This window comes from Hetaerina americana, unplaced genomic scaffold, assembly GCF_022747635.1.
Source record: "Hetaerina americana unplaced genomic scaffold, ioHetAmer1.1.p SCAF_3, whole genome shotgun sequence".
Classification (NCBI taxonomy): domain Eukaryota; kingdom Metazoa; phylum Arthropoda; class Insecta; order Odonata; family Calopterygidae; genus Hetaerina; species Hetaerina americana.
The window spans coordinates 27,072,928-27,649,643 of record NW_027286874.1 but is presented as its reverse complement, the minus strand read 5'-3'; the positions used below and the strand labels follow the sequence as shown (position 1 = coordinate 27,649,643).

The following is a 576,716-nucleotide window of genomic DNA, read 5'->3' as shown; positions in this document are numbered from 1 at the left end:
CCCGACCCGGTGGGAAACCCGAGAGAACTTCTTGAATAGGAGGACGATGCTCACTGGCGGTAGGCCTTCCTTACATCCATTTTATCTTCATAGCACTCTAATAGCAACTTATAAAGTAGGAAATATATTTCACAGTAAGGACGAGCGATTTTGACTGATACAACGATTTATTTTCAAAAGTGATAAAATAATCTCGTATAATGAGATTGTGTTAACTTTTCGAATTTTCACCGTAAATCAATTAAATGCATTTATTACATAAATTTTACGACTAATATTAATGAGAATTTCTGTCCAAATCCTTCAGAAAACACAGGAAGATAGGGCATCCATCCAGCCACCACAATGAAAGTGTTATTGAGAATTTCTCAAATATAGTTATTATCAATGAAAGAAAAGCTCAAGGCTGAGCAAGACTTGAATGACCTGATTTTAAGACTTCCAGTAATCAACCACCACTAAAAGCTGCACAATAATATACTACTTCTTAGGATGTAAATCAATTAACAAATACACAATTGGATGATTAGACAATTCTGAGTAATTATACGAGAGAATAACCGCTAAAATTATTATAATCAGTCCATCTATTTGTTCGACGTGATATCAAACGATATTTCATTATTATATGTAATCAGAGATTAAACTATTTCTGCAATATAGGGTGCCTATAGAGACAAAAGTCTAATTTTCTAAAACGGGAGGGATTCCTCATTTAAGATTCCCTTCCGCGGAGTCAGTCCTTTTACTTTACACGTTTATCATCTCATTCTTGACGGGCCAAGGCTGACAAACTCAGGCTTAACTCATTCAGCATCATAAATTAACCTTACTTGGCGTTCATAAATTAACGTCCCGATAAAAAAACAGCAGATTACATTCCCTCTCAAGCAAGGGGGGCATAATTTACCCTTTATAAGCATTTATAGCATGACAACCTGAGCTCTTATAACTAAGTTAAAATCTTTGCATAATTGCACGACGAGGATCTTCCAAATTCGCAGCCCAGTTCGTCATGAAATCCCATTCGATAATTTAACGTCGGTCATAATGCAAGCTGAAATTCTCCCACTAAATAACAGTGGTTTATTCATTTATCCTCCAACTCAGCGGATTCATGAACATGAAATTGCCTGATTATAATTCAAAGCGAAAGAACTGTTCACAACACCAATCCCAAAACTGTCATGATATATGTATATAAATATATGTGTATATATATATATATATATAATTATATATATATATACAATATAATTTTTTGAGCAATCCAACACTAAATGATAAATTCTAAAAAACTGGGAGAGATGCCGCAACAGTAACTTTAGCGGAGTGATGCGCCGATGCGCATTGCAATACTACCATTTGAACGTGTACAAATCATTCGTCTTGACCAGAATTCCGAAAAAGGCGAATTATTTTACACTTTGAAATTGTTGCATTAAAACAATAAATGGTATGCGCAAAAAAGCTCAAAAAGAAGAAACCATCTCAATTGGCGTATCTTGCTCAATAATATGTGGTAAATGCACACTCTTAACCGAATGTAAGGTTGTTTTTTGTGTAAATCGCATGATCCAACGACACGCAACATACGAACGTTTACAAGTGTGCACATTTTTAGTCAATAAAATATAACACAACTGAAAGTAAGGTTATTTCATTAAGCGATCCCTTTTATGCAACATGAAGAAAAAGGAACGCCAGGATAACATGAACAAGGAATAAATTAGCTTGCGTGAAAGTGACACCGACGGCGAGTGCAAGATTCGAACGGGGCTAGATTAAACGTAAATATACTGGAGTATTTTTATGCTACGTAAGCATTTGCGTCAAATGCCACCATTTTATCAGATAAAACAAACACAGCAATGAAAATAGCCAAATTTCTTTCCGCGAAACCTTAACTGAATATTTCAACAGCTGCATTGTCAAGGAAATTAAAATTAATGACAAAATTCCATCATAAAGGGATACTGCGTACAGCCCACGCTCCCAAGGGATTATCGGCACGAAAACGGATTTTACGTTAATTTGCCAATAACAACGCGGGAATTTCGTCCACAATTATCCATCTCCGCTACGACTCAGGGATCGACTTCCTTTTATCCATGCTGAAGGAGTGACATCTCGGCATATCCAACCAAGAACGACCCAGGGGAGTTCTCTCTCTCTCTCTGAAGCACTAGTGAGGCCAGTGTGGAGCAAGGATAATCTCCGAGAGCGACTTGAATGCGAACCAAGTGGAGTACCTTGACGGCGATACGAGAAAAGGCCAAGACCTGCGAGACGGGGGTTGGGAATAGGTAGGCATAGGGGGATGAATGCGGAGATATACGCTTCTCATGGCACACAAAAAACTGCCCATTTCTTATGAAAGAGGCCGTGTGAGGAGTAGATGAAGGGGGGCGGAAGAGATTGCAAGGCGCATATGGTAGCTAGAGATGAATGAGGATCTGAGGGAATGAATAAAAGCGTAAGTGGAAGGTGAGAAGAATAAGTGGTCAGGGTCAGCCGGGAGGGACAAGAAAGACTCGCCGTCCGTGAAAGAGGAAGATCATTTGTGCTTAGAAACTAACCTGGGAAGGTACGCGCCAGTCATTCAGAATCCATAATGATTACGAGGTGTTTTGAGCCCTGCGATAGCTGCTTGCTACCTACATCGATATGGGAGCCAGCCACGATCAGAGCACTTTCCTTCCACAGAATGCATTTTCATGTCAGCCGCTGAGAAATTTGTACTACGCAGTACCATGACGTTAAAATTTGTGAAAACGGGTACTGCTAATCTGTACCGAGGAGCTCAAGTAGGAAGCTAGCCATAGATGTGTAAAGAAGCCATCTGGAGGATACTTCATGATAAATGAAATAAGAAATTCGCATCGAGTCAATTAATGCAATTATTCATAATTACAGCTGACGATACGTTTGGAAGAGCAGAAAGAGGATTCGGCTTCTGCCCTCGCCCTTGGTCTTTCCAAGACAGCTATTGCATTATTTTTTTTATAATATTCACCATGATTACTTATAGGCGTTAAAATTCTTTGATAAAATACAAACACAATTCTCTTGATTAAGCAATTGAAAACAGTCATTTTTCGATTCTGATTCCGGTACAACCACAATTCCAACTCATTTATTAATACTTGAATCAGAACTAATCACATTTAACTGCATTGACATCGATTTATGTGCACACTAAAAAATATATCAACCATATTTTAACGCCATTTTCATTTTATGTCTATTGATATCAAACAAAAAATATTTATTTTTTTTTCATTAAGTTGACAGCAAGCTACAAGTCATTTAAAATTTCCGTTACGTAAAATGGATATTAGTGGGTTATAACTTAATTCCCAGCGACGCATTGGCACAGACAACATGGTGAGCTCTAAATGTATACATTTGTTTAATGAAAATAACGTACAAAGTACTACTTGTGTAAAGAAGCATTTTGGAAGAATACGTGTTATTGTGAATGCTATTAAGATCGTAAAACAAGTTACTAAAATATAAAGTTTAAAATTGAAAGAACAAGTCGATTCGGTGAAATAAGCTTAAAAGTTAGGCAAATCATGATAACGCAGCAAATATAAAGGGTGAAAAACCGCAACGCCTAAATTCTGTCTTGCAAGGCAAATTCTTTCGTCCGAGGCGAATTAAATATGCTCCGGTGGCACTGGCCTGAGTTAGTAAGCCTTCGAAATTTAAGGACGCCATAAACTGCATGCTATAGCCTCAGCCTAAAAGCGTGAAATCAGGTACTATTCGCAGTAGGAGAGGGATCAAACCGGCAACCTTTGGGATAGTCGATAAGCGTATCGGCCATCAGGATTCCCCGCCCGCCATTATTAAATATTAAGCAGGGTAATTACCTCCTTTTCCCTCCTTGAATCCCTATTAACCCTGAACCTCGAAGTTCAAGAGCCCATTCCGGAAGTCAGAGTGGGCAGTGCGAAGACATAGATTTATGTCCTAGAGAATTAAGTGCCCTTTCTCAAATTCCACCGCTGAATTGGGATTCCAGTCTTGAACACTGACGGCTCCAATTCCCAAAATGAAAATTCCGACTTTCAAGTGGAGCCCACAGTTAATTTTTCAGAAGACGTATTCAATGGGCAAATAATTTTTCGCCACATGGAAGTTGCAAAACTGAATATAATCTCTCAGAACACTAAAAATAAATAAACGAGATAAATTCATTACACGATGTGAGTAAAGTTTTAATATTCTTAATAGGTCGGAAGGCGAACTTAAACATTCGAGAATGATGGAACTGGTGGAACCAGATATTTACATATTTTGACATTTTCTTAGCAAAAAAATGGGAAAGGGAAGCGAGGATATGAATATTATGAGTCAATGCATTATAATGAAGTGTGGCTCTCAAAAAGACAGTTGATGAAAGGCGGATGAACGCAAAGAGAAAGCTTCTTTTATTTGAATTAGGCGAATAATGAAAAAAAGCGAGTAGGATAAAGTGGAAGAAAAATTAAGAATTGTTAGATGGAATGGGAGAAGAGAAGAAGTTGGCAGACGGATGTTAAAGATGTTGATTGAGGATATACACGAGAGACAGTGGGATAGTGAAATTTGTGAGAGGGGGGAAGATATTAGTGAAGGAATGTAATAGGCAATTCGGAAGACGTTAAGGGTAAGCAACATTACCGTGAGCTGCAGGATTCAGTGGAATCAGGTAAGAAGTTCGTGTTTTTAGCAGAGCTTTGGGCTGTGCGCCCCAAGCCTAACGCTACGCGATGGATTACAGTATTTATAATAATATGTACAGGTAAACCTCGCTAAACAACCTTCGGGGATTTCTACTTTGCGCAAATGACTACACCGTCGTTAATATTCCGCCGTTAAGGATAAGAATAAATTCTGAATGGAATGACTCAATACGCGCTTGTTGTGAAGCATACGGAATCGGAAGGTAACCATTCATTGTACGCAAGGAGAGCATTTGATGGTCATTTTTTCTAGAGACATGTATGTTAGCGGGGATAAGGTTAATACGGTGGCTATAGAACTGGCTTCCAACCCTTGGGGTCCCGGTTTGAATACGATTGGTGTGGAATTTTTCAGAGGCATCCTGATCCCTACTTAGGTTCCATGTGGAGGGCACTCATGCTGGAGTTAAATGGATAGGACATTTAACTGTTAACTCCTTGCCTCGTTTCGTTAAAAGCACACTAATGCCTACGCCGGGTTTCTCTTCACCCCTCTTCTATTTCCTGAGAATCCTACCTACAGGTATACCACATTATACCCACCAATCCCTAATGGCATAAATGGCCTTTGCTACCGGGCGCCTCCACCTAATAACTACTACTCAAATATGTATTTAGGCGGTATGATTCACTTTTCCTCATAAAGGCTAAATAAAAAAGGCAAAAGAGATTAGTCTTAAACGAAGCGAAGGCTCACTCCCACCAACGAAGTCACTGGAGCTTCTCGTGGCCTTGAGAAAAAAAAACCTAGCTTCTCAGAACCAAGCGCCACTTCAAACATTCCCTATTAGGCTTTTTAATAAAGCCAGTAACTTCAGTGAATCACGACGTAGATAACGTCGCCGGAGGACGTAAGCCGGTCGAGGGATACAAATGAGGAGCAATATTAACGGCTAATTGGCGTGGGCACGTTGCAGAGCATCAGTTAAGCCGGTGTAATGCCAACTCGAAAGGGGTTCCACCGCGTGATGAGATGGGAACCGAGAGATGCTGCGAATGGTAGGGGAGCGGAGGGCGGCAGATGGCGCATTCACTGTGGCCAATGACGAGGACAGTTGCAAATTGGGTGAGAAAGAGGCAAGGAGAGGATCCGCGAGTGAGGATATGGAGGGACGAGGGACGGGATGACGCGGTCACGGCATCTGTTTTCCCCTTACTCCCCGTCGCAAGTCCAATAATGCAGCCAATGGACGCAATTTTCGAGTGACTCTCGCCTCCGCTGACACCATTTTGACATTCGAAATGGAAGGATGAAGAGGTTCCGAGGGGACAGTCAAAATCAAGCGAGATCTCTTATTTCCCGGTGCGGCATGTAGTTTGAGGGCGAGATAATAAACCATACACTTACATTAACGTGTTCTGCATAAAACCATTACGGACGCTATGCTGTGGTACGATAACTCAATAATATCAGCGATGAAGATTATAAAACATCGGAAGGATAACATGTGATGAATTAATTCACAGAACGAGGCAGAGATTCATATACATTTTCAAATAAAACTATTCGGTTTCGATTCAAACACTCTCTCCCGTAACCTTCTCAAAAAAATTGGAACTAAAGATTAAGTTTTCCTTTTTCAAAGAAACTGAGGGAGATGCCGCGACGGTAACTGTTGAGGATGTGATCCGTGAATGCGCATTAAAACACAACAATGTTAGCGTAAAAATCATTCGCCTTGACTGGGGTTTGAACCCGGATCCCTCCAAGTCCCCAGTTACGCTACCGAGGCATCCTTTAATACTCCAGAACATCGAGGGATCCACGTTCGAACCCCGGTCAAGGCGGATGATTGTTACACTTTGAAATTGTTGCATTGCAAGTTTTCCATGTCATCCTTGAGTTTAAATCTTCGATTTAGCTGCATTTCGTGTTAACTGAAACTTCTTTTTCCACATACTTATAAACTACGTACATCATCTTCCCCTACAATCTCTCCCTCAATAAAGTGTGTTGAGGGAGGAGTTGGATATTTAAAGTTCAAAATTCATAGTGCTTTAGAAATATTCTTCCGGGTTGGAATGATTCCGGATTTTTTGATGGACCATGCATTTACCACGCTACTGTATTAGTGTCTTAAATAACATGACACCAAACATCCTTAAGCCCTAAAAGTATCCAAACCTTTGCTCCACGTACTTTCTAATATGCCCCTTAATTTCATCCAAAAGGCATATTCTTTCCCTCATTCTTCACGGCTTTACCAGCATTCTCCCGTCAATTAGCATCGTCAACATCCCATTGCGCTTCAGCATCCATTTGCCCTGCTTCCGAATTCATATGTATGAATGTGAATTTATATATGCATTCGTTTTTATTACCCTACCATCCCTAGGACTTCATCATTTGATTTTTGTCGCCTATTTTGTTTCTTCTAACTTATCCTTTTGCCTCAACAGCCTAGTTTCTGACCCATACAAAACAACGCTGCAAATGACCATTTTCAATAGTCCTTTCCTTACATTTTTACGTACTTAAGGTGCCTGTCATCAACTCCCACCTATTTTAAAACGCTTCTTCGTACAATTCTTCTAATTTTCCAACTAGGTCTACCCTTCTGTATTACACTCCTTAAATAGGCTAACTGCTCTGTCTTACATGTATGTCCCCCAACTTTAAGGTTCAATTTAGTCTTCCTATTTCTTCAGAATTTTACTACCTTTGTTTTCTTAGGATGAATTCTCACCGTTAGAAATGCTAGCTAGCCTGAACAAAAACGTTCAGAAATATTATCAATCTGCAAGAACATTTTCAGGCACTTCTAGCACTTCGAATGATCACAACTGGTTTATTATTCGTCGCATATTCCAGAAAATCCCATTGAAACCTACGAAAAAAAACCTGAGGTTAACCAGTCAGAACGAATTTTACGTGGCAGTAATGCTAGTGGCAAAAAACCCCATCGAATTAAAATTACACAAATGTGAGAAGTAATTGTAGGTGCCCAATGAATTTGGTTGAAAAAATGCCCAAGCTCGAAGTCCAAAACTTTCCATTTCAACGGACGCAATCGACCTCGGCAACCCCCTCACGCAGTAATCAGGAACAGACATCTACAAATGCGTCCCCGGAGAGAACAAATGGCGCGACGCAATGCATTACACCTTTGCCCTCTCACTCCTACCACCATGCCAACCATACTCCCTACTTCCTATTAAACCCATTGCCCGTGCTCTGCTGAAAATAATGACAAAAATGGGAGGAATAAACGCGTGGGATGGTGAGGGACATGAGGGAGGGATGGGGAGGCAGTGAATTTGCATTCGGCCGGCGTCCGGTGCTACGGGAGGACGTGGAAGTGAGGAGATGGATGTTTTAAAGGGGACACCCGTGGACAGAGACGTCCGGATGGGTGTTGGGAAAAGAAAAAAAGAGTGACAAGGGTGAAGACTCTGCGACGTTTTTGGATTGAGAGAGTTGGAGACGAAATGTTTGCAGAGACTATCAACCAGTTTTAGTTTTATATCCAACTTATGCAACTAATCAAAGTGAAATAAAACGAACAAGAGCCGTAGGAGTTCACCCAGGGGTATGTTCGGGCAGATGAACGTGAAAATGGGAAGATAAACGAGGATAAAAGCAGACTACATCAAAGAGCACCAAGGGATAGAGAAATACATTTACACAATACCCCGAAAGCCGCAGGTGTTGCGGGGGTGTTAAGACACCAGCTACACATGTAGAAATATATATTTCACACGTGTGTTTCAATATATATTACCAAAGATACAAAGCCACGTATGCAAATACGCTAGTCTCATGCAATAATTGGTGCGTTTGATTTAATTCTTACATTTTAGTCTTTACGCTGGCGCTGGGTTTCGATTTTTTTATGATTTCCTATTGCGAAAATTACAAGCTAATAAATTAAAATTGTGTAATAGAGGAAACAGAAGCGGTTGGAAAAGTTTTCCTGGAGGAAATACAATGCAGACCGCAAGTAATAAACGGGCCAGAGGTTATTACGAGGATGTAACTTCAACCCGTGCGGATCACCAGTTGATTTCCTCGAAAATGAGAATTTCATCGTTCATTCATCTCTTCAATGACTTCTGACTTTGTGGACATAAAAGCTTCCCGCTGGAACACTGGCAATTCCACGGTTTTCCATCGATGCATACTAGGATAACAGTGTCCGATTTCCAAACGCGAGTTTTCTGCCAAGCGAGACGTTTGGCATAAAACTATCCCAGTTATGAATAGACGGCATTAACTCAATTTCCCTAGTTTTGAGTGAAAAAGAATGGCCATCTAGAAACACTCGAGTTTTTCACAGCTTTATGCAAAGAAAAATGATGTAGAACCACCGCCATCTGTCACTGAATCCGGCGTGCAGGAACGGTGTCGGAGTTCAAGAGAGTTTCAATGCGCAAATTCCCAGCATCTCCAATTACACCCAAAATTTCTGTCTAGAAATATTTTCGGACTGGGGTTGAAAGATTTATGCACGTGTGATTCATTTTTACGCCTCATATTAACACTTGATTTTCACCCTTCCTCAGCCGCCAGATGTTGCATTGGCTGCAAGCAATAAATCTAGCCCTATTTGAAAAACATCTCTGGAAACAAGCGAATGTCGATTAGTTGCAGAGCCGTTAGGTGTAGTAACACGAAGCAACGTGCCTTCATGTATTTATTTTAGGACGAGGCTCATTTAGAAAAAAAAGGATACCGTGGAATTATTTTTCAAATTTACTCCTCGGTTGCTGGGAAGAAATACTTCAGTTTCAACAAACGCAAAAGGTGAGTGTTGCGGGCGGTTTCCAACAAATTTTATCATTGCAATTCTCGCTCCAGGGGATATTGTGGAGCTGCTTAACTACTCCTGTTATTCGTGTCAACAAAAAGTCGATGCCTTTTTTAAATCTTTAGCTCAATTTTTTACCAACATTATAGTGATAAGAACAATGTTTAAGTACCTATATTTTTGCAAATACATTCAATTCATATTATGTTTCTCAGGGCGACCAAAATGGAAAATTCAGGCCTAAGACTACGGTCAAAGATTTTAGAACGGGAAAATAATTACAGACAGAAATAAGCAATAGGCGAAATTGTGTTCAACAGGGACTAGACATTAACTGATACAAGGCATTCACAAATGTAAATACACAAAAATGCGTGGATGTGAATTTAAAAAAATTTGTAGTTGAAATCAAAGGTGTTAAAAAACAGAGATCAAACAATGCATCGAGAATCGCACTAGTGTTAACATTACGGTATTTCCTGCAATAGCTGTGACAAAGACAATATTTAATACTTCTGTAAAATATATAAGCCTTATACCCTAAAGTCTCACCAAAAGCACCAATTCTTACCACACCAAAGGACAGAGTATCGGATTCAAGGAGGAAGACTATCGAGGTTAAATGATGTTACGCCTGAGGCCCCTCAATTAGAGAAAGGTAGTAGCAATTGGAAAATCAGGAAATATTACGAGGGAAGGCGTCTGATAAAGGAAAGCGAAGGGAAAGCTGATGGAGACGGAGGGTACGCGAGGAGTAGCATAAGGAAGTGAGGTATGTGGGGGAGGGTGGCGAGGGGAGACGGAGCTGCTCCGAGAAGGGGTTGCTTAATGCCAAGGCGAGTGAAGAAGGGCACAAGGGTCGAGCGGGAGAGGGCTCACGGAAATGGCTTTGATGAGGGCGGCGGGAGGAGGAGGAGGAGATGGGGAAACGGAGAGTAGGGAGCGATTCTCGTCCGAAGGGCGGATGGCGGGAAATTGCGAGGAAGGAGAAGCATGAGGGAAGAGGAAGACGTAGTAGGGGTCAAAAGGTGGTTGGAGGAAATGACGATGATGAAAGAGGGACAGAGAGAGAGGAGGAGGAGGAGATGAGAAGAGAGGGCGAGAGATGCGAGAAGAACGTCACTTTTGGTTCAACTATGTGAAGACATCGATTTTCGAGCCAGAAAACGCTCCGGCTAGAGTGACGTTTTGGATAAGAAGCGAGGAAATGAGGAGGGTGAGGGAAAAGGCTTGGCAGGGCCTGAATGAAAAGATTATTCCGCCGGTGAGGCTAACTAAAGGAGGGGGAGGCCGGAGCGTGCATAAGGGGCTGCAACGGAGTTGGATGTGACTGCCCCGGTAAGGGGGGTGGGTGAGGATGGTGAGGTCGATGGAATCGGGGAAAATGAAAAATGGGTGGAAATACCTCGGTGTCCACAACGGGAGACAAATCTACGACCGCTCGCAGCCGTGGGCTTTTCAACTGGTTTCGCGAGACGCAATTACTTGTAGGCAGAGAAAACGGTGTTCCTTTGTTAAACCATTCTCTACGACGTGCGACGCGACGTGTAGGGAGGAATGAAACATACACAGTACCTACCACGACATGCGAAGGAAATAGGTGAACGATTTCCAAGCATTCACTACGACTTCAACTCTTTCCCTAAACCTATCGAATCAGGAATGAATAAAAAGCAGAGGAGCATTGTATGAAGAATGGCCATTTTTTTATTCTTTAATTTGTCAGAGTTTTCAGTGAATTCTTGAAAGGGTTTCGAAATCAACAGACTTCTGGGCTGAGAGAAAAAGCGTGGAAGAGACGAGTTTTAAAAGGACGCCAAGGGCCAAATTGTTTTATTTCATTTTCTGAGTTTCTAAAGCCACATAGCGCCGCATTCACAGGTCAGCGACTGCACACATTGCTCCGAGGCAAAAGATTACTCGAGAAAACTTCAGTTGCTGGAGGGAAAAAGTAAAATAAGCTCGCAATGCAAGTCGACGATCAATACCTTTCCCGGAAGTAGACGGAATGAAAGTGGGAAGACAGAACAAACAAGACTAATTCAAGCATGTATTCATTATCAAATGGCCATGCATTAGAAAGACCATGTATTAGGCCACAGGTTACAGTAATAATATCCCAGATAATATTTGACGGAATAAGTTTCATTTTTTGCATGTTCAGCTTCACTTAAGTTAATGGAATTTACTGGAGACGATTACGCCGAGAGTAAAGTGTTTTACGTACATGGAAGAGGTAGAGCATATCAAACGCATTACTATACATTTATGAATGGATAATTTGACCACTGTGACATGCCAAATATTTCGACCGTGGCTTATTGCAATGCTTCAATTAATATAAAAATATCCCAACAATTATGGTTTCTGATAAATAGAATATTTGAAATGAGGATAAAGAAGGCAAGAGAGATGAAATGGTAAAATATCTTCTTCGTGGCTTTTTGACGCTGCTTACGTTTCTATGTATGCATGCAAGGAAGTTACGTTTAGCTCTTACAAAACAAATTGAAATGCATGTGATATTTTGACTTCATTTGCTAAAATCGTATTCAATGCAGAGATACATCGACAAAAAATAAAAAAACGAAAAATGGTGACAAATCTAGCACTGCTCTATTTGTCATCAACTTATGAATGATGATTTTCATGAAAGTCTTATACAAATTGAAACTTTCGTCTTCCATCGTCTAATCAACCTGTCCACCTGATAGATTCCTTATAAACTTAAATGGGGCCTGTGTACGTGTTTTTACTTCTCTACTCAATACTAAAACGAGAAATAGACAAAAAATATTGAGAAAAAATTCGAAAGTCCGACTTTGCACTAGAACAGCTGCTTGAAAAATAATGTACATGTATATTAAATTCAAAGATCTTGCTGCCATATCTCGGTAAAAACAGATGTGGCGACAGTGATTGTATCGCTGATATGTACATGGCTTAAAAAAACAGATTTTCGGTTTGTTGATTAAGAGATTTTTCTTTGAAGAGAATGCAAAAATCAATGCAAATATGACGAAACAAGAGTCGGACGGATTTTTGGGGAAAAACACGAACACAGGAATAAACAGAATCAGGAATTTTTTTTTTCATCTTCCAAAAATTCTGTGGTCAGGAGTTATTGACAAAAGAGTACTTTCGCGAAGTCACCTTTGGTTTAGAAGATCAATTTAAGTTTATTATCTTTTGCTATTAAAACGGTTCTCGGATTCAGCGGGACTTAAGTGAAATTAAGCAAATCATAACACTAACGATGGTATAACCACGACACGCAAACTAAGCCTAGGGGCTTCATTTGTGTGCCATGGTAAATTGATTCATTTCGCTCTCTGTGGGCAAATATGTATAAAGTATTAACATTTAATTTACGTAGGAAATTCAATGAATTTAAAAAGTAAATTTCCTTCACTCTCTCCATTTTTTACAATAACTTTAACCACGATTCCCCATCATTAACTAATTTAGCAAGACATGAAATTTGACGGAAGATTTATTATGTAAATATAAGTTATTCGATCATTTTCAAGATTTTGTAACAAAGACCATATTGTGCACCAATAGCAAAATGCACCTATATTTTGAAGCCATACTAAAACAACTTATGTGCATTCAGCGAATTGTTTGCGGGCATTCACGATAAAAAAGCTTGACCTCATGATATTTTTCACTTTACTTTACTACAGAAAAGAGAAATCCAAGAAAGAAGGGATATGGACCCTAAACACAATACGGAGTAAATAGGTATCTACCTTTATTTGACGATTCCGAATATTATTTGATACACGTTGTTCAAATGAAATATGAAAGTTCGTGAGTCTTCATCAACGATATATGTTTATGATCACTCAAGCAAACATAATATTATCATAAAACTATTTGTACACTATGCGATAAAATTATATCCTATTTTGAAAAATGCAACGTCAAACTGCAAGGGAGAAATATTCGTGCATGTATCATTGATAACCCCTCGGAGCTAATCTCGGCGGATGAAATAGTCACACGAGAATCGCTCGCTCACCTCTGGGAATATTTCTCAGCGGATATCTGCCGGTAAATAAATAAAATTCGACACGCACGTGGGGAGATGGGGGAAATGGAAGGGCCTGATGCACATTCGCAGGGAGAGGGGACCATCGGAGCATTTTTGGTGGGAAAATGGATTGGAGGGTCTGAGGCACAAAGAGGGAGGGGGAGGGAGAGAGGGAGCCCCGTCAGCTGAGGGCTTTGTTGGCAAGGGGGTGAACCCGGGGAAGTGGGGCCGCGGAGAAAGAGGGGGCTGGAGGAGAGAAAGATTTGTGGTCTTTGGGGCGGATGGCAAAGGAGTATTGAGAGCGGGGGCAGAGGTGGGATTTAAGTAGACTAACGAAGAGAGGACTCTTTGGAGGGGGGGGGGCGGGAGGGAGCTAGCGGCGATCGGAGGGGTCACGGAAAATAGAAGGGATGCCCTTCGTGGCCAATCGAAGATCGAACGCCTCTGCCTGCCTGGCGATAATGGGATGTGTGCAGAGGGCGGGAGGGGAGGGAGGAGTCGGGGGAGAGCGGCTTTCGAACCCAAAATGGCAACTGTCATGGCATGGCCCTCTCACATCCCTCCACCCCACCCAGTATCACCCCCCCTTTTTCCCTGCCACTGTAGCACGCCAGCCCTCAAAGGGACCCGCCCTCCGTCTCTCCCGTTGAATCGCTGACGCTTGCTAGCTCTGATACTACCCTCCAGCCGCCGTCCATGGGGCAAATGGACACGTGCACGTTTTCGAGGTGGCGAAGGTCGGCATGAGATCCGAGATGGTTTCATTGAAATACGGTAACACTGGCGAGCAGGTTAATAAATTAGCTGCCGATTGATTCCGCCGCTGAATTCTTGCCGCCTTTACCATTTCTCTTGAATAAAAAAATATTGGGGAATCGCACGAGGCGAGGGCAAAGCGCTCTCTTCGATATTTCTCCCACACCGATATATTCGAATTCGTGGTATTACAGAATCCTCTAATTTGAAATTATACCTGTATTTATTTTAAGCATGTAGATATTATAAGTTTTAGAAATACTATCATTTTTTATTTGTTCGTGAAAATCAATTCAAAATCGCTGAAAGATATAGGTTTTGACTGACTCGGTTTTGCTGAAACTAATTCTTCAGGCCAAAAATGTATATAAAATATAAGATAAAGTAACGCATTCTTAAGGAACCTTTCAAATAAACATTTAGTAAGTACGCAAGTGAGAAAACAGATTAGGAGATATAAATTACAGCTCATATCAAGAAAATATGGTTTGTACATACTATCAATATGTAAACATTAGTTACATCTTATTCCATGGTCGCGCAACGAATCATCGAACTCATGCCTTGCACAACAGATGGAAAAACACTTTGATATGCTTTCCGCACCTTAAAACAAAACCAATTATATCAGCAATGACATCAAACCATTCATCCCAGAAGGTATTCCTGCATTGAAAGCCCACGCCCACAACCTCAACAGCAACAGGCAAAGACTCTCTGACGTTTTAACAACGCCGAGAATTCCACGACGCACTGTTCTCTTCCCTTGCGCGAGCCTCCCGTCGACCCATTACGTAGGCACCCATGTTTTCCTCTCCCACTGATCTTCTAAACTCAATTGCGACAGATGCGACGGCTGCCATGCAACACTTCGCAAGCGGGGCAACAATGCGGGAGGCGATCTTAAAAGAACATTAAACGCCGGGCATCTCTCTTCCCAATCTCATTTCTATCGGCTCAATCCAATATCCGCACAACAATGGAACAATTGAACAAGGCCATAGCGAATGGGCGGCGGCGGCGGGTGGAGGGTGTGCAGTAGAGGAGGACGTGGATCACCATTTCGAATGGAGGAAGGAGAACAACGGCACGTAGAGGACAGAAGAAGAAGAGGAAGAAGAGAGTTGTTTGCCAAGGGCACCGACGAAATCATTCCACGCGGACTCCTCAGCCCGTTTCTACAACAGAATCATATTGATGGCAATCTGACGGCCGAAAACGGAGGGAGGGTGACGTGGTGATTTATCAGCGGGGGGTTCGCGGGAGGGGTCGGGACCCTCAAAGGAGGGGTGGCGGAGGAGACGAGAGAGGAACAACAACCGCTCCCTTTCGGCGCAGGGACACCGAAACGTGACTCACGGCAGGAATATGGAAAGCAGGGAGGTGAACGATTTAATACATTCGCCTGGAAAAATAATCTCTCGCGGTTATTCCATGCCAGTGTCCTGGCAGAGATATCTCATGCTCCCACCACGGAAGTAAGCAAGCTTCATCGCATCGACCCAGAAAGCTTAGTTCTTCTCCGTCGGATTATATCCAAAGTATGGTCCAAATATGAAAGCGAAGTACAATGAAAATATTTTCTAGTCCTCATACTGAACCATTCACTAATTCTTAGGGAGAAACGCACGCTATGAAAGATAACTGATAACTCTATGATGATATTTAACTATGCACGCTATTTCATACGATGGCGTCAAAACGAATTTAATTGAAATAAATCATAACCGTGTGTACAAAGTGAACCCTAAAATCTTGTGTCACATTCATTTGCCCAATCTGTGGAAACTAGGTGTCACTTCGTCATGGAACAATGGCTTTCATTTTAGTTTAAGTGAATTTTAAGTAGCAATGATAAATAACAACTGTAGTCCAAGTTATTTACTTAACTTTCACTGTAATGATGAGGTAGACAAATTCCTGGGAAACATGCTTCGTACTTGTATGGATGATATTTGTTCCCTACTATATTATCATGGCCATTAATCAAACACATATCTTTAATTGGTCTCAACACTAATGGGAAGAGGAACTGTGACTTAACGTACACCCGTATTTAAATGCACCTGTACTCAGTGGCAAATTGAATTTTCTCTTCATTAAAAAATTAATATTTACACAGTCACCAAGTCTCCGAGGGATGGCTTCATCGAGTTTTGAAAATAATCGTAAAATTTACACCACGATTTGTTTATTCATAGGATATAATTGGTAAATTATGTAAAAAATGTATTATATTGTCTAATGACTTTCGCACATTGAATTACTTTTGAGTATTATCACACGGGAATAATTTTTATAAATAAATGATTGGCGAAATAATAAATTCCCATCATAAAAGCACTGTGGTCCGCGAGGAAAACACGGCAACATAAAGCATAAATACGTGTATCTTCTTTAGTTAAAAGGTAGCTTCTTTCAAACTTCACATCTTCGGATGGAGGAGATTATGTACTACACTATAAGTGCAAAATTGGTTAGCTAGTCGAGGATTACTGAAATAGCGGAATCCCTTAACATTAATGCAATTTTAGTCCCTGAAATTATCGCTGCCACACAACCGATGCCGAAGCATTTTCCGTCAGTCCTTATAAAGCGAAATATGACCCTACTTATTAAACTCAGTTTCGATTTGATGACTTCACTGTGGCGTCATCGGTGGGCTGTAAATCATTATCATAGAGAATTGTTGAGCACCAAAACGAATCACGTCATGAAATCTCGGATTATAAACCTTTTCTTCGTTCTTTTATGAATAAGTCACGCTCAGAGATGAACATGCTACCATCGTTATTTTGAATGAATTTTCTTCAATAATCAGGCGAATGCGCACAAATTGCTCCAGTCACCATTTAATCGTCATTTTTTTCATTCTCTCCACCTCACAACGGAACTGAAATTTTAGCACACGCACTCAACATCTTTTAAAAATTATTGGCTCGTAAAAAAATCATTTAGCTCGTACCTCCAATGGGAGAGAATTTTCCCCCGGATTACTCTCCAACCGTCCCACCAGCATTTTAACTTCCCTCTCTCCCACACACATGTCAAAAACCTTCAGCTCGTCGGCTGTTAATCGTGTGCTTACGTAAAAGGATGGCTCTTATGTTGCCACATCCTTTATTGCCCTACCTCCTTTCTTTCTTCATCCATTTCCTCCCCACTTCTGTGTACGCCCCCGCGGACCCCTCACATCGTTTGCAGAGGGGGAGAGGAAAACTGGCAGAGCGGTTCCTTTGAAAAATAGTGTCTGCCTCGCCCTTCTGGGTGTTTTATGCCCTCCTTCCCTCGCTTTCCTCAACCCTCCCATTAGTCCCTCTCCTTACCGAGAGACCCTTCCTTATTTCTTCCAAATTTCAGCGTGCCTTCTATCTTATCCCCGTTCTCGAGAAAAGTCTCAGAAACGCAGCGAGCCCAAATGGGCTCGTGCCTCTTCGTGGTGCGTGAGGGCAAAGGATTAAAAAAATGCGAGAGCGGGGGGATAAAGCGTAGTGGGGGGATGAAGCGAAAAGAGGGGAGAAGGAAGGGTATTGATATACACACGACGTGGCAGTCCTTTGAAAAAACCAACCACGCCCAAAACCCACCCCGGGGTCCAACAGAAAAAATCCACCCCTTCTTGCTTTCCCGCGTCACAAAGCCAACCCGCCACCGAGGTCGACCCCATAAAAAACTCTACATCACCCCCGATGCTCACCAGGGGCAAGCCGATTTGACAACGTAAGCCAACTAACATAGAGAACACGGAGGGAATGAGGGACGCTAGAAAATTTCAGTAATTGTCTAGTTGATTGACATCGATGCCGAACTCTCTCGCGGTCTTTGGTCATTCAATGGTAAAAGGTTAACTCGGAGGGAACTCAAATTTCATGAACCTAATAAATAAGAAGATTCATTTTTAACATTCAAAGAAGTGTGACAAATAACTTAAGTTCTGATTTAATCAAATTAAACACTTCTAAGAGTCAAGCTTGATTTGTGAAATAATAAAATAATCCTGTAACCATTGCGATTCTGCTTGAGTGACGGTCGAAAAAAATCGAAGCTTTTTGTGAAATTTAGTCGTTTTTTTTTGACGCCTTCAAGTTGCAGTTTTATCGCAAGAATTTTTATTTTTTGCCTCACCGGCACCACCTCCGATCGCGTGCCGCACGTCTGTTAACCCCTGGGCTATGTTATGACCTTCCCCATATTTCCTCCTCGTTCCCAACTTCTTCCCCCTCCCCCTCCGAAACAGAAAGGACAAAAACGCTGAAGAGAACCACTTCGGGAGACCACCTGGTTATCGGACGGCCGTACGGGAAGGGTTGGGGAGGCTTAGGGGACGGGAAGCGCGTAGGGTGGCGCTCGAGTGCGGCATGGCTCGGGGAACATTTTTAGACGCCCTTAAACGCACCAATTGGCCCACTTATTACATCTCTCCCCCTCCCCTCTTGCCCTCTCACTCCATCCACCCTTTGCACCCTTCCTTTCTTCAGCCCCTAAATATAGTTACACCCGCACAAATACATCCCTCACCCAAACTTCCTGTGCCTCCCCCCACGACTTCTCTTTCAGTCCTTTTTCACGTGCCGACGGGCCCAATTAGAGAGTTTATGGAAGGTCCACATGCAAAGGAGCGACTTGGATGGGTTAATACGGCCCATATGCGACAAGTCACGGGTGACACCTCGAGGAAGAGGAGACGTTTTCTGCTGTCGTGGAGCATCAGAATGAACGTGACTGCATACAAATTAGATGTGCCAGTAATGGCCCGAATAATTAGTATTAGCCTCTGTTTCAAGGACATCCAACGAGAAAGGAAGATTAATGAACGGCAAATTACAAACGGAAATTTTACATTGAAAACAATGAAGGAAAGTACACATATACACACACGCACACCATCATCATACTATCGCACCCAACCAGAAGGCTGATTTGATACCTGTAGGTCAGGATAGAGCTCACCTATTACAAAACCCAACCCGGTGTGAAATTAGCACATCAGAGAAGGATCAGATTCTTTCCCTGTGCCGCCAATGGTTTCCCAGGTTCCCGCATTTCACAGCTTGAGCGAAGCTGAGGATTCCAAGAGGATTCCACCGGCAATCGAATTCCAGTCAGTAGCCCAGCGTGCCACCCCGTGGACTACCACTCCCCTATATATTTACATGTATTTTTATTTTCAATTTTATATATATATATATACTACCTTGATCAAAAATTTCCCGGAATTTATTCAGAAAATTAAAAATACAAGTTTATTCATCTATAAATCTATATTGTCCCCTTCAAAGTAATCCCCATCGACTGCAACACACTTATGCCAGCGCTTGATCCAATCCTCGAAACATTTTTTATATTCGGTTTTCGGTATGTCCATCAGTGCTTCCTGCGATTTTTCCATTACTTCCTCTCGGCTGCTAAAACGCGTTCCCCGTAATGGTTTTTTAACTCGATTGAACAGAAAGAAGTCACAGGGAGCCAAATCAGGTGAATTCGGTGGCTGTTGGATGGTATTTGTTGCATTTTTCGTCAAAAAATTACGAATAATGATAGCACTGTGCGACGGTGCGTTATCATGGTGCAAAATCCACGAGTTTTCTGCCCACATTTCTGGTCTCTTTCGGCGAATTGCTTCACGCCAACGTCTCATAACGCCCAAATAATACTCTTTGTTTACTGTCTGGCCTTCTGGCAAAAATTCATGATGCACTACACCGTTGTAATCCATGAAAACCGTCAGCATTGCCTTCTTTTTTGACTGAAAACGACGTGGTTTTTTTGGTCTCGGCTCATTTGGTGAACGCCATTCACTTGCCTGATGTCTGGATTGCGTGTCGTACTCATAAACCCACGTCTCGTCTCCAGTAATGATCCTTTTGATGAATGTGGGATCGGATTCAGCCTCGCAAATCATGTCTTTTGCGACGTCAACACGGTCTCTTTTTTGCATGAAATTGAGGTCTTTTGGCACCAACTTTGCTGCTACACGACGGAAACCCAAATCATTAACCACAATGTCTTGGGCGGATCCATAGGCAATGTTCAAGTCCTCCGCTATTTCTCTGATGGTTAATTTGCGGTTATTGGCCAACATTTCTTTTACTTTATCAATTTTTTCACCGACTTTCGATGTCGATGGTCTGCCACTGCGTTCATCATCTTCGATTGACTCACGACCACTTCTGAACCGCTCGTGCCACTGGTAAACGACCGTTTTTTTTAGAGAATCGTTGCCGAAACACTTTTCCAACATTTCCAACGTCCGTGCGCCACTAAATCCGTTTTTTACGCAAAATTTAATACAAGTTCGTTGTTGCAAATTTAAATCCATTTCTGCAATTGTAAAATCGCCAACACACACAGAGATAGATGTACTCTTGGCTACGTAACTTTTGCAAATGTCAAGTTATGACACTAAGATTTAAAGGGAATATCAACAACAGATGTACCAATTTAACAAAAAAAACAGAACTCAAATCGGAACGATGGGAGCGCCACACGGTGGTTATTCCGGGAACTTTTTGATCAAGGTAGTCTATATATATATATAAACACACACACGTGTATATAATTATTTACAAGGTTGGATGTTCGACAGATTATCATAGCTACTACTCGTTAATAATTAGTTAATGACTTATAAAAGCCTCCAGGATTAGTTCCAACACTGGTCCGTCAGAATAAAGCGAACGAGGTGGGGAGAAAGGGGAGTTGGAGAGCAGAAAATCATTGCAGGAAACAGAGTGAAAGAGGAAGGGACCGAGTAATCGGGAGGAGGGAACGTACAAGCAAATAAAAGTAAACAGCACAGTCGGGTTATTTCAACCGACTTTGTTCTCCAAAAACAAGTCATCTATGGATAAGAACGATGGGTAAGACAAGAGAGAAGGAAGAACGAATATGAGAGTAAAAAGGAAACGAAAGAGTGAAGGGAGTAATGCAATTGATGAAAAAGAAGGGCGTTCAAAAAGGACAGAAGAAAATGGGTGAAAGGAGTAAGGGAAAGAGAATGAAGTAAAGGAAAGGAGAGACTCCGCTGCCTTTTGTTGGCCCGGAGGCCGGGAATGGCTCTCAGTGGTCACGTGTTTTTTCGAACGAGATGGGGGAATTAGTACGGGGGGAGGAGGAGGAAAGTGTCGGGATGTCGACCATGGAATGGAGGGGGTTGGAAGAACGAGGGGCACTATGCATCAGCACGTGCACTCATGTCTCTTCATTGGGGACGTGTGAGGATTTGGATCCTTAAGGGGACACTAGCAGACGACAGCAAGGCACTCACACGAACGACAATGATTCACTAAGCGCACTCGTTTCCCTCGAGGAAATCATATTTGGGAATTTCTTCGGATTTCGCAACGTGAAAATTACCCGCAAAAATCTGATTTCTTTAGCACATTACATCCCCCATATCTGTAGTATTTCTCATATTTTTAAAATATCTCCATATAGCTCCTACCATTAACTGATAATAATTAACAAATTTTCAACAGTAATGAGTATAGTATTCCTATCACATTATTGAATAAAAAAGGAAGGAAAACACATGGCTGCTTTGTAATTCTTCGTGCATAACAATGCCATTACACATTATACGAACAATCCTAAAAATTATGAACATAATCTTTTCCCACCAACTACCAATCCCCTCCGCAACGCTTACCTCTTTTCCTAATGACCTCAGTGCACCTAAAGGTATGTTCGTCATATCCCACTTGTTTTAAGTGAACCACTTCCTTTGAAAAAAGAATAAGTCTTGGACGAGCTATTCCAACCTTTTCAATCCAACGATCATTTTCCCTCAAGGTATACTAACTGTAGTTATTTTATTAACCTACACATAATGAGTTAAATTTGCACTAAATTAAACGGTAAATAAAAAAGTCACTAGTAAAAATTTCACTTTAACTGTCGCATATGGATTAAATTGCTAATTTAATTAATTAGTTTATTTTCTTTGATAAATTAAGCATAATACAGCATTAAGAATATTTCACGACCAGCAAAATATCTCATTCTGAGGCCATATACAATCCATTTCGGTTAATTTAATTAGTTTTGCAGTGGCCTATGTGTAAACATGTGGTTCACCACTATGCTTTACATAAAATTGAAAAAAATCCTCATTGCTGTAAATCAACCCGATTGGCTCCCGAATGTCAATGTAGAGATGGAGACGGACTCATGCGTGTGAAATTCACACATCGAGGATGTAGGGTGGCCGGTTCTCCTCCCGGCATTCCCTATGCCTTCCCACAAGTTCTGTGATAATCATTTTTGCAGGTTGGCCGGGAATATGCAGAGAGCCATGACCCGGAGTTGCACCCGGAATCTTCCACTAAGTAGCAATTGCTCTGTCAACTAAGCTACCACGCCAATACTATAGGCTCGATAAAAGTGTTCGAGGTTATTCTACGGAAGTGCTGTCTAACAATTGTTTAATTTGGGGATCAAAGTTTATTATTATAATTTCATAAAAATCCGCATGGATTAGAACATTTTCTGCGGAAATGTGACGTAAAAAGTATCTAATGTTGAATCATGATGCTCAATTTAATTGGATTGAATTTGGCAATAATTTTATTTAAGCCTCTTTTTTAATAAACAAAATATTAAGTATTAATTTTCGCCAAGATTATATCAATAATTATAGACATGCCTACCCGCAAAATACCAATTGTATACACACGTTTAGTACGAACAAATGCTACCAGGAATGCAAGTCCCAAGGACTACTATAAGTGTATTTAGTTGAAATTCTGAAAAAGATTTTTCAATTAATAAAACGGCATACAAAACTATGAAACCAGAAAGTGAAAAAAGAGTACTTGGCCTCACTCAGAGTTCAAACACGTGCAGGTAACACACACATTTGTTTTATTTCCGCCTCCCTTCACTTTAATTTCCCCAAACCGCCTACGCGCCTCGGCGATACAGCAAGCACAGAATCTTTTAAAAAATAAAATAACGAGAGAAAAAAAATTCCAGGGTGGGAAGGAAGGTTCTCCCATGGCGACAGCGAGCTCGAGAGCCTCTCATGTTTTTTTTACTATCACTTCACTCGATCGAGGGGGGCTGGGAGGCGCGTGGAGAATGGAGGAAGGATGCGCTTCGAGCTCGTAGGAAGTTTAGGAAGTCGTGAGGGAGGCCAGGGCAGGAGGGCCTGTTTTAAACGCCTTTCACAGAATTTGATGCCCCTCATTTGTGCCCTCCTGCATGACCTTCTTTCAATTTACCAGAAGCTGTCCATTCAAGTATTCCGTAAGAGCGAATATACTTTTACGGGCCCCATAATAGTTCTTGGAGATATCTCGCTTTACGTAATTACCATGCTATCGATATGCAGGAAAAATGATTTCAAAATGTTTTTACCTAGAAACATATTCACAAAGGGAAAATCCATTTCGTAACGACAAATATTTTCGTAGAACAAAAGTTAAAACTATACATTTTTTACACTAGACTATACAAAGCGAAAAGTCATCAAATTTAGAACAAAGCAGACTGACTTTTCCTGTAGAATATTACTCAACCTACAGTGAATATTATATTCGAGAATTATATTGGCACTTGATGAATAGCACAAGAAAAACTGGAATACAGCTGCTGCTTCTCGAACAGCATCCTCCTTAAATCATGAGCTTGGTTCTGGCAATCCTCCCCACGCACATTAAAATCTTCAAATTTCAATGGAGATCATTGCACGAGATACTATGCAACATTAAATGTACTATCGGCTGCACAAGAAGTATCCAGATATTCGATGCCGTTTGATCACATTCGAAACAGTAACATTTTCCCGTAACCTGAAGGAGACATGTTTTGAATGAGCAGCTCTAGTTTGTCAATGTCTTCCATTAATTTCGTCCACGTGATATTCTTATACTCTCGCGTGATTTTTTCAGTCTCTATTGAATTTTCGACACCGATAAAAGTTATTTCTTCAATGTAAGAACAATTTTCGTTTTCGTTTGCTTTGAACGCAGGAAGGTAAAATCATTCAACTCAAATAGGTTTTGGGCATTATCCAAAAAAGTTCAGTTCCCCGAGTACTGATACAGCGAAGAGTGAGGCCGGTAATCACATTAAAAGTATAACCAGACTTCCAACAATTGGGAGGTTGGAATAGGTTACATGACCTTGAAAGGGATCTTGCTTCCCCGGGCGTATACGACCATCGCCCCATAACCCTGTTAACTAAACCAGATTACGTTCCACGGTATTTTAAGAGGAAAATCCTTCTTTTACTTCCGAAGGAAAAATATGTACCTTAATAACATAACGGAAGGGAGTTTCAGACTTCTTGGCCTTGTCGCATTCCGGCATTCCGTCTACTTAAAAAGAGTTTAAAAAAAACGAAATAATAATCATACGTCGATCCTAAAAGAAACGCGAAAGAAAATTCAGCAAGTGTGGTAACAGTAGTCAGCAAAACAATTTCGACAAAATTATTACTTCAATTGTTAGGCACTATTGAGCAGTTACTGAGGGATTTTTTAGGGCCACCAAATTCCAATCACATATACACATGAACATAAGCACGCAAAAAAACACACAGGAATAATAAAAAAATAGACCAAATGCTCAGGCGTCTCAAAATCAGTGTAATTTCGTTGAAATCCTGCGGTTATTTGCTTTGTAAATATTTGGAGGTATCAAAGGCATAGACACATTTTAGAACAATGCTGATTATATGATATACAAACCATTCACAAGATAACAGACAAGTCGTTATTAATATAATCGCTTTAATGTCTTTGGAAAAACTACTAACACAAAGGGATAACCTTAGGGCAATTTGTTATAGTTTCTAATCTAATCGTGCGACTTAAAGTTTAACATACCCTGAAGATATTAACTATTGCTGAATTATGAAGCGATTTATTAATAAAATCGCTCCCTCTTTAATAGAAAGTTAACAAAGAAACGACGCAAAAAATATCAAATTTACGAATCAATTAAAATTTAATTACCATCTGAAATTAATATTAATACTTATCAAGCTTATTCAGTGATACACAGCGAGGCTGACAATTACCAATGGCTAGGCATAGAAAAATATTTCGAAAACTAACACTAAATTTTAATATTTCGGAAATGGTAATAACTTCTAACTGATATTATGTCTTTCTTTCTACATAAAACAAACATATTTTACGTAAACTACTTTTAAAAACTTATAAATCATTCATTGTCACTCAGTACAATTAATTAGATCGTTTCTCCGAAGCATTCATCAACATTCACTTCCTAAAGCCACAGGAGGCATGATATAAATCCTTTATAAGGAATTTCAATTAAAGAAATCAATTAAATATTTGATCAAGCTATGACGACGGTATACACCAGCCTGGATATTTGAATAGCGCGGTATCAACAAGCAATTAAGAATATTAAAAGTCAACACATCATTCCTGGTTAATTAAAAACTAAATTGGATTAAAGTTTTAGTAGTAATTCGTATTTCGATCGCCATAGCGATGAAGGGTCGCAATAATTCTTAATCAAATATTGAATCATTTGCCATCAAAAACTACATCAGAATGATAACATTTAAAATAGCTGAAATCCCTTCGTTAACTTTTAGCAATTTCATTTTAGCATTTGCATCCAATCCAACGTACTTCACAAATGTAGTTAGTTCAAGTTGTTCCACTACTTATTACAAACGATTAACATTCTCCGCCAAGATACACAATTCTGTAGCGAAACAAAATTGATAAAACTTCCGATCTCTTTTCAGTTTATTTTCATCAATGCTATCAAGAACTTATATCTAATTAGAAGACAGCCCGAATTATTCTTCAACACTGTTTTTTTTACAACGATAGATATGATAATGATTCAAGCATTCGACAAGATTTTAAATAGCTGGCTACAAGCTTTCAGCATAATAGAAGCAGTTGAATATATAATAGGGTATCAAAAGTACGATGTGTATTAAAAAAATAACGGGAATTTTGTCATTTAGCATAGTGCATAGAGCAACATAAGTTCATGCCACAAGGTCAAACTTTGGGCCAAAAACAGCATTGTAATGACGTCTCAGCCTCTCTATTCGCTAGGCATTGCCCCTTGTGACTTTTTTATTTTCCCAAAAATAAAGACAACCTTGTGGGCCGTCATTTTGCAAGTATGAATGAGATTAAAAAGAGAGATCGCTGATAGAGCTTCAATCTATAACAGAGATCGAGTTCCATAAGTGCTTCAAGGATTGGAAAAAGCACTGGGATAAGTGAATAATATCTAATGGGGACTACTTCGAAGGGGGTACCAGTGATAAAGACAGATAAATAAAATTCTTTCCAAAAAACTCAAATTCCCGTTCTTTACTGAGCAAACCTCGTATGAAGATACATACCTCCGCGGAGCTATTATTTTCTAGATGTGAGATGAGGTATATCCCAAGTTATAAACGAAGGTGCATGCTTACCAAGACATTTCACCGCAACGAAAACTGAATTTCATCCCGGTAAAGAAATCATTTCGGGGTGTGCATCACAAAATTTCCTCTATAAAGATAACCAAAACAAAACTTATATAACGGATGGAAAATTTTTTATGAACTTAGGAAGCCTAAGTAGTTGGAAGAGGAAGCATATATAGAAACAATCGTGGAGTGGAAACAAACTGCGAGTCCGCGTATTCCAAGACATTAAAGATAAGGAAAAAATATGAATGCAGATAGACTGAGAAGAGAAACAAAGGTGGTGATAAAGAAGACAAATATGGAGTATGGGATGGGATTCCCATAAGGGTATGAAGCCCATGACGGCAAAGGAGAAGTTGGTGACATGCGCATTTTGTCATCTCGACAAAGCCCATCAGGGACCGAATAATCTTTATGATGACGTTAAGTATTATTTCCAGATAAAAAACTTGTTTATGAAAACAATGGGACTTTTGTCTCCCCTTTTTATTTTCAGAAACTCGCTCACGGAAACTATTTGTGGTAAGGATTTTCGTAAGCTTACAAACAACCAACCACTGGTGCCAGAGTCACAGAAAATATAAGAACATTTTTGTTAATGTTTCGGATATTATGTCATGAATTATTATTACAAGAATATATAGATATGAGCGAGGTATTCGAGTGGGTAGAGAGCTTTCTACCGGCTACTGACTAGAGGGCAAGGGCTTTAATTTCGGGTGACACTTCGGAGCACCCTCAGTTTCAACAACGCTTGGTGCTTTTTTTGGCGCCAAATGATTACGGGAAACGACAGGAGGCACAGGGAAAGGAATTGGCTCACTACCCTGATGCGTGAATATCATATACCGTTAGGCTTAGTACTAGGTGAACTCTACCCTCGCATATCAAACAAACCTTCAGGTTGATTACAGTGGTTTCTTTCCTCATGTACATGCCAAATTTGATCTAACTTCGGGAGACGCTAACCCTTGAAGATATGCAGCTAAGACATTCAACCCCACTTCTCTAGCCGGACGTGAATCGTCCTGAGTAATCGACGGGATATTGTGCCCATCGTCAGGTTTTCACTAGTGAAACTTAAACAATAGTTTATCAAGCATTGACGACGGTAGGCAGGACGATACTCAAACCCGCGACCACTGACTTAGCATATGGGCATAGCATGCATTAGCAAGACAACCCGGCCGGGTAAGAACAAAACACCCAAAAAACAGTATCACCCACAGCTAAATATCTTTGAAACAGCACCTTAACAGATGCATTGAATGTGATGCACGGTTATATCGCACACAAAAGATATTTCGGAGAGAGCTACAAAAGTAAAGTAGAAGGCACTGAAAAATAAAGATGCCAAATGAAAACGAACAGAAACATGTAATTAAGAAACGACCCAAAGAAAGAACATGAGAGGGGACACGGGTAGGAAATGAAATACCCGACAGAGACGCACGAATGCATGCACAAAAAACCCCACAAATCAAGTTATGAAATTGGAGTCTGCAGAAATGAAAAAAAGTGTGTGATCCAATAAGACCGAAAATAAAAGGAAGCGGAGAGACCATCAGCAGGGAAGGCTAGCTTCTGAGAAACAGGAAGGGACAATAAAAAAAGAGAGATGTCAAGAACATCTACGGCCTCGAATTTATCGGCTATTACTCCCTTTGCCACAAAGCCGTCTCCGACGAAAGGCCATTAAAAATGTAAGCAACGGTCACAGACGAAGGAATTCCTGCACATTATTTTTGTCACACGCTCACAATAACCTAAATAAATAGGAACTAAAAAACTCAAAAAACACGGGAAAAATGCAATGCATACAATCAGAACAAGGATGATGTTCGCTCCGCACGATTTCCCAGCGCTACCCTTCCAGAGACGAACAAATTCGCACAATCTCCATGACGAAGCCTCAGCCAGGTACATTCAACGCCATCGGTCACCTGACCAGAGGAAATCCCTCCCAGGTAGAAGGAACATGGTAACGCCGGCAATGAAGAGCTGCATTAGGTATTTTCCTGAAAAATTATTTTGTCATATCCAGGCAGTTTCGCTATGTGTTATCATCTATTCCATACAGTTATCACCGATTAATAAACCTTAGGTTGTTTAAATTATCGAATTTTGGCTTTCCCAAACATTAAGATCACAACTTTACCATTCCATCTGCAAGAAGAGTACTTTCAAACAATCAAATGACGACATAGATGGAGGCTACGACAATACCGATAAACTAGTGTTTAAAAAAACGCAATGGTTACCAGGACTTACTAAGTTACTTACTTAGGACTAGATGTTTACATTTAAGAATAGCTGTGGGGAGAGTGGGGTAGAATATATATGCAAAGAAGAGAGTTAGGGGACTGACTATCTATCCCTAAGGAGTAAAACGGAGGCGAAAGGGGGAACTGGTAAAAAATAACGGGGAAAAAATTTACGATGAGGACATCGCCCCAAAAAAAAGAAGAAATAGTAGCTGTCGTATTCATATCTCACTTCCTATCTCTCCACCTCGTAGTCTTCCCTTCCGAATCCCTCTGCTCTCTTTCTCCTTCGCATCTTCTTCGAATCCACTGTCCATCAACCTCGCTTTCAGAGGCTCATAAAAGACGCCCCGCAGGGAAGTAGTGGGGGGGGAAGTGCAGGGGGCCGGTCCCAAAGATGAGGCGAAGAGAGCAAAGCTGATGAAGGAGAAGCGGGAGGGAGGGCAAGTTTGAGCAGTTGGAGGGCTCTCCAGAAGACCTCGGTCGGATCCCTCCCCCTTGTAGCCCTTGATGCCATGGGAAAGAAGAGGGAAGGACGCGGCAGAGACGATTATCCTGCTCTCTTCCCCAACCCGACCTCCCCTTTCCACACGTACACAAAACGCAACACACACGCCTGCAAGGCATCGTTTTAAAAGTTCAGAGATTGCGCGTGTGCCCTCGTTGTGGGTTCACTCAAGTTGAGACGCAATAATAAGAGTCGTCCCAGTATCCCTTCAATTGAATTTACTGTTTTGTTTACTCAAATGGGCCGACCGGTGTTGGGGGAAGGGAATATGGCGGGTGAAATTCGCGTTTTACCTTGTGCCGCACTGGAAAAACTTTAAGGTTTTCAGCAAAGGAAACATACCTGGCCAATATATCATTCTGTGAGCAGAGGAGAAAAGGAACCATCGAACATCGAATGCGAGCCATTTACCACCCATGATTGCGATTCACACGAGAATTCCCTTCCACAAAAAAAATGGCCCAGAGTAAAAATTCAATACTTTACAGCAGAGTTCACCTTTTAGAAATGGGGCAAAAGTCCATGTAGCAAATGGGTCAGCAATGAATGCTGCAAAAGTATAGCAATTATAATGTTTCAATCTTTATAGGGGATATAGTATTCCAGTAGACAGAGGGTTAGACTACTGACCACAGAGCCCGAGTTTGAGTCCCGGGGACGCCTCTGGGTACCCTCAGCTTCAGCGAGCTATGTTTCTGGAAAGCCATAGGCGGTTCACGGAAGGGAACGAACCCCTACCCTGATGCGTGAACTTCACGGACCGTTGGGCTTAGTACCAGGTGAGCTCAACCCACCAGCCAAAACCGACCTTCCTATTGATTACTGTGGTTGGCCATAGTCGTTGTACGAGAAGAAATCAACAATAGATTTATTTTTAATTCTCCTAGGAAATTAAAAAGAATTTTAGCCCGGTTTTCATTTTTCATAATGGTTACCTGAATTGCACTTCCGTGTCCAAATTAAGAACACAACGCAACACACGCGACGCATTTCGGTGGAAATTGTTGGAGAATTCCATTTCATCAACATATAAGCAACACTGATTTCAGAATGGTTTTATTAAGTGCAAATTAAGGATTACACCGAGAGTGGAATCATATTGAATTTGGATTTGAATTTTTCTCATTATACGCTTTAGAGTAGTAACAGCTCTAGTCATTCTATTGGTTAAGAGGTAGGTTTCCGATGAACCCAAAACACTAAAACATGGTGTCATGGTCCATTAGAGACTTAGGATAGTTACATTTCTAAGCCCTGCTCAACATTAAAACAATATTGAAATAAAACTTTTCCAAGTAATTAAAATAACGAATATCTAGTCTAAATAAATGGCACTACATTACTAAAGCGCCCATGAAAATTACGAATCTTATCACCACCAATCGTTTCTTTACTCTGCAACTATGGAACTACAGTCGTGTTCAAAATTATAAACCCTTGAACTTCGGAGTCGTATTTTTCCAATATCAATTTTAGAGCGACAAAAATTGAAATTGATACTACAGGAATCATAAGTACATTACACTTTGTCCAGAGGTTGTTTACTCACGCTTAGTTTCTTAGCTGAAATTAAATTTATCAGTTCACGGTAAAAATTTCAAGAACGTCAATGTTTGTTTTTATGTCATCCGCAACGGAATGTGAAATTCACACAGCCAGGAAGACGAATCAGTACATTTCACTGTTCTACTGATGGTTACTTATATCTGGTACCCGAAAAATCACACAGCTTGGAAGACGCTGAGGGTCCCCAGAGACCTTCCTTAAAATCAATTTGGGTCCTCCGGTCAAGAGTCCAATGCTCTACCCATTGGACGGCTACGTAATGGGTGAGCTCTATCCTCACCTATCAAGCCAACCTTCGGGTTGATAACTGGTTGGTTATACCATCCCCTCCACCTAGTAATATTGATTAAGGTTTGAGAATATGCAAGGTTGGTATGAAAAGTATCGGTAACAATTTTTTTCCTTAAAGCGCATGAAGTGCTGAATTCAGACCGTCGGTTAAGAGTGCGCATGATCGCAGATCGTATTGGCATTGATAAGATGACAGTGCACCAATTATATCACTGAAAATTTGGCGATGCGAAAGATCTGCGCTAAATTCCTCCCGAAGATCTTGATGGACGTCCAAGAGCAGAGGCGAGTGTCTGCTTGCGAAGATCTTCTGCAACGTCATCTCTACGATTCCCCAACCTCCTCACAGTCCCGACTTGGCACCAGCAGACTATTACCTATTCCCAAAAGTGAAATATTCCCTCAAAGGACACCACCATGGGACCCCTAAGTGCCGTCAAAGAAGCTTGCAAGCGTTACATTTAAGACCTTACGGAATCCGCCTACCAGGGAGGAGCCTTCGAGTCATGGAAAAGCCACTGGAAAAATTGTGTCGACGCTCAAGGGATTTTCTTTGAAACATTTTGAGGCATTGCAGCAATAGCGAAACTTTTCCCGATACTTTTTGTACAAACCATGTAGTTTGTTTTTCTTATCACACGCACCTTGCATTTAAAGAGTCACTACAAATTAGCTCGTTTATCATGGTGATTTATTTAAGATATACAGAGAACATCAAGTGTGTGGCAATGGTTCCAAGGAACTCCACTTTTCAGTTTCCTCCGTTCCACCAATAAAATTCCTCATTCTACCATTTGAAACCAATATATTGTGGCAAGATTCATTGAATGTTTTTTTACGAGTAGTGTTAAATCATATGCATAAAGTAGGATGTCTTTATAGTTGGCCAAAGGGAGCCTTGTGGTGACCAACTTTAGTAGACAATGATTTAGGCTTGAGAAATAATCACTCTTCTTCCCCATCTTATGTAACCATTTATAATACTATAACACTGAACGACACTCTGATCCACCAAAACCGATTGCAACACCTTATTAAAGCAACTCTTGAACAGTTCCTGATCGTTTGATTAAGGTTGTCAAGACTCTATGACATCACAGTAATAGAGTGGCAATCAGATTATATTGGATGAGTGTTGCAACATGAGTCAGGCAGCGCGAAAAGAATTTCTAAGATGAGATTATACACAAGGGATGAAGAAATTATACGTACACTTCAAAAAAGTGTGAAGTTAAAACGCAATCTATACCAAAGTATAGCAGAGATAGGTTAAGTCGAATGATCGTTATTGAGGAAATATGAATGTATATACCCACAAGGAAATTGTAGAAAAATGGCGATCAGGTAAGATAACTGAGAAAAATTGAGAATCGCAGTATTTTAAATCACACCGACAGGACATTTGATAAAATTAAACTGTTCTTACTTCGAATTAAACAAGAATTACACATTCTAAATAGACCGAACGACATGAGTCTATACAAGTCTCGTACGTTGACATGAATTCACTTCCGAAATGCTCCTATTCTTCGTAAACTTTTGTTTCCGTTACCATCGCTCACCTAAATTTCAGTAAGACTCCAATTAGAATATTCAAAATCATCGTTGTAAACAGCATCAACGATCACGCCCAGGAAGAATCGCTGAGGAAAAGAAAATACGTACATAAAACTTTCCTGCACATTTCGCCTCGAAGAATTCCCTAAGTTTCATCTCAGCCAGTTGTTTCTACAGCCTCGAGTCATAATCCGGGGAAAGAGAAAATCGATCACCACCAAATGAAGCCAGTTCATGACCAACACTGATGGGATGAGTGAGAGGAACTTTGCTGGCGAAGACCGCCGCATTGTGGTTGTTTGAAGAGGAAAGAAAGTTAGGGGAAGAGCAAAGACGTGGACGTAATACGATGGACGAATACGTGGAAGGAGTGAAAGGAGTTCATAGACCCACATCGAACGGGTGTGGAATCCGCTCTGCGGCGAAGCACAGTGAACTTGGATCCACTTATCGACGCCAGAAGGGGGTGGGGGAGGAACATCCCCACAACCTCATTTCACACGGTGTGACACGTGGAGCCAACATCATTCTTCCAGCGCCACTGTTGTCCCTTCCATAGGGGCATATCGTATTTTCCATTTCTTTCCACTCTCTTCGAAACTCTGGCTACCTTGGCATTATCTGTTAATGCCCTCTCTCTCCCTCTTCCCCTCCTCTTTATCCTGGTGGCACGTATATGCTCAGAAATATGAATCATCTTTAAATTCCAGTCTCTTTAAGTTCCTCATAAACCTACAGAGTAACTTCTCCTCCCTCATACCCACGTAACACGACTGCTGCTCGTTCGAACTGCCCACTATTTACCCCAAATAGTATCATTCCTGGGCTCTAATCATAAGGGTAGATTCATAAATGGGAGGGTTCTTGGGGGAATAAGCGAAGATCTGGTGCTAATTTGATTTTAATTACATTTTCAGAAAAAGCCATGAAACCCGTGCCTGCAACAACTCTCGCAAAAAAATATCATGGCGATAATATTGGAAAGGAAAAGAAAAAATGCATGGGAACTCTTAAATATATCTCACAAATTTTATTTCAAAGTTACATTAAGGAAGATGGCTTCTATCTCACTCATACGTAATCAATTAAGCTCATCTTTAAGATGGTTCTTAATGACCCATTCATAGATATTTTAAGGGCCTCCGAGTACTACTCATAAAATTCACCTCAGACGAAAGAAATGAGAAACAGAACACTGGAATGCGATGAAATTTCATTAGGCCCCATCCCATAAAGATTCCCCAATTCCCAGCACCATTACGGCATCTATTACAGAAAATGTGTGGCGAGTACCCGTCCAGCATATAACACTTATTTTCAATGATTGCTAACTCACCAGTTACTATGCAAGGACAGCAAACGTGCATGCTATTTGCATGACAGCAATGTCTAAAATTTAAACTAAAAAGTATCAATCCAAATATTAAGGATTAACTAATTAAAATGCATTATGACGACATAATAGCTTAATGGGATGGTTTTACTATTATGAACTGCTTCGTTGGTAAAAGATACGGTGAAAGCGTATCATCCCATAATCCTTCGCATTGCAATACCGACCTATCAATTACAAACGCATTGAATACCTGTTCCTTCCAGCATTTGCAAACACATTTATTTGTTTTAGCACAATGTAATTACGGTTAATACACGGTCGCAACACAGAGTTTAAAAAAACAGTATTTAGCAGGATATTTTCCACTTACAAGGAGGACTTTGAACCTCAAACCGCCGAGAACGCATCTGCGGCCAATTTGCCAATTGGAAAAACCGGCTGGTCCATGGCTTCTGGGGTTAGTTGGTACACAGCGTTCGGCCTTCTTTGAACTGTCGCACCCAAGAAAGCACATTTTTCACATCTTAAATTAACTTTTAACATTAATTTAATTTAAAGTTTACATTTAGTTACTAAGGTCTATTCAGTGCCGACTTCCAAGAATCTTAAGGTCGCGTACCCTTTTGGTCAGCGGTCTAACACTACGGTAATCCAAAGGCACATATTTTTTTAAAAATTAAATAAAAATTATGAAGATAGATAAATAAACGTCTTTATTTGGGCGAAATTGAGACCATAAGGTCCTTCCTCCCATTTAAGCCCAAGGAGAATAAGGACCTTTGGTAAAACTGACCAGGAATGATTCAAATAGATCCTAATTTAATAAATATGTAGATCTGAGTATAGTATTTCTCACATAGTTAAACGCCTTTTGAGAACTGCCTATGAGAGAACTTATATCGTGAGGGTGATTACGAACAATATGAAATTATTGCAAAACCCAGGCATTTCAGTTGAACTTCAGAGATTTAGTTACTGAAAATCAACACTTCCACGGAAACCGTGCACAGCACAGTTTTCATCCGAACCTACTCATATAAAAATATTTTAAATAGACGAAACAAACAACTTCGACTATTCATTTCATTCGGCGAGAGTGACCTGTTCATCTTATTCTCAAATCACTTTCCTTTCCTTCGATTCATATCCACCTCTCTCGTCTTTTATCCTCTTTAAGGCCGCAACAAATCCCTTACACCGTTCCGAACCATCACCTCAGCCGACGCACCAGCGCCAGCGCTTGCGATCACGGCTTGACTCCGCGAGGACAATGCATCCACAATGGACTCGCCGTGCAGAGATTGTCTCTGATTGACCCCTCAATCACATCCATTTGGAGAGGTAACAGTCGGGCAAAGAAATTGGCAGGCCGGAGGAATGGGAAGAGAGTTATGGAGGGGACGGGAGAGATGATCTGAAGTAAGAAGACTGTGCGATCGAAAAATATTAGATCAGAACGATGGGCTTGAAATGCTTTTTATTGATTCGTAAAGACAGCGTATTAATGGCTCTCGATGCATGATTTTCTTAAAGGGGAAAATAAAAGCAAGAAGCACTTCAAATTCTAATAATTTTACACTCTATATTGTACAACATTCTTATCGTGATTTGAACTGTTGGTACTTGAAATAAGAGTACATTAAACTAGAAAATTTAGATATTTTGGTACCCTGCAAGCCACCGCTAGGGTGTGTGGCAGAGGGTGAATACACGGCAAACTATTTTTCACCCGAACATGATACCACCGCGGACAGACAAATGTTTTTCTGATCCCTTATCGTTCGTGGAACGATAAGGGATCAGAAAAACTGTAGAACGATGAGGGTAATAATACATTTACAACATCATTGCTAAAGAGACATCCTTTCGATCTACGCGAGAGATTTAATCTTTAATTCAACCTTCGGTACCCGATTCCCAGCCTAGTCCGTCTAATATTTTGAACACTCTACTCAGTTTATCATAAAATAGCTTTACAAATCTAGCTACTCTACACTGCACGCGATCCAATTCGGCAATCAAACTAAAAGCACCCTATGTTTCAATAGATTAACAATGCAGATTAGGTGTGAATAAAATTCACTTTCTAAATCGATGGACCAATTAAGACTCTGGTAGGTTCTTTGCAGAGAGTAACGTCTTTCATAGTTATTTTGAACTCAACACGACCACTAGGAATAAATGCAACACAGTGATTTACAGAGAAATAAGTACACCCACAGAAAGCGTGCTACTCTCTAACAGTTTAGACCTGATATAAGAGTAGTGTAAAAAATGGAAGTTAACATTCAATTTCAGAAAATGCATAGCACTTATCTTTTTACACTGAAGAAAAGATGAACAAGATATTATTAATAAACTGCGGCAGTCAGCGTTGTATTGTGTAATGTAATAGTACAAGGAAGATTCTCAGAAGAATAGCTACAATTTCAAATGAAGAACTTCTCTCTTCTCTTCAATTGAAGAATCTTCTAAGTTAGGCTGCTAGCCTTATTTGTAAGGAATAAATTGTCTTTTCATAGTTATTTTCAAATATGAACGACCACCGGGAATAATAACCTGGCCCATGTATGAGCCCATAATAAAGGAACTAAGCCAACCATTTTCTCCTTCTGAGTCTTACTTTCTTGTCCTTGTAAACATTTATAATCCCGAATAGTTAAAGGATGAACTTGAAATTTAAAACAATTAACTTTTTATTGCGCCTTGTACAAGATTAAATTAAAGATTACATTCACAAGCTGAGCAACGCATCGTCAAAAAATCACTCCTGCACGCTAGGAAAGTTTTCTCACCCCTGAGATACCCACGCACGTTTTAATTTCTTCCGAGAGCGCCATAAGCGGATGCACGAACCCTCTTAACCTCTACACCTGCGATAATGCCTCCCACGTAGCAATAAAAGCAGCAGGCACCAAAGTTCAACTACCTCTCCGCTTCATTCAATTTTCCTCACGATCCCTTGTGCAGGTCCTCATCCTCGAATAACGAACTTCGAGGCTACTGAGAAACTATTCATTTTAACCATTCCATTATAATTCCTTCATAATGGGGATAAATGAGGCCTTTGTTACGCAAAATTCTGGAACATGACATGTTTAAAAAATAGTATTCAGGAAGTTGAGAAGAAAAACGCTCAGAAAAGCAGAGGTCGTCTGGGGGGACGAGATCGGAGAAATGAAAAGAAAGTTATATAAATGGGCGTAAGAGGAAAGAATAAAATACAACTTTCCCCCCAACCGTATATTAAAACTTCGTCGTTCCATTTTTTCCACACGCTCATATTAAGGGCATTTCGAAGACTAAGTGTTTAATATTACATTTTCCATCATAAAAAATGTTAATGTATTTTAGCTTTTAGAACGAATAGAAATAAGGAATTTGAGGGGATCTATTCATTTCAGTAAAAACGTTCGCTTCATCCTCATTCCATAAATTATTGCGAAAATAACTTGACAAAATTCGCAAACTGAAATTTTATTTCCTGCCGACAAATGATGATTTCCAATAGATGTCTCGTCATTTTTAGTTTTGCAAAATGGCTGGACGACAATCTCAGATAAGAGAAATAGTTTTGTTTCGGTTCAGATAACGAGAGACTTAAAAACTGAAATCAAAACACTAACTTACACAGCTAGAGAAACACCAAGGCACCGTAATTGCCCAAGTGGAAACCACAGGCTATTAGCTACTAATATACCAGGTTCTTTGACTGCTGCAAATGTATTAGTAGAGCATTACATTTTTGGTACGCCCCTTCTCTTTGAAGGCAATTTCACAATAAGAATATATCACGGAATAAACTAGGCCCATTTGAAATCGACTCAATCATACCTATAAATCAGTAAACTTCGCTGAATCTTCAACGCAAAGCCAGACATCGTGCCTTCAAGGATAACCTGGAAGAATTATTTACATAAGGGCGGTTCACCAGAAAAAAGGCAAAAAGAAGTACAAAAAAGAGAAATAGGTTTTCAACAGTGGCTGGAACAAAGGAAAACATTCGCAGAGAATGAATAACAAGGACGACGAGCGGAAGTAAGCTGAGAAAGCGAATTATGGGCGGGGTAAGAGAAACAGCAAGATAAACGAGGGTTGCGGTGTTCTAAAGAAGACGTTTCGCAAGTCACGACGACTCGGATAATGAGACGACGAGGGAGGGATGAGAATGAAAGTAAAAAAAGACAGGCGGGTAAACAAAGGATAGTTAGGCGTTTACACGTGAGGCGGAGTGGGAGAGCGAAGAGGAGTAAGCGAAGCGGGGCCAGAGGAGAGAGGACCCCGAGATTACGGCCAGTGCCCTTGCAACTTGCCCGGGGACATCTGTCACCTTCATCCCTTTTTCACTCACCAAAGGGGTCGCAGACACAACAGAATAGGGAGATGTACGTAGCTGCATATTCAAGAATCGACATTATGGCTTCAGCAATAAGTGGCACCGTCGAAGGTTATAAAGGGATAAGCATGGGGGAAGAAGGAACCGAGGCGACAATGACTGGGAATTTCAGGGGCGGAAAAGGATTAGGACTGATGAATGGTCTGACAGGACGAAGAGAGGGTTGAGGGAGTCCCGGCGTATATATTGTGGGAGGGAAGCCATTTGTGAAGAAGGTACGAGAGATTGGGGGTGGGGGGAAGGGGTTATCACTAAAAGGAAGATGAGTGGGGAGTTGGAGGTGGTGTGGGCGGCGAATGTTCCTTCCCCGGTTCCCAGGTCGGAAACAGTCCTTATAAGAGTACGAGAAAGCTGACTGAATGATGGTGGGAATTGAGAATAAGCGATGAAGACAAATTAATGTTCAATTCATATTTTCCGACGCAGCAACAATTGGTCGATTCGGCCCGTTATTGACAGGATGCTTAGGGAAGAATGTATTTTTGACCTTGATGGCGGCGGCAGTCCTTCAGATAATTCGATCATTCTGGCTCAACTTTGCTGCTGACTTGGATTCGTATCGCATGATGAGAGCGGGTTCGATTTATTATTTTGATAAGATTATACTCCTGCATAAGAGACCACAGCGTATGGAATTCACCGCGTAAGGAAAGAAATAAAGAGCGAAATATTTCAAATGAAAAAATCTTTTCATTCAACACGATAGGAAACACGGTTCGTGAAATGAATGGTGCTATGAATTGAATTTTTTTCTTTGGGTGTTTCATTGTGCAAGGTTTTGTTCGGAAGTATTTAACCGCTGGTTAATCTTGAACCGTCATAAAAAAATGTACAATAGTAGTTACTGTTTCCAAAAAAGGAAACGCGAAAGTAAATGACCCTAATTATGTCATTATAAAGACCGACAAATGATAAATTGAATCAAACATATCTCACGATTATTACATCCACCCATGGATTAATTATTCGAAAGTAACGTTATTAATATTTCCATAACTATAATTTAGATAAACATGATCATTTATAAATGCAAGCAGAAGCTTTCAAAGCGGTGGGCGTGTCAAGATATTCATCATGCCACCAATCCTTAAACTGCAAACGGATGAGCATAAAAATAATACGTGCAACAGTAAAGGTGAGAGGCGAGACTCGCACTCAAAAGACCAACATAGAAACTTGGAATATTAACAGCAGTTCCAACACTCTCGAGAGTGGCAGGTCTACGAGGCCACAGGGTCTATAACGGGAGAGAGGGGAGAGACGTGAGGGTTGGATAGAGGAAGCAATAAAAGAATATAGGAAAGATGAAGGATTGAAGGAGTGCGAGTGCCCATCTTGAGGGAGGGAGAAGCTCTTCCAAACCTCCATAGAAAGTAGGGAATGGTACGTAACGGATGAGGAAGCAGCTGCGAGCTGAATAAGGAAAGAGCCGAGACACTATGTGTGAATAAACAGCACGGCGGCGGGTATTCTGCTGAAAAAACTAAGGCATCAGGTGCGCTTGTAGGTGTGTGTGCACCTAAGTGCCAGATTTTATGTGCATACTTTTGGAAAAATTAAGCACAAAAACCTAAGGGCCTTATTCACATTGCAAATGAACCTAAAACAATAGATTGGCTCAAGAGCAGGACCAAGAGCTTCATTTAGAAACATGTCACTCGTGTTCTCCCTTCATTTACGCCCCCATAGGTGCGCTCTGCTTCTGTAAATAAGATTCGATTTTATCTCTGGTTCGCACCATTTACATGGGGAAGGGAATCGACGTGAGTGAACCGCTATCAATATAAGTTCAAACTTTTCATCAGGGTAAAATAATTCAATCATATTTCCAACACGGAAACTGATGTTCTCGAAAAGTAATGTATCATTTAAACAACTTCTAAGCCAATTATTGTTTCAACGATGGTAAAAAGGACTACTATTCAAAATTATTTAAAAATCATTGCCTGCCTGAATTAATATCTCCATGACTCTTAAAATCACTTCTGTTTGAGTATTACCGAAATGTCTCGCGAATCAAAGGAATGAGATAAATGTAACGTTGGCACACATTGAACAACAACACTTCTTCTTGGCGATCTTCCTGAGCCAATAAACTGACAAGAGAAAAATAACCCCCATGACGGTATGTCGGTTCTCCTCCACAGTGATGGTCTCCACCTTAATTTAAATACTGGTGTCGAAGTCATTATTCTTTAACGTAATATTGATTCAGGACATTATTTCAATCAACGATGAAAGGTAATAACATTTTTGGAGTAACCCACCCACCCATCTATTTTGTAACTGTGCAGAACAATGCACAAAAATATGAACTATATTCTTCGCTATAAAATATTACCAACATTTTAAACGAGTATCTAAGTTACGAGCGACTAGGTTAGCATCGTGTTGTAAAATACTGTTTTCCTTTCTATTTCGAATAGTAAAAAAAATGTTCCTGATACACCCCAAAAAGAACTTTTACGAGTGCCAACACAAGAAAGCACTAAAAAACCTAATATATCAACATAAAGTTGACTGCAGGAGCACTGAAAGGCTGAATTTGCATATTAAATTTGTTGTGAGTTAATGCTAAACAAAATGAGATATTATTGCTTTACTGGAGTTGAAGTTATTTTTAAACTTTGAAACTTGTGCCGCCAAATAAAATACCGTGAAATTGTACTAATTAATTAAAATATTTCCACAGTTAATATACCAACAGTTTATGAAAATGTCTTAGCAATAGTTCAGACAATACCGGTCGAACAATCTAGCTAAATAAATATAACCTACTTTATTGCGAGAACAGGTAAATCTGGAAATGCAATTTATTTTGCAATTCACGTTATACTAAAGAATTTCTCGCACCTGTCAGAACACTTTGGAAACAATGGCGGCTTATTTCAAGAAATCCCTGAAGGGTAATTTTTATGGATATCTGCTTCATAGCATGCAAGTGCAATGAGCTCCTCTTACAGATATTGTTGTCTTTCTAACTAAAAAATCCTTTTAGGTAAGAAGGGACAGGGTTAAAGGATTTTTCTGTTGTATTCGAATTGCGCAGTGTGCTTTCTTTCCTCCCTTTTCTCATGACGTTCGGCGGATTTTGGATATATTTCATACGCCTCCGCCAGTTCCGAAGATATCCGATCTCCGACCGAGGAGACCCACACTACGCTACAAATGGTCAACTCCGGGGGAATCGATTTGCAATAAAGATGATACTCACGGAAGGGGACGATATACTTCATCTGTTGGGACGGAATGCCGGCTCATTTCCCTTGATATACTACCAACGGAAAACTCGAGTTTGGAAATTGACCTCGAGCTAAGAACATCGTTTTAACATAAAATATATCGACCCCGATGAACGATCCTTTGAACACTTTTTTCTCCGACGACACAGGATGATTCATGAAGATAGTAACGTAACTTCAGGGTAACGCAACTTCGCAGTAACCAAACATCAGAGTGTGGTATGGCACAGGGGTTTCCTCATCAAAGAAATTCGAGTGGACAAGATATTATTCTAGGTTTTCAAGCGCCAGATGACACAGAAAGATTTCAATGTTCCCTCGGCAAGACCTGACTGAGCAAGGGAACATTGTTGTGGTGGTCCAGCATCCTCGTCAAAGTACGCCAAGGTTATCCACGCGTCTAAATATATACCATGTGAAAGCATGGAAAACCTTACATAAATAAGGCTTAGTGTGCATTCGATAGACAGCGAGCGAGCGAAATTTCTTTCACCAGATGGTCCTCTTCACAGGATGTAATTTGGTGAATGGCTGAGTAGGAATCATCATTTGTATCGCTGCAATTCTTTTAAAGAATGTTTAAGCGAGGGTTTAACTGTATCATTACTTTTGCAATAAGAATGTTTAATTATAGTGGAAGATTATTGAACAATTATTCTCTGCATGAATCAAAAACAATCGAGCCACCCACAAGCATCGCATTCGAGCCGCGCTCAAAACTTTTATTTGGTTGTTATCTACTTATTTTTACGCTAATTACAGCATCCATTCCTTTTATCACGCATGCTAATTCATAATGAATATATTTAAAGAGCCCAGTGCAATGACACGGGTGAGATAGGAAGCAAGATCGGAACGGGAAGAAGATTCAAATGCACCGCCGTCGATCTGAGTCTTTGGAAGGGCAATCTGTTATCCTGGGAATATAATTGTGCCATCAAAATGATATGCAATATTCTAATCCATAGAAACTCCATTGTATCTCTAATTTTGGAACACTAGTCCCTCATTACTGAATAAATATCTCAATTATTGACATTCAATTATGAAGTTGAGTTTTCAGACTATTTCAAAATGGATTATATCTTTGGAAAAAAGATGATAGAGAATTAATGTTCCCAGTCTTGGAAAGGAAATAAAATTTTCTGATGACATTTAATGTAGTAATGTTTCGTATCTCTTGAATTAAAAAAGGTTATGGTAAAAAAAAAAACTTTTCACAAAAATATTTTTTAGACAATCATCAAATGTGATCGCGTCACACAAAATGCGAGGCATTCATTAAGATAACACTTTTGTTAATTTCTGAAATCAGGCCAGCTCAATCCTAAGAATTTGTCTCACTGCAATTAAATGTTTTCATAGTAACTGCAGGATTGGTTTGATGGAATGGATGCGTTGCGATAGTTCTGTATCTAAGGAGTTAACTAGGAACTAGTAACTAAGGACAATAACATGTTAACAGAAAAAAAATGAAATCATCCGTCCTACCACAACCGTAAGTCACGCACTCTTCGCGTATCACCGTGTTTCTTACACTAGGTGGGTAAGAAAAATGCTCATATAATTTTCCTGAACTTTGGATAATAAATAGCTTAGACCACGAGTCTACGATATTGGAACGAATGAACAATACGTGAAGGATCACTGAACCATCTACAGAAATCAACGCGAATTTAATCCCCTCAACTCCACTAATCCAGCGTGGCACGAAGAAATCAATTACATAAAAAGCCATACAAGCAACAGCAATTCCTCTAGAATACTATATCTTTTCACTTTCGGAATCGTCACTCACTGATTGGAAGTAATAGCCGTGAAACTTTTTGAAATAAACAGGTTTTTTATACCCTAAATGAATTGATATCGTAAATCATTAACCGGAATACTCTGGTAAAATAACAATGAAAGTTTTTCATTATTCTATTTAACTTTACACACGCCTTCAAATTTTTCATTATTTTCCAAATTGCTAATGTAGTCTTGGACCAGGATCATTTCCTTGGCATCCTAAAAAAAATTGTAAGATTGTATTGATTTTAATGTAATTTGAATTCCAGGTTATACAATAATTGACCGAGGATTTGTTTCCTTTCTTGGTAATTTTTTTCACACCGAGCAACTGATTTCTGTTTAAATTATCGCTAGTGGCTACACATTAAAAATATTAACATTTGTTGGCGTTGGTTCATAGACATAATATGATTTCACGCACAATGCGGTAAATCATTAGAGGAGAAATCAAGAAGCAAAACGAGATTTTGGATTTTTTTACATCCAACAAAATAACTATATTTTACTTTGATTATAACCGTCATAATATGGTTTTCACATTCAGGGGATTTCATATAATTACTGTTGTAATCATATTGGCAAGGCTCCGTAATTAAGTCTATATTAATATTTTTCCTGTAGATAAGTGTCAAAGCCCCACGAAATGGGGAATTTGCCGACCAGATCAGAAAATGCTTTATTCTGCTACCACTTATCTTCTCCCAACGTCCCTACTACGATTTAACTTGTATAATTGTTGCATTTTTTCGCAGTTGAACCCTCGCATTTTAATTTCTAGCCAAACAGTACTACTTTTTTGACGTTATGATCTAATTCCTTCCTTCTTTCCTCATTTAATACATGGCACTTAGAATGTGAAAATTTTAAGCGAACGTTTTCACAATTATTTTTACTAATCAGTCACGACTGTTGATTATCTTACGAATGGCATTTCAGTCAAATCTATGATTAATAATCAAATCAAACAGAATATTAACCATTTTTTATAATTGCATAATTTAAGGCAGCTTGCAGTGCAGTGGGCTCTCTGGGTTACTGACCGGAGGGTCCGGGTTCGTTTCTCAGGGACACCTCTGGGCACCCTCAGCTTCATCCTACATTTTCGTAGTTGTGTGATTTTTAGGGTTCCAGATCTTTCTTGGAAATCATAGGAGGCGACACGGGGAAAGCAACTGGCCCGCTACAATGATGAGTAAATTTCACACGTCATTGGACTTGGTATTGGGTGAGCTGTACCCTCACTTTTTGTAGCTGGTTGATAGCTGGGGTATAATATTAGACCTAAGGACCAGGTTCAACTTTACAGATAAGAATAATTTTGACTGATTTACACACGATTGATTGTCGTGTCTCATGTAAATTTACCGTCTTGAAATAAAAAATTGCTACGTAACACAGCTTTGAGCAGGTAAAATTGACGGATTGTATACATGATAATTTAAACCTATTTTGACCTCTAAACGCGTGCACGTGATTCACCTTGGCGCGACCCTTAGAATCAAAGAATAGGCACGGTGAAAATGAGGAAATAAAATATTCCTCTAAGCGTGGCTGCAACGCGTTTCTCGAGCACCGTGGATCGTTGTGTATTTACACAGAAACTATCGCGAGACGCGGGTTTCGCGTTTCCCATTCGCGACGTTCGCGTACATACGTGACGACCGCGAAAGAACCCACGCATGCACGAGGGATTAGGAGAGGAAAATTGACCGCGACAGCGCGGCGACGACCCATTAAATGAAACTCGAGAGATTGGGTGAGAGAGAGACATAGATACATGAACGTATGTATATATAAATGTGCGACCGAAAGCATAAGGGAAATGCCCCCCACCCCCAACTCGCCTACTCGACTCGCTGTAATGCAAAGGAATGTAACAGGCGAGGGGCAGATGAGGCTGGTGCTGAGGGAAAGATGCCTCTGATGAGATGGAGATGCAGGACGAAGGGAGGGGGATATGGGAGAGAACGAGAATAGCAGGGACGCTGACGCCTCTTCCCTCCACAGCGGGATTCCTCCAACCAAATTCTTGGGAAATGGTCTAAAGGACCAGGCACAAATTTCTCAGGGCCGAATCACGATGCGAATCCCAGATTTCTGGTGCACCCCACAGAAAAAATAGAATGTTCCTTTTAATCACATATTTTTTGTATTAATTCGGGATACATAAGAATCCACACGATCTCTCAAGTTTCCATTTAAAAAGAACATCGTAATGTGTTCACAGAGTAAAGGTTAATGTGCACAGAAGACATTTGTAAGTTTGGGTTTTGTCTGCCTATAGTAATAATGTTGTGATGGTAATAATGTTGTGATATGTTAAACAGGAAGTTGGGCGTCAGGAATATGTTCAAAGGGGCAAAAATACAACAAAAATCCTTTCTAACGTATTATTGTAGTCCATGTTATGATTATTTTATTATTAGACAAATTTATTGAAATAACCAACAACTAAAATTAGTTTTCTACCTTTCCAGCGAAGATCCACCGTAATTAAAAATAGACCTCTATCGCTCTTTTATATCAAAATTGGAGTTCTTCCTCTTCTAGCCAACGCATTTTTTTACTCGTAATTAATAAAAGTCACTCAGAAATTTCTATCACTGTCCTACGGTCATAATAGAAAAAAATGTTGGCTAAAATGAGAAGGAAAATTTTGTTGAAGTTGGAAAAAGATAAATTCGTATCCTATGCAAAAAATAGAAAATACTTAGATTGCGCCAGAATCAAAACAACCGAACTTAAGCATCATCGCCGAAACGGATGATGAGTTAAGCCAAGTCAGTGCTGAGAGTTCGACTTTAAAGATATCCTCAAGAACACATAATAAGAAAAGAGCTGATTCAGGGAGGGTATTTTGAAAAACTAGTAATATATTAACATTCAGAACAAATTTCTCTTTGATATAAAAATGAGTAATTGTAAACCTGGAAAGGAAATATTTGCTTCTAGTCTACGAATGCAATGCATTAATTTCGCTACGGCATGCAAACTTTTGTCGATGAGAGAATATTTGTTCAAGTATGATCTCCTGAAAATGCATGATTCCAAAGAATTATTCAAATGAAAACGAGATGCTAAGTGCAACACACTCAATCGAAACTTACGAGGATGAAACTAATAGTATGAAAACGTTCGTGAGAAACCATCTCTTTAAACACCGTTGAAGACTTGAGAAACTTCGTCCCTAAGCCTCTTACGACAGGCATTTCAGCGAAAATTCCTCGACAGTGGAAAAAATCGTAAACGCAAGACTCAAGGAAAATAATGAATTCTCTCATGAGCATTCAATCAATATCATGATTCATCGTTATGAAGTTAGCAAGTTAAAAGAGTACGGAAAGAGGATATTTGGAAAATCATTGCTATACTTATTCATATATACATACATATTCATCTGGAGTTCATACGTAAGTTTACGAGAAAATATCACGTTAAAAAACGGACTTGTTTAATGCCTCAATCGGGCAGCATGGAGTAAAATTTCCTTACTTAATGGGAGTAAAATATCCTGAACTGTAAAATTTGCTCTACATCGGAAATATCCAGCTACCGTATCCGCTCACCATTATTTTACTATCATCTCTCCGACCTCCCAAAACACCTAATTGTAAACCATCTCTTTAAACACTACCCCAAAATACCACTTTTACATCAAAGCTTGCCGGAGGCTTTTGAAAAAAACAGTCTAATTCCATGAATAGGAGAAAATATTGGGTGAAAAAATTTTCCAGTCCACTCTTATTTCTTTTATTTTTAAGTGCTTTCGTCCGGGCCAGATGGAAACGAGTGCACGGTGAAATATCCGAGATGGAAGAAATCGAGAGTTGAAGAAAAGTAAGCTCTGGGACAGAGTAGGGCGATGTCGCACCCGGCGGCGGTGAAGTCCTCTTCCCTTCCTCTCCTCCACCAACCACCTCCACGCCAAATGCACCCCTCCAACCCTCCTCCTCCCACGCCCGCTTTCCCCTCACCCACTGGGCAAGCCAACCCCTTGCTCTCCACACCACCTCGGTATCGCAAAAGGGCTTCGTGTGCCCCTGAGTGGGGAAGAGGTGGCACGGGAGGAGGGGAGGGGACGAGGAAGAGGGAGAGCGAGTGGAGAGGCCTCCTCCCTCGGAGGGAGGGATCGATACAAGCGGTTCTCTGCCCGGCCTCCTCACTCCATTCAGCGCAACCTCTCCTCTCCACAATCCTCTCTCTCTTCACGCTCCTCTCCACAAACCCACCCACACACACCACTCCCCCAAAAGCCCTCATCCCCCTCCCTCAACGCGCACTCTCGCTCTCCCATCCCACACCGAAGTTTCTACTATTGTGCCTACTACTCTCTATTCCATCTCCCCTATCCCTCTTTCTGCCCCGCTCGCCGGCTCTTCTTCGGCCCCACTCCCTTACGCGCTTCCCGTTTTCCAAAATGTCCTCCGCTCACTATCGTAGAAATCCTGTTGTCAATTTAAAAAGTAACGGTTTGGATTGTGCAGATTCCGGAAAAAATTTCTCGACCGTTTCTCCGAATAGTAAGCAATTCTTACTTCTCGGCTTCTTCTAAAATAAAGACTGCTCTTTTGAAATGATAGCATGAGAGCTGGGCATTATATCTTATCTCCACAGCGAAGGCAATGATAAAAACAGGCTGAATAATACTGTTAGTAACAGAAATCTTTCAAGGGATATAAATAAAATTTCAAAGTCCGAATGAATGATGAGTAAATCAATATTTCGATTTAACTGCTCTGTTTAAGCCAAGGCATGAATGCTTCTTTAATCTCCGCTATTGATGCCTTGTCTTGCAATGAATATTTTCTGTGTTTTCTTCCAACTATCAATTACAGGTTTAACTCTGTGGATCTGCAGAAAGCCACACAATCAGATGACACTGAAATCACTACAAACATAGTAATGACAAGGCGTGGGATCTTGATCTTTATAGATTAAGTTAATATTGACGGAAAGCTATGAAGCACGAGTGGTAATGAAGAGAGACACCAAAAAATCGTGAAAGCATTTAAAATCATTTACCTCAGGGACTTTTACGAAATAGTAATTTTTCTTCTACAAATATTCCCCTTTCAAATCATAGTTAAATACGAAAACTAAATTTGAAATATGAATTGATGACAAATACATATGTTGCCCAACCTTCTGTAAGAGTTTCCCGCATCTAACCAGTAGCGGAGTAACTTTTTTTTATGACCTACCCTCTGCACAGGTCTTATAGGGCGTAGTAGGCACGATCCATCTCACGGAATCTGTTCTGTTCACTGTAATCAACCCTCAAACCTCATTTTTTTTACATAACACCTCTCTTTTGCGTTCTTTTTTCCTCTCTTTGATAACATCTTTATGGACCATTGCTCTCTTCTCTTTTTCCTCATACACTTGCTCCTTTCTTTATTCTATATATGTACCACTGTCAAAAGTTTCTAATCGCATTAAACGTCAACCAAATTTATCTTCCCACGCACTAGCCCCCCTAAGCCAAACCATCTTGAATATTTCTTCCCTTCTTCACAGTTCAAAGACTGATTTTTGCGTGTTTTACGTGTTTTTTTATTTCTCACTAGCTTAAAAATACCTTCTCCTCCACCTTCTCTTTAGTGTTAATGATTCCCGTCTCCTACTCTCCATTGAGCCAGCACGTTCGCCAAATCCTCCTTCGCCTCCCTTTCACCTTCAACGTAGTTTCTCGCTCCAGAGAAATATATACAGTTCGCCGAGTCCTCATGTTCGTGCGCTCCCACGATTTAAATCTCCCCCAGGATTCCCCTCGATCGGGCTGCCATCATTTATTCACCGTATCCCTCCCGAAATATAAATTCACCTACCAGATAGGCTGTTTGCACGACTCCGCAATGATCCAACCATTGTGCATACAAAGACGATACTCTAGCGAGAACCAAGCGTAAACACTTCAGATAATTATCTTAATCCGCGATATGAACTTCGGAGACGTGGTCAAGCATTCAATCGCTGGAGAAGTTTCCAATATTTCGTCAACATTCGAGCTTTAATCCGTCCACCCAGTTACAAACCTCGTTTCATCACGTTTCATCCAAGCAATTAGTGGCTTCAATCCACGGACAAGAGTAATGTCCAGTGGCGGTAAAAAGTGGCTTACACTGATTCGTTTCCAAATTTTTCTGCCGTGCCCACAATTCAAAATGCTTCCTCGTGTCTACAATTTGCCTAAACATTTTGGGGCCGCTAACATCATTACACGGTTATGAAGCATGGTCTGTATTGATCATGAATCGCTGAGAAAAGTATAATTGAGTGCCGGCGAAACAGATCATAATCGAAAAACATATATAAACGAACACGGAAAATTAGAAGGAACAAAATAAAACATATGGCAGTAACTGGAACGAGGAGTATGTCTCTAAACGAATGAAGATCCAGTGACCAAAGGCGTTAGAATTCAAGGGAAGTACTTAGTCCGGGAAAGAAGCAAATGCTTAGCTGAATAATATTTGCCTTTCGACGAGGATTCACTTCCCTATATTCCCAATAGTCTCATGCACGAACGTACGGCAAAATCTAGGAAATTTTTACATATAGCCACATGAATTAAAGCTATGGATGAAAATTTAAATTATTAATGCAAGAGGTTCTCATTAAATTCATATTTATTACAGGACCAGGAAGTAACAAATAAAACATTCATAAGAATGCCTTAAAGCAATAAAGTTTTTATCAGGGAGAAGTCGACGCACGGTTTTGACGTTTGAGGGGTTGGTTGGAATAAGGGTTCATCTAGTCCCAATAAAGACGTTTCATTATTATTATTATTATTAAGCAATTCCTGCTGCAAGCGACTGCTAAGTTAACGTTATGTAGATGAAAAGGAGAAAATGATGGAGTAACTACTTATGTCAGTGCGGTTGGGCACCATTTAAACTTCAGTATTCAGCCTGAAGATTTAAGTTGATGCTTAGGAAAAGATAAGTTTTGCAAAATAATATGAACGAAATCCCGTAATAAATTCGCTGAAGGACAACACAATGGAAGTTAAAGAATGCCAGCAAAAACCGCTGAGATACAGCTAAGATGCATCTCTTTGGAATAAAATAATGCTGCAGAATTGTACAATAGTAACACAACAACTACCTAGGCTTCTGCAGTTTACCTCAGAGGATTTTCCGTTTTATCCTCCTGACAAACGCCTTTCGTCTTTCTTGAATGAAGCTTCACTGATATTTTAGGTAGCGTCCTCGAGACAGGTGTAGGCAAGCGCATGGTCCTCATTTTTCATGGTAATAAACTGCAAGGTTAGGTAAAGTACATGTTTTACGAACTAAACAATTAATTATTATTACCGAAAATTAATTACCATTTTTCAAAAAGCATTCAGCCTGATACCTAATTACTAATCGCATTATGAATCTTCATTAATAATCATCGTACGAGCTCTTGACCAAGTTTACAGTATTTCATGATTATTTTGGTCGTATATACTATTCCTTGATTAGATTTAATGCTTTGGGGGTATTTTCTATGATTATGAATCAGATTTAGAATTGATGCTTAATGCTGTGAAATTTTGAAAATGTTGACTAGTTTTATGCATTCATTTTTCACACGAGCCTCTTTAAATATTTATCTTTTAACAAAAAATGCATCGTCCATGGTCCTTTGTTTTTATCTCTTTTCTTTCTTGTTGGTAGAGTTTAATGCTTACTTCTGCGTACTTCATAAACGCCTTGCATACGGCACTGGAATACACAAAACGTTCACTGAATCTCAGATCTAGATGGCATACATTTACCTCCAACGGAAAATATTCACTTTGTTTTTTATAATGATCCTTTCCAACAAAACATTTCGAAATTGAGAAATTGTGAAATCGAATGTGGAAATATAAGGATCAAGACATGGACAAATTGTTAATTGAATTAGAAATGAGTGGAAGCTTTAGATCCGCGGTGCTGCTAAGAATTGACGAAAATTAAATGAACTAAAAATATGAGAAATAAGGACTTACGCAGATAAGTAAAAAAGAATGCGTGAAATAATGTACACTATAAAAGAAGAAAAAAATGCATTGACAAAATATGAGAAACAGTGAAACGTTCAAAAAAACAAAAAACATCATGACGACAGTCATAAAATTCGTCAATGGAGTAAGATTTAAAAAAACGAATATTTTCAATCCTAGTGCAACCATAGGAAGAAACAATTTAAATTAATCAAAATTCACCCAACTTGCCTATTATAACGTTAACAGATGATGCAGGCGTAATTAATATTATCAAACACATTTACACAAGGACGAAGCAAGCAATCATTTGGAGCTTCAATGAACAATCACAGTGTTTGGGTTTGGCTTCCTGATGAATGAAAACGTACATGATGCGAATACAAAATGATATTCTCTTTTCCGTTTTCGGATTACTTCCAATACGATGGGAACTTCCAAAGGGAAGCCATCAAATTAGAAAACGAGCGAAGCCATTTCCTCTGACGACGGAATTCGAATAAATAATACGAAACAGGTGCAGATGAAGTCTAGAATGGCTCCTGGCGGAAATGGTGGGATAGGAAAGAAAGATGAAAACGTTTGTGGAAATATTATAACAATTCAACAGTTTTGAAATCACCGAGAGAGAGAGAGTAGAGTAAAGGCGTGTACTGAAGAAAAATTGCCTCTGTCCTTTCTCAGAAATGGTGTGACGTACTTAAATGGATTCCAAATCAACCGAGAGGATTTGCTGAACCACTGGGGATTCAACAAAAAAACACCCAATAATCATACATCCAAGAGCATTTTTGTGGCGTTGGAAACATCGGCAGCCGGGAATACCGCGCGAAAGTAAATAAGTGAAATCGATATGAATAAATCGACTCTTAATCTCTTTCAAAATAAACTCCGAGGTCCATCGCATACTTTAATACTCATTGAAAATCGTGAGATGATAAATGTTATTTCATAATAATACTTGGCGATCATACGGTAAAGGGTGATGTAAATAACACAAAATCGTTTCCCAGTCCAGGAAACATTTACCGATTGTCATTCGTATCCTCTCACGTTCTATTGTGTAGGTCTCTTTTGTGAGTTTTCCACCCCTTCTCCTAATACCTATAATCTTGCGAACATTCTTTCGCCGTTTGCCGGTTTTTTGTTCGAATAGTTATTTGCATAGCGTGAGTAAATATATTATGTACACGTACAAACGATTAATGATAAAACAACTGACGAACGTGAATATATTAGCTTATAAATATTCCCTTTACACATTGACACCAAAATCAAACGAAACACAGAAGTTTTTTTTTAATATTCCGCGTTATCACAAACACCATCTTCATACGCGTACTAATTCTTATTATTCCTCCTTAAGATCGTCATTGTGCATTCTCCGAAAATTTACAGAGCTTCTGTGAATGTAGCGTTTGTTTTTTGTGCCTAGGTTAAAAGTGGGTACCAATTAATTCAATTCAAAGTGCGTACGCACGCGTACGCACGCACGCACACACGCGTATATGCCACAAACATATATACCGCCATTCATTTTTGTGTCAAGATGGAAAACAGGCCGTGCGTAAACGAAATCTTCCCCGAGAATTAGGGGGTAACGGGCGGAATAACGCACATAACTTACGTCAAAGACTTCGAAAAGGAAAACCCTTCCAACGGACCGGTTAACTTCTCGCAGCAGAGAGCAGCTGCATGTCGCGTGGGAGGAAGAGCCAAAAAATCATTCGCCTCAAAGCAACCGAGCCGTGCGGCGGTCGAGGCGCGCGCACGCATTCATGTCGTGAAAATGGTGACGGGAGGGTGACGGGGTCAAAAGAGAGGGCACTGGCGGGAGAGGGGACGACGTGTACCTACTTACGCTACGTACGAAGGTAGGTAACGTGCTTTGCGCGCATGCGTCCGCGGTCCCTTCTCAATACGGGACTACGAATTCTTTCTCAACTTCCGAATGTTTTCCCCCAACACATGCACGACCTAAAACACACGCCGCCACCCACACTTACCCCACCTTCGCCCCTCTCTCTCTCCTCCTCGCGTGCTGTCGGCGGCGAAAGAGGAAGGAAAGGATACCGAACGACTACGGAATTGAGGGAGGGAGGGAAGGAAACGCCGCAGTTGGTGGCACGCGCAACGGACACCATCCCTTCCCCCCACGCAAAGAGCAGTGAAAGCGAGAGTGAAATTTCGAGGGACGACTGGAAAAAATAAAAGACATTGAAATGGCATTTACCTACACAAAATAATTTCGCAGCCGTGCCCCCGTGACCACTTCGAAAGAGAATTCCGGGAATTGTTTCGCCATTGTCGTGGTGACAGTATTCAATTTTGAGGTATGCTACTCCCGGAATGAATGGAGATTGCGACTCGGATCTAGATGGCTATAAAAAAATAAACAGACGAACCGGAACTAATTGAAACGCCATCTGCCGCGGTATTCCTGCTATACCATTCAGTAGAGTATTCAAAAACACACCGTTTTGAATTTACACGCCAGCTAAGAAGGCCGTTCCTATTTCCATTTTATTAATTATCTCACATGTTTCGTAGTCTCTTAATCGTCTCTTTCGCTAAAATCTTTTCGCAAATTTTGACGTAGGAGACTCATAAGAGACCCACAGACGACAGACTAATGTGAGATGACTATAGGTAAGAAAATTAGATTCCGCCTCTATGTTGGCATCAAAATTCTAAACCGCGTCTTCGGATATGGTGTCAATCTTATTATAAACAGTTATAGAATCCCACGCCATGGGTGTAACTCATTTTTATTTTTGCGAGAAAAATTACCAACGAAATCCAGAAGTGGATATCAGAGATTAAATACTAGGAAATTTAACGTTCCGACAAACTAATAGGATAGGACCAACACTTAAACAAAACAGCCCTAATACTCAAACACCTGACATAATTACTCCCGCCCTATAACTTTCACAGTGTTGTAGTTCACTTTTAAACATATAATATCGCCTTATCACATCAATGTCTAGACAATTCTAGAATTTCCTCTACAAGATCAATTAAAAATCCTCCATATTGCAATTCCTGTCATTGCCCAAATTGTAATTGACTCCTTCATCCCCCTAGATGGTTAATTAGACTGAATAAAAAGAAGGAATAATCACTTTTTCACTAACAATAAATTAGGGCTTTATGGAGATTAAAAATAAAATGAACATATGAGAAATCGCATAAAAATTAATAGTACAATCATAAAAATAATTGAATTAAATGTAATCCTATACATTGATGATGATTATGTTGCAAAATAATTTATAACAACCCTTAATTCAACAGTAAAACTCTCGTTGATATCAGTTATTCATTATGTTCGACTTCCACCATATCACGCCTGAAGCTACTCAATCTGTCATGTTAGATTTTATAGTATGGGGGATTTCCTATATAATACCAAAATCATGAGATAGTATTATCCTCTTAATAATAAAGTAAATATCATCTCATTAAGCTGCATGTAGGCACTGAAATTGAACTGAATTCGTATTTTTTTATCTTCAACAAATAATTCCCAAGGGAAAACATAACAATAACTATTAAAAGAACAACTAACAAAAAAATAAAATCATAATTCCCGAGTTTATACGCGTAAATACACCGTAAATTCACATTCATTCGATTCGTTCCGATATATATTTAATCAGGAAGGAGATGAAGAAAACAGTATTTTAGAGACTAAACGACCAATCCTGATGCTACATGCAGAAGGTATTTCATTAAACCAACCACAAAAAAGGTTAATATCTGTCACATACTCGGATTCAAAAGTATATCCATAATTTGTAACGTAACAGTCCATTCATTTCATAAAGGCGAAATTCTCAGCATTTTAGTATAAAATGACTAAATTAAAGAGATACGTGTAGAAATCTATGGAAATGGGTGACACTACATTTAGAGCTTTCGATTGCTATGGTCATTAAATATAATTATAGATCATGTGATGACTGTAAGAAATTAGGACGGATGACTTCCACTTAAAGAGTTAATTTGTAAATCATTTTCTGACATCCTGTGTTCATCGAGAACGTGAGTAAACAAAGCCATCTGGGTGCACAATGCAATGCAGGTAACACCTCGCGACCCTCGGATTCAAGGACACGCTCTGCGCATCTCAATCATAGCATCGCAAACTGCTAAGCGAGGAAGCAGAGCATGTCCTTCTGCGTTTTCCCGTTCGACGCACGCGACTACGCCCTAATAATTGAAGGGCGCAACACCGGAAGGAACGGTGGCATTAAACCCATGAAAGACATTACTAAGAAGGAGGGTTTTTTTCTGCCGATGTATTGAGATTCCAGGAAGACAGTGTATGGAGAGTGGCTTTTTTTCAAGATATATTCATCAACGACCAATAACTGCTGAAAATGCGAACGGATTGCTTACATTTCCACCCCGTTTGTAAAATTGCCATCTCCAAAAATCATGTACAAACAATGTTGATCGACTTCGAATTGCCAAATAACTTTTTACCAAATACCTACACCAAAACTGTGCATTAGGGAAGTACAATAAAATAACTCATCTGAAGAATTTAATCAAGTTCTATTGACAAATATTTCATTTTATCACGAGGAATTTTATTTGAATTTCTCACACTGGTATCAAACGGTCAGCATTTATCATCTACTATGAATATTAATTCATTTTCCAAATGATGTCCTTCTGCTTATTTTAAGTAATTACGTAAAGAAATTGTCATTCAACATTCAAGCACGGTATGGAATTCTAACTAATAAACTTTCATCAGATCAAAAATTAAACCAACTCATGAGATCAACTTGATAGGAAAATCGCGAAATCCATTTGGGTCATTCAAAATCGAATGTAAATTAATGGACAATACTAGATTGTGAATCAACTATGCAACGCTCTAATCCAATCGTATGATCGATGCAGAAAAATCCATTAAAATTTTTTTAAATGCTCTTGTTTTTTTGTTTTTTTTCCTGGGGATACTGAAAGCTACAGGTCAAACGATTTCACGTCTAATTACTTACATTGAAATAATTTACGGATATCTTATGGAACCAATTTTTGTCATATCCCTACTATTCTTGAAATAGCTTCCACATTCAATTGCATAAATCATTGGGCGTCCAAGATTCAAACACATTATCCATAATTCCCACCTATTATTTAAAATTTAAAGTATGTCTCCGACATGCTTGTAACTTAGTTTAGCATTATTTATACGACTTAAATCAGAGTAAAGTCTTAAGGCCATTAACTGAATCACGATTATGCACACAGATAAGTACGAGATAGCAATATGAGTGGGCTACAGGAGTGGCAGTGTCACTTTATCCTCTCTTCCCTTCCGAATAGATGGTTGTATCGATCCCGGGGTACAAGCCATCAAAAGCTCATTTCCGTCCTTAAAGGGATTAACACCCGTTTGGCCCCTCGAAATCGACAGCGTGAACATCGGAAAAAACGAAGACGGTGATGAGGTTTTTATTTATCAATGTTGGAAGAAATCATGGGAAATAAGTCGCGGATTCAATTCGACGAAGTGAGGAGATGAAGGTCTAAAAATTAAAAGTTTCGCACGTCGATACATGAAGATTGGTGTAATGGTCTGAATAGCAGATAAACATGGCGCAAATAACGTCAGCTGTCGGTCGCCTCCACTAAATCTACAACTACCAGCAGAGAAGCATCCTTCAACCAAAATCCTGGAACAAACGATATTAATCTGGGCAATAGAGAATTCCAGAGAAATCTGTGACAAACAAAACACGAGCAATTAATTCACTGACTGCCGTCAAGAGGGAACAGCGAAGATACCCCGATTACACAGCAGCAGGATAATAGCACAAACGATCCGAGGTATCGTGTCTATTTATAATATGTGGAAATACAAGATTTCCTTCATCTGAATAATAGTCCTTAACAAATTGCTACTGCGATTTTGACTCCACTGATTTATTTAAAATACACCATTTCTTTATGAAAATCGTGTTTTTTCCAAAGTGGCAACTTTTGGAATCCTTTCGAGAGGAATACTTCCCTACGAGTAAATACGGGTCACGCAACTACAGGTCAAAAGAATATGGACCATTCACCTCACGCAACCTTAAAAACAGCTATGCACATTTATTTTCATCTGTTATGCAGAAAACGAAAGCTTTCGAAGCATATTATTCCACGGATCATGATTGGATGTCTATATAATCTAGGATTTTACAGTTTCCACCAAGTACAGCGATTTTCGTGTGATTAGCTCCTCTCCCTCCAATCATGATTCAAAGTAGCGTGCTAATGAACGAATACACTGGCCTGGTCCGCTTGCATTAGTATACTAGCTCGCGGAAAAATTCTCCACCTCAAAGCCGGATAAAAGCCTCTGAACGACACTAAACAAGCATAGTTTGTGCTTGAAATTTTCAATGATCAGAATCAGATCTTTCCGAATAGAACAAAGCGAGGAACGTGTAAGAGAATGTATATTAGCGTATATACAGGTGTGTATATGTGTGTGTTTATGTCATTAGTGTGTGCTTCTTGGTATTTTTGTTGGCTAGCGATAGCTCACACCTTAGCTTAAATGATATATACATATAGATATTATATATATGTACACATATATACACACACACAAACATAAGTACCTATTATACATTTATTTATTTAGGATACATTGCTGTAAGGCGATAAACCGGGTGGCAATGACATGATATAACAAGAGCTATAAACTATGCAGTAGTCAGTCTTAATACATATCATAGTGTCATTTAGTCATATAGTAGACTTACAAAATAAAAAAATAAGAACAAACAATATATTGTGATACAGCCATACACCTTCTGCCGTATTGCATTGAACAATCCCATTATGTATACCTTTTACATTCACGCCTAAATGATTTAATGCTTTTGGGTAAGGGCTTAAAGAGTTCATCAGGCAGCTGGTTCCACTCTTTGATTCCCATATTTAGGAACGAAAACTTGGCGGTGTTTGTCTTTTGGGGCATGTATTTGATTTTAAGTGGGTTTCTGCCGAGATAACATGGCTTATTTACACTCTCGTTCAGTTATTTCCAGCCTCCGTCAGCTTTCAATATTTTTAAAATGGCACACAGTCTATTCAGCTTCCGTCTGTTCTTTAGTGACCCCCATCCTAGTGAACCTAGCATGTCGCTTACACTGTCAGTCTGCCTATGTCGCCCTAAAACGTACCTGGCAGCCTTCCTTTGCACTGCTTCTAATTTCTTCACATGCCCTATTTCAAAGGATCCCATACTGTGGTCGCATATTCGACAATAGGCCTTAGAATTGTTTTGTAGGCCAATTCTTTAGTTGATTTAGTGCTTCCTTTGAGGCTCCGCATGACCCAGTGAAGCGATTTAAAGGCCTTGCCTACCACATAATCTGTGTGAAGTCCCCACCCATACATACATATATATATATATATATATATATATATATATATATATATATATATATATATATATATATATACACACACACACACACACACACAGATATATAAATGTGTGTTTGTGTGTGTGTGTGTATATATATATATATATTTATTTATTTATAACCATAAACACAGTAATCAACCCGAAGTTCGGTTTGGTAGGTGATGGCAGGGTTCACCCAGTACTAAGCCCGACGGCGTGTGAAATTCACACATCAGGGTAGGGAGGCCAGTTCCTTTCCCTGTGCCGGTTATGGTTTCCCAGGAAGATCTGGTACCCGTAAAATCACATAGCTTGGGTGAAGCTACAGGTGCCCAGAGTGCCTTGCCCGGGAATTGAACCCGGGACCCTCCGGTCAGCAGTCCAACACTCTACCCCCTGGACTACCGCGAACGACATATATATATATATACATACATACGAGGGTCATCCGGAAAGTAGTACCCGTTCGTGCCGCATGAAGTGCTGACGACGCGAGTAGCCGCTGGACGAGGTCAGATAGCTTCAGTGGCTTGTCTGCCTTCTCTGAGCCAAGTTGCCTGTGTTGTTTCTGTGATTGTTTACAATGTTTAAAAAAATTGAGAACGCCGCCAGTTGTGAAGTGAGGGCAGTGATTAAATTCCTCAATGCAAGAAACGTTCGCCCATGTGATATTCATCGCCAATTAAAGGAGGTGTATGGAGACAATGTAATGGACGAGTCGTCTGTTCGGCGGTGGTGTCGCAACTTCAACATGGGGAGGGGGAACACACACGACGATGAGCGTTCGGGGAGACCGTCTGTCATTACAGACCAACTGGTGAGCTCAGTTGACGAATTCGTGAGGAACGATCGGCGCGTCACAATTGATGACATCTGTGAGCATTTTCCCAATGTTTCTCGAACAATTGTTCATGAAATTGTTAAACACCATCTGCATTATGCAAAAATTTGTGCAAGATGGGTCCCTCGCGTATCTCAATGAGCTGGCGGCGAAGGACTATGCAGCAGGAATACAGAAACTTGTCACACGTTATGACAAATGCCTTAATTTGCTTGGAGATTATGTTGAGAAGTAGTTTAAAGTATCCTCTTTCAAATAAAATTTTTTATGTTTGTTAATATTTACTTTTGCCTTTTTATTTCACGAACGGGTACTACTTTCCGGATGACCCTCGTGTGTGTGTGTGTGTGTATATATATATATATATATATATATATATATATATATATATATATATATATATATATATATATATATATATATATATATATATATATATATATATATATATATATATATATATATATATATATATATATATATATATATATATATATATATATATATATATATATATATATTTTTTTTTTAAGTAATCTACCGGTTAAGGTAGGTTTTTGGACTGACACAACAACCAAACAAATATTTTATTACTCCTAACAAAACACAAAATCAATCATCCTACTCTATATCAGGTCCCTCTTCATCTCTGAGTACTTCCTTCCTCCCTTCATCCCGTCCAACAACCCTATCCTGTTCCTTCCCTTTCCTCTTTTGCCCAACATTCTACCCTCTATCACAGTCTTCAACATCCCACTGCCGGTCAACACCCCCTTCATCCACTTTTCCTGCCTCCATAGGATTGCTCCCAACAAACCCCTCTCTTCGCCCACCATACCAAGTACTTCCTCATTTGTTTTCTTCTCTGTCCATTTCACCTTCTCCATTCTTCTCCACACCCACATTTCAAAAGCCTCCAATCTACGTCTATCCTCCTGCTTCAATGACCACGTTTCCGCTCCGTACATAGCTACGCTCCATATCAAAGTTTTTACGAGTCTTTTCTTAACATCCTTACTCAAAGTCCCTGTCATCAACTCCCTCCTCCTTGTGAAAGCCTCTTTGCCTAGCGCAATTCTTCTCCTTACGTCCCTACTACTTTGACCGTGTTGGTCCAAAACACTACCGAGATACGTAAACTGTTCTACCTGCTCTAGCTTTTGCCCTCCTATTTTAATGTTAAGCTTGGCCTTTTTCTTTCTAGAAAATCGCATAACCTTTGTTTTATTAATATTGATTCTCATCCCATACCTGTCGCACTGAATTTCCAATTCACTAAGCAATGCTTGCAGCCCCTTGGCTGACTGACAAACTAAAGCTTGGTCATCAGCAAACCTAACTGATTTTACGAATTCCCCGCCCACTTTCATTCCTACCTCGAGTTCTTCCCATGCCTCTTTGATCATTTCTTCTGCGTACAGGTTGAACAGCAACGGTGATAATGGGCAACCCTGCCTTACACCCCTTCCTAACACTGCCCATCCTGACTCCCCGTTTCCCACCCGCACCTGAGCAGTCTGAGACATGTACAGGTTGCGGACTAGCCTCCTTTCCCTCCAATCTATTCCTATTTTCTGCAATATACTCATTAGTTTTTCCCAATTTACTCTATCAAACGCTTTTTCGAAATCTACGAAACAGGCAAATACCTCCTGGTTGTGTTCTATATTCCTCTCGATTAATAATCTCATTACTGCAATGGCATCACGCGTACCTCTCCCCTTCCTAAACCCAAACTGATCATCCCCTAAGTAATCATTTGCCCTACTCTCTATCCTTTTGTTTATGATCCTGAGAACAACCTTAGCTGCGTGGGATATCAAACTAATTGTCCTATAGTCCTCACATGACGTGGCCTTTACCTTTTTCGGAATAGGAACTAAAACTGATCTCACAAAGTCTTCCGGCCAGATTCCCTCCTCATAAATACTACGGATCAGCCCATATAGCCTCTTCCTCCCACATTTTCCCAAGCATTTCAAAAGTTCCACGGGAATGTTATCTACCCCCACGGCCTTATTTAGTTTCATCTCCCTTAATGCCCTTTCTATCTCATTGTCTAGTATGCCTGGACCTAAGCTATCTTCCTCTACGTCATGTTCCTTTTCAATGTCTAACTTTGTTGGTCTAAGCTCTTTACTATACAGTTCTTCTACATATTCCTTCCATCTCTCTTGGATCTTTCCTGCGTCAACTATTACCTTACCGGCCTTATCTCTAACTGCTATCGTTGATCTCCCTTTCTTACTTCCCGATAAAGATTTAACTATGCTGTAAAGCGCACCGATTTCCCCCTTCCTCTGCAGACTTTCCATATTCTCGCACTGTGAATGCTCTCTTAGCCTGAGTTATTCTTTGCTCGATGTCTGTAGTACTTCTTCCGTCCCATGTGATGGTACTTCCGCGATGGGTGAAGGAATTCGCTAGCTCTAATTTTTGACCTTGCAGTGTGACAACTGTACTCCACTTCTATCTTCCACATACTAGGATTTTAGTCTTCGTCTTGTTTATGTTCATATTTTATCTTTGTAGAACTTGATCCGATACGTTTAGTGACCTTTGAAGATCCTCCTGGTTTTCTGCCATCATTGAAATATCGTCGGCGAAGCGTAGCATGTTTATCTCTTCTCCATTGATCCTAATTCCGATTAATCTGATGCCTTTTGATTCTCTAATTGCCTCCTGCAGTTACATGTTGAACAATGCCGGTGAGAGGTTACATCCTTTGTTAATATTAGCCCCTATATGGCTTCCATCGCTCATTCGCATTGTGGCCCCTTTCTTCTTGTATAGCTGATAGATTATTCTTCTGCAGTTATAATCTATTCCGAGTTTTTCCAGCAGCCCAAATATCTTCTTCCATTCCACATCGTCGAAGGCTTTCTCTAAGTCCACGAATGCGACATACAGTTGCTTGTTCAGGTGTATTGTTTTCTCTATCATGATTCTCAGACAGATATGACTTCCCTATTTCCTCTGTTCTTCCTAAAGCCCAATTGGTTTGCCGATAGGCTATCTTCAATTTTCCTTCCCATCCTTCGACACACAAGACTCAAGGTTCGGTGCTCCTCGGTGAATAAAGATATAATTATATACATATGTATATACATAGACATATATACACTTATATACATACACACACACATATATACATGTATGTATATATATATATATATATATATATATATACACTATACACACACACACATATATACGTATATATTTATACACATAATATATACATGTGTATATATACTATAATAATTCATACATATACATAGATTTAATTCTATATTCACAGATTTGGTTGGCAGTAGCGTTCCACAAAATAAAAGAGTTGGTGTACTAGGGGTATGAGGTAAGTCCAATAAATCCACTTTTATTTATATAAATAATATATATAATCAAATAATATAAATAATAATAACAAATAATAATAATAAATAATAATAACAAATAATAATAATAAATAATAATAAATAATATATAATAATAATATATAATAAATAATAATGTAAATATTATATATACAAATTTATGTGTTAAATATTCATTCAAGGACGTAAATTTTACGTGCTCTTTAGGAAAGCTCACGAGGTCCCAGTCACTACGGCATGAAGCAATACTTCAGTGTTTAGAAAATGTGCAACAATCCATTTCAAGTCAGACCAGAATGAAAATCATTAATTTGAAGGTTTTCACCATTTCTCAAAAGAGAAATCAAATGCGATTTAAATTAACTAGGAAGAAAACCAAAACACAGCTAACTTTAACGATACCTATTCTCCCCGCAGTTCCACAATCATAACAAAAACTATGTATCCTGCAGTCCTGAGCAAGTAATAGAAAATGACGAAGTGAACATAAGGCGCGTCATCGATTCATTCAGTCAAGAAGGCTTTAAAAAAATCTGCCACAAAAATAAAAACTTTAACTCCATGTCTAAACACTCGGCTTTATGGCCCATGCAATACTGGCCGCTCCTTAGAGTATTTTGCAGATGCATTAATATTTGTATTTCTAATCTCTGTTCAACTCTTATGTGTAAAGTGATCCATTATTAAATATAATGAATTGCATCCACCCCGACACTATTTATTATTCATAAACCTCTAGTAATGAGAGCAAATTTTTTTAAGCCGTAGCCATCCGATACCATTTCTGAAAGCGTACATAATTTATTAAACACAATACGTAAACCAAATCCTTAAACCATATCAGTCACTTTAGATACAAATTAAGTGAAAAATTTTGTACAGTAATATCTGCAAATAAATGTGTCTCCTGATTAGTGAACATCGTAACTATAATCCGCCGACTTCTGTTTACCCAGCAGAAAAATACTGTAAATTCATACGAGAATATCACCACCATTATTGCGCCGAATATAACTTAAACACCCAATCAATGCCCGCAATGGCATCCACACACCTGTCCACCACTCTAATAATCAGAGTAAAATAACTTCATATCTGAAATAATATCAGTAATAAAGATTGTGATAAACGGGAAATAAATAAACGAGAATATATGTCAGATAGTTGCTTGCAATTGAGACACAGAAAACTAATTCATGGAGTGGCTGAACGGAGAAAATGTATGATAAACGAAACATTGGGTCAAGAAAACTAGAACAACCTCAAATCACGATGTCTGTAGTAGAGATAAATATTGTTCCGCTAACAAATCAAGATTATGTCCACAGACGATTTATTTCACGACGAGCACTTGTGTAAACAGTGCAATAAGTGCATTATATTTTTTTCACCTCGATTTCGGCCCACATAAAGATTTAAATTTTAAACAACACGTTTTTAAACTACTTGTATGTTTGGGCTAAGTATAACCACGAACGCATTTAATTATTATTTCCGTTGAATTTACACTAGTTGTTCGGCTGTTAAATTTTCGGAAGGCTATGGCCGAAAAATTCATTTCTGGAAAAAGAGTTTAGTCAAAGAGCAAATTCAAGGAGCCACCAACTTAGATGTCATTATGCAAATAATTTGTAGGTAATCTAGTAATTGATTGTGAGAACGACTTCAGTGGTGTATTTGCCATTCTCTAAGGATGGCCTTGGTACTGCTCAAAGTACAATCAAAAGTTTAATGCCCATGTGCTTAAGTCTTGCTAAGAATATTTGCATAATGTGATTCAAGCCTCTTCGCTAGCAATGGCAGGCCCGTCGAATGATGGCGATAGGTTATGGCGCAGTATAGGAATTAACGCGGAAGCCCTTTTACTGAGCAGCTTATGCTCGAAATGGTCTCATCCCCGATGTAGGGTGAACCTTACCGAATTTTACCGGTCTACATTATAGGCCTAAACAAGCCGACAAGTTCTCTAGTGGTTTTAATATCTCATGATATTTGGCGGCTTTAGTGTCCCATGGTATATTAGAAGCAAGTATATACACACTGAATAATTTTATCTAGCCAAAACTCCAAGCGGGGAATATCTTATTGCACATATACCTGAACTAATTGGCTTCATAACACTTTAACAACGTAGGTTCTTGTACTATCCGTAAGAAAGAGGCCGTAGGTAAAGTAAGAAGTAGCCAGTTAAAACTAAAACTGAAAAAAATTAAATAAAAATAATTACGAAACACAACGATGCCCTTCCACGCAAATATTTTGATTAATATATGAGAGTGGCATCAGAGCACTACAATTCTAAAATGATTCCATTTATCCAAATTACTTTATTCCATTTATTCAAAGTACTTTGAAATGGGAAACTTTTAGTCCTATTGACATCCTCCACGATTATTTAATTAATTTTTAACAAATAAACAAGAAACTAAGATTTAAGTCTGTAGATGTTTCAGCACATCGTCCATTCAAGACAAGAGGTTCAGGCAATTCGCCATAAGACTTCTAACGATTCATGGCTGTTTTATGAGTGACCAACTCAATTAAAAGTTCACAAATTTCTCTAAGGCCTACAAACACGATTGTAAACACACGGAATTAGAAAATTAGTGCATTCTAACTATTATTTACGGTAGTCTGATGTTTAATGTAGATTTTGGAAGGACACAGATCAACGGCCACTACATTTCTACACCCGGCCTGACACGAGACAATGCAACATCCACACTATAATAAACCTTTCGATTCGGCATACTTTCTGCCTCCATTAATTCCATCCAACCTGAATAACCTTTTCCTCTCCCGCCTTGCTTGCCTTACGTCTTCCTCTTTATCAGTCTTCAATATTCTATCGGCATTGAAAATATTCGACATCCACCTTTGCACCTTCTTTTTAATTTCCATCCTTTTGTATATCTTTGACTCATTTTTATGCATGAATGGTGCTAAAAACAGTTTTAAAGCCAACGAGAGAACGAACTTATCAAACACACCCTTAACCTCGTTCCGTTTCGGGGTAGGCAAAGCCAAACAACCTCATTAAAAACCACATCAAAAAACTTCCTGTGGTCTATTTAGTACTGTGATGCCTTTGCAATAATGTCTAATGCAAATTTATTTTGCATATGCCACACCCATTTATTATTCACGCATGGGCTTCTCAACAAAATAAAACCTTTAAATAAAAAAACCGCTACACCAGGATTAACAGCGACTATTATTTTCATCCAAAATAGTTGACTATTTAGCTTTTGATGCGTTTTGGGATAATTTCGGGACCCATATAATCTCAATATGTGACCACAAGTTCAATAATGTCATGTATAATCCATTATGGCTGATCAACAAACAAATGAGTTGTCAAACTGCTCTAACTTATGTGATAATTATTATAGCGGCTAGAGGGTTCATTTATGAACTATCGAAAATAATCTTTATCAGTTAATTCCCGCAAACACCTATATGCGGGCCATTTTGATTTTTATAATTGTTGCAAAATGGAATTTCTGCAACAAAATTAAGTATATTATAGGATTATGAAAATTTTCTTGCCAAGTTCATCGCAAAATTCATTCTTAATCCCCGTGTTTTGATCATTAAATGAATGAGATAAAAACCGATTAACCATTTATTACCTTCACTTATTAATACGCCTTATTAGTAAAAGATTTTCGCATTAATTATCATAACAATGGCACACTTTTGAAAAACAATCCAAAACACAAATCTTAATCGTAACAAATTATTGGTCGGTGCTATTTTAGGAAAATTTAAGTGGCATGCATGGTAGTGATTAATTACTCTTGGGCCAGAGATAACTAGTGTACACTTAAATTTGACATTTCTTCATGACTAATCCTCCAGTTCCTTAGACTATTAATATATTCATTCATATTCAACCTGAAACCGTCGTCGATTTTTTCTGTGAACTAAGAAGCTAAAAATATCACATCAGTACTTCACATTAAACATCACAAATGAAATTAACAATGTCTCGAAAGCTATGGCAGCCCTATTCACATAAAATGAGTAGTGAAAAGGAACTTTTAATTAATCCTCGTGTTCGCCAGGAATCGAATCATCTATAACGATGCAATCCATCACTCAGCTAAAAAAATAACATACTCACGGAAACCAAACAAACGTGAACGCCCATGACGTCAGACACTGCGCACGAGACTTTTCCAAAAAAGCATAAAACAAATTTTGACGCGATTCGACTAAAAGACATTTGAATTGAAGCATATCCTTAATTTACTGAGGGGTACTCAAATCTACTGAATATTATCACCATATATAATTGAAAAAAATTATGGTGATGAGTTAAGTCAACTGCGCAAAACGTTGCCAAAATTGCTTCCATCATCCAAATCTATGGCACTTCAAAGGATTGTCAGCACATAAGAGAGATGGCCTCGGATGCAAAACATATGAATTCTTCAAGTAAAACGATCATCAAGCTGGCAGTTGAGTTAAAAATCAGAAATGTATAACCCTTGGAGAAATACTTAACAATGATAAATTTTCGTTTTCCTCGTAGTTATGGCATAATTACTAGAACAAATACTCAAACGGGTAATTATTCATTACATAAAAATGGGGAAACCTTCGCGCTACTACACTACTGTACTACAGATTAGTTGTAAAATAAAAAATGTTGGTAACCACGGTATCATGGCTTTTTCCAAGCCATTATGTTTATCTTCATTCTCACTTGGAGCAAGCAAACAACATCCTTGATTAGCTTACAAATGATTAATCCAGCATATGAAGTAATGTATCACAATAAAAGAAAGCGACTGACCTTGAAATCGGCGACAACCAGATAACGGGATGCTGCTGCCACAACAGAGGAGTCGCTCACCGAGAATTGACAGGGCGGATTCCTTGAAAATATCGCAACAAGATCACACCTTAGGTCACCCTCCCTCAAGATTCCTTCAACCCAGGAACCAAGTCGGAGGAAATGACGACTTTAAGGTGAATGAAGTAAAAAACAAAACACTTCACTAGATCTGGAACGCGTAGATCTCTTTGAGTGTATACACCGATTTCCCCTTCTCTCTCTCTCTCCCCCTCCTTCCCCCACACTATCGCCTTCCTCAAGTGGGGTTTTATCACACGCTTTTACAATTTCTTCATGGGCTGGCTTCTCTTCTATCTGCCGGACAGAGGGCCGACGGTCTCGCACCTTCGCACGTCACACGACGGGTGGGAAGTGCGAGGAAACACAGCACACGCTCCGAGCCGCCCTTACCCCTCTCCGAAATCTCCCTCCCTCCCCTCCGCTCCCTTGCCTCGTCGCCCCAGAGATCCCCCTCCTAGCCCGCCCCCTGCCCCTGCTCTGCTCCCTTCAGTCCCCCCCCACTCCAAAAAACCTCTCCCGCTCCGCTATCGCTCGGGTGCTGTCATGCTGCCGCTGGCGGCGCCACAGGGCCGGCATTCGCGCGCAATAGCACTGGGTTCGTTCGGGGAGGCAAACGGGGGTCGAATGGGAAAAGGGGAATCATGAGGGCTATTGAAAGGCGCAGAAGAGATACGAGAGTTTCTAGGGTACGGTTCAATTGGGGGTCGATAGGGAAGACTTCCCCCTGGATCAGTGGTGTGCTGTCGGTGTGATTCCTGCTTAATCGGGGATTTCGTTCCTCTCTCCCCCTCGCCCCGGAGTCCCAGGTCGTGGAGATGATGACGATTTTTATTTTATTTTTTCATTCCCCTTTCGAAGGAATACCGAGCGATACAGGGAGTCTGCGTCGTGACGTCGCGGGAAGGGCCAAGGGATGAGTCGCATCGGTTATGCTGGTTATTTAGAACGAGTTCGGTAGTACGCAAGAAAGGGGGCGTGGAAGGAAAGAGGTGGCGCGGCGATCCCTGGAATAAGAGGCCGGAGAAGGAGAGCGAGGGGAGGCATAACGTAAACAAACCCGAGAGGTAAAGTGTGTACCGGCTCGGTGGTGTTGATTCCGAGGAGAAACAAATGAAGCGCGGTTACGCAGCGTGAGAGACAAGGTCGTAAGAAGCAAAGAGTGGAGATTATATTTCGACCAAGTGGCTTTCCTGGAGCGTCTTGATAGACTAATGTAAAAAGAGGGGATGATCCAGACGCCGAGTGGCTGCGATGGACGGCTAATGGGGCTACAGAAAAGAAGTAAATATACACCAATGCATCCACCCTCTTGTTAAACAGAGGGAAGAAGCCTGTCTCCTCATCTTTAAACGAATTTTTACATCATGTTCTTGATGAAAGCAAGACGTTAGAACAGTGGTATGGCATAAAAGGAGGTCATTTTAATGGTGAAACCCATTCAATTATATCCTCTGCAGATCCGCGATCCTAGGAGTAGAACCCTAAGGAACGAGAGAGTGTGAGGACACTGTACAATGAGCGAGCAATAGGCTCGAGGGAAAGGGTGAGAGGTTTTAACTATCGGACGGGATAAAGAAGGTTGAAAGGGAATCCGGAAAGGGAGTGAGGAGACGAGCAAGGGCAAGAGGACGAAGGGATAAATGCTTATGGGACCGCTTTAATGTGGTGTGTGAGTGAGAGAGTGAGGGTTCGCTCGGAGATTTGGAAGATGTGGCAGCTGCAGACAAGGGACAGGGGAGATAGAGGCTGGGAGGACTAAGCCCATGCTACCAGAGGACGGGAGGGGTGAACCGCGAGGGCATTCTGTCATGGGGAGTGCCCGCTGGCTGGGAAAACGACGGTGCGGTATAAAATTGAAGCGGCGATGCATCAGATGATGGATTCGACTGCGCACGCTTACGTCGGGTTCTGCAACCTCATGACACCAGGCATTCTGGAGGTGGCAAAGGAATTGGAAGGACGCATGCGATATCGGTCATGTCTCCGCGACGAGGCTGTGAGGTCGCCCCGGAGCATGTGATATGAGGCTCGAGGGAAAAGGGACTTTGAGTGGAGGCATTTCCATGAAGAAGTCCCCCGTAAACTGCGGCCTCGTCTGTGGCACTACTACGCCTTCGGTAGACAAATGCCCCCCCCCCTTCCCGTTTCCCCCCCAACCTCACTCCAACCAATCTCTTGTTCCCCCTCCTCCTCCCATTTCTGATCTCCTACCATTTTATTTTGCTCGTCCTCGGCGCCCCCTTCTCCGATCGCTCCCCCCTTCCCTGGAAGGAACTAGGGCCCCATTCCCCCGTTTTCCACGCACTCCCCCCTCCTCCTCCTTCCTTACCCATCCTTCTCCACCCTCTCTTTCAGCTACCTCTCCTCCCCCGCACCCTTTCAGCCGGGCCCTCCCCTCCACCAGCCACCCAGCATGCCGCACTCTCTGCTCCTGCTGCCTCCACGCGCAGCCCACGTATTGATGGCCAAGCTTGCCAACACTACGGAAACAAATCAGCTGGGTCGAAGCGTATTCCTCGCCATATAAGCCCTCGCTCTTCGACTCCGTCACTCACCTGTATTGTTTGTTTTCTCCCCACTTTATCCTTTTCCGTATCATTTTGTTTTCTTTCCCTCACCTCCGCATTTCTGCGCCTTAACCGCTCTTGGTTTCGGCCATTCAGCATCATTTTACTCACTCGACTTCCGCCTTGTTTCGGTTTTCGAACCTTCGTCCCTATGCCCTGCATCGTGTCACTTCCTCTCTCATACGTACTTTCCATCTCTTAAGAGAAAAAATCAGGCATCTCGTCCACGCTGACCTAGGAATAAATACGTCTTTAACCTCCATCACTCACCCACTCAACTAGTGCCATAAAAATCAGCCGTCCCCTCCCCCATTCCTATTGAAAACATTCTAAGTTTCCACCCAAGCTAAATGGTCACAAATCTACACCTATAGGCACCGAGATTAAGAGATGGATGGTATGGTGTTTTTTCGGCTCTATCTTTATTTAGGGGCTGTACAATATTTGTCCACGCGTCAGCGGGATGGTATTCTTCCAGGCGAGAAGAAAGAAGACTTGTGCAATTATGCTCTCTGTAGCTCAGTTCTATCGCTAACTACTGCGTTTCAAACCACTCAATCTCATTCTAGTCCATTTTTTTCTTCCTTCTGACCGATTTGAATCGCTTGTATTCCCTTTGACCTCCTTGGACTGGCCATCTCTATGTACGCACGGGCCCTCATCATTCCAATTAAGACGCTAAAATTTGGCAAAAAGGTTTTTTGGCCGCCTCATGACAATGCATATTGAATCATTTTTTTAACACGGAAAGGAGGAAGTGATGCGGAGAGACTAATTACCCAACGAAACAGTCCTCTCCCATCGATGCATCCATTTTCCCCAGTGAAATCACTGATACGACCTCCCTCAGGACGAATTGCCCACTTGCACACTCGCCCCTTTCTCCTGTCCGATTTCAGCGCGCACTAAAGTCATTTCGTAATCGACATTCATTCTGTTAATATCGATCTCGTGCGCGTGCGAATGTAAACTAAGGTAGGTATATAAAAAAACGGCAGTGCCAAGGGTGAAACGGAACTTCCGGGAAGGGACTGACAACAAAAAGGCCTGGATCGATCAAGGGTTTCCAGAGGATGAAAGAATTAGGGAGGGCGAGAGAGAAGGGGGAGACAAGGTGGGTAATAATGAGGAAGCGAGGGAGAGACTGCGAAAGAAAATGGAGTGAGAGGGGTGGACGTACTACTGCGTACGCGTGTGGCGTGAGATGAAGGGTGGGGGAGGAGGGGTGGCAATGAGCTCGATCGGAGGGAAGGGTGTGGGGAAAAGTGAATGAAAATGAAGGCGCGGTGGTGATGCGAAGCATTAAGCGGGAAGCTGGTGGATAAATTGGGGACCCAAAACAAGGGACTTGCGCCGCGTTGATGAAGACGATCGAGTTTTATTCACGCCGATACATGAAATCGTGCAGAAAAATCACTGGTCGTGAGTGAAGACGAGACACCATCCAATATCCCAAGTGGGATTCGAGCCCACGGGTCACGAATTCACCCAGGGCATTGTACCCATGGGGACTAACCTGTCCCCTATGCCGATACTGGTTAGTTAGTAACACGTAAAGCGTGATGATCATGGACCGCGACCAATCCTTCCCGTGCTGAGGACAATTAATAAATATGAATGACGCAACTGAGACAATTCTATCTTTCGCATAGAAATGGTACCATAGAGCGAGAAGAGAATTTTTTAATTCAATGTAAGATTTGTAGCAGTAGCAGTATGGTCACCTAATAAGTCTTATGATTGGGAATTAATTTTTCACTCGGCTTATGAATTTCCGGGAATTTTAGCTAGAACGATTTAGACTCGCCTATTCTCCCAGCAATACGGACGCGTAGCCATTATAGGAGTAACAAAGTCTAAAAACGTCTATTATCAATAAGTTATTTTCATTCGATCTGAATCTTGTTCTCCGCTAAAAGATTTTTTCTCTTGGAAAGCAGTAATTTATTATAACAAAGCAATTTCTGGGATTATTAGCCTATAAGTCACAACCTGGCAACTGAAGCTGCATGCATTAGCACTTCAAGAACAAGGGTACTCTGCAGAGTGCTCCACAACTGTGGTAGAAAGTTATGGTTAGTAAGCAATCTGGAAATAAAATCAGGAATCATATTCATCTTTTTGTAAGTGTCGTAGAGTTATATACCATGTTCAGCTAGTCAATCTAAAGTTTTTCAAACTCTTACAACCGTCCGAAAATAAAAAGGAAATATGCCCTCTAGTCATCTGCTCACAGTACAGAATCTCACTGCTCAATATTACAGAACCAACAATTTCACTGCCTGTGTACATGGTTGAAAGATTCGAGAACGTTAAAATACGAGTATTATATGAAAATATACGATAGTGGCTAAATAACTCAAATGGATGACTCCTTGGCTACTGCGATAACGTGAAGAATGGTATTTGAGACGCAAGTGATGCAAAGAGCTTAAACAGTGGCCGTTCCACGTAATTTGATAGAGGATGGTCACATGGGACTTTTTTCTATCCGCCACTGAAGAATAAATAAGCATAAGACAAATAAAAGAAAGATTTTCACATTATTGTTCATAAACTTCCTTTAAATTCATATCAATTACATTTATCGTAATATTTACTGGAATATAGTTGAATATTCGTCTACGTTTCCCTTACTTATGAGATAAAATTATTTGCACGGCTATTTAGCGAGTTGAGTTCAGTGGGTGTATTATAGAATCTCCATTTATCAGGAAAATTATACAAGCAATAGCCTAATCGAAGTTCTAAACATTCGACGAAAACGAATTCGCACAGGGCATGTCAATTTTCACCCGAATTCGCGATCAGAGCAAAGCATTTTCACGGGATAATACTGACAGGATGACGAGCAGAAATGTTTGCAATGTACATTCTTTCCCGTCACTTCATTACCTACGATCTTAAATGGTTTTGTTGTCCTATCCCAGATCAGAAAATAATTAAACACTACTTTTTCAATGTTAGTCTAAAAAATATGGATAGGCATGGAATGTTAGAATTGTTTTACATATATTTTCAAACAATCCAAAAAATAAATTGAAATTATTTTATTCGGGTACGCCCAAATTTTCTACCGAAAGTGAATTTTCAAAACTCATTTTAAAAAAGATAACTTTTACATGACCAGCAGGTGTAAATCTGTGTAATGGCTTCAGGCAATCTCTTCTCAGCTAACTTCATCAGGTATTCGGTAATATTTTCCTATATGCCTTTTTATCAGCTGAATTCCATCGAACTTTCCCTTTATTTTCTCGTCAACCATTGAGCAATTCTAACACCATTTAAAAATGCCATTATCTCTCATTTCATCTCGAACTTTTTGAATAGTGCCAGTTTGCCACCATTAGAAATAACCACAGTTTTCAACCCGAAGGTCAGTTCCGCCGAGATACTAAGGTAATAACAATTATCTTAGCATTCTTAGCCTACGCAATTCTTGTGCCAAAGGTGCAAAAGAAATTTCTAACAATGCATAAAAGATAATTGTCATTGCAGGGTAAAATAATATGAGAAAGAGAATGGCAATATTACGAGTAAAGAATAGAGGCGGAAATACGAGACATTTTAAGGGCGTGAAGAAAGGAATTCGTGAGGAGGAAAGTGGACTGAGTTGAGTCGGATGCAGGCTTTTATTGTCCCTGGAAAAAACGAGGGGCAGGAGGGCGATATAGTGCGGGTGTGGATGTAAGTGGGGGTAGAGATTGAACTACGAGGCGAGGTGGGGTGAAGGCAAAGAAGAGTGGCGCCGGGAGATAACTCCTGCGGAATACCATCGTTGTTTCGCCCGGTTAAACAAAAGGAAGACCCAACGCACTTCGCCCTCCCTTGATTTCATCCCCCATTGCGGTAACTGCCAGGGAGGGTAAAGGGGGCTGGCTGAATCAAAGATTTTTTTCATCGGGGATGGGGACGAAGGTGGACGACAAAAATGAATGCGTACATGAGTATGCATAAAGGATGTGCGAGGGTGACAAAGAAATTTGGCTGACGAAGAGGGAAAGAGGTCTGTGTTTTTAGATTAGGCGGAAGCGTGCTTCTCTCTCTCACACACACACACAAACACACACTCTGTACAGACTTACACCGTTTAAAAATTGGTTTACTTCCTGTTTTCCCACCCCCTCACACATTTCACACGTTGATTCTTTTTTTCCATCCCACCTTAAAGGGAAAATGAGAGTGTGCGGGGCTGATGGGGGCCAAGGGCGTGTGGGGAGAGTGTCTAATAGCCCTCGTCGCAAAAATCAATCGGCCCGCGTGGCGAGGGGTTCTGGGAAGTGAAGCCCTGCCCCTTCGACAATCCCCGACTCCCGCCGCCTCCCAGGCGGCCCCGTCTCTTCAAAACTATCCTCACCATCCGCTAAGCACGCCTCATCCCTCCGTTACTCCCTTTCCTTTCGTGGGGCTGAATCCTTGGGGGGCTTCATTCTATTCCGTATTCTTCCGTGAGGTGATTCCATACCTCCTCGTCTCCTGGTGTATCCTTGGCGACATTACGGCGCAGGACAGAATAAATCACTGCTGGACACACCTTCTCTTCTTTGTTTTTGACAATTTTTTACCTCCTTTCCTACTTCATCATTTGACTTAATTAGATCAGATGTTAGTACATCGCTTAAGGTTGGTTGAGGATGGACACGGACTACTAGTTACCGCTATATTTCTTAGCCTAATCGAACAGGACTCAACTTGGCGCACTTAAGTACAATAAACCTTTATTCAACTCCACATACTTCTTCCATCCATTCCCCTATGTATGCCTAATATCTTCTTCCCGTTTCCCTGACGTTCTCCTTTCTAACGAGGAATCAATTATCCATTACCAATTAAAACGCTGTGTATCCAACTTTCCTGCTTTCGAATTTCTCCCAACAATCTCTCTCCTCCCTTTTCATGCTTAGTACTTGTTCATTTGTTTTCCTTTCCGTCCGTTTAATTTTTTCCATCCCTCACCATGCTCACATCTCAAAAGAATCTAGCTTCATGGCGTAAATATAGAAAAAGTCTGCATTTCTTTGTTTCCTTTTCACAATAGTTGGAGGATAACTATCCACTCTAGAGTTTCTCGAGTGAATTAATAGTCACCATTACCCATCAAAGCCCAAAATTATGATGAAGAGTCAAACATTTTCATTCATTAGAGATAACCACGATGGGAATTTAAACGACCAAATTTGGATTAGGAAGTCTGAGACCGAGTTCTTACGTGCACTCAACGCAATGAGCTCATTATGTTCACCATTTCGCCACAGATAAACATGACACATTTCGATCTGCAACTTAAACGCGCGTGGACCGCACTTTGGTGAACCTTAACCCAATCATTGTCTGTGCCTTAGTAAATCTACCCCGTTATGAAAAATTGTTATTGTAATGTGAAATATGGACGGTTTTCATGTCTTATTGTTTGTATACTTGTTAATTCAGAAATAAGCAAGATACCACGGTTAAGCGGAGAGAACTACGGGAACTCAAAACCGAAACTTGAAAAAATGGTTTGATTGAAAACTTAAATGTTGTTTATTTTACATTTTTTAGCAGCACTGGAAATTTCAACGTTCGTTACTAAATACAAAGAGCAAGAACCTAACCGGTCACTGCTTTCATGTGACTGTCAAAGGAAAAAGGAGCAAAATAATTTGAGTACAGCTTGAATCATTTATAATCCCCAATCCTGATCACATCCAATCGGATGGACTCCGTCCGTAATCCATTCCACTTGTCTATCTGCCCTCTACGCTTAAATAAAAGGATGCTTTAGGGTCTCCTTGCTCCGTAATAACAGCTCTTGATAATGACACGAAAACGTCTGAAAGAGTCGAGGTTGCATGAAAATCCGAAGGAATTTCTAACTTCTTCATTTTTTAAGTGAAAATTAACTCCAGAACATCGAAAAGCAAAATTTTGCAATGAAAACCCTTTCAAATCAGCCTCTTCATTATGTTTATTTGACCGTATCGTCCATTCGTCGCGTGAATAAGGCACGGAATATGAAGAAAATGTTACTGTTGGATACGAAACAATTCTCAATTCTCGCCATTGAAGAGTCATAGTTTCAGTTATAGTGTTAGTGACGATATTTGAGGAAAAAAGTTAAAAAGTGTTAGTTAAAAATGTGAAATAATATGTTTATAATAAAAAATGGATCTTGTTCCAACGAAGATAGTGTGCAAAAGATAGGGATACATGTTTAGACACACCGGAAATTCCACAGGCGATATTTACCTCGTGAAATTACTAAAAATGTTTACTTATTTCTTAAACCTAAGAATAAACAGGAAGGCAACTAATAACAAGAACAAGACGGGAGGACAAATAACGATGAGAGATTCGGAAGACAAACCAAACAAAATTCTTTCTCGATTCAAATAAAATTAGCATTAACGCGTTAGTGTATCACTGCAATAGCAAATTATACGCACATTGCGTTCCAATCACGTCAATGAAAATTTAAATAAAGAATTAGAAACAAGTGATCTGAAACTACATCATTTTTGTTATAAAAAGTTACTTGCGATGAAAATTAGTACATAACTTATATTTAACTGTTCGCATATTTAGTACATGCATGTACCTACCTAACTTCTTATACCCTACTTAGTAAAAACTATTCATCTTTTTATCCCTATCCGTTTCACCCTACTTCTACAATGTTTTAATTCCATTTCCTCACCATTCGCCCTTCATCATTCTGGTCGCCTAAATCCTTGAAGAGCTTTGCTTTACCCTGAGAAACTGAGATAGCTGAGAATGGAGCGACAGAAAAAAATTTGGAAGAGCAGAGGGGAAGCCGAAGGAAAAAAGGAAGGGTTTGACATTGAAGCGAAAGCTTAGGGGACAAGGAGGAATGCGAAACGAAACTGAAGACGGGCAAGCCTATTGAAGCAATTCGGAAAAAAAAGTAGTGAGTCGTAAAACGAAAAAAAACACAGAACGAAACAGAACGAGGTTTTTAGATAGATGACGAATGGAATGGAATGGAAAATATTTTCTCGCTTTCTTCCGGCTACTCCTTTTCTCTCGACTTGGGCTAATGGCGTGAGGGCGTGAAATGTCAGCACAGAAAAAGGGCGATTAAATGAGAGAGGCAGAAAGGCGTGATATAATGCGAGGACCCTAGGCTCTGAACTTTTTAAGTTCTCAACAGAAATACTTATGTTATAGCATTTAAGTGAGTTGGCCAATGGAAATCATTTACGAGGCATCTAAGGCTAGTCATTATGAATGGTGAATGCTGCAAATGAAAAAGTACGAACGAGTAAAATATTGTAATATTCTTCATCAAATATTCTTAGTGCTCGAAATTTTTAGTCCATTTACCGTATGGGTGACACGCATGCACATCCAGCTTTTAATTATTTTACGGAATTTAAAAAACGTAAACATTTACTAACGAAGTTTTCTTTAAATTATGATGTATCCAAGTTTTAAAAAAACGCTTCGACCATGCTAGTTTTATATGAAAAGGAAAGATTAACTTAAACCAAACTAAATATTTATAATAAACTAAACTTATGCGTCAATGTATCATTTCTCGAAGTAAGTGTCCACACCAGTCCAAAGTTTCATTTGGAGTCCCACACTTTTGAGTCCTTTCGGTTTTCAGTCATGTAAAAGTTTTAGCATACACGTGTCTTACATCCTCTTGAGATGATATTCGAAGCTGCCCTTGTATCTATTGAATTTATTTCTCGCAGTTCCACAGTTAGTACATTCCGAAAGGTTTCAATTGTTAACGTCTCTTATGCAGCCTGTAACTTTTCTGAGAAATTTCGTTTCTGCTGTGGTTCAGTTTTTCTAATCTGTCTTTGTGATGTTCCACGTTTCAATTCAATATAGTACCACTGGGAGAGTTAATAAAATGTTTTTCATATGCAAAGCGTGTTTGTGTCTCTAATCTGCGTTTATTTTCGCATTTTTTTGCGATTAACCCGCACGGGGTTTGGGATCTGTTTATTTTTCTGGGATAATCCCTGTCGTTTTTTTTTTCTTTCGAACCAATACAATTAAAGTGCAAGACTTGCAACGGGGATTTGCTTCAAAGCGTCTTTTTGTTCTAATTTATTCTTGGCTCCAATGAGCCATAACTTTTTATTTTCTCTGCTACTGACTTACTTTGTTACTATCCGACAATTTGTTATTAATTTACTTCATCATATTCAAATATCATACTTTTTTTATATCTATTCACAATGTCAAAGTTCGATGTCGATGAAGTCCGGTTGGGTTTGTAAATTATACATATTCACTTCTTTATTCTATAATCTTTTGGAAAGAAAAAAATTAACGCATGCTTAGAATGAACTCAAACAAATAATTGTTGTGAGATTGAGTAAATATAGAGTTAATTTTGCAAAATCTCAATGATGATATTTATCAAAGCGAATAATTGAAAGACTTATGCATTTAAAAAGTAAAAATTCATCGATTGGCGAACGCAAAACCATAAAAACATTAATGTCTATTTCGATAAACACCTAATTTATGTTATTTGTTCATTTCACCTGAGTTTAGGACATTCATGGCACTGGTCTATGGTGCTCATGGTTTTGAAACCTAATCCCATACCGTGAACTTTCAATAATCTAGGATGCGCATTTACATACATGCAAAGAATATTCAAATGGATTATAATACTATTTGCGATGAAAAATAATAGCAGAGTAAAATACATAATAATCACCAACATAATTAACGATCTGCAGTTGTAATTATCTAGGCTGTAATTATTCAAAGTCACCTGGAATATAACAACTTGAGAATGGTGTTACTTTAGAGGAACTAAATTAAAGAAATCTTACTTCAGCATGTTTTTAACTTCTTTCCTTTAAAAAAGGTTAGTCGTGAATTTCACTTCTCCTGAGAGTTTACTTCCGGACAAAACCTGCCATTATCTTAGAAATCGATGCCTGAAATCCAAACGCGTACTCAATTAAATCTCGGCTATGATATCAGATATGAAGTTTGTCTTTAGTGATTATTCGTGGAAAAAAAAGAGGTTTTCAAACACCTATCTGTGCATGAATGAATTCGAATTTAATCTCAGAGGTTCATTCCAAAAGAGCAAATTTGTCCGAAAAGATTAAAGTAAACAACGACGAATGACCACCAGCGCTATGGACACGCATTAATTTTTGTAAAGGAAGCTCTGTAGAAAAATTAAAGAAAAGGAGTAATTTGACTGCAATGTGGTACTGTTTAAATTATAATTCATTTTGTTCTGAACTGATGCGCCATTAAAACTTGTTGCTATCATAGCCATTGACATGGAAGCCATTGGCGTTCTGCTAGGAATTTAAAGAAAAGCTATCAGAATAAAAAAGCCTTTAATGGAAAGTATGAAAACGTGTGAATGTTAGTTACCATTAGTGGGGAACTATTCAAAAGTCGGTTGATATATAGTGGGGACAAAAACCTGGTATTCAGGAGAAAGCGTTCGAGTTTAGAAATAGTAATTTGCTTAAATTGACTCCATCAGTCTGTATAGTTTTAATTTGTAAGGGAAACAGCACATTTCCACTAAATAATTTGGGCCACTTCAGCGATTCTGAGAACCTTCAAGGTAAAGCAGATTACGAACGGCACATTGAGTCCCACATTCAAGGTTATGGCCGCATTGCGTGTCAAAAAATCGCTTTTCCTCACAGCAGAATTATCTCCGTAATACTAGAAGCACGACTGTGCTTTAGGCCAAGGCGTTCAATGTGGAGTAAGGAGCGCATTTTATTTTTATTTGCAACTTTTTTTGTAATCATCACACATATTTACTAGTACTTCACTGCTGTGAACGTTTAAGGCAAGTTCAGGTTTCATTTAATATAGTTAATATAAAATAATATGGAAAAGAGTGTAAATAAACTTGTTACCATTTGCCTTAAACATGCTTCATTCCTTTCTTAAACAAAAATAGTAGCAAGTCGATCATTTACAAGGGGGAAATGTATATGAATGACCTGAGTAAAAAGTATCCACATGTAGTAATGAAAAAAGTTGATTAATAGGAGATTTCATATTATGTTTTAGCATATACTTTTTACTCCAAGACTATGGCTCAGCAGTTTGCGTAAGAGAGACATTTTAAAGTTGCTTCCAAAAATAATTGCACACTCGGTGGCTTATGGGGAATTACATCGTTTTAGCTAAAAAAATGTGGCTTGAGTTATGGTTGAAATTTGTGCGTAATTGATTTTAACGCTAAATATCAACGTCTTCTGGTGGTATAACTCCATTGGTGGTAAAAAATGAATTTCAGAACTAAAAAACCTTGTTCAAAAGCAGCGCACAGTGTATTTTCTGTTTTGGTTAATGTTTGCCTTTAAAAACATTTCCCAACCACCCATCGTGTTCGAAATCTTAGTTGTACATAATATACCCTGCCCAGATTCCGGGCCCCATAGTCGGCAGACTAACGCTCAATCCGCTAGGATGCCACGCCCCCCATTGTAACCAATATATTGAAATTAGGAGTCAACTTTTCAAATAAATATTATATGGGCACCCAATAACTAGCCAGATCAAATATTTTTCTTAAAAAACAAGTAAAGAGTGGGATAATACATTTTTATATTAGCAAAATATCCAATAATGATGGCAGCTCAAGGCTATAGTACCCATATGGTAAATATTCACATAGAATTATTTGCCAAAAAGTTTGTCGCACCATCAAATCCTAGAAATTACTCGATTACCACAAATTTCAATAAGACATGTTTTAATTAGCCCTATAGGTTCTCCGAAGTACCTACCTCTGGCTGAAATTTTGGAAGCTAATTTCTAGGAATTTTATCCTCATTTGGACAAAATTGTTTCCGAATCGTCCAAAATATCACTTTCCCGATGGAGAATAACGTGAAAGTATTACAGTTAGAGCAAAACGGATAACTGTGAAGAAGGAGCTACCGCTGCTAGTCAAATGAAAACACGCTAGACCAGACAAGAATGCATATGGGATCGAAATTTTGAACATTCCAAGAATAAACTCCATAAACACACGCAGTGCAACTTTGAAAAAGGCTAATGAATGAGAAGCGAAGGATGGGTGAATAAATCATATTACAATATGCACAGATAGCTAGAGAGCGCGCTAATAAGTGCATGGATAATGCCACGGAATTCCTAAATAAACCCAACTACAGTCATCTAAGGGAGTAATGAAAGATTCCATCCTATAACGCGATGGCCAATGTGAGAGCGCATGTGCAGTGTATTGATCCGAAAGACTACCAGCGCCTAAGTCTCCCGCCAAATTCCAGGGAACCGAAGGAGGGAATGTGGTGTCGGAAGATGAAACTAGCGAAACACGACGCGTGGGAACAGACGCGAATAATGTCAGCAATCGAATAGCTATGAAAGCCTCAATAGAAAAATCAGTCGTAAAAAAATGTTGCAGAAGATTGAAAATTCGATTGGGAAAATTTAAAGAGTGCGACAGAGACATCTTATACTGAGCATTATTATTTTGAAGATATGAACTGGAGCGCAATTTTCATAGGATTTAACAAACTAGGATGCATTGCACGAGAACTAGAACGCATCAAATTTGGGTGCATCTCGGTGAGGCAATGATGGAAGCAATGGAGCCGCACATATACAAAGGGTAGGCACTCATGAGATGGAGCAATCCGTAGCAGGTGTTTTTCTCATCAGCCCAAAGGTCGGCATCCACAAAAAACTTCCCTGACTCCAACTTACAGTTTATTTATTCTGATAGAAATGAGGAGTTCTCACAGTTTTGAATGGCAGGTCGACCGCCAGTTCTGAGTTTTTGGATCTCTTTTTTCTCTTCCTCAAGAGCTGTTTCCAGAATTTGCTTAATGTTTTTCTCATTCCCGTTTTTTTAAGGATCGCTGGCCATACTGAACCTAAAACAGAATGTCAGGAGTTGAGCATAAGTCCATAAGTGCGAGTTCCCTTCCTCCCTGAAAGTCACCTTGTGTTATCACTTATAGGAATAATATCAAGAGTTGCTGGTATTCTGACGTGTGGCATTTTACTTAAATTAGCACAATACCCTTATGTTTACCATCTACGTCCATTACATTCTTAATTCGTTGAAATGAAGTAGTTACAACGCTCGATCTCGTGTTTTATGATCGCGTCATCCGTCAAATACTCTCGATATGATAACTGGATTATTAGAAAATTCAGTATTAATACCCGCGCTGATGCCGTTACCTTCTTTTGAAGTAGTAGAGGTGTCACCGAAGGCGGGTTATAATTATTCACTTAATTTACTTCATTTAATTTTGTGATTTATTCGACACAACTTCAACATTCACCATTTCATTCGTATCTAACGCTTTCATTTACTATGGAAATTTTTGATATATTATATTCTTAGCCAAAAATTGTTTCCAAATTCGGCGTCAAACCCTTGGATTCGATATGAAAGCAGAAACATAAAACGTAGAAATGGAAAAAGAAACCTTTGAAAAATTTAAAACTAAATTTAAAAGTTTATCTGGAACTAAAGTGGAGCCGGAGATAATAAATTACTACAACTGGGAATTAGAGCGGGTAAAAACTTGAACGGAATCTTGGCTCGGAAATTTTGATTCCGCACATGAGCTACTAATCTGAGATTCCTCAATTTTTATTCATAGGTTGACTCAGAAAACGAAAAACATTTTTTTATAAAAATATTTTGAAAATTATTCAACTTGCCATTTATTCCTCTCGGGTCTCCTCCCGGGTTACACTCTCCTCTCCGCCGACGTTTCGATGATCGACTCGCTCATCATCTTCAGGGTTTCTGAGTGCTTTCCTCCCTCTGGGATTTGGTGTGACACTCAGAAGCCCTGAAGAAGACTAGCAAGTCGGCCATCGAAATGTCCGCGAAATTGGAAAATTTTACTCGCTGAAAGACCTGAGAGGATTTATTCAGTAAGTACGAAAAAAACAGACCGTATTCTACTGATATCGACTATCCTCGGAGAAAACGAATTAATGCTCTCATATATGTTTACGTTATTAAGCATAACTCACTGAAAATCATCACTTCACTTTAAAATCCTTTCCATAAATAAACCTTAACATTAATCCCATCAATGATGCTTCCTGAATTACTCGTATGTAGCTTCAGAAAGACACCACTAATTTCGGATGTAGTTAGACCCAACAGAAAGGTAGACCAGATGTCAAAAAACATTAATCAGAGGCAATAACGTCGTAATTCATACTTCAACGTACAAAGAACTCGTACTATTCCATCAATTAAAATGTAAACTTCAAGTTAACATTCCTGTAATACTTATTATGCTACTAGCAATACAAACATTAATAAGAAAGGAAATATCTCTTAAAGAAATGTTTTTGCATATTTTCGTATCGTATCAACTTACAGAATAATATTTATAGTATCTACTCGAATTCTAAGGAATATCTGAATGAGTGTGTATATACGCTTTAAATACGAATCAACCTTTTATCAATATTTTTAATGCTATGGCCATGAACCAAATTCAAATGCAAAATTAATGCTCCGCTTCGAGAATTCACCGTTGAGCAAAAACTCTTATTGGTTTGACACAATACAATACTGTTGAATTTGGGATTTTTTCTGGAATTAATATTTCACTATAGTAGAAGTTGGTGTAGAAATCTTGGTTGACCCGTGGTAATTTCTCCATACAGTATTTAGTGTTGCATACTTTCACGGCGGATTACAAATTACCAATTCCTTTCCCACGAAAACCAATTTTCCATTCTGATAAATGCAGGCTATGCATCCTTTTAAGTTGCTAACTATTTTATAGTTAGCGTAATGCAGAATGTAACGTTCAACTATGCAGATGAGTTTTGCTGCTGTACTATGATTTCATTTCCCAATTTAGTAGAGTTCCTATATTCTCCGAGAGTACTTATTACTCAATCCCCTTATCCTTTCATATTAAAGGTGAAAATTTGCTCAAATGTGTCAAATAATGAAAAATGCTTGGAATTATAAAATTTGGATTCCCTAGGATTCAGAGAAGAAGAATAAGAGAGAGTATTTATCAGAATTTCACATGAGTAAAATTGAAAGAGAGGGAAAATTTCAATGAAAGAGGTGTCTTCACGCATTTACATCTCATTCAACCAAAGAAATAATCATTCATTCATCAATGAGCTAACATAACATTTAGGATGATCTCTGACTGCATTTCACTTACCATTCCTAATAAAACTCTTATGTTTGCTGGCGAACCGAGAGAACGAGGTTACGAGTGATTTCCTAATGACAAACAATTGAAAATCCAAAACTTTCTCTTATAAGAATTCCACAAGGATCATCAACGTCTCTGAATATTTTGTTTCGCAAATTGGTACTTGTGCTACTTTTGATTCCTTGGGTGCATGAGGTATTGCATTTACTAAAATTGGTTACAAGCAGGCTCCTTCCTATCCACTGTCAATTCAACCGTACGTTACCATTTTCCCAAAAAAGTGCATTGTGTCAGGCACAAAAAAATAAAAGGGAATTCGTAAAAAAATTGCATGTGGCATACATTTGTGACAGCAAAATTTGTGGGAGTCAAAAACATGGAAGGCATTTAAACATTGCCCTAAGTACATGAACGACAACAATTGTGAAAGTTTGTATGTATTCTTTTAAGTTTACCTTATTCAATGCATTTCCTTTCAAATAACTTTCCATGGATATAATTATGCATTATATAATAGTTTACAGATGACAGTATAGCCACAGAGTAGCAGCCGGAAGGAAAATAAAACGAATTAAGAGCTATTTCAATCCTTCGTCCCTCATCTTCCATACCTTCCATAGGTCGTCCTTGTTTCACTCACTCATCCACTCATTGAACAGCGGGGAGCAAACGAAGGCGATGGCGTTCCTTGACTTCACAATCATAGACCCGTTGCGGGGGTTCCTCAAATGTGCTCCTCCGCCCCACCATCCGTTCAGGGCGCCACAAACGGGGCATTTCCTCATCAACTTCAACGCATCACTAGGCAAATCGGTGAGAGCAAGTAAACATAGTGAACGCATATTCTTTAAGCATTATATATCAATGAACATAATGACTTTCCTGTTGTTTATAACATACTTTCGAGTGAATAAAGTCTAGGAATCCTGTATTTTACCGGCTGTGATGATCTATTGGCGAGTAAAATTTACTATCATTACATTGATAATTAGAGTAGAAGAGGTTCTGAAATCAAAACATGTATGAAGTTTATAATTAGGGATACGCAATCACACAAGTTAGGCCTCGTAAATATTTATATCATTCTTATATACATGTTTATTATTAATTAGACTACAACAACATATACCACATTAAAATTTAATTAATGGTGCATATAGATTTGTTGAGATATGAATTTTCGAAAAGTACAATATATACGTAGGTCTAAGAAGCGACATTTCCCTTTTGATCAATGCGTTTCCTCACCTCAATCCAAAAAAACGATTGAAAACTGAAAGTAGTGCCACTACTGCACGGGTGGAACGATTATTCGTTCCCAGTACCTTAACCAAATAATATATTTCAAAGATTGAATAAACCAACTGCATCAAAAGAGTTGCAAAGCATCATTTGGATCTACTCAATTCTTTCGGCCTTAGCCTAGTAATAGTACAGCCTTTGGGTTATTAGGTATTATATGTACATATACTAATGACGCGGAGATTATTTCAAAAGTATAAGCATTTAAATTCAGCTCAATATAGTTTAGAAAATTATTTCAATAAGATAAATAAATAGGTCCAAGTCAATAATCTAAGTATCGATGTAAATAAAACGAAGGAATGTTTATGAAACTAGTTTTTAGTTAGTTAGGTTAGTAGTGTCATTGACGTTAAGTAAAAACTTTATTTACATAATTGTTAACATCACCCATCACCAAGCTAATTGCCCTGTTATTGATGAAGAAAATCATTATATATATATATATATATATATATATACAGGTATATACTGTATATATATATTAGGTTATTGTTTTGAATCAAAATTCAAATTTGGAAAAACATATCATAAATAAATCATGTGCTAACAATTTTTGGTGAAACGAACAGCTAAAAGTGGCGAAACTAACTACGAATTATTTGAGGAAAACATTATGATTTAAATGCGAATCACTGTTGGAGAGTATCCTCAGATATGGTGTCATTGGAGCTCAACGAGTTATATATGAAGTGATATATTAAAAAAAGTTGGCTTTAACCTCGTGGACAGTGGCGCCTCGCGCACGACTACGAATACATGTGACATTGTATGTACGGTATTTCGTCATAACATCTAGTTCCTTTAAAAGCCCCAAAATTTCAGAGTTTAAGAGGACGCCTCGGTAGCTTAAGTGGCTAAAGCACTCGACCGGATATTGAGGGATCTGGGTTCGAGTCCCAGTCAAGGCGAATGATTTTTACGCTCTGAAATTGTTGCATCATAACAGTTAAAATTTACGATTTTCCCAAATCCTAATTTATCATTTTCCAAGTAATGTAAAAGGTAAATTGAAATTAAGAGACAGTGATAGTATGTTCAGAGAGGCTTTGGAGGGACACCGATAGATTTCTTACCCTTTCCTAACATAACACAAATTGACACCGACAAAATTATACACCCTTATTCAATTCCGCGTACACCGTACATCTCTTCATTCCGTCCAATTCCTCCCCCTACTTCGCTTGCCTAATGTTTCCCCCTCCATCAAGGTCAACACCCCATTGCCAAACAAATAACTCTATGTTCATCTTTCGTGTCTGCTTTGGATCTCTGCCAACAATCTTATCTGCTCCCCAACCATGCCCACCAGTACTTCGTGTTTTCCCTACTGTCCATTTCATATTTTCTATCTTCCTCCACACCCAATTCGCAAGAACCTTCAATCTATGCCTATCGTCTTGCTTCAACGATCATGTTTCCACGCCGTACAAAACCACTGTTCATATCAAAGTCACAACGAGCCTTTCCTTAACATCTTCGCTCAACGTTCCTGTCATCCATTCCGTCCTCATCGTAAAAGCTTCTTTACTGATACAATTTTTTTTTCTAAAACTACTTCAACCATTTTGGTGTAAAACTTATCATAAATAGGTAAACTGTTCCACCCGCTCTAGTTTTTTTGTTTTTAAGGCAGTCTACCCGTTAAGGTAGGTTTTTGGATGGACACAACTACCAAACAAGCATTTTATTATTCCTAACAAAACAAAAAAAATCCATCATCCTACTCTACATCAGGTCCCTCTTCATCTCTGAGTACTTTCTTCCTCCCTTCATCCCGTCCAACATCCCTATCCTGTTCCTTCCCTTTCCTCTTTTGCTCAGCATTCTACCCTCTATCACCGTCTTCAACATCCCACTGCCGGTCAAAACCCCCTTCATCCACTTTTCCTGCCTCCATAGGATTGCTCCCAACAAACCCCTGTCCTCTCCCACCATTTCAAGTACTTCCTCATTTGTTTTCTTCTCTGTCCATTTCACCTTCTCCATTCTTCTCCACACCCACATTTCAAAAGCCTCCAATTTACGTCTATCCTCCTGTTTCAGTGACTATGTTTCCGCGCCGTACATAGCTACGCTCCATATCAAAGTTTTTACGAGTCTTTTCTTAACATCCTTACTCAATGTCCCTGTCATCAACTCCCTCCTTGTGAAAGCCTCTTTGCCTAGCGCAATTCTTCTCCTTACGTCCCTACTACTTTGACCGTGTTGGTCGAAAACACTACCGAGATAAATAAACTGTTCTACCTGCTCTAGTTTTTGCCCTCCTATTTTAATGTTAAGCTTGGCCTTTTTCTTTCTAGAAAATCGCATAACCTTTGTTTTACTAATGTTGATTCTCATCCCATACCTGTCGCACTGAATTTCCAATTCACTCAGCAATGCTTGCAGCCCCTTGGCTGACTGACAAACTAAAGCATGGTCATCAGCAAATCTAACTGATTTTACGAATTTCCCGCCCACTTTCATTCCTACCTCCAGTTCTTCCCATGCCTCTTTGATCATCTCCTCTGCATACAGGTTGAATAGCAACGGTGATAATGGGCAACCCTGCCTTACACCCCGTCCTAACACTGCCCATTCTGACTCCCCGTTTCCCACCCGCACCTGAGCAGTCTGAGACATGTACAGGTTGCGGATTAGCCTCCTTTCCCTCCAGTCTATACCTATTTTCTGCAATATACTCATTAGTTTTTCCCAATTCACTCTATCAAACGCTTTTTCGAAATCTACGAAACAGGCAAATACCTCCTGGTTGTGTTCTATATTCCTCTCGATTAATAATCTCATTACTGCAATGGCATCACGCGTCCCTCTCCCCTTCCTAAACCCAAACTGATCATCCCCTAAGTAATCTTTTGCCCTACTCTCTATCCTTTTGTTTATGATCCTGAGAATAACTTTAGCTGCGTGGGATATCAAACTAATTGTCCTGTAGTCCTCACATGACGTGGCCTTAACCTTTTTCGGAATAGGAACTAAAACTGATCTCACAAAGTCTTCCGGCCAGATTCCCTCCTCATAAATACTACGGATCAGCCCATATAGCCTCTTCCTCCCACATTTTCCTAAGCATTTTAAAAGTTCCACGGGAATGTTATCTACCCCCACGGCCTTATTTAGTTTCATATCCCTTAATGCCCTTTCTATCTCATTGTCTAGTATGCCTGGACCTAAGCTGTCTTCCTCTACGTCATTTTCTTTTTCAATGTCTAACTTTATTGGTCTAAGCTCCTTACTATACAGTTCTTCTATATACTCCTTCCATCTCTCTTGGATCTTTCCTGCGTCAACTATTACCTTACCCGCCTTATCTCTAACTGTTAGCATAGCTCTTCCTTTCTTACTTCCCGATAACGATTTAACTTTGCTGTACAGCGCACCGATTTCACCCTTCCTCTGGAGACTCTCCATATCCTCGCACTGCGTCTTCCACCAGGCTTCTTTTGCTTTATTTGTTGCCCGCCTCAATTTATTGTTTAATTCTTTGTACTTCATTTTGCCTAACTCTGTATTTACATTCTTCCATTTTCGTCGCTCATCCATCTTTGTAATCATCTCATCCGTGATCCATGGTTTCCTAGTCCTTTTAGCGTTAACGGTTCCAATAGTGTCTTTTGCGGCTTTAGACAACCCTTTCTTGAAACTTTCCCATTTTTCTTCGATAGTACTTAGCTCTTTACCATCCTCCATGATTTTCTCTACCGCCTGTTTGTATTCCTTCCTTTTCAACCCATTTAATGCTTCTACATTCCATTTTCTAACTCGCCGCCCCTGCCTTATCTTTTTGAAACGTACGCTACATTTCATAACAACTAAATTGTGGTCTGAGTCCGCATCCGCTCCCGGGAAGCTGTGGGAATTTATCACACTGTTCCTAAACCTGTGTCTAACCAGGATATAATCTAGCTGATATCTTCCTGAGTCACCTGGCATTTTCCATGTATACCTGCGTCTTTTGTGGTGTCTAAACCAAGTGTTGGTGATGACTAACCCCTGTCTCCTGCAGAACTCAACTGCTTTCTCCCCGCGGTCATTCCTCGCGCCTAAACCGTAGTCCCCCACCTCATCACCATCTCTTCCTTCGCCCACCGTCGCATTCCAATCCCCCATCACTATCAAATGTTTCCCTGCAGGAACACACGCGATCATGTCAACTGATCGTATATCCTATCGACCTCTTCTTCCTTATGGTTGCTCGGTGGCATGTATACCTGAATAATAACTAAGTTCGTCGGTTCTGCTTTTATCTCCACTAGTAGTATTCTATCCGTTACCTGCTCTATGTCGACTACGCTTCTCCCTACCTCTTCATTTAGTACAATGGCAACCCCTCGTTGGCTCTCGTCCCCACCGCTGTATATTATTCTATACTTATCACTCCAGTAATCCCCGCTGTCTTTCCATCTCACCTCGCATAGACCTAAAATATCTATATTTCCCCTTTCCATCTCTCGCTTAACATTCTCCAATTTCCCTGTCCTCATCATTGTCCTGACAATCCACGTCCTATTCTAACTAAACTTCTCCTGCGTCTTCTGTCCTGCTGCTGCTGGTTTTCCCTTGCAAGGGTTTCGTGGGATGACGACCGCGGAAGCCTTGCCTCTCCCGCTGCCGGGCACGGTACACGGCTGATTGGGCCGAGCCCCGTAGTTGCCAGGACTCAAAATCTCTGTATTGTCCATCATATTTTTCTTGGGAATGATAATTGAGGTTGTTTCCCGTTGCCTTCCTCAATAGTGTTTTTAACGTGACACCATCACTTACTGGCCGCCCCACTGGGGTCAGACGCCATTGCAGCCGCCTCACTGAGGAACAGACGCTGCGTGGACTACCTTTCGTCTGGATCCTAACCTTCGACCTATCTGGCATGGGTGACCCTACCAGGAGCAACTTTTATTACTCCCGCCAGCACAGCTCTAGGTGTCATCGGAACGCACAAGCCCTTCCACCACGTCAAGGTTGTAGTCCGGGGAGGGCGCTCTAGTTTATAATCTCTTATTTTGATATGCATCTTATGTCTCCTATTTCTCGAAAACCTAATAGCCTTCGTTTTTTTTTAATATTTTTTGTCTCATCCCACACATATCGCATTGATTTTCTAATGCGCTGAACAATGATTGTCGCCTCTTAGCTGATTAGCTAACTAAAGCTTGGTCATCTACAAACACAACGTATATATAATTTTCCTCATCGATTTTCATTCCTATCTTAAGTTCATCCCATTCCTCTATTGCCATTTCCTTCACACATACGTTGAAAGGCGCGGGTTATAATCATACCCCTGCGTTCGCCCTCTTCCCAACACTTCCCATTCGGTCGCTCCATCCGCCATTCGCAACCGAGCAATCCACAGGTTGCGGATAAGTCAGTCTCCTATCCCTTGCGTCTACTCCTACTTCCTGTAACACATTCATCAATTCTTAAAAGATGTTGAAATGAAGGGCACGAGATATTATTCGTAGAAATATGATGAGAACTTAGCATAAGTATTTGAGTTAGCTGTAATGAGTATTTTTTATTGTGATTGTTACGTTTCGCATACTTATATACCTATAGCATTCAGAAATTCATTGTTACATTTCTATTTCAATAGAGCAAAATATATTAAAAACCAGTGTAAAGCACAATTCTTTCCCACTTTTTTGAGGCCGAACACATTAATGGGGCCCCGGATCCAGGAAGCCGGGTACCAAAAATTAGCTTCCTACAAAGCCTTTTAATTATTATAACCAACAAAATTTAAGCACATCATTTTATTTCTTAATTTGAGCACATAATTTACTAGTTTGCAAAATCTCGTGTAATTCGAGCGTAAATGTATTGAACTGGGTTAAAATATTTACCATGTATATTAAAATAGCATAGCCATGTTTCATTCGCGTTGAACTCGTCACTTAAGGTAACTTTTAAAATGTTTTCAAAACTTACTGAAATGTAAATTTAACTGTAATTAATTACTTTTAAAATGTAATTGATACTTGACATAATCATCATGGATTATCAACCCAAGGACTAGTTTGTAGTAGCTCTCCAAACAATCCTGTCCTATGCCGATGTCTCCATTGCCTCAAAGCTCCACCGAAATTTTCCATTATCTGTTTCTTGTGATTCATCACCTTCACCTTCCTCTGTAATTATTTCTTCCGCTTCCTGCTTCCTTCACTTACTTGTGTAACCTTTCTTCCCCTACTTGTGCTTAGTGAGTTATCGTGCCTCAGAATATGCCATTTCTATGCCTCTTCTTCTCGTGTCATCCGTAGGATTCTCTCCACTCACTCTTCGAAGCACTTTTTCAATTTTTTACTCTCTTCATCGATTTTATTTTCATCGTTCTTCTATAGCGCCACATTTCAATCGCCTCAAATTTTATTTTCTCCGCTTCTCCTGTCATTCAAGTCTCAAAAGTAGACTCCATACATATATGTAACTATTAATAAATCGCTTTCTTTTGCCTATGCTGGTACTATTTGCCGTTTATGGTTTTTATCCTCTAATAGAAAGCCTTCTTCGCCATTCCTATTCAGTTTACTATCTCCCTCTTGCTTCCTCCATCCCTGGTGATCCTGCTGACTAAATAGCAAAACTCTTACACTCATTCCAGGGTGACTGTGAATGGCGGTAATGAGCAGCCCTGCTATACTCCTTTCTTTGATTTAGCATCTTCCCTGCTTTCACCGCATCCAATCACTGCTGCTTGCTCTCCGAATAGAACGTGTAACAAACTGCTGTCGTTGTGGTTCATTCCAACTTCCTCTAAGATACCGGCACCGTATTCCAGCCTACGTTGTCTAAGGCTTTCTCCAGATGAAGGAATGCGATAAAGTGAGTTGATTTTTCTGTATTCTCTTCCCTGCCATGTCCTAGACTGCGACAATGCTTCGCTTGTTCCTCCACCTTTTCTTAATCGAATTCGGTCCTCATTCAATTACTCTTCCACTTTCTTCTTCATTATTCGGTATATCATTCTTACCGCAATTTTCGATGCATGGGATGTCAGACAGATTGTTATAAATCTTTCACCTTTTTCTGCCTCTTCTTTTTTTGTTTACAAATGATTGAAATCTTCTTAGAGTCCATCTTTATCTCCCTTCTTATATACGAGGGTCATCCGGAAAGTAGTACCCGTTCGTGCCGCATGAAGTGCTGACGACGCGAGTAGCCGCTGGACGAGGTCAGATAGCTTCAGTGGCTTGTCTGCCTTCTCTGAGCCAAGTTGCGTGACGCTAGCATTGCCTGTGTTGTTTCTGTGATTGTTTACAATGTTTAAAAAAATTGAGAACGCCGCCAGTTGTGAAGTGAGGGCAGTGATTAAATTCCTCAATGCAAGAAACGTTCGCCCATGTGATATTCATCGCCAATTAAAGGAGGTGTATGGAGACAATGTAATGGACGAGTCGTCTGTTCGGCGGTGGTGTCGCAACTTCAACATGGGGAGGGGGAACACACACGACGATGAGCGTTCGGGGAGACCGTCTGTCATTACAGACCAACTGGTGAGCTCAGTTGACGAATTCGTGAGGAACGATCGGCCATCCACCGTATAGCCCGGACTTGGCCCCTTCAGATTTTCATCTCTTTACAAAGCTTAAAGACTTTTTGGCAGGAAAAAGATTTGACAGCGATGAAGAACTTAAAGAAGGAGTGACCCTGTATCTCAATGAGCTGGCGGCGAAGGACTATGCAGCAGGAATACAGAAACTTGTCACACGTTATGACAAATGCCTTAATTTGCTTGGAGATTATGTTGAGAAGTAGTTTAAAGTATCCTCTTTCAAATAAAATTTTTTATGTTTGTTAATATTTACTTTTGTGTCTTTATTTCACGAACGGGTACTACTTTCCGGATGACCCTCGTACAAATCACATATTAGAATTTCTGGTTGAGTCAGCATCTTCTTTCCTGATTTCTTTGTTCGTTCCGAGGGGAAAATCCTGTCGATCCCTAGTTTCTCGTTTGCTCTAATGCCTATCACTGCAGTACCAAATTTAGACCACAGGATATAATCATCTTTCTCATTTTCGTCGTCAGTTTCCTCTTCGTCCGGTATTCTTACATGCATTTATTTTGCGTCACATAGATAGCGATGACTGTAGCCCAATTCCAAGTAATTCGCCGCAGATACTAGCCAACATAGCACCTTTGTAGACTTTCGTAGAACCAAGACGTTCCATAGATTTTTGTCTTCTACTACCTCCGAGTACCGTCGCTAATTGTCCACGACTGCTTATTTGTCGAGTGAACTCGCTCATTTCACAGCTAACCTCTTCATATATTTGGCGATTGACCCACCATCCGCAACCCAGTGGAAGGATTCGGTGTCCTAAAGTTCAGCCACGACCTTAATACTTGTTACTGATCACAAATTTATATGAGTAACTTGCAAGTGAACCAATTACTCTTTTCAACGCTCTTCCTATCTCTCGAAATAACATCCACTGAACACGCCAAACCAGATAATTTCTAATCAGAAATTATCTTTGTGGAAAATGGAGGAAGAAGACAGGGCATTTTATAACAGATGAAGATTTTACAAGAAACATGTATCATATAAGATTGCAGTGAATTGATTTAATTGAATAGTTTTCCGTTTGAGAGATATTTCTACCTCCTAACTATCCGATTCTCAACTGGACATCAACTACCCTGAATGAACCAATCTCTACCCCTTACCCATTGCTTACCACACTTCACAGCTCTAACCCTCCCCACCACAACAGCTTTGCTGGCATGAGTAATCCCCTGCCGCTTCCAAGCCATACTACTTTATGCTCCCACTCCAACGTTAAACCGATCCTACCCCTCAATTAGTTTCTCAATTTGTCCCCACCCAAAGAATCCTACTTTATGGAATGTTGAGAAGATGTATGCTCCTACAGTTATATCCAAGCGATGAAACGCGTCAATCAATTACTTTTAAATGAATATTTACTCATGTTTTTTGATACTAATGTCAGTACTCTAATGATGAATGGCATTAAATATCCCACTGTTTTCTGTTGCGTCTATTTTGAATCCCTACTCTTTTTACTGAGCGCAAAACTTCAATAATACAAGCACACTTATGTAACGGTAAGGAGTTACCTCATTCAATGGAAATATGACACAAGGTCGTGTTGCAGAGCGTGTTGGGACATCAATAATATAAAAAGAAAGAGAAGAACGTAACAGAAAAATAGTTTTAAATGAAGCTATGCTCACTTTAATGAAGTGATTTAATTGAACTCTTCTTACGATCGAGAATTGTACGGTAGAATCTTCTATTATCAGGTCTTGATATTGCTAAATGTCGTATAATTCATAACCTTGAGTGTAACCCATGCACCATAATTAATGTCAACTTTGCTCAGCATGTATGTATGTATATGAATAAAAGTAAGTATATGGCTAAAAGTTATTTTTTTCATGCTCCAAAATAAGCCGTCGTTCTGATATTTACAAAGAATGAAGAAATGCCCATTTCGTTGGGCTGAAAACTAACATATTGCATGCAAAAAACCCTTGTTGCAGTGAAAGGCATTGGTGGTCCAGAATTTCCCAATGAATTGGCTCTGTTGTTCACAGAATGTAAATACTGAAACTGGCTAAATTGGACGCGGATCCGATTCGACCGACCTCGCCCGTCATGAGGGTGGGTGGCCACAATGGACCCGACCCGATTGATCCGACCAAATGATGCGATACAAATAGATGCGTAACTTTCGCCTTTTAATATATTATTGAGTAAATAATCCAAAGATCAATCACGCAAAATTCAAATAGCTTATAATTCTGTATTTTTATGAAAAACTATAGTGATAAAAATGATATGTCAGCGGCAACACTTGGCGTATTTTGATTAGAAATACTTACGCCATAAAATATACCTTTTAACCAGACAATGATTATTTTACATGTATTTACACTCCGATCCCGGATGTCCAATGATGCTACCACCAATGAATATTAATTCTTTCATATTTTTGCGAGTTCGCCAAAAATGAAAGGAATGGAGCAGGGCGACCAATGAGGCAAATGAAATTCAAATTTTACGATAGTCTTTTGTTATAATTTGGTACGCGTGATGCCATTGCAGTAGTGAGATTAATAATCTAGGGAATATAGAACACAACCAGGAGGAATTTGCCTGTTTCGTAGATTTCGAAAAAGCGTTTGATAGAGTGAATTGGGAAAAACTAATGAGTATATTGAAGACAATAGGAATAGATTGGAGGGAAAGGAGGCTAATCCGCAACCTGTACATGTCTCAGACTGCTCAGGTGCGGGTGGGATACGGGGAGTCCGGATGGGCAGTGTTAGGAAGAAGTGTAAGGCAGGGTTGCCCATTATCACCGTTGCTATTCAACCTGTATGCAGAGGAGATGATCAAAGAGGCATGGGAAGAACTGGAGGTAGGAATGAAAGTGGGCGGGGATTTCGTAAAATCACTTAGGTTTGCTGATGACCAAGCTTTAGTTTTTCAGTCAGCCAAGGGGTTGCAAGCAATGATGAGTGAATTGGAAATTCAGTGCGACAGGTATGGGATGAAATTCAATATTAATAAAACAAAGGTTATGCGATTTTCTAGAAAGAAAAAGGCTAAGCTAAACATTAAAATAGAAGGGCATAAAATAGAGCAGGTAGAACAGTTTATTTATCTCGGAAGGGTTTTGGACCAACATGGTCAAAGTAGAAGGGACGTAAGGAGAAGAATTGCGCTAGGCAAAGAGGCTTTCACAAGGAGGAGGGAGTTGATGACGGGGACGCTGAGTAAGGATGTTAATAAAGGCTCGTAAAAACATTGATATGGAGCGTAGCTATGTACGGCGTGGAAACGTGGTCATTGAAGCAGGAGGATAGACGTAGACTGGAGGCTTTTGAAATGTGGGTATGGAGAAGGTGAAATGGACAGAGAAGAAAACAAATGAGGAAGTACTTGGTATGGTGGGCGGAGAGAGGGGTTTGTTGGGAGAAATCCTATGGAGGCAGGAAAAGTAGATGAAGGGTGTACTGACCGGCAGTGGGATGTTGAAGACTGTAATTGAGGGGAGAATGTTAGGCAAACGAGGAAAGGGAAGGAGCAGGATAGGGATGTTGGACGGGATGAAGGGAGGAAGAAAGTTCTCAGAGCTGAGTGGGGACCTGATGTAGAATAGGATGTTGTGTTTGGCTAGGGGTCACAAATTATTTAATTAGTAAATATGTCCATCCAAAAACCTACCTTAACCGGTAGATTACCTAATAATATATATATATATATATATATATATATATATATATATATATATATATATATATATAAACATATAGATGATTCCGTCGAATATATATATATATAAATAAATAAATACAGATGTAGATTTTTAGAATATAGAGACACAAAGAAAGGACACTCACAATTTGTTATTTGACGTTTCGACAGCTCGGTTCCATTTCGAAGATATTTTTAAATAAATAAATAAATGTATATATATATATATATATATATATGTATGTATGTATGTATATATATATATATATATATATATATATATATATATATATATATATATATATAGATGAATTCGTCGAATATATATACATACATACATACACACACATATATCAATGTATGTGTGTGTGTGTGCGCGCGCGCGAATGAGAGTATACCATTGCATAAATCTCAGCCAGTTGATTTATCTCGAATTAGGCGATACTTCGGATTGAATCAAATAATGAGGATTTGAATTAAACATCAACAAACGCATGGCAATGAAAAAAAAAGAAGTTTTAACACTAATCTACTTGTCAAGTAGAACGACCAAATTGAGTAATTTCGCTGTCACTCACAGCTCCAACATGTAATACACACGTTAGAAATGCGTGTCATGGAGTGTGATAATTCAGTTAAAATTACGAAAAGAGAGTATGCGTGACGGGATTACATGAAAAACAAGCTGGGGGTCGATCCAAACACGAAAGAAACAAGCAATACTAAAACTTTCAAATGGTTAATTTCTTTACCCTTTTTCGCAAAATTCGTGAAATCATTGGGGCACAGAAGTTTCTCAAAAAATTAATTTCAACTTGAAATGCCACTTACGAACACATGATATAGAACCGATTTTTTTTTAAAATGATGTAGTCCTCACACCTCCTGCCATAGGATTTGGGCGGTTCTCCATGAGAACTTCCTAGTGACCAATAAAGATGATACCGTGGACAATTCAAAGAACACTCGTTTGACGGAATGTAATACTTCTGTCCATAGCTACAATAAATAGACAAGAAGATTTCAGGGTCGCGGCTTCAGAACTGCAGACAAAGCTATACATATACGAGTGTATCACTGCAACTCAGAGATTAAGGAGAAATTAGATACGAAAAGAAGTAATCTGATTACAAGATCGGAAAAAAATCCCAATCATTTGCAGATAACCTTTAACATCCAGTGTTCAGACGAAGGAAACCGAATACATAGCCACATGGTGATTCGAAGAATGAATTCAGCCCGTCACGAGTTTAACCATTGGAGTACCCTGGGTGCGTCGAACATTTCCTGTTCCCACGATACCTTCTATCACAGAAGTAGGAATAACAAGAATCAATATAGTGAAGAACGCAATCCTCCACTCCCTGTTAGAAAACAGTAAGAGAGATTGCTAATCTTAGAATTATATTATAAAAGATAGAGAATATTCTGCTTAAATGGGACTGTCGGAAAAACGTAATTTACTTGCTTCGGTCATTAAGTTATCACGCTAGTATTTAGAAACTTATTAAGCAACTAAAATTTACTGAAGTGTCGCAGAATGGTCGCAGATGTGATTTTTAGACTAAGTTTCAAAGTTTAGTAACGATTGACTTACATGCAACGACATCACGGACACAAAACGATAGTTGGGACGCGAGTGTGGGGTCATTGAGAGATTCCTGCGCTCGGAAATGTTGTGTTTCAGTGGAAATATTCCGCCGGAATAAGCTGAGCTACTTTTTAAAAAATACTACATTATGACAAAATTGACAATGTTATGAAATAGTAAATAATTTCTTTTGAGCAACAGATATTTGAGATAGGGGCGTCGAAGTTCTGAGTTATTGACGCGGCACGTAACAGAAAATTGAATTTACATAACAAATGAGGAACTTGAGACCCAAATCGAATGGCACAAAACTACTGAAAAGGCGAGTCCCTAATATGTCTTTCCGGCCGATAATACCTATAGACCACTGCTACACTTTCCAACATCAACTAACACGACAACGACAAGGTAACACCCAATTTTTAAAACCGCAAGCGAATCGCCTCTTCACTGTTTCATCGTGGCCTCGCTGCTTAATCAGCATCCGTTCAGCTTCGAAAGATTCAGAATGTCACTATCACGTTCATCAACTGGTTTACCCAAAGCAAAATCGCTATCGCCACCCACCACGGCACAAGCTGTCATATGTTCATAGGGAAATTTAGGGTATTCAACTGTTCAGAAGATTTATGAAGTTATGTTAAAAGTTAAAGCCATTTGATCCAATACTTAGTAACAAAAAAATATTATTCCGTGTCCAAAAAGGTGCATCATAATGTACTGGCCATAAGTGGTACTATGATATCGTCCTTTGTCACTCATATCATGCAACCTCGCGCACGGACCACCAATGGCTAAAAAATCAATTTTCAATCCGAAGGTTGGTTTTGATATGCGAGTGCAGGTCTCGGCCTGGAACTAAGCACCATGACTCGTGAAATATCACGTGTAGGGAAGAGGGCTAGTTCCTTGCCCTTGACTGCCTGTGCTTCCCTTCAAGTCTTAATATCCAGGAAAACGTACCCCTTGAAGTTAAAACGGAATTTAGTCCGAAGGCACAACTGGACCTTAGCGCAGTAATAGAATACTCTCAGTAACGCGCATGATAGAATATAACTAAAAATACGCGCAGTAATAGAATAAACCGTTTCCATTAGTATGCCCTAACACATTAAAATCCTAATTTCGCCCGGGATACATACGTTGACGATTGTTATCCTTCCAAACCCAATTACGGCGCTGGCGAATCCAATGAAAAACACTGAGGGTCCACTTTCCGGACATTAAGAGTAAAGGGATACATCCAAGGTTGCTCAAAAGTGAAAGGCAAAAGGTCTTCCAATGCCTTTCATGTTTATCAAAACCCCCTTCGCAGCTTGTCCAAATACCATGACAAGAACGGAGGCCCACCTGCAAAGCCTATCAGGACAATAATGCTTTCCAATCGTGATAGTAAAAAACGTGGGAAAGATGAATTTTAAAATACTTTCCACGCACTTTTTCGGAGAAGCCCACCAGATGCTTTTCCAAAATATGTATTTACGTGTTAAATGGAAACATTCATAGTGGCATCTTGCTATACATACTCGCAACCGCTGTGGCTAGAGCATGTAAAATTGCGTGATAGATGGAAATATGTATGTCTAGATACATCACATGCTATACTAAAGGATCCTCTATAGCACAATGGAAAATGTTTACTTACAATTAGTTGACCCGATTACACGCTCAGGATCTTCTCGGCACAATGCATTAATATCTACTATTAAGACACTATGACGGCCTTCGCTTTGTTTAATATTCAAAAGAGCATCGATTTTACGCAAGTGAATCATTAGCCGATGTTCGTTAATTCGACTTTAAAAAATAGATTTTTCACTACAGCATGCTTCTGAGTTATGTCGCATTATTACATCTAATTTAGCAAAGCATGACAAATATTCTATTCTTATCCGTTAATATCGTAAATGACGGTTAAAATTTGCCTTTTCCTACCAATGGACTCTGTTAGTATCACTTGAATCTGAGGGATGAATCAGAACTAAATACATATATCCAATACATGGTCTTCCTTAGGACTTGTATGCAGTTTATCTTAAAAGAGTTGATGACAAACAGTTCATATCATGAAAGTTAATATTAAAAACCAACTGATTTCTCTCTTATCCGCAATTCCTGATGCATGTACTGGAAAGTAGCAGAAAATAGACAGGTTAGACAATAGACAACAATCATCCCACTTCTTTTGATTTGATCACAGTTATAGCTCTTCCGGAGAAAATTATATCAATAGTCTTCTTCCTTGGTTGGGTTTTATTTCCATCATTACTATTCCGGATGAACACCAGGGAGATTTGAAACAGACAAAACAGATAATTGATGATTTCAGTATTGAGCTCAGAATACCTTCAACAAACACTGCAGGAATAACCATAGGGCAAATCTTAATTAATCAGAATTTTTCTGGTACATGCTAAATGTGTTAACATATCAATGACAGCAGTAGTATTTTTTATCATTTCCCATGGCAGTATAAGAAACATGAAAAATGCAAATAAGTAGCTGCCTTCCAATTGCATATTTTCTTAGTTGTTAATTATCAAATTTAAAGGAAATAGAGTTAAATAAAATTTCAGCAAAAAGATAAATTAGAATTTCATCATACAAATGAGAATTTTTTTGATGTGGACAGGTATTTTTTTATAAATCCACCTATTATAATAGTGATTGTAATAAGATAAACTTGCATGCTACAATGATGGCAGCATGAACTCTTTCGGATTACAAATAAATTGTACCAACATACTTAGCAACAGTGCTGTATGGCACCAACCAGACTAAGCAAGATATAAAGTTACTGAAGTGATACATAAAATGCAATGAGATATGTACCATGAATAGACAAGTGGTGAGCTCAAGAGCAAATAACAAGTTCCAGCTTGCCATACATTTTTGGCACTGGTTTATGGTCTTCATGATCATCCCTGTGACTTCTATGAATGAAATTGAAACATTATAAATTTAATATTAAATATTTCCAAAACCAAGGCACCTCATATAGAAAACCTGAACTACTTCCTTCACATATTTCTGTTATCTTTCCTCTTCCTTGTCTCTCTCCTTCCATCTCCATAATTATTAACTTTATCCTCAACTGACATATATTTGTTGTCTCAGGCGTAACTTTGTGGAATTTGCATAACATATTGAAATGTAATGAAATAATTGACTTTGTAATTCCACACACTTTATTTAAAAACACACGACCCAGGTTTCGACGTTGAACGTCATCATCAGGTGGTCCTCATAGAAGCACGCTGGCTATATATACCTCCTGATCATAGGAGGGGGGGGTTGGTCAGAGAGGGAGGTCGGAGGGGTAAAAAGGTTACAATGTAGCTGGGAAGAAAAGAGAATTACATTTTTGATTTAGAAGAGTGGTAGGTCTAGGAGTGGGGAGTGGGAGGGATACAAAATTTCGTTGGCAAGATCATCTTTCCAACGGACACATTTCAAAATTTCTAACTGCTCCAAAGCATCGAGCCTTTGACCTTTTTCTTCAAAATGAATAATTTTTGTCACAAAGTCACTTTTGTGATCACTTTCGATGAGGTGTTTTGCAAAGAGGGATGTTATGTTCTTATTTTTTACACATGTTTGGTGTTCTTTAATCCTTTCTTTAAATTTCCGTCCTGTTTGTCCAATATACTTTGTGCTACAATCCGAGTCTATGAGGACCACCTGATGATGACGTTCAACGTCGAAACCTGGGTCGTGTGTTTTTAAATAAAGTGTGTGGAATTACAAAGTCAATTATTTCATTACATTTCAATATGACATATATTTCTTCGATTACATCATGGATCTTCAAATAACTCATTCAAGAATTTAATTGAGGCAAATATGGGACTGTGGATTTGTTTGCCAATTGTTTTCAAATCAACACTTGAAGGGACATTATGATGATATATCTATAACCATATGGCGGGATGTTATAACTTCAGTTTCCAAGAGCCAACAAGGGAATAATTAGGGTAATTCCTGCAAACAACCCTGTGATCATGGAGATCTATGTTAATGGCTAAGATAAGCACACACCACGAGAAGAATGGCAACTATGGGTTCAACCACCCTATCGTACAGCACTGGCCTGGTTACCTTAGGCAACTTCATACAGGCCATCTAGTTACTTCTCTGTCAAATTTTGATGAAATACTGCAAGTACATAATGTATTAATAACATTTCCTACCACCATTTGCAACTAAAATGGTGTACACATAGCAATCCTGTGTTTGAGCTGTCACTCTCAGCAGAAGAGCCACCATTATAACAGAGCAGTTCAATCCTAGCAGGGGAGCCACCCAATCGGTTCTCTGTACATACAAAGCGCCAGTACCAAAAACATATGGACACTATAATAATCTCTCCAGAATACTTAAGTGGCAAGTCTTCACCACCAGTGGTAGCATTGCTTGCTTGGCTGTAGAGTGCTATTATCACACTGCTAAGTGTGTAACAATGCACACTAATGGCCGTAGAGAAGGAAATGGGTGTGGGAAATGAGGAACATTTACTGTATGGAAGGTCTTAAGTAAGGAAATTCTATTCTTAGTACCTACCAAAGACCTGTTATTTCCATTTGTCCAAAGTAAATTACTATACCCTTAACTTTGACTCATATTAAATACTTACAATACAAATAAACAGTCAAATGAAAGATTCGGGAATTATCCTCCCACGACTTCATCCCTGGTTACTCATTCTAGTTAACCTATCATCAGTCAGTTAATTTTTTGAAGAATGTGACTCCAAACATCAAAAACTGATTATGAAGCAAAAAAACTAAAATAATTCCAACAGCACACATCATACCTAACGTGCTTCTTCATGATGACCCCAGTTAAAAATAAAAGATAATTAAATAAATAGATGCCCTTTACCTGAATAAACATTCGTAAGCTAAAAATTAATCTGAAGTCCACTGGCATTGATTACGCTGGATATTTTTTGGATTTTAGGTTCAACTCGAGAGATATTTAAGACTGAAGGGTTGTAAAATATTTGCGACACTTGGTCACCTCAGCTTTTGTGATAATATATTTCTAAGAACTAGATTCTTCTAAGAGCAGCTATAGAGTGGTAAATTGTTTAAAAATCTACCATCAGATAATTTTACTTTTAATATAAAAATGTCAAAATTTGAATTCAAAATTTCTTAAATATCTGCAAATATCAATCTCTATTTTTGAAACAACTAACAAATGTGATAAAACATTAATTCTATGGTCTCGGGCTCAACTTTGTGGAGGTTCATGTTCGATTAAATGAATATACTTTGTAACTTCCACACAATTTTTATTCGTACTACCGGTTTCAACGCAACGGCATCACGGCGTCATCATCAGGTACCTGATGATGACGCCGTTGCGTTGAAACCGGTAGTACGAATAAAAATTGTGTGGAAGTTACAAAGTATATTCATTTAATCGTGATAAAACATACTTTCTAAATCAGTATCCAAACTGAAATATATTTCTCCTACATTTAACACTGAGTTTTTGCAGGTCATCCTCTATTGCCATTGTTCACCACCCCTTACTTATAAATGCATAACCAGGCAATACTGCTTCTGGAATTTCCATCTAACGTAAATCAGCAAAGACCATTAGGAGCAATGCAAATTTAGCACAATACTGCTGGGGGTGAAGAAGGTGCAACTGTTACTCATTTCAAATTGGTTTTGTTTCATTAACAAACTTCTTTAACACTCGTATATATAGTATTCCGGTAATGAGTTGACAATGAAAACAATTCTCAAATACTGACATTTTTACCCCTTAAAGAGTTTTGAGCAAATACGCTATTCATTAACATAATACACCCATAGTATCAGATTTCAACAGGACTTAAGACATTATCTTGCCTTATGAGAACATATGAATCGTTAAAAGGATTGAGTAATACACAATAAATGTGTGATTAAAATAATTAAAAATTTCATATTTATATAATAAGCAAAAAAATAAAGCAAACATGCCCTTTGTACCTCCCCACTGACAGCAAACTTTGATATACCATACTAAATTCATGCCAAAGCGTGATATAATAGACAATATTCTACATTTCAAATCTGATCAAAATACTAATGACAAAGCATCTAGCAAAGTACAGGTTAGCATCTAAAATTTCCATGTTTCAGAAGAAATGCATTAAAAATTGCATCCATTTGAGTGTTGTGACCTTAAAGCCTCTTCTTTGTTGTTGACAAACATCCCAATATGTATAATTTTACTGAAAATATAGCAATTTCCAGAAGATTGATAACATGCAAAAATAAATGTTACTTTCAAGAAGAAAATTAAATTTTACTCTCAAGTAGTGCTAAATTCATGAAATAGGTAATATGTTCAGTGGGCCTCATAACATGATTAATTTTAATACCAATATACGAGTATTTACTTCCTCACCAAGTCGAGAAGGGAATCAAGTTTAGCAACTATGTATGCCATGAAGTCAGTTTTATAAAAACATTTTCCAAACCAGGATCATAAAAATTTTCAAAGAATTTTAACTAAGGCTCCAAAGGCTCTCAAAAAATAATTAGTCTAAAATCTCCATACGTCAGGTAATTATTATGCATTTCTGTAATCACAAGTCTCATTATTACAGACAATTTGTTTAGTGAAAAATCTAATTTTTAGCATGAAATGTGCAAAAGTCAACTGTCAGTTGCCTCCTATAATAACTACTACTATTTTAAGTGAAAAATGGAATGACTATCACAGCAGTGGCGATGAAAGACGGTACTAGAAAAAAATTATGTATCACTCCAAGCTAATGCTGGATTAAATGTTAGTTCCACAAAATGCCATTAGTGCATGTGATACTTTCTACGAAATACTACTTTCAATTGAGTACCATCTATTACTACAATCATTATTGTATTTATTGGGAAAACATGTATTCACTATGAACTTTGATTAAATATTCACTATTCAAAATATTTTACAGAACTGCCCCATTGTTATTTAACCATGGCAAATGACTCAAGAAGTCAATCAAGGAAATTTAAAGCAAACTAAACTTAAAACAAAATCACATTGAAAGCTAAGCCATTAAATAAAGATCCATAAATAGTAATTTATTGCACAATAAACAATATTATTACAGTGAAAATTAATGTTTGATTATAAATCTGATAAAATGCATGCACTACACTAGGATGCAGAAGCAGATCTTTAAATAAAATAAAAATTTAACATTTTAGTGACACCTTGTAATGACTTAGGCACTGATACTATGCATGTTACATGACGTTTAAAATAAGTCTAATCAGATTCAAAAATTCTCAAAGTCATGTATTTTTTGGTAAACATTTACAGTATATCAAAAATGATCAACAGCATTTTCATTCCTAGACAAATATATAATACAGAAATGTTTCAACATTTTCTACCAATTTGATGGGAGATCTTGTCAGAGACACAATGGAACAAATTGCTGGGCTATTAAAGACTTCACTGGAATGCTTATCATAAAAAATCCAAAATAAGCTTTGGCAAGATGTACATTAGTTAAATTTTCAAATAAAAATTAACATCCTTAACTTGTATAATTCATTAGATAAGTACATTAAAAAGATGATACCAAAGACAGTTGATTAAGAATTCCTGGGGGACATTTGATATTTAAAATACTTTAACAATCAGGAATATATCACAGTCATCACTGTTCATCCTTCTCCTTGGCTCCATGCTTCAAAATGCGGGTGAACTCAATGTAGTCAAACATTCCACTTTTGATTGGTGCCTCTCTATACATTTCATCAACCTGTTTTAAAAATACAAATAAGTTGGTAAAGAAATTAGAGCAATCACAAATTTGTATGCTAAAACTCAATAATCTAGGGTATCATACCGTAATACATAGGTTGTTGTCATATGTTTGAGTTACCATTAAGTTTATGCTAAATTGCATTTACCTATGCACTATACTTTTTTCACTTCACACAAGTCTACATACATAATACTCAGCATCAGAATCTGATATATATAAACCATAAACACAGTAACCAAACCGCAGTGAACACAATAATTCATGTTTTCTATCAAACATCTTAATTTCACAGACATTACTGTGTGAATGAAGGCACTCACTATCACTAGATAACATAACGTCATATCTTTGATGACATTACACCCCAGCTACACACTTGCCAATAGAATGCCATACTAGCATTCCCCAGCCCAAGTCACTCAGGTATGACACCTTCATCCTAAATGCAAGAATTTATGCAGCTCTTCCTGAAATTTGGTTCCCTCTGGTTCCCATGTGACTCTCACTCTCCTGTACCCAATTCCCATTCCCCAGCATTATACTTAGTGCAGGTGAGTACAATTAAGTTCTGGGATGCCTATCATAGCATAAAAATGTGTTTAAGGTATTTAGAATGGAATATTCAGAATACAACAGGTCATGTAAATGTTGCATGATACAATCAGAAGTTAAGTATTTTCTCCGACTCATGGGAACAACAAACATCACTCTTTCAAAGCAGTGAAAATGTAAGTTTGAATGATTTCTTGACTTCCTCCTCATCGTACCTATTACCTGATCCTTAGTTAAAACTTATACATTCTATAATAATCACAGTAGTAATTAAATACATTTATAGGTAACAATAAAAAATGCAATTGAAACTTACTATATCAGCAAAAACCGAAAGCTTCTTTCACTGATCTTTTGATGTTAGGAAATATTGAAAATACAAAAGTAAAGCGACAAAAAAGAAGGATATCATACTAATTCTATTTGTTAACCTAGAAAGGCAATAAAAAATAACTGAATATCTTAGTTATAAATTCATTTCCATTCAAATCTAGAACTACTTATTAGTTAAGAAATTGGGATCACAACATAATTTAATTAATTTGTTCAGAATTACCAAAAGATTTTAAATAAAATATATGAATTTATAATAAATGTTTGCTTCAATTTAGAGATGATCAAGTGTTGTCATGTTCAGTTACTTCATATGTAACAATGAATAACAATCATTGGGATCCCCAAAATAAGATTTCTAGCATACTGAATGATGTACTAAACAGCTATGTACTCTTGATCCCATGACAAAAACATGATAAGCAACTTTCCTTCATAGAACTATGGGGTTGATCCTTAAGCAAAAAGGATAATTTTTTCCATCAATCATCAGCGCATCCCAAAAGAATATCAGTCATAATTTACTTAATATAAAGCAAAATCGGCATCATATTGGCTCTCTACAGCTTAAAGTGAAGAGTTAATTTGCAAAACTACCCTTCTTAAGATAAACATTGATATATAGTAAACCCCCACAAATTTGGATTTACATCGACCAAGGATTTGAGACAAGTAACTCCATAGAGTATATTTCACCACTATTATTGTGCAAGCTTAATCACTAATGACTTTATATGGTAAACAAAAAGCATCATGTGCAAAAACATCTTTGGCAAAGTGGTCAAAATCCTATTTGAATAAAATACATCACAGAATGTCATCAGAAATTACAGGGTGTGGCAGTATAAGTTTCTTATTTGAATTGGGTACCAGGAAGCAAAGTTTGGCCCTTGAAGATGTGGATGGTTTCATTCAATTGGGTGAATCAGGATGTTTCTCTCTCTTTGAATTCAGTACCGAGAATGCATGGGTTGCAGGAAGAGTGCACAGTTGCCATGGCTTACTTTTCTAAGAGTCACCTGATCATCACCATGCAGCGAGCATACTATGGTAACTTCAATAATGACACCTGAGCTGGTGTACCTGGTTGGCAATAGATCGTTTTGTGGGTAAATACATTCAAGGAAAATGAAAAAGCAAAACATGCACTACTGGAGCGATGACAATTCCAGATCACTTCATGAGGCCTCTTCACTGTGAACATTCAACTGTTTGGTGTACAATGTCAAGTGTATGGATCATTGGTTCCTTTGTTTTTTTTAGAGAATGCGGCTGCAGTTACAAAGAATTACAAATTGCTTTGTGAACATGATTGATAATTTTTTTCCCAAATCTTGACAAATTAGATGCTGGAAATATGTAGTTTCAGCCCGATGGAGCCACGGTACTCATGGTGCAAACTGCAATGAGGGTTTTGAAGGAGCACTTCCCCAGACAAATGATCTCTTTGAGGAGCTATCTTCAGTGTTTGGGGTGCATTCACCTGCTTTAACCCCTTGCGACTTTTTTATGGGGGGACCGCAAATTCATTACATACAACAATCATTCAAGGACACTTGCTCAACTAAACGACAATATTCACCAAGCAAAAGCCAGCATACCCATTGCTGGGCTGGAAAGAATCAACAACTTCAGAATGTGGGTAAATCAGTGTATCACCAGTGGGGAGCTCCACTTGCCAGATAAAATTTTTAAAAAGTGTACTGAAATTTCTAATGCTTTAGGATAATGAACAAATAAATAAAATGATTACCATTATACATGAATCTTGTTTTATTGACTCTACAAATCAGCAAGCTACCCTGCTGCACCCGCTCAGTTATTCTTAAGTAACTTCAATTAAGAGTGATGTGTTGAACACCTACATTAAAACAGACATTATCCCATTTGATTGATTCAGTGAAGTGATCAGGTTCTTATTTAAAAAATGCAAGTTTAACTTTATAAAATTGCGCTAGTTTTCTTTTGCAAATCCTAGTCATGTTGATGCAATTCTAGGATCACTTTGTCCTTGGGCATGCTTAAATTATTCCATCCACAGAAGAAACATACTTTCATGCAAAACTTACTAATCCTGTCCAAATATTTTAGGATATTACAGCTGATGGTTTACTTCATGACAGCATGATATTGTTAATAGCAATTGAACATCAAAGATAGGTACTGATGTCACTAAAGTAAATGGAAACCATATTGTGTTAAAAATTACAAAGACAAATTAGATAACATGAAATGAATAAATAATTAATGCAAAGGAATATTAACAACCACTTTAGAAAAAATTCATTAATTTGAAATTACGCTTGGAAAAGATTTAATTATTGTAATATATATTTATACATATGGCTTTTATACATTCCATCATTGTTATATAGTGTACTAGGTTGTGGGGATGTATTAGAAGAAAGGGAAATGTTTTACAAAAGATACTTATTTGACTTTGTTTGCTGTGTGTACCAGTGAAGGATTGCTTCTTCCAGCTCATCTTCTGGTAGCCTTAGGGTTTTCTGAGGCTTGCAGTCGCTATTCTACTATGGGCGCTAACATCAAACATGAGAGCTAATGCCTTCATTTTAACCTTCTTCTTTTTCAGATCACATAGTCTATTTAGCTATACTGAAATCAAGAACCAAACTAGCAATAGGATCCACAGTTTCCTACTCCTTAAGAAGCTACGTCTTGCCGAAAATATTCAAAGTTTTCTTTTAGAACCATACTGTTTTGTTACCATTGTTGTTGCACCATGTTATTACCAGAAGAACTTAAAATAAATGGGCATGTGCTTCGAAAGTTACAAAAGCAAATCGAAAGAACTAGTCAACTATAGTAAATACTGTGTTGTGGCTATGCACTGTGTGGCATTTTGTTGAATAAGTGTAATGTTACAATTAAAGTTATTAAAGGACACTAACAATGACAGTACTGTTTCCTATGTGAGCATGTTGATCAATATGATTGAATAGAAAGCAGTACCAGCTTCAGTATTTTCCACTAAGGTGTCATTATGACAAATTCTATCACGTTGAAAGTTACTGGTAGCTATCTTGAAAATGCTTCAATTGCCATTATCTTACCTCTTCATCTGTAAATCTATCTCCCATTGAAGTAAGTAGCTCCCGAAGTCTCTCTTCATTTATGTGTCCATTATTGTCTTCATCAAAACACCCGAATGCATTCTTTATAACATCTTCTGGATCTGTACCTTGCAGACGCTCCCCAAATAGAGTAAGAAACATGGTGAAATTAAGTGGACCAGGAGCCTCATTCATCATACCTTCCAAATACTCATCAGTAGGATTTTTACCTGCAAAGATAATCAAAGGAGTACTATATAAAAACTAAACAAAAGTGAGATGTAATTCAATATATGTGAAAATTACAGAGAGAATATGATGATGATTAAAAGTAAACATAAGGAAAAAAGGGCAAACAAAAAATAATCCTGATACCACAATTGCCATCTTTGGTCAATACATTAATAAGTTATAAATGTTAAATATAATGGTACATACTACTATTTGAAATGAAATTACCCTGGTTATTCAGAAAAGGTGTCTGTTGAATACGATAAAAACATGGCATGAATTTTGGATCAAAGTATGAATATATTTTTCTCTTTTATGATAGTTTTTATGTCATCTGCTATTAAATTTCAGCACAAAGTTAATAGAAATGCCAAACTTAATGTTACAGAATTTCATAGAAGTAGCTACAACTTCAATAAAAGTAGAATTCTTGGAAACTGAGAAATTTCAAAATTTATTGCCAAAATTACCATTTTACGAGAGAAAACATAATAAATATAAATATTTTTTTCATAATATTTGACTCTCTACATGTACTATTCCAAAAACTCTGATGCTATAGTATCAGAAGATCAGGATTACACAGGATAAAAAGTTTTACAACAGGGATACAACAACAACCGGAGGGATTCCATTCAATCAGTTCCTCTCAATTTATCAGGGTACTACCTAGAGAACAGCCCTTAACCCATTCATATTCCTAAGATATATCAATGACATACACAGTTCAGACGATAGTAAAACAATGTTTCTGAAACCCCCTTTTCTGATATTTCTCAAATGATCATCTCCCCTAACAGACAACCAAGATCTGATTTAACACATGCAAAAAATAAAATAAATAGTCCAAATCTAATCTCTCTTCTTTTTTTTAACCTTGTAAAAACAATATTTCTCCACTTACACCCACATCAGGCCACACAGCTAAAATCTACTAAACATATTAATGATTTTCTAGTACCCCAATCATCATATTAACTCTTTGGTTTGGTTGTGAGATTCTCAGTTGGAGTAACCAAATCTCTTCAACTCTTATATAAAATAAAAGTAAACAGTTCAATCTTCATACTACAGCCTCACTATGATGGATGCAGAATCACTGCCTAGTAAATTATGGTAAAAATAATGACCAAGGAAACTAAGTAGATTTCCAATCTGAAGCAGTTCATAAATATGGACAAGAACATTTCCGTGGAAAAATCAAATGTAAAATACATGAAACTTCATTGAAATCGAATAATTTTCCCATGAAAATTTAATGGTCCATAAAAAGGAGAAAGTAACCTCATTGAGAAGTTTTTTTACCACTGACAGTTTTAACATCAGTAAAAACAATTCCAATCCAGAACCAGAATACCAGAAGTTTTAATCTCAAATATCCTTTCTGACTTATGCACATCCTAATGCAAATCATTGCCATACAAGAAGAAACAGAATGATTTGGCCATATCTCACAGGTTCTTAATTACAGATGGGGATACTGGTGAAAAAGGCAACCATTAAACATTAAATTTATATATTTCCAGCTTCAACAGGTTTCCCCTAATAGAGAATCAACTTTTTTAGGGTTGCAATGTGAATGTAGATGGGAGAGGGTTAGGAATTTGTTTTAAGTGTACTAATCTTACTCTATATGATCAGCTGCAAGTAAATAAGAGTTTAAACAACAGGGATTCATGTAAATATGTTAAAGGCCAGTTTCATGTGAAAGTATCAGAATGATTTAAGATGAGAATTTACGCTTTTATGTACATTTTTTTCGCTCTGAGGATGAACACCTTGGAAGTTGTACAAGAGCCTATGAAATATGATACCTTCTCACACAACCAATTTCGTGTGTTAAACATAAGCGATAAGCCAATTTTATGAAAACCTTAATCCTATGAAATTTTCACATGATATACGAGGGGTGCAGTAACTGAACTAGAAATTAATTTGATTGAAATTAATTGATATTAATTCATGACAGATGTTAACCTTGCATCAATATACACCTAAGTCCATTTCTGGAAACAGAGAGATCCAGATTAACAATAATACACGAGTTAATTCAAGGCTGTTCGAACGTGATTAAAGAAGGAACAAAGTATTATAAGATTATTTAGTAACATTAAAAAAAATCCCCTTACTAATATTTCAAGAGCTGACGTTATGTCATATATCTTACCCAAAGATGCAAGCATATCGTGAAGGTCGTCTTTTTCAATAAATCCATCATGATTCTGATCAATCATGTTAAAAGCCTCTTTGAACTCTTGGATTTGGGCTTGATCAAACATAGCGAAGACATTGGATGTAGCTCTTTGTGCTCGTTTCTTGGTGGTGGCACGACGACCCACTGCCTTACGGGAAGACATCTTCGTATCTACTCGTTGAAATGGAATAAAAGAAATTTCTTAATTATCATGTCGGTAATCACACTTAGAAATCCAATATTTTTGTATCAGTTACCTACAAAAATGTGTTTTTTTTGTAATTTGGTAACTAGTGACCCAAAACCGTGTCTTCGTGAGAAGAATACAAAAATTTAAATAAAAAAACAATATAATTACTTCAAACTTGCCTCAGAAAATTATTGCCCTATTTATCATTCGATTAAAACCCGAAACGGTTACGCTAGCCATACCATGACTCATGACAACACAAATGAAACCACACCCTTCAGTTTAAACGAAGTTAACTGTCTCTTCACAAAATATTCAGCCACACCTTCACAGGTGCGTTAAAATTGAATAGAAACATATTTCTTTCGACAAAAAGCCTTGAGCAATCGCGGTAAAAACTTCATATTAAGAGCAACAAGCTGCATATCTAAAAAAAACTGAATAGTTAGGGCCTATTACGAATTATTTTCCTTTTTAACTATTTTTCAATCTTATTTAAAACTAAATAAATGCAGTTTACAACAACACCAACCTTATTCTCTCAGAACTAACTTCACAAGACTGAAAAACACTTCCACCACACGGACTGCTGAATGACGTTATGATAGCTGCACCGTTTGGCTCCCATAAAGGAAGTTAGAAAGCTGTTGACGAAAAGAGAACATGACCATATATGGATGTTGCAAGTTGCTCAAGAACCTCAAGAACTCCTCGAATAAGAGAAAAATTTTTTGCCCATGTTATTCCTTAAAAAATATGGAATAATTCGCTCAAAGTTATAAACTTGACTAATATCGTAACCCACGTCCACAAGAGTTTGATGAGTAAGCATTAGGTTAATAAATGGTATGGAAACTATGACGGATATGTATTTGTACGCCATATTTTTGCGTTGAAATTCTAAAATAGAACGATTCACATTGTGTAATATTGACAGTTTGTGCCGTCTGGTAGGATAACTGGAATGTGTAATTGAAAAGGCAAAAATAGATTTCTGGCTCTATAGTCAATCACTTGAGAAACTCAGTTTAAATAATTTGGTCAGTAAGAAAACAAGTACCTTCCCTTGAGTATATAGCATGCTTAGACTTGTTACACTTGTGAGTAATACCTTTTGTTTCACACCTATGCCCTCCACCCGATGAAGTTTTTTTTATATATTCTCGAATACACGCATGGATAGGTTGGAATGAATAGTAAAGAATTACTTCATGCTCAATAGCCTAGATTGAGCTTCGAGGATTTTTTCCGGGAACCTAGATTTAAAATTGTACGGTATTATCTACCGAGTTGGTAATTGAACGGTGACCTAATGTTAATTTTAAATGGTACTTCTATAACATATAGAAACAATTTAAATTGAAAATTAACAAATACCCAATGATTTTCCCGCAACTATGAGCAAGGACTGGAGGATTCGCTGTGACAGTTAAACGCTTGAATCTTCAGTTTCACTTTAATTATATATAAATCCGAAGATAATCATGGCATAGAATTTAAAAATTCGTGGATTCCACGCACACCATTTTCTCAGCAATTTGTATTAATTATAGCAGTTCTCGGTGCCAAATATATGAAGGGCCAAACGAAGTGATATGATGTTTTTAAGGGCCCCTAGATATCTGTACCCAGCTACCACAACTCTCGTGCAGATGTGAGCACGCACTGAAAGCCAGTAATGAGTTAGGTTTTGAAATTCATAATGAAATGTATTAAAGAAATGTGTGAAGATAAAATTGAGAGGTGCGTGGATACTTAGCGATTTGCACCATGCACATTCTAGCAATTAATAGTTGGTTGATGTTACAGTGGGAATTAACCAAGGGAGCAGGGGTGGATATAAACTCAAAGTGGGTATTAACCAATGCTCAAAAGATTTATGGATTTATCTATTGATCATGCAGCTTGCAGTCTTGTCAAGTTGAAAAATCAGAATTCTCCTAAATTGTCATTATTAAATAAAGAACTGCTGTTCAAAATTTAGCCCTGAATCTGTCGATTTTTCTAATCTTCTTGACATCTCGTAAACACATTTTTATTTGCTGAAATAGCCATCTTCCAGAATCCATCTCTAATTTTCAGCAAGGGAAACCAGTAAATTAGATACTGTAGCAGTCATGTCTCTACATTGATCCTAAATACAAGTTACCATTCCCTGCTCCACTCCTAATGCGCCTTTACTTTTGTTAAAATTAGGATGATCTATCATTGATTATAATTATAGTACCTTTTGAAATAAGTTTCCCACATACCTTGTTTCATATTGTTGGTATTTATCAACTTCAAAGTATTAGGCCCTCTGTGAAATATATGTGAGGATGGTTTGCTCAATTAATTGTGGTCCAGTCTTATCTATGAGTTTATTTCTTTGCAACTAGGACAGCAGTGTTAAAATATGCTAAATCTGCACTGGTGAAAGACACCCACATAAAAGCCAAGGATGAAACTGATTTCACATTCTTCATCAAATATGAGTGAGGCAACTAAAAAATATGATATAACTCAAAACTGGATGTTTTTAAATCTGACAAAAATTGCACAGTGCAATTGTATACGCATGGAAATGGTAGGATTTCCAAACATTTAAATATTGGTAAACTATGTTAAATATTACCTCGACAGCCCTCTTTTGAATGAAAAAACCTTTTAAGTTTGGTGAATGGGCTAAAAAAATGCTATGCACAAATATGGCATGAAACAAACTGGCTCTGGACTAAGCAAAATATATCACTTTTAACACATCTTGACAGAATGTCTTGAAGATGATGTAGCATGAGAATACCAGTTGGCTTTTTTGTGATGTCTCTATGTGGTTTTTCCAACTCAGATCCTCACTTAGTCATAGAGTAATGAACTCAGTAGTCTGTATACTTTCAATCTATGATTCCTCTTGTTTTATTAGGGGAATATGCAATGGTGGGCATTTCTTTCTGTAAAATTGAAGGCATGATATCTTCTTTTTATTTAACGATAAATTACTAGAAGAAAAACCCCTGGCCATATCTTCAACCGAGGTTCTGATATTATAGTTAAATTGATTCTCAGGTTGGGAATGTAGTGGACATGACGTATCATCTGCATATAGTATAGTCTTACTCCTTGATAAACAATATGGTAGATCATTTAAAAAAATATATGAACAGCATGGATCCCAGATTTGAATTCGGGGGAATGCCTACTGTTACTGGCTTAGACTGCTGAGTATAATTATGTTGACCCGAGGGAGCATTTTGCAAGAATCTTATAACTTGCTGTTGGTCTACAAGGAAGGATTTCACCCAATCTAAAGGTTTCCTTAGGATTCTAACTGCTTTTAGTGTACCAATGAGTATTGTAAATTTATGTTCTGAAAACCCTTGGTCAAGTCATAAAATATCCCATTGGTGAGGACCTTTATAGCACTGTGTAAATATTGTTCAATGGCTGAAACCATACGGAAATGTGCATTCATGTCAGATAATGGACATGTAATGATGTGAACAATTGCTTCTACCACTGGCAAGGGGGCATCACCTAAACCACATGGACTTTTGCTACTGAGGTCCATAACTATTTTAACTATTTCATTGGGGTCTGTTGGCTGAAGAAATAATGGGTTTGGACCCACCACGCAGGGATGAAATTCCCACCAGGGATACAGGTATATAAAATAAAAGTGCTAGTCCTCAATGGTGAGTGAAATGTGTGCTGGAGTAACAAATGGACAGTACTGCAAATTTTGAACTGCTGTAAGATATTCTGCAACAAGGATTCACAGGGAAGTGAGTACTGAATATTCCTGCAATTTTTTGGGGGTCCTACACTATCTCATCAACAAAGAGGACAATCAGAGCCAGATTTAATACCAAGGGAGTTTGTATATAAAAACGATTAGCGTCAATAGTTGGTGTTAAAGCCTTTTAGTTTGTGGAAATGATGCATAATTGATAACAGCGAAACTTAGTATTTCCGCAGAAACTATTTGTTTTGCAATTGACACAAATTTCCTATTATTTACAATGAGCATCAAGTTAGGTTCAGAAAAAATAGCTTTGTGATTGGATAGTCATCAAATATAAGTAGTCAAATTGAAAGAGGTTTCACTTTATTTGGAAATTGAGTACATATCACTTCCGGTGTTATTTAGCAACAGGGTGCTTCTTATCATTGGCCCAATTTATACCATACATCACTGTCACTCTTGTATTTTTATCCATTCATATTTCTATTTCTTCATATTGTATTCCCAAAAAGGGGTAAATATAATCAAGGTTTTAGTATAGGGTTATTCCTCTGTGTTGAAGTGATAGAATTTCTTTAGAACCGCAGTTGATTCATTTTTGACCCTTAGACTATTTAATCTAATGAGCAAATTGTATATCGATTGAGGTACTATCGTATTATGGCATCTCTGGGCTAAAAATATCTACTGCCATTGAATTACAACTAAGCTAAAACTGTATTAAGCACACTATTTATCCCAGTTGTAGCACAGTTTACTACTGTACTTTACTGCTGGTAGAATTCACAAAAATTATTTACAATGGAACTTCTGTGGTGAGGAATGGCCTTTGGCAGTGCTGTTAACTGTTGGAAGTGTACTGCAATACAAACTTTACTATTATGCAATTAGGAAATAGTAAATATGCATAAATTCAAGTATTGCACTAGACTGTATCAGTGCAGCTGAGCCGTGGCTTTATTGCTGGACTGTACAGTGGTGTTTCAAATGCAGTGCAGTTCTCAGTTCAGTGCATTTCCAGTACATATTTTTAACCCTTTGATTCCAATACAAGGAATATTATCGATTACTTCAAGACTTCTGCCCACTAATTATATTTTTACTATGTTCATGCATACTTTCATATATATGAATAGGCAATATGCCTAACCATTATCTAGTTTATGAATGAACTGTGAACAGCAACCTGAGAGTTTTTTAAGGGTTCTCTTTCCTGATTTATTTGAAATCCTTCACTTTGAATAGTAATTCACATATCCACTCAACTAGCAACTGGTCCAATATCAATCTTGACCATAGCAATGGACAGGTGGCACATGTAATTGAGACTATGGATGCAAGGTATTCAATAAGCTGTCATTTTCATCCAAATAAATGGAATCTATTATAAAATTAAAGAGAGAAATTCATAAAATGAGGTAGGACCATAAAATATATGTATTCGATGAATGAGTTACTACTAGACAGTTATATTTCAATATCATTCTGTCTGGATTACTACTTTCTAAAACTATTACATTGCTTGAGAATTATATTTTATAGAAATTATTTTATTAGAGATAGACCTGTAATTGCATTTGTGTTCAGCAGATGAATGAAAAAATTAGAAGACTATATTGCTTCATACAAATGATTATTAGAAAGGTATCTTTAGATTATCTTCTTAAGATTTATAGACGCACAATAAAAAATGAGAAATTCCAAAAAAATTTTAATCTCCTAATTCAGTATATTTAACCACTGAAAACAAACATACAAAACAAAACAAATACAACAAAATACTTCACACAGGCTGTTTTAATCAAAATATGTTATCCCTAATGAAATTATATATGAATGAAAAACTTTCATTTGCTGTTGCGGTTCATTTTTGACCTATTCCATCATTCTATAAATATGTATATCTGTTTTTCTAGTGTTAAGGCAGTAATTTAGCATCCTTTTTATATGGGTAATATATATAGGTATATATAGGTAATATAGAGGTAAAGGAAAACTCTGGATAGGATTAATTTTCAAAACAGTCTATAAAGATATGCAATAAAAATACAGATTGCGGCAAATTTTTTATGAAAAAGCACTTAATAATGAAAATATATCAAACAGAAGTGTTGAACAGATTGTTTATCAGAAATGCTATGCATGTAAACTTGTGTCGTCCGGCTGAACAAATTTTTAAGGGATATTCAATATTAATTCAGGGAAGAAAAGATTAGGTTCCAGAGTTAATTACAGAAAACACATAGATACCCACACAACTCTTTGTTATTCTGTTAGCAGTCCACATCTTATTCCCTGTAATTAAATCAATTTTTTAGAGTGAATTGTACCCATTATTGTGAAGTGTATATGGACTACATAAATCATTATGAATTCATCGCAATGACAGAGGAACAAAGTATATAATAAATAAAACAATTGTGCAACTGAACTGTGAAGTATATCATCACAACAGTCTTACTTCTTAAAATCCTTATTTGACCTACCTACATCAGCTTTAAAGTACTGATTTATGCTATAATAACGTACTATAAAACCAAAATAAAGGAGTAAGTCACATGTAAGTAAACCATTTATGTCTTTCTGTATACAACTAATGTATAGAAGTTTTCTCTTTACAAAATTCTACATATTTACATACACAGACATTCCAACTTTCACACATTCCTCTCAAACAAGGATCAACTGAAAAGTCACCTAATTAAAACAACAAAGAAAATTAGAACAAATTTCCTTGTTGAAAAATGTGACTCAACTATGTATCACAAATATAATGGATCTCACATTTTTCAAATGCAGTGTCCACGAAACCAGTGTAGGCATCCTTAACAAATACCTACTGTAGCATACTCTTGTTTTAGCACAATAAATACCCACCAGTTTAATTTCCTGAAGTAATATACCTCACCTGACTAAGTGAGAAACCATTTTGGCATTTGTAATGCTGTCTCTAGCATTGTTTTTATCAGTCACTGAATTCACTAAGTTTAAGTTTGTGAGCTTCCAGATTCAACGCACTGCAACTCCATTTATTGTTACGGTGGCAGCTCCATTGGCCTTTGGAACTGTTTCATAATGGCCATTTATACTTCCATTGGTTTGATTTGGCTTATTGCCTTCACCATAAGGGGAGTCATATGCCCTTTCATATGTCATGTCATATGTTCTGGATGAATCATCGTTCTCATGTATGTTTTCATAAATATTTGTTCCATTGTACCCATCAGAAAGGGTTGCATATGACATAACTGCAGCATTGCGATCCTCTTTTCTCTCTGCACCCTCGACGTTTTCAGTGTTCCTGACTGGTGTTGCTTTGCGTCTGATGAAAGAAAGGTTTGTATAAATAAGCACATATCCACAATTCAATAATTGTTCTTTCATAACTACTTCCTATGCCTATATTATATTTATTTTTTGGAAATATTCAGAAAATATATCCTTCATCATATACAAAAATAATATGATTAATTTTAAAATAAAAAATTTTAATACAAAAATCACAGGGTTAGAACCTATTATAAATTGGCCATCGTTCATTATAGCATTATGAAAACATTTTCCTAATTCATAAAACCAAATATAATTAGAAAATAAATATGTATGTGTAAAGGATATACTGCAACACATTTATTATAATTTCACATTATAAAAAATTGAACTAACAGTCACTTCTCTATGCATAACTTATATAGTATAAGTGTATTTAAAATATGATTTTTAAATGATTTCTCAAATGGAATTATACATTTTCATTACCCAGTTAAATGTGGTTTAAAGTGAAATCTTTTAAAAATGGGATTACCTTTTGCACAACTTTGGTTTTTGTTCTTGATTTGTTTAGCATACTCAATACATTTTAATATTCAATATGCACGCAAGTTCTCATCATAAGATTGTGGTTGGCTCTTTAAGTCAGATGGTAGGAGCAGTTACCTAAAAAATCATAGGCTTCTAGTTTTGGTTCCCCAGGGAAACCACTTTTTCTGAACGATAGGCTGGTATTCATCATCAATTTATTTGTCTTCAACGACCTGAACCCACCTGCTATGCTAAAACCCAAGACCTCTTTATTTATATTGTGTTTTTTATATTCATAATGCACTTTCTATTTATATATACATATATCTTTTACTTCCTTATAACCATTGCATTCTTTCGTTTAAATGAATATATAGTACTTTGTAACTTCCACACAATTTTTTATTTGTACTACCGGTTTCAACGCAACGGCGTCATCATCAGGTGACGGATAGGTCACCTGATGATGACGCCGTTGCTTTGAAACCGGTAGTACGAATAAAAAATTGTGTGGAAGTTACAAAGTATATTAATTTAAACGAACATGAACCTCCACAAAGTTGAGCCCGAGACCATAGAATTCATTGCATTCTTTCCTATATGTTTTATCAACACTTCCTAAATTTATGATACAATTTTCCACCATTCATCGTCATAAGTTTTTTTGATATTCCATGAATGTTTTTATGCATTGGCATACATTGGTTTTACTGCAATGCATGAAATTTGTTAGAATATAATCACTTGCAATGGCATAGAACTATGCTTACCAGGGTGGGTGTTATTCAGCAAGGGAGGCGATGCCTCTGAGCTCACAGTAATGGAAAACAAGTGGATTAATAAGAGGACCCATATGGTTTGGATTCGGACAGAGAATGTCAGGAAGATGACGATGACAGGGAAATTAGGTAATATTGTGAAAGATATTGGGATATAGTATAGATACACAAAGTTTTTGGGAAGTTAGATGGAAAGATGACAGCAAGGATTACGGCAGCAATATTTACAAAGTAATTCACAGTGGGAGAAGGTAATGCGGATTGGCTGTAGTGAAGCCAGATGATAATCCGAGAAGGTAGGAAGAATATTACATAGAAGAATAGAAGTAACCAAGCTTTATGGTAAAGATATTAGACAGCTAGCTTAGAAATATAAAGGAATGTAATTAAATGATGTGGATATACTAGGTTCAGGAATACTAGATAGCAAGATAGATAAACTGCTAACAGAGACGGAGCTGAAAAAGGCAGTTGAAATAGATATTACCTCTATAAAATGTACAAAGAGTTTATAGAAACATGGAGAGGAGAGATTTGTACTGTGGGTATGCACATAAATGTACACAAATGTATGCAATGTGTAAGCTTCCAGAGCTATGATGTATAATTTCGATATATGGATAATACAATTAAATGGCATCCACTAGATAAACATATACTTCTGTAAAGTTTATTTTTCACTGAATAGCCTTTTAGAGGCTATATTATTATTATTATTATTATCAGGTAATCTACCGGTTATGATAGATTTTTAGATGGACACAGCCCCTAAATAAATATTTTGTGATTCCTAACAAGATACAAAATCCAGCATCCTACTCTACATCAGGTCCCTCTTCATCTCTGAGTACTTCCTTCCTCCCTTCATCCCATCCAACATCCCCATCCTGCTCCTTCCCTTTCCTCGTTTGCCTAACATTTTCCCCTCTATTATAGTCTTCAACATCCCACTGCTGGTCAACACTCCCTTCGTCCACTTTTCCTGCCTCCATAGGATTTCTCCCAACAAACCCCTCTCTTTGCCCACCATTCCAAGTACTTCCTCATTTGTTTTCTTCTCTGTCCATTTCACCTTCTCCATTCTTCTCCACACCCACATTTCAAAAGCCTCCAGTCTACGTCTATCCTCCTGCTTCAATGACCACGTTTCCACGCCGTACATAGCTACGCTCCATATCAATTTTTTACGAGCCTTTATTAACATCCTTACTCAGCGTCCCCGTCATCAACTCCCTCCTCCTTGTGAAAGCCTCTTTGCCTAGTGCAATTCTTCTCCTTACGTCCCTTCTACTTTGACCATGTTGGTCCAAAACACTACCGAGATACGTAAACTGTTCTACTTGCTCTAGTTTTTGCCCTCCTATTTTAATGTTTAGCTTAGCCTTTTTCTTTCTAGAAAATCGCATAACCTTTGTTTCATTAATATTGATTCTTATCCCATACCTGTTGCACTGAATTTCCAATTCACTCAGCAATGCTTGCAACCCCTTGGCTGACTGACAAACTAAAGCTTGGTCCTTAGCAAACCTAACTGATTTTACGAATTCCCCACCCACTTTCATTCCTACCTCCAGTTCTTCCCATGTCTCCTTAATCATTTCCTCTACATACAGGTTGAACAGCAACGGTGATAATGTTCAACCGTGCCTTACACCTCTTCCTAACATTGCCCATCCAGACTCCCCGTTCCCCACTCGCACCTGAGCAGTCTGAGACATGTAAAGGTTGCGGATTAGCCTCCTGTACCTCCAATCTATTCCTATTTTCTTCAATATACTCATTAGTTTTTCCCAATCCACTCTATCAAACGCTTTTTCAAAATCTACGAAACAGGCAAATACCTCCTGGTTATATTCTATATTCCTCTCGATTAATAATCTCATTAATCTCATCACTGCAAATGTCAAGAGGCTGTATAGTAATGAAAAATTCATTCAGTTACATAGTTTATCCAGATCCCACATTTGAAATTTCATCATTTGATAGCAGTGCTAAATTCTCATTTGCAGCAAAAGTGGTACTCACATGCGAATGTAGATTAATCCAAGGATAATGATGAGTAAGAACACAACAGCGGCACATATTCCAATGGTCATGGCTAAGCCTTGTGATTCTGCATCTCCTGCGATGCTCACTAAGTGTTGAAGATAAGAGAAAATATTTCATTAAATGAGTCAATCACTAAAATTAATTAACCTGTGTATTCTTTTAATTTTGTCACATTAATTAAATCAAATTAGAAATTTTTACCAAAGTTATCATTACCTGATTAAAATAGTGCTATACTGATAAATAGTTTTATATATTTTCATGATGTTAAGAAGCTTCCAGAGGGAAACTCCTTTGTATTTATATAAGGAACAAATTTTCAATAAATATAAATATTAATGCATACAATATCATATCCAACATATGATTCAAAGTCAGAATCTTAAGTCAAGGGTAGCATGAAAGTCCTTACGAGATAACTACACTAGAAAACATTTCATCCTTGAATCACCATAGAGGTGCCACTTACTTGCACAGGTTGGTTCAGCATCAGACCACTGTCCATTTTCCATGCAGCGTCGGAGGTAAGTACCCATAATTTCAAATTTAGGTACACAATGGTATTCCACCATGCTTCCATAAGTTGAAGTACTGTTAAGCAAGATGACTCTGCCATTTTCAATCAAACCAGGGTGTTGACAGTCAACCACTGTAGATGTCAACAGAGAAATTATGAACGGCTAATTTTTTATCCATTTAGTAAATACATTAATTTACATCATAAAAGGGATTGCCATACTTGATGTGTACAGTTTACTAAAGATTTTAAGGTAATATTAACCTAACTTCAATAAAACCAAGAGAAAAAAATCATTTTTAGAGTTCAAGTTTTTTTATAAACTCTTGCTTAAGGTGTCAAAATAGACATGTGCATACAACAAGACATAGGGCTTTATTTTAAAAGTTTACTTCTATAGGTTAAAATGCAAGAAGTTTTCTAAGTGAAAACATTATTTTCCTAGAATGGGATTCGAATCTGGATGCCTTGATTTCTGGCTGAGTGCTTACGTCAGTTTAACTACTGAGGCATCCTATTAAAATGCAAATTTCTGTGGAGAAAGATGTTCTAACGAATTGAATTACCATGCATAAAATGTCACAAAGTAATTGTAGTCAAGTGTACAGCACCACAGTTCATGAGGCTAAAGCTAACATTAAACATTTCAATACATTGCTGTAATCCCTTAACAAGTTCTAAGAAGGATATTCCATCACAGCAACTTAGCAGAGTTGCCTGTAGATTCTCATATGAACACATCAGATTTTTTAGTGGAATAATTATGAAAATTTCTCACATTTGGATGCATGTGAGTCAGTGACTATGCTAAAGTCAATCATTGCTGTAGCATTCTCCATCAACCCATTGTATTCATCCATACAGAGTTTTTTCACTTCCCCTTTCTAAAATGGAATTTCACTCTTTCCCCCTTGTAAGGCCAACAAAACAAGGTAGAAAATGCACCTATCTTCTGTGTTCATAGTTAAGTTTTCCATTACGTTTAATAATTATTTTAAAACAATCTTTGGAAAGAACCTTGCAAAAAATGATGCTTACATGTGCATGTTGGTTTTTTTCCGCTCCAAACTCCTTTTTTTAAACACATTCTTGTGGAATTTCCTTCAAGTGTTCCTCCCAAGTTGCATGTATAGATGCCAGTACCACCAATACTGTATGACATAACTTTTACACTCATTGTACTATCTGCATCTGGCTCAGCACAGGTTATTTCTGAAAGTAAGTCAAGCGATGTTACTCTGAATACAACATTAAAAAAATAAGTTAGCCAATTCTTTAAATTCTGGCATTGTTTTTTAAGTGTTAGGTTAGCCTAAAAATCTATTGATAATTAAGGTCTTGAATACTTTCATGCTAATACTCAATGTATATAATGAGATGGCAGTATTCTTTTATTATTTTTCTGCAAATGTATACATTAATATAGGATTCTACATATAGAAAACATTCTCTCTATGTTTAAGACATTAGCTAGAGGAGTTTATAAGACTGGATTTGCCTGTATAGTGGGCCAGAGTACTAACGTGTTAGAGGTTCTTCTAAATTCACCTTATAATGGCAAATATTAAAACTGCTCTTGCCCAACATCTCCTCAAGATCATAAGATATTTTCATTTAAATATCATGGAAACATCAATTATATAAATGCAACAATTTCAGAGTGTAAAAATCATTCGCCTTGACTGGGATTCGAACCCAGATCCCTCAATATCCGGTCGAGTGCTTTAGCCAAATTTCAGAGTTTAAGAGGATGCCTCGGTAGCTTAAGTGGCTAAAGCACTCGACTGGATATTGAGGGATCTGGGTTCGAATCCCAGTCAAGGCGAATGATTTTTACACTCTGAAATTGTTGCATTGAAATGCACAATAGCGGATGACTCCGTTAAAAGTTATTGTTGCGGCATCTCCCGCAGTTTCTCTGTAATTTATCAATTATATAATTGGTAAAACACATTTCATAATAAATATGTGATAAAAATTATTACAATATTTACAACAGAAGATAATTGATTTGATTATGAATTAATTATTTTGAAACAATACCCCTTGTGAGTCTATGAATGGATAGTTAGTTAGTCATGAGGACAGAAGGAAAGACGATAAAAAGACATTTTCTTCCTGAGCATGTACCTAGTTATAGGAACCAATGGACAGTGATGGTGACACCTTAGGAGGTAATGGAAATTCTAATGAAAATTCAACAATGACAAGGAGTAAGTTGAGAGTTGGGTTAAAGAAGTAGAACCAGACAATACCATTATCAGCAAGCCATCAGATAGGGCATTTCATCATGATCTGTGATTATTGTTACCTCTACACTTAAAACATTCTTTTACGGTATTCAAATTAATAGGGTTTTCACTAAAGAGAAGAAGAAAATTGTGCTGAAAATTCAACCATTACTAGAAATAATGTAAAAAGTAAATGGAGGCATTCAAAAATTCTAATCTGTTTATATTTTGTAAGAAGATTGTCTGGGAAATGTAAAAACAGAATAAAAAGCTATTTCAGTTTATGCCATATTCAGAATTCAGCTCAGGTATTAGAAAAGAAATAAAATAGGGAGATGTCTCAAATGAAGAATTAAATGAGGCATTTCACTAGTAACTCCAATTAAGGCACAAGCAATGCTTATTGTTTACCCCATAATCACTAGTTCATCTAAGTTGTATTTAGACTTCAAGCTTGAAGGAAAATTCAATACATTTCCTCGCTGTCTGCATTAATCCAAAAAAAGGTATATATGAGAGACTGAACTTATATTTCAATTTTCTAGATTATTATATACTTTCGCTGAAGGATCAGAAGCTAAATATTTGGTAACATTTTATCAATTATATCTGAGTTTTAGAATACATTTTTTTACCTTTCATAATTCCTTCATTTTACTAACTATTCCTGTAAATATGCTTATTGAGCCATTCTTCACTGTGGATAAGCACTATACATATAAAGAAGTGAAATGATATAAACTAACACATATCGTTAAAAGATAAAAATGAGTCATAGGTGACAAGTTATATGAGGAGAGATAAAAGAGCTAACTCAACTGACAAAGGTTGTTTCATTTCATGCCATAATATAGTTAATGCATTACTAACCTTTACAAGTTGGGGTATCAGAACTCCAAGTCCCATTTTCCAGACAAAGCCTCCGAGCATGCCCATCAACTTTAAAGTTATCCAAACATTCATAGAGGGCTACAGCACCATAATATGTGGCATTTGATGCAAGAGTAAAATTTCCATTTGCAATTGGTTCTGGAGGGCCACAGTTTACATCTGTAAAATATATCATTATAATTTGTAGCCTACTGGTTAAGGTAGGTTTTGGATGGACACATCCAATACAACAGTATAGTGAAACGTTTCCTTCCCTCTCCAACAAAATACAACATGACACCTGCCACTATGATACACCCTTAATCAATTCCATACACTTCTTTCCTCCCTTCATTCTGTCCTATATGCCTATCCTACTAATTCCCCCTCCTGGCCAAAATAACATTCTCCTGTCTATGACAGGTTGCAACATCCCATTTATAATCAAAACACTCTGTATTCATGTTTCCTGCCTCCTTTGGATTTATCCCAAAAGTCACATCTCCTCCCACACCATGCCTAGCACTTCCTCATTTGTTTTCGTTTCTGTTCACTTCACCTTTTCCATCCTTCTCCACACCCACATTTCAAAAGCCTCCAATCTATGTCTATCGTTCTTCTTCAATGGCCTTGTTTCCATGCCATACCAAACCAAGCTCCATATCAAAGCTTTGATGAGCCTTTTCTTAACAACCTCACTCAATGTTGTTGTCATCCATTACCTCATCCTTGTGAAAGCTTCTTTGCCTAACATGATTCTTCTTCTTACCTACTACCTTGACCATTTTGGTCCAAAACAATTGCAAAATCAGTAAATATTTACTCCTGCTTTAATTTATGTAATTCTATTTTAAATATTTAACTTAGAGTTCCTCTTTCTCAAAAAATGCATAACTTCTTTTGCTTACATTAATTCTCATCCCATGCCTATTGCACTGGCTTTCACGTGCGCTCAGCAGTACTTGCACCCCTTAGCTTACTGACTAAATAAAGCTGACCGTTCACAAATATAACTGAGTTTAGGAATTGTCCATTGACTTTAATTCCTATCTCGAGTTCTTTCTAAGCCTCTTTTACAATTCCCTCCACATATACATTGAAAAGCACAGGTGATAATGGACACCCCTGTGTTATCCCTCTTCCTAACACTCCCCATCCTGATTCTCCATCCACCACTCACACATGAGCAGTCTGAAACATGCACAGGCTATGGATAAGTCTCTTATCCCTCCAAGACATTCATTAATTCTACTCAAGTCACTCTTTCAAATACCTTCTCGAATACTAAAGAACAGACAAATACATCCTGATTGTCTTCTATGCTCCTCTCTATTAGTGACCTCATTACTACGATGGTATCATGTGTGCATCTCCCCTTTCTGAACCCAAACTGATCATCCCCTAGGTAATCATTTTTCTTGCTTTCCATTCTCTTATTGTTGATTCTAAGAACTACTTCAGCTGTTTGTGAAGTCCAACATAATGTTCTGTAGTCTTTATACATGGCTGCCTTTCCCTTTATTGGAATAGGAACTAACACTGATGTGACAAAGTCTTCCTTTCAAATTCCTCCCTCATGAATGAGTCTATAAAAGTCTTCCTTCCACATTTTCCTAAAGCTTTAAGAAGTACTGTGGGCATGTTTCCCAACCCCACAGCGTTATTTGATTTCAATTCCCTTAATGCCGATTCTATTTCACCATCAAGTATGCCCGGACCTAAGTTATCCTCATCTACATTATATTTTATTTCTATTTTTAACCTTACTGGTCTTTGCCATTTGTTCCTCTATATATTCCTTCCATCTATCTTGTATCGTTCCTGGATCATTTCATAATTTTCCTAACTTTTATTTGATTGCTTGCATTGACTTTTCCTCCTAACAGTGCTTTCACCTTCCTGTACATTTAACTCATTTCACTATTGCTTAGTAAACATTCCACATCCTCACAATAAGTCTTTCACTATGCTTCTTTCACTCTATTAGTTTCCTGCCTCAGTTTATTTCTCAAATCTTAGTACTTTCTTCCACCCAAGTCAATTTTTACCTTTTTCCATTCCCTTCTCTCATCTGTCTTCCTAATCATTTGACTGTATCATGGTTTCTTGTCCTTTTACTATAGTTTTATTGGTGAATTTTGATATTCTCATTTTGATATGCTCCTATTTTTCTTCTATTGTTATTTTATTTTCCCTTATCTCACGCATGATTTTCTCTATAGCCTGCTGATTTTCCTTTCCTATCATTCCACTTCATGCTACTACCTTCCATTTCTCCATGTAAAATATAGTGCATCAACAAAATTTGTATTGAATGTGTTACTCTTTCATGACTTATGGCATAACAGCACCATCTGCATAATCAATTTCTCATGAATTAGATGCACATTTATTTTGGAGTTTGATTACCTTACATTGATTGAATCATGAAAACTTTGAAGAAACTTACAGACACACTGAGGAGTTTCCACACTCCATCTTCCTGAATCTTCACAGGTTCCAAGGGCATCTCCTACAATTTTATAGCCCCTCTCACAGCGGAACTTTACAATTGACCCAATACGATATGTTTGAATAGATGCAGAATTGGCAGTTTCAGCTGTTCTAATGAGGGTACGTGCATATGTTCTATCATTGCTGGTAACAGAGAAAAAGGCATGCTTGGGTAGTGCTGGCTCAGAACATCGAACCTCTGTAAAAATTCAGATGAAAATATTTCATAAATTATTTTTTTATTTGTACATAAAATGTTACCTTCTAAATCTAAGAATTACTATCTCCTATACATATTTAAAATTTATCAGTAAGACAAAGGGGAAAGTGTAATAATAATGAAACGAGTCAAATATCATTGCATAATTTGTAAATTAATTTTATCATATAAAAATATTTTCCAGCATAATATAATGTTAAATGTGGAAGGATTAGGAAAATTATTCACTATCTGTAAAAGCTGAGAGTAAAATTCAGCTAAATAATATTTTTCAAATTTCCAGTTCCTTCAAAGGACAAGGTTAGTTCTAAACTAAATTTTCAAGATTTATTTCAGATATTTCATTCTTAACCCATGCCTAATGATCTTTTTATCTTGAAATATTTGTTTAATTGCAAGTTGTGAGTCATACCCCATAATTTCTCTTTTAGATAACTATGTAATGTTAATACCTTCACATTTTGGAGAGACACCACTCCATTGGTGATTAGCCTGGCATGTCCTAATACGTTCAATTTGATCTCCACGAATTCCCCCCGCTGAAAGTGCAGCTAGGCGATAATTTCTCGAGCATGAATAAGATATTTGGCTTCCAAGATGAGTTGTATCATTAAGGTATGTTACCGTTCCATATAGTATGGGTGGCACTTTTCCACAGTCCACATCTAGATTTTTACAAATATAATAAAAATTATGATTATTTCACTCAAGAGGAAGATTTTAAGAGCTCATTTCTCATACAATATATAAAATAAAATCCTTACAATAAGTTGAAATACATTGGTGTTAAAAGCAGATTTACTTTCGTTCATTTGATGACAAATACTCACATTCACAATCTGGGGTTTCTCCAGACCATTCACCTTCCCTAGTACACACGCGAAGAGCATTTCCTCGTAAAATGTGGCCAGGTTCACAACGATATTCTATAGTTGAATGGACATTCAAGTCATATCCAACAACAATCCCTCCACTTCGGACCTCGGGCTCATCACAAACTATCACTGAAAACAGGACATATAGCACAATAGGTCATTAAAGTGATGAAAAATTTATAGCCATTCGAATACTTAGAGAATATGATTTAAGCAATTCCTTGTAATGAATTTTATAATCATGTTTATAATTTTATTGTGTTCATAAACGTTCAAATAATTGAAGATTTAATAATACTTTTAAAACTGATATTTTAAATAACTTTAAAAAATTCAGAGAAAATATAAATGAGTAATTACTTCACCAGATACTTATTTATGTGCAACTAAGTGAAATTATTCCTTAAAGTGTAAATTGAACCAACATTACAGCATAATGTGAACATATTTAGAATGTTTATTGCATTCCTTTCAGTGAATTTTCACTTGAAATTTTTTTAAGTAGACCAAAAGTATTCACTGAGGATAAGACTTCAATACAAACAAGCAACATTTTCCCCTGAATTTATTAAGATGGAGTAGTGAGAAAGTAAGACTGGCAGTATATCCAGATCTGCCATACAAATGTTGGTATTATATCCACAGAGCAGTGTTATTGTCATGTGCAAGATGAAACTTTTATGTCAGAGTAGTATATTAGATTGAATAAAACATCTAAATCACTACAATAGTCTCATTATTTAGAAATCACAAATTACAATTTGACTTACATTCACAAGATGGTGTTCTGCCGGACCATTTCCCATCACGAGTGCACATTTGAATTCTATCTCCTTCACTAAGCCAGTAGTCTTCATCGCAGCTGTACTCAACCATTGAGCCAGCAGTAGTTGTTCCTGGAGCCGTACCATTTAGAAGTTTGTGGTGGCCATTTGATATTAGCGGAGGAGACCCACAATCCACGAATTTGCAAGAAGGAATTTTCCCTGTCCATTCCCCTCCAAGATCACATGACAATACCTAGAATATGCAAGCAAATATTGATTGAAAGCTTGTTACAGCATGTATATACTTTAAAATTTCAACCTCGCTATCTTCATCTTGATAGCCTTAGAAAGTAGATAAATATCTAGTATGTATCAATAAATAAATATGCATAGTCCAGTAGGATTTTGGGGTTCATTTTATGATCTTAATTCATCATGTAGCCATTCAGTTGCATTGAATGTTGAAAAAGATTCATGAGAATAATTTTTAATTTTAAGTTATATAATTATTTTTCACCAAAAAATTGGCTTTTAACTTTTCAGCAAAGCTATTACAGTCCCAAGAAAATATTTTTTACTAAGAAACATGTAGGTGTTTAGAATTCCATTATGACTATTGATAAGCATCACTACCAAATATTATTAATGATAGACATAAATAAAAAGTATCCCATTTAAACTTAACAGGAAGAGGATGAAAAATATTTAGGTGGGTAAGATGACACTTTTGGGAATTACTAATGAATGAATAAAAATAATGTTTATTTCGCACTGCTATCACAGAAAAAGATAAATCCAGATAGTTCAGATAACTAAATGAAGAAAAATAACCTTTTTGTTCAAAGAGTGATTAAAGTTTAGCAAAAAAGAGTGATGAAATTTGAGGGAAGAATTTCACTCCTTGAAACTAACAATTCTGGTCTTTATGCATAATTTTGGTTATATGCTGCCGTGACATTAATGAACCTTGAATTTTGTATGAAAATGAGTATTCTATAGACATTGGAATCTGATTATCACCAGAATTGGGAGATGAAATCAGGGAAGAGGCTATGTAATTGAGCAATAAACAGTGAATATTTGAACTTACTAATGAAAACAGCACAGAATATACCAGTTCAAGATTATATGGAAACAAACTGAAGTAAATTCATATACATTCAGACCTTGGGAGCTAAGGGGGTTAAAATACACAATACAGTAATATAAAAGTATTTATATGAGTGTAAATATATAGGAACTAGGAAATGGCTTACAGAATGCCCTGTAAGAATGAATCCTGGCATACAAGAATAAGTTGCAATGGAGCCTGCTCTTTTTCCATTTGTTTCCACTTTGGCCCCAGAAACTTGAGGTGGTGGAGGACACCAGTCAACTGTAGTTGAGAGAATAAAGACATCTTGAGTATGAAATAATTATTTAAAAGTTTGCAAATACGAATAGACTAGAGCATAATATGTAGTCATTTAACCATTTTCATTACAAATAGAAAGTAAATTTTATGCACCATCAAAAAAAACAGCGGAAATTACAGAGAAGTCATCAAAATCCAAAGAGAGTTTATCTTACAAGCTACATTAATTCACTCGGACCACGTAGCTTGTCATTAAATGCTGTATGTATATGTATAATTTGACATTGGCCATGCATGATCTTAGAGATTTAAAAAAAAGCATGTCCTCCAAAATTTGAGCTCATTTTGATCAACGCTCTAAGATTAACTCATAAGGAATGGGAGACCCTATGGTGTTAGAATATTTCTCTTTCTATTAGTACTCACCATTGATAATATGGAAACATTTTCTAAAGATACCATGTTCTGGTGTAACCTGAGGGCATGTGCTTTGACAAAACAATTCTTTAAAATATAAAACTATCAAAATCAATACATTGGTTGTTTATTTGTCAACATGCACACTTTTAGCATTCCACACAAAAAACCTGTGATACTGATGGTCATTAAAAGAGGATGAAGTATGGAAAAAATAACAGCAATGGCTATAACCTATATTCCATATTAAAAATATATTTGCATTCACTGTCACACTGGTCTGTTGGATTTTTATCATTATCTCTACCAAGGAATATTTGACTCAGATTTTAGCATTATGACTTGGGCAATTTAATGCAAATAATACAGCCAATGTCACAGGGGAGAAAGTTCTCTCAGAGGCTTCATTGGAAGCTAAATCAGGAAATTTGGAATTAGGAGAATTTTTCATCTTGATGAATTATTCTCAACAAGATAAGAAACGTTTTGGAGACTTCTAAAGCAAAATATTTACAAATGTATAATTTGGAAAGCAATGACCTCCTCCCTCTTCTAGGAGGAGGTTGGCGGAACCTCCTGGAGAATTGTGCCCACTCCACCTTCGACCCTACTCAAAAACAGCTTGTACATTCTGTAATTTCCTATTTTTGGTAAGAAAAAATGGGAAACACTTACAGAGGCACTGAGGCTGTTCTCCACTCCAATTTCCATCATCTCCACAAGTGCGATTCTCCTGGCCGATCAGGGTGTAGTTCTCATTGCAGGTGAAGGTTGCAACTGCACCATGTGAAGTTCGGGCATCAATTAAATTCATGTACCCATTATCGAGAGCGTTTAGTGCACCACAGTCAACAACTGGAAATACAGAAATGCAAAATTAGGAGGTCACTTAGCACTGCCGTATCTTTCAATCATGCAAACCCAGTATAAATGAGCAAGTTCAACATTCCTACTTTCCTGACGTATACAATTACAATTAGCATATTGACATTGGATTTTGCCTGGAACAAAGCAGATCACACATGATATCAGGTTTGAATAAATTTTTGTACAATTTTTAAACTTTTGAATTCACAATCGCTAATAATGGAGTTTCAGTTGAAATAATCCATTAATTCTAATTGGCATTAACACAGGAGTTCCATGAGAGAGAGCAGTAATGGTATATTCATCTATGAATAACTGGGTCTCTGTGAATAAATAGGAAAATCCAATGTCCTTCTGAATTTGAATTACTTAATACTTACTTAAGCTATATTCAGATTTTTTGTCATCAACAACATTTTGTCATCAAAAGTTTTCGAACAAAAAATAATCCGAGGGGGCTATTACTTATTATTCACTATTGACAGCTGCCAAACAAATACTGAACAATGTGGCATCTTCAAGCTTGAAACATATGCTTTATAGATTGCATACTTTCTAATACAGTGATATTTTTCAAACAACTACCGCCATCTCTAGGTCAGGCTGGGTATTTCTGGAACCACCATCGTAAAAAGGGTCATCAGTTACATGAATGGATCCCAGTTGTCAGTAGGGAATTAGCTGAGCGTAGTTCTAGAACTTGACTATTGAATTCACATGTTTCGTCTGTTTCATATCCGAAGTTGGGTATCTAGAGCCAAATTTCAAAGAAAAAACAATGACACAATCTCAACCTCATATTTTCCTATGCTCTAAACTTGAGGGAAGCATCATCATATGTTTATCTTAAGCCAGTGTGCTACGGTTTCTTCAACTCTGCCCTAGAATGCAAGAGAAAATTAACAACTTGACCAGTCAATGCCATAATGATATTGCCTCAAACATCATTGCAGCAAAGAGGGCTATGATAATACTAGTTTCTCCTTTTGGTATGATGTTGTCGAATAATTCGCTTAAATCGTTTTGCTATTGACGCATAACATGTCAAATCAGCATATATTTCCTTCAACATAGCAGTTTTAGGTTTAACTTTGTGGAATTCCTTCATGATGAGGGTAGAAAAAGAAACTTTGCACTTCCACATAAAGTTTAAATACTTCACACGACCATGGTTTTGATGCTGGGCATCATCATCAGGTGACATGCATGAAAAATTTTCCAACTTATGATATATAGCATGGCTCCAAGAGGGGAGGAAGGTAGGGTGAGTGAGTGAGAGGGGGTAAGTTGAGTATAGTAGGAGTAGTTCTTTAGATGTGTGTGTACCATTCACAAGTGAGTTGGAATCAGACGGTGCCTTGAGTTTGCTGGATTTGAATGTGGAAATAATTAATCTAAGGTTCGACCTTTCCATATACAGAAAAAATTGTTACTCCAACCAAATTATCCACTTTATATCTAAGCATCACTATTCACAAAAACGTGAAGCCTTTCATTCCATGTTACACAGGGTATGCAATATCTCAATGTCACCACATGACAAACGAGGAGAACTCTGTATTATAAAACAAATTGCAGTCAGCAATGGATACAGGAAAATAATGACTGACAACATGTAAAGCAGAAAACAAACACAGGTAGCCCAGAAAGCTATATACCACACATCTAAGCTTAATGAGCACCGATGGCAAAGAATTCTATTTCTTGGCCATATATCACTCAGGATACAACAAATCATCTCTATGAACAAAATCAAGACAGCGTTTTACAACACACACAGTTTAAAAAACAAAATGGGTTCACCCAAAGACAAAATTGACATAATGCAAACAAAGCGGGGTATATAAACTCAATTGCACAGACTGCAATGCCATCTACATTGGACAGACAGGGAGGACTTTTGATATTAGAGTTAAAGAACACCACTCATGCTTCACAAAGAAAGATAACAGATCCCAATCCGCCAAACACCTCTTGGCAAAGATGCATACCAGTAACTTCATAGTGGACATTCTTCATACAGAAAAGAAAGGACGCAGGTGGAATGTTTTGGAGGAGTTTGAAATTTGGCAATCCCTTCAGTCAGACAGATTTGAGGTAGTTAATGAAACAATATACCTCTCCTGTCCCCCCCTCCTAACATTCCTAAAAGGTTCCAATATCTTTCCGCACCAACCGCACCCCCACCAAGACAGTGATGACTTTTGACCATCCCTTAATGAAGGTCAAACCTTTGCAGACAAACACCCCCCTCATTACTTGAAGAATGCATTGTTTTTTTCCTGTTCTTTCTAAGAACGGTAGATAAATACATTGTGTTCTTCATTTAATAAACATAAACTTCCAAAAATTCGAGCCAGAAATCATCAAATACATACCCTCCCTCTACCCACTAATAAGTTGCAGCACCAATACTCAACTTACCCCCTCTCCCTCACTCCCCCTACCATCCTCCCCTCTTCGTGCCAGGCTATATAATTTGGAAAATTTTTCATGCATGTCACCTGACGATGATGCGCAGCATCCAAATCATGCTCACGAGAATTATTAAATCTTTACGTGGAAGTGCAAATTTTCTTTTTCTACCCTCATCATACATTTCTTTCTTGTTATTATCATCTTTTCAATCTGTTCTGTACTATAATCACATTCGTCCCAAATAGAGACTCAGAAAAATCGTTATTTTTTCATTTGACTAACTCCAGCAATCAAAATTACTTTTTCGCTAAATATAAATTTCCGCTAATATGGCTTTGAGCTCAAAAAATATGCATAAAAATATCCTTAATTTTAATAAATACTTTCACATACATTTTTTGAAATTTTTTAAAATTAATTTCTGCGCACGCAGTTAAACATTATTATTGCACATTACTGGAATGATGAGGGATAATGCACCGCTAATTACTTATGTCATTGAAGGCGTCAGCCATGTTGGCAACCTTGGATCCCTCGCTAAGGTATAATACAGCAGCAATCATGTATTCTAATTCAATCATTCCCTACTGCCTGTCCTATTGTTACAACATGTTTTGGGACTTTCAGACAGTCGTCAGCGAGCTGCGGAACCAGGCTGAATTCAAGTTTTAAGGTTAAACCACTCCGCCTATTCAAAGGGCTTCCCGTGAGATTAGAGATGTAAAATCGGGAATTTTCATTGATGCCGAAATTTCGGAATCGAATTTCAAAAATGAATCGACTTCGCGTGTAGGGTGGACACCCTAGATTTTCATCTCTATAATCTCAGCAACTATTCGTCCAATCCGCGCAGATATAGCCATGCATAATTCTATGCTTATGGTGAATGAATAAATTGAATTGAATTGAATTGATTCGCAAGTTGGCACCATCGCCTACTTGGTGAAACACCCGCCAATTCTTTGAACGGGTTAAATATTGACTCATAGTTTCCACTCATAGTGTACAGTATTACATGTTACATTTTAAGAAATACCCATCAAAACTAATATTTGGTGTTTCATGGTACATTCATTAAGTTCGCAGTTTTAACCTACGGCGATATAATCTCCAAGCTAACTCGGCCCGTTTCTGAAAATTCTCTCAGAATAAAATTTTGAAAATAATATTCATATAAATGCTAGTCATTAAGTAGTACTGGAACAATACTGCTGTTAGAAGGCTCAGTATGAGCATACTAAAAGGCCTTTTAAATTGACATTAGCTTTGAGAGGCGAAACCCTGGTTTACTACCCTCAAGCACACTTCCATGACATCGCATTAACTTACCCTGACTATAATTATCATCATTTACACCAAGCACTTCTTTATTATGTTACTGGTAGCAAGATAGCAAATACTGTAGATAATCTAGGAGATGAGGACTGAATCAAAAAACGTCAATCTTAAAAGCTTAAATGTAAATGTCATACAATAAAAAGACTTCGTGAATTTTAAAAACATTTGATGCTGACCAGCTGCGTAGTAAATGACTAAGAAGCAAACCACATTCGGGAGAAATGTCTAATGGCAGACGGGCATATAAAATATACCAATAATTAATACTCTGAATTAAAATAAATTTTGGTGGTTTTATTATGAAATTGTTCTTGCCACGATGATTGAGGATTTGAATTAATGCGCATTTTTTACATCTATAAAGGAATTTTTATTTTACCATAAATTTAAGTATCAACAATAATTAATTTATTGCTCATAATTCTTTCCTGGTCACGCCTCTCTGCGCACCCTCAGCTTCACTCGAGCTGTGCGATTCTTCGGTTACCAGAACTTCCTGGAAACCAAAGGCGGCACAGGGAAAGGATCTGATCCCCCTTCCCTGCTGTGTAAATTTCACACGCAGTAAGGCTTAGTAATGGGTGAACTCTACCGTCACCTACACTGCCGACCTTCGGTTTGACTCCAGTTTTTTTTTAAGTTCTAAATTCGCAAATTCATAGCCATTTACTCAGAATTTTCGATAATATCGTCATAATGCAGCAGACGTTTATCTGAGGAAAAAATACAAGTTAGAAAATTTTATAGTCATACCTTAAATTATAACATTCATCCAAATTTAATTAAATTATATTTCTATTAAATTTCACTGGATGACTCATCACAGTATATCCCAAAACTCTGGACACAAGCAAATTTAAACTTTCGAAGAAAGGTACAGTTAGGCCTAGACACGCACTTAGAAATATTTATGAAAAATTTCACCCCGAAAGGAAGAAAATAAGGGTAGAATTATTTATTATGATGACGGGAAATGGCTTATTCCACACACGAAAAATTAATTATTATAATTCTGTGAACAGTTTGTACAGCACATATATTTATCGAGCATGTTGCTTCCAGTGGAAAATAGCTTGATTCTTCTTGCATTCGTCATTCTACACTTCTTAATTGTTATAATCTTCCTAGTGAATGCAATGAAATCTCATACCGCGAGAGAAAGAATTGACAATATGAGATGATGCCGAGGGGATGAATGTAAGCCTTTAAATGCACGTACTATTAACTATGACATATCATGGCCATATTAAAGATAATGTTTTAAATTTTTTCTCTATACTTCCCACAAAATCGTGTACACGAGTATTTAGCTTAAGCTTATACAAAGTGCCACTTCCGCATTTCCCAAGAGGATATTGCCTCTGTTACATTAGTAAACGATGTCTGACTGATGTACGGTAGTTGTCCCACAGTTTAAGTAATTGCAACCACAGCAAAGTACACAGGTTGGTAAATCGCATTCAAAAGTAGGTCAAACGCATGGTGAAGCACAGTGGCAATGACTTTAAAGTCAAAAATTCAAAAGTTTAAAAATTCAATGAATTTTCAAAACCTTCATTGATTAATTTCACAGAATGGGACGAATTATCCGCAAACGAGAGTATTACATTTATTCAATTGAATAAGTTAGAAACAAATCAATAAAAATGAGAGTATAACTGGAACAGGAGAGCAATATCTTTTCCTAGGCTGTATCATAAAGCGAATTTAGAACAGCAAAATGTGACGACTCGATGAAGATCGTATACGCCAGAGCGTGAAGGCTACCAGGCGGAGATTGCCCTCTTTTAATGCTCCATCAAAAAACGAATACTCCGTTATTCTCATAACATCCTCACTGAACTGGAAAGCATCGAGTGATGACCATGAGACCCACATATTGAGGAAACTCATCTCATCACCGCTCTGAACAAGCTTGCAGATAATGGATATTTTACTCCAGTTCTTTCGTGCACATTCGTGAAAATTGAGCGAAAATAAGCGTTTACACACACCTAATAGCATTTGGTTTAAAAGGCCGAACACAAAGAAAATTTAATTTTCAACACATAAATTCCGTTCACAGCGTCCATGCTCTAACTAAAAATGACTAGGATCAATTACTCGGCACTATCTACCAGGTTAATTAGATAAATTATTTCTCGACCATCTCAGATTTTTTCATCAGGAAACGTTTTGAATTCGTAAAAATAATTTGAAAAAAAGACAATAAAATAACTGTTCCCCCTGATTTTCTTGGCAAACGCCCTTGTGGTTAATTGTTGTTATCCCAGTAATTGTCTCACTCTTCTCCTAACAGTGTTTATCGGATTGCTTTTCCCTTACTGCATGAAAACCAAATACGATATTTCTAGATATTATTTCAGAATTAATATAGATACGCTTATTGAATGTAAATAGTTCGTGCAATTTCCGAATGGCCTTTTGGAGCGTGATGAAGGTAGTCTTGGAATGACTTGGAATTACAAGGCCGGCCCGGCTAGTCCGGTGAGTATTGCCAGTCGACCCGAAGGTCACGATAATGCATCGGTGTCACTTAACGATTCTTCTTGACTAACCTTCATGGGTCAAATAGAAATATGTTGACTGAACTTTATTTCTGATGCCTAATTTGAAGACAAAATATGGAAGCTGAATCATTACTCAAACTTAATTGAATGACCACAATTGCCAGTTTTTCAAACCAAAATCCGCATTCTCTTGATAATAACTATCTACTTCTACGTGATACAGATCACTCTCGAAGAATAGCCAGCTTAACTGGGAGGAAAATCTAGACATCCATTATACCGTTTATATGCCCTTCGTTTACTAGAGCCCACTGGAATACGTAGAATATGCTTCACTCAAGAGCAAATATGTATCGTAACAAAACAACTCAAAATGAAATGATGTTGCAACTTAATTGCTAAAATTGCTGTTAATTGCTGGAAGAATTATTGTCTTAATCTAGTGATGCCTATTAAGATGTAAAACTTGATATTATTTACTCTCAGAACGTATTCCATACTAATGGAGTTAATAGCTCATTTAGCACAGAATTCTTAGAAACGATGTGCAAATGCGCTCTCATAATATATAACAGCACTTCCAATTTTTCCTTCACAATTGAACGTTACATGAATAGAAAGGTGAAGAGTAAAATACCAAAATAACTTAGATATATTTGGAAAAAATATACATTATTTTAATTGTTTTACCACTACCCAAATGGTTGCAGAAGCATTTAGGAATGTACTGATACCATTGGTAAGATCACGCTGATAGTTATTTTATTGAGAAAATTGTAGTCGATGATTCTCCAATTGAAACAATGCGTGAATTTGAGCCAAATTTATGAATAGGAGTCCCATTGGCGGTTCAAATGTTTTCTTACTCTTGGCCACTTTTTCTCCACCACAAATTATAAAAACAAAATTTATGACGCATGGAAGTAAATTTTTTATGAAATTCGTCAAACAAACTTGATTGCATCGTTTCACGACACCACTTCGTGAATTACACAAAAGATATCACGATGATAAATTTTAGCTGTTATTACAACACTTATATTTAAAAATAATTTTTGCTCAAGTGATGATTATTGCCGGAAATAATTGATAACAGAACTCACATTTGCAGGAGGGGGCTGCGCCGGACCAAAATCCTGTTGGACCGCATTTCCGGACGCTTCCTCCGACGAGCATATAGCCCGTGGGACACTTGTAGGTGATGTCCGATCCGACGTTGAAGTTTTTTCCAGAAATAGTTGTATTCTCAAGCTTATCTGGTCTTCCGCAAGATGGAGGCGCTGAAAATTAAAGATGTTGACCGAGTGATTCGTATGATTCAAAATAATAAAGACAACGTTGCTTTACAGCACATTAACAATATAATCAGGAATAATACATGAAAAACGCAAGGGAAGAAAATAATCGCCTGAGGAAATGATACAGTTAATGAATTTCTTCTCACACAGCCGATTGATAGAGGCTAAATACAAATCTGTTTATTATCTACAGCCAAATCAGGTTTTTTATAAATAATAATCATTTGGGTAGCACATTGGTATGTACCCTCATCGAAAAAAAATGTCAACTGAATATGTCATCAACATGTTAATCAAAACAATTTTTTTCATGATCACTTTTTTAATTTCATAATATTCCACGACGATTACATAAAAGTAGAGGTAATGTCGTTCAATTTCATTAAGCTATGAAACAGAAAGAGGCAGTGGGAAGCACTCGCTAGCTCACCCAGCTTACCGTGATTTCCCATCCCACACATCCAGCACCGAGTAGAGATTCAAATTCCATAAATTTTCCATCTCGGATAACCCAACGCATGCCTAACAACGGTAGCGCTAGGCAATAAGAAACACCTTAGGACGGTGCCGAGTTTTTGTGCTAATAATTATAAAAGTCAATGATATTGGATTAGAATTACGCAAAAATTAAAATTAGTCACACATTTTTCCTTACATTTATATAATCCAATTTAAAAAAATGAATCGCTATGAGTGCCTGCAGGGTATATACACTCGATAGAAAACATTTTTTGTTTTTAAAATCCCAAATGCAACATCACGTAATTTTCACTCATTTTTTTAGTGATTCCTGAATATATATTGAGAAATATGTAGAAACTAATAGATATCTACTGTATCTTGCCAAATTAGACGATGAAAAAAGTTTCTGTTTATGAATTAGGTTCTAAAACATAATAAAAGATTGGAAATTAGCCACCAGTGATGCGCTTTCAGTGCAGTTTAAATCTTTCATAAGGATGGTTCACCATGTCGAATTTTTAAAAATCTAAGGTGATTTACTTCTTTCGTAAAAGAAAACGCATATCGAATTTTAATGAATTGACATATTTAAAAATAAACTTTTCATCATTTGGCTTTATTAAGTTAGCGATACTCCTGCTGGCAAATTGTATACAAATATTTAAATTTGACCCCCGGCATTTGCGTTCTTTAATGATTTGAAGCGAATTTCAGAACTTATTTGAAAATTCAATAGTCGCTGATATTCCAGGAAAAATAATTTCGAATATCAAATAGTCGCCGACAAAAGGGAAACAATGAATGCGGGACGATTTCTCCGATTGTGAACTGAGACGTCTAAGACCTAATCAGATCTAGTACCTATCAAATACCGTTCCGTGACTCTATTGGGAAAGGACGTGATGGATCCGAAAGTTTTAATTTCCCAAATCCGCTTTCGAAACCAACGGCGTCTGATAGAATGCCGCCATCGCGATGACGTTTAATTCAGCGAGTGCACTATGAGCAGCGTTTAGGGTAGTTCGTCATAGCATCCACCTGCCGGGAGCTGCTCCCCGCATGGGCGCAATCCCAGAGTATTGCATAAAGACGAGTGAAGTCTTATATGACATGGTGAGAGGGCGGACTCGATTCGTGTCCCGAGGAAATCAAAACGCGGAACGATTAGAGAGCTAGCTGCTCTACGGTGGCGCAGTCACGAACGGTGTGGCGCGGCTTGGAAACTTCGCGGCGCCTTTCTCTTGGGAGCCGCCCTAACGTCCGCTGCATTCGTGGCAAGTCGAAGGGCTTATAAAAAGGAGAAAACGATATATTTTTTCTTACGCAGACGTGACTGAAAGTTTAGGCGTTCTTTTCCCGCATTATCATGTGCTCGTTATTTTAGCAACCGCCCAACCTCCGTTATGTGCCATCTTTGAAACTGCGGCATTGTTGAAGATATAGAACAGGAACGTATTTGCGCGGAAGTAGGGGATTCAATGTATAAGATAAGTGGGCCACTGTGCTCCAAAGCCCGATTTTTGATTCATCTTTCCGGCATCCGTGCGCCTTAACCCCCAAGCGTTAAATCAAGAGATCCCCAAGATCGTTGGCAGAAGGTATCTGGATCATGAAAAAATTTGCATGTTCCGCCTCAAAGTATCGTTCCAGGAAAACAAGTTGCAAATTATAGAACCAGGAATAATTAAAAATGAACAATAATTTCAAAATTAAATTTTTGAGAGCAACAAAAGTTAATGTATGAAATGATATAAGTATAATTGAGACTTAATAACATGTACTAATAACAAATAATTGCAAAACTCAATCTTACAAACTAGCCTTATTGATATTTCACAATAAAAAACTTCAAATGTCTAGATTGTCACTTTATTACATTTTCTTCTCTATCCCTTGCTTATGACATATCTGCAGTTTGGGAACGTCTGATGCGATTGCTTAAGTAGTAATACCTCAGCTTCGGAAAACGACCTGATTCACATAATCATAGACACCTCTTGGACAGTCTTTGGAAACGTCTCAGAAGAGCGAAGTCACGGTGATGACTGTCAAGTGGATAGCGATCTGATATATGGCAGCGAGGCTCCACCACTCGTTACCTTCAGCTTTTTTCAATTGGGATTAAAAGATGCTCGCGAGATGACATATTCCACCTTTACTTATTTTGCATTAGTCCGAAAACAGCACTTCGACCTTTATATCGGACTTTGAATATTGATATAACAAGTTGACAATTACATACACCCAAGCCCTAGGTGAAGGAAAAACCACTTATGCGGAAATCGAACCTGCGACCTCTGGGTTGGTAGACGAGGATGCTACCCCACCGCCACTGGGGCCGGCAATTAAAAAAATAAGAAATGTTACAAAAATCGGTTTTTGTTGTTCCGTTTTTAAGAAAGCATTTAATTTAATTGTTAAACATTTTATCAAGATTAAAACTACAGCCATAATAACTGCGGCTAAGCAAGGTACGACTTTTGCGTTTTGGAGTAAAGGCACAGTTTTCTTCTCAGAAAATTTCAGATACTCCAATCACTGTTGATTTAATCACTGCGAATACAGTACAGTGGGTACAGTCGATCGGCACCTAAAGATCATAGTGAAGCGTTCAAATGATAGCATTTGTAAGGGCATTTTCGAAGCAGTGACCAAATGCAAATAGACAAAGTTTAAATGCCAAAATATCTGCCATCATCTTGCGAGTCTTATATGGATAAGTTTAACTGCAAAATGGGTGTGTTGGTGAAGACAAGTGCATCCAGAATCTTATCGAATCTTAATTTATGTAAAGGCCTCGAAAGAGATACTGAAAGCGTTAGAATGTTCTTTATTATTGTACACTATTGTAAAAATGTGGTAACAAGCAAAGGATGAAAGAGGTTAATAGAAAAAGAACAAATCATACAATGAAAACGGAGGTTCAATCAGCATTCCCCTCTTCATTCAATGATTTATTCCGGCGCAAGTGAAATCTTCATCGATTTCACACACCACCTAAAACAAATCGCAGTTTTGAACTCAACTTCCGTAATAGATATTACTATTACAGCATAATGGTTTCAATTTTCAATGTGTATTAGCTTTCCGAAATGATATTATCCGTCGAAGAAATTTCAAATCTACTAATGGCACTTCTATGCATCAAACCACTCCGTCGTTGCTATGAAATGAGTGCGAAAAATTAATTTCCGTAATCTCAATTCTAAAATGACAGAAATTCCATGGGATTTACGAAAGGAAAAAGGAAATCTGAAAATGTATGGAAACTAATGTAAACTTTTGGAATAGCTAATATGGGCATGAAGAGTCCTCAAAATTTTTACATTTTACTTGCTCAGTACAGAGCATCAATACCGGATGAATCGTCATTGGCGGTGGTAAAAATGGAAGTTCAGTCAGATGCTTATCATCCCTCATGTAACTTCACGATGAAATTCCTCAACTTCATTTTAGAATACAGAAGTCAGTTTATATAATTATATAATCGTGAGAAAGCGGTGTTTCGAATTAATAAACTGCAAAGCCATACCCATTTAATTTATTCATATCACGTCTTCCAAAATATTTTTGACTAGAATATCATTTGAGCATAACCTGAAAATATACGAAGAAAAAACGGGATGATGAGAGGAATACAATTGCCAAACGTTTTAAACTATGCATACTAATTTAAATATAGGCTAAAAGTAGATTGATTCATTCTACAGTCCCTATATTGTGTTTCCTTGGAAAATATATTTGTTGAATACAAAAAGTTTTTTATGCCTTCAGACTTCAGAAGGCATTTCGAATCTGTGATTTAAAGACTTTGCTTCGAGGCCACTAATAATTTCAAATGTTTATTGCATAGATTTTGTTTATCTACGTTTTATGGATTTTTTATTCAAAGAGTGGCATTATGGTTTACGGAATAGAATACATGATCCTGGATTTAAATCTGGGTAAATCCATAGGAAACCAGGAGCTGAACCGATTGTCGATTTATTTGGTACACGATAGAGAGCATGGAGATAGGCAGTCCTATCGTGAACGCTTACAATGCGCATATCTATGCCAATTGAAATTCTTAGTGGGCAGGCATTGGAACCTCACTTATTAATCCAACCTTCGGGTTGATGGCAATGGTTTCTCCATTTCTTGCCATTTGAAATCCAATCCAATGCAAAGAAGTTTCCCTCCCAGATAGTGAAACGGATTTTTCAACTTCATTACCGTTCTTTATTATGGGCGCAACCATTCCTTAGTTAAGTCAAGGTTCTGAGTGACTGAAAATTGAAGGAAGATCAGCTTAAATATCACCATATACATTTGCAAACCTCGAATATCTATGCATGAGGCAAAGTGACGCAACAGACTCCACCCAATCGCTTCTTAAAGTTGGCTAATGCACCACCTCAAAGTGTGCTCCATTTAACTTTTACTCCGCGCCTACTCGTTTCCTATTTGCGTGCGGCAGAAATACGAGCGTACGCTGATTAGCAGTGAAACCTTAACTCATACCCAGATCTACTTGAATGCTCCAATATTTTTCTTTGGTGGGAAGCACGCACCCAAACCGCAGACTTGGCGGAGAATGGGGAAGAGAATTCCGAAGGCGTTCTCCTTCGACACGAGCTCTGCTTGCGCTCACGACGGAGAGGCGCGGTGATAAGCCCTGAAGCGATTTCGCGGGGGCGGAAGTGCGGGGCGCGTAAGGGATTTCGAGGTAGAGAAGGAAGGGGGGGGGGAGGCTTTTGAAGAAGGAGGTGTGGTTCGACAGTAAGATGGCGGGGAGAGGGACGGAGTAGGCATGCGTTGAAATTCCCGAAAGAGTGGGCGCGAATCGTGGGTGTTGAACCACGAGGAAACGAGTTTCCTTGGGCAGCAAGGAGGAACGGCTAAGTCTGTTGGACCAAGCGGAGCAGAGTGGGGAAGGGATCAAGGATAAAAGGGGAGGGAAAAGGCGGGAGAGCGGGAAAGAGGTGAGAGGGGCGGGGACGGGTGGTGGTGTGAGCTGAACCTTCGAAGGATCATAGAGATATTTTTTTGCAGAGTGGGCGCGGTCAGAGAAAGGAAAGGTCATCGGGAGAACGAAAGGGAGAGATGGATGGAAAATTTGCGGACTTGATTGGAGGCAAATGGAAAAAAGGAGGGAAAAGGTGGAGAAGAAAATGAGGACTAGATAGAAGAAAGAAATAAAAATAGAAGACATAAGAATAAAGCAAAATGTGAGGTTAAGAGGGGCGGACCCGTAGGTTTAGAAGTGATAAAAAAATAAAAAAGAGGCAAAGCAGGAAAAGACGGTTATAGGTGGAGGGAGGGGACCGATTTGGAAGGAGTCGGTGAAGGGAAGGATTGAGTGTGGGCCGAAAGAGGAAGACGAAGTCAATGTTTAGTTGTAGGCGTAAGGCACTCGGCCCTTGTCCAACTACATTTACGCATGTGGGGAGAGAGAGAGGTCATTAAACCCAGCCGAAAGAGTAAGACGGAGAAATATACATGTATGAGCCATTCTGCAGTGCGACCAGAGGCATATGTCGAAATAAATATATATACTGATACTAAATAGCTTTAAAGTAGAGAGGAAACATTGTAACCGATGAAAATTGATTATTTTTAAAAACTGTTGAAGCTGTGTGCGAAAACTATTGTCAGAGGTAAATTGCTTCTAATGTATATTTATAATATATGTATTAGCCTCTTTTTCAGTCAGCTCACAGAAATCGAATAATCGTGTAAAAAACTTATTCTTGATCAAATAGTCTGATGTTGGAAATATATTCGATTCCCTTTCTCAATTTTATATTGATGATATTTCTTTATCAAAAAAACCATAAATACAGTAATCAACCCGAAGGTCGGTTTGGTAGGTGATGGTAGAGTTCACCCAGCGCTAAGCCCAACGGCGTGTGAAATTCACACATCAGGGTAGGGGGGGCCAGTTCCTTTCCCTGTGCCGGTTATGGTTTCCCAGGAAGATCTGGTACCCGAAAAATCACATAGCTTGGGTGGAGCTGCAGGTGCCAAGAGTGCCTTGCCCGGGACTCAAACCCGGGGCCCTCTGGTCAGTAGTCCAACGCTCTACCCCCTGGACTACCGCGACCCACATGTCTTTATTAAAAGAGCCTAAACCTGGACCTGGTGGCGGGGGGATAACGTCCTCGCCTGTTAACCCAGAGGTCGCGGGTTCGATTCCCGCCTGGGTGGATTATCCTCCAGTTAGAACTTGGGTGTTTGTGATTGCCTTCAATGTACTGTACAGGGATTAGGTGGAAGAAGGGACTATCAAGTCTTAATCTGTTCAAATAAAGTCGTTAAATAAATAAATAAACAAGTATATGATTTCAGGACGTACTAATATGCTGCACGCTGAAACACTTGATACTAATTACGAGCACCCAATGTATGAACCACTTGGATAAATCTTCAAAAGTAGGCGTCCGTAATACTTCAAAAAAATAGTGAAAGCCAAAAATACCCTGTTATGCTGGTACCATAAACTAGCTCTAATGAGTGAAATATCGATTTTCAAACGGTCATGCTCGTCATGCTGCATTTTGGTTAAATTGAAACATTCCAAAAATGCTATGAACTACTAATGAAATTGACTCATAATGGAATTTGAGGGTCTTTTTCTGTAGGTTGAAGTAGTACACATAAATATTAATAATTATTACAACTGTGTGACATACAATAAATTGACATGCGGTGATAAGATATGTAAAATAAATATGCAATCTTAGACTAAGCCAGGAAGGAGACCCCTTACTATCGTATAGCCAGATTCAACGAACCTATTACTGCAGGTACATACATGATATTTTTAACATCATATTCTTCTTCTTATTTTTGAAATTAACTACACTTACTCCCACTGCAAACAACATGTATAAAAACATTTTTTTTGCAAATGTTTGCTACCAAAACAACAAAATTATGCTCCCCATAGACACGGAACACTTCAAAATGAAATAATAAAATGCATGGGAAAAATCTTGTCACAAAACGCATATGCAATTACCATCAGTGTTAATGCATGTTTAAATAAAAGTTCTACCGGATGCGTTTCCGTAATCTCTAAGAAAATTAAAGAGATTAGGAGAAGATTAAGAGCGGATGTTCCCATTCCAAATTGGCTCGGGAAAATCTCATGCATTTTTCAAGGTGAGACAGAGGTGAACTCACAGTACTGGCAAATCCAGTGTAGGTAATTCAAATTGCAGCCCACGTCATTCCACTGCCATCCCCGTCCACCATCCAACACCACACAGTTCTGTTCTCCGTTGTAATTGTTTGGTTGATCCTTACCCCAATTGGGTCTGTCCACTTCCTCCCCTGCAAAACAGAATTTCAGCATCACCCTTCAATTGAACACAATCGAATTTTTAATCCTATAAAACGGAATACAGATAAAGCCTGATTTAACATAAACGTATAAAAACAATTTCATGTCACCTAGTAATGCCACGGATTTGAGAATGCAGTTTAACGAGAATTTGGAGGCATAATAAGTTAAATGGTATTGATATTTGACGGATTTTGGTTTTTTTTACTCTTTTCCCTATATTCTAGGAAGTCCTAAAAGTTAACTGAATGAAAACTGAAACATTAAACTGAAAAGGAAGGAGTGAGTAGCGCCCCTCATTGAATTTTAAAACAAATATAAAAGGGATAGCGACATATTCCATCAAGACTTTTGTCCTTCTTCGATTCCTCTATAAATTGCCTTCCATATGAGTCAATGGTAAAACAGAAGTAAGAGGAAATGAATCAAGAAACTACTCTATTCAAGTGCCATATGAATGAACACTTATCAGCATGTTACCCATTTGCAATGCGAGAAACATATAATTTGAGGGCCACATAAATTAATGTTCTCTAGGGAAACTATTTAGCACCAATCGTGGGCTAAAATAAAGTACTCGGTTGGGCAGTTTTCCTTCCTCTTACTTACCAAATTGCGCGATAACCGTCGAATTCATTAGTACGACAACATGCGAAAATTTCAATCTTAATTCCGTTCATTTGGCATACGCAGGTAATATTGAAACTCCCCAGAAATAAATACATTTCTCTAACTCTGATATCTCTGTGGTAAATGCACCCTCGATCAAATAATCCGACGGTGTGTAAAGGAAAAGCACATAACAGCGGGATTCAAATCGTTGGAAAGTTGAAAATTACGTGCCTTTTAATCCTAAGTCCTGTTAAGTTGCTAGCATTTTCACCAAATCATCATCTAAGCAATTATGTTATACTTCTCGACCTAGACTTTCACCGTATACCTATTCTCGTGATATATTTTTAGGTTTGTATCATCTCTCTAGGGAAAGCTGAGGCGTGATAATGCCTATGTTAAAAGATTCCTTTTGCACTCACCATCGACCCATTTCCAACTGCGGGCAATCAAGCCAGGCTCCTTCTGCGCACCGATCCACACCAGTTGAGTCTTGAGGTTCGGCTTCAGGCGGTCAAGCTCCGCCAGAAGGAACGACGATGTAGGGCCCTTGAAACCATGGACCAGATCTCCCTTGGCGCCGAAACCGCCGACGCCATGTTGCCGACAGTACGACCTCGCAGTGTCGAACGAATCACCGCGTCCGACGATGAACTCGTAGCAAGTGCGGTCAAATACAACTATCTGCGAGCCGCTGTCTTCTTTCTGGCCGGAGGCTAGACAGCGATCATTTGAAAATTCTGGAAATAAATATTCCATGAGCTCAATTCCTTTCGTGTATTTCAACCAAAATGAAGCTTTCTTCATGTAACACCCAGCGAAGTGTGCGCCACGCAAAAGTTTGGGGAAAAAATAAAGCATGATTGAAAATTGAATATAATTACTAAATATTTTCTCTGGTGAGCTGTTAACTATTATTGAGTAATTCAATAACTAATCCAAATGGTAATTCGTTTCATTTCTTCTGAAGTTATTTTTTTATGTGAAATCACAAATGAACTCAAATCGGTGCCTCATCATTCACCAAAACACGTTTTTAGGTACTAAAAGTTTCCAGCGGGTAACTACTATAGAACAATTACTATGATAATTGTCGAAAAAGTCAAAACTTCTTGTACATTCTTTTTTGCATCTCAGCAAATAAGGAGTTGGAAAGATGAAAGAGTAGAATTATAAAACTAGGAATAAAATTAGCTCATTTCCATAAGGATAAATAAAAATTCAATTGAGTTAAAAGTGCAAAGGAAAATGAAAATGAGTATTTGGATAGTATATTTGCCAACATATATGGCAATGAATAAGCAATGATGAGAATTATTTAGTTTTGCACTAACCTCAATGAATTGTTGTATTTAGTTTTTTTGAATTGTATCAAATTCATGTATTAAGTATATACTTGAAGATAATTCTCATTATTAAAATACTTGGTTTATTTTTATATAGTTAGACGGGTTAATACAGATAGGGTGAAATATTCCGCTACTTAAATGACGTACAGAACTAACACGACACATTATGAATATGGATATTCCCACCGATTTTTGCATAAGTGATTTCTTTGGTCGTCTTTTCCATAAAAATATGGAAAAATATGCTGAGAGTCATTTACATAGTGTTAAAGACTTCGTTTATAGCTGTTGTAAATTAGATATTTTAAGAATATAAAACCGTCTTGAGTATTTACGTTAAATTCATAGCTAAGTTTTCCATTATTTTTGAGATATCTGAATTCTCTCGTGAATTCACGTCCATTTTTAGAAGTAATAACCAGGAAATCCGTGATTCACGGTGTTGGCCGCGAAGACCAAATGAAAGCATTTCGACATCTCCTTAAACGGACTGTTACCACAGGCACTCGAGCGTGGAGACAACCAAGACGGCGGCGGCGGGAGTACGCGGCGAACAGAAAAGAAAAAATAAAACTCACCTTCCGATGTGAAGACTTCGATCTCACAAAGTGACAGCGATCCTTCCACACCGACCATTTGGATGAAAACATATTGGCCAACGAGGGTACGGGCGCATGTGAAACTTTTGGTTACACCTTCCTCTGAAAATCAAAATAGTTCATGTAGTCAAATATATGATACAAGAAAAGTTTATCAAAAATAACTCTTAATTCGAGATCGCTTCATACATTCTTGGAAACGTTAAGTGTCGGGCTTTGGATTTGGTTATCGATTGATCTAATTTGATTGAATAACTGACTTCAAATATTTAGTATCTAACTACTTATTACTGCGACCGGCTAAATATCCATTAAAATCTTCCTTCTTTATGGTAACAAACAGATTACGGATATCTTCTTATTTGAAGTTAATATCTCACGAACACACCAATTCGCCTGATACCGCTAGTTTCTCATTTTGATTTATTTGCCTTTTCATAGAAAGCTCATTCTCTTACGGTTACTCACCTACGCGGTCGTTAAAATCACTGATGCGCAATGAAGCGTTATTTTCTTCGAAACTCAATATGATGGAAATCTGATAAAACCACAATATTAGAACCAAAAATGATGTATATGTATACTGGAATGTATATTGAGGGGTGGTTTCCCAATTTCGGACATCCTAAAGCCACTTTAGGAGAAATGAAACCATGAAAATTCATCATAATATTTCAAAATATTATTGATGACGCAATGGAATATAGCCAGTTGTATGACAAGAAAATACAATGAGTAAATGATATAATGCTCTTAAAAAAATAAGTGGATAAGTACTGCGATGGACTACGCGGAAACAACGTTCTATTTTAATGAAAGTAAAAGCCATTTTAAATTTTTACTTAACCTATGCCTTTACATAGGCACACTTATGATAAGAAACGATATGAAAGTGGGTGGTCAGGACAAGGAATGTTATATTAATAGATTATTTTGCTGTGTTAATCTGAGGTACGCATACAGTTGCTACCCATAATGTCTCATGTCCTACCAAAGGCTTGTAGTATATCGCGCAAACTGGTGGTTCGTCTCCTGAGGAACTTAAAGGCAATCTAAGGTTTACATGGGAACCCAAGGGCACACGGACCACGAAGAAGCATCCAAAAGCAAGAGGCAACATAGATTCAACACAATAATGAACAAATTACAACACTTTTCCACTAAATATTGATTTATTACATGTTTGGTTTCAATGTCACCATCTTCAGGCGATCTTACTGAAACTACGCAATTTGAAAATTTAACATATTATTCTTCTTTTTGCAGCCTAAATGTTTTAGCATTGAAGGATACAACGACTTTATAAAATTTGTTTTTCTAAAAGCTCTCCCCATGGAATACAACCTTGACGTAGTGAAAGGGCTTTTGCATTCTGATAATCCCTAGAGCAATGCTGGCGGGAGCAATGATACAATGTATTTGATCAAGGTACGGTCACCTATGCTAAATAGGTGGAAGGGTAGGAGCCAGACGAAAGGAAGTCCATCTTGCGTCTATTCCTCAGTGAAGCTGATAAAAAGGCGTCTACCCCAGTGGGATGGCCATTAAAGTGATATTTTTACGTGAAAAACAATATTAAGGAAGGCAATAAAACCACCTCAATTACTTATCCCAAGAATAGTGTATGATGGGCAGTTTAGGGACAATGAATTCTAGCAACTACGGGACATGGCCCAATCGGTCGTGTGTTGTGCCCGGCTGCGGTTCAGGCAAGCCTTTCGCCGTCGTCATCTCACGGAATCCATGCAAAGGGAAAGAGAGAGCAGAAGCGCAGAATAGGGCCGAACTAGTTAGAATGATACTTGCAATGTTAGGGCGATGTTGAGGGCAGGAAAATTAGAAAATATAAAGGGACAGACTGAAAGAGGAAACTTAGATGTTTTAGGGCTGTGCGAGGTGAGATGGAAGAAAAGTGTGAGGTTCAGTGCTAGTAATAGTTCATTCAACACCCATCAGATAGCATCGAATAGAAAATTATAAGAGGGAATCAATATCAATAAGAAGACGATCCTCGTTAGTAATTTAAAAACCGTAATGTCAAGGGAACATTATCTATATCGATAGTAAATTGCCGAAGTTTAAAAAGCAAAATCGCAGAATATCATCACCTTATTCAAAGCACTGGCGCAGATATAATTATTGGGACAGAAATCTGGTTATCCACTGATATTGTCGACGGTGAAATTTTCCCAAAATCATTTTCCATTTACAGAAATGACAGAGCACATATAATCAGAGGGAGTGTCTAAATTGCAGTTAAAAATTCTTTCGTCAGCAGGACAGGTAATTCCCGGTAATGGTTCGGAAAGCGTTTGGTGCTCAATTAAAAGTCCTCAATCCGAAAGAATTTATGTGTGCGCATTTTACAGACCGCCAGTTGGTAGAGATAATTCAATACTAGAATTAGATCAGCAAATAAAAGGTTTTTTATCTCAAAACAATGATCGCGACGTTATAATCGGTGGAGATTTCAATGTCCCATTTATTGACTAGAGCACATATAGTTTTGAAACGGGCGGTAAAGACAAAGATATCTGCGAATCGCCATTGAATTCTCTTACGTTCTCTTACGTCAAATTGTCACTTCACCAACCAGGGGCGATACTATTCTTCATTTGTTAGCAACGAATATTCCCGAAAAAGTCTTAACTATAGAAACCATAAAAGGAATTAGTGACCACAGGGCAGTAAATGCTAAGTTTTCGCTACATGGGGTCCGAAATATGAAGCCAAGAAGGAAAATTTACTTGTTTAAAGAAGGGGCTGCAATGACCTAAAGAGCATGCTACAGAGTTAATTTGCAAGTTTAAAAAAATATAGATATCAGCGAAATACTGAGGATATGTGGAATCACTTCCTTGAGATCACGCGCTCAGCAGTCAACAAGTTCATTCCCAGTAAATTTATAAAAGATAGCAAAGAACCTAGATGCTATAATGCGGATGTTAGATAGTCATTACGACGGCAAAGACTATGTCGTGCCAAGATGAAAAATATTAGGGATGAAATCTCTAGCGACAAAAAGAATGAGATCGCTTATGATTATAAGATATCTAGGGCGAATGCCCAGAATGAATTTCGGAAAGCGTCAAGGGAATTCAAAAGGAAAAGGCTAGCGGAAAATTTGAAAGAGAATCCAAAAGATTTGTCCATATGTCAGAGAAGTTTAGGGAAATAAGTCAAGTGACAATTCACTCAAAAATTTAAACGCGGAAGAGTAACCAGCAGTTTGGAAAAGGCTAACTTATTAAATTCCTTCTTTCAAAGCGTCTTCTCTAATAACTCACAGAATATCCCCGATAGCTTACCACATCGTGCCGGTCAACCGAAGCCCAAAATTGAAATCTAATATAATGGAATAGAACGTTTGCTGAAAAATATTAAGCTTCCTCATTATTTAATTAATATTAAATCTTCCAGGCCTGATGGATACTAAAGGATCTAGCTTCGGAAATTGCGCTTTATCAAGAAATAATATTTAAGAAATCGCTTGTAGACCACAAGGTTCCCAGAGATTGGAAAACGGCTAACATAACGCCAATATTTAAAAACAGAGACAAGGAGGAACCGAGTAGTTACATACCTACATTATATCCCTCACATCCATTTCGTGCAAGGTTATGGAACATATACTCGTAGCCGCTAGTTCGATCGTGAGACACCTCGATAATCTGGAGTTGTTGATGAAAAATCAGCACGGTTTCCGTAAAAGTAGATCCTGCGAGAGACAACTTGCCCATTTTGTTCGTGATATTCTTATTTTGGGAGAGAGCAATGTTCAAGGGGACGCGGTTTTTCTTGATTTTAAGAAAGCCTTCGAAAAAGTACCTCGTAGTAAATTTTTCGCAAAGCTAGAAGTAATATGGCATAGATAAAAATATCCGGGGTTGGATTAAAGACTTTTTGAATGGTCGGGTTCAAAGAGTAGTCATAGAACTGAAATGCAGTAGAAGTTACTCCAGGTGTTCCCCAGGGAAGTGCCATCGGACCTCTTTTATTCCTACTTTACGTTTACGACTTTGGCTCCGGGGTCACTAGTTAGATACGTTTATTTACCGACGATGCAGAGGTTAACCGTGATATCAGTGATCCTGAGGACAGAGTAGCTTTTTCAGATGACCTTAATGCTATACAACGCTGGTGCGATACTTGTTAATTAGAATTAAACTTAAAAAAAGTGCATAGTCATACATTTTTGGAAAAAGAGCAATTCCCACCCGAACGCCTACTGCATTAGGAACATCGAAATGGAATGTGTAGACTCAATTAAATACCTGGTGTTGCCCTCACTCACGATATCTCTTGAGGGAAACACATACGGGGAATATGTGAGCAAGCTAACAAAATAGTAACATTTATTAGAAGAGTACGTGGTCAATGTGATGGAAAGGTCAAAGAGGATTGTCATCTGTCGCTGGTTAAGCCTCATTTAGAATATGCTTCTAGTTTATGGGATCCTCACGAAGTTGGATTAGTTGCCGATTTGGACCGCGGGCAGCGTAGAGGAGCTAGAGTTGAAAAACGTTGTAAACTTAGAAGCGCAACGAAAATGTTAGAGCAGCTAGGCTGGGAATCACCCACGGAGGGATGGTTAAATTACAGATTTGAAGCTCTTGCATAAATTGGAAGGAGGTCTCTTTAGCAGTGATGTTGAAAATGTATTGTTACCCCAGCGATACGACGGTAGGAGAGATCATGCAAATAAAATTAGAGAGATTAAGTGTAGAACAGATAAATTTAAGGTGTCATTTTTTCCACGAACGATACGGGATCATAATAACATTGTTCGAACGCGGTAGGGCCATATTCGGGTAAAATTATTCTGGTGTGTACTCACCCCTTGCCACACACCCTAGTGGTGGCTTACAGGGTATATATATATATATATATATATATATATATATATATAAAATAAGATCGGCGTTGTCAACTGGTTTAATTCTCAGGAGGTGAACTCCTACCCTGAGGAATTAAAGAAGCTGACAAAGTGTTACAAAAAGGGTTTAGAAATGAACAGCGATTATTTTTAAAAGTTAAATAGGTTTGCAGGATACTAAAACCGTCAATCAAATCTTTTTCTAAGCAATATATTTCTTTATGACCAAACGACCATTCCTCTCCGAATATGCCTCGTAAATTACATCGATGTACGTGACTCGAATCTAGGCGAAGTCTATTTATTTCTCCCTCAGTTTTTTGCCAATCATTTCTTTACTCTTGGTACATTGGTTTGTAATTTAGTTTTTTTAGTGTTACGTGCGGAAAGAAACCCATGGAGAATGCTAATGAGGAGTAGGGTTTAAACGATTGTATGTTTGCAGGGAAATTGGTTGAAGATAATACGGAAAGTGGGATGGGAAGAGATAAAGCAGTACACAGCCAAGGAAATTGAAAGATATGCAACGGAATATGTGAAAAGGAGGAAGTTCGCATAAGTAAAGAGTAATTTCCTCCTTCCATGGCTCGAACAGAAGTCGGGAGTAACCAAATGTACAGTCGCACCAAACCAGTTGGTAGATTGTTCACTAATGATTGCTTTTTATTTAGAATGTTTTATACCATAAATACTCATTGCCCTTCGACTGGTTTTTGTACAATTCACCTATCTTCGGAAAGCTTATTACTAAGTTTAGAAGGAAATCAGTGATCAAGTTTGAACCGGACCAACAAAACTAGTATGATCAAAAGTGCACAGGTACACACACGTACTAGTGGACCTTTGAAATTAATGCAATCGCCATACCTTGCGTTATAATATGATAAATCATGATCCAAATGTCCTAATTGGATTTCTATTAAGTTATCTCTGAATTTTAATTATTATTACTGCTATTTAAGATTTTTCTGCAGAAATTTCTTTGGTGGAAGAAGAATGGGCATGCTGGATGGAATGAAGGGAAGAATAAGTCCTAATTCAGGTTGCCGTTTGTCAGGAGAGACATGGGAATGTATCATTGTATCGTAGTATAGCCTGTGTACGTCCAAAACCTACCTTAATCGGTAGAATGCCCAGTAATAACAATGATTTCTTAAAGTCGAGATATTTTTGGATATACTACCTTGATCAAAAATTTCCCGGAATTTATTCAGAAAATTAAAAATACAAGTTTATTCATCTAAATCTATATTGTCCCCTTCAAAGTAATCCCCATCGACTGCAACACACTTATGCCAGCGCTTGATCCAATCCTCGAAACATTTTTTATATTCGGTTTTCGGTATGTCCATCAGTGCTTCCTGCGATTTTTCCATTACTTCCTCTCGGCTGCTAAAACGCGTTCCCCGTAATGGTTTTTTAACTCGATTGAACAGAAAGAAGTCACAGGGAGCCAAATCAGGTGAATTCGGTGGCTGTTGGATGGTATTTGTTGCATTTTTCGTCAAAAAATTACGAATAATGATAGCACTGTGCGACGGTGCGTTATCATGGTGCAAAATCCACGAGTTTTCTGCCCACATTTCTGGTCTCTTTCGGCGAATTGCTTCACGCAAACGTCTCATAACGCCCAAATAATACTCTTTGTTTACTGTCTGGCCTTCTGGCAAAAATTCATGATGCACTACACCGTTGTAATCCATGAAAACCGTCAGCATTGCCTTCTTTTTTGACTGAAAACGACGTGGTTTTTTTGGTCTCGGCTCATTTGGTGAACGCCATTCACTTGCCTGATGTCTGGATTGCGTGTCGTACTCATAAACCCACGTCTCGTCTCCAGTAATGATCCTTTTGATGAATGTGGGATCGGATTCAGCCTCGCAAATCATGTCTTTTGCGACGTCAACACGGTCTCTTTTTTGCATGAAATTGAGGTCTTTCGGCACCAACTTTGCTGCTACACGACGGAAACCCAAATCATTAACCACAATGTCTTGGGCGGATCCATAGGCAATGTTCAAGTCCTCCGCTATTTCTCTGATGGTTAATTTGCGGTTATTGACCAACATTTCTTTTACTTTATCAATTTTTTCACCGACTTTCGATGTCGATGGTCTGCCACTGCGTTCATCATCTTCGATTGACTCACGACCACTTCTGAACCGCTCGTGCCACTGGTAAACGACCGTTTTTTTTAGAGAATCGTTGCCGAAACACTTTTCCAACATTTCCAACGTCCGTGCGCCACTAAATCCGTTTTTTACGCAAAATTTAATACAAGTTCGTTGTTGAAAATTTAAATCCATTTCTGCAATTGTAAAAAATCGCCAACACACACAGAGATAGATGTACTCTTGGCTACGTAACTTTTGCAAATGTCAAGTTATGACACTAAGATTTAAAGGGAATATCAACAACAGATGTACCAATTTAACAAAAAAAACAGAACTCAAATCGGAACGATGGGAGCGCCACACGGTGGTTATTCCGGGAACTTTTTGATCAAGGTAGTAAGTTTCAGGTTTGCTGAATTATCTGTGAGTCATTTTGCTGCGTGATATGTAAGCTACAAATATTTATGGACTCGTTTTTTATTTAATTGGACTATAAATATCAAAGTTTATAGCGTAATAAGGTCTGAGCAACAATCCCTTCTAAACTCAAAGTTACGGAAATTTTAAACCACGAAGTAACACTACAAAGTAATGCTGCTTCGTGCCTTTTTAAGCGAATTTATTACGAAACTTGCGAGCGCATTTTTTATTATACGGCGGGAAGCATAAAATTAAATGCTTGTATCTTGCTGACGGAAGTTCAAAATGTTTATTTTTGGATGTGTGAGGTTTTTCTAGATAGGGCTATTTTTTAGCATGATAAGATGATTACTGAACTTTTTACAGCAGTACTATCAAAATGATAATGGTATCGCTAAACATTTCTCGTCTGGAGAGCATGATTCGTGACTCGAAAATGGAAGAATTTACCTAAATTATGTTACAACTCATCCAACATATTTGCAAGGTTTCTGTCGTTTCTATGGCACCATGAATAGAAACGTGATGAATAAATCAAACTGAAAATGGAGAAAGTACGCGGATTGGAAGGTAATAAGATGTTGAATATTCCTGAAAAAATACGACATTAATAAACTAAATTTCGACAGCAAAATATTTGTTATCGAGAAGAATGAGAATATTATTGAGAAAAGGCATACATTCTTTGAAATATACTTGTACTCTCCAAAACTTTATTTTGATTGATATTCTTTGGAAGGTCAGATAACAAAATTAAGTTCGTATAAATTATACAGTGCCCACGATGGTCATTTATAAATTAAATAGTGAAGGAAAAGTAGACTTAAAAATTAAAAAATTAAAATAATCCATATATACTAACTGATCATTTCCAGATCCTGAAAATAGAAAGTGCAGTGCAGACACTTGAATAATGACTAATGAACCAAACAAAGATGATTTCACCATGCATGGCTAGGAGAGTAGAGTTAGTATTCACGGAGCAACGTAAATTCAGTAAGGCTGTAAAGGAACAGCTTGGAAAGATACCGCAAATTGGAAGAAACTCATTCAGGTGAAATTGTTTCGGATTTAAAAAAATGAAGGCTAAAAGAGGCCCAATGACTTCCCTCAAAACGAGAAAGATCATTATTAAAGCTCACAAAAAATATATCTTCTCAAAATGTTAACCTCAATTAGTTGAGGTAGGAGTGAGTTTCAGCAATAAAATCCTTATAAAGATTAGAACGTCATCAGTACTTTGATATCGTTAATCCAAAAACAGTTTCCGGCTATTGAGTTAAAGAAACAAGATGAGAAGACATTCGGTTTAAAAGAGTTCTGCCATATAATTTATAAGAATAACTATCCTTAGTGAAACTAATCCGCCATATTAATGCCAGAATCAGAAGAAAGTTATAAAAAAGCTAGTTGTTTCAAAGGATGCCTTCCATAAATTTCTCAGCAAATCTTAAAGTGAGACCTCTCCTCACAAAAGTCTCGACGACATTCGTAATATGACGATCAAATGCGCTTGTCTCGATTACTAGTTAGTGTCAAATTATGCACAATTTTCATGACTTTAGGATAGATTCTTCACAGCCTAATCAGTAAAATCACGTAAAATAGCACTGCACTTACCTATGGTACCCGGAAACCAGGCACAGAGAGGATTCCTCTGAAGTTCCGAGTTATTCCCGACCCTGATCTCGATATCCTGCAAAGGCTGGTGACCTGGATGTAAAAAGAGGGTAACGAAGTTTGAATAATGAAAAGAAAAGGCATTATAGCACATTAGCCATCAATTTCATATTTTGAAATATGCATTTGAGGCTCCCAAGAAAGTCTTAAGAATTAGGTAAGTACAAAGAAATCCACTTGATATGTCAAAACATTTTACGAGAAGAAAGTACATATGTAACGCAGGGCTATTCGAAAAACTACGATTGGAATTTCCTCCTGCACGCAAAGAGCAAGCCAAATGAAGACTTAAAGAAATTCCATTGGGAAATATACATACATATGTCTTAAATATGTATATGATACCTTTGACCATTTATACGTGGGGGTATCGTTCTTAAGTAATTATTACTATGAAATAACCAATACCTTTGGATAAAATTCACTCTGCATAGTAATTGATCCTTTTGTACATACGAGAACAATGTTCTCGTAATGTTTCATGAAACTAAAAATTCAATCATGAAGCTAGAATATGTCAAAAAAGGTGCTATAAAGCGTAGGGATAGATTAGAAGCTATATTCCATGGTTGTTGAAAAAAGTTTCATACAAGAAGAAGCTGACCTTGCTGACTGACATTAGTGGTGAAGAAAGTTTTTGGAAAAAGCGATTTGCAGAGCTTAGCGGTTTCTATTTCCGCATATCATCTTTGGTTTATACTAGTATGCCCATGGGTATTTTGATCCCGAGAAAAGTATCTATACCCAAATGCATCAGTAGATTAAATAAGACTAAAACGAATAAAATAGGGCAAATAGCCTTCCGCAGTAATACAATTCTACACTCGTTTTAACTATTTAAGCTTTCAGCTCAAAATAGATATCGTGGTCCTCAAGAAACTCTTTGCGACCTCCTTGAAATTCCATAGATAAGGAAGCTGGGATGCAGATGAAAGATTGGAGAGCTAAACGAAGAAAATGAACATGAATGACGAGAGAAAGGTAGCATGTTTACACGAAGAATGAAGTAATTCCTCTCAATCAAATGTTTTCATCACGTGGACATCGGGGACTTGAAAAATAGAATGGAATGTCCATAAAAGAAATAGTCGGGGTAGTGGATCGGTATGAAACATTATTATCACATCTTAATTAGAGAGGATAGTTAAAAGAAAATGGGGAGAAAGAACACACAGGGAAACCTTGAGTCGGTATTGGGCAACTATTGCAGATTGCATGGCTCAAACTCCATCGGACCGACAAAGATCTCTACGTACATGATAGAGAAAGAATTATATTTTCACTTACGTTAAATGAGAGTTTTAACAACTACTCATAAGTCCTCCTACTAAAATACTCAACCAGTCATTAAGTTAAAAGAGGGAGTTTAAAAATAAATAATGACTCTAGTATCATTCATGTTCAAGTTCGTTTCCCAAACGATTCTAAGAGACAGTGGGTGAGAGTAACTACGTAATAATTTTGTACATTGGGTAAAAATACTTGAGCGACGTTTAAATCCTGAGGCTGAACAATGATAGACCCCGTAAACTTTGCTTTAGAATGATCTTCGCTCATGCTTACACAGGGGCCTACCGAAGACTCTTGACTTTAAGTGTGGAAAGATTAAAAAAAAGAACAATTCCACCATTTATGTATGAGCAGGACATGCTTTTCGAAGTTCAAAGTCATCATAAAGTGTACTATTTTTTCAAAACAAAAAAACTTATATACACGTACATATACAAAAATAATACGGGGAGGATAGGTAGAGGAGGATGAAGCGGCATAGCCAGAGTGGCTTATGTGCCGTATCTTTCCACAAAGTTAAGGCTTCTACAATCTAGGAAACTTGAGCTCTCTAAGTCCTCGTAAAATAACAAATAATAGGAATACTCCTATAGTCATAACAATCATTACGGCTAAATGAGTTTTCCTTTATTTTGTTAAGGGTTTTACAGTCGCGTTTATTTTATCCACTTATTGTCTGTGTTAAAAAATAACCTATTTTGGAGCGAGTGAAATGGAAATAAAAGAGGCAATCGTTGAATGTATCAATCAAAATTTAGGGCATTTAAATTGAGTAATTCTGTCGTGTAAATTTTACATCACGGAATGGCAACGGAAGTGGAATGGAGTGGCTATGAACGATAGTACTCCCTAGTTATGGGATGAAATCGTAAATACTGCAATCAATTTCCTCACCGCAGCATCCCCTTGTTGTGATTCGCACCATGCGCGCAGGATAAGGCCTCAGAAGATCCACCATCCACCACGGATTGTGCTCCATGCTCGTCTCGGTGCACCTCTTCCCATCATGAACCGTTGTCTTCTCACCGTCATTTCCGTTACCAGCACCTCCGCCGCGGACAGTTGACGACTGGTTAGCTGGTTTCCGATACGCCACGTTAGTACCTGATTGACAGAAATGTTACGCAGCATTAGGAGAGACACAATGGATTAAAGAAGAGCCTGTTGTGTCCGGGTGGAAACCTCATTCGCACATCAATGTCACCATTCAACAGCTTTTTCCGGAGGAGCGAAAGCAGTACGACTTATTACTTTGTGCTTATGGACATCTAGGTTAATTGCAATCTCACGATAATTTTTTTTGGTACGCTCCATCGGATTACTGACGGAAAAATGCCGGTTTTCTTAGCAGGAGATGAAAATGGAAGGTTTCGTTTATTTCCATCAAGGAGAGATTCGCCGAAATTTCAGGCAATTTTCACCTCTTATGTCGACTGACATTTCTTCAATCCAAGCAATGGGAAGCGAAAGAAGGTCGCTTGTTTTATTTGATTAATGTGAAAAACCTGACCTAAAAAGAATTGTAAAAGATAAACCAGCGTTAACGAGACTGAATTTAAAATTGAGAATAATTTTACACAAAACCATCTAGTCATATAAAGATGATCACGGTTTTCCCGGCTCCTTCAGTCTATGATAATTGCCAACACCCAGAAATAAATTAAGATCAACTCACGTAGTTACGATAGCTCGTAGAAAATATTACGTAAAAACACAGTTAAGGTCCTATAATGACCTTTTATGTGATTCAACGTCAACAAAAATCTGGCAAATGGATTCCTACTTTATGTAAACTAATTGAGAGCAATCGCGATTAGCCCTCAACCTAAAAGCGAGAATGCTACCGGGGCGTTATTCAGTTACATACCAAGATAGGCTCGAGGATATGATGCGTACGAGGGTAGGCTGAAAACCAATGCACACATGCTTGTAGACCCCAAAAAAATGACCTTCAGAAGCACTCCTGGTGGCATGTGGAAGTAACGTACCCCCTCAACATGCATGCCCAGGTTTGAGGGCATTTCATTCATACAGTGTATTTCGAGACGTGGAAGTATGGAGACGTGTTCTAGTGCTATGTCAACGCGAGTTAAACAGCGTGCTGTTATCGAATTCTTAACTGCTGAAAAAGTGACTCTTACCGTAATTCATCGTCGTTTAAAGGCTGTTTATGGTGACGATGCTGTTGATAGGTCTACTGTATTAGGCGAACGGTAACTATGGCCGTATGAATATTATGGGAAGAGTCAACCCCAGCCGTACTCTAATAAATGGGCAAAGGATGGGTGAGGGAAATTAGAGGGGATATATGCAGTAAATAAATAAATGTTTTGGCTGAGCTTTACTAGATAGCATTGACCCTCGCCCTTGCCAAACACTCAGCAGTCAGGGGTTCACGAGAGAGTCTCTCGCAAGCCCTTATAGAGTGTGAGTGCTTGAGACTAGCAAGGATCAATGCTGTATAGAGTATATCCAAGCTAGAGAGTACGTGATTAATTTGCATTTATTTCACTTCATTATGTGTGACCGGCGGGCAGCGGGCGCAGAGATAATTCTCTCGTGAGCCCCTGACTGCTGAGTGTTTGACAAGAGCGAGGGTCAATGCTATCTAGTAAACCTCAGCCAGAACATATTTTGGTTCTAACCGTTTGCGTTATTTATTTATTTTTATTATTTTTTTAATTATTTTATTTTTAATATCAGTTATTTATTCGTTGATTTACTACAAATATCCTCTCTAATTTCCCTCGTCCATCCTTTGCCCATTTATTAGAGTACGGCTGGGGTTGACTCTTCCCATAATAGGTCTACTGTTAATCTACGGGTGATAAAATTTCGTGGTTGCGAGCCTGGAGAATCCATAATTGCTGATGAACCATGCAGAGGACGTCTGATTACTGCCACAGACGATAAACATCACAAGCTCGTCGAAGATTTCATTCAAATGGCCAGCAAATCACTCAAAAGCGTGTCGCAAACCTTATTGGAATAACCAAGGAAGATGTTTGGCGTGTTAAAGGCAGCCTGGCGCCAATAATCTTGCAACATGACTACGCTCGTCCACATACCTTGCGCGCAACTGGAGAGGCTCTGCGAAACCTGAAATTTGAACCGATTCCACACTCTCCTTACTCCCTGATCTTGCGCATTGTGAGTTTTATTTTTTCCTCAACTCAAGAGACACCTCGAGGGCAATCATTACACCTCCAACGATGAGGTGAAAGCAGCTGTGGAGTCCTGAATTCGAGAAAAGTCGGAAGAGTTTTTCAGTGACGGAATGAAAAAACTTGTAACACGTTGGGAGATATGTGTTAGCCTTAACGGTGACTATGTTGAAAAATAAATACATATATAATTTTGAAACTTAAGAATTGTACGTTAATATACTTTTTGCCAAATCTTGCTATTTGTTTTGGTTCCCGCTCTACAAGTACGTGTACATTACTTTTCAGCCTACCCTCGTATGATACCATCTAAAATGCAAATACTGAGAATGAACATGTTTCGGTGGACATTGATGGAAATGATATTGAAATCACATTATTTAGCAACTGTATTGAATCGAAAATTCAAAAACTGTCATACCGCTCGTTAAAAAAAGATATAAATGAAACGCTAGGGAAACCTGAAAATTGTCGTTTACCTACAAAAACTCTGTTTTATTATTTTGGTATATATTTGCTTGCGAGGCAAGATTCACAATACTTTTCAAAAATAATCTATGGAAACTTAAATTAGTTGGTTCTATTTATTCATATAACTATTAGATCTTTTGAAACCCGGGTGTTCGGGTTTTATTACGGTTAAATTATCACGGTTCCCGGGCATTTAGAAACGTGTGTCTCCTGTCCATTTCTTCACCTGGCTTTTCAATCAGACAACCAGAAATTCTCACCTACACCTTGCAGAAAGTAATTATCCAAGCCCAATATATTGAGATGTTTTAATAGCACCAATATATAATAAAAAAAGTTGTATTTCCCGGAAACGGCGCACTTTCCAAAAAGTTTGAACTTAAAAATAAAAGAGAGTAGTAAGTAGTTTGGCGATATTATCGCCATTCCAACCTTGCGCCCCCCCATCTGCCTCGAACGCTTTCCGTAAGTGGTCATTGACGCGAAAACAAATTTCTGGAAATTCGTGGAAATTAGCTTTGAGGCTAATGGGAGAGTAATTCCGAATGACGGATACGGCCTTCGTTTTCTCCACAATGGGACTGTGCAAACAGGAATTGAAGAGCGATTCCTAACGCAGTGGATCTATTACAGCTTTCCCACATGCACTCGATGCAGCAGCAGCCAATAGGGATTCCGAAAGGGCAACCCGGGAGAAATTGGGTCATCGGCCCATCCAAGGGAAACTATTCTCACGCACCAAGCCCTCCTCCCACACTGCTGCCACCGCCGCTCCTCACCCAGCTCACTTGGTCCCCTCCAGCCTGGCGTTCACTGGCTCGCCCGCGCTCATTGAAATTCATACCCAAGCGCTTTTTTTATGGACGTTTCACATCATTCACCCTGTATTAGGGAATGGAAAACTTGAAGGGAGAAAAGGAGAGCGAGAGAAAATGTCTTCGAATAATCCTAAGATCTTTAAAATACGTTTTTGTTTCATATCCTGATACAGAGTTGAAAAGAAGCCGCTTTTCATTTGAGAACTCACGGTTAATTCCTACATTTAAACAGACACGCCAGAAGGAAATAAACAATCTTCAGCTCCTCTCTGACGAAAATTTCGGGGACCACAATGTTCTAGAAATTACCGAAGAAAATTTTAATGCAAGAGATATTTAAAGTTACTTCCATATAGTACTTCCAATACTTAACTCCGAAGTTCTTCCTGCCGTTGACGTGACTCTCGAAGCTGACTTATATCCGTTGGCTCGGCACAAAATCCCATTTAATTATTCCGGCATTGGGAAAAAAACAATCATTCACGAATTATACATCTACAGGACTTTCAGGAATGAGCCCTCGTCACACTTGAGATGTTTTGATCAGTCATAAATAAAAAAAAAATGAATCAGTCGTTATTCATTCTGCCAAAATAAGCGCACTACGGAAATGTCTTAGTCTTCTTCCACCAGCAGGTAAAAAATTGAAATATTAAAAAAAAACAGGTTGGTAATTTCCCTGTTGCTCCACATCCACCATGGAATGCCACAAACATGTAAGACGAGAAGAACCGGTTTTTCACCAATTTTTCCGCCAATTTTAGATTTTTTTACTGGTGCCCCCAAAAATACTTTACAGTTTTCATGTCCATCTCATTCTTACGCTTCTATTCGTCCCGAATCCCAGAGCGAATCTTCCACCTTTTCCTTATCAAGAATCTCAGAACCGAGATTCAATCAGTTTGGCATCGTTTACGGAATTTTAAAACCTTGGTCTGAATACGGAAGTTAAAAAGAATCACTTGCGAAATTCAAAGCAACATTTTCATAATCTAAGAAATGAAATAAACCTTAAAGAACAATGTGAATGGGAAATGAAAATCAAATGTGTCCCGAAATTATTCCCGTCAGGTTCGCGTCTCGCTCATATTACGTCGTGGATCCCAAGCTTAAAACTTGGTGGAACCCGAATGTTTTTTTCATAGATCTTCTTTTCTTTTTTTAATAAAGTAGGGAGACGTAAAATCCACAGCCAGCATTTGGTGAAATGGGCTGGGACAAGGGAGTAAAAGTTCGCGTGTCGCCTGCGCGGGAGGGACGACGACGACACGGAGGAGTGAGGCCGGTGAGACCGGTCGTCGAGGTTGGCTGTGGACGCGTATAAAACGCAGTGCTAACCGGATTCACAGGCGAAGACCTTCACATCCGGGGCAGGTGCTTCCAATTTTACCGCCACTCCGTCAGTCTGCTCCTCCCGTTCTTCTTTATCTTGCCCCAAGACTTGCTCTTTCGTCGCCATGCATGCATGACACGAAGTGGCTCCGTTGCGCCGCTCAGCTCTTTTTTTTTACTTTTCACTCGGGAGAGAATGATCACCATTCCATTCTCTGCTTCGCCCCAACAGAAGTCACCTCCCTCCCTCCCTCCCTTCTATCATTTGCCTGGGCACACTCAACCCCATGAAAGTTGAGAGGAACCTAAACACTAGAGGGTATTCCCCCCCGTCCCGTAGTTATCCGCCAAAACGTTTCCCTCGAGAAAAAGATTGGAGAAAGCGCACCGTTAAAAAAAACTACAGCTCTCTCAAATTGTCGATCTTGGCGCAAAAAAAGTGCTGTAAAAAAGTGCTCAAACCTTGAGGCTTGCAGAAGCTGCATTTACATGGCTTTACTTGCGTCGAAAAATATTTTAAGTACGTGCCGCGAACATTTTTTTCAAGTCCTCTTTCATTGCGTGGACACTGGAGACAGGTAAAGGAATGCCCATGTCGTCCAGAGCTTTCTGCAGTACTTGGATCTTAGGTGAATAAAAAGAAGGAGTCATGGAAACTTACCGCAAAATGGTTGATCTCCTTGCCATTTTCCGTTGGCGGAGCACGTTATGGTTGGATTCCTTCTCGGATAAGACGAGGTGGCCACATGGAAATACAAATAATAAGAAATTCGATGTTAGATGTAACCATAGTTGGATAGACGTTTTTGTAGACAATTGAATCAAAACTACCGATTAAACAAATTATAAGGGTTCGGGGAAAATAATAAAAGCAAAATTTTTTTTCGGCTACCCTATATTGCCAATTATGACATTTTATTCCAAAAAAAATCACTAGTGGATTTCTAGTAAGAAAATATCTTCCCAGAGGATCCTTTATAAAAATATGTACTACAAATTTATCGAATACACTGGGAGAATTTTTTGCATTTGATATGTACTTCAAATAAGCCTGTGTACTAGTTAAATATGACAAGTGAAGGGGAAATTTTAAAATAAAAAAATGATTATTATGAAATACATATTTATGTTAGTTTTAAATTATTGTGACATTAAGCTGACCTTGGAGAGAATCGGAGAGAACTTTCTTATCCCTTCGATGCTCTCATAGCTTAGCTCAAAAAGAAGCAATGCAATAGTAAATAAAATAATCATAGATAAAATGACACGACCTAGGTAGCGACCCAAAAGTGAAACAGTACTCCGCACCACGGTTCAAATTTACTTTAAGGGCATCGTGACATTAATAGGAGGCAGATAGTCCGAAGCCTAGGGGAAAGAGCCTGCTTCCCAAAAATAAATTATTTCATAGAAGTTTAATCCCACCTCTGTAAAATTATTACGGTTTGCCATACTCACCCAAATAACACGTATCCGTCGTCACAGGCATACGTAGCTGTCGTTGTTGGTTTGAGAGAGCCACCGTCGCTAAGAGTGACTTCAGCATTCAAGGGGACAGCCGGGTGACCACACTTAGCCTCTGAAAAACAAAACAAATAATCAAATCATTAGTGATTAGCTAGGTAAAAAAAACACGTTCCCCTATTTCACTGAGCCTTTGGAACGAATTTACCAAAAATAATAATTCTGAAAATGTAGCCTTTTAATTCTGATTTCGAAATCGATCGGCTAAAATCTACATTTGAATTCAATTGATACGTTGAAAGACGTTCTAACAGGAATTATAACTCACAAAAGTTGAAGTACACTTTCAATTTCACCAGATAAACTTCCCAAAATTAAATTAAAATAATGATATAAAAACATTGACATATCTAAAATGTAAACCTCAAGCTGATTCTTGAAATTTCGCTTCATATGACATTTAAACCACACTCATAAGGAGAAAGAGAATATCACCTTTTGATGAGAAAGTGTTTCAAGGAGATTTGAGCGTGCAACATATCACAGCGTAATAATTATTTAATTTTTGCTCCATACAAAGAATACGATGTGATGCGGCCGGGAGTGATGTTTTATAACGACGGGGAAGGAGACTTCCAGAAAGAGAAAATCAAGGGTGGGTGGTGGAATGCTAAAAAATGGCTGCACGTTAAAAGGCCAAAAATGGGAAAGCGAATTGAATAAAATACAATGCGACTAACTTCTGACGGCCTTCAGTGCAATTCTTTTCTGGAACCCTTCTCCGATCGGTTATAGACGCTTACATAACATGTTTTCATGCTAATGTGCTTCCAGCATAAGGTATTTGCTCCCATTATATCGAAACGATGTAAAATATATTTTCCAATTGGGCGAGATAAAACATTACCTCACATTAACTTTCTATCTATTTCGCAAGTTATTTTTTAAATCCATCACTGACAATATTTCCCGTGAATATTATTCCTGTACAAGGTTGACGGTGGTCGTGACTCAGGAGCCCTTGTTCTTTGTTCACGTGTTCTCTAGGATACGCACGACGATCTACTGCTGATACCTTCTCTTGCGAAAATTAATTTATGCACAATTTGAGAAATCATACTTGCTCCCATGTTTCGCATCGATCGAGAATTTACTGGCGCGCGTACATGGATTTGGAATTTCTTCATTTCTGAAAAATGGCGAAATATTGAAGCAGCTGCAGCTCATATGCATGTTCATTAATGTAGCGGAAAGATATTTGATTTCAAAATCCGAAATCCCCATTATTTCAGAGTCAAGTCTTATTATAGACGATTACTCTATGGTTTTATCCAAGATATAAGTGTTTAATCCAAAAATTGATTTTATAACTTTAAAAATCGGCAAATTACTGTGGCCTGGAATAATCCGCAACATAATTAAGGATAGTACATGATAAATAAGGTAGAGGACCGCTGGTAGTGTCTTCTTTCGACTTCCAGACTTTCTTCCACATTATATTCATGATTGGAAATGAACTAATTTATACTCATAAACCGATACTTGAACTTCTAGTATGACCAAAAATAATTTCTGAAATATCAAAGGGCATGCTGACATTTGAAGGGAACTAGTACCACTGCGACTTGAATTAATTTATATCCTAAGTCAAAGAGATCAACGCCTCCGCAGTTTATGTTTAAAACGACTGAAAATTAAACACAATTCAGCCCAAGGGTAACGGTGGCTCCAGAGTAACGACTTGCCGATTAAGTTACGATAGTGATACTGTAGATCTATTTTTGAGCTCAAACCGCGTGACATGAAAGAATCTTTCCCATTACAGACGGAGACTTCCATTCTGGGACAACACTAACTTCAAATGCACTTCCGGCCTAGCAAGCGGAAACTAACGTTGGTTCTCCCTTTTCAGGTAAATATAATAATAATTAAAGTTGAAAAGGTATAAATTAAGTAATGTGTCAGGCAGCGGGAAACCACTACAATATCACGAGGAGTAGAAGCTCACCAACCTTTTTTACTTATTTTATTGAGCTGAAGGAATGAAAAGATTGGCGGGATAGATTGAAGAGCTGCCACAAACCCTCGGATGAGAAACCAAAAGATGAAATGAAAGCATTCATTCCTCAGGAGTTAAGATATTATTTCTCTCTAACATCAAATTGTCCACCGAATGAAACACCAACTCGACGGTCTGTCATTCTAAAGGCCAAGGGGATGGGTACCCTCCTTGGGCATGAGTGCAGTGGGTGCGTCCTTGATTCGGTTCTCGGAGAATCCCGAATACACTGTAGACATGGCTTACTGGAAACCCATGGCTACACGTACCACCATAAACGTCACGAAGGTCAAAGAAAAATAATAATTATTGCTACATACATTGAAAAGTTAAATAAAAGTACCATAGTTTCCTACTCCTTCACACTTGCTGTGAGGAGATGATATCTCGTTTTTCCAAGGGTAGACCTCCGCTCTGCTCCATATTGAATACGGCGACGCCTACAACTAGTTAACCGTTAAAAAGCTCGGCGGCTGAATGAGTCATATCGATGTGACCAATGGGCCCAAAATATATCCGCGTCAGTCCATTTTCGGGTGGGACGCGAAGGCTCATTTTATATGCTTTGTCGTAATTAGAAGACACACCCACACAATTGTAATGCAAATCAATATTCTGCCTCCACATAATACTATTGTCAATGAGGAAAGTAGTTAGCCATATTCAAGAGTTGAGGTGACGCCTGGCATCGAACGAGAAGAAAAACTGTCCGAAAATACAAATATTCCACGCTAGGATCAAAGAAATATTTTTCCTTCCTGAACATCCTCATTGAGTGTAGCTTTATTCTCAAAAGCCGTCCACTATGTGAATTTGTAGAAATATCGGTGAGTTTGCCTTAAAGTACTTGGGCTAATATAATAGTCGGTAGTCAGAATAATGGAAAAATGAAGGCCAAAGTATGCAAAAGTAAAACGAAAAATACAGTTAGAATGACAATTTATACCGACGGACCAGAGGATTAAAACTTTATGTTTTTGCATCTTTGGATAAATATGATATTCCTGTTATTTTCTATGCAACAGCAAGGTTTTAATATGCCGCGTTCGTATACATACATCATAAACTAGTAGCTTTTAGTTAATAAAAGTTAAAAGTAAATGTTAATGAACAATAATCAAAATTTTTTGGAAATAATTTTTTTTTATTTCCTACCGTATACCCACGCTCAACTCAGAAGTCATCGTCTTCTACCTTGTCTTCTGGATTGATTTAGTGCGTGCAATTCGCTTCTCCAGGCTCAGTATGGTTAGTGCTTATCCAGTTCAAATTTATATGCGACCCTGTTCGTGCCTCACTTAATCACCTGTTTATGTGCATAAGTGAAGCACAATCAACTATCACAATGCAAATTTTTACGATGATATTATAGGGCTCATGGAAAATAAATTTTCAAAGATGACGCACCAAAAAGCGTAGGAATAGATTAGAAGCTTAATTCCGTGGTAGTTGAAAGAAAAGGTTTCATCCATGAGGAAGCTGACCTTGCCGCTCTTTAGTGGTCAAGCAAGATTTTGGAAAAAGCGATTCACAGAGCTTAGCCGTTCCTTTTTCTGTCTTCGGCTCATAAATATCATATCCATGGAATACCATTCGGCGTTATAGGAGCAATGATTTTTAGAAACTGCGAGAAAGGAGCTGGCGGTTATAGGTTGAAATTGGTCTGGAAAAAAATCCATCTGAGCCTCTGTAATCAAAGCCAAAGGTCTTAACCAGGGAAGTGGCGAGAAAAAATATATTTTCCACCCAAACGTTCGGGCCTCCCTGAACTTTTTAAATAACGGGCGTTAATTGCAAAACCTCGGTGATTATAGGAATGATAGTTCAATCTTAATAATGACCCACGCAAGTTATGCATCATTGGGCTAAGGCGTACGTAGTAGAAGGTCAAAATGATGCGTTTAATTTATGGAACTCTAACGATTCTCTTAAGCATTCATTCCGAGGCCACCCGAATTGTGGTGGGGAAGGTTGCTTGTCTCTTGAGTGTCGCGGGAGGTTGTGCCAACGCCCATGGCGGGTTCAAGGCCGTTAAGACCCGAAGAGCCTGCTAAAAGATGAAGGCGAGATAAACCACTGTTGTCATGACGATAGCAAATCGTGATACACTCGTGGAAACCCATTGCATTGATGCCAAAATCGACGTTCGATTGAACCGAAAAACTGAAAATAATTTTCAATATCTGGTGTTTAATGGAGGAGAAGAAGAAATTGAGTCTTACGGATATCATAGTGATAATATTTTTCATTTTCGGAAGTGGAAAGACTGTTATGATTCCGAAAGAGAACACTTCTCATTATAAATATAGCGTGAAGGACATTTGACCAGAACTTCATGTAATGCGCAGACCAAGGAATCGAAGTGTAGTCACCGAAGTTTGTTCGAATCATTCAAGTCATCGCGTATCAAATTTCGATGAGAGTTTCGTGCCTCACAAATGCAAAAACACATTATTTGTTCGCTCCTCGTAAGCTATTAATAGTGAGCGAAGAATTACTTTCCATAATGTAAATTTATAATCATTTAGAATGATTTCACCTAAATTAGGCTAAGTCGTTAAGCTCTCGTTCATGTTTCTGTCTGCTTAGGAACCAGCAATAAAGTAACCATGAAAGCATTCACGTGGCCATCACGTTTTTCAGATACTTATCTATTGATACTAGCTACATATTGGCAATAGAAAAAAATCCAATTTCTCGTCATATATTCGGTGTCAAGAAAAAAAAGCCACTCTGAATACAATTTCATTGGCTGAGGACATGCTTCTGAATGCCACTTACGCAAAACTAAGACCCACAAAAACTCAAAAGGGATGCGCGTTTTCTTGTGCTGTCATACAATGGCACTGAGGAATCACTAATGACCCCATTTACCACGCTATAATGATGTTCTCAGGTACGAAATGGGCATTTCATTAGCTTTGAGAATTGCGGATGATGCTGATCTCATCATTTTTTATGGTGAACAATGGATACCAGAGCGTGTTCAAGAAATACATCCAATGATTTGGGAAAAATAGCTCTCAATTCCACGGTTTTTGAAAATAAAAAAAATAAATGTATCTTGCTTCAGCTGCATCTTTAGTTTTGAATAATGAATTTTCTATTCATTATTTTCCTTACATTACTTGTTAATATTTTATTTTCGCAGCCGTTAAGTTTCTTCAATCTTACACTTGTGTACTGGACAAAATGGAAGTTTAAATGTATACCTACCTACACGTTGAATAAAAGTCTACTAGCTTGCGGCAAAAAATATTTATAATTTTGACTATTCTAAGTTAACTCAAATACAATTTTTTCACTGAAAATTTTATTTATACCTTATATGTAACCTTTATGGCATACACGTACCCTTCTCGTGTTCATCATTTCTTGGGCTACATCATACGGGTGGTTTCCTGTTCCTTCCTTCAATAGTGTAGCAAAAATAGAATAAAATGGATTGGCATGTTGGACGGAATGAATATAGGAAAACGTAAATGGAATTGAAGAACATTTTAATGTAGTTTGGGGAATCAGGTTGTTTCTTGCAGGACGGAGCTAAGAAATGTAGCGATGTTACGTCGGCGTCCATCCAAAACCTACGTTAATCGATAAACTACCAAATCATGACATAAGTTTCACTTTATTACCACGCAGAGCAGGCGTTATAAAAAAATCATGACTGTGTTATGAAAGGAATCTTACTTTCTTACCGGTTTCTACCCTATTGGCCTATCCCTAATTTCCTCTTTCTTCCCCGCAAAATTCTTATATCGTCAAGCACTTCGACCACATAATATATGGTCCGTACAATAAGTATCGTGACTGGTTTGCTGTAGCCTCAACGGAGAGGTGGATGGGGGTCCGACCGGTCGGCTCGGTAGAGGGGTCCCCCACCACTCAGGCGCACTTAAGTTCAGTCGCCTCCGGGCATGCGTTAAGACAGGAGTTGGATTTTTGTGACGTGTGGTTTATGTGGTGTCGTCGCGCCAGCATGGAGCGCACCGTCGAGCAATGCTACGCTGTGAAGTTTTGCGTTAAACTCGAGAAATCCGCGTCGGAGACCCTTCCACTCATTAAAAACGTTTATGGGGACGATGCCTTAAGCCACACAAGAGTTTTTGAGTAGCACAAAATGTTTAAGGAAGGCCGGGAGCTCGTCGAAAACGAGCACCGCGTCGGACGCCCGACGACCGCTCGAACCGATGCTCAGGTGGCCAAAGTGAAAAACGTTTTGGACTCTGACAGGCGTTTAACCATCGCCCTCATCAGTGAGGAGACATGCCTTTCAGTCGGAACCGTCCACACCATTTTAACAGAGGATCTTGCGATGAGGAAAGTGTGCGCGAAGCTGGTGCCGAAAGTCTTGAGCGAGGAACAAAAACTGTCGCGGGTGGAAATTTCGCAAGAAATTTTGGACGACGTCCAGGAAGATGAAGGTTTTCTCAACAGCATTATTACCTCAAAGATTAGCTCAAAAGGAGCTCAAAGGATATCGGTTCAAGTCCATCGAGGCGGTTCAAGCGGCGACGACAAAGGCTCTCAACAGTATTCTGGAAACCGACTTCCAACGGGATTTTGACGAGTGGCAGACGCGCCGAACAAGTGTATCGATGCAGGAGGAATGTATTTTGAAGTTTATTAAGTAATTGTAATGATTAATGCAATGAATTTTGATTTTTGGAACCAGTCTCGGTACTTATTGTACGAACCCTGTATGTGGTCGAAGTGCTTGGTGGCGGAGTGTGTGTGGTACCTGTAATTTACGTCCACTGCTTCCTCTATAACCATGTTCTCCTCTTCTATGTACCTGTAGGGTGATTAAATTCTCATTCATTCTCCTGACATTATGGAACCAGCTTTCACATTTATTTCCATACTCGTCATTTACAGCGGCATCCAATCCGCACTCTTTCGTAACCTTTTTATTCCCCACACTAAATCTATTTTCAAAACGAACACTCAGGTACCCCGATAGCACAATTATCAAGTATTTATCCACGTTATCCTGATATACACAAATTTGACAACCATATTCGCAATAATGTGGGGAGGAGTACACTTTTATAAACCGCGACATTTGCTGCCTTGGGCAAACATTTTTTTTCATATACTCCACATCTGGCAAAAAGTAACCACTAAAACAATTTCCTTGGCACTTTTGTAAAAAGTCCTCCACAGTAGAAATATAGAGAGTTTGAACGGGAACAATACCTACTAATCGTATGCGCAACTTCTCATTGAGGCATTATAATTTAGTGCATAAGTCACCTAATTTAAGGAATTGCTTGATGCCTCTAACGTTTTTTACCTAATGGTGTTACTTGGCCCTAGATGTGTATCCAATACAATGCGTCATTCTCCCAAGAATGGATAAGATACATGCATTAACCCATTGTGATCATATTAATTCACAGCCTAATCTGCTCAAGACTGAGATATACCGTTTTCGGGAGACTCTTGGCCCTGTCAAAGAATTATTTGAAAAAAATGTGACAATCGCTAAGTGTGTGGGGTTACGGTCTGATAATACGTAAAAACTTCTAAATTCCTTTTAAGCCCATACAATTGCGTTTGGGATAACTTAAAAAAACATTCTATAGAACAAAGTACCCCATACCTACCACTAAAAAGTATGTCGTTGAAACTAGCAGGACGCTGAACTAAAGGATTGAACAGGTAACAGTTTGGGTTTTTCGCATTTTCTCCTCTTTTTGAATTCAAACTTTGGAGAGAACATATTTCATGGATTTGAAAATATAAATATATTGCTTCAGTAGAATCGGTAGCCAAAACGACTAGAAAAAATGAAAATATATTTAAAAAATGTATTAAAATTTTACATTATACTATACTTTTCCTAATGCTCTGTTATTCGTCCGTAATTAAATTGGGCGAATAGATACTCGATCTGTACTGGCAATATACAAATTGAACTAGAATAGACACAAGGAAGCGATTCATTGAAACATAGATGGATTTTAATTTTCTATGGATGTGAGAAGTGAGCGATAGGGGTGGTCAAAAGGTTTAGGCACGGTAGTTCACTGGAGACCATCATTGAAAGAAACATGGCGGAGAAGAATAACAGGCCAAGGATGAACTACGAGAAGATGTTAGAAAATGTCGGTGCCAGGAGCTATGACAGAATGAAGAGATTGGCAGAAAACATGATGATTTGGAGAGCTGCCACAAGCCAATCCTTGGATTGATAACCCGTGATGACGGTATCGACTTGAAACTGGTCAGACAGGACGAAATTCAGCAAACGGACAAAAAACCGCTAGCGGTGTTACACAAGAAACCAATCGGAATACTTCCAACTTGGAAATCATTCTTAAATCAAATACCAATTAGAAATGGTCATAATACCTTTCCTCAAAGGGAAAAAAGGACTAAATATGACAGCATCTATAACAAATCGTAATAGCACAATGCGACAACATAAGTTGCCCATTTGGTTTTAGTGTGCCATGCCCAAGAATGAAGACGTTTTCGTGATGAAAACTCAATGGTATTTGATATGCCAATGTTATCACCACAATTTCCAGCAATATACTTAGAAAGTAAAAGAGAATATTAACCGGCAGGCAACTATATATATCTTATGGCCCATTTCACTACCAATAAATATTTCAAAAACACGTGGGCGCAGAGATATAAGGTAATGCAGGTACTCCCTATTATCAGGCGTGAAATGCTGGTAAGGCAAAAAATTGGAAAGTTATTTGCGTCTGAAAGTGAAACGCTAGCCTTACTTATCGATCGAGTGTACGGGTAGGGAGCATATGCTCGGGCAGAGAAGGGGTAGAAAACTGAAGTCTCACCGAAAACGCTCTGCGGTTGTTGCACGCCGGTCAACAGCCAGCGAGGAGGATGGCGGTAATGCGTGGGAGATGGTTGCGATGGTTGCGCCATTGCCATCGGGCCCGGATTGTGGGTGAGAGTTTAAGAGGAGGCTCGCGTTGAGAAGAAAGGCGAGATATAATAACTTCCGCTGCCATAATTGTGATAGGGGTGGATGGCGATGACGCAAAATCTCCCGAATCCCATGGAGTTCGCTTTCGATTATTCCGAACTTCGTCGGCCGGATCGCGTGGGAGTCGTTAGGATTGGCTGGAAATTATCTCAATTTTTCTCATTGAGAGCCAACGAGCACCTTTCCACAAATATGGTCATAGAAATTATTCTTGTTGCTACCTGCTTCGTTCGAAAAGAAAGGTGAAAATGGTTTATAAAACGCTGCCCTGCTCATTAATTTATATACGAGCATATATATATTATTATTAGGTAATCTACCGGTTAGGGTAAGTTTTTGGTTTACATGTGTACATATAAATCAAAATATATACATATATATATACATATATATATATATATATATATATATATATATATATATATATATATATATATATATATATATATATATATACACACATACATATATACTCGTATAATATTCTGATCATTCACCTACAATGAAAGAAAATATTTCACTCTTTCACTAGCAATGAATTGAATCTCAAGCTGTGCCACGAGTTCCGAAGTCTTTCATTTTTAGATGCAAACCGGATATTTCTAATTCTCTGTAGAGAATTAAGTTTTCTGGGGGCAAATTTAATTGGTCCCGCATCAGCAGCCATGTGAGAAAGTTTCGCGGCCACTGATAATCAGGAATAACAACCAACAGCAGAGAGTCCTCTCGAGGAAGCGCTCCTTCGCCGAGTTCATTAACTCTCGCTCAACTCTGAAAATGTTTGCCGCAAATCTAGATTTTTCTCTAAGAATTATTTCTATGCGTACAAGCCCTCCGTGAAAAATCGCATTCCATGACATTACCCCAATGGACCGAAAAACTCCACTCTGCTATTGACTTACTCAATTATCAATCAAATAAATAATTAAAAATGCAATTATTCCGTCAGTTTAACTGAAAGAGAATATTGCCATTCAAACAATATCATATACTATCCTGTAAAAACCAATATAACCGAGCAATAAGATATTTATTTCAAACTACTTCTCTGTTCATAAGTTAAAAAAAGGTACGAGGCATTAGTTACATTTTTTTTTTTTTTTTTTTAAGTAATCTACCGGTTAAGGTAGGTTTTTGGACTGACACAACCACCAAACAAATATTTTATTACTCCTAACAAAACACAAAATCCATCATCCTACTCTATATCAGGTCCCTCTTCATCTCTGAGTACTTTCTTCCTCCCTTCATCCCGTCCAACATCCCTATCCTGTTCCTTCCCTTTCCTCTTTTGCCCAACATTCTACCCTCTATCACAGTCTTCAACATCCCACTGCCGGTCAACACCCCCTTCATCCACTTTTCCTGCCTCCATAGGATTGCTCCCAACAAACCCCTCTCTTCGCCCACCATACCAAGTACTTCCTCATTTGTTTTCTTCTCTGTCCATTTCACCTTCTCCATTCTTCTCCACACCCACATTTCAAAAGCCTCCAGTCTACGTCTATCCTCCTGCTTCAATGACCACGTTTCCGCGCCGTACATAGCTACGCTCCATATCAAAGTTTTTACGAGTCTTTTCTTAACATCCTTACTCAAAGTCCCCGTCATCAACTCCCTCCTCCTTGTGAAAGCCTCTTTGCCTAGCGCAATTCTTCTCCTTACGTCCCTACTACTTTGACCGTGTTGGTCCAAAACACTACCGAGATACGTAAACTGGTCTACCTGCTCTAGCTTTTGCCCTCCTATTTTAATGTTAAGCTTGGCCTTTTTCTTTCTAGAAAATCGCATAACCTTTGTTTTATTAATATTGATTCTCATCCCATACCTGTCGCACTGAATTTCCAATTCACTAAGCAATGCTTGCAGCCCCTTGGCTGACTGACAAACTAAAGCTTGGTCATCAGCAAACCTAACTGATTTTACGAATTCCCCGCCCACTTTCATTCCTACCTCGAGTTCTTCCCATGCCTCTTTGATCATTTCTTCTGCGTACAGGTTGAACAGCAACGGTGATAATGGGCAACCCTGCCTTACACCCCTTCCTAACACTGCCCATCCTGACTCCCCGTTTCCCACCCGCACCTGAGCAGTCTGAGACATGTACAGGTTGCGGATTAGCCTCCTTTCCCTCCAATCTATTCCTATTTTCTGCAATATACTCATTAGTTTTTCCCAATTCACTCTATCAAACGCTTTTTCGAAATCTACGAAACAGGCAAATACCTCCTGGTTGTGTTCTATATTCCTCTCGATTAATAACCTCATTACTGCAATGGCATCACGCGTACCTCTCCCCTTCCTAAACCCAAACTGATCATCCCCTAAGTAATCATTTGCCCTACTCTCTATCCTTTTGTTTATGATCCTGAGAACAACCTTAGCTGCGTGGGATATCAAACTAATTGTCCTATAGTCCTCACATGACGTGGCCTTTACCTTTTTCGGAATAGGAACTAAAACTGATCTCACAAAGTCGTCCGGCCAGATTCCCTCCTCATAAATACTACGGATCAGCCCATATAGCCTCTTCCTCCCACATTTTCCCAAGCATTTCAAAAGTTCCACGGGAATGTTATCTACCCCCACGGCCTTATTTAGTTTCATCTCCCTTAATGCCCTTTCTATCTCATTGTCTAGTATGCCTGGACCTAAGCTATCTTCCTCTACGTCATGTTCCTTTTCAATATATAACTTTGTTGGTCTAAGCTCTTTACTATACAGGTCTTCTACATATTCCTTCCATCTCTCTTGGATCTTTCCTACGTCAACTATTACCTTACCGGCCTTATCTCTAACTGCTATCGTTGATCTCCCTTTCTTACTTCCCGATAAAGATTTAACTATGCTGTAAAGCGCACCGATTTCCCCCTTCCTCTGCAGACTTTCCATATTCTCGCACTGCGTCTTCCACCATGCTTCCTTTGCTTTATTTGTTGCCCGCCTCAATTTATTGTTCAATTCTTTGTACTTCATTTTGCCTAATTCTGTATTTATATTCTTCCATTTTCGCCGCTCATCCATTTTTGTAATCATCTCATCCGTGATCCATGGTTTACGAGTCCTTTTAGCGTTAACGGTTCCAATAGTGTCTTTTGCCGCTTTAGACAACCCTTTCTTGATACATTCCCATTTTTCTTCAATAGTACTTAGCTCTTTACCGTCCTCCATGATTTTCTCTACCGCCTGTTTGTATTCCTTTCTTTTCAACCCATTTAATGCTTCTACATTCCATTTTCTAACTCGCCGCCCCTGCCTTATCTTTTTAAAACGTACGCTACATTTCATAACAACTAAATTGTGGTCTGAGTCCGCATCCGCTCCCGGGAAGCTGTGGGAATTTATCACACTGTTCCTAAACCTGTGTCTAACCAGGATATAATCTAGCTGATATCTTCCCGAGTCACCTGGCATTTTCCATGTATACCTGCGTCTTTTGTGGTGTCTGAACCAAGTGTTGGTGATAACTAACCCCTGTCTCCTGCAGAACTCAACTGCTTTCTCCCCGCGGTCATTCCTCGTGCCTAAACCGTAGTCCCCCACCTCATCACCATCTCTTCCTTCGCCTACTGTCGCATTCCAATCCCCCATCACTATCAAATGTTTCCCTGCAGGAACACATGCAATCATGTCCTCTAACTGATCGTATATCCTATCGACCTCTTCTTCCTTATGGTTGCTCGGTGGCATGTATACCTGGATAATAACTAAGTTCGTCGGTTCTGCTTTTATCTCCACTAGTAGTATTCTATCCGTTACCTGCTCTATGTTGACTACGCTTCTTCCTACCTCTTCATTTAATACTATGGCGACCCCTCGTTGGCTCTCGTCCCCACCGCTGTATATTATTCTATACTTATCACTCCAGTAATCCCCGCTATCTTTCCATCTCACCTCGCATAGACCTAAAATATCTATATTTCCCCTTTCCATCTCTCGCTTAACATTCTCCAATTTCCCCGTCCTCATCATTGTCCTAACATTCCACGTTCCTATTCTAACTAATTTGGTCTTCTTCTCCTGCGTCTTCTGTCCTGCTGCTGCTGGTTTTCCCTTGCAAGGGTTTCGTGGGATGACGACCGCGGAAGCCTTGCCTCCCCCGCTGCCGGGCACGACACACGGCCGATTGGGCCGAGCCCCGTGGTTGCCAGGACTCAAAATATCTCTATTGTCCATCACATTGTTCTTGGGAATGATAATTGAGGTGGTTTCCCGTTGCCTTCCTCAATAGTGTTTTTAACGTGACACCATCACTTACTGGCCGCCCCACTGGGGTCAGACGCCATTGCAGCCGCCTCACTGAGGAACAGACGCTGCGTGGACTACCTTTCGTCTGGCTCCTAACCTTCGACCTATCTGGCATGGGTGACCCTACCAGGAGCAATTTTTATTACTCCCGCCAGTACAGCTCTAGGGGTCATCGGAACGCACAAGCCCTTCCACCACGTCAAGGTTGTAGTCCGGGGAGGGTAGTTACATTTAGGTTGGACGTTTTTGCGCTTCAATTAATGCCGATACCCTATGAGCACTTGTGCTCATAGGGTATCGGCATTATGTTTGGAGGTAAAAATTAGTAACCAATAGATAATATGGTAATATGAAGGGGATAAATAGGGAGAGGTAGAAGCAAAATTCCAACGAAAAATATAGTATATTATTCTCATCTTTCGTTGAATTTGTACGCAGTATTTGCATATCATAATATTACACAACGTGCCTTTCTTTCTCTAAATACCGAACGGCCTAATGAAATGAAACGTAAATGTTTCTTTTGCTGTCAAACACGTAATATGAACGGTATGGCATACAAAAAATGTCCAAAATCAGGAAAATTCAAAAATATCATAAAATACTGGAATATACTTAAGCACAGCTAGCACTATAAATACTAATATTATAACTTATCTTGTTTAAATATTCGAAGTTCTCTGAATAAAAAAAAATAACAGCCCTATAATGGGGACACTGCTCCAAAAAACGTTCGTTAACACTAACAGTTCTGACAAATAAGTATGCTTCATCGCACATTCTAGGAGTGTAAAAAACAACGCGCATGTAATAGGGACACTGTTCCACCGAAATTTTGATTAAACTAATACAGTTTGACACGCAAATAATTCGACGAACATTACAGGAGTGAAAAAAACCTGTGTAGTATTTTGCACTAGAAATATGCAGATGAAAACAAAGCTAAAAGCCATGAAAAGGCATAGAAATATTTCTGAAAAAACTTCAAGCAAAAGAAAAAATAGCGATAATTCAGATAAATTTAGGTACACAACATAGCAATTAGAATTTGTACGGATTCAACAGTTTTTCTCATTTTTTCGAGGCATCATCTTCCCTGACAATATGATCACGTACGTTACCTGACTATTCTAACTAGTACAAACAAGTTGCATTTTCAGTCATAACTTAAATTTAGATAGGACTACTACGTGTAATTGGAACTAGAGAAAATAGAAAATAGCTGAAAGTAAAGGAGAATCAATTTAAAAAATATAATAAACAAAACTACACCACAAATCTGCACCTATTTTTCTACTGGTCAACCATTCATATAGTGTATTCGTAAAATACAGTACTTTATAGCAACCATATATACAACTATGCAAATTCAACACTAATGGTTAATGGCTGAAGATATTCCGTGGTTATAAAAGTATAACTGACGAAGAAGCAAAAAGGAAGATAAAGAGTAATGACAAAAAATTAAGAGTTCGCATTACGCGCTTTACTACCAACATATCCTCTGAAATAATGGTATAAATTATTACCATTTCTTCGGACGCCAAGAAAAAACAGCATTTTTCAGCCAAATGAACTGAATAGCGAATTCAGTCCATCGAATCTCGTATTCGGGGTTCATGGAATTTCCCTTTCCAGTGCCGCCATTGGTTAATCAGGAAGTTTTGTTGTCCAGAAAATCACTGAGTTTGGGCTCATCCGAATTCATGATAACATGGTGAATTATACAAAAAAGCATGCAACTCACGTTCAATCAGCATTTGGATAAATTATTTGAAAAATAAAAATTGCAGAAACGAAAATAAAGAAATGAAAATTGCATAAACGTCAGGTATGGTCGAGGATCAGTGGCAATGAAGGAGTGCATACGAACTTACGCTGCGTTCGCTCTTAGAATTGGCACAGAGAAACAAGCTTTAGTTTAGGTTAAGGTTTATCCTAAAATTTATTGTTTCTGTCTGTTAACTGCATCCCTAATTCTATCCACGTCTTCCTGTAGGTTGTAAGACTCTTGAGACAAGAGCACTGCAACATTGGTAGAGAAGGATTACATCCAAACCATGCATCTTTCTCTCACAGTTTTATCCATAAAAAAATTGAGCAGTCATGGTTATATTACGCAAACCTATTTCAAGCCACGCTTAACTTCAAACCGGTCACTCAAGGACCCATCCACCGTACGTTTCTCATGTATCGCTTTTGTAACATGCAATAGCTTTACTTCATATTCCCTCCAAATCTTCCACAACTCTTCCCTATTCAACCAGTCGCACGCCTCCTCCAAATGACAAATGCATAGCGAACACTACATATCATGGACTTTTTGGGCATTAGTTGAAGTGAAAATATCTTATCCGTACACTCCTTACCTTTTTATCTGTACATTTAGGCAAAGAGACTTCCCCAGATTTTGTCCATGGTCACCCTCTTCCAATCAACACTTAAGGGAATGTAGGGGGGGTTGTAATTGCACACCCCTGATTTATAGAATAAGTGGAAATTTTAAAAAATTTGAAATAATTACGTAGGAATTTTCAATATTGAATAAATCATTAGAATTTAAGGATTGGCGAAGTCAATGTTAATCAAAATATGATTGTGGATGAGAAAAAATCTTGTTTTCAAAGTATTTAAAGTTTTCTTCTCAATCCACGACCCCTGGCGAGGAACCTAAAAATGTTACTCCAAAGTTTTACATTTACCAAAAACGGAGTCACAGTGAAAGATATTGGAAGGAGAATATGATGGAAACAAAGGCTGCGGTGACGGAATCCTGAGTCACGTGACAAGTCTCTTCGGCCGGCGCTGAAGCTGATCGCAGAATGACTGGAGAGTACGCCCCCCAGCAGACTCGTTATGATCGCTCAACCATACGAGGTAGGAATTGCGATGAGTGGTGGAGAGAAAATCTCTGACGGTAAAAGCCAACTCTTGAAAGTCGCGACTTCTTCGGTTTAAGGTCCAACTCGAAGAGTTTATAGCACTCTGAAGTGTTTTTTGCATTGAACCCAATTAAGGACTGCTCCGTCCCTGAAACATCATGACGGCCGTGAAAGTCGAATACTAGAGCTCTTGAAGAGAATGGTAAATACCCAAACCATAGAATCATTTAAATTTTCCGTTGATTTTATTCACGAATTTCGGTCGACCCCTTCAAATTCCGTGTTGATGAAATAAAATAAAGTTTTTAACTAGATGCTTCAATGGAATCGCAAATCTTTGCTTCCTACCTTGTGATACTAGCATTGCTGCAGCAGGGGTCATGAAGGGCCTATATTCATACCAAATTAAACACCATTGATCTCAAGCTGTACTTAATAAATTTTCTCATAAACGTCTCTAATTATTGCAATGGGAATATAGTTTCCAATGCCGCATAAAGAATTTAAGTACAAACGGAATCTTTTTCAAAACTTCAATTTAATACTACCAAATATTGGTCAGTTTAATGTCGTATATTAAGTTATTATGTATAAATTACAGCAAAAGTTATTCCCTCTTAATTAAAGCGTTAAGTGATATTTACAAGCTAGAAATTCACATTGTAGTGCAGATGATAATGAAATGACCGGAATCAGATAAGTACAAATATTTTCAGTGTATATAAACGTATAAACAGGATAATGAAATAAATTTAGGCATTTCCAGCTCAAAATTTACTGTGAACCCATTTTCGCGGTCTCGGCTTTACACCATATTAGAAGCAGTAAATCAAATAAAAAAAAACTTTTTTGCCGGTAATAATCTATCCGACCATTTGAAAGAAAAAGAATTCCAAACTCATGTTGCAACATCATATTGCTACTTGATATGTTAGCAAGTGCACGCGTGCACAATGCATAGTTCCAACGACGAAAATTACGCAATTATGCAAGTTAGAATAAATTCAACATTCACAGTATTCACCAGATTTTGCCTCCAGAGACTCTTTTCATTTTCAAACGTGAGAAATTGGCTCGGCGATTCACAATTCACGTCGAATGAGGAGGCTATCGTCCACAGATTGAGGACCTTCCGAAATCCTACTCTATGAACGGCTTGAAAAAGCAGAAGAAACGCTGGGAAAGGTGTACTGAGCTAAAAATTAATCATGTAGAAACATAAAAAAACAACCCAAAATAATTTGTTTTTCTATTTTTTCCTGAGAACTTAATGAATGACCCACGTTTATTAGTTCAGTGCCAATAGAGGTTTTAAAACCCGTATCTATATAATAATAAGACTAAGGGAAAACTGAAGGATCACATCAATAACATTTTAAACGATCTTCAGTCGTTTAAACCGAGGAATTATAATGTTTAACCCATAAACTGAAAATGTAACTTATGAGTTAGTCATAATCACATAAAACAATTATTCCATAATTATAATGATGTTTATGTAGGGATCAGACGCCACCAATTAAAAAATCTAATAATATAATCTAAAGAATTTTTGGGAAAAATCTTAAAAATCTTTTATAGGGAAATCCATCTAAACCAAATTTTTCAACTGGTTTGGAGTCCTACCTTGACACCTCGTTTCAAACATTTTAAAACTAAAATGGAAGCCAGAAAATCTGCAATAATTTTAAAAAAATTTCTAAAACACAGTACTCCTGATTAATTACAAGTGTATTTCTTTATCGAAGGATTTGATATGTGACCATTTACCTGTTTACAAATTACGTCACAGCACATTGCAAAGAAACGAATCTAATAGAAAGCTGTAATGGAAAGCCATAGTTGTAGATTACTTAAATTGAAAAGCATGGAATGCAACATACAAATGTCCGTTAGTTACCTATCTCGTATTCCCAAAAAAAAAGAATGACCGATTTTCCAATAAAAGGTTAAATTTTTTACTGTTCGCATTAAATTTTCACCTCATTTATTGGGAAGCATTTGGATGTAAATCTCTCAGAAAAAACTCCCCTATCATTTAATCCGCCTTTAAAAGTCACATTCATTAATCTTCCTCCATTGAGGCCAATTATTACATGGTACGACTCATCGTTAACATGAAATTGGAAGTACTGTGCAGAGTCTAATGATATATTTATTCAAAATAGTTTTTATTTTTAGGGAAGAACGATTCTCAAAATTTTGGACCTCCTTAAATCCCAAGAAACAGTGAAGAGAGAGCAAGGTACGATTTCTAAAAGTGCAGCCAAGAAGAACGGTTACAATGGAAGCATTCAAGAATCCCACTGTCCCTCAAAGGAAGAAGACAAGCGGGGAGGTGTTGTCTTAAGAAGTTCACGACACGTAGCTTGACTTCTTTTTTACTATTCCCATTTGGAAGCTCAATAAATTTAACGGCATCCCGGAGCGTATCGGCTTGAAGTTGGCGTGAATGACCGGATGGGAAAAGAGGAATTCCATGGGGAAGGGTGGGAACTTGCAAAGCTTTTTCTCAAAGTAATTGGCCATCGAGACATTCATACTACCATAGAATGAGCATCAATTGATAATAATAAAGATGTATTTCCTTGCGGATGACGGAAATAATTATTTATCTACTTAAAACTTAGTGACTGCTTAAATTGCTTACTCCTTCAAAATTCCTACGTATCATCTGAAATCATTGAAAGGCAATTAAAAAGAAAATAAAACTGAAATATATATATTTTCAACTATTATGCAGTGAAAAATTCACCGGGAAGATATTTTCAATCTAATACTAGATATAATATTTCATGCCTCTCATTTATGTAGAAATTCTCAGCCACAATGGTAACATTGAGAAGGTAATCGCTCGTAGACACAATGCTATATTATTTTATTATTAACGGAAATAGTTGGTTTAATTTATAATAATGAATTTCCTCATTTCATCACAACTGGACGATGACGAGGAATTGTGTTTTTTCTCTCCAGTGTGACAATACATGCATCTACTGCAATATACATATGATTTCATATCCTACAGATGTGAGTTTTCAATTGTTCCCCGGACATCCCTTGTTTTCTCAGGGAATGATGGCATTGCTATGTGGGCTATGATTTCACACGGGTAGCAAGTCCGGGTTTCGGCATGGCTTTAAGTAAGTGAAAATCTAAATTAAGTCACGGCCCGCTGGCAAGCAACGGTCTGGAGAAATTACATAACATACATTGACTATGTCCAAGTGTTATCCGAAAAACGTAAGACCTGACGTAACACATTCTGCGTCCTTAGAGAGAAAGAGTTTAGGGAAAACCTCGGGCCATACGCTTACGTCCTGGAATAGACTCAAATCATTCTGGAAGTTTAAATTCAGATAACTTGAATAATAAACAGTGATTGATGATTCGGTGCATCGTAAATTATAATTAATAAGCTTAGACTAAAAAGCTATACTTAAAATGAAGGGGATACTTTTCTCCGAGCATTCTTCAAATATATAATCTCTCCTAGGCTGTAAATGATATAATTTGAATTAAAATGTACATTATGTTCAATCATTACCATCAGCCATTACTGGCCTTCGTATTTGGTTTGCCCTCTGACTTTGCTAGCGACTAATTTCTTTGTTTCCGTCTGTTCAACACATGCCATATTTTCTCTATGTCTCAACTACCATCCCTCTTCTCTGCAATCCTTTCACTTTTCTTGCAAAAGACATAACTACATCATGTCATTTCGCAAAATGTGACCTTACTCATTCCAGATCATTATAATCATTTCTTTTCCCATTCTTCGTTAAAATTTCTCGCTGGTTACTCGAGCCGTTCTTTGATATTCTTCAGTCTCCCGTAGTCCCCATTGTTTTCAAGCTCTTACGCTGTCGCTACGGCCCACGCCTCACAGCCTATGCTAAAGTATGCTCAAAATGTGTTTTGATGAAGTGCTTCCGTTAGACCAAAGTTGTGCTGCTGGATTTTAGTAGATATTTCTTCTTATAGAATGTCTCCAACGTGTGGCTATTCTTTATAAGTAATTATTACTAAGAAATAAACGAGGTATCTGGAAAAAGATATATCTATTCTGCATATTAATTTACCTTTATTTACCTAATGCTGTAAATTACAGGTAATAATTTTGATTCGTTTTGTTATAGGAAACCGCAGACTGGAGTATGGAGAGGGTAGAGGCTCGTGGTGTGATTAAGTTCCTTCATTTGAAAGGTACCAGTGTTCGTAAAATCCACGATGAAATGATGGCTTTTTATGAAAATGATGGCATATGTCGTGAAATGGAAAAAGAATTTTCAAACTGGCTACATGTCCCTCACAGACGATCCAAGAAGTGGAAGACCATCACTAACAGATGATGCTATCAGTGAAGACAGTGGAGGACTTGATCCTATTAGACCGAAGAGCAACCATCCAAATGATCATGAATGAGACTGATCTGAGATACGGTAATGTTTGGTAAATTATTCTCAAAGAAGTGCACATGTCAAAGTTGTCAGCAGGCAATTTGTCGCTGGGTTCCACGATTACAGACTCCTTTAAGAAGCAAATACGGCGCGACCTGTCAAGAGAAATGTTGAATCTTCTGAAGCAAGACGAAGAGGATTTTTTGGTCGCCTGGTAAAAATGGATGGATCTTAGATTAATTGATATGATCCGGAGACCAAAGAAATGAGTAAGGAGTGGGAGCACAGAGGCTCACCTCCTCTCAAGAAGGCTAAGGTTCATAGGTCGGCAAGGAAGGTCATACTGTGTGTTTTTTGGACTATCGTGGAATCATCTTAACAGACTACCTGGGGAAGGGTTAGAACATCACTGACGCCGATGACTGCACACTGCTGAACAAATTGCGTGATGCTCTGTAAAAGAAACTGGGGAGTATACCAGTAATCACCAAAGGCATCCGTCTTCTTACCGACAATGCACCTGCCCTCTCATCTCGAGGCGTAGTTGAGGAATGAAAGCGATGTGGCTTTGAAATTTTTCCACATCCCCCTATTCTCACGATATCATCCCAAACGACTATTTATTTTTCCCAGAACTCCAAAAATCATTGCGGGGTCGGAGATTTGAAGACATAAATTACGTCATTCAAGGGGTAGAACAATGGTTTTCGGCGAATGATTACCTGAGTTCTCCGATCTCCAGTTCTTAGGCCTTCGAAAGGTCAAGAAACGATGGGAAAAGTGTATAATTCTGGATGGTGATCATGTAGAGAAGTTCTATGGATACCATATAAAAACTAAGTTTCTATCTCGATTATTTTTTAGCAATAATTAAAAGTTTATGATACCCCTTCGTATACCTCAGCAATTCTGGCTTCTTCCTTGCTTATCCATCGCCCCATTTTTCCTTCCCCCGTGAGCATTCTTCTTGGTATTGACGCCCCTATTTTTGGGTTTTCTTCTTATCCCCTGCGGCAGATCATAATCCTGGTTATGATGTTGCCCCTCTTCAAGATCGACTTTTTCATCATCTTCCCCAAGTAAAAAAGTGTCCTTTCCAGATCCCATACTCTCTACCAGTGTAATTATTCCGTCATAAAAATGTAGGATAATTTCCCCCCGTGAATTTAAACTCATGCAGTAGCATTTTACTTTAACAACGTTAAATTTGAATAAAAAATAATTATTTTTTGTCTCAACTTCACTCAGTTAAATGCATCACATTTGTAGTATCTACCCAAGTCGGCGATCTGGGGGTCAGATAGAGCACGATTAGGCTCCTTTGTGCCTTGAGCTGCTTTCCCATTGCCACATCGTAGTGGTGGCACTGCAGCCACGAATATTTGATAAACAAACGGTAAAAGTAGGAAATTCCCTTCAGATAAAAATACCACCGGAAGAAAATAAACTGATTTTAATCAATATAGGGATAGCCACCAGAGTAGGTTTCGATACCACTTCCAACCCCCTTCGTTTTCACGTTTCAAATACTTTCTGATGAGGAATCTGTTAACCAATTCTCAGAAAATGTCTTGAATCATTGCATCTTTCATTACAAATTCGGCGACCATGGTGACGATCTTCAGAATTATGATTTTGTAACTTATGAGTTCCAAAGTAAATCACGTTTTTACCAATATTGTAACGCAGCGACGTTGCATACGCTGGTGTACAAGTTGCGTATGGATGTGTCTGATATGTCACATCCCTTCGATTTTTTAATTCCTCTATCTCCATTAATCATAAATATAAATTCATGAATAATAAGTCCGTTATGATAATGCATTATCTCTGAACAAGAGTCTTTATTTTTTGCCGTGCCTATTGTCGACGCGTTGCTATCAACCTCGGCTTCTAAAACTGACGCAGGAAGGTAAGGTGAAGTGGACTTTCTGCCTGTCTCGCCAGTTGCTTTGAAATAGCGTGAGATCAGTGAACTCCGTATGTTCCCGCGCGCAATATCAGCAAGTTCGTTGATTGCCTCAAATTCTAGCTTAGATATCATTTGTGTGCATGAATGTCAAGCATTATACTCCGTTGATTACTTTTTATGGAATTATTTGGAACAATTCTAACATGGGTTCTAATATGAAGGCAACGGAGAATTTTCGTTTCCGAAAATAGGTGTGAATGTGTTTTCGAACAAAAATCGACGTGGCTGAGACGGTTGGAGACCTTACGGGGCTTAAAGCCGCAGAAACTTCAAGTAGAGACATTTGATGCGAGACTAACTGGACGAAAGTCGGATTTTCAGTGACCGTGTAAACCAGAGTGGTACCTGAATTTGGGGTCGTTCAAAAATTTAATAGGTTATTTTGCTGGCCGTACCTTCCCTTTCTAAATAAAAAAACATGTTGGAATGTAAGTGGGTCTGATGATTTGAATAACGTTTTAGGGCTGGAAAAAGTCTGTAGTCGTATACTCTTTGCGAAAAACATTGCACTTTATTTGAGAATCACCAGAGAATTGTATTCTCCCTGAGTAGTAGTAAATATAGAATTTCAACTGAAACCGTGAGCAAAAATGGAAATAATTACTTCGCTAGATCTACTTTCCATCTAGGAACACAAGGTCTGTCTTTTATAGGGCACGACGAAAATGTCCTATTCAAATTGAGGAAATTTTATTGAGTACTCAAATGAAGTAGCCAGGACTGATATTTCATTAAAATATCAACTATTGACCTACGTATATAACGTAGTATTTCGTGTCCTCAATTATGATACGCCGAATGACTTCCTGTCTTCCACAAGGAAATTTACGACGGTTGAAATTAAAATGAAAACTACAAATCTAATTTTGTGGTGATTATAATTGATTTCCATCCCTTGCTCTAACACGATGGAAATTTAATAGCCGGTTATTGAAGGTAAGGAGTAAACAAAAAAAGTCGTAAAAAGTGATCAAAAAGCAGTGACTTGCTGGAAAATTTTGAGCGTTTTTCTTCTGGCCGTCAATATTTATCATTTTCCACATTTTACAGCAGTAAAATGCGATATGATCGCTCCTCTTTTTGTTACATAATCTTATCAATTGGAAACACTACTAGTAAAATACGGTCAAATACAATTTAAATTCCTTTCAACATAATTCTAAATACTACAGCTCATAATAGTAAAAATATTATACATTTAACAGAGAACATATGATTTTTTGAGGTGGCTGGGTGGTGGATGGATTAGTTTGATGGGGTGGATGGGTTAGTCATTGAATTTGGGATACCCTGGCTAACCGGCCACGAGTTCGTATTCCTCTTAGGGCATAGTTATTAAATGATCACGTGTGAGACTACTAATGTATGAGTTGACGATACGAAATGTCCTTGACCATTGCAGCATCGTAAAAACCTATTTAATAGTATCATAACGTCTGTTGCATATTCACAATCTTCCAATTAATTTTAAAAACAAACACTTTTCTCCCATTAATTGTTATGCAATTCAGTACAAAGGTAATTTCAACCTGCATCAAACGAGATGTAAACCTGGCTATAGAGTATGTACATAGTTGAAGGAGACTACATCTTCTAATGGCCAAGAGAATCCATACCGGCCGTAATGTTTCCCCGTTTTGTGAAATAGTTTACCGAGATTTTGCATAAACGTCAAACAAAAAAAACATTTTAGAGAAAGCAGATGGAAAATTACATGCATGCCAACATTTCGATGATAAATATGCATCGTCAGAGACAATCCAAATTCAAAACAAAAGTTCCTCAAGCGAGGAAGAAAACAGGAAAGAGCAAGACTGTGACTAGGAATTATCTGAAGTTAAAAATAACAGCACCAGAAAATACATATCTTATGGCTATTTAATGGTGTTTACAATAAGAAACGAACCAGGGAAAGTTCAAGATCTGCCATGAAGTGGGATGATAATAAATTAAGTAAATAAGGGTACTTAAATAAAGGCAATTCAGAAGCCGCACGTCACAGAATTGTAGGTATTCCACACTTTTTTAAATGAACAATATACTTATACATGAGGATAAAATTCATGATCTCATTATGAGAAACATTTATATTTCCCTAGGAAAAATATATTTCTAACGGAAATCAATCTACCCATCCCAAAACGAACAATATTCATGCCTAATATAAAATTCATAAATCGCTTTTCTCGTTCCAGGTTCCGTAAAATTTCATGAAATTGGTCGTCATTGATTTTTTTTCCAGTTATCTTTATCTGACTAGAAATTAAAAAGGTTATGGATATAAATGTACTTTCTTCCGTGCATGGAAGGTTAACTGAGCTTGAATACACAGCTCTCGGCTTATGTCCTTGAGGTTTTGCATGTGTATTGAGCGAGTGACCTATTTCTGTAATGAAGCAAATTTGAATGCATGGAAATCTGTCAGGTTGAGGGCCGAAATCTTAAGAGTAGTGGTTTCATCACACATAGAAAGATTAATTTGAAGCCCCAAGAAAAGAAAATTTGTTTGAATGAACAACGACTGAATAACATGGCTCGTAGAGGAATGGTTTTCCCGATTCCATAATATGCAGCATTCTTGCTCTTGGAGATTGCAAACCTATAGTAACACCATACCGATTACCCATTCAGAACTGACCACTAAAAGCCTTGCGATACATAAATTGTCTGACTTTGATTCTCTGATTCCAAAAACATTTCTTATGGTATTTCTTGAAATTTGACTATTTAATCATTGTGAATATAAGTACAGTTACATTATATGAACAAATGATTATATAAAAAATCATTATCAGATAAGAAGATTGTTGAAACATAAAACGATTCAATTTACGGGCTTTGTATTTATCAATCTGACCAGACTCTGAACCATAATTTTTCATGTTATTTACAAAGATGTCACCGATTAAAAAACTATGCATGTCTATCATATAAGAGCATTCACACAGTAAGGGTGAATTGTTTTGATCGTTTTTTTGTTAAATGTAGTCCATTTTGTTGCCAAATATGTGCATAAATGAGCTTTCTGTCCGGAACTGAGAAACCGCTGAAATAATTGGCCATTATCTCGTAGTCAAGTACGAAACTTCATCATTAGAGAGCTATAGCTCTCTACTGATCAACACTTCACACAATTTATAAAAAATCAATACTCTTTTCGATGTATTCTTAGAGTGTTTAGTGTAATTTCTAGACAAAAGTACAGAGAATGCATCATAAGTTTTCTGAGCCATGGAATTAGTCACAAAAATCAACTAAGCGTTAGGTGAAACTCGAAGTGTAATGACTAGTCATAAAAACGAATAACTAAATACAGTCAGAAGAAAAGGAAATTGAAGGTCACTAGAGTGGAAATGGCAAAAACTGTAAGCAAACTATTAGAAATTCTACTGCGACTACATAGCCGCAGAATGCTCTTTTACTTTATCATCGAATGTGCTAAGTGTTTTTTCCATTCTCGAGGAATAATTTTCTGTCGAACATTAGTTCATAATTCTGAAGGAACGATTATGAGTAGATACTCACTACATATTCATATCTATATATCATCGAGAGAAAATGCATTCCATTTCAATCTAATCTGCAAGGAGGGATATCTCCTATTAATAGACTACATTGGGCGAAGCAAACGAAGTATCCTTAACTGAGTATCAATACCAGCGGTACAGCTAGTCTTGAGAGGAATTATCTTTTGAAATACACAGGTGCTTCGAAAGTAAGCTATTTCCACGAGAGAGACCACACCCGCACCCCAAGGCCGATGAGAAAGGTAACTCGAGGACGACGGAGCCCTCGAGGCAGCCTGATTTGACTCCCCCCGTCCTCTCTCTCCCTCTACGTCTCTTTTCCTCCACACTTGGCAAGAAGCGAAAAGCGAGTTGGCTCAATAACTGGTCCAGTGAGCAACACATCTCTCACAACATATCGGCAACCAAACATGGGATGCGATCTCTCTAGCGTCCAACAGCGAAATAACAGACCTCGGAAAAATAGACGTTTGCTTCCTATCAACGGATCGTGCAGGATTGACATATATGGAATAAACTGAAGGAAACAAGCCGAGATCACCTCTGCCACACTCCCACACATATAACAAATTTATACTCATTTGATTACCAATGGCCAAATTAAAACCAGTGGACCTATTGCATTAAATTAGGGCGTCGACAGTGATACCAACATTTCGGTTAAATTATCACCGCAAAACTGTATAGACTATTATAAATTTAACAAATACATGTTTTTTACTTCCAAACTTGCTGTTCTGCTAAAAATCGGTCGATTGTTTGTTTTACATTGCCCTCGTCAAATGACGTGGAGTCCTTGATAAGGGTGATGACAGACACTTCAAATAAAGAAGAAAATCGCCTCATACTTACACTGAGTGAACCAGTAATGATAGATTTGAGCAATATTTTCATTGTAAAAACGACTTTTGGGGCCAATTATATGCAGACACTAATTAAATTTATTCATGTTCCGACTATTCGCATTTTTGCCTAATTTAGAAAAATATTTTGAATATTACGAAGGGAAAAAATCTTTGAATAGCCCTAATAAAACGTTCTGTTTTAAGTGATGCCTCTAAATGGTTCACAGTGAATGTTTCCTTGTAGATGGCATAATTTTGCGCAACAATTTTACAGAAAGAGAAAGACAAATATTGATATGATATCTTAAAACAGAAAACACCATCAAAGTTTAAATTATAAAAATACAAAAAGAATTATAACTGAGAGAAAAACACCAAGCTAAGATGACCATGAACAACAACCAGAATACTTATCACCCACATTAACAAAGCACAAGTTTTGTTGGTATGAGGGAATCATATGATGAAAAATTGTCGATTAGCAAATGAATAAGGCCGTATATTTTGGATTTGATGACTCATTTATTTAGCAGTAACTATGAACTAGCAATAATGACCATTAATATGCAAGAAAGAAGGGTATTAATGTTTAGAAATGAAAAAGAATGGCCGTTTCAACAGTTCTCAACAGTCAACTAGAAGCATCCTAACTTTCATCGGCCAATACACATGACTTATTTTTCAAAAATTCATCCTCAGTTTATTGTGATGCATGTTTACCTATATAAACAATTCCCAATCGTATAATGTACCTTCTATGCATAGAGTTACCAGAAGTAATTATATCGCTGTCGGTAGACAGAGAATTTTGGCCATGGGAAGCCCTGATTACTTAGCGTATACATTACGTGAAATGGGAGTTCGGTGACAACATACGCATCATTATCTTGTGAGAAAGTGAAGAGTGTCATACGAAAACAAGGGTAGTTTCATTGAAGATCTCGGAGCTCAAAAAAAACAATAGATCAGCATGTCGCATAGTTTGTGGATATTTCAGGACAAGAATATCTTATATTTGATGGAAAGAGGAGAAAGGAACCGTGCGAGGAAATTCAGCACAGTTCACATATTAACGTGAATGTCAGTCTGCTCGCCGCGTTTTCGCTTTCCACGGTCAACCCTGAAGAGGAATAATGAGAGACTAGAAATTGAAAAGGCAAGAGATAACCGTGCGATTTTTCCCACAGATTCGCAAACATAAAGGAAATGAATTTCGGATGCGTCCAGTACTTTTCCCTACGGCGATGGTTAACCTTCGTAGTTCCGCGGGGGAAAGTCGTTAAGGATGGTGAGGGTCACGGATGGTGCTGGACGAGCTAACTGGTCTTTTCCAATACGTGCCACATCAATGGTCAGATCCATGCGTCTGGCCAAGGGGGAAATGGAATCAGATTGTGAAAGTCGCTATGGAGGTTCACTCAGAGAAAAAAAGTTGGCGGGCAAACGGCTATATAACGGACGCTCATAGGAATCACTCGTTGGAGATTTCAACGGCCAACCGAATTAAAGCGATAGAAGTCATGGGAGGATAGGGCTACTGAAGCAAACGGTTTGTATCCATATTCAGACAAGTTATACCATGGTTCGAGTGCAAATAATTAGGTAAAAAATGAACTGAGGTAGGTACCAAAACAATATTTTTTGAATCTGCAAATTCGTTGAGAAAGATATGTCCGGAAAGAAATTCATTTTAGAAAATCATAGGAGAAAAATATGAATTTAGTTTAATCGAGCCAATAGGTGATTAAGAATTTTTTTTATCATGTACAAATCTGGTCAACTCTGGCCAACTGAACAACAAGGAACCGAACCTAGGATTTCATTGGACTTCCTTAGAACAATATTATATTATCTTGATGAAGTAACAACATTTTCACAGAAGGCTTATTACTATACACAGATAATATTACAGAATTGCCATCCGTTTTTAAGGGAGTGAGGTTAATTAAAAGTTATTTTGCAACTGTTGTCCTCCTATAGTCATAGAGATGCATAAACTATATTAAATGGTGACCTAAAAATGAAGCACCCATTCTATAAAGGCTATGACACTAAAATTCGGGGCTTGTGCTACCACAATGTGAATGAGGACAGGCAGTGAGTGAAATATTAATGCATTAATACCATTTAACTAACGATTCAATTATTCATTCAGGGCACAAACCAAGTATGACATCTTAAAAACACGACCATCAATACCATAAAAAACGCGGTAACAGTCGAGGAAATACAGCCACAAGGTGTCGCGTAGAATTTAAATTGCGACGCCTTAAAATAAAAGAGGACGCCGAGGTAACTGAGGACAAAGGAAATTCCAGACGCGCGGGCTGCTACCTCAGCAATTGTTAATGCCAAGGTCAGTTTCATTTATGGGTGCTCTTTAATAATTTGAACCCTATAGAGATGAATGAGGATACATTGGGAAGAAGGAGGTAAACCATGGGTATGCTCTCAAAATAATTTTGTAACTCCCTTAGTGTGCAAGTTGACACAGTGAATGTGAACGCCTTGCAGCCAACGCCGAAGGTTGTCTTTGGGATATTCCGTGAGTTGCGTCACACTTGTTTGTAGGCTCGCTGCCTCACTTCTTGGGTCTGATACACCGTTATTGAGGGAGGCGGGGAGAGCGAGTAAGGGAGCGAGGAGGAGGAAAGACTAAGTGAAGGGGAGGGAGCTAGAAAGGTGAGGAGGGATGCAAGGCGCTGGGGGAGGTGTTGGGTGGGAGAGGAAGTTTTGGGTTGTCGGGCAGAAGTGTCAGAGATCATCATAAGAAGAGGTAGGAAAAGCGACAACAAAAGAATAAGACGCAAGATAGCAATTGTAGGAAAGAAACGTCTTTGTCTTCTTTGAATTTCGAATTTGATTAATAGATGATCTCCTGGCGAATGGCCTATCGGAGAGGTTTAGAAGGGGCGATTGACTTGTTCCTTTTTACATCACAGTCCTAGAAGCGACATTTATTTCTTTCGAACGGTGCTGTAAGATTTGTACACGAAAGAGAGGTCAAGAAGCCGGTATAGTTCCTATTTACTTGGAAAAAAATTTCACAAAAGGAGAAACCGTTACCAGACATTCGAAGAGAACGGTTCGGAAAGCAAAAGGAATCCGTGGTGGCGTTAGGTGGTTTTACCAACGATCTCAATGGAATCTGGGGAACGGTCACTGACACTTATCGGTATTGTGGTTTAAAAATGGCTGTGAAAATTACAATATGTTACGGAATAAAAGAATTTCTTACTCTGCAATATAATGGAAACAATGGTAATGTAAAGTAAAAATTGAAATTTTAAAAATTTCGCTGTTTTTTTTACTTCTGTCGACAAAAAGATGGAATTTCATAGAGTTAAGGTTTCAACAGTTAACTTTATTAAATTGAAAATTCGTTAAAGACTTCACTTCACGGAGCACCCCATTTCAAAATAAAATTTTTACTTCTACTGAGGTCTGCAATTACACTGAAAAGAAGTGGTCTGAAGAATTCTGGTCAGGCGTTCTATTAAAGATACTAAAAGAGTTAAAGGACGACGACGAAAATTTAATATGGGAATATCTAAATATTTTTTTTGAAATAACATCGATTCAAGAGGCATACATGTACATTACAACATGGCAACTACTTATGGACGTAAAATCTTAAAGAAACACGGATATAAAAATAATCGAAAAAAAGAGGCTCAAGGCTAGATACCTTAGTGAAATGCAAAGTGAGAGAATTATAAAGACATCATTTAAAGGTCTTTCGGCTAAAAACACTATGAGCAAACGCATCAGCTAAGAAGTATAACATGGTTAAAGTAAAAGTTATTCAACACTATGAAATCACTAAAAACATTTCGTGCACAATAGACTGAAATTGTACAAAAGATGAAATACGATATGGATTATAACTACAATGATAATTAATTTACCAGCAAAAATAATTTTAATCTAAGAATTTTCATCAAATTCAATTTACTAATGCGATTATTACCTATTTGAGACTGTTCATTCACTGTGGGAAAGAGTAAAATATTAATTTATTATAGAAAACTAAAAACATGGGTGAACACATTATACATTAATGTCAAGAAATTGTTTCTCCGAAGGTGCATTACGGTACTCAGAAAGAACCGAATCTCCAAAATAGCTTACTGCATGAAAGTTACAAGTGAACCGTGGCCTTTTCGAAAGAAACAAGATTGACATTTCAGTTTTCGTGTCACCAGCGGATTCTACCGAAAGAGCATAACTGTTCATCCACCGGTCGATCAGTTTTACCGGTACAACAGCTCTGCTCTGCTAACCAAACATGCACGCTACTAAGAGGTTCAAACAAGCTCGTATTGGGAAAACAGGTTAGACTTTCAAGAATAATGTAAACTTTGTTAGCGTGGCGAAACTTTTTTACACTAGTTTGACGGAAAAATTTGGTCTTTGCCATAAATTATCATCAATATGTTAAATAAATGAATTATTTGAAAGTTATTGGCAAACGTGAATGCCAAATTATTATTTACAACTCTTTTCCACAAGGATACGATTAAGGTCGTAGTGTAGTACACAGTGATATTTAGATTTCAGTTCCAATATGCTTTTACGCCTACAGGAGAATCCTGCGCTCCAAGTAGGCGCATAGCGGTTAGTAGCCGTATCTTCTACCGGTTTTTCGATCAGTCCTCTTAGCATACATATCTCCATCTCGAAAGTAGAATTCATCCAATGCGACCCACCTGTGGCTTCACGATTAACTGGAATTCCTAACTCGGGGTATTTGCATATAACGGTTAATATAGACAAACTTCAAAAGTAACCGAATACTTTAAAGCAAAAACAGAATAAGTATATGCATCGGATAATAATTACCTCGCATTTTACTTAATATAACTGATTCATAACCTTTAAAAAGGTGGTTTAATTGCCATCAATTACTTTTCTCAATTTAATTATTTAAAAAAAGAACTACTCAAACCCTTACTTTCTTAAAGAAATGCTTACTCCAGTGCAAAGTAAATGCCTAGTTCGCTGAAGTGGTCGTTACGTTTTTCGTTCTACAAAGGCCGAGGTTACTTTAATCCACTATTAATTTATCAAGAAAGACAGGTATCTAATCCAATCCAGATATATATTTCCATTAACTCATCATGAAGGAATGAACGGCAGGACAATCCCAAAATTAGCAATCAGCCAAGAGATAGAACAGCACGATAGCACAACCAAGAAAGCGATTCATGTCGGAACAGGCAACGTTGCCTAATCCGTGATATTAAGTTCATGATGACGATATCTATCTCTGAAAAAAGATTCGAACTCAGAGCCTTTAGTTATTCAAAAACTTGCATCTGATCAGTTTTCATCTCTTCGCCCGTATTTCCCCATTAACGGAATAGCAAGAAAGCGAAAAATGAAGGTCCACCCCAAAATAGAATTGATTAACTATACTATAAATATAGAAAAGAAAAAAGTACTTTTGCTTACAGAGTAAGACGAAAGAACTTGAAGGAAATCGGTGGAACCTATTCCGGAAAATTTAAAAATGCTTCCCATTAAAAAATGACGTATTTGTCTATCATGTAGCACTAAATATATTAACTTTTGTCTAGTTCAACAATGCGCTAAATGTAGTAAATGGAGATTTAAAGTAACGGACTATGAGAATGTTATGCATTCAAATTTCAATTTAGCCACGACAATAAATAAGCAGGACCATTTTAATATATTGCTTAACAGCTGAGCTTAGGTATAATTTTCATTATCATGGATATCAAATATTTATTCAATGCACTTTGTGAATGCTCCAATGTAATTTGGACGACGTAGCCGTATTAGGATACCCTTACAAGTAAAATTTAAAAGCGTGGGATGGAAAGCTACTTCACTTCCTTTGAATTTTTGTCGTGGCTCTACAGCTAGCACCTATGCTCCTGATTGTAGAATAACGGTTCATCTCATAACATTGACTATTCAATCAGTTAAAATTGGAATTACGGCGTTTTATCAACAGCATTCTTAAAAGACTCGAAGCAGGCGTAAATAATATAGCAGCTCATAATGTTGGCATATTAAAGAGAAAACTAGACGGAGAACCTCAAATTTTGATTGATTGTCACTGCTAGTGATCGGACGTTAAAATAGAACAATAGCCTTAGTCGAAAAATGGTGCTTAGCCCAAACTGCACCTTCATTCTACGTGATTGGTGTCTGAAGAGAAAAGACAAAAGGGGAAATGAAGTTAGGACTGTTCGCTTCACAATTTATGGCAAAAAATACACCTTTAGTTCTCAAAAAAATGAGCCAAAAAACCAGTTTAAATCACTGAAAATATTTATCTATTTCAAAATTAAAACAATGAAATCTTGGTAGAACATTTCAAGAATCATATCGGGGTAAATCATATCAAGGTAACTCTTTTTAGGAATCTTCTATTTCTTTCTTCACCTATGAAGTTTTTTTCGATCATTTCTTTGCTCTGGCTACATTACTTTGTATTTTAGTTTTTTTTGTGTGTTTTGAGTATAGAAAGTAACCCATGAAGAATACTGAAGATGAGGAGGGTTTAAAACATATGTGCCTTTTGAGGAAGGGCAGTTGGTTGAAGTTAATGAGGAAAGTTGGTCGGGAAAAGCTTAAGTGGTACACAGCGAAGGAAATTGAAAAACATGCAACGGAATATGTGAAAAGGAAGAAGTTCGCACATGGAAGGAGTAGTTTCCTCCTTCCATGGCTCGAACACTTGAACAGAAGCCAGGAGCAACGAAATGTAAAATCGCACCAAACCAGTTCGAATACTGTTCACTGATGATGAGATGGGATGTATTTAGGGTGTTTTATGCTATAAATACTCATTGCCCGACGTCTGGTTTTTGCATAATTCACCTTCCTTTGTAAAGCTAATTAAAACTTTTACGAGGGAATACATGTAAGTCAAGGTTTGATCTGAACCAGCAACACTCGAGTGATCAAAAGTGTATATCCTTATATGCCTTTACAATCACTAAAATTGTAATTCCTCACTTCAGATTATGCTAAATCATAATCCAAGTGTCATCGGATTCCCATTATAGCTCTAATTATTAATAGCCATTGCAGCGATTTCACATTTTTAATAGAAATCTATTTTAGTTAAAACAAGGGCAAAGTAATGGCCTGCAGAAATGAGATATGAACGAATTGTAGCCTAAGTGATACTGTGCATACTTTCGCCGTCAGTAAGTTACATAAGTTAGTAATAAAATACTTGGACAATTTTACTTCCGACAGTGAACACGAAATGTCAGTTGCGAAGAAAATAAATAAGATTTTCAAAATTAAACGTCCTCTTTTTTCCTTCGAAAGTAAAGAAAGGTGTCAATAAGGTTAATCTAAACTTTCTTCTAACACAGCCGACTTGCCCCCGTTGGACCATGAAACATGTCCGATATCTCTGAACCGGAAAGGAAGTTTCAGGAAGGCCACGATAAACTGGATTGATATTCACGCTCAGGGTTGTAAAGCAGAACTTGCTTTCAAGGTCCATTTGATTTCAAAATTACGTATAATGTTCAACCAATATTCATCAATATAATACAACTCTTGAATGGACTTAATAATAAAATTACATGTGAAAGATCCACTTAGTTTTGGAAATGCTTCAGTATTTAATTAATATCATTGCAACTTTTGTACAGGGTCACAAATCAGCAAATCTGAGGCAACTTATCATTTTTTAAATTGACTGATTTTTTTCTAAAACCCTTGAGAGTACTATTGGTTACGTAAACAAGATAAAACTCCAGTTTTCCTGAAAACAAATGCCCACAGTCCCAATAAAAGCAACTTCAAAATTCAAAAACAAATTTGTCGTAATTAAAAAAAAAATGTTCCATAATGCTCAATGAACAACTGAGCGAAAAACCATTACACCATAGTGATTTACGATCCATGAGTCGGAAAGCATTTTAGCACGCATACAGACGAAATGGAATTGATCGAAAAGAATAATTTAAATTATTTGGCAGAATTCAAGTCCCGAATCTAAAATTAGGGCTACGGAAAGGGCGCAAGCTTTCGGTTTCTCTGAAGAAGCGCAACGCGTGAACGTGAATTCCTGCGTTTGAGTCCTTAGCAACCAAAGATCATAATACCTACGGTTAGCAATCGGTTGAAATGGTTACGATGGCTATTAAAGCGTGCCACTCTCGTCAAAACCTGATTCTTACCAGTATTCTCGAAACAAAAAAAACCAAACGGAAATAGGGAAAAAACTATTTTTAGATACATTTTCGTCCAAGGCACGCAGAAGTAATTACGCTTGAATAAATTCATTTTTTTCATGAACTACTAATGTTCTAACTCACTCATACTGCCATCATGCGAACACCGTTTACAAACAACATTCTGTTACCATCCCTTTCGTCGCTTCTTTCTGATCTTAGTTTACACATGGCCTTTTCAGCTCTGATGAAACCTCTGCACTATTGGTCAACCATGGTGATGCTAATCATAAAATTGTGAGGAATTCCAAGGTGTACTTCAATATATTGAAATGGAATTTCAAAAGATTGATACTGAAGCGATAGAATACAAACCTACGCATCTTCTTCTCAGGAAAACACCCATAAAAATATAACATGAAATGTACTATTTTCACTTGATCCAAGGAGCCTTAGCTTTTCCGTCTATCAATATTAAGAACACGCTAAAGCAGCACTTTGTTGCAATGGAAAAAGTGAAGTAAAATTAAGTAAGCAAGCCCGTGATCCTGATTAAAGAATAATATCATGGTATCTTACACAACTAAAATTGATGTCGTTGGATTTTTTAAGGGACGACTTACGGCTGAACCTCTAGGAAAATTATTCTAATCCTAGGGAACTAAAATTACAGTTATAATACTTTTATTCCGGGAGTGACAAATTGTCACCATTAATTATCTCTGAAATCTTCCTTAACGAAGAATGCTCTTACTGCACCGACCGGCCGTACACTCCTTCCACGTGAAATAAATTTCCTAATTCCTAGTGCACTTAATTCACTAATCCATCAGCATCACAAATGGAGTTACCAATGGTGTCGCTGGGCAAGTCTTGTTTCTAAATGACTACGTTCGTATGTATCAGAACCTTTCAATCAAATGTGATGATTTAGGAAATAAAAAAATATATTGGATGCAAGTTACGCCCACGATAATCAAAAATCCTTCAGTATTCTGGAAATTGGTCACTGTATATGATTTAAAAAATATAACTCCATTTAAATGAACATACAGTTTCAGGTTTAACTTCGTGGAATTCCTTCATTATGAGGGCAAAAAGAAACTTAACATTTCCACCATAAAGATTTAATATTTCACGACCATGGTTTCGAAATCATGATCGTGAAATATTATGTTTACGGTGGAAATGTTAAGTTTCTTGTTACCTTCCCTTTCAATGACCTATTTTTAAGTTCCTATCCTGATAACAGCATAATTTAAATTATCTAATTATTTCAGCAGAGAAAAAGGCTATATAGAATAAGGGAAAGATATTATCCCTTTCAAAATTTCAGGTTATAAGATATTAACACAGAAAAAACAGCAAGAATACGAACGTAAAACAGGCATGAGCAAGGACGAAACTTAAATGCTTCGTTCCTTGAGGGACGTACTTTTTGCGGCGGGATTTGCGAAAGAGGACGCCGAAACAAAATTATTCCCTAATGCTAGTCACGACAACGAAAGTTTCCGTGAGTCGCCCTTAGGGCCTTCTAACGTACCGTGCCATCAACCAACCAGATATCCCACCCTCACCCCATTCCTAACCTCCCGCTTGGCCACCCGCTCTTCGCTTCCGCCATCATTACAACGTGGATGAAATCGCCCTTCTGGCTGACTGACCTCCTTACACATCCCACCACCCGTCGCAACAAAATGAATGCATGAGCGTCCCCACGTTACGTCCCATCGGGAGGTAACCAGAAGTCGACGACACACAGCTGATGGTTACATGTGGGTATCTTGGGTCGTTGTGGGGCAACCAAAAATACACGCGAGATAATGGTAATCACGTAAATTCGCAAAATGCAAGATATTGAGATATTCACTTATCAGTATTAATCCTGAGCGACAACTTTTACAGGAGGCGCATCTCAAAGAAAGGCAATACCATAAAAGTACTCACGGGACAGAGGCCCGTTACAGTGTACCATTTAAGGATCTTCGAACTTTTACAGTTTCTATAGATATTCGCTTACGACTTGCAGTTCAGAAGTTACCTGTGTAACCTGTGCTGCGGGTCCCTGGGCAACAATTGTAGCTGGTTTGAACGGCCAATATTTCATTTATGAATATTCGTAATTCTTCTATTGTCAGCATATATGAATAGGAGTATGAAGTTTTTAATTTTAGAAAGTTCTTAAATTATTGAAAACCTAGCAATGTTTTTCAATCTACTGACGATAATTTAAATACTAACGACAAGCTTTTGGAGGGCAGATCGTTGGGCGGAATGGGAAGGGATAGAATTGGCATGTTGGATGGAATGATGGGAGAAAAGAAAAATGTGGAATTGAAGAGGGACTTACTATAGTCTGATTTCAGGTTGTGATTTGGTTAGGAGAGACAAGTAAATTGCTGAACAATTGTACAGGTTGAGTCCATCCAAAACCTTCCGTTACCGGTAGAAGACCAAAAAAACTTCGAAGTTACAAGATAACATTCAGAATCTACAAAATAAAGATTAATACTTAGTGAACTTTTTGTTTTAATGATTTTCTACGTCGTATTGCAGAAGTAATAATTTATTATGAATATTTTTTTCAAAAATATTAAAGGATTTAGTTTTATAATAATAAATTACGACGAAGTACAGAACGGTGGATTTAGAAACAGTCAGAGATCAAAAGGTTATGTGCTGAGGCTATTTTTTTTAAAGATTTATATTTCTCATGTTAAGAGTTCATATTAGGTATTACCCGGAAAGCCAACATCTTTCAAGTTTAATGAAACCATTACCGAATATTATCTACAAGTGATTGATTCTGATACCTGAAATGAATCTGAGGATAAAGATAGGCATAAATATGCGCTGAGAATATTTTCCTGGGCCAACCGTGAGCGGTTCACTTTTCACATTTGGATACACCCGCGCAAAAATTTCACTTTTGGGCCTTGAACTGGTCCAGAAATAAAATGAAAGGTTTTCTTATTTGACAAGTAGTAATTAGAATTAGGACGTTTTCCTAAAGAAATGGATTAAATTCGGCCTTAGAACTTGAAATATGCTGAAAAAAAATAATACCTTATATTTTATTTTAATATTCGCCAACTTTCGGCTAAATTTGAAAGAAATCCACTAGAAGAAACCTTAAATTAAAAAAACCTTGATCCTTGACAATTCCAACAGTCAATATATTTTCAGTAAAAATTAAACTTAAAAATTAATTAATGTAAAACAGCAAGCGAAGCTCCATTATAACCAAAAATACCGCGCGGAAGTTTAACAATAATATTTTATTTCGCTCACATTCAACTGCGAGTAAACTGTAAAAAATTCAGTGTAACTAATTGGCTAATACCAGCATTGCATTCGCACTTTCTATAAATTCTTGAAAATATATCTTCCCGAAACTTTAAAGAGAATTTACAAGTAGTATGGACTCCACGAAATTTAAGACAAGTAAAATAGAGTAAGCAGTACAACAACAAGCACAACTGAGAAAAAAGGGACCACAATCTCACCTCCATGGCTCTAGTAATGCCTTCCCCTTTCGAAAATGTATGCTTTCAGGTTAATCTTTCTGAAGTGAAGAAGATTTGAATCGCAACAATTATATATTAGCCATGACATGATATTAAACCCAAAACATTTGATTTCCTGAATCGTTAAATCTTGATACGCGTAAAATGGAAAAAGCTTTCATGCATTTCATTTCATAGTATAAATATGAGCTGAACAACAACCATATGAAAGGCCAGAATTTCTGGTGATTGACATACAGTATATGATTTTCAAGTGTAATATAGGCTTATGAGTCATACCCGTGAGTGCTATTATAACGAAAACAGAGATTGCCCTCTAGCATAGAAGAAAATATTGTTTCGTAAACGTCATTCATTTACCTTGTGCATTCGTTGCTCCTTGAAAAACAATGACGTATATGAGAACATGAAATGTTAACTTTGCGTTGGACTGCCAGATGTTAAGCCTTTCATGATATCCTAAAACTTTTCTTCTTTGCAGAGCCATGTGAAACGATTTGGAAACAACCGTTTCTTCTCATTCGATCACAACAAATGGACATTAATCCATCTCACGAAACCACCTAAAACAACAGTTTTAGGCACAAAACTACGAAAAGTGTCCTTGAGGATCAACAATATTTAACTGCTAACAAACGGTGAACACACACACGGCACTATCTTGCTTTTATAGAAACGTGAGAAAATACTTGAATTTTTTCTTTGGCGCCGACTAATTGGGATGAGAAAATCGCCTATGACTGGGCGTTCAATTCCGGTTCACTCCGAACACGAACACTTTCAGCACTGGCAACTCAACACGATACAAGCCTTCGCGTTAAGTCCGGCTGCGTCTTCCTCTCGACTGAAGGCCCAACTGCCGCTGGCTCACAGGTGGTGAGGTAGCGTGGGGGGATAAGGGGGAAATGACAGTGACGTGGGGGAGGGACGAAATAGGAAAGGGGAAACGCCGACAACGATGCGAGACGGGTCGGGTGAAGGGATGCTCGGTTGCCCAGCGTTTTCGAAGACTACATAGGAGAAAAATGTATGTATTTAACAGAGTTAAATGAATTATGATGGCAGCCAACGCTCCACCAGTGACCACTGAAACTGCTCCGTTCGGAATTGCAAAATGGAGCTGTTTAAGAGCCGTCACAGACCCTTTATCTGTACGGGTTGAACATTAAAAGATATTTTTAGTATTTTTTTCCGTTGCCAGCAGTGATTTTTGTGGAACCGTTCTGTGCTTGATTGCATATCAAGTCTACTCTGGTATATAATTGCTTATACGTACATACTTAGTATTACTTCTGCGGCGGAATCACAAAACGGCTGGGGAGGAAAATCGCACACTTTACGTGGGATGTTCTAAAAAGTTCTACGATCGATAGTTATAAAAAAATCGGAAATGTAATTTTGTTTCGTGAAACCAGTATTATTATAGATATGAAAATAAATCTTCTGAGAAACTACATTTTGTATTCTTTTCTCAAGTTTTTCCCAATATGCTCTCAGGCATGAAGTGAATAAACGATTTTTGTAAATAATTTTCCCCTTCGTTGTTCTTGAATTACATGTTGTGAATGCCAGTGATTTCAAAAGATTGATATTCAGTATCCTCGGGTTATTACTACCCTGGCGGAGCTGATGCAGGAGTGATACGAGTCGAGGGGATCGTTCGCTCCGGGCGGCAATTTTGCTATACTGCTGTGGTCGGGGGAACGGGGGAAAATGCTTCAAATCAAAATGTGAAAATCTCGGGCGTAGTGAAGGCTCAATAAACATGCAAATAAAATTTGATATTTGTACAGGTTCAATACAGGCCAAATTCCGTTCACAATTTTATTCTCCCGTCTTAATTTTGTGCTTTGTGACGTGCCAATCAAGTCTTTCACAATTTATTCTCCTCGAATTTATCTCAGTTGTTGAAAACGTTGATACAACTGACTGTCTAGAGAGCGCCCTATCTATCTTTTTCTCACGCATTTTCACTACTGAATTTTATTATCTCACTCAGCGGCATGTTTATCCATTTCCGCTCCTAAGGGATGATTTCATGTGAATTCAGAGGGGAGGCAACTCATGGCCCGCACAAACTCAAGCTTTACTACTGTATTATTATGACATTTTGGAACTCTTCGCAGCGTTTGCTTTTATAAATTACATTTTAATAACCTGGCGACTGGTGCGTGACGATGACATTCTTGTTCAAATAGGATTTGAAGAAGTTTGGCTGGAAACTTAAAACCTAGTTTCCATGAAGTGCCAAATGCATGTCCCTTCAAGCGTCATCTGTGAATTTCACGCACCAGGGTCAGTCAATGTTTTCCCTTTTGATAACATGGTTTCCTGGTAAGGTGTGGTGCATGAAACCTAAAACAACTTATTCAAAGTTGAGATTATACGGTCCATAAACTAGGCATAACTCCCGATGAATTTCAGCAGCCGACAATCCTTTTGCATAGAAGAATCGTACGACAAAACGCACTTCACAGCTGGCGGGATGGACGATTGTCGCGGACAGAGTTGTTTGCATGCACGAACAAGCAAACGACTTCTGAAACAAAACGAATGCTGCTCTAGCTTCTGAATCAGCAGATGCCGCTGCAGGAGTAAAACTGCGTTCTGAAGCGCCAATATTTAAATATGAGCAAACGGCCCTTACTTTTTGAATATGCCTCGTAGCTTGTGGGATAAAATGACAAAATTATCATTTTATGCCACAAGCTACAATCTCAGCAGTATATTACGGATGCATCCAATGCAACACGTGTGTTTCTTGATTCGTAGATTATCTACAAAAAAAAACATATCGTCGGATAGTTTGTGCAGCCACGAAACCTATGATAGTCTATGATTAATTTGCTAGTGTTCCTTACCTACGGTAACACGATATCCAGATAACGCGACACCTAGAGGAAAAATTAAGGAATGGAAATGTGTACTCGAGTTCTAATTATCACCAATCCTCATTCAAAGATTATTTTTTGCCGTGGTCCGCACACCTCCGTATTAAATATTCGTATAAGCATAAATACATATAATATTACCAATTCAATTCAATTCAATTTATTTCTTCACCATAAGCATAGAATTATGCATGGCTTTGTCAATACATGTTTTACACTTCATATCAATAAAAGACGTTATGCAAAATATCAAAACAATATGAAAAATACAAATACATACAATTTACAATTTTCTTGGGATTAACACATTCCAATTATACATTTAAAATGGTATGCATTAGAAAATCATCTACACTATAGAATAATTTACATGAAAGTAGTTTTTTCACGGCACACTTGAATTTAAAGGAACTTTTGATATTTTTAATATAAGCAGGCAATTTATTGTACATAAGTATTCCCTGATGATCCATCCCTTTAATCGTTTTATTTACTCTGTGCTGACTTACATGGAATGCATTTTGGCTTCTCGTATTATGACTATGAAGGTCACAATTTTTAATAAACATGTCTTGATTTTTGTTAATAAGAGACACTGTTTCAAGAATGTACATACAAGGAAGAGGTAAGATTTCTAGTTTTTCAAAAATAGGTTTACTGGGAGCTCTATTATTAGAATTAGTTATTATGCGAATAATCTTTTTTTGCATTTTAAATAATTTTGGAAGGAAGATAGAGGAGCCCCAAAAGGGAATACCATAATTGAGAAGTGACTGCACATAGCCAAAATATATAGTTCTCAATGCCTTAATGCAAATGATTTCCTTGAGTACACGGAATGCATAACAGATTTGTGCCAGTTTTTGAGTTAATTTATTAATATGTTCCTCCCATGAAAGATTAGAGTCAATCCAAATACCTAAAAACTTTGTTACCTTTAGTTCTTTTATGGGGCAACCGTTAATTATTGGATTATAATTTATTAACTTCTTCTTGAGGTTGAAATTTAAATAATGTGTTTTACTAACATTTAAAGATAGCTTATTGTCAGTGAGCTAGTTCATCAAATTGTGTGTAGTTTCTGTTACCTCGTTCATTAACTGAATGGGATTATGGTTATTAAAAATTAAGTTAGTATCATCAGCAAATAGTATTGTATTGGAGAGTGGTAAATTTGCAGGTAAATCATTTATGAAGACTAAAAATAGTAGTGGTCCAAGAATTGAGCCCTGTGGAACTCCACAAATAACAGAAGTTGTACTTGATACAGATGAATTCATTTCAATATATTGTGACCTATCAGTTAAATATGATTTAAACCAGTCCTTCGCATTGCCTCTTATACCATATGTTTCTAATTTTTTCAAAAGAATTCCATGGTTAACTGTATCAAAAGCTTTTTTTAAATCAATAAAAAGCCCTGCAACATGACTATTACTATCTAAGGCATTCCATATATTCCTTGTAAATGAGAAAAGGGCATCATTAATGGACTTATTCCTTCTGAAGCCAAATTGATGATTGTCAATGACAGAGGATTTATCGAAAAAGGAAATCAATCTCAGATACATGACCTTCTCCAAAATTTTGGAGAAACCTGAAAGTAAGGAAATTGGTCTATAATTCTCAATGTTTTCCTTCTCTCCTTTTTTAAACAGAGCTTTAATTTTTGTAACTTTAAATTTGGAGGGGAATTGGCCAGCACTTAGGGAAAGATTACAAATTTCAGTCAGTGGTTCAGCAATAAAGGTGGCACAACTTTTTATAACAGCATCAGGTATACCATCAGGGCCACATGAATATTTATTATTTAACTGATTGATTATCCTCAATATTTCATTTTTAGTAACAGGTTCTAGATATATAGAGGAGGAGTTGATGACCATTTTAGAAGTACCTGCGTTAGTGGGTGACTGTTCGGGAGTTTGATCGACACCTACTTGGGCAAAGTAATCATTGAAAATATCTAAAATTTTTTGGACACTTGTTATTGTTGTGCCATTATAACATATTTTAGATATTGTATTGCTATTAATTTTATTTTTCCCTGTTTCCTGTTTCACTACTTTCCAGATAGTCTTAGATTTATTAGATGATGTTGTTATCAATGAGCTGGTATACAGCTTTTTTGCTAGAGTAATGGTAGTTCTCAAAATTTTACAATAACTTTTGTAGTATTTTATTAACTCTGGATCATTAGAATCAATACATTGCTTATACAATGCTATTTTTCTATTACAAGAAATAATTATTCCTCTTGTTAACCAAGGACTATTTTCAGGTTTACTTTTATTATGCTTGACAATTTTTTTAAGGGGAAATGCTAAATCATGGTAATAAGTAATGATATTGATAAAGCTGTCAACTTTAGTATCAAGATCAGTAGGGTAATTAATATCCTCCCATGTTTCTTTTGACAATAATGTATTAAAATATTGAAAACTATAAGGATCATATGTTCTTTTATAGACAATTTCTGCATTTAACTTTAAAAGTGAAAGGTTACATCTTCAAGGCCGCTTGGAGATCTATAGAAACAAACTATAAAAATACTACCATTGGGAAGATAGATTTCAACGACAGAATGCTCAAAGTTTTTTTCCTCATTTAGAAATGAAGTAAAGGATTGTGTTTTGGCTTTAATATTATTTCTGACAAGAATAGCTGTACCTCCATTTTTGCAATGTGTTCTGCAATAAAGACTAACTAGATTGTAATTGGCTAGACAAAAATGCTCACTTTCTGTCTTAGATAACCAGTGTTCAGATAAGCATAGCACATCAATATTGGTTTCTAATGTGGATAAGATTGCTTCCAATTCAAATACCTTATTTCTAACACATTGAATATTTTGATGGAGTACATTGAGCTTCTTGTTTAGTCAAATAGACGCAGAGTTTGATTCAGGTCTAGCGCCAACACATGCAGAGTAGGAGCTTGCAATAGGTATTACTTCTGTCAAAACCTTAATTATTTCATTGGAAACAAAACGTTTTCCCTGCTTGTTTAAGTGTAAACCATGAGTTGTATGGAACCTGCGATCAAGTTTACCAATGTTAAGGATCCATACATTTTTAAAACTTTGGCAAATTTTAGAGATCAGTGCATTTACCTTTTCTATTTCTATATTTACACAAGAAGTTGTCGGTAAGTCGTACCGATATGGTAAATGGCAGACAATTACATTCGTGTGTGACAACTTTGGAAGCAATTGCTTCAAGGTTTCAATTACACAGTTGGATTTGTTATGATAGATATAAATTGTTCCCCTAGTAAAACTATGAAATCACTTCCAGTAAATTTTTCACCAATATTCTTACACCCATTAACCACATCTTTAAATTCAGCTCCTGGTTTCACCGAACCATCAAAACACAAATTTTGGTCTCCATTAATGTCATTTAGCATACCCGCCATACCTCGACCATGACTGTCGGAGTAAATAGATACCTTCCTTTTTGTCTCGGGCCTCTTCCTTGTCCCAGAAGCTCTCGGTTTGAGTTTCACATGATGTGCAGTCGGAAGAAGAAATCCCTCTTCGGAGTGATCAGCAGTACTTTGAAAATCAGTTCCAAATTCGTCACTGAGAGGCTGGAATTTATTTTGAAGAGAAATACTGTTCTCATCTGACGACTGTTTGGAATTATTTTTCTTCGCCGCTTTAGTTTTCACGGTAGTCCATGCAGGCTTTGTATATTTCCAGATTAGTAATTCCGTATGCCAGCATGCTTCAATGCACACCCACGCTAGCTCATTTTATTTAATTTGCTTCGCAACTGATGGCAAGAATGTAAAAGAAAATACCGATCCACTGTCAGAATGCATTGTTACCGAGACGTAACGCACATGCAAATCCACTCAATCGGGATTAGAGGATTTCGAGAAAAACATTCGACCGAATCCTCCGAAAAGTGTTGAAAATACTGTCGTTTTATTAATGGGATAGATACGTTTAAGATGCACATAACTATTCGCAATTTCAAGTAGCTCGTCGGACTTCGCGAATGATCTTCCATCAGCAGAGAAAAGCGTGATTTTCATTGATGTGATTTAGTTCTCTGATTGAATAGATAAAGTATCATCGCACACACATTATTGTGAAAAATCTCGATTGTAGAATAATTACGGGTAGAGGTTTACAACCTTCCACAAAAACAATGTGCAGGGGAATGGCACACGATATTTTCCGTGAAAAAAATAGGAGCGAAAAACGAAAAGTATGACATATTCCAGTTAATATAATCAAAATGAATACTAAATGTTGGCCGGAGTGATCTAATAATTAGAAAAGCTTCATTTTAAGATACAAATTAACAAACAATAACGTAGTGATTATGTCCGGCATTTGGCAACATTTTGGTTCATTTGTACGGCAAGGGAGACTGGCTAGTTTCAAAGTTATTTGAAAAAATTAACTTTCGTCAGGAAGATATGGTTTACTTGTGCTTATTTAAAATTAATCCTGCCAAGTGCTGCACAATTATAACGTTCCTCAAGGCTCAATTTCCGATTTGCAGTTAAATTTGTGTACGTGAATGCCAGACTGGAGTTAGTTGAGGTTCTGTTTAGTCCTCCAGCAATAACATGATTTCAGTCTTTCCTGAAGATTTTTTTCTTATTTGTCGAAGAGAAGAGTTCCAATACCTTTGCCATTCCATATAGTGGAATGAGACAAACACACCTCCCGCAACTGTCAGTGGTGCAAGACAAATTTCTTCTGTTTTTATTCAGCATCTTTGCATAAACAGAACAGGTAACATACAGATACATCTATCTGTATCCCTCATATTTTAATGATAACAGATGCATAAACCATAGTATTTACTCTATCAAATGCTTGTTAGGATAGTCATTGATCAAGGGAGTGTTGGCAGAGGATGTCAGTGTTTCTTATATTAACCATTAATTTGTCAAGGGGTTACAGCTTAATAGGTACGAATGAATTAATTCTGCAAGAGGATGTGGAGGCCCTCTTGTAGAGCCTTATGTCCTACCATAAATGTACCAAAACAGATTTTTGCCCGAACTTTTTCAAGGCACAAAGGTTAATGCCCCATTGTATACCTAATTTCTTTTATTTTTAAATGTTTTCCTTACAGTTACAGGAAGTTATATCTGAGGTAAGGATAGTTCTTTTTTCTTTAATATAAAATGTACACATAGTGACAAGCTTCATGTTTCCTACTGAATTAAAGCACATAAATACAAATAAATTAAATCCTTTTTCAAAAAATTGATAATTATTACAGGTATTCTACCAGTTAGGGTAGGTTTTGGATTGACACAGAATATACAGCTGTACAGCAATACAGATACTTGCCCTTCCCAACAGAACACAACCTGACATTCCATGCTACAGTATATCAGTCCTTTCCTGCATACTTCCATCTAACCTGCCTATCCTATTCCTACCCCTTCCTCATATTCTACCCTCTATCACAACCTTCATCCCACTTCCAATCAGGATGCTTGGCACTAATTTCTCCAAACAATTCCCTCTTCTCCCCCACCAAGCCTAGCACTTCATTTGTTTTACTTTCTGTACATTTCACCTTCTACATACCCACATTTCCAAAGCCTCCGATCTAGTCCTGTCATCTGGTCTAAATGGCGATGTTTCCGCAGGATAAAAAACCATACCCCATACCAAAGCTTTGACAAGCTGTTTCTAATATCCTTACTCAACCTTCCTGTTCTCAGCCCCCTCCTCCATGTGAAAGATTCTCTGCCTAATGCAATCCTCCTCATCTTCCAACTAGTTGAACCATTTTGGTTCAGAAGATTTCCGAGATAAGTCAACTGTTCCACTTCCTTGTTTATGAACTCCCATTTTAATATTTAACTTAGCTTTGCTCTTTCTCAAAAACTTAATAACCTTTGTTTTATTCTCATCCCATACTTTTTGCACTGACTTTCCAATGAGATCAGCAATGTTTGCAATGCCTTGACAGACTGGAATACTGAGGCTTAATCGTCTGCAAAACTGATTCCATGAACTCCCCATAGACTTTCAGTCCCTATCTCAAGTTCTTTCCATGCCTCTTTAACCATTTCTCCACATATACATAGAGAAGCACAGGTGATAATGGACATCCATCTTACCCTTCTGCCTATTACTGTCCAATCTCAAACTCCATCCAACACTCGCACCTGGGCAGTCTGAGACACGTACTGGTTGAAAATAAGTCTCCCATCTCTCCAATTCATTCCTATTATTTGTATTGACTATCTAATTCATTCTATCAAACGCTTCCAAGACTACACAAAACAGACAAATACATCCTGAAGGCAATCTATATTCCTCTCCATTATTAACCTAATTACTGCTATGGTATCAGGTGTGTATCTCCCCTCTCCGAGCCCAAGCTGAACATCATATAAGTAATTATTTGCCCTGCTCCATATCCTCTTACTGATGATCCTAAGTACCACTTTATCTGCAAGTGAAATCTAACTTACTATATTGTTCTCTAGTCCTCATACATGGCTACCTTTCTCTTTTTTTGGAATAGGAACTACACTGATCTGATGAAATCTTTCGGCCAAATTTCTTCCTCATAAATAGTATGAATTAGTAAATTAAAAACCCTCCGTCACATTCTCTGAAACCTGAGGGAATGTTGTCTAACCCCATGATCTCATTTCAATTCCCTTAACACACTCCATATCTTACCGTCCAGTAGTATATCTGGACCTAAGTATTCCTTATCCATATTATATTTTATGACTATTTTGAAGTTTACTGGCCTTGAGTCTTTACCATATAGTTCCTCTACATATTCCTTCCATTTCTCTTGAAACTTCCCCTGCTCAATTAATAATTTTCATGACTTATCTTTGATTGTTTGAACTGATTTTCAATTTTTACATCTAGACAGGGCTTTCGACTTCCTGCATAGTGTTACCCTCCCTATGTAAAAATTCAATATCCTCAAACTGCAACTTCCTTTACGACTCTTTCGCTATAGTTGTTTCCTGCCACAGTTTTTACCTTTTATTTAACTCTAATTTATAGTCTTCTATTTCCTCCTGGGCCATATCTTTCTAATCAACTCCACCGTAATTCCCTGGTCATTTTCCAAGCATTTCATCAGCAGCTTTCGATACTATGTTTCCATTTTTCTTCCATAATACCCAGCTTTGTGACCTCGTCCATAATTTTCTCTACAGCCCGCTGATACTCCTTGTCTATGCTGCTACATTTCATTTCCTAAACCATCTTCCATTTTATCTTCAAATTGCCTCCACTCCCGGGAAACAGCAAATTGATCACACTCTTTCTAAATCTGCGCCTAACCACACTAGTCTAACTGAATCTTTCGGCATTCCCATGTATACCGATCCCAGCTGCAGTGTTGAAATGAAGGGTTCTTTATGATTAACCCATCTTCTGCATTACTCTTTCAGATTTGCTTACTACCCACAGTCTCTAATTTGTCCATTGATTCAGTTTTTACTTCTAACAATAATATTCTACCAGTAGCTCTATATTTACTATGCTCCTCCCACTTTTTTGTTCTGTTATATTATAGCCAGCCCTTGCTGGCTCTATTCCCCTCTGCTGTGCACTACTCTTCACTCTAATCACTACAATAGTCCCCCCTACCTTCTATACCACCTCATAAGCCCTAAAACACCTATTTCCTCTCTTCTTCCCTTGCTTTATATTTTTTTCCTGTCCTCAACATCATCCTAACATTCCAAGTCCCTATTTAAACTAGTTGAGTCCTCTTTATGAGCTCCCTTCCAAAAAGCATTCCCGATAAGATTTTCATGAAACAACAGTATGAGGGTGGACCCAAAAATAACAGGAATGTTGTTATAGATATTTTAGTTCTCAATATATTTCCATTTAATTTTTTTTACCATGAAAGTATTCCCCATTGACCACAATGCACTTCTCCAAACGATGCTTCCATTGTTCGAAATATTTCTAAAATTCACTTATCAGGATGTTCTTTAGGCCTTCTAGCAATTTTTGTTTTACCTCCTCCACAGTGTCAAAACGCTTTCCTTTCATGTGCCTTTTGAGTCTAGGGAACAAAAAGAAGTCACAGGGAGCTAAATCTGGTGAGTACGGAGGGTGGACAAACGATGTCATGCCGTTTTTTGTCAAAAACTGCATCACGGAGAGGGCGGTATGAGCCGGCACATAGTCATGATGGAAGAACCAGTCGCCTGTGTGCCAAAGATCTGCTCTTTTGAACTCCATGACACTCCAGATATTTCACAGAGCTGATCAATGGTTCTGCGACGGTCTTCATGAATGAGGGCATTGATTTTGTCGACATTTTCATCAGTTCTTGATGTTGAAGGGGCGGCCTGAACGGGGTTGGTCTTCAATTGACATTTCACCATTTTTAAAAAGTGTAAACCACTCTTAGACTCTGGTTTTGCTAAGGGCAGCTTCCCCATAAGCAGTCTTAAGCATTACAATAGTTTCCGCAGCCGATTTCCCCAACAGGAAACAAAATTTCACTGCAGCACGTTGCTCTTGATAATCCGCCATCATGTTTTTTGCCGAAATGAAAAAAGTTGTTCCACTGAAACAGCTCTCATGGACGGACCAATCCAGTCACAGCAACGGCGCTGTGAATACTGACGCAGGTGGCGTGAGCCTGACGTACGACTGGCCAAACAAAGGCTTTCCCCACTCTCGCTACCCACCGCAGCCCAATTCCAGTTACCTCTGGGTCCCCCCTCATATTATCTTTATTTGGGAAGAAATAATACTTTCAAAACAACCAAAATTTAATCTAGTATGATGAATATAAAATCCAAAGCAATACAATCCAAAGAAGCCATTAGGTACTAACGGTCACATATTTATCACAATATTTTTAGGAGTCATAAGACCTCTGCTTGGGACTATATTAAATATTGAGATAGCATAGCAGACACATAACTGAGCCAAGACTGAATTAATCCGTTCAGATGGCTTCTGTTTATATCCAGGTTCAGTCCTGAAAATGTGATTGGCAAGATAGTACTGACCTCCAAATGATTGTATTCCACTTACCTTTTACCACCCAAAATTTAATGAAATTAAAAACGACATTAAACGTATGCAAAATAATTTGTGTTGACTACAGCAGATGCTTAAGATTTCCACTCAAGCATTGGATCTAATATTTTACAAAATTCTATTTATAATATGACTTTTAGCAGTCGCTTTTTTACGGTAAAGTTTTATCAGGCTAACTATGAGGGCATATGAAAAAGGTAAGTCCAAAATAATTAGGTAGATTTGCATTTATTAATTTACCTCCAATTTAATTGAAGTACAAATGTAAACAAGAGATGCACTTAGAAAAAACACTTTCATAAGTATCAGGTAAAATTCATATTTTCTATCGAGTCTTGTTTTTTATGCAATAATCTTTATCTTCTTAATACCTACAAGAAAAAAGAAATTAGTTAGCAATGAGCTTGAAACTAACAAAGACATTGGAAGCAATAAATACTTACTTATATCCAATTCATTGCATTTCATTCATGCACCAAGTCAATGTCAAACAAAAAAAATGGTGAAAGATTTAAAAAAATACCTTTGCTTTACCCTAAATCACAAACTTGCTGATTATTTGTGAAGGAACTTACAGAAACTCCATGAAATCCAACATGAGAGGATAATTTGTGAATGATGAGCCTGTGAAAGGGAACAGATCTTTAGTGATCAATGAAAAAGTTAATGAAAACAAATAGGGCATTAAAGGAATTAAAGGGCAAGGTTTTAAAGTGGTGGGAAATTAAGTCAAATCTAAATCAGAGATATAAAAGGCATTGTATTTCCACAAACAAATGCTTGTAACATATTTTTATTGCTCTGATTCAAGAAAGTTCTGGTTGTAATGCTAACCACTTAAACCCTGATTGTCATGTGAGACTAAATTGGCAGAAACGAACAAGGCTGAGAATTATTAGGTATCAATAGTGACAGCAATGTAACCTGCTACGCAATAATACGTCACACCAATATTAAACATAAAGTTCAGCTAAGTTTAATCCCTAGAAATAATGCAATAGGATTAATAGTGCACGGAATGCGTTGGTAATAATGTTACACCAATTTTCAGATCTATTCCTTCCCGCCAGTTGCACAAATACCTTTGAACATCTAGTTACTGAAATCTCTGTAGTGCTGAAATCAGCCCAACAGCATCTCAACCTTGGAGATTTAGAATATGGCAACAATTTTCTCTGATGGTTGTAAAGATTCCTGTAAGGAGAATGACACCATGAGAATGAGAAATAATGCTGGTACCCTTACAATACCTCATAAGGAAACAATTGTCTCCTAAACAAGTGCTTATCGTTGGCTATAGTGCATGAATTTAAGCATGAAAAATTAGTCTGACTTGCTGATTGAGTTGACATTTCAAACAAGTTTCTAGCACAGAACCTATTATTAAAATTTGAAAGAATGATAGAAGGCAAGAAAAACAAACAGAGCAAGAAGAAAGAAACTAATTTAATAAGGAATTGAAAAACATTGACACACTGATAAGTTGATATTTTATTACTCTTGTGAATTGACACTAACAAAAAAACTCCAACAGCCTTAATCTTTGGCCACATTTTTTACATACATTTAAACATTTTTTATGATACATAGAAACAATATTTTGTACGATAAAAATGTTCACTAATGGGTCTAAACTTATAAAAAGATGATAGTTTTACTGCATACAAATCATCAGTCCATATGAAAATTTCACTGACAAGGAAATATTTAACCCCAAGATTTGACTTCAATTCATAATAAGTCAATTATTAGCATACATTTGATCCTTCATGACATATTTCCTTGTCATGCTTGACAGTTTCTGAGGTTTTCATTTATAATATCTGATGGCCAAAAAAGCCTCATGCTAATTTTTCTACAAAAAATAGTTTAAATTCCTTGTGAGATGCACTAACTAGAAGTTAAATTATTATCATATATAATTATAATTATTATTATTTATATCCACAAATATGGAGCATCATCACTCTCCGTCACAACCTGCTGTGTTCTTCATGTGGAGGCAGTAGTTACCTCTCTCTCCCACTCTGCCTGATAACCACCACAACTTGTTCCTCCCATCCACATTAGTGTAGCAGAGTAAAAATAATGGCTAACAGCATCAACTTCCAAATTCTCATCCAGAGAATATGTGGGCTTTAATTCAGAATCCTTAGAAGAGATCTAGGCCATAGCTGTGGATGGAACATGTTTACACAAATTATATCTTCTCCTGAATGAAAGGATGAGTGAGGGCATGGTTGATAGAAGCACGTTTAGATGAATCCAACATCAGGATGCGTTCCAGCAAATCCTTAAGTTGGCTCACTTTACGAAGCTGCTCTTCAGGGAGCAAGCTCTGATGGCCAACTAGCTCTGCTTGCAAATCTCTGGATGGGTTGATAGCTGACATCACTACAATTTTTTCCTAAAAATAAATGCAGTTAATAAGAATGAAGGAAAAAATTAAAGATACACAATAGTTTTTAAATTTGTACCACTATAGGTAATTCAAAAAAGTAATAAATAGATTATCACATACTATCTGAATTAAGATCACTACTGTTACAATACAAAATAGCATCCCTGGAGGCTGTAGACAGAATTATGTTTATTGAAATTGGCATTCACATATACAAAGATTACCAACTGTTTAACAGTTACCCCATTAAGAAAGCTTTTACAAGAATCAATAGCAGATAACTATTTTAATGTGAATTTTGATGATATCTTTCTTTACCTTTAATGAATTGAACCTTAAGTTTTAAAGAATGCTTTGGTTGCTGATGACAGATTATAATGGTTTTGTTTTTAAACTACAATATTTTAGATGGTACACATGAGAGAATTCTGTTAAACAGGATATACTACTCATATTTTGTTACTTAAATGTTGGTATCATGTGTGAAAATAATGGCTTATTTAAATTTCAAATTCCGTGCACTAATTTGGGTTGACTCAAATTCAACTTGAGTAATTAAGGTTGCACACTGGATGAATGGGACACCTTTTTAATTAAAAGATATGAGTATCTATATTTTACTTATTTTTAACCATTGGTAAAAGGATGAGGAAGGTGTGATTGTGACTTATAGGCTGCCTAAATGCAACTAGTTTTTGTCACATATAGATGGAAAATAAGCTGATTTTAATGCCTTTCCAAATATGTTAATTGACAGTTTGTGGGTTTTCCATCCATGTATAAAATTAGGTATTTAATCAATATATATCAGCAGAGAATTTGACACTCTGCTTACCTTGAAAAACCTAAATATGATATGACACTCTTCTTAATAATTTCGATGATTTTACCATAAGAGCAATCTAAATCTGTATACTTTTCCAATAATTTCAATTGGAAGACTGTTAGAAGGCTGGAAAAAATGAAGATTGAGAAAATATACAGGGTGCGGCAACATAACGTCCCTTTTTAAAAGCGTTTTGCATTTGAAAAAGGAAGATATGTTGCCGCACCCTGTATATTTTCCCAATCTTTATTTTTTCCAGCCTTTTAAAGAGTAAAGATACTTTAGACTCATCACAATACCTGATGAAGGTTATCACAGTGTATACGTATAGCTGAAACATAAAAAAAAAAGATTTTAAGCACTTTTCCACAAAATAATTTTTTTTCAAATTATGAAATTAAAATATTCAAAAAACTTAAAGAGTCATCTTTAAATACAAGATCTGAAGATGACCCTGTGAGTTGAAATACATACCATTTATTTTAACTTTTGCTTTTATGGAGAAGTGCTAAAATCTTTTTAAATATCAACTGTTCTACCACATCAAGCTAGAAGCTGTGAATCTTTTCTGGCTGCCTCTGTGTCTAAGTGCATCAACTCTCGCCTTTCTCAAGATAAATTTTCAAGTAAACTCAAGACACTTTAAACTATTCTGGGTCTAAAAATCTGTTCTAGGAATAGTATCAAGAACTAAATCCCCAAGCAGTCCTTGAATTGCCCTATTCCCTGGCCACACGCCCTTGCAGGGATTTTTGTAGATGAATGCAAAATTTCCCAATTTTTTTCAAAAATAACACAAGCAATAATTAGGAATCAAATTTAAATTCTACTAATATTTTGGCACATTTGACAGGGAGAAGACACAGAATATTTTACCTGAGGAAGGCATTTCCTTGTAATATAAAAAGGATTATAAATTTAAAATGTAACTTTAACTAATGATCATTGGGAGAGCTTATAGGAGTCTTGTTATTCAAATGGTATCCCTCTCAGGGATCAATCCTGGATCTACAACTCTTTAACCATGATGAATAATTTTGATATAAAGCTAAATGGACTTCTCTAGAAAATGCTGATGATTCTATATTGTTTGATATGAGCAAGGATGTTGATGTTCTGAAATCGCATTCCTTAACAGTATACAAGGCCAAATCAACTTAGTTCTAAGCAAATACTTTTATAATGAATAAAAGTAAAGCCCAATCAACACTAATCAGCTTTTAGGATACATGCAGATATTAGTGTCCATGTACTGTTCGGTTTCATACTGATTCCAAAGAGATATGGTCTGGTTCAGGCATACATACAGTGAAATCCTGATTTAATATCCTCCCAATTAAAGTCATCTTTTTTTGCGAACAAAACAAAATTCCATGTAATTATTACTAGGCACTATATTAAGCTATAGAGTGATTCTTGATTTTGTGAATTATCTGCACTCAATGCACAAAATACTGGTCCCTAAATAGACAATTTCTTAATAAGATAAATATTATGTAGAACACATCGACACTATGCCCCAACATCGAACAAGAAAAGCAATCATAAAGTTCAAATAAAATCAGCAAAATGAAACACACATTAACTAATTTCAAATAAAATGTAAAACATGGCATCTGGCAAAATACAAGACAATAACAAATAATACTTCATATCAATCATTAGCATAATCTAAATCCCCAATACTTAACAGGTGGCAAGGCATCTCTAAATGGTATCATAACAAAATCAAAGTTCAGTCTACTTTAGTCTCAAATACTCATCCTAAAATTAATTTCGATAAATAATAACGCTAGAATGCTCCACTTGGTGGTGACTATATTTTGCTACTATTGATTGCTAAATTTGTCATGTAATAAGAGCAGTACTATGTATGGATACATTCAAATCGATTATTTGACACAATCATAGGGCCCCCCTGTTGAGATGCAACATGTGGTGTGATTTCTTTGTCGGATCAATCAAAAAATTAACCACTACAAATACTTAAAACTGCTTATATCATGTTATTTCATTTTTGCTTTGTGAGGGACATTTACTTTGTTTTTAAATTTTGTTTAGTGCAAGTTCATTTTATTCAATGGCATCCCATAGTTATGGGTACCAAAAGGAATAAGCTCATTTTAAATTAAAAGGTTAGCATTATTCATGAAGTAGAGTCTCATACAAATATGACAAGTGTAGAGATGGCAAACCAGCTTAGTTAAGATCTTTCAACCATGAGCAACTAGCCACTGTATTTGCTGCAGAGGTTTCAAAATATGTACTCTGCAATTATACCTCTAAAAGGATCAATCTGGAGGGAAAAAGCCTTTTTAAAAAATTGAAAAAGAAACATTTTTTATTCTGGCTATATCTGTACATTAATTCAAACCCTGGCAAGATTACTCCTCAAATTATAATTACATGTATATAAAGTATTCATATAGCAAAAATGATTTCATAATAATCAATTGCCATCAGGTATTTAAATTTTAGAATGTTACCATTTTAAAACTTGGTCCCCAGGCATATATTCAACAAACAGGTTTCATTGCATGTAATTAAATACATTTTTCGTAAGTTCTTTCAAAGTTATTTGCAAATCATTCTATAAACTCTTTAAAAGCGGGATAACTATATGTATCATTAAATATAAAATTATAAATAATTATGGTTTCTTACCCTTTCAGTGACTTTGTCAACTTCATGATATAAGAAATTGCAATTAGTGTCAAAATGCTGATCCTTAAAAGCTCCTTTTCTAATAATTTTATTGGGCATTTTCCCCTTCAAATCCATAAAGAATTTCAACATCTATAAAAGTAAAAGTTGGCATGAGTAAAATAGAATATACATGAAAAATTACAGATTTTTAACTTTTGTGATAGTTACCTGGTTATTAGTTTTGCCAGCAAACATAATTTTTCCTGTATATAGTTCATATATAGTACATCCTGCAGACCACATATCTATTCCAAAATCATATGGAATTCCTAAAACTGTAATCAATGCATTATTTAACAATAAACCACATCAGACTTCTTCGTCATTACTTCAACCATATCCATTTGTACAAACTTACTTATTTCAGGTGCCCGGTAGAATCTACTAACCAAATAAGGTGTAATTTCATTTTCAGCAACATGAGAAGCAGAACCAAAGTCACATAGCTTTAGGACCAACTTGCTTTCATTGACCTGGAATAATGCATAAACAAAACTTTTAGTTTTCAGACAAATACAAGCACTGATAGTATATTAGCATGATAAAAATAATCTCAACATGTAATACATAAAAATCCCAACATCATATACCAAGTTTTATTTTAACAAGGCCGCCCAAGTTATCTAAAATATTCTGTCCAGTTTTGATGTCAATGACAAGTTTTATTTAAGAAATCCAGGTTAATTATATTTTCTGGGATTTTTACAATTCCTCCCTTGGACAAATTCCAAAGAAACTGCGGGAGTTGCCGCAACAGTAACTTTAAACGGATTCATCCACCAAAGTGCATTTCAATGCAACAATTTCAGAGTGTAAAAGTCATTCGCCTTGACCGGATATCTCAGTCAAGGTGAATGACTTTTAAACTCTGAAATTGTTGCATTGAAGTCCTCCCTTGGATTCTTCCGGCAGAAGTATATGTATTTTGTTATTTATTGAAAAGACAAGAGAAGGGGAGGCAGCAAGATTTGGAAAAAATACAACAATTGCAGTGCTTCTCTTCCCCTCCACTCAATCATGAGAGGACAAAATGGGAATCATAATAAAATAACAACTGCCATTCACTATCTATGAATAAATTTGGATGCATTTTGGCTTTGATCTTAAGAGGGCTTAAGAGAGTTTGCAAGTCCTCTCTGCCTTTGGTTGGAGACTTTTAGCTTTAAATTGCTCATCGTTTCAAACTAAGCAGAATCAAAATAATATTATTCGTAAGGATTAGATTTCATTATAACAACTTTTTTCTTTAATACTTTACACCCATTTCAACACTTGAGCATCACTGTCAGAATGTATGTGCCTGATGATGACACCCTAATTTTAAAACATGTACTAAAGAAATAAGATGAATCAGAGAAACTAAATTTCCTTGTTTCATCATAATGATGCTGTTCTACGATATAATGCTCAACAATATTTGTTTGAAAATTATCATAAAAATATTAACTCACCAAAATATTATCAGGCTTAATATCTGCATGCAAAATGTTAGCTTTCTTAAGAAGTTTCAATGCCAAAAATAGTTGTTGACTATATGACCTCACTGCTTTCACATGTAAACCAACATCTTTGCCATATTTTTTTAAAACCTATAAGAAAGATTTCTCATTAACATTAATTAACTTGAAATGAAACTGCAATTAAATATACTAAAAGAAGAAGCTTATATTGCACTTAAACATTTTTCTTCCTGTACAGCCACTCAAAAATATTTATGGATTAAAGGTACAAAAGGCAACTGTAGCTACAGTACACAGCATTTGCTTCAGCAATTAACCTATTTTTTGTTAAGACTTAGCATTAAAATGACGACTTTATTCAAATGAAATGAAGCTAATCTCAAACTTAATAAGTACCACTTAAAATGAAGTTCATAATATGCTCACAGTAGGAAGAATACTAGGTACATTTCTGACATTTATGCATTACACTTGTTGTAATATATTTTTTCAAGAGATTACAATTTATGCCATTGCAGGACATATAAATTGCCTATTTCTCCTACTTTGGGAAATGGCATTTGAGAACAATTTCAAATTTAAAAGTGTTGAAAAAAACTTACCTCTCGAAGATTCATACTTAGTGGTTCAAAAACAAGGCACAAATGTTGTTTATGAAAAAAATGACGAAAAAGCCTTAGGCAATGAAACCTATCATCTGGATCAGCATCATTTAGGCGCTTCAGTATTTCAAGCTCCTTCAACCCAGTTTTATGCCTGAAATGATGCATGCACATTTAAAATTTAAATTCAGGAAAATGAACAATAATTAATATGACAAATTTTGATATCAGGCATACCAAATAATTTGGTAAATCCCTGTGGTAATTAACTTGAAGTAACTACAAACATCAATTTATCTCACCAGTGGTGTGTTTTGCATTATGGTCCCAAGCAAGCAAATTCTTTCTCTATCAATGTAGCAATGGGACAAAAATATCAATAATGACAGTTAAACAGGAAAGTTAGATACCTTCCAATGCTCTGGGAGAATTATAGATTGTGAAGTCAATGCATAAATCAGCTTTTAAATTTTCAAATCCCAAAATCCCCCTTCCCATTAAAATAACTTCAGTTGTAGGTACATACACCTACAATACCATGCAGTGGGGCGAGTTCGAACATATTTTGATACACTATCATTTGTCATCATGTCTTTGCTGGTACTCATGAGCAGCGGCCTATTTAGTTTTGGAATTGAGGTGGTCAGGTAGAAGAACCTACACAAGGGTCAGCTGATTGACTTAACTCAGTTATGCACAACAAAATAGTCAACCTAGGGAACTCGGAGGAACCTAAAGCTTTTTGTACTTTTCTCTCAAGCATCTCTCATTGGTTCATTTGTATAAACATTTCTGCTCAGCCAACTAGATCTGATCGAAAATTACACTCACTGTCAAATTATTTTAAAATTCTTATCACTAATGTGCATCTTATTGATAGCCTGCAGAGAGAGAGAGAGAGACAATGGTCACTGCACATCTCTTTTGGTGTACAAATAGTTGGAGTTAACTCATGATTTAAAATGAGGACTCAAGAATGTTTCCCAAAAACAAGACTACACAGTAAATTAGCTGGCAAAAATGATTAACATGAATTCTACAGAAAAATAAAGAAGAGAAGATAATTTGAATACCTGCAGGTGTGACTGTCTATAATTACTCCACATATTATCATTATTAAAATTTACATGTGCAGATAGACAGTGTCAGGACATGTATGAACTCACCCTACATTATGGTAACAGTACATAAAAAATTTTGCAAGTTGAAACTAAATGCAATTAGTTACCACTAAATCCTGGATAATTTCCATTTCCATTTTTCTCAATAAAATTCAATAATTACATAACTTGATATCCATAAAATTACAACACTTCTTTAAAAGCTTATAAATTACACAGTCACAAATAAATTATCACTGGCTTGAGATAGTTCCACCAAGCAAATTCATCCATATAATGTTAGACACATCGGCGTGATGGACGATATTAAAATATTTATGATGCACAAAGTGCACATAAATTAAAGATGAAAGAAATATGTGCTTAAACACACAAATCTACTCTCAAGTGAACCTTTTCAGTGAAACCTATACATAAACAATAAGTCACTAGCCACATGCAATAAAATTAAAACATGAATATTATAATGTTTTATTCAAATTATTTATAAAAGGGAACACTAGTAAGCTAGTGAAGTGCTTCACTAGTAAACTAGTGAAGTAATCAACATAAAACTTTTTCGAGCTTTGAAGAAACATTCCTGTTGTATTAGAATAAAAAATTAGGCCTTCTCCAAAACTTGAAATGAATTGAAACTGATTTTACTAAGATGTGATTTACTGTTTTATAGTGCAAAATAATGAAACCACTCCAAGCAATTAGGATTTGAAAAAGTACCCCTTTTACAAATTAGCAATGGAGTATACACCAATATACTCCTTATCTTAAAGGACACTTATAATCAACATTTTCGACCTATTGAAGGGACACCTTCAGATTTTAAAAATGTTTTTGATAAATACGATTTTTATGTATCTTAAATACTAATTATGGCCTTAGTTATCATTGAAGCAGATAAAGATATTAACTTAGAGAAATACAAATTTAAGGAAAACAACAATAGATTCAAATATATATATGTACATATATGTATATATATGTACATATATGTATATAGATATCAATGAAACAATATTTGAAACTGAGGGATGACCCTAAATAATGGCAGCGCTATTAATAAAGTAACCTTTAGATTAGTACCTAAACAAAATTGAGGTTATTTTTTCCCATTCATAGCTAATGGCCAGTGTCATATGAGTTTCCTTTCACTTACAAGACATAACAATTTTTAAGAGGACAGTGTAAATAATATATGATTAAATTGTTGTATAGTTTTTTTCACTGTGAGAAGTAGAAAAATTATATTGTATATTAGGATGAGACAGAGAGGGAAAACAGAGAAATATGCAGACATTTTACACATTGAAAATATGGTCAAGGTTAATTTTATCTGCCTCCCAAAAAATGAAAATACAATTTTGTTAAGGTACATTTGAATTATTGCCCAACATTCTACATATGCAATTGCACATTACATTGCAGCAACTGATTTCATGGAAGAATAAAGGCCATGAATCTAACTCATATGGGTGACTAAGCCAAGGCATACTTTCCAAGATTCAACATCACAGTCACTAATGTATTTTGGAGATATGGGATCATTAGAATTCACCCGCTTTGTATGAAAATAATGGCTAGCAATATATAAATATACATGTACAAACGGGGAGATCATAAACTTAAGGACACCATGAGTAATTGAAGAGAAAATGGAAATTTTAGATTAAGAAAATTATCTTGTAAGACATGAAGACTGACCAGACCTTTTAACACTAGTAGACAATTTCCTATACCCAAAATTGATTATTTTCCATTTGTGCCTAAAGAGTACACAAATTTCAAGGGAATAATATTATTACAAAAATCAATAACATTTTTTACATGTCCACACTATTACTACAAGTTGCAACTTTGCTTTAACTCCTTCAATGTTCACGCAAGTAATGGGATTATCAAATAAGCCTATTCGTTGAAATACTTCATTTTGTTATTTTTCCCTAATGTAAATTTTAAATGAGACACCTGCTGAATAAACACATGAAATAATCAACAGCATGATTTGAATGAATAATTTCCTTTCCAGAACTTTAAAACCCAAGAATATTAAAAATGAAGCAAATCTAATATAAATCAAATTAATGCTTTTCATTACGATTTAATTTTAAATCCTACAATTTTTCCCGAGCTGCCCACAAACATACACTGTTAATGAAAAAGTATTAAGTAATATTCTACAATTTAAAGGAAATACTTCAGTGTCAAAAACAATGTCAATATAATCAAATGCTGTGATTATCAACCTTTAAAACAAATTATTGAATTAGCTTTAATTCTTACATTAATTCAGAGTAATCTTAGCACAATAATAATGGTGAAGTATACCATCTAATTCCAAAAAACTTATAACTATATTTGACCTTAATTATGGGCTGTATATACCTGCATTGGCCTGCACATAAATATAAGAAAAAAACTGATACATCAAATATCCTGGAACACTTGATATTCCCTACTCAAAAATTTGTACACTACACAAATTAAAATGGAGAGGCAGATGAAACTAATGCTAACAACTCAATACAAGTGAGCTCTACTTATGAACATCATGCAATCTTGAAAACTGTTGGTAAGCATGTGATTATTAAGCTGAAAATGCTTACGTACTTTTCTAATTAAAATAACTCCAATTTTCTTTTTTATTTGTCTATTATGAAGATGTGTCAAATGAATAAATAATATATTGATATATTCTACTTCAAATGTCAAACCCCCACCGAATTAAATCATATTTTGTTAATGTGAATGTCTAGTATTTTCATGAATTTTTACACATATAAAAGTTTTGAAACTCCGAAGGTCATCTCAGTGCCCTAGTTTAGTATTAAGCCCCTGTTTTCCCAATTACTTTTACCATGTCTATTTTTCATTGTGTTTCTTTTGACTTTTCCACATTCAGTACTTTTTGCTGCCAAATGAATATGTAATTCCATTCATACTACAGAGGCCTCGCATAAGCTGACTCCAGACGAATATATTCCAATCGGTTGAGTGTAGCCTTTTTGTTGTTGTTGTGATGGCAAAACTGAGGATAACAGATTTTGGAATTTATAAACTAAAAGATAAGTAGGAAACTAAATATTTTTATAGATACTATTGGTAAACTGTCAAAATTCATATAAAAAGCTTTACTCTGTCAAATTTGTTATCTGGGCTTTTCTTTGGTTTGAAGAAATGTTACCAAGCCTAAAAAGTAAAAAAATATCCATTCTTTTAACCACTCTGGAGTTCTGTAGTATTTTAATTCGCAAGAAAAAGAAACAGCGGGTTCCTGATTTTACAGTCATCTACTTTATGTTTATCTGATTTTAAGGCAGTTTTTGTGGACTTAAACAAAAGACCTTACACCATATACTAAGCACACATTTTGTTCCAGATTTTACTGCTATTACTGAGGTTTTAATCATACATGAGTTTAATACTTTCACTTATCTCCCTGGACTTCTTGTAAGCCCCTGGTGATTATTAGTCTATCCCTCCTATGTCTCCTGGGTTCTTCCGCAAAGCAACAGATTGGAGGGAGGAGTGTATCGTCTACTTTCTTGGCTTTTAAGAACATAAGGTACTAGCACACACTGATACACAGTTACCGATATACCACATTTATTCATGCAGTCACATTGTTTAGAGGATATATCGACAGATTTCAAGATCACTATGTAATCATTTGTGCATAGTTCAATATTGTTCCTAGCATTAATATGTGCAAAAGTAAATTTCCATGAAAAGTGAAGACTAAACTTGATGAAAGAGTGACAAAAAGAAAAGCACTACACAGGATGAAGGTATGTAGTGCCATGATGCAGCATAGGGAATTGGTGTAAGAGAATTGTTACTTTTGAGCACCACAGTCTTAGGTGACAATATTCAGGCATAGATAAAAAATATTTGTTTGTGGCATTGTGGTGTTGCAGGTAAGTTTTGCATTCAAAATAAAAGCATTATTGAAACTCATCCTACTATATGCACCACAAATGATAGTGGATCATGGGATATGGCAAATTGTGTAACAATCGTTAACTGCTTCAATATGTAAGGATTCATATTAGACTGTGGTCCAAACGAGGAGGAAGAAAATGGAAGGAAAGTGCTGATAAGAAGTTCAGACATAGTTCAGTGAATATGTGAACTATGATATGAATGTTGTGACTTCTGAACTGCTTTCCATCCAAAAGTGGCTGAGAAGGATGAGTGTGAAGATGAAGGATGCCAAGGAAAAGATGAGCCAATATATCCGATCTGGCCAAAAAATCAATGAGTTGGGTACACTAGAGGAAGTTTACTGTTCAACAAACAGTATCTGTAAGCTGACACTTGACTTTCTAAAGGATACCTTAGGAAAACACCCAAGAATAATATTGCCACATCAAATCTAAATTGAATGCTGAATTTTAAAAGGTCATTTGTGAGAAAAAGGGTTAGCTTGAAATAGAATTAAGGACTATGAATAAATATATCAAACTCAGGGGAAATGAGATGCAGGCTCTACTTATGAGATATTGTTAAATGCTTAATAATATAATAATAGTGAAAAAACACTGCCGTTTAAAATACATACTTAATCACTTCAATGACGGTATAAAGGTATATAGATTATAACCAATCACATATGAACTCATACTGCCCACCCACAAAGGCCTAGTTCACCTTTAATTTCTTATTCATAGTTAACACAATTTGCCCATAGCTAACAGGCTGGCCTTTTGTAGTAGCCCACGTTACCTCCATCAACTATTATCATCTTCGACTTAGGTCAGTATTGTTCTTGAAATGCACGCGAATGAAATCTCAGACGTCAAAACAATGAAAACCTTGAACGTTTAAACAATTTCTAACTTAGAACTCTTATTACTCATTCAATGTCATGTGAAATGGACTTAACATAAATAATTATTTACTTTAATAAGTGAGCTAATTACCTTGAAGATAATCTGTCACTTCATCAATGCTTAAAGAATAGTTACTTGATGCGAAAAGCATGCATTTATGAAATAAGGCAGTTTAAAATTGACTAAGAGAGTAGGAAGTAGCGAAGAGTAAGGAGGGGTGGGAGGAATTGAGAAGGAAGCGTTTTCATTCTGATTCAATATGCATGTGTGGTGCCATTCTTTAATTTTCAAGAGCCTTTTATTTACCAGCAGTCAGTATTAATAGTATATCTTATGAGTTAAGTTTGAGACTTTCTGTCAAGTACAAAATTGTATGCTCTGCTGATAACAAATATACATTCAGCTCTGAGTAACATTAGTGCCTCTTGTCAACTAGGAAATGTTCAATGTACAAAATAACAATTCTATGTGTAGTTCATCAATCATGTAAGGGTAGAAAATTAGACATTAAAACACGCATATAAGTATTTATCAGAATGAAATTTGTTAAAAAGTGACAAGGAGAGCACATCAAGTACCCAACCACGAGCCTTCAATCATTATATAAACCATCTGCTTCTTAGGAGCATACTTTATTGTAAAGCACATTTATTATGAACTGAATCACAATAAGAATGTAAAAGATATTGAGCCAGGTTATGAGCCATCAAAGTTTTAGGTCTGTTTACATATCTAATGGTAATTCATAAAAATATATCATCAAAAACATGATGTACACATTACTTGGCCATGGATTTAACACTCATTAGCTTTAAAAATTAATGAATTGTCAAATTTGCACTGAATCAGCGTTGAAATAATTGGGATCAATCTCGAATTGTAGAAATTTAAACTGTTTAGTGATTGTACCTTTTTTACTCCAGAAATTATCTTCCCAAAATTATTTAAATTTCTCTTTCAAGAGCAGTCACTTGTGATAACGCTTTCCATGGATGCTTCACTAAAAATATTGTTTTCATGAGCAGGAATGCATGTTATATCTATTAAAACTGGTTCAGAAACATAATAAATTAATGTTTGTTAATTCATGACATGAATGTTTAGAATGAAAGCAAAGTGTATCAAAAGAGATAACTGCTGTGTGCCTTATAGTATTTAACCATTTGTAAATCATACGAAATATTGCCATGAACACCATCAATTACTTTTTTCTAATCTTTCCCTTATGAAGGTGTACATTATGAGACCTATATTACTTAAGTTTATTACTAAGTATTATAAGTCTCATCTACTGATTCAATATTAACAACATTATTAAGGGTGGCGGCTAGGTTAGAGATAAATTTATCAATAGATAATGGATTAGGCAGTTCATCAATGTTTCCCAAGGAGAATTCACAGTTAATTCTTTCAGACATGAGCACCAACAATACAACCTTTTGATTTGGGTGGTGTTTAAGTATAAGTTTAAGAAGAGAAGATAATGTTTCACTTCAGCTAAAATTATATAGCAGTTAAATAATTGTTTGGCCACAATAAAGGCTCATGTTGTCCACTTATAAGATATTTATCAGGCTAGTTATTGAATTATAGACCAGTCCAACTACATCAACTAGTCAAGTTCATAAGCAGTTGCTCAATTGTATTCTCTAAACACAAGTTAACCTTATTCATGCTATGATAAAATAATCATTCGCCTCAATGAGATGAGCTCAAATTAAATTTAACCCTGCAAACAAACAAAAGTGCAAACCAGGGAGTTCAAACTCACGCATTTGGTCGCTTGGCAGGAGAGGAGTGCTCTCCAGCAGAGGATTAATGGGGACAGTTTCAAAGCTGAAACACAGAAAGAGGTGACAGTATCAATTTCAACAGCAAAAAATTATTATAAAGTAAGCTTAACAGGTAACATTAATACACAACTGGAAGTCTCTACTTATGCATTCAATTTTAGGCCTATACTTTTGTTACTGTGTACTCTATTTTATGATTCAAGTTTACAGAGACAAATTATATGCATACTAGAAAAATGCCTTAAACACAAAGTGCATTCAATAAAAATTTATGTTCCATTCTCTAGCCATCAAATAAAGTAATTGTTATGTATATAATAATGCAGGCCAATGCAGGACTCACCCATTTCACAGTTTAGTCCTCTTGGTAGGTAGCTGAGTACTTTAAGCAGATTTAACTCCAAAGAAGGAAATTCACTAATTGCGAAAACATGAAAAGGCAGTTACTGGCTAGTAAAATAAAATTTCCAATAAAAATAGAATGATTAGAATGATGCCAAGACATCAAGAATAAATCTTTAGGGTATCCTAAAAGATCAACAAAATTTTGGGAGGAAAATTCTAGAATAGCTTGAAAAACAACTAAAAGAAGAAATTTCATCTACACAAAAATGTTCCCTTCGCAAAATATTCTGACTGATAATTTAATTATTGTCTATTAGTTTGAACAGGCAAATTTTACTGGATGATTGACTATTGACAATTCTTAGAAATTAGTATACAATCTTTTTTCAAAGCAGCTGCCAAGGATTTCTACCATTAATATATAACCAAGACTCAAGTGTAGCCACAAATGTAAACCTAGATTTGAAATGATTACTTCTCATTAATTAGCACTTATCAATGCAGAAGGATTTTTCTTTTTAATTTCCACAAAAATATTATCATTCTAAAATAGATGATTTTCTTATGACGTAAATATGGAAAAAATTATTTCTTAAAAATGAATATTAACAATGGCTGTCAGAATGAGGCTTACTTAGAATATCCTTGTTTCAACTTCTTTGAAAGAAAAAAATTGGAAAATTATGGGCATCAGCAGGCATCTAAATCAAAATTTTTTACCTGTAAGATTTTCATAGGAGTAATTCATTCTAGCTAAGAAATGTCTCCAGCTTCTATCATGGAAGGTTTTTGAACATTTGGATTTTTTGTTTCCTCTGCCTTGACTGTTATTGGTGATATTCTCAGTAGAGGATGCAAAATATTGAAATATTTTAACAAACCTTATAAAAATCCAAAAACAAGTAACATCTAAATATCATCTCTGCATCAGATAGCGTCAAAATAATTTCATAATATAAAAAATTGAGTATGGGATTACTGACCACTTAAGTTGGATTAAAGAAACGAAAATTTGTAAAACAAACTTCTTAAATGTAACTGTAAAAGTCAGATAAGAGTCAAAGTTACAATAAATATTTAAAATGATTGAAGCTTTACATTTAAATACATAGGTAGGTAAAAATATTTTGTAAAACATTCAGGCAATGGTAGTAAAGTATTGATTCAAAAGCACCTATGAGCACTAATTGTCACTGGCTATACCTTCTCCAAGTAGTAGATACCACATTTGGAGGAAAACATACAAAATGCTAAAAAATGAACCTTGTTGTGAAATGAATATTCTAACCAATTAAAGTTTACAATAACAGTAGGTTACAATTCAATTTTAAAAATAATTTATACTACTGTGGCTAGTGATTAATACACCAGAAGCACAAAAACTCAAAATTCACCTTAAGATCATCAAAAGGCAAAACAATACAATCTAAGATGATAAATTATTTTAGTGTGTAGCCAATTTGTTTTACCATGATCATTGGATTACTATGCTCCTCTTCTACCAATGCATTTTTTTCAATTATACTACTTCATTTTATTACAAATTTGCAAAAAAATTTGAAATGATTATCCTTTCAAAAATATTGTTTAGAAAACTTATCACAATTTATACAGACCAAGGAAGGTAGAAACATGATTCAACAAAACTAAACAACATAGTATTTTGTACTTGTTACAATGGTGTATTATGCCAATGGCTAAAAAGTTTGAATTGCACTTATATAAATAATGGGAGGATATGTCAGAATGGATAGGAAGCAAGTATAGTTTTTTAAGAGCAGGAGATGAAACAACTCTACGTAAAGCACCATGAAGAAAGTAAATAAAAGACTAGACAGCAACAAGTAGGAAAAATGCCAGCCTGATTAAGATTAATTACTATTATTGTAAGAGCTTAGCAAGGCAACGGCAAAGGAAGACCAAGAAGAATACTATAAAATAGATACTGTGAGTCAAAAAAGTGCACATATAATAAAGAGGATCGGTAATAACCATATCTTCAGATTGCCACCACTGCTGTCACTAATGATGCTCCTCACGACACAGGCTCATAAAATTAAAACCATCAACACTTTTTAAAGATCCTCCTAGATAGGAACTGGCTGCAAGAAACTATTTCATATGCTAGCTTTTTACTTTTTTTACATGCCCATTCAGCATCTTCAAATCACAAGAATATGAATACAAAAATAACTTTACTACATGGGAAGGCCCTGAAGTACCTGGCCTGACCTAGAGATGGCTGCAGTTGTCTGTAAAATATCACTTACGCAATCTATAAAGCATGTTTCAAGTTTGAAGACAATACGTTGTTTACTATTTGTTTTCAGCCATCAAAAGTGAAAGTTTTCAGTGAATTTGTGAAAATAGAGAAATTTGGTCATTGTTATGTGATACAATACTTTTATTTGAAAGGCCTCAGCCCAACCAATATAAAAGCTGAACTGGATTCTACTCTGGGTTGGTCCGCTCCTTCTTTTACAAAAGTAAAATATTGGGTAGCAGAGTTTAAACGAGGCCGTACGAGCTGTCAAGACGAGCATTGCAATGGTTGACCAAATGAAGTGAAGACTCCAGAAATGGTGAAGAACATCCATAGAGTGATACTGGATGATCGTCAACGGAAAGTCTGCGAGCTAGCAGACAGTAGGCATTTCAAAAAGTGCGGTACATCGCATGTTAACTGAAAATTTGGACATGAGAAAACTGTGTGCAAGATGGCTACTGCGTTTGCTCTCACTTGAGCTATACCAGTATCATGAAGATGTTTCAATTGAGTGTTTAGCAAAGTTTCACAGTAGGAAAGCAGAATTTTTGTGCAGTTTCATAATCATGGATGAAACATGGGTCCATTACTTCACACCCGAGACAAAAGAACAATCAAAACAATGGATTCAAAAGGAGGAACCGGCTCCAAAAAAGGCAAACACAGTTTCATCTTGCAGGCGAAGTCATGTCGTCGGTTTATTGGGATGCCCCTGGCATAATTGTCATTGAGTATCTTAAAAAAGGAAAAACTATCAATGGCGAGTATTAGGCGAACTTATTGCAATGTTTGACCAAAGAATTCAAGCAAAGGCAGCCACATTTGGCTAAGAAGAAAGTGTTGTTTCATCAAGACAATTCACCAGCTCACAAATTCATTATTGCAATGGCCAAAATTCATGAATTAAATTTCAAATTGCAACCTCATGCCCCCTATTCACCAGTTTTAGCCCCCTTGGATTATTTTCTGTTCGCAGACTTGAAAATATGACTCAGTGGTCAAAGATTTTCCAACCGTAAAGAAGTGATGTTAGCAGTTAATGGCTATTTTGAGGAGCAAGACAGTTCCTATTATAAAAGGTATATCAAACTTATTGACCATCGCTGGGAAAAGTGTATGGAGCTGAAAGGAGATAATGTTGAAAAATGAATAATTTTTTCCCTAAATTTTTGTGTTTTTTTGTTGGGTCAAGTACTTCTGGGTTTGCCATCGTATAAAGAACCAATATGTTAGGTACAATATGTATATGTTAGGTACATTATGGCTTTAGAAATATATTTGAGTAAGATTTTATGCTGTAAAAATGCCATGATACTACAAATGGAATTAAGTAGACCTATTAAAACGACTTTAAGAATGAATTTATCTGACAACCAATAAACCAGTTCGCTGACAAATTGACATTAATACCCTTGTAAGTAAGGGAGCAAGATACAGCAGGGTTAGTGAAGAAATAAAATGATTAAGTTATCTCCTGCAACCCTTCTGAAAATTACTAATTCTACTTCATTCTTTCATTCTGTAGTCAGCTCTCTCCCTAAGATTAACTTGCCAACCTTCAAACTCCTCTTCCCTTTTTATCCAGATACCCACTGCAATTTACTTCTCAGAGTCAACCTGATAAGCACATTATCTCTTATAACCAATTCGTTTCTTTACACACAATGACCTAAAAACCCTCCTACCCATACTTTCTTTGAGCTCTCATTAATGAATTAATCTTACCCACCAATGCACATATTCCGAGATCTCTAGTAAAGAGACAACTTCTTTTGCGATTTCACAGCAATACCTTCAACACCAATAAGTTTCTTTTCTATATTTTTCATGTTTAAATTTCAAAACATAAAACTTTTACTTTTCACATAGCATGTATCTTAAATTGGAACTGCACGAACTAATTACATTTCATTGCCATATAAGTGGATGAAAATAAGTTCGTCTAACTGGATTGAGGTCTCTTCGCTTCCCTTTCCACTCTTTCCCTTCTGGATTTGTCTTTCCTCTCCCCTCCCATAAAGTATTTCCTCCTGTTATCTGAATTGGACTAGATTCAGTCATACAGTGAATACTACTACTACAATACTACTAAAACAGACTACTAAGTTTCGGTCAGCTTACCACAAATGGACAGCATACGACTCTTAAAAACTGATGACAGGTGATGCACATGAATATCACACTTATTTGCTAATTTATTCACCATAAAATAAAGCCACAATATCCTACATGGCTTTATTATTCTTCACCTTGTTGGTCTTGTCTAAATCTGTGTGTTATGTGACTATCTCTTTCAATAGCTTAACCCTTGGCTAAATTCACATTGAAAAGTACTGCCATTTTAAACAGCAAATCTAAATGACTAACACTGATCAACAAGCACATTGTATGGCAAAGAAAATAATATTGACTACTATAAACAGCAGTAAAATTATGTTTATGGCCTTACGTGAGTGCCTCTGCTTTCCAGTTTCATATGGTCAGTTAATCACCAGTAGTCATTATAATGGAAAGATTCAAATACCAGAAATCTTTGAAAAGGGGGTATTTAGGAATAATGATGGGTTTACTGTGGATCCTGATGCCCTCCATAGACAACAACATCAGACTATTTTAAAAATGGAAGATCAAACCATTTGTTTACAGATATGTCAAAAGCACCAAAAACTTTGCAACAAGCTCAGTAATAAAAAGATAAGATTCTGTTTCTATTTTATCACCACAGATATTTCACAATGACTATTAAAAAATTAAGCAGCAGTGACCATGTTACAGAGCAATAGTTTTCTTCTGTACAAAATGGAGATCAAAGATTCAGTGCGTTCACTGAGAAAACACCAACATTTTCCAAAGGGCATAACGGGGTGTCAAGCGAAACTCAAGATGAAAATTCTGGTTCATCCCAGATTTTTTAAAAGAATTCTCTGATGAACGCCAGAGTGCGTTGTCTTGTTTCCACACCATTCGAGGGAGACCCCTGCCTTACCCTGCATCTGTCTTTCTGACAGCATGATTACCTAATATGTTAGTGATTTACTTAGATGTTTACAATTTATGTAGCAGGTGAAGCTGTCATACCCAGGTGTGCAATATATACAATCTTACAAGAATTAGCCCAAAATTTCAGCAAGCATCAGGAATTCCTACATTAAATGACTCTTTAATTAGTAAAGGCAAACTGAAGCCGACTTTTAATAAACTATTAACTCTCAAAATTGTGCATGACACAATGGGTAATGCTAGGAATCACTTGTTTAAGTAAAGATATCTATAGACAACATCACAGACACGCAAATTAAGTGGATGCTCAATGTGAAAATCCCATCGAATTGCACCATAGCAGTGTATATCCTAACTTCATTGGGAGCAGTGGGAAAACTTATCTTGAAGTCCTTAATATAGTGCAATGGTTACTCGTGGCCATCAGAAACCATCTTTAACCAGGAACCTATGTTTAATAACAGTTTGAACCCACTTATGATAGCAAAACTATTTCAGAGACATTATCTCACTTTTTCTGCAATGGAAGATTATACACAGACTCAAAATTATGCTAAAATGAAGTCAATTAGATCTCCATCAAATAACAACTAGATCCATTCCATGGGATCATGGAATGACATGACAATGATATTTTTTGTTTCTCAACTAAGTAAAAAAAGTTTAAGCACTGTGAACACCTTCCCAAATTTTTGATCACTGACTAGCCTTAACGAATTCTCCAAATTCTTAAGATTCTACATCATTATCACACCCACCATTATACTCCTTTAATGCCTGAGACATTATTTAACTACTGTCATTGCTTTTATAGAAATATCATATACACTGCTAAACACAAATGCATATAAAGCAAGAAGTCATAGATCAGGATACAGTTACAGAACATACAAAGCAAAAAAAAAATGAATGGGCAAGCTGTAAGTTAGCATGAAATGAATAAGCATGTTAAACCTCAGGATATAACCAAAACTAAAACAAGTCAAAGTCCTGTGATGCAAACGCAGGGCATAGGAAATCTCAAGCCTCAACTTGAAAATTCATAATTACATACTCATGAGATTAGACCTCAGACTGAAATTGTTGAAAATATGGAAAAATCTTAAGTGACAGAAGTTTCTGCTAAGACTGGACTCATGAACCAATACAAAAAAAATTAAAGCACTAAAAATGTTCAGGCAACGATCCACATAATAATAAGCAGAATGAATTAGCTCATTAACAGGCCTCAAGAGGTATGTAGAAAATTGTGGACACAAGATATACATCACACATCTATATAAAGTAAAATGCCTTAAACAGAAAGCACATTTGAAAGGTAAAAAGAAATTCAATTTCACTTTAACGTTGATACCTCATTCTGTAGAGGCACTGTTTGCAAAATAAAATGAGCTTTGCATTATAGAATGAGTACATAAGACATGTTTCAGAAAAATAATAAGATAGAGCATAAAGGTCTTGTAAAAATGTGAAAGATATTACATTATTTAAACAATAATGTGGAAATGTGTCATAAAAGTGTTGAAAGATTGGGAGTGGGTGTCTGTATAGCTAAGAAGGAAGCAATTGATAAAAAACCATATCAGCTGCATGATTGCAACTAATTCTAAAACACTATACAAGAAAAGTTGTACTGTTTATGATAAAATCATGAGTCAACAGCAGCTCATACTGAAATAAACTGGAGATTTTCACGCAAAGTGATCAATAAATGGAAAGGATTGTATAAAAATTCTGAAACATACTTTTCATGTATCATAATTACATGAAAATATTTTTCAATGGAACAAAGGTACAGAGGGGTGGCAGTGAATGAAGCTATGATTTTTAAATGCCAGTATGAGCTATATCCCAACTTTGCTGCACACATTGCAAGACTGACATTTTAAACTAGAAAAAATGCAGACAGGCTCTGCTTGATTGTACCACAGGAGGGTTTTAAATTTAACAAAGAAGAGCTAATAAGCTTGGCTCTTATTTAATGACAGATAAAAATTATTTTATAAGAAAATAATCTCCTGAAAAAACTTCAGCTCTCAATTTACAGTAGACTCTGCTTCCCTAATCCAAAATAAGCGATAAATAAACAGCAGTAAACCCTTAGTAGCAGGAACTCAACCAATGCAATCACTATTTTATAGCACAGAAATACTAGATCTTAGCTGCAATGCATTGTGAAGCCCACCAAACCATAATAATCAACCCAAAGGTTGGTTTTATAGATGAAGGTACAGCTCACATAATACCCAGCCCAATGTTGGGGAACTCATACATCTGGGATGGAGGACAAATTCTTTCCCGGTGCCATTAGTAATTTCCCAGGAAGACTCAGTAGACATTTTTAGTACCCTAGGAATTTCACAACTTGGGTGAAGCTGAGCATGGTCAGCTTCAGTAGCAATCCAGTAGCCCAGAAATCTAGCCACAGGGCTACAACACCCCTATCATTAAACACTCATGGAAAATTTATTTTATCAAGTTTACCAGTAGCAGAATCAATTTAATGTGCCTAATCAGCCAGGGTCATGTTGCACCCCCCAAATGTAATTATCACAAACATGATAAATCATAATCCCTTAGTGTCCATACTAATGAGGGTTTAAAGCATGATTATAAGTAAAAATAAAAGATAACCTTCAACATTAAATTAATTGAGTGCAAACTAATAAATTACTACAATAAACAAAAATGTCAAGTTATCCATTAAAAATAAACAAATAATAGTTGAAATTCACTTCAAAGTTATATAGGAATAAACGGACAACAATTATTTTGACTCACATACCTGTTGTTTCAACTGGTTACCTGCAATTTAAAGCAGTAGAAATACAACCATGACTCTACCCAGTTGAAGAATTTACTCCAACATATTACTCTAACACATGGATTTTGCTTATTTTAAAAGATCAGGGGTTAAATAATTGCCTTTGGAAATCCCACTGTTTAATATGCTGATTGAATAATCTTAAATTATTAACAAATGAATTTCAATGAAACCATAATGCAATGTGACCAACAGCAGCATTGATCCGTGAGAATCAAATACTGTAAAATTACTGCAAGAAGAGTTAGGAAGAAAAATACTCTCCCAGGTAAAATAATTATGCAATAAATTAATGAGCAATAACTTACATAACTTCATTATTCCGTATGATTTTTACAGCCACATCTTGGTTGCCACGAGCATTGTCTCGTGCACGTATCACATTTGAAAAGACTCCCTGCCCAGTGTAGCCATAAACAGCATAGCGGCCATCCAAAACCTCACTGATCCTTACTCTATAATAGCCTTCAGCATCATCCCAGTTGTCAGTCAAATTTGGATTTTCTTGAGTACCACCTTGCAATTTCTCCATTGCACTAGGACTCTGGAAAATATATTCTTATTTTAAAACACCTTTTTCATAATCCTTTTTAAAGAGTTACATTTTTCAACTTTTTGTTATGAAAACACCAATTTCATGACCATGGTCCTGTTTTCAATAGCATTAATTTTAAAAGTATTTCAGGCTACAAAATAAGTCTTTTTATCACCAAATCCATTCCTATGAAGACAACATTTCAGAATATGTAGATGATAACAAAGACAACCTTGCACTAGGCAAGCCTTATTTTGAATTCAATGTACGCAAATGGTTTCTGGTACATGAAAAAATTCATTAAAAACTCTAAACCTTTTTAAGTACAGGTTTCCCTTGTAAACCACAGTTTTTTCAACTATGTCCCTTGGTTATGGGTAGTGGAGGCTTTCAGTAAATGCAAAACAAAGCGAAATACACTGTAGATTTCCTCAAACCCCATATGCATACATTTTTATGACTAAGAAAATGTCAAGAAAAATTTTTAACCTAGCAAACTGTATGACAACTGGGATTCTATTTCACTAAATTAAGTAGGTCTTATTGATTTTTTGTAAATCCGCAGCTCTGTTAAATATCAATACACCACAGTTTCAGCAAATGAATTGTAAATAGAACAAAATATAATGGAAGAATCTTTTGTTATACCTATATTTCCCTCCTAAGAGGTAAATGAATAAAATGCACCTTTGGCTGAATAAGGACACCAGCAAAGAGCAATTTTCAATATGTTTCTAAATGGAGAACAATTGGTTTCAGACTAAGAGGCAGCCGAATTTAAAAACAGCTTAAGGTCCGGAGGTTGAGAGCACCCCTTAGCTAAAAAGTAGCATGAAAGTAGTGTTAGCTGAAGGCTTCATTGTTTTACTGCTTGAAAATTACACTATAAGGACTATAGAAAATTGTGAGACATTGATCGGACCAACTAATGAAAATAAGAACATTTAAAGTATCATATACTTCAAAATTAAAAAAAAAAACAATATTTTAAAACAAAATAGAGAGATCTGGCAGTTCAAGAAAAAGTTATATGTTTACACAAACATCATGTCAATCGAACACAGCACAGAGAATTCAATGCAAGGAAGTGTTACTCATAAATTTGACAGGGGATACCCACAAATTTTCTCATAAATTTGACAGGGGATATCTTCAAAACAGACCAACAGTCCCACTGCAGAGAGACTATTGGATAGGGATACTAACACATATTATTCTAAGCCTGAGAAAGAGAGCAAGATCACCAGAGATGACGACCAAAATTTTATTCAATTATCTAAAAAATATTTGAACTTTTTGAATTTTACAATTGTCAAGAAAATAATAAAACACCATTACCATAAATTAACCATTAACTGTCCTTTACCAATCATGTAATCTGAAGTTTCCAAACCATTCATTACCTCAAGGAGACATGAAAGACTTTTACTTTTTCAATGTCCTCATCACTTTCATGGGCCAGGATTAATACTGAATAATTTCTTATCAAAACTTATGTTATTTAGTTAATATAATTCAAATCACTATTAAAATGAAATAATTGATTGGTAACATTAATTTTAATGAAGCAGCATAGTTAACATAAAAATTAAAAATTGCCATTACACATTAAATCATGGGAAACATAATGAAAATTACTAGTTATCTCAATGGCATAGTGAGATTCTGTATACATTGTGTGCTGATAAACGTCAATTTTAGATTTCTGCATTGAATTATATGGAGGACAGTCCAAAAAAACATGTAAAATTGCAGATTATTACAATTTGGGGCATGCAGATTTGAGGCTTCACAGTACGTATATTTAAGTCATATGTTTCCTGAGTAAATAGATTTACTTTATTTTATTGAATTATTGCCTTAGGACTAGTTAGTGCAATCTAGAAAAAAAGTACTATGTATTCGGCAAATTCATATTTGTCCCCCAAAAAATTATTTTTTTATCTTTCAAAAATATGTACTTTACGAAAACGTTAATTTTAGCACATTAAAATTTAGATCATTTACTTTCATTTACCACAAAAAACAATCTTCGTGAACCATTTTTCTGATCCAAACCATTTTTTAAAATTGAAAATCTTATGTAAAATGGACAATCTACACAGGACATTTAAGGTCAATGTTAACTTTTCATCACACAAAATAATTAAATTTATCACAATAGCTGAGGGAAGAAATGTATATACATATATTTATTTAAGGTTTGATTTGAAATAAAGAAAGGATTTTATGTAAATTGTAAATTTATAAAATTGTGGATTCTGTGGTCAATTAATATTTAAAAATGAAAGCTTTGGCTAGATAGTCAAAAACTTACATTAAAATCCCCTCCAAAGGTATCAGCCTCAGCAAACATATCCCATTCATTCTTTTTGGCTTGATGTGGTGCCTCTTTCTTATCTAATTTATCCTGCCTGCTGGCCTTATCTTCAGGAGGATTGCTTGTGCATTCATCATCTTGAGCAGTTTTTGTATCTCTTACTTCACTTTCCTCTGATTTACTTTCAAAGGGAATTGTATCTTCTAGCTTTACATCTTGAGAGGTCGTTGAGTTGTTGTGATGACTATTCTCTTCCGATGGTATTTCCATTGGCGTATTTGGCCCAGAAGGACTGCTAGGGCCTGAAGGTCCAATGATGGACATATTTGAATCTTCACTAACTGCTCCTAGCCTCTGAAATAAATTATAACAAATCCTATTCTTATAATAATTCACCTTAGTTACATTAGACTAGTATGGGATATACCTTTTTTTGCTCGAATGAAAGCAAATGTTTTTCACCACCGTTCAATATGATTAAATTACTATCAGCTTAATTTCAGGCCTAAGAAAATATTCTTTCAATTTTGTATAGCCATGACTTGTACCATAAAGTTTCACTACATTTATAGAAATTTCTATTAAGTTTGTTTTGACAACTATTGTTTATATTTTTCCTATTCAATTTTCAAGTTCTATTAAAATTTGGCCATCGTTTAAAAACATCCTAGTGAAGTATTCATGGATTTTCCGCCAGGCAGCTAAATCCCAGACCTGGTAGAAAATCTACGAAGATTTCACTTGAGTCTTGCACCAAGGACAGCACCTCATCTTTTATATTTAAACACATGCTTACTAATAATTCAATGAATATTTCAATGCTTCACTGTTTGAATTCCAATGTTGTAAATATAGACTCGTTCTTCAATGATTGGACCAACATCACAAACTGTTACTCATCTGAAAATGGAACAGAAAGGCACAACAAGCAGGATTGTTGATTAAAAATATTTTTTTAAACTTCTTATAGAATGAACTAAATATCCAAAATGCAATTATTTGTGAAACATGTGTCTAGCATAGAAAATGCAACTGTAGAAGTTCTACAGTAAGAGAGGATGACCAAAGCAATGATATTCATTATTTTACTCTTGCAACTGTCTTAGGACATGGTTTTGAAGGAATGAAATTAAAATCAAGGAGACAATGCGGAACCTCAGAGCATATGCTGTACTCTTTAGATAGGAGCTCTTCTGCTTTTGATTTCCTACCTAAAAAATAAATCTCTCATAAGAAAGAAGCCTCAGAGAGTGACTGTAATGCTATACACTATAGGTGGTTCTCATTTTAAGTGAACTGAATTAGCAGATGTAATTTACTGACTTGCACAGGTTTGGGCAATTAAAATGAGAGCATAAAAATTTAAATTTGTTTTAAAAACCTACCTGAATGCTAATAATTACCACTATTTCTCATGTTATCTTTTTAAAAATTCAATGAATAAAATATGCAAGGTAGCCCATAGATGCCCAGAAAGCTTGAGCACAAAATTCTCAAAAATTACTTTTTTCCAAAATATGAAAGAAATATATAAGGAGGCCTGCCTAAATCTGGGGTCGGTTTATATTCAGGCATACAAGGTACTTGGTTTAAATAAGGTACATTTCTTGAGTAAAATAATGTAACAATGTCCCGGTATTACCATTGAACAACTAAAGACAAATCTAGACTGCTAATACAATAAGCAGTAAAATATAAAGCGAATATTCCCTGTTTATGACAAAATATGAAATTAATGTGGTTATAACATAGAAACTAAAGCCCAGGCTTCACAGTGGAAGGGGACACCTTCCCCACAACCCCAATGTCACGATCAATGTTGATCATTTTTTTTGATTGGGAAGGGATTATTCATTATGAACATGTCCCCAAAGGAAAAACAGTGAATGAGTAACTGTATATAGAGGTTATGAGAAGGTTAAGGCATGCCATGTTACGGAAGAGACCACAAATGTAGAAAAACAAGTCTTGGTGCTTTCATCACGACAACACACCGGCACACACTTCATTGATAGTTCATTCTTGCTCTAGCAGACTTTTACCTATCTCCTAAATTAAATTCCACCCAGAAAGGACCCCGATTTGAAATTAATGAAAACATCCAACAAAATGGTATCGCAGAGCTATCCTGAAAGAAGCATTCCAGGTGGCATTCAAAAGCTGAAAAAAACCTTGGGAGCATGGTATTAACAGCCAAGGGCTGTGTTTTGAAGGCAATACGCATGATAAAACGGTAACTAACAAAATCAAGTAATAATAACAGACCTTGTAAATAATGTGATGATTGAACTAAAGGAACGAAATCAGGAACTGAGATAACTGGTGGTGAGTATGTGCTACTTAGATTTAATTTTTGCATTTCAACAACAACAACTTTTTGACTGTGGAAATAATGGGAAGATACAACCCATATACAGCCATATATCATGTCACAATCAGACATTTATGGTAACGATGAATGCATGAAGTTTGAAGAGAGATTTGCCTTTTTGCCTTACGCGGGCAGTGAGTAGCATCATGATAGTCAGGTGATACAAGATCAAACATGATCACTGTCAGTCCAGATGTGTTCAGGTATTAGTTGAGCAGGATATTAGTAATGCATTAAACAATAGTTTATTTGTCACCTTGGTTTCTGCAGTTTGTAACCGAAGTGCACATGGCATTCAGCATATGTATGCATGAATTGATAGATTATTAAGATTGGATTATCATAAATAAATTGAGTGGCTCTGTAGAACAGGGATGCTCTGCACTGATTCATTTGCACAACACAGAATTTATTACATCACTATTGACTCAAAGGAGTCTCATGACTTAAAATTTGATGAATTAGTACCTTTAGTAATTCTTCTCTTTGTTTTCTTCTTTTTTGAATTATTGCTTCAACATCCTCTTCTTCCTCATCAATGTTAATATCAGCAATACTGAAACACCAAAACAAATAGGCACAGAGTTACAAATTATACATTAAATTACAATAGTCGGAGAATAAATTTCCCCAGAACAGTTTCTTTCATAATATAATAATAGGAAAAAACAACACCGTATTTTGATTGTATACATTGGGAATCCGTTAAAGCTATCAGACGAACTAATTGTAAATATTTATGAAAGATCCAGGATGAAAAATGAAAGTTTGACACTAATGAAATTTAAATAAAATATAATAAGTTTGTCAAGAATATAAATCCAAAAAAATTAAGAAAATCAATTACACATTAAGCACACTGCAACAATTAACTAATTATTATTTTTCCTTTGAGGTTTAAAGAGCACTAATGGCAGAATTCTCCATGAGTAAGTTATGTATTGGAACCTTAATTTTCAGTATGGATTATGAAAGACTATCACATATCCACTTATCTATAATGCTGCAACCCTAACAAGAAGTCATTTATAATGAATACGAAATGAATTGACTGCAACTTCTTCAAGTTTAATTATAGATTTTTGGGGGCTACAGTTATCATGCCACAATTCTCTGAACTCATAGCCATGCAAAGAGAGAATAATAAAGGACACAAATTATAACCAGCTTTTTATCAAACAGTGAATCCATGCTAATCGAGACTCCCAAATAATGCTGAGTCTGGTCATATACTGCAGGTAGGTTATTAAGCGGTTAGAAGAGGTAGCACTGTAATATGCCACCAATAAATTTGAAATTATGAATGAACTATTATTATATGAAACATAAACCATCAACTTACCTAAATGCCCCACATTTCGCAAGGGCAACAAATATATTTAATATGTATGTTTAATTCTTTTCATGCAATTTTGTGACTCTAGATATACTTAGGCACCAAATGATTATGATATCTTCTGGCAAATAAACTGAAGTAACTTTCGACAATGGCAACAAAGAAGGTTAGCAGTAAAAGAAAAGGTAACTTTGAGAATTAAACAAGGTGAATTTTCTGGAGAAAATTGGATACAGAAGTTTCTGTTGGGTGTTCGGCATTTCTTCACACATTATTCAGTCTGATAAAAAAAGACAAGATCTATTTATTCACTATTTGGCTTGAATTAAATTACCACCTAAGGGAAAGGCAAAATTGGAAAATTATGATTCAGGAAGATGAAGTCTACTAGTAGTATTGTGCATTAAGATTCACATGTAGTAGAACTGCATTTCATGGGCAATTTCCTTGCATTAGGTTTCTATCCACTCTTCCTTGACCTTTTTGCATGCTTGTATGACTTTATTTCACAAATTTTTATAAAGGGTTTCCTCAGTTTTATTCTGTTGGTTTTTACTGTGAGACAGGAAAACAAACACCTATAAATTGCAATCAACCCCACATTTTGACCAGTGTATTTACAGACTCAACTTATTTATACTCATTACTCCGATGTTAAGTATTACAATCCACATTTCCAATGATTTGCACAAAGAGACATGCATCAAACATCATAGTGACTAACAGCAGTTTTCAAATTATTTATTGCACACAGCACAATAAGCGAAAGTAAAAAAGCATAAGCTACCACATTTACTTGATGGAAATTTCAATGCAAATAATGTTTAAAAAAATTCATATCACCAGCCTAAAAAGTATAGTATTGTGACAAAGCTTTAAGAATGAGTTGGTCAGTCAATACAAGCAAGTGAGAAATATAATATATGAAAAAATTGCTTCAGAAAATAAAAAAAACATCAATATCATAAACATAAATAGCTGAAAAGGTTCTTACTCCTCCTCCGAAGACGATTTTTCTGCTTTAAGTCCCTCAGAAAGGCTATCCTTGAATTTATCACTCCTTTCGCCTCCTCTGCCACGTTGATACCTGAATAAATAAATATGAAAATTCTTGATGCATCATCCAGAGAATGCAGTAAAAATATCTCCAAGTGAGAAAAGAGATGCATTTACTACAGTCTTTATAACACTAAGTTTGCCATGGTTAGCACTACAATAAATACACGGTGTAATTATCTTCTGACCTCTAGCTTATGTGATGCAAAATATATCTTATTCTGATATTTAATAGGTGAGAAACTGCTCAATTCATATCCAAATGAAATACTGTATGTGAAAGATTTCAAGTCAACTGAGCATTACTGGAAGACCACTAATGTCTCTCAAAGTTACCAATTGCAGGAGTTTTAAGTATGAATAGGCCTAAGCCACACTGCAAACTCCACTTGAATACTCATTTATAAAAATCACACCAAGAAATAAAAGTGTAAAATACTGATTGCAACCAATGGACCTACCTAAGTATCTGTTCACAATTAGTAAATATTGAGACTGTCATTTTCACACATTCCTTAACCTCAAAATCAGCAAAAGTTTAGCAAATTCAAAGAACTACAGAAGATGCCGCGACAGCAACTTTTATCAGTCTTCCGCTAATATGCATTAAAAAGCAAAATTTTCTAACTGTAAAATCATTTTCCTTGACCAGGATTCTAATCCAGATCCTTTGATGTCTGGCTGAGTGCTTCAGCCAGTTAAGCATTGATATGCCCTCTTACACTTCAAAATTTGGGGGCTTTAAAGGAACAAGGTGTTAAGACGAAATACCATACAAACAGATTTATATTCTACCATTTACAACTTATGATAACAATTGCAATGAATGCTTCAATTTTTGTAAATTTTTATTGGTTAAGTGAGAATGGTAAGAAAAAATCTGGAAAAAGATGGAATTTTTGTCAGAAAATAGAGAAAAAAGACAGTACACTCGAACAGGCATTTTAAGGTATCCATTAACTTGAGGACTCCCAGGAATATATGCAAGGGTATATGCTCCTGTACCACATCACCATAAAGTAGAAAGGCACTGATGGGAGCACACCATATCGGATCACATCCGTGTCTCTTAAATTATTCACAAATTTAGATAAGACAGTGGTGTGAATGTATACAAAACTTTTATAAACTCAATTTCACACAATTCATTGTAAAAACAATTGACTTAACCCATTGAGAAATCAAGTCATGGGACATCCTGTGATTTTTCTAATGACTCCCAAAATCAGAGATTTTCCAGGGCTTCAAATATGGTAAATTGCTTAAATTATGCAAATGGAATTAAGTTGAAATATTAAGTCAACTTCATCTAATACACAACCAATGCATCAACAATTATGACATTATGGTAACTCAGATCCTAAGTTATAGATAACCTTTCTGACATTTAGTAAAAAGTTATGTGAGTTATTGCAATAGTTGTGTAGAACTAGAAATCTAACCTCATTTTCACATATACTTAACGGTTACCCAAATGTATGCCATACATAGGTTAAACAAGGTTTTTAAGGACTTACCTATAGAGGTTGATGAAGATACCAGTGCATCATTACCTATAGTTGAAGGTCTCGACTTGAATAAGAGATATTGCATTGCATTGGTGGTGCATTAAAACATTTCAATAGTGTAATTAATATAAATATCTAACATCAGATTGAAGCTGGATATGTCTTCAGCGGCCATAGCCTAAAGTGTCAAAATATTTTTGAACGCAGGGGACAAAATTCATACACTGTTTTTCCTTTTTGTCAAATGCTCTACATTTCCCTTGAGAACATAATTCATCCCCAGTCAAATACCTTGAGGGTAATCATAATAATAACAAATATTTTTTCAACCCTGCCTTGGCTATTGCCACTGTGGTGAAAAAAAGAGACCCAGCTTAACTTCCACCCTGAAATGACTAAACCTCAATGAAGCCCTCATTCACTTAAATGGCCCCAGTGAACCCATACGGGTAAAAACAATGAACAAGATGTCTTACGGTTCAATTAAAAATGGAAGAGTGAGCTAGAGAGCTGCACAGATACACTATACAGTTGTCACTGCATACGCAGAATTTAGATGCAAATGCAGATAAATGAACCCAGTGCCCATAGCTAATCAATATAGTGTTACTGCCAATCTTCTGTAAGAATAATACATAATTACCCCGCATATTGGAGCAGCACTTAAAAATTAGAGATAAATGTACAAACCGACTGGAATGATGTCGTCGATCTCTGCCTCTCGGAGTTATGGACCTTGACCTCCGATGTCTTTTGTCTCGATCTCTGTCCCTTTGGTCCCTATCTCGATCATTACCCCGATCTCTGCCTCTACTGTAAGATCTTCTGGGACTGATTCCACGACGAGGACTCATTCTTCGAGGACTGCTTCTTCGAGGGCTCATCTTTCTTGGACTAGCTCTCCGTGGGCTGACTCTTCTTGGGCTAGCCCGTTGACTGTGATTAACTTTTCGTGGGCTTCCATCACGCCTAGCTAATGATTCACTCCTACGAGCACTTCTACTACGACTTCTTCCTCGAGGGCTGTAACTGCTTCTCCTCTTATTAGAGGATTGGTCCGCCGATCTCTGATTTTCACCTTTTCTTGACATTTCCATTCTACTTTTTTCAGTCTTCCTCTCCTCATTCCTTTTGTCTTCACGAGATCTCTCAAACATCCTATTCCTATCATCACTTTTCCTTTTATCATCAATTTTTCTCTCATCAGGTTTACCCCTGTCATCTGTCTTTTTCCTATTATAGCTGTCATGATCTCTAGATCTTTTAATATCTCTCTGACCCTCTGATACATATCTACTTCTTTTATCTTTGTCAGTATAATCTTCTTTACTTTTATATCTCTCTTCCACACGGGATATCCTTGAATTTTCATCCTTGGATGCCACCCTTAATTTCTTGTCCTTACTCCTGCTCCTTAAAAGAGAACAGAAAGTTAAATTAACAGTGTTTATAATGCCCAGTTTTTAAAAAACGACCACCACTTTCTTTCTACAAATAACCATATACAGTGGAACCTTGTTATACAAGTGTGATCCATTCCCCAACCTTTCTCATTAAAAGAAACACTCATTTAGAGAGTCATTTTTTCTATAAAGTTAATTTAAAATACGCCAATGCATTCCATGCCAAAAAAATAAATTGTGGAAGGTTTATTCGACATTATATTCATATATAAATTATACAGACATTATTTAAGATAGTGGTACATGTTCATCTTTTCTTCTATCGCAGAATGAAGCCACTTTGCATGCGAATTTGATCCATAGAAAACATAAGGAATCGAAATAATTATTATTTATGATACATTCATTATTCATTTAAAAAGAAACCTGACGAGAGACATTTGTTTTTACCGACTCTTCAATTTTTTCCAAATATGACATAGTATTATCATTACATAAATATTTTGCGTGCATAGCCAGTGTCATTAAGGTGATGCTTCTCAATATATGATGCAACAGAATTATAATCTTCATCTCTTCCTCTACCGTAGAATGAACCTACCTAGGATACACAATAGATTTGTATGAAAAACAAATTAAAATAATTAGTTTTTTATTTATAATACACCTAATTATTTTTAGAAGAGAACTGTTGAGAAACATGTATTTTTGCCGAATCTTCAAAATGTTGAGAAAATGTGACACACCAATATCATCACATATATTCGTAACAATTACCATATTAGGGTGATGCTTCTAAATATATGATGCAACAGTTTCAAATGCTTTCAGCATTTCTCTTATAGCGCTAAATGATTGCTTTGCTGTTACCCCCTCTTCCTTAGACAACTCTCCACCACAACTTTTTTCTGTGAAACACAATGCAACTCCATAAGCTCTTCAAGACTCAGCTATTCCTTGTTCTTGAGGATAATACAAATTGATGATCTCGACCGATTGTATGTATGTGATAGATAGGCTATGCTGACACCTCGTTCTTGCATTTAAGTGATTTTAGTTTTTATTTCTACAGTTATTTTAATTATCCTTTGACCATCTTCTTGCGGCTTTAACTTTGGGGAAAACTTAACTATTCATAAAATATTATTTAACTGTGCATGAAAAGTAACAAATAACATGCCTGAACAAGTTTGGACGAATGTTCGATCAGTAGCTAGATTCTTGTAGAACTTGCGCTGAACACAAACATAAAACACCCAGCGCAATCACTCCAGGCATACCACTCTCCTCGTCACTTGTTATGCAAAATATCGCTTGCTATGTGAGCGATTCTTGAGCACAATATTTTGATCATTGTGCGAATTACTTGCTACCCGAGGTGATAATTAAGGGAGGTTCTGCTGTAACATTTATCTCCATCCGTAAGATGCAATGTTAGTTTTTTCCAATGATAATTGACAAAAAATACTTCGATCAGACAGAAAAATATCAAAATATTTTTATGTTAACATGTAATACAAAGAAAATTGAATTGCTCCATTAAAAAATTAACAGCTACATATATAAAAACGTTTATTCATAGTAGAACCCCAGAAATTCTCTGTCGTTGATACTAAATCATTTTCGAAGTTATTTTCAATGAAGTTGTCACTTGTCCTCTTCACTTCCAAGTAGCAAATTGCTAATTTCACAATCATAGAAATACATTAAAAGATAGTCTCATTTTTAACTATCTGCCAGGACTTTTTCAATCACAAACACTTCAAAATGTCTCTCATGCAGTCTAACCTGAGAACCACCTCTGAATCTCTCAACAGCTGCGAAAGCCTCCGATCTACGAACACTTCAAATTGACAGAAGTTTCATTCTTTCAGTCAGTGTGATGTCATGAATTAGTACCTTACACCCTTTCTTTCATATCAAGCTGCCGTTTTTGTGTTATTGGGGCCGATTTTGTGTTATTACACATCTGGTATGTAGGCACAGAGCATTTCTCTTCATTTCTCACAGAGCATTTCTCTTCATTTCTCACAGAGCAATTCTCTTGCATCATGATGTCCGCAAGATATCAGCAATAGACATACCTATCACTTATTTTCTTGCAATTAAAATCAGTTTCGTTGAAATAGTAATCCTGTACTTCCTGTGATTTATTATCCAGTTCTTAACATGCTCCTTAAGCTTTGGCCACTCAAACAGCACATGAACATGATTTTTTTTACACATATCTGGTGCATTTACTATATCCACCTTCTGCTCCCTCTATTCTCCCATCGTATTCTAAATTGGAGGTGGGTGAATATGCCTTTCAGTTGCCTTGTTTCCATTTTCTGAAACGTAATTCATAACTTCAAGTTTAAATACATTACTGTGAGACAATATTCTCAGTTACGATTCCATGAGAATCTTATCATTTTAACTTTTTATAAGATGCTTAGTTTGTTATTATTTTGATATCATCTAAATTTGTGTTAAAAGCAACCATTTTCTATACCTTTATGACACTTTCATACTACTTATGGTTGAATGCCTATAGACTCCAGGTTTATCAGGAGAGATACTATGCATGTATCTATTATCAAAGAGGTGACAACCCTTTTAGGCCAAACCATTTCAGTTTCACAGCAGCATCATATGTGAGATGTAACTAAATGAGCTACAGTGTATACTTACAATTTATTTGAGTTTTTTAAGAAGAACTTGCAACAAATTCCAAAGAAACTGCGGGAGATGCCGCAACAGTAACTTTTAACGGAGTCATCCGCTAATGTGCATTTCAATGCAACAATTTCAATTAAAACTCTGATGCTTACTACTGACTCATAACAGTAATGCTATTAATATTTGTAACAATGGTGACCACTTCCTATGCCTAATGATGTAAAAAATACTTAATAGTAAGTATTATACCGGCAAATCAGCTTGTGCTTAAAGGTCAAAGTTATTACAGTATACTCCCAGCCCATGAGATGCAAGCTGACTTTAGACCACATTTTGAAGTAAAAAAAGTACATCTTATGGGCTGGGAGGTATGATACATTAAATTTAACAATGAAATATTTTTTTTTAATCTGTGGACATACAAGATAGCTAATTTTAATCTAGTTGCTTAAACACACACATGGACTAACCTGCTGTATTTTCTCTTTCTTTTTTCAGGTCTTCTATCTGCTGGCCTATGGACTGGATCTGAGTCATCATCATGAATACTGATAACTTCTGGATCAGGTTTACTACTCTTACAGGTTGACTTTCCATCGTCGTCTTCTTCTGACATGTAAGCACCAAGCCTTGCTTGAAGTAGAGCCTTGAATAAAATTATAACATTGTTGAAGAATCTCTAATTGACGAATACAACATTCCACCACCATACTTAAAAAAATGATTCACGAAAACTCCAGCACTTTAAGAGCAATAGGGGGGCATGTGAGTAATCATATAAATTGGAACAACTTAATTACATTACGTTACTGGAAAAACAAGGAAGGGTGTTGGCATTTCCCTTATTACCTAATTAAGTTGATTTGGACATTTTTAATTGAGTGAAAAACAGTACAAATTAAATGTTACCTAGAATAACAAAACCTTTAAAATATTAGGAACTAGCTCGTTCAAAGTTAGCAAGCTATATCAGGTTCATAAAATATAATTTTAGCATGCTATGGTACAGGCTTAAGGGATTCTTTTGTTCTAGATCTATTTTTCAGAATTGATGGTTTCTGGCGTAACTTAATGGAATCGATTCATATAGGAAATGAAAAAATAGTACCTTTGTTACTATTTTACCAACCTTCTCATCTCCCCGCCCATACCTAAGTGTAGAATATATAGATGGATATCTGTAAGAGTCGTTACCTGAAGATGACATTGAATGTTGAAACCCAGGTCATATCGTAAGAAATTTTCAGTGGAACCACAAAGTTACTATTTTTTCATTTCAATTTGTCGGTGGACTGGTTTACTGGTTGTAAGATGTGTTCATAAAGTCATTTTAATAGGTTCTACTTAATTCTATTTGTAGCATCATGCCATTTTTATAGAATAAAATCTTACACAAATATATTTCTATAGCCATAATGGGGAAGTAACATACATATTGGTTCTCTATATCACCTCTGAAGCTCAATTAATGCTACCTAAAGGGAAAGGTGTAATTCTGTCGGCAAACATAGAAAATGTAACAAAATGATTATATAATAATGACTCTTCATTCTTTTGCAACACACAAACAAGCAGTCTTAAGTCAAATTTAAAGCTAAACTACATAAAAACAATGATTTAAAAATGAGAGTTCAAGACTCATCATCTTCCTATTTTAGTGGACTCATAGGTGAGATTTAAACCATGAAATGCATACACTGTTGATGGCGTTTAACTCTAAATAGAGAGGTTTGCAGCACAGAAAGAGAGTACACCCAATAAATGAAGGGCCATCAAATACCTATATTTAAGTAGAAACAGGGAAGAAAGGAGTTGTTTTTATATCATACTTCAGTTGGCTCTTGTGATCTTTGGAGGTAATTTTCCCCCTTAAAGTTAGTTTAAATCCACTCTTTTTAAATGTGTACTTTGTGCAATTAATAAAACAAAGGTTATGCAATTTTCTAGAAAGAAAAAGGCTAAGATAAACATTAAAATAGGAGGGCAAAAACTGGAGCAGGTAGAACAGTATACGTATCTCGGAAGTGTTTTGGACCAACACGGTCAAAGTAGTAGGGACGTAAGGACAAGAATTGTGCTAGGCAAAGAGGCCTTCACAAGGATGAGTTAGTTGATGACAGGGACATTGAGTAAGGATATTAAGAAAAGACTCGTGAAAACTGTGATATGGAGCGTAGCTATGTACGGCATGAAAACGTGATCATTGAAGCAGGAGGATAGACATAGATTGGAGGCTTTTGAAATGTGGGTGTGGAGAAGAATGGAGAAGGTGAAATGGACAGAGAAGAAAACAAATGAGGAAGTACTTGGTATGGTGGGCGAAGAGAGGGGTTTGTTGGGAAAAATCCTATGGAGGCAGGAAAAGTGGATGAAGGGGGTATTGACTGGCAGTGGGATGTTGAAGACTGTGATAGAGGGGAGAATGTTAGGCAAACGAGGAATGGGAAGGAACAGGATAGGGATGTTGGACGGGATGAAGGGAGGAAGAAAGTACTCAGAGATGAAGAGGGGTCTGAGGTAGAGTAGTATACTGGATTTTGTATTTTGTTAGGAATCACAAAATATTTATTTAGTAGCTGTGTCCATCTAAAAACCTACCTTGACTGGTAAATTACCTAATAATAACTATTATTATAGTGGGTGCTTACTACTGAACTTATGCTTGAACACTTTAATTCAACGAAGTGATTCGAAGAATGTACTAGTTGTCTCTGCATGAAGAAAAATTGAGTAAAATCTAGTTAATTACAGAGCACTTTATATGTTTACATATTTTTAATTATGCTCTGCATATTACGTTGGAAAAAATTTTAATGAACAACACATGAATACATTGAAACCATTTTGAACCTCATATTTACCACAGTGTTACTTTGATATCAACTCGAATTAAATAGTTCTAGATAGCCAACTAAATTATTATTTGACATTTTGCTTACAAATGAATCATACTCCTATATGCACTTACATTTTGCATCAATTGCAATGAGTAACGAGTATAAAATGTGGTATGTTGTAGAAGAAGTACTCCATTGCTAATTATAAAGAACTTCAATTTTCTAAGCATACCCAAAATTAAAAAGAATTAATTTTCTTCATGTAATTATCAAAATGACAGGGCCAATTTCTGAAATTTAAATATTGGCAGGCCCAAAACGTTTTCTGTTTTGATTTAATAGTCATTTGCCTGTTAGTGAATGCAGATAACAATGCCTACAAAAATTGTTGCTCAAAATGATTGCTGATTAGATTTTTGGGTGCAAAAGGATCATCAGCGGCCCAAATTAATCAGGAGTTGTGCTTAGTTTACGGACATAGAGATGAGAAAAGGAAAGTTTAAACAGTGGTGCCAAGACTTCAAAATGGCCACATAATGTTCATGATAACAAGCAGGTCAAGTATTCACACCAGTGACATTGTTCAACAAATGAACTAAGCCCTGATATCTTATTGACGATTGACAATTAGTGTTTTGGCTGATAAATTCCCTCTTGTTGGCTGCATCACTATTTACATGATCGTTATGGAAATATTTTTTACATCTTTCAGGAACAAGCTACGACATAGCTAGTGCCAACTAGTTCAAAATCATGGGTATATGTAAATGAAAATGGCCTAGTTCTTTTGCAGCAATGAATCATCTACCTGATCCACTCATTCCATAGACCACTCCTTAAGTTGGTAATTTATTTTTGACCTTTCACCAAACTGGACAATTTGTATTACCCCTTATCTATTGTCTAGGTTACAAAACACTGGAAAACTTCTTTCAAAAAGCAATTCCTTCAGATAATATATCCAAGTGAATTCTATCCAAATGCTTCTTTAATCATTAATATCCTAATCATTTATAATCAAAAAGAATTTAAATGTGTGCATATGTAGCCACACAAAACCTTTTTCCTCTTTCAGTTAGGAAAAAATTCATTTGACTTCTTATAGATGAGACCTTTAATATTTTATAACTAGTATAATGTTGTTCCTAAATCTAAGGACCTGTAAGCTAAGTAAAGATTACTTAGCTCTTTTCAATATTCTAGTGAGTTGATATCTCACCCTCTTTCTGTTATAACTCTAATAAATATACCACTTTTATATAGCCTACAGGTAGGCCATTCAGAAAACAAACAACAATTAGCTGAATGGTACACCCTCTATAACCATATCTTTATATAATGACTGATTAAGAGTAAGTAACTATAGTTTTAACATTCATCAGAATTAAATAATATAGCATGCTCTTTTCTGATAGATTGAAGTCAACTTGTTTTACTATATATGTATTCTTCAAATGTGGGGTGTACCTGAAACTCTCTTCTGGCATATTTCTTCATAGTTAAAACCTGTGGAAATGGTACTTTAAGAAGGATACAAACATGAATTTGTAGATAATTGCAGACCAAACTCATTCTTATGTTTTTGTAAATTCTAAAATTCTTTGATGTCATACATGGGAAGCCCTAGACGTACCCGGCCTGACCTAGAGATGGCGATAATTGTCTGAAAAATATCACTTACGCAATCTATAAAGCATGTTTCAAGTTTGAAGATGGTACGTTGTTTACTATTTGTTTTCAGCCATCAATAGTGAAAGTTTTCAGTGAATTTGTGAAAATAAAGAAATTTGGTCATTGTTATGTGATACAATACTTTTATTTGAAAGGCCTCAGCCCAACCAATATAAAAGCTGAACTGGATTCTACTCTGGGTTGGTCCGCTCCTTCTTTTACAAAAGTAAAATATTGGGTAGCAGAGTTTAAACGAGGCCGTACGAGCTGTCAAGACGAGCATTGCAATGGTTGACCAAATGAAGTGAAGACTCCAGAAATGGTGAAGAACATCCATAGAGTGATACTGGATGATCGTCAACGGAAAGTCTGCGAGCTAGCAGACAGTAGGCATTTCAAAAAGTGCGGTACATCGCATGTTAACTGAAAATTTGGACATGAGAAAACTGTGTGCAAGATGGCTACTGCGTTTGCTCTCACTTGAGCTATACCAGTATCATGAAGATGTTTCAATTGAGTGTTTAGCAAAGTTTCACAGTAGGAAAGCAGAATTTTTGTGCAGTTTCATAATCATGGATGAAACATGGGTCCATTACTTCACACCCGAGACAAAAGAACAATCAAAACAATGGATTCAAAAGGGAGAACCAGCTTCAAAGAAGAAGAAGACTGTTTCATCTGCAGGCAAGGTCATGGTGTCAGTTTTTTGGATGCGCGTGGGATAACATCCATTGAGTATCTTGATAACGGACAAATTATCAACAGCAAGTATTAGACGAACTTATTGCAACATTGGAGTGAAGAATTCAAGCAAAAGCAGCCACATTTGGCTAAGAAGAAAGTGTTGCTTCATCAAGAAAATTCACCAGCTCACAAATCTGTAATTGCAATGGCCAAAATTCATGAATTAAAGTTTCAATTGCTACTTCATGCACCCTATTTGCAAGATATAGCCCCTTGGATTATTTTCTGTTTGCAAACTTGAAAAAATGGGTCGGTGGTCAAAGATTCTCCAACCATGAAGAAGTGATGTCAACAGTTAATGGTTATTTTGAGGAGTAAGATAAGTTATTGTTATAAAAAGGGTATCAGACACATTGAACATCGCTGGGAAGTGTATAGAGCTGAAAGGAGATTATTTTGAAAAATGAATTCCTTCTTTTTTCCAAAATTTTTGTGTTTTCTTTGCTGGGTCGGGTACTTATGGGATTACATCTTTATCTTCAAATATACAGACTACAAAAGTTGGCTTTGCACTATCAGTATTGTTACCTACAACCTATGGTATTAAATAAAATGCCATCGGTTTTGTGGGCTGTGGGATTCTGTCAACATAAAATTTTACCTTTAGGATAGGTATTCTAATTTAAAGAAAAGAAATTTGCCTTGTAAACTGTATGCAAATTAATTACCTTCATTACCAATTTATGTCAGTGATAACTAATTTAGGAAAATAACTACCTTTACACAGTAAGCTCACTCAAAAGTTTCAACAATGAGAAGTGCGGTAAAACAATGTCAGATATCTAGTCCAACTGAAACAACAACCTTAATTCAACATTGCTTGCATTTATAAGACCACAATCTTATTCTTGAAAAATCTAAAAATGGCAGATTTCTGAAGGGTACTACATATTTTGAAAAAAAAAAAAATGGAAACTTCTTCGTTGTAATAACTGAAAAGTAACAGGAAAATGTGTCTGAAGGAAAATAACTCATGTAATACAGGACAAAAAAAATATAGCCTTAGTCTGGAATACATTTTTTGGACATGAAGAAAACAAAACAGGAAAATTTTGACTGCTTCGTACATAAATGTTAATGAAGAGCAATTACTGAACTTTTGCTCCAAATACGAGCATAGTCTTTTAGTTAAAAAAATACAGGCTGTCTTAAGCTCATCATCATTGTCCTTATTGCCAACACATTCACATATTGGGTGAAATGCAAAACACTAATTTATCATTTTCATCCACTCAGTTAATGCACTGTTGCTTTTCACTTTTCTCCTTGATATTTTTGACAAACAAAGCTGATGACATTTAGGCATACTTTTAATTTTTCCATTGCATACTCTGATTTGGTCACTAAACATGCACAAAATACTTATCATGGCCAACTAAAGGACTTCCTGTACTTTGTTTGAACTATCACAGGCAAATGAGTGAATGAACACAGACATATAATACATTTAATGAAAAAAACTTGTTTCTCATTATTATCACATATCCATAAGTCAATTTCATGATTCAATTAAAACATTTACCAAACGGATGGCAACCTAACATCTACCATATGCACCTGTTCTGACTTAAATGATAATGAAAAAGCTTCCAAATAATTGATATTTACCGTTAAAAGGAAAGAGATGTAAATCAAGTAAAGACTGCAATTTAGCTATTTACATCATTGAAGTCAATTACAAACACCCATGCCCACCAAGGTGGGAGGTAAACCCACCTAGGTGGGAATTGAACCCATGCCATCTGGATATTAGTAGAGAAGAAAGAAATCTCTTGGTAATGTTTTCCCCATTGAAAAGATGGTTGTACCGCATGAACGCACATTTTAATAAAACTTAATCAAAGTGGAGTACAAGGAAAACAAAACGTCAACAATGTGACCGACCTTGCATAACCTTAAATTAAGAGGACAAGAGGAATTTCGAATAAAAAAAGAATGATGTAATTTAAACATATGGAGGCAGGAATATTGATTCCAAAATAAATTTCTACTTGTATCTCCACAATTGGTAACAAGTCGAAGTAACGAAAGGGTTCAATAAAGCAAATATGTAAATGCAGATGTTTTCAAAGGGTTAAAACAAAATTCTTCACCATAGAGCAGGGGTAATATAGCTGGGAATGCACAAATGCATTGCGCGAAGTTCATGACAAATAATGGAGGCGGTCAATGGCAATGGGTTCGCAATAAATGAATAGCATGTAGGGAGAAGTCATAAGGAGAGACAAAAAATTAGGTCAAATGAAGTCTGGGAGAGAGGTTCACCTTGCCGCTCTTAAACTGATAAAAACAAGGCGTTGGACACGATAGCTTCTTGTTTACATGTATCAAAGTACCACTAAATGGCCGAAAAATTTAATTGAACAGGAATAATATAACGCAGACGATAACATCCGTAAAGATATAACATAGCAATCAAAATTATTTCAATATTCATGCAGCCATTAAAACATAAAATACCTTACCTTCTGCCTCATCAAATCCTCCAGATTCATGTCATCTTCAATCACTGAAACATCGATGTCTTCTGAGTCTAAATCCTTTTCGTTCTTGATTGAACTATCATCGCTATCCGAGTCTACCTCCACCAACTTCGGTTGTACCACGGGCTCGTTCGCCTTTTCTATGGTTTTATTTACAGTAGAATTCGGCATGCGGCTAGCAGAAAATTCTTTAGCGGAGGAATTACTATTTGACACTTTTTCAACTACTGGTGCATCAGACCTAACTTGATTATCATCTCTTAAAACTTTCCTCTGCACGTCCTCTAACTTTTCTACCACTGTACAACTTTCTTCCTCAACAATTTTCACTTCATTATTAAAAACGTTTTTATTTTCACTCGTCCTTTCATCTTCTTTTGGAGTTGTCTTACAGCTACTATCATTTTCTTTCTTCGATTTCTGCTTTTTGTGATGTTTCCTAGGCAAAAAGTTAATTACCATTAGAATTATTATAAGGTTAGAGTTAAGTACTTAAATAAGTGACATATGCTGGCATTTATTTTACAACTGCTAGCGTACTTACTTTTCCTTGCTATTTGAACTATGCTTTTTATGTTTATGATGATGCTTGTGCTTCTTCTTTTTCTTTTTCATGGTACTCTGGGACTCTTTGTCATTGTTTTCCTTCTGGCTGATCGGGCCTTTTTCAATTTCCACAAAATTTGGTGATCCTGACTCGGATGACCTTAAATTAAGAAAATGATCTCTAAGAAACACCGGAGGTGATATATGATTAAACATTCAAAAAGCGCCCACATTTAAGGGCAGAGGAAATTCACTACGTTATTGGAAGTTTAACAGGATGATTATTCTACTTACCCCATCACAGCTCAACGATGAATATGCTACTGGTGGCCACACACAACACAAAGATTTCTGATGACTAACTCAGGAAGGTTTCACATGAACAGAAGTCGTAGCCAATTCAGTGACTAATATGTATCTCCCATAACAGCAACATCACTATTCAATACTGACAAACTAAAATTTACTAGCAGAGCTGACTCCTTGGAATGTACAAGACTTCCAGCACGTCAAACAAGATGGCCGATCCAATCGAATTTGATTCGACAAGCGCAAAACAGTTGGGCTGACGCGTGACGATAAGAAATTTCAACAAAACTGTACTTATTTTGTGCAAAATATGCCCAGATCTTTAATTTTATCATGTTAATTTTTTAGATATTCTTATATTATTTAACTCCGTGGGAGAGATGTTGGAGCACCCAACCCACAGCGTTTGTGTCGTTGAACCAATCGTTCACAGTTTCTTAAACGCCGGCATTTATTCAAATAAGCTTGTAAAGATCTCATTATTTTAATTACGATGCCGTATTTTTTCGTGAGTTTCTGTAAGCAGTTGTAGCAAATATATCCTAAATATTTGTGCCGTACCATTTTGGGGTAAAATTAGCATAACGACTATGTGATTTAACACCGATTAATATTTTGCAATAATTCAAGAAAAAGTATTAATATACTTTTACACTATATTATTTCACTATTATTTACTAAATATTACACTATCTTATATTTTATACTATAAATTTTAGGTAGATTTTGGATGGGCACATACATTACACTACTACATTTATATGCTTAGTATAATCATTCACCCTAAATTACAAAAAACTGATCTTCAATTCCGGATGCATTCTATCTCCCATCATTCCGTCTTGCACCACTATTCTTTTCCTGCCTACTTTACTACTTTTCTACCTACTTACTACTTCCTTGCTTCTAATGTCCGCCCATCTACCAGTCTTCAACATTCCATCGCCAGTCCAATGCTCTGCATGTATCATTCCTGCCATCTCTGGATTTCTCCTTACAACATCCTATGATTAGCTAGGACAACAGATAGAAAGGGTATTACGGGAATTGAAATCTAATAAGACTGTGGGGATAAACAACAATCCCGCATAACTACTTAAAGGTTTAGATTAAGGTCAGAGGAAGTGTTTTTATGGACTGATTCATGGCATTTATGAGGGAGGAATTTGGTATGAAGCTTTCGTCAGATCAGTGTTTGTCCCTATACTAAAAAGTGAATCACAGCCATATGCAAAGACTAGAGAATAATAAGTTTGATTTTGCATGCAGCCAAAGTGGTTCACTCAGGATCATCAATAAGAGGATAGAGAGCAGGGCAAATAACTACTTAGGAGATGATAAATTTGGGTTTAGGAAGGGGAGAGGCCCCTGTGATACCATAGCAGTAATGAAGTCACCAATAGAGAGGAACATAGAATACTATCAGGACATATTTGTTTGTTTCGTAAATTTTGTTTGTATTATAATAATTATCAATCCTTCAATTCATGCGGTTCTTCCATCTCACCTTGAAGAGCCATGAAATATTTGGTTTTCTCTCTCCATCTCGTGCTTTATATTTCTTATTTCAAAGTTCTCAACATCATTCTAACATTCCAAGTCCCTATTCCAACTGGTTCAATCCCTGCCTGTGTCTTCTTTGCTGCTGCAGTAGGTTCCCCTTTGTAAGGATTTCACGTGATGATGACTGTGGAGGCCTTGCATATTCCACTGCTGGGCATGATGCATGACTTACCTGGCTATGTTGTTCCATAGTTGCTAGGACTCATTTACACTAGTGCCCATCATAAAGTCATGGAGTAAATAATTGAGGTGGTTTCCAGTCCCCTTCCACAGAAGTGTTTTTATCATGACACCACTAGCCTTAAAGGCTGATTTGATAGGTGAGGATAGACCTCATCTCTTACTTACGCAAGTGGCATTTTAAATTTACACATCAGGGATCAGTTGGAGGGCCTTCCTACCCCACCCACTCTATGCTGTCAGTGGTTTCCAAGGAATAATTGGTACTCAAAAAAATCACATAGCTTTAAAAAGAATTGTTGCTGGGATTTCAGCTATATTTATCATCAGGATTAGATAATGATCACAAATGTTGTGAATGAGTCATCGCCAAGGGTGGTCCTAGTGAATTCCCCACCTCACTCATGACACACTCACCCTAGCCTTATTTTTTGAACACTAAAAAAAAAAAGCAATGAAAAGTTGCATATAGTTAAGGGGCATCCCGATTGAACATTTACCATCAGAAATAATCATTTCAAAATATTTGTTTCTCTATATTAGCACCGTATTTTCCCATTGATAACGCACGCGTTATCTACACAAAAATGTTCAAATGATCAAAAAAATGACGATGCGTGTTATGCATCTCAATGTGCCGATGACATCAAAAACAGAATACGAACCCCAACGTATTACGGGCGGAGGGATCACGAATATAAGATTAGAGAGATAGACTGCAAGACTGACAGGTCTAAATGGTCATTTTTTACAAGAATAATAAGAGACCAGAATGCTTGTAATCGAAATCCCCCACTAGTCGGTTTGACATAATAAGTATTAACCTACAAGGTAGCGACTGCGCATGGTTATACTAGTATATTTATATATATTTTTGCAGATTCCTCCCACCTTTCCCCATCCATTTGAAAAACCCTAACCCCCTCATCCCTTACCCTTTCCTCCTGGTGCTGCACCCCCTGCCACACACATTTTCGGTGGCTCGCAGGGTATTGATGTAGATATAGATGCAATGAAAATTGAAAAAATCGTATTTTTACACACACCATATATAATTTTTACGTGCATATTTTTTTTGCAAATACAGATGCACGGCATCAATACATGTTCAAAATAACTATGAAGCCCTGGGCACGCAGTATCTATACAAATTCATGATAACTATGAAGTTCTGGGTGTGTGTTATATGTTAGGTGCGCATTATCGATGGGAAAACACAGTATTAATATTATCAATGGTAGTCTTCTGGTCAAGGTACATGGGTGCATAAGTGTTGGATGATCCCAAACCATCACAACACTTCTAAGCCTCATCTAACATGAACCTGAACTACCATAAACTTGTTCAATTTAGCATACTTACAACTTCCCATGATTTCATCCAAAATGCTTATAATTTTCCTCTTCCTATCTCATCTGCCTAAAGTTATCTCTTAAATCATACTCTTTAACTTGAATTCATTGACTATCTTGAAAAAGGAAAAACTATCAATGGCAAGTATTAGGCGAACTTATTGCAATGTTTGAGCAAAGAAATCAAGCAAAAGCAGCCACATTTGGCCAAGAAGAAAGTGTTGTTTCATCAAGACAATGCACCAGCTCACAAATCCGCTATTGCAATGGCCAAAATTCATGAATTTAAGTTTCAATTGAGGCCTTATGCACCCTGTTTGCCAGATTTAGCCCCCTCAGATTATTTTCTGTTCACAAACTTGAAAAAATGGCTCGGTGATTGAAGATTTTCCAACCATGAAGAAGTGACGTGGACAGTTAATGGTTATTTTAAGGAGCAAGACAGTTCTTATTATAAAAAGGGTATCGAACTCATTGAACATCGCTGGGAAAAGTGTATAGAGCTGAAAGAAGATTACGTTGAAAAATTAATTCCTTTTTTTTCAAAATTTTTGTATTTTCTTTGTTGGGTGGGGTACTTCTGGGATTATCCTCGCACTACTAACCCTTGCTGCATGACCAACCCTCTACTGTGAATTTTTAACTATTGCTCCGACAATCCCCACTCTCTCTCTATTTCACTTAGCACTCCCTACATATCCTCTGTGCATCTTATGCTTGATGCAGAACTTCCATGCCCTCAGTATTATCCAGATTGTATAGGAAGCCCTACTTCCACCACTTCTAATCATGACACCACTGTGGGCCGTGAAATATTTTCCAGAACTCATTATAAAATTTGTATCAATAATTTCATGGTGTAATTAAGGAAGTTTCCTCTTGTCTACCTATTTTTAACGTAACATGATCACTGTAATAGCTGCCCTACTGAGGTCAGATGTCTTTGCAACTACCTCACTAAGGAAGAGATGCTGCTTATTTATGTCCGGCTCCTGCCAATCAACCCATAGTTGACCCTACCAGGAACAATATCATTGCTCCTGCCATCACACCACTAGGCTTCATCAGAACATGCAAGCCATGTCAAGATTTTAGCGGGAGGGGGTTTCTCTGTAGCTTTATCAAAGATTGATTGATAAGCATGATGCATAATGAGATCAGTGAGATGCTAACCCACAGAGGATTGCCTTTCAGGAATTGCTAGCATACTCTGATGCTGAGAAATTATATCCTTCAAATTTTTATTAGAAAGAGAACTCCTCAGATTTGATAATATGACCGATAAGCAATGCTAAACCTCAAATGTCACTATTTTTATTAAAATTATCCCTGTTACTAGGTACTTTTTCTTCAGATCCCTACCCTTTTGGAAGCAAGTTAGAAGAAGAAGCTAAGAAGCTAACTAGAGGCCAATATTCCATTTGTACTCTAAAAAGAATCTTATTGAAATTTTAGTTAATAGATATTTAAGATCTATACAATTTTCCAAATAAATTTAATCTCTCGTTGATATAATTCTTTCGTGAATGTGAACTAAAGGTCTCTATTAGACATGATTTTAAGGAATTACATAGTAATAAAATATTAAACTCAAGCTTTCTAAAAAGTGATGGAGACATTGAGATTCCTACTACTGGGAATACAACTGAACACTGGAAGCAACTTGACTAAAAGAAGACTAATACATTTCCTGGATAAAAGAATTTTAACCAAACACCCAAAGGGAATCATTTTTTTAAGGTAATCTACCGGTTAAGGTAGGTTTTTGGATGGACACAACTACCAAACAAACATTTTATTACTCCTAACAAGACACAAAATCCATCATTCTACTCTATATCAGGTCCCTCTTCATCTCTGAGTACTTTCTTCCTCCCTTCATCCCGTCCAACATCCCTATCCTGTTCCTTCCCTTTCCTCTTTTGCCCAACATTCTCCCCTCTATTAAAGTCTTCAACATCCCACTGCCGGTCAATACCCCCTTCATCCACTTTTCCTGCCTCCATAGGATTGCTCCCAACAAACCCCTCTCTTCGCCCACCATACCAAGTACTTCCTCGTTTGTTTTCTTCTCTGTCCATTTCACCTTCTCCTTCTTCTCCACACCCACATTTCAAAAGCCTCCAATCTACGTCTATCCTCCTGCTTCAATGACCACGTTTCCGCACCGTAAATAGCTACGCTCCATGTCAAAGTTTTTACGAGTCTTTTCTTAACATCCTTACTCAACGTCCCTGTCATCAACTCCCTCCTCCTTGTGAAAGCCTCTTTGCCTAGCGCAATTCTTCTCCTTACGTCCCTACTACTTTGACCGTGTTGGTCCAAAACACTACCGAGATACGTAAACTTTTCTACCTGCTCTAGTTTTTGCCCTCCTATTTTAATGTTAAGCTTAGCCTTTTTCTTTCTAGAAAATCGCATAACCTTTGTTTTATTAATATTGATTCTCATCCCATACCTGTCTCACTGAATTTTCAATTCACTCAGCAATGCTTGCAAGCCCTTGGCTGACTGACAAACTAAAGCTTGGTCATCAGCAAACCTAACTGATTTTACGAATTCCCCGACCACTTTCATTCCTTACTCCAGTTCTTCCCATGCCTCTTTGATCATTTCCTCTGCATACAGGTGGAACAGCAACGGTGATAATGGGACACCCTGCCTTACACCTCTTCCTGACACTGCCCATCCGGACTCCCCGTTTCCCACCCACACCTGAGCAGTCTGAGACATGCACAGGTTTCGGATTAGCCTCCTTTCCCTCCAATCTATTCCTATTTTCTGCAATATACTCATTAGTTTTTCCCAGTTCACTCTATCAAAAGCTTTTTCGAAATCTACGAAACAGGCAAATACCTCCTGGTTGTGTTCTATATTCCTCTCGATTAATAATCTCATTACTGCAATGGCATCACGCGTACCTCTACCCTTCCTAAACCCAAACTGATCATCCCCTAAGTAATCATTTGCCCTACTCTCTATCCTTTTGTTTATGATCCTGAGAACAACTTTAGCTGCGTGGGATATCAAACTAATTGTCCTATAGTCCTCACATGACGTGGCCTTTACCTTTTTCGGAATAGGAACTAAAACTGATCTCACAAAGTCTTCCGGCCAGATTCCCTCCTCATAAATACTACGGATCAGCCCATATAGCCTCTTCTTCCCACATTTTCCTAAGCATTTTAAAAGTTCCACGGGAATGTTATCTACCCCCACGGCCTTATTTAGTTTCATCTCCCTTAATGCCCTTTCTATCTCATCGTCTAGTATGCCTGGACCTAAGCTGTCCTCTACGTCATTTTCTTTTTCAATGTCTAACTTTGTTGGTCTGAGTTCTTTACTATACAGTTCTTCTATATACTCCTTCCATCTCTCTTGGATCTTTCCTGCGTCAACTATTACCTTACCCGCCTTATCTCTCTCTAACTGTTGGCATAGATCTCCCTTTCTTACTTCCCGATAACGATTTAACTTTGCTCTACAGCGCACCAATTTCACCCGTCCTCTGCAGACTTTCCATATCCCCCCACTGCATCTTCCACCATGCTTCTTTTGCTTTATTTGTTGCCTGCCTCAATTTATTGTTCAATTCTTTGTACTTAATTTTACCTAATTCTGTATTTACATTCTTAAGGAATCATTAACTTAGGTAAATTGTATTTAAATTTCATATCTTGAAATTGTTTTTAGATGCCTTAGGCATTGCGAATTGAGTTTCGTATTTTTTGGATGGCATTGAATAATTTTAATTCCATTAGGATGTTTAACACCTACATTACTTACTTGATGAAATCTGTTCATTCCAATTCATTCTGTAAACATTATTTGGCCCCCAAAATGACCACGCTCCATTGGTGTGTTTGAAACTTCTTTAACAAATGAGTTGCTCATGTCTTTGCCATGTCCCTGTCATCACTTGACCAGAAATGTGACAAATGTTAGAGATTTCATTATGAGTTAACTGAAATTAAAGAATTATACTATATTCCTTGTGAAATGTACTCTATTCACTGGAATCTTGGGTAGTGAGAATGACCTATGAATGAACATCATGATAGTAAATGTTTTGGAATTAGCCTACTTTGAAACAAACTAAAGTCAAGGACTGTATTCACAATGAACAAAATAGTCTCAAGTTTTCCTAATAATTGAAATTCATGCCTAATTACCAATTTCCCTGGTAGGTGCACATACTGCTGGTGGCATATATTTGATTGAAGTACATTTAAGACGGCCATGGCTATGCCAGTATTATAAGAGCCCAAGCCAGATTGTGAAGCAGATAAGTGACAAACTATTGCCATAGTTTACCAAGAGTTTATGGCGTAGCTTGGGCTAATGAGGATTGCACTAAAATGTTTACAGGGCAGCAGAGCAAGAGGAAAACTAAAAGGAAAAACAGCACATTTGAAACAAGCACCAATGAAAAGAAGTTTTAAAAGCCCGAAGATTATTATTTCTAAGACCAGAATGGAAATCCTTAAAAAAAGAAACACAATTGAGATAAATCCAGCCAAATATTGAACTTTTATGCTGCATAAAGATTTATGATCTTTAAAATCTCTTTTTATTAATAATTATTATTAATTTATGATCTTTGATGATTTATGATATTTAAGATCTTAGGAAAGAGGCGGGGAACCCAAATTTTATAGGCAGAAATGATCACAAATTTAAGATAAAATGCCAGGCACAGAGGACAAATAAAAAAAAATTTTCATTTCTAAATAGAACAATTGTTGAGTGGAACACCTTACCTGCAAAAATATTCGAGCCCTTTCCTAACAGAGTGTATACTTTTAAGAATAGATGTAAGGTATATATGTAAAAATTTGATTTATGTGTGGTGTATGGTATTATATGTTATAGCTTAATTTTTTTTTATGTATCTTTTTTTTTCTTGCTGGTTAATGGTTGTAAATGGGATGGGGATTCACTTGTTTTGTTAAAGAGATCTGTGTTTGTCTGGTTTTATGTATTATATTTTGCAATTGTTTGGGACTTGTGTGCCACCTGACAGTGTCTATTAGCACATGTGTATTTATAATAATAATAATAATGATGAGAGAACCAAAATGCCATTCTAGGTTTCAATCACGAAATTTTTTTTAACAGTAAGAAGCAGTGGTAACTAAATGTTGATTTGCTCTAGTTGTTTTATACTCCTCTTTATGAAAATTTGCTGTGACTAAGTACTCTTAATCAGAATAAAAACCTGACTACTTCCAAAATTGGATAATGAAATTGTCTTTTGCTATAAAAGTGTGAACTTTCCACAAAAATCTTCGGAGTTACTTATTTTTTTATGTACACCCACATCAGAGTATTTTGGATGCATCTTTGAGTTCACTCATTTTACCAGCACCCATGCTAAATCCTCTGACAAAGTCATTCTTTCCTCGTAATTTTAGCCCAGTTCCATGGACTTTTTTTTAACTTGAGTTAATGAACAAATTACTAACTGGGCCTAATTACTTTAAGCCAAAAATGTCCAGACTCAATAAAAGAAGTAAAAAAATATAAATGAAGAAATAATGAAAATAAACCAGGAATTATATGTTACTCATCTTTATTAACATATCTTCAGCATAATTAAAAATAATTTTCACAATGTATCAGCCCACAAATCTCAAATTATAAATTTCCACTTCAACAGGTAGCCAAGCTTTTGAAAAATTACTGTTCACAACCCATTCAAATAAAGATTATGATTTATTAAAGTATCTTCCCAATGTGGACAAAATAAAATTGTGAAAATTATGAATTTAGCTTTATGTACAAGCAATACTTTCTTAAGAGTGATTAATCTACAAATATATGTCTCACTTTTGATATTTTCATCTGTACATTAGCACTGGATTCAATACCACAAAATCAGCACCACATTTTCATACAATATACCAATGCATTAAAAATTACAAAAAGATTTTTACGTGATTGGCATCAATTTTGCTCCCAAAATGGTATGAAATATGGACTGAAAATAAATAGTTTCATTTCAGTGCTACCACACCATAGAAGAATAAGAGTAGTAATAAAACCACTCCTTTTATGATAAAATGCATCATAAAAAAGTAACATTTAATGGAAGGCCATATCAGTATCAATTTATGGGATAATAATACTATCGTTAATCTGTACAGTATGACAATTTTCATTCAAAATATTTTCTATTCTACATTATTAGTGTAGGCAATACAGCTTTTTATTTACAGAAAATTTTATGTAATTATGATTTTACTTGAGCATTGAGGATAGTTAAACTCTTATACAACATACTGGCACAGTTATGACAAAATAACTAACAAATCCTCACAAACTGATTTAATGCCAGACAAAATGAACACAAATTAGCTACCCGATATTTATATTTTCTAATTCCAATTTAAAGATAAAGAGAAAACCATATTCAATATTAATATCTGTTCACAATAAACACTACGCAAACAAGGTAAAAAAAATATTTTTGACATAAATATGTACTAGTTAAAGTTTGAAAGACTTGTAACAAATGGTACCAATGTGAGAGCATGTTAAATAACTTTTATAAGCTGGACAGTAACCAATATCATAATGGACTATCATTTTCTAAATTCAGTACACTCAAAACATAAACATAAAAAAATCAGCATAGAAAAAGATATCCACTGATGAGAAATAGTTAAGCTACACGAGCAAAGAAATTGATTAATATGGATTGAAATTTCCCCACCACTTTTAATGTCACTCATAATTTTACGTATGCAAAAGCAAATTCACTAAAATTTGAAAAAATAAACAACAATATCAATAACAAGATAAATTCACATAAAAGAAACATTAGTTTGCATTTGGAAAACTTTTTAGAGGAGTAAACTTTTGAAATACTCAATTTCTTGTTTTCACTGCTGAAAACTCTGACTTGTAATAAACCTTCTCGGTGTGTAGGAACAACTTTAACGTCAGGAGTCTTATTATATGTGTGTGTATATACATGTATGTATGTATGTATGTATATTATATATATGTATATATGTATATATATATATGTATATATGTATATATGTATATATATATATGTATATATATATATATATATATATATATATATATATATATATATATATATATATGTATATATATGTGTGTATATATATATATGTATATATATGTGTGTATATATATATATATGTGTATATATATATATATATATATATATATATATATATATATATATATATATATATATATATATGTATATATATATATATATATATATAAATAAAATATATATATATATTCATTTGCACACACACACAAACACATGTATACATATGTATGTATAAGCACATATACAATGTACTTCTTAACTATAGGCCTTTAACTTCATGAGGTATGAATAAAATGTCACCAAATAATTTAAATTTCAGATAGAAAGATGCAGTAAGCCCTTTGATAATTCACGTTCACTTTTTGATGAAAAAGCCAATCAAGAATGAATTTGTATTTTATTCCCTTTGATTATGCATTATTAAAAATGTTACCACAAGTTAATTTCAAATAAATGAGTTGTAAAATAATCTCCCAGTGTTGGTCATAGATACAAATTCCAAAAGCAAATATGCTTTGGTAGATACACAAGCATGCAATGAATTAACTCACACATTCTGTGTATGCCATAGAAATGGTATTCCACAAATATTATAGGTATATAATACCCATTTTCTCAAATGCCATTAAAAACAAAGACATTTCAAAGGTGCAACTATGCATATTTCAAGCTCAGCAGCTTTAGAACTACATTCTTTTCACACAGGACATACTTGTAATTTTCTTTATCCAACTTTCCAAACAATGAGAAAACTGCAAATACCATTAATCAACAATTGGGGAACCGCACACGATTCAAATCTCTTAAGTCAGTGGGACAATATAACCAGCCAGGCATCTGCTCTCCAAATTTCTAACGAGTTTTTCACCATATAATGGCACAAGTTAACAACCCAAGGTCAGCACCAATCAGCCATATACTGAAAATCTCGGAAGAGTGACTGCTCTGCATCTGAGAGGGGCCGTGGATCTTTAGGTGGAGTTAGATGAGGTTTTTCCGATGTAAATTCTTCATCAAAATTACTGACATCCTCCAAGGAATGCTGTAAAAATATCCAAACCATTGTAAACCATATAATATATGGAATTAAATTAAAACAAAAAAAAAATTGTACATATGCACAGCATACCATCTTCATTTCAGCACAGGAAAAATGAGTAAAAGTTATAAAAATAATGTTCAATTTTGTCTAATTATTTACATATACAATTATAGGAAACACACAGCAGTGAGAAAATGTAAAACTTATACCCTTTCATTGACTTCCTTACAAATTTCATTTACACAAATAAGCTGGCACTACAGGAGTCTAACTGTCAGCCTGACGGATGTGATGCATTCTATCAAAACTTACATCAGTACACATTAAAATTATTTTTATTAATATTAAAGAAAGCATGAAAGACTACAAAATGAATGAAAATAGCATTCGCTTTTGTTACCAGACACCTAACATTCAATGAGAACACATTATGATGTGGGAGAATACTGTTATGATTATTACATAATGCAATTATACTCTGTATTCAAAATTTATTTTTCTATTTTTTTATAATTATTCCAAAAATTGAGTGTCTGAAAACTATTCCTTTGAAATACATTTGTTTCATCGCAAAAATTGAAAATCTTACCAATGAAATTATTGTAATAATATTATTATGTGAAGGTGGAACAATTTTTTGGCATTTTTAACTTCTATTTGTCATAAAAAATCCACGAATAATTAATAATGGCAAAATGAAAAGTCAACGAGAATAAACAAAATACCAAATTATGACAAGAAATATGCTGTAAAACCTTGAATCAATGTAAGCAAATTTCATCAAACAAAAGCACTTATATAGGGCAAACACGAGAATACGGATATTCAAGTTGGCAGACTAGATGTCTATTCTATTTAGTCTTGTCCATTCAAACTAGATGCTTATCTCACCTTTTGAAGATGAACATCTAGTTTGAATAGATAAGAGTTCACAAGGCTTGACTTCAGAACCCAAGTCATTGGCAAGGAAAATCGTTCTTTTTCTTACTCCACTGACCAGGCTCTCTGTCATGTACTTAACCAACAGAACAAGAAAGTTATTATTATTACTATTTTGCTTTAGAGAAGGAAATTGATTCGAAGTCCATCAATAAAATGGTCAGGGCAGAAGTAATTGAAAAACTTTAATTACACCAAATTAAAATTAAGTTAAGAGTTACAGTTAAAATCCTGAAAATGAGTTATTTGAAAGAATATTTTAAATTAGAAAATATTCATTAAAGAAAACAGAAAACCACATAAGGCTTCATTTCCAGATATATGAAGTGAAAGCAATAAAAAAATAATGAAAATTATAAAAATTACTACTCTCAAAAATACTTACAATAGTGGGAACAAAAGGAGGCTTTACACGCCGCAATAGGAGATCATCCCACGATATATTTCTGAAAAAAGCCTGTTTCTTGACATCTTCTGCATCCCGTTCACTTGAACCAAGTCGCCTCTCGGGATTCTTACGAAGCAACTGCAATTTTTTAATAGCATTAGGTCTCTCCATTTTATCTCTAATAAACACCATTCATTAATTTCTCGATTTCAACTTACCCTACGCATTATTGCTATAGCCTCGAGAGATAAAAACCGAGGGTATCTCACTTCATCATTTACAATACTGTCAAAAACCTCCTCCTCATCATCACCCGGAAATGGACTCTGAAAAATATTTTATATTTGATGAGAAATAAAAAAACATGCATTTAGAGTAAAGAGTTTCTTGCCTTTCAGATATTATTGACTCATTTTCAACTTAAATCCTATATTTAAAATAATATAACACTAACATTAGCAGAATTCTATCAACAAAGATTTTAGCCCTTTTCGACTATCTGATGATTTAGTGTCTTCTTTTTCCTTGATTGTTTCCCTACTTTATATTGAAATGGTTCCAGTGGATTAGTCTCTTTTTCAGTTGATGTTTTCACTTTCATATCTACTAACTTTCAAGGCAACTCTGTCAAACCAGCAAATTGTTAGCGCATACATCTCTTCTTAAATATTATAATTTTAGCTTTTACCTCAATAGCATCCCCTTTTTCCCCAGGAAACAAATATGATTCTTCTTGTGAGTCTCTTCGGCTTTCTGACTCATTTTGACTGATCTATGACTTTCTTGGTTTAATTTACTCTCAAAACTACAGAGTCTGTACAATAAGTATTGTGACTGATTCGCTGTAGCTTCAACGGAGAGGTGGATGGGGGTCCGACCGGTCGGCTAGGTAGATCCCTCACAATCAGGCGGACTTCAGTTCAGTCGCCTCCCGGCATGCGTTGATAGAGGAGGTGGATTTTTGTGACGTTTGATTGTTTGTGGTGTCGTCGCACCAGCATGGAGTGCACTGTCAAGCAATGCTACGCTGTGAAGTTTGCTTTCAACTCAAAATCCGCATCGGAGACCCTCGAACTCATTAACCAGGCCTATGGGGATGATGCCTAAAGCAGCACAAGAGTTTTTCAGTGGCACAAAATGTTAAAGGAAGGCTGGGAGCTCGTCGAAGACGAGCACCCTGTCGGATGCCCAACGACTGCTCGAACCCATGCTCATGTGGCCAAAGTGAAAAAAGTTTTGGACTCTGACAGGCGTTTAACCATCGCCCCTATCAGTGAGGAGATCGGTCTTTCAGTCGGAAACGTCCACACCATTGTAACAGAGGATCTTGTGATGAGGAAAGTGTGCGTGAAGCTGGTGCCGAAAGTTTTGAGAGAGGAACAAAAACTGTCGCGGGTGGAAATTTTGCAAGAAATTTAGGACTGTGTCCAGGAAGATGAAGATGTTCTCGACAACGTTATTACCTCAAAGGATGGCTCAAAAGGAGCTCAAAGGATATCAGTTCGACTCCATTAAGGCAGTTCAAGCAGCAATGACAAAGGCTCTCAACAGTATTCCAGAAACCTACTTCCAGAGTGCTTTTGACGAGTGGCAGATGCGCTGAACTAAGTGTATCAATACAGGAGGAATGAACTTTGAAGATTTAATGTGATTTTGAGTAATTGTAATGATAACTGCAATAAATTTTGAGTTTTGGAACTAGTTCCGATATTTTTTGTATGGACCCTGTATTACTCCCTGACCTGAATGGAAATTTAACTTATCCACAGTCTAAACATTACCAAACCAATGAAGCACCTTTATTCCATAGTTATCCATTACTGGAGCATTCAATTCAAATTTTTTTCATGACCTACTGATTATCCAATCTTTTTTATTTCTAGATCAAATACCTTTCAAGGATACCAACAACAGCTATTAAATAGTATCAAATAAAATAACTTTTCCACATACCAAATATACATGCAGATACAAGGTCAATGACCCTTATAGAAAATTAAATCCTATTATTGGTAGCAGGTATTGAAGCAATTGAAGGAAACCTCACTATATGCTCCATGAATTATGTCAGTGTTTCCTATAATGCCATTTCAAATATTCTATGCTAGATTTTACAGGTTATTCGTACCAATGTATCATATGTTTCTTGTGGCAAAAATAAAAAAGGAGTGGAACCTCATATTAAGAGCACAATCCATTCCACAATCTTCATCGTATAGTTAAACACTTATTTGGTGAAACAACTTTTTGCAAATAAATTTATGCATTTTATCCAAAAAATATTATGTACAAGGTTTATTCAAAGAAAATTATGCATACATTGTTTAGGATTGTGGATCACGTTCACCTTTTCTTCAATTGCTGAATGAAAAAAACTGAGAATGAGAACTCAACATGGAAAAGCAAAAAGGGATCAAAATAAGTTGTTAATATTTATGATACACACCTAATTCCATTTTGTTAAAAATGCTGTCTAGAGATATTTTTTTTGTGTTGAAACTTCAAAGGTTGGTTATATGTGACTCAGAATGATGATTAAATAAATTTGTGGTGTTTATCGCCACTACCTTATTAGGGCAATGCCTGATGCCCATGGTACGATGCAAAAGTTTCCCATGACCTCCATATCTCATTTAGCCTGCTGTTTTGGACTTGAAGGCTCGTGGAGTTTCTGATTGTTAAACAAGCATGGGCTTGTTATTCAAATTGTCACTGGGATTTGTATAAAATAGCAGGGTGAGATGGCCGTTCATTCCCTTGTGGTCGGGCAATGCACTGTTATGTACACAAATATAGGTCTGCCTCGGCTTCTTCTTCCTGAAGAGAACCATTACGTCACGATTTGAAACATGTTGTGGCCGGTAACCATCAGAATTTTTGAGCTGCTTGAAGTCACTGATGAAGTTCTGGGCTACCTTTCACTCAGAGCTTGCTACTTCACCATGCCTCACAACGCCGTGGATGATGGTTCTTCTTGTTAACTTCTAAAACCACGCCAGCTCACATTAAATACTTGTTCTGCTGTTGATGAACATGAAATCTTATTAATGAGGTCAGCAAAAATCACATCCCTTGTCACATATTATATTCTCCTTAATGATGTGGTATTGCGATTGCTTTTCGTTTATGCATATGAGAAGCAACCTTTCAACATGGTTGAGAGTACGTAACCCTGGCGTAGAGATACTCTTGCCACTCTAATTGAAGCATTTATCTTCTTAGTTTTGTCCGTATTCTTGAAGAAAAGGCCAATCGTTGAAGTCAATCGATTGTTGATGTGCGTGCTAGATCAGCCACGAACACCTTGTTCCCAATTTTCAGTGATTTTACTTTTCATTTCTATGGTTATATTTTAGTTTTATCCTCTTATGGCTTTATTCTCACAGAATCTTCTTCAGTGTCAATTTTAAAACTATGCACAAAATATTATTAAACTTTGCACAAAAAAATCATTACTAATATGTTTGAGCACAAGTTTGGAAAAAAGTGTGATGACTAGCAATGCTAAGATGCCAGCAGAACAAGTGCTAGACACAAACTGCAGTAGCACCCACGCAATGAATCCAGGAATTCCCCTCTGCTCGTCATTCATTATGCAAACAGTTGCTCATTAAACGAGTACTTTTCGGGAACAATATTTTTGCATGTTATTTATTTAGCTTTAGCCCCAAAACAGCACTTTTTGGCCTTCACATTGGACTATTAACAATGATTACAATTACAAATACCCAAGCCCTAGGTAAGAAGAACCCAGCCAGGCCAGAATCGAACCTATGATCCTTGGGTGGGCAGACGAGGTCGTCACCCTGCCGCCACTGGGGCCGGCAAAAGAGATGTGAATTATTCACTCTGCGAAGTGCTTGTTAAGCAAAAGTTCCACTGTAGCTGAGCATTTAGAATGAAGCATTTCACATCATAATCAAAGGAGGATCTACTGTGTCATATTACTCATTCGGATGACAAAAAAATGAACATTCAATAGCAGCAAAACATATTCACCACAAAATAGAAAATTCTAGCCTAATTATTACTCAAATTAATTTTAGGTCAAAATTAATGACAAATGTCCTTAGATTTAATTATAATGCCGATGAGAGATGTGCGAGTGTCACCTGTACATGATAGAGGATAAGTTCATGCCGATAGGTGGGTAAACAATTTTTTTTAAGGTAATCTACCGGTTAAGGTAGGTTTTTGGATGGACACAACTACCAAACAAATATTTTACTACTCCTACAAAACACAAAATCCATCATCCTACTCTATATCAGGTCCCTCTTCATCTCTGAGTACTTTCTTCCTCCCTTCATCCCGTCCAACATCCCTATCCTGTTCCTTCCCTTTCCTCTTTTGCCCAACATTCTCCCCTCTATTAAAGTCTTCAACATCCCACTGCCGGTCAATACCCCCTTCATCCACTTTTCCTGCCTCCATAGGATTGCTCCCAACAAACCCCTCTCTTCGCCCACCATACCAAGTACTTCCTCGTTTGTTTTCTTCTCTGTCCATTTCACCTTCTCCTTCTTCTCCACACCCACATTTCAAAAGCCTCCAATCTACGTCTATCCTCCTGCTTCAATGACCACGTTTCCGCACCGTAAATAGCTACGCTCCATGTCAAAGTTTTTACGAGTCTTTTCTTAACATCCTTACTCAACGTCCCTGTCATCAACTCCCTCCTCCTTGTGAAAGCCTCTTTGCCTAGCGCAATTCTTCTCCTTACGTCCCTACTACTTTGACCGTGTTGGTCCAAAACACTACCGAGATACGTAAACTTTTCTACCTGCTCTAGTTTTTGCCCTCCTATTTTAATGTTAAGCTTAGCCTTTTTCTTTCTAGAAAATCGCATAACCTTTGTTTTATTAATATTGATTCTCATCCCATACCTGTCTCACTGAATTTTCAATTCACTCAGCAATGCTTGCAAGCCCTTGGCTGACTGACAAACTAAAGCTTGGTCATCAGCAAACCTAACTGATTTTACGAATTCCCCGACCACTTTCATTCCTTACTCTAGTTCTTCCCATGCCTCTTTGATCATTTCCTCTGCATACAGGTGGAACAGCAACGGTGATAATGGGACACCCTGCCTTACACCTCTTCCTGACACTGCCCATCCGGACTCCCCGTTTCCCACCCACACCTGAGCAGTCTGAGACATGCACAGGTTTCGGATTAGCCTCCTTTCCCTCCAATCTATTCCTATTTTCTGCAATATACTCATTAGTTTTTCCCAGTTCACTCTATCAAAAGCTTTTTCGAAATCTACGAAACAGGCAAATACCTCCTGGTTGTGTTCTATATTCCTCTCGATTAATAATCTCATTACTGCAATGGCATCACGCGTACCTCTACCCTTCCTAAACCCAAACTGATCATCCCCTAAGTAATCATTTGCCCTACTCTCTATCCTTTTGTTTATGATCCTGAGAACAACTTTAGCTGCGTGGGATATCAAACTAATTGTCCTATAGTCCTCACATGACGTGGCCTTTACCTTTTTCGGAATAGGAACTAAAACTGATCTCACAAAGTCTTCCGGCCAGATTCCCTCCTCATAAATACTACGGATCAGCCCATATAGCCTCTTCTTCCCACATTTTCCTAAGCATTTTAAAAGTTCCACGGGAATGTTATCTACCCCCACGGCCTTATTTAGTTTCATCTCCCTTAATGCCCTTTCTATCTCATCGTCTAGTATGCCTGGACCTAAGCTGTCCTCTACGTCATTTTCTTTTTCAATGTCTAACTTTGTTGGTCTGAGTTCTTTACTATACAGTTCTTCTATATACTCCTTCCATCTCTCTTGGATCTTTCCTGCGTCAACTATTACCTTACCCGCCTTATCTCTAACTGTTGGCATAGATCTCCCTTTCTTACTTCCCGATAACGATTTAACTTTGCTCTACAGCGCACCAATTTCACCCGTCCTCTGCAGACTTTCCATATCCCCCCACTGCATCTTCCACCATGCTTCTTTTGCTTTATTTGTTGCCCGCCTCAGGTGGGTAATATTATGACAAAAATTAATTATGTTTTGGCAGATAAAGTATTTTTGTTTTTCATCTATCAGTTTATTTACTAGAACATTAAGTGGTATACTTGTTAGATTTCAGAGATTGAAATGAAATTCTTGATTATTTGTCCATGTATGCCAGGGAGTACAAATACATACAGTAAACTCTCGATTATCCAAACTAATGGATGCATGAGGAAGTATGGATGATCGAAAAACACAGACATCCAAAATAAGTGGAATACAGCTGTGATATAAACGAATTCAATTTGTATTAATCAAATAAATTTTAAAAAGGGTGAGTGCAATTATGAAACAAAAAACTTGTTTCCTTTCATTCCTTTAGATTAATTCGGGTATTTTAGCATTGGAAAGTACATTTTTTTCTATTTTTCAACCATTTTCATAAGGGTGGAATTATAGTTTTACAAGAATATGGAAATATCATCAAGTGAATAGTAGAATGTCCTGTCAGAAAGTTAACCCAATCACGTAGTTACGAAAACAATGATTGGTATAGGATGAATATTGACAAAGAATTGCTAATATAGATCCATAATCATATGATACCAATTAAAACTATGCAGCATAGATAATTTATGATTTATTTGCCACAGAGTCAAACTATATATTTGCTCACCTCAAAGGAGAATATGGCATTCTCAGGACTAATGAATGAGAGGGAAACAATAATTGGATAATATAAAAATGTCTAAATTAAAACATTCAATATTACACAGAACTTTTGATTTTGGCATCAAAATTGAAAACTTTTAACAAAGTAAGGTATTTAAAAAAGTATATCAAAGTTTCAAAGCATTTAATTATATTTAAATTTGTATTTTTATTAAAATTTTGAGGTAATTGGAAGAGAGAATAGCTGGATAATCCCCAAAATAGATAACCAAGAATTTACTGCTATGTTTCATTTTGAAGCAATGGCCATTTGGGGATCAAAATTCTGTTCCTTAAATACAGGTAATTTTCAGTATCAAGAAACACTGATAAGGTGTTAAAATGCATTACATGCATGGGGGTTTGTTTAGACCTACAAAAAACCCTTATGGAACTTGGGCAAACATTAATTAAATGGAGGAACATAAATTTAGGATTTAACTGCAATTTGAAGCACAAATACAGGAAGTGCACAGGTCTATGGCAATTCATGCATGCATAGGACATGTTGGTGGGGAATGTTGTGTTAAGTATGCCATTAACTTTGCAATACACAAATGCTTAATGGTGTGAAATATCCTTGGGAAACTGAAGAAAGGATATTTTTTTCAGCCACAGTACAAGATCAAAGCTTTGAATTTCTCTGGAGATGTATTTTTATTTAACCATACTTATAAAAAAGCAATGTTTAAAGCCTTTGATCAAGAACTGCTGCTAGCTTTGATTTACGCATTATTTTCGATTCAGTGGCACCAAAATAATGAAGTTATACTGCAGCTATTAAATTCAGAACTATAACTGAGAACTGGATAGAGAGCTACAGCTAAAAACTGAACCAGCACTGGTACACCCTATCACTGCAAAACAAATTCAAAATAAGATTTATACAATTTTATTGATTGCGATGTCAACACTGAAGAGTTGTGCTGTGTCTGTTACTAACAAATCAATCTCCTCCTACTTACATTATCAATTTAAAAAGCCACATCTCCCCATTATAATCAACTGGGTAAAATTTTAAATCTTGGATTGTCCTAAGTTTAAAGGCCAGATTTTGTAAAAACTGAGATTATTCTAGAGGTTTAATTGAGATTTTTTCTCATTCCTGAATCAAAGTTGACCACTCACTTTTATATCCTTATAAATAGATATTCTTCTTAACCTTACAAACCAACACATGATCACCTATTTATTTAAATTATTCATTTATATACACAATCACTAAAAATTTTAATTTCTGAAATTATTTTAAACCACTTAGTTATGCCATGACTTTCATAAAGATAATCCTGACACAAATTGCCGAAGGAACCACTAAGCATGCTCACTGCAATATTTTATATTAATAACTTTATAGTTCATCTACCTTATCTCCATAGATCACTGGAATTTTTAAAACATGAAATAATCCCCCAACAAGAGAGTATTAATTAAAAAAATCAAAACTTTACCTCTCCCACCAGCATTTCAAAAACGAGAACTCCAAGGCCCCACCAATCAACAGCACGGGTGTAAGATGTTTCTGTCAGTACCTCAGGAGCAAGGAATTCAGGTGTGCCACAGAATGTTCCAGTTCTGTCACCAAATCCCATTCCTTCCTTACACAATCCAAAGTCTGCTATTTTCACATAGCCTTCAGTATCCAGGAGCAAATTATCCAGCTTCAAGTCCCTGCCAATTGAAAAATGTATAACTTTCATTTTTAATAGGTATTTTCAACATTACACTCATTTAGATATTGCTACTGCATCCAGGGACTCAATATTCCCAACTTAAACACAGATAAAGAAAGGAAAATTCCTCATGTTGAACCTGGGATCCTTATTTGAAATACAGAAATGATTACTTAATGCTCCCAAAATATATTTGAAAATAATGGGGATTATTATTTCTATTCTAATTTTACCACAAGTGGTTTTCAATGGACAGACATGGTGATCATCACTGAATCATAAATCTGTGATTTTGGCAAAAAAATGTAAAATGTTAAGGCATTTCTTATTCTGGAGCGAGTATTTGAAACATTACACCCTATGAATGCATTTATGAAGAACTTTATACCTTGCCAAAATCCATTTTAAATTTATTACATTACATTCAGCAAAAAGGAAGAGTGATACAGAAATTCCTCAACTTCAACTATACTTAATCCTTATTACTAACTGCAGTCAAAGGCTACCATACCCTCAGTATTAAAAATGATGTCAAACCTTATTACTAACTGCAGTCAAAGGCTACCATACCCTCAGTATTAAAAATGATGTCAAACATCCTGAGAACAAGATACATAATCAACTGATCAATTTTATCTCTTTCTTTACTTTAACTGCCAACTGTTTAACTGAGTTTACCATGACACCCCAGGTCTCAGTCCGGCAGGGAATGAGATATTATGTTTAGGGAAACCAACCACTAGTGAGGTCTGAAAAATATATAGCATAAGATATTTAGTTTAGTCTCTCACCTGTATATTATTTTGCTCTCATGAAGATACTGTAGTCCTAAGACTACACAAGCTGCATAAAACACAGCTCTTGGCTCTGAAAACACATCAGCATGTATATGCATCATTAAATCACCACCAGCTGCATACTCCATGACAAAGCAGACATGGCACTAAAAATGAAATTTGATTTTTGTTTTATGATACATTTGAAAAGTACAATATATGCAATCAGAAAGAATTATTCTCAATAACTTTTGAATCATCAAACACCCACCTCAGTTTGAAAACAAGCAAAGAGGTTCACTAAGAAAGGATGACGCATATTGTTAGCCACTTCAAATATTCTTTTCTCGGCAAGAAGAGATTCAACCTCATCTCTGGCAATAATATCTCCCTTCTTGAGAGCTTTGATAGCAAAATACTCTCCAGTATTACGATATTGGGAAAGGATAACCTGAAGGAACAAAAAAAAATAAAAAATAGACATTTGGATTTTTAAAAATGTTTACCGCCTTAAAGAGAAGTTCATTACCTTTCCAAAATGGCCCCTCCCTAGAACACTTATCAGTCTAAAATTTTCCATAGACATTCCTGAATACTGTGAATGCCTTCTAGACTCATATGCACTGTCCCGATAATCCAGGCTTCTACCTCCTCCCCCAACAGCAGCTGCAATCACACCAATGCCACCAGCATTTGAAGAATTATTTCCAAGGATTATATCTGGTTGATCATATGATCCCTGTAAAGATTGTAAAGTTAGCTTTCATGTAATCGTTCACATCCACGGGTAACAAACAATTACAACAGCAAGTATGAGTGGCATAATGTGACATTCAAGCCACCAAAATTATAGAAATAATGGTTAGGTCAACTAAAAATGTTGATCCCATTTGCATAATTCTTTAGCATTCAGTTTTCCTGAAACAAATATGCACAGACACATTGCGCATTGCACTTGATGATGCACCAGTAAGAGATACACATATAAAAAAATGATGATAAAGAAAAGTTCATGCTATTTAAAATATAAAATTAAAAATAAACTTCCCAATGCTGTTGCAGTAAACAACCAATAAAACATGGAATAATAGCAAACACAAAATAATTTGGAATACAGTCATCGGTGCTATTCAATGACACGGTATCTGCTCACCTTAAGGTAAAAACAGACAATATTTACAGTTTCCCATATGATTTATATGAACAAAAGCAGATACAAAAACACAAATTAAATTTTTCCATTTGAAAATAGCACTAAACCATGTCAGAAAGATGACATTCTCTTATTAAGGACAGAAATTAAACATTTATCCTCAAACTCGAAAATCTAAAACTGACTGATATAATTTAAATTTGTGCAATTAATTATGAAGATATGCTTCCTTTTAAATTTATTAAATGATGAAATCATTTCCTCCCTATAGCTTAAAATATAAGGTTAACATTTTCATTATTAAAAGATTGGTACAAAACTATAATAAAATCTTCATTCTAAAATACATAAAGATAATTAAAATTTGCTATTTAAATTATTAAAGTGAATTGATATTACTAAAATATTAAAATAAATAAAAATAATTAAAATTTGCTATTTAAATTATTAGGGTGAATTGCTATTGCTAATATGTGTTGCTATCAAATTGTCATAGGGTGAATAACAACTAAAGTCATGACAATACATGTAGAAAAGGAAAACCAAGACATTGCACCATCACCAAAAAAAGGTATCTTCAAACTCAAGGAAGAAACTTGAAATGTGGGGTAGGGAAGTTGAACAACAAAGCAAAACAAAAAATACTATTTTAGTGAACAAAACAAAATGACCCAGTTGCATAATTCCCGGGCAAAACACTAAAACAAAATCGTTAAACCTTAGCCATATCACAGGGTCAACCACAACATTATTTCAAGAGTAACAGATTTTGGTACATACTTATACATGCAATGATGAAACATTACTTCCTTTTAAACAAATTTTTTCTCAAATTCTACATGCCATCTTCAACATTTATTGCAGTTGAAGAGCCCTTGCATTTATGGTATCAACAAGTCCAAATTAAAAAGAAAAACTTTCGTCTCATCTTCCCTGGTATTTGTGCAACTGGAACATACACATATAGATTCAATAACTTTTCAGCCAAAGTACCTCATCATCAGGGAACTCTATCACAGGTTCTGGAGTAGGAGGCTGGACTATCTGAGAAAGTGCTTGTTGTGGTGGCTGATTAGGTGCATATTGGTGTAGCTGGAGAGAGGGGTGTGATTGTTGTTGATGGTGCTGAAGGAATTGGTGTGGACGATGATATTGGTGCGATGGTATTGATGGCTCTGGACGTGCCCTCGGCTGATGAGCATTTCCCTGAGACTGAAGAATCTGCTCTGTTGGAGAGGCTCTTTCCTCTTGCAGGAAGTCAAACTCTCTGAGAGCACTCTACAGGGTGGTTCAAAGTGAAGGAAGCAATGGAAGTAGAAAGAAAGAGTGAAGTCCTTCATACTACACAGCCCAGAAGTATATGCTACACTATTTATGGATCATAAATACTATTGTGAAAAAAAAAAGGATTTCCAGGTGATGGGAAATGAGAAAACTATCAAGCCATTCAATAAGCACATCTACTGAAAAAAATCTCCAGAAGAGGGTCACTCCCACCTGCCCTCAACTCATGCAGAGGCTTATGAAAACAATATTTATTTCTAAATATCACAGCACTTCATCACAACAAAAATTGCATTGACAAAAAGCAATACTACAGCAGCTACGTGACACAATATCAGCAATATAGCAATTATTTACATAGAAACAGAGAGGCATGTCTCTATATCACATTTAATAATATTAAGTCTTGAGAGGGGGTTAACTCTAGCACCAACCTTTGTGTTGTAAAACTAAACTACATGCAAAATATCCTACATTCTAATTAGCTACAAAGTGAAAAAGGTGGTTCAAGACAGCAAAGTAAGAAATTACAGTAGAAAGATAATGAAGTCATTCATAATACACAAAATATTAAGTAGCTTATTCTGATAACTCATATCATTGTGCACATACACTATGATAACTCACTACATAGCAAATAAGGAAAACTAAATTTTACAACTGCAAAAACCACACTATCAAAAATTGATTTTTCATTACGTACGTGATGTATTTAAAAAAAGGTTTATACAGTACAATTAGAGCAAAAGGTATTTGAAAGAATATCTTATAAATTAACAAAAATCATATGTTCAATAGATGACAACAACTTTATGAAAATAAACTGAATTGAAGTAGACTTTGGGCAGAATTGCAGCTTGATCATTACTAAGCCTGATAGCTGAAAAACTTCCATTCAATAATTTAATGCAATAACTTGCAATGTAAATAATATTGTAAAAAGATGTTGGTATCTCTTTAGTTATTTCTACTAAATTATAATGTATATATTACAATAAGCAATAAAATTTAATATGCCCTTACCCCTTTGTTTTCCAACTTGGTGGAAACAGTATTCTTGATGGAAGAATGGAAATAAGATTATCCACAATGTATGAAAAGGAGAAGAAAAATATGCAACAGTGAATGTACCAATTTCTGTTAACAGAAAAAATAGGCAGACTTTTAATTGCTTTAAGGAATATGAGGATTAATTAACCCACTTTCAAGAAAATACGAATTACACTACTGGCAACATGTGTAGGTTGATACTAAGAATACGTGAAGCTTCTTTATCTTTTTGAAGATCAGTGAGAGTTTCAGTGAAATGAATCACACAAAAAATAACAACTAGATGAAATTACATAAATGATTGCATAGAACTATATTATCTTGAATATAGAATTCCTAAGCCAGAAAAATTAGTCATTTTGTTAGTGCTTGTAAGTAATTTCAAACATGTAAGCATGTAATACATAATTTTCAATTCTCACAATATGAATATTGATTAAATTACTTATAAGATATTAGTTTTAAAGGTCACATATCTATTGATAGCAATAACTCTGTTTGTGATTGACAGAACAAATTGCATAGATACTTCAAAACACACACATAATGGTAATGGTTTGCTGATTAGCTCGAAAAAAAACACACAATTATATTACATACAACCTTCTACTCTAAGATGAGATAAGTTAAGTTTATATCCCTTATGCAGTAGGGAATATGGGCATAAGGAATATTAAGGGGATATAAAGGCAATATCACACTTCATTCATCCGTCTCACAACACACAAATGATTACAGCAATTTTATAATGAATTCAGTAACCTTCCAGTTGCTTTCTGTAAATTAATAACATTTATTGACGTTTATATATATGCATTTTAAACAATTGCTAATGTTTATTGAAGTGAAGAGACTGGAGGCCATGAGTAATCTTATATTTACAAAGAATTTTAGAAAAGTAGCAGGTTTTTTCATGAAGACCTTCACTTAAAATTTTGAATGACAGATACAAGAAATCTTAACTTTTTTCTAGGCATATCACCATGTGATATCAGAAAGGTAGAAAGAGTTTTTTTTGAAAGATTCACTGTCGTGTAACCTGAAGACGAAATGTCATGCTAACATAACGGACTTTTATGCCAGCTAAGTTTAAAAAGTTCTGATAAACCATGAAAATATATTATAAATGTAGGAATTATAACTGTATTTATTAGAAAATACCTTACTCTGCACACAAACTTATAGATAACTACATACTTAAAAATTAATTAGAAAGGAATAGAAAGTTTCTACCTATGGTAGCATCATCTCCACTGCTCCAAGTACAACAATAAGTAAGGTGCAAGGCAATAATTTCAAGCCATACCAATTACATATCTTCACAAGCCATACTGATAACATGAATTTGAGAAATATATTTTTATGCATTAATATAAATCTTAAAAAGCTTTTTACTTTAGAAAACTGCCAGACATCACAGCGGCTTCTACAATGATGCAAAGCAATGGGTTTTCAATTGTTAAAAATGATAATAAAAATGATTAAAACTTTCTAATTGAAATTGCATGATAAATATTATACATTGGTTATCTCACTGTTTTCTGGACATTAAAATGCTAGGCCAGTAATTATATCTTAAAAGCATACAACCAATATGCCAAAAACTCTTATTATGAATTCAGAGAGGTTTCACATTTTAAGTTTGATTTGAATAAATTTATTGTGGGGTATGCCGTTTGCATTTAAAAAAATTAGACAATCCGATCTATATTGAAATTCAAATGACTGCATTAGCAAAAGGGATGTAACCGGCAGTCTCAGCAGTACTAACATATCAAACAAATAATTTAACATTCAAAATTTGGTGTAGTTACCAAAGCAACTATTTATTTTATAATTGTTGGAAGGAACTCATGGAAATTTATGGTTCATCAACGTAGAAATAATTGTCAAAAATGAGTAATCAGTATCTATATTCTAAAAAATTATTCCTGAATATTTTCATACAAAAAGAGAGAATAAGATAAAACAAGAAAACTTTTGGTTTTCAATATTCTGGTCCAATAAAGTACTTAATTCTTGAATTGCAACCTGGTAAAACAGGCTACACCCAAAGATATTGTTTTGACAGACTTCACCCCGTAGTCAATAAAGAACTTACATCATTAAAATATTTTCATAATTATAAAAGACAATTCAGCAACACTGCATATTAAAAATATGAATATTTATAAAAAAATATGTCCAATATGATAGTGCAGAATTATAAGACACTGCTGTGACAAAATCATAGCTATATAATTTTTTAAAAACTTCATGCACAGGAATAAATAAAAAAAACTTATCAAAAAACTAATAATTTTCAAATAAAATATCTACTCACGAAGGATATGCTTTGAGTTTCTCACTCATGAAATTAATTCATTGATACTCACCAAAAAACATTACTTTTTGTGCTATAAACACACTTAAAAATTGAATCTAGGCATAAAAAAAAATTTTTTTTTAAAGAGTGATTGTTCTGAATAATATTTTATGCATGGCATATATTAAATGTTAGTATATTAAAGCCCGATATTTTTTCAAAATAATTTATATTTCCTGAACTCTTTCATGTAAAAATATGAGTTGTCTGTTTGAGAACATTTTCATACAGTTCCGTAGAGCAGAAAATTTTCACACTTCATGGTGACATAATATATCTAAGTCAAAAGTGAGTACATTTAAAAACATTATGACTAGTTTATGATTTAAACAAGACATTATCAATTAATTGACTGAAAAAGCCACAGCTTATCTATATGGACAAGGTATCTTTTATGTGCCGAGCAAAAAAAATATTCGTGGCTCAACAAATATACTTTCACGGCACTTATTCAGCTAAAATAGGGTTCAGAATTAAAAAGTAATAGTTTGCATGTTTGTGCTTATATTTTATATATATATATATATATATATATATATATATATATATATATATATATATATATATAAAAACAATATAAAGTGTGTGTATGTATATATATACACACACACACAGATAATGTGTGTGTGTGTATGTATGTGTGTGAGACACACACACACACATACGTGGGACGTAGTAGGGCTTGAGTCCTGGGCAAGCCTATCTGGACACTCTCAGCTCCACCCAAGCTGGGTGATTTTTTGGGTACCAGATCATCCTGGATAACCATAGCCAGCACAAGGAAAGGAACATCCCGCCCCCACCCTGATCCCGGCCCCCACTCGTCGTTGTGCTGAGCACTGGGTGAACTCTAATATCACCTATAAACAAACCTTTGGATTGATTACTGTGTTTATGGTTTATACATACAAACATGTATCGATACATGCAATGTACAAAGTGTTTTCAAAAAAAGACCGGACTGATTTTATTCTGCGCAAACCGTTCAACGGATCGAAGAGAGAGACAGTGTGCCATCTAGCGACACATATGATGACTAAAACGAGATGTATTGCGTTTGTTTACGTCGAGTCGTTACGCGGCAGCAGCGGTACGTCAAATTACGAACGATAAATTTTGTTTCAAACTTGGCAAAAGTGCTACGGAGACACTTGGAATGATTCAGCAAGCCTTTGTTAATGAAGCTATCAGTCGAAGCCAGTGTTTTGAGTGGTACAGTCGTTTTAAATCGGGTAGAACCTGGACAGATGAAGATTCGCGAACGCAAATTGCCGTTTAACTGCTAGGGAGATAGCTGAAGAAGTAAACATTGGTTTTGGATCCTGTTTGACGCCGCGTGCAACGGCAGCAATGAAGGAGCTTGAGGAACGAGGGAGGAGCGAGAGGACTGTCATTCTTATCAGGATATACCAGACTGTGGACAGAGAAATTATGTGATCCGGTGTTTGACATATCATCTATATAATGCAATAGCGACATTTAGCTAGTTTCAATCAGAGCTAAATTGTCCCAAGAATATATTTTTGTTGACAAATTAATTTAATATTTTTTGAGATACTAGCGACATCGGAGCACTGGTCTCACGACGAAGGCAATGATATCGCGAGCATGTTTCTGCCTTTTTTTCGGATATTAAGTTGTTCCATGAATATAATAATACCTTCATAACAAATACAAAAAAGATTTTTGATAGCACTTAATGGGGTAACTTCGTCTTAAATTTTGACAGCAACATTAATACTAAAATGCTCCAAAATTTGGAATTGTTTGTTGGGGCACACAAAGACGGCTAATAATACCATTTTGATTGCATTTAAAAAAATCATACTCTTTACCATTCAAATCAAATTGATTTTCGCTAAATGCCGAGGTCTGTTTAATTGAAAGAGGCCCAGGCATTTCCTTGCTTATCAGCGTCAAACTCAGGGTCGCATTTTCTGCGCCCACGGTGAGAAGAATAACAACATGGCGAAGGTGTGTGTATCCGAACACCGCGACGCTCAAGGTCGATGACTGACGTCAGTCCTAGTTCTCAAAGTCTCTAAAGAAGAGCCCTTCCTCCTTCAGGCTTGTAAAAAGGCATACTTGGAATAAATCTGGGTCAGCTAATGGATATTTCACTCGAGGAAAAATAACTGAAATGTAAATAAATTCCTCTCAATTTAAGTTTCATATTCACAAAAAGTACATTATCAATAGCTCTAACCGGGTCGGAGTTCGTCGTAACCGCAAACAGGATGTGACTTTGAGTGCCTGTTTATATCCATATTTCCTAAATATGATTATCTTCCAAGTGTGGTTAAGTTTTTCAATGTCTGACAAGGCAAGTTTATGCTTTCTACCTTCAACGTTGCTGCAATATCGAGTTCCGAATTTCTCCAATTAATTGTTTATATATCGTACAGAAAATTCTTAAGTATTATTTTCAAAACTTATTTTGGGTAATGTGTCAACTAACGTGCTAGTAACTTCCGTCAGTAATACGAAAAATGGCCATACTGAACCATTCATTGATTCGAAGTCACAATATACAGTTTAACAAAAAGATTTTCGCCTCCTTCCCACGTGAACGGTAAGGTAAACGTATATAGACATGAAATATACATAGACACTCGTATAATATGTTTACACAAGTAAACATTACATGACATAACCTATTTTAGTTCACAAAATTCGTAACGCTTTACCCGAAATGCAAGGCAAATGTTAGCCTGATGGATACAGGTTTAAATTTTGCGATTAGCGATGACTCTCTGATCGGTCCCCTCGAAACACACTGAACGAGAGAATGTCCTTTTCACAAGAAATTTTCGCGGAATTACTTTAAAACTATAATATTGGAGTATTAGAATAATTTTAGTTGCCATCACGGATAAGAAAACACCTTTCGTAAATTTTCCGATGAAATCTTTTTTTGCAATTGATACATTTTTTTAAAACTGCAGGATACATATCGGAGGGGTTACCAATCGGAATACATTTTGGGCCTCCGTCAAATTAGTACCACTTAGCGGAGTATTTATTTATGTAAACTTAATGGCATCAAAAATTCGTTAAACTTAACATTTTTAATTTGGAGACGTTTTAACAATTTCCTTGACATGAGGTTCCCTCAGAATTATAACACCAAACTTAATTTTAACTTCTATATATCACCATGCAATACGTTCTACAGTACTTTCGTTGCAACCTTCCCTAATTCGAACGGGCTTCAGTTATTCCCGCTAGTTATCTGAACCCCTGAAAGGAGAATCTTCGACCAGTATCGCCTTCTGCGTGAATACTACGCCGCAAATGTCTAATTTTAGTTCAGAGTCTGGCAAAACTCACTGGTGAAATTCTCAGATTTTTTTCTGAATTCCCATACTTTAACATGCCCTGCTATGCATCTGGCAGATACAGAATTGCCTCTTAAATATTTTTCCGGTCGCACGGAAATTGACTAAGATGGGTTGATTGACAAACGAAATTAACAGTGTATTTAAATTAGGGAAACGATCTCAAAAATGCAATTTCTCTTTTTGTTTAATATTTCATTCGAGATTTTAAAACGACTTTAATCTCCGTATAACAATAATATCGCAATGAAATCGTATATTTGTATTTCTTAGCGCTGTCACGGTTATGATGGCTATCGCTCTGCTAACTGAAGGATCTTTTATCAAGCATCCTGATTTAAAATACAGGGTTATGAGACATTTTAAATGGTGAATTTAACCTTCATACCCATGTATGCTGGGAACACAATCCAACAGAGCAGATATTCCCAAAGAACTTTCCCAATTGAATATGACTAAAAGAGGCGAATAAATTGGAACGACGTTTACAAGACGAGAGAGTTTCTCAATATTATCTATACTATAAGGCAACCAACTAACATGCATACACAACGATGAAAAATAATTCCTGCCGAGTTTAACCTTTCGTATGACGAACATTCTCATCATAACACCGCCGAACACACGACAAAACGATGTCTGAAGTATTGAAGGCAATGTCGATAACATCCGCAATCCCATTCCCAAGCTCTCTCAGCGACAATATTATGGCAGTATTCAAAGCATTCGTGATTTCTCGCAATTTTTCTACGTCCCGTGAAAACTTGTTAGAAAGTAGGTACGGAGTTTTAGAATTACAACACGTCGAACGAATCAAGTTATAATATAAAAATAACAGGTCATACCATCAATAGATAAGTAGGGGATGAATCGCAATGATTAAGTTCCGAGAGTAACATTCCCATAAGTGTTTCAACACAGCATTTTCAAGGAAAAACAGAGCGACACGTGCCGCAAGGAAGTGGTAGAAACACGATGGAACGCTTCATTCATAATAAATACAATGGAGTGGTGGGTGACATCACGAAGGCAATACTCTCATAGCAATCGGCTTAGCCTTCACCTCTAATCGCGCAATACTCAAAGAGGAAACTGCGTATCACATTCCAAGTGGCATGCCATCATGAACGTGAGTTCTCCATTATATTCCTTCATCCGGCCGTGCGATATTGACAGTAATTATTAAAAATTACGTAAACAGTGACAGCAAGATATAATTACGCAAAACAGGAGAGACCACGCATACTTTATCCCCACAAAAAAGTAACAATACCTTATTAGGTAATTTCTAAAAAAAATTAGGAAATAATTGAATATTGAGTATTAAATTATTTGATAATAAAATATCAATAAAAAGTAATTATTAATAATCCGATCCCACCATCTGTGGAATTTGGCAAGAGAAAGAAAAAAATACGTAAATACTTGTTTTGTTTAAACGGCCTTTACATAACTGCCCCAAAGCACACTTCCTGACCAGGTGTCAGCATTACAATCAAATTCGTCGAAGTCTTGATAAAATCGGTACAAGTAGGTGGAGACATTATTAAAAGGACTATTTATGGGTAAGGAAATTCAAAATATTTCAAATAATAATCCCACGACAAAAAATTTTTCAAGGAAGGGATATCCTAAAATGTCCAAGTTTATCGCCACTCATCGACAGTATAAGTAAGATTTATTTTAAAACTGTGATTCCACACAAAATTGATTTAACGACAGAACCTAAAATGATTTGAGAATTTGTTGAAAACGACTCAACCGGGAGTCCATTGACACTTTTAAAAACTCACCAAGCATGCAACACTTATTGCATTAAAATACTTAATAAAATTACGACGGCACAAAATTTACAGAGTTAAATGACGCATTTTCTTTTAACATCACAATACTTACGTAACGAAAGAACAGTTAAATATAAAAAAAGCTTTAAATATTATTAATTCATAATTAATTGCGTCTCGCCAATGAGCAATCTATTTCCGGAATCCTTTGAATTATGAAAACTTCAACGAAAAATACTAAGGCAGCTATGTGAGATTGTTAGAAGTTATTGAACCTTTGGGTGAGATATTTTATCCTTGGGTACTATTGAGATTTTCTAACTCGCTGAATTCAGGGCAACAGAAATGGGCAATGACCAGAAAATCACGTAAGAACATTTGGCCATAATCAGCCTCGTATGCCTAAAAGGGCAAGTCTTTGCTCTCGTTTTCACCCCTCTCCTCGCGATGAAAGTAACCACGTTCCACAAGTAGTGGGAGCGAGTGCTACTGCGAGTGGAATGCTCACCGGACCTTAAAAAAAAACGCCCTAACAAATTTGATCAAAACCAACCCACTCGATAAGACTGGCTCTTTACTAATGGTAAAAAAATGATCTCTGAATCCAAAACTTCTTACCCTGTCCACGTTCACACTAACGAGAGTCACATGCTTCCATCGCGACAGTCGACAGTTTTGAGGCTCCACTTTTCCCTTGCAGTCAGCGTGAGGAGGCAATTCAGAGCCATCACCCCCAAACAGGCAGAGGGTTGCATTGGAAACACAGGTCAAAGGAGTTGTATCGATCTCACAGGCGCGTCTCTTAACGCGAGAAGCACGGGACACGCGGCGCCGCCGTCGGAACGTCAATCTCCTCATTAGGACGGCAAGGCGAGCGGATGGACCCACCTCGCCGTCCCGCCTACCGCCATCCAGATGCATGACGGAGGATGGAACGGTGGGCGAGGGACAAGGCAGCACGACACACCCCCACGGAAGAACGGGCGCGTGAAAAGCAAACGGAAACAATCGGCCGCCCACGGGGCCCAGCTCCGGCCTCCTCACGGTCTCGCGTTTAAAAAACTTTCTCTCGAGTGCGGCGCGACTTGACGCAGGCGTTATCACGTGACTTCCTCCCCCTCTGCGTAAAGAGGGTGGGTGATTTCCGATACTCAGCCAATGCAATAATACCGACGTCAAGGAGAAATGTGACTCCCGACTTGCCAACAGCGTACAGCCGACAAATCGTTGCATTAATTTCCAAAAAATTATCTGCGCACAGCTAAAATTTCACCGGCTACAAAAAGAAACAAATTGTAACTGGAAATAAACAATGTGGAATGGGATGGAATGGGTTTTACCAAGACGTTGTTTCTATGATTCTCCAGTTTCTTTCATTTCACAGGGAAAGTGAGGGAAACGGACACCAAAAAACGCAAATTTACTATTAACATATATAATCAGTGAAAATATGCCTACTTATATTATCAAACGAAGAGGTGAAATGGTGTTTGCTAGCTAAAACATTAATTTAAACTTGAGCTTAACTGGAATAATATGTGCAAATGGATAAATACAAACTTGCCAAAATATTTGTCCATTTATTAAAGAATAGATGATATTGATAGAAACATTTTATGTAAAAATCAATACAAGTAACTTTACTTTGAAGAAGGTAGGAGTTGACTTGTTGGTTCCAAGTTACATATTTTGCCATAACCATAAACACAATAATCAACCCGAAGGTTGGTTTGGTAGATGATGGTCAAGTTCACCCAATGGCATATGAAAATCAGACATCAGGGTAAGGGGGCCAGATCCCTTCCCTGTGATTCCTGGCTATGGTTTCACAGGAAGATCTAGTACCTGAAAAATCACACAGCTTGGGCGGAGCTGAGTGTGCCCTCCAGTCAGTAGTCCAACACTCTACCCCTTGACTATTAAGTCCCCAATTAAGGATATAAATAATAAAATACATGGTGAATTCCTTTATAAAAAATAATGGTAATCATTGAGCTTAATAGCAGTGATGAATCTACTAGAATTGTTTCAAAACATTATAATAAGTATTTAAAAAAATAAGCATTATAAAGGGAAACTATTAAAAAGAACTTTTTCAATTGCAATAAAAAAACTTAATTCCAACCAGTACTTCAACTCAGGGCTTTGGCAGATACATTATTAGGTATAAGTATCTATTTCCTTTTTTTCTGTTATATGTTGACTTTTACCTGTGAGCAATAGGTAGGTAAGCACCCATATCCTGATTACATATACAACAACAAAATTGAAAGTTTTCCATTGTACCTAATGACAGTGGGGAAAAATGCCTGCTGCAATAATTTTTTATGTATAAATTATGAGGGTTCAATTTGGTTTATTTCCACTAATACGCTTAGGAAACAATGTTTACAGCATTTTTATTACAAGCATGCCAGTTAAAATGCAATTTTCAAAACCCATAACGACACCAAAATCAATGATTCATTTATAATAAAAATGATATTCGGATATAAAGTCACTTCAATGGCCTTTATTTCTATAGCAGCATTTGATTTTATTATGCAACACAAAAGCAATAGATGTGGGGTTAACATTAAAATATTCAAGGTAACACAAGCTACAATATACACATGAAAAAGCATGCAAAAATATTTTTGAAATAAATTGAAAAAAGAATAAAAACTTTTAAAATTGCATCAAAGATGTAAAAAGAAAATAAAACAAAGATTACTACCATAGTTAACCAACAAAAATTAATAGAATTACCTAGGTAGAGGAAGGGCAAGACAAAATTATTTGTAGCAAGTTCTACTGAGGAAAATATACTTGCCTAAAACAACAACATAGGGCATATATTCATCTATATAAACTCCTTGATATTCAACAATTTTACAAATAAATAACTAATGAAAATTATGTAAAACCAGTCATCACATGAAGTAAAAGTGCTTCACATGCTTGCATTAGGCTTGGTTGAGATACTGATTGCTTATTTTGCAGTTGTAGAGGGGGCATTTGGCAGATAAATGGCCACTGGGAAGTGAGATAAAGAGGACAAGCACCAAACATTATGTGAACTATTATGCTCTGCCTGAGTTTTAGTCATTCCATGGCTGCTGACAGGAGACATTAAGATTCATAAGTAAATCTAGTGCTAAGACACAGAGGTGAGGTATTTACTTGATGAGAAGAATGGATGGTGGGGATGGGGTTAAATAGAATGACAGAGAACCAGATGACTGTCACTCAACCTGGCATTTTACAAAATTTTCAATCCTCCAATCAAATACACACATCAACTAAACATTGAAAATAACTGCCATTTTTACTTTTTAACTATTGACTGTATGCAGCTCTTGGACCTGAGTGCCAAGCAAATATTCATAAGTTAAAATGTCACTATGCTATACCACAGATGATGAAACCTACAATTCCTGTACATCAAGAGAACCTTAAGATAAAAATATATGTCACAACACTGCAACAGTAAAATCTAATTGATGAAAAGCTTCCAAAGAAACTGCGGGAGATGCTGCAACAGTAAATTTTAACGGAGTCAATTGAAATGCACATTAGCGGATGACTCCGTTAAAAGTTACTGTTGCGGCATCTCCCGCAGTTTCTTTGGAATTTGTCAAGGTATAAGCACCATAAGTGTTTAAAAGTTGGCTTTAACCTCGTGGACTGTGGCGCGTCGCGCACGAATACGAATGCCTGTGACATTGTATGTACGGCATTTCGTCACAACATCTAGTTCCTTTAAAAGCCCCAAAATTTCAGAGTTTAAGAGGACGCCTTGGATTGGGGTCTTTTCATGATATAAGCAGTGCAGAAAGCAGTAAGGATACTGAAAATTATGGTACTTCATTGACATCTGGAGGAAGGGGACACTCAAACTTACTCTTCCAAAGTGAATGACAATTCGTGAACCATGTGATGTTTAGCAAAAGTAAAATATTCCATTTCATATCTTCAAAATGCAACAATTATTATTTTACAACAGTGATATCAACAGGCAGATGGACATGATTAATACATGCTTTGACCCACAATCATTTATTTACCTAAGTATTTCAATCAATCGTTTGTTACCTAATTTTTGTAGGACAAGGAATTTTATAAATGTGAAGCAGGTGATCAATGACATGTTAAAAAGCAAATGTAGCTGTGGGAAGCTATGTTTTGCAAATAACTCCAATTAAAAAAATTAGTGAGTTTGCTGTTATTATGGGTTGCATCTTCCATGAAAATGACAAAATGTAGTGATTTATAGGGACACTATGCATCAAATAAAAAATCCAACAACATAATAAAAATAACTATCCGAAACCAAAATTTATCATAAAACAGATAGAAAAACTGAAAGACTATTAAAGCTATTAAATTATTAAGTGTCATAATTAAATTAGCAAAAATCAAAATCTAAAAAAAAAAAAAAATTCATGGTTTGGGATTGAGCTTATGACCTCAGGGCCAATATCTAAGAACATTACCATGGTGGCAAAGGATACCCACTTTTTGCAATATTTGTATGTATTTATCACCGAAACTGTTGGCCATTATGCTCAAAAGAGGGTATTTTTTGCATTCAAAGAATTAAGGAGGATCAAACTATAACATTTCAGCGAAATAAATCATCCATCGACCTGCATTGCATTACAAAATTGTGGTTTCAAACTTTGATTTTCAAATGTTTTTCCAAATTAGTCATGCATTGTAAAAATTGTTACCATGGGAAACCCGGCTTAAGAAATATTTATTTTTCTTATAAACACACGGAAGAGAGAGAAAGAAAATATACTTCCAAGAAATGAAGTGGTACCTTCAAAAACTATTAAACACATATTTAATCACACTTAATGAACATATGGATTTCGATTTCAAACATTATAACTCTTTGAGTATCCATTTCTTTCATACAATGCTAAATTAAGTTAATCAGTAATATAAATATAAGTTATTAACATGAACAGGAAAGCTTACCTCTACATCCAGCCGTGGAGAAACAGCACTTGGAGGTGGAGGGACCCTCTTTTTACTTGATGCAGAAGTGGTTGCTGGGGGTAGGGTGTCAGGAAGTGGTGGTGGTAATGATGACGGAGTAGCAGCTGTTGAAGATGATGAAGAAATTGATGAGGTTGAAGATGATGTTGTAACTCCTAGGCCAAGAGGACGTGCCCCTGACAGTCCAGCTGCTAGGGGATCAGGAAGCTCACCAGGAGCTTCCGTTTTCTCTTCAACTGTTGCAGGATCATATACAAGTTGCAATGGCTGAGGGTCTAATGAATTTGAGAAGGTAGTGAACATAAGAAACAGTGAAACATGAAAGGTTACTATTTCATTGCAATAAGCTATATTAATCTCAAAAAGCAGAGAGTTGGTCATAACTGAATAGATATTCACATGGCAGTGGTAAAAAATAAGACATTTGGTAGGTCAGACACCCAACCATCATTTAAGGAACCATATATTTACATATATACGAGTGCATTTTTGGTGAAAATAAAGATGTAGGCTATCAAAAACCTAGTGGTACAAGAAAAAACATGGGTGAATTTAATCCAATATTCTTGATATGATAAATTACCAGAGGAGAATCCACAAACCCAAAATGAAAAATAATCTTAACCTCAATCAAAATATAATTTGAAACTTAAATCTATTATGAAAACATACTGAAATGTGTAAACATACATGTATTTCAACAAAAATGGAAAAGATACAAAATATGAAGAAGGGAAAGGTTATATAATTAAGTTAATTGAAACTATTATTAGTTTTCAATTCAAAAGATGGTAATTGCAGCTCTAATTGCATAACACTTAAATCGTTTAATTCCTAATGATTTAATCATTCCATCAAAAATTTCAGTTTATGGCATTAATTACAACATGTAATTTTGAGCGGAATATAAACACTAATTGCCCAAATGAAACATTATTTAATGCAAAACCAAAAAAATTATGCAAATTTCCACAAAATCTGGCTCCAATAACAAGTAATTGAAGTTACTGCATTTTGTCAATGGGACATTAACATCTGATAATATTGAGAGATCCTAAAAGAATGGCTTTCAATCATATTATATTTTTTCATGGTTCCTTGAGTTATGTTTCCATCAGTCTGTATGCAATGCACAAATGTGGTATGTTTAAGTTTGAAATGGCTTATCGCATTGTAATTAGAATGTTTATGAATGCTGTATAAAATTAAAAACAAATGAGTTAAATAATGATTATTTTTTTTGCAATGATAACTATGAATAAAGCTTAGTGGATTACTTAATTTATTTATAACATCAACAGCTACGTACTATTAACAACTGTTTTAATTTGTATTGGATTCACTGGGTATTACAAACAAAGAGGATATAAAATCCTTTGCCTCCACGGTTAAAGCATCTAAATATAAATTTCACATTTCCCTTCCTTTCATCATAACATATTTTCATACCACTTTCCTTATATTCGCTCCCAAGATCCCACCTACTACCACCACTGCTAGGAGTGAGCTGTTCCAAAGGAGAGGTGAAATATACATGACTCTTTAGGTCTTTAGCCATTGTACAGATTCCTTTTAGTGCCTGGTTTTAATTTGTACTCCAAATGATGATGCTTTCTAGTGTTTCCACTTGGGGGATTCATTATAATGAGGTCCATGGGAAATACAAAACATTTTGATAGCATTTTAAAGAGATTAATGATGTTAACCCTTTTGCTATGGTAGGATTCACTGGGAAATATTTCCAGTGAATACCATGAGAGACTCTCTACACCTCTCTCCTAAACACCCATCTCAAACCCCTCTCTCAGAAACTGGGCAGAGGTAACCATGACTTTCCATTGCATTGTTAACCCCTTTCACAGAATTAGGTTGAAGTCACATATTAGTTTATGTAGTGGCTTTCTAAAGTAACATTTGTTGCATACAACAAAACGATAAACTTGGAAAGGATTCCTTGGGCTTGCTGTGTGTTTATAATTTTTATATAACGTTTATCATTAATGTGAAAATTTATTGTATAGAATGCTTAGACCATACCCATAACTAATGATGAGTACTCAAAAAATTTTATCACACATCTTACCTATATACTGGTAGAAGCATATATTTATTTATTTATATATCACATAACTATTACCTAGATGCCATGTATTTTTAACAAATAATTGAGATAAACTGAGAAATAATGACATGCTTTGATTAAGAATATAACTGGGCACTCATCCAGGCTAGAGTATTAACTAATGAAAATAACAAAGCATAAAACTGAAAGAATTTTATAAAATCCACCACTCCTGCACTCATTGGATTAAGAATAGAAAATAAAGATATTTTACCAATTATTTAAAACACTTATGCATAACCGTTTCAGTTGAGGAGGTATAACAAAAATTGAATGGTGGTACTAACATTGCTGTGACCACAATACCCTGTTCCAGTGACATTCAAAAGAGTCGTATCCATTAAGACTGACTCTAAGAGAATAACATTTCTTGGTATGGTGGTTGAGTATCTGCCAATAATTAGGATTACCCATATTCCTGTTATATTGTTGAGTATACAAGTGTATATCTTGTATCTATGATATTATATTATCTTCCGGTACAATATACATTCAAAATATAATGTCATTCTGAAAGCCATTTAACTCTCCAAGATAAGAGCGAAACATTAGCATTAGTGTCACTTCAATAAATAATTTCATTATTAGTGAAGCATAGCATTATTAATTGTTAATCCACAATGTAAACTACCTAAGTAAAAAAAGTTTAATTATCATAACTGTGAGTACAGTATACTGAATACTACAGAACTGTAGCATTCAGTGAGGAAGATTTGACGTGGCAGGTGCAATTTAACACTGCTTATATGAGGAATGTTCATTAAAATTGAATAAGAGGGCTCGATGACAGCTTCAATGACGTGGGCAATGAACTAATGATCCAAAAATGCTCCCCTGTTAACTATTTGTCACGGCAAGAAAACTAAAAAACTCTACTCAGCCATTTATACTAAATATATGCTCTTCAGAATTGTACATATACATATATTTTTGCAACAAGTGAGAGGGAGGAAATTTAAAGAAAAAAATTGTGTAACCTCAATGTATAGATGCAGTAAATAATTCTGAATAAGATTAATACTAAGAAAGAATCTTTTGCACCTGACTTTTTATGTGATGGCTCTTTATTCTTCAGAAGGCTTGATTGCTGATAAGAGATGATAAAATATGACATGGCTAATGCAACACTGACTGTGTACAATCTTAAAGCAAAGCATAATATTTGCAACTTAGGAACTTCATTCTCGGAATAATGGTTAGATCAATACTGCTTTACGAGTTAAATTCTTCTGAAAAAAGCTTGCTCCATACAACATTAATAACACAAAGCATTTACCATTTATGTTTGAGGTTTGAGCATAAGATGAGACATCTTAGATTTTCAAGTTAATTAAAACCTAAGTTATTGATGGATTAAAAAATATCGTAGCTTTCAAGCAATTCTCAACACAGCAAGAGGAAAAGTTTAAATGGTTCCATTTTGGAAATAGGTGACCGAGGACACTTGCTGTTCAGTTGAAGTATACTTTAATTGAAAACATTAATCCTTAGGAGAAAAAAACACAATTTTATCTTTGCTTTTCTACAGAATAGACTTTACTCGTCGACTAGTTTCGTTTACACAATAAACATCATCAGGACTAGTCATCACTAGTCCTGATGATGTTTATTGTGTAAACGAAACTAGTCGACGAGTAAAGTCTATTCTGTAGAAAAGCAAAGATAAAATTGTGTTTTTTTCTCCTAAGTTAATAATGGAATTCTACAAAGTTAAGGCCTCAACCATTCAGTGCATTAATCCTTAGTTTAGCCCACCAATGTAAATAGTTTTTTCCGGAATCTACTGAGCTTATTTACTGAAAAAATAGTAAATAATTATTCCTATTTCATCATTACCCTGTTGAATTTTTAAACAGGGTAGAACCTCATTATTTCAAAATTCAAGGGGTCGACAAAACTGGACTATGAAATTAACAAACAAAAAAAAAAGGTTTTCTAATTTTGAAATTGGTCAATAAAAGCTTGATGTATTTTATCTGTCCATTGTGATAGTAATTTCATTGGCCTCGCAAATAGGTGGTTCACCTTTGTTTATTAAGGAAGCACTTGCTGATACATACACAGATAATAAACATGAAAAGAATGCCAATATGCAGGTATGAAATCAGCAAACTGAACTCCTGTCTACTGGTCATAGCCCACAAAATCATTGCAACTACTATTTTTGGGGCAGATATCGAAACAAAATTTTTTCTATTGTTTTTTCATCAGCTAATCTTGCTTCTATTGGAGCGAGACAAGTGTATCATTTTAACTTGTAGCGGTGGTGGAATTCTTTTTCATTATCACTCTAAGGAAACCACCATTGAATCAGCATCACAATGGTGGTTTCATATTTCCTTTAGCATTCCCCAAGATTGTACCTATGAGCAACTTAGTAACATTATTGCTTTTTCTGAATTAATTTCCCTCTTTCCATAAATTTTTATGAACTATTGCAGTAATAACTGCATCATAATTGTAATGAATTTTTAAAAGAACAATTTCGCATGAAATAAACATGCAACTTATATATAATCACCAATAAAAGCAAACAAAACATTGATTGACATTACAATTTAAATGAATAATAAGTTTATAAAAAGCTAACTCATTTTTCACTGCCATATTAAACTAGCCTGTTATATTCTTTAGTCACGACTTTGATGTTTGCAAGATTACACTGCAAATCATTAAGCAGCTAGGATTCTACCAAGGATAAAAAAGATTCACAGAAGTATCGTGAATTTTTGTGGAGAGAATGAATACTGTGAAACAATCATAACTTTTGGCGTAACCTAAAAACCGAAACATGACAGAGGAGTATAGTGTTCATATTGTACTAGGAGTGTTTAATTCCATTATAGATTTTGCACAACAAATTCCCCCTCCAGGCGAGGGGACATCAATTTTGCAATTAATGTCAGACATGAGTAAATTGTAGGTGTCCAGCTTTGAACAAATGCCATTGTAGTTTCCCGCTTCCCTCTCACTCGGGTATGCTCCAGGAGTGAGCATATGAAAAACCCTCATTAAAATATGCATTGTTGACTCTTTCAGTGTCTGAATACACTTGGGGTTATTACAAACTGCTCACCACTAACAGAGAGATTCAGCAGATGGGAGTTATTATGCCCAAAACCAATCTCATTATCTGAAGTGATTGCAAGTAAGTTTTAAGCAAGGTAACAACATGATATGGGATAGGAGTTTCACCATGGAAAGCTAACCTGCCTTCAAAACTTAACCTGACTATATTTTCTATACATCAGCAGCTTGTTTATATCAATGGCCATTATCTTGCTTGAAAGTTATTTCACTGAAAGGAGTTCAACACTATTATTTTGCATAATATATAATCATAAATACTGACTATATAAGTAGATGAAGTAAAAGTGATAATATTGGTTCTCCAAAATAACCTTATCATTTCTACACAGGGTTACTCTATTCTATCTAGGGGATTTTTTTCTTTCACGATAAGTTCCCATTACTTTATGCAGCATATGTTCACTTAATCTCAATACTGAGAATTATGTACCGTCAAATCCTTAATAAAACTTGCAATCACATTCTACAGATGAGCACAGTCAGCAGACTGGTTCATGAAGTAAGATTTTTATGTTTAGAGGTCACAGAAGAAATCCACAAAAGACTAATGGTTATTAAAGACAGCAGATGTATGCATAATTAAAACAATCATTGAAAGTAAAAGTTAATAAAAGTTTTTTATGTGGAAAGGTGAAGCATTTTAAATTTAATTTAAATTGAAATATTCATTTAAGAATTTTAAAAATACTCGTGTTACAATCTGTGTCATTTTGTTTGGTATTTTTTCTTCGCCACACCATCCAGTTCCATCCAGTCCATGAGTCAGTGTGGTTCAGGATGACATGGTTTCAGCAAAAATTGAAGCTAAGTTAAAATTAAGCTAAGTACACAACTTCACCCATGAGAGATAGAACCATATAAAAAACTATGTAAAACTAGATTATAAAATTAAAAATAGCTTTATAGGCTTCAAATTAACGTAAAAATTTTAAAACTCTAAATGGTTCAAGCTCATTACATTTCAGTTTCCTAATTTTATTCATTGAATTTTCTATTTATTATTGTATGTACCTTCATTGATTTATTTCATATTCCATCACAAAATTGTTCCCAACTAATTTTGTCACCTTTAAGTAAAACTCAAACCGAATAATTGTCTTGATCTGAAGAGTAAAATTTGATTTATACTCAAATTGTCGCTCAAACATAAATAGCAATTTTGTATACGTGGGTGGATAAAAATGGGTAAGATCAGTTTGTGAATATAAATTTTCATTTTCAATCAAGACTGACAAGTGCATGAAAATCAGTATTACAGAAAGCATTCCTCTAACTAAATGCACATAACAACTATTAAAGAATTCATTTAATTTTTTAGAAGCTGATAACCAAGTGCACATTGCATGCCATGACAATCTTACTCTCTTCAACTTCAAAAAGTCAAACACATTTTTTGGTGGTGTACTCACTTTTAAACAACCTAAATAACTTGCCAGGCACTATAAGGTATTATGAAAAAGAAAAAGAACTTCTGTATCCACTTTTAACCAAAAACTGATTGGATTGAAATAATGTTGTACTGAAGGCTATTCTAAAACATACGCATATCGTACCTTTTTCACATATTTTCACTTGAAAGTAATGCTTTAAGGCGTTGTAAATGCCTAAACACAAAACTGCTGGAAGGTGACCACGATAAGGCCTACTTTCACAGATAGCATCTTGCTTACTACTAATAAATACTGTATCAGGTGTATATTTTTCTGGAATATTAATAAATATTATTTTTACATCTAAAAAATAAACTAGAGAACAGTGTCCAAGTCCATATATGTCTTTAATTTGTCACATCTGGTATTAGCTTAAAGCACAAATGTTTACTAATTCAAAACACTTTCCCTTGATGATATATTGGTACATAAAATAAAATGAATAGTACGACTTGGTGAGTGGAAGAGAAATAAGATCATAAAAAAGCATTATTTTGGAGTTACATACATATTCAAGCTCTACTTTTTAATAAAATAGAGAAAAAGAAGACATTATGAACACAGTGCAAGAAAATAAAAATTTTCAATTAGGGCTTAAAATATCATATTTAGAGGTTTCCAGAAATGCACTCTTATTCTTAAGTATGATCAATCCCCATGTTACACCATATGTATTTAAAATAAAACTAAGTGATCAGATCTAAAAAAAGCTACAGATAACAGCAACATACATACCAGGTGTATTAGGTTCATTGGCACAGTTCTCCTGATTATTTTGCATGGATGGATTAGATCTCTTGAGTAATCGACCCCATGTAGCAACATTTATGTTCATTTGATTAGGTCTAGGGAAGTTTTTACCCTGCTGCTTAAAAATTTTCTTTTGTCGTTGAAGTTTAGGTTTTCTTGAAATCATGGGGTTCAAAAATTTGATCTAAAAATATAAATATTTAAATTAAACCAGAGTGAGATTGAAATATAGGTAAAGGATTTTCAAAATCATAATTTCAGCTACTTACCTCAGCAAATAAAAGTCCCTGAGGTTCCAATTGTAATGCCATTCCATGACGTACATCATCAATAAACTCTTCCAGACGTAGAAATTTGATGGCGCAAAGAGACCGCCAGTCTCTCCAAAATATACCGATTTCAAGTTCTCTTGACTTGTCAAGATCTATACTGAACCTAAAGAGAATTCAAAAGAACAATTACTATACACACAAATTCATTCAATTGGCTACTGAATAGATATTTTTAGCAACTTAAAACTGAAATTTACACACAACCCAAAGTAATAACCATATTAAAGGGTACTGAATTGTAGAAAAATTTTATGTTAATAAGTCTCACGAGCCCTAGTGCTATTAAGATGTCACAAAAAACAAGGTATTATATTGGAGAACAGATAGATTAAAGACGTCATTTTTTCCACAAACAATAATGGATCAGAATTACATTGTCTGACCTCTGTAGGGTCACATTTGGGTCAAAATTAGTGTGATGTGTAATAATAATAATAATATACTTTATTCATCTTATAATCATATTCACATATGGTAGATGTCGTCATTTAGGAACATACAGTTGTTCCTGGATAATATAGTATACAGCACAATATACAATCACATAAAATACTTATTTGAAAATATTTGCATACATACACCAAGTATTCTACTCACGCTAGACCTTATAATTTTAGGCTAGTAAAGTCGAGCTCATAATACTCCTCTATTGAGTATAAAGGATTGGAGGTAAGCCAATCACGCAGCACCCTGCGGAACACTACATTGCGGGCTGACTTTACAGATTTTGGAAGCATATTAAACAATTTGATAGGTAGACCTTCAACTTAGTAAGTCCTATCTAGCCTACAGTATGGAAAATCCATATTAGACTTTGCTCTGGTGTTATGGCTGTGAACGTCAGCCCTAGTGGAGTACATACTCGTATTTTCTTTTACATGAACTAATGAATAGAATATATATAAATTGTAGATAGTCATAATTTTTAAATTTAAAAAGAGAGGTCTACAGTGTTCAAGTGGACATGAATTAGATAAGGTACGGACTGCCTTTTTCTGCATCACAAAGATTAGCTTAATATCAGATGCATGCCCCCAAAGTCTAATGCCATAAGTAATATTTGAGTGAAAGAATGCATAGTAGGCATTAATTAAGTAGTCCTTACTAACATATAATTTCAATTTCCTGAGCAGAAATAAGGCTCGGGCAAGTTTCTTCCTAATGTATAGAATATGAGTACTCCATGTTAACTTGGAGTCTATATAAAATCCCAGCAGTTTCACAGGGACAGTGTCTTGTGTAGCATATTTTAGAGTACATATAAGATGCTGAGTTTTATTGGGATTCATATGGAGATTGTTGGCAGCAAACCAGTCCACTGCCTTTTTAAGTATAGTAGGAACTCTATTCATCGCATCAGAATGATGGGGGGAACTATGTAGGAAAGTAGTATCATCCGCATAGAGGACACAGTCAGTAATCATATTGGGGCACAAGTCATTGATCATGACCAGAAATAAAAGAGGTCCAAGCACAGAGCCCTGAGGCACACCATATTTAATATTTAATGGTTTTGACTGTTTACCATTTACATAAACTGACTGCTTACGATCAGATAAGTAGGAAGAAATAAATTTTAGTTCAGTATCCTTAAAACCATAATATTTCAACTTATTTATGAGAATTGTGTGATTAACACAGTCAAAAGCCGAAGAGAGATCACATAATGAGAGAGCCAAACATTGATTACCTTCAAAAGCCTTAATGATTTGCTTTATAACATATTCAACAGCTTGGGTTGTACATTTGTTGGGTCTGAAACCAAACTGAGTCGGTGTAAATAGGTTTAAAGATTCAAAATAGTCCAGGATTTGGGTAAATACAACTGATTCAATGATTTTTGCAAGTGGAGAGATAATTGTAATGGGACGATAATTGTTTGGAGAACTGATATCACCACGTTTGTGAATAGGAATGACCTTGGAAAACTTCAACTGATCAGGAAAATAACCAGACTGGAGACAAGAGTAGTAGTAGTTTTTAGGGGAGGCGACCGACAGCTAAGGTCATTTGCGCCATAGGGGATGGACAGGAAAGGATGAAAGGTGGAGAGAAACCCGGCGTCGGCATTAGCCTGCTCTTTACGAAAGGCGCCAAGGGGTCCGCAGTCCCATCCGACGGACGCCGTACTCACTCAAAGTGCCCTCCACAAAGCACCTCAAGTAGGGATCGAGATACCTCTGAAAAATATTCAACACCGCCGGGATTTGAACCCGCGCCCTCAGGGTGGGAAGCCAGTACGTTAGCCCCCGCACCATCTCGATCCCCCCTGGAGACAAGAGTTAATGACAATAGCAAGAGGGTATGCTAACCAGTCAATTACAGATTTGATTGAATTATTTGAAAGCCCAAACATATCTTTACAATTAGAATTCTTGAACTTTTTCACTACTTTAATTATGTCTATCTGAGAAACTTCTTTCCATCTAAATATAGAATTGGTGGTGGGAGTATTGCATAATTGGTTATTAGCAGTGTCAGCTGAGGTTTGATTAATATTATTTATATCAGCTATAATATTGTCAACCGAACTAATAAAGTAGTTATTAAAAGATTCAGAGTCTATCGGAACATCATCAGAGTTTTTACTGAATCCTGTTTCTTTTTTAATGATAGTCCAGGCTGCTCTGCATTTGTTGGATGCACTATTAATGTAGCTAACATTGGCTTGACATTTAGCCAATCTTAACTCATTATAGTAGTCCTTCTTTTGGTTATTGTAGGCTTTTTTAAGATCATCACTACCACATAGCTTATACTGTTTATATAAGTTGAGTAAATTCCTTCTCTTATTCTCAAGGTCAATATTAAACCAATTTGCCTGTAGATTGGGCTTCTGTTTCAGCTGAATTAATTTCTTTGGGAATGCACATTCAAACAATAACAGGAAATGACAAAAAAAGTTGCCAACTTTCTTTCACAATCAGTATAGGTCAGCAGGGCATCCCAGTCAGTATTATTAAGCAAAATTATGAAGTCATAGACATGGTGTACAGTCATCTGTCTAAAATACACAGTTTTGGAAGTTTTGTTATAGCTATTTACACACAGCTTAGGGTGCCATGAAAAGGAGATTGCAAAATGATCAGAGAGCATGGGGTCAAAGACTTTGAGAATACAGTCGGATTTATCAGTATTAGTTATTACATTGTCAAGACAGGCATTCAACCTAGTCGGTTCCGAATTAGCACAATATAAATCAAAGCCCCTGAGAAGAATGTCTAGCTGAGTATGACTCCTTGAAAGGCAACCCATGTCAACATTTAAATCGGTTCCTATAACGATAGTTGCGTGAAAGTTTTGAAGATAAGTTGAAACCTTCTCAAGCTGTTCACAGAACACATCAAAGTCTCCATTAGGAGAACGATAAATAGATACCACAATTAATCTCAGTCTTTTAAGGTACACGGCAACAATTTCAAAATGTAGATCCATACAAAAACGATGTAAATCCAACCGTTTACACGTGAGATAGTTTTTTAAATAGATGCATACACCACCATTTTTGAAGGATTTTCTACAGTAGATTGAGCCAAGAGTATATCCCGTTATTTGGTATAGATCACTTTCTTGTTCATGTAACCAGTGTTCAGAAAGGCACAGAATATCATAATTTGCCGAGTTCAAGTAAATTTCCAGGTCACAAATCTTGTTTCTTAGGCACTGAACATTTAACACGAGGAAGTTGACAGAAAAAGAAGTAGAACTACCTGAGGTTTTGGGAGTTTTCAATTGATGCACTAATCTTCTGGAGAATTCCGGCGGGATCTCGGAAAAAAATAATTAACGAGGAAAATATTTTTTGGCCAAAACTCTGGGGACAGGAGCTTTTCACGGAGATCTTCGTCAATCGAGATATGAAAAGAGGCATAATTACCTCTGGATACCTTAAGCTGCTCGATATCTACTGATGTATCGGGGAGCTCGGGCAGGTGGTCCTTCAGATAGGACATAATTGCTTCTGTAGTGGTGTCAGGATGAAAATTCCAAACATGCACGTGAGAACGGCGATTAATGCCAGAGATAGAGCACTTTTTATCAGAGGAACCCATGATGGGTGTACGGCCTCGCCGCTTATGTTGTATAACTTTAAAGCCGTCACTAGAAAGGTAAGAAGATTGGCTAACAGAAGAATTTTCACCAGTGTATTCATTCAGTTGAGTGACGAGGATTTCATTGGTAGATGCAGAAGATACAGAGGTAGATTGGGGTTGAACAGGGGACACAACAGGCACTGTAGATGCATTCCGTTTGCAGGCACGAGTTTGCGGACGTTCCGGAGCACCAACGGTAGGCTTTTTCTCTTTAAGCAATGGCTGAACTTGAGCATTAGCAGACTTTAAACAGTCTGCAAAAGTAGCCGCACTTTTAGGCTCTTCAGTAGTACGTTTGCATTCAGATTTTAACTTAGTCAATTCTTCCTTTAAAAATTCAATGTCCGACGCCATTTTGGAGATTTTATGGACAGACGCTCGGCAGTAGGAACACTTCCAGTATAAGTCACGGCATTCTAATAATGCTTTTTGAGGAAGATCCTTGAGTCCCGTACATTTAATGTGAAAAAATCGCGGACAACAGTCACAACAGATAAATTTATTGGTATAATCGATAGGATTTTTACAGGAGTCACACAACAGATCAACAGCAACAGACGCCATCTTGAAAAAATATGTATTCACCCCCTGCCACACACCCTAGCGGTGGCTCGCAGGGTACTAAAATATCAAAATGTAATCACTTGAGATGAACTACTATTTTCACATTGTGAACAATTTTCATGTATATATAGTATGTATAATGTATAGAGAAGCATTATGCTATCACATGCCATGGATACAAATTGGGTGATTTCTTCACTTTTCATAATTTCCCAAACAAAATCATATTTGTTTACGAAGTTGTTTATGATTGCTAGCTAATAGAAAATATAATGAAATCTTAGAGGAGTGCGATAACTTCAAGATATTCAATATGAGAAATAAAAAACACTTATGCATAGATATCACATAATAAAACATGACATGAAATGCAGATCATATAAATTCTAAGATAAAATGTGTGAATCCAAATGCACTGCAAAAAGATTAAACTTATCAGAAAAAAATTCAGCAGTCAGCAAATATATATTGATTTTAATTCTATGATTATTAGTTTACCTTTGATCCCATGCCTGTTGAGAACAAGGCCGCCAGTTAGTCTGGCCAACAGTTTGATTGTCCAACTTCAAAACAGCCATTATTTCATCTGCATAAATAAAACAGAAAATGTCATGAGTCTATTAATATTGATGATACAGTCATAATAATAATCAACTACAGAAAATATTTGATCTTGAATTAATCATGAAATAGATTGTTTAACTCATCAATATAAATCAAGCATTGAGTCCAATGCAGGGAACCTCAAGAAAACTTAGTAATTTTTTCTTTGGTCTAACATTTTAAGGTTACTGTATTACCTTTGAAATTCAAAAATGTAATTAACACTATCAGTCAGCAGCCCATTATTTAAAAAGTTGTCATTGACCACAAAATACTGCTAATATACCTTTCTTCAGTCAACATCTACATCTACATAATACCCCGCAAGCCGCCGCAAGGGCGTTGCAGGTAGCAGGAATTTGCCCCCGCGGAGAGGGACGAGGGATTGAAAGGGAAACTTAAAAACAGATGAACAGAACATGAATGAGGTCATTCGGAAAGAATGGGTTATTATAGCAAAACACATAAGGTTAGTGGAAGAGCATGCATTTAAATACAACTAATTATTTTTTAGACGCTGAGGGTGGCAAGTGGAATTTTTGCTATCTATAACCCTGCAGTTGCTATCCCGTATTGTCCGTGGGAAGGAGGAGTCCTTGAGTCGGCTAGTTCTGGCATCTATTTCCCGAATTTTATATGCATGATCCAAGCGACCAATGTATGTAGGAGTACGAATAATTTGCGAGACCTCGGTGCTGAAACATGCGGATCTAAATTTATTTAATAATTTCAATCTTGCATGGAATTGTCTCTCTGCCAATGATTCCCACCCCAAATCCATGAGCATTTCGGTGACGCTTTGCGTTTTATCGTAGGAATTTTTTACAAAACGGGCTGCCCGGCGTTGAACCTTCTATATTTCCCGAATGAGACCTTTTTCACTCGGATCCCACATGCTGCATGCGTATTCTAAATGAGGCCTTACAAGAGCGTGGTAACAACGTTCCTTGACCTTTGAGTCACTTTTGCCGACAATGCGTCTAATGAATCCCAATTTTTTATATGCTTGACCGCAGACTTTACGTATGTGAGTCCCCCAAGTTAAGTCTTTTGTGAATGTGACACCTAGGTATTTTACCGTATCAACTACTGCTAGGTCACCTCCAGCTAATTTGTAAGCAAATCCCGTTGATCTTTTAAAGAAATTAACCACTGAACATTTATTATAATTTAGAGTCAATCCCCAGTTAGAACACCATTTAGTAATGCAATCTAAATCCTGCTCTAGAATAAAATGATCCTCATCCCCAGATATCTCCCGATAGATCACCTTGTCATCCGCGAACATCCTAATTTTACTTTTCACTTCGCGGTTCAAATCGTTAACAAAAATCAAGAAAAGCAACGGCCCGATCACACTTCCCTGAGGGACCCCCGACGTGACTCGAACGCTGTCGGAACTAGCGCCATCAAGGACTACCCTCTGTTCCCGCTCTGAAAGAAAATCTTTAACCCAACTTATGGCGCCCTTGTTTATACCCGCGACCTTTAATTTATGAATGAGTTTACCATGTGGGACCTTATCAAATGCCTTTTGAAAATCTAAGAAGATGGCATCCACTTGCCTACCTCTCTCACCCGATAAAAGTAAATCATGTGTAAATAATCCTAATTGGGTCTCGCAGGAGTGGGTTTTCCTGAATCCGTGTTGATTGTCACTTAAAAAGTTAATATTGTCAAGGTGTCTCATTATTGAACTGACAATTATGTGCTCTAAGATTTTGCAACAGATAGAAGTGAGATATAGTCAAGTTGCATTTGATTTATTGTTTCTAAGCTATTAAGTGATCACCTTTTTGTTTTTATAACACATACTCAATTATACAAAAATGTTCTGCATATACTCAAAACCATGATTAATGGTCAGATTTAAAAAAAGAAATAACTTTGAAACTGTGTTACTCTGTTCACCTTTGTCACAAAGCAAAGCATTTCACATATGCTGAAAGCTCCTGATAAGAACTAAATAAATTGCAAAAAATTATTAGCATGGTAAAATTCTACTTCAATGATTTTAACAAGAGAAGAACAAGCAAAGGTGTAATGTGTCTACGGTCCACTTTTGATAGCTATAATGAAAAACTGTTGCATTTAGACTTGTTGAAAACATTTCAGTAGGAACAAAGGAAGATATGAACTGTTAGAGCTGTATTGATGAATAAATACATATTAACTGATGAGATACCACTGCATTTGCAAAATAAATCAAATACTCAAGTAAAATAATTAAAAAATAATAATGAGAATGAAAATTACATTTAGTGTTCACATTTCATTATTTGGGAAGTTTTTTTAACCTTTTACATTACTCCAAAAACAGTATCCTTCCAATGAGGCTATGAAAGTGTTCTGAGTTCATGACATAGCCTAGTGCATTAACAGGTTCCCAACCTTTCACCATAAAGATACAGTAATTAGGCATGCTGATAAGTATATCAGTGAAGGGAAGGTATCAGCAAATATTTGAAAATGACAGGTGGAGGTCCGAAATATCATGGCCAGCAGTATATTTATATAAAAATTATGTCATACAACCCTAATTGACTTATTTACTTGGTTTTTCCTTTCACTCTTTTGTTTATTCCTTAATTCCTTAACCCACTCAACATCTTCAACAAAGTTAAAACTACTGCCAGTTGATTGCATATTGTCAGGTCCCATGCCCCATATGCACGCAGAAAAACCAAAGGTGGATAGTTTTCGCAGAGGCAATATCGTAAGTCACAAAATACATGAAATTTATGGCGGTACTTGTTTTTAATTATTTATTTTTCACACTCAGTGAAATTATTTATTTTGAATTCATGAACCAATATTACTGATATTTCACCAGTATCGACTTCCTACCTCTCAATAGAACATAATCAGTGGATAATACATCAGGCAATCAGCATTACAACTTTGATGAACAATTTTTCATCTCCCATAGAGCAAAAGAATCTCTTTGATCCAGTTTCAAACATTTGCTGCAGATAACATAATCTATATCTGCACACATTACACAGTGCATGTGGCATGAACATTAAATTAATGTTTTCTAATTAACTTTTACTTGTGCTAATGCACAAATACACTGATTTTCTATTTAAAAAATTATTCTCAAGGAAACATAAGAAAGTTTAATTAAATGTTGTTGCAAGGAGCATATGTAGTCTTTTGCTTGGGTCAGATTGACAGACCATAATTTAAATCACTAACCATTGTGTACTTTCGTACATGTAGCTAGTTAGTGAATTAGTTTATCATAATTTAAACTTTCATTCATGTAATAATTTAATAAAGTACTTACTGCTTGTTTCATCTTTCACACTGTAAGACTTGCTAGAACTTCGGCTAGTAACTCCTTTGACAAAGGAACGGAGATCTCCTGGGCTTCCTGTAATTTCTTTATCCCTTCTTGAACGTCCTGGTACCTCTTCCAATAAATCTTGGCAGCCCATTAACCTACACAAAGTACATCAATCAATGTATTACACCCAGCGTTAAAACTCTAAAATTTAAAATATTAAAAATTCACACAAAATACTATGCACTATGCTCCTCTTAAGATCATCATGAACACCTTTCAATTTTAGGAGTTTTTTTAATTCGTTGCAGTATCAGCAGGTACTTCCCCGAATGAGTAATATGAAAAATATGGTAAATATATGTGTGTTTAAAAAATATAATTTGCTTTCAGTTAAATAGTTTGCAGGGTTAATCAAGGACAGGAAAATGTAGCCTCAAAGTTAGGATATTCACATTGGGAAGCATTTCCTTAGAACTTTCAATTTGAGGATCAAAAGGTGAGATTCAGGCAGACAGAGAGAGAGAGAGCGCAATAGGGACTGTAAACAATCCTCTGAGAAATGGATATCCTGGGCAAGCGCCTCCAAAGAATTGTGTGAACATAGATCATGTCTTGTAACATCTACGCAAGGAATGTTGTTTCTTACGACTATCATAATTGGCAAATTTCAATTCCAATAAGTCTATTTGCAATATTAAAAGGAAAAATAAAAGCCATCAATTTTGAATTCATCAAGATAAATTGCTGAAATATTATTACAAACGAATTCAGGATATGAAATAATCGTAAACCAACAGAAAAATCTGAATAAACCACTTGTTCTAGGAAATGATATCAATAGCATAGGGTTATACTGATTAAAAAAAAAATGCAAATTATTTCCACTAGCTAGGTTATTTCTGGCAAGGAAAAGCACTTACAGCTGCAGATAAATTTAGGATGGATGATATTAAGGTTTCAAATGGATGGTGGGGAAGTTAAAAATTTTCACTTTAGTGTGCCTTAGGCTGTACATGGATACTGAAAATATGTGCATTAAAAATTTTGTTGAGTGGACAGAAGGTTTTCTGGATTACTACTAAATGTTGAGACTGCATGAATATAAATGAAATGGGATTATGTCAACCAATTAATTAGGCACTAATATTAGTGCTTCTCAGAATGGAACACCTTCAAGGAAAGCTAAAGGTCTATGAATACTTAGACTTAGTATCGCTGGTGATTATTAAAAAGCACTAACAAGGTATTAGAAAATTCAGTATTTATTCGAATTCATTTACTCCTTGAAGGAAGAAATTAAGAAAAATTAGCTTTCCCTGTGCATGGCATTAGTGATATCTTCTCAGGTTTTCCTTCAGGCTTGGTCCTTTTTCTCCTTGTTTTGATGAATGTATTGTACGTCGAAACAGGTGGAGATGGAGGACCTAACCTCGGAAGACCTGAGAAAATTTCAATAAAAATTGGCAGCCACATGGCGGCCTATGGGAGCTTAGATGACTAATATTATGTTCAGTGCTTACTAACTCTATGGGAAAAAGAAGTAAATGAAAACATAAAATGCTTCATAGCATGCTGTTTCAATCCACATGAAATTACAGAATACTGAATGGAATTTTTCCTAAAGATAACAGTATTTAGCAACATATGGAGAAGGGCATAATTACAAATTAAAATTAGTACAATTTTTTAAAAGAGCATATTACTGGTTCTAGCTCATATCTTAGAATCACTTCTCACTTATTCATATTTTCCTATGAACCATTAATGGCCGTCTAGAGATTACACTGTAATGTAGCATACAAATTAACATTAGTGTAAGTCCATAGTTTATACAAAAAGGAAGCATTACTTGTGGCAATGAAGAGTTTTGCATTTGTTGAAATAAGAGCACTAATGAATGATGTCATTCTATAATGAAGCTGGGTACCTATGCATTGCATCTCTAATGAATATTTTGAATAGATGATTAAAAACAGCAGTAGCAAATTTGTTATTATAATTACAGTTCCAGGTAAATTAATTCAAATATTTAAGCTATTTATTTATTAAGGTTGATTCACCAATTGATATTTTTAAAAAAATCCAAAAACATGCAAAAAAAGTCAATGGTTCATTATTCTTACCAACTCAAAATACTGATCTACAAAATGAAAATTAAAATAAACATATGTCGGTAGCAAATAAAGAGGTTATCTTTTTGAAAAGCATCTTCGCAGAATGCCTAAATCATATTAAATATACAAATGGAAAAATTAAACATAACATACCGTACTTCCAATTTCCCAGTAACGGCAGCTGTACGCCCCAATGGAGACACTGGAGGCACTTTTCCAACCCCGGGGAAGCTGAAACTACCACTCCCTCTTGTAACTTCACCAGATCCTCCAGTTCCCACAATACCTGACGAGTTCCGGAATGGCTGTAAACTTGTATATGTGACAGGTACAGGACTTGCAGCTTGGACATTTTGAAGTTCACATTTGAGTTGGGCTGCTGCAGGAGAATCGGGAGGAAGTTCTTGACGTCGCAGCTCTAATGATTTTCTCAGTAGATCAAGCTTTCTGCTAGACTCTGCGAGACTTACTTGTGCCTGTAAGAATTCACCCCCATATTCATTGCCAACCAGGGGGAATGTTCTACTGAAGGGTTCTTCTAAAAATTTCTTGTCACAAAGTATTGGGCATAATACAAATATACATTTATTTATATAGCACCCTATTTCTTACAGGCTAAACTAATGTTTGAAGTAAATAATTTCCAGGATTACAAAGGCTCCCTAGCAGGGCAGCAATGCAACCAAATCATGAAAATTCAAATTAATCTTTATATAACATCTGATAGTACAGAGAAGCTTCTGGTTAATAAAAGCTGCTAAGTCATGATATTGCATCACACATTTATTCACTTAAAAGAATACACAGATTTAAATATTTACGGCTAATATCTTTCATTACTATTTTAAAACAATGCTTCAAAGAAAAATAAAATTACGAGTCCTTTAACTGCCACCATTCCCATAAATTTCACAATTTAAATGCACAGGAAGGTACACTAAACCTCTCCAACAAGCTTACCTACATGACTACCGTTAGATGTGTTGGAATTCCTTGCCTTTTCATTCTGTGACAGTGGTCTACTGCCATTAGAGACCATGTTCCTTTCCACTTCACTATCAGATAAACTGGGCACTTCTAAGCTGGAATTATGGCTTCTCAAATTCATTTGGGATTCTACTTCAGCAGGAAGAGAGGTTTGCATAGAAGATAATGAAGACCATGGATCTGTTTTATCCCTCCCTATAGGCATGTCTCCAACTGACTTCGTTCGCTCTCGGTATCGCTCATCTACAGAATGGGAATATTTATCGAAATACTGGCGACAGTGCTCGCAGCCACACTCCGCATTTTTGGATGGGCCAACATGATGGCCTGGCTTTCGAAATCGCCCAATTATTGTACCAAATCGCTCAGCTTTTGACATTGGATCTGTTCTAGCACCTTGAAGACTAGTGAATGGAGATACAATGCTTGACTTTGATGGAATAATAAGGGGGGATGAACCTGAACCGGGTGACTTGATGCCATCAGCATGAGGTACAAATGGACCTCCAGGAGGAGCAACCCATCGTGGAGACAGAGCTCGTCTAAGTTGTGCAGGAGGGGAGACTGCCCCCCTCACTGGAGAAAAGGATGAGGCATTAAAGGGAGATAATTTACTTCTGTCATTACCTTTATGAATGGCAAGTGACTCTGCTAATTTAGGCTCAGGAATGGCTAATTTATCTTTTATGCCATTATTTATATTTTCAATCACTTCACTTTCCTCACTTACATCAGAAGAATCTAATGAGTCTTCACTGCACTTTTCAGACATTGGACCTGGCGTTGGTTTTCTCATATGTTTAGCAATTAGGTGCTTAAATCTAAGCTGCTGTAGGTACTGCAGCCTCTCAACCTGTGGCGAGCGCCATGTCCTTGGTCCGATTCCCCTCCCCCCCGAAGAAGGATTTTGCCCTGACCATTCAACTTCCTTCTCTTGAATGCGACGCAGATCTTCATCATCCGCATATTCAAAACTATCACTCTGAACTAAACTGGAAAAGCTCCTCTCAATATCATTTTCCCCCATATCTGTAGTCGTATCTTTCCATGATGTTGCAGTTGAGTCAGAATCATCATCTTCATTGAATGGAAGTCCACTAGAAGCTGACAGGGTTGACCATGATGGATCACGGGTGGGACCTCCACAACCACAAGCACCGATTCCACTGCTCTTTGATGTACCAGGTTGTAGGTTCTTGGGAATTTTTTGCTCTAAACTAGCACTGGAACAAGAAGAACTGCCATAATTTGAAGTTTCTACTCTTTCAGAATTATCTGGTTCACTCTTACTCATTTCTTCATAGGCTTTGGAAGAAACACTTTCTTTAGACACCTCTTTTTTATTATTTTTCTCTTTAGAAAGTAAAAATGAGGCAGGAAGCTGGTTCTTTTTAGCTTTACTATGGACAACACGGAATTCCTCAGATTCATACACAGTTTGAGGGGAAGAAGTAGAATCATCCTCACTAGAATGTTTTCTATCATCCTGTGATGATGTAGACTGACTACCATCTGCATCATCCTCTGATGCAGTGCAATACACATCAATGTGAACCGTTCTTGGCTTCTGCCTTTTTTTTCCATTGGACTTCAAAGAAAAGCTCGTTGAAGCTTTAGGTTTCATTCCTTGGAATGGAGATGTTCCTCTTAAACGTGCAGGTGAACGCCTTAACTTATTCTTCTGAAATTATTGAAAAGCTGAGTTAATGCATAGAGTGAAAATAAGAATTTTTGCTTCAGACAAACTTTGATCATCAGTCAAATTCCATTACTAAATTATTGTCACAAACACATCATTTAAAGATGTTAAGTAACGTGAAACCTATTATTTCTAATAAAAGTGTTATTATTAAAAATTACTTGTCATTTTAACAGCCAAATTTTTGCAATTAAAAATAAATCACAGAATGCTCACCTTCACTTCTTCACCTATTCCATAGTGAGGATCTGATGGTGGATGCAAATGGAAACTGGATGATGAACTCATTAAATCTGAGTCAGTCTTTCTACGAGTATCATAGCTTTTGAATACTGGTTTTGATGATGACTGCTTCTTGACTGTACTTCGAGGTGTTTGACAGGAGGCATCACGATTGGTAACCATGCCTTGAGTACTCTGGTCTTGAACCTTAATGACTGGTACTTCTTGGAAAGTATGGGGAGAAGGGACAGTATTTACCACACTGGTACTTCCATGAGCTAATACTTTTACTCTTCCTTGACTAGGACTTAAAGGTGAACTACATACATTGAGCGTGGTTGGACGTGTTGGCCTAGATTCCTCTGGAAATAAAGTTGGACCTGAACAACAGTTTACTGCAAATGGAGATACTGAAGGGTTCTTCAAACTGTGACTCCTGGGTAGATCAACTCTTAATGTTTGTCCAGGATATAACAGAAGCTGCCCTTGTACAGGAAAACTGGATGGACTGATTACTTTGGTGGAGGGACTGCTCGTCACTGCACTCATAGAACGACGTGGCACATTTGATGACAACATAAGGGTACAAGAATGAGCTGCATTTGGGTCATTGGAAGTAGCACATCGTGGCAAGGTAGCATAGGTGGGTGGGGAATAATATCCAGAATCTTGATGATGAGGCCTTGTTCCTGTTTGCCTCATATTACTTGATGGTCCAATGTGAACACTAGTTGGATTTCTGGAAGGATTACCATCACTCCCTTCTTGACAAGAATGCGAGACAGCACTTGACATGGGCACAAAGTGAAAAGAATGGCTGCGTGGTTCATGCTGGTGTCGCTTGAGAGAAACCAACACACTTCCTGATTGATGCTGTTCTGGCTTAACCGACAAGTTTTGCATGGGAGATGGTTTGCTTCCATTTTTCCATGAATATTCCATGTGCACACCACCACCAGGTAGGTTCGATACTACCGCAGATGGACGAAAGGTCTCCGGCGCACCACCAACTGCTGCCAGCTGAGGCTTTGTAGCGGCTCCGGCGGAAGATCCGGCGCCGTGAGAGATGGTCAACTGAGCGTGCAGTGACCACTCCCTCTCCATTGGAGACTGGCCGAACATCCTGACGCGCGGGCAACCCACTTCGCATCACGACACGACCCAATCGCGTGGTGCGAGCTTTACGCATTCCACCGCGAAACGGCCTGAAAGACGTTGTTTGCCTTTGATTTGTCAAAAATCGATTCCTAAAGTTACCCTAGCACTATGGATTACGCCCAATTCGTTGATATTTTTCAAAACAAGTGTAAACACTCACTTGCACAAGCCATCATTTATAAAAAAAATTTGAATATAGTACTATTGCCATTCATAATTGACGCACATATTTTAACACAAAACTTCTTACTCATAATAAAATAAACCGGGGAGTTTTTCTGGGAATACCTCAGAAGAGAGTCAATAGGTGCTGAAGTCGTAACTGTATTTTCACGGGTGGATATTCAAAGGAAACATAAGCTTGCTGATCGCAACACAAAATGCTAACTCGGGTCGTGCATATGTGGAGAGAGTAAGTACAGATACAATGTGGCATACTATGTATATTGCGACAGTATGACAATTTTTCCTTGCCACAAAATTACGCAACACCATTAAAAATACTTTGCTTGCTTTTATAAACCCGTTACGATGACAAGTTCCACATGATTGGTCAGACAAAATGCAATATGCAACAAGCGTGATACATTCGAAAGGAAGCAATTCACCATCTGCTCCTCTTCTTCAATTGATGGGGAGTCACTAGTTAATTTTCTCTTCCACCTGAGACAACCTATTAGCTCAATGACCTCACGTTCTCTCACGGGTGAATGGACGTCGATAATTCCCCCACTCCCGCAATTTTTTACCACCCGAAAATATACACTCAATCTCTTCAACCAGAATAGCTCAAGACAAGAAGATCGCTAAGGCACACACTTGATAATCACATACTATTTCAACAGTCCCTCCCCTCACTTGATGCCAAAAGCTGCGCGTCACGAGAGAGGCTCACTCATTTTAGTTTGCCTATGCGTGATGACGAGCTAAGGTGAGTGACGCATTAATCAAAACAATTCTCCAGAACACCAGCAACACTTATCCCAAATGCTTTCCTCCGGGTGGATTGGCTGTTAAGTGGTGTGCTCACGCGCACCCTATTCTACACCGGGCGAGATACTGAAACCCCAAAAGGTAGGGAACGAAGGAACGCTTTCGATCAGCAAAGCAGGCTCAGCGCCAGATGCGTGGAGCAGTTCTATTTCGGGGTCCACGGGAGGTGGTACATCCCCCTTTCGATGTGCTGCCTTCCCTAAAGCCTACCGCTACCTCCTTCCCCACTTTCGTATTCACTATTTCCCCGTTTTTATTTCTTAACCGAGTACTCATTTTTAGTTAACGATGCACAGACGTCACCCTAAGTTCCGTTATAGAGCTACAAAACTTCCGAGGGTCGAAAAAATTGAAGAAAATGCACCACAACGCTCGTGCCTGAGTATGCGAATAAGATAGCACATGTTTAGTCGCAAGCGGCGAGTGGTTAAAATTTGAAAGAGAATCAAATGTACCGATAATTTCAAAGTATTAATATAATTTAATCAACTTTTAGACATCAAGTCATTGCTTTTTTATAAAAGTGAATCAACATGAACGTGTTCTTCGGCTGCAGCAATTATAAGTGAATAGATTGAGATAATTCGCGATTTTAGTTTTGAGAATGAAAAGTTTTTGCCTCATCAACGAAAACTATTATTTTTATTTTGATTCAATTAGTCTTTTTCGACCTTTCAATTTTTTTAAACGATTGGTCAATATTTACCAATTACCCAAAATGTGTTTGAATTCGAAATAAGATTTTGGTTGCTATGCACAATATGTTTCTTCGAGGGTCATTCGTTCATTAGCAGTTATTCGCCTGAGATTACTCGTATGCCACAAGCTATTGGTTTCGACATGGTATGGCTGCGTATTGGACAAGTGCAGTTAAGGCTTCGGTCCGTTCAATGACTAACCAGTTTCGTGAACTACTTTTGTCTGACAAAAACTGCCGAAAGAGCTTCTTTTAACTACGTATCCGGTTTTCTTTTTCAATTTTTTTGACACCCTCATATTTCTATTTCAATAACTTTCAGCATCCCATATTATGAAAAACCTCCCTCTTGACAAACTATAATTAACCTCCACGTTTTATAATGCCTGCCAAATAATCGAGATATATAATTATATAATTCCACACACGAGAGAAGGGAAAATCTTATTAATTATGCAAAAGTAGTGCTTTCATCATGTCACAGTATGTCTTCCACAGAATTTCGTGGAAAAGTTCATTGCTCCATATGTTATCTTGAATCTACTCTTGCTAGCTGCCATTACCATTTAAGTGTATCGTTGGTGAGAATAAACAAAAGATAAGCATGATTTACCACCTTAATAATTAAATGACTCCGAGTACTTCGTGTTTAACCAAAACTCGTTAAAAATGATTTAAGTAGGTATCAATGCGAAGCATAACATTTTTTAATTTAACTTTAACTGGTATAATTAATATCAAAGTACAGTAGAAATACCTCTCTCACAATAAACACAATTTTCTTGCCCTCTTCACAGAACTACGGCCTTCTCTACAATGGTATTGCGGGAAAACAACAACTGTAGGTACATACTCAGTAAACAAAAGAAATAAACTGGGAAAATCTTAAAAATGTAATAATTATTGAATTTTTACTCAGTGAAAAATTAATACTACACACACGAGTAAAACGCCGTCATATCACATGACGAATGGCAGCGTTGAAGGTAGGCTTTTGTAAATGTTCGTTTGCTCAGCTGGGGTAAAAAGAATGTTTTTACGAACACCGAAAGAAGTAATTCCTTACATTCATTGTAATATCACATGTTTCGGATGAAAAAAAGCCATCCAGATATACATCGCATTTTGATGAATTAGAGTTGGTTTGTTACATGTGTTTTTTTAATCTAAGAGTATTTTTTAACGGCAAATGTTCCGCTTCTTCACACTGAAATACTATTCAGAAAGGTTCTAATGGAATGTTATAAATAATTATATAATGCACTTTTTCGCATCATTATTTGATATTTCCACTGGAAGGAAAATTCCCACAATAGTGTGACTCAAAGAATCTGATCCACCAAAAGTCACTTGCAATTAATATTTTTCACATAGACCATCTAAACATTGGATTTTTGAGCTGGCCATTTAAAATGGGAAGGACAATTTTTAAGGGGCCATTAACGTGGCAAGGAATTCAACGTGTCACAGATTACAAGATTAGCTAGACAGCAAGCAATATGACTAATGACATCAGTACAGAGAAAATACACTTCCTTGGATCAGTTACGCTTGGAATGTGGAAACGTATCCTAACAAGAAACTTATGTCCATCCGTAAATACCACAACACATGTATTTGGAGAACGTTTTCCGAGGTTTGCAGGCATTAGTGAGATGCCACCATAAACACGATCGCTTTGCTCCTCGTATTATTGCGTAACAAAATGATAAACGTATATTTGAACAGGGAAATTAAGCCATAAAAAGAGAAAGAATGCGTTAGGAATTTCTTATCCATGGAATTGAAATAAAAATAACTAAAAGGGTTTTCAATACGGCGACTTGCTCGACAACGTGCTAACAATGGATTTGTAACGGCGAACTTCTCCAATTAAATCATGATTTCCTTAGGTTGTACACCTACCAACCACATTTTTACCTGGGCAAAGGAAATGCTGGATAATAGGCCACTAACTCCTTTAGATACCATTTCTATGTTGGATATTGCATGGTGCATTGGCTAAAATATAACATATTCTTGGGCCCGTCTTCGCACATTAATTAATAGCTCAAGGCGAGTAGTGATACAACCACTTCACCATAAGTTGTAATAAAGAACCATAAACACAGTAATCATCCCGAAGGTCGGTTTGGTAGGTGATGGTTAAGTTCACCCAGTACTAAACCCGACGGCGTGTGAAATTCACTCATTAGGGTAGGGGGGCCAGTTCCTGTGCCGGATATAGTTTCCCAGGAAGATCTGGTACCCGAAAAATCACATAACTTGGGTGGTCCTGCAGATGCCCAGAACGGCTTGCCCGGGCCCTCTGGTCAGTAGTCCAACGCTCTACCCCTGGTCTAACGCGACCCGCTAAAGTTGTAATATACATAGAATAATCACGAGTCGGTTTCAAGAATGAACAGCTACCGCATAAAATGCATTTGCATTATACAAATACCATAAATTAATTAAGTATTTAACATTACGCTTCCTAAATTCAGCCGTTATTCCTTCAGCAACGTTGCAATTTGTTGACTATAACAAAAATTATGTTTATTTTCACACCCAAGAAATAAAACAATCACAAATTTGGCCTTCTGGTTTGGCTAGACGTATTGTTAACTCCAACTAATCGTTCAAGAATATTTGTTGGATGGTGTTGGAAAAACCAATTTTTACTTGGGTTTTGAATAATGATCTATTTACATCAGTACCATCTTCTATTATCGTCAATTATTATACTACCGGAATATACTTACAATCCCTGCAGGCTTGCAAACAATCCGTTTCAACGCTAAAAAAAAGCAAAAATACGCCCGACACTAGTTTACTCCTACTGTGTTCACTTGGGCCTACTTTGATGGTTTTCTGCATTCCATATTACTTTGGTAAACTAGAGGCATCATTCCACCAGGAAGTAGTCTCCCCAAGCCTAAATGCGCGACTTTCTATCTGTGGATCTAATACAAAATTACAACTTCCCATCTATTATACTAACCTTCCATTTGACGAATATGCGCAACGTTTTAGCAGGCTTTCAGGAAATGCATAAAAAAATATCATTTAAGACTACTGGAATTAGGCATTGAAAAATAATAGCCAAACATTAAAGTAACAGAACTTTTGTCAATGTTACTAGAAATTTTTATCTGCCTAGTCGCATGTGGTGATCATCACAAGCAGCCGCTTGCTCTAATTAACTATATGCATATTGGACCCATAAGCTGAAAACTGGAACGTGCGACGTTATTAGAAACTCTTGGCTGCGATTTCAAACGAACACAAAGCAGACTCACATGGGAGGTCACTGACACGAGCAAGGTCGATATCGTCTAATGGCTCATGTATAGCAATTTCCTCTTTGCCGAGGGCCATGATTCGGAAGACCATTGGTGACGATTTTCGTGGCAACCCTATCCCAACTTGGGCACAGAATGGAAAGTACTAAAAGTGCAGTACTCCAGGAGTACTGCACCCCACTACATCTAAGGTCACCATAGCGCTGTTTATTCCATACATCAGATGAAACATTCATCAGCTGATGATTTTCATAGAAAGCTAAATTAGGCCATAATTACCACTGAACTCGTCGCCTCCGCTCGCTAAAATCAGACCTAATTCCCAATTACCCGCCTACCCCACTGGAGCAAATGACTTATTACAGTTACCTTTCCCAATTACTGCTTCAACGAACAAGCCTGTTTGTCGCGCGACTGCTTAAAAAGGTTGCATGGCGCAATGTGCTATTCCTGGATTTTTCCAATTTCTTGGGAATTTTAGCTTTTGGAATAACGTCGAGTCTTTCCCCAGAAGCTAATTTATACTATGTGATGTATTCAATGATCCAATTCACTAGTTTTGCCCTGTATTTTCCTCTCAATCAATGCCTTGGTAACAAGAGCATTACAGATTTTGAATTTTGTTTTTCTATGATAGCTTGGCCCTCCATTCTAGTCGACGAGATGCTGGGGGTACTAAAACTATTTTACGCTAAAATCCTTACGATAAATATAATGTCACAATATTTGCAAATAGTAAATAAGTTCAAACTTCGCTACATTTAATATTTTCAACGCAATTACAAGTATAAAACTGTAATTTAACTTTCTTTTACATTTATAAAGTTTACGTACTATTAGATATTAATGAGTACCTTTTTACTCGAGCCGTCTAACTGACCAGTAAATAGTATGACTGCGGGTATTACGAATAAAATAGAAATTAAAGACACGACGAATTAAATGGTTAGAAAAGGGCGTCAGCACCCATAATCAGTGACTGAACAGGTATATTTAACACTAGTCATGCGTGTTATCATATTAAAAATATTTCGTTAAAAATACCTACAATAAGATATGAATCTTAAATGCAGTTGAACCCGCAGAGACAATGGCCAAGGTTGTAGATGTTACCGTTCCCTCGTCTGTCACCGTTAGTCGCCTATCATTCAATAACTCTAATATTAAATCTTGTATCAAGGTCAACCCACTTTCGACAGTAAATTTCATGCCCCCTTTCTCTCTCTCAATTTAATTCGCCGACTTTTGGTAATTATGCATAACATTCCAGCAGTGCGTTCCACATACGAATATTCAAGATTAATTTGCATGCAGGGTTGGATTTAAAGTTTACGGAAGTAAATCGCTGTAAATGCAACTTTTTGAATTAGTATCAACGGAAAATTTACAATACTACAGATGAAAGCTTTTGAAGACTCTGCTAAAACAGCAACTGCAAGACTGCAACATTTCGCTTGCTGAACGAAAATAGTTCAAATTTTTGGTGAAGAAACTTATGTTAAAGAAAGTACTCTACCGTTTCAAGATTTTAATTTTTTAGCACAATTAGGGATTCCATTATTGTGTAATAACTGTTTCAAATCCATAACTACCACTTTTTTAAATAGAATTAAAGATAAATTCAGGACATTTAAACAAAACCTAGGAGTAGGATATCAAGAACCCACCCGAAACACGCGAGTGCTGTGATAATTCAACTACACTCTACACCCTACATGTGCCGTAAGTTTTTCCAGAAGATTTAAAATATTCTAATCTAGTAATGAAAAAACAGGAGTTCTATTGTCGAACGCTGGAGATTTAAGAGTTGTTTCTACCCCTATACAGGCACGCTTTACGTCGTGCTAACAATTATTGCTAGCGCTTGCTTGGTGGCTTGCTTTGAATGTATAAACAAGAAATGAGGGTATGATAGTAATTTCAATTTGCTGGCATGCAATAAATTTGCATAGTTTAAGCGATGAAAATATCAGATTTAAAAAAAAATCGCAGTTAGCTAGAAAATCCGTTATTCCGGATAGAAAATGCCCATTTGAATTTGCGGTACACAGTTGTCCCGGTTTCCTGGTATACACCTGGTGTCGCGCAGAAAAAACACAGAAAACAATTACTGTAAATAAATAATTTTTATTTTCTCTCCAGTCTAAACAATTTTAAAATCGAATAACACTCGATCGATTGTTGGCTCCGACTAAAGCTTCTAAATCCAACGCGAACGAGTTCAAAATGAACGCACACACTAACAATGGAATATTATAACTGGATCACACCTCTGCAATTCCAAAGCGATAGAGAGAACTAGCGCAGTAAAGTTCACAAGATTTCGCCTGCGCTGAACCTTTCATTGAATCAATGCCTGCGGCGCACTTACAAAGAAGCCGCACACTGGCTGCAGAGAGCTTTTGCCAGGGCATCCCTCAGGGATTACGTAAAGGGAAGCCGCCATGTCTAGGCCAGATATACCATAGCTTTGAAATAGTCATGAATCTGTCGACAAACGCATAACAGTTATTTACTTCTCCAACAGTTATTTACTTCTCCATGGGTTCTCCCTTAGTCGTCATAGAACAGTTCAAATTTTAGCGAGTTTTTTCTACCATTAAGGGGGATTAAGTTTTTTAAGTATCTTCAGTATTTACTAGACCTACCGGGGGGGAAAAACGGTATTCGCGCTTAAAATGGGAATCACTCTTGAAAATCATGGAAATATAATAAAGATATTATGCAGGCATTACGCTTTGGCATATAAAATAGGAAATCCAACCTAATATAATTTATATCGTTTGTTTTAATCCGAACTCGAGGTTTAACTTTTAACAATAGGCTTAGGCATCATGCATTATTAGGTACACTTTCAGTAAGTTAAACAAATTAATGCTGAGTACTCAACGGTTAAGATAAAACAAAAATAGCTTAAAATTATCCTCGTGAAGGTATTCGATTTTAATTAAATTCACTTCTTAAATTATTTCAAAAGAACACAAACCTCTTGAAGGGCCTTCTTGTCCGCCACCTTGGAGCTTTGGAGAAGTCGAATGACATTTTTGGCTCCATCTACTACGGCTGCTTCAATTCGAAGACGATGCCGCAGTTCTTCCACACGTTCCTCGAGAGGAAGTTCCAGATTTGGCTCGTACTTATCTGCAAAGATTTGGAGCATGAATATTCTCAAATCAAACACAACGCAATTTCCTGTAACAGTCGAGCCAGACGAGCATGTCTTACCTTACAAGCCCGAGCAACCGCATTCAGTGGGCCGTTACACCCTGATATTAGCAGAGTATTTACCATGAATCATAACAGGTAAACAATAGAAATAACTTAAATCAGGAGCCAGATGAGGATGATTTCTATTAGTTGTGGCATTAACTGTTAAGGGAGCAATTTGGGATGTCGTACAATTTCAACAGTAAAAAAACAATAATAATAATATACGTACAAGCTAATGCCACATGACATATTTGAATTAATTTCAATTAAAATTAGTTAATTTAATAAAAATACGAGATTATCTCATTTGATACCCCAACAAAGATCAATTGAATCCCAAGTGGACCGAATTACAAAACCTCCAAAAAATTGCTTTTCATCTCATTGTATTGAAAGCCCTGCGGTACAAGTGTCTTACTTCTAAAGAAATTTACATTCCAAAATAATTAACATCAAAACAGCTTATAGCGGTGGTAGTGGTGAACAAGATCCGACCCGAACATACACTGCATTTTACACCCGATTTGTCCTTCGTAAGAGTTTTAATTTCCCTATTTATTACGTAAATTCTATTTCCCTATGGTGTACTAGGAAAAAATAACTTCGACGGCCGTAACACTAATATCCTTGGTCAAAAAGATTGAGATTTACCCAAGGGATTAACTAATAAAATTACGAAAGCTACCCGTCAGTTCATTTCGCGTTATTTTGTCGTATCAGTCGCGTCGGGTTCTATGTAGTCACCCTCACCTGGGCCAAGTCTTTACTGCCGGTCTCATTGGGTCAGATCTGCAATGAAAGTGGCTACGTCCTAAATAACTAGGTATGAGGGAACACTCATATAGTTGTATTCCCTCACTTATTTAGACAAAAAGAGTATCTTTGATTAGCGTAAATGTATAGCCACTACCCCCGTCATCTGTGCGCCCATGTGGACAACGCTATTCATCACATAAAATGCTCACCTTCTGTATCTAAAGAAGTGATGAGCCTCAAACGCAAATGGCGGCGGAATTCGGTCTGACAACGCCCGCAGTCATCGGACACGATCCTAGACTTGTATAAGGAATAGCGGCTTCTTCGCTAATTCGAAATTCAACTTAGTTTTGCTCATTAAAGGCTCCCTACTTAGAATTGGGAAGCAAAAAATTACCTTCGCGATAAAAGAAAAAGCTGGGATTCGGGCAGGACAGCGGCGAATATCTCTCACTGACAACGCTGTCATATGGCAACTCAAAAAAGGAAGCGCTTGGCATACCAATTACAATTTTAACTCGAATACTCTTCACACTAGGACGAAGGTCCAAGAGAATCAAAATGGTCAAATTGCCAAAAGCATGCAATTAAGAGACGCAGCACGTGGTGTACAACGAAAGCGGAAAATGGCAAGTTTCCAAAGAGAGCTGCATGAAACTTGGGCAGTGTTTTGTAAGCTAAATTTGGCAAGCGTACAATAAAGGTATACTATAAATTGTAAAATACATGTTTCATTAAAAAGTAAAAATTACAGGTATAACGCGTTGGTATTCTAAGAAAAATTACGGTAAAGCGACAGACATATTGAACATAAAAAGCACGTCGAATACACTCAACTGAGAGATGCAACTTAAAAAAATCATTGAACAGAATGGGCCAAACAACCTGAACCTAATAAATAAGCGACCCACATTTTTAAGCTTTACAGAATCATGTCCGATGAAAGAAGACGCGAAGTAAGCATATAAAATTCGGAGAGATTTACTTCAACTCTAAGAGCATTGGAACCTGACCATATTACTTTGTTCCCAGAAAAATCACCAATTTTGCAACCACAGTGACGGCATTTGAGGGCTGAAAATTTCGTCGAATAACCTTTCGATTCTACGTAATTCCATGAGACATCAAGAAACGGCCGAAGGAGTATCTTTTTTTTCTCGTGACGCAGTTGGTGCACACCATATTTAAACAAATATAATCCGAAAGGAATTTTTATTGCCAGACACCGTAATTACTTAAGCGCCATTTTCAGTAGTCTTTCTTAGACCACGGCACGTAACTCTTGGCAATTTCGACTTTTGCAGGTCTCCACGAAATTTTCTTTAGAGAAAGGCCCATTAAGAATAAAATATAATTATATCACTAGAAAAATAACTGAGGTTTCTTAAAGAATGAAAAAATGATTCAGACTTATTTTAAAATAGCGGCTGCCAGAACCATGCAAAACATAATGTGCTAATGACGAAATTTCCACTTTTTTATAAGGGTAAATTTTATTATTTAAATCATCATTTACCAAAGGTTGTATGCGTCCATGATATGAGGGAAAACTGCCATTTTTCATGGAATGATATTAACCCTCTTACCCCACCCACACGACTTATCCCCCACCGCTTCCCCAAGCTACATTGTCACACTACCTCCCCTCCTCTACGCGGTCCCCCAGCTGTCTACCTATTGGTTACACTGACGCCAAATGGCCGAATATTGAAATCAACTATTATTAAGGACATCAAAATAACGTAGGGAAACCACTGAATATGTTATACGAGGGTCATCCGGAAAGTAGTACCCGTTCGTGAATTAAAGACACAAAAGTAAATATTAACAAACATAAAAAATTTTATTTGAAAGAGGATACTTTAAACTACTTCTCAACATAATCTCCAAGCAAATTAAGGCATTTGTCATAACGTGTGACAAGTTTCTGTATTCCTGCTGCATAGTCCTTCGCCGCCAGCTCATTGAGATACGCGAGGGACCCATCTTGCACAAATTTTTGCATAATGCAGATGGTGTTTAACAATTTCATGAACAATTGTTCGAGAAACATTGGGAAAATGCTCACAGATGTCATCAATTGTGACGCGCCGATCGTTCCTCACGAATTCGTCAACTGAGCTCACCAGTTGGTCTGTAATGACAGACGGTCTCTCCGAACGCTCATCGTCGTGTGTGTTCCCCCTCCCCATGTTGAAGTTGCGACACCACCGCCGAACAGACGACTCGTCCATTACATTGTCTCCATACACCTCCTTTAATTGGCGATGAATATCACATGGGCGAACGTTTCTTGCATTGAGGAATTTAATCACTGCCCTCACTTCACAACTGGCGGCGTTCTCAATTTTTTTAAACATTGTAAACAATCACAGAAACAACACAGGCAATGCTAGCGTCACGCAACTTGGCTCAGAGAAGGCAGACAAGCCACTGAAGCTATCTGACCTCGTCCAGCGGCTACTCGCGTCGTCAGCACTTCATGCGGCACGAACGGGTACTACTTTCCGGATGACCCTCGTATTTTCATAGTGTGTATAGTAATCAACCCGAAGGTCGGTTTAGTAGGTGATGGTAGAGATCACCCAGTACTAAGCCCTATACGGCGTGTGAAAATTCACACATCAGGGTAGGGGGGGCCAGTTCCTTTCCCTGAGACGGTTATGGTTTACCAGGAAGACCTGTTACCCGAAAAATCACTTTAGCTTGGGTGGAGCTGCAGGTGCCCGGAGTGCCTTGCCCGGGAATCGAACCCGGGACCCTCTGACCAGCAGTCCAACGTTCTACCCACTGGACTACCGCGACCCGCATATATATATATATATATATATATATATATATATATATATATATATATATATATATACATATATACATATATACACACACACTACATATTGTTATCTTAAGGTCCTCGATCAATTACTTCATTCGCGAAAAGAATCATCCTAGGTGAGCGCATAATTTTTATACTCACACAGATCGATGAAAATTATAATTCCATCGTATCTGCTAAAAACGCTCATAATAGTCAGTAAATAAAGAGTATAAGGTTTATATAATAAAGCCAAAACGCCAAGAACAACAAGTTAAACTTGAAAAGAAACACTAGCGGTAAAAATATCGTCTAATATATCCCGATCCATTTATTGATTGAGTTGATTAGCTAGCACAGCACACCTTCTGTTGGTTTGACGTGGCGAACTGGCACTTTTTTCCGGTAGATGCCAGACACTGGTGTAGTGACTTAGCGGTCTTAAAAACTGAAAGCGAAACGCTAAATCTATAGCCCCCTGCGTACTGGTATTTAATGGCTCAATTTTTTTTTGCATCATCCGGCCTGCCGACCACAACTTGGAGCAACACCGCAGAGGTCTTTGTAAAAAGGTTTTATGATTAAAGAAAACAGCAGGAGTCATATATTTCTATTTTACTTCCTCTTATGAATCCTAAATATTACAATAGCATTCCAAAAATGTAAACCAGACACCAATACCTCCTTTAACGGCCATGAGGTGGACTGGGAGCCATGATGGTCCACAAGAATTTCTTTGTGAAACAATCGATTTACTAAATTTGGTGATCGTTCAAGTAAAGCTTGCAAAAAATTGAAGTTAACACTGGATTATAAATGTTTTAATTTCCACATAATTGACCAGACGTGGGAACGTTCATAGGCACGCGCAGCACGCAAGGTATTATTCAATTTAATTACTTTAAAAAAATTACACTTCTTACAAGCTATAAAACTGATTTTTATTATAAATTTAAAACATCCACCCTTCATCAAATCACAGCGTACTAACAGATAAACGTTTGATGATGGATTTGAACCCAGTAATTAATTATATTTAATTCTCAGATCATTCGGTTACCGGTATCCCTCGAATTCCGTTTGTATGATTGCAGTCGTTGCTACGTGGATGATTGTGCTTCTAACGCTGCAGTGAAAATTCGGTAATGACGATCAAATATTACCACAAGCGGGTCGATTGACCTTCGTTAAGGACTGCGAACTCCCTTTACGCCCACCATGCATTCCGGCGGCACTATCGAGCCCGAAGGTCGCATGTCGTGAGAAGGGAATCCGTCACGCCTTTGAGGTAGAGGACTGAAGGTCAACATACGAGAGATCTTCCAATTACCCGAAAAGGCAACGTTTTCGTCCAATAATAAGCCCTAATCGACTATAATTTCCAAAGGACAGCACACTCGCAGTGAAAGCTTCCACGATACGGCAGGAGATCGAATCGCGATTTCGAAAGACAAATACTACCAAGATTTCGGCAGCAGTGGCGTGAAATTCTTACAGAACGCGGAAAACAAAGGAGAAACGCGAAATTCAAATTCACATGTTTCGAGTTAGCATTCCAAAAGCCTGATCCTGGATAACAAAGCGGAGTATTTAGGTACAAGCGCTATTTTGACATAACAATGACGAGTTATTTTCGTGCCAAGTCGCTGATTATATCGCCTCTTGTCAATAGCATGAATATATATGAATTCATTGGCCATTGAATATCTCAAAGGTTCGAAGAAAATACATTAGCTACCTGGTGTTATAATGACCAAGTTAGTTAAATTTTAACAAAAATTAAATACTCATAAGAGCATTACAGGGTGTCTCGAGAAATGGCATTTCCTTATCTTAATTGGTCATTCAATTGCGAGTTGGATTAGCGACTCATTTTTGCTAATATATTTGAGTAAAAATTCCACCTTTGACACTCAATACCTCTCCCTACAAAGGCATGAAATCTTCTCAAGCTAAGACGGTTCGTACAAATAAATATTCTACACACATATAACGGATGCAAAATTCACAAATATGACTTACCAAGCGCGATCTACTCACGGAACTGTTCGGAGGAAATCAAGTTCTATGACCACCACCGCTAACTCACTTGGAATAAAGATGGCTGGGTAACTGGCTACTGGGATATTCGACGTTACATTGCGGTCAAGACAAATGATTTTTCCACAGCGAACTTTCTTCACATCGAGTGTTTTTAACTAACACGACAACTCTATGTTTGGGTACAATACACTATGAGGCATGTCTTTTGAAATTACTGCAAATTCCAAATGTTGCCACAAGACGTGCATTCGAAATTATATTGTAAGACGATGACTGAGACAGAATATTCATACAAGAAGCAAAGAGAAACTTTTATTCTATCATTAAAATGAATTAGAAGAAAGGCCTGCCTGGGAAGATAGGACATTAGTTGCGATCAGGAATCCTTTTATAAAGTTATCGCTCTTGTTACATATAACACGATTTTGCTCAGTAGCAAATCTAGTGACTCATAAATCGTAATGGCATCAGTAATCTCCCTATCTTTGTTTTTGTAAAATTGAAGATCATTATCGAAACGTTATGGCTATCCATTACATTATAAAAGATGATGATGGCGCTCCTGGAGAGAGCAGCACACTTTCATAGTATTGATGTACTAATATCCTAAATTCGTTCGCCAAATTTTCAACGCTTACTATATTCTTTCTTCAAGATAAATAATAATACATACATTTTGCCTTGTTTTCGTTAGAAAATGTAGGTAAAACTGATGATTAGGGGGCATATTTGTCAACAATGGTGTACAAAAGTAAAACTCATAGTCAATTTATGACAATTTGGGTCACAAACTAAACAGATACCATCGAGTGAAACCATGCATATTTGCAGTTGTAATTATCCTGTTGGGGAATTATTTAATCTTTATTGGAGGTTAGGCAAACAAATTACATCGCGAGGGTTCCAACTTACCAAGTTAGGGTATTAAATCCCATTTTTCCGAGACGGGCATTTACCAACATACATTCAAAGTTGAGCGGGGAAGGAAAAGAGGACAAATGTTTAGTGATTATTTCAAGCAGCAACGCGACCTTCGGAGATTCACCTTTCAAGATCGGCCGATTGAGCCCGACTGATATCACAAACTCCCCTGAGTTATAACATCTGGCAATGAGGAATCTGAAGAGCTTAACCAAAACCAAGGATTAGGTAAAGTAAATTGACAGGTTCAATTTACTTTACCTAATAGGATCAAGAGAATGCTATTATTTTTAGGATGTTGGAAAAGTAGCGCTAGCTGGAAGTACGCATGGCGCAGTCTTTGGAGAAAAGTAAGCATAACGGTTACAATTTTTAACGCGAAATTTGAAAGTGGAACGATGTATCCATTAAAGATTCATTTGAAGCTCATGGCAAGGTTCATTTAAATTTTCAGGGTTCTCGGTCAGATGAAAAAGATACCCTCATTACCTGAAAGCAGTCACTATACAGTAGGAAATAAGTACTGACGAAAGTAAGATGATGATGATAATAGTTTAAGAGACATTAATGCACATCACCTAATTTACAATTATTTCGATGTAGTTCTTAACATTAATTACACCATCTCACTTGGTGCCTTAGGATAGTTTTTCTTATTTTTTTATTTAGTTCTTTGGCTCCCCAAAGTAACAGTTACAGAATGGGGCGGGAAAAAACTTAGGGAGTTCTAATCTTACTTAACTGTAAGTAATGTTTAAGTAAATTGCTTCGTGAACGTACAACACATATCAAAACCTTTTTTCATTAATGATAAGTGCCTTCACATTTTTTCAGGCAAATGGCAAATGATTGAACAATATTTTTTTAAAACTTAAACATTACGGAATAAACGATGAAATTTCCACTTTTAAGTGGAAAAACATAGTAAAACCGCCAACTTTGTGATGAATTTAAAACTCCGCATAAAACATTTGAAAAAGCGGAAAAATACTTGAAAAAATTATAATTAATATATTAAGGCAACAGAAATTAATCAAATGGAGAGTAGGGCTGATTAAGTCAATATGTTAGACGCGACGCGGATGAGACATTACCAGCACAACAGTTGGCCAAAGCAAAACATTTTCAAGGCTATTAATACCCTGACTTGTTAAGGCACAACACCATAGGCCAAGAAAGGTCGCGCATCTGTCGCTCGAATGCAAGTTACTACAGTGCGGAGAAAGCTTTACGAAGAGTTCAGACCATTAAATGAAGTGATGAGATCATCGACCCTACACCACTTTGCAGCAAGATGACCGCACGGATGTTATACGGCGGGCTATGCCCGAGGACTCGGTGAAAGTGGGGAAGAAAGCGATGCAGTGAAAAGAGTGGATGGAATTTAATCCGTAGATTTAAAAAATATTTTTCGAAAACAATTTAAATGGAGTCCACCCTAACCATCTTAGCTATCACATATATTCTGTGCAAACCTATTCGATAGGCTCAAACGCATCAAATAAAAAGGAGTAAACAACGTTATAAAAGCCGTCTTACACGGGCCAAGTTATCGAACAACTCACATCAAGGAATGGATCGCACCTTGAACTCGTAAAGATACGGTATAAAACTCTTCAGAAATTGGAGTTTTAGACAGACGCTATTTTAAACACGGCCAAGGTTATACGGCCCTATTTATCAGTATTGACCATGGCGTATTGGTCATGACTGTTAGTGAAAAACGAGTGCTGAAGCGCGAACTGTAAACAAGGTGACACTGGTTGACCAATCCAAACAATACGGTAGAATAAAGACGGCAAGGAAATCTCCGAGGGGGAATGTCCTTCATGCCTTTACAATTGGCAATGACTTGGCAATATAACGATAAGCCCTTGCAAGTCGGCGTACACGAATTTCTCGAAACTGTATCGTGAGAAGGACTCGTGATAGTTCGGGCTAGATCCCCCTTCCGAAACAATTCATCAAATGTGAATTATTATTTTCTCAAATCTCATTTTACTACATCGCAATTATCGATTTTGAAATAGGAAAACTATTAATGTCTTGTCAAATACTTTGCCATAATCTCCAGTTACGGGATGATCAGTTTCGGTTTAGGAAGGGGAGAGGCACGCGTGATGCCATTGCAGTAATGAGATTATTAATCGAGAGGAATATGGAATACAACCAGGAGGTATTTGCCTGTTTCGTAGATTTCGAAAAAGCGTTTCATAGAGTGAATTGGGAAAAACTAATGAGTATATTGCAGAAAATAGGAATAGATTGGAGGGAAAGGAGGCTAATCCGCACCCTGTACATGTCTCAGACTGCTCATCTGCGAGTGGGGAACGTATAGTCCGGATGGGCAGTGTTATGAAGAGGTGTAAGGCAGGGTTGTCGGGCGCTGTTCAACGTATATATGGAGGAAATGATTGAAGAGACATGGGAAGAACTCAATGTAGGAATGAAAGTAGGCGGGGAATTCGTAAAATCAGTTAGGTTTGCTGTTAACCAAGCTTTAGTTTGTCAGTAGGCCAAGAGGTTGCAAGCATTGCTGAGTGAATTGGAAATTCAGTGCGACAGGTATGGGATGAGAATCAATATTAATACAACAAAATTATGCCATTTTCCAGAAAGAAAAAGCTAAGCTAAACATTAAAAAAGGAGTTCAAAAACGAGAACAGGTGGAACAGTTTACGAATCTCGGACGTGTTTTGGACCAACAAGGTGAAAGTAGTAGATGCGTAAGGAGAACAATTGCACTTGGGAAAGAGGCTTTCACAAGGAGGAGGGAGTTGATGACAGGGACGTTGAGTAAGGATGTTCAGAAGAAACTTTGATATTGAGCGTAGTTATGTACGGCGCGGAAACGTGGTCACTGAATCAGGATGATAGAAGTAGATTGGAGGCTTTTGAAATGTGGGTGTGGAGAAGGATGGAGAAGGTGAAATGGACCGAAAGGAAAACAAATGAGGAAGCACTAGGTATGGTGGACGAGGAGAAGGGTTTATCGGGAGAAATCCTAAGGAGGCAGGAAAAATGGATGAAGAGCGCATTGATCGGCAGTGGAATGTTGAAGACTGTAATAGAGGGGAGTATGATAGGCAAACGAGGAGAGGGCAGGAATATGATAGGGATGTTGGACGGGATGAAGGGAGGAGGGAAGTACACAGAGATGAAAAAGGATTTGATATAGATTAGGTTGCTGGATTGTGTTTTGTTAGGAGTCACAAGGTATTTATTTGATAGTTGTGCCCATGCAAAAACTACCTTAACCGGTAGATTACTTAAAAATATAATTCCACTAGAAAATAATACATGAGACTGGGTTGGTTCGGTGGCGGTGGTCAAATTTTTCAGAGGAATCCCGAACCCTAGTTGACAGGACCACTTCAAGGGGAGTACGCTGTCCGGATGGGAAGTTGAATTCTGGACCCCTTGGCGTCTTTATTAATGAGTAGGCCCGCCATTCCCTAAAAAATACTACCTATACCAAATTACTTCCATCTATCCTCCGCGGCCTTCGATCACGTATTGCCCACTGCTAGGACACAATCAACTCCTGGAAAAAATGATACCCTTCTTATGGCTAAGAAATAATTTCAGAAAGCAAGCGACAAACCTTTCTGCGCCATTTCTCCATTTTTATTAGGCCTTTCTTTTTTGCTTTGCTTCACTTTCATGATTCTCATCTTGAGATACTCAATCTTGGCTCTTGAATCTCCCAACATCTGTTGTGCCTCGGCCAGGAGTTTTTTATCACGAGAATGACCACCACTGCTGTAACTCTGGATCATATTTTCAGCTCCTTGTTTGACCTTGAAAAAAAATTATATGTTATTTGTCTCCTGAATTGAGTCATGAGAGCGAAATTCACGACGAGCACTTACTTTTAGTTCGATATTTAGCTGCTTCTCCAGGGAAAGTAATCTTTGGTCCTGAGTGGTCATCACGCTCCCTTCATTGGGACCAAGCTCGGTTATAACCACCCCACTGAACGGTGAGAGCAGTCCATCTGTAAGGAAGAAGATAAGATTTATTTTCACTGAAGTTGTATCAGCATGACATTTTGCAAAAACGTCGACACTACATAATTCCAAAATTGGATAAAACGAACGATCAAGAGCATAGACGATGAAAAACTGATTGGCAAACTTACACCGAACTATATTGGAATTATTTAAGTAAGAAGAAAACCTATACAGCGTTTTTAAAAAATAGAATAATAGAGGAAAATACCCAGAATTAACAAAAAGCAGGTTAGGTGAGATAACAAAACACAACAAATGGGGTCAATTGTCACATAATTGCGGATAATGGTGAATACAAATGATAGTATTTGCTATCATAAATAAGCAGTACCGTGGTTTAGCAGCATAATTCCGACACTACCATTTTAATTATTATGAAGGCTTGTAAACACAAATGAAGTGACGCTCTGCGAAGGGTCCAACACACTTCTCGGGCTTTTGGAAAAGTCCTGAAAAAATGCCGTGTGAAAACAAGGACTTGCCAGTTTAACTTGCTTGAACAATGCACGATTTCGAAGAAATGTTTTTAGTTACTATGAGAAAATTCTTCCCTCAATATTGACAGAAAATTAATATTTTTTAATGATACTCTTTTTTGATGATGCAATATCAAAGAGTGCAAGCGGAAAAAAAGTTTCTAAGGTAATTTTTACTTCACCGCACTGGTTCTAATAAGATTCAACCCTTTACTTGAAATGTTTTAAGAAACAATGAGGTGTCTCCGTGGTTACTAAAAATTACGATCCCTTCAGTTTTTGTTTCTCCATACGTTCATACCTAAGGACATTAGGACATACTACATTGAGAGAAAGATGTTTAAAATCGCAAAATCAACCACTCCTCAAAATACTTAGCACCAAGCTTCTAACTGCCCTTAAAATTTACTAATGAATGAAGTGCCTACTTAATAGAAATCAGTTTAGCTTTTTTTACTGCAAAAGTAGCTGTGTGGTCTGGTTGCGAATTATGACACGCGCGCCCGGCCTAAGCTCTGGCTGACGGCGATAATAAACAACTCCTCAGCAAGGGCGCTCGGCATGGAAGTGCTGCGTCTAAAAATTATCCAGAAGTATTTTGTTTCAATACTGGATCTTTGCAAAAATATTAAAATTGACCATACCGTACATTCGCAGGCTTTCCGCAGTTCTGGCATCTCAGATTATCTTCCCTAACATTTACCGATGCGGACGTATTGAAAGCTTAGGATATTTGTTTAAACTATAGATAAAATGCGATTGGTCTCAAATATACATTGATTTCCTAGGTAGATGTAATATAATAAAGCTTCAATGCATAATGCTGAATTCATCATTTGATGTTATCGAGCAAATTAGTTGAGCCATTCTCACGCTGCGTGTGGCCCTACCGAACGGACCGGATTTCATTCGTTTGGCGCGACAATGGGGAGGGTGAAGAGGAATAAGATAGCAACTAGAAGAAAGTCTTTCCCTACACACCTCAAAACGGGACTGAATTAAATATGTTGTTTTGTAAGGTATTTTCGTCGGAAAGGGAATTCATTCAGTTTTATCTCGTATAGGGGTTATACGGATTGAAGGTGGCCAGCTAATAGGAATGAATGTGAGAACATCTTTGTGACGTTTTGAACCAAACTAATTACTAACAATAGGAGTTGAATCAGACCGCAGTCTATTATTAAGAATTTCCGTATATTGATGGTATGAGATTTGGCGGATCCCGTCGAGGGTTTTTCGGGAGGTTTGTGCACAATGCTACGTGACTTCGAGGCTCACAAACTACGTCCGCGATTTTCTGTCAAGAGATACTCTACTCCTTTCTTATTTCACTTGCCAGACTTCCCAACCCCATAAAAAACAAGTTCTAAGTTGCGGAAAGCACTTCCCCAAAATAAGGATAAAATCTGGTAAAGGACTATTTTCAGATGAAAAATTATTCTTTCTATTTCAATTTCAGCCCTGGGTGTCACGGGTTGTAATTTAATGATATGGTAGATTCAGCGAGAAAACAGTGCCAGCTATCTAGAAGCTTAACCCTTAATTGGGCGCGTGGGTTATTTTTAGATTCCAAGAGTTTGTAAAACGCTGTGTCATGTGCACTAGCCTTAAGGAGCCTAATTTTTAAACACCAATTCACATAATATTTTATTTAGGCGAAACATGACAACATTTTTACTTTCTTGGTGATACCCATATTCATAAGTTGGGTCTAGGGTGACTCCACGTACAGGTACATTACCTTATCAGACATTATTTTCATTAATTTAATTCGAATTTTAATTAAGTCGGGGAATTCGCACAAGGTTGACATTAAAACATAACGCAATCTCACTTAATCCGGTAAGATGAAATAGGCATGCATATTTTACAATAGACAGGTGAAGACGTCATTTTAGTAATATTCTAGAGAATAATGGGAACTGGAGGCATAAATGCGTACCACATCCATCAAAATAACAATAAATTAATCATAATTGATAAGAAAATTGTTTAATAGGATACTTGGACGACTATGACACAGAAAACATCGCAATGTCCAGCGTATCGGAAGGAAACGCAAACATTAACAATTGCAATTGCTACAACCACCATTGACATGGGAATCAACAGGATGGCCCTTAATTTTCTAGATTTCCGTTCCCGACTTTTTCCTAATTTTCCCGACGCAGATAGATACCTTCTTTGTTCAGAGATGCTGCAAATTGTTTAGCTATTTTTTTCATTATTAGCCAACCCCGGTGGCGGCGGGGTAACGTCCTCGTCTGCCATTCCAAGGGTCGCGGGTTCGATTCCCGCCGGGGTGAGTTTTCCTCCGCCTAGGGCTTGGGTGTTTGTGAATGTGACCATTGTTATCGTTGTTAATAGTTCGATGTAAAGGCCAAAATGTGCTGTTTTCGGACTAATACTGAATAAATAAATAAAATAAATTATCCCTTATCGATGAGCGTGCCACTGGATCATCGAAGTCTATCCCACTTATAACTTGACTTTTTCTTACGGTTTGCGCACGCAACCGTCTACGCCAAACATGCCATGGTTGGACATCTAAAAGGAATATCATTGTCATTGGGCGTTCCTGATTCGTATACCACATTCTCGAGCTTTTCAAAATAATTGGGCTCCTCCTAAATTTTGAAAGAAATACGCAATTTCCGAACGAGTGGCCACTCTGAGATTAGTTCCAAACCGAAAGCTAGACAACTTGGTAGAGTTGGTATAATCGACCATTGGAACTATCGGTACGTGATAAATAATATAAACAACTGATTACATTTGCTTCCACAATCTATCAGATTGAGGGGGGGACGGAATGGCAAAATTGAGGCACATAAGGCCTCGCTTATTTCTTCACGGCATGAGAAACAAAAACCATATCCTATCAAGGCTAGCAACGTTTTGAGTGCAAAATGCATGAAGAAAAGGCTATCACTAAAACGTCAAATACTTTGTCAGTAATAAATATTAATTTAAAAATAATAACTTACTCGTTATCAAGATAAACCGACTCCAAGATTCCCAGTTTACTTAATGAAACCCGATAAAATCATTAAAAGGGGGAACCATTGTAATTGTATGGAAATAAATAATGATAAGCCAATGTTCTAGTAATTGTATGGAAATAAATAATGATAAGCCAATGTTCTTGTAATTGTATGGAAATAAATAATGATAAGCCAATGTTCTTATGTATTCTCTAGGGGAATAAAAATTTGAAACAAATTAAATTGAAGTTAGACAATCATTAGAGAACAATCATATTTTCACGATACACACAAGAATGCTAGGGCTGTAAACAGGCATACTTGGCATACGGTTATTGAAAAAATTAAGTGCTCATTGAATTATCTTTTGATACTTGAGTATCAATTATTGACATTTTCTTACAATTAGAAATAACTCCGGAACTTGCTTAGTATTTCATCACTATTGAGCGCATTCTTTTCGATCTCAGAGAAACTGTGGCACCATCGTAAAATATTAATATATAGAAACTTAATCACTGTGATCATGTCTTCACATTAAGTGAATTGAAAATGAAATTGGCCACATTTTAACTAAGTTTGCTTTTATACTAATGTCGAAGCGACAAGAGAGTTGTTAATTTTGTGGCCTAAACAGAACTCAGGCAGCTGAATATGTTATTAACTGGAATGAGGCTATTTAAATATTAACAGTATAGCCACGGAAAAATACAGCAACTAGAGAGCATTCAGTGAAAAGCATCTTTATTCCTTGTGTGAACGCGCAAGAAGTATTGACAAGTTTCTCCTTGCTTTGGAACAAATAATCCAACCGAACAAAAATTTAGTGCGACGCAACATTCACAGCTGCTTTTATAACCTTCTTGTTGGGGTCAGCGCGTGTCCTTGTTATGCCCTTTGTTTTCGACATTTTTTACACTAATTGTAATTCCATACATTTTTACGTTACACGAGGAGATTTTTCCTAACCAGTATAATTCCTTAATATCTATATTACTAGGATGGTTATCACCCTTGTCTACATAATGAATTTCTTTGGAAAAGGGAGTCCGAAGAGTAACTTTCCTTCGAGCACAGGGGGGAGGAAGATTACTCTCAAAAAGTGACAGCAGATGACAAGGGCGATAGTGAGTTGAAAGGACGTAACAACTAAAGATGGCGTCACTTATGCACATGCTCTTAAAAGAAACTGTGGAGCTCATCAAGCATATTGGGTAGGAGTTCACTTAAAAATAACTCGAATCATTTTAACTTCGGTGGCTAACAGTAAATGAATTCACAGGGTTTTGTGAAATACGTTATAAAAAGGGGATGCAGGAATAATAGCTTAATACTTAACAGAAAAATAATGAAATTATTAGCGCACATTAATCTATTCTATAAAAGAAAAGAAAATAATGCGGATGTGTACATAATGTAAATCAATGAATGTTTTAACCCTAAACGGCTTAAGGAAATATGATGTAAAATAGTCAGTCTAAAAAGAGGCCCAAACAATCTCAATTTGAGCTGTTTTAAAGTAATTAAGACCACTAGTGCTCCACATTCCGCCAATCAACACAAGGAGCTCCCCAACCTAAATAGTACACTCCAGGAAATCCCAAGCGCCACAAAATAAAAAGGTGAAACAAATTCATTATCTATCCACCATTCTAATACAAAACTATACAACTTTTACAAGTTCGACAGGTTGATTAATGTAACACTAACAGAGTAAGTCCCACATTAAATTAGAAAAACAAAAGCTTAAACCATGACGACCAATAGTAAGCTTTTACCTTATTTACAATAAACACAACTTTTTCTAATGGTTTTCAACAGCAAAATTAGGGTCTCGTCGAGATAAAAACACTGTCGAATTTTTTACCCCTGAATCTCATAGGAAACCTAAATGCAAAGATTGTAATATTGAATACATATCTTGTTCAATAATTAGCACACAAGATTATTGTCATTTTATGGACACACATAAAGGGATAACAAACAAAACTGGTTGATTTATGACGTCAACTCACTCGTTATTCATTTTTTTATAATATTCATTCATCAACACACATATCCTCGAATGATTCCAAAAAAGGAAAGTACTGGGCCAGTACATTTCATTGAAACGAAAAACTGTTATTCATGCCAATAATTTTATCACAAGCACCATCCCGACTGTAGAAACTGGCGTTTTTTCCTCATTTAGTTCCCTACAATGAACCTATTAGGCATCAGAAATTCTCGGCCATACGCTTTAGTTATAGCATCCGGCTAATTTAACTTGGATCTGAAAAGAACAAAATAGTGAAGTTCTCTCGCCTTGAAAATAGTTTTCTCAAGCACACGTTTAACAAGATTACTTAGGCCATTAATGCCATGAACATTTAAGTTTAACTCTATCTAAACTTAGTAGATCTACTTCTAACGCGCACTCATCATATTATTTCATATCAACCATGAAGATTTTCACCAAATCTTGCCAAGGTAAGATATGATCCTCGTCAGCTTTTTCTATACCAATCACGATATCATCTGTAAATACAGGTATATTATCTTTACTCGTATTCGCCTAGTGACTCATCTCGTCTCAACATATCATACACAGAGAGATAAGAGCCTCCGACTTCCCAGCTGTTCCTGTGGGCATACGTGGGTATAGCATATGATTTTCGAAAAAGCAAAAAATCCCTCCTACGTTGGGTATCACTTTTGTTTCCACTTAATCCTAACTGCCAACATTTACTAACAGTCAAAAATGAATCCGGCATCCGCGGGATTTTCACAATTCCAGGCTTGAGAGAAAATACCCACGCTATTTGAAAGCGATCGTCAAATTGAACATACATCCGATTTTATTCATCGGAGTTTGTTCACATTTGATATCAAAGTTTACACATGCGCGATCAATTGACATCCACTCGCCTATTAGAAAAACGTCATAGTGATTAAGGGACGCTTTTTAAAAAATGTTTTAGACCCGGGTCCTTAAACTCTTAATTTTTTTCAGATACTAAAGCAAAGCATCTGTGAATTACCCTAAATACTATAGAATTTTGATGAAAAGCATGAGTGTTAAAAACCGCTAACATTTTTAGTTACATTATTTCCCAAAAACATGATCGAAAAATGAATTCCCTCTACTGTGGGATTGACTTTCTTTACTGCCAAGTTTATCTACTTTCTTGGTTTCATTGAATGTTTCCATCTTCTTTGAGATTAACAATAATGACTTATAGAAATTGAAAACAAGAGAAAAAAATCGAAACCAACCGTCAAACGTCCCGATCAATCGGGGATCAGACCCTCGACCACATGAACTTCAACTCGGCAATCTCGTACCACCAAAACGCAGTGCAGCTGAGGGATACTAATGCAGCCAAAACATCGAAGCGCACCGATACCATGTCCTCATCATAGGTAGGTTACCGCGTGGAGCAGTGGCGCGCACGCTCAGAGCATCAAGGCGTGGTCCCCCCACCCCACCACGTCTTTCTCAGCCACACAGGACGCATTGCTGCCTCTTTCCCTTACTCCTTCATTCTCACGATTCTCATCGTCCGTCGAAATTCTACTCCCTACCATTTATTTTCTTATTCCCTTCCCTTATTCCCCAAAACAGATCGCCCCCTCGCCCCCCATAGGGGATCGTACGTCTGCGTGTGGAGATAGGCGCCACTGATTTGGAAAAAATGCTCTAGGCGGTCCCTAAAACCTCATGCAAAGCAAACGGATATATGCAACTACTCGAATACCATTTCTGTTATACTACCACCTTTGAAAATCATTAGAGGTGAGACTATTGATTTTAATTAAGATTAAGCTTAAAATATTTACCAAGTCTCAATTAATCAGTGCATGTACGTTTAATTTACGTGTACACTGTATAAAGATATGGTACGGTGCGGGGAGGATGAGCGCAGATTAAGAAGATTTTTAGAAGTGGGCGTGGAAGAGAATGGATGATTGAAGTGGCTTTTAAAGAGGGACGGCAAAGAGTTGATAGGTAGCTACTGGGAGAAATCCTAAAACGTTGGTAGAGGAAGTGGATGGAGGAAATATTGAAAGATGGTGGTATTCCGAAGGCCACACGATAGAGGGGAGAACGTTGAGTAAGCGGGGTGCAGGATGGAACACCAAGGCTTTTTATACAACATGAAGACAGGCAGATGATACGGAGAATTGACGAAAGAAGAAGTATCGCAATACTTAGAAGTAACTAGTCGTTAGGAACCACCCGAAACCTACTTTTGAACAGGCATAAAGCCTTGAATGAACTCGTAATAACGCTTCGTCGGAAAGTACTAGCATAATAAAGCACAATGATATATCATGGCGTGAAGCAACAACAAAAAAAACGAACAATGAGATCCCTCGCCACGATTTTTTTTTATTTCTGGTTTTGAGTCAGCATTTTTCACCGATGAAGTATATTCTTCCATGGATCACAAATTCGGTACTCGTTCAGAGTTGACTATTTAAAAGTTAATTCCGTAATATCTGGAGTCGAGATTAACAATTATCCAATCCAATCCATTAGGAAATGACTGACAGAAACATCAATAATGAGACAGCGTTCGAAAATCTACAAAAAACGCAAAATTCAGATAAATGAGATCAAATGTAACGCGCTAAGGTGACATGCCGCTTTTTCGGAAATATTTTCATTCCTCGTGCAAACCGCAATTACATGGCTTCAATTTCTTTACCCAAGATATTTATGATGAAAGAAGAGAGCAAAAAAATCTTTAGATTGGCAGACATTTACGATTTTCTCAAAGTCAGATTATGAGCGAGAATTTTCTACGAAAATGTCAAGTAAGTTCAGATACCTGTTCTTTTTATCATTATAAATTTTCAATGTCAAGTTCTATAAATGTGCACATGGCAGTATGTGATTCCTCTAAGTCCTGCTGGTTGTTAGACACTAATAATATCGGCGTTAGTGTTTCTAAATTGCGATCTGTGAGGATGGGAACGAGGAATATCATAAATCGTCGAGTCTAATACGCGCACACTCAAGTGCTTCACGGACCAGTTGGCAGTTTGTTGAGGCTTTCCCGAGGTTATTACATTTTTCTTACGCTTGACTCAGGGATGGAAAGATGGCATCAGTCAAAAGATATTGAGATACCCCATGTGAAAACATGCAGATGTCTACACTTCCTGGATGCATTGTTTCAGACCCTTCCCACAGTACCCACGGGAGGTTCCGGCATCCCTCTTTCTCTACCCTACGACAATACCCTCCCGAGGCTCTATGAGAAGGTTAAGATTTGTAGTTCATTTCAGAATATTTTCCACCCTCTTCCTTTTTCACAAGGGGAATTCACCCCTCTTTTCTACGCATCCATTAATACAAATAATAACTTCCGGATCACAACCTGGATTCTGGAAAAAACGGCCCTAAGAAAGTGCAATGCTATAAAAATCATTACGAATAAGATACCGAGTGCCCAAATTCGACACCTGACACTTCAAGGGCTTGTTTCTATTTCCTGTGGACAATCCTGACATACTGCAGTTCTAGATTTCGAAACACCTAGGTTCCCAGGATTAAATTTCAGTGACAATATTTTAAGAGCTGATGTTGTAAATCCAACCTCTAATTAAACAACTACCGGCCGGAGTACCGTAATATTGTATAAGTTACAAAATGTCAAACTGTAAAACGAATCAGCATTTGGGTGCTATCCAACCAAAGACGACATTATTTGATGATTTTAAGCCCCAAATCTACATGTTTCGAGCTAGTAAAAGTTTATTTCTTTGACAATCTAGGTTTTCCAAAACAATGTTAATTTCCGTTTTACAGAATTTGTGTATTTTCCAAACAAAGTAAAGGGCAGCCATGATTATCCCACATATTGTAAATTGGAAAAAAGTTTAAAGGATGGCGGAATTTTATGAGGTGCCAATTTGACCGAGCTAATTATACCTTCGTTTGAAGAGGTTTATAGAGTTATCATAATCCAAGATTTTTCACTCTAATTACTCCATATCGACCAAAGAAACAAATACTTCATCATAGATATATCATTACGTACAGCCATAGGCAATGCAGAGGATTTAAAAGGGCCTAAATTACTTGAAAGGGACAAACAAACATGATGTCTAGTAGAACTTTCACGATGTCAACAATGCTGCTTTCCGGTTACATCCGTGTTGTTTAATTTTGGATGACCTTCCCGTTTCTGATCACAATGACAAAGTCAGTACACTTATTTTCCAGACGAACCCTGTATGTTGCGTCGCATGAGATGTTCTCCGTCGCAGCTGCAGTTGTAACGGAAATTCACGTAAGAGAATACTGGACCAGATCTACATATATACTTCGTTTTCGATTTCGTTCCGCAAGAAGTTTGAATACTGCAGATACATTCAATAAGATTAAAAAAATTATACCGATATGCTTGAATTACCAACAAGATCCAACATTTAAAAATTCCATCAACTTTCGGTGAAAGTTACTCGACGTTGGAAGACCATGTTGGGAAATTCCAAAACTACTCGTGTTTTTTCATGTACCTGACTTCTCTGAATAGAAGCAAAAATGGTTTGGATTTTTTGTGAACAGGCAATGGAGGGGTGGGGACAACTATTTGAAAATTACAAAGCGACGAGTACCATATAGCACGGATGTCTAAAATTGTGTTTATTACTTTTCATGTTTGCTAATAAAGTGGCATTTCAAAAATAAACATTTTAATATTTATTTTTGATTAATTTAATTTACTAATAATCAAGGAAACTCTACAGATGGTCTTAAGGAGTATCCACCGAATGCCTCACGAAGTCTTTTTTACGGAAAACCTCCGGCAGCCTCTTAAAGATTCCTTAAGGAATCTTCACTGTACGCCTTCAGGAATCTCGACAATCCTAGGAAATAGTGTTGAAATTTCTTTAAAAACTGCTCTAATTTTCTCTCTTCAGAAGTCTGAAATCTCTTCAGAATTACCAAGGGAATTCTGTACACACATTTTTAAAAGAATTTCTCCAGAACGTTTATCGATATTTCTATGTTAATATTATACTATTGAACCACTACCGAGCTCTTTCCCAAGTTAACCGAAAATTATACCTCTGTTACCAGTTTAAAAAACATTACCAAGCGCTTCGTAGATATTTTTTTGTAATTCTGAGCATAAACCACCCACTTTCCAGTTCATATTATATTTTGAACATGCTGGACGAGAAAAACTGATAATTAACATTCAACACTCAAAATACCAATAGTTTGAGGTAAAAGAAATATAGGCGGATGAGAGATTATTTTAATTTTAGGCATAAATTATTTGGAAAACAACCTAGAAAGGATATAAATAGTAATCCGAGATGAGCAAGAACTTGTGGGTTAAAGATTGTTCATGCCCACTATGTTTTATTGGCACATGTAATCGCCGATTGGCGAAATAAGATGAGAATCCGAAATAAATAAATATATATGTATACATATATATTCATTGAATAATTTTAAAATATATGCCCTCAAGGATGTAAACGGTAAATGAAACTGAGTCCCTGGGTTCCGTCGTGTACTTCGGCGTATCGGGCAACGGGAATTTTCTCATGTTGGCAGTAATATAAAACGAAGATTTACACAACAGAAAAGAATTAAGTGAAATAGTATAAAGTATTTAAGTATATTACAGTGTTTTCATTACTGAGACCTGAAAAGTATTATCATATTCATTTAGGAACCATTGGAAAACGGCAACACCATATCACAAGAAGGGCTCATAGATGTAGATCTGTCCGCGAAAATACGCATCAGAATGAACAGGGGCAATATACATAGATCTACGTATTTGATAACAAACGGTACACTGAAGTCTAAAAATCGTGGAATACTTAATATCGTGTCGTAAGACAGGTGTCGCGAGTTTGATGCAGCTGTTTAATATATTGCTTGAATCTTATTACGCGGGGGCTATAATGGCGTCAAACCTATAGGGTAATTTTTAACACCAACAGTCCGAATCACATTAAGTGATTACATTTAAACAGCAAAATATGATGTTATCCCTTAGAGACATTTAATGGCATTTATAACGTTGTTCCCCGCGCAAAAATCATGAAAGAAGCATTCCAGAAAAGTCTCTCATTCTTCAGTTTCGAGAAGGTTCATTAGTGACGTAGCATGGTCATTTTCGGCGCACAAGCTACTTTGGGAGACGCATCTATTTTCGGGTATGCTCAAAAAATGTGTAATAGCCACTAGTCTCCGAATTTTGTGGTTAAGATAGATTTGTAAGAAAACATGCGCGCGTTTTTCTTCCTCAAAGAAAATCGTTCAAATTATTTACGCACACAATCAGAAATTTCCTAAGACAACAGCATAGGTGGATATGGCCAGAGTATTTAAGAGTATTTCCTAGTCCATTATAATATTACTGAGTTTAATTAGTAACCTAAACGCGAAATTCTCCACATTAACATATTTAAAAAATACTACTGGCAAAGTATAAAACTGTTAAATACGGCATTCAATCAACACATGGAAAAACAGATTAAGTGTCCAATACTCATGGGCCAGATTTTACATTCACGGGAAAAGTAATGATGAGGTAAATACAGCCGCAGTCATGGCTCGGATATCCCTGCCATTATGAAGTTTTTGAGGTCAGCAGAACAACTGGTTCAACAAAAGCCCCGGGAAACAGACGACTGAATTGTATGCGAAAATAATAAATGAAATGAGAATCCACCTTTCCTATTTAGAACACTTAATTAACATGACCTACAAACAAATCTCATCTCAATGGATTTGCATGATTCGTCAATTGGGTCTACAGGCCCATACAAAATAAAAATGAAATGAACATTCCAATTAGTATACTACCTGAAGTACTGAAAACCTAAATACGAGCCCATGGAATGGTTAAATTGTCTTTAATACAGCACAATTTACTCCGATGCTAACTTCTAAATATTATCATTAATGACCGTTCACAATCTTTGAGGCTCGAGTTAATCGAGATTTTCTTTCGAGGTAGAAATTTTAAAACTACAAGAGCATAAAAAATAAAAGCGAGATAGAATATTGGAGTTATTGTTCACATTTTGGGCAAACTGTAAGCAGTTTTGCAATCTGTGATCAACGCTCAGGTATTACAATCATGAATTAATCAGGTAATTAATCATGAATTACGATTCAATCGCCAACGCCGAGACACAAGAATAAAATACTGCCGGCACTAGACCAAACTGTAAATCCAATGGTATCAGGAAATGAAATTATCACGGCCTTTTCGTTGTCTATTCTCACTTCCTCCCGTAACACTACGACTCCCGCGTCATCCTCCGGTGTTGCTGCCTCATGCCACTTCCTGTTCCCCAGACCCATTGTCTGATGGTTCAAATCTCTCTCGATCCCACACTCCTCCTTCACAGATCCCCTCCCCCCAAGCTAAACCCCATTGAAGATTTCCCATGCGTAGATGGATGGTGGGGTGGGGGAAAATTTCCCCGTACTTCCGATGGCACCTATCCTACTCCCCCCAAAACGACACGACGCATGCCTAAACACCCGTTCCGCTGGCCAGCATTGAATGAAACGGTTGGAATTAGAGAAAGAAACCCATGTGTTAAACAGTGCTAACCATAACGTTCACTTTGAAATTCTTATTACGCCGCGAAACGTATACCATCTTTTTACGGCAGCTAATAATATAATCTCGAGCTGGATGACCCAGAAAGCAAATGAAGACAAAGGTACTCGATGAGGATATTTATGGAGAATTACGATAGTATTAAAATATAAACACTGCCATAGATTACAATTCTTTCCTATTTCGAAAGCCAATCTAATTCTCTACTATATGTTTGGCATATATATATGACGTATCTGGGATTGCATGTACACATTTATAATGGAAAGCCGTATAAAACTCCGACGGGGATCAAAATAAATAATTTGTAAGCATAATTTACTGCTTCAGATGATTAGAAAACAATAAAAACTCCTAATTAAACTAGATAGAGCTTAGAATAATTTTTCCTTTACTTATATCCCATAACTTTACGTGGAACTAAACTGAATGCGTGCATACGTAAATGCACGTACACTCTACGATACGTCTAACTCTAACTGGCTTGCTTTTTTCACACCTGTTTTGCAGGCTACTAGATGCGAAAGCATTACATACGACGACGAAGAAATTGGAAAGGGTTTTTGAGGAAACATAGACGTAGTGCGGCTGGCTGAAAATATTCATTCAAATCTTCAAACTAAAATTAAAGATGATAAAAATTGAGCAGTGAAAAAAATAATTTAAGTGTTAGTACCCATATAAAAATACTATGGAGGAATACAAAGCTTAAGCTTTTTATTTACTTTTTCCATGCAAAATTAATGCTGATAACACACACAACATCGAGATCCGAGCGGGTGAAACAAGGTATTTAACCTTAACAGCCTTAAAAGCATTGCATAGCACGAGAAGGGGAAAAGACTGTTTGAATATGCATAAAATGTCAAACCGATATACAGGGCCGGTTGCTAAAAAACCAGAGGAATTAAAAACATCTGGAAATCGCTTCATCTCGGGATATTGGATGAAAATAAATGACAGGGAATCGGAGCCCACAGATCCTCATAAAAGGAGCAATATTTGGGTATAAAACGGGCATAGGGATAGCACGACAGGAAAAAAAACGTTTGCCAAAGTAGCGATAATAGAGGGGACTGATGAAGGGCTTTAGAAGGAAGAAGCTAATGTAACACAAAAAGATATTATTTTCTGACTGGAAGACCATAATATGTAGTTGCGTCGTGTGGCTAAACGAGAGCCTTTGAGGAAACAAGTTGGGCGAAGATTTGTGGCTTTTAAGATGCGGATAAGGATAAGATCGGAAAAATGAGCTGGATGGTACGTAAGGGAAATAGAGGAGGAAGGAGATACTGAGACGTGGCCGGATGGATACCGAAGGCTGTAATAGAACAAAAACATGATTAGGCGGGGGAACCGAGGCACAAGGATATTCCCATCAGTGAAAAAGGGACTATGGGAAATACGTGCATAAGCTAACGAAAGCAATAGTGTTAGAGCATAAAATATACCGTATATATTTCTCAGACGCGTTCCAGCAGCCCGTAAGGGCATAAATACTAGCCAAAACCTGTCATTACATGGTGGGCTAGCAGTAATAATATAACAACCACTTACGAAGATACTCCATCTTCTCAGAACACTCATTCAACAAATTCATCGGTCACCAGCACACAGGCTCTTATGATTAAATTTAACAAAATTAGCAATTATTAAGTCTTACGTTAAAAAACGATATCTCCTTATGGCACACCTGAACTAAAACAGGTGTCCCGAGAACAAAACCTAAACAGCTTTACATGACACCCATCTCTTGAACTCGGTTAACAGACAGACTATACGCTACCATAAAAACCTGGCCAACGAGTTAACTAGCGCTAGCAAAAATAAATAAAGAACCTATTTAACTATCTCCAAGGGAATGGTGGGTAAGGGGGAAGAGGAAAACCTTGATACTCGATCGATCACACCTTATAAGAGTAGATCTGAAACGGAAGAACAGGAGTTGCTTATAGCCAATAGAGCTCGAGGGGAAACGGGAAAGTTGACTTTGCCCAGTCATATCTTCCCCCAAGATCCCACAGATAAAGGTCTCGAAGATCTACTCTCCACAAATGAACACTACTAATAAACAGTGAGGCTGAGGTGAAGCGGCCCGGAAACTTTCTCGAAGTAAAAATAAAGCGACCTTGCTTTGCGTAGGGAATCACCGAGCAACGGAAGAAGAGTTATACCAGCTGACGCACCTTCAGACGAAATTAACAGTTTACACGGATATTAAGCGGCAGAGGAAAACTAGTTATGGAGACGCCACTGAAGGATCAAACAACACCCAGCACGCCGAAATAAGAACGCTTCCTGCTGGACTGCGACAGGGCGGTATCACGATGAGCCCCCAGAAGAGAGACAATCGGCGGCGGGAGTCGAGGGACGAAGTGAACCTGAGAAAATGAGGGAGAAGTTTGGAGACACGCACATACCATGCACTATCATTTCCATAAGTCTGCGGACAGTCAATGCGCGCCGAGAATAAGGGAAATGTGAAAATGTTCGCCCGGAAGGAATTCTATGTATGACAAGCAATCTGACACCTCAGAGCGTCGTATAACGAACGAAGCCCAGTTTCTGCCAGGCATAAATTATGTTAAGATTTCTTTGAACAGTGCCATTCTAAACGGAGATATCTGAAACGGATTTCAGAGCACCCATTTAAGGTCAACAAGCGTCACATTAGAACTATTTCCATGGGTATTAGCAGTACTCATTTACATGCTCCAGACGCCATTAGATTATGCGTGCGCCAACCGAATTTGAATGCTTACACCAATATTACATTGAAAAGTTTGAAGGAAGAAGAAAGAGATCAGGTGGCAATACCAGGAGAAACTTGACCACCTCGTTAAGTCCACTGAGCCTGTTCTCTGGCATACACACTCCGTCCTGCTGTGGTGCTATTTTAATCACCCAAAAAGACATCACTTCCTTGTCATGTCCATCTTAAAAGACCACTAAAATATAGGAATTGAGGACACATTCAACTGCCACATTTAACAATTACTGATTTCGAATGAAAAAAAACCTCGCAACAGTGAAGATGTGGCACGAAGTAAAAAAGAATGCTACCATAAAAAATGAAACGGGAGGTAATTTCTGCCCCACCGCTATTCAAGCAAATGGTAAATTCAAGCAAACTGGGAATACATTTTCTACCGAAATTCCTTTTTAGAAGTACCTCATGAAGTTTTTTTTATTATTAGGTAGTTCATAGATGCCGCTAGAAGACATCATCAAAACCCTGGAGATTGATATTACCAGCAATTCAATCAAGTTATTTTTCCTATCTTATTTTATTTATTTTATACTTATATTATTTATCTCGAGATAGTCATTATATTTCATCGTGAATTAATCGTTTGCTACGCTGTGGGCTTTGTGAAATATTCCATGAATAATTTTAGGCCGTGTTTATGGATTTACCGAAATGAAGATAAATGTTAGTGTTTATGAGTTTAAAGAAATTTTCCTTCCCTTATACTGTTTTACGAGCTTCTCCTTTGTTCGGAAATGACTTGGCGTAATTTGGGACTTTGTAAAGATTTAAAGTGATATGTGAATATCCAAAAAACTTCAGGTTTATCATGCATGGCAAAGAAGTTGTAAAAACGATAACAGTCGTGACGTACTTCGCCGGTAACTACAACAGTACTCATTCATCGGAAACTTACGAAATATGCGTCCTATATTGGTACCGGAAAGGTACGCAGGAAAAATAGACATGCTAAAGACATTACACAAGTACAAAGATACAAGTAAGTCAAAGTGTTTCACTTCTCCCACGTAATTTTAGTAAGTGCGACGATTACATTTCGCCGATACGACAACACGATCACATCCTACTATTCATTAAGATGCATACCTAATGGCTAAGGGGCGCTGTAGCCTTAAGGTTAGAGCGTTCAGATAGTGACTGGAGAGACGGTGTTTAGATTCGGAATTGATCTGGATATCCTCAGCTTAACCAAGATCAGATCTTCCTGGGAAACCGCAGGCAAACAGGGAAAGCAAACACCCCTATACCCCGATGTTAAAATTTCACACACCGTGAGGCTTCATGCCCCACGTAGCTTAGAACGAGGTGAACCTCCTATGCTCCCTCACCAATCGAACTAGCTCTTCGGTTGATCACTGTGGTGGTGATATACTAGCCATACTAACTGAATTAAGCTATATCACAAGCGGTGGCATGAGCAAAGCTGGACTCAAAAATAAATATCATGAAATGCAACACCCATTTAAAGAAAATGCTTTCATATTGAAATCCTAGCAAAACCGTAAATTTTGTCCCTCGGGTAACCGGAATGACTCTGAACTTGTAACAGACAACATTTCCTTTCGTTAAGGTACGCTATACTAGCATCTAATGTGAAATCTTGAGACACATTCAAACCTTTTGCGACTAATTTTATTTGAAATTGTTTAACTTCTTTACATATCCGTGTGCGCAAATTATTATGAAGATGTCAACGTCACATTTTGAAATCAATAAAAACGGATACAAACCACCATGAAAATGTTTACAAGGCATTTACCAGAGGCCAAAATTCTCATTCACCGCAAAATATTATCAAATCAATAGCATTTTCCCCTAAAGCCATATAGGAAACTGTATTTCATAGCATACGACTTTTATTGTGATAACATCAAAATAATTCAAATTTAATGTAAATATTGTAGACGGTTTCAAAAGTGCAATATTACATGCTGAAAGTCGCTTGCTTTTTGATCCGCCGTAACTCCAAATATATTGGAGAGTCACAGGGAGATCATAAAGACATATCTTCTAATTAAATAAAACATACAAAACTTCACTAGACAAAATATAAACCAGCCATTTTATTGCGATCTGCCACTTTACGGCGTTCACAAAAAGACATTCATGCGGACGAAATAAGCGAATAATATCAATGAATATTGGAATTTCGAAGGCCAAGGATTGAGAATTCCGTTACCGTGGATGATTGAAAATAATTTTGTGGGATTGCATATACATGTACACACTATCGTGGAAATTTTTTCTATTCGCAAGAAGTACTGATGCCATTACGGTCATATTGCTGAGGTATCATCCAAGCCACTCCCATTATTTTTAACTTTTTCACAGAACTTGAATTCGTGATAACCTGCGGCAAGGACCAATTACTATCATGAAGATAAAATTGTGATAAAATCCTTTCATGATTCCCGAATCATTAAATTCACTTTCGTATTTTTATTATTGACCTATTCTCGATTTCTCCGAGTCATTAAAAAATGATTTATTTATCAAATTTAATCCAAAAACAGCACATGGCCAATTACAATGGGCGTAATACAAAAAGAAAAAAATACCATGTATATGGACTTAAAAATACAGTGAGAATCTAAGCAAAGAGGAGAAGGCAGCGGAAACGAAAGGTGGAAATGGAGAAGTATTAGGAGTTCGATACAACACTTATTCAGGATTTTTTGGCTACATAGCCACCCTACGGTGCTCACAGAAATTCGATTTTCAAATTCCCTGATCTCAATTTTTCTGCATTTTATAACAATAGGCAACGATTACTAAATAGATTTTCTTATTGTACTATGCGGTTCCAGGTACAGAGGCGCAGATGTTTTCATTCATATACTGAAAGAAAGTTTCCATGATTTTGATTAACATGATTAATAACAGTGCAGAGCAGGTTACAGCGTATTACCACTAAAATAACATTAGAAGACCTGAATGCTACGGAGAAAATACAAGTTTCTTCAAGATACCAAGCTACAATACAAGATAACCAGCTAAGCTTAAGTTAACAAACTTGACTAGCCTTTCTAGAAGTTTCACCGGACATATTCATCATAAAAAGAGCCATGGGAATGCCACATTAAAAAAATAAAATTAAGAAAAAAATCATGCATAGGATTGGGCTGTTTTAGATTCATTTCGCATTTTTTCCCATTTTAAAGCCCGGTTTTTAAGTCTTGTTTAATCGCGAATGCGAACATTGTAACTGTTGTAACAACGCCTCTGAGTTACTGAGCTGTGTAAACGTCAGTTTTAAACATATCTAGCGATCATAAAACAGGGTTTTGGTCGTACAAAGAATAAATTTAACCTTCAGTTTAACGAGATATTATAAATCCTGGTCTAAAAGTTCGAAACTGTGAAATATATTATGTATCACTCTCCATAAAACCATCATGTCCCCGTTTGATTATCTTCCTAGTTTAAGACGTAATCAACGAGTTGAGCAACCTTCACCCAGCGACGATAATCATATACAAACGGCACCGGAGACAAATACGCCCAATTTTCGACGAAAATACCGCCAACGAGATTAAGGAGCACGATTTGGCCTGGGCCTATGATGGGTTACACTTGGCTTAATAGTGGTTAAACCACAGTCAGCGGGTTTCCGAGTTATCAAGTTATCATCATTCATTCGAGTGATTAAAAATAATAGTACTTTCTCAATGATCAATCAGATCAATCATGAATTGAAAAAAATGGGTTAAATCTTAAATACCCGGAGAAAATCGCCGGCCCCGGTGGCGGCGGGGTAACGTCCTCGTCTGCCATTCCAAGGGTCGCGGGTTCGATTCCCGCCTGGGTGAGCTTCCCTCCATCTAGGGCTTGGGTGTTTGTAAATGTGACATTGTTATCGTTGTTAAAAGTTCGATGTAAAGGCCAAAATGTGCTGTTTTCGGACTTATACTGAATAAATAAATAAATAAAATAAATAAATAAAACATTTGAATAGGAGGTGCAGTACCGTAATTTGGGCAACTCGTTACGCAATAAAAGTTAAAGTACTTAGGACACTGCATTTCTACGAATTGAGAAATATACATAAAAAAGGCAATGACTTGGACTGAATAAAGTAAAATAACGAATAATACATGGATGACGGTCCCCACTTTCCGGTAGTTAACATACTCTCTTGAGTTTTGCAGGTTTTCCATTCGAGTTCATTGTTTTCCCGGCTACGCTCATTGATACGCCAGAACAAAGCCCAAAGTGGTGATGAAAGCTCTTCTGGAGTTGCATTAAGAATCAATTTTCATTTATAACCAACAGGTAGACTAAAAAACATAAGGACAAGAAAATCAAATGTTGACAACTTCGGGGCGGAGGTGCAAAACTATATTTAAAAAACAATAAACAGAGTAATCATCCAGAATGTCGGTTTAGTAGGTGACGGTAGAAGTCACACAGTACTAATCTCGACAGCGTGTGAAATCCACATATCAGGGTTGGGGCCAGATCCTTCGCATGTGCCGCCTATGGTTTACCAGGAAATTCAGGTACACAGCTGGGGTGAAGCTGAGTGTGGCCTGAGGCGTGCCCGGGTATCGAATCCGGTCAATAGTCCAACGCTCTACACCTACACTTACCCCCAAACTACGTACTTTCTCTGAACCGTTTATCAAACCAATTATCGGTAATCAAAAATAAAAGGAATTTAAGTAAAAATAAATTGCAAGGACATTATTTGGTAGTCTCTATGACATTTCTTCTTTCTACTCCTAGAGTTTTTTTTACTTAGACGCTTTAAATAGATAGATTGATTGATTGATAGTTAGTCTTTATTTGGGCGGTTTTTAAATGACAGGCAGGGAGCATTCTGTCCTCCATTTTTTTCCAGATAATGTGCTAATTCCATAAGATTGAAATTCTCCTGGTTTTTAAAGCGATCGCTCTGACTTTAACAGAAAGAAATTTGGCAAAGAAAAAGGCAGTATTACTTCTTTTAGCGAAGAATGGGATGATATTAAGAAAAACAAATTGGAAACAGCAACACACGGTGCCGGGGGGGGGGGGGGGGGTATCAAGTAAATAATGGAGAACATGCATTTAGGATCATACGTCGAAGGGCATGACAATTGAAAATTGGACGCTACAGTCATAACGTACATCGGACGGGTATATGACGCCAGGGCACTTTAAAATTACATTTAACCGGTAAATGTGCTTTGGCAGTCAATACGATGACTTCTCATCTCATTCTTCGGCCGAGTGTTTCATACAAATTCAAGAACTACTTGCACAACTTACTTTTACGGAAATGTTGTTCGCCAATTATTAATTATGAATGTTTATCTCATATTTATAACACCTTTCTTCAAACACGACAACACAAACATTTTCTTCCGAGTTAGCAAAAGCTACTTCTATGGAAATTAGCCCATTTTTATTTTACCAATCTCACATCGCTAACTAGTGACCATGATTAATCAAGGATATGAAATTGGCATATTTTAATTGACATGCAAACCGGAATCATATCATACCCTCCCCTAACTATATGGTGCAGGGATTAGAATATTTAAACACGTATTAGTTTGACCAAATTAATATATTTTGAATAATTAAGGTGCAACAAGCGTCCATCTAACGCGATTCCGATGTGACATTGGTGAACGTCAATTATTTGGCAATGCTCAATATAATCAAATTTTTTTAACAAAAATTGATCTTACGCCCAAATGCTAACTAAAATTATAATCATTCCAAATTTTTTACAAGATATCTACGGTTGAAGCTTCGGTCACAGCAGATACACGTAAGATTTGATAAAAATTGATTCTATATTGAAAGTGAATTTAAAAAAATAACGTAAGATGTACCAATAGAATTGGGGCTCGTCAATGCCCTTGCACGTGGGAGTATGGCAAACATTTAACGACCTACATTATCTGTATTAAAGAGCAATGTCATTGTCACCGTTTTTCAAGTTCTAATTAGGAATATATGCATTATAAATTAAATTTCGGAAGGAAGAGGGCAATTCCCTCTTATATCTGGTGAGGAGCACAATTTGTCAAACCGTTGAGTAAGATATTAGGAGAAAATACACAAGGGAATTCTCACCATGGCCGTTGTTAATGACTCCACCATGCTGCCCCTGAGTGAGTATGATTTGCGAATCCAATTCTTGAAGTTCTGCATGCAGTTCAGCCAACTTGGAGTTGGCTTTTTTCACAATGGTCGCCACATCCGAAAGGGAGCGCCGGTCAGTAGCGACTTCACGAAGTTTTTCGGCTCCCTCTTTTATTTTCAGTTCTTTTCTTATCTCTCTCCGAATCACTTCTTTTAGTTCTTCTAACCTACAATAAGGCCACGACGACGGAGGAGTGGTCGGGGTGCTGCCTGAAGATCCTGAGGTGTAATTGGGAGGGTTACTCTGAGGAGATATGTCGGATCCTTCCGTTGCAAGGCCATATTTGTGGCTCAACTCGTAGATGACAGGGTGACGGATGTACTCTCCCTTGAAAGAAAAACACATTTTGTTACCAAATGCCAACTGGAAAGGCATCAATATAATTTTAAGGGTAAAAACATTAAGTCCCAACATAAAATTAATGGACTCAATAATGAGTTCCCTTTCTCAGCACATTATGGCATTTATCAATACCAATGGGGATGGAAACAAAACTAAACTAAAAAGAAAGGCCGGCGATGCAACTGTCTCAAAATGGGAGATAACACGAAATGAATATGGGTGGATTTTCGTTCAAAATACTATGATAAATCCAACCTGTTGGTCTCGATTGACTTATCAAACTTACCTTCTTCTGGGACGAGACGCACATAGAGAAACTATTACGAATCATCGTGAGACAAAATATGGTGTCATTGCTGCTATTTCATTGATGACTAACGTAAGTAAGAAGATCTGCTATTCAACTTTATTCCAGCACTACACCACAAAAAAATTATCTCTTATTATCAAGATTTTACCTGCGCAAGATATCGCGAATCTAGCAGCGCAGGCGTCAACGCAAACGTAAATGGCGGGCAAATGACTCAAGAGGGGGAATTTTTTAACGCTGAGTCAACCAACGCTTCCTAGGCACAAGTCGCTTGATACCTTTCGATATTTGATACCACCAGCTGGGCGAAATGGAATCAGCAGCTACTACAGCTTAATCTCGGATGCCATAGAAAAGCACTGCCTGAGGTGAGTCAATAAAATATTCATCAATAAAACGGAATCAAAAAGTATGCTAAACTGTCGCTCGCATTATGGTCTGCTGCCACCTATGCGCTCGTTCCTAACCACAGGTAGGTTTCGAAGTTGGCGCTACCTGATATAATAATCATTGACGCCATAATTGAAAATTGTAACTCCACTTACCTATTTAAGCCCGATTTGGGATACTAGAATTTATATAACTAGCGTGTGTTCGAAAGATTGTTTTAAATACCACGTCGACTCATTTTTGTATCCTCCTTACTTCTGAATGGTGAAGTTGACCAGAGCTCCTTTCTCTTCCCATTCTTTCGTCATTTCTCCACTTGTTTTTGTTTGGGTGGTGCCGGACTCGTCGCATTAACACGCGACACACAAGACTAAATGATGCTGGGCCGGCAACACTCCAGCAGGACGCATCTACCGGCCGACAATTCCGCAAATCGGCACGAACGGCATTTTCCGAGGCCGATTCATCTGGTTCAAACATTCGTTAGTCATATTACGCAAAATACGCTCTAAAATCATGTCTACCTGTGGATGTGAGTATTTCTGTTCGGTCAATAACTAGCGAACCGTTTTACGCTCTTTCATTGGACATCCAATGACGACGCACGCGACCAGATAATGGTACAAAATGGGCCTGTCGTAACAGGACGGGGAATATTCTCCAGTGAATTTGTCTGGCGATGACAAGTATCACTCTAGCTCCATTTAAATTATTCAGACCACTAAGTGAACCAATTACCGTTTCACGCGAAAGAGATACCTGACGGATGCATTCTGGAAGTCCTCGATTCATATCGGGGATGCGTATCGTTCTGCCCCCTTTAATTAGCGCTCTATCCGGTTCTGCAGCTCTGAGAAAAAAGTTAAATTCCGACATGCCGGCGAGACTATTTTCTTTTTACTCATATTAGTTACAACCGATATACCTTGGATATATGTACATACAACAACTTCTTGTCACATTTATGTCTACAGCATTGCGTGCAATGCATTATATGATTAAAAGCTTCATTTGCCATCTAGATCTGATAAAATGTAAAAAATGCACAAATAGATACGAAATAGACCACAACAATGAAAGCCCAATAACAACAATTAAACTATTTTCAATGATAATTTTTAGAATACATATACTAAGATTGTTAATTCAAGAAAAATCAGCTAGCATAATGGAACAAATACGAGTTGTTCGTTTTTGAAAGAAACTGAAAAGCCTACTTGGGGTTCCAATTTTTTAACTGTCGCTCGGAGTTTCACATATAAGATTGAGAGGAGCAGAATAAGCCTTGCGTTAATGAGCTCGCGGAATACTTGAAAAAGAAATCCTGACTTTTTAACAGTACTGCCGTTTTCTTCATTTTCCATGGTTGTTGGCCGTTCAGATAATGGAGTATGATTATTTTCACCACAACATGGTTGCATTTAGAAAAGGAGGATCAAGATCTGTCAAAGATCGAATAGGAAAGAGACGCTAACAACTATTAAGGAGCAAATTAATATTCATCTTGTGTTGTATTAAACCGAGAGCGCATTCGTCTCATTTTTTATATCCAACGAATAAAAACTCGAATGATAGAAAAAATAAGAATTTACAAAAACACACAGAAGATACAATAGAAGATGCAGTGGCTAAATAGTGCAGCAGAGCTTCCACCAGAGAGTTCATCGTGAATTTGTTGAAAGCAGTCATCTCGAGCGCATTCCTACGTTTTTCTGATTGCAGTAAGGGTCGATGCGCGAATGAAAGGATTGCATGCAGAGAAAAGGGGTTATAAAGACGTAAGAATCTGCTTATAAACATCCAGGATCCCGATTCTCAACTAAACAATTCAAGAATATCCCCTAAAATAGTTCCAAACACAAATATAACATACATTAAATTTAATCAGTAAAATGTGCATGTTGCACGCATGGTAATGCATGTGCTGGCATTACAAGACTACATATTAGCAAACTACAAATACTAACAAATTTACTTTTAGATACATAGAGACTGGCGAGAAAGAAGGTGGTCAACTACTTCGCATATACACATGTAAGATTTCATTAAAAAAATGCGGTGACAAATGGACGAAAATTAGTGTCACGAAGAAAGGGATTTACAAACCATGTAGGCACAACACTAAAGGTCATTGCCATAAAGAGAAGAAAAATAGTAAGGATATCTCTGGGGAATTCAGTACAAAAAATTGATGACATTATATCTAGTTACACCTCAAGGTATGAGTAATTGAAGTCACAGAAACGAAAGCGGAATGTTCATCTAGACCGGCACCACCCATAACAAAACATGACACTTCATTCTTCTTAATTTAGCTTTCAACCGGTAGAGTACTTCAACTGGCAGTGTGGTGTGCATTCCCAAAATAGCACTACTTAACTCTCATTAGCCGAAAAAAACTCAACGGGAAACAACATATATGAGAAAACTACTCAACTTCATATGTGTAAAGACTTTCGAAGGATTATTGGACACGAAAAAAATCCTAAAACTACATTCATCTTCCTCGCATGAAATTGAAATGACATAAAAAAGAAATTCCGCAAAAATAAAATCTACATCAACACATAATCAATGCACATCATACTACCTTGATCAAAAAGTTCCCGGAATAACCACCGTGTGGCGCTCCCATCGTTCCGATTTGAGTTCTGTTTTTTTTGTTAAATTGGTACATCTGTTGTTGATATTCCCTTTAAATCTTAGTGTCATAACTTGACATTTGCAAAAGTTACGTAGCCAAGAGTACATCTATCTCTGTGTGTGTTGGCGATTTTTTACAATTGCAGAAATGGATTTAAATTTGCAACAACGAACTTGTATTAAATTTTGCGTAAAAAACGGATTTAGTGGCGCACGGACGTTGGAAATGTTGGAAAAGTGTTTCGGCAACGATTCTCTAAAAAAACGGTCGTTTACCAGTGGCACGAGCGGTTCAGAAGTGGTCGTGAGTCAATCGAAGATGATGAACGCAGTGGCAGACCATCGACATCGAAAGTCAGTGAAAAAATTGATAAAGTAAAAGAAATGTTGGTCAATAACCGCAAATTAACCATCAGAGAAATAGCGGAGGACTTGAACATTGCCTATGGATCCGCCCAAGACATTGTGGTTAATGATTTGGGTTTCCGTCGTGTAGCAGCAAAGTTGGTGCCGAAAGACCTCAATTTCATGCAAAAAAGAGACCGTGTTGACGTCGCAAAAGACATGATTTGCGAGGCTGAATCCGATCCCACATTCATCAAAAGGATCATTACTGGAGACGAGACGTGGGTTTATGAGTACGACACGCAATCCAGACATCAGGCAAGTGAATGGCGTTCACCAAATGAGCCGAGACCAAAAAAACCACGTCGTTTTCAGTCAAAAAAGAAGGCAATGCTGACGGTTTTCATGGATTACAACGGTGTGGTGCATCATGAATTTTTGCCAGAAGGCCAGACAGTAAACAAAGAGTATTATTTGGGCGTTATGAGACGTTTGCGTGAAGCAATTCGCCGAAAGAGACCAGAAATGTGGGCAGAAAACTCGTGGATTTTGCACCATGATAACGCACCGTCGCACAGTGCTATCATTATTCGTAATTTTTTGACGAAAAATGCAACAAATACCATCCAACAGCCACCGAATTCACCTGATTTGGCTCCCTGTGACTTCTTTCTGTTCAATCGAGTTAAAAAACCATTACGGGGAACGCGTTTTAGCAGCCGAGAGGAAGTAATGGAAAAATCGCAGGAAGCACTGATGGACATACCGAAAACCGAATATAAAAAATGTTTCGAGGATTGGATCAAGCGCTGGCATAAGTGTGTTGCAGTCGATGGGGATTACTTTGAAGGGGACAATATAGATTTAGATGAATAAACTTGTATTTTTAATTTTCTGAATAAATTCCGGGAAATTTTTGATCAAGGTAGTATTCGCAACGGTAGTGTGTAAAGCAAGATTGATCCAATGTCCTCGCAGGATCCACGTTATTTTTTGGCTGATACTGACGAATGACATAATTCTATCACAAATTAAAAATAAATAACTATCTATGTTGCCTTAAAGTAGTCTTCAGCATAAAAACTTACCATTAATTAACAGGTAAAAAAATACGCGGGTATAATTCAAAAAAATATCTCTAGAAAAATAGTATTTTCATACCTAAACGTTTGTTCTACTCCCAACATTTTACAATCTTCAGCAGCTACTACAAAAGATGACGTCCAACGGAAAATCTCGCTTGACCTTAAAACTAAGCATCCATAAATAATGAAATGAAATAATTGATAACTGAGGCCAAACAAAATTATTCAGTTAACCATGGCGTTTCTGGTTGGCATTTACGTACTCCGAAAGTGTAGTACACAGTTTTAGAACAAAAAATGTAACTTGTATGAACTGAAATAACTTCCAATAATTCCCAAATTCATTATAACATCGATTTGATAGAGACAATCCGCAGACATGATCCTGAATGCCGGATAACACTTATGGATAAGATATATTTTAAAGACTTTTGAACGAGATTTTTCACCAAAAGTTTTCATGAAACCAAAACATAAACAAAACAAATTATTGCTATGAATACGGACATAAAATACACTCGCAGAAAATCGGTTTTACACGTATATGAAGCTCTGAAACTCTCCGGGAAAACGATCTCTTCCGATGACCGAGAGACTCTCCGGGAAAACGATCTCTTCCGATGACCGAGAGCGCGAGCAGCATTTTATCGTGTTAACGGTCGAGGTCACATAAACAAAATCATGTCTTGATGCATGCGAATTTTTTTACCGCAGATAACAGCGGAAAATAAGATTATTAAAAGAAAATTGCAACTGCTTCGTAAAACACTACCAATAAAAGTTCCATCCTTCGTTAACAGTGTTGAAAATAAAAAACATCAGGTGACGGGGAAGGCTTCCACCGAACATGGAATGACCAGAGGGAAAGAGAGAGTGATTCACCGCTTCTAGCTTCGGTCATTTTTATCGATTGAGAAGCTTTTCCCAGGTTTTCCGATCGTAGTAACGACCTTTTCTTCGGAAGAACGAAGCAAAAGCAGTCTCGGGGTAAATGTCTCGACAAAAGTTAGTTTAAATCACATAGATTATCACATGCCAAACCAGCGCGTATTCCACAATACATAGGTGTATCATTTCAGCTGCTCATCTGGATTGGAAATCTCTACCGAGATTAGAATAACATTAAATAATTAAAAAAAATAATTGTAAAAAAGAATGCAGTGATCCTAAAGTGTCCCTAAATACAAAAGCCATATCTAAATCCAAATAATGGATAATTTTAAACTGGAATTTCTTAGTCGAGTGAAGAATACTTCAATTGCAGCGCATGGACTTTTTTTAGGGAACAAGTTTCCTTTTAGAGAGAAAATTCGCCATCCTTTTGTGAGAACTGCAATACGAATGAGGAGTCCGAGAGAATTTGTCAAAGGTGTATTGAATAAGAAAATAATCAAGTGCTGACGAAATCGAATAAAAACATCAATTACAAAACAATAGTTATTATTAGTTTGCAAGTGACTAGCAAGTACTACTCTGATAGCAAACTAGAATGAATTAAGAAATTCGCCATTTTCAAGCAAACAATATCATGGCTAATTAAAATGCGAAAGATCACCTGAAAATGGAAATGTACATAAAAATCAAGGATCAGGGTGGCAAAAATCTTATAGCCCAGTTCCAAAGAGTTTAAAATCGTCTTATACTATCTTGGCGGGCTAATCCTAATTAACCTATTTCGGGAGGCAAATGATTAACGATCACAAGATCTAGAGACACACTCAATTGTATTCACAACTTACATCATGGTCATTTCAGTCAATACATTTGCAATAATCTTTAAAATTAGGTCAGTATTACGATTTAAGTTCTCTCCATACTCACAAGAGACCATGTGACCTAAGCAACCTACAAGGATTCAATTCCCATTTTACACCAGTCTACATTGACAGTCATATTATCAATAAATAGCATAGCGATTACCTGGAATGTATACAAAACAGATACTCCTCTGATTTAATCCATAAATATACTAATTTCACTATTTAGTTGTAAGTTACACTTCTATTGTAGACAGAGAATTAAACAGATATCGCGAAAAGAAACAACTCCTCATTTGAGGACAGATAAAATCATAATTATGGAAATTTAAATCCTAGATAAGAGTTGTACATTAGAGCTTATTAATTTCATACTTGAAAGTCCTGAATAATAAAAGGCATGCACGTTTGTGATTTGATTACAAAAGAGGTATAAAACAGGATCATAAGAAAGCATGACCACCTACTCCCGACCATTCTTGGTCCGCGAAAGCCGTCATGCTACTTATCGTACCATAAGGAAACAAATTTCCACCACCGCACTTAGACTGATCCTAACTGAAAATATTTCTATAAATATACTTTTAACCAAAGCCCTTAAAAAGAAGGTAACACTAGTTCAATAGGCGCATTTATTTTGACGCAAATCTACCGCCAGCTAGAATTCCCTAATTGACATCCGAAAAGCAAATACATTTAGTTTTCATCTTATAGTTAAAAACGATACCTCTGAACAGTCTTAATCATCTGTGCAGATTTCATTTTGACAGTGAACGCTCAATTCAGTCGGAAACACAAATAATTGTTGAAGCATTCACTACTACAGCTTGCATCTGGCCATTAAATTAATATATCCTTATCCATACTATAGGCGATTCTTTATAAACTACTATTTCAATAGCCCAATTTTCACCTCTCCATGTGCACAAATAATTTTTTAACCTATTTATCTAATTCTAAATGTATAGTGTTTTCTGGAATCTGGCTGCAGGCAATTTCTAGGGGGAAACGACGTTCCAGAATAATAAACGACAGCCTGAATGGCTTGCTCTGGAAGAATATTCTTATTTTTTTTAATTATCTGGTCCACTTGAAATTAAAATAAACAAATATTTATGATATCACAGGGAAAGGAACTAGCCCCCCTACCCTGATATGTGAATTTCACTCTCCGTTGGGCTTAGTATTGGGTGAACTGCACACAATTACCTATCAAACCGAACTTCGGGTTGATAATTGCGTTTATGGTTTTTATTAATGACATCCTGCGCAAGAAAAGATGGGTGTTGGAACTGACGTACAACAGATAGAAAACTTCCAAATCTGAAACAATATCAACAACCCATACAGGTGATTCACTATTACAAAAGAACGAAATTTTAAGTAAACGTTTACGCAAATTTTCTTAGATAAAAAATTGACACCGTAGGAAGCAATATCCTGCCAACAGACTACACGAGATTTTATGCTATAATCCATTACCCATACCTAATAACTAATTTTATACGTGAGGGTGTAAAAAATACCTAATTCCAATGAAGTGATTATTCTAAGATTTTACTTAAAAATAGGTGATGTTATGCACTGTGCAGTTGTGTACGCATGGGTCAATCTCTATGGCCTCGATATCGCCGGTGGAAGGACGGTGTTTATTAGATAAGTGGGTTGTGGCGTTTTCCGGTACGAAGAAACAGGTATATTTTTCGAACGCAGTCGTTCCCCTGCAGTGCGCACGATGCTTCCAAGACTTTTTTTAGGTGACGGCTGGATTAAAGTTTATTTCAAAAACGGAAGGGAATAAAATTTTTCACGACCACCAAAAATGGGCACGTGACAGTCAAATCAGTAAGGACTACCCCCGTAAAAGATATAAGCAGTAGTGTGCAAAAAGGCAAACCGGAAAGAGCTAACGAGTTCACGGAATACCTCTTTGAACACTAACTAGAACCTTGAACAAAAATAATCAATTCAAGTCTTTGGATATGAATAGACACTGTTAACGCGATAAAATAAAATACATACAAGTTTTAAATGAATTTTAAGAGTACCACCAAAAAAGACAAAAAATCAGTCCTTTAATAATTCAAGTGCAGAATTTTTGAATGACTGCACGTCGAGAGTTCATCTGGCTGGCAGACATCGGGTGCTTGACCTACCGTTAACGACTACCATTGCTATACTACACCATTGGCTTACTACGCTATATAGCGCGGAGGATGTCTAAAATATATTCTGCTCTTAATAAATGCGGTCATGACAATCAATTTTTGGCTCCAAACTTAAGGCTTCTATAATAGGGTTTAATCCATAATTACCGAATTTCACAGAGGTTGTTAACAGTAATTCTTGAAAAATAAAAATGCGCGAAAATAACATCATAATAGAATACTTAAGGTGGGACCGGTCTAAATACAGGATTTCAATAGCATATATTTAAAAAAATCACTGATGTTTTGACATAAGCGCCTCTTCAAAAAGAACAATAAAGAAAACATCTAATACAGCGCAGTAAATAAATGTTGAGGGGATTTCAAGAGATGCTGTGCGTAAGAGTATGGATTCGTACTGCCCTCTATCTATTTTCTTGTGTTTAGAGTGGGATTTTCTATTGCCACATTGCAGGATGCAATTTTACAGTTAATACTCTTAAGCAGTTTACACAAAATCGCCTGCCTTCCATTACCAGAGGACGCATTCCATTGAAAGAGCTTTAAGTGGCAGGGAGAACAGGAAAGCTTCTGAGGAACTCATATCAGATTGTCCGCTTCAAACATAACAGACAATACCCTAAATCTTCTGATGATTTTTAAGTCTCAAAGTGAATAAAGTAGCGCAGGAACATTTACACTGTTGGAATTAACATGCATTATAAGGCACTGTTGGATGATGACATTTTGCGTTCAAGGCGTGCATGAAAGAAGTATCTAGTTCTATTGATATTATTTATTGTAGGCTCTGAACGCGACATAACTTTGCAATCATTTTCTATTTTTCATAACATATTAATACTTTCGCCTTCCTGAATAGTTCGAGGGGCTACTGCACGTAGTATAGTAGTATACCACCCACTCCTATTCATTAAATATCATATGTTCTCTTTATGTATTCAGTAGACATAAAATTATTACGGACAACAGTTTGGAGCAAATAAATGCCTTAGGCATGGGGAACACAAGCACACTAACAAAAATATACTCCGTAATGGCTTCTCAAAATATTAAATTTGCTAACGACCGTGGTTTACTACAATGACTTTTACTTACACTGGATAAGTATTAATAATTACATATCGTAGCACCAATTGTTTAACAAATTTTAAACGTTTACCATATGAACCACGTAAGGCCAATAAAATTTGATCAATAACAAGACGTTACGTACGGTCCCAACAACCTCGTCAATACATCCACAAAATTATACATACCACTAAATGCAGAGACTTCAATTTCAAGGGTTTTTCTTTGTTGAACACCATGCTGAATTTCATGGGGAACTAACACCCGCGCAAGCACTGAAGCACTTATACAGTCCACTTTACAAAAACCACAAATCATATCACGACTATCCTACTCGTCCGTCGGCTTTAGAACACTTCGTTTCCCTGCTCGTTCCCAACCTCGCTCAATCGGCTACCGTCGCCCCCACCCCCGAACGAGTAACATCGTCCCACTTGTGAGGAATCCTCACGAGTTACATCGGAAACTTCTGCCGATAATTAAGCACCATAATGCTACAAAACATCCGCTCTTATGGCGACGCAAACCACTGAAAAGTTCCTACTAAGAAAAGCTGAGATTTGTTTTCAATTTTGGATTCGTAACTGAATTATAGATTAAGACGATAGAAATTTGGGGTACAAAATAATCAGGACAAAAACGTTTATGATTACATAAATTAAAAAGCGAACGATGTGCTAAATTAATGATAACAACAAACAAAATTTCAAATCACTTATCTCTCTACAATTAAATTTAAAATGTTTAATATAACTTTATCCCTATATATTATCTTGGTAGAGTACGAATGAAAGCTATGTTCAAACTATATGATACCTTAATTGTATGTGTTGACATTTGAAGCATTACAGCAAATACACACAACAGCTCATTGCTACATAAATTTATTTACATTTGAAAATAATTTTAGCTTAAAAACACAAACCTTTTCCAACATGATTCACCAAGTCGCAGTATAAACGTTTTATTGACATTGTGCAATAAAATTTGCTGCCACGAGAATGAGTGTTATGAAGTCATTCACATTGCGAAATCAATAATCATTGTTACATTATTAGCTTATTTCACAAAAAAAATAGTACCGCCATTGTCCCTGTTACTAACAAGCTGCGTTACAGAGAACGCAAGTAATATAGCTGCCAAACTCACCTGATAGTATCCAGAGTCCGCCATGTTGAACGTATAAAGTTTCCACTGGCAATCTCGACGACAGAAACATTAAACCCTTGCCACTACTGGATATTTCTCGTTTGCACCGAAAATCATGTCAGTGAAAAAACTCTTAGTAAATAATTCACGGCCACTTATTTCACATAAAGGTGTTGGGCTATGATTAAGCCGACTATTTTAGCTAATCTACCTTCCCATCAAACCATTTGGACGGAACTGAATCTGGGACCAATCCATGTAGAGGATACAAAGCGGCGCCGCCAAACGTTGTTTAACCTGTTGCACGATTGGCTTTGTATCAGTGAAGTTTGGCGGCATACCAGTGTTAAAAATAAAAGATGTGCCACTGAATAGAATTAATAATAATTACTTCTACTACATTCCAGATCATTGACGATATCTTTGCTGAGTTACTAGTGTTGACCATGAATGGATGGCAAAATGCGAAAAGGTATCTGCGGATATTATGATGACCGCCGTCCTAGTGATACAGTAGGTATATTGTGACCTTGCATTTGGCAATTAGCCTGGGTTGCAATTGATTAGTTCATTGACCCGTTGTCGATGTCAAAGAATTCAGTTTTGCTCGAAATTTCTTATTCACTTGCCGTACTTCAAAGATGGAAAATAAACGCACGGTCCAAATTAATAAGTACCTCTAATAGTCTATTTCTGGTGATTCAATCAGTTCATGGTCATTGTTTACCATGTTCACCCCAGTTTAACCTGTGGCCAATTTTTAATATGGTCAAGATGACTTGTTAGGAGCTAAGACTTTGAGTGTGCTTAAGAACGAAACAAAAAAAATGAATTACCTCGATTAATAAATGCAAATTTTTTCATAAGTCAGATAAGTTTTAGATGTCATTTAAGTTATGTACTTATTTTCTTAAATGGTTGTCATGCCTCATTTTTGAAGTGCTCTAGCCATATCCCTTAGCACATTCTAATGAATTTTCAGGCCGTTAGAACACGATTTAACCTTAAACACGTCTTTCCCGTGGATTTGCTCGGGAATAATCCTTTACCCATGACCAAAAATGGAGATTGAGGTGTTGTTCATAACCGGATTGGTTTGGATTATAAGCAATCATAAATTAGCTAATTTTTTAAATTAAAAAACTCATGCTAAACAACTGGAAATTTAAATGTGCTACGACATTTTAACCAAATATGTGACGCTTACTCCAGTAGCAAGCAAGAGCAGCCACACAGCATTAGTGGTAGTTAGGGGGTATTGCAACCATTTTAAATAATAGTGTAGGCACTGTACACTGGTACTCGTGGTTAGTCCCATGATTCATGGAGTCAGATATAAAACAGCTGTGTTGTATGTGCGGCAAATGTTTGCATTGCCACGAATAAAATCAATAGCTTATTACTTTCCCTTACAATGATATCAACTTTTTTCATGTAATGTATCATTGCTCTCTATCTTGAAAACGTTTTCAATGTGTATCCAGTTTCATATTTTAACTATTTCTGCTAAGATTAAAAAATTATCACGGAAGAATGGATTTTAAATAACATTTTTATTGAGCAAGAATCCATTGAAATTACTACATGAGCAATTCCGCTACTTGTTCTGGAGTTCTGGGCATCAAAGTTGTTGGATTCTGGTACTGATTCACTGGATTGTGGACAGATTTGTATAACTGCCTATAAATAGCAACAATAACCTCATGTGATCTATGTTGTACAATGTGACGATGATTACTGCTGAGCAGAAGGCGAATTTGGTGCATTGACAGCATATCTGGCACAGCTAAGAAACTATCCAGCTTTGTCTGAAAGAAATTTAAGATATGCTTACAGCAGGAGAAACAAGGTTTACAGAAGTTCTCAAAGGAATATGATATTAAGAGCAAAAGACATACCAAAAATGAGTTCAAACAAGCAGGCTCCATCCCAGGAACTGAAGATAAAGGTCCAACATCTTGTTCTTGGAGAATGGTATAAATTGGGCCGAGATTAAGGTTAGCTACTAGGGAACTTGCTTGTTCTGAAGTTAAAGTATCCAACTGTGCATCACTCTGTGCCTAGTTTCATAATACAATTGGGTTAATTCAATTAAAATTGTCACATTTGATGACGATTTTATGTTATAAACCAAATTTATCAATTAAAGTATAAGAGTGGACATCTTTTAAGTTCATATTTGATTATAGTTGTTACTATACAGCATTTGATTTGATTTTTTTACTAGCCATTACTAGTTTAAAAAAATGCAAAGGAGGATCATACAAGTGTAAAATTGGTTTGGATAATATGCTCCAGGTATTCAAAGAAAAAGCACACATTCGTACCTATGCATGGATTCATTTAACTTATAAGAAAAAGTAAATGCTCTAAGAAGCAGAATGTAACTTTATTATTCATAATTTGTGAGATGGCATCCCGAAATTCCACAACAACACCTTATTAATGCAAAACTTAGCAAGAGAGTTTTTGTTCCCTTAGCATCTACAATTTTGAAATTAAAAAAAACTTATATAGTTCATTTATTCTTTAACAAAATCACCCACAAGGTTCTTTTAACTAATTTTCATATTGCAGAAGAAATCTTAAATTGAAACTATCCTATTATTCTTTTTGATGGTTTAAAAATGGATTATCCATATGCCCTAGTTCTTCTCAGGATGTTAAAGGAAACAATTGCTTCACTTTTGTTAGACAAAAAGGTGAGGAGGGAGAGTGAAAAAATATGATCCTAAAGTCAACAGACTTAATGAATGCAATCTCCAGGGTTTTTATTTGGACATACATCTCAGAATGCATCATTTTTCATGAAGGCGTAAATGTTAATGTGGCTCAAAATAAAGACAATTTTACAGAAGGCCCCAAAGCACAATACACAGAGATGTGGAGAAGAAATTAAAATCTCATCCATTTTAAGTAATTCAAAATAAAGCAAATTTTCACCCCCATAAAATATCCTCCTAACCAAATTAAATTAACCGAGATCAATTTTATGCCATGGTTGTGGTCCTAATGATGAAAGCTGGAGAGTAATTAAGGTTGGACATTAAAAAATACAAAGCAGTGTAGCGTAAAAAAATGAAAAATCATGCTTGGAGCTAAAGAGCCTTCATTTGTTCCATCAAGTTTATAATAACAAAAAAATTAATGTAGACTGGCAATTGTTTAAATGGAAAAAGCACACCCTCTATTGATGAGGGCCTGCACATGAAGACAAAACCCAGCCCTAGGGCTAAGCTGAAAAGATAGGATCAAGATAATTCATGTAATCTCAATTTTAATGCTCGTTATGTATATCCAACCTTATTTACAATTTGCTCATTGACATGCCTTGTGGCAAGTAATATATTGTAACCAGCCACACGAAGTAATCATCTCAAAGGCAGGTTTGATAGATAATGGTAGAGTTCACTACTGAGCATTGATCTGGTACGAACAAAACCACACAGATCGGCAGAAACTAGTATCATCTAGGCTTGAACTTAGAGCTCATCATTATTAACTAAATGGACTACTGTGTCACCTGATCTGAGGTAGTTGGGCAAAAAATCAAGTAAAACTACAGAAATACTTACTTGCAGCCTCTCTAATCTTTCATCCATGAATTCATAGAGAGAAAGTGTGGACTGTATATGATAAATACAGTTTAGAAGATAAACAGCCATATCAGTAGTTGGCAATCTTGAAGCACTCAGGTTAATTGCTTGCAGTAAAGGATCTGTAACCAGTGCAACAATCTGAAAAATAACATTTCCCTAATTGAAGTCAGCAGTAATTAATCACAGTAATACCATAATTGGGTTTATGATAAACCACTGAGTTCAGGATTGAGTATGATGCACTAACATTAAGGCTTGGGATGGCTGTAAGTCACTGGGAGATATTAAACCAGGATGAGCATTTAAAGTTTCCATCTTCTAGAATTGACTGGCCTAAAATCTTCTGGCACTCTGAGTTGAACAGTTTCCCACCCTACACTCATTGGTGGAGAAAGAATTTCCATTCTATTGACAACCATCCACTTACTATTATAGGCAGTTAAACATATTTGCCTGAATACATGCTGACAATGGAAAATTTTGCGGCACTTGCACTAAGATGAGTTTCATCTGTAAATGAGATTCCTTGCTGTAAGAAACTAGCAAAACCTCCTAATGGCACATCTTCATTCAAAACTGGAGACATTCAAAACCAATCTGTCTCTGACTGCAACTCTTCTTCTCTCTGACTGGACTTCATAAAAATGTCAAAGGCTAATTCAGGAAAAAGACTAATCAGCTTGTAGAGGGACTTATCTTGCCAATGGATCCAGGAGGAAAGCACTGTGATTCCATTTAAAAACTATGTCCACTGATGATCCTAAGTAGGTTTTGGGCATATGAGTAAATTTTCATAAGTGGTGAGTTGTGTCATGCAACTGGAAACTAGGAAGCAGTTTTACACTACATTTTAAAATATTCATTCAAAATTGGTGAATGGCAGACGGTTTTTCTTTCACTGCATCCACAGTAAAGATTAGTAAACCAAAGAAAACACTGTATGGCCACCCATATTTCTCTTTACATAATTATCCCACATTTTCTCCAGTATTTTATACTTAGAATGGATTATATTCTATTATAATGGAATGGAAAATCCATAGTAGGTACATGTTTCAGTTTATTTGTGTTCCCTTTTATGTCCAGATATCACAGTTAAAATTAATTTTACTACCTAACTAAGCAGTCAAATTTTAACATATGATTTTAATAATAATCATTCAAATAAGTAAAAGATGCAGTAATAGAAAAAGGAAAGAAATACTGATCTTCCATTAAAGAAACTGATTGGTTTTGATCACTATAAAGAATGTTGTGGGCACACTGAAACCAGTTGCGTTTCTCAATTGAATGGTAAGGCACATTAAAGAGAGCTTTTCATTTCCTAAGATATAAAATTCCAAAAATTTAGCATTCCTGCAACCAAATTTATTTGGAACACCTGATGGATGAAAATACCTACCCAATATACACAGATTTCACTGTACCAACTTTGGGGTGACTTTATTCAGTAACAAAGGAGATACAATGCCTCATATATAGCTGTCATAATTGTGAAGTAATCATTAATGGTTGAGTTGAAACAGTTGATTTGAACTATGAAATCATTACTTATTATGAGAAAGCAAAAAAGCCTATTTTTTAATGTGAATTCTTTTTGGATAGTGTATTATCATTTATTGCATATAGCCTATTAAGCATTCATAATTTGCCTAACAGAGTAGAGCCTTATTATTTTGATCTAGCTTGATTAGATGTATTGAATAAAAAGAGGCCAAGAGCAGTTCTTGATGAAAAGTATTGTACTTAAATGCTTTTGGGTCCACAGGATAAAATGTCCACAGTGAAACCATAAGCCATTACCTGGTCCTGTGACACTCTACCGTATAGTTTATTAGGATATTTTCCCCAAGATTGTGAAGTGTTCACTTAGTGCAAAGTTACAGAATCATTATGAAGACATCTTATTTCTGCTCTTGATTTTTTTACACAAAAACTCCATCCCAGAAAACATAATTTCTTTTTGCTAGATCAATGGTCTACATGAAATCATAGGAGAAAGTAAAAATGGATGTAGCATCCATGTTAATCTTGAATTATGAACTGTTACACATTTTTTTGACACTTTTGCAGACCAATATTGTTGGCCGACCAACTTAATGCAGGGCTTTTTCCTAAAGCATATTAAGAAGGAAGCTTACTTACCCTAACCATATCATTTACTATTCCGTTGTTAGATTTTGAAAACAACCTTAATGTCCATTATGCTAACCACTATAAATGAGGTACACAAATGAGAAGTCAAGGCCGTATAAATTGGTAAATTTTGAGTTGGGGAGGCAGGCAGTGGAGGCTGACCTAGAGAAGAGGAGTAAAACAATGAAAACTGTGTACATTTTCAAGTGCCTACTCTCCTCTTTAAAGACCATTTTACGCACCAAGTGAAATACTTAAAATTGTATTCAGGGGCTATAACTGCCATTGTATTTTTAACTGAGTTTTCCAAGTGCTCTCTCGAAGTTACAGAGTGGGTGGAGGGTGGCGCAATAAAATAATTTTCGTCAGAAGCTTGACTCCGGAAGTACATGTTTTATATCCTTTGAACTACAGAAATGATTCTCAACCGATAGTTTATTTTAATTACCTTTAAAAGATCATTTTTGCGATCTTCTCCAACACTAGTAACCGACAGGACATCTTTCAACATTGCTAATGCATGCCCAAGTCCAGGGGGTGGGGAAAGATCTGGTGGTGGTGGTTCAATTTTATCACATAATTGGTTCACTGCTCCTTTAAGAGAGGTTAAGAAGGTCTGCATTCCTAACTGATGAAGATCATTCAAAGTAATTTCGAGAAGACTTCCAGGAATGACCTGAAAAAATTTATCAAATAATATTTATTGATTGACAATAATTTGTAATAAAATAATGATTGATGTTAATGAAATTAGAAATAGTAAATGAGATGACAATATCAAGATCCAACAAGTATACTTTCATCTAGCTAAATAAATGCTCAATAACATTATTTCACAAGTAATAGATGACGAACAAGCCATCCCTGATCTAAACAAAACATTCTTAAAACATAAATGCAAACAATCAGGTCTCTTTTAATACATAACATATTCAATTAAAAATATTAAAATATTTGTCTAATTTTCTAATGTGAGTGACCAATAACTGAACCAACTAACATGAAACACATATTTAAGATTTTTGGTGTGTACTGACCAGGAATCAAAACAGTTTAAATGTCCAAAAATTGACATATCCAGGAAAAAATTACTAACTTGTGATATAGCTTGAAAAGTGCCTAATATCTGTAGTCAAGCAAGAGAAGGATATGACTAATATGGATATTACCGTTCAATTAAGATACAATGCAACAGAGATTATATAACTCTGTGAGAATATTAATAATAGAGTTCTGCAAAATACCTCCCAGATTCAAGCAAAAATAAATCAAACCCAAATCAGTGAGTCGACCAAATGTGCCGACCAACCAAAAGAATTGTAATACATGTTGAACATTACAGGCAGCCACTGATCACGTAAAAAATTACTCATCAAGGGGGAATGGTATCTTAGTGATGAGTTTGCCATCAAACAGCTTCATGCCTATCATTTTGGCTGACAGTACTTCCTATGCTATTGATAACAAGATACCTATTCTCACTCCAAAAATTTGTAAACATTTTTGCCAATGAATTCATAAGAATCTATTTCATAATTAGAAACATCAATATAATCAATGATTATCCATGAATTACAGATTAATATCAGCTTTTTCAATCATTTTTTGGCTCAGTGTGTCCACAATAAATTTTGAAAGTAGGTTAATTTATAGTATAGACTTAAAACCATTCACAAGGAAAATGAATTAGTTGAAAATACTGAAAAGTACTGTTAAAAACTAATGAATATACAGCACATGAATTAATGCTAATGCCATTGTTAAAAAACACTATGATTTGGGGTATTATTTCTTACTAATATATTACACATTTATTTTTAAATTTTTCATACCAAATAATTTATATTGTGATTTTATTATTAAATGTAACAAATACATATACCTATCAAACAAAAAAGAATATATTATATAAAGATGACTTTTACTCTCATTTGAAGTGAAATGCCATCCTGAAATGATGACATTGCACTTCAAACATTCCAAAATGTAAATGAAACTCTTTTTCATCCTGAACATAGATAAATCTCTTCATATTGAATTTGAAAAATTTACTTTGAAAAAGAGAATTAAAGATTTATTGAATCCCTAGCATTAATCCCTAGTTCTCATCTTTGATGTGCTCAAGCTTATCACTTCACACTATTATTAGATTACAACCCATAAATTACAGATGAGAGGATTTGAAAGACAAGAAATGGAAATGAAAGTATATACACAGAGAATTGGGAAGAAGAATGCATGAAGAGTTAAAAAATAAACAGAGGTGGGAAAAATATAAGGCAAAACCAGCATGGAGGAAGCTGCAGTTAAAAATAGAACACAAATAAAATACTAACATTTAAAAGGACACTCACACGGTGAATTGTTTTAGCTTTCGGCCTTCTTCGAGGCCTTCTTCAAGTAAGACTAACTTGAAGTCAGACAGTCTTAATTGAGGCAGGCTGAAAGCTAAAAAAATTTACCGTATGAGTGTCCTTTCAAATGTTACTATTTTATTTGTGTTCTATTGTGCCGTCCCAATATTATATAAATATAAATAATGCACACACACACACCAATGCACTAGTATATTTACGTATTAATTAGTTAAGCCGGAATTGATATGTCGCTACAATTCCAGGAATTCATTTACAGAATAGAACATATTATTTTTAAATAGGTTGAACAGCTTTTTCTTGAAAAAAGGTACTTTTGTTTCATATTTGATTTCATGGGGAAGTTTATTGAATAATCTTAAGCCCATTGCTTTGGGTCCATGAGCAGTATTGTGTGTTCTGACAAGTGGCTGGCGCAGGTGATTGCAGGTTCTTGTTTTGTGACTATGGTAATCGTGGTTGGACTTGTACTGAGAAAAATCACCCTTTGCATGCAAGATGACATTAAATATATATATATGCAAAATACTGGTAATAAACAAAGTCTTTTGAAGAGAGGTTTACATGGTGCATTGCAAGGAGCATTGCTCATAATACGTATAATCCTCTTTTGGATTTTGAAGATTATGCCCACATGGGGAGAGGAACCCCAGAAGAGGATACTAATAGTAACACGAGAATAAAAATTTAAGTATTTAAGGGCTGTAGTCCAAGAAGTTTAAGAGAAGGACGAGCATTCACAGCATTGTGAGACAAGGGGAAGCAGCAAACTCTGACTTAAAGGCAGCAGAGAACTTCATACGTAACTTCTAGAAACTCATAGATTCTTCAGGTTAACTGCCGCAGCTGGAACTTAATTGTGAGGAGATGGGTCTCTTCTAGGAAATGCCCAAGCAAACCTCTATTTGTAACCGTAAGAGTAGAGGAGAATGCTTTGGCCAGCCACAAGCTAATGAAAGGCTGTCTCATGTTACTATTTTGTGCCAATGTAAGAGGCAATTTCAAAATGAAATCCCAGTTTGTTTATCATTCAGAAAGTCCACCAGCCTTCAAGTCCCAAACAGCAGGCTGAATTAGATGTGGAGTTCATGGGAAATTGTTGCATTTTACTAGGTGTATGAAGCATCGCCCTAATAAGGCAGTGGGTATCCATGCCAGAAATTTTGAAATGATAATGCTGAGTATCAATTTTACAAATTTTGCAGCATTGCAAAAAAATGAATCTAGACAGCTTTCTAATAATAAGGACTTAGGCATGTATCATTAAAAATTGAAATTTTATTTTGATTCTTTAAAAATCGAGTTCGCACTGTTGGTTGCTTCATTCCATGATAAAAGAAAAGATGAACATGATCCTTAACTATGTATATATAAATGAAACAGTTTCTGGCGTCACTTGGTGGAAATTCTTCATATTGAAATTAAATTTAAAATACTTCGCCATTCCACATAAACCACTTTTATTACTACCTAGGTTTCGTTATGGTATAACATCATCAGGTCATGACCTGATGATGTTATACCATAACGAAACCTAGGTCATGGTCAGGTCATGACCTGATGATGTTATACCATAACGAAACCTAGGTAGTAATAAAAGTGGTTTATGTGGAAAGGCGAAGTATTTTAAATTTAATTTCAATATGTATATATAATTTGCTTTGAATAAACCTTGCACACAATTATTTTTTCCAGCATGGAATGCATGATCTTATTTCCTATTTATTTATACATGAAAAATTGTTTCACTAAACGAATGCTTTGCTTTCAGAGATAGATTGCGGCACGAATTATACTCATTGTATGAGATTTTACTGTTTGCAGAATTAAAGAATGGTTTACCATTGCTTTGGATGCAACGTTGTATTATAATAATAATAATAATACTTTATTCATTTTAAAAATGGTAAAACCATATTAAATGTCGTCAATATAAGTATTATTTAACATATAAACATACTTTCTTAAATGTGATGAAAATTGTCACAAAAGAATTCATCCAATGAGTATAGTGGGTGAGCAAGTAACCAGGTATATACCCTATTCTGGAAACTCTGGATACCATCTGATACTCAACTGAGTAGGCAGATAGTTATACAGTCGTATGTTCATATTGTGAAATGTGTTGTAAGTTGATGACAATCTACAATAAGTAGTATTTAGATTCGATTTACCTCTTGTGGAATAGTTATGGAGGTTGGATCTTAATTGGTAAGTTTCTAGATTAACTTTCACATGAATCAGAGCCTTAAAGATATACAAACAAAATGCAGTCATGATTCTATACCTAATAAAAAAAGGTTTGCAGGAATCACGTGGTGGTATATTAGCAAGAGAGCGAATAGCTCTCTTTTGCAGTAGCAAAATTTGTTTAACATGAGGGGAATGACCAACTCAACACCATAATTCAAATGACATTGAAAGAAGGCATGGTAAAGTGTTAAACGATACTCATTTGAAATGATAAAGTTGAGATTTCTTAACATATAAACAGCTTTACTAAGTTTATTACAGGCCTGACTGATGTGAGTCTCCCAATTAAGTTTTGTATCAATATAAATTCCTAGTATTTTAGCAGTTTCAATATCAGTTATTTTTGATTTAAGACTGCTCACAATATGCTGAGTTTTGTTAGTATTTAATTGTAAATGATTAACATCAAACCATTCCTTAGCCTGTTTTTGGGTAGCGCTAGATCGTAACTTTGCATCTTCTAGATGTTGACACTTTTGCACAAAAGTAGTGTCATCAGCATATAAAACAGATCTAGGTTTCATATTACAGGGCAAATCATTAATTATGATAATGAAAAGTACTGGGCCAAGCACAGAGCCCTGTGGTACACCACATTTTACTTTAAGAGCTGCAGACCGACAGCCATCAAGTTCAACCAATTGGTGGCGATCATCCAAATATGACTTCATTTGTTTCAGTGCAACTCCCTTAATACCATAATATTCTAGCTTTGTTAGTAATATTGAATGATTAACACAGTTGAAGGCCTTACTAAGATCACATAGTGTCACTGAGACTGATTCCTTTTCTTCAAATGCATTAATGACATAATTAACTATGGACTCTACTGCCAAAATTGTAGATTTCCCAGATCGAAAGCCATACTGGGATTTGGAAAAGAGATTATTTAACTCAAAAAAATTACATATTTGATCTTTCATAATAGCTTCAAAAATTTTACCAAAAACGGGGACTATGGAAATGGGGCGGTAGTTAGCTAAATCATCTTTATCACCTTTCTTATAGACAGGTACTGTTTTGGAATATTTTAGAGCTGTTGGAAAATCTCCTGTCTCAAAACATAAATTGACTAACATTGCTAATGGTTCCGCAATGAGCACAATAATGTCCTTTATTAGGGAGTTAGAAAGACCATAAATATCCTTACTGTTGGATTTTTTAAATTTTTTAACTTAAATAATTTTTAAATTCTTAAATTTTTTAACTTAAATAATTTTTTAATTTAAATAATTTTGTTAGGGGAGACAATTACATGTATAAATGGACAATTGTAATGGATGTATCCATCCAAAACCTAGCTTAACTGGTAGAATACCCATAATAACAATAATAATCCCCTAAAAAACTAGAACAAAAATTTTTCTACAGGTGATATGCAAAAAAAATGGCAATGAATGGTAAGACTTATATATAAAAATATAATGCTTTGCTTCAAGAGTGAGGCAAAGCATTATATTTGTTTATCAATTGAGTAAATAAATTAGTTTTAAGCACAATTTTAATGGGTGGTAAGAGTGACAGCATGCACTCATTGTGCATGTTCAGTTGAACACGAAATACACGTGTTATATTCACAATTAATTTATTTTCTGATATTTCAAGGATTAGCTTCAAGTAAAAGAAGATTTTGAACCAAAATCTACTTAATGCAAAGGCAAATCAATTTATTCAAATTATTCACCATTCAAAATTAAATCTGGCATTCTATCACTTAAGATTTCCTTACTAATTATGGTGGTAATAAGTGTTTGTGCATAATTTTATCCAGCCCTTGTTTCTAAAAATAATTCCAATGTGAATAAACTTGCGGTGAAGTTTACAATCTTTTCATTATCCATGTGAAAATTTTCTGGTTCCTTCAAATTCATGACAGTCATTACATAAACTTAAATAAAGTTAGAGAACACTGAATATCATGGAATAATGAAATGATATAATTGGGAGTAAAACCTTCATTACAAAAGATCTCATGTCAATAATGAATAGCCTTAAAAACTAACCTGCTTTAGCACATCCAAGTAATAGCGAAGTAAACTTGCCACAGCAAAAAGAACCACTGGTCCAGCTGCTGCAGCCATTATATGTTCTACACGAACTTTCAGTGGATGACATACTCCTTCAGTGATATTTGAAAGAGCACTGGAAATGTGTTCTGGCTTTTCTATGAAAAAATAAATACAACATTTTTAAATAATAAACATTATCATTATTTTAATCTGAATATTAATTGCCAGCAACTCCATACTATTTCCTTTCTTATGCAAACTCCATTCCTCCCTGATAGTTCTTCTGTCTAGCATCCCTCTTTAATTGTTCCCTTGTATTTGTCTCTTTGTAATCCTTGGAAGAAGATGCAACCCCCCTTCTATTATATTCTTAACAAATTCACTTCATGTTGTCTCCAATCCATCTGATTCTTCTTTCCTTATCCTGCTCCATATTGTTTCCCTCCATTATCCTTCCATATACTTTTTCATTTCTTAGTACATCTTTCCTATTAATCCTCAGCCTCCACCTTCAGCACAAGGTTTTTAAGCCTCATATTTCTTCTTGGTCTTCCATTTCAATGCCACATGCCCCTGATTCATAACAACCTACTCCATATGAATACTTCCACCCAATATTCCTTGTTAGTTAATCATCTTTGAGCATACTAGTCTTCGTGACTTTCTTTACTTTGCCACAGTGAGACCTTCTCAGCCAGAGCTGACTTAACCCATCAGCGCTGTTCTCAGTACATAATACATTGCAGCCGGCAGGCCTTATCTATGGATCAACAAATCGATAAGTGAGTTCTTTGCATTTACGCTTTGTCCTCAGGTTCTGTTCGTCTTTATTGCTTGACATGATCTCCCTATCTAATTTCTCTGGAACCATTCGTGTATCATTCTTTCTTTTTGTTTCATCATAACAGTTGCGAGGGCAAAAGGCATCACCACCATCTATAGTCTCAATTGTTAGATTTATTTCTTGAGAAAGAGAAGTAAAAAAGCCTTGTGTATAAATGGATTCCAAGAGGGATAAGCTTTTTTGGAGTGAAGATAATATAGAGAATTTTGTTAAACACCTGGACAGATAAGGAGAAGTGAGTATTGGATGTGATCTGACGGGGAAGAAGTCCAGGCCTCAAAGAAGATGTCAGGTGTGCTCTGCACAAGGTAAAAGGAGGGATACAGAGTACTGGTCCCCCGACTGCAATGCAGGCCTATATTTAGAGGATTGTTTCAAATTATATCACACAAAACTGAACTTTTAGAACAGAGGTTCTAAACTTAAAGGTAAATAAAGAAGTGAAAATATAAAATATAATGCAAGTTAAATTTTTACTAAATAGAATAAGCAATTTAACAAAAGGAAATTTTTTTAACAATATTCACAAAGATATTAATTATTTTCAACAAAGCTGCAACAGGGAGAGATTTTAGAAAAATTAAATACTGCGAATGGGGCCCAAGCATTAAAATATCTATACCGGCTTGAGGGGTTAAAGCAAAGCCATTGAGCTTCTTCCATTCCATTAGAAACAACTTTCAAGATACATGAAATTACCACTAGCAGTGATTTCACTCGTCTTGATCCAGCATCTTTGCTCTGCTATTGTTGAATATGCAAAAAGGAAAAAGCATTACCGTCAGAAGCTACGGTCAGCTAAACGTTGTTATAATGACCATAGGATCATTAACTCTGATAATAAATCTAGAGAAATCTGGAAAATTATTAATACCTCCTGAAACAAACCCAGGAAGTAGTCTCAAATTCAGATTAATGATTCATCAGGCATTATTATATCAGACTTTTCCAAACTTGCCCATAACTTTGCTGATCACTTTCAACCTTCTTCTATTGCTAAGCAGAGCAACTCTCCTAATGTAGAAGCCATTGCTGCTACCCACTCAAAGATCCTATTTCTCTATCCCCTCACAAACCTGAACTGAAAAATATACTAAAGAATCTAGGTACAAAATGAAGCTCTGGTTTTGAGGAATTCCCAGTTACATTATTAAGCAATCTATCGACTTCATTATGCAGCCTCTTCATTTTCTCTTGAACGAATTTTTCCGATTAGGAGTGTTTCCTTCTCATCTGAAGGTATCAAAAGTGATTCCACTTTATAAAAACAAGGGCGATAGACATGACAATAACTCCTACCGTCCAATTTCTCTGCTGAAGCAATTCAGCAAAATATTTGAGAAGGTATTCTATGTTAGGTTAATTTCTTACCTAGAGGTTTCCAATCTCCTTAATTAATTAAGGCCCATAAAAATGTGGCTGCATTTAAATTAAATCTACTTAGGTTCTTAAAATTAAAAATGTTTTATTCAATTGCTAAATTTCTTGATTATGCCTGATATGTGTCTTGTATCCACGAATGTATTTTGTCACTTTCCCATGACGTCCCCTGTCTCTCAGAGATGACAAGGTGATTTTTATTATATTGTTTCTTTCTTTTTGATTATTTCTTTCTCAGCTGTTAGTTTATATATTTAACACATACATATTACTTCATTAAAACTAATTTTTGCTAATTGAATGTCAAGGCACTCATTCTTTATATTTCATATTTCTATAAATGAAGTTGCCAGAGGTGTCTAATGAGAAGTAAAAACTGCAAGACAACTGGAAAGTTTTATGGAAAATGCTTAATTTCCATTAACTATTTAATGGTGTATACCCATATCAGAGGTGTAAAATAATACTACTTAAAACATTGTGGTTATTGAGTGTGAGTGAGTCGATCCAGCATATTATCTGACAAGGGTTATAAGGGAAGTAATGAAGATAAAGGAAAAATATAAGAATGAAATAATGTCTGATAAAGAATGTTAAAAAGGAAAAGGCTTAGGTATTGGTGAACCCAAAAAAGAAGCAACCAATATGAAATATTTAATATTACAGAAATGATAATTGTACGCAGTGCTGGTGGTGGCATTAGGCACAATAAATATTCTATCTGAATATGTACAATGGCCAATTATTTCAATTTTTAACTAAAGTATTTAACCCCAAGTTTGGTTTGATAAGTGAGGGTAAATTTCACCAATTACTTAGCACAATGGCAAGTAAAATTCGCACATCAGGATAGGAGACCCAGTTCCTTCCTCTGTGCTGCCTGTGATTTCCCAGGACTTGGTATCTGAAAAATTACACAGCCTGGGTAAAGAAGAGGGTGACCAGAGACATCACCTGTAATCAAACCTAGGACTTCCAGTAAATACCCACCAGACTTCCACCCCCCAAAATTATGTCTATATGAATATAAATACTAAGTATGTGAATCCCAAGACTTTATGAAATCATTTAGTCTAATATTTATTGTTTAGAAGTACCATTTTCCATCTGTATGTTTTACACTTTCATGTATATAGGCAAATATTTTTGCCATTAAGGAGGAATTAAACAACATTTTAAATTTTTCATGAATATTAGGGAAGGAATATACATATGATCATGAAACTCTGCTAATAAATTATCATTTGACATTTATGGTGTCATCATTGCCATCAATTATCATAAAACAGTCAAAATGAAATCTCTACAATTCTGTGTTATTTTACAAACTTACCATCTTCCTTGCAACTTTTCATGAGCATTTGAAGATTTTCTTCTTCAATAGGAATGCTTTGATGAAGCCAGGCCAACATATCTCCAACATATCGCTTTGGATCATCTGCATGCATTTCTATTGGTCCTGGTGTGCCTGTTGGGCTTCCCTTTGTCAAAGCATCTATAAATAACTTGACCATAATTGAACGCCTTGCTGTGGCATATTCATCCAGCACATACCTGAATTAAATTAGCATGTAGTTGTAAAAAACAACAATGACCAGCCAAAGGCTAAGCTTAAAATATTTACCCAGTAGAAACTGGTTTACCCCTCCTTTTATACACATGAGGAAAGCAATCCGTTACTTGGTCTGATTAACTTTTAATTTGACTATTTCAAGAGAAATCAGAAAACACTCCCCAAGCCATCAATAATCGCACCCATTGTATCTTGAGGGATATAATGGGGAGGTTTTTTGAAGAACTTATTTCTGTGCAAGGATCAACTCAATGCAAATCACTCCTCACAACAAGCACACACTCAAGTAAACTATAAACACTCAAATGTACAGCGGTTTTTCGTGGAATAAGTGATTTCATGTCTGGGACAACCACAAGATACAATCCCTCTACCTACTAGCACTTCTGCAGAGAGGGGTTTCAACTGCCCTTTAAAAGAGCATCATCATAAGGTCACACTTAAGGTGGTGATTAAAGGGAAATTAATTTCCTGCCATGGACCAACTTACCACAATCACACTGAATCGAACACAGGGTTCATCAAAGTGGTCCTGAGGATATTATCCCGCCAGGTGCCAGGGACTAGTTTTAGAAACAGAGCACTCATACAAGAAATTCACACACGCAAGCACACTGCCACTGCTCAATTCATGGTGTCAACCCAATAATAAGGGAGCTGTCTGGATGTTTTTCCCTATTTCTCTTCATTCAGACAAGCCATAAGGTCTCATATTTTGGTATTTGGATATTAATTATTATCCAAATTACCAATTTTATTGATAACTCATTAGTCACAACACTCACTGCATAAAGCTTACTAATACAGGCCTAGTATATAGAAATTAGCAAAATATCAACAAAAACCACTTTGCAAAGAGACCTTTAGACTCTTCACTGATTAAAAAACTTAATGTAAAATAAGAGTCCATTTAAATATTTAAGTTTTAGCTTATTTGAAAATTAAATGGACTATTATGGTCTGACTTTCACTATGCATGTCATTTTCACATCAATCATTAATATTCAATGACTAGTAAGACCTAGTAGTCTTCCTAAAGCCTCTTCATACACAATTTATTTACAGTCATGGAAGAGAGGATATTATGTCAAATGCTTAGCTTCTGTTCTGAAGTACCAATACTATCACAATAAATTAAGGTTAATTCAAAGAACTACAGGAGATTATGGTATTAATGGTATATATATGGTATGACTGCAATGCTAACTTTTAATGGAGTCATCCACTAATATGCATTCAAATGCAGACATTTCAAAGCATAAAAATCATTCACTTTGACCGGGAATCGGACCCGAATCCCTTAATGTCCATGCGAGTGCTTTAGCCAGTTAAGCTACAGAGGATGCCTTTGATGGAGTTCAAATCCCAGTCAAGGTGAATGATTTTTACACTTTGAAATTCCTGCATTTTAATGTAAAATAGGGTATTTGCACAGGTTTGCTGTGCAGGGATGAGAGATGAAAGACTCCTGTCTGCTAATACATATCAATAGTCTCTATCTCACTGAGATCAATACGCATGGAGAATAGCCATTTCCTTCACCGAAAACCTTTGGTTTTGCTGATCATAATGAATCTACACATGGTAGTAGATGAAGTACCCTGACATCTTATTTTTTTTCCTGACCCAGCACCACATCTTCAGGTAAAAGTCTCCAAAGAGTTCAATTACAAATATCAAATTGCTTCTTCCTTTACACAGTCTACCCCATACAACAAGGCTGTACATGGATGCACCTATAAGTACATTACTACATTCTGGATGAAACATGAAACCTAAAAATAAATACAAAGAGCCCCTTGAACTGAGTTTAGTAGACAACATCTTGAATTAACTTTACCCTTTGGTCATATCTTGATATCTACGGACCTTCAACATAGTCAATTCTAACCTGGGGAACACCAATGGTTGAACCATCATTACTTCACCTCTTTATTGGGACCATTGGACAGAATTTGGGAATCTTACACTTTCGGAGTAACCCATAATTGTGAAGCGATCCTCATAATTCTGATTTAATCCTTACTGGTGATCACTAAACCTCCATATGTATTCAGTGGGGCATTATTTTAACACCACCACTAATATCACAGCACTCCTAATTCTGTTGTCTCGTTGTGTTTGGTGGCTGAAAAACTAAGTCCACATTAGACAGTGTGATGTCACAATGGCATCTTCTACATGGTGATTGCTTCTCGCAAATGCCCTCTGTAGGCTTTTCACCAACTATTCAAATGAATACTTTCTTTGTTACTCGGGGATCGAGATGGTGCGGGGGCTAGCGTACTGGCTTCCCACCCAGAGGGCCCGGGTTCAAATCCCGGCGGTGTTGAATATTTTTCAGAGGTATCTCGATCCCTGCTTGAGGTACTTTGTGGAGGGCACTTTGAGTGAGTACGCCGTCCGTCGGATGGGACGTTAAGCCGCGGACCCCTTGGCGCCTTTCGTAAAGAGTAGGCTAATGCCGACGCCGGGTTTCTCTCCACCCTTCATCCTTTCCTATCCATCCCCTATGGCGCAAATGACCTCAGCTGTCGGTCGCCTCCCCTCAAAACTACTACTACTACTTTGTTACTCTCTTTTGTAGCACCTCATTTCTGTTGCCTCCGATCATATTTTTTCTGCTGCTCCTATTACCCATGTCTCACATCTGTTAGAAATAAGACTCCATATATCTCTTAACAAATTACTTATTTATGTCTATGCTTTTACTGTTGTGCTGCTGAACCATCATGGAGTACATGCACCATTTTTATTAGGAATTCTATGAGGACCTGGACTCTAAAGCTGAATCCCTGCACAAGTGTGATTGGAGTCAGCCAAACTCTCTCAATATCTATCTCCTGGTACTATATTCCCTTGCCATCCCCTCAAGCCATTTCAAGCAAAGAGTGAGAGGAGACAAATGTAGGGAGGAAAGTTTCAAATTGCCCCACCCTTTTATGAATACCTGCTCTTCAATTGCCTAAAAACTACTGTCATGTCAGATTCAGCCTGATACCCTTCCACAGTTTTCTTAGATTCACACTCTTAGATCCAATGCGTTGAGAATAGGCAACACATTAATTGGAGCTTTAAAGGTCTGTCTGTTAGTATTGGAGAAGAAATATTACGGCTGATAACATCTTGGAATCCAGTACAGAAGGGATGATCACAAAGTGCTTTTAGAAAAGTGGAGAGATCAAGTGGATGGAGGATGACATATTCCATGCATCTCAAGTTGCAGAAGATGAAATTTAATCATCCCATGTTCGTGATACTACAATAAATATGGAGGAGGAGTTAGAGAACAAATGCTTAAATGACCTCAGTGGTGATTGGGAAAAAAAACTACAGACGGCTAAGAAGGTAAGCGCTTTAAATTTTTTATATAACATCCAAGTGCATACATGCAATACAAGTATTTGATTGACATTACCAAGAATTTATAGGCTAGTGATTAATAAAGCAACATATTTTAATAAATCATGAAAGCTAAAAAGGAATTCATGGATTTACTAACGTCATTAAACATCAATGCTACCAACAGTGAACCAACTAGATTGAGTGCTAGTTCTCAAACAGTTTTAGATAATGTATCAACTAATATCGGCCTTGAACTAGTGCAAACAAATACCATTAATGCCCACCTATCAGATCACTACCCACTTCTTTCTACAATTGCTGTGTCTAAATCCAAAGATAGTAAAAAATACTACAAAAGGTATTTCTCTGATCAGAATATGATCGCCTTTTGTGCCTTATTAAATTCTCACGATTTGTTTTCCTTGAAGTCCTTTGACCGAAGTTTTGAATATTTCTATTCCACCTATCTACATAACTTTGAAATTTGCTTTCCCGGTGTCCTGAAGCATACAAAAAACTAAAGTGCCTCTGATGAAATTCGTTGGCTTTCGAAGAAAATGAAAGATGCCCTCTGAATAACAAGAGTAAATCAAATCCAGCTGACCACCAGGAATATTCCGTACTCAAGAAAAGTTATCACCAAACCTTACAGTGTGCTAAAAAATCTTCCAACAACCATAGATTTACCAATACAGACAATAAATCTAGAGAGATTTGGAAAATTATTAACGAATCCAAGGGTCCACATAATTTACAACAAGATCTTCAACTGCAGGACTCAGCTGGTAATGCTATACCAGATTACTCTAAAATGGCCTCCATTATGAATTACTGCTACCTATCCCATCAAAATCCCACAGTTTCAGTCAATTCAGCTAATTATTCTCATATTCCTAACTCATGTAATTCATTATATCCCATGTTCAGCCATGGAACTGACCAACATAATCAATAAATTCCCAAACAAATTAGGTCCTGGATTAGATGACATCCCAGGGATAGTCATAAAAAGGTCGTTTAATGCTATTAAGGATCAGCTGCTGTTCTTAATTAATGAATCCCTAAAAACTGGAATTTTCCCGAGCCCTCTTAAATCAGCAAAAATTGTGCCAATATACTAAGGGAATGGTTGCAAAATGGCAATGAATTCTTATAGACCAATATCCCTGTTGAACCAGCTGGGGAAAATATTTTAAATAGTTTTTATCAACGTCTTGTATCATATCTTGAGACATATAAGCTATTATCCACATCTCTACATGGATTTAGGAAAACAAGGTCCACTACAACAGCCACATATCACATGGTGAATCAAATACTTTCAGGATTGGATAATAGAACTGAAACTTTAGGATTATTTTTCAATTTCAGTAAAGCTTTTGACTTCGTCAATCATCAGTTACTCCTATATAAACTGAAATGCTATGGTATAAGAGGCACGCCCTACAAATGGATTGAATCTTATCTAAGTGAACGGCATCAGTATGTTGAGCTCTCAAGAAATGGCTCCAAATTTGTTTCCCCTGGTAGAGAAGTAACACTGGGTGTTCCCCAGGGTTCTGTACTTGGTCCTATTTTATTTTTAATCTATATCAATGATCTCCCAGACAATCTTAAGTTCGTTAAGGGGATAGACCCAATACTGTATGCTGATGATACAAATATCATTGTATCAGCCTCCTCAGTAGACAGCTTGACAGAAAGAGCAGCCGAAGTAGCTCAGATTTTCAATGAATGGTGTCTTCATAACTTTCTAAAACCCAATATAAATAAGTCCAGCCTGATTTATTTTACACCATGAATTTTAATGACAAATCACTAGATTTGTCATTAATATTAAATGTGAACTATGAAAGTACTTAAGCAATTTTTCCTCCAATTACCCACTATCTATTTTCAGGATAAATAACATTAACTCAATATAATTAATGGTTTCTGGCGTAACATTATGGAACCGATTCATTATAAATAAATGAAAGGACAAACTTTGTAGTTCCACACGAAAACGATTTATTCACACGACCCAGGTTTTGAAGTAAAATTATCTCCACCCCACCCCCGCCCTGGCTGTATATATAAGAAGGGCTGCAAATGTAGAGAGCTCACCTGATGATGAAGTTTTACTTCGAAACCCGGGTCGTGTGAATAAATCGTTTTTGTGTGGAACTACAAAGTTAGTCCTTTCATTTATTTATAACATTAACTCTTTAAAGTTCCTCATCCTATTGCTTAATTCCAGATAATTTCAAATATATGTCCATTCATGGGTTTCAAAGAGACAGCGATAGCTGGCTATCCAGGGTTATGGATCTGGCAAGGTGTATGGATACCCACTACGTAATTTTTAATTAGCCTCATATTGGAGAATTTCATTTAATATTACTATTTTGCTGTTAACTTTTATTTCAGGTGAGTTCCTGAATATCAAAATATCACTAAAAACATTAAAAGTTTTATTTTGCCAACTCTCAATGTTCCTAACTTTCTTTTGCTATATTTGGTACCTATTTCAGGGAATGAATTAAGAAGGTTTTGAGGATCTGGAGAAGATCCAAATTAGCACTAAATTTCTGTGAATGCTGTGGTGGATTCCACAGTCAAAAGGGTTTAAGTTTTCTATTAATTTTCTACCACCATAAGGAAACCAACCCCCAAGTGCTAAATGATTGGCAGGCAATTATTTCATCAATGTATTAATTGATCACTAATATTATTTAAGAGGAGCACAATACGATCATCTTAGAGCACAGTTACCCCTTTCAATTTCACTTTGGCCTGCCAATGTAATTTTTCTCATCCCTTATAGATTTAAATGACATATTTGGAATTAAAATGCCATAAGAGCCATCAACTTGTAGGCTATAGTTTGATGGATGACCTAAAATAGTCTACCACACACTAATAAAAGCTTACCGATAGGTGAAAACTGCATTTATAGGTTATGGTAGGCAGTTGCTTCTGCTGTGCCACCTGCTTTTATAATGAAACTACCCAGAACATGGTATATTTTGGATTTTGATGAGTGTATCCAAAATGTTTTTCATAAACTAATTACACCCAAATGCAAGTATTATCTACTATTTCTTCAAATTATAATACAATGGCAATCGAACTACATTCTCTCTAACCACAGTTTACAAAATAATATTAAAATTATAGATTCTTCATTAGTTCATGTTTCAATGTTAACATACTCTAATATTGAATATCACCGTAAATATGTCAACGAGTGAATTACAACTTACTTGAGTAAAATTGGTCTTTCCTGAATGTATGACATGGCTTGAGGAAGTAATGACATATTTTCAGCAGAATCTATGTTCCGACAGTGAGTTTGTGTCCATCGGTACAGCCTTTCCAGAGCAGATTCCTAAGTTTGAAATGGGCAGGTCATTAAATAGAGGCTCATAATGCTTCACATAATGAACACCTTTATTATGCAGAGGCAGTTAGAAATGCGTGAATATTATTCAAATAAACCTGATAATGTGTCATTTGCTCCATGATTTCTAACGCAGCAGTTTGATGTCCTGACTGCATCAGTGTGTTACACTCCCGGTGAATTTTCTTTACTTTTTCCAATATCGTAAAGAACTCAAATGATAATGGTGCATCTCTTCCTCCTTTAAGGATGGCCTGTTCATATGACGATAACTGAAAATTCTGCAAAAACCTTTCTGCCAGATCTTGCTCCATTGATATTTTTCGGCTGTCGAATGTGAGGATATGGAATCAAAACATTGACAAAGAATACTAATAAATAATAATAATAGTAATGTATAAAATTATTGCAGCAAATACATATATTTGGTGTGAAAAATATGGCGGTACCTTTCCGCTTGAAGTTTTGTCGTCTGATTTATTAAGGAAGAAGTCTGGGCCTTGGTGGTTTGTAGTCGCGAATTCATATCTGTGAGCATCATATTCATTGATTGCACATCAACATAAATGCTGTCAAGTGCCTCTTTCACATCACGGAATGCAGACAAGAACTCCTGGAATAAAATATTAACTGGCAATCTCATATGCTACTCCCGTAATAATTTAAGTAATGTATAATTAATATATTCCGAATTTAGACATAAAAATTCACACGGCACAGGGTACGAAGATAGACCATATGAACGACTGCGTTTATAACAGTTTATGTCCCACTTTAAGCTAAATGTTATCCTTTAACCCTCATATGTCAAGTAAACCTGGCATATGTCATGTCAACAAACATAAATGGGCCATCCCGGCTGTGCAAATTTCTGCTACTTAGCAGACAACAGAAATAAAAACTATAACTATATATGGCCACGGTGACCTATACTCAATGTACCAATTTATATACCAACGTTGCATGAAAGTATTTACCTCGTTAATTGAAAGACTGCGCTTCTCAATCTTGCTACGCAAATTTCTTCTGGCTTGAAAGGTATTCTCTGTGAAAAACGTTGACAGCTCTTTGAGCGCCTCGAGGGTATCCTGAAAGAAATGGGATGACAAAAGTTAATAGATATTAGATTATTAAAAGGTCTCAATATTTTATGTATTACCTTATCATTTTCAATCCGAGTTTCTAGAATTTTATTAAGCTTCTTTGAAACTTGTGATGTCGCATCTGATTCCAGTGGAACTTCATCTTTTGGATTCGTTTCCATTTCACGAGAAACGGAATAATCAACACTGAGGAAGGCTATTCAAACTGAGAGCACAATTTCTTCATTCCTCCGAAAATATTAAAATAACAAGTATGTCTCGTCCAGCCACTGACGTTTCAGCTTACCGGGTTTAATGTGATCAAGTTGTCACCAATAATTCCTTTCGCTTATTCCGCCTTCAGGAGCCACGTTAGTCATATTCCCGCGCCAATTACAAATTCTTTTAATGGGAGACTCATCGGTATGTTGTGAAGAGTGAATTATAAATTATAGTTTAAAATTTAATTTACATTTATCTAAACATTATTTCTACCGCCATTTGTTTTCTATAAAAATGTGGTTGAACAGAATAAGAATATTAGGCAATTATTCTATTTTTTCGTTTTACTACCGGCAGGTGAACATTTTTCACGTCATAACTACAGGTCCTGAGCATAAGTAACATCACAGACACTAAAATATCCCAAGAGTTTAAATGGAATGCATAATAGTTTCAGGAAGGTTTTGGTTGATTGATCAAAATGAAAAACATTCCATAAATCTCTTTCTTAAAGATTGAATTCGATATCATAAATAATTTTTAAATGAACAAAATGATACAACTCAGTCATCCACTGAGGGAGGGAAATCACATACCTAAGTGGGCAGGACAAAATGGGCCCCAAGATGATGCGGAACAGCCCGTATCACAATACAGTCTAATTTGGATGAAGGATGCACTCATCATTGCTTAGTGCAGTGTCACAAGATACAGAGCTCAGCATGGTCTGTGCCTCAATCTAAACATCACCGTTTCTTTTTCTGTCTAATGAAATTTTAGTTCAAAGAGTTACCCTTGCAGTCCCAGATGTTATAGACGACTGCAATGATGCAGGTATATTTGCCCCGATATTCCAAAAATCATTGATGATTGCCATAAAAAAGGGCAGCTCTAAAAACCAAAACTGTCCAAAATGCAGGATTAAAGAAAAACCCAGGGTTGGCCACAAGGCCATTATGTTAAAAAAACGTGAATGCTGGCTACGAAAATGACTGCTTCTTAAAGTCGAGTACACCTGCCAATAAATCAGGGTTGGATAAACGTTCCATAAAAACATGAATAACTGTTGAAAAATAGACGATCTCCAACATGCAGAGCTGGGTGCCCAAAAAATAATATATCGCTACACATGGACAGGAGTCAAATATAAGGCCAACCATCAAAATGAGAGGACAGCTTTAGAAGCCAAAGATCAGTGCCAGCTATTAACTTCCATAACTGAGTTATTACTCAAAGATTTATGTACAACTATATAGAATTCTCAGATTCGTAAGTGCCAAAATCAAGTAGGATATTCTGTATAATCATATTACCGAGTGCACATGGTGTGGCACAAGTAACCTAATAAGAGGGGGCTCTGAAGCAGTAATGGTGCAGAATTCATTCCTTGGAAGAAATATTTGTGTGGAACCCTCTTTCCACTGTTGAAAACTTGCAGCTCATAGCTTGTAAATAACAGCATGGGTTGCAGTGCAGGTGGTCAAAAGAGAAGTCCACAGAAATATTTTTTCTAGGCATTGGATTCCTCCTTTCTTCAATCCCACAGCCATTCACCACTAGTGGGGTGTGCTAGGATTAATAGGAAGGAAAAATGACAGGGTGGTAAAATAGGAAATCTTTTTCCACTCATTTAATAGACATTAGGAATTATTTGCTTCTCTAAATATTGATGGACTTCTGGTAAATAAGTTAAGAAAACTCCAGTAGGCAACAGTAAAATGACTTGATCAAATCAAATCTGGAGTTGCTTTCTCCCATGAAAACCACACTTCCAAAAGCTGATAGCTCAGATTAAACCACTAGGATGAACGAATGATATTCATAGGCAAATTGATGACTATATACCCATTTATAAAAGTTCTTTATTCATATAGTAGTCCATGAAGTTGTTAATTGAGTAAAGTCTACTCCATTACATTCCCTGAAATGTGTCAATTTAGCTTCATTTTGATGAGCAACAACAGGATGGGCTATATTTAACTTGTAAACTCATACCTTTCATAGCCATGATACCTGCAAGAAATCAACTTAAACTTCAGGGTACTTTGAAGAAAACCATAAAATTAAGATTTAGCAAATGCAACATGTTAACAATTCAACTATCAATCTTAATTTCACTCCACGAGATGAATATAATTCAAAACCCTGCATTTTTGCATGAAATTGTGTACACAGGAAAAAATCTACGGTTAGTATAGATTACTAACATTGTTATAAAAACTTGACTGGAAAATGTTGGTTTTACAACGCTACAAGAAGAGGGTAATATCTTTCTTTCATATACCTTAAACTCTTCAGTCAACATGATCCAGAAGAAGCCATGTGAATATAATATGATACAATTTGGAATTTATACTGCTCAACAAATTTCAGCTAGTTTTGGTTGCATCAAATATATCGAGTGAACACACCATGTCAATTGAAAACTTTTCTCCACCACAGTATTTCTATCTGCCTCTGCTGGTACTTTTCAGTCCATTGCTAAAAAATATGGGCCATTCATACTTTATGACATGGAAACATCGATGAATACCATTAGTATATCCTCCTGCACCCTTAAACAGATATAAGCTAGGATTAGGAAAAAACAACAAACTAATTTCAATTCATCAGAACATTAAAAAATCAGTATGAATAAAACTAATAATAAATAAAACCTATTGAGGTGCTGGCTTTACCATGATCACAGAAAAAGAATCTTGAGTAGTTTAACTCAAGAGAGAGGAGTCAATGATAGAGATGTCTTTACATTTACCCACCAGAATCAAGCACAAACTCTTCTAGCATTAGTCATGTTGGTAATCCAGTCCCATGGGGAATGGCCTTAGCTCTCTTAAAGTTTACGCAAGCAACAGCGTGACATCACAGTTACACCATATCTAAAACAAGTGGGATGGATAGCTAATGAAACATGCCGAGCTACTGATTTCTTCTTTGGTCATTACATTGAAAAATGACTATAAAATATAACCAAGTTCTTCTCCATTCAATCAGGAACCTCAATTTTGAGGAAAGTGGGATGCCTCATTCAGCCACATTTTGGGGATGAGTAAGGAGCGCAGTTGAGTCACCCTCACCAGTAAGGGCTGTTTATTTCACTCTTTTATGCTTCTCTAAACCATTCTTCCACAAACCATACACTTTGAACTCCCTAAACCAAAAATTACACCTGCTACTTAAAACCCCTACGAACACTCAAATATACATCAATAAGTTCTGGGGTAAATTGGACTTACGGTTTATGCTGTGGATTAGGAAAATTATAACACTTGGAGTTAACCATGTTTTCATACACAGTGACTGATGAATGAGATTTATCATTCAGATTTGATCACAAGACTTTCCAGTGATGTGGTACTATAATGGTACCTTCATTTCGTGAAGACACAAGTTAAACCCAGTTTAAACTCTTTTTAATTATCTTTCATGAGAATAGTACTTTCCATAAGATTATCCTCATTGATATACATATTTAATGTTAGATGTGGCTGAAGTGTACATAATGACAGCAATATTTAGACCTTAACATCCACTGGCAGTTATAGCATTAAAATGTCATTTTAGATGCTCTTTAATGCTGAAGTCATTTTGCATTGAAAACAACAAAAACCAAAGGATTACATCCATGCGAGAAGTGAGAAGCAATCTTACTAACTTCAGGTATCTGTTAAGCTCATAGGTCAATGGGCAAATAAAAGCTTCATCCCCTTTGATCTGTTCATGATTTCTCAAGATGAGTACACCTAATTAACATTCTTTCTATACAAAGCTGAAATATGTTCATCAATCAAACTATCAACCACTGGACCACTTGCGTTCACACACTATACCATTTCACTCATAAATGGTAGCGTTAGATCAAAGCAATATTAATTTTGAGCAAACTTGAGATGCACACACATTAAAAATGCAATAGCTAAAAATTGCAGAAGATTATTCACTTTGTTTCTATGTACTCGTTTTTTTAAAACATTTTCCTCTTACCTTCACTAACCAAATGAAAACACACCACATTAAAGAGATATAAAACAGACATTAGTTATCAGAGAAATTCAAAGTATATTCCAAAAAAGTAAACATTTATACAGTTAAAACTCCGAAAGATACATTTCATTGTTAACAGTCCTTCACTGAGCTTTGACTTTCTTCTTGGTTTCTTTTTCTATAACTTTTTCTTTTGCTTTCTCATATAATGGTAGCAGTTTACCTTCCTTCGCTAAAATTTTTAGAATTTCCACTATTAGTGGAAGATAATTATGTTTTCTCCTGATATTTTCTATACGATACAATTTCATCTTTGCCTCTTCCTCATCAATTAACATCCGCAATCTAGACAACTCAGTTTGCTGAGCATCCGTTTCCATTCCTCCATCCTAAAAATGAGAATTAAAAACAAAGATAAAAAATTAGGGCAAGATAACAGATTTAAAGAACAGAGATTAAAAAGAAAGAAGGGTAACTGTTCAAACCATTCCTGGTTATTTCATGATGTATCAAAATGCATAGTTAGCCACAACACATGTGACTTTAGTAATCAGACTTTACAAGCAATTAATTAAAATGGACATGAAATTTCATAATTGCTTACTTCAAAGCCTGTTTTATAATGTATTATAATTTTAACTTCAACAGTGCTCCAAAATTTTGAAGAATATTTAACATTACATATTTTGGAGGCTCAGGGAAAGGAACTGGCCCCCCTACCCTGGTGTGTGAATTTCACATGCCATTGGGCTAAGTACTGGGTGAACTCTACCATCACCTAACAAACAGACCTTTGGGTTGATTACTGTGTTTAAGTTTATTTTGGAGGCTGCCTTCCACAAACAAGACCTTAATTTAACCCCTAACCATTAGTAGGCTTGAACTTAAAATAGATATACAGAAAAATAAACAGGCAAAAATTAAATGTGAGGAAGCCATGCACATGAGAAATTATGAAAGAAACTAATTTGTATTTATAGGGCCAAGATTGTCATGAATGAATCAATCTGAAATCAAGGACTCAACTGTTAGAAGAGAGGGCACCTAATGATCACAGTTTAAAGTAAAAGGAATCCTTAAGTCATTGGTCAGACTAAATTTGGGTGGATCTTCCGATATCCTTTGTCGGTGATAATTGAAAGAATATTGCCTACCTCACTTGTAAGAAACTTTGAGGCGTGGCGACAAATAATGACAGAATTATAAAATGAAATTCAAACGTGATTAATAGGTCACTGGCATTCAAAGACTAAGAACCCATTATCAAATTATTACTCTTATGACCTTCACTTTTTGGACCAAATTGTCAAAAAAGTTCGGGATAAGTGCAAAAAGAATGGGCTAATAATATGAATTATAACATCATTATCCTTAAAGGAAACTCCTCCAGCAAGCGTTCGATATTTGATTCCAAGACAGAGGTACTTATGATGAGAACTTCCTTCATGAATCCACAGAAAAAATCCAACAAGCAGTAGGCACAAGCACTTGCAACACCAACTCCCATATTATTGGCTTAGTTGAAGACCGACTTAGTGAAAATCATTTGCTATACAGCATGCTTCTCTTATTCACACCCAAGACGGTGCAATGGCATGGTTAATGCACTTAATTTGAAAGCTGTCTTGGCTTGCTGCTTTCCCTAATGGGTTAAGGAAGGAGTCTGCAGGAAAGAATTCAATACATATCAATTTATATTTACCTCCATTTGCTTTTGTATGGTTTGAATCCTTTTTTCATAGTTTAGTTTTCTGTCAGATACAATCGCCATCAAATTGAAATGTATTTCTCCTTCACTGTACCTAGAACAACGAAATATTACTAATTAATAGGCATCGTGGCAAACGACTACCTTTCTAGCACAAGATTATCATACTTCTTAATACGCTTCTCAATAATCGGCCTCACGACATCCAGCCAATCTGAGTCTTGAGATATGGCGCCTAAATCTATTGGCCCATCTTTCAATCCATCCAATTCATACAACCTGCCATCGATTGGAATATATCCCACAAAATGATATACTTCTTCACCTTTTGAAGCCATTTTTGATTCTATTTCAAATAATGTTTGCCTGCAAAGAGAAAATGCCATTGAAAAAAATGTGATTAAAGAGTGTGCTTATGGTAAAATATCTTAAAGAAAGTTTAATTACCGCGCGAACGAATTGTGGACCGAGCGGATGACTTGCGAATTACTCAATGTGAGACCTTTCATGTTTGCATCGAAAGTCTGGCAAAATTCCTTAAACTCAGTTAAGGTAGATCCAAGTTGTATATCTGGATGTTTTGCATTCAAAAGTATACTAAGGATAGCCTGGGTGGCGCAGGCATTATTGATGACCTTTGAAAAGAAAAAATAAATAGAAATATACCAAACAAGAATTCCGAAAGATAAAGAGTGGTACTTACTTGTTTGGCGAAGAAAATTTTTTCCAACCGATTATCTTGAACGATAGACCCTGAAATCTCGTCATCTTGCACCCATTTAAAAAGGAATATTAATCCATGGATTGGTCTAAAAGTGAAGGGAGAAGTTGCAATAGTGAAGATGGATACTGTAGCTAATACATTTTACTGAGAAAATTAATGAACAAATTATTCGCTTACTTCAAGTTTGCAAATTGTTCAGCGTCCAAGCTCCATATTTCTTCTACTTGGACACCTTTTACACCTATGTTAACCACAAAACACCGGCAAGTTAAACTAATAATTGTGTGACAGATGTAGGGAAAGCTAAACTAAATTAAAAACAATTAGAAATTGAACGGTTGGTTAATGCAAATAGACTCACCAAATTCCTTTATTAATTCTGTGAAAACTCCAGGGTCACTCTCGATGAGACACCAATTTCCAGCGGTATCCGCCATCTTTCTTGTCAACGAAAACCGATCAACAAAACGAAGCGCACTCTAGGAAAGCTGGGAAATGCGTAATTCATTATATGACTGCGGATTTCCGTAATGTCTCTAACGCCAATGTTGAGTATGAAGTAAATAATCGGATTTTCCGTGAAATGTTGGTTAAGTAAGAAATAATTACATTTATTCTCTTTCATTATAATGGATATTTGATTTTGAAGCGTGTATTCGAGATAATAATGAATTCGATGTGGAATTGAATTGAAATTTGTGGCAATGTTGTAATTTATTTTCCAATTCATGAAGAGAATATCTCTAAATGTTGTATGGTGATGATTAATGTATTCTTATTAGGGTACGCATTCATATCTTATGGGTGTTGTGATGATGGGAGAAGAATTTAAAGTATGATTGATAACAATAATTTCAATGTATTTCGATATTCTTTATTTTCCAAATGGCAAGTAGGGAATTGGGCAGTTGAAGTTCGTAGACCTTTCGGTGGATTTTTGACCAGCCAAAAAATGTCTGAACCTATACCATCTGCCACTCTGCCTTCGGGATGGGAGTGCAAATTCGACCAGAGATCAGGACGATAGTAAGTTTGAATGCACAATAGCTAGTTCATAAATTATACTAAATTATTAGGTTAATTAAATGTGCCAAAATGATTCTTTTTAGCTACTTCATCAATCATTTTACTCAAACTACGACCTGGGAAGATCCAAGGCTTAGATACCGGTCATATATTCAGACAACTCCGCAGATGATTCAAACTACTCCGCAGCACACAGCTCTTCCTTACGATGCAATTCCACTTCAGGTGTGTTTTTGAATGGCCATTTTTGAGAGGCTAACAATTTTATATATTTGTTGCCTAATTCTTTCCTTAGCCATATTTTATGCCACAATAGTCAACAAGATAATTTGTTGTCTTATTTCAGGATCTTACCAACATGCGACCTAGCCCGATCCCAAGTAGAGCATACGTTCCTCTTCATCCTATGCCTAGTTATGGACCACCACCATTATCGTATCACACTGAAACTACCCTTAGTCATGATACGGAGCAGTCTGTGGCAAAAATAAGTGCCATGTTTCCGACTGTTGGCGAGACTCACATCCGAGCACTCTTAAAGAAGTAAGTTACTTCAGCGTGACCTAAAACTTATTGTGGAGACGTGATAGATTATAGCTCCGACTTGTCATTCAACTTTTTAATATTTCACTAAGTTAATTATTAACCACACTATAATTTGAAATTTTTACCTATTAAGAGAAATGCAATCACACGAGAATAGGATTAGATTAAATCTTTTAATGATTTAGTAAAAAGTAATTTCATATGTGTATAGTTCAATAATGAAGTATAAGTGTGTATTTAATGTTTTGAGTTTGCCATGGAACAACCATTCTGATGAGTTTTAATAATTTAAACGAGAAATGTAAAATGTATGCACCGCCTGAAAAGTGTGAATAAATTCCAGCCTGCATTACTCCCAGACTAAGTGAATAATGCAGTTGACTGTGATTCTTTTACTAATTTCCTATGTATTGAACAGGAATATCAGTGAATGTACTAGAAGTATAATCACAATATTCCATGCATGCTTGTGTAGGTTGTAATGTATGTACTCGCATTATTATAATGAATACTTTTCCAGAGAAATAAAAATGAATGTTGCATCATGTTTCATCCGAAAATGAAGCCTGAATTAGTTTCCAATTTCATTTATTTAATTTTGAAAGGTAATGATTGGAATTGAGCCTTTCTTTCAGTTCTTCCGAAATTGATTCATACTGATTAACCCTATTTAATGCTGTTGATCATTTTCACCAGGCACCTACCTTCACGGGCTTACATTGCTTTAAAGTTTGATGCTGTCATACAATATTTTTGCCTCCAATTTCTTGCATTAATGGTTCTCTCTCTTTTAATTTGATCCAACTTTTTAAAGTGAACTCATATTCACATGCCTTGATGAAATGCCATGCTCAAATATTGCACAGTCATGCTAATACATATATAGATGTTCTTTCCCCCATTCTTAGTCTGACCTTCAGATCAAAATATTAAACATACAGGGTGTGTCCCAAAAATAAGTAGAATAAATCCAGGGAAAAATTTATTCCAGATCAAAGTGTAAATTAATATCACCATCATCATTATTTCAATCCTGAGATTGGTTTACTGCAGCCCTCCATTCTTCCCTATTTAGTGTTAATTCCCTCACCCTCTGATAGGTTCCCTGTTTTATGTTCTACTTAAATTGCCCTATGTACTTGTCTCTTGGCCTTCCTTGTAGAATCTTTCCTTCAATTTTTTCTTCTATTATGCTTCCAACTAATCCATTGTGCCTCAAGGTATGTCCAATTCAGCTAGTTCTTCTTTGCCGTAGAGCAGCTCTCCATTTGGTCCTTTCCTCTTCTATATACTTCATCGTTCCTCACTTTGTCCATTTAATCTTAATTCTTCAAAATAGCACCCTTGTGTGTTGACTCACTGATGTCAGTACCTCGTCCTATTTTGGTATGCTTCCTGGAAGGCATCGACGGGAACATGTCATGGCCTTTTTGACTTTATCCATTGCTCCAAAATGGTTGTCTTTTAAGTTCCTTTTTATTTTTGGGAACAATAAGTGCGGAGTAGCTACATCAGGGCTGTAGGACAGCTGGGGCAGCATTGCCACCTTATTCTTGGTCTGGTACTCAATCACAAGGAAAGCCATTTGGGATAGTGCACTGTCATGGTTGAGTCCCCAGTTGGCAAAAATCTTGACCTTCCTGATGTGTTTCACTCTTTTCTGCAGCCTTTTGATGAATTCCACGTAAAAGTTACGGTTCACTGTCTGTCCCTCTGAGGCACAAACTCTTAGTGGATAATACCTTTTGAGTTGAAAAGACATTGGAAAACACTGCTTTTTGTTTGGACAGACCCAGTGTATACCTCTTTATGTATATAAATTTTGTTTCCTTTTGACAATGATGAGGAATTATGGAGATAAATAAGTACAAGATCTTATTTTAAACTAGTTTTAACTCGAAACAGAAGTGTGGTAGCATAGTGTGTAGAGTGGCTACAGATTGATGCATTCCTAGTTGAAATCCTGAGTAATGCTGTTGAAATCTTTCTGGGAAACACTAAGCAGTACGATTCTTTAGATGACTTGGGAACTGCAGAAGGTATGGGAAAGTATTTGAGTGTTTTTTAAATAAGTCTTGGTGCCTAATCACAGATATTCAGAGTATTGAGTTTTGGTCTTTAATACACATTGTGGTAAAGTATCTTGAAGGCTGAGCTTCACATGGTAAAGAGGGGTTGAATTTATTGACAGAATGAGAAATAAATTAGGAGTCAACATTGAAATAGATGTGATAGTTTGGTTTCAATTTTTTAGCATTAGAGTATGAAGCATTGAAACAAAATTTATTGTTTTTGTTCATAAATACAAAAGAATTATAGTACATATGAACAACTCTAATATATCATGACCGTGATGGTGTACTTCCTTGGTTTCTTTTCTGTAACTTTTTAGCTCTGGCATTAAAGATATCAATGTAGCAAGAGTAACTGCCACTACTTTCTTTTTAGTAAACTTCCATAGCTGTCAAATTCCAGTCAACTTGATGTTCAATAAATCTTTCCATGCAACATTATTAGAATAATGTGAATTCTCTTCTGGTAGCTGGAGTTTCAACCTGGTTCACCAATGAGTTGGTTTGGTCTTGGTGTATGGTCCTAGCAAAAACTTGTTATTCAGGGAACTAATATCATTGCATTGAAAATAAAAGTTGACTTTTGCTTGAGTTGATAGTGATTCATGGAATATATACTAGTTCTCCAGAATAGTGGTATATCCAACTCAATCGAACTCATTGGGAAGCTGACAATGGTAGTGGTGAAAGATATCTTCTGCCTTTTAAATTAAGTGATGGTTTTCTCATTCTAGTATCATCTTTCAGTCTCATCAGACTTAAACTTTTAATATTTATCTCTTTTCTCCCATGTCTATCATTTGATATTTGGCTTGGTTGATATTCTTGAATTGGTATTGTTCAGGTAGATGAATTTCCAAACTTTGGATGATATGTAGATCGTAGGCTTTCGCAGCTGTTGAGAGATGCAGAGGTAGTTCTCGGGCTGGACTGCGTGAGAGACATTTTTGACTCAACGTTTCTCTCCTGTTGCAGGGAGCGTCTTCAGGAGCGAAGTAATTTTATGCTAGCTGATCCGCCGGTATTTATACCCGGTTCTCGGTCCTTTCACTTTTTGACCGTTAACGGGCGTTGATGTTTATGTGTTGGGGAGGGGGGGTATGGGTGGGGGTGGTAGGTTGCCTTTCTCTTTTTGACCGTTGGTGACTTTCCCCCCCACTCAAAAAGTGTTTCCAGGTATCTGGCAGGTGGAAGCCGTCGTCTCGGTTGAAATTCCGTGGCCGTTTCGCTATTTCAATAGACTCACGAATTAGCCTAGGGAAGTAGAGATGTTGTTTCTTCGCTAGGACTTTCGTGTTGTCGAAGTCTATTTTATGTCCTGGCTCCGACATGATGTGCTCCGCAATGGCTGATGTTTTCCATTGTTTGTTTTTTACTGATGTTCGGTGTTCTTTTATACGTGTTTCTATAGCACGTCCAGTCATAGAATCTATTATTATGCATAGAATACTATTGCATATTTTTACACTCTGTGTTATGCTCATGTTTGGTGTCTATTGAATCTAGCTTATTGGAAGTGTGTTTCTTCCTTGGTTTCTCCTATGGCTCCCTTACCTTAACTCCTTATTTATTCTCCTTCATAAACAGACTGTGACATTATTCAGTGTCAGCAATTATTGTTTGTGGTGCCTCTATGCCCTAACCCCATCCATATGGTTTTTCCCAAGAGCTGTATGCCTGTGTTGGCGGGTCACCAGCTAACTGTTTCGACTGTGTTTATCAGTGTGCTTGATTTGGTGTTGAGCAAAGATATCTAGTAAAATTAATTTGTTTTAATATTTATCTTATTGTATGTATGTGCTTAAGAAATCATCAAAGACAACCAGACTGTGATTTTGTGTATATAACCTTTTGCTGTTTATATGATGCTTATCAGCAGAATGCAATGTGAATCTTTTTCCATTTCTACTTTTTAACACAAAATCTGCCAGTTGACAAGACTTTTCCTAAGGCCTGGTTGCAGCAGCTATGATTAAATGTTAGAGGTTTAAGTCTCATTCATAAAAATCTTTAGTTAACCCAAAAATAATGTTTTCTCTTAGGATGGGATATGTTGGTAACCTTTGGGAAAGTATAGTTCAACTCCACATTGAAGATGCATATTGGGTAAAAATCATCATTAGTTAATAATAATAATGGACAGAGCTGAAATGTTAAATATTCATAATAGGGTAAGTCATTACCCAAAATTGAAGCAGAAAACAGGAAAAGGGAGGAGCCAGGTAAAATAAAATCTACAATATCTCCTAAATATTTTCATGAATAAGTATAACTAGGAATTGAGTTTCCTTTGAAAGTTTGCTAGATACGGCTACATTTGCCCATTAATCACTCTAATTTGCTTTTCCTTGTGTTAACAATTAGTTTAAGTTTTGCTCTAATGTTCCTTTGCAAGTCCCACACTTGAGGAGTGTGGCAAGAATCAATCACAATTCAATTCACTTAAGTTTGTAACCTTACTTTTAGTAATGTGTTACACATTTATAACAGTTAAGATTGATATTTACCAATTAATGTGATATCATAGAAGTGCAAAAATGTTTGTGAAACCATTTTACACTGAATTAGGTTAACATCTTGGCTGTCATTTGTTGAATAGTATAAGTTTTGGGTAAAATTAATTTTTTGTCTACCTCCACCATTTCAAGATACCTAACAATATTATCTCATGGTATAGCAGTAATTTTGCATGTGGTATACTTCATTGGAGGAAGCAAATTCCATTTACATGCATTAGTATATGGCATCAAAATATAATCTCTAATTCACTAACATTTCTTTAGGGAAAGTGTGTTTGTATGCATTAACAAAAAGAAATAAAATGTAGTATTTTAAATTCTTGAGTTTTAGGAGATGCTGTATTTTAATTCATAATAAACTCTTCAAAAAATGTGAATTTTAATTAATATTAGGGCTTGTAAAATCTGAAATATTAATTACCTTTTGACCTTTAAACCCTCATTTTAAGGGTCACAGATTTACTCCAGAGTGGTGATATTTTCCAGAATGAGCTGCTTCATAAGACCTCTATGCATGCAGTGCTTTCAAGTTCATATTCTTCATCCACCCTCTCTGACAGGTATCATAACCGGGAAACAGTTGTGATGAGTGCTCTTCAAGTGGAAAAGCATCCTATCAGCACTCCTGGTCCTTTTGCCACCCCTCCTCTTGGTGGTATAAGGTCTTACCAACCTGGTGTAGGGGTTATATCAGCATATGGATTGGCGACCCCTCCCCCTTCTGCAATAGCGGGTGGTGCTGTCCGTGCTCCCATCTCAGCAGGGGGCAGTCCAGTTATTCGACCTTTTGCTGGGCCCCCTGGGGCCATTATCATCTCCCAGAGAGTTGGTGATGCATTCAGAAACTCACCTCGTCCTCATTCATCCCCCAAGATGAAGCTGAGGTTTATAAGATTCCAGAAAATTATCCTGATAATTTCATCACATTTCAAGTTGGAAAAACTATCACCTTGTTTGTTTTTAAAAACTTAGATGAAACATATTTTAGTTTTAATTCTTGGCATTTGTTTTTTTAGCTAGTTTTATCTTATTTTTGAGTTAATTTTCCTTAATTACCAATATAATTTTATCAGCCTTTTGCATTCTAAATTTTCTATCACTTTATTTGGAAAAATTTTGGGAAGATTAATTTTTCATTGATGATGAGTCGGCAACATCTGAAATCATTTTACTAATACCATTTTATCTGTACATTTATTTTTTTAGTAGTAATTGTGTGCCAAATATTTCTCATGGCACACTAAATATAAAAGTCATTATGTATAAGCAAGTGCAAAGTACACTTCAATTCAATTTTTATGGTAATTTGGCATTACAATATCTTTTCACTGATCTAATCTTAATCTTTGTTGAATTTAATTATCTCTGTAGTATTTTCCCTCACCTTAGTTTTCTATCCCCTTAAGGCTTTGATTACCATTAACAACCAACTTGGTGAATAGAATAATGTAGGAAAATGATAAGGTTTATTCAACATGAAAAACTCTAGTAGCCGTAAACAGTTTACCTTTCAAAACAAAATACAAATGAGATTATTTGGCTAACACCCCAAGTCCAAGGGTAAATGGTAAATAAGGAAGGGGATAAGAAAGATGAATACATTGTGAATCCTCTTACTCCTTATTTACCATTTACCCTTTGACTTGTGGTGTTAGCCAAATAATCTCATTTGTGTTTTGTTTTTAAAGGTAAACTGTTTATGGCTATTGGAATTTTTCATTTATTCATTACTACTAGCCATTAGAGCTCAATTCTATCAATAAAATGATAAGGTATATTAAAATTTCAGTGTAGTGATTTAAATATAAATATTATTTATATTATTTTTAAATATTATTTTTTATGAAGCAATAATGCTTTTAATGCATGTTATGGCTTGCTAGAAATATTATTATATCCATATTCACATTGAAGAGTAAGTTTGTTGCCTATGTTATCTCCATTTTATAAGTAACTATTACATGACTGAAGTTTTCTCACATCTTCCACCGGGTCAGGGGTTCCATGTTGGCTGATGTTTTGAAGCTCCACTCAAGCATCGTCCTCAAGGCAAATGAGTGCCAGCTCTGCATTATGACTTGTATATATACGGCTATGGATCAGGTGACTTGTGATTGGTCCGTGGTGAAGGGAAAGATGTTGGAGCCTCCTGATTGGTTGCCATGGCACTGTGGTATTTTCCTTCCTTCTTCAACATTCAGCAGCACTGGTTTCCACCACGCATTGCTGAGGAAATAGCCGCAATCTCTAATGTAATTCCAACTCTGCCCGTATTTCAATAGCTTCTTCACAAGATAAGGATGGAGAATCAGAATTTCAATGGAGATTCTAAGAATTGGAAGGCTCTAAGATCTTTCCCTCCACCGTGAACCAATCATGAGTCACCTGACCCTTGGCCATATATATGTAAGATGGCCAAAATGCAGTGCTGGGAATGCACTCATCTGCCCTGAGGACAAAGCTTAAATGGAGCTTCAAAACATTGGCCAACATGGAAACCCTTACCTGGTGGAAGACCTAAAAAAACTTCATGAAGCTGACATATGGGGAAAACACCAGAGCATACTACGTACATGTGCCTCATTTTTTCTAGAGGTTACAAATGCAGCAAAGCACAGATTACCTGGTAATTTTTTCCATATTTTTCTAATATAATATTCTTTATGTTGTTTAGATTGGGTTGTTTCCTTTGCAAATGATGAATATTTTTCTCATGTGTGAGAAATGAGGGGTCATGGTATAGAGCAGTCCTGGGATAGAGCATTGGAATATTGCCAAGAGGGGTTCAATTCCTGGCCACCCTCAGCTTGACCCAAGCTGTGTGATTTTTAAGGTGCCAGAATTTCGTGGAATATCATGGGTGGCACAGGGATAGGAACTGGTCTCCATACCCTAATGCGTGAATTTCACATTCCATTGGGATTATTATTGGATGAGCTCTACACTTGCCCATCAAACTGACCTTCGAGTTAATTGCTATGGTTATGGTTATGGACTGTTATCAATTTTGGAAACTATTTTTGAAAATTCTAGCTTTACTATCTCCCTCAATTACTACTCACTAAAGGGTGAAACTAGAGTGAGATTTATTGGAAGGAGATGGTAAAAGTTCATGAAAAGCAATCACGTTGCTAAGATTGGAATATGATATTTCTATTTAAAAATTCATAATGATAAATTATTTGGTATTTTGAAAGAAATTTTTATTTTATTTGACCTGAGTTTCTTTGTGGTGCAACATTTTCTGATACAATATGAGTATAGTTGTAGCCTTATGTTGTGTTTGGGAGGAGCGGGATGGTTGCAAGACTGTGAGGAAAGGGAGGTGAGAATAGGAGGAAGGGTGACTGATGGATAATGGGAGTGATGGACCTATGAATTCTGTTGTTTGCAAGTGATTTGACGTTCAAAGAGGTGGGAAGAGAAAGGAGTATCACTTAGGTTGAGGTATGATGATCTGAACTGAAGAGAAAGGAGTGGAAGTGGTACACACTTGACAACCAGAGTGTTATCTGTAACATTTCTAATGAATTCCTCCTGATAAAATGAGTCTAGCTTAAGATTCCATTCTTGATAGTTGAGTGGTATGGAATGGATGTAAGAGCTTATTTTTGACTCCTCAAGAGATGCTTGGAAAAAATTGATGCAGTATTCTCAGGGAATAAACTTCATGTTCCTAAATCCACTCTAGAAAATTTTCTCCCTGTTCACCGAGCCAGAGGCACTGCTCAGTTATTTTACTTTAATTTATGTACAATGCTCTTATGTAGTTTATTTACTTTCTGTGACTAAAAAAGCTTTACAAGTTTTTGTAATGAGCCATCCTGTACTACAGTATATATATCTCCAATGTTACAGAAATATTTCTGAGAAAAGTAATTTTATGCCACTAAAAATCATCCTTTTATATGGTGACATATTGATCTAGCAGCTAATTTTGAAACACTATTCCCATGTAATTAATCAGTAAAATTATCAGGGTGTCCATTACTTTATGCAGTCCATTGGGTCATGTCTAACTCCTTTTCATCATTCTTATTTTGGCAATGGAATATTTGAGATTAATGATTGAAAGCCTGCTAATTTTTTGTGTGAGGAAGTATGAATAGTTTTATCTATTTCTCTTTTTATCTTTCCTAGAAATACTGAACACCAATTTTTCGTTCACATGTGTATTTTTTTGATTATATAAGTGATCTATTACATATAATTTAGTGCCCTATCTCTTTGATGAATTCAATAGCCTTGCAAATATTTATAATGTTTTCTAAATGCATGCCAATTGTCTTACCACCCCATTCCATGTACATAATTAGTCATTCTACATCAAATAAACTAAGTTAACAACTTAATATTGACCAATGTTAACTGAACTCAGAATTCTGATAATCTATCCAGGGAAGTTTGTTCACATTTTATCGTGGATTAGTTTTGTGCTTCAGTTGTCAAATTGTCCAGAAATCAAATGCAAAATAACTTTTAATTGATTTTAATTTGGACCCTTGTGAAGTTAGTGAGCTTGTGGAGATAGAGATATCTGGAAATTGACTTCAATACGATAATCAACATGATAGGATTACATGCCATTAATTTTCAAGGTCATTTGAAAACTTAATAATATCATAACTAAATTTTTTAATTTAATAAATGTAGTTTATTTTAATGACATTTTTCATCAAATTCTTCAAGTTTCCAAATCAAATCTCAATGGAATTTCATAAAAACCCATTTTAAAATACTTTTTCAGTTCACATTACAGTACATTAGCCCCGTACCTCTATTATTTATTTCATGACTTAATTGTGGCAGGAATGAGAGGTCATAGTCCCTTCTTCCACCTAACCCGATTTAGTGCTCGTGTAAAGATGAAAAGCAAACAACAACTTACAAGAATGCCATTCAAACAAAAATAGGTGAGAATCTACCTTAAGCATTCTCCTTTGGTGGCTGCTCAAAATGTGAGAATATATATTTTGATGGATAGGATAAAATATCGATATCAAGTAAATTGTTTGAGAATTAAAAATCCAAACAGCAGGTTATAACTTATTCGAATACCAGATTGGAGATCATGGCTAAACTCAGAGCAAAATTTATGTGAAATATTTTTGAATCTCTTCAGAAACTTCTTCGGCATTCTTTTATTTTGGTAAGAAGTGGTTGTCATTTCTTAAGACTGAAGGAGAAACTGAAAGAGGATGAGGTACTTGAAGTAATCTTTGATTTTGCTGACTTCCTGTATACCTGTTATTTAATGTTAAAATAGTGAGGCTTTTGATGTATGATATCACTACAAGATGCTGAAAATACCATATGTGGCGTGGATAGAATCACAAAGGGAAAGGCACTATTGAGGAAGGCCATGTCTGTTCAGAATGTTAAGGAGAGAAGAAACACATGAATTCGTCTTATACTCAGGCAAAAAGAATGTATTAGATCCTTATTGAAGGGTGTGATTGAAAGGAAGAACTGTAGGGGCAAGCTTAAACTGAACTACATGAGACTGTTGGAAAGGGAACCAAGATGTAAATTGCACCAAGAAGTGAAGAGACTGGGCAGGTGTGCACAATATGGCAGACTCAGGAAAACCAGTTGTAGGACCATGATTGAAGGAGAAGGCTCCTTCATCTCACAAGATACTGCTCATGAGTCTTATTGGAATAATCCCAAAGTAATAATTCATCCACTCTTCCATCTTCTCTAAGAGTGAAATCAATGGAAAGGTACAGCATACCAGTTTTGCAGTAATTTCTGATGGTCTTACCAATGGGCTTAAGCCATTGTCAGCTCTAAAATCAATGCTGTAGTTGCTTTGTATACATCCAACACCACAAAGATGAAGGAATGGATCTTGGAAGGACTGGAACTAATCTGCCAAGATGATAAGCCTAAAAAATGCATTTCTTCATCCCTGTTTGAAAGAGTAAATTTCTCACCTGACCATGTCATTCTCAGCATTTTCAGGGTTGAATTGGTGTCTTATGGCAGCTGATGTATATTCTCCATTTACTTGCAAATGAGTGGGAAATGAGGGAAATGAAGGTGATTTGGCTTCATTCCCATAGTTCACATACCTTACCGCACCTGTCAATCTTTGATTGCACTGGAGTGATATTTTCACTAGAGTGGGGTGATGTATACCCTGTGAAGGAGTGTGCTTGTTGACAAAGGCAGAGACGTAAAATTGAACCAGAAGATGCTTGGAAGTGAAATAGCTGTGAAGTTTTGAACATTGTTCTGTTAGTGCTTTAAGGTATTTTTAAATAAGCCCCTATTACTATATTTCTTTTGCATAGGAAAGAATCAGTGCAGTAGTTTTTCGTGCCCATTTCCTTTTTTATCCCCTGTCCCTCTTACTATGATTGTTATAAAATTTTTGCTCTTTATTCTTCATTAATGCTCTTTATGCTATCTCTGGCTATTATTATCACTAAATGCGAAGGAAATTCAATCCATCGATTACGATTGGCATGTGTAAGAGTTCTAGCTGTCTTAAAGTTGCAGTGAATATGGTTTTTGATAATTGGTTTGGTAAGCCATATAGTAAAGCTAAAATCTAGAGGGTCTTAAAACTCTTACATATGCCCTTGGTAATTGGTAGTTAGAATTTATTTTGCATGCAGTGAGGAGAATTTTCAATACCCCATGAAGCTCCATTTGGTTGGGTAGCCACATTCAGCATAGTTGCAACACAAAGTTCTTTTCTTGCAAATGGACATTACAGTGTGCTTTCGAATGCCATGAAAGTGCTCTGCATTTTATAAATACTTTATTTTAAAATTGAGTTGTTATATGAACCCATTTTGAAATTTTCAGAATTTGTTGGAAATAATAAAGCAAATACAATAAATTAAATAGATAAAAAACTACTTTTTTTGGCAGTTTTCAGAAATACTATTTTTTAAGATTATGTACATTTAATGAAATATAATCTTATCATGTCAAAGGTCAATTTCAACAGCTTTAAAATGAAAAATGACCTGAACGTAATGCTGATCCACCTTAAAAGTGATAAAAATGCATATCACTCATTTTTTAAATAGTTTTTGACATTATGCTAGATAGATAAAAAATGATTCATGGAAAAGAGGTGAAAAATAATAGCAGGGAATAATTTCCACTGCATGTACTGTCAGAATTCGGAGCTTAGTGTTGGTTAGTAATAGTGAATTTGAAACTTTTTTTTGGTTGATTTCATGAGGAATCTCAGAGGAGGTAAGAAGAGGAAATGTGTGATAACAATTAAAGATAAGCCAGGAAAAAACTTAGTTGAACCAGATAAGATTCTTGAGAGATGGAAGAATTATATAGAACACTATGGTAAAGACATTAGGTCAAGAAGGCTAGACTAGGCAGAGAATATGACATAGATGAGAATAGATTAGGTCCAGGCTTACTCGACAGTGAGGTAGAAAGGGCATTTAGGGAATTGTATATCTAATATAGCCATGTGGGTAGGTAACATTCCTGCAGAACTACTTCCAAGTATAGGAAAAGTGTGAAGGGAGAGTTTTTATGGGCTAAATCGTAGCATTTATGAAAGAGAAATTGGTCAAATCAGTGTTAGTAATTTTTTCACGAAAGGGAAATGCAGCAAAATTGTGAGAACTACAGAAGAAAAATTTTGATTTTGCTCAGAGCTAAAGTGGGTCTCTGTATCATCAATAAGGGGATGAAGAGCAATGCAAATAATTACTTGGGCGATGCTCAGTTTGGGTTTAGGAAGTGAAGAGGCATGCGTGATGTCATTGCAGTAACGAGTTCACTAATGGAGAGGAGTGTAGAATATCAGAATATATTTAACTGTTTCGTAGATTTGGAGAAAGCATTTGATAGAGTGAATGCATTGGAACTAATAAATGTATTGAAAAAAAAGAGGAGTATATTGGAGGAATACATGACTTATGTACATGTATGCTTCCCAGACTGATCAGGCACGAGTGGCAAATGGAAAGTTAAGCCGGGTAGTATTAGGAAGAGGGTAAGACATGGGTGTCCATGATCAACTGTGCTTTTCAACACATGTGGAGGAAATGGAAAAAGAGGCGTGGGAAGAACTGGAGATAGTAGTGAAAATAGATGGGGGAATACATGAATTCAGTTAGGTTTGCAGATGATCAAGCTTAAGTTTTCCAGTCAGCCAAGGGGTTGCAAGCACTGCTGAGTGTATTGGAAAGTTATTGTGATAGTTATATGATAAGAATCAATGTCAACAAAACAAAGGTTATGCGGTTTTAGAGAAAGAGGAAAGAAAAGTAAAATATTAAAATAGGAGTTCATAAACTGGAGTAGGTGGAACAGTTTACCTATCTCGGAAGTCCTCTTAAACTCCAAGGTGAATGAATTTATCTCGGAAGTGTTTTAGAGAGAATAAAAGGAGTAACAATATATGTGGCATTGAAGAAGGGTTAATTGTGGTATCAGGTGTGGAAAGTTCCTAAAATCAGGTTTGCCCATGATAAAACTTAAGTTTGTCAGTAAACCAAGAGGTAAGCCAGTGCAATAGGCATAGAGTGAGATGTAATATAAACAAAACAGAGGTTATGTATTTTTTGATAAAGAGAAAAGCTAAGTTAAATATAAAAATAGGGGTTCATAAATTTGAGAGCAGGTGGAACAGTTAACATATCTTATAGTGTTTTGGACCAAGATGGTCAAATTAGTAGGGACATAAGGAGAAGAGCATTTATGACTGGGACATTGAGTAAGGATGTTAAGAAAAGACTCATCAAAACTTTGATATGGAGCGTGGTTGTATATGGCATAGAAACATGGTCATTGAAGCAGGATCATGGGCATATATTAGAGGCTTTTTAAATGTGGGTTGTGGAGAAGGTGAAGTGGACAGAAAGGAAAACAAGTGAGGAAGTGCTAGACATGGTGGGGGAGGAGAGGGGATTGTTGGGAGAAACCCAAAGGAGATAGAAAAATAGATGAATAGCATTTTGATTGGTAAGATTTTGATAGAGGGGACAACATTAGGCAAACAAGGAAGGGGTTGGAATAGGATAGGCATGTTAGACGGAATGAAGGGAGGAAGGAAGTATGCATAATTTAAGAGAAGCTTAATTTAGTGTTGGAGGTCAGGTTGGGTTTTCTGGGAGAGGCTTTGTCGCTCTACCATTTGGTAGATTGTATCCATCTAAAACCTTTCTTGACTGGTAGATTTGCAGTGATAATAATAATAATTCATTTGGAATGACTCAAACATCATTTGGTATGGTATCTTTACAAAGTTGTCCATGAAAAATTCTACTAAGATTGGCGGTAAGGGATTGCCCATGTCTAGCCACTCATATTGTTTGTTAATTTGCTGTCCAACATAATTCTATGGCACACATACATGTACAGGAGAGCACATGACTCAAGATTACAATAGCCTTACTTCCACGGAGTGAATTTGGTGGTAGCATAGCTTTTTTGCGTGGCATACTTAATAAACTATCATGTTGCTCTACAGTGAAACCTAGGTTGTATGTAATGCATATTTTTTGTAGAATAAAAAGTTACCATTATAATTACTACTGAGTAATGCCCGACAGTTAGATTTATCAAATTCACCAATAATGCAAAGAACCTCAAAATTCTGAGCTTTAATGATGATGATGGCCAAATTTAGGGCATTATAATGTTGAGTTATCCTTTCTAGGTAGAATGAAATGGCATTTTACGTTATTAAACACAATTTTAACCTATTTTAACCCAAGATGCAGTGTACATCTGACAGTATGTAGTTTCATATCTTTCAGTGAATTAATGTACTTATTTTAATAGGGTTAATTTATATTAAAATTTTATGCTTTTTTATGGCATGATTGTGGTAGTGGGAAGAAGAAGCCTTCATCTATTTTCAAAAAGTTATTTTGGAATTCCCGAAGGCTGAACAGTATTTAGCTGAGAATACGTGAACGTTTTCTTTTATTTAATAGTTATGATACCTTGATGGTCTGCTTTTATGTAAACTTACAAAATAACTACAAACATAACTGGTGGGTCATTAACATTATAATCAAAGAAACCAAGGTAGATGCTCTGACAGTAGCTCTTATTGGAGTCATATGCTTAATGTGCATAAAAATGCAAGGATTTCTAAGTGTAAAAATCATAGGGAATTTAACTGGAATCCCAGTCAAGGCAGATGATTTTTACACTTTGACATTGTTGCATTATCATCATTAGGTCTCGCATTAATTAATATAAATTTGAAGGCACTATGTGGTGAAACTGTGAGCACAATGGCTAATACCAAGAGAGAGCCAGTATTCTTGAGTGGTACATAAATTTAACAACTATAGGCATCTAAGATTTAAGTAATGCTGTCCTTAAACATGTATGAGGTCTGCTCAAAAGGTATCGTGAATTTTGCATTTCCACGGGTTACGTATTTTTGATTTTTTTGTGGCCTCATATTGGTACTTATGTCTCTCACTTATGCTGAAAATTTCGGCCATTTTGAATGCTCAGTTAATTGTTGACAGCTGTTTTACTTGGACATGTTTTGGCTTGTCTTCGATTTTTGCCTGTTCCAAAAAATGGAATGGATCAAAGAATCTTTATCAAAATTTTATGTGAAAAATGGAATTATGTGCGCGGACGAATTCCGAATGATGACTGTGGTATATGGAGAAGCTACCTTGGACCGAGGCAACGTTTATCGGTGGCACAAATTGTTCTCAGAGGGCGAAAAGATGTGAATGACGAAGAGCGTGCCAGATGCCGTAGCACTTCAACATCAGACGAAAACATTGATGAAGTGAAGAAAATGGTATTGGCCAATTGTTGATTCACCATTAGAGAAGTTGCTTAGGACCTAAACGTATTTCGTGATTGGCTCGTGCCATTTGATTTTTACCAATGATTTGGGCATGTCACAGGTCGCCTTGAAATTCATACCAAAATTGCTCAATTTTGACCAAAAACAGCACCGCATTAACATTGCTAATGAGGTGATGGACTCTGTCCGCAACAACCCAAATTTGTCCCAGAGGGTCATAACTGGTGACGAATCATGGGTTTATTGTTATGACGTGGAAACTAATGCTTAATCATCCCAATGGAAGCTGCAGCACGAACCAAGACTGAAAAAAGTGCACCATGTTCGGTCGAATGTGAAAGTTTTGTTTGCAGTTTTCTTCGATTGCAGGGGCGTGGTGCATCATGAGTTCTTGCCATGGGATAGAATGGTAAATAAGGAATTTTACCTGCAAGTTTGCACGAAGCAATCTGCCAGAAACGCCCAAATTTGTAGAAGAACAAAAATTGGCTTTTGTACCATGATGATGCTCCAGCCATTTTACTCCCCAGATCTGGCTCCCAGTGACTTTTTCTTGTTCCCGAAACTGAAGAGGCCCATGAAAGGATGACGCTATGCTATGACAGATGAGATAAAAACTGCATCGAAGGTGGAGCTGAACAAGATCACAAAAAATGATTTTTTGAAGTGCTGCGAGGGTTGGAAAAAATGTTGTCTCAAGTATATAATATCTAATAGGGAGTACTTTGAAGGATACAAAATAGATATTCATGAATAAATAAATAAAATTTGCAAAAACTCACGATACTTTTTAGGCACGAGTTACCCGAAAGTCTCAATACTTTTTGGACAGACCTCGTATGTATTATAAATCTGAGTTTATCAAGACTTCATATATGGTGGAATATACAGCATCGCAGAGTTATTCATGCTTAGTACAATAGTTTTTATAAAGTTTTGAATCTTTTTTAAGCAGTTATTAAATATTTAAGGTGCTATAAAATGGGAATTTAAATAATCAAAAACATATCTCACACGAGTGCTGTTTAAGGTGCTAGAGAAAGTTTCCAGGCTTAAGAAAAACTATAAAAAAATTGTTTCTTGTCTTGAAGAATTTTTCATTACGAAAGTGAATTCTGGAATTTGAAAATTTTATGACATTCTGGGGTTGTGGGTCAATGCCCTATGCTAACACCAGCTAGAGAGCGTATATTTTTTGTGCACTCCATTATTTTAATCAGAATTTCTTCAAAATTGAACTATTAATTTCTTTGAAATATGGCCATTAGAAAAGGATTAATTCAAATTTCATATTGCAGTCAATGGAACCCACTCCAAATACTTTTATATGCCCATGTATGCAGTCAAATTAACTAGAGTAAATTCTGTTGGTAGTGTGATGAATTTTGATGGACTTGGCTATTAGCATATGTACTTTACTGGTACATTACAGCATTTTACCCATTTTACTAGTTTATTTAAAGACTCCATTTTTATTGGATTATTCCTTTTTATGCTAATTTTACATTAAAATTGTATTCTTACTAATATTCTGAAGATGCATGTCTTTAATTAAGTTTAATATTCTAGCCACATATATTTTCTTAAAAATTTGTTTGTGAGCATTCACTATTTTCTAATTTTGTATCGTTAGATCGACAATAATGTATAATATCCATTTCATTCTTTTGCTACCATTTAAGGAGCCATTATAAACCATCAGTGAAGGATAACCATTCTTTTACACTGCTTGCTGCAATTCAAATATGCTTAACAATTATCATTGTAATAATGTCTCAATTCACTACCAGCTCGTAATGAAGAAAAATCCAAAATTATTTTTCAAAAATCAATATAAGCATGTGATACAATATTACACCTCCACTGTTTCCGATTTATGTTTGTCATAGATGTTATGCTTTGAAAAAAAACAGAGCTAAAACTGTGTTACACCTGGCTTAAGGTATGCTACTTCATACACCCTGCCGGGTTAACCCTTGGTTAATTGTACCAATGATTACATGTGAATGAATGAACATGTAAATTTAAATCCATAAAGCCTACATGAAGTATATAGATGATATGAGTAATGATAAATTTAGTCAGTAACATATTACTGAGGTATTTGAAACCATAAATCATGCAGGGAAAACTCATTGGAATTGGCAAAAAGTTAAACTAATTATGAGAAAATGTACCAAAATAATTATCACAAGGTCTGTTTAATTACATTCAGTTTTCATTATTGGTGTTTATAGTGTTTAAGACCTTGGTGAACATGAATTTCTGTTATTACTTTTGATGCTTGATCTAGTTGTATGGCATACGGTTATCAAATTTCACACCAGAGATGCATACTTATTCATAAAAAAAGGAAGTCAGAAAATTGTAAAATGGGCTTAAATTTCATAATAAGAAATATTTTTGTGAGAAGCTAATTCATAAAAAAATGAAAATGACAGGTAAGAGGGAGCATTTAATCCATGTCATTACTTCGTATCAAGGCAAGTGCATTGTATCCACTTAAGTTGTTACTATTGTTGACCAAATTGATATTGATTGATATTTTAGCCTTTTTAACTATTAAATAATTAATTTTGCTATACTCACTCAGAACTGAAGTTTATATTAGGCTGATACCTTAAAGATTTTCATTATTGAAATAGAAAGAAAGACTCGTACTTTTCCACAGATTTTATTATACGGCACGACGCGTTTCACCGACTTGCGGCATCATCAGGTACAAATTTGCAAAACAGACAGAGCAAGCATATATACCCTCAGGACAGAGTGGGGGCGGGGAGGGTTGGAAGGATTTGAGGGGGGTGGGGGCTCGCAGGTGCGTTGATGGATTGTTTTGACCATTTCCAGGCTAATTTCTCGGAGAGGAGTGGGGAGGGGTATGGGAATAATTGCTCATTACAAAGTGTCGTGTTGGGGTTCACCAAGTGCCTTCTAATCTCTAATTGCTCGAGAGCGTCCATTTTTAATCCTTTTGGGAGTGTGTGTAATATCTCTGGGACAAAGTCACTGCTGTGGTTGAATTCTAGTAAATGCTTGGCGAAGAGAGAGTTGTTATTCTGATTTTTGTGACACCTAGCGTGTTCCTTGACTCGTAACTTGATATTCCTGCCGGTCTGACTGACATAAACGCTGTTGCAATCCTCGCATTTCAGTTTATAAATGCCTGATTTGAGAAGGCTATCCTGGGTGTCTTTTCCATTGGCTAGAAGTTTGGAGAGGGTTATGGGTGGGTAGAAGGCTGCTTTGAGTGAGGTGGGTAGGCAGTTGGAAATCCTATATGAAAGATCTCCCAGAAACGGGATCGAGCACCACTTAAAATCTTTAGATACTGCGGGCTGAGATACGAAAATGCTTTTTATGGCCATTGCTTTTTGTTTTTTCCGTAGTAATGTGTCAACTAGTTTGGGGTTGAAACCATTGTTGGTAGCTATATTAGTGATATTCACGAGTTCAATTTTGAAGTTTTTGGGGGAAAGGGGGATGTGTAGGAGGCGGTGGATCATGGAGTGGAGGGCTGCGTGTTTGTGAGAAAAGTGGTGTGCGGAATCATTAGAAATTATATGGTCTGTATATGTGGGTTTCCTATAAATTGCAAATTCGTGTCTATTATCCCTAATTGTGATTGTCAAGTCGAGGAAGTTGATGGTGCCGTTGACGTCTTTTTCCATGGAGAAGGAGATATTCCGATGAAGAGTGTTTAGGAAATTAAGGAAGGAGTCTAACTGTCGGTTGGTTCCGGTCCATAGGCATAGTATATCGTCCACGTAACGAAACCAATAGCCCACGTTTTTGTTATGCTGATTGTCAGCATTAAAAAGATGTTCTTCTACAGAATTGAGGAAGACTTCGGCTAGGAAGGGGGACAGTGGGGAACCCATATGGGTTCACTAATATAGCTACCAACAATGGTTTCAACCCCAAACTAGTTGACACATTACTACGGAAAAAACAAAAAGCAATGGCCATAAAAAGCATTTTCGTATCTCAGCCCGCAGTATCTAAAGATTTTAAGTGGTGCTCGATCCCGTTTCTGGGAGATCTTTCATATAGGATTTCCAACTGCCTACCCACCTCACTCAAAGCAGCCTTCTACCCACCCATAACCCTCTCCAAACTTCTAGCCAATGGAAAAGACACCCAGGATAGCCTTCTCAAATCAGGCATTTATAAACTGAAATGCGAGGATTGCAACAGCGTTTATGTCAGTCAGACCGGCAGGAATATCAAGTTACGAGTCAAGGAACACGCTAGGTGTCACAAAAATCAGAATAACAACTCTCTCTTCGCCAAGCATTTACTAGAATTCAACCACAGCAGTGACTTTGTCCCAGAGATATTACACACACTCCCAAAAGGATTAAAAATGGACGCTCTCGAGCAATTAGAGATTAGAAGGCACTTGGTGAACCCCAACACGACACTTTGTAATGAGCAATTATTCCCATACCCCTCCCCACTCCTCTCCGAGAAATTAGCCTGGAAATGGTCAAAACAATCCATCAACGCACCTGCGAGCCCCCACCCCCCTCAAATCCTTCCAACCCTCCCCGCCCCCACTCTGTCCTGAGGGTATATATGCTTGCTCTGTCTGTTTTGCAAATTTGTACCTGATGATGCCGCAAGTCGGTGAAACGCGTCGTGCCGTATAATAAAATCTGTGGAAAAGTACGAGTCTTTCTTTCTATTTCAATAATGGATATCAATTACTTCCACGAAGTGAAGCCTGAAACAATAGAATTATTCACTTAAAGATTTTGTTTTATAATTTGTTTTTATATATTGTTATAAAATTTTTTTAAACAGTGTGTAATGTTAAGTTTTGTATATTTTATGTGACAAGGTGCAAATATATTGACCATATTTGTGTACACTATCAAGTTTTTAATGCATTCAGATGGTGGTATTTTCTCCAACTTTTGATTAGACTAGTATTGCTATTTCGGATAATTAAAACATCAGTATTTTTGCATGAGCTCTTTTACCTTATTGCAAGAATTTGTAGTCCGATTGTTGTTTTTATTATATGTATGTTGTTAAAAATAATTTTTCTTGAATGATTTTTTTATTTCTTTTTAGTAAGATTTATTTTCTTTCATACAGGAAAATGTGATGCTGTGCTATTTGCTGTAGTTGCTGTTTGTATGGAAACCAGTATCCTCTCCTATTCATTAGTTTAAAAGTATTACCTCATTGTGGAATCTACTCTTTGTGTAGGTGATATAATACACATTTATTTGATAGCAGCATGTGCATGATTTTTTCTTAAGATACTGGTGAAATTCAAATTATGAGTTAGGCATCATTTATGTACATTTTGATTGATGTTTTTTGTTTTGTATTGCTATAAATTAGGTTGTACGAATTCAAAGCAGTTGTCTTGCTAGAGTGCATACTTAATACTGAAGTTAGTTTGCTTTGACTCTTCAAGTGTCATCTGTGACTGAGTGTACCTAGTGACATTATTTTCTTGGTGTGAGTATTTTATTATATCATTTGTATTTTTTTGTTGAGTTCCATTTTAGTTTACATTGTAAAAACATATAATCAATGAAATGTTTACGCTTGTTCAGTTTATTACAAACTTGGAGTTTATTTTAAAGTTTTGCTCCTTTTAAACGTACTATTTTATATTTACATCTTGCATTGGTAGTGTTGTTGTCAGCATGTTAATTTTTCTCTTCACTACCTGTGGATATGAATGCACGTATAATTTTGCTTTCAGATACTTGAAGAGTGTTTTTCCTACAGTCGAGGAGACTTTTCTGTTAGATATTCTATGTAATGCTGATAACAATGTTCAAAAGGCAACTGAAAAACTCCTTGTTATGGGATTTGAGAAAAGGGACACTCCACCTCCCAGACTGACCATTCGAAAGAAGGAGGAAGAGCCGAAACCTAAAACTGTCATCCCCACACCACCTCCAAGAATGAAAAGTCAAGAGGAAAAGCAGAAAAGTGAGTTTATTTTCATTAAATGGTATTCCTTATACGAACATTATTATGACTCAATGAGTCCTTGCAGAAATATTTTAGTTTTGAGTTTTTCAATGAGTTTTTCTACAATATTAACTTTTTAGGGAATGCATTTCCCCATTAATTTATGTAGAATGATCAAAAACCACTGTAGCCTCAACCACCACATTTTTGTCTATGCCATTTTGTTGAACAGAGAGGTTAAAGGATCAAGAGAAGGGGTGGTAATTGGTTCAATTGTTTAGCAAATGAAATGTGCATGGCGTCAAGATTAAATTAGGGTAAAAAGGGGGGCGGGGTAGAAATGGCATGGGCATATGGATTTTTTATTACCTTTGGCTGGCATACAATTTAAGTAGGCAAGGTGTCAGTAAGCATCCAGAGATAAAAGGGGGAAGCAAAGAAGTTTGGGAAGCTTAGAAGGGGCCTCTGAATTACAAACGAGAGCTTGATAGTTAATATTTTCAATGATAATAATGATAGTTTAACCTGAACTGCAAAAAAATGAGGCAAAGGATGGATGTGGTGGAAGGAGGAAAATATGATTGTGTCATTAATTGCCGCCTCAAACTTTTGTCTGTTAAAGAGCATCCATTTGGTTGACTTACAAGACTGTTGACATGGCTCTCTTTTGATGGTATTTATATCTGACATATGCCAAAATGTGATTTTTGGATCTTTTTTTGGAATGATTTTCATAAGTAGCAATGATGTTCAAGACTAATGATGGAACTATTTAATAATTAACTAAACGTAGTCAAAATTCGATCTGCTTTCAAAATAATATTTTAATTGTAGACAGCTGAAAAATGTGTAGTATTAGGAACTTAACTTCTTTATTTCTACAACTTCTAAACTCTGTTCTCACAAATTCCAAAATCACAATCTTCCCAAGAACTTAATGGCTGTGAATTTTGAGGATCAAGGGTTCAAAGCCCACCTCAAGTATGAGTGTTGGGTTGTCATGTAGTTTTTACTATTTCTGGCAATGTGACTTGTTCTCAGTCATTTTAAAACACCCAATCCTTGGGAAACATGAAAAGTTCAAATGTTGAGTGAAACGTGTCAGTTGAAGGAACTATTTAGATGAATAAAGTTATGACATCTTGTTCCAGAGCCTAATTTTTTCCACTACCATAAAATTGGTTGCATTGATTATAATAATACTTTATTCACTATATGCAGGCTCGGCATGGTTTTGTCATAAAACAAAAATTGTGCAACAACTATAAAAATTCATGTATATTCATCAGTATAGTACATGGAAAATAATGTTATTAACTTTTATAGGGATATTTAACAAAATAACATTTTACAATCAATTTAAAAGGCATTACAATGATTCAATGTGAGGTGTAGACTTTTCTTTATGTGGTGCATTAAATTCATTCACTCAGTATAAGGGTGTAATAAGTAGGTATGCTTTAAGATTATGCTGAATACATTTGAAGATAATGCTTGCAAGCCAGGAGGAAGCAGATAAAAAAATTATATAAACCCAAACTGAATTTCATAGTAAAAGTATGATGCCCTAGCCTAAGAAAAACAACTTGGTGTTTACATATTGGAAGGCCTACAAAAATGTTAATTTTCAGTTCTTATGGTAAAACCTCATGAAAACACCTTATCTGGTAGAGAAAGGCACAGAAAACATGAATTCTTACCCTTTATCAAGTTGTTGCAACTGTGGGTATTTTAAAAATTGCACAGGGATTTGTGGTACTATTTGCTATGTATGCTTTTTATTAAATTGAGTAGCTTCAGGCGTGATGTAGTGGAAGTCGAACATAATGAATAACTGATCGTAGCGCTTTTCCTCATGAGAACATTTTTATTTTACGACCAGGTTTTGATGTATTACATCATCTTCAGGTAAGGTCCTCAGGTAAGGACCTGATAATGATGTAAAACATCAAAACTCGGTCGTAAAATAAAAATTTTATCAAGTGGAAAAGTGCTACGATCAGTTATTCATAATGCTTTTTATGTTTAGGCATACATACCACATTGTTTAACTTATTGCAGGCTGTAATCCACAGTTATGAGTGCAATAACATGCTAAATCAAGAAAAATTAAATTTTACAGAAATTTGAATATTTTGAGAATAGGAATACCAATATTAAATATGTTTTCATATAAATATGTTTTCAAGGAAGATTAAGAGTGTTTGCTGACCTTGATATGTATACTGCCAAACAAAGATAAACCGTACTGTGACACATATCTTATTCACAAAAATCCTCTCTTTTAGTGAAAAATCGGTTGCAGGAGAAGTACAAAGACATACCAGAAAGGGTTGTAACAATAGCTCTGGATAGTGTTGATTATGATGAAGAGAGGGCGGGGCATATTTTGAACATGATGGTACAAGAAGAAAGTAAAGCCAAAAGTACAGAACTGAAATCAACTGAAAAGGATCGGTGAGTTGATGCTATGATATAGTTCTCTGTTAAGTAAATGGAATATTGACTCCTTTTTGACTGTTAAATTAGTGCATGTTAAAATTTTATGAAGGCATCTAAAATGGAATCAGATTTCCTGATTATAATTCTTAATTAATGGGTCACCTTGGAACTTTTTTCACTACCTTTGGTTTGATAAGTGTGATTTTGAAATCAAAATATTAGCCGATTTCATTTTAATTTTTGCTAGCCCAAAATTAGCTAGAGAAAATTTGGATATAATTACCAGAAGAATGAACTTTATCCAACATTGTTTCTGCTGGTTAGGAAGGAATATCAGAGGTGTGCGTAGTTGTGAATTTGTTTTGTCTGTTAGATTTTTGGATATTTGATTCATATGCTTGAATGTAATGTTTTCTTGATTTAATATGTAATTCTAACATTTCCAAACTTTGTTGACTAGTTTTTATCAATAATGAAAAACTATGTGAAAAAATTTGTGACTATATATGAGGTGTGGCTATAAAATAATGATACTAATGCTACGACAGAAGAACTGCGCTTGCACCCAAGGGATATGACCAAGAGCTGTCTTGCGTGAAGCCTTCTCTTTCGATTGGTGCCCCTCCTGTGCCTGTGGACATACATGTATTAGTCTGGCCGTGGCCTTTGTTTGTATAAGATCTGTTTTATTTGTTTTGCCAAAAATATGATGTGTTTTAATTGAGAAACCAATTGTCGTGAAATTTCGTATGAAACCTGGAAAAATTACCATTAAAGCATCTTCTATTAAAAGAAGTGTATGGCAATGAATGTTTATCATGTGCATAGGTTTTTGAGTAGTTTGTTTCCAAGATGGATGAGAAAACGTTTAAGATGATGAATGCTCAGGTCACCCTTCCAATTGAAAAATTGATAAAAATATTGAAAAAATCAGTATTTTGATTCTATCTTACCTTAACTAGGCTCCAGAAGGTGAAACCATTAATCAGCATTGCTATCTCTAGGTTCTTGCTCAACTCTGTGAAAAAATAAGAACAAAAAATTAACTGTGGAAGAAAAAGTTATGGGTTCTTCATGAGGACATTGCTCTGGCTCACACTGAATTGTCTGTCAAGATGTTTCTAGCCAAGTATGGCACCTCAGTGTTGGACCATCCACCTTATTTGCCAGACATGGCACCATGCTACTTTTATATGTTCCCTTATGTCAAATCTGCATTAAAAGGAGAAAAATATCAGGACATTGAATCTGTGGAAGAAAAAGTGGCTTGCATCATGAAATAGTTCCCAGGAGACGACTTTGAGTAGTTTTGAACAATGGAAAATTCACATGCAGCTGGGTGGGCTTGGGGAGAAGTGTATATTGAATTTGATAATAATTAAATATGTATAAATTTAAAATAAAAGTTTTACAGCCTCAGTCTCAATATTTTATATTACACATCATAGTGACTGTTAATTTTTCAAATTGAGAGCTAGAACTCAGTTTGTAATCATATGGACCTTGAAATATTTTATCTAATTTAACAATAGTTTATTCATAATTTAATCATACCTAAGTATTTAGGAAGCTATAAAGTTGGTCAATGAGCACTTTCTAATGCTTGTTTTATATAATTTTGTAATTCAAATTGAATAAAAATACTCTCGTTATTATGGTCTGTGCATCAAGACATTGGTGCACAGACCTTAATAAATTAAGATGAAACATTGGAAAGATTGCAAAAGACTATAATGCATTTGAATCAAGTGAGGGCATTAATTATTACCTTTACTTACTGCTGGGGTAAATATTTTTGATTGATTATTTTTTGAGTGTGAATATAGTACTTGCCAAGTAAATTTCAGTTTGGGAAAGAGAGAAAAATCTGATGAAGCTGGGCCCTGGTGGGTACACTGACTGAATAAGCATAGTCATACTGGTTTTGGCCAAAATATCACAAAAAATTTGATATTGACAGTCATCCAGGGTGTAAATTATTATTTTTTCATTGCTAAACATCGTTAAATCACTTAGACCATTCTAACAACTTGTGCAACTCTGCATTAATCACCATAAACTTTGTATTATTTTCAGGGATCATGATGAATGTTATACTTAGTAAAAAGGAAAATTTAATATTTATTTCATTCATTAACATGAGCCATCTCAAATATCTCAAAACATTACAAGGGCTGTTTGAAAAGTCTATGCATAGTCCAAGAGATAGCTCCGCTGGTGTATATTGAAATTAGTAGCATATCTGAATACACACCATGTTTCAGCGAGATCAGTGTATTACTTTGTTTTTATCGTTTGTTTGTATTCTGTAAGTTGAGTGATTTCCAAAAAAATGGATGAAAGAGAATTTTGTTTGTTGGTCAAACATTATTGAATGAAAAAGCATCACAGGAGGGTAATGAGAAACTTAATGAACATTATGATGAATCTGCACCTTGGTTAGTTTCATTTTATTCATTGACAGATTTTTACTCTTCTAACATAAATTTTATATAAAGAAAGGATGGTGATATGTAGGATTTGTTAGTACATAAAATTATCATGTTAAAAATGAATTTGAAAAAATTGAGTGGAAACGGTGCATAGCTTCAACGAAAGTTTCACATTTGGCTGAAGAACCGTATAATAGGCGTGTATTATTATTTGAAAATTACAGTGCGCACATTCATTTTTCAACCTTTTCTATTATTTCAGAAAATAAACAATCATTTGGTTAAAAATTAAGAAAGTCTGACCTTTTTGAGAAACTTGATAACTGCATAGTGCCCAAATCTTTGGATGAGGCAACAAATACATAGATGCAATGAAATTCTATTAGTTATTATATATTATTTCACTTAGGGAAGACACATATTATTATTGTTATAAAAGATTGAGATTACAAGTTGGTGGCCATTGACATTGTTCCCTAGATTTTGATTTGTTAAGTCATGAACTCTTGGATTCCTTTATGCATTAAAATTATGTTAATTTAATTGCAAAATTACTTTTTTAAATTCTTGAGTGTTTAATTTTTTTAGGCCAATGCCAGAAAATGAATCTTCTGCCCCTACCCAGACATCTGGACCAGTTCCATTGGGTGCCTCTCCAACTCACAAATCAGTAATGATTCGTAAACCTGTCAGTGATAAAACTGACAAGGGGCAACACAGAAGACCTAAAGGAAAAAAAGATGTGCCCAAGTAAGTTGTTGCAAAGAGTGAATGCTATATTATTTCTTTAAATCGCTAGTACTAATCCTTCGCTATGGTTTAGGGTGTCTCGGGGCACTAGCACTACTGAGGACAAAGAGCATAAGTCACCTTATCTGTCAAAAGTGACTGGACCAAACCCTGACCTACATAAAGGTCCTAATGATGAACTCTTGCTGTAAGTATATACATACACTTTATCAAGAGCCTAAGGCATATATGTTAAGGTTAACTGAAGTAAATATGACGATTCCCTTAAATTTGAAGTTTGGTTCCTGTAAGAATAAAATCAATTAGACTAATTGTTTGTTGTCTCAGGCGTAACTTTATGGAATTTGCATAACATATTGAAATGAAATGAAATAATTGTGTGTGTGGAATAATAAAAGTGTGTGGAATTACAAAGTCAATTATTTCATTTCATTTCAATAGAATAATTGTGGTTAAACTTGTAGGGTAGCCACTCAAATTGGGACAGAAAATTTCATAATTTATTCATTCATAAAATCTGGAAGAGGTACCAAATTCTCTACAAAGTTGGGGGCATTATATGCCATTTAGGAATTTCTGATCAGAGTGGCACTCCAGCTCTTAGACCAGTTCATGTTAAAATAGGTCACTGTCATACTTGCAAGTGCTGGACAACACACAAATTATTCTAGGACCTACTTCAGTGATACCTTGTAAAAAGAGATTATTCACGCTAACATCCTTAAATAGATACTAAACACTTTTTAACCCAGGGACCTAAATTTATTGCAATTGGAATGAAAGGGAATTATTTGTGATTTGTAAAAGTGTAAAATAGAGCAGTATATGAGAGAGTACCCAAAAATAACCAGAATTATTTTTTTAAAGTTACGTATTTAATTTTTTACTAGACAACATTATCACCATCCAAGTACTCTCCATCACACTGAATACATTTTTCCAATCTGTGATTCAATCCCTGGAAACATTTTTCAAAATTATCTATTTTTACCACCGACAGCTCCTGCCTCGTTTTTTTCTTTATCGCTTCCACTTCATCAAAATGTTGTCCTCATTTCCTTCTTCATTTGAGGAAACATGAGTAAATTGCAAGAAGTGAGATCGGGTGAGTAAGGGATGTGGGCCGAAGGAGTCATGTTGTTTTTGGCTAAAAACTGGCGCACTGATATGGCTGCATGAGGCGGTGCATTTTCATGGTGGAAAAACAAGTCCTTTGTTTCACAAATTGGGCCTTTTTTGTCAAACACTGTTATCCAATCTTTTTAAAACTTCCAAATAGAAAACATGATTAACAGTCTGATGTGTTAGGATGAATTCAGAATGAACTATCGCTGTCACATCGGGAAAACAAATGTGCATCATCCTGAGGTTTGATTTTACTTTACGAGCTTTTTTGGGCAAGGTGACAATGAAGGTTTTCACTGGCTTGACTGTTTTTGGTTTCGTGGTCTAAACCATAGCACCATTACTTGGCACCAGTTGCAATAAAAAATCTGGATTGGTTGAGAGATGGTCTTCCAATGTATGGCAAGTTTCAATTCGATTCTCTTTTTGCTGTTCAGTTAGGACCTGAGGCGCGAATGTTGCAGTAACCCTTCTCATCTTCCAATCTTTTGCTGAAGAAAAATTTTCCAAAAATTTGCTGAAGCTCCATGCTATTCCAGATAGTTTACTAATCTCTTCAATAGTCTGTCGTCGGTCTTCAAGCATGATTGCACAAACTTTTTCACACTTCTGTCGATTCTAGAAGTTGATGGACATCCTTGATGAAGTTTTTCATCAAGTGATTTTTCACCTTCTTCAAAACAAGAAAGCCATTGTTATACACTTTTCATGGCACTATTTTACACTTTTTCCCTTAGCACATTCTTTGTAAGCTGTTTTTAAGTAAGTTTCTGTTGCATTTTTCCCAAGCAGGAAGCAAAATTTCACAGTGACATGCTGATCACTTAGATCTGCCATGACAAAAAACGAGGAGCTAGCGAAAATGCTTTTACAAAATGAATTTTTGTGACTGAACACAATCTTCCTATATAACAACAATGCCTGCACAGAACTTGGAACGATTTGCGCTATGCTCACGCCGCGTAAGCTCTGCCAACCGCAGCATTATTCTGGTTATTTTTGAGTACCGTCTTGTTTTAGTATTTAAAAAATTTTTTTTAAAGAGGAAAGGTGAGTGTAGAGCATTTTGATTGGTGATGGGATGTCGAACTCAGTGATGGGGAGACTGTTAGACAAATGAGGAAGGGTGAGATAAGGACATTGGATAAAATGAAGAGAGGAAGGAAGCGGGTGGAATTGAAGAAGGGTTTGTTGTGGTTTTGGATGTCAGGTTGTTAGGAGGGATAGAGAAATGTGTCAGTGTTCAATGTGTGTTCCAAGAAAAACTGCCTTAAATGCTAGAATTATAATATTACTTGTTAAATGTACAGAAGTTAGGTATAATATTGAAAACCTGCAAGAATGTTGCTCTGTACATCATTTGGCATAGCTTAATTCATGAAAAATCATATAAAGATGTTAGCTGTACTCAAATAAAATAAAGTGAGTACATGTTTTGCTTAAGAAATTGAAATTTACTTTGAGATAATTTTGAAGTGAGCAATAATGCATGCTTTGTTATTAGGAAATAATTAATTGCCACAATGATCCGATTGTAAGAAACTATTTTCGCTGTTACTTGATGGCAATTTCTGTTGCATGGCTAGAATGAAACGACGATTCCTTGGTTTAGGATAAGTATTAATTGTGAAATTGCTGTGTTTCATTTAATTTCTACAATGGTTTAATCAAATTTCTGGCCTCGGATATAGTTTCAATCTCTATGGTATATCATACCATGTGCTCCACCCAAGCTTTGTGATTTTTCGGGTACCAGATCTTCCTGGGAAACCATAACTGACCCTGGGAAAGGAACTGGCCCCCCTACCCTGATGTGTGAATTTCACATGCCATTGGACTTAGTACTGGGTGAACTCTACCATCACCTACCAAACCGATCTTCGGGTTGATTACTGTGTTTATGATTTTTTTATGGCATATTGTACTACCTGAAAAAATTAAAAACCATCCTAAAATGTTTTCATGGGATAAAAATTGATTGTGTACATGGTAATGATGTAAATAATGGAATATGTACATCTCAGAGAAAATAGCTCAAAATATGTCTTTCACTCAAGGTAGGGGTGAAACAGAGTTTCGCAGCTATTATCCAATACTCCATCTCTGGATTTACATCAGCCATTGACTCGGTTTGGCAGCTCTAACATTACAAATTTGGCCTTTAGTACCATAGTTTTCCATAGAACTTGATTTTTCTCAATCTCCAGTGATAAAATTTACGCATCTCATTTCAAAGTCTAAGAGAATATTTTTCAAAACAATGCAGCGCATCAGAAACAAAATGCATGATGATGGTGATAGATTTCAGGATTCAAGCTTATGATTACCCTTATGGGGCAGAATTTTTGGTGGGAAAAATATGGAGATTGGAATCTAGAAAATGAGTGGTAACCCTGAACTCTTGTTAGCTACTTATATCCTATGTATGAAAATGCTTCTCTTGTATCCCTTTGAGAATTCGGTTGCTCCTTACTGTTTCAACTCCCTCTAGATACACAAATACAGCCATATAGCCTTAATTTAGGGAGTTCATTGCAATGAAGTGGTGCTATGAATGGGAGTAAGTTGAAAGAATGCATATTAGTGTTCACTAGACTATACGTTCAATGTGCACTATTTGTTTGGAAGTTACATAGTAGGGGGCTAAGGAAGTGTTACTTAAGCTCAAAACTTTGATTGGTTATTTATGTTGTGCTTTTTGAGTGCATATGTCCATTTTTTACTGCATGTAGAGGAAGGAATCCATCTTATAGGCTTGATGTACTTTACTTTGTGTATTACTAGCATTAATATCTCTAATGCAAGTTTCTTTTAATTTTTAGAGTGGATTATGTTACTTGGAATGGTCCTAATTCAAATTACTGCACTAGTAAAGCTGGTAAGATGTCTAAAGGAGTGAACTTCAACTTGCGTCAAGGCTCTTCCAATTTGGCAAAAGGTCCTAACCAGGATATGTTTAAAGGCCCCGTGAAAAACTTGGCTAAGGGCAGTATTTATTGCAAGACTGCTGCTTAAATTTCTTTCTCTTTTAGGAAATCTGATGACTTGCAGTGCAAAAATTTATATTATTTTAGTTTTAACTAAGCACCAAAATTGGTAATTCATATTTCATTTTAATTGGTATCATGTGAAATTTATAATTTGCTGCAGTAATAAATGAAGGGCAAAGGGGTATTCATAGCATTGGAGGAGATAAATTCTTTAATTTTTATAAGCATTGGAAGCAATTTGTCAGAAGTGACAGTGTCAAAATAAATGCATATTTTTGTATTCACGTTATAAAATTGAATTTGCCTTTCATGTTATATTTGAGGAAAAGTGTATGGTGACAGCTGTGTGTGTGAAGCATTAGTGTGCCACTGATGGATGTGATTTGTCAGTGAGTATTGAAATAACCTTATATCATGCTTAACTACCTAATTTGTTTTAATTATTTCATAAGGATAATTATATTTTGTAGACATTTTATATTTTTGCCAAATCTGAATTAAAATGACCCGATGACAGGCACTTGTCTCCATATGTTTGCCATACTTTCTACCATGGTGTACAGTAGAGGGCTAACCCAAAATGGGTTTAAGTCATTCCTTTTTTATATTTTCTCATTTGACAGTTCTCAATTTGAAAGTTCCTACTTCTCGGGTATGCTTGCTCCTCAGAAGCTTCACATGAAGCTGCCTTTCCTTGGCACTATGCCAGTCAATTGTGATGCTATGCAATAGCTTCCTCCTTGAAGGATTAGTTGGGGTTGTTGTTGTTTTCATGGCACTGGCTTTATTTCTACTTTCATGTGTACCGGAGCAATCTTTAGTTGGTAGACATATTTCCACTCCTTGAAGCCATGTGTATTAGTGGTAATGGGGAAATTGTATCTTTGAAACAATTAAAATGTGGTATTCACTAAATATAGAATGTGATATCATTTGTAAGCTCTCTCTCTAATATTTTAATTTGTTTTTACTCGTTTATCAGCTTTATGCATTAAATGAGCTTATTCAAACAAAGCAATATATTTACAGTATACAATGGGTACACCATGCCTTCAGTACTGACCAAATGCATGATATGCATCATTGAAGAAACTATACATATTTCCCCAAAAGTCAGACTAGATTGATAAAATATACTTATCATCATTTACTTGAAATATATTTTGGTGGATCATTACTTATCATTATATCTATAATGCCAACCAACAATCTCTAACAGCTGATTACTAATATTTTTTCATGAATCAAACTGTAATGTGAATGCACATATTAGACATTTGTTTCTCCAAAGAGATAATCCTAAATGCCCAAAAATGATTTTTATGTATCACCAGAATTTCTTAGTAATTTTCCATAATATAGGTATATTTTCAGTGCAGAATCATTGCCAAGAAATTTTCCCACGTAGGACCTATTTTCTCAGAACATTAGCCATAACAGATATTTTTAATGTGTAATATCTGCATGCATGGGTTTGCTGATATTTCTCTCCTCTCAATCTCAAACATCTACACAATCCTATTGAAAGATTTGGTTTCTCAACTCGTTGCATAGTGCTTCTGCCAACATCGAGGCAGATGTCAGATAGTGGTATCTCTGCTGGATTACTCAGGTGAAGACTTAAGAAGTGATAGTAGTAATGACTGTATACTGTCTTTGGATAATCTTTGCAGTGGTAGTAGGTGAAAGGCATATTTTAACATTTGCCAATAAGTATGGGAATGGGCTTGATGATAGAATTTCGTCATTTGGTTAATTACTTGGAATGTATGAAATAGTACAGTAGATGAAGTACCAGGGTTTCAAATTATTATAAAAATCTATAATAACATTTTAAACACTGCTAAGGAACGTGGATAGTGCTTCTTTGTCAGCTACGTGTATTGTTGTATTAATGCTAGTAGCAACAGAGCTGCTTGTTTACTAACCTTTGACTGTGGTCCATTATTTTTTTATGCATTCTTATTCATGAATCATCGATGTTACTTTTTGATGATGGCCACTGAAAAGATCCTGTGAGTGAGAATTTGAATCTATTCAAGTAAAATAGTTAGACTGATGAATTAATCTGGATGAATGAATTTGTTTTACCTCCTGCAAAATGTTAGGATATTGCTCATTTTGATCTTGAGTGTCTCGTGGATCTACTGAGTCCTGATGGTTTAAATTACATTGTTAGTTTTGAAGTTCACTGAGATAGTATATTAGGGGAGTAGTTCACTTTTTCATCCCTCTTTTATTGCCTTAGCATCTGATATACACGCTGTAAGTCCCTTAATTCATAAGTTCATTTGAATCAGCAGGTGTATTTTTTGGTATCAGAAGGGCAGAAGATGATATTCATTTCAGCCTTGCTACTTGGGATATGATGACCCTATTAACTCCTGGCCACGATGATGCAATCTCTAATGTATGCTTCACTTTTTAGTATGTGGTTAGCCCTCTCTGTAGATACCTCTTTAATATAGTAAGCATTGGAGAATTTCAGTGACAGTTAAGTATTTTGCATAATGCTGACTTCATAGATGTGCATTTTATATTTATTGCTTTAAGCTGTTGTTACGTGATGTGATTGTGAAATCATGTATAATGATTTGCCATTGTAGTGTGCCTGTATAAGACATAAGAATGTGTACTGTATTTTATCATTCATTGTCATCTTATTTAAAGTGAACTGCCTGAAAATAGTGTGACTCATTTCATTGAAAAAGATTGTTATCCATGCAATCATGATTTACATATATATTGATTATAATTGCTTGTAATTTCTAATATTGTAACAAATGCCACAACCTTCTTAACTGGATGTATCTGCCATTTCAATGTTCTGTCAAATTGAAATTTAGCCCCAGGGCACTTAATAATTGATGTCTCTCACGGTGCAAGGGTGAATGGTGCCCTAGGTAAGCCAGTAGCCATTTGGCTCAGTTATATGCATGGAAGTTGGGTGTCGGTGATGTGGTGTTGGGATCAAAATTTTTGAAGCCTGTAGGTATACAAGAGAGTAAATGTTTTCAATTAAAAGTCTCTTCTCTCAAAATATTGCTTGCATTGATACTCGAAACATTGCTTAATAAAGGTTGATTGTTTTTCCACCCAGTGGTGGACTTAAGCATAAGTTAAAAATCTGAATGTAACTTCCATGTATAAGAAATCAAGTATGAAAGAAATCAGTTGGAGGGAAAAAACTGAGAGATATAAAAGTTCCTCTGGGCCTTATAATATCTGCCCCTGTAATTTGTATTGTCAGGTGTAGGCATCACCCTGTTACCCTTGTGCCTTGCAGATATTTTGTTTCAACTACTTGTCAGTACTGACCAATAAATGTAAAAAGCTGGTGATAGCTTAAATAATGCCACTACTATGATTTTCATCTAGTCATAGTGAAAAAAACTTTCATTCATTAGAATTGAGTTCAACCATTAATTTAAAAAATAAAAAAAATATTTGTTGAAATGCCACTTGCGGGATTTTCATATGAAAAAGCTATGTGATATTGAAAGAAATGTTTCCAATGTGAAGTTATGGATTCCAATGGTAACAGTTGAAATCACAGTACATGCACCTAATCTTTCCTGTAACATTTAAAAAAATTCTGAATAATTTCATTGAAAATAAAGGAAATTCTGTAGATGAGAACTCCGCACACATTTGCACATGTGAACGTTGTTTGGCTATTAATTTTAAATAATTCATGTTAAAATGCATCTTAAATAAGCAAAAGCCTGTTGGCCATGCATTTATATTGATGATAAATTTTAAGATGATTGTGGCATTTGAGAATATAATACTGCTGATCTCATTCAATGGATAATTTTCAAAATAATTATATTATTAACAATAATACTTGAACAATTGTCATCTGCTTGCTTTAATTTTTTATGAAATTTGAATTGCTATCATTTTTGGCAATTTGTTGTAAATTTGATTTATTGAAATGTGTGAAGTCTGATATCAACGGGGATTTATAGGGTTAGGACCATCCCCAGTTCAACCGTCCCTAGTAATGAGAAAAACTACCAGTTGATATTAATTTACGAGGGTGAATTTTGGAAAAGGATCTTGAATGATAAGTGGGTTGTAATTCTGCATTTGCTGTTAATCTTTTATTATAAGATGAATAATTTTGCAATGATATATGATATTCTTATGTAGGATCAGAAGCTGAAGTTTTTCTCAAGAATCTCCATCCCTTGTACTGGTCTGAAGTGTACCAATAATTGCTTTGTGATTGCCTGTAGATGATAGGTTTTGTCTTTGTCATGATTTGTGTATATTTTGACTGGACTCACAGTCTTGTAAAATGCCAAAATGGGCGATTAGCTTTGCTCGGTTGTTTTTTAATTCTAGGAGTTTCCATGTTTAAATTGTCATAATACATAATGTAAAATGTAGCTAATAGGCTGCCACTGTACTGACTATATTATATTCCTCTACATAATGTGGAGGTATCCCCTGAATAGATTAGTAGTGGATATCACTGATGACCTGATACAGAAGAGGATTACATGCCATTCGTAGAAGTATTTTACTCTGATTCCTATTTATTCATCAAGACTTATCATGAACAATTGGCATTTTGTCACGTCTTGTTTAATTGTTAAGACTCAATCTTAGTACTTTTGCGAGATATTTTTAAATAATCTAGTCCTTATCCATGTTTGGCTTATTAACTAGTGCTTTTTCTACTAACATTTATTTGAAATTTTATCCAAATGATTTAGTCTTCCAGTGTTGACCATTTTGATAAGGAACCTTGCAATGCTTTCACTTTAATAATTTTGTAAATGCTTCAATTAGTCAAAGAGATTTAGGTTGTATGACTGGAATAAGGTCTTAGGTGTTATGATTTCACTTTGGTCTATGAACATTATACTGAAAATCAAAATTCAGTATTAAAGATTCGAACAAATTTCTTATTAATTACTAATAAAATTGCTCATTACAAAAATTAAAGTAGTCCAAAACTGAATAATTATGAGTATTGAGGGCACCAAATGCTACATACAGGATTTATAAAATTTTGTCTTATGGTTGTAATTAAACTGAAATTATACTCATATACACCAACTTAAAACTCATATGATTAAAAGAAACATTCTTGTTGCTTTAGATGTTCAACTTTGCTCACATATTTTTAAAGGACATAATCAATTATTCATAAATTATCATTAGAAGTATCCTCTGAGGAAGGTCGATTTGGATAACCTTGATTCATTGGGACCTTCTGCCATGTCCTATGTTAGACTCTAGCATCTTATTCTAGAAGACTTCAAAAAAGATTCAACTTTAAGCCTATTATGGCGATCTTAGACTATTCTACCTGAGTGGACTATTTTGGTAAAATGATTTTACCATATGGCAGGCATCAGAAGTAAGAGCTGGGTAGGTAATTTTCATCTTACCACTTTGGGGAACCTTTTTTGATTCTTTCAGTCCAGAAACAGGTTTTGATTCTAATAGAATACAAATCTCTGATGTGATGAAAGTTTGAATTTGTGTGTATGGTACTTAATATTACCCGACAAATGTTTCAGGATTTCTTTTAGACTCATTCTAGATTCCTTTTGTTGATTCTTAATGAGGTGAGCAAAAACCACAGTCTCCAGGATTTATTCTTCCAGGGCAAGTGCAGGCAGGCCAGGTGAAAGTAGTCATTAATTTGGTTTAGGGTAACTGCACACACGACCTTCCAAGGAAAACCCTTATTGGGGTGGGATATAGTTTAGGAATGAGAATGTTATGAATGTTTATTTTTTCTTGATGGTTTGAAAATGGCATGTTATCATGAGATCTGTTAATAAGTGCCCTCTACCCATGTATAAGAAATGAACTGGTGCATGATGAATTACATTGTGGAGTGTGCTCTCCACAGTCTTGGTCATAGACGTATATTATATTTTCCTAAATGCTTGAAGTAGTCTTGAAAATTTTCAAACAAGGTAAAATGATTCTTCAAATAAGAAGTTATTAGTGAATTCTATGAATTTAAATGTTGGTACTTTTATTAACCAGGCATACCACTAGTTATTGTGTACAGTCAGTTTGTAACATTTGGTACATCAATTATGTGACAAAGACGAAAACTTAAATTGACAGGCATTCAAGGTGATATTTAATCTAGTTCAAATGTCAGAGAATTAACATTTAATGAAAAGTAAGTTTCTAGTCTTGTATTTTTGTGATTGTGAACATAAATTGACTTTATTTATTACTTCCTGTAATTATTTTACTCATATGTAGTGAGCAGACGTATTTATTTAATAAATAAATCAAGTCATAAAATATATTTTAATTTATTATTTTCTCCTCTCCCATTCATACATTCTCTAATATAGACAAAAATGAAAGAGATGAGGAAAACAACAAATCTTTAGAAAAAGGATAAAAATACGATTTGGTACAAATAATAGTAAATTCAATTATAAAAAAAACACACTGAACAATAATATGAATCCAATTTAAACTTCATCCTCATTCAGCAACATATTTGGAATTCCATCACTTATTGGAAATTTTCGTCCAGATTCTGGGCATACCAATTCTCCATTAATAACTTCTACCTGAAAAAGACAAAATATAGCATTAGATTTTGTTAATTAATCACAAAGCCTGCAAAAATGTCTGATATACTTGCCTCCATCAAGACATGATGTGCCTTTTTCAGGAAATCCTGATTATTTTCATAATCTGAAATAATAGTTTTTGGTAACTCTGCACTGTGTCCAATCTGAAATGTAGATAATTTTCTTAAGGCTTGTTTAGTTACCATGATTAAATCAAATGAAATGTAAAATGAACTTGAGATGCTCTTTAGGAAACCTATTGATGCAGACAATGAGAGTACAATAGTGTTTTAGACAAATGACCTTTTAGTTCAATAGTTTCAGCCTCAACTTTGTGGAAGTTCATTTTAATAAATGAAAAAGAAACACTTTGTTCCAATCCACCACTTTATTACAGGTACTAATAAAGTACCTGTAATCAAGTGGTGGATTGGAACAAAGTGTTTCTTTTTCATTTATTAATATGACCTTTTCTTAAAAGTGAAAAATGCTAAAATATTGGCTGTTTCCATGAATTTTAATGCATTGCCCTATTAAACTAAAGGATATATTTGATTGATGTGTAGACTTTTCCTAACAGTAACTCAAAATAAAAATTACTTAACTTTTTTTAACCTAAGAACAGTTACTATAAGGAAACTTTCAGCTTTTCCGGAAACATTATTTGAGAAATGGTTTTTTAAATAAATAAGGCACCCACATTTACAAATCTTGAATACTTTTTATATACCTCCAAAAGACTTAAAAGATAGACAAAAAAATGAAGGTGTTTGGTAGTTAACTGTATGGCATCCAAAGGGCATAAACAGAGAAAGGGAAAAGGACAAAATTGGAGATCATTATATCATAGGTAATCTACTAATTAAGGTAGGTTTTGGATGAACACAAATGAGCGAATAAATATTTTTTTTGTTACTCCTAACAAGAAACAAACCAACACCCCACTCTACAACAAGCCACTCTTCACCTCCGTACCTTACCTTCCTCCATTCATTCCATACAGCATTGCTATCCTATTTCTTCCCCTTCCTCGTTTGCCTACGATTCTCCCCTCTATCATACAGGGTGTGCTCCGAAAGTAATGCAGTTATATTTTAAGTAATTTATCGAACAGATTTGCACAAACACTTAAAATTCTTTGAAGTACTGTTCTTGGGCCTCTAAAAATATTTTTCAGCGACTCGGCCATGACCGTTGCATGCCCTGGAAGGTGTCTCCAAGGACTTCTCGCAAGGTCTTTGTCATGGCTGATTGGATATCTTCTATGGATGAAAAACGGGTTTCTTTCAGGACTTCCTTAATCAGAGGGAACAAAAAGAAGTCTGCAGGGGCAATTTCAGGACTTAAGGAGGGGTGGGGCAGCGTTGGCACCTGGTGTTTGGCCAGGAACTCGCGGACTCAGAGCGCGTTGTCGTGATGGAGTTGCCAGGTAGCGGAGATGTCTTTTCTCGTTCTGATGACCCTTTTTCAGTCTTATCAGGACATCCACATATTAGGCAGCATTAACTGTCTATCCTTAAGGAACAAAATCCTTATGGACCAATCCTTAACTGTCGAAAAAGATAATGAGCATTGATTTCACTTTACATTTTCTCATTCTTGCCTTTTTGGGCTTGGGGGTCTGTGTACCGTCGGAGCTTTGGCATTTTGTTCCTGGGCCAAATTCAAAAACCCAGGTTTCATCACCAGTGATGATGTTGTCCAAATAATCAGCATGATTTTCAATACATTGCAAAATTTTACTGGGAATTTCTGCTCGGTCTTTCGTGAAATGGTCAGCTCGAAGAGGTTTACAGTAATTAATGTCCTGCCCTTCCACAGCTTGGAAAACACTAAGACTGGTTTCGTGGCAAAGCTTAGCATCCCTTCCACCTACTCCAAGTAGTTCAATCCCACTCCAACTAATAAGGGCGGCATGGGAAATTGAATTGCATTACTTTTGGAATGTACCCTGTAGCCTTCAACATTCCACTACCAATCTTTGCATTCATTTTTCCTGTCTCCTTATTATTTATTCAATAATCCCCTCTCCTCTACCACTATACCTAGCACTTCCTCATTTATTTTCCTTTCTTTCCACTTTACCTTCTCTGCACCCACATTTCAAAGGCCTCCAATCTACGTCCATCCTCCTGCTTCAATGACCAGGTTTCCATACCGTACATAACTATGCTCCAAGTAAAGTTTTAATAAGCCTTTTCTTAACATCTTTACTCAATCTCCCTGCCATCAATTCTCTCCTCCTTGTGAGAGCTTTTTTGCATAATACAATTCTTATCCTTATGCCCCTACTACTTGACCATTTTGGTCCAAAACACTTCCGAGGTACGTAAACAGTTCCACCTGCTATAGTTTTTACCCCCTATTTCAACGTTTAACTTAGCCTTTCATTTTTTGGAAAATCGCATAAACTTTGTTTCATTTAAAATTATTCTCATCCCATACCTATTGCACTGAATTCCCAATGCACTAAGCGATGCTTGCAACCCCTTGGCTGACTGACAAAATAAAGCTTGGGGTCATCAGTAAACCCAACTGATTTTAAGAATTCCATGCTGATTTTCATTCCTATCTCCAGTTTTTCTCATGCCCCTTCAATCATTTCCTAAATATACTACCTTGATCAAAAAGTTCCCGGAATAACCACCGTGTGGCGCTCCCATCGTTCCGATTTGAGTTCTGTTTTTTTTTGTTAAATTGGTACATCTGTTGTTGATATTCCCTTTAAATCTTAGTGTCATACCTTGACATTTGCAAAAGTTACGGTCGGTTTTCGGTATGTCCATCAGTGCTTCCTGCGATTTTTCCATTACTTCCTCTCGGCTGCTAAAACGCGTTCCCCGTAATGGTTTTTTAACTCGATAGAACAGAAAGAAGTCACAGGGAGCCAAATCAGGTGAATTCGGTGGCTGTTGGATGGTATTTGTTGCATTTTTCGTCAAAAAATTACGAATAATGATAGCACTGTGCGACGGTGCGTTATCATGGTGCAAAATCCACGAGTTTTCTGCCCACATTTCTGGTCTCTTTCGGCGAATTGCTTCACGCAAACGTCTCATAACGCCCAAATAATACTCTTTGTTTACTGTCTGGCCTTCTGGCAAAAATTCATGATGCACTACACCGTTGTAATCCATGAAAACCGTCAGCATTGCCTTCTTTTTTGACTGAAAACGACGTGGTTTTTTTGGTCTCGGCTCATTTGGTGAACGCCATTCACTTGCCTGATGTCTGGATTGCGTGTCGTACTCATAAACCCACGTCTCGTCTCCAGTAATGATCCTTTTGATGAATGTGGGATCGGATTCAGCCTCGCAAATCATGTCTTTTGCGACGTCAACACGGTCTCTTTTTTGCATGAAATTGAGGTCTTTTGGCACCAACTTTGCTGCTACACGACGGAAACCCAAATCATTAACCACAATGTCTTGGGCGGATCCATAGGCAATGTTCAAGTCCTCCGCTATTTCTCTGATGGTTAATTTGCGGTTATTGACCAACATTTCTTTTACTTTATCAATTTTTTCACCGACTTTCGATGTCGATGGTCTGCCACTGCGTTCATCATCTTCGATTGACTCACGACCACTTCTGAACCGCTCGTGCCACTGGTAAACGACCGTTTTTTTAGAGAATCGTTGCCGAAACACTTTTCCAACATTTCCAACGTCCGTGCGCCACTGAATCCGTTTTTTACGCAAAATTTAATACAAGTTCGTTGTTGCAAATTTAAATCCCTTTCTGAAATTGTAAAAAATCGCCAACACACACAGAGATAGATGTACTCTTGGCTACGTAACTTTTGCAAATGTCAAGTTATGACACTAAGATTTAAAGGGAATATCAACAACAGATGTACCAATTTAACAAAAAAAACAACTCAAATCGTAACGATGGGAGCGCCACACGGTGGTTATTCCGGGAACTTTTTGATCAAGGTAGTATACGTTGAACAGCACAAGTGATAATGGACAACCCTGCTTTCTGCCCCTCACTAGCACCGGAGTAGTCTGATATATGTACAGTTGGCAGATTAGTCTTCCATCCCTCCAATCTATTCCTCTTTTCCGCAATATATTCATTAGTTTTTCTAATTCACTCTACCAATTGCCTCAGCAAAATCTACAAAACAGTCTGATTATATACCATGCTTTTATCTGTTAGTGACCTCATTACTGCATCATGTGTGCCTCTCCCTTCCTGAAACCAAACTGATAATCTCCCTATGAAATCATTAACTCTGCTCTCCATCCTCCTGTTGATGATCCTTAGTTCCACTATCGCTGCATGTAAAATAAAACTTGTTCTGTAGTCCTCACATCATGTAGCCTTTACTTTTTTTTGAATAGGTATTAAACTGATCTGACACAGTCATCTGGCCAAATTTCTCTCTCATAAATGCTATGAATTAGCCAATAAAGACTCCCACAATTTCCTAAATTTTTCAGTAGTTCCACAGGAATGTTGTCTACCCCCATGACCTTATTTGATTTCATCTCCCTTAATGCCCAATCTATCTCACTGTAGAGCGAGCCACCTCATCACCATCTCTGCCTGCTGTTGCATTCCAATCCCCCATTACTATCAAATGTTTCCCTGCAGGAACATTTGTGATTACGTCCTCTAACTGATTGTATACCCTATTGAATTCTTTCTCACTATTATTTCTTGGTGGCATGTATACCTGAACAATGACCACGTTCATCGATTCTGCTTTTACTCCTACTAGTAATATAGCAATCTGTTGCTTGCTCTATACTAACTAACCTTCTTCCTACCTTTTCATTCAATATTACTGCACCTCCTGGCTAGTTCTCGCCACTTCCGGTATATATTAATCTAGAACTATCATTCCAGTAATAAAAAAATAATCCTTAAATTTTAAACAATGTGCTTTTTGATGAAATTATAAACGATTGTATCCATTTTAATGGGAGTCTGAAAAGAATTTTAAGCTGGTGAAAATTTAAAACAAATTTACTATCTTACTATTATTATTACCAATACAATTAATTAATTCTAAACATTATATTTCAAGACACCGTTTCTTCTTGTTCAAATATTGTTAGATATCTCCCTCGATTCAGGCGTTTTCTTAACATATGACCAGAGGGTTGAACATGTTATGAATAGATGCGCGGTAGTTCTTAATTTTGTATGCCAAAATTTCAGGGCAAAAAATACTTACGTAAAACTCATTTGTATACAATCATACACAAACAATACTGAAATAGTTGTAAGAGTCACATGCCTCTTTTGAATTTAGGACTGAAAAAGATTTTAACACCTAAGGTAAATAATGAGAGATTTTATTCTCACTTTACCGTTTATGTAATTTGCCCAATTTTGCATTCATAATTCGGCCATGCAATCAACATTCAGAATACTCCTTAGAAAGCTTAATTTTTCATGCGCCCATATTTTATACTAATACTATTAATTTGTTTCATGTTCAACGCGATTACAAAATGTATTCACAATTCCTGCGAAACAGCAGACGTCTTTCTTTGCAGAACACATTTGATATCAAGTAATTTTTTAGGGCGACTTCATGCAATGTTCTTTTCATAACTCGGTCGCCTTATTGATAAATTGTTTTAAATATTTTAATAATCCTCTGATATTAAACTGTAGTATGCGACTATTATTCCAATCAGTTTCTGGGCAACATTGCAAGGTAACCGGTGTGTAACAACGTTATGATAGGGTTCAGACTTTTGTTTTGAAATTATGTAGTCGATTTTCGTCCACGAGGAGTAGCGGTGTGTTACATATGTAAAAGTCTGGGTTTTCATTCCCCTAGATTATAACTTATACTAATCACACATTTACAATGCCGTACAATTAAATGCTTACACTATCAGCGGCATTCCATAAGGCGTTCCAATCCAGTTTTGGAATGATTCGAGATACAAAGTCTGGGTTAAAATCTACTTCCGAAACTTTTACATCCTTGGCCTGAAAATAAAATAGACTTCAGAGAACGTTTGTCACATATGCGCATACAACACTTAAGCGTTAATAGGACTATCCAAAGTCTTAAACCGGCAAAATAACTATTTTTACCAATATTCCTAGGGGATATCCAACACTAACACCCTTGAGGCATTTAGAAGTAAGCATATTATGGGTTAACAGTTTCATTTTGGCGAGTACACTTATAAAATTGAAGGCCTATAACTAACTCAACAAATTCTATGGTACAACACGTGAAAAGCTGTCGCTTAAGCGGCGAACGTCTCGAATATCGATCGTAATTTGTTTACTTTGTTTTCTTTCTGCTGCTGTTTGTTTCTAGTTGTTTTCTTGCATTGTGGAACCCTCTTCCTATTTCATGAAGCGTCCCAATTTTCTTAGTGATTTGGATGTATAGACCTTTGTGTTCGGTGTTCACTATTACGAAAAGAAGATAGAAATATGGATTAGCCCATGGTTATTAGTGTTGTTACCTGAAGTTGTTTGAACTACAGCGTTTGCTCATATTGATCTATTAGATATATGACCGTATTCCGCCGTCAGGCCTTGTGTATCATCATCGTTCAACTATAATTTATTAATGCCCCCTCAACCGTAATCGGAAATTGTCCAATCAAATGGGTTCTATCAAGACAATCACTGTTTGGCCATTTGACATTGTTATTCTCTGAAAAGCATTCCAATGAGTTCTGAGCAACATAAACCTGATAAAGGAATAGCGCATAAATTATTGACTGATGCCACAATTTCTGAGCATACAGGTGTAACCGCCGCAACTACCACTAATTCTGCAGGCGTTGTTTCGCTGAGTCTTTCTTCATCTTCCTCATCAAGTACAAGCTCTTCCTTTTACAGAGGTGTCAATGGAAGTCAGCAGGCCATCTTTAGCCCTATTATAGCACCTCAAAACCAAAATTATTATAATGGAATGTACTGCTCCCAGCAAGGATATTCAAGTTCTTCCTCAGTGTCCTCACCAAATTTTAATGGCTATGGCTATGACTCCTCCTGGACTCACGAGGGTCATTTTTCCATGCACTCAAGCCCTATCTCAACGGAAAATGTTAGAAATTTGGCTGCCCCCCTTTCGGAGAAAAGTGTTTTAAGCTTCTCTAATTCATCTCATAGTTGTTGCATCAATAAAATAGGGTCTAATGATGGAGTTGTGTTAAGTTCATCTTTAACGTCTAGTGTATATAAATCATCAGTCAAAGAGATGGAGCATCATGCCAAAAGTGCTCTCAACGCGGATTCTCAAGTATGCGTAATGAATCTAACACAGAACCCAAATCCACCTGTTTCAATGTATAAATGTACGGAACAAGTTCCTTCATCTTCATATGCACAGATGAACATATATTCTGTTGATTCGTGTGATTACAAATACTCTTCAGAGCTTCCTTCAATAAGTAATAATTCTAGTGACGATACTCCCAAAGGTAATCGATCGCAATCGAATATTGGAAAGCAGACCTCCACCAAATTTTGTCATATGCCCAAACCATCGAATGGTGACAATCAACCCTATGATTTGCTGGCACAACAGGATTTAAAACAGCAAGACCCATTTGTATATGGAAGTCAAGCGGCATCTTACAACTCGGAGCATTTGGAAACTTATTATCTTCAAGGACCTTTCACCTTTAATGTTGAAAACAGCCAGCCTCATTATTCGACTCAAAGGCATTCAGGATCGCATGATGATAGCGTTTATTTAACAAATAAAACCTTTCCTTCGCCATCTTTAGACTCTCAGGTTGGAATTAGTACGAGATCAATTTGCCATTCTGACCGTCCAAGGTCCATTTTAGATACCAGTATCTCCTCTGATTTGATGCGGCTAGATGGTTACTTGCACATTGATCCAAAGCTCATGACTAGTTCCTACACTCAGGAAAATTATTACAGTGGGAAACAGGCTCACCATTCAATTAGTGGTTGTGAGCATGAGCTTCAGCAACAGTACCCAATAAATTCAAGCCATCATATGCTAGCTTCTCAGTTTTCTCAGCAATTAAGTTGTGCACATAGCTGTACTAAAACTAATACAACTTCTGTGAATGAAGTGAGAGGAGACTGTGATATATTAGACTCTGTCAATGGAAAAGATATTGATGTGTTGGAAAGTGAGGATGGCAGCAGTCAGGAATCACTCAGTATTGCTGAAGATGATGATATTGTGGTAGAAGAAGAAATTGAAGAGGACAAAGATAAATATTCAAATTTGGATGAATGTCATGAAAAGGTATGGCAGTATAAACTCATGTTGATATTTCTGAAAATAATTTATTTTGAGTCAAGATTGTGCATTAATTTAATTTTTAATTGTTACTGTACTACCACCCAGAAGCCACCGTAGTTCCTTCCCCAACTAATCGGTATTTCAGGGTAACTTGGTTTATGGGATACTCTCTAAAGGATTCCTCAGTAAAAATCAATTTATGAGAGTTAACTTAAGTATTATTGTCCAATAAGCAGGCATGGCGATTTTTTAAATGTTTTAAAATTGCGTAATTAAAGGATTTGGACAAACATTTAAAAGCTTCCCTTAATGTAATGTTTGAAAATTTTTATTTTTCAGGTTCTACTTTTTTCATAAGTTGTACATTTTATACAGATTCTTATAGATTCTTTATAGATTCTTTTTAAAATATTAGGTTGTTCTAGAGGATTAAGCTCTTAGCAACGTTTTAAAAAATACACTGTCTTCATTCTTCACTGATGAAATCCTAGAAACTGTTAAAGATGCCACGACAGTAACTATTTATGCAGTCATCCACTGATGTACATTACAATGCAAAGATTTCAAAGTGTAAAAATCATTCTCCTTGACCTGGATTCAAACCTGAATCCTTGGATGTCTGGCCAAGTGCTTTGGCAAGTTAAAATACTGAGCCTAATTTAAATTTAGGAGTATAAGAGGATGCCTTAGTAGCTTAACTGGCTAAAGCCCTTGGTTGAGCATCAGGGCATCTAGGTTTGAATCTCGGTCAATGCAAATGATTGTTATACTTTGAAATTGTTGCATTGTTTCACTGAGGAAATATTTTTTTACTCTATGACATGTAATCCAGATCATGCCTTTCTCCAAATCTCAACCCATTGTTTTCATTGTTGTACATAAATGAGATGTTAATTATATACCACACCTGATGATCATGCAAAACCATGGAGACTAGGGTCAGATTAACTTTCAAAATGTAGTAGGTAATCACTGGAAGGAGTAGATACAGAAAAAACTTATTATTTGTCTTCATGTTGGGCCTGCTTTATCAGGGGTGAATGGTTTATTTGTATTATACATTTATAAAAGTTAAATGGGAAGGCTGCTAATGCATGATACTTTTTCCCACTTTTTAATGACATTAACACCGAGGTTATAGTTCTAATTTTCAATGACTGGAGTGTGCACTTGATCGGAGTGAACATCCAACAGTTTGACACAAAAAGTAAAAAAAACTAAAAAATCAAAACCTATTTTCGTAATCCTAAAATACATATTAAATTTGTAAACCTAAAATAAATATTTGTTAAATGATGCCCATTTCATTTTTTTAATTTGTCTCACAAATGAATCTTGAATGAGTTGTATTTCCAAGCCAAAAATCTCATAAGGATATATTATTATTATTAAACCTACCGGTATTCTAACATTTAAGGTAGTTTTGGGATGGCTACATACTATACAATGGTACAGCAATTCATTTCTTTGCCTCTTCTAACCATACACAACCTGACATATGACATCACAATTAACCCTTCTTCAATTCCACATATATCCTTACTCTATTTATTCCCTCCAAAACAAATCTGAGACAGGTAAACTGTTCCACCTCTTCCAGTTTATGAACTCCTATTTTAATATTTTACTTTTCTTTCCTCTTTCTCTAAAACCACATAACCTTTGTTTTTTTACATTGATTCTTATCATATAACTATCACAATAACTTTCCAATGTGCTCAGCAGTGCTTGCAACCCCTTGGCTGACTGGAAAACTTAAGCTTGATCATCTGCAAACCTAACTGAATTCATGCATTCCTCCATCTATTTTCACTACTATCTCCAGTTCTTCCCATGCCTCTTGTTCCATTTCCTCCACATATGTGTTGAAAAGCACAGTTGATCATGGACACCCATGTCTTACCCTCTTCCTAATACTACCCGGCTCAACTTTCCATTTGCCACTTGTGCCTGATCAGTCTAGGAAGCATACAGGTACACAAGTCATGTATTCCTCCAATCTAACCCTATTTTCTGCAATAAATTCATTTAATCCATTCCACTCAGTCTATCAAATGCCTTCTTGAAATCTTGGGAACAAGCAGATGCATGATTTTATTCTGTGTTCCTCTCTATTACATCACTATTACCTTTCCCCTTTCTGGATGAAAACTTATACCCTGATTAATCATTTGCCCTATTCTCCACCCTCTTATTTATGATTCTTAGATCTCTTTATCTGTGTGCAAAATCAAATGTTTTATAGTCCTCGTATATGGCTGCCTTTCCCTTTTTGGGATAGGTAATATTGGTTTGATGGAATTTACATTCCTTGTTCCTAAACAATTGTATCTTACCTCACTACCATCTTCTTTACCAACCTTTGTATTTCAGTCCCCCATCTTTATCAATTGTTTCCTACCAGGAACACCCACCATTATTTCCCATAATTGATTGTATACCCTGTCAACTTCTTCCTCCCTGTGATTGCTTGGTGGTATGTAGACCTGAACAATGGCAAAGCTCATTGTTTCAGCTGGTCCTTCTAGTAATAATATTCTATCACTCCTTTTCTCAAATAGTATATATCTGTAAATACTTTTATCTGATAGGTGGCATTTTTCTGTGACTCTTAATGATAAATGTAAATTAAAATGCAAGGATACCAGCTCTTACAGAACATAATATATATAAATAGCATTGACTGCTAAAGGTTAGGGTTCTCTAGATATCAATTTTGACTTACTTTCACTGGAATGTTGCAAGCAAAACCTGAGCTAAGTCATCATACCCATGGCCTACTTTCATAATTCTCAATAAGAATATCCAATGAAAGATTTATCCTAATAGCCTGAATAAGGTTGCCAGTGGTTCATAACTAAAAAAGGTACATGCAATGTAATGAAACAAAATGGGCTAATGGTTGAAGTATATAGAACAATAGAGCATGTATGCACGTGACCTAGGCAAAACTTGCACATGTGCAAGGGCAGGGAAATATGAAATGAGGTGTTGAAAGAGGCCATGTTTGCTAAAGTATGATATGAAATTAAACTTTTTGACCATTCTTGTTCTAAGACAAACATGGTTAGTTACTCTATATTTGTGAATGAAATATTATTATTTATTTACAATTAATTATATCTTATATTTATACTATTGAAGTAAATTAACAATAATATTATATTTATGGCATTTGTTTTTTTAGGTATTTTGAAATTAACTTCCACTTTGTTGAACATTGGATTTATTTACATCCTTTCTTTTTTACAGGTCATAGAGCCAGAGTTAAGAGATGTCACTAGAAACATGAGATGTTTGGTTTGCAACACATTTCAAGGACATTCCTTGCAGTCTTTCATTTTAGTTCCGATTAAAACTGATTCTCCAGTCACTCCTGTATCCTGCCTTCCTATCATTACCAAACTAAATCACATTCTATTGAGAAAAAATAAAAATGTTACTTGCTTGGAGGATGATGCTGATAATTCCTGTAAAAACTTCAATGGAAAATATTTATGTAGACACTGTTTATCTTTAGTTGAGAGAGCAGATGATTTGGAAGTAAAACTAGGCATGATATATCAAGATCTACAGTGCCTCTACAAAAAGACTAATTCTGTTAGGAAGCTTAACCATGATATTTCATTTGAAAGTGGTGACTGTGGAAAAAAAGATAACTCCATGTGTGATACTTTGAGTACTGATGTGACTGGAAGAGAAGAGGCATGCATGACAAAGAATGATAACATTTCTAACATATTGGGAGATGAAGGTACAAAATTAGCAACTAATGACTCTGATTGTGGCAAATCTTCAATAGAGCATATTGATGATCATGGCGTCGATTTAATTGTTGGCAGCAAAGACTTCAAAATTTCTGATGTGAGTAAAGGCTGGTGATACTCTTTTGTGTCTGAGTATAATATTTTAAGAGGTGTATTTTACTGCATTTTTGTTGAAATGTGTGCTAAATTTTACATGATTTTACCTTGCTCCTCATAAATCTTTTTTAGTTGGAGTTTGAAAAGTCAGAAGCTAATAGTACTGAAGAAGATGCAAAGCAAATTAAAACTAATGAATATCAGGGAGTCAATGAAAAAATTCTTAGTGATCAGTTGGAAAAGGAAGACAAAATGTTAAATTCAGAATTTTTAGGTTGCCATGGTAGGAGTTTCATATGTGACTTATGTGATATGAAGTTTTCTAGGAAAGAATCTTTGGTTAAACATATGCAGATACACACAGGAAATTTCTCTTATCGATGTGAGCATTGTCAGAAAGGGTTTTCTCGACATGGGTCACTGTTACGCCATCTAGTGAGCAAGCATAGCAAAGGTGGTGATCGTCATCTTTTTCAATGTGAGCAGTGTGGGAAGCGATACACTCAAGAGCATCATTTACAGGTAAAATTATTTTAAATATTACTATTTTAGGTATTAATATTTTTATACATTAATAAAATTATTGTTTTGTTTGGAAGGAGGATTAAGTTAGAAATACATAGTTTCAGGATCCATTTGTACCATGTAATTTCCCCATTTAGCTTTAAAATTTATAACTGAATGTCTACATTCTTATTAATATCTAGAAATTGGTTATTTAGCATGTAAGCATACATTCATCGATGAATGTTTATTGCTTTTGAAGCAAAAGGCTGAATTGTATATTGGGTTGCAACTTCTGATGTACTTCCAAATCAACTATAAATATGGAAAAGATTATGCTTAACGACCAGAAAAACTAAACCATACAGACATTATACACTGGAGAGTTTTTAACTAGCCTTTTACCTCAGTAAGTAACCTAGTGGCATAAAATTAAAAGTATTTTGTGCCGCAATAAGACAGGTGTGGTACATAGAAATCAAATGGATTGAAGAATTTTATGGAATGCTTCATTACACCCTGGATTTTTGGAAATTCTGTGTTTATCCCTAAATGCATTTGACATTTCAATGTTTTTAGGGCTTTAATGATGACTAATTTGTGGCATAAAGTAAATGCAAATGTGGATGAGACAAACTACATGGATGTCTGGAAACTTAATTGGAGGTTAAAAAAGAAGATTTCAGAACCCCACAGTTTATTGCTGTATTTATTTGATCCGAAGGGTACTTAATAGAAGGTGCTACTAGTTTCAAAGGCTTAAGGGTTTCATTTCTTTTTTTTAAAGGTGCACTTGCGGTCACACAGAGGGGAATTGCAGCATAAGTGCATGCAGTGCGGGAAGGCTTTTGCTAGTAGGAATTCTCTCACTATTCACCTGCGCACTCACACAGGTGAGCGGCCTTATCCGTGTGAGGCATGTGGAAGGGCCTTCTCTACACAGTCCAATTTGAAGGCTCACATGCTGGTTTGTCCCAAAAGTGATTCATCCAGGGAGGCCAAGCCACCTAAGCCACCCAAGCATATTTGTAGCTTTTGCCAAAAAGGTTTTGTCAAGCCCTCAGATCTGAGGGTCCATTTGAGGTCCCACACAGGAGAAAAACCATTTGTATGTGAGCGATGTGGCAAACGTTTCTGTAATTCTGGTAACTATAACCAGCATGCTCGTTCCCATTGCAAAACCACTCCCAGTTCAGAGAACTTGGGACTTTCAGTTGGGGCCGAGGGGCTCTCCAATGGTAGTGGTGGCAGTGAAGTGACAGGAAATTTGAGAGAGAAGGTGTTAAGTGCTGTTCATCCCAAAGTTCTTCCCATTGTGAGAGTGCCTTATAAATGTAAAGTGTGTGGTAAGGAGTTTTCACGGAAAGGAGCATTGGCTGGCCATAAAAATCGCCATGATGGCCTCAAGCCGCATGCCTGTGAGGTGTGTGGGAAGGCGTTTCCTGATCGCAGTAATCTGCTAAAACATAAAATGCTTCACTCAGAAGTTAAACCTCACAAGTGTGATGTGTGTGGAAAGTCATTTCGTTCAAGTTTGAAGGTTCACATGAGGGTACATACGGGTGAAAAACCATTCAGCTGCTCAATTTGCAGTCAAAGATTTACTGTGAAGAGTTCCCTCATAGCTCATATAAAAAAGCACCAAAAAGTTAGTAATGCACCTTCGTTAGTTTGATCATAGGTGCAGGTACTGCTCAATTTTCATGTGTTGTGTTCTTGGGGAAAATTATCTGAATTGTCACATGTGGAATCGTCATTTATGTACCTTATTATTATATAATATTAGAAATAGTACAAGGTTTTATTGTGAATTGGTGCCATAAGAATTGATATTAATTGAAGGTAACCTGCACTAGTGTGAAAAGAATTTTTAATGTTCATCAAGATGACCTGGGACATGTCACTTTGGATCCAGGTAGACCTATTACCTCTTAGATTTTTCTAAAATTGAGTTGACATATTGATCTCGTCAAAAAGGAAAGCCAAGGTCCTAGGCTTGTCGTGTGTATATCAGAAGAGCAACTGAATTATGACTATTTATAGAAATAGCTTTTTTTTTGTTTAAGCAGTATTTTGTAACCTATGTCTCAACCCAGAATTGAGGTGAAAATTGTGATGACCAATTTCTAAACTACTCTTTGGCAAGTTAGATATTTTCATTGAAAAACTGAAAAATTCCAGTGCAAAGTACCAAATTTTAGATTGTTTATTTTCTTGGATATTTTTAAGTGTTTGAATTCAAACACTTCCTTTGGAGTTTCCTTTTCTTGGAGCATTGAAAATAGATGTTTTGATAGAACTACAGAAATGAACTGAGAGAATAGATTTGCAAAATAATATTCAAGCATGCTTTTTATTCCATATTTTCTAATGGTTTCTGAAAAATTGGTAGTTATAAACATTGCCATGGACGAATTGAATTTTTAAATATAAGAAAAATGTGAAACAATGAATTGAATAATGAATATGTTGATATTTTTCTGGAAAAGTCGGTAATTTATGAATGAATACTGATAGATAACTGTAAATGGATCTGAGCGGTTACATTTTGATGGTTTAAATCACTTTCTTAATGATACTATGTTTTTAGTCGAGCTGGCCATATAAAATTAACGTGTACAGTTGGTCATGCTGATTGAAGAATTTCCATAGAAACTGATACAATCGCAACAGTGACCCTCAGGATTAATGGTTATTTGGATTCCAGTATTTCCAGGAAAAGAATAAACTGAAGATATACTATCCAAATGAGATTTTAAATGCTGCACTGAGATCATCGCAGGATATCAGTCTGAGGATTGGCTTGTTAGATCTCTCGAGACAATCCTGTTCCTTCAATCTCTTCATTCGCTTGTAGACACCAACATTTTCCATTACCTACGTGCTTCTCATAGTTCATCCTAGGTCTTCTTCTGTAATTCTTCACCTCAATTTCCTTCAAATATTCTGTTGTAAACTATCATGCCTGAGATTGTAATGAAATTAGTGACTTTATAATTCCACACACGCACTTTACTTAGAACACGACCCAGGTTTTGATGTTGGACACCATCATTAGGTAGATCTTACCGAAGACAACTTTGCATTTATAGTATACCTTTTACCTCTCTTTCCTTTCCCTCCCTTCTACATTTTAACCTTCTTTCTACCCTGCCACCCACACTCACCCGCTGTGAAGGTATATATACAAAGTTATCTTCTGTAAGAACTATCTGATGATGACTTCCAATATTGAAAACTAGGTTCTGTTCTAAATTAAGTGTGTGTGGAATTACAAAGTGAATGTGGAATTGTGGAATTACAATTACTTATTTCATTTCAAAATGTCGTGTAAATTCCATAAAGTTACGCCGGGGACAGCAAATTTCATCATACCTGAGCTCGTATTTCCATCTGGACCAAATTTAGCTTTAAATTATGCAGCGCATATGATTATCAGCATGTTGTCAGCAAATGAAGAGCAATAATTTCATTTCATCTGCATTATTTTGAATACATTTTTATATATTATGATGTAAATTAGAATATTCGAAGCAATATGTTTAAGGATCCAGATTTATCATTATAAGCAATAATAAACAAAAGATTTTTTAAATCATCTTGGTGAATAAGTTGTGTGGTAGCTTATGCTACAAACACAAAAGACATCTTATATATTTAGTGAATTGATTTTGGAAATCAGTTACCAATTTTCTAACACAGTATATTGAACTTGAAATATATCTCATCAAAGGGCATAAATGTATTATGTTCTACCAGATGTTTGCCAATATAAATTTGCTAGACAGTACCAACATTTGGGAATCCTGAATTCCTCTAAGAATGAATCATTCCGAAGTGCAGTATTTTTATGTGATATTGTTTTTGTACAGAGTGATATATTTTTCTAATAAATGTTTTTGCAGTCTTTTGAGTTTCTCTTATCTTATTTACCACATTTAATTGTTCATTATATAATACTCAGGCTGTGGAAGTAGGTTTGGGGTAAGTATTGCCTCCCTTGCAGTATAATTGAGAGTTTCACTCAATGATTGTAATGGTGAAACAGACTGCTATCAGAAAACTGCCCTGGATGGATGATCATGTCACCGCTTGAGAAAAATACTATCAATGGAGATGTAAATCCATAGGGAATAGGTTCAAAGAAAATTTGCCATGTCATTTTTTTATACAAGCTTGAATACATACATCAGTGCCTAATGAATCAAATTGACCTGTTTTACTTCAAAATGAGTCTATTCAGCTAAATTTTAAATTTAGTATGCTAATTGAAAGATGGTAATTTAAAGAATTAATTTTTATTGGGGTAATCCAAATGGAACATCGATTGGATGAATTCAATGGGGATTTTTACTGGCTTGTGGCTTAGTTTTCTTGTCAAATTGTAATGTGAAACAAAAACACTCCCATCAATGTCCAGGCATCAATAATGCTACTAATTGCTTTATATTAGTTTTATTTTGTGAATTTCATATTTATCGAATTTTACTCTCCATTAAAATTACATCTAGGTGGCCTGGATTTCAATCAGGTTATACTTTCAGAGTATGAACCCAAGTGTTTTCTAGATTGTGAAAATTTACATACATTGAACCAGGATTATTATAAAAAGAAAAAGAGGAAATGGAGGAGAAAGATTGTCAGTAGAAGCTAGGACAAAGTGTTCCACCTTGAATCTTTTAAGGTGATTCTCCTTTAAGAATTCCTAACTTTCAACATTTGTAAGTATAATACTTTATGTCCTATGATGCACCATATACATAATCATATTCTTGTAAAAATAAATTATTTTTAGGTGCTTATCATTGGTATTTTCAAATATGAACACATACTGGACGTTTCTAATGCTATGTAATCTATTCACCAATACCACACAATGGTCAACAAGAATGTCATACATGAAAGTCCACTTCCAAAACAGCCTCATTCCCTTTCATAGGATAGTGTCTCAGAAATTGTGTGAATACTTTTAATTTCCATTACAATATAATTTCTTTTCACTATTTTAATGGGTCATGGTTTCGGTTGAAATTAGTGTGAATTGACTTGAGTTTATTATTTTATAATTGTCACCCACCTTTGCTATACCAACAGGAAGAAAAAGTGGCTGTGATGGATTGATATTATTTCTAGCTGCAGTAGCAATAAGGGGAAGCAACCAATGGCAAAGGTCACGAACAAGTACCGTTAATTATGTTATTGCACAGTAGGGAGAAATTTAGGGAGCAGATAAGGCATCGAGGAACATCTAAGGGTCAGCTCAAGTCTACTCTTAATGGAAGGCAATAGGGTTTTAGCAGGGTGATAGAACATTTCTTTGGGAGGCTGTTATGAATGCATTTCTACATTCGTGCTCTAATTAAGTAGTTATCTCTTTCTTCCTTGCCCTCTGATGCCCTTCTACCTAACCTATTATCTTTAGAAAACATGCTCCTATATGTGAAAATGTTTGCAAACATGATTTGGAATGTTTAAAATAATTTTCTTAATACATGGATGCTCTAATCAAAGAAGAGTTATGTAGAGATGAGACCTGTCACTGTTTTTCTGCACTGGGAGGATTAAGGCCATGAGAGAAAACTCTTGGCAGAGGATTATATGCCCAGACCAGTTGATCGGTTAATGCACATGAGCTGCTCTTCAAACAGCATATGGATAAAGAACAGAACTAAATGAAAATGCCATCACAGGAAAGATTTCAACCTTAGCTAAAATTGTGGAAGCCTGGTGAACTTACTACAAACCAATCCGATTCCCTGGATTTGGACTTCCTTTCTTGTCTCCCCTGTTAAAGATGTGTGTCAACGTGTCTAGAGTGATAGGATTTGGTGTCACTGATTGCCTTGCACAGAAATATTTTGGTGCACCAACATTTTTGTATGGTCTGTCTCTGCCCTTAAAAGCAGATGGGTAAAGAGATATTTGTGACATATATCATGTAAATTATTGGATAAAATCTATGTAGGTACCCTGATGAATACAAGTATGTTGGGTTTTGCATACTAAATGAGCAATTCAGCCTCTTACACTGCAGAAAAAGAATACTATGCCGATGTCCTCCCTAAGCAGCAATAAAAATTCTAAAACAAATGTAGTGGACAGCACTTGGCACATGCTTCTCTGATCGGGGAAAAGAAATATACTGTAAAAATCCATGGTTATCAACCCAAAGGTTATTTTGATAGGCGAGGGTGAAGCTCGTTAAGGTAGAGTGAGGGTAGTTTCTTTCCTGTTACCCCTGTGGTTTCCCAGAAAGATCTAGTACCTACAAGACCACAAAGCTTGGATGGAGGTGATAGTACATGCCCAGGAATTGATCTGGACAGTAGCCCACTGTTATACCCACTGAACTACCGTGTTCCCAAAGTGTGCTATAGAATATTTTATGTTAATTATACATACCTATAATTTCATATGCATTTGGATAATTATTCTTTGTTTGACTACATTTTTATATGTTACTTATTAATATCTTATTAGTGGGCACTAAAAAAAATTACAAGGCTAGTTCAAAGAAAAATGTTTCACAATTCCCGTAATTTATTGATATTATTATTGGTAATCTACCAATCGAGGTATATTTTGGATGGAAATAAGCTACAAAATGGAACATATAATGATAATTCCCTTTCCTGTTCCACAAAACACAACCTGGCTTCTGCATTAAGCCCCTCTTCAATTAAGCATACTTCCTTCCTCCCTTCATTCTGTCCAACATACCAATCCTATTCCTGCCCCTTCCTCATTTGCCTAATATTCTTCCCTCTATGACAGTCTTCAATACCCAATTGCCAATCAAAATGCTGTGCATTCATCTTCCCTGCCTCAATTGGATTTTACCCAAAAATGCTCCTCCCTCCTCCACCATGCCTATTTATTCCTAGTTTGTTTTCCTTTCTGTCTACTTCACCTTTTCCATTCCTCTCCATGCCCACATTTTAAATCTCTCCAAGCTATGCCTATCATCTTGCTTTCATGACTGTGTATTTGTACCGTGCAAAACCATGCTCCATATCGAAGTCTTGATGAGCCTTTTCTTAACATTCTCAATCAACATCCCTGTCATCAATTCCCTCCTCCTTATGAAAGATTCTTTGCATAATGCTATACTTCATCTTATGTCCCTATTTCTTTGACCATTTTGATCCAGAACACTTCCAAGACTTGTAAACTGTTTCTTCTGCTCTAGTTTTTGGCATATTATTTTAATATTCAACTTAGCCTTAATCTGTCTCAAAAAGCACATAACCTTTGTCTTATTTACATTTATTTTCATTCCATGCTTATTGTACTGACTTTCCAATGCACTCAGTAGTGCTTGCAACCTCTTGCTTGACTGGAAAACTGAAGCTTGATCATCTGCAACCTAACTGATTTTATGGCTTCCCTTTTCTCCCTATTTTCTGTTCTTCCCATGCCTCTAACCATTTCCTTCACATATACACGTTGAAAAGCAATATGATAATGGACGCCCATCTTATTCCTCTTCCCAACACTGCCAATCCCTACTCTCCATCTACCACTCATACCAGAGAAGTATGAGGCAGGTGCAAGTTGGCTATTGCTCCAATCTACTCTCATCTTCTGCAATACATTCATTATTCTACCCAATTCACTCTATCAAATGCTTTACCCTTTAGAATTCTTCCTCCCAATGACTGCTTGGTGGCATGTAGACCTGAACGATGGTTCAAGTTCATTGGTTCAGCCTTTGCAGTACTCAAATGACTGCCCCACTGGGGTCAGACGTCTTTGCAGCTGCCTCACTTAGGAACAGACACTGCACGGACTAACTTTCATCTGGCTCTTAACCTTAGACCTGTCTAGCATAGGTGACTCTACAAGGAGCAATTATCATTGTTCCCACCGGCATGACTCTAGGGGTCATCGAAAGGCACAAGCTCTTCCACCATGTCAAGGTTGTAGTCCATAGGAGGGCCATTACAATAAGGCTATATTTTTCTCCCACTAATTTTATAAGCTATTCTATCTGTTCGTAAAATTGTTCTACTTTGTAATCTTTGCTCTTGGTAGGTACACTATTATAGTACTCTTACAAAAATTTACCGGGCAGGCTTTGAGTTTAATTGTAATTTATTTATTCTCCGATCCTTCCATGCTTTTATAGCTTCATCCAAACCCCCCCTCCCCCCGGGATCTGATTGGGGGTATTGAGACTGGAATTTTTTGTACTGGACATGGCCATAATGGAACTTGGGATCTTTCATGTAATGATTTCTCTGTCTTCTACATTCTCATGCCATTGACTGTTAGCTTGGGCTCCTTTGCCTTCAGGGAAGATTTCTCTTCCCCGGGACCAGAGAGTGCCCCTACTCCATACCCAAGAGATGCAATTGATTGAAGTATCATCTTGTGTCTTGTACATAATTAATGAAGAATCATCTTCATCAATTATTTGCAAAAAGGGCAAACAATAAATAGATAGTGTTATGCATAGAAATGTAGGTGTTGATAAGGATGGAAAAGATGAAGTGGACACATGAAAACAAACAAGGAAGTGCTAGGCATGGCGAGGGAGGAGAAAGGGTTTTAGCAAAAATTGACAAGCTAATTTTCATTCCAAATCAGTAAGGAAGATATTCTTATGGAATGTATCCCAAGAGATGAGAGCATGAGTGTTAGAAAGTGATTGTTGTTCAATAAAGAGTGATCATAAATATTTTATTTTCATAATTTATGTTGCAAAACCCTCCCCATGGACTATAACCTTGACCTAGTGGAAGGGCTTGTTAGCTCTGATGACCCTGAGAGCTGTGCTTGTGTGAGCAATGATATTTGTCCTTGTAAGGTCACCCAAGCCAGGTAGGTTGAAGGAAAGGACCCAGATGAAAGGTAGTCTGCGCAGCATCTATTTCTCAGTGAGGATACTGTTAAGGCATCTGACCCTAATGGGGTGGCCATTGATTGATGGTGTCACATTAAAAACAATATTGAGGAAGGCAACAAGAAACCACGCCTATTATTTATCCCAAGAATTTTATGATTGACACCATAGTGAAAATGAGTCCTGGCAACTACTGGACTCATCCCAAACAGCCTTGCGTCCTGCCTGGCAGGGAGGGAGGCAAGGCTTCCACAGTCCTCATCTCATGAAACTCCAACAAAGCAAAAGTGACAGCAGCAGCAAGGAAGAGGACTGAATTAGCTATAATAAGGAGGATGATGTTAAGGGCAGAAAAATTAGAAACTATAAAGCAAGGGATCAAGAGAGGAAGTATAATGTTTTATTTGCTGTGCAAGGAGAGATGGAAGCATAGTGGGATAACTGGAGTAATACAGGGAAGGGAAGAGAGCCAGCAAGGGAGGCTACGTAGATTGTAGGCTTTTGAAACATGGGCGTAGAGAAGGATGGGAAAGGTGGAATTAGACAGAAAGGAAAACAAACAAATGTTAGTTGTGGTGGGGGAGGATTGTTGGGAGAAATCCAAAGGAGGTATGAAGGATGGATGAAGTGCAATTTGATGGGCAATGTGATGTTGGGAAAGAAAGGAGGAAAGATGTAGGCAGAATTGAAAAGGGGCTTATTGTAATGCTGGATGACAGGTAGCTGGTAATGTGTGTCAATCCAAAACCTACCTCAACCAGTAGATTACCGACAATAGTAATAATGTAGCAAAAATTTAAATTTATGCTGTAATCTGAATTATATATAATTTTCAATTGATTTACTTCCAGTAATGCATCTGTGGCAGCCATTGTTTGTTGCAATTCAGTTTCCCTATGCCTACTTCTGGTAATGAGATATGCTTTCCATACAGCTGTTTTTTCTCATTGGGGATCAATAAGAAGACTAGTAGGGCTTGGTCTGGACATTACGGAAGAAAGGAATGAGGAACACACTCCACATTGATTTCCATGGGATAATCACGATTTTGAGGTGGGTTTTATGGAACCCAACATGAGCAAACACCTGTTACATGCATTTCTCTTGCTATACTGGCGTCACCCAATGAAAATTTCAATTATTATGATAGATAATTTTATTTGGTTGTTCCCTCACAATTGTAGTAGCAGTGTCAATGGTTACAATTGTAAGAATGGTGTCTGTAACTTTGGGTCCACCTTTGAAATTCATTTTTCCCACTCTTTGAACATATTTAACCATCTTCTAATTGAGCTATAGGGAAGGACAACCTCTCCTGTACCATTAAATAGGTCTCAGTTGATGATTTGTTTGGGTAAAAGTAGAATTTTAATGTAGCATTGCATATTAGCTCCATCATTGCCATAGGCGAATTGAACATTTTTCAACTTGCAAAAGCCAAAAATATCATCCTCTCCATTTTAGGTGGTCCAAAATACCTTTCAGCTGCCCTGTTTCCATGTTCTGAAGCACAATTTATGATTAAAAGTTGAAATTCAATACTATTAGACAATCTTCTCTCTTTAGATCCCAAAAGGTTATTCTAATTTAACATTTATCCAACTCTTAGTTTCTGTGTGTAAAAGCAGATATGCACACCAAAAAGACACATGTATTATGCACTGAGTGACACTGTCATATTACTTAGGGTTGAGTGCCTGTAGACCCTGAGATTACTACAAGAAAGACAATTCTTAGGCACAGGGGTGACATCCCAATTAGTTCAATGTACATTGGCAGCAGTGCCACACTAAGAGGTGTAACTAAACTCACTACACTGTATTCATCTGCCATTCATTTAGGAATTTTTCAGGAAGTATCTTCACGGAAATGTTAAAACTCGATTTCTTACTGCTAGCTAAAAACAATAGTCAGTGATATTTGAAACAAATGCAGCCATTTTCTATGCCTGATACAGGTAAAAACTAATTTGTAGTAGGTATTTTCCACGGAAATTTGTCTTGTCTTAGAGGTCAAAGCTATACCAACACAACCTCACCCCGGAAGATGCAGACTGATTTTAAAGCATGTTGGTGTAAAAAAAGTGCATCTCATGGGCTGGACAATAAGGCGTATTGATTGATGTGTGCTATAATGATGTTGCACGCCAATACTTGGATAAATAAAAATTATTATTAAATGCAGTAACTAATTGCATGTAGCAACAAAAGTGGAGAGTTGGGACACACGTACATATATCTAATTTTGACCAGTGTAAAATGTCCATTATTAGTACTAAAACACTTCTCTTTTTGAAAACAATTATTTCACCATAATAAAGAAATACTTTTGATTAATAGTTAATATTTTATGGTAGGAAAAGCAATATTAAAGTCACATGTTTATTTCCAGAAAGCAATATCTCAAGATCACTCAGATGTACCAGCAAAAGTAATTCCAACAGTTGTATTGCAACTAATTAATCTCTGAAGGATAAAATGTAAAGCAACTCTGCTCTCTCTGTGATGAATATTGGTGAACAGACAATGGCTTCCACAATCATGAGTTATAAAATCATGATTACCAAAATAAAAAAACAACTGCCTGATGATATAGCATTCAAGATCTCAGAGCAGTGACAACCACTTCACTTATATAATCACTTAGTATTTGAAGATTCAACACTTAATCCTCAAGGGTACAAGGTAGATGTGCATTATGTACTCATCTGATTAAATTTTATTAATATGCCACTGTCAGATGTACTGCATACAAAGAATAAAGTACTAAAGGGTGACATAGATAAAATACTTTATTTAAATAATTTTTATTTCTAATTACAATCACTAATTCAGATCCATAACTTCCTCTTCAGAACTTTCTGAATCACTCTCATCTTCGGAATCTGCATTGTCATCGACTTCATCCTCTGATTCACTGCTGGACCCAAACCACTGAATAGAGCTTAAATCATTCGGGATAATGGTCTTCCATTCATCCAGTTTATGTATGTCTTGGAAAAGAAATAGAATTTTATAATTGCTGTTAATTTTCATGGCATGGTGCTTATACTCATAATATTATTTGCAGGTCTCTTTCAAACATTTTCTTCTGAAATAGATACCTTTCTCTTAAAAAATTACACATGAACTAGCACCTCATAAGAATTAATGACTTGTGATTCAGTAGAAGTATATTTGGTTCCAATGTAAAATTGGTTTCAAACTAAATTAAATAAATAATACAATGCACATCAGGAACACTTACAGCATAAAGCATAATGTACTGTAAAAGTAAATGAACCAAAGACAACATTGAAAATTCATGAGGACGTATGAGCCTCTTCATGTTACTGGCAACATTCTTCTCTCTGAATTTGTATATTAGATACATAGTGAATCCTTTTGCTTAATATTCTTCTTTGACATGAAAATGAACTTTCAAATATGGCCATATGCACTGTACACTGCCACTTGTTGCTACAAGTGCCTAAAAATAACATGTCAAGACCAAAGAACTTAATAACTTATAAAACCTGAAAAATGCTCATAAAAGAAATAATAATAAATAATAACAAATGATAAAAATAGTTTTTTACTTATGAGACAAGAGAATCTATAAAATATATTATTTGGTGCCAAAATCTTGCACATGTTATGGAAAAGAGTCATATTTTTATAGGTGCCAAATGAGATACCTCATATTTTTGTAGATACACTAATTCAAATGATAAAATTATACATAGGCTCCCCATAACACATGATGCAAAGAAAATATAGGCACTACTATCAACGGTATAAAATTAACATGGGTAAGTTGATATAAATCAAGGACTTCATGTATTTTGGGAATCATTCAAAAAGGTCAACTTTGACACAGGTTATGATTTTTTATTGCAATTTAATACCCAATAACCTTATTTGAACAGTATACATTAAGCCAGTAAGTAGAAAGTCTGGTTAACTGCTTAGGAGTTCAAGTTTCAAACCCATTTGATAACTAAGAACTTTTCAAGTTCTACAATGAGGTTTTCTCGACACCATAACAATCTGGAGAACTGTGGGTTATACAGGGTAAGAAACTGATACCCCTACCTTTTACGAGCAAATTTCCCATGCCAAAGGACTATAGCATATACCTTCAATTGTCAAACCAACCTTTGGGTTGATTGATGTAGTGGCAACCTTTTTAATAATTATAGCAATACCTTCAAAATGATAATACTTACCTAAAGCATAAAAATCACTAAGAGTCAACTGTTTATCACCATCTTCCACTAGTCCTCCATACAGGTATAGCAGTCCATGCTTAATAATCATCCCACAACTCATTCTTGGTGAAGGCATGAAGACACTTTTCTGCTCCACACCAGATGCCCCTTCATGGAAAGTACTCGAAGATGTTGTCCCTCCAATAGTCATTTTAAAAATACCATCATCTGATACAGTCATTGGAGCAGGTATGCAAGTGGCATCAGGGGTGGCAACTTCTGTCTGAAATTCAGTGTACTTAATTTTTAAATCAATCACTAAAAATGTTAGTTTAATTAATCCTAATGTCCATTTGTATTTGTAAATTGTCCATTTATATTTTGAGAAGCCAGTTTAATTATGCAAAGCTCATTTTAACATTCAATTAATTTAAATGGCACTATGCAACATAACTGAATAATAACTCTTCTAGGGAGTTTTCAGAAAATAAATTTTTTTTATGAATACAGTGCAATGGAAATTTGAATTTTGATTTTTATCATTATTTTACCTTATATTTTGCATGCATCATGTATAATTCTTTGATTGGTCTACCATTACTCCATAATTTTATCTCTTTTAGAAGCAGTGAATAGGATATTCAGATTAGTTACAAGAACCTAAGGACAAAATTCCTGGCCAAAATTTTGAATATTTCCAAATTGTTCCTTCCACAGTTTATAGGTAAGAGAGAGCATGAAAGTGGAAACTAGAAAGTTTAATTGAGTAAGTAGTCATTAGGAACTGTCCAAAACCTGCCTTTAAATAGGTAGAATACTTTGAAGCTATAATATAGGAAAGCTCCTGAAACCATAATTACAACATTGCCATTCATATGATTTGAAAACACTAACTTCAGCTCTGTAATCAGTCAAGGATAATCAAATATTTTACGCAACACCAAGAATTCTTCTAGGGTAAATATATGGCCTAAGCCCCCTCACTTCACCATGGATCCCCCATCCACCTCTTAATTTTTAGCAGATTTTAGGCTTAGAGGTAGTTCGAAACCCAACATTAGCCTCTTGAGCATAAATAGGAGTTTGGTTGAGTGTTGACTGAATAAGAATTATGGAAGGTAACATTGGGAAAATATAGAATATGCAATGTGGTTTTGTGTAGCAGGGGTTTTGGATCATCTATTTGCATTCAGTAAGCTCTTGAGAAATGCATTGAAGATTGAAATAAAGAAGGCTGCTTGTGTGCATTTATTGATTTGGAGAAGGCATTTGATTGGGTAAATACAGGAAAGTTCCGGAAAGTTCTGAGAGCATATGAAGTGAATGAACAGTTTTGGAATGGTAAAGAAGCACTGTATGAAAATAGCATGGCAAGTGCATAAGTGAATGGTACCTAGAGTGATTGATCTGAAACAAAGTATGAGGTGAAACAAGGATGCATGATATCACAGTGGTTGCTCAATGAATGTTTGTGTGTGAGAGATGGCTGCATGGATGGCTACTGCAAGTGTTGGAGATGTAATAACTCTCTAATACATAAGCAATGCAATATTGCTGACTGAGAGCCCATAAGATTTACGGAGGGCCCTTAATGAGGCAAAAGTGAAAGTGAGGACAAACTTATACAAAATGAAATTAGTTTTATCTGATTAGGACGATGAGATAAACAATTTTATAATGAGAGTAAATGGCAGAATAAGTGGATTATATACCATAAGCATTATTGATACTGACAATCCAATAATCCAAAAAAATACAATGAAAAGGCAGCATATAAGTGTACATACATAGTCCTATCCGTATCAGTGCATGCAAATGAAACTTGGGTATGCCCAGATAAGTGTTTCGTAAATGCAATGGGTATGGAGTACTCATTGAACATTTGTGTTAACACTTGGAGATGGGGCGAAGAATGAGGAGGTTATGAAATTGCGTGTATTTCATGTATTGGAATTGGACAAGCATACAAGAAGTTTGCTCTACCAGTTGATAATGAATGGGTCAAATCACCAAATAGATATATGAGAGAAGAGTAAATCGTGTGAGAAGTAGGGTTACGCATATTGAGAAACTTGTGGATGAATGAATGTAAAAGGAGCAAAAGAAGTATTCAAGGTTAGACCAGTATAGAAGAAATCAGTAAAAGGTAGTAAGTTTCCTTAAATGACATAAAATAAGGTTTATTTTGATTTGAATGCCCCAAACAGGAATGTCATGAAGGATATGTATGCATACAGAGAAGGCAAAATGAAAATGCACAAATGGTGAATTTTTTAAAGCAGAAACTTCTATAAATCTTTTCAGTGAATTTGGTGAGCTAGTGCAGTCAACAGTGACTAGCATCACAGTTTATTTAGTGTAATGTTGTATGAAGTCATAAAGAAGGGCACATTTTTGAAAGATTATATTAACATATAAATGGAGGCTTTGTACTACTAAACAGAAAAAAGTCCACCAAAAGAAACGCTCTATCTCCGTCATAATGACAGTCAGGTGAATATTCATACTAAAATGGAGTTAGGCCACAATAACATTGTTGCAGTTAATGCATGATCTACAAGAGGAAACCTATTTTAGCATGGAAAGTAAATTCTATAGTCCTCCTCAGATAGAAAAGAAAGATGAACAATTGGACCGCTATTGTTACCATAGCCTTGATATAACCACAATAAAGATGAAGCATCATGCAATCTATGAATGGTAAAAATGAATAATTCATAAAAGTAATAAAATGAAAAAAAAAACACTTACATCCATAGTATCATCACCTTCACCTAATGTTGCCTCTGCACTCTTTTCACTTTCATCAACTTCCAACTCTTCCATATTTTCTTCCTTCTGCTGTCTTCTTTTTGGCTTACTTTCATTACGTTTTCCAGAGAGGGTTACTGTCGAATGATAAAGACTGGTTACATATAGTTAGTTTATCCTATTTATCTGATACATGATTTTCAAACAAAACTTTGCGTTAACATTATGCCATGCATTCATATTTAGCTATGTTAAAAAGAATTTTTTTTCTAGTAACAATTGTATTTTTGAAATACACACTTAACCGAGACGATATCACACTGCAAGCACAACTAGGAAATACAATACATACAAATTCAGGCCATAAGTGAGATACACAAAGTCAAATAGGTTTTTGAAGAGTTCAAGTGAAAAAAATTAAAGTTAATTCAAAATTAAAAGAGGTAATTAAATATGGGGCCTTGGTTACCAAGTTATCTACTAACATAACTTAGCAAAACGTTTTCTGGCATAAGCTGAGGGTATAAGTTAACTTACAATCATTGAAACTATTTGTCGAAAAATATTTTTTTCATGAGCTTTCTTTAAGTTTCAACAACTTTTGGAAATTTAACTTAAAGACCTTTTTGATACATAAAAATTGTAATCATAATTTAGTTTTTTACTCCCTTAAAAGCTTTATTTTTTCATTTTAAGTAGCTTTTAATAAAAGGCAAAGTGAATGACCACAATCAAAAAATGTCAACCTAATCATTTTCAGCTCGATTTATGCTATCATATTTCTAAGGATAAAAATTCATGTCGAAGTAATACCACGAGTGAAATATTGAAGTACTTTACTAAAAGCTAGTGTTCCAGTGTTCACATGATTTCAGTCCTTCACACTGAATCTGTACTCATGCCAAATGCACACTGATGTTAAACAGGGCACATAAACATAAAAAAAATCACAAAACCATATTAGCCCCCAATATATAAGGTCTGAAAGAAGATTAAGCCAATGTAGAGAAACCAGGAATTAGCACAGGATATTAACATCAATCTATTTTGGGCTATTGAGAACTGGGTGATTTTGGCTAAGATGGTGATTAGTCGTTTCACTTAATTCACTGTTCACACACTACCTTTTCACTCTTCTGGCTATCTTTTGACAATTTAATATATGATCATGTGAAGAGGGGTTAAAACAAATTTTATAAAAAAATAGCAACCAAAAATAAAATAGAAGGGATTATGTTTCTACTAAAAGCCATCACGATTGGAAATTTATGGTTTCTTAATTCACTTTCAGGGAAGAATATGACACCTCCCATCTAATTTTATATTTGTTCCCAAGAAGGCAGTAACACTATTTATATGCAAATAATTTTGGATAGTTCAACAATGATTTAGAGCTGCTTTTTATTTAGTCCATTTTTTAATCATTCTTGCTGCCAATGAGTGTTTTTAATGACTCGTGGAACATTTGATTTTAACTTCCAGTAACATTTTAATGTGACTTGAGTTAAAATATGTTATTTCCTGAAAATTAAGGTTGAAACTAATAGATACTAAAGAATCAACATGTCATAATTTTATTATCACTTGTGTGTGTCGCTCAGATGAATACAATACTAACTATTTTGAAATAAAAACAATGACTTTTTTACAGGGGAAATTATTGTCAATTAGAGAAATATTGTTTGTAGGCATATGCATGCAAGAAAATATATATTTTATCTTCTTCAAACTATTCCTGGTCGTTGACATTAAATGATTAAACTCTTACAAAGACACGGTAACTTAGCACTTGTGATGCCAATTTATTTGCAGCGGATAATACCATGATGTCCAAAGCACAATTTATGCATGAAAAATTCAGTAATTTCAGAAAGAAAAAGTAAAACTTGAACTAAGATCCACCAATATTGAGAAAAACAGGTTTGATATTGTTAGTCATTTTTATTTTTAAGTTTCTCTTTTAATATTACGAACTGTATGTAACTGAAGTTAGAGAATATCATATTTTTTAAAATGGAAATCAGAGATTTTGAAAAGTCAACTAAGTTTACATATTTACACATTTTATAAAAACCTTGACACTTAGATATTTATATCAGAACTTACCAGTTCTCCAGGTAATTTTTTCCAAATCAAGTACATATAAATCATTAAAAAATGTCCCACATAAGTCTTCCTCTCCTTCTTCAACATCAAATACACCTCCAAATAAATAGGCCATGTTGTTTGGTGCCACTGCTATTGATGAGCTACACCTTGGTGGTAGGCGTATTCCACTTGGCTTTATCGATATCCATTTCCATTTTGTTCCAGTGGAATCACCTTCTGTGTAAGAATAAAATCAGGTAAATTCTACCATTCACTTAAATCATCTTACTTGTCAATGAATACAGCATTTTTATCCTAATTTAAATGAAAACATGCTTCATAAAAAGATACACGTGACATTCCATACAAGTCTATGGATTTATATGAAATCAACTGTAAACTTAGCCGAAAGTATACTAATGACTTCGTTTCTCCACATAAATCAATTACCGTCAACCTTGGTTTTCTTGCAGTGCAAGATTATTAGGCCACTAAAATGTAGTCATGTCTAATAAATTGGGATAATATCACTAACTGATCTTCATTTTTATAATATGAAACTATTTTCCAAGGTAAAGCTGATTATGATTAAAAATAGCCCAGCAAAAGTTTTTCATCATGTTTCCATAACTAAGAATCCATCTTTGGAAATTAATACTATTTACAAGAATATATAATAATAATGAGCGGGAAAATTAGGACATCAGGCATATATATGTATGAGCCAACTATAAAGAAAATAGAACAGAGGTAACTCTCACTCGTGGTTTCGGAGGGTAAATAATTTCTTTTCATTTGATTGTTAAGCACTACAAATAATTCTAATTTCTCCAATTCACTCACAAAATTCACTGAATGCTGATAAGCACATGAAAACTGATGACATTTGAGGGATACCATATCACTAGAATTCACAGAATTGTTGTCATTGATTACTTTACTTTGGTCTGGACCCCCTCCGATGAAACAAACATGGCCCAGCAAGTATTTGGTTATGGAATGAATCTCTGAAGATACCAGAGAACAATGAAGATGAGAAGACAATGCTCTCGAATACCACCATTCTGTTTTGCCCTCATTAGCGGGAACCAAACTAAAATATGAAATGATATCAGTAACAACAAAACTTGGTATACATTGATGGTTGTCCACAAAGTAATACCTGTTGGCTGCCAGATGGCAACAGAGTCAAGAAATGAACTTTTACTAAGAGGCACTAAATGTACATGGCAATGGAAATTGGCTACAATGGCCTTGGAGGTACATTTTTATCTGCTTTCTGAATGCCAAAAATGTTTGTTCAAGGGAAAGTCACCAGTGACTTATAGCTGTTCATGGTTGGTGATGAATCATCAGCCAGTCACTGTTTGAGAGTTGAATGCTGGTGTGAGAAAACAATGATCACCACTTATCCTTCTTCATGGAAGACCTCAATGCAAGTGTCAGACATAATTGTCTCATCTATCTTGATGAACTTCATGAACAATCGCCAGAATTTCACGCCTCCTGTAAATTGGTATGAGACACCTTGATTGCGAGAAACTTTGTGTGAAAGGGTGCTGACATTGGTCACAGATATTCACCAAAGAGACTAAATAAGCTCTGAAATACATTTTTTGAGTCATTATGCATAGGAATATGATGAATTTCTGAACCATGTGCTGACGGGAGATGAAACATGAGTTGAGGAGCAGGAAATATTACACAATGAGGGTGAATGCCAGTTTTTTGAGGGCATTATCCATGACCCAATAGAAAAAGCATTTAACAAAAAAGGTCATGGCTACTTTGCTCTGAAACCAAGAAGACCATTCATTGGCTGCTTTCATGCATCAAGGCATAACAATTAATGCAGACAAACTGAGGAATACTACACAAGAAACATCGAAAACAAGGTCTGAGGCATATAGTCTATGAGTGTGGTGTTTCTCTATGATAATGCTTCCCCTTGTAAGACTTGACAGACGAAATCATGCTCTGATACTTAAAATGGGAGTTTCTAGGCCATTTAGCCTACAGCATAGACCTAACCCATGACTACCACTTGTTCACGAAACTGAAGGGATTTTTGGAGCACAGATATGTAAGTAAAAGCAAAAGAAAACAGCATAAATCAGTGAACTAAGACCTAGGTGATGATAATACGAAAAAACTGGTTACAAGTAATGCTAAAACAAGTTACAAATGAAAAATTGGAGAAATTAAATATATGTGCATATTGCTTGAGATGCCTGAACAACTGGTATTGCTTTTGGATAACCCTTGCATCTATGATTGCTCCGCAACAGCCCATTATCTTAAATGGAATGAAAACTTTTGAATTAAATTTTGTACATAACCTGATTTGGTTGTCTCCAATGCATGCCATCCAAAATTAAATGCCTATTTCGCTCATCTTGCTTCTGCCCTTATAAATATTCTTCTTTCTATAAGAGCCTTTAACATCTCACTTACTCTCAATATTTGTTTTACTTACTTTTCTACCTTTTAAATTTTTTCTGCACTTACCTTGTAATACTTTTTCACCCCTTTGAATTTATCCCATCTACCTCCTTTCTCCTACATCCAATCTAATATGCCATGAATTGTATTTTCCCTGCCCAGTTCATTTAATTCTCTCTATCCTCTAACAAACACATCTCACAAGTCTTCTTTGGTTGACCATCTTCCTTAGGCAAAGATAATATTAGGGATTTTTGCAATACTATGCCTCTTGAAAATACATAATTCTCCTAATCCACTTACAATGGATCCACTATTAATTTTCCTTCAACATAAATTCTAGTTCGTGTGTCCCACCTGTTTTAAAGTATGTTCTCCAAATTAACCTTATCATTTTTTGAGAATTTGATTACATTAATTCACTCATTTATTTCCATCCCACATCTCTCAAACTGCCTATGCAGTGCGTCCAATAATGTCTACTACGACTGACTAGTTATCTAAGATACAATTGATTATCTACAAATCTACTAAGCACCCTCTTTCCTAACAAAGGAACTCCCATCCCTCTCTCATAATTTCCTCAGTGCATAAGTAAAAAAGTGGAGGTGTGAACTGACAAACTTATTTTACAGCCCTACAAGAACACTAACCATATAGATTCTTTGGTTATGCTCAGGTCTTGAATAAAACTACTGTTCCTCTGGTCACCACTTTTCCTTCAACTTTGATGATCTTTGTTTACTACTCTCCATCAAAAAACTTGATATCCAAAAGACCAAGAATAATATCCTGCTTGTTCCTACACTGATTTTCATTAATATTCTCAAAATGGCTATATTTCATTAGTTTCTCTGCTGTTTATTTATCTAACTTGATCTTCCTGTATATTGTTAAGCCAAAATTCATGGTACTGCATGCATATTAAACCTAAGATCATAGAGGTCTAAGATTTATTCTTTCTTGGTTGACATCTTACTCTGTACAGAAGGGAATAATATTCATTTAATGCTTCCGCATCAACTCATTATTCATAATTACTATGACACAGTAAAAAAACTTCCATGTTTTTGCACACCCTAGGCTAATAATGTAGGAATATTGCCTATACCTGCTTGCTGATCGTTCTTTGATCGCACAGCTTTTTCTACCTATCAATTTAGCACTGCAGGACTCATTCTACCTTCATCTACACTGAATACCCTCTACACAAGAGAAACCAGCCCAATATCTTTTCCATTGATTTCTTCTCATATCCATTACAGATGGCATATTTATTTTACTTTCTGATTCCATTAGCTTATTATTAAATAAATCCATTTTTTCTGCCTCAGTTATCTTTCCATACCATGGCATTAAATTTACCAAAATTTTTATCTCTCTTTATGAGTTTCTACCGTCATTTTTAAATTTACTTCTCTGCACCAAGTCTTATTCTAACTATAATGATTTTCTAACATATCCTTTTCTCTCTCAACTTAAACCATTATTCATAATCCACAGCATCCTTACTTTTTAAGCATTTATAATTGCTGTTGTTTTCTTTGAAGCTCTACAAGGATCTTTTTTAGTGCCTTCTCATCCTCTTTCTGCACCTACCATTCCTAAACCCTCACTTTGACTTTTAGTATTGTTTTTTCAGCATAATTTAACTTAAGTTTGAATTTTCTTTCAATTTAAGTTATATTTCAGAGCTTTTAATTCGCAATCTTAATCAGCTTTCACTCAAGATAATCATCTACATTGACACTATATCTGGGCAGAATGCAATCTATAGTTCTCTCCCCTATTTCACCCCCATCTTTTTCTTTGCCTACCACTGCTTCAATATTCCCAGTTCCCCTAAGGTTGACATATACACTGCCCATGTCCTGTCTGTGACTAATTCCAAGCACGTACACCTTCATTACAAGTGACAGCATTGAATCTGCTTTTATCTTTATCGATACTACTATGTATTTAAAAACTGAGGTGAATGTAATGCAATTTTTAAAGATTGAGATATTCCCTAAATACATTGACTCACATTTACAATGAAAAAATATGCAGCTCCAAAGTATAAGAATAATCATTGATGAATATTACTCATCTGGTAATCCTAAAATATGCATACTTATTCTGTACTTCTGATTAGTTAATTTTAGTTACATTTATAATTTATTTATTAATTTAACCAATTAATTGTCTTCATATTTCCATTACAATGATGATTAGTCGAGGTACAGTGGCATAAAATGCTAAAAGAAAGACAATTTCTGCCCAAAAAGGTTGAACAAGGAATTAAGCTATTCTATTGTATTTAAGTTAAATGCATTTGTAATACGTTTACTGTGGGTCCACACCTAAATGTATATTTCTATATCACCGAGTCGGTAGTATGAATAGGGCAGTTGGCATAGTAGCTTAAGCATACAAAAAATGGAACTTCGAAGCTCAATAATGTTCGACTGAATAGTTAAAAAATATCTTTTCCACATACTGTCTGGCGAAAGAAGAAACGAATCCATATGTACTGTGCCTTTGTCAACATCTTTCTTTATTTTCTCTTTGCTGTATCCTCCAAATATGAGTATTTTCCCATCTTTAAGTGCAACCATTTGGCAGCCAGATCTAGGGCTTGGCGGCGTTCCTGGAATCGTTATTATATTATTAGATACGTTTATATCAACATGTAAAAAAAAAAATGTAAAATTAAAGGCCATGAGCATACCACTAGGCTCCAACTTTCTCCACTTGTAATCTTCTAAATTGAATGCATAGACGTCGTTGAAATATTTATAATCACTAAGATTATCATGAAAACCTCCAAACACTACTACCTGTCTTTTGGAGTAAACCATTCTGTGACCACTTCTAGCCGACGGTCCTCCAGAAGCACTAAAATGAAAGATATTGACTCCTCAAAATACGGTTTTATAGAGCGCCCAAAGTAAAATATCTCCAAGTATATTCAGCATTGTACTTGATTTTTTCCCATTTTTTGTCCGCCAATCGAAAAACCCATAAGTCTCTGTAATGATAAAACTGCGATTGCGAAGGGGTTTGGAATTCTCCCCCAAAAACCCACAACTGTCCCTTTTCCAGGGGCAAAGCCAACATTTGATGACCACATCGTGGAGGAGGGCTTCCTGGAGCCTTACACAAGGTCCATTCGTTTGACGAGATGTTGTAAAATAAAAGATCACCATACACAGTGGTCTGAAATGATACACACATAAGTAATAATGGAATTAAAGAAGATTGACACCAGGATTAAAAAGAGCCGTTCTCACATTTTTTCCATCGAAGTATTCTCCACCGTAGAAAATTAGCTCATCTTTCTCTGGATGAGCAGCTAAAGCAAAATTAGCTCTTCTTGAAGGTGGAGGTATAGCAACTTGTACTACTTTCTGACGCTTCTTTTCTTCTTGCTCGATTTGCGCGACAATATTTTCTACATCATCCTATGAATTTAAATAAGTTTCGAGTACAGGAACAAATATAAAATGTAAACCATCAAAACTAGTGAGTTCATCATAGTTAACCTCTCCAATTTCTGCCAACTCCTTCTTCTTTTTCGATGACATCTTTTTCTCAGTTTTTGCAGCGGTCTTTTCTGCACCCTTTCCTTTTTTCTTGTCTTTATTTTTCTTCCCCATAATTTAGTAGCTCTCTTTAGAGTATCAAATCACAGTAATTATTTGCTTACTTTTACCACACGTGCTCTCACAAGCAATTCAAGCGTTTACAGCTACCACATTTCAAAATACGATGCGTCAACTTAGTGCTGCTATCCAATGGGGAATCAGAGAACTAGGAGAACATTGCATCTTTTCAAATAATTTAATATTACCATTTCTATATCGCATAGCATGATGCATATTTGGGAAAGGAGAGGTGGGTAACATTTATTTAAAAACATGGCTGCAGGGTGATAGCTGACAATAGTCATATCTTGATTTTATTAATGCAGAGCAGAGCTCCAAAAAATGTACGCCAATCGGTGTGCATTTTTTTCGGGAATTCTAATAGTGGACATTTGAAATTAATCTGAGTTCTACCAGAATAATTGCAGGCGAAATACGCATTGATTCTTAGGGGAAGTTAATGTGTCTGCAATTAATCTGTTTTCGAATTCTATTTAAGCTACATCGAAGGAACAATTATATGTAATTCAGGCTTGTATTCTTTGTTTGTTATATTTGTGTTAGTTTAGGATTATGAAAAGTTTTTCATTGTCCGCCTATATTGAGTTGGAAGAGCAATGCAAGTGAATGCTTACCGACGTTAGTACATTAACATATCTGGATTAGGAGGCTCTTTAGCCAGAGCTCCTGCTAATTACTATTTCAGCAACCTCGAAGTAACAAAGGTATTTAATGACTACAGTTACATTACTACTGAAATTCTGAATACTTAAAGTTTTATCATGTTGTGAAATTTACATGCTGATGATGTTTAATCAAAATATCAAATGAATTAGTGAGACCACTTAATTTTATGAAACTATTGAAGTTTTGTGTTTTAATCTAGGCATTGTGTCTCTAGTAGACTTCAATCCATTATGATTTTCCCACCCATACACTTGTGAATTTTAAGAGCCTCTCATAGCTGTACAGGAGAGGGAGTTGTGGTCATGGAAAACAATTTTTTTTCAGAATATTTGCTGGCTTTGTTGCTGCATAGAATATCATACTTGAATTTGGTTATTTTTTATCAACTTTATTTTGAATTTCGCAGCACACTTGGAAGAATTAGGAATCATAAAACGGACAAAATTTGGTCAAAGGTCCAACTGTGACTATGGTCCAATTGTTAGTGCTACCAGCCTACTGTTGTCATCTGCCCCGTTAAAAATACATGAGAATGTTCCATTGTATGAGTGATAAGAAGAAAGTGGGACGCACTTTAGGAAAGGTATGACATTTATTGTTTCAGGCGTTTATCTGTGGAATCGATTCATAGTTGAAGGATAAAATAATATTTTGTATGGGCTTCTGCGAAGGGTTGTCTTTCAGAAAAAGACCACCACCACCACATTTGAGTGTATTTTGTACTCAACTCACCTGTTGATGTTTTAATTAGAAAACCAAGACAGGTTAAATTGAAATCTGTGGAAAACCAAGTATTTGGGCCTGAATTATGAAAGGTATGTAAAGAAATTCGTGCAAGCGAGCGTACTGCTTAATAGGAAAGCACAGATAGGGAACTTCAGTATATTACACAAGTTATTCTACTGAAACGAAAAATTTCTTTGCTGAGAGGAGGAAAGGCGAAGATAAACTCAGAATATGGTTAATCAGACGACTCTTTTTCTTAAAAACTTCTTTTACATACTTTTTGCCAGTGAGATGGAAAATACGAGTTATCCAATTGCTAACAAAATTCTCCGACAAAAGAAGTGTTAATTGTAAATTGTTAATGTTGTTAACTCAGCGTAATTTATGGAATACTGGATAACGCTGTAGGACATTTGAGAGTAAAACAACTGTCGACGTCATTTTATATGGACCTCTTTATTTATCACTTGCTTTAATACTGGGATCGAGATGGTGCGGGGGCTAACGTACTGGCTTCCCACCCTGAGGGCGCGGGTTCAAATCCCGGCGGTGTTGAATATTTTTCAGAGGTATCTCGATCCCTACTTGAGGTGCTTTGTGGAGGGCACTTTGAGTGAGTACGCCGGATGGGACTGCGGACCCCTTGGCGCCTTTCGTAAAGAGCAGGCTAATGCCGACGCCGGGTTTCTCTCCACCCTTCATCCTTTCCTGTCCATCCCCTATGGCGCAAATGACCTTAGCTGTCGGTCGCCTCCCCTTGGGGGACTACTACTACTTGCTTTAATACTCGTCCTTGCCCAGATAATGAATGATTCAACTTCAAGATAATAATATAAAATGAAAGTAAAACAAATGTTTATGACGTATATTTTTCGCTGGACAATTACACATAGTGTTCAGGGAATCACAATATTTTTATAAGTATCAGATTGTGTTTTTCCATCTGGCGTTAAAGTATAAATGTTAAGGATGCTGGATTGCTGGGACATTGACACTATGAGAAAAGCAAGTATTCCCTTTGATTTTGATTTAAATCGATTTTTGGGATTTTTGTTTGAAAATGCGGAAGCCGATTTAGAGGTGATTAAAGACCTCTAAATTGAAATTGGGAGATCAGTGGGAATTATTGAGATTTGAGTGGGAATTTTTAGGGCATTTTCCGTGTTAGTCAAACTCGTCAAAATTGCATCTCCAATTAGATTTTTGCCGAATCTTTTAATGCGTTACCTTGTTCCGTTGAGGCTCAGCAGCAGGACTGGGGCCCCGGTGTTCAGTCGATGGAAGCGTATCACACTAGACAGGGGGAGGGGAACAGGCACTATCAGTCAATCACTAGGGAATTTAAGTTCCTCTCAGCTTATAGAAAAGTTCTCTTTCTCCAGGAATTTGCTTCAGAATATTATTATTCACAAGGCTAACTGACAGTTCTTACGATCTATTTCGTCTCTTTCACATAACTAATTTTCGCCATTTAATTTCGATTCAATGCCGGGTAAAATTTTACAATCAGTGCCTTCAGGGAAGCCGATTTTTCGCAATACTCGCCTGAAATTATTGTCTTCCCTTACACGTTTCAACTATTCTCTCGAATCTTCTCTTGGCTATCGTCAAATAGATACCCTTTCATGTTCATTTTCCGGTTAATTTTGAACATTCTATCACACTGAGCCTTATGTTCCTGTTGGATTGATCCTGCACATATTGTATTCAATTTTAGGAATCGGTGTGATGACAATTTTACTTTTCCCTTTATTTATACTGCGATGAGGTAAGCGTGGTAGTCAAGGGGTAAGCGCACTAGGCTACCCAATGGAGGGCCCGGGTTCAATTGCCGGGGGTACACAGATATTCCCGGCACCGGTGTCGGCGGGGTTAACGTCCTCGCCTACTAACCCAGCGGTCGCGGGTTCGATTCCCACCCGGGAAAGTTATCCTCCACCTAGGGATTGGGTGTTTTTGATTGTATTCAATGTAATGCACAGCTTTACCTTCCACCTGAGGTGGAAGAAGGGACAATGAAGTCTCAATCTCACCCGAATACAATCGTTAAAAAAAAAATAATTCTTCTCGGCACAGGGAAAAGAGCAGTACACCCTACTCTGATTTGTGAGTTTCATACGCCGTTTTCGTATTGAGTGAACTCTACCCTCGCCTGTCAAATCAACCTTCGGGTTGGATTCTGTGCTGTGGTATATTGTGAAGATGACAATCTATAACTGTATTTAGTCAACTTTTAAGACGGATATACACGTTTGAATTTCTCTGAGTATAATTTTCCCACCTGTCTGTCCGTGCATATGAGTAATATGTAAATAACTCTGAAACTATTAATCTATGCAACACGATAGTTCATATTTAACGTTTGCATTGAGAGCAAAAGCAACACATTAACGTTTATCTTAAATGTATTTACCGGAAGTGGCACTTTACTGAGAGTGAATTTCCTTTCTTTGTAAAAAAATCACATTTTGAATTCCTTTTGAATTGAAAAATGTAGATGCAGAATTTTCTTATACATTTATTATTGTATTCAGTTTTCCGCAAAACTAATCGGGTAAAAAATACTTGTCGTTCAAATATTTACCAAGTAAGTTAAATTTAGTTAAACCTCTATTTCAAAGGATCGAATGCAAAGGCCAATTCAGGAAACTATCTATAAAAATAACTACGGGGAAAATTACCTTTTTACTTGGTAACTAAATGCTAACTATTTACAGAGGGACCTAGAAAGACAAATTGCTAGCTAAAAGAGTTTCTAATATTTATTCTTGAAATGACCACATTATAAACAGCTTGTACTGTGACCTAACTAAAATCTGTGATGCATTAGGCGGTAGCGCAGGCAAAAAATTCCGCCATGAAACTTCGACATTGCTTGTCTTTCATTTCTCTGTTCTCGCCTAATGATAATATTAGTAATAGTCTTTTAATTGCTAATTTTTAAACAGGGATTCAGAATACGTGTAGATAAAGTAATGTACTGGTCATTGGGAATTTTTAGACTTAGGTGGAGATCCCAGTGTTGACACCAAGTACTAACAATGATGGAAGCGCTTGAAATAGTTACACATTTAGCTCTTTTAATTGTGTCTGTTCATAACCGCATCATCGAAATGACTAGTGCTACTTTTTGTATTTTTGCATGTTTTTAGTACCCTGCAAGCCAACGCTATAGTGTGTGACAGGGGGTGAATACACACCAAACTAATTTTGACCCGAATATGTTTACCCCACCGCGGTGGGAAGTTATTCTGATCCCTTATCGTTCGTGGAAAAAATGCCATCTTAAATTTATATGTTCTACACTTAATCTCCCTAATTTTACTGGCACGATGTCGTCAGCCGTAGTAGGAGGGGGCAATAATAGATTTTCAACATCATTGCTTAAGAGACATCCTTCCAATTTGCATACTGTTTGTAGGCTATTACCAAAAATGTATTTTTCTTGGGCTAGTAGTGTGGTCTTTGTCAAAATTGACCATTATTTATGAAATATTGAAAAGCTAACGTCTTCTTCTAAGGTGATCAAACCAAAATCAAAAAAGGTGGGTATGCCACAGCTCCTCTCTTTTCGTTTTTCCACCTTCCTTTCATTTATTAGTAGTTCCTGCATTGCGGTTCTTCCATTCATCGTCTAATCTAGGTATCGCAAACGTGGCCTTCTTTTACCTCTTTTTCCATTCTTATGCCCCTCCATTGATACTCTCAGGGGCCTCTCATGCTCCAATCAGTGTCATACAAAGATTGGGATCAATATCTTACTCCGTAATCTTTGGTCTTTTTGATCCCAAAAATTATGGACCAGGTCACCACTGTCAATACAACGGTCAATCATTTCAATGATTGACCGTGGTAACATTCTAAGTCTTCTATTCGTGTCGAACACTTTGCACTGGTCTTTGGACTGTGGGCTTCCATAACACGCTTTTAGTTGATTCTTTGGCGAACTTCTTCATTCGTTGTTTTATGAACCCAGTTAATATTCCTCGTATGCCTGTAGCACCGTAGTAAAGCGTACTTACTATAGTTAGTAGGCTTGTCGTAGTTCAAAGGAATGTAGTACTTTGTTCTCGTTTACTAATAAGGTCCAAGTTACTCATGCTGCATAAGGATACACTCCAAACGTAGGTTGTTGTTGGTGCATTGGGACTGTTGTTGTTTTGGGACACTGGAAGTTTTTTCTCTTCGTTGACGGTGATTTTTCTTAGATGACTAGTTATTCTACTTCACAAGCAAATAAATAAGTCCAATTGTTCTAAGCGTTCGCTACCAGCATCAAACTGCCTTCTTTTTGTTCGCCCATGTCAAAGTTCGACCTACTAGGATGTATGTTATTTCGAGAGTCATTAGTTAAGGTATAGGCAGCTCTTTTGTCATAATTTGTAGAGTATTACTTTACAGGCATCTGATACGCCCACACCGTGAAAAGGGTATCCAGATACAGACCGTACTATACGAGTACGGTTTGTAGCGTATATATATATATATATACATATATATATATATATATATATATATATATATATATATATATATATATATCGTATAATGTCTTAAAAGTGAATTGACTAGATAGGTGTAGGACAGTTATTACATACTTTTATTTACAATTTTTTTAGTACCCTACAAGCCACCGATAGGGTGTATGGCAGGGGGTTAATTAACCCGTTACCGTTTATCTTACCGTTTAATATTTCAAATTTATAACTTCCCTGCAGAAAACCGATGAGATAATTGTGATAACATGATTTCCGTGAAAATTAAATGCAGCTATATAAATGGCAATACTTTTGAAAACCATATGTTTTTTGTTTAAGCTAGAGACTGCTATAGGGGAAATTGGGCTGAAAATCCTTTTTTTATGTTATCAATTTATTTTTATGCGAAGGTGACAGAAAAAATCATAGAATTCCTATGAAGAAAAGGTAAATATATTCATAGAATGAATCTGTAGCTCAAATACTACGTGCTCTGCACTCCCTTTTCTCATTCGGTGACCGATACTGTAGCCCCAATGTTTTACTGCGGGAGAGAACATGTCAATAAAATTAGAGAGATCAAGTGCAATACAGATATATTTAAGATGCCATTTTCCCCACGAACGATAAAGGATCAGAATAATACATAGTTTGCCCGACCACGCTAGGAGGGAAAGGTGTTTTGTGTCAAGGGTAGTCTGGCGTGTAATCACCCCCTGCCGTACACCCTAGTGGTGGCTCCCGGGGTACTAAATAAAGCTGAAGCTAGGCAGTTGCTGCCGCAGCAAAAACTCTCCAACCCCAAAAAAAGGTTGCAGTTCTATCGCAAACCCACATTTAATTAGTTGGGTAAACCTTTAGATAGTTAATCGGCCGCATTTACTTCCAGAGCGCTCTTGGCTCTGACCTTATATCCATAAACACGCCTGAAACCCATTGCGTACGTCAAATTTTATTGTATTAATCTTCATACGTCTTATTTTCTTTTCCTATTTTCATTCTTCCATTGCCACCTTCATTTTTCTAATTACTATTGATCTACATCACGCGTTTCCTTTGCGCTTGCTCCCATACCCACCACTTTCCCATGTCATGCCTGTGATATTCTTTTAACTTTATTAAAATATTGAAATGGAATGTAGCTAGTAATAAATTATTACACCATGGAAAGTTCAGATTATGGATTGGGGAGACTAAGCGGTTTTGAGCTTCCTTCATTTGCTAGACAGTTTCTTAGGTCTAAATCAAGTGAACGACGCGTTACACGCAACGAGCTTAACAGCAAGCATTATGGGATAAATTTCGACTGAAGTAATGTCTAAAACAACGTAAATGATCAATCTCATCATTTCATAAACAATGAATTCAACTGATCTGAGGTGGTGGGAAGGGAGCATCTTTAATGTATTTCGAGCAAGTTGATGTGATCTTGATGGCAAATATAGGATTTTTTCTGGTGTCCGGGCAAGTGGCTGACGCGGATCACGGAAGAACTCCGAGATCGTTCAGTCGCGTCATGAGTGGGCGGAAGGACCGATCAAGAGTGATTGAATTAGAAGGGTCTGGCCGGCGGTCATTCGGCAGACTACCCTTTTACCGATAGTGTGGGGACTGTCGGAAGTGCTGATGGACTGCGGCTAACAGTGTTGCCCGAAAATGCTTGAAACGGATAGGAGACATTGTCCAGGCGAGCAGAGGAACATACAGGATGTGAGATGGACCATGGTTGAGATAGCAGGTCGACGCGAGGGGAACATAACAATTAGCATTAGGGAGAGGAATAAAATGGCTTAGAGTTGATGCAGGGGGCGAAAGAGGTGGATCGCTGGTTCCGGATCTTTTCCTCCCTTCCGTAATGGAAGATTAGGATGAAGACGGGAAGAAAGGAAATGGATACACCCTGTTATTGATTTTCTCATGATGGAGTATGTCATTTTCATTGAGTTATCTTCTTCCCCTTTCACAAGTGTGTTATTGGTTGGAATTACATTGAATATTCGTAAACATTTTCTTTAAAAACACATTTTTTCGTTGATCATTTCCTTACGTGTGTCTTGGCTGCTCATCATATGTCTTATTTAACTTTCCTTGCCCAGATGTAGTTTTCTTGAAAGCTGAAGATTTAATTCCCGAAGCGTAAAATAGCCATGCAAGTAGATATTAAACTATGATACATATAATGGGGGAACTGGAGGTGAATGGATGTTGGAGCATTATTATGCAAGCATCATAACTTTCTGAATAAACGTGCAATGCTCAGCTGCCCAAAAAATAGGAATATTGGAACCGAGTTTATTATGAAAATATCAAATGATAAGAATAATTCAGATATGAATAAAGTAGTGGCGTGTTATTGTGAAGAATCTTGCATGTATTTGGCTTCGAATGAACTTTATATATGCACCAAACGCAAGCCGTTGTGGACGGTGCTTGAATACCAACGTTCAATTGATGATTTTGGAGAGAGTTCCTGTATGTGCTTTTTGAAGTACTCGCCAAAGAATACAACGTCAGGGTATTACAAATCTTGGAGTGGATAGGATTGGTTGCCGAATTAGATCGCGTGCAGTGTAGAGGAGCTAGATGTTCGAAAAGTTGGTATGGTAAACTGGGTACTGTATCAAAATTATTAAAGGCGCCAGGTTGGGAATCGCTCACGAAAAGAAGGTAAAATTACAGATTAAAGCACTTTCACAAGTTAGAAGGATGTTTCTTTATCGAATATGTTGAAAATGTGTGACTAACTCCATCGTACTACTGTTAGAGAGATCATGTAAATGAAATCATAGAGATTAAGTGTAGAACAGATAGATTTAAGATGTCATTTTTCCCACGAACGATAAAAGAGCAGAATAGATTGTCCGACCGCGCTATTGGTAAAAAGTATTTTGGGTCAAAAGTAGTCTAATGAGTAAGCAGTCTTATCTCCTCCTGCCACACACTCTGGCGGTGACTTGCAGGATACTATGCCAATAAATGAATAATATTTTTTTTGTGATCGCAAGTTACTCATTAGAAAAAAATCTATAAAATTTCTCTGAGCGGGAGTCTATCTCTGTTATTTTATTCACTTGATATAATGTTGGCGATGTCTTTTGGGGTCACAATTGTTCCATCGACGTGAGTAGAAAAAGTTATTACAACTGTTTTCTTTTTAAAAGAAATTCTTATAGTGAAAACGTGGACTTTAGCTCCATGAAAAAGTGGATAGCACCCACGTACGGTGTACCCTTGACTACGTAGTTATGTTATCAATTAATAATAATAATGAAACGTCTTTATTGGGGCGAGATTGGGACCTAACCCAAAATTATCGTATATAAAAGTTCAAAAAGTAAAGCTCGTTGAGAACCGGTGAAGAAAACGTATGCGGACTGTGTAGCACACCTATTAAAGTTCGTGTACAATTTAATTTTGTAGATACAATTAGTTTATTTTTCGGGTCCACCCTTGCACGTATCATATGATCTTTTATTACATCGCGTGTTGGTTAACCTATGGAGCAACTGAAAGATGGTGTGACCGTCGCCGCGAATTTATATAACGACGAGAGGTACGGATATTTTACTCTACCAATTGACCTTGAGCCTTTTTTTTATAAGCCTTAAAAATCAATAATACCTTCCTCAGCATGTTACTCGTTCTAATGCTTATTCGACAAAATAATTAAATATCACCTGAAATTTTCTGGAAGTAAAATTGAAAGTTGAAGGAATAAATAATGGTTGATAACAAGTATCACTAAACAGGATAACCATTGTACTAAAACTTCACTAAGTGATGGAAATAATATGAAAATATTGATAAAGGCGGGGTTATCAAACGAAAATAGAGACTAACAATTGCTACAGCAATCAAGAATTAAAAATATATTACTGATCGAAAATTGCATAATTTAGGTAAATTAGTAATTGCTGAAATACAACATCAAAATAGCTACCAACAAATGCAGACATTTACATTCATCATTTACTTATTTATAGGTTTAGGTATGAATTTGTTCATACTTAAACCTGTAATTTTTTTTAGGGTAAGTATTTTCATCAGGTTAAGTATAAATTTATTTAGGTGGCTGAAGGCTACAGCTTGGCTAAAAATGGCTAAAAATATCATCAAAGATTAATTTTTGTGCAGAATATCCTAGATGTGCAACTGATTGTCTTTCAAAATACGAGCCACGTAATTAAGCCACTTTTAGTACAAAAATATTCATAAGTGGATTCCCCTGTAATGAGTGTATTTATCTCACCGACATTCCTGTTGCGTTTTTGGCAAAATTGTTTTCTTAAATTTGGATGATATTGAGTCGGCTCCTGAAGTTGAATATTTTTCTCCAATGTGAGTTAAAATGCCTACTTGTGGGAAGTGAAGACATAAGTAGAATCAATAATATTACAGTAATGACATAATGAGGCATTTAAACATCTTAAACCGCTATTTTTCTACTTTTTCTTCTCTAGCATTGTCCTCTACTGCTACTTACATGGGACATTAAATTTTGGTCCTATTTGCGAATTTTCTTCAAGAGTAGGCTAATACCGACGCCGGATTTTGTCCACCATTCCCTCATTCCCTGAACATCTTACCTCTATCGAGTTACCCATATACTCTTAATTTCGGCTATTAGAAAACGCGAATTCACACATTTCGCAGTTCCTGTTTGTAAATTATAAATAATTCAGTTGGGTATCATGTTTTAGTTCTGCTATCCGTGAAAATCTTTAGCACTTGGTACCCATCTTAAGACAATTATCCTCGACAGACGCTAGACTTTTTTAATTTTGTGGTAGGACATCTGTGAGCACTGTGCAATACGCAGCTCGAGCAACCGTCTGAATGCTTTTGAAGACGATTTAATGTTAATATTACATGAGTTTTACACACCTTATAGTCGTATTATCCGCGTAATACGTGACTTAGAAAAGTAGCGATAGGAATAGTCGAGTACTCGTATCATACAGACAGTGCTAAATGGGTTAGCACTTCGGATGAGATTAATAGTGACCACTCAGGTTGCGGTAAACTCTACAACTAATACGTTTTATGGAAGGTACTGTGTGGGGAAAATATCAACAAATCCAAAATATTCTTCACTCAGCATACAAGTATGTATACATTAGCTTCGATGTTCAAACATTTTCTCAAATGTGAAATAAGTACAAATGTGCTATTATTTCAAAATTTGGAGGGATATACTTCAAACTTTCAGGCTTGACTTCGTGGAATTGTTTGATGTCCATATTAAATGGTTTTAATTAAGTCTGGAATGTTTATTAATGGTTTGATTAAGTCTGTGGAAAATTACAAACTCGTATTCTTTGGATAGATGATTAAAGAAATCCCCTTTAACTGCAAAAAAGATCAAATTGTGAATTTGTGAGGATCACCACTTGGGTGCCCACTCTAAGACTAACGCTCGCTACTTGGAAGTCATTAATTTCAACGAATTAAATCAACCATGGACGATGCCACACTCAATCAACCGTCCATTCGTTAGTAACTTATCTCCATTGTTGTCTCATGGTCGCGTCGATGGACTCAGTTCTTGTTTTCTGGTTGGGGGCACATCTTGGCATTCTCTCTTCCAAAGGCATAGAACGTGCCAAGGGGATGAGTGGGCAACTGGGAAATCGTGCTCTAATGATCTCCATCACATAATCCTTTCTTAATGACCCCAAGGCTCTCGGGTTCCTCTGTCATCTCGCTGGACGTCGATTTCACTGGCGTCGCAGTAAGCATCATATGAGCTGAAGTGATTTCTGTAGTGATTTTCATATTCTCTGCGAAAACCCATTCGAGCCTTAAGACACTGACTGAAACTCCGGCAAAACCGTCGACCAGCGAAATGGAAGCGACCCGAAAACCTACAAAGATTGAATCTGTAAAAAACTCATGATGGTAGTCTCGCAGTCATATTCCTAAATTAGCCTTTTTTATGAACTTGATTTAAATACTATTTTCCTTTCGTCCATACTTACCTAATTGAAAATTTCATATTTTCAGGAACGATGAGCAATTAAGGAGACTCATACAAGCAAATCAATGTCCAACGAACACCTTGGGGAATAAGAACTCAATCTGTTTCTTCAAACATTCGAACAGAATTGAAGTACTACCACTGTTAAAAGATGAAGGGCTTACTACTAAGTCACCGCCGATCCTTGTCTCAGGAATACAGATCCGTGGAGTAACAACGGAAAATATGGACTCTTATTTCCAAGATACCATCCAAACTTTCGCCAGTATTTTTCCCTACGTAAAAACTAGCTTCGTGGATTTATGGAAAAACGGGACACCGTCTCAGATTGATTCAAACTTCACCCAAATCGCGGTAAAATCATGCGTTGTTAGATCAGTCCAAGAGTCAATATCTCTAATATATTGCTTTTTGTTGTAATTCCTGGAACCAAATGTGAGTTTAATTCAGCATACAATTCAAGTATTTTAAATATCGCAACAGAGTCATGGTTCCTGCTTGTGAGTTGACTTTCGCGTGGAGTTCATCTTGTTACTATGTTTCGTGTGTATAGTGAAAGTGCTCTTGTGAAGTGTAGACATTCTGCTGTGAAAAGTGCTCCATCTATTTTTTTGCAAGTGTTCATTCAGTGTTGTGGTGCATAAAGTGATTCCATCAAAGTCATGTAAGAAGTCTTCTGGAGGAGGGAGGATTTTCTCTTCCGACTGATGAGATCGAAGTCTGGTTCATCAAGGATATCAATGGCGAAGGAAAAGCCACTGCGGTGAAGAATTGATTTCGGCAAAGGTAGGGTTCGTCCCGAGGGCATACCCAAAATGCAGTAAAAAAGTAATGGTTTGGAAAGAATAAAAATTTTTCATTAAATCGATTTGAATTTAAATGCTTATTCTTGAATACTTTGATTGCATTAAAAAAACACGTTTTGGTTTCCATGTGGCCAGCAAATGTTTCTATAAACCCTCTACTCTAGTAATTTAATTCAGGATTTATGTGCTATTGAGTAGAAGTGACAACTTTGCCAATTTTTCTAGGCAAATCATCAGTTAATCAGCTTATTAATTCAAAGCAAAATATTTCGCTCATTCTGTTTTCGGCAAAAAATATTTTTGGGTATGCTCCTCGAGTGCTTCCCCTTCCGCTCCCAAAATCCCCGTTCTTTTTCAGGTTTATTCTCTGCAAAATAGGAAGTGTTCTCCATTATTTATGTTAATGTGCCTTGCCTGAATGAAGGTGGTAGGAATACCGTGAGAAACCGAAAATTATTCGCAATCGTACACTTATTTTTTATGGTAAATACGTATATGCGTTTACATGAATTGGCGATGACGTTTAATTTAATCCCGCTTCAGCGAATTATTTGTAGGATGGTTAGAGATTAAGAAACACTGGTAGGATGATATAGTGCTTTAGAAAACATAGCATGAAGAAAAATGACGACTTCAAAGCGTTGTTACTCTTAAGGATTTAGGAAATTCAATTTGGAAATTAGGAAATTATGTGCCGAATTGCTTCATATTATAGATGATTACCTGTTTTGACGATTCTATTTATTGCATTATTAAATAATGCTAATCCAATTTTTTTCAGAGATATTTTGGTTTGAAAGAATGTGTGACTGATGAGTGCACTACTAAACAATTGGGCCACAGACGTGAGCTCGTCAGGGGGGATTTACAGATTCTTTTCAGGAGAACTACGCTGGATCATTGAAGTAATAATGCATGTAGCCGCCTTTTTATTGATCCACCAGTCGGGAAATATCCAGCCCGATTGAAGGTGAAGAAATTTCTTTCAAATCAACCGTCGCGGACTCTTGATGCTGTTTCCACGTGAAATTCGACAGTGCTCAGAACAATATTTCTTTACATGGTAAATATCAGTATAAATATCTTATAACGTTTAGTAGTAATTATTATTCGATAAATTTGGTGAATTCAGGAGACTTTCTTTCACTGTTTTATTAATTTAGTGCTATTGACTGTGAATAAAGAAGAAATTATACTTCGTACGAAAGTTATAAAGACGAACTGTATTTTCGTGTAGTCATAGCTGCTTGACTACAACTTCTAGATAGTTCACATAATGGTGTACATATATCCTACTAGACTATATCCTAGTAGACGTATACCGTAACAGATTTTGAGCTACGTGTTAACAAAACTATTCACTTAAATGTAGCTGGTGGACTTTACCCTAATGGTCCAATGTAAGAAAGAAATCACGTAATAAAGGCGGGATGAAATCTGAGAAAGAGGCCTTTTTGAAATATCCTCCCTAGGTTTATGCCTTGAATTCGAATATTCAACATAGTTTGTACACGGAATCGGTACAATCGGAGCACACATTAAAAAATTTAACTGCCGAAGTGTTCATTGCTTAGAGTCCTAAAGTCTTAATTAAAACAATGCCTGCGATCTCTCCAGACGGAGTTTCAGGTCCTCTATTGCTGGGTAGCGTACATCCATCCACAGCTTTTTTGAAACGCAATTATTCCCGTAGCATAGTTAACGTGTGAACGCAAAGAACTGACCACTGTAACCTCGACTGAAGCAGCTCCAAAAGCCCTTGGGGACTTGGCTGCGTTCGATGAGGAAGCCTGCTTGATGGAGTTGTGGCGCAAAAGCTCTCGGGTCGCAGTCGTCTCTCACTTCAGTCTCGGTCGGCGGGCTCCCTGAGCCCGATGATTAATGACTACGCCCAAGTGAGCTAATCTGAGGACCTAAGGATGGGGAAAGGAGCAGCGAAGGGGAAAGGGTCTGCAGTGCGGCCGTACCTATTCCTAGCTCATTGCCCCCATTCTATTTCACTCCATAAAGTCCATAGAGACTTATTTCGTGTAATATAGACGAGTATCTGGTGATACTTATCGCTTACAGGTGTGTTAAATAAATTGAGATTGGAATGGCTTACATTTTTTTGCCTGCGGATAAGTGATGGTCCTGAGTTTCCTCAGGGGATAGAGTTGAATTTGGAGTAACCTTTATCTTAACTTCACTAAATTTAATTCAATAATTCGATGGAAAATGTATCATGTTTCTGTTTTTGCCTTCGCGTCTTAGGTATTGCGGTGTCGCGAATGTGAAAGCGCTAATTTATGAAACCCCTTTGTTCCTATTATCAGGTGCATTCTGTTAATATTCCCCCATATGCCTGACTTCTTGTGTTCCTACTGTTTAGCCCTCTTTACCTGTGATTTCTGTGCCATCATACAGAAAATATTCATGTCGGCGAATATTTGGGAACATTTCTGGCTGATATCCGACATTAAGTTGGAAATATCAAATGTAAATTGTTACTTATCATATCAACTCGTAAAACAAACATCACGAAGAATGAATATGTATATATATATATATATATATATATATATATATATATATATATATATATAAATAAATATATATATATATTATATACATATATATATATATACATATATATATATATACATATATATATATATATAAACTTTGATATGGAGCGTAGCTATGTACGGCATGGAAACGTGGGCATTGAAACAGGAGGATAGACGTAGACTGGAGGCTTTTGAAATGTGGGTGTGGAGAAGAATAGAGAAGGTGAAATGGACAGAGAAGAAAATAAATGAGGAAGTACTTGGTATGTTGGTTGAAGAGAGAGGTTTGTCGGGAGAAATCCTATGGAGGCAGGAAAAGTGGATGAAGGGGGTATTGACCGACAGTGGGATGTGGAAGACTTTAATAGAGGGGAGAATGTTAGGCAAACGAGGAAAGGTAAGGAACAGGATAGGGATGTTGGATGGGATGAAGGGAGGAAGAAAGGACTCAGAGATGAAGAGGGACCTGATATAGAGTAGGATTCGGGATTTTTTGTTTTGTTAGAAGTAACACAATATTTATTTGCTAGTTGTGTCCATCCAAAATCTACCTTAACCGGTAGATTACCTAACAACACAACATATATATATATATAGTATATATATATATATATATATATATATATATATATATATATGGGATTTGGTAATATACCGGTTAGGGTAGGTATCGGATGGACACAGCCGAAACATTTGTTTAAAAATGAACTATTTACTCATATATGCAAAGTCTGTCTCTAAAGTAGTGGTACTTACTTTTTCCCGGCTGGACGGACGGGCTGCGATTTCTCTGGCTGGATTCGAGGGAGGGGAGTCTCAGGGAAGGCTTGAGGCCGGTGGCAGTTGGCTGCCAGCTTTTGCGAAGTGCGGATCGTTCGCTTGCGAAACCTTTATAACTTGACCTCGTTCCGCTCCGTCATGAACCGGTCATTGGAAATTCTTGCAAGAGTGAAGGCTTTGTTGGACAGGGATCGCTGATTAAATGTTCGCATGGTTTTTGATGAACTTGGCGACCCTAAAAGTGATGTGCATCGATTTGTCAGCCAAAAAATGGGAATGAGATAGTTGTGTGCAGTTGGTGCCGCGAGTGTTTTCCGAGTAACGGAGTCAGTAACAGACTACCTCCTCGTTACATCGTGTCAAGCCTGCCTCAGTCACCCTACAAACCTAACGTTGCCCCACCAGACTTCTTCCTCTTACCCCGCCTCAAATTCGTGCTGAGAGGACGTCACCACGGCTCGGTAGAAGCGCACAACAGGCCGTGGCAAGCGAGCTTAGCAGCATTCCTGGCGCCGCATTCCAGAGGACGTACAAGGCGTGGAAAATCCGCTGGCAGCTGTGTGTGAACGCAAAATGGTTCAGTTTCGAAGACTCTAGAGTGAATGTATCAATTCTGACATTAATTAATTTTTTTATCGACTCTGTTATACTACTGTAGGGACAAACCATCTGTGTGTGCGTATATATAGTATATATATATATATATATATATATATATATATATATATATATATATTTAGTTGGTCGCGGTAGTCCAGGGGGTAGAGCGTTGGACTGCTGACCGGAGGGGCCTGGGTTCAATTCCCGGGCAAGGCACTCTGGGCACCTGCAGCTCCACCCAATCTATGTGATATTTCGGGTACCATATCTTCCTGGGAAACCATAACCGACACAGGGAAAGGAACTGGCCCCCCTACCCTGATGCGTGAATTTCACACGCCGTCGGGCTTAGTACTGGGTGAACTAAATACTATAATGAGCAGTTTTACGAAATTTCGTATTTCATCTTCTAATTGAAACTGGAGTTACTGATTAGATAAAACCTTGTCCTGAGGTACGATAACTCGCTGCTTACCGTTACCGTAAACAAAGAGGTAAAAAATTGCAGAAGAATGCTAAGAATCTTTAACACGTATTTTTTACTTGCTCAATTATTTTGCTGCTTGCACCCAGCATGCTATATTTTTTCTTTCTTACTATTAATTAATTAACTTCATTTTGGCAGTATGTCCAATCAACTTCATTTTCTTTTACCTGGCTATCCAAGAGTACTTCCTAAATATGGAATTCTGAGGAAGAATTACCTCCTGACGGCATCAAGGACTAAAAATATGAACCTCCTTGTTATTATCACATTTGAATATTTTAGAAAATAATTATTTAAAAAAAGAATTACTTTAGGTTCCCTGCACTAAAGCAGGTTCTCTGCGCTTCGGGCAATTCTTATAGAAAATGAATGATTAAGACGGGAAAAGAATGAAGTTTCCATGTTTGTCGTGGTCAACAATACAAATACTACTGAATACTAATTGAAAAACCGCATTTGAATGTAAATTTGGTACATTTTTGGACCTGGTGCGGTAGGTGATGTCAATAATAGATCTACGAGATCTATAATAGATCTCGTATATAGTACGAGTACTGTGCAAGCTTATAAGTAGGTGCTTACTGGGGCAACCACGTTCACAAAACGATTTTTTCTTCGCGACTCAAACCAAGTCGCACCCTTGTAACTAGCCCTTTCATATTTTATAAAAGATATATCACGACAATGGCTTTTCTACCTTTACTATGTTTTTCTCGTAATATCGTAGGCTAGCGGAAGCGCCGTTTTCATAGATTATTATTATTTTTTTCTGATGGCAGTAAATGAATACAAACACAGTTCGAAAATTTCCAGTTTTTAGTTTTTTTTTTGGCGAATCAAGGAAGTTAAATTCAATGATTGAGTACCTGGTTGCGGTTGTAATGACCTATTTGAATAACTACGCGAGCGTAAATTTCATACGTAGAAATTGCCTTACATCTTTTTGGATCTAAGAAATCGATGGATAAATTTTCGCCAAATATATTTGAGGTGCATACTTCAGGGTTGTACTGCAGCACACCCTAAGGTTAATGTCAGTTTTATTAATGAGAATAAGATACTCATGCATGAGGAGCAACTACTTTGAAATAAATGGTTCTAGAACGATGATAAGACAAAAAAATCTAGGGTGAAAAACAGAAACAGTCAGTTAAAAACTCCAATTACGTAGATAGCACTTAGTACGTATATTTGGTCTAAGTAATGCAGATGTGAATACATTTTATATATCCTTGAAAATAAGGGGTTGCTCCTCAGTCCACGGGAGTATTGGGAGTATAAAATCATACGATTAAATATCTCAAGGTGGCTGCTATTCAGTTATGCATTAATATATTATGAAAGATTTCCCCAAACTGATGATTTTAAGCAAAGGCTTATTGGGGAAATTCATTAGCTTACATATTTATCGATCCGTCATACTTGCGTAATTTTGGTTAAATGTTACATTCATACCGTAGGGATTTGCAGAACGACAAGATTGGAGGTATAGTCACGCGTCCGGCTGTAAGACGCAGCTGAGATTTTCATCATGAAATAAATAGACGGAAATCACCATAGTTTCTACTTGGAAAAATCATTTTCTTTTGGATGAGATTTCGGGTATACTGCCATTAATACATTATTCACTCGATGAAGTCAAATGACTTTTAAGGCAAATCTCTTCATATTTATGTGTGAAATATTTCGTCATAAAATGTTTCCATTTTCTACCTTCTATCATCCTTTCCAGTCAATAAATACCTACCGTTAAATAAGATAAAGATACATTTATTACCCTTCCAAAGTAATCACAATTTTCATTTAATTTTCCCTTTCTATTTTATTCGTTAGATTTAAATCTGTAAAAAAATATTTTCGGGGCCAATCGCAATATTTTACTGGTGAATAAAAATTTATCGCATTTCTTAGGTGAATATTTCCACGGTTGCATTACAATTACATGCATACAATACATGTGAGGTAATTATTATGCTATGGATATTGGGGCAAGGGCATTTAGAAAGAGAATCAATTATGTTACGCGCATTGCTGACGTCTATAAGTTCATATTTCATGCATGAAATTCTCTAGCAAATTGTCGCTCGTAGACTTTATATTTTAAATCATAATTAAGTTCATATTAGCTGGACGATACGTTAATCAAGGAATGTATTGCAAATATATAAGATATTACGTCTAGAGAATCAACATAGCTACCTTCGGTTTTGCGTGAATCAGTTGAACAAGTTTTCATGCGTTTTAGACACTATTTGGATAAATTGTTTGGGTATACACCGTGAATTGTTTTTGCCTAATGTCACCAGTCATATCTTCTGACCTGTAAGTATACCTTATTTGGAACCTTGAAGTATGGATTTATACAATTTCATCTCATATCTCAGTAATTCTAATTCTGCGAACAATAAGTCTCAGTTATACATTCATTCTCGTCTTCAGGCCTTTTCATGTGCGTAGAATTTTTATTTTGCGCCATAAGCGATGAAATGGTCACGATTTATTTTCCACTGCATTGGAGCATTAAATCCTGCTGCGGCATAATGAATACCGGCAATAAAAGTAATGAATATGCCCGTATTTTACAGGCATACGAGTATTTATGGTGGGTAAAACCAGAAAATCCATTAATCATGCCTTGTTATTAAAGAAATAGATCTATTGCTGTTCTTCTCGTCGTTTCCACCTGCCTCTTTATCAATCTCTTTGTTTTTAATCTGGACAAAGGTCTGGATATGTGTGAGCTATTTCTTCGGGCAGATTTGTATAGTTTTCTTTGCCTATAATTTTTTTCATTTCTTAAATAATGCATTGAGTTGCAAGCTTTTATTGATTCCGTGGTGACAGTTTTAGAAATGACTGAAACTTTGTTCTAAGCATGGTTTGCTTAGTTGGTAATTTAAAAAAGTATAAAACATAGTTACTCTTGTAATGCTGCTTCTTCGTGCAAAACCTACGTTTTTCGTTGAGGAGCTATTAGTAGATGTTACAGATAAGAAATTGCTTAAATCATTTTCGCCATGACAGAACCTGGGAAAGATGGACTTGGAAATTGGAAGGAAGTGGAGAGAAACCCGGTTTCGGAATTCGATTACTCTTATCAAAATGCACCGGAAGCTTCTTAGATTAGCGGTCATTCTGCCAGATAATATATTTGACTCCCAAGTGTTACATATCCACAAAGTGACTCAAAAATGTTTGAATTTTAAACTTGACAAAGAACTGAAATATCGCTAAACAATCGTTTCACTTTCGGGAATAGAACGCAGACCGTTGGCACATGAAACCAGTACTTTATCCTTCATCTTTTGCGATACCATTGTGTTGAGTCGTGCGTTGATAGAATGATTTTGAAATGACTCTTGACTTGAGTATTTTTCCAGCAGTCCAACAAAATTTCAAATAAATTTATTTTTTTAGCTAATTTAGCAATTGTATTTTAAAATTCTATTGTATAAATGAAAGGAATGACCGATGTAGTTGCTGTTCCACTCAATGGTTGATGATCTTTTTATTTCGTTCAATTAACTTCGCTATTCTTTGCCTCATCTGTAATTTAAGAGATTTTCTCTATTATACCACACCAACGTGATGCCGGAGCACCTTATTGGACTCTCAGCCAAGTAAAAGGACCATTCATGATTCTCCGCGAATAACTCTGTCAGGATGGGCTCCTACCGACTAGTCACAATTTTCCATCCCCTTGTCCCCATTCATTCCACATTCATCTTCCCCCTTTATTCCTCCGCTCATTTCGGTATCCCTAAAAAAACCCTCCCTCCCTTACACACACCCCCATTCTTCCTTCCCACGTCATCCACTACCATCGTCATTCCCTCCTCCAGTACCACATTTCCCTCGCCCTCCCACTGTCCCCTTCGACGTCCTCCCCCTCTTTCCCGGCGCTCGTCGCGCCTTCTCCACGACTCCCCATGGATCCAACCTCCAGTAGTCCTTTTCTCTCGCCTTCTCCTGCCCTCCTCCCATCCATGGATCCATATTTCACGCTCTGAAGCCCTCAGAAGTGATTTCTGAGACAGTTTCAATGGAGGCGGGGGAGGATGTGGGGGAAAGGGAAGAGGTGAATACTGAGAGTGAGAAAAAATACATAGAATTCTTCTTTATTTTTTTTACCTTTAGCTTTACTTCTGAACCTTCCTTTGCCTTCTTTCCTTCCCCCTCTATCCTCTTGCTCTCTCTTTTCCTTATAGATGCGAAGTTCCTTCCTCTTTCCTGATGGAAGTTTATTGGAGGGTGAATACAGGGTGTGAGCGAGGCTTTGAGTAGTTGGAGGACGAAAAAAGAGCAGTTATTCTCAAAGGAGTGAGGGGTGCGACCCTGTGTGTGTAGAGAGAGAGAGAGAGAGAAAGAGAATGAGAGAGAGAGGAAAACGGAGAGAGAGGGAAAGATTTTGGAAAATAAGAAAAAAAATCCTTGATAAGAGTTTACACCGCTTTTGATGAGATTCTCCTATGTTAGCATTGGAATAGCTTTCTGAAAAGGTTTTCATGAATGTTTCCCCGGCATTAATTCCTTTTTTCGGATATGAAACTTTGGCGACGGTCGAATGATTATTTACCTAGCACTCACTTCGAAGTATATTTTCCAACACTCAGAGTTATTTTTCTCATGAAATTATTCAAAAATTAAGTGTCAAATGATTATTTTACCACAAGAGAGAATCAGACATTAATTACTGAAAAAGTATTCGCTTTTCAATAGGATAACTGAGATATTGCGACGAATATTAATTAATTATTGGGTAGTTGGAAACCATTTGCTTATTTATTTACCATATTACTTAGATGAAGTCAATTAATGCAACATTATATGCACCTGGCCAACCCTAAAGCCTGCTGTCAGGGTTAATTAACTCGTATATTTTTTGGTAAATTTATAAAAAAGTAACGATCTGCTTGAGCATTGTGTCGAATATCTGGGGAACAGTTCTGCTCCATAAGAAGTGCAGTATTTCTGTAAACCTTTATAGTTTCAAAAGAGCTAAATGCTCAAAATTTAGAGAAATGGGTTGAATATAGATAGTACCTGTTACCAAATTTCATAAATTAGAAAAAAATCTCGTCCTAAATACATGTAAGAGCGTTTTTATGGATGTTAGTACGCAAAATATTTGATGCAGCTAGCTGAAAGCTTTTACGTAGCATCATCCTATACTCTGCAATCGATAAATTTCATCTAACGCTGTTGTTTTTCCTAAGAGTAGAAATTATCTTTTAACACTTCTTACTTTAAAAGTTGTTTCATCATGTAAAATTTTTTCTTGTTCCCAATTTTCCTTCCATGAATAACCGCCTAAGAGTGTATTGGAGCTGGGAGCAAAAAATATTTCCCTAAAGTTGCAAAGTGTATCCCTCTCCTCAACTCTCAGCTAAGCATCCTGGCTTAAAAAAATGGGAGGAAGAGACGACGTCGGTAAGGGGGAGGGACGAGGTTGCAGGGGCGAGAGACGGGGGGGGTTGGAGAGAGGGGGTGAATCTGGGAGGAGCGTGGGTCGGCCCATGACAATCTGCAGCGTCAAATGTGGTGGAAACACGCTCCGCCTCGCCTATTTAAAACTTTGGAGGAGAATTGCGAATTACTCCCGCGGTTCTTTGTAATGCAAAGTAGCGGAGAGTGTCTTTTAAGTTTTGGAAGAATTAAGTAAGAAGCAGAGCAGCACCGTAAGGCTCTGGAGTCGTGTGAAAGGAGGAGTGGGGGGAAGTGGAGGGGGTTAGGTTGGAAAGAGGGGTGGATGTCGTGAGGGAAAGAGAGAGAGAGAGAGGGGAGGAGGAGGAGGTATCCTGGTCGGAGAGTGCGGCGGGAGTGGGGGAAGGAGGGAAGTTGTCACTGAAAAGCAAAGGGCTCAAGAGAGTTGAAGGTGTGGGGAAGCTGACGAAAATGGGTGGCGAGGAAAGAATACCACCCCCCTCTCACCCCGCACTCCCACCCCTCCTCTTTTCTTCCTAAAATCTTCCCCCTCACGTCCTTGTGTCGGAAGAGAGCCGTGAAGTTTTGCTTCGGTGTTTCGAGGGAGTTTTCGGAGTGGGGGCGTAGCATTAAAATGGGAAGGAGGTGGGTGCCTCCAGGGACAGAATGAGCGGTGAAAAAGCATAGGGTAAGCGGAGGTGGGGCATCGAGGAAGTGGTAGGGATAGGTGGCAGAGGAGGGGGAGGCGGTGAAGGAAAAACGGTAGGGGAGAGATATTCCCGGAGACGCTGTGTGAGATGGTGTGAGGAATATCTTTGGCTTGACAAAGGAAGAGAGGGTAGGGGCGAGAGGAAGGCTCTGGTGCTCATGCTTAAGGGGAAAGGGAGGGAGGACTTCCACGAAATAAGGGTGGGGGTAGTTAAGACAAGGCAGTATTGGATGATAAGTTGGTGGTGGAGGGGGGTAGAGGGAGAGGGGCGAGAGAAAAAAAAGGGACAGTCTGGAGAGGAAGGATAGGGTGGGTTCGGCAGGAGGCGGGAAAGAGGGATGGAAACTCCATCCTGCTTGGAAATCCCTCATTTACACTCTCCCTCCTAAGAAATTTAATATCTGTTGATTAATTAACGGAGTGGCTTTCCAGTCGCAAGCATTCGCCTTCACTATCGCATGCTCCGAACAGATCTTTCGTCTCATAGAATGAGCAGATATTCGTGCGGGACGTGCTAATTTAAATAACCTTCTGGGGCTTTCTATATTCTTTCTGTCTTTTTGGACCTCCCCTCGAGTTTGATTCATTTTTCATGCATGCAAATGAATTCGTACAATATTTCCCCTCTTCCCTGGATTTCTCTCTGTTTTCTAACCTTCGTGTTTTTTTTATCTCTCCCACTCTTTTTTCGAGGTCTGCTTTTGGAATTATGTAGCGATATATTTCTGTAATCATACGCGCCGTTGACAGCTTTCTGGGTTTTCTAAATATTTCACCGGGTTCTTCATGACTATTACCCATTGTTTCCCTTGCTGTTTTTAACACCACGTTGGATCGTTGATGTGACGATTAGCTGTGCCATCCGATATTTGTTAAATGCTAATTCAAACAGTGGTGCAATTGTTGCTGAAAACCGCCGAGTGCTCATATTATTTGTTTCCCCTGCACTGTGTGCCTTTATATAGTCTCTAATTAACAAATAAAAAAGATCAATAAGTTGTGAAATGGGTGGGCTAGAAACTTTGAATCAGAGTTGGCATTCTAAAGTAGGTTTTCAGATAGAAGGCTCTTTCGATAAATTTATTTCTATCCTTGGAATATTTATCTCAAAGCAACTCAAGTACACAAGCTGTGTTCAAGGCTCCCTAATTTTTTTTGTCAAACTTCTGACATCAGAAAGTTGAAATTGCTGTTACTCTTCAACATAACCTCCATGTAGACGTGCACATACATCGTCGACACCATGATGCCATTACCGCCGAAAATAATTCCATGTGGATTCCTTTTGCCCCCTGTAAAATTTCTGATGCAGGAGTGGCCCGATCGGAAAAGTTACGATTGCAGAGAGTGTTCTTCATCGTTTTAAAGGCTAAAAATTGATAGGAGCGAGATTGGGAGAGTAGAGAACATGAGGCACCACTTAAAAGTTGTGTGTACGAAGGAACTCCTGAGTTAGGATCGCTCGATGAGGGTGAGCCTTTTCTTGCCGGAGATACACACATTTTTACACTTCATTACATTGTCTTTTCCGGTCCATTGTCACAATTTATGAAAAGATAGCACCATTCATGGCGTCATCACGTGTCAACATCGCCTGAGAAATAAGAACCCATGTAGTCATGTGTTCGCTAGTTAGCACTTAAGTCACCCATCTTGAAGAAATTTTCCACATTTTTAGGTCTTCATGAAGGTTCGTCTGCACCTACCCTACGGAAATGCCAACTTCAGAGGCGATATGAATCATTTACGTCTAATCAGCGGTTCTGAATAACAGCATATTCCAATCGCGAAATCATGTTTTCGGTCCGTGGCCGAAGCTTCTTGGGTATGTCGTAACACGACGTTCGGCCTTCATTCAACTGTCGCACCCAAAAACGTACATTCATTCAATTGCCGATGTATTCCGATGGTCTTTATATCACGCAACTGGAGATAACGGCTGAACGCTGTACGTTGGAGTTGCAGTGGAACGCTTTACCGCTGTACCTTAAGCAACGCCATTTAAAGTATTGGAAACAGCTATCGCTATATCAGCCACTACCCACAATTTGTGCAACGTTCGGTGCAAACATCTATGTCATTTATTTATAAAGAGTTCCTACATATTTTAAGTTCAACATGAACCGTCTATCTATGCAAATTCTGAGAAAAAGTTAAAAGGTTGTAGAACTTGAACGCACCACGTATTCCAACGTATCCACGTCATTTATGTCACAATCGGACATTTAAGCATAAGGTATGTGTAAATAAAGTTCTCTCGGGTTTCCAGCAGGCTCAGGTAATCAGCGGCCAATAATTACAGCGGTCGCTGATTACATGACCCGACTGGAAACCCGAGAGGAACTTCACCCATACCATTCGCCGGAAAAACACCACATCCTTCATAGGGCATCAAGTTTTCAGAACATTGATGATAATATACAATAGTTGCCTATTGTGTCTTATTTTCAGGCAGAAAGTTATTTGGGTAAAATCATTACGCCAAAAAATATATATGCTATCTTTCACTAGGTTCTACGTATTTGACATGAGGTCATTATGCAGGCATTTTAATAGGTCTGGTTCTCAAAGTAAAAACATGGTAAAACACAAGATATTTGAAGGAGTTTAATCTATTTTTTTTGTCGCTTGTCGAACTATTTCTAAAAATAAAGTTTTGACGTAACTTGCCCTTGAAAAAATATACACTTACAACTTCCGTTTTGCTTTTATTAAACCAATGAAATTGCGAATAAATAACAGAGGCAAGGGTAATTATCATAATATTTATGACAACTACATGGAACCATATTTATATTATTCAATATTTGGCACAATTAGTTTATCTTTATTGAACTTATATATATATATATATATATATATATATATGTATATATATATATGTATATATATATATATATATACGTATATATATATATATATATATATATATATATATATATATATATATATATATATATTATAATATATAAAGGAGAGTGTTTGTTTGTATGTATGTAATTTGTTTACTTTTTCCTGTCATAGAAACAGCATTTTTCCAACTACGCCAGCAGGATACTTTTGCAAGAACACTATTGTATTCATAATTGCCGAGATATTATACGTGGAATACATCAAGGAAAGTCTTTTGTAGAAGAAAAATGGGCAACTTTGATCCTGAGAATAATATTTATTCACGTGACGCATTGGGCCGAGTCTACACAGTCCATCCTAACAACGCCGAATGTTATTTTTTAAGAATGCTTCTACATACCATTAGAGGACCTCGCTCATTTGCAGAATTAAGAACGGTAAACGGAGAAATATGTGAGACATTCAGAGAAGCTTGCCAGAATTTAGGGTTGCTAGAAGGAGATCAACACTGGGATGACTCATTGCGAGAGGCCAGTTTGATTTCTCTTCCAGGACAAATCCAAATTTTGTTTGCCATCATAATAACCTCCTGTAATCCATCTAACCCAAAAACATTATGGGACAAATATGAAGAATCAATGAGTGAGGATATACTGGCTAAAGTTCGAAGTGAAAATCCTACATTGGATATTACGTTTAACTCCGACATTTTTAATAAAACTTTGATTATTTTGGAGGAAAAGTGTATCACCATGGTTAACAAGACTTTAGTGGAACTCGGTCTTTTTGCACCTGTACAAGATCAACAGGGTGTATTTTATCCAGATTATACACGTGAAACTAGCTACAATGTCTTAGACTTAGAAGCATACATCGCGGATAAAAAGCCACTTCTTAATGAAGATCAGAAATTCGCGTACGAAAAATAATGGATCAAGTAGATAAACAAGAAGGAGGTATCATTTTTCTTGATGCTGCTGGTGGCACGGGAAAAACATTTTTAATTAATTTAGTTCTCGCTGAAATCAGGGTTCATGGAGAAATTGCTCTAGCCGTTGCATCTTCAGGTATTGCAGCGACATTAATGGAAGGAGGAAGAACAGCCCACTCTGCCCTTAAGTTGCCACTTAATATTCCCCGACAAGAAAATCCCACATGTCATATAAATAAAACAAGCGGCCAGGCACAAGTTCTTATAGAATGTAAATTGATAGTATGGGATGAGTGTACGTTGGCTCATAAAAAATCTCTTGAGGCCCTCAACGCAACACTTCAAGATCTTAGAGGAAACTGCAGTTTAATGGGAGGAGCTCTGGTACTCCTGTGTGGAGACTTCCGTCAAACTCTGCCTGTCATTCCAAAATCGACTCCAGCCGATGAAATTTATGCCTGTTTAAAACATTCTGTTCTATGGAATCATGTCCAAGAAATTAGCCTTAAACAAAACATGCGAATCCTCTTAAGAGATGGGAATGCTCAAAATGTTGCAAATAAACTTTTGGAGATTGGAGAAGATAGATTAGTTATTGAAGCATCTGGTATGATAAAATTGTCATCAGATTTATGTGTATCGGTGAAAACTGTCCGCGATATGATACAAGCAGTCTATCCTAACGTTAATCAAAATTATAAAAATTTAGAATGGTTTCGAGAAAGAGCCATTCTTGCTCCTAAGAACGATGATGTTAATGAAATTAACAAGGAGATACTAGCCATGCTGCCAGGAGACGTGATTGAATATAAATCGGTTGATACCGTAGTGGATGCTGACGAAGCCGTCAATTATCCAACGGAATTCCTAAATTCACTTGATCCAGCTGGATTGCCACAACATCGCCTTATACTTAAAGTAGGATCTCCAATCATTTTATTGCGAAATTTAGATCCACCAAATCTCTGCAATGGGACACGATTGTGTGTGACAAAATTGATGAAAAATATAATCCAGGCAGTCATTTTAACTCGAAAAGGAAAAGATGAAATAAATTTTATTCCACGGATACCTCTAATCCCAACTGATCTTCCCTTCAACTTTAAAAGATTATAGTTTACAGTCCGGCTAGCTTTTTCAATTACCATTAATAAATCACAGGGACAGTCTTTAAAGTTTTGTGGTGTTGATCTAAGATCACCATGTTTTAGCCACGGGCAACTTTATGTTGCTTGCTCCAGAGTAGGTTCACCTAAAAATTTATATATTCTTTCTCCTGGATATGAAACAAAAAATGTAGTTTATAAACAGGTGTCAAATAAAAAAGATTCTTAAATTTGCATGAAGTAGTGTATTATTGTACTTTATAATTTGTTGTTTTTATTTATGTAGTATATTTATATTACTGTTTCTCCCTAACCCGTGCAAAGCCGGGTATTCAGCTAGTATATATATATATATATATATATATATATATATATATATATATATATATATATATATATATCCAGCAACCCAACGAAGCGGAGGCGGACACCATCTCGCTCCTCGACCCGGAGGACGAGGAGGAAATAGCGGCGCAACTCAGCGTCCCGGCGGTCCGGCCCATCTTACCCTTCCGTTATTCAAAGAAGGTAAATGAAACAATATCGCGAGTTGGTGCCAGCCTCCCTAAACCCCGGGGCGCTCCGTTCCTGAGCTCCCGAACCAGAACAAGTGCCGTTATGGACAAATTCATTGACGAATTCCTTAAGGCCGGAATTATAGTGCGTTGGCCGATCAAATGTTCATTTCGATGTTTTACCGTTCCTAAGCCCGACGGCAACTCACGGTTCATTCAGGACCTTAGTCCCTGGACGCCGCACGTTATCAAACCTAAATTCTCGCTCCTTGGCCCAGCCAGGGCTATCGCCCTTATCCCAAGAGACTGTTTTATGATCAAAATTGATCTTTCAAGCGCATTTTACCAAATACAGATAAACGTCCACCATTGGAAATATTACGGCATACGTTACCGCGGCGAAGCATACGCATTTACGCGATTACCAATGGGACATCCCCTAAGCCCGGCTATTCTCCAACGTTGGGCACAGGACGTCATGTTGTTCGTGGAAACAAAATTTGGGGTTAAATCAGTGGTTTATCTGGACGATTGGCTAATTTACAGTAAGCACAAGATGTGCGGATTTCAAATAGGAAATTATCTCCAAGATACGCTGGGTATTACCATCAACTTCGCCAAGTCCACCATGATTCCTACCCAGCATATTAAATACTTAGGTGTGAATATCGACACCCGCACGCAGTCTTTGCAGCTAACCTTAAAGGCCGTGAAGAGAGTGAAATCCGTGATTCCCATCCTAACCCGCCTCAGACAAATTGATATCCCTAAAGCCGCAGGCTATTTAGCTTGGATTGCCTGGATCCTACGCCTCCCAACTTTCATGATCTCCCAAATCTACCGCCGAGAGGACACCTACTGGCAAGCCGCCTTGCAAGCAGATATCTTCAGTAAACAGGTATACCTCCCGCAACCGAGTGAAGTGATAAATGTGTACACCGACTCAACTCTTACGCAAGGCGGAGTGGCAATTCCGCAATGGGAATTATCCCGCTCCTTTAGTGTACCTCAAGATTGGCATATCAACGAAGTAGAAACTTATGCCGCCCTATTCGGCCTCCAAGAAACTTTGTTATTACTCAACGATTTAAATTTACATAATGTATGTGTCAATGTGCATGTGGACAACTCTGTAGCTTACTACACTCTACGGCGTGGCTCCGGAGTTGTATTCCGAACACGTCCGTTACTATTCCAAATGTATTTCAATTCAATAAAAGAAATTCAGTCACAACTGGTGACCTGGTCCTGGGTCCCCACGACCGAAAATCTGGCCGACAAGCCCTCTCGGGCCGTGCCTGTTCCTTAATGTACCCGCCGGCCATATTGGTCGCGTGGGTATATTACCGAGCAGGCGCGGGCGAGTGGGCAGTCGAAATCCAGTTCGGTCGTGAGGTCCCGGGGCCAGCAGCAATATATATATATATATATATATATATGGCGGCACCACCTATCAAACGACTTTTTAATATAACCGTTTCACCAGAAAAATGCATACTATATTTCGCCGAATCCCACGTATTTGGCTGAGATAAAATTGATAAACAAACAATACAAGTACCTAAATGGTAACGGGATTTGATTGAAAAAATAGCATGCTTGTTTTAGTGAAATACTAAATAGCGAGTTTCAAATTCAAAATCCTTTCAGGCGTTAATAAAAAAATATCGAAATATACTTCTTTGGACTCTAAGCGCTTTTTATATTGCAACTTTTTTGTGTTTAAATTGAAATTTAGATGATATAATAGCAAATGAACAGACGAAGCATTCATAATAAATATTTACATACCCCTTGAATCTTCGAAATGCCACCTGCATTTCCTCTCCGAAAGTTAAAGAAAGTTACCTTGTAGCTATGCACGGACAAAACTCACTCAAGAATTGCTTGATAAGTATAACCGCTAAAAACAGGAAACTCCAATGGGACGAATGCGAGGTAGGGATAAGTTTCCTTCCGCCTCTTACATATAATGTTCTTATCACCGTGTTTTTAGTGACACGATTGTACGAGAATAGCTTTCTTCACCTCTTTTTTTCTCTTGTTTACGTCTGCGATATATATATTTTTCTTTGTGTATGAAATTTGTGCACATATGTGTTATTCCCTACGAGTCACATATAGGGTGTTTGCCAAGTGATGGGGTAAAATCTATGCAATTGAATTTATTTTATGACATGGTCATGAAGGGGACGACATGGTATATAACTTTGACTGTTGCCGGAGGTTTCCTATTCAAATTCGACTGATTCCTATAAACATCCTCGCCGCTTCTGGACACCTGATAAACTACAGTTGTGTAGTTTTCTGAGATTGGCATTTTAGACGAAAACTGTAACCGTAATATCCGAAACAGAAAAAAAGAAAACCGAAATACTTAGCCGTCAAACTAATACGAAAACCGTGATAGTCAGTCTCCTAAAATTTTATGCTGAAATGGGGGATGATAGTTTTGAATGAAAAAGATTCCGATCTGTTTTACTTTTTCCAAAGGAAAATGTACAAAAAATGAAGTAAATCTACTTGATGGAAAAAATTTTTAACCCTCTCATTGTACTTCTAAATATAAGTCAGCGCAATATAAGGAATTAATAATAGGAGGCCTGGATTGAAAAATTTAGGATCTGCTAGATCCAAATAAGAGCATTTAATGCACTACCAGAATTTGGAATCGATAATAGTCAAATTGATCTCATCGGTTTTACATTTGCAAAACCTGTATTTTCTCGACATTGTTGAACATTATATAAAACATTACACGAGTACTTTAGTGAAACCCTCCCTAGTACAAACAGGAGTGCCTGATAATCCTATGAAGTTAATATCAAGCTTATTACAAGGTAGCCTATTCTTTGCTGTCATTGCGTTGTAATAAAGCTACCTTGTGATGCAGAATTAACTACCGTTCTTACTTTCGGCTATAGAGTTGCGTACAATTTCTCATGCTCGACTTGTGTTGTGCCTAGATCGGCGAAGACGAGTTTTATTTCCGAATGACTTGTCATGCAAGGCGTTCAGTTGACCACGGTATTAGTTACCTGATTAGGGACATATCCACCTCTAATGTCTCTGTTGGTACTCCAACTTGAGTGCATCGGTATTGGTTGGCTTATTTGTCCCGGTGTTCAGACAAGAACTAAGGGTATTATCCTCTGAAGCGTAGATCTCTACGTGAGCAGTATGTACACCCATATTTCACGCGAATTTTTGTGAATTGTGTACAAACCAAAATAACTCACGGTTTCGATTTAATAATGTTTTTTCCCCTCTTTTAGTGAATTAAAATTAGGCCATTGGTCTAGTCTGTGGTCTTCCTCACAAAGTTGATGTTTGTAATCTTGGTTTCATTTGTGGTTTGAGAAGTGGCGTTGCTGCCACTTTTAATTCTCCTCTCAATGTTTTCTGTTATCCCCCCTTTACAAAGTTGACCTTATGAGAAAATCAGATTTGCTTGTTTGCAACCAGAAGGCCTTAAAATGTTGTCATATCTGCGTTTGAATTCTAATAAATTGGCGGTGAAAGGAAAACTAATTCCATGATCTTCAATGTCGAATTGATTTTTTTATCAATTTGCCGAAATGACGCATTAACATAGGGTGTTGTAAGGTCTACTTAAGGCCAAGAGACAATTTTTAGGTGGATTATTCCTGCCATAGGATCTTAAGTTACCTTAGATGATAGATAAACGGAAGCGTGGGACTACTGAAAGTGAATTTACGCAACGTCTGTATTACGATTAACGGAAGTAACTTAATGGGCGACGTTACGCTTGTAGCCACACCACTCTGAAGGAGTCCTTGCTAAGGGGACGCGTGGGGAAGTGGGAGGGTTCCTCCTCCGGCCTAAAGCCACGCAATTCTGCGACATCTCTTATCTCCCTCCCTCTCCCACGATTTCCTCCTCCCCCCCCCGCCACTTCCCACCCTCTGCACTCCCCCTTTCGGAACCCCGGGTCCCATCCACATACTTCCTCCCCACTCTCTTCCCTTAATCCCGTATTAATGTAGCGATCGCTCCGAGGCGGGAACTCACCCTCTCACGAAGCAAATTGCCCGGAAGCTCGGGTCTCCGGAGCCGAGTCCGATCACAGCCGTGATATGTCACCCGCGGGTCTGCCCTCTGGGAGGGTGGGACGCTGGCGGGAGGCTTGGATCTGGGAGGGAGGAGTGCTCCGGAGGTCCTTGTCTGGAATGGGAAGGTTATAAGGTCGGAGTTAGCTTGTTGGAACACGATTCCGCTTTATGCCGTCCTCCGCCGCCCTCTTTTTCCCTTCATAACCTTAGCCCTCGTCCGCAATTTTCAGGCTGCCGGCCCCGGACCACCACTCTCGGAATGCTCTTTAGTTTGCCAATTTATCGATGTATCTCTCTCCAAATCTACTATTTCACTCTGAAAATGAATAAAGGACCGAACGCTAAAACAAATTCCTATCCTTTTTCAGTTGACGCCTGGATTTCGTTCGCATTCTCGTGTGCATAACATCCCTCTTCACTTTTCCCATCCAGACTGACGTTGGCCCAATAAATTTCTTAGCGGAATTCCATTATTGGTCCACCTGACTGTAAAACCCTCCCCCGCGGTGCAACGGGAGGGAATCGCCGTGTTCTCTCGCGCGTATCAATCGAGTTACTCCAAACCATTTTTCTCATTCTAGCCATCTTTATGGGCCCTATTCCATCTCTTCAATCCCTCACTTCCAATAAATCTTTTTGTCTCTCCCTTCTAAATCTTTTCTTTTTCCATCCTACTTCCATTCATTCAGATCCTATTCGCTGCCCATCTTTTTCTTATAAGCTCATTCTCTCTCATAAGGCTTATTGTGGCCATCGTGAAAACCCGTCGAGGAGTCCTCCCCCTTTGGGTCGCCTAACTCCCTCGTGAACGAGAAATCTCGTGCCGTTGGGTAATGCATCCATTTACTCCCTCCCCTTTAACCCCACGTCTTTTTCCTTCTCATTTCCAGATCCTCGCAGACTCCCCAACGTATAGCATAAACCCATATCCTTGCTCCCCCTTTCAGTCCCTTAGCCAACTAACCCTAGGCTCTTCTCTCGTTCTTTTGTCTTCCTTTCCTCCCCCAACCCAGTCTTCGCTCTTTGCCAAAATTTAATACTCTACTAACGTAGAGACGGTGGATTTCCCCGAACAAGTGTTTCGTGTAGTGGTATTCAGTTCCTCGGCTGGAAGAGATCGAGTGAGAACCGGAGCTTTAGAACTTCTCTCCCCGAATATCAGTAGGTTTGTGAATCTTTCTGCAACGACTTTTAGTGGAATGAGGAAATAGCTACTTGGGACTCAAATGGATCGAGATGATAGGGATGACGGGGATGTGTGCAGTTGAATGGTGTGCGTTGACTTGGAACCTTTCAGACCGTAATGTGGTATTTTTATGGAGTACGACGTAAATAACACTACTTGCAATATTTATGTATACAAATTTCCTTGATATATTTAGCAAGCTAGTCTTTTGAATCTGGGTAGATGGTGCAGTCTATGGTTTGAAACGGTCCGCGGTTATAGTTTTTTTATAGGTTTATTAATTTTTGCAACGTTAAATGATGCCTTCTCTTGTAGATGGTAGTATTTTAAAATGGCTACACCCATTGTAGGGTCAACGAAGCTGTTCTGCGGAAGTGAATATTCCGGCTTTGCACTTATTTTTGGATATTCTTCAAGTCACATAGTGGTCAAACTGCTTCATACATTGAGTGGTCTCTAATATACATTTATATTTATTTATGCATATGATCATAATCATCACTAAACGATTTGATTACTTTTTTAGACGGGCTCTTGAAACTTGAGAAGAGGTAGTGAAGCTAGAAGTGGTCGCAATTCGGAAAGTATGAGATAAATCTTAACATATCTCGCAGTCCTTCTCATGATAACAATACGAGGGCAATGTGAAAGGTTCTCGGAATCAGGTGGCTTAGAAATAATGCTATATACTATGAAAATCCATTGAAAACTGGTGGATAAATAAGTATTTCTTTGGACTACTTATTATAAGTTCTTAGCTGCTGAGGATTCGTATATATATTTAATTTTTCAATGAATCATCCGGTAAACATTTATGTTTTGAATTATTTACTTCTTAGGTCTGCCAAAAGGGAGTAGATGCATGCTACAAAACGGCCTAAGAATGAGCCATTAAATTAGTTTTAGATCCTTACGCAAAACTGAGAAAGTGTATGCTAACTACATCCATATTTTTATAATTTATGAAGTTTCATATGAATATTTCTCAAAGACAAAGGATACGTCTCTTTAAGCTAGCGATCAAAGCTCTTTTGTAACGGCAAGCAGCTATGATAAATACGAAACAAAGTTTTGTGAAAGTTTCCCTAATTAAATCCTCCCTTTTGCCTTTAGTGGTGTGAGATTTACCAGTATGTCTTCGTCAGTCCATGGTTTCACTCCAAAATTTATTACAGTAGAAGTGAGGCTTTCAGTTATTCTTATGCTACTTTGCCATTTTGACATCATAGGAAAGTGTCGGCCAAGACAGTAGTCGTAGATGATTAAATGTCTTGCAAGATATTTTATAATGACGGTACATAATACCAATTGATTATTTAATAATACCTGTACCTGTGCTTTGTACCACAGATGTTAAGTCGATAAATATATTGTTTATTTCCGCATTACCGTTGCAAATATAACTTGTATTGGAAGGATATATTTTTTAATTCAACTAAAATAAAATTATAAAACTATGAGATAAATTTGAACATATCTTAAAGTCCTTCCCATGATAATGGTACGAGGGCTTTTTGAAAGGTTCTCGGAATAACCACCAGATGTCAGCGCTAGAGCAACGAGATCCCCGCGTAGTAAAAGGTAATCCTTTATGAGTAAATACGTAACGTGTCAGTACTCTGGGAAGAGATCTATGGTGCGGTCGCCTATCTGTTTTTGCTCCCATGTAGTGATTTGCGAAGATGGAAAAAATTGAATCGAGCAGTGATCAAATACCTCGTAAAGAAAGGTATGAAAGTAAAGGAAATTCATGCCGACTTCTCTCGGACTCTCGGGAACTCTGCTCCTTCATTTTCAACTGTTGCCAAGTGGAAAAAAGAGTGGTCGAAAGTTTGGTTGGAACAGCTTAGATAATGATCCGCGTAGTGGTCGGCCAAAATTTGCCGCTACCCCAGAAATTATTGCGAAAGTGCATAAAATGGTCATGGAAGATCGTCGACTGAAAGTGCGAGAAAACACTACAGCTGAAGGGATGGTCATCTGACCGGGCATATCACATTTTAACGGGAATTGAATATGTGAAAATTATCTGCAAAATTTTTGAATGCCCATCTACCGTGTCTTTCCATCTACTGTTTCTTTGATTAGAAATCAGCAGTATCAGGCTGCAGAGTTTACTTTGAAATTATGTTTAAGCATTTAGGAGTTATTTTCTTGTCCCTGGAAACATTTTCATTGGGCCTATGGGAATCCTCGAGGGTGTAAACGTTTTGAGGAGGATTAAACCCTTCAGGAACACATTATAGAAAGTTATGTTCTTAGAACTTCCCGACGATACTAACGAAACCAGCGTGCAAAATTTGAAGCTCATTATACCAGGGGTTGGGGCCCCGCTCTGTTAAATCAATAAGTTAGGGCTTTCGCCGTTATATGTGTTAATTCATTCATTTATCCATTCAAGCTATTCTTCCTGTTGAAGATAGGTTTTGGAGGTTCCCTAAAGAATATTTACTTGTACGTATCGTAGATAATCGTCTTATTTGCACATTTTAGAGATGAAAAGCCTAAATGTTAAGGTAACAAGATAATTTTAAGAAATAATAGCATTTTAAGTTAACATTCAAAAACAGCATCGGCATTTAAATTTTATATTGAGTGAACGCTAAAAATACACTGGGATAGGAATTCGATATATATATATATATGTATATATATAAAAATAAATATATATATATATATATATATGTATTATATATATATATATATATATATATATATATATATATGTGTGTGTGTGCAGTCATTGAAGTTTGGTATGCGCCATTGGCCTGAGCGTGATAAAACTCGAATTCTATGTTTTGAAAGAGTAGAGTTACGAGAGTAGAACGTGTTTCGATATTATCTCTTGATTACATGCTCTCCTTGAAGTTGTCCCTTGTTTCTTTTCTATCATCGTGGTGGAAACTGCTTTTATGTGCCTCCAATCCCTAATCGAAACCGAGGATTGTAAACGGTTGCAAGAGGTATGGGCAGAGCTCTTCAATGGCGTCCGCCGTACCCGCATCCTTTCCCGTATGTCCGGGAATTCGTTTACCATCCGAGATGTTCTCTCTCGTCTCTTCGCAGTGCATGAGTCGACAAACCAAGTGGCTGCATCTGATAGCGGAGTGCATCCGTCGTTGGGCGTGGACGAGGGGGGGGGAGGAGGAGATAAGTCAACGGAATCGCTTATTCCGTTGGTGGATGCACGCATTGTTTTTTTTCGGTAAAGAAAAAGAAAAATAGGCAGTAATTGCTTCCAGAGAGAAAAAAATGCGCTGCCATCCCTTCTTGGGGAAGCACCCCGTTCGGGTTTCTCCGTCTGTGACACATATCTGATCTTTCAAGTAATGACGGAAAAATAAAGAGTAAGCGAGGAGACTGGAGTGTCGGGGTAGCGGGCAAATGAAATATGATTTAAATCGTGGACATCTTGAGATTAACAGAAGGTACTGAATGCATCCTATTTTATGTATTAATCGTAAAATAAAGGGTAAAGCCTGTACCTACCTGATGCTAAGTAAAGTGGACCGTGTTTAATATACTGTAACAACTTTCGGTTATTATTACGGAGGTTCATAATCGGAGATGTTTGTGATTTTTCTGATGAAAGTTAATCGTCAACAATAGTCGAGTATAATTAATGTGGAAACACTCTCTCAAATTGATTGGCTGAAAATTGCATAGTCCATGGCATGATAGTAATAAGCCAAAGCAGAATCACAAATATAGCATTTGGTACTACGTAAATTATTCGTTTATAAGAAATAAAAATATTAGCATTATTGTACCAATTTAGCGTAGGTTTTCGACGAACTCCAGCCACAATACACTTATAAGACTTATCTAACTCGATATAAATACTAATTAACTCCATATTGAATAATAAATAGCTAGTTTATTTAGCTCTGAGATTCTTTCGACATACCTTAATTCCATCCAAATTACCTATTCATTTTCTCCTTCAACCTCGTTTACTCAATAAGCTGCCCTCTGTTACAGTATTTAGTACTCAATTGGCTCTCAGTACCTCCTGAATTCACTTTTATTAAGTTTTTCGGATTTATCCCCACAACTCTATTCTCTCCCTCCATGCCAAGTACTTATTCGTATATTTTCCTTTCCGTCCATGTTATTTTCTTCATTTTATCCATACCCGAATCTGAAAAGGATCCCATTTACGTGTATCTTCTTGTTTCAACGATTAAGTATCCGAGCCAAACAAAACGACGCTCCACATTAAAGTTTTCACTAGTGTTTTCCTTACGTCTTTACTTGAGGTGACTGCCGTCAACTCCCACCTCTTCGTAAAAGCTGCTTCCCCTATCACAATTCTTCTAGTAATGTCTTTACTACTTCGATCACCTTCTTCCAAATCACTTGCAAAATAGGTGAACCGTTGTACTCTTCTAGTTTTTTCCCTATATTTTTTGTTTACCTGAGCTATCTTGAGAATCTCATTACCTGCGTCCTCTTATGAATAATTGTCATTCCATGCATATCATACTAGCTCTGTAATTCGCTAAGCATTGATTGCCGACCCTGGGCTGACTGGCTCGCTAAAACATGTCCAACCTCAGTTCTAACTGAATCGAAGAGTAATTCAACTTCATTCGTGCTAAATAATTTCAAATTTAGACATTTTTCTTATATGAAAGCGTTACACACCTTGTGTTACTTATTTTTTTAGCGTTATTCTGCTTTTTAAGACTAGTATTGAAATATTCGGAGTACTTTACACCTGAGTGAATTTTGACATTGTATATAAGCCTGTGGCATAATGCTTGGCAGCATTTCTAGTTTCGAGTTAATTCGCGCTCTCCCGGCTCTACAAACTTTCAGTGATAAAAAATATATTTTATGTCTTTCAGTGGAGTAAATTTGGCTTTACCATTAAGTTGAATTTCTATTATGGCTGAAAAAAATTGAGGAAACTAACCTTTCAGTGCAAAGATCATCAGGAAACTCTCGATAATGCCTGCCGGATATTTTTTTTCTCTCCTAAAATTGTTACCACTGTCCCCTGAACTTGGTGATACTATGATTATATCAAAATATAGAATGTGACTTTAAGGCAGAAATACACACCCTTACGGCAAACCAAGTTCACCAAATTTAAAGTCAGACGTTTAAGCAAAATCAATCGAAGAAAATTGGTAAAACTCTTGGTCAGATGGCTGAACTTTGTTTATTTGACATCAATTTTTAGGAATAAATTATTCATAAAATATGTTGACCTCGATATTATAATACAGAAGGATTAACTCAGTGAAAGGTGAGATTAACCTTAGTGGAAACTGGTCAGTTAAAAATATGCTCGAGTGACATTCAAAAAGGTACCAATTCAGCTACGGGGTCTTTTCTTTAAGTTGCTAGTCGTTTGAAAGCCCTTGTAGATGTCTCTTACCCTGACTTTTTATGACAATCAACTTATTTTAATACTTGTCATTCACATTTCATAGCATATTTAGAATACTTTATACTACAAATCAGAGAACTTTATACTGGTCCTAGGAGCCAAATGTTCTCTACTGCGTCAGCCCCTGCTTGTTAGGTCTTGGTAATAATATAAGGAAATCTCTTTCACATAGATGTGTATTGGTTTACCGATGAATTGGGTACAAACAGTTAATTTTAGTAGATTTAAATAAGTAATGCATTTGGTTAAGTACCACTGTTTACGCCTATTATTCTCCAGTTGATAAGTTAATGTATTGTTGTTGAAATGGAGTGCCATTGTTATTATTTCGTGAGTGATTGAATAAAATCAACAAAATTTGTTTAAATCTATTCGGAAATGGTTGAGAATCAGGTAAACGGTTCAAACGCATTTTTTGGTTTAAAAAATTCTCGTTTTTCTTCCATTTACTGCTCTCTGAATTTCACTCCTAGAGATTTCCAATGGTACGAGTACCATATGCCTCCCTACTTAATCGTCATTTGTAATCCTCTCTTGAATTCCGGAAGTAATTACGCCCCTTGAACTCCTCCCGTCTTTTTCTCATAGCCAAGAGTGGAGCTGATCTTGATAAACTTAAGTTTCATTGATCATTAAATTAAGTTTACTTGATAATTAAATAAAGTATTTATTCAGAAGTTTAATAGCAAATCAGCTGGTAGAAGCTTTACGGGGTGTGTCCGGAAAGGATCCAGATATGCAATACTTTCAGAAAAATAGACCACCTAGAACAATGGGGCAATAGGCTCCTTCGAAGAACTCTCCTTGGGACCTCACTCCCAGCGTCTCTTCCACTTTTCAAAACAATCGGCGAAGTTCTTTTTTGGGATGGTCGTCAAATTCTTGCTGTTGGAAAGTGGAAGATACGCAGGGATAAGTGGGTGAGGTCCCAAGGGGAGTAATTCGAAGGAGCCTAAGGCCTCATTTTTTTAAGTAGGCTGTTTATCTCAAAATATTGTTTGGCTAGATACTTTCCGGACTGACCTTCTCGTATAAGTTAATTTGGACTTGTGCCATGAATCTCAATTTTACCCCACCAGCATTTTTAATGCAATGATTAAGGAGTATGAAATATCCATAGAGGGAAAGACATGGTGGTGGTGTATCAAACTCGTTCGAATGATTAAACTTAGTTTTGTTGGAATCGTAATTTTATGCGGCAAGAATGAGTATTTATATTTACCGTTGGTATCTATTTTTCATATTTAACCCAGTGATCTATTTTGCAGAATAACATTTGGAGTTTAATAATGTATTCGGATCCAGTAGGGATTGGAATGGTGCTATGGCTAACGTACGGGCTTCCCACCTAGAGGGCCTGGGTTCGAATCCTTGCAGCGACAGATATTTTTCAGTGGTATCCCGATCCCTACTTGAGGTGCTTTGTGGAGGGTACTTTGAGAGAGCACGCTGTCCGTCGGATGTAACGTTAAGCTGCGGTGACGCCTTTCGTTATGAGTAGGCTAATGCCGACGCCGGGTTTTCTCCACCCTTTCCTGTCTATCCCTAATGGCGCAAATGACCTCAGCTGTCGGTCGCCTTCCTTAAAACTGCTTCTCGGATCCAGAAAATCATGAATATTCTGTGCCTTTCTGAAATCTTTCGTCACGCAGATCCGTCCTGCTCATGTTGTAAGGGATATCCATGCTCATTTATGAGTACATACATTTACGTTCTTCAAGTGGTAATTTTCAACATAACTCGCGGGTCTTGTGTAACCTTAGTATAGTGCCTTCATTAACATCATTATTTCTAATTACCTCATCCGGCCGATGGCCGTATATTTTAATGTGAAGTAGTATGTCTCATTTACATATTTATGAGATTAAATTACACTGCTACTGTATTAATTGTACCACTGAAGACACTGCTAAATCCAAGCATTTTAATAGATACGGTTGTTTCAAATTATATTCCCACTAAATAATTGGGGTGAAAAACAACTTTAATTACAAGAGTTCTGTTTGAAAGACAAAATATATCCACCATTTTTTCCAGTTAATGATCATGAGGAGGTTGGCGTGCTGCATAATAATTGATAGCCAAGTAAAAATAGTTTTGTTAACAATTAGAGGAATTGAAATAATGTGATTGTGACGGTTGGCAAAGATTTGGTCATTACTTGGTTAACCATTTTCATAATGTGTATGAAATATACTCGGCATTTCTGCCATTGGGTCTTTAAACGCAAAACGGTATCTTCATGTTAAAAAATAATGTCAGGTAAATAATTAATTTAGTTTGGCTGAATTTAAGCCTTTTAATCTCTTTGTTTATCCCATCATCTTTCAGAAATATTATTCCGTAGTAGACAAAGTGTATGTAAATTTTTTCTCACGTTTGTGCAGAAGAATATATTTGCCTACAGATAAGTAACAGAACATTGAAGTAAAGCTATAACTGATAAATAACTTGTTTCTGATTATGATAGCCACTGGAAATATTTTAAGACACAAATGGACTGAAAGAATTTATAATTGGTAAATGGAACTGTTCTTTATATAGTATAATTGCTACGATAAAGCGCCACGAGAAATAGTGGTTGGTAACTTTGAATATTATCGCAGGACATGTTTTGATTGCTGAACACAAGGTGGAAACGTGTCTTCTTTTCCGCCCTTGAGCTTCTTCCTGCCACTTTACGGTAGACTCTGCTGGGAATGCTGTCAATGAGTGATTGGATGAGTCTGACTTGAAATACCGGCCTTTGCCAAATTAAAAAAAACAATAACACGATCCTTTCCTAGTGTTTTTTCTTAACTTTTTAAGGATACGACGGCGACGAAATAATAGGTGTTTTTCCCTTAGGTGTCCTACAGCAGTTATTGGCGCCTTTTATTTAGGTATCTTTTGAGAATAGTCGTAATTGGTCACTCGAAAGAGATTTATTCACTGTCGTGACAATGATATATCCTAATAGTAAACTTCTTCATTTGATTGAGTTTTTCCAGTAGGTGGAGCACGTTGGACAGCACGCTCTTCTGCCCATTAGTATTGGGGTTCTTCTGCCCTTAGTATTCCCATTTTACGCGACATTCGTCAAACGTGGATGTCGGATAGTTGTTGATTTGTTCCTGATATAGCGTGGTGTGAAGTGACCACATCCATGGGAGCACCAAAATTGTAACCATGTTTGCTTTCACTTATATTTTCACCGAGTTTCGAGCTTTCGTTCAAGTGGGGAAGGTGCTTAACTTATGTGTTTGGCGAAGCAGTTCTTAGGAGGGGGTATTATTTTTATCGTTCAGAATTAAGTTTTTGTATATCCATTGACACATGCCCACATGGACTTTTTCTGAATGCATTCTAAGTATTATTTCGCCTTAAGTATTTATTGTTTATTGTTATTTAATGTTGCACTTCTAAGAGCGTGGCAATCGAGTAGTGCCTGCCTAACCTCTAAAGAAGGCGTCACTTATAGGGTTAGGGATCGAGTTGTATAGGCGTTATGCATGGCGCAATACATTCACTTAAAAGAGTTTTTGTAAAATTTATACTCTTTCTAAAGGTATTATTTTCCGTATCCTGGGACAAAATGAAACGAGATTTATCACCTTACGCATCAAACATAAACTTTACAAGAAGATCCCTTGATAAGGTGGGCTGGTGAGTTAACTGAGGAAAGATTCGACAAGATAAGTACATCATTGCCCTCACAGCATCCATTCCGAGTTTATCTCGTAGTAATTGGAATTATCAGCTGTCGATCGGCTCACCACAAATGTTACTCCTCCTTTCCCTACGACGAAAAAACCAACCTGGAAAGGCTAAGTAGCAGTGGTCAAGTTCCTCGTTTCCTTTGTGAAGTGTAAAAAAAAATTCACGTTGCTTAAAGGGCAAATTTTTTATTTCGTCCAAAATAACATTTTATATGCTAGATAAACCGCTTTAAAAATGGCAAATCAATAAAAGAGGCTTATTTTCTCATTATATTATTTTAAGAATTACATTTAATCCCTGGAGTGTCGCACCGTGAACGTTTAATATAACGTGGAAACCATTATTAGACCAGTTCATTTATAGTTCTCTTATAAAAAAGAAGTCCTAGAAAAAGTTAATGCAATATCATGGTGGAAACTATGATTATTATTCATGACTAAACTATATTAAAATCTTGTCGCTTGGCCTGAGGAAAGTATATATCCGGTTGATAAATAAATTACGCAACGCTAATTACTCGTAGAGCGGAGCAGCATCGCTTTTGCACGTTTTGACCGACCAACTGGATAACATGTATGCTGAAACAAAAGCAGATAGTATGTTATTGATATAATAATATCAATAATAGTTAACATACTCGTAATTGAGGTAGCATAGCAGGTATCATTGGGGTAACATGGCAGGTAGAGGTAACATGATGGGGGAATATATAAAGCGCAAGTAAGGAGAACGTGAAATAATATTTAAAACCCAAACAAACATATTTTGGTTCTACATAAGCGTTCATCTCCTTCATTACTTTCGTAAATGGAAGAAATCTTCAATTATTCGGTAATACCAAATCAATCTCAATTGTTTCCCACGACGGTAGTGGCCAGATGAAGAGTGATTTGGCTTGCCACCAAGATTAACAAAAGATATAGAAGAAGCGATTGGGAGATAGGGATGGTGTGATGGCTAATACACTAGCTTCCCACTTTGAGGGCCCTGTTTCGTATCCCGGAGGTTGCAGGTTTTTTTCCGTAGCATTCCGATCCCTTCTTGGGGTGCTATGTGGAGAGCATTTAAAATAGAGTACGCTGTCCGTTGGAGGGGAAGTTTAACTGTGGACCTCTTGGAGCCTTTCGTTAAGAGAAGGCTAATGCCGACGTCGCATTCCTCTCCACCCTTTCTCAGTTCCTGAATATCTTACCGAATTATCCACCTGAAGCTAATGGCAAAAATGACCTTAGCTGCCCATTACCGCTCCTAATAATTACCACCACCAGGAGAGGAGCGCGTCATATGATGGAACTGCTTATCACATTTATCAAAAAATTATGTCGTTCCGTCAACTTCTTTTTTATTACTCTGGAAAGCGCTTTAATGTTTAGCGCCATTATATAGTACAAAGGATGACAAATCTGTAAATGGAAGGCTTATATGTATACAGGGTTCGTCCGGAAAATAAGTGTACTGATTTTTTCCCGCCGCTCCAGGCGCGCCCAGCACCGCTCTGACGGGCTGCGATTGGAGGGGGGTATGTTGGCAAGCGACGCTGAAAAAGGCAGTTGGCTCTGAGCTGTGGTGTAGTGAGGAGCTCTGTTAACGCGAACCTCCACGCTCGACCCACGTCACGGAACGCGATGCCGAAGTTTTTGGAGCAGCGTTATTCCATCAAATTTGCGGTAAAGCTTGGGAAATCGTCTACCGAAACTGTCGGTATGATTAACCAGGCTTACGGGGAGTCAGCCATGTCCAGAAACATGATCTTTCGGTGGCACAAGATGTTCGTGGAGGGCAGAGAAGAGGTCGACGACGAACCACGGCCTGGACGCCCATCAACGACACTCACCGACGACAATGTGCGAAAAGTTCGCGATGTACTGAACTCTGATCGTCGTCTTAGTGTTCGGATGATAGCAGAGCAGTGTAATGTGCCAAAAACAATAGTGCACGAGATTATTAGGGAGCAATTACAGATGCGAAAAATTTGTGCAAAGTTGGTGCCGAAAGTGCTCAGTGATGATCAAAGACTCAATCGTTTGGGAATCGCGACACAACTTGCGGATCACTGCAAAAATGATGCACATTTTTTAGAGAACGTTGTTTCGGGTGACGAGACGTGGATCTTTGAGTACGACCCGGAGTCGAAGAGACAAAGTGCGGAGTGGCACACCCCATCATCACCCCGTCAAAAGAAAGCTCGCATGAGCAAATCTCGGATCAAGGCGATGCTCATTTTATTTTTTGACAAAAGGGGAGTCGTCCACTACGAATTTGTGCCTGAACGACAAACTGTAAATGCTGCATTTTACGTCCAAGTGCTCGACAGGCTTCGAAAACGAGTCGCCCGCGTCCGGCCAGCGATCAAAAACATCTGGCGGCTGCATCACGACAATGCGCCGTCTCACACCGCGCTTGTCGTGTCGGACTTCTTGGCCAAGCACGGCGTGGCAACGCTGCCGCACCCGCCCTACAGCCCGGACTTGGCACCACCGGACTTCTTTCTGTTCCCGAAGATAAAGAGGAGTTTGAAAGGAACGCGATACGGGACTTTGGACGCCGTCAAAGAGGCCGTGACGACGTGTCTTCGAGAGGTTCCCGATGATACCTTCGTGGGAGCGTTCCAGGAATGGGAACGCCGCTGGAACAAGTGTATCGACTCACAAGGGTCCTATTTTGAGGAATATTAGCTTAAGATATGTAAAAGTGTAATAAATTTTTTTTCCTGAGCTCAGTACACTTATTTTCCGGATGAACCCTGTATGCGATGGTGGGTGTTGGAAGCTCCGAGGAAATGGCTAAATTGTGTGTGAAGGTGTTCTGAGGAATAAGATAAAGTTTGCAAAATTATCAATATACTATCAACGATAAATTAATAATTTTTCGTGAAATTCACCATGTTAACTTATTCCTCAAGATTAATGTTCATAAGGTTGAGCCCGATAACATTGGCATGTTTTATGCTTTACGCATGAACATGAATAAAAGGATTGAAAACTGAGAAATATTTATATCAAAATGGATATCCGGGCAAAAACAACGCAAAAATCCTTAGAAACGACAAATGGTACAAAAATATTTGGAGAAAGTTTAGAATCAATGCGGATTTAAAATAAGTATTTTCAAAATCAAAATCAAAGTATTTTCTATGAAAAATTTCTTCATTTAGTGAAGCCATGAGATTAAAAACATTGGACTTCATATTAAGCACCTAAGGAAGTGTTTTCAGGCGTTTATGTAATGGCAAAAATCCTCTAATTTGTAGATATGTTTCTTTGTTTTAAATACGCAAACCTGCTCGCAAGTAACATGCTCAGCATTTTATTAGTAGGTAATATTATAATATAATATTCAGGAAATGCAATATAATATAGAATATATCATGTACACATTTGTGCACGATATACTTAACATTTATACGCTGCTGAGAACAATTGTAAATTATTTTGGCACTGGGGTTAGACTCTAATGCCAAAAACTTTGTAATGTTCATTTGCTTAAAAGGATTGAGTGTGATATAAGTATTTACTGGGTTTTTCAGTCATAATTATTGCATTTTATTGAAATTTCAAATAATTGAAACCTAGAGCAGACGTTAAATTAGAGTTAGCATAGTGAGGCTGAAGTTAAGATTCATTCCTTTAAGAAATTAAATTTCTGTTAGAATAAACATTTAACGTATCAGTATGAACTACTGATTACATTTCTAAAATATAAATAATCTGGGATATAACCTATAGTACTAAACACTTATGTCGCTCTAACGTTCTGAGTAGCTGTTTCCGGTAAACAATGTTTAACTGGCTTAAATATGTGAACTTTATTTTAAGGTTCTCATTTGGAGGCATGATTTGGCAAAATCAGGACTGAAATATTTACGTGTGTCAAAACTACCGAATTGATATTCTTAAATACTTCATCATGGGAATAGGAAAGGAGTAAACCCAATTTAATGACAAACCATGTGTATTTGATCTTTGTTAACATGCTGTAAATAAAGTTTTATTTAAAGACTGCGGTTTTGGCAAGTTAGGTAACTTATAATAAATCTGATGCTGAATGATGAATTTTCATAAACGAGCTCGTGGAAGTTATTACCATTATGGATAACGAAAACGTTACTACCATTCTTCAAATTTGGCTCTCTCATAAACCATCTCAGGTTTGAAACGAAGCGCTTTACTTCCTCGCCTCAGTGGTTCTTGCACGAGCGTATCCATAGGTCCAACCGGCTTACCTTATAATTGGGCACACAATTTCGGCAAGTTTATCTCATTCTGATAAGCACACGCTACCAACTTACGACTACTCGGACGGCTATGCATCAAGTTATGTACGAGACTCAAGAAGTAAGTCGAAGCGTAACAACGTGGCAATCTTCGTGGAAGAAGTCGGTTATGATATGGCGGAGAACTAATCTGCTTTGCTCGTATTCCCGTTGCATTCACCCGAAAACAAATTATGTCAGCACAGTCACTTAAAAATACATGCCTGCCTCGATATTGGGGTTTTTAATACCTCGCTTTTCAACACTTATCCTAAGGACTGAGGGGATCGAGATGGTGCGTGGCTATCGTACTGGCTTTCCACCCAGAAGGCTTGGGTTCAAATCCCGGTGGTGTTGAATATTTTGCAGGGGTATCTCGATCCCTACTCGAGGTGCTTTATGGAGGGCACTTTGAGCGAATACGCCGTCCGTCGGATGGGACGTTAAGCTGCGGACCCCTTGGCACCTTTCGTAAAGAGTAGGGTAATGCCGACGCCGGGTTTCTCTCCACCCTTAATCCTTTCCTGTCCATCCCCTATGGCGAAAATGACCTCAGCTGTCGGTCGCCTCCCCTAAATATTACGACTGCTACTACTCAAGGACTAAATCTGCAGAAGAGTCGTCGCTCACACTTAGTCACACTTACTCGTAAATTCCCAAAATCTGTAAACCAATGCAAATGTATTCACAAAGGAAATATTATTTGTTTATAAAGGAAATGTTAAGTAAGTCGGTGTATATTTATTTTAGAGAAAGACAGCTGAACAACTAGTCATGAATGAAGACATCGCGTAGGCACTGCATGCATGACATTCCCAGAAATAATGTCCCCACAGACAAGTTCCAAATAAAAAAAACAATATTGGTGAACTAATAGCATGCATGTACAGTAGTGAGGTCAGAAGAGCTTCATGTTAAAAAAGGAAATTGTATTTGAATTACAAAGCAATTATCTGGGCAGCAGCTGCGGATCTGGAAAACCTGGAAGGGGATCATTTTCACATAGGAACAAAAATAGTTCTTTCTCCTAAATACAGTTCATAATCATGTCAAATATAAATAAATTGCTATCATTTAGAAACAGAAACGCACCATGAAATATATAATTTTATAGTCAGTGGGCAGAAGTTATTAAAAAGTAATGTCGATCGCACAAGGAATGTTCATGTTGAATTTTATCAAAGCCAGAAATATTCTTTAGATGTGCCCCTACTGGGGGAAGGGTAAAATGCAAGGGAATCTTGAACCATCGAATGCAAACGGGAAAATGCATGCAAGATGCCCCCTGAAAATGTTTGAAGGAAATACTAATCAAATCCTGGACAATGATCCCGAGGCCCTTTGGTTCCACTATTTACAATACATGGTTAACTTTTAATTATTGGGTGTTTATGCTTTTCTCAGTTTCGCAAATGGTTTATTGATAAACACTAACACCGCGCATATTAAACCTCTTGAAGAAGAAGCTCTCATTTTATTAATCTGATGAAGATTGAATTGTGCCCTTGAAATTTTAATTCTAGTGTTAAGTCCGTGCGTAATTGGAATTCTAACTAAACTTCTAGAAAGGAGAAAAATCCAGCATCTCGGGACAAAATATTTTTTCAATGTTTTTCCTTCAAGTGGCAATGTCTTGTTGTTCACCAACTAGGCTACTGTCTTTTTATTGTTTTACCGTCCAGGAATATCGTCAGACGTAAATCTGTCAACCGTTCTCCAAGCGGTGGTGCGGTCGTGGCTGGGAAGTCATACCTTCCCCTAGGGGATGAAAGAGATTGCAGCAAAGCAAAGGAGGGAAGAAAGAGAGATAAGGACTAGACGGAAAAGGAGGAGAGAAAAGGACGATGGCAGTGGAGAGCAAAGGCGAAAAGGATGTAGGCGAAGGGGGGGGGGGAGATTAACTGCGGGGAGAAGGTGGGACAAGGTGGGGTAGTGATAAAAATGAATGGTTCAAGCTGGGTTGGAAGACAAAAGGGAAGAGAGGGCCAAAAGTAAGGGAATGTGAGGTAGGGAATAGGGATTAAGAGCTTGAAGGGAGATAACTGGAGTGTGTGAGGGTTAAACTGTTAGTAGGAAATGCTTAACTAGAAAAAGTTTGCACTAGCGTGAGAGGTCTTCCATCGCTTAGGATTAACTTATTGATAACCTGTGAAGGTTCTAATTACACCACCACAGAACTTACGAAATAATTGAAGAAATACCTCACTCATGTGTATTTACAATTAAGACTTACGGTAAATTCAAGAGAACTTAAAATGGTCTAACTTTGAAGTAATTTCTTAACTATGGCATGATTTTTCGAAAAATGTTCCCCCAATAAGACCATAAGGTCATGAATATTGGAGATAACCCTCGTGAGCTAGAGGAGATATCGTGGAAGGTCATTTAATTTTCGTTGCAGTAAATTTGTGAATATTTGGTGTTTCGCCGATAATATTTTCTACCTGCAATCACGTATTAGTATCCTATCAAATATTTTTATTCAACAGCGGAACTAATGATTGGTTATTGTTTGTATGCCATTGAATACCAAAATTTCAGTATTTATTTTAATGGGCTTGAGACACTTTCTGAAACAACCTGAATTTAGGAACGTCTACACTTGTAAGCAAGCTTGACTGGCGACATAGGTTTAAATGGGAAATAGCTGAGATATTATTTAACCGAGATCTTTAGAGAAAAAACTTATTTACCTACTGTATTACCGACATTTCCCATGATTAAGTTCTTAATCTTGTTTTTCCATGTTTTAGAGCTCTTAGCTAAAATCACGAGGATTTACATTTCGGCTACCTGTTTCTCCTCTTTATCCAAGAAACACTAAGCTATCGTTATCACGAAGAATCTTAATTACTTTTTGGACATTAGAGTGAACTTGAATTCCTTCTATATATCTATGAAATTAGTAAATTGCTCGTTATCTTTTCCTATTCTAGATTTTCCTAAATCTGCAGCTTTATTTTTATAAAAATATTCAATAAATATGACTTACCTGATTTATTGTAATATTTTGGTAAGTTTGAATCTAATTTTACACGTTAAAATCTTAGATAATTGCATAAATTGACTGAATTTGAGCAAAGTTTGCAAATAATTTTATTCTATATTTATAGTTGGTATACCTTGCAAGCCTAGAAATGTGAGGAATTTTCTTATACATTACATAGGTAGACTCTGCACACATTTCGCAGGAATGTAATCCATTTTCACATTTTGGCTATTTTTATCTGACCGTATGGAATTATATAGTATATGCATACCATCGCTATTCATTTTATTCATTAGCGGATAAATTAGGATATTAGTTTTGGACATTGGAATCAAGAGATATTGGGATGCAGCTTCATTATTCACATTTTCTTGCTTCAAATAGCTCTCGTAAAAGGTCGGTCATTTTTCTACAAAGGTAAGGATTTCGAAAATTGGGGGATGAACTAATTTGGAGGCGTTGCTTATTTTAATGATTCGCGGACGATATCAAGAGAAAAAAAATACCTATCGTTCATTTTTATCAGAGCTCGGCGGCTCTTTAATCGATTATTCTTTTTTTATGGGATTGCTAAAGAAAGGGCATCTCAAGAAAAAACGAAGGAAAAAATAAAGGAAAAAGCCGAAAGAAGAAAAGATATGGAGTGAGGACGAGGGAGGAAGAAGAGAATGTGAGGGAAGAAAAATAGTTCCCGAAATGCTGTTTCGACATCACACAAGAATGCGTTACAAGACCGAGGAACGTGGATGCCAATTTTAAATAAGATTCCTGTGTCGCCCAGGAACGACCGAGGCTGAGGAAGGACCAAGAATATTGATGGGCTGGACACGGCGGCTCGAGTCCTTTTCTCTCTCTCTCTCGCACACACCCACCCACCCACACGCACACACACGCACACAAAAGAAAGAAAATAAGCCGGAATCCGAGAGTGAGCCGCTCAAAGCATTCTGCGAGATGGGGAGGTCGACAGTTAGGAGGGGGGTGGGGTGTTCTTTCTCCGTCTCTCAGGAAACCACATTTACTTTCACTTTCCGTGAGCGCGGCTAACCCTTTTACAACCATTTTTGAAACATACTGAACTAATTCACTCACACGCTCCCCACATTGCTCTCATACGGCGTTTAAACTGCTGCATATAGCAACACATGGCCCAAGGGAGAACGTGAGCAAAATAGAATGTTATGTGATTTGAGAGACAATGACGATTCCATCTTTCCTTGATCATTGTGGAAGATCTTCCTCGGGATAGATTAGCACCGGAGTCTGGTGGTAATGAGAGTTACTGCGAAACACAATGGGAGACCTTTTTAGGTAGCAATTTATTTCGTGATAAGTGATTCTAATTTATTGCTTGCACACCTAACCCTTCGCGAATTTAAAAATTAATGGGTAACGCGGTGACTTTATTTATAAAAATCGTGTTCTTAACTTAAAATGCAATTGGAGAAATCTTTCCCGGCGTTGAATATATTCACTTGAATTAACAGCGTCCTTGGCGAAAACAGGACTAGCAGTGAATTACTCAACTATAATTGGTGTATGAGAATTATTTATCCAGAAGAATTTTCCTATTTTGTTAAAGTTTCATCAAAATTTCAACATTTTAATTGGACCAATGGGATCATTTTGGCATGTAGGTTACAAGAAAATTTATAGCTTTTCCAACTCTTATAATAAAATAGTATTATAGCCTTAGTATTTGACACCCAAAGATATTACTGTATAATATATTCATTATATATTTAATACGTGTATAATTGCGAGGCATGTGATCCCTTTCTCTCGAAAGGGAGCGCAGACTCTTTAAAACGTAGAGACCAAATCATTCGTAGCGCAGAAAAATGCAAATTATTGTTTAGCAATCTTTCCTTAAAACGGTGTAATAAATAATTTAATTCATGGATTGATCACGATTTACGGTATACTATAAAGATTTATCGATAGCCTAAATTCCTGTATATGATATGCATTTAGGGAATTCATCTTATTTCTCGGGTTTTAACGGCGTTCATCGATTTGATTGGGTCTGTTCAAGCCAATAATCACAATGAAAATTCAACAAATATGATGAGCTCATCGAATCTATGCCGCGAAAACCTTGAACGAACCCGAGATAGATCCAGGACTGATATCCTACATGTGGCTGCAGCCGATGAACCTCAAATGAAGGAATAGAAAGGGAGGGAAAGGGGAAAAATGAGGAGGGAAATATAATATAGAAAATGGGCATAAGTATAGATAGGGATGTATGGCTAATTGTGAGAGTTGGGGGTGCAGTTTGCTTTGCAGTGTTTCCTTGATAGGATATTCGATCTTTGTGAGGATACTCGACCCAGTTAGCTTACTGATGTGTCTATAAAGGGCCAGAATACTCTGTCGATTTTTTAAAACTGAATCCGTGGAATATTTCTTGATTTTGTAATTTTGAGTTTGCACAGAAGCCAACTGTCATTGGTTTTCGTTTATTTACACCATAATCTCGTGAATTCTCAGATGCTCTGTTGCTTCAATGTAACTCGGACGCTGGTACTCTTATTATTTGTTGCACCATCTAAATTTTAGATATGAAGTAAGGAATTAGTTTGTAGGATGTTTTCCCAATTTTTATTAATTCAAAAAATGGTTTATTTATTACTTTTTCCAAATGTGATGACTTTCTCCATTATTTAATATTTCCTTGATATATTAGAAATTTTATTCCCCGCTTCCAATTGTCATATCATACATTTTATTTATTCATAAGAATATTTACACTTATAATATTAAATATGATGATACAAGGGCTTTATTGATTATTATTGTGTATTTTTATTGAAGGAAAATTGCCATTTAAAGTTTAATTCCCAATATTACTTAGAAAACTTATTTTATTTCAAGCTCTCAAGACTCTATGTGGAGTTTATGATTGAATGAAAACGGGATTCACTGTTCTGATGGGACATTTAAGTCCCAATATATAATTTGCAACAGTATAAAAATTATGAAATCTTTTCAAATATTTTAAGTTGAAATGCTATTATAAACACCCATGCACAGAGATAAAATACTCGGAGGAATAATGGCAATGTAATGAAAGTTCCATTATCAGTAACCAATAATTGCCGATTTGTCAAATTTAGGAGTTTGTGGAATGTGATGAAAATGATTCATGAATGTCTAGTCAACATTTTTGTTCGTTTAGCATTGTACTTATATTTTACTTGATACTACTGAGATGATAAATTCTTGGTCGTTTGCTCATTATTCGTGTGATTACAAAATGCTTGTGCTTTATAGGCAATATCAAAAAAACACCAGTAAATCTCATGGTAAAACTAAGTTTCCTCAACAGCTCAAGCGGTTACAGCATTTGCCCGGCAAGTGGAAACATCCGGTGTTCAAATCCCGATCAAGGAAATATTTTTACGCTCGTAATTTGCCTGATTTTCTCCTCCCCCACCACTCCTGTGTTCGTCCTATATTTGCTCCTATCCATTTTCCTTATATCTATTTCCTTGTGTATTTATATATTTATTTAAAGTCAGTACCGATTACTTGCTAAAATTTCGACCACTCTCATGATCTCCCTCACCTGGGACGCCATAAATTCTGGAGTATTTTTCCCTTTTCATTTGCTTGAATTCATCAGTAAAAAGGCGATGGAATATCCTATTCGTGTGACTCGGCAGAACACAAACACGATTGGAAGTAAATTAGAGAGCCTTCTTGAAAGACTCGTGCACGATAATCTCCAAACACCAACATCTTCGAGAAATACATCCCGCAATCAATGGGAGAGAGTATGCGGATAATGTGTGCAGTAGGTAAAGAGGCAGCTCCTTTCAGGATATGGAGAGCGTTGCTTGGTCGTATGTGAAAAAGGCTCGTGGAGCTCAGCAAAAAAAAATCCTGCGAGATTCATGCTTCTTCCTCGTCTCACAATATCGATGAAATCTACTGATTTATGTCCGGCGGCTCTTTCAGAGACACCCACGATCGGAGGGAGCTCTTAGCTCTCTCTCTTTCTCTCACTCATCCTTCCTTCCCCGCTCCTCCCACATTCGCGAGGTCACGTTAAGAGTCTCTCTCTCTCTCGACCAGTACCACTTCGCTCTTCCTCCCAGCGGGGTATCCACTCCTCCCCCACAAATCCTATTCCTTTTTCACTTTCCTACCCGAGGGTACGCACCCATTTCTGCTTCCGCCGTCCCCCTCCCCCTCTTTCCCTTGTATTTCGTCGGAAACTCGAATCCTTACCTCATCCTCCCTATTCCAGATGACTCCCCTTATCCCGGTAAAATAACCTCTTCCCCTCTATCTCCTCTCAAACTCCCCTACCGCGTTTACGGGAGACTCCTTATACATATATACCTACATATATATAATGCGTGCGTGGAAAAATGACTAAATCGCAGTCGGATCCCGATCCCTATCATTTCTATGCCGCAGTCTATCACTGTAGTCTACCGCTAGAGCCGACCGTCCCTCTGTTTAATTCCCGGGAAACACGGGGAATTATATATTGTTTGTTGCCTTATCGGCCTACGGTTGGACACGCAATCCGAGAGTGGACATTTTTATCGTGCTCTCCGTCCTCCGCGGAGTCGCCTTCTTCGCCCTTCCTCCTCCCTGCCTCCCCCTCTCCTTGATCCTTCTCTAGCTCACACGCCTCCTCCCCTTTCTCCTCCCGTTGCCGTTCTTTACCCCACCCTTCTCCGACCCTCTATTCGCCCTTCTTCACCTCCCGCCCCTTAAATCGAGGGTCTGGAGTTCTTAGTTATTCATACCCTGGGAAGCAGTAGGTACCCACCCTCCTCCTCCAGCCTGAACCACAATCCCGGTGTGGGTTCTTTCTTCAAGCTTCTTAAATCTTGGGCTCAGACCGCCAGATCTAGTACCGTGACTCGTCATCCTATCCTCTTAAGGACTTTGCCTCCGTTATGTAGTCCGTTTGCTTATTATACATCTGCTTTTACTGATATTGTTGCCGTGAACTTTGACCCTGAGGCACGAAGTTTCATGCGGTACAGATATAGGGATTGGCGAACAAAGAAAAGGGACCGTATCCTTTAACTTCTCCTACGATCCAAGATACGCGTATAAAACAGAAGGATATTCTCAAAAAAGGTTACCTTCACCTAAGTGATTATTTGAAAGATAATTCGTTTACGTTAATGAGGTTTTCTGAACATGAGGTAATTAATAAGTCTGATTATCCCAAACAAATATTTCTTCAACAGATTGACCGCATTTCACAGCTTATTTATTAGCCTATATTAAAGAACCAACTGAGTTATATTTTTTGCACAAAGTTGATTTCTGTTTTAAATAGATTATGCAGCTATCAATTCCTTCGTTTCCAAGCATTTTCATGGCCCTAGGATTACAAGTATAGAACGACTTTCCTCATAAATCAAGGACGCATTCTGTGCCAAGATTATCGTCGTATTTGAGATCAGCTGAGATATTTATAGTTAATTAGAAATTTATATTTAATTTATAAATATAGATTACCATTTAGACTCACCAAACAGTGAGAAAGCACGGAAGTGTTTAGCATGTAGTATAAATCTTGATGTATTTCTTCGGGCAAGGCTTTAAAGAAATGAGGAGTTAGGGTCTTAGGCACTTAAAATGCTGAAATATGAAACCTAATCTAAAAGGATAAGGGAATCTGCATATTTTAGTTACTGGTATTACTAACGTTCGGTGTATCACTAAATTGTAACAATAGTTAAGGAACCTTGGTTATACTCAAAAGGATAAAGGAAATTTTTCGGCCAAATCAACATTCATTTAGGTTATGAGGCAATTAAAATTTTAGGATGTCATATGAAATATATGATCAGAAAATAATAATATTCATTTGATGTGGAAATAATAAAGTAATTTGGAATGATATTTTAGTTTACAATATTCTCTTCATCATAATTATACAAGTGATTGTCTTCAAAAAAGAGAAATTTATTGAATTGAACTACACCGAGAGGAAATAATTATTAAACCAAACGAGTCAGAACTGTCGTCATTTAATACTTAAATTTACTCTTCAAGGTAAAACAAAAAAACACAATGTCGGCCATACATTTTTAATGGTAGAATGTACCAATTTGCTCTCAGTAACCAGTATTTACCTACCGGACGCATATTTTACCCATGAGTTCAGGCTTCCTTTCCTGTTCCCGCCTTGTGGTAAAATAGCGTTAAAGAAAACACACCTATTAATTTCCCATTAAGATATACCCCTTTTATTAGGAATTTTTCTTAGATGTCCGAACGTCGAAACGAAGAGTTGTGTTAAAAAATATTGCTACTCTTAGAATTCAATTCAGCTCTGATTATTTAATTATGCCCTAAAATATAGGATTGATAAATGAAAAAGAACATATTTAAAAATTACCATTATAATTAAAACACATGATATATAATTAAATAACTATAAAAAACTCTTAAATAAGCGCTTTAGGAATAAATAAATATTTAAGTAATCCAACAAATTGTCTAAATTGTTATTAAAATGACTTGATTGAATTGATTATATGTAAGGTTTCAATAATTTCATGGTTTACCAACGAAGCCAAAATTAGCTTTTACTTTATTTCATCGCAGAATTATAATGCAAAAAAATTTGATACCTTTGATATACCTTCTCTTTGGTATATTTTATTAAAGGATTTGCAAGAAAATAAAGTGACAAAAATCAAGTCTACAAAGAAGGTACTCTTTATATATAGTTGTTTTATAACTTTCAGGGTGTCCCACATTTAGAAAAAATATGAATAATACTTAAGTAAAAATAAATATTATAAAATGATATGAATTAATTTGGGGCGTCATTTTTTATCATAACGATGAAATTGTTTCGAAGCACTATGAAAATTCCTTTGACATGCTTTCGTCAAATGCTTCTGTAATTTCAATGCATTGCTTCTTTAAATTCATGCAATAAAGTTAGGTGTTACTAAAAGTATCATGATTATTTTAAAGTAACAATTGGAAGAAATAATTTACAGAGTATTATTTTTTCTCACTTTGTATGTTTTCCTAATAGTTCGTAAATTAATATCATCTTATAGGTTTAATAATAAATATCTCATATTTTTGCCACAATGTCGCTTGCTGACGAAGGCTTAATGTAGACTTAGTGCTATACAGAATAGGTAATAATTCTTAGGGATAGGTACTTATATATTTTATGCATTGGTCCGATGCATGTTGAAAATGTTTTCAATGAAGATTTCGTGAAGTATTACGCACCTAAACGTTTTGGGGCATTGCGTGGGGCGTCGTATTACGCCATGCTTAATCCGTTCAATTCGATTAACTTTTTTAGGCTTTGAGGTAAAATCATCATATTAATTAATAAATATGTGGTTATGCATCTAAAAAAATCCTAAGGGAAATTTTTTAGGTTGATTAATGGGTACCGCGAATATGTAAGTGTCTTTAGTAACCACGTCAAAAGACGTTTCATGAGTAACTTCGTAATTGGAGTGGCTAGTGCAAAATAAAGAAATTTGCGAAGCACCTGGTTATTGCTCCGTGTTTAATATTTTAGATTTAAATAGATTAACTGTGGATTAATTAATGAAACATGTTTCTATTGCCATATTAATTCGTAAATTGCGTAACGTTTTTAAAACTCTCTTTAAGGCTTTCACCTTCTATTGTGATGGCGTCACGTTTACCGTTATCCGTCTTTGCAGTTTATAGTAAAATTATATCCATTTAGAAAATTTTTTCTTCCCACCTTCGATTAGGATAAATATTCTGATAAGGGAGATATGAAACCTCAATTTCCCTTTCTTACGGCGCATACTGAAGTGAAAGGAAACGTTATCGAAGGCATCTATTACAACTTAGAAAATTAAATCAATTGAATATTTGTTTAAATAATTCCACAAAGTTGTGATCTGTGAATAAACGAGTGATTTTTTTTAAACCTGAGGAAGCTTTGTATCAGCATTATATTTTAATTTCCATAAGATTTCAGTATTTTCTAATTTTCCAGTCGGGCATCGTCTTTCTTGACTTATTAATAATAAGGTGTTCCGCTTAAAATGGGTTTTTCCGTCAAATATACATGATTATGAATTAGCTTCTAAATATAATGAGGAAGGGCCCGGCCCTTAAATCACCAGAACGCGTGTAAACGACTCCTGCCGAACGATATTTGTCACCCATCCAGGGGCATCCGGCTTGCGTTTCCGGAGATTAGGGAATTGGAAATGAACTTGAAGCTCGACTTATCGTCAACTCCTCCATACAAGGTGGGGTGATGGCTTAGCGGAACGAGATGTAGAAGGGAGGTAGCAGGAGTTAAGTAGGTGCTCTTCATTGGAGTACCCAGGTTTTATCTCACCAGTCTGGACATGGAACATGCTTCGTGTTTGCTGATTGTATTGTATGGAAATGTTCCGTCTCTCTTTCTCTCTCTCCAGAGATATGATAATTAGGGACCGCATGAATATATAAATGGGCGGTAAGGATTAAGAATATGTCCTGAAAGACTTCCTTAGCTCCATCTATCAGTCAAAAAATATATTATCTGGAAGTATTTGTCTTCAATCAGTAGAAGTAATTATAGCACCAAATGAAATTTAATATAAATTAATTTAGACTGTAGAATGTCCACACCAACTTCTGAAAAGTTTAATTTTTTCCACATGCTGTGTTTCCATAGCTAAAGAAAATCCATAATTGGACACGTGTAAAGTTTATTCTTATGAGCATCCTCACTATGTCAAAACAAGAATATTGAATTATCCTGTTCATATCATATTTAAAAGAATGTGTTGTCGGTTGATTGTTGTTATAACGATTGGGTTGTAAAGATCTTAATATTTATACTAACAGGACTATTTCCTGCAAATGTTAATCAAGTAAGGCAAGACAATGCAGAACTAATTAAATATATTAAAAGTACGTTTATTCATAGATCAAGGAAACGGATCTCTTGAGATACGTTAAAATATTTCATTAGTTAGAGCAAGAAAACGTTTCGTAATGTAATTGGAACATAACGTACCACGAATATAAACCTTACTAAAATGAAATTAATAACATCATTTCAAGATCAGAGATCCTATCATCATTCTCCGTACGCATTCACTTTGTCAATAAGGAAATCAAACTAAAAAATAATTAGCCCTGAACATTCTTTTGGAAATTATTTTCGTATTAAAAATTTAATGATCAAGTCTATTGAATAAAATTAAATTGAATGTATTAAAATAAATATCATGAAGTGTGCGAGTTTAATATAACCGCAGGTAAATTCCAAAAAGGAAATGCGAGCGAAAATAATTATTTTTCAAATAACGATGTGACCGTACTTTAGAGTTAAATAAATGAAAAGGAAATGCCTAACGGATTTTAGGGACGTTTGCCTCATAATTCCCGGTGCGTAGTCTTTGCACTTCAGTATTTTATCAATGCTTATTGAAAAATTCAAATATATCGACGAAGATTGGTCTAGATCAAATAAGTTTTCGAAATGGGAAACCTTACCGTACCGAACAGATCGCAATGGCTTCTTTATTATGTGGAAGGTGAATTTCGGGAGATTGAAATCCTTTTTACTGGCAATTGTTAAGCTGCAAAAAAACAAGTATATAGGACGTTAACTTTTTCAACCTCAGGATAATTTGAATATATCCCTCGGACCAAAGTAATTTAGGGCTTTCCTATCTCTGAGCCTTTTACTCTTAACATAATGTTTAAAATAATCATGGAATATTTTTTGATGAGTTAAATATCAAGCATGAAAAAAATTTGGTTGGAAATGCAAATTATCCCCGAATGAATGTAAAGTTCAATGATCAGCTATTGGTATTTAGTTGTCAAAAAAGCTAGATAAAACTTACCAGAAAGGTATTTTTTAGCAGATCGTTCATTAGTGTAACTAATATTTTTTCATGTAATTAAGTCGTTAAAATAAGAAATTTCTTATTATAGCTGCCATTAATTCAGTATAAAAGTGCATCAAAAGGAAGATTTCAATTAAATCTGCTATATTATGTCGAATTCCATAATCTGTCAGGCAGTGCCGTCAATGCTTAAGACTAAACTACCTGTTGGGTAAACCGTCTCCTATCTTAGGTGCAGATGTAAATAATGTTTTGATTTTGATGGTTGTCCTTCAGTTATGTTTACAATGGGTTATGAGCTAAACTTTTTTAGTCTCCAAAATCTAAGTAGCACGAATATTACTGATAAATTGTTAAATGATAATTGGAATTATTTACGGTCCCATAATTAATCACGCAATATAGAATTGTTTTATTTACACTTGATGTGATGCGATTTAGGAAATATGAAGAAAATTGTTTGAGTTTGCAAAAAAAATCATTCCATTATAGTTCTTGCTCTAAGCCCAAGAATTCACCAACATCCTTTTGCAAGTTTTTTCTCTTGGGGAGCAATAATTCCTTCAGCTTGAAACGGATTTATTACAGTGCACTTCCCGATGCACTTCCTCAGGCGACCATCAGAATAATGGAGTCTGGTGGATCCTAGGATCTCCGAAAGCTATCGGAAACATTTGCCTGCCACCGGAAGGCCGCGGCACCGACTCCCCGGATACGCTCGCCTCATGAGGAGGTTCCCGGAGGATAATGTATGCGGCTGAGAAATAGAATTTATCGCGACGGTCGATGGGGGAGACCGAAATAAGGGAGAAGATGAACCCGAGGGTATCTCTCAAGGGAGACCAAAAACCGCTCTCCGCGGTCCGCTTTAAATCCACCGCTCTCTCGCCCCGCAGTCAAACCCACCACACCGCGCCCTCCCCCGCAGGGAGCCTCCTACGACCCCCCCCCCAAGCTCCTCTCATTCCCCCCTTCCGCCTCCGCCATTCCCCTCGTGTCCGCCCCACTCCTTGGCAGTTGAGGTCTTAATGGCGAAGCTCTCCCCGACGGCTCGCTGCCCTTTCTCACTCACACACTCCCGCCTTCTACTATCCCTTTGATCCCCCCTTTTGAGAGTTTATCCGTCCGTAAATATCGCCATTTTCCACAGCTGATGTTCCTTTCCCCATCCCCCTTTCAAACCTCTCTCAGCACCTCACGCCTCGGAATTGTCTCGCAAATGCGCATTTTTTCCTGTGAGTTTTATCATATGGTTACAAATCAAGGTGTGAGGAAAGCGGGTGGTACCTACCTACTCGGGAGAAATCTTGGTGGAGAAGGCCTATGGTACCTTTCGTCCACCTTCTCTTCTCCCCCCGTTCCATCTCCCTCACCCCTCGCTTGGACACAATGTTATCGAGCGTTGGAATCTTTGGAGATGGTTCGGGAAGAATGGATTGGTGGACGGGGTGATGCATTCTTCTTTATTTTAAAGGAAGCTGAAATAGAAGCGTTTCTTGCTCGAATAGCTGAGATGACTCGTATGGGTTCTTTGAGTCACATTGCATTGTCTCAAGTAATTGATGGCAATGGGAAGGCCAATTATTAAATTTTTAGTGGCGTGCTGTTCGCGTTATTTGTGGTATGAATTTTTGGACGCAAATTAAGCATATAGTATAACGTTTGCGTGTGACCTCATACTGAATTTTTTCCTTGTCGGGGTAGCCCTCTAATGGCAATACGAAAAGTAATTGTATTCACCGAGTAAATTATGTGAATCGTTCATTGTTGGAAATGAGCAATAGTGTGCTTATATGACAAAATAATTATACACACACATTGCACAAGCTTTATACAAAGGGAAGCTTATTCACAGGGTAAAAAAGTTATCTGAAAATAAATATAGCGTGATTCAAAACTAGGAAACCATTTGATTCAATCCCGAAAGTTTGCTTGGTACATTTTTACTTGAGATACTTGCTACGATACATAATTATGTAAAGGGAAGTGTCCTAGATAATTTCTATTTTCTGTGCACGTTAGAAAGGTCGCGGATTTCATTTCCTTCTTGGCTTTGAGTATCATTATAACTTTGGGTTAGAACCTTGGAAAACTTGTTCTCAAGTTTAGAGTGGTTTATCAGAATCTCAGCGCAAACTAACGACCCGATGTACGAGTACCCCTAAAAAAGTCCGAAGGGGACTCAAGGCTGGTAATTATTATTATTAGTGTTCTACCGTTTTGGGTACTTTTTAGATGGGCACACACTGTACAACAGTACAACGATACCTTTCTTTACCTCTCCTAACAAATACTAGCTGACATCTTACCTTACAATAAACCATCTTAATTCTGACTGCATCCGTCCTCCCTCCATTCCGTGCATGATGCTTGTTCTATTCCTGCCCCTTCATCGCTTACCTCCCCCTCTATCATAGTCTTCAACATCTCAATGCCAATGAAAGCGTTGTGTTCTCCTTTCCTGTTTCCTTTCGATTTCTCCCCGCACCTTCTATTTCCTCTTCCAAAATGCCAAGTGGTTTTTCAGTTGTTTTCCTTGCAGTCCATTTCACCTTTTTTTTCCTTCTTCACGTGAACTGTTCCACCTGCTCTCATGCTTATGAACCCCTATTTTAATATTTAACTTAGCTTTTTGTTCTCTTTATCGAAAACTGCGTTAACTAAGTTTTGTTTACATTAATTCTCTTTCCATACCTGTCGCACTTTCCAGTAGGCTCAGCAATGCTTGGAACCCCTTTGCCGACTGACTAACTGAAGCAAATTTAACTGATTCTTATGAATCTTTCACCGAATTTCATTCCTATCTCCAGTTCTTCCTATGTCTCTCCAGCCATTTCCTTCATATATACGTTGAAAAGGACCTGTGATACTGGGCACCACAGCATTACCCCTCTTCTTAACACTGCCCATCCCTACTCTCCATCTAGCACTCGTACCTGAGCAGTCTGGGGCACGTACGAGAATACTTTTGCGGATAAGTCGCCTATTGCTACAATTTACTCCTATTTTCCACAAGAAATTCATCAATTCTACCCAATTCACTCTATTGAATGTCTTCTCGGAATTTACGGAACAAATAAATACTTCGTGATTGTATTCTATGACCTATCTATTAATGACGTCATTACTGCTCTAGCAACACGCGTGCCTATCTCCTTTCTGAACTCAAAATGATCACCCCTTTTATAATTATTGGTCTTCATCCTCTTTTTTATGATCCTAAGTACAGATTTGGTTGCGTGCGAAGTTAACTTAATAAGGCTGGTAATACCGTACGGCAAAAAAATAAAAAAAATTGGTAGAGAAATATATGTTTTGAATTTAGAGGTACGTTATTTTAAATTTATCAGTGAACCATGGACGATGATAGTGGTCAAATCAAAGAAAATATTAGACTTTTTGAATCCGCATATTTATTTTGTATTTAATTTTCCCTTCGGCTAATGTAGTTCCTTATAATTGGCAGTGAATTCTTCTCGGGATTTCATCCGGGTAATCTCCTCCATCTCCATCGCTGCCGACGTTTCGATGAAATCCTTTTCCATCGTCATCAGGGCCGTTCCTTATAATTATTATAATTACCAAAAATTTATTCTCAAATGAGAATGAAAAAATTATAATTCTTCCTTTTTCATATAATTTCATGGATGTCTTCCTTCTCTTGAAATTCACATTATAATGGGTGTTCAAGGACGCTCAGAAATTCTTTGAAGAATATTTTCTGTTGATTCGTTGAATAATTGACCAATCAGCTCTGATTATGCTTCCGTGTTGATCCTTCCTTACGTTATTTTGGCGGTCATGGAAAATAAGAGAATGCCTTCATTTGCTAAATATAATTAAGGTTTAAATTAAAATTTAAAAAATGAATAAATTTTGTTTCCGATTTTCAGGTAAGAAATATCACCGCAATCATTGCCAACTTTCAAACCGGAAAAAACTATCTTGACGCAAAAAAACAATTTGAACGATTTCATATCCTGCTTGTTAGACTATTGTCCGATGTGGAGGCAATTTCAGTGACAAAACTTTTTACCAGGATTTACTTTGAGGCAAAAAATGTAATATGGACACTACCACAATCTAATTGTTGGTCTCCTTACGCTATCATTTCTATTTCTTTTCTTAGCTAGCCTCTCAATTCATTCTCAGCTCCCTATATTCATATATCTTCTGTCTTTCCTGGTGGTCCCCATATCTTGATTTTCTCCATTTCTCTTCCTTTCGTAATTTTGTCTATGAGTGCGCAATGGGGCCTTTAACCCTAATAATTAATGTCTCTCAACTAGTTTCCTCTTTTCCCATGGTTTGTAGTAGGCCTTTTTCACTCCTTACTCTTCATAGGCTCTCCTCATTTCAATGATACGCATCATCTGTTTTATATTACTTGTCCTTAGGCTTCACATTGGCTTTTTATTATAATCAGCACAGATCATTAATACATGTATTAATTTGTAAGAACCTTTTCCTGGTCCCCGATAATCTTCTCAGTTTCTCGCGCAGACTTCATTAATAGCGTCTCGGAATTTATCTTTTGCCTTCCTCAATAGTTTCAGGTTAAAATATGTGCTTCAAAACTTGCCTATTAGTTATCGTCTTCTTCTGGTAAGGTAAGCTATTAATTTCGAAACCACCCTCTATCATTATCCTAAAATCATGTATAGAATTAGTATTACTCAATAAATAAAAATATGAGAGTATTATTCCAGTGGCTAGAGCGCTGAGCTGCTGACTATAGGGCTTCGATTCCGGGTGATGCTTGTGGGAAAACCTCAGCTTCACCCATGATGAGTGCTTCTTCGGGTAACAGATCTTTCTGGGAAACCACGGTCGACAAAAGGAAAGGAACACTCCTCCCCCATCCTGATATGTGAATTGCACCCACCGTTGGGCTTAGCACTAGGTGATCTCTACTCTCACCAATCGCCCTAACCTACCGGTTAACTGCTTTGAATTGTATGAGTAAAATTTGCCTTTCATCGGACGTGGAGAAAAATTAATGATACAAAGTATATTTATCTGACGAGTATGTTGCAGAGCATTTTAGGATTTTTGACTAAAAACGGTAAATATTATTATCCTGCTCATATTTCCAATGCTTACAAATATAAACATTCATCCGTTTAAAAATTTAATGCATAATAATATTTATACACATTTAATATTTTAATTTCACTAATATTACGAACTGTAGCAGTAGTACACTTTTATTAGAAACTAAAATTGGTTGTACGAGGATGAAAAATGCTTCCAGTAATCTATTTCCTATCAGTATATAAATAATCCACCATGGCAGTTATCAACCCGAAGGATGTTTAGATGGGTGAGGTCGCTCACCTCGTACATTCTAAGCCCAACGGCATGTAAATGTCACACAAAAGAGTAGGGGGTCTGGTTCCTTTCTCCGTGCAACCTACGGTTTACCAGGAAGACCTGGTACCCAAAAAAACACACAGCTTGGATGAAGTATAGAATGCCCGGAGGCGTAACCCGGAGCCGGAGTCAAACCCGGGCCCTCTGGTCAGTAGTTCAACACTTTACCCACTACCCTCCAGACTACAAGTATCCCATGTATACAATATAATGCAATATTATTTAATATATTTATGAGTAAGAGTGTGTATGTGTGTATATATATAAATATTAATATATTAAATATTAATTATGTATCATAGACATATATATATATATATATATATATATATATATATATATATATATATATATATAATTTTTTTCATTCGCATGGCAATAGATAAAAGGAAAAGGGACAGGGGCACTTATAAAAGACGAACACAGGAGAGATACGGAAGGCAGAATGGAGCAGAAGTGCAAAACTATTTATTGTCCCTTGACCGGGACTTGAACCACAGATCTTCCGACTTGCCGAGCCGATGATCTCAGACCAGAGCATCGGCCGTGGTTCAAGTCCCGGTGAAGGAAATAATTTTATACTTGTGATCTGCTCGATTCCACCTTCCCCACCTCTCCTGTGTTCGTCTTTTACATGTGTTCCTATCCCTTTTCCTTATATCTGTTTCCATGTGAATGAATATGGCGGGTTTTCGTGTTTGAGTATGTATAACATAGTAATCAACCCGAAGGTCGGTTTGGTAGAGTTCACTCAGTACTAAGCCCAACGGCGTGCGAAATTCAAACATCAAGGCAGGGGGGCCAATTCGCTGTGCCGTTTATGGTTTTCTAGAAAGATCTGCTACCCAAAAAATCACACAGCTTGGGTGGAGCTAAGGGTGCCTAGAGGCATGCCCAAGAATCAAGCCTTCTGGTCAGTAGTCAAATGATCTGCCCCTGGACTACCGCGACTCAAATTATTCTTACACACACACACACACACACATATATAGTATATATATCGATGATATAGAAACACTCACACGAGCAGTATAATATTTGAACGGCATGATAGAACACCAATAAAATATATATATTTTCTATAATAATATAATATTGCATACATATATGTGTGTGTGTGTGAATGTGTGTATTATATCATCGGAATCATTACCACCAGGCGATAGCAGAATGTAATGTTTTTCGTTTGAAAAAAATATATGCATACGTATTTACATAAAAACTGATATACGTGTGTGTTTTCTCTACGTTTACACACACTTACACACGCACACATATATTTATTCGTCGGAGGAGAGTGACCGTTATAGTGTGTGGTACTGGGAGATATTGAGTTGCTGTTGTTGCACCGTAGTACCAAAATGATGGCGGACGGAGGACGAGCTAGAGGCGTCAGCGGAGGTTTAAAATCGAAGGGGTCTGGGGGAGGATAGCGGGAGGATGGCCTGGGTCTGCGATAGATTGGAGGGAAGCTGGTGGGTAAGCTATGGAATGATTGCATAGGTTTAGCGTGGATGAGGGAGAGGGGTGAAGGGGAAGAAATATGGCCAAGGGAGAGTGGAGGAGGGTGGGACGAAAGTATCCGCGCTGTGTAGTTAGGGTTCGGGGGCTGGAATAGCGAGGGAGAGAGGAAGTCTGGAAAGAGATTCTTGTGTTTTAGAAGGGTGTTGGTGGAGTGGGGGAAGGGGAGAGGGGGTGGTCACGAAGTCAAACGGGAACGGAAATGCGTTAGACAGCGCTCGTAACTCAGTCGCGACGCGTACGTGTTTGCCGAACAGGTTTTTTCCCTCGCTTTACCGACAATGTTCCGCTCACTCTTTCCACACTCAAACTCACTCCATCTTTTTTATTTCCCACTAAAACTCTCCCTTCTTCCCCATTTCCTACTTCATCCACATACCTTTATCAAATTCACATCGGAATTACCCCATGCACCAAACTTCTCACTTTCAGTATTTTTCTCTCATTCCTCTCTCTCCCAACGGTTCCTCAAACTTCACCACATCTGCGATGCGCACGCTATTTTTCACAAGGAAAAGTTAAGATTCAAGGATTAAATACCTGGAAAAAATGTTAAATTACAATTCAGGTAAATAAAATTTTACTGATTGGCGAGAAAATGAATTGCAGTGCAAATATCTCCCGGAAGCCTGGTTGGGACTAGTCCGTCTTTAATAAATTTTATCGTCATTTGCAAATTTGGTAAATAATAAGATTTCATTGGTTATATTAATATTATTAAAATTTTAATGACTTTAATGACTCTTAGCCAGTAGACATACAACTGAGTATATTCCATCCTATTCAGTAGGATCGCACTCGAGCACAGAATAGTATAATTAGTCTCTAAAAATAGTACAAATATTCTCCCTCGTGTTTGGCAAAATATTTTTTTCCGTCATTACTCAAGAAAAAACAGCGTTTAACTAACCGTGCAGGAAAAGTTGTATTTTAAATTAAATTATAGCTTGTTGAGATTTATAATGAATAATTATTGGTAAAAATAAATGTTTGCCAGCCATATGCGTTGCAATTGGCTATAAGTAATATTTTCGTGGTGGTTGTGTTCTCGGATAAATAAAATCTCCTATATGCCAATTAAATTGAGGTTTTAAGCGTCAATATTACATTTATGGGACTATTATCAAACATAGAGTCAAATCTATCTATTCTGTGCTTAACCCGATTGTCCGAGAAAGATTGCCCCAATTTCTAAAAAAATATTTAGTTATTTTCACATTTAATCTCAGTTTTCGTGAAGGCAATAGCAATGATCAAAAATCTTGATTGCCACAATTTTTTTTCAAATAACCAACCTCTGATTAAATATTTACAGCGCCATTATAATATTATTGTTCGATGTTATAGCTTATTATATGTGAAAATTAAAAATAGATTTTTAGCGGCAGAAAATGCATAATTCATCGTATTGCTGTAATGATACCGAGGCAGGTGCCGGCGATGTTGCAGACATGATCAACTTTTTGACCTAAAATCTTGCCCACTGTGCGTCATTTGCTTCCCTCTTTTATCGGGCTTTCGCTGTATCCTTATCGCGGTCCTCTCTCAGGACAAGAGCGAGCCGAGAAAGGAAAAGAGGAAAGGTGTGGTGGAAGGGGAAAAGTTGGGTGCTAATTTAGTGGCTAGTACCTGTAGTTCATCGCTCTTTCTCTTCGGGAGCCGATATTTTTTACTCGCCAGCCACCTGCCACAACGGCCATCTTCGTAGAAAGTGGTCACATTTGCAATGGATGCGCCCTCTGCGAAGAAATATCTTGATCCTTGGAGGCTCCTACTCAGAAGAGAGATTGGCATTTCAGCAAAGTAAGATTCGTGTTTTCGGTGTGCTGTTGCGCCTCTTCTTTCGTTTGTAAAAATCGAGTAAAACCTATGAATGAATTACTTGAACGAGTTTTTGACACTGGTATGTGTTAAATATTGATCAGGAGACTAACGAGATGGGCCTCGCGAATAGTTAAACTTAATATTTTCTTGAAGACTGTAAATCCACTCCGAATCTAAATTAGCTACACAAATATCTGACATAAACTCACTGGAATAATTTTTAGTGGTCTACTCAAACGCGTACCGATATTAGTGACTGATTTATTGTACGTTGACCTCTCTTTGATAAAACCATTTCAAAATCCTGAAATTTCAAGTGCTATATCTAATCGTTTATTCTATTTCTGTTATGATTTAGAAATGTTATCAAATTTTATACCGTCACAGGCTTGAAATCTTTGAAAATTGATCTCCAATTTGAGTAAAAAAAATTCTGGGTAGAAATGTTTCAAAATGAGAATTGTTGAAATTCTTTGTTGAACCATGAAAAATATATGTGAAAAAACATGGCTTTGGATATGGAACACCACAAACAGCGGTCCTGTTAGAACCGCTGTTTGTGGTGTTCTTTAATTTTCCCTTTAAATAGTTGAAACTTCAATTAAAAGAGTTAAGATAAAAATGTCTATGTGATATAGTATATGACGAAGAAGTCAGTTAAGAAAAATATATAATACGATCATCAATATTTTTGACCGCTGGTGTTTTTTCATTAAAATGTCGCGTACATTTGTCGGATGAGATAAAATTTTACCGTCTTAATTTTGGTTGATAATCGGTCATTGGCTAATCTCTTTGAAGGTCCATTTTTTTTATTATTTATAGATTCAATATTCTTAACATGGAATATAGGTTAAAATCTTAGTTTTTACCTTGTTACAAATTTGAGAATGCCAAAACTTAGGGACATTTCGCACAGGCTCTGTGTTTCATTATCTTTCAACTTCATAATGGGAACTTGAGTAAATAAAAATTGCCCAAATTATTTTGATTCACGCAGTTGAGCCTAAGATACAGCATTCAGTGATGTTGTCTGAGAGTCATTCCTTTTAAAAATAAATGAATTTTTAAAAAGTGGAATTACTAGTACGGTTAGAATACAGTTTGAAAATTACCAGAGTAGAAATATATTTAGTCTTATATGCATTTTGTTGTTAAACTTACATTTTGGTTTTTTCATTCACTTAAAAGAATCTTGGATGACCTCCTTCTTGAATTATTTGTAGAAACAATTTGTATTATTTCAGTACATAAATTGCAAAATTCTATTTGTGTAGTAAGCTTTATCTCGAAATATTTCTTCTCTTTGATATTTTTTGTTACTGTGTTATTTATTGCATTTTTCCTCTAAATATTTGAATCAACCAATGAATGATTTCCTTGAAAGAGGATTAACATATATGGATTCGTTCATTATTGATACCTATGCCTTTATTTAGCGTTCTTGTCCTAACATGCCATGTACATGTATACAGGGTTCGTCCGGAAAATAAGTGTACTGAGCTCAGGAAAAAAAATGTATTAAACTTTTACATATCTTAAGCTAATATTCCTCAAAATAGGACCCTTGTGAGTCGATACACTTGTTCCAGCGGCGTTCCCATTCCTGGAACGCTCCCGCAAAGGCATCATCGGGAACCTCTCGAAGACTCGTCGTCGACCTCTTCTCTGCCCTCCACGAACATCTTGTGCCACCGAAAGATCATGTTTCTGGACATGGCTGACTCCCCGTAAGCCTGGTTAATCATACCGACAGTTTCGGTAGACGATTTCCCAAGCTTTACCGCAAATTTGATGGAATAACGCTGCTCCAAAAACTTCGGCATCGCGTTCCGTGACGTGGGTCGAGCGTGGAGGTTCGCGTTAAGAGAGCTCCTCACTACACCACAGCTCAGAGCCGACTGCCTTTTTCAGCGTCGCTTGCCAACATACCCCCCTCCAATCGCAGCCCGTCAGAGCGGTGCTGGGCGCGCCTGGAGCGGCGCGCCCAGCCCAGGAGTCAGTACACTTATTTTCCGGACGAACCCTGTACATGTACATGGCATGTACATGCTCGTATATATCGCTGAGCTCTAGAAAATAACGCAAAGACCGCGTTCAAACATACTCAAGTTTTAGGAAATATTTATAAACCGAGTAAGGGTATGCATGACCTGCATGTTAAAAGGTGGTTGTGATGTCTTGCATAACCTTAGACTGATCAGACAGATGAGGTAAATCCATTGCACGGGACACAGAGTATCCTAATCTGCCTGCGCTCGTTAAAATCTCCTAGTTTTATGTCACTAGTTGGAGAGGTGCTAGTAAAGATATAATTCCTATTTGGTATTTAACGATGATAAAATTGGCAAAATTATTGATATTTGGCCTGTTATGGAAATATATCAAATTCCTCAGGTTTATACGTTTTTGATTGCGACTATCTCTTATAGAAGCAGGTAATGGGAAATGTATCTTCATAGTGGTTTCCCTGTATTACTAATTGTTGGCTCTACATTTACAACTGAGATGTGACAGATATTATTTGAAAGAGAATTGGAACTGGTCGGTATTCAATTGATATTTTGCGCGCATGTATTCTTATCATGGCATATTGAATACCATGTGCCTATGCAAGATATATTTTTGCAGGCTAAGATATTCATTTGAATATAAATACCAATAGATGTGTACTTTTCAACTGAACTGATTTTTTCTCGAGACGGTGGATATTGAAATAGTGGAAATTCTGACTAAATATGAAAAAATCTTCCGTTTCTATTTTTTTATAAAGCCAGTTTCATGAATAATGGCGATGGCGATCTGTAACCACTACGAGTCGTGAAGGGTAAATGATGCATGTTGGTATTGTACCGTTGTCTTTTTTTTGTGACTTGGATCTTATTGGATAATTTATATTTTTTCCCATTTTCAAGTGACTAGGAAAAAACGCTTACAATGTATTCAAGTCCTTGTAATGGAGAAAAAGTCCCGGGACAATAGACTTGGAAATATTAAATGAAAATGACAAATTTTTATTTTAAGTAATGGATGCGAAACATAGGTTCCTATCAATATTCTCAAGCTATGCACAATAATGGAAATTTGGGCGAGTACTATTTTAGAACAAAGTCACATGTTTTGGCGTTTATCAAAAATCATTTCTGAGTATATTGACCGTAATATAACAGGTTCGTTGTTTTCCGATGCCACCTTAATCTGCAGTTTTAATTAATGTTCTTCATTGTAGCAAACACGAGTTAGGTTATAAGGTTATAATTCTGAAAGACAAGCCGTTAGTGATAGATGGCCCTCTGAAGGAAGTAAGGGGAAATATTTGACGTAATATTGGTGGGTAATAAGAATTTCTTCTCAATGTTCCAGGATAAATTGAAAGTGATCGATGCACACATACGTGTAGATAAAAAAATATTGATCGACAAAAATCGATAATAGATCGATAAAATTATTCTTTTTAAACTATTTGGATAAAATGGCGCCTTTAAGCTACTTTCTTTCACAATTTCTTGCAATTTTTTCTATCTATAAATATCAAATTAGGGACAATAACTAAGAAACTCAGCAGAAAACACGGTTTGATATATTCAGAATAATTATTGTGGGACACACAATGAGCGTTTTACCGCAGGATTGCCACAACACCTCGCTAAAGTCCTTCACCAATCCCCATCTAAAGGTACTACTTAAATCCTGTGACTTTAAAAAGTTTAAACGTTGTAAGAGTTTTTGTGATATCTAAGTACAGTGAGCCATGTCGAACTGGAAAATAACTGCGCCGAATGAAAAACTTATAGTGTAGGTGATTATGAAGTACAGAAAGATCAGGTGGAGTTGAATTACCTTGTTGATTATATTTCATATCTGAGTATGAAAGAATATTTTTTCCACAGATTGCGTTTTTAGTACGAAGTCGTTCCAGGTAAAATAAGTACCTGTATTACTTTCATTTCATTGCTTTAGTCATAATATGATTATTATAATTTAGGCATGGCTATAAATTTTCAGAGAATGATGCCGCTGCCGAGTTTATCTCGCGTTTAAAAAAGTTTCCTTGAACCTGAGTGGAGGGATGTCCTTCAAAAAGTTAAATTGTAAAGCGTTTCTGTTTTTATTCATCACGCTCGCCCTTAAGCCCATGCCGCATTACCTAGGGGGATATAATAAAAAAGGAAGATAAAATAAAGATACACTCTTCGGTGTTTTAGGTTTGATGTTATTAATTTACAACTCATTATTTGTTTTTGGTGGTAGTAAAAGAGCCCTGGTAGTGCGTGTCCTGATTTAATCTCCACCTGCCGGTCCCAATACATTTTATGGCATCCATTGTTGGTTTGTTGCCGGAGACCTCCTATCAAGCTTTTATGTAAGAAATTAAAAGGAACTCAAGGCGATTGAAGCTTTAATGGCAAACCTTCAGAGACCGTGTGAAAGAACAAACATAGGTTTTAATGTCGATTCTTGGCTAATTTGTCAAATATTAGAAATTGCGCCACTCCAATTTTCGTGAAAATGAAGTATGAGTAGGTATACCGAATTTTGATAGATCGTTTTACTCGTATGCCTCTTAAAAATTTTGCTGCAGCTGCTGCATTTAAAATGGATCCCTTTAAATTTCAGCGAATCCTAAATTACTTTTCATGATATCATTAAATTAAAATTGCACCAACTAGGAATTTGCACCCACCTAAGTCATATCCAAATCTTTTGCGTGAAAACCGTAGTCCCTCTTTAGAAAAAATATTACAATTCAAACGGGAGAAATGCGGCATATAACTCACGTTTTTGTTGTGTAGATCATGATTCTGAAATTTCTTGATTAGAATGGAGATACTATTAATGTTAACCATGAATGTATCATTCCAGTTTTATCTAATATATCATATACGTTAAATAGGCTCTGTTGTTTCTGAGGGATATTACGAAATACGGGTAGGAATTTTATTATTTCCATATACTCGAGGAAAAATTCAAACATTGCATTAAACAGTCTTAAAGTAGGTATTTTATATCCTTTGTACGATAGAAAAATTGGGACTTAATAATATTATGAAATTAAACCAAAAAATGTAGCAATTCTATTCCGCATTACAAGGGTGGAAGATAATGAGAAGTATGGATAGATAAGCATGTACAAGGAGAAAGAGAAAGGAGGGAACAATCGCTTCAACTAAACTTTGGGAGGCACCAAGTACATGGGTCATTGAAGATGGCAAAAATGAAAGGAAAAAAAATAAGAGGATTTTTTATTCATCGCATCTTTATTAGTATTCAAGTAAAACAATTATGTATACTTCAAAATTGACATTATAGTTTTAATTTTAAACGATTTTATGTAAATATTAACGTTTCACTAACTTGTGAAACCAAATGCAGCTATGCGCAAAAACCTTCTATTTCGGTGATGTTTATCTTGTTCGGAATAAATTCCCATATTTCGGGACGGACTCTTAATATGATTATGTGCAGTGGTCTGTATTTAGAGCTTTGCGAGGCAGATGATGGGTTATTAGTAGCATTAACAGGAATCAAACAGCGAAGGAAAATACGTCCTTGCAAGAAATTTGTTCAGTGTTGTAGTGCTAACATGTGGTACAATAGAAATCAGATCTAATTGGATCTAAGTGCTAACATGTGGTACAATAGAAATCAGATCTAATTGGATCTAAGTGCTAAGGAGAAAGATTCTGATATCAAGTGACTCTCTCACTTATTTCGGCTCAAAACTGAAAAAAGACGGTGTCGTAAGATACATAATTACCAAAGTATGCGATGAGGTGAGAGGGAACCCTGAATGGGTATGTAGTGTACTTCACGAAGAACGTGTTTAAACATATTTAAGGCTGACAAAATACCATTTCGATTATTTCTTTACTTTAACTATTATCATAATGTAGATTATCAAAGAACAACTCACTGAATGATTATGGATTGTTCTGTATTTTTTTGCGTTTTTCTCCAATGCTATATACGAGGGTCATCCGGAAAGTAGTACCCGTTCGTGAAATAAAGACACAAAAGTAAATATTAACAAACATAAAAAATTTTATTTGAAAGAGGATACTTTAAACTACTTCTCAACATAATCTCCAAGCAAATTAAGGCATTTGTCATAACGTGTGACAAGTTTCTGTATTCCTGCTGCATAGTCCTTCGCCGCCAGCTCATTGAGATACGCGAGGGACCCATCTTGCACAAATTTTTGCATAATGCAGATGGTGTTTAACAATTTCATGAACAATTGTTCGAGAAACATTGGGAAAATGCTCACAGATGTCATCAATTGTGACGCGCCGATCGTTCCTCACGAATTCGTCAACTGAGCTCACCAGTTGGTCTGTAATGACAGACGGTCTCTCCGAACGCTCATCGTCGTGTGTGTTCCCCCTCCCCATGTTGAAGTTGCGACACCACCGCCGAACAGACGACTCGTCCATTACATTGTCTCCATACACCTCCTTTAATTGGCGATGAATATCACATGGGCGAACGTTTCTTGCATTGAGGAATTTAATCACTGCCCTCACTTCGCAACTGGCGGCGTTCTCAATTTTTTTAAACATTGTAAACAATCACAGAAACAACACAGGCAATGCTAGCGTCACGCAACTTGGCTCAGAGAAGGCAGACAAGCCACTGAAGCTATCTGACCTCGTCCAGCGGCTACTCGCGTCGTCAGCACTTCATGCGGCACGAACGGGTACTACTTTCCGGATGACCCTCGTATTTATGCTGCTAGTATTAATACTACTAGTCCTGGATATCCCTCAAGAACTCAAATCTCTTTCAATTGACTGATTTCTGAATTTGACCGATCAAGGCTACATATAAAGGTCTGGTTTTGTAAAAATCATGTGGATTACTTTGCATTCAACCCAAAAGATTTTCTATATTTCGCATCTCTGCATATTTTACAAAGAAATTATGGGAATACACAAACAGAAATAATTGTACAACGCAAACTGTGATATGTTTTCCCCTATAATTAATATTCGTGGTCGACGGCCGGGAATAAAAACAATCACTGAATTGCAAAGACGTGTTCCTAAATATTGTTTTTGTTTCTATGTCTTGCAATTCTCTCATAGAAATATGTCAGCGAAGAGCAATACCATTTCCGGAAACCCTTAAAAACAAATAAAGTGAGACTTTTCCAAACAGTTCGCGCGGCTCAGCATCGCTTTCGGTGCCCTCAACCTAATCTCAAGATGCTCATTTGGCTATTTTGGCCTAAATCGTGTGTAAGAGTGACTTAGTTTTTTACGAAGTGCATTTAGGTGTTGGTGGTTCATGATTATTTGAGAATAAAAATTCAAGAAACAAAATGCGTAAGTAGCCAAACATAAAAGACAAATATTGTCACTATGCTGATTAAAATGAAGGAAATCACCGTTATCTAAATGACAAAATATTTTTATGAATATTGGAAAAGTAGCTGTTAGAGCTTCTGCGCTCCCAAATTTTTCCATTTAACTCCGTAGCTGCGGAATTTCCAGTTGAAAATGAAATGGAGAAATCAAAGCTGATGAAGGACATGCTGGAGCCCAATTTTAAGTTCTTCAATATTTTCAAAATGTCTTTAAAGTTAATAAAAATTGCCAGTGACTTTTTTATCGCATCCCCGGACTAATCAACCTCGAAAATGTTTTACTTTAACTCCTGAATATACATATTGAAAATCAATGTCTTGGGTCCTACGATTCCCAAGGTCCCCTATAAATACAAACTTTTAACGTTGTAGAGAATTAGTACCCGTAATATAGCAGGGTATGACGCGCGGCTAAGTACGAGTATTTCAGCAGCCATAATGTCTGATCGTTATACAGATCTGATCTGTAAATCTGCCCCAAGTTTGAAATGTGCGTAGCAGTCCTATTTAAAATTGACTCCTAACTAAATGGTGGTGGTTACTTTGGCCATTATTGACTCTAATGTTGTAATGTATATGTATTACATAATGAATTGAGTTCATATTGTTAGAAATTCTCAGCAGTACGAGTATATGCATCAAAGCAGTGATAATCACATCCACAATATTTATGAATAAACATTTTTTGAATCCATCAAATTGAAAATATGATCAATTTATCAACTACACTAATTATCCGATGCCCAACACAATTCAATGTCAGGTATTGTTTAACTATGCACCGAAACTTAATCTAAACAGCTTTTTCATATCATTTTAGTGCATTGTTTTCATTTATCGTAGCTAGCGTTATGAATTTCAATAACACCATGGGTTTTCTGAATAATATGCTGGCATTTTAAGTTCAATCATGCTACTATGGCATTATGTTAAAATGCTGGGGACCCCATAGGTAAGCTTTGAACCCAAATTTGACTTGAATGGAACATTTTGGATCCCGCCTCATTGCGTTCCACTTTCTTCAAAGCTTAAGTATAGGCAATTTTAAACCTTTAAGGTGGTAATCCGCATATTCAAGCCTTTTCCCTCGAGCGATGGGGCTTTGTCGCATCGTCCAAGGGATTAAAAACCAGTGGCACGCGGTCGGAAACGAATGCCCGGTGGTCGGTTAATCCGCTTATGGACTTTCTAGCTTTCGTGTTTCCGTTCGTGTTCCGTTGTTTTACGACTAATGTAAAACCCGGCGTCGCGCTGGGACTTAGTAATAAGTTGGATCTCTTTAAAAAGTGGGTCCGAAGTTTCTTACGTAAACCCTAGTAGTCGTCGAACAACTAGAAATACAAACATCATCTCCTGTTTTATGATGTGCAGGCACTAGTTTACACCAAGGACCCTGCAGCAATCCGCAACTTGAGTTTTCAATTCTTGGTGCAGTCTTGCTGTAATTTGAAAGACCCTATAGCTATACGTTACTTGAAGCATCTAGTACCGTATCAACCTGGGGTTGGAAATATTTTGTCCATGAAGGTATTATATTTCAAGCTAAAATATCAAGAGTAGTTCTGGGCTACACGAAGTGCGAAATTTTATGTTATTATTCAGCTGAAAACGGTCTTACCACGTTTATCTGGAACATATGTTTGTTTAAGGCAACATAGCTCCTTGAATCACAGGGAAACGTTATTTATTGGAAGTGAAAATACTTGCATCACATACTTGCATCACATACTTGCATCGCAGCTGCATCGATTGGAAAAATAATACTTCAAATGAAGACGTCCAAAACTAGGCCTAATTTTCAAGCCAAAAATTCTTATTTATTGCTCGTCAGCCAAAAGCTATTTGCCGAGAAAAATTTATAGAAATATAGTCTTACTACACTTTCTAAGTTAAAAATTGACGATGCTTCGAAAGCAACTCGGGGAAATTTTAATTTTTTTAGTAACCAAAATATTCATTGAATATTAAAAGAAACACACTAAGGAGGTATTGCGTTATTCTGAGGTTTCATTGGATTCAGAGAATTTCAAATAACGTTAGTAAACTTTAATTAGCCGACCTCATTACTCCTGAGGAAGCCAACTTTCCTGGAATCTTTGCTTAGAAAATAATGACATGCCAATCTCAATTAGGTTCTCAAATGTTTATATGCAGCATCAATTAATAATAGGAATCTCATTTTAAGAACTTCTAAAAATTCAAGGTATCGTATTTTATTAGTATAAACTCTGATATGGCATCCAAATATTTACGGCTTTTACAGTTGGTTCATGTTAATGGTGAAGTGACGCCACATGAAGCTGTTTATTCATGTACGAATCTTTGGTAAAAATGTTGTCTACCCAAGGTGGAAATTTTGTTTCTAGGAGACTGAAATTCCAGAGGAATCAGGAAAAGTTGTTCGTTCGTTGTAATTTTTACAATGGGTGGTGTGTTTATGCCAACCGCGTATGTGTTGGTGCCACAGGGTAGCAATCAACTTCTAAAGCAATGAATATTTCATCGGAGTAAATTGGTTGTCACAGAAACGTAGACGATAAGGTTTGTTATTTTATTTTTTAAATACTAATCGCAGTTAGGAAATTTTGAACTAATGCATTGGTGTGATTTCAATGTATTTAAGACTAAAAATGGTGAGAAAAAAGGCACTTAATGAAATGCCTTTATAATACAAACCGAGTCGAGTGGAGCTTATGTGTATTCATCTGGTTAGCACCTGACGAAGAACTATGACTGAAGTAATGTTTCACATATGTGGTACCTTATTTGAAAGCCGACCTGTGATTTAACATGAAGATGCAACACGAAAATTTTCATTTTTAAACGTCACCCATGTGTGCAAATACGGTTTAAACGCTTTGCGGATCAAAGTTTCGTGAACATATTGGACTTCAGAAATTCAAAGCGATCTTAGGTAATTCATTCACCTTTGACAAGTAAGGTGAATAATAATACTTGAGTTGGAGTACACTATAATGCAATTGGCTACATGCTGGTTCATAATTTGAAGTCTTCAAACTCAAGTGCGTCTGAATAGTACCATGCACGCTCTAGTATTTACTAATGCGTTGTAACGAACAATCTAGAAAAACTTAATTATTTATGCTGCATGCATGGTCTTCCTTGACACGCACCCTATCGGTGGCTTGTGGGGTAACATGTAGAAATAGTATTCAAGGTGTAGTTGATTTTATACAAGGCATGTGTGGTTAGCATCTATTTATGAGTCAGGAAATAAATGAAAAATTATATAGTTCAAATGATGTAAGTAGGTATGGATGAGAAAGATTTTCATACTTTACATTACGAAAGCTTAAAATGGTATTATATTATTAGATAACTGAAATTATTATATAACGAGACACATTACCTTTAAAATATGTACATTCTACCCTCCTTTTTTCTCTCCTTTATATGCATGACATATCAGACCGCAGTACTATGGGGATATTGATGATTTCTTAATGTCTCCACAAAAGAGACCATTGTCAAATTTACGTAATGAGTTCTGCCTGTATTTTAATCTCCTTCAGATGAGTGATTCCCGCACTTATTTAAGCAATCTAGCCTCATTTTAATTGTTATCACAAAATCTTTTGATAAATCAAGCTCCTCTTCGCTGCACTCGGTTTAATTTATAAATCAAATTGACCTCGTAAGGATCATATAGACTAACAAATATTATGAGCCAAGATAGGCCTGTTAGGGTAAAATATAACATCTCTTCTGCCTTCTCAGCATTTTCTCAGCCTACTGAAATCTGATTCTAATTTTCTGTTAGAATTTACTTTCTTATTCCTTCCTTTATATTGGTATTTCCTAACTACTTACTTACTACTATTATTTATTCCATCCCTTAATACTATTAATATTTCCTTTATATTATGTTTCCTTTATACTATTATCATGTACCCATTTACTGATATTATTTAAGCCAAGTTTCATACCCTGAATAGCTGGTTTTAGCTCCCTATCCTATTCTTCGATATGTGGACTACATCACAGGCATACAATATCAACTCGCAGAAACGACAGCACTTGAATATGTCATATATATATATATATATATATATATATATATATATATATATGACATATTCAAGTGCCCTTTTGGCCCTTTATTCTTCTTTTCTTGGCCCTTTATTATTTAATATATATATATTAAATAATAAAGGGCCAAGAAAAGATCCTTGTGGCACACCTGATTCCATCTCATGGTATTTACTACATACTATTGCATTATTTGCTACACTACTATTTTTGTGGCTAATTTTCTATATTTGATTCTGTAACCATTCAGAGGAGGCCTACTCTTTTCCCACAAATTCTTAAATACCTGCGCATATCTTTTAAGCTTTATTTCAAGTTCCACGTCAGACAATGACTAAACCTTGGGCTTTTGATAGCCCATCCCCAGCATCGCAGCTAAGCATATTTATACCCACATGTGAGTTAATAGGATATAGGCGGAGTTAAATATCAACCACGTGATTGATATCAGAAATTTATGGATATAAATGAAGAGGGAAGAGGATATTCCTTGGAGTACATTTATTGTGACTTGAACTGCAATGAAACCAAAACCTTCTATTACGATACTTCTTACAGGATAAATTGAGAATTTGGCATTTCATATTGTTATCTGTCACACAGATATTTAACTTAAATATTCAACAGATTCAGGTGAGATGAAGTGGAAGTTCGTCATTATTAGAAACATATTTGCACTTTTCCACAGATTTCACATAAATCTGTGGAAAAGTGCAAATTTATTTCCCATAATAATATTAAACTTAGCCAGCCACGAGATATAAAAAATTTCTCCAAAGAAATAAAAAAATCCAAGTCACCTGAAATATTTTTCATCAGAATTAAAAATATAATTAATAAGTGTTAACAGAGTATTGTATCTTCCTAGCTGATATTTTGTCAATTAATTCTGTTTATTGAGAAGTCTTACTTTCGAGCTAACGATCATCGACATCGACATAAATACCCTGCGACCACCAAAAAGGTGTGTGGCAGCATGTTTATGCTTTGAAGTTGTGTGTCGAAACTTCGTGGATTCATAATTTGAAAGCTTGGAGTCAGATTCATCTTTATTAATCGTTGAATTTCTACCATGGTATTCTAAACTCTCTTCTCCTCTCTTCTATCCATTTGCGTGTCAGCAGTTTTAGATTTAGAAATTATTTTGTGCAATAATTTTTAGTAAATGCTTGAAGTAAGGCTTGTTATTTTTTATTCATCATTATGTAAGCAATTATCACGCAAATTAAGTCATAGTAGGGACAATTCAAGTGATAGCAAAAATGAAGACGATTGCCGTAGTTTGGTAACTTCTCGGACTTCAGAAGACCATGATGTACATATTTGTTTTAGTGGCTGCTAGTATAAAAGACAGTGATTAATTTTAAAATGAATTTATAAATGTTAATTTACCCAGTTAAACTGCAGGTGTACCAAGAAGATAGGCCTAAATGCACACGTAATATATCATCAAATGGACTGTAGAGCAATTCTAATAAAAACGAGTAAACAGAAAGAATAATTTATAATCTAGCACTTACATAAGTTTTACGGAGAGAGGGTGAAAGGCTGAGGTACATCCTGCAAGACCTACAATAAATCCGTGCAGGCATGATTTTATTTAGGTATCTGGAAAAGTTTCAATTCCAAGATCCGTATATGAAAGGGTAGTGCCTACTTAAGCTCACCAACCTCATTCCACTCAGAGAGAGATTCCAGTCAGAGGGAGAGATGTGAACTCAATTCCATTTCACAAAACGCGACACCCTGCAAAACAGTTCGGAAAAAGTATTCATCCAATGCTTTTTAAACTGTTTCCATTTCTTCATTAATGGGCTTCCATCAGGACACTCTCGTCTCAATTTTAATCCGAGAGAGTGAGAAAACTTAAAAAAATGGCAAACGCGAATCCAATGGCTGATCTGGAAATGTTTGGATAAAAATCGGCGCAGGCGTGGTGGTGCGTGGGAAAGAGGGGTTGGGTGGCCTTAGAGGGTTGTGACGTTGAGAGGGATGGGGAGTATGTGCTGCAGGTGATGCTTGAAAATTTTGGATAGGAATAACTGCTTCCATCAGTCCCACTGGTAGAGTCCAATTCCCGACTCATCCCCTTGGAGACTGCGTCGTCTCCAGAAACAATCACTTCATTAAGAAACAGTATCAATCTTCTTGTCTCCTGTAATCACACCGGTGCCGGTTTCATCCCTCTCCCGTTTATATCTCCCTCTTTTTCGGATCCTTTCGTTCTCCAACTGTTACCCTTGGAATTGTCATTATTCCTTTTTCCCTCTATTCCGTATTTTCGCTGAGTTATACTTCAACCCTCTTCTTTTCTTACGTCCTAAACCTTGCCGCACTTTCCTCTAAAGAAGGGCATTCCCCCTTCCTTTGGGCTATATCTGCCTCAAAGATGTATCTCAACACAGTAAGTACACTGATTTTTAATTCATCTAATTCTTATTGCGTCACTTTTTTCCTTGTTTCCCGAAACTTCCCCTTTCTAACTCTTCTGAACCATTTTTTCCTTCCCGTCTTCCGCTCTCTCCGTCTGAATACGTCTTACCTGACTCCCTCCTTCCGCAGGGAGGAGATCCTTATCTCCTTCAATTCCATTTATTTTCCCAAATCCGTAAAAGGGATTCCATCAGATGTTTTCCTCCTGGCTGCGTTTTTTTTTCTAGATTTTCCTTTTTTTTTACCTCCGTAGAGCGAAATCGCCTCTTGGTTTCGTCCTCTCCGTCGTCAGTGGCCTCTCGACTTGTGAACACACACGCACACACGGAAGTATAAAGAGAGTAAGGATGTATGCAAATGATGCGAAGGGGAAGCGGGCCGCGCCCGTTTATTCCTCTCCCCCCGAAGAGGCCGTGGCACCAGGATGAAGAGGGTGCGTTTGGGAGGTGGGGGAAAATGGGGGGAGGGATCTGCTTGCTGTTAATTGGAAGTTGAAGCAGTGACATCATTTTTCTTCCTGTTTAGCTCGATTTAATCAGGTTTTCCTATTCTTGTGTTATTTCTTTTCCTCTTGTTTTTTTCCCCAAGTTTCTCCCCGTCGGGGCTGGATGTAGATTGATTTTCCGTGTCCCTAAGCTCTCTGAAATGCCTTAATATCTGGATGGCTTTTTCTTTTCTTGTCTCAATGCCTGCTGGGACAATTTTTCACGTTCTTTGTGGGTGCGTAGCATAAAAGCTCTGAATGCGGCTCTATGTTTCGTATTAAAATATTCTGTTTTAATGATGTCATTAAGAAGCATATTTACTGCTGAAATTTGGAGACATTTTTCAAAATGCTGTTTACCTACAAGAGTTCATATTTTACGTTCAAACATTGGAGACGTTACTATAAATCCTCCCGGTATACAGGTCAAGGCGAATGATTTTTACAATTTGAAACTTGCATTTTACTATAAGTTATAATGTATTCATCTGTATCTTTTTGCATGTACAACACTGTCTGCTCAATCAATTCCTACATTTTGAAATGCTCGTAGCCACTTCAAAGAGAATAATTGATTGCGTATAATATTATTTGAAGCTGTAATTCTGACATTTATGCGAGGAAAATGAATCCTCTAAAATTTTTATGATAAAATAAACTTATATTACAAAAATTGATTTTTCGCTCCAAATCAACCATTCCCTTATTTTCAAATAACTGCAGTCATAGCATTAAGAAGAAACGCAACTTTAGGTATTATTCGTTTTTGCAGTAGAATAGACAATGCTAGGAAACATTTAACGCCAGGTTAAATAATAGGAAAACTATGGATTATTAATTATGCATAAGCCACTCGTCATATAAATTGGTGTTGTTGACAAATGGGAACGTTGAGTGGAATGGGAACGAAAGTAGCGGAAACGTGAAGAAAAAATCGGTCATTGAAAAACAAACTGAAGTCCATAAAACAAGACTTGATTGACGACGTAATTGGTACGCACCACAGTATAAGTTCCTCCCTTTGGGAGCAGAAAAGGGGGAAGATACCGACGGCGTATGAATCATTCCGTGAGAGACAAATCGGTCGGAGAGCATCCCGTGCACACACAATGCCCGCCAATGTTAGATTTCTTCTTCATTGGCGATGCGGACCGACGCCACCGGGAGGCAATCGGCTTTTAGCGCGGAACAAACGAGGGCGACGCTGCGCTGTTGGTGTCTGTGTTTGTGTGTATGTATGTATATAATATATTATATATAAATGTATATATATATATATATATATATATATATATATATATATATATATATATATTTGTACATACACACACACACAATTGTGTGTGTGTGTTTATATGTTTGTATATAAAAAGAAAGGAGAGCTGAAGATGTGAAACAAAAAGTAGCATCGGTGTAACAACTGAAGGCTGAGGGATGGATGGCGATCGCAAAATTATTCATTGGCTCTCCATTGTCAACGCCTTACTTCCAAAAAAAGGATAACTTTTTCTTCTCCTCATTCGGATTCAGCACTCCCTTAGATATCCTTTTTTTCACCACAGACGTCACACTACTTTCAGAGAGTAAGAACGGATTGTGGAGAGAGTGGAGGGGATCTTATTTGTACCCTTCGAGCGAAAGGAAGAGAGAGGTGGGAAACGGAGGGGTGGGTGGATGGAATGCGATGAAAGGGAGTTCCGGTTCGGGGATGGTAGGTGGGGAGGTTGAGGAGGAAGGGGGAGGGGTGGTGACCGGAGCCGCGGAGGTGGTTGCATCGTCGGGGTTGGGATGACTGGCCCGGAGAATGGGGTCCGGCACCAAAGTAAACAGGGCGAAGAGCAGAGGGGAAGTTAACCGTATCGCCCGTTTCCCATTGTTCAACAGAATTCGCTTTCTCTTCGCAGCGCGTATGTGCGAGCGTGTGGGTTTGCGCGAGGCGGTTTCCACCCCCTCGTGCAATTGTTCATTGTTTCGCCGTGGCGTCCTCTTTGGTCCGGGACACGAGGACCTTGCCGTTCCGATATTAAAAGCCGCGAGCATCACATCAGAGGAGATCTAGGGAGGGGATGAGGGGTGGGATGGGAGCCCCTCACTTGAAACCCGGCCCCAACTCACACACGGCGACAAACAGATTGTCTCCAACGTTTTTGGACTGCAGAACGCACGCACGAAACAACCGTGACTCGAATCCGTTAGTTCGCATTTGGGCCCTTCGTTTTTATCCGTAGCTATATTTTTTCTTTGCCACTCACCGTTTTCTCCTTTATCGTCCGCACGAACAGAAAAAATACGGGTGGAAGTCGTTTTCTCGAAGACCGGTGGGAATAATTTTAGTGACTCATTGTTTCGTGTTCAAATTAAATCTTTTTTGCATAGTTACACAATGTCTGCTGTTACTTAACAAAACTTGAGGAATGGTTTATTGACTATTTTCGATTAAGCTCCGAAGCATACACATACATTTCTGTTTTGGTTATCCTTCCAGGATTTTTTTCGCTGCTTCAAATTTGAACTTAATTTCCTTTTCTTTTCACTCTATGCAAATTCTACCGGACTGTACATATATTCGTAGCAGTTTCTTGCTTTAGTTTTCCACTATGATAATCGTTTGAGTTTTTACTTCGGGGATGTTGAAAGATCAATTTAGGGAATTTGCAAAAAATAACAATTTTGTGCATCCATCGGTTTATCGCTGGAGAAGAGACTTTAATCTAGGTATTTTCGGATTTTGTATAAATCTTCCCTCCCTTCATCCCGTCCAAGATCCCAATTCTGTTCCTTCTCTTTCCTCGTTTGCCTAACATTCTCCCCTATATTAGGGTCTTCAACATCCCACTGCCGGTCAACACCCCCTTCATCCAGTTTTCCTGTCTCCATAGGATTTCTCCTAACAAACCCTTCTCTTCGCCCACTATACCAAGTACTTCTTCATTTGTTTTCTTCTTGGTCCATTTCACCTTCTCCATTCTTCTCCACACCAACATTTCAAAAGCCTCCAGTCCACGTCCATCCTGCTTCAATGACCACGTTTCCGCGCCGCACATAGCTATGCTCCATATCAAAGTTTTTACGAGTCTTTTCTTAATATCCTTACTCAATGTCCCTCTTATCAACTCCTTCCTCCTTGTGAAAGCCTCTTTGCCTAGCGCAATTCTTCTCCTTACGTGCCTACTACTTTGACTGTGTCGGTCCAAAACACTTCCGAGATACATAAACTGTTCTACCTGCTCTAGTTTTTGCCCTTCTATTTTAATGTTTAGCTTAGCCTTTTTCTTTCTGGGAAATCGCATAACCTTTGTTTTATTAATATTGATTCTCATCCCATACATGTCGCACTGAATTTCCAATTCACTCAGCAATGCTTGCAGCCCCTTGGCTGACTGACAAAGTAAAGCTTGGTCATCGGCAAACCTAACTGATTTTACGAATTCCCCGCCGACTTCCATTCCTACCTCAAGTTCTTCCCATGCCTCTTTGATCATTTCCTCTGCATACATGTTGAACAGCAACGGTGATAATGGGCAACCCTGCCCTACACCTCTTCCTAGGACTGCCCATCCGGACTCCCCGTTCCCCACTCGCACCTGAGCAGTCTGACATATGTAAAGGTCGCGGATTAACCTCCTTTTCCTCCAAACTATTCCTATATTATTCAATACACTCATTAGTTTTTCCCAATTCACTCTATCACACGCGTTTTCGAAATCTACGTAACAGGCAAATACCTCCTGATTGTATTCTTTATTCCCCTCGATTAATAATCTCATTACTGCAGTGGCAACACGCGTACCTCTCCCCTTCCTAAACAAAAACTGATCATCCCCTAAGTCATCGTTTACCCTGATCTCTATATACATATATATTATTATATTAATACTTTTTAACCCTGGTACATATTTTGTACTGATAAGTGGAAAGATCCGGTTTCAAATCCCGGTCAAGGAAAATATTTCTGCGCTCGTGATCTGTTCGATTCCGCCTTCCCCACTTATCCTGTATTCGTCCTTTATATGCGTTCCTATCCCTTTTCCTTATATCTATTTCAATATGAAGGAATATTTTTTCGACATATGGTGGGATTTCGTGTTTGAATTATATATATATATATATATATATATATATATATATATATATATATATATAGGAAACAATATAAGGATATCTAATACTCCGGTAGTCCCCCAGCCCCCTTACAGTCCCGACTTGGCTCCGTGTGACTTTTTTTTGTTTCCCTGACTGAGGAGAGAGCGGAAAGGAAAGCATTGGGATACCGTGGAAAACATTCAAAAGCATGTTAAAATGTTTCTGAGAGACATTCCCGTCAAGGAGTTTCAGTGTGCCTTTCAGGTGGGGAATAAACGTTTCCACAAGTGTATTGATGCAGGGAGAGAGTATTTTGAAGAATTTTGAGCAAGAACGATGAATAAATCTATTTTTCCCAGAGAATGCGCATTACGTATATAGTGGACCCTGTATATGTATAAATAAAAGTCTGCATATACACCATTAATTCTATGAGAGAGAGAGAGAGTAAAAATATCATATGGTTCTATTTTCGTCATCTGTTGTATTGGATATCCTTATATTGTTTCGCATTTCAACTTTATGGTATTTTGCCATTCGTATTCAATTACCTCACGTAATCTCTCACAAAAATATATCTTTAGGAATTGGAGATGTAAGACGTGCTGCCCCGAAACGGTCATTTATCGCGAGACGAGTTCCTTTCCATTGTCAAGCTCCTCTGCATTTTGACCAAAGAATTTCGTTGATTTTATTTTCCTGTTTCCTCGCTTTTATATCTTGGCTTCTTTTCGATCAATTGAAAATGTCGAAGCTATTTTATTTCATAAGGACGTTTTTCTTCATTTGTGGCTTTAGGTTTTGAATTCAATGCTAGAAATGATAAAATGAATGCGACCGCCCACAATTTCACGACCATATTTTCCACGTATTTGGAAGTATTATGGTTCAAATTTTCATTGATTTTCTTCCTGCCAGCTTTTTGGATTCCAATATTTTTGCACATAAATCTGAGAATTCTTATAGGGGCATAAACATTTAAGCTTATCATGTTAAAGCGGCAAGAGGGAGCTTTATAATTTGATTGATTAGATTAACCTTACTTCACAAATTTCAAAACAGTCATAATGGATCGAAACGTTTTCTAATACGAAGCATAAAAATGAGGAATGGGTGAATGTTGGAGCTTAGATTGAGTTTGCCGTGCAAAATTATAACCGGAGAATATACGCCAAAAGAAATGAAACGAGGAAATGGAAACCGCTCTTCAACTAACAAAATGTATTCATAACAAAAAGTGCCCCTCCTGGAATTTAAAAATCCAAAACTATGCTTTCCAAACGTCAGAGATATTTAATTTTCAATACACTAGTTAGAGATATTAGAAGTAAAAGAACTTAAAATCATGATAACATCCATTGGCCTGGAACTGACCCCGGTAACGTCCTCGTATGCCATTCCAAAGGTCGCGGGTCCGATTCCTGCTTGGGTGGGTTGTCCTCCACCTAGGGCTTAGGTGTTTGTAAATGTGACCATTGTTATCATTGTTAATAGTCCGATGTAAAGGCCAAAATGTGCTGTTTTCGGACTAATGCTAAATAAATAAAACCAAAGGCGGGGTACGTTATCCAAATCTCATTGCATAAATCTGCAAACGAATTTCTACAAGTAGAGAAAAAGTGCTTGTGTGAAAAATTAGTTAATGGGAAAATTAAAATGAAGGTGTCCAAACAGTTTATCACACAAAATCCACACATTCCTGAAAAAAGACTCCTAGACCGATTTGGTATTATTAAACACAGCAGACGTCAACGAATTTGAATCACCAGATCTATAGGACCGAGGCGCAATCGGAAAAATGACTGGGCACGGGATTTCCAGGAAGTGGAGGGGAAGGACAAACATCACTCATGTTCAGAGCTACAGTAACATACCTATTTGTTGCATATGGAAGAATATTCGGTTAATAGAACGGCAAGGCACTAACCGCGTGAGGTGCCAGTGACCCATTTACGAAGACTTTGATGTGATAAGGATGAAGGAAAAAAACGCCAGCAGTTTTACATGAAATTTAAAGCCTATTTTAATTACTAACCTTTGATTATACTGATTAAATATTTGAAATACCTACCGGTTATGCGCCACGATGACGATGTTAGCCTCAACTAAGATTAGCATATTGACATTTTGAAAAATACAAGAAAAAAGGTTCGTTAGATTTGTCAGCGTTCTCATTACTGTAAGATGATTTAACCGCAGTTCAATTGGGCCGAAGTAAAGCTTTCCATTTGTAATAGTTCAGTTCCTCGGTAGGAAAAAATATAAGCGAGGCATTAAACTGAGCAAGTAATCCTTAAGTAATTTCATGATCTTTTTTCAGTCCTATTTCTTAATTTTAAAGTCGTTGGGTACAAAGGATTTTATTTCCCGCAAAGAAATTGTATCTTTTTCCGATATCAAAACTAGTGAGTTAGAAAGTGATAGTTTCCAGAAAGCCGCGTAATGTTAGTATGAATAACGTGAAGATATGATAAAGCTGAGAGAAAGTGATCTTACATCGAGATTTGATTTTGTACCATAAACAAATTTATGGAAGTGGGTATTCTTATTTGAACAAGAACTCAACGGACACACGGAATAAGACTAATAACATCTCTAGGACATAGGAAAGGTTTGCTTTCAACCTAGGAAAAAATACTGGTAAAATTATTCGTTACTGACTAGAATAAATACTGACATTGTTTTGGCTGGGTATTTATGTTTATTAACTATAAGATATCTACTGCCTGAAGTATATAACCATTCTATCGAATACAGTTGAAGATGGCATCAGAGATTCAAGGTTTATGATAGAGAAAATTTCCAAATCACATTCAATTTTAATTTAATGTTTCGCTTCGTCAGGAAATTGAAAATTTTAGTAATGAAAATTAAATCTTTCAGAAATGAAAGGGTACTTTATGGGAGATTTTCTTTTACAATTTCCGTAAGAAAAAAGCGGTGTTTACGGAGAAATTTCCTTTTTTTAAAATTTCAATATTTGATGAAGCATCTTTAAAATAACTTCTTAAAATATTTTCAATCTATGAATTATTTGACATTATGGATATAATTAATTAATTTACTTTTGGAAATATGTGAATAGTAAAACTGCGATTAAACCAATAAGAATAATTAAAATTCATGATGTTAAAATATAATAAACAGAAAAACAGCTTACTTGGAAGTGTTTTTCTTGTCTTTATTTGTTTAGGTACCTTAATTTGACAATTTTCAAATTCGATCATTAATGTCCTGAAATCACAAATAAGCAGCACTAAAGTGGACCATATGAACAACGCGCTACAAAGAGTGACTACCGTTTTACCTCTTGATTTTTGGCGAGTAGAATTGTTTTCTTCAGATGTAATTTTTAATATGTCACAATGAATATATTTCCCTGAGTCAAAAAGAAATTGATAAAAGATAGTCATATATATATATATATATATATATATATATATATATATATATATATATATAACTTTCTTTTTTAATAGGGCTTCACTTGGAACGAATATTTGACTACCGCCACAACAATAAACCCGTAAGTAGATTTGATTATGGTCATTGCCGAACTAAGAACGTATTGAACGAATTCATTTTAATTATCGGGATCGGTTAACTTCCCTGAGCCAACTGCTTCCCCCCTCGAGTTACTTGCAGCCAAAAATCGCACTTCATGGATTGCAGAAAAGGTTGTCTCAAGGTGTCTTCACGAATTTGAATCGGGAATATCCTGGTCCGAAGTTGAACGCCTTTCCGGCAAGCTACCACGCTACAGAATGCACATGCAGGAGCGTTAAATTAATATTTTTCAAAACCTTACTTTTTAACGATGAAATGAAATGTCCTTAAATTAGTAACACTTTTTCAAACGGTTATCGACGGTTACTTTATCCAAGAAATACATGTTTAAATTGATAATAACTGATATTCGAACCATTTTGAAATCGTCAAGTGTCTAAACGTTTTAAAATGTACTCTTTGAAAGAGATTACATCGAACTAAAGGTTAAAAATGCAGTTGTATAGGTATATACGTTATGGGTATGCATTTTTTGTGTACAATACGATTATTATGTGATATAATTTAAGTGACGTCGTTACTCTTTTAAACCTGGGTTCCTGAAACATTTAACATACTGAGCGCTGTTTCCCTGAGCAACATAATAAATGAAATAGGGATATGTTTTTATTCCGGTCATTCAAGGAAGGAAGTCGTTAAATAAAATCATATGACGAACGTCTCACCCTTACTGAATAATGCTTTTAATGCAGCGACACGGAATCATTCATTCTCTCCCTCACGCCTTCCGGCCGCCCCCACTATCAAGACCTTTTATTTCCGCAACGCCCCCGCTCTCCTATTCGAACTCCCCCCCATCCGCCCTTCACCGCCCCATTTCCTTTGAAATATCGAGAGTTATGACGTCGGTTTTTTTCTCTCCCGCTTCTCAAAAAAACTTACTTTTTTCGGACAATGCATTCGCCCTCCCCCCCTCTCTCTCTCCATGGGTCACTTTTATGGCTTATGACATGTTCACTCCCCACTTCTTCACTCGCCGCACGGGTCCTTTGAATGCCAGGATACACTTCAGTACATCGGGAGGACCAACGACAACCGAATGCCGTAGTGGTTCTTACCAGATCCATTACTTGATGCCATTATTTGCCGCGCCTACCCCACTGCAAGTCTTTTCAGTCAGGAAGAGATTTTCCCCCCTCATCCACGTCATATATCAGGTTCCCGCACGGCTGGTATATCTCCTTTTCCTTACTAGCATGGAATAACCACCCATTTGAATTTATTTGGAGTGCACCGACAAGTTCAAACTCAGAAAAGGTTGTAGATGTGAACATTATCTGATTA

General features: G+C 36.8%; 10 protein-coding genes and 1 long non-coding RNA gene across 22 annotated transcripts in view; 2 read left to right on the top strand and 9 right to left on the bottom strand.

The window, feature by feature from the left end:
• LOC139690774 (uncharacterized) overlaps positions 1 to 68,467 on the bottom strand; it is a 191,903-nt gene extending 123,436 nt beyond the window's left edge. The window contains exon 1 of the long non-coding RNA XR_011701509.1: positions 68,066 to 68,467. This is a non-coding gene — a long non-coding RNA (uncharacterized lncRNA). The remainder of the gene's footprint in view (positions 1 to 68,065) is intronic.
• Positions 68,468 to 106,027: 37,560 nt separating this feature from the next.
• Positions 106,028 to 113,980, bottom strand: sqh (Myosin regulatory light chain sqh). The gene is made up of 4 exons (XM_071588405.1): positions 113,850 to 113,980; positions 113,101 to 113,298; positions 110,703 to 110,932; positions 106,028 to 106,737 (listed from the first exon to the last, which is right to left on the bottom strand). Exons 2-4 carry the CDS (start codon positions 113,288 to 113,290, stop codon positions 106,633 to 106,635), a joined length of 525 nt encoding a protein of 174 aa, XP_071444506.1. The 5' UTR covers positions 113,291 to 113,298; positions 113,850 to 113,980; the 3' UTR covers positions 106,028 to 106,632.
• A 5,612-nt stretch (positions 113,981 to 119,592) lies between these two features.
• fw (CUB and Sushi multiple domains furrowed) lies at positions 119,593 to 209,238 on the bottom strand. The gene is made up of 20 exons (XM_071588366.1): positions 208,773 to 209,238; positions 169,815 to 169,935; positions 169,018 to 169,076; positions 163,466 to 163,675; positions 161,222 to 161,314; positions 152,171 to 152,293; positions 150,666 to 150,983; positions 149,472 to 149,621; positions 141,648 to 141,824; positions 134,087 to 134,266; positions 132,897 to 133,015; positions 131,644 to 131,893; positions 130,829 to 131,002; positions 130,451 to 130,663; positions 129,735 to 129,977; positions 127,286 to 127,465; positions 125,223 to 125,396; positions 124,137 to 124,316; positions 123,644 to 123,752; positions 119,593 to 120,360 (listed from the first exon to the last, which is right to left on the bottom strand). The coding sequence occupies exons 1-20, from the start codon at positions 208,897 to 208,899 to the stop codon at positions 120,048 to 120,050; spliced, it is 3,513 nt and encodes a 1,170-aa protein (XP_071444467.1). The 5' UTR covers positions 208,900 to 209,238; the 3' UTR covers positions 119,593 to 120,047.
• An 11,333-nt stretch (positions 209,239 to 220,571) lies between these two features.
• Positions 220,572 to 266,522, bottom strand: Prp4k (Pre-mRNA processing factor 4 kinase). 3 transcript variants are annotated; one of them, XR_011701552.1, is made up of 17 exons: positions 266,264 to 266,522; positions 265,968 to 266,129; positions 265,406 to 265,862; positions 258,159 to 258,334; positions 254,315 to 255,031; positions 252,055 to 252,147; positions 250,193 to 250,280; positions 247,351 to 247,707; positions 244,807 to 245,042; positions 228,324 to 228,477; positions 227,713 to 227,850; positions 226,620 to 226,734; positions 226,430 to 226,536; positions 226,220 to 226,351; positions 222,342 to 222,735; positions 221,411 to 221,522; positions 220,572 to 220,952 (listed from the first exon to the last, which is right to left on the bottom strand). XR_011701552.1 is itself a non-coding variant. In XM_071588689.1 (15 exons), exons 1-15 carry the CDS (start codon positions 266,266 to 266,268, stop codon positions 222,529 to 222,531), a joined length of 3,150 nt encoding a protein of 1,049 aa, XP_071444790.1. In that variant the 5' UTR covers positions 266,269 to 266,513; the 3' UTR covers positions 221,546 to 222,528. The 3 variants fall into 3 exon arrangements, 1 of the variants encoding a protein (XP_071444790.1); XR_011701551.1 differs by having other exon boundaries at positions 220,574 to 220,952; positions 254,315 to 255,037; positions 266,264 to 266,513; XM_071588689.1 differs by lacking the exons at positions 220,572 to 220,952; positions 221,411 to 221,522 and having other exon boundaries at positions 221,546 to 222,735; positions 254,315 to 255,037; positions 266,264 to 266,513.
• A 10,135-nt stretch (positions 266,523 to 276,657) lies between these two features.
• Pkn (serine/threonine-protein kinase N) lies at positions 276,658 to 378,556 on the bottom strand. 5 transcript variants are annotated; one of them, XM_071588360.1, is made up of 20 exons: positions 378,335 to 378,556; positions 367,008 to 367,404; positions 344,978 to 345,102; positions 344,710 to 344,905; positions 334,347 to 334,501; positions 322,477 to 322,799; positions 320,210 to 320,364; positions 316,816 to 316,903; positions 311,597 to 311,762; positions 311,313 to 311,511; positions 303,915 to 304,210; positions 291,436 to 291,468; positions 290,122 to 290,406; positions 288,505 to 288,714; positions 288,247 to 288,426; positions 287,991 to 288,142; positions 286,978 to 287,197; positions 279,054 to 279,161; positions 278,833 to 278,973; positions 276,658 to 277,508 (listed from the first exon to the last, which is right to left on the bottom strand). In XM_071588360.1, the coding sequence occupies exons 1-20, from the start codon at positions 378,356 to 378,358 to the stop codon at positions 277,365 to 277,367; spliced, it is 3,597 nt and encodes a 1,198-aa protein (XP_071444461.1). In that variant the 5' UTR covers positions 378,359 to 378,556; the 3' UTR covers positions 276,658 to 277,364. The 5 variants fall into 5 exon arrangements, with proteins under 5 accessions (XP_071444461.1, XP_071444460.1, XP_071444457.1 ...); XM_071588359.1 differs by lacking the exon at positions 378,335 to 378,556 and adding an exon at positions 377,374 to 377,518; XM_071588356.1 differs by lacking the exons at positions 334,347 to 334,501; positions 344,710 to 344,905; positions 344,978 to 345,102; positions 367,008 to 367,404; positions 378,335 to 378,556 and adding exons at positions 323,321 to 324,991; positions 325,226 to 327,427.
• Positions 378,557 to 379,868: 1,312 nt separating this feature from the next.
• On the bottom strand, positions 379,869 to 402,659 carry Cog6 (conserved oligomeric Golgi complex subunit 6). The gene is made up of 11 exons (XM_071587477.1): positions 402,390 to 402,659; positions 402,208 to 402,318; positions 401,680 to 401,843; positions 401,329 to 401,557; positions 401,094 to 401,218; positions 394,264 to 394,484; positions 390,701 to 390,861; positions 384,518 to 384,745; positions 381,910 to 382,071; positions 380,233 to 380,394; positions 379,869 to 380,142 (listed from the first exon to the last, which is right to left on the bottom strand). The coding sequence occupies exons 1-11, from the start codon at positions 402,492 to 402,494 to the stop codon at positions 379,915 to 379,917; spliced, it is 1,896 nt and encodes a 631-aa protein (XP_071443578.1). The 5' UTR covers positions 402,495 to 402,659; the 3' UTR covers positions 379,869 to 379,914.
• Positions 402,660 to 405,931: 3,272 nt separating this feature from the next.
• On the bottom strand, positions 405,932 to 409,394 carry Uch-L5 (ubiquitin carboxy-terminal hydrolase L5). Its single transcript, XM_071587478.1, has 7 exons — positions 409,312 to 409,394; positions 409,128 to 409,191; positions 408,930 to 409,035; positions 408,674 to 408,861; positions 408,395 to 408,592; positions 408,221 to 408,320; positions 405,932 to 406,907 (listed from the first exon to the last, which is right to left on the bottom strand). Exons 1-7 carry the CDS (start codon positions 409,385 to 409,387, stop codon positions 406,662 to 406,664), a joined length of 978 nt encoding a protein of 325 aa, XP_071443579.1. The 5' UTR covers positions 409,388 to 409,394; the 3' UTR covers positions 405,932 to 406,661.
• Positions 409,395 to 409,452: 58 nt separating this feature from the next.
• LOC139690960 (uncharacterized) lies at positions 409,453 to 447,830 on the top strand. 5 transcript variants are annotated; one of them, XM_071588623.1, is made up of 10 exons: positions 409,453 to 409,544; positions 409,844 to 409,976; positions 410,060 to 410,201; positions 410,323 to 410,519; positions 415,674 to 415,997; positions 431,613 to 431,845; positions 434,116 to 434,284; positions 437,290 to 437,451; positions 437,525 to 437,638; positions 441,399 to 447,830. In XM_071588623.1, the coding sequence occupies exons 2-10, from the start codon at positions 409,903 to 409,905 to the stop codon at positions 441,589 to 441,591; spliced, it is 1,608 nt and encodes a 535-aa protein (XP_071444724.1). In that variant the 5' UTR covers positions 409,453 to 409,544; positions 409,844 to 409,902; the 3' UTR covers positions 441,592 to 447,830. The 5 variants fall into 5 exon arrangements, with proteins under 5 accessions (XP_071444724.1, XP_071444728.1, XP_071444725.1 ...); XM_071588624.1 differs by having other exon boundaries at positions 409,478 to 409,544; positions 409,847 to 409,976; XM_071588625.1 differs by lacking the exon at positions 409,453 to 409,544 and adding an exon at positions 409,568 to 409,733 and having other exon boundaries at positions 409,847 to 409,976.
• A 16-nt stretch (positions 447,831 to 447,846) lies between these two features.
• Trmt112 (tRNA methyltransferase subunit 11-2) lies at positions 447,847 to 454,356 on the bottom strand. The gene is made up of 4 exons (XM_071588621.1): positions 454,199 to 454,356; positions 453,989 to 454,090; positions 448,204 to 448,296; positions 447,847 to 448,129 (listed from the first exon to the last, which is right to left on the bottom strand). The coding sequence occupies exons 1-4, from the start codon at positions 454,274 to 454,276 to the stop codon at positions 448,028 to 448,030; spliced, it is 375 nt and encodes a 124-aa protein (XP_071444722.1). The 5' UTR covers positions 454,277 to 454,356; the 3' UTR covers positions 447,847 to 448,027.
• A 47-nt stretch (positions 454,357 to 454,403) lies between these two features.
• Positions 454,404 to 464,579, top strand: LOC139690901 (uncharacterized). The gene is made up of 4 exons (XM_071588520.1): positions 454,404 to 456,353; positions 459,603 to 460,214; positions 460,346 to 460,735; positions 461,505 to 464,579. Exons 1-4 carry the CDS (start codon positions 454,791 to 454,793, stop codon positions 462,390 to 462,392), a joined length of 3,453 nt encoding a protein of 1,150 aa, XP_071444621.1. The 5' UTR covers positions 454,404 to 454,790; the 3' UTR covers positions 462,393 to 464,579.
• A 7,778-nt stretch (positions 464,580 to 472,357) lies between these two features.
• Positions 472,358 to 484,786, bottom strand: LOC139690322 (kelch domain-containing protein 4). 2 transcript variants are annotated; one of them, XM_071587709.1, is made up of 9 exons: positions 484,557 to 484,786; positions 484,305 to 484,475; positions 483,995 to 484,230; positions 483,743 to 483,909; positions 483,512 to 483,661; positions 478,609 to 478,827; positions 476,503 to 476,639; positions 473,770 to 474,034; positions 472,358 to 472,554 (listed from the first exon to the last, which is right to left on the bottom strand). In XM_071587709.1, the coding sequence occupies exons 1-9, from the start codon at positions 484,668 to 484,670 to the stop codon at positions 472,388 to 472,390; spliced, it is 1,626 nt and encodes a 541-aa protein (XP_071443810.1). In that variant the 5' UTR covers positions 484,671 to 484,786; the 3' UTR covers positions 472,358 to 472,387. The 2 variants fall into 2 exon arrangements, with proteins under 2 accessions (XP_071443810.1, XP_071443811.1); XM_071587710.1 differs by lacking the exon at positions 472,358 to 472,554 and adding an exon at positions 472,876 to 473,030.
• Between the last annotated feature and the right edge of the window lie 91,930 nt (positions 484,787 to 576,716).

Coding starts and splice junctions, on each gene's coding strand:
- fw (XM_071588366.1), bottom strand. CDS start 208,899: ATGGCTCTGCAAAGAAGAAAAGTTTTAGGATATCATGAAAGGCTTAAC. Junction 169,936..208,772: donor AGGAGCAACGAATGCACAAG/GTAAATGAATGA, acceptor TTTGTTTTTCAG/AGGCTAAGTGTGGTCACCCG. Junction 152,294..161,221: donor CTGGTTTCCGGGTACCATAG/GTAAGTGCAGTG, acceptor TTTGATTTTCAG/AGGAAGGTGTAACCAAAAGT.
- LOC139690322 (XM_071587709.1), bottom strand. CDS start 484,670: ATGGGGAAGAAAAATAAAGACAAGAAAAAAGGAAAGGGTGCAGAAAAG. Junction 484,231..484,304: donor AATACTTCGATGGAAAAAAT/GTGAGAACGGCT, acceptor GTATCATTTCAG/ACCACTGTGTATGGTGATCT. Junction 478,828..483,511: donor GTTTCTTCTTTCGCCAGACA/GTATGTGGAAAA, acceptor ATTCTTACACAG/AAGGTGATTCCACTGGAACA.
- LOC139690960 (XM_071588623.1), top strand. CDS start 409,903: ATGTCTGAACCTATACCATCTGCCACTCTGCCTTCGGGATGGGAGTGC. Junction 410,202..410,322: donor ACGATGCAATTCCACTTCAG/GTGTGTTTTTGA, acceptor GTCTTATTTCAG/GATCTTACCAACATGCGACC. Junction 437,452..437,524: donor GGAAAAAAAGATGTGCCCAA/GTAAGTTGTTGC, acceptor GCTATGGTTTAG/GGTGTCTCGGGGCACTAGCA.
- Uch-L5 (XM_071587478.1), bottom strand. CDS start 409,387: ATGGCGGATACCGCTGGAAATTGGTGTCTCATCGAGAGTGACCCTGGA. Junction 409,192..409,311: donor AGAATTAATAAAGGAATTTG/GTGAGTCTATTT, acceptor TGGTTAACATAG/GTGTAAAAGGTGTCCAAGTA. Junction 409,036..409,127: donor GAACAATTTGCAAACTTGAA/GTAAGCGAATAA, acceptor CTTCACTTTTAG/ACCAATCCATGGATTAATAT.
- Trmt112 (XM_071588621.1), bottom strand. CDS start 454,276: ATGAAACTGTTAACCCATAATATGCTTACTTCTAAATGCCTCAAGGGT. Junction 448,297..453,988: donor TATGGAATGCCGCTGATAGT/GTAAGCATTTAA, acceptor TCTACATTTCAG/ATTGGACACAGTGCAGAGTT. Junction 448,130..448,203: donor CACATCATGTCTTGATGGAG/GCAAGTATATCA, acceptor TGTCTTTTTCAG/GTAGAAGTTATTAATGGAGA.
- LOC139690901 (XM_071588520.1), top strand. CDS start 454,791: ATGAGTTCTGAGCAACATAAACCTGATAAAGGAATAGCGCATAAATTA. Junction 456,354..459,602: donor TGGATGAATGTCATGAAAAG/GTATGGCAGTAT, acceptor TCTTTTTTACAG/GTCATAGAGCCAGAGTTAAG. Junction 460,736..461,504: donor CTCAAGAGCATCATTTACAG/GTAAAATTATTT, acceptor TTTTTTTTAAAG/GTGCACTTGCGGTCACACAG.
- Prp4k (XM_071588689.1), bottom strand. Junction 250,281..252,054: donor AAATCGTCTTCGGAGGAGGA/GTAAGAACCTTT, acceptor TTGGTGTTTCAG/TATTGCTGATATTAACATTG. Junction 245,043..247,350: donor CCTTTGGAGGGGATTTTAAT/GTAAGTTTTTGA, acceptor TATATTTTCCAG/AGTCCTAGTGCAATGGAGAA.
- Pkn (XM_071588356.1), bottom strand. CDS start 326,353: ATGTTCGGCCAGTCTCCAATGGAGAGGGAGTGGTCACTGCACGCTCAG. Junction 279,162..286,977: donor TTGAAATGCTGGTGGGAGAG/GTAAAGTTTTGA, acceptor AATATTTTTCAG/AGTCCATTTCCGGGTGATGA. Junction 277,509..278,832: donor CTCCTTTTGTTCCCACTATT/GTAAGTATTTTT, acceptor ATATTTTTACAG/CATTCCTTGGAGGATGTCAG.
- Cog6 (XM_071587477.1), bottom strand. CDS start 402,494: ATGGAAACGAATCCAAAAGATGAAGTTCCACTGGAATCAGATGCGACA. Junction 402,319..402,389: donor CTCGGATTGAAAATGATAAG/GTAATACATAAA, acceptor CATTTCTTTCAG/GATACCCTCGAGGCGCTCAA. Junction 380,395..381,909: donor AAAGATTAGAGAGGCTGCAA/GTAAGTATTTCT, acceptor TTATGAAACTAG/GCACAGAGTGATGCACAGTT.
- sqh (XM_071588405.1), bottom strand. CDS start 113,290: ATGTCTTCCCGTAAGGCAGTGGGTCGTCGTGCCACCACCAAGAAACGA. Junction 110,933..113,100: donor CGATATGCTTGCATCTTTGG/GTAAGATATATG, acceptor TTATCTTTGCAG/GTAAAAATCCTACTGATGAG. Junction 106,738..110,702: donor ATAGATTTACAGATGAAGAG/GTAAGATAATGG, acceptor TTTTTAAAACAG/GTTGATGAAATGTATAGAGA.